The sequence below is a fragment of the Neoarius graeffei genome, chromosome 9 (assembly GCF_027579695.1).
Source record: "Neoarius graeffei isolate fNeoGra1 chromosome 9, fNeoGra1.pri, whole genome shotgun sequence".
Classification (NCBI taxonomy): domain Eukaryota; kingdom Metazoa; phylum Chordata; class Actinopteri; order Siluriformes; family Ariidae; genus Neoarius; species Neoarius graeffei.
Genome location: NC_083577.1, coordinates 85599766 through 86176481, shown reverse-complemented (window position 1 = coordinate 86176481; position 576716 = coordinate 85599766). Strand labels below are relative to the sequence as shown.

Below are 576716 nucleotides of genomic sequence, written 5' to 3'. Positions count from 1 at the left end.
GTTCTTAAAATAAATCTTTTTTTCTTTCCCCAGGTTATAGGGTTCCCTGACTTCTAAACCTCTGAGAGAACCCTTGCTCTTCATTATATCTGGCTGCTGATACAGATTGCATAATGCAAAGTATTATATTTGGTCACTGACAGAAATTTGATTTGTGTTAACATGTACATTTATAACTGTACTATATTTATAGTTTGGCTGTGAGCCGAAATTTCTCAGTTGTGTGGTCATGGTATGCTGGTGTTGCACTGTACTGTTCGACAGTATGATCTAGCCTGAAGGAATATGCATTAAATTACATTACAGGCATTTAGCAGACGCTCTTATCCAGAGCGACGTAAAATGAGCGTGCACACACACACAGTGCCTGGGGAGCAGTTAGGGGTGAGGTGTCTTGCTCGAAACCACTTCAGCCATGGATTTTCTTGCAGGTCCAGGGAATCAGCCTTCCGGCCATGGCTGCCCATGATCTACTGTCTGCTTGAATAACAATGTTTTTTTTTGCAGTCCAGTTTCCATCAAATCCTGCGCTTTGATTGGCTGGCAAGTGGGTCCGTATCATACGGTACGGACCCCAGTTACGGACCCCTGGCGACTCACTTGTTCACAACAAACATAGTAGCAATTTTTGTCAACATTTATAAGATTTATTTATAAGATTATCAAAAATCTTATAAATTGGACTTCCGGTGGCGCGAGAGTTGAGATGACAGTGTAAAATCTGAGCTCCTGTATCAGCTTAGCTTTTCCCACTCAATATTATAAAATTCATTCATTTGTTTTCAAATTTATTTGTAAGAATGAGTGCGGACAAACCCAAGAAAGCAAAGACGACTACGAAAGTGCGAGAAACGGAGGGAAAGCTGGGAGACGGAGAGAAACACGGAGGAGCACATGGTGGGGATGAAAGCCTGGACACAATTCGAGAAGCAGTGAGTGCAGCTGTAGTGAAAGGAATGGAAGCCCTAAGAACCGAGCTTAAAAAGGACCTCCAAGAATTTAGTAAGTGTTTTAGAGAAGATATTAAAAAGCAAATGGATGAATTCACTTCCAAAATACATAGAAAACTCCAAGACGTGACAAGTCAGATTGAAGAAGTTACCGAACGGGTTGGAGAGATTGAACACAGCATGGCGGATGCGGAGCGGTGGGATATTGCTGTTAAGGATACGCTAACTCAGTTGTTGGCAAACCAGCGAACGTTGCAGGATAAAGTGACTGAGATGGAGGGGCACGCGAGACGGAACATCAGAATTTATGGAATACCAGAGGGTACTTCTGTAACAGCATTTGTGGTGAACATGATTAAGACGCAACTCAGTGAGGACATTGATCCTAACTGGAGCAGTGACCATGGGATAGAACGCGCTCACCGCGCACTAGCGGCTAAACCATCCGCTGACGCCCCGCCACGCTCAATGGTGGTTCGCTTCCTCCAATTCACTGTCAAAGAAAGAATCCTCTACGCAGCTTGGAAGAAAGGTCTTAGCCACAATAACCAGCGAGTCTATTTTGACCATGACTATGACAAGGCTGTGCAAAAGAGGAAGGAATATGCTTCTATTAAGAAAGCACTGAAGGAACAGGGGATATGATTTCAGACTCCAATGACCAGAATGCGAGTTCATCTGCAAACCGGCTCGGTCACATACTACAACGCGACACAAGCAGCAGAGGACCTGAGAGGACAGGGGCTCAACGTGGGCAAGGTCACATGCGAGAAAAATGCGGAGACTTTCACGGAGGAAACACTGGCCAAGCTGCTACCCTGGGAGGTGATTAACAAGACTCGTTCCAGAGGGGTAAGAATTCCGGCAACAGGCGAGAGAGAGACTACAGGAATATCGCAGGAAGGATAAGGACGCCTCAGAAGATGACAACCACTCGCCTTAATAGTCACCTTTTTTGATCATATTGGAATAGCTGATACTAATGCATCGTCAACAGACTGCCACAAAACTTTTTTGTTTTTGCATCAGCTTGCTGAGGGACCCCACCTATTGGCAGTTCCCTCACTTTTCCTAAAGGTGATAGGTCACCTTTCTTGTTGGAAGCCCTGTTCATTTGGTTGTATTATAGTTATAGTTCCCTTATTCCTTTTTCTTTTTTGAGGTCTTGGAGTGTACAATCACAGGATACCAATGATAATATGAATGCATTATCAATGTTATAATATATTGTCATGGAATGTAAATGTGTTTACAATCCTATAAAACGTAGCAAGATGATAGCCAAGGTTAAAAGGGACAGGGTAAATATAGTGTTTTGGCAGGAAACCCATATGTCTGCAGATGAACATGAAAAATTTAAAAAGCTGGGTTTTAGAAATACCTTTTTTTCATCATACAAAAATGGCAGGAAAAGGGGAGTAGGAACACTAATTTCAAACTCGACCCCATTTGAATTCGTTTCTGAAATAAGGCAGGTTTGTTCTGGTTAAGTGCAAAATAGATCAGCGAGAAGTGACTTTATTTAATATCTATGCCCCTCCAGGGAGTGAGACATCATTTTTTTAAAAAAGTGTTTGATTTGATTGCAACAGAGACATATGGAACGCTTATTTGTGCTGGTGACTTCAATGTACTCCTCAATCCCTCTTTAGATACCACTAATAGAAATAGGAAAAGGAACCCCACAGAAAAACTAATTAATTAGGCCCTAAGAGAATTGGGACTAAATGGTGTGGAGAGCAATACATGGCTTAGAACCTGGGTACACCTTCTACTCTGGGAGACATGCAACTCACTCAAGACTAGATTATGTGTTTATGTATAAGAAGGATCTGCATAGAATTAAAGAATCTAAAATAGGCCAGAGAATTCTCTGACCATGCGGGAGTTCATATAACAACGCATTTGGAAGGCAAAAGGCACAAAACACTTCGGAGGCTAAACTGATGCCAGTTTTGTGTCAATGATGAAAATAGAGCTAGACCTATATCTCCAGGAAAATGATAATGGGACTGTAAATCCTAGTATGCTATGGGATGCGTTTAAGGCTGTCTTGAGGGGCAAGATAATAGCTTGGTCAGCTTTATCAAAAAAAGACAAAAACAATGCAACTGTCAAACTTGGAAGAAAAATTAAAGAATCTTGAACAAATTCATATTACCAATAGAGACCATGCAATTATTGAACAAATAAGACTTATTAAGCAGGATATAGACAAAATACTTAGTGAGGAGGTGGAGAAAAAACTCAGATTTATGAAACAAAGATACTATGAGGCCGGCCCCAAAGCATCAAAACTGCTAGCCTGGAGACTAAAAAAAGCAACAGGCTGAAAATACAATTCATAAGATAAAAGACCCTGTTACAAATAAGATTGTTAAAAATCTAGATAACATACAAAAAGCCTTTGAGAAATACTATACATCTCTCTACTCTAACAGGGACCAGGCAGATACACAGACAATAACTGAGTTTCTAAATTCCCTAGGCCTCCCAAACATTGGTACACAAATCAATGAAAAACTAACTTAACCAATAACAAGGGAGGAGATAAATGATGACATTTCAAGTCTGAATAATAAGTCACCTGGTGTGGATGGATTTCCCCCAGAATGGTACAAAACCATGAGAGAACATTTGGTACCCCTTCTTGACACATGCTTTAATTATATATTAGATGACGGATCTCCCCCGCCATCTTGGAGAGAGGCATTCATATCGGTCATCCCTAAGGAAGGGAAGGACAGGATGGATTGTAAAGGGTATAGACCGATCAGTGTGTTAAATGCTGACTATAAGCTCTATGCAACAATCTTAAAGAGAATGGAAACTGCAATGCATGATCTAATAGATGAGGACCAAACCAGATTCATTAGAAATAGACAAACACAAGATAACATTAAGAGATCCCTCCATATTATTGAAAATATTAACAAAAAACACAGTCAAGGGCCATTATTTTAAGTTTAGACGCAGAGATGGCCTTTGATTCAGTGGGATGGAATTTTCTTTACTTAGTAATGAAAAGATTTGGCTTTGGGAATAAATTTATCAGTTGTATTCAAGCACTCTATTCCTCCCCAATAGCTAGAATTAAGGTAAATGGCAGTCTTTCAGATCCTATTAGCTTGGAGCGAGGATGTAGACAGGGCTGTCCTGCCAGCCCCAGTCTCTTCAACCTGTTCATTGAGCCTTTGGCCCAGGCCATAAGACAGGAGGCAAAACTGACAGGTATCTCCAATGGAGGAGAGGAATACAAAGTAAGCCTATATGCCGAAGACGTACTCATCACATTGTCTGAACCAGCCACTGGTCTACCTATTTTAATGGATATGCTGGAAACATATGGGAAATATTCAGGTTATGTTCTTAACATTAATAAAACTCAGGTTATGCCATTTAATTTTGCTCCCACACAGGAACTTAAAACAAAATATACGTTCAACTGGAATTCCACCCAAATCAAATACTTAGGAGTATATTTGACTAAAGATCTGTCTCAGTTATTCCAATCTAATTACAACAATGTTAGTAAAAAAAAAATATATGAGGCTCTAAATAGATGGAGTCTCCTCCCCCTTGACTTTGGCGATAGAATTAGATCAGTTAAGATGAACATCATGCCCAGATTACTTAATCTTTTTTTGTCACTTCCTATAGACATTCCTACAAAACAATTCAGAGAATGGAATAAGCACATTTCATTATTTGTATGGAATAATAAGAGGCCAAGAGTGAAATTTCCCACACTCCAGTTACCAAGGGAGCAGGGGGGCATGGCACTCCCATCCTTAAAGGACTATTATACTATATCAGCTCAGCTAAGGCCACTTATGTCTATGCAACCCATCTTATAAAGCCAAGTGGAAAGACAGACATCTTTAACAGATGTCCCATTACCAGTGTTGGGGAGTAACGAATTACATGTAACGACGTTACGTAATTTAATTACAAAAAAAGTGTAACTGTAATTCGTTACAGTTACAACAGGAAAATATGTAATTCAGTTACAGTTACTTATGGAAATATTGAGAATTACAATTTTAGTTACATTTGAAAAACAAAAACCTTTGCGACATGAGCAAGGATATTTTTATTGCTTTGCGGATAATTTTGCCGTTTCCCGCCACGGCTCCTTGTCTGTCCTGGGTTTTCCTATCATGTTTGCCAGCAGCAGAGCAGCAAGAAGCGCGCGGTTCAGTTCAGCTCAAGCAGCAGTCATGTCAGACGCCTTCAAGCATTGGAAATTTAAGAAGCATTTCATCTACATCACTGAAAATGGCTCAAATTTAACTGTCCAATGCAAGCAGTGTTTGCCGGCCATCAAGAAGTTGTCCACGTCGAAGCAGTCTATGTCAAACCTAAGGAAACATTTAGAGGTAAGTGCAACTCACTGGTTTATTTCCGATCAGAAGGCATTCATTTTGAGGTTGTAAGCACATTAACAGCAAGGTAGGCTATGCTGACGAAATATGTTGAACTACCAGCTCTAGAACAACTGACACCCACCTACATACCATCGTTGTTATTAATCCCAGTGGGCAACATAATATAATGATGTACGATTGATTCAATGTCATATATCACAACAACGGTTAAGCACACATGTCGTTTCCCTAGTTAGCTACGTGCTAGGCTACTACCATTCACTTGAATGTGTTTATTGTTTATTGTATTTTTTTGTAATCAACATTCCATTGACTCTTAAATGTTCAATGACTGACTACCCATCGTCAGTCTTAATTCTTGATGGACTGTATTGTGCCATGTTTCATTTTACAAGCAAAGAGAAAAACAAGAAAAATAAAATGTGATGTAAAAGTCTCACTTTGGTTATTTATTACTAGATTAAAGTAGAACACTTCATTGTCATTGCACATGTATGAAGTAATGAAATGCAGTTTGGCATCTAATCAAGTGCAACACGTGCAGACTGCACATAATGCAGTATTTAGAGACAAAATGCCGTTATTTACAGCTAGTGTAAGTAAAGATGGTTATATGTGCAGAGCATGTATGCGCAGAGTATGTACAATGTAGTTATGGCAGTACAATGCACAGGGCAATGAAAAATAGCATGGTATAAATAAATGTGATGAATACAGATGGAATCATTATACAGGTGATCCTATACCATAGGGCTATACAGATGTGAATTGAAGAGGAACACTATATGGATGGGAAGGTGTGGATAGAGGGGAATGAAAGACTGGTCTTTGGGAAGAGTTCAATAAGGTGACCGCTGTGGGAAAGAAGTGGTTTCTGAACCTGCTTGTGTAGTCTGCAAACTGTGAAAACGGTAGAGCCTAGGGGAGGAACAGAAGAGTATGGCCCCTATGACAGGAGTCTGAGAATCACATGCACGGTGCAAGCATCTCTTATGGACCTCCTGTGATTGCTTGTCAGCAATTCCCTCTCAGCTTAGTACTGCTTTAAGGTTCACACTGTCGGTTTTCAAAAATTAAATGGTGAACATGGGTCAATATTCATTAAAACCTTAAAGTAATTAAAAAGTAATCCAAAAGTAACTAGTTACATTACTTTTTAAAAGTAATTGAAAAAGTTACACTACAATTACATTTTAAACAAGGTAACTTGTAACTGTAACGAATTACATTTTTAAAGTAACTTACCCAACACTGCCCATTACAATCATTAATAGGTTGTACTGACAGGGATAAGGCAAGACCACAGACAGAGAGTGACTGGGTGAACTTATCATTGAAGATAAGGTTTGAAATTGTTCAACGCTATCAGCTCCAAAGGGAGGTAAAATTACTCAGTTGGCCTGCTTATGACCCTGACTATAAGCCATCACTGTATGATTTCAGATACAAACAATGGGCTTATCATGGTATCACATCTCTATGTACAATAGTTAAAGACAGAACACTATAGTTTTGAACATTTATGTAAGGTCTATGGGTTGAGGAGACAGGATTTTTACAGGCACTTACAAATCTCTGATTATTTCTGTAAAGAGGTTAGGGACTCTGACCAGAAAGAATGGTCTAAGGTTGTTCAGTTGTTTATTGATGCATACAACTGCAGGAGCAGTAAAGGACTGATAAGTAAACTGTATCGTGCTGTCACATCCCTTAAGAAGGACTCCACACAATACGTGAAGCAACGTTGGGAAAAAGAACTGGACATTGTAATAACAAAGGACATATGGATGAATGCTTGGAAAACACAGTCGACTACTACTAACTCATTAGGGTGGAGAGACTTTTGCTGGAAGAATCTGATTCGCTTCTTTATAACTCCTAAGCAAAAAGGCAAACAAACAGACACTCAGCTGGGATGCTGGAGAGAATGTGGAGAAAACATGGTGGACCATGCCAATATATTTTGGTTGTGCCCCCCCATCCAGACTTACTGGAGGGAGGTGACAGAAGTCATTGATAAGATTTTGGGTTTTAGTGTGGATGCAACATTCATCTATCTTTATTTAGGTAATTTTCCTGAGGGATTGGACAAAGATGATGAGTATCTCCTAAAAATTCTGGTGGCTGCAGGGAAGAAGGCAATTACTAAATATTGGCTTCAGAAAGACACCCCTACTGTGGGCACATTTGTTGGCATTGTTAAACATTTATACCTCCTTGAGCAGATGACCTATTCCCTGCGGCTCCAAAAAGAAACTGGAGAGAGAAGGTGGGGGAAATGGTCCATTTACATGAATGACAGAACCAACAACATAGGTTAATCAGTCATGTACTGACCGTAATGTGCATTCTTTGTGACCTCAAGTTTTTTTTTTGTTTGTTTTGTTCTTGTTTTTTTTTTCTTTCTCCCCTCTGTTTTCCTCAATGTTGTTATTGTGACAAAAATACCATAAATAAAAAGTTAAAAAAAAATCTTATAAATTTGCCAGCATTTCTCAGGAGAATAGCATTAATTTTACAGCATGGATAGCGATAATGACAGTGTTCTCAGCGAAAGCGAGTTTTACTGCCCTGAGGAAGAAGAAATAAAATAAAACATTTCAGGAGAAAGCTAAAAACCTGTAACTGTTGCTAACGCCGAGCAAAAACATGGCTGAATCCTGAATGACTCAATTTTGTATAAATGGGGGACTACATAGGCGGCAAAATGTAGTTTTTTTCCTGCCATGGGAGTGCACTTGCATACCGAGGAGGAAGCCATTTGCATTACAGCCGTGAATGAGGATTCAAAATGGCGGCTCGCCTCGGCTCGGTTTTCCCTTTTGGGCGCTCTTGTTTTCTGTTAGAATTTGGTAAAGAAAAAATAAATATATATTATTTACCAGCTTAAGGTTGGTCCGTATGGTGAAATACCGTGACCTCGGCCTTGAATACTGACCTCGGTGATGGTATTTCACGGTATGGTAAATAACATACATCTTGATCTTGGTCTTCAAATACATGCAGTTGCATGAAGAGGGCATTCATCATAATGAATAGCTGCTTTATACGAAGCAGAAGCGATCACAGCTGTTTATGTGTGTGCCCCGTTGAAGATTTCATGATGGATAGCAGCTCACGAGCTCGAAAGTAAATCCCAACAGATCTGAGCTGCTGTACATTCCTGAAGATGCATCCCCCACATGGAGACCTTATGATTTTATGGCAATATTCAGTACGCACCAGTCTTGGGGTAGTGCTGGGAAACTAACCACCATTCTTTTCTCACACTGTTAACATGACAGGATTATTTGTAAAAGATCCTTTCTCCTTTATACCTATCAGGATTGGCTCTTATTCTGTCCAGGAAGGCCATCCCAACCTTGCAACTGATCCAGAATGCAGCTGCAGGACCTATTGTCAATCTTTCCAAGAATTCCATTACTGAATTCCTCCCAGCGACTTCCTGTAGCCGCCCAGCTCAGACACAAAACGTCCGTGCTTCCCGAGAAAGCCAGTAACAGCACTTATCACACGCTGCTTTCCTCCACATTCCCTCCAAGGCTCTATAATTAACTGACTGGACTCACCAACCCTCACGGGGCTGCATAGGTCAACTTTACCAGTGCAGCCCAATCTGATCTTGGCGACATTGTAGTGCATGCATTCAGTCAGCCAATCATTTCCAATCATTTTAGCAGTTTATTGTTTATTAGTGACTGCAGTATGGTGTTTTACTTATGTATTTGTTCCAGTCATGGAGGGAGGTGAGGGGGTATGTTGTATTCAGTCAAGGACACCTATACAAAGCAAAAATTATTTTGTTCAGTTACCCGTTTCCCGCAACGCCAATGTCTAAAAATGTTTTTTTCTTCTTTTTTGAGGGGGATGTTGAATGAAAAAGCCAACATTTGGTCAATAACATCTCCAGAAGGAAGAACTTTAGTGTTAGCATATATGATAATTAACTGTTATATCCATCCATCCAAGGGTGGCACGGTGGTGTAGTGGTTAGCACTGTCGCCTCACAGCAAGAAGGTCCGGGTTCGAGCCCCGTGGCCGGCGAGGGCCTTTCTGTGCGGAGTTTGCATGTTCTCCCTGTGTCCGCATGGGTTTCCTCCGGGTGCTCCGGTTTCCCCCACAGTCCAAAGACATGCAGGTTAGGTTAACTGGCGACTCTAAATTGACCGTAGGTGTGAATGTGAGTGTGAATGGTTGTCTGTGTCTATGTGTCAGCCCTGTGATGACCTGGCGACTTGTCCAGGGTGTACCCCGCCTTTCACCCGTAGTCAGCTGGGATAGGCTCCAGCTTGCCTGCGGCCCTGTAGAACAGGATAAAGCGGCTACAGATAATGAGAGGAGATGAGAATTATTGCAGATAATTTTGCTAATTTTAAGCATTTAAAGGTAAACTGCCTTTCAGATTTCACGTTTAGGTCATAAAAAGAATTTTCCCCAACACCCAATTATTTTTGTTTAGTGGACCGAAAGCTACTAAATTCGAGTCACAGACTTCCAATTTTGTTAGTTTTTTATTTTTTTTTATAGAACAATTAATGAATTTAGGGCCACATGACCCTAAATCCTCTGCTATTTTTTCCTGCTTCACCATGACCCAATTCAAGATACTACATCATGCATCACGTGGTGGGCGTTCCCTGTTCACGCAAGGCATTGTGGGATACAAATTTGAAACAAGAGAGAAAAATGAGGACGCGAGTGTGCGAATGAAACGTGAAAGACCGACTACAGTAATGGAAAGAAAGCGAGAAGAAAAGACGTTATGTTCTATACGAAGGAAAGGAAACGCAGGACCAAACTAATAAATATGGGCGCTCAGCGAGCACCTCGGTGTGATCAGCTGTTCGTTTAGCGACAGAATGATGGAACTGTCAGTGCACGCTCAAAGGGAAACCTGTAGATGGCAGTAATGCAACACTGTGGATGCCAGCTGCTGTAAAACCCAAAAGAAGGTAAACCTGCGCATGTGCACACAGACTTCCTCTGTCTGCTTGACTGCGCCAAGCGAGCGATTTCATGCACATTATTTGCTTTAATCTCCTCAAATTAAATAACTTGAGATGTTACAGAAATAAACATATCACAATGACCACATTTCAGAGGGAACTAAATTTCACCGGTTTTATGAAATCGAAAGGCCGTCTAGCTTTAATTCTAGAAAGAAGTAAAATTATCTGCCAATAGAATGACAATTTAAAGCTTGAAATGAGTCAAAGCGTCTCAAAGTAAGCTAAATAAACTTATACTTGAGTTCTAATAATCTCATCTCATCTCATTATCTCTAGCCGCTTTATCCTTCTACAGGGTCGCAGGCAAGCTGGAGCCTATCCCAGCTAACTACGGGCGAAAGGCGGGGTACACCCTGGACAAGTCGCCAGGTCATCACAGGGCTGACACATAGACACAGACAACCATTCACACTCACATTCACACCTACGGTCAATTTAGAGTCACCAGTTAACCTAACCTGCATGTCTTTGGACTGTGGGGGAAACCGGAGCACCCGGAGGAAACCCACGCGGACACGGGGAGAACATGCAAACTCCACACAGAAAGGCCCTCGCCGGCCCCGGGGCTCGAACCCAGGACCTTCTTGCTGTGAGGCGACAGCGCTAACCACTACACCACCGTGCCGCCTCTAATAATCTTCTAATAAGAAATATCCGATAAATTCACCTACTTTAAAGATATTTTCTCTTAACAAGAAACTGTTTTCTTGCAGTGTAAGCACTGTACAAGCCTTAAAGAATGCAGCACTTGTTGGTGTGCTGTTACAGGTAAATCATCAACAGGGTGGTATGACTCAGCTCGATGTGAAGGTTGTACTTTTAACCAAAGGCTGTGCTTTTAATCTTTTTAATCTGCATGTTGCATTACATCCAGGAGCCTAGTTAGTTCCTGGTTTTCTTAGTTATTGTATCATATCAGCATCAGCAGCTTGAAACAGTTGTTCCCTCATGTGCCTCTCTTTCCTCTCTCTTTTGAAGTTAAAAAAAACACAACGCAAAAAAACTGAGTACACTGTCAGAGTTGCTATTATAGAAAATTAAATAGCACAGATTTGAACATTCATCAACAGAGTGGTACAATTAACAGTTATTCCACGAAATCGAGTCGTACATGAGCTGCTCACGGCTATAAGCCATGTATGACAAGATTGAGTGGAATAACTTATTCTATCCACATTCACTGGACTTTGAGAAACACAGCATTTTTATTTTTATTTTGTGCAAATTCAATAAATAAAAACTTTATACCAAACGTCTGACAAACATTTCCGCTTAGCCGGACTTCTTAAAAACCTATCGATGGTGGCATGAATTGACTTTAGTGTTGGGTTTTTTTGTACAAAGTGTCGTCTTGCTGTCATGTCGAGGTATAGAACAGCTTTAGATGTTTCTTTAATTCTTCCTTGGACATTTGAGTTCTGTAATTTTCAAACTTATTTGAGCTTTTGAACCAAGCTAAAAAAATTCAACAAATTTTAATGCTTAAAGATGAAGAATGTAAACAAACCGGTGAAATGACAGGAGCAATTTGTGAAAAATGTGATAATAATAATAATAAAAAAATAAAAAAGATACTTTCATTCCATGGGGCGGCACGGTGGTGTAGTGGTTAGCGCTGTCGCCTCACAGCAAGAAGGTCCGGGTTCGAGCCCCGTGGCCGGCGAGGGCCTTTCTGTGTGGAGTTTGCATGTTCTCCCCGTGTCCGTGTGGGTTTCCTCCGGGTGCTCCGGTTTCCCCCACAGTCCAAAGACATGCAGGTTAGGTTAACTGGTGACTCTAAATTGACCGTAGGTGTGAATGTGAGTGTGAATGGTTGTCTGTGTCTATGTGTCAGCCCTGTGATGACCTGGCGACTTGTCCAGGGTGAACCCCGCCTTTCGCCCGTAGTCAGCTGGGATAGGCTCCAGCTTGCCTGCGACCCTATAGAAGGATAAAGCGGCTAGAGATAATGAGATGAGATGATGAGACTTTCATTCCATAATTTCTTGCTCTTTGGGGGGGGGTGTATTAGGGTGCATCAGTTGCCCCCTAAAAATGAAAAGTTCCTCCGATCATGATGCATTTTTGTTTTTATGTTCCTTTTGGTAAGAAAACACACTGGGTGAAATATTTTGACAAAATTCAAAAGTTTAATGGTGGCACCAGGAGCTCAAAGTTTTGGAAAAAGCTGCTATTTTATGACTTTTATAACAATTTCGATCACTTTTCATGAAACATTATGGCACCTTATAGAGTATACCAAATATCTTAGATACACATTTTTTAGTACAAATTCTAAATATATTATCAAGCACAGTTTGAGTTTTAGCTGTTCATTGAATCATTGTTCAACTACTTTTAAACAATATAAATGCATTATGAATCACATTAATGCCTCTCAACCCCTTGCAAAGGTTCTTAACATGATCTCTGGGTCACAAGAAATCAATAAATGGAGTCCAACATTGTGATTCAAACCTTACGCGAAAACATAAAATAAGCGGTTTTTGGCAAAAAATGAACCTCATGGTGCCACCATTAGACTTTTGAATATGGTCAAAAAATTTTACAGGATGTCGTTATTGGTGAAAAGGAACACCCAAACAAAAATGCATCAGATTTTATGAAAGTGAGGGCAACTGATGCACCCTAGTGTGTGTGTGTTTCCGAGTAGAGTTTTTATTTCGTCCTCGGCTGGTTCAGCAACACACGCTGCCATTTTGTTTTTCTCTACTCACGATATATGAGCTGATATCTTAGTAGTAGAGTAGCCAATCAGAGTGCATGGTTGCTCATATCCAGTGAATGTGGACAGAATCATAAATGTTATTTGCTTCAGTTGATTTGAAGCCTATCTGTGCTATAGTTTTGCTCAAAAAAAAAAAGATTGGGTGGTCCATTCTAAGTTCATTCATTCTCTATGTTGCTTATTGTTTTCCAGTCCAAATTTGTCGTGACAAGCAGTGTACCCAGTTCATCAAAATTGTGTTCGTCCAGGACTTTCAGCTGGCTACAAATCTTTTTCACCATCCAAAAGATACATGTCATCTCCAGTCCTTTCACCCTCAAACCAAATGGAACATTTAGAAAGTCTTGTTTGATGTTCTCTGGGTCCCTGCAAATGGATGTAGAAAAAAGCAGGGATCCGATGTTGACACTATTCCTGTGTTGATAAGAAACGGAAAACATAGAGCACATTTAACCCTGGGGGTGAACCAATCTAATCTCCTTCCTGTTTTAAAACAGCATCAGAGTGCACAACCAAATATTACTGTAAAACTAGCCCTTCTGAATATTAGATCGCTTTTAAACAAGTCATTTTTAATTAATGATCTTATTTGTAAACACAATCTTGATTTTTTGCTTCTAACTGAAACCTGGCTGGATCAAGCAAATAGTGCTACCACCCTTATCGAAGCAGCTCCCCCAAATTTTAATTTTTTGAATGTTACCCGACAAGGGAAAGGTGGAGGGATCGCAAATATATTCAAAGTCTCTTTTCAATGTAAACAATCCTCACTTGGTGATTTTATGTCCTTTGAACACTTATGTGCACTTGTTACATGCTCTCCTAACATATTATTATTAACTATTTACAGGCCTCCGAGACATTCAGCCAAAGTCTTTCTTGAAGAGTTTGGTGAATTGTTATCAGTCATTTGCTTAGAGTTTGATTGTCTTATTATATCTGGGGATTTTAACTTGCATGTAGATAATACTGATAACATTTATGCCAAAGAACTATTTGCAATTATTGATAACTTTAACCTAGTACAACATGTACAGGGACCGACCCACTCTCGTGGTCATACTCTTGACCTCGTCATCACAAAGGGTCTTACTGTTTCTAATACTGTTGTTGACCTGGCCTTATCTGATCATTTCTGTTTTCTTTGAAGTTTCTATGTCTCCTTACATTCAGAATAGCTCAACGACTATAGGCAGGAGAGTCATAAACGACAACACGTGCTCTTTTTAAGCAAGCTCTCTCTCAGAACTCAACCAAAATGTCAGACTCTGTAGATGATTTACTGGAATTTTTTAATTTAAATATGACCCAAATTATGGATGATATTGCTCCATTCAAAATCAAAAGAATCAATGATAAGCAGAAAGCACCATGGAAGCAGTACCCAGCTGTTAAACTGCTAAAGAGAGAATGTAGAAAGACTGAAAGAAAATGGCGCAAATCTAAACTTCACATCCATTATCAAATCCATAAAGAGATGCTTTGTAATTATAATTATGAAATTCGTAAAGCAAGACAGTCTTTCTTCTCCAATATCATCAGCAGGAATATGAACAATGCCTGTGTGCTATTTTCAACAGTAGAGAAGCTAACTAATCCCCCACCACAATTAGCACCTGAACTTCTCTCAGTTAATAAATGCAATGAGTTTGCATCCTTCTTCAAAGGTAAAATTGATAAAATACGGCAGAATATTTCTCATAATATATCTCAGTTGCAAAAAATTGAAAAACTGCAATCACCAATGACACAGATAGATAACTTTAACACAATGTCAGAATTTTGTTTAATTGATTATGAGACTCTTGAAAAAACTGTACAAAATCTCAGTTCCTCAACATCTGAACTGGACATTCTGCCCACCAACTTTTTTAAGTCTGTTCTTCATCTTATAATTACAGATGTGCTTCAAATTATAAATACATCCTTGGAGACTGGTGTTGTTCCTGTGTCCCTAAAAAAAGCTGTTGTAAAGCCCCTTCTTAAAAAAAATAATCTGGATCCTTCAGTGTTAAATAATTACAGGCCAATATCAAATCTACCATTTATCGGGAAAATCCTGGAAAAAATTGTCTTCAATCAATTAACTGCCTTCTTGATATCAAACAGCCGTTTTGATAATTTTCAGTCAGGATTTCGTGCCAATCATAGCACTGAAACAGCGCTGATTAAAGTTATAAATGACATACATCTTAATACTGATGCAGGCAAAACATCGGTCCTGGTATTACTGGACCTTAGTGCAGCTTTTGATACTGTTGATCACAACATACTGCTATATCGACTTGAACACTGGGTTGGATTGACTGGTAAAGTTATCAATTGGTTAAAATCATACTTAAAAGATAGAAGCTTCTTTGTTACCATGGGAAATTGTTCCTCAACGTCAATGCCCTTGACCTGTGGTGTCCCCCAGGGGTCGATTCTTGGACCATTACTTTTCAACCTTTATATGCTCCCACTTGGGCAAATTATCAATAAAAATTCAATTTTGTATCACTGCTATGCAGATGATACCCAAATTTATTTTGCTCTATCACCAAATGATTATGCCCCCCTTGCATGTCTCTACCAGTGTATCGATCAAATCAATAGCTGGATGTCACAAAATTTTCTTCAGCTGAACACAGATAAAACAGAAATAATTCTATTTGGAAAAAAAGATGAAAGACTCAGGATTACCACTATTCTTGACACAAAAGGGATTAAAACTAAAGAAATGGTTAAAAATCTTGGTGTTTTCATTGACAGCGAGCTAAACTTTGACAGTCACATGAAAGCAATCACTAAAACGGCATTTTATCACCTAAAAAACATTTCCAAACTAAGAGGACTTATGTCAAAACATGATCTGGAAAAACTAATACATGCCTTCATCTCTAGTAGGGTTGATTACTGCAATGGCCTTTTCACAGGCCTGCCAAAAAAGACCATCAAACGACTTCAGCTGGTTCAAAATGCAGCGGCGAGGGTTCTCACACGAACAAAAAGAACAGAGCACATTACTCCAATTCTAAGGTCCCTTCACTGGCTTCCAGTAAGCTACAGAATTGACTTTAAAGCATTGCTGCTGGTGTACAAATCTCTAAATGGTACAGGGCCCAATTACCTCTCTGATATGTTGCAGCGGCCTAACCCAATCAGATCTACCAGATCAAAACAGAAAAATTTACTATTAAAACCAGTTGTTAAAACAAAGTGTGGTGAAGCAGCTTTTAGCTACTATGCAGTGCAGCTATGGAACCAACTGCCAGAGGACATTAAAAATGCTCCTGCTGTTGGCAGCTTCAAATCTAGGTTAAAGACCAAGCTGTTCTCAGATGCTTTCTGTTAAATAATTAATATTTTTACATTTTTTATAATCTTTTTCTTTGCATGTTTTAAATTTATTTTAACTTTATTCTATTTTATTCTGCTAAGTTTTTTTTTCTCTTTCTTTTTCTCCTTTTTCTTTTTGGCATTTTAATATTTTATTTCTACTATTGTTTAATTCTTATTATTTTCTTTTAATTCTTTTAATTCTTTTAATTAATTATTTTAGAATAAAGATAAAATTATTTTATGTAATTTTATTTCTCTATTGTTTACTGTTTTTGTTTTTACTTCTGTAAAGCACATTGAACTGCCATTGTGTATGAAATGTGCTATATAAATAAACTTGCCTTGCCTTGCCTTGCCTTGCCTTATCCATTGCAGGTCACGGGTGAGCTGGAGCCAATTCCAGGTGATATTGTCCGAGAGGCAGGATACACCACAGACAGGTGGCCAATTAAACACAGAGCTAACACAGAGAGATATTCACACCTAAGGACAATTTAGAGTCACCAGTTGACCGAATCCATGTGTCTTTGGACTGTGAGAGGAAACCAGAGCAAAAGCACCTGGATGAAACCCACACAGGCACGAGAAGAACGTGTGAACTTCACTCAGAAAGGCCCTGGTTGACCAGCAGGTTTCAACCCAGAACCTGCTTCCTGTGAGGCAACAGTGTTAACCACTGCACCACCATGGTGCCATATTCTAAGCTGTTTAACACATCTAAATGTAAATATCATGAAAAAAACTGATCTGTTGTCGTATATACATCTTGATCTCAAACCCAAATGTCTTCAGTATACAGCAAAAGAAAAAAAAAAAAGAATTGGCCTTCCTGTTTCATTACTTCTGGAGGGGCTAGATGTACCTCTTTTTTTTAACTTTGCAGTGGTTCTGAAAGTAAAACTTTGCATTTTACCTTGAACTGTGAATGCAAACAAGAGATTAAAGACAAATAAACTGGACACTAGTTAGCCAAGTAAACACGCTGTACTTACAGCCATACACTACTAAATTAGATTGGATTTTGTATCATGGTAAATAACTACAAGCAAAAAAAACAAGCTCAGGCAAAACCAATATCTGCTGTATGCTTTCTCATTCCTCACAGGCTGCACAAACATGCCAGGCAAATCTATCAAGATTAACAGATTCAAACAAACCGGAGAAATGACAGTAGCAATTTGTGAAAAATACGATGATAATAATTAAAGCCACTAGCGGCCTTGACGGGCCCTCGCACATGTGGTTCTGCTACCCAGGACATTCCGCCACCCAACAAAACAGTCACATATGAGTGATTCCACGCTTATGGGTACTGAAATGGGGACATGAACTTATTTTTAAAAATTCACCTAAAACCATTTCTTTTTTTACCATCAGGTCACAAAACATGTAATCTTTAATGAATGATATGTTAAAAGATAACTTTAATTTTCTGAGATGTAATAAAAACATATTTATATGCCAAAGTCAGAACATAACAGAAGTGTTGTGGACATATATATTCTCAATTTTAACAATGTAGAATTATTTTATAACTATTTTATTATGTATAGATAAAGTAATGATATATTAGAATATAACAGTGAGGGTTTTTTTTTTAATGTAGCAATCTACATCAGCTTTTTTTAATAATGTTTGACACCAATAGAATGACATTGTCTGATACAAAAATGTAAAAAGACTGGTTGGCTTTTTGAAACATAGGAAGGTGATGTTTTAGCAAATATAATTAATGAACATGTGTAGTAGAATAAACATACACATTCTTTCAATAAGATTAACATGGTATATAGCTAGATTGTAATTAATTTGTAACAGATGCGAGATGGACAATCGTAACAGAAGTAATGTAACAGACATCATTTTGGAACTCATAGGCTTGACTTTGGCATATAAATATGTTTTTATTACATCTCAGAAAATTAAAGTTATCTTTTAACATATCATTCATTAAAGATTACATGTTTTGTGACCTGATGGTAAAAAAAGAAATGGTTTTAGGTGAATTTTTAAAAATAAGTTCATGTCCCCATTTCAGTACCCATAAGCATGGAATCACTCATATCATATATTCATCAAATGTTCAAAGGTGATGTGCGTCTCCTCCTTATCTCTATCTCACGCTGTAATCTTAAGTCATCTTAGCTTTGTGTCTGCAGTGTGTGTGTGTGTGTGTGTGTGTGAGAACTCTGCATGTACATACACACAATAATAGTGACCTGCCATCATTGTGCATTTTGCTGAAGACATACAAAAACTCTGCATGTACATTCATGTCTGCAGCAAAATGTGTGTGTGTGTGTGTGTGTGTGTGTGTGTGTGTGTGTGTGTGTGTGTGTGTGTGTGTGTGTGTGTCTGTTTGTCAGAGAGAGAAAGTGTGTGTGTGAGAAAGAGAGTGTGCTCATAGATGTTGCTTGAGAGTGTGTGTATGCATAAATATGCATATGACCGAGTGTGTGTGCACAGAATCATATACGTCACCCATTCTCGTGGAGTATTCATGTGTATGTATACGATTGCAACTCTGTGTGTGAGTGTGTGTGTGTGTGTGTGTGTGTGCTACATGTATGAGTGTGAGTGTGTTGGTGGCGCTATGTCAGGCATGTCATAGATCAATCCGTCAAAGCACTGAAAATTTTTGGCACATTTCCTGCTTGGCCAGATGACGATACTGTGCTAGGCATGTGATTTAGACGTGTCAATATCATCAGAATCACAATATCCAATATTTTGTAAAGTTTCAGATCAATCCATCAGTGAATTGAACATATCCCCCCCCTCATTTCCTGCTTGGCATCTGAATTACACATGTGAATATCATCACAATCATAATACACAATATTTTGCAAAGTGTTAGATCAATCAGTTAAGGCATTGCCAATTTCTGGCACATTTCCTGCTTGGCCAGGTGGTGGCACTATAACTGGCAGGCCCATTGGGCATCAGGTTATCATAATAATCATAATATCTATTGAAGTAAGAAGTGTCCGACCATACAGTCAATGCACTGTGGCTTTCTGACACATTTCCTGTTCATGTGGCAAGATATTAAAATCATAAGGCCATTTCAACATATTACAAGACATCAAAAATCCCTTCGCAATTTAATATCAGCGACATCTTGGCATCGTGTTTGCCAAGTTCAACATGAATCTGATGAACCGTCTAGGAGGAGTATGTTAAAAATGACCATGTGTCCAAATGCATATAAGCCCAATTACCTCACTTCCTGTTGGGTGTGGCTAATGCAATGTATATACAAAAGTTGTTCGTCTTGGGACGAACTACATACGTACTGAATTTGGTATGCGTAGCTGAAACTATATGCCAATCCAAGGACTCCATGACATTAGGGGGCGCTATGAAGTCCCTGGGCCACGCCTGGGGCCAAACGTCTGTGGCTGAGAAGCGGTTACAATGACTGATGTGTGTATCAAATTTCATGATTTTTCGTGCATGGGAAATGCCTCAAAAAAGCCAAGTGCGACAGAAAAATAATAATCCTTTGAAAAACAATAGGGTCTTCGCACCGAACGGTGCTCGGGCCCTAATAAGAATAATGATAATTCTTGGAAAAAAAAAAAGTTCTTACCATCAAATACTTTCCATAATTTGTTGCTTTTTTTTTGTATTTTTTGGGGTTTTGTTGTCGAGTAGTTTTTATTTCGTCCTCAGCAACACGCGCCGCCATTTTTTTCTCTACTTACAGTATACGAGCTGATATCCTAGTAGTAGAGTAGCCAATCAGAGCACGCGGTTGCTCATATCCAGTGAATGTGGATAGAATAATAATAAATCTCAAAATGAGCTGCATTAAAAGTACTGAACGTTGGCAGGACTGTTGAAAGCGTATTTTTCAATGAGTTAAAATGTTCTTTTCTTCTACTTTCATGGCAAAGTTGTTAAATTGAGGTGTACCTTGCTTCACAAATTAATTCAGACCAACTTCTCCAGCATGACTCTGGACTGGGCAATACCAGTAGTGAAATGTGATTCATCATCATAGCAGAACCACTGAGAATAGGAAGTGAGGCTCTTTATTGGTTGGTGGAGTTATCACAAGCCCTCGCTGCAGACCTGTGATAACTCCACCTCCCTGCTGAATCAGTTGAACGACTTCTTCGCTCGCTTTGAGGCAGACAACAGCACCACGGCATAGACCCCACCACCTCCCGGCGACCAGGTGTTGACGCTGTCCCCAGACAGCGTGAGGAGAGCTCTCAGGATGACAAATGCACGGAAAGCCCTGGGTCCTGATAACATTCCTGGTCGTTTCCTGAGAGACTGTGCCGAAGAGCTCACAGATGGCTTTACAGACATCTTCAACATCTCGTTGAGCCAGGCTGTTGTCTCCACATGCCTCAAAGCCACCACCATCATCCCGGTCCCGAAGAAGCAGTTTCCTTCTTGCTTCAATGACTACCGCCCGGTCACACTCACTCCCATCCTCATGAAGTGCTTCGAGCGGCTAATCATGCGGCATATCAAGTCTGCCCTCCCCCTGCCCTGGACCCTTCCCAGTTTGCATATCAGTCCAACTGGTCGACCGATGATGCCATCTCCACTGCCCTCCACTTAGCCCTCACCCACCTGGAGACAAAAGACTCGTACATCAGAATGCTGTTCATAGACTTCAGCTCAGCATTCAACACAATCATTCCTCAGCAGCTCATTCACAAACTGGACCAGCTGGGACTCAACACCTCCCTGTGCAACTGGCTGCTGGACTTCCTGACGGGGAGACCACAGGCTGTACGGGTCAGCAGCAACTCATCCAGCACCATCACATTGAACACGGGGGCTCCCCCAAGGATGTGTGCTGAGGCCCCTCCTCTTCACTCTGCTGACCCACGACTGCACACCAACATCCAGCTCCAACCTCTTCATTAAGTTTGCGGACAACACGACTGTGGTGGGTCTCAACAATGGCGATGAGTGAGGTGGGCTGCTTGGCCATGTGGTGCAAGGACAACAATCTCCGCCTGAACGTGGAGAAGACGAAGGAGATTGTTGTGGACTTCAGGAGAGAGTACACCCAGCATGCTCCACTAACTATTGACTTTGCAGTGGAGAGGGTGAGCAGCACCAAGTTTCTGGGTGTGCACATCTCTGAAGACCTGTCCTGGCCAAACATCACTGGCCAAAAAAGCCCAACAGCGTCTGTACTTCCACCGCAAACTGAGGAGAGCAAGAGCCCCGGCCCCCATCATGCACACTTTCTACAGAGGCACCATCGAGAACATCCTGACCAGCTGCATCACCGTGTGGTACGGCGCCTGCACCGTGTCCTGCTACAAGACTCTGCAGTGCATCGTGAGAGCAGCTGAGAGGATCATTGGTGTCTCTCGCCCTTCTCTAATGGATATTTATAACTCCCGCCTCACCCGCAAAGCCATCAGGATTGCAGGTGACCCCACCCACCCATCTCACAGCCTCTTCAGTCTGCTGCCGTCGGGGACGAGACTGCGGAGTCTCCGGGCCAAAACCAGCAGGCTCAAGGACAGTTTCTTTCACCAGGCGGTCAGGAGGCTCAACTCCCTCCTTGTTCTGCCCCTCCTCCCCCCTCTGCCCCAGACTCTGCCCGTACACCCCCCTGCCCCTCTTTCAGCATCTGACACGTCATCCTCACAGTTTCCCCCCCCAAACACACACAACATTCATTCGCACACTGAACTCAGGGACCACACATTTCACTTTACCTCGCTCATTTGCACTATTCCGCACTACCTCACCTTAACAGCTATTAGTTTATACTGCTTATTTCATGTTTACCTGCTATACCTCAAGTGCCCTTGACTATATATATATATATATATATATATATATATATATATATATATATATATATATATATATATATACACATACATACATACACACACACACACACACACACACACACACACACACACACACACACGTGAGCGTTTAGTCCATGTCTATTTCTTATCTAGTGTTTATACAGTACTGTTTATATTGTTTCAGTTATTCTATTTTTATTTATTGCATTGCCTGTTTGCACCGTGGGTCAGAGAGGACTGAAATTTCATCTGTGGGCAATTCCATGTAAATGTCAACCTCACCATGCAAAAATAAACCAACATGTAATACATCAAAACATGATGATATCACCTAGGCAATAAACAAAAATACATACATAAATATTTTGATCACCTAATATGCCACTGTCAGTCTTTTTCTTATAATGTAAAACCCAAGCTAAAATCAACTTTGATCGTGTACAATTCTGTATTATTGCCACAAGCCACAGAAATGTATGCTAAAATCCACAAAACAGCAAAATAGCCAACCTAAATATTATTTAAGAACTTTGATAGTTTTAGCTGATATTTAGAGAGTTTTTCAAAGGGTTATGGTGGTTAAATTGCTGATTTTCTAAACATATGCCATGTCTATTTCAGACGCGTCACATCCATAACGGAATTCCGTCACATCCATAACGCTGACTTTTCCTTCCGAAACTCTGCATGAAATACAAAATATTTTAAACAAAGATTTTTTAATATTCACCTTGGACCCCTCTATCAAATGGATATCTCCATTTCGACATTAGGTTTACAATTTCACAGAGTTTGATAAAAATGTACAGTCACCCAAGAAAAGTGATACTTTTTCTGTCACATCCATAACGCATCTTTTATTGGCATTTTCTGGCATGCCCGAGATGTACTATGGGAATTGTTCTTGTTCTATCACTTCTCCAGTATGGTACAGCCTTAAAATATGCAACACCTGTTTAAATACTGGGAGACAATAAAACATGCACTGGGTCATTTGCATAGTTCGAATTACGGGGGGTACTATACCCCCCAATGAAGACCCAGTACCCCCCAAAGAGACAAAAATATAAGTTTTGGGGGGTCCGATATTTTTTCTGATATTGTGAAAAGGAATATATAATTCAAACCAACTCCCATTCGGCACTCTTATTGTAGGAACATTTTAATGTAAATCGATTTCAGACGGACACCCCTATTGTGGACCGTACCGTTTTTAGTCACCGCAGCGCTCGAACGTGCTTGAAGCACCAGCTTCTAGTCCACACCGTACTCAGTTGATTCATCAGATACAGTCCATGGGTTTGCAGCAATTTATACAGTCTATGGTTTGCAGCAGAAGACGTGCATTGGTAATCTTAGTTGCTAACCAACTTTTAGCCTGTTGAAAATGTGTTATTTTACAACTTTCATTTATTAAAGTGATTTGCTCTTCTTTCAGCTCATGTCACGTCTTTATACATTGAATTACTTACCCACTGAGGCCAGAAGGCTACAGTGGACGGACGTTAACGTTAGTTACCAACGTTAGTTAGCAAGATAAGCCAAGTCTCTATTTAAATCAAGCTTATTACAGTGTGGTATAGAAACGATTCTCATTTCAAAGGAGAAGAACTCCATATGTTTCCATTCTCATTTTATCATGAATAAATTGGGCCCTTCTGAAATTCATTTGGCACATAGGCCCATCCTGTGCGTGTGATTAGGCACAAGAAGTTCTGATGTAGGCCTCGCTAAGCCTATGTAAAATTACTATCAGAACCTCTGGAGGCAACATAAAAAAAGAGCCAGGTAGTAGGCGAGCCTAGGCAAAATAGCCTAGTATACTGTATATGCTAGTATTTGAGTTTGTTTTCTATTGTTTTTACTTACATTCCTTTGGTATTATTTTTAAGATAGTCATAGTTTCATCTGAGTACCCTGTTTGAGTTTATTCACAGAGACAGTAGGCCAAACACGAGGAAAAGAAAAGGGCCAGACATCAGGCATTTTTTTGGTGCTAAAAGAGTAAGTAGTAAATATTAGCACTAAAATCTACAGACAATTACAGTACAAGTGTAGGTGCAGTTAGGTTTTATACACTGTTCATGTGAATAAAGAAAATGGGTTCCCAGCAGACAGGAGAGGCACAGCAGGACGAAAGAGAGCAAGACATTCAGCAGGACTGTTCTGCATGTGTGTATATACTGTATGTGACTCATTTGTAGTGTTGATACCCAGTTTGTTCTGACAAAAAAGGTTATCAGGTTGTACTGCTGTTTTTCTTCTGTGGTCGTACTGTATGGTTTGTCATGCTTCTTAATGACATTAAAAATTATTGTTCAGTTATTGTGTTGAATTACTGACACCGACTTCCATAGACGAGACGGGACCGGGGGGGGATTGACATGATAGTGGACCATGATGGTACCCCCCAATTATGGTGGGGTAATTCGCACTCTGGTCATTTGTTGCCATTTTGAGTTCAAGTGTCACGTCCATAACGCTGGAATTGCTCCTGTGCTGTATGTCGAGCATGTATAGCATATTTGACAATAAAGTTGACTTGACTTATGGAAACTCTGATGACGCATAATGAAATTGCTGGTACTTTCAAACAGTAATCAGGAACAGAAACCTCCTGAGTGTGCAATTCTACTGGAGGTCATGCAGAGTGTCATCTGTCGTTAAGTATGTCTGAGAAATTCCATAAAAGTAAATTAATTATAAATGTGAAGTTTGTCCGTCTTAGGTCTTAGCCATGCTTTCTCAGAGACACATTAAACCAGCTAATGAAATCGTTTATAACTGTTGCTCCTGCTGTATATGCCCCGAGGTTAACCCACTTGCATAACTGTCATGGAGGAATCCTCATGCATGAGCTCACAGAGGCCCGTGATTCATGAGTGTAACTAACTGATATGGATGAGAAAGAGTATGCCATTTCCAGATGATTAGGCAAATGCTTTTCACTTGTCAGTCTTACTATGAAACACATGACTATCAAGTTTTGCACAAATAAAAATCCCCATAACATGTTCTATAGAGTCTCTGGGCTACAAAAGAAAGAAAAAGAAAGCACAACTTTATTCATCACACTTGTGAAATTCCTCTCTGCATTTAACCCATCTGAAGCAGTGAACACACACACATGCACACACACGTGAGCAATGAGCACACACACATACCCAGAGCAGTGGGCAGCCATGCTAACAGCACCCGGGGAGCAGTTGGGAGTTCGGTGCCTCGCTCAAGGGCACCTCAGCCCAAGGCCGTCCCATATTAACCTCATCTGCATGTCTTTGGACTGTGGAGGAAACCGGAGCACCCGGAGGAAACCCACGCAGACACGGGGGAACATGCAAACTCTGCCGGCCACTGGGCTCGAACCCAGAACCTTCTTGCTGTGAGGCGACTGTGCTAACCACTTACACCACCGTCTCATCTCATCTCATTATCTCTAGCCGCTTTATCCTGTTCTACAGGGTCGCAGGCAAGCTGGAGCCTATCCCAGCTGACTACGGGCGAAAGGTGGGGTACACCCTGGACAAGTCGCCAGGTCATCACAGGGCTGACACATAGACACAGACAACCATTCACACCCACATTCACACCTACGCTCAATTTAGAGTCACCAGTTAACCTAACCTGTATGTCTTTGGACTGTGGGGGAAACCGGAGCACCCGGAGGAAACCCACGCGGACACCATGCAAACTCCACACAGAAAGGCCCTCGCCAGCCCCGGGGCTCGAACCCAGGACCTTCTTGCTGTGAGGCGACAGCGCTAACCACTACACCACCGTGCCGCCCCACTGGCAAGATACTGTAATAAAATAAGTCCATCAGAGGTTGCTGGAGATGCAATCTGCCCATCCCTCCCAGTAGGGTACGTGAAAAATCATTTAGTTTTCAGTGAGGAGCAGGAAAGTCAGCCAGCAGAATACATAATGACTGAGTCAGACATTTATTTCAGCCTTTCTCCTATTGAAGTTCGGAAACTTGCCTCTACATGTGCTTTCCTGTTTACGTTACTGTGGCAGCGGGGGCGTGGTCAAGCATCGGTCTGTGACAGGAGGGTGGAGCCGGGGAAGGTGAGTGGCAGATTCGCTACACCTGACTGTAATTAACCTGTGTTTTGTGTGTGTTTTCCGAGTAAACCGCTCCCTATTTTAGGAGGCTGAGAGAGAGCAGAGGGAGCGCGACCCGGGATTGGAGGCTGAGTGTGTGTCTGTGTGCTGCGATTATTAGACTGAAAAGTTTACTAATAAATACGCTGTCACTACCTCCAAACGTTGTCCTGCCGTCCTCTGTGCTCCACCCACTCATTGTCCGCGCTACAGTTACCTTGATCCAGGATATTGTTAGGTTGTTTCATTTTAATGAAATAAACATTTTTGAATTAATTTTTAATAATGACTCCACTTTTTTTATTTTTCCCCATGAAAGTATTGGGACAACCAACCCAACAGTATGTGACTACCAAGCCCACAATGGGGATGGTTGTCACAAATGTACAAGACATATTTGACAGTACACATCTTTTAAACAGAATAAGCTGAAGGAGAGTAAGGGCATTCTATTTCTACCCGACACTGTAGGCTTCCATTACAGATTGAAAGGGACACTATTAAGGATACAGTTTTGGAGGAATTCAAATAAAAGTAAAATGTGTGACTACCAACCCCGTTCTCCCCTACATTATGTAATGATTGAAGTATATGTGTCACAGCAATATAATTTATTAGACGTATGATAGGTCATTACCATCAGAATTAGGAGTGATAAAGCAGTGATAAAGTACAGTCTGATAGTATGGGCAAACATCACAAAAGTTCACTTCATTGGTTGGAAAACAGCCCGTGGGTTTTCAGCAGGTAAAAGGAAGGGGGGTGGATGGGATGGGAGAGGTGACAGCAAAAGCACAGATTCCCAACCTTGGACCTCGAGTATCTTAGCTTAAAGATAAGATACTTGAGTTTCCGTTTCTGGTTGAGAGTACGTCGTGTGCGTTCTGGCTGCCGCTTCTCATCGGAGCTTTTTTATTTTTATTTTATTTCTTTTTCTATTTTTTTTCCTGTGTGTTTGTGTAGTTTGATGTTTGAGTGTTTTGTCCGCCGGTTGTGGTGTAGCTCCGGACCCAGTTTTGGGCGTCGGTTCCCTCCAGGCTTTGGTTCGCCGTGGGTGATGCCTGCGCTCCCAGCTATGGACTGCAGTGAGCTCGCTGCTCATTTTACATCGTGGTTGTCCAGCGCTCTGCCCTTTAAAGCTTGGCGTGATGTTCTGAGCGATGTTGCTCGGTGGCGTCGTGGTGGCTGTGCAGGCGGTTTGGACATACCAGCGCTCTGCGTGGTGGAGCTTCTCTGCTCGCTTTGTGGATCCATGGCGTGGTGTTCGAGCGATGTTGCTGACGGCATCACGGCGGCGGTGCTGGAGATGTGGGACTTGTTTTCATGCGCCTTTTGGTGGGACTGTGGCTGCTACACCACGGGAATTACATCCTGACCCTTACTTGGTGGACTTATTATTATTCATTTATTTATTTTTTATTTAGTTAGTTTTTCTTTCCTTGTCTATAATTTATCCGTTATGTGTGTGTGTGTGTGTGTGTGTGTGTGTGTGTGTATATGTTTGAACCTCCTGTAAAGTGTCTTTGAGTACCATGAAAAGCGCTATACAAAACAGATGTATTATTATTATTATTATTATTAAAGCCAAACAAAACTCAAAAAATAAACTCCTTTATACTGACAAATAATATCCATATAAGACATGTTTGAGTGTTCATTTGTTCATAATTATACCTGTATACTTTGTACAGATTGTTTTTCTTTGAAAATAAACTTCCCTGGGTGCTGCCATCTCACTCTGTCCGAGGTTTACAGTAAAGATGGTGCTGAGTGCAGATTAGGCGAGAGAATCCGAGATTGTGAAGTAACTGACTCACCATGTGACTTACCCAGGTTTAGACTTCACGGAGGGTAGCACGGTGGTATTATGGTTAGCACTATTGCCTCATTTTCACCATTTGTTTGCTCCTCCCCGGGCTCGTATGCTGCTTCAAACATGTACTGTACAGTTGAATCGCTTTTTGTTCAGGCAAATTTTCCATGTTTACAGAGCAAAACTACAAAACAAAGTCACAGAAAATGTCTGAGTCGATGGCTGTGTGTTACTAAGAGAAAAGGTGTACTAGCATATAAGCAACATAACACGTGGACAGGCCCGCCGACAGGGGGGGACAAACGGGTATGTTGTCCCGGGCCCAGGAATGGGGAGGGCCCAGAACTGGGCACTCATGAAGTTGCGATTATTTTATTTCATTTCAAAATGTGTTGATTTGGGGGAGAAATGTGCTATATTTGCATTCAGGAAATGATTTCTAGATCTTTTGCTTTTATTGTCTTTGAAAAAAGCGTCAAGAACCCCCTACCACCCCTAACCACGCAATTCATGTTACAAACGAAGGGAGAGCAAGTCACACTGAACACCATATCAAACGCACAGGGCATTGAATCATTTCATAACCACAACGGCTTAATAACATTGTGTTTCATATATCTGATTGAAGCTAAGAATATTCACATTAGCCCGCAATCATATCCTGCCGTTTCTCGAGCGGTGTGTTCTTCTCTGCTTTTCACACTGGACAGTACGCACGCACGCACAACAAAAGTCCGGCGCATTGCATTTCGCACCTGAATAGTTGCAGACTAAGGAAATGTTAAAATGTTAAAACTGTAAAAATGTTGAAATGCTAAAATGAAATGGTTGTTGACCGGTTGAATGGTTTTTGAATACCTGTCATTTAAGGGTTGGAGTGAGTAGAGACTGGGATAAGCAGTGATGGGAATAACAGCGTTAGAAATAAACGGCGTTACTAACGGCGTCACTTTTTTTAGTAACGAGTAATCTAACTAATTACTTTTTACATCGTTATAACGCCGTTCCTGTTACTTACAATAAAATACTATGCATTACTTTATTAAAGCTGTTCTCATCTGGCACGCTGCTCGTTCAGCCTTTCTTTACTCTGCTTTCGTGTGGGGCGGGGAGACACGAGACAACGGCATAGTAAGCCAATCAGAGTAGATTTGGACAACATACGTAGGTAGGCCACGCCTACTGCACTGCGCACTCTTTCAATCGGAAGACACAGCGATGGCGAGCGGTCAGCCCAGCACTGCGCTTTCACATTGGAAATACAGCCATTACTTTTCATTACTTGAAATAAAAGGCAAAAATGTCTACGTGCAATGCACATTATGTCGAGGAACAAAGTGTTTGTCCTCGTCAGTGGCCAGTAATTAGTAACATAATTTTAATAACTACAAAAATATATTAAATTTGATAGATGTCTTATCTGGGTGGCACGGTGGTGTAGTGGTTAGTGCTGTCGCCTCACAGCAAGAAGGTCCTGGGTTCGAGCCCCGGGGCCGGCGAGGGCCCTTCTGTGCGGAGTTTGCATGTTCTCCCCGTGTCTGCGTGGGTTTCCTCCGGGTGCTCCGGTTTCCCCCACAGTCCAAAGACATGCAGGTTAGGTTAACTGGTGACTCTAAATTGAGCGTAGGTGTGAATGTGAGTGTGAATGGTTGTCTGTGTCTATGTGTCAGCCCTGTGATGACCTGGCGACTTGTCCAGGGTGTACCCCGCCTTTCGCCTGTAGTCAGCTGGGATAGGCTCCAGCTCGCCTGCGACCCTGTAGAAGGATAAAGCGGCTAGAGATGAGATGTCTTATCTCACATTGTCCCACAAAAAAATATTAATATAGTGTAGATAACATTACTAATTGGTTCTGTTAAGTGTCCATTTCAGTCATTAAACACATTTAACATTCACTTTTATTATGATTACACTAATTGAATTTGATTTTTTTTGAGGGGGAACAAAATGTAACGGAATAATTACTTTCCCTGGTAATTAGTTACTTTTATGACAAAGTAACTCCGTTACTAACTCAGTTACTTTTTGGGAAAAGTAACTAGTAACTATAACTAATTACTTTTTGAAAATAACGTGCCCAACACTGGGGATAAGAGAGGTGGGTGGGTGTGTGGGTTGGCCGGGGGGGGGTCAACGCATCGTTGTATTATTGCCACAACGCTTACAAAACCTAACGCCGTTACCAAGGACAGAAATGTGAATTCACAAAATGAACGCATGCTGTGCCATCATGGTGGTTTAACGTTAAGCTAGCTAGTCAGTGAAAATCTACCTGACATGCTAGCAAACGCTTTTCAAACTCGAAATCATATTGTGTAGCTAACGCTACTAGAAAAGAAAGATTTCTACATTCTGTCTATTTGGCAAGATTATGCTAAAACATATTTCTGAAACGACTTCGGATAAGTTAACGTTATTCATGTTAGCGTAACTCTGTTTTTACATGCTAACTAACAGTGTCCAAGTTAACTAGCTATGTGTAAACATTAGCCATGGACAAGGCTACGGCAACCTGGTGGGCAAATCCATAGAAAGTCATGTGACTAACCAGACTGTATAGCTATTGCAACATTATCGCTAGCTCTAAAAGCACAGACAACGCATTGCAAGCTTTCTCTTGGAACAAAACATTTATATACGGTACCTCTTCTGCAAGTTGGATGGCGAATTTTTGTAGGCTGTGATGCCATTCATTTTCGGCAAACAAAACAAACATTTAAAACAAAACAAATCTTTAACTCTTTCAGAAAACTGAAATATGGGTTCTAGGTAAAGCCATGAGTGTGTGCGTTCCCCAGAAGAACCTCCTCCTTCCATTCTGCCATCAACTGATCGTGTTAAATAACGCTGCTGAGAAATCACTGAACTTGATTTTATACAGTCTATGGATGAGACGTGACCCTAGTGATTACTGATAGACTGTCTCAGTGTCACCTGCGGAAAAACCAACCATGTTTAAAAAAAAAAAAAGAAAAAAAAACATCCACTTTCAAGGCCACTTCATAGTAATGAGTAACTTGACAGAAATGTAGTGGAGTGAAAAGTACGATATTTGCCTTTCAAATGTAGTGAAGTTAAAGTCATAAGTTTCCGAAAAAAATAATACTCAAGTAAAGTACAGATACTCAAAAAGTATACTTAAGCGCAGAAATCAAGTAAGACTACGTTCAGACTGCATCCTGAAACGACCCATATCCGATTTTTTTGCCCATATGCGACCTGTATCCGATTTGTTATTGACAATCTGAACGACACAGATCCGATTTTTTTCACATGCGACCCAGGCCGCTTGGATATGTGGTCCTAATTCTGATGCATATCCGTTATTTTCACATGCGACTGCAGTCTGACCGGACAGGTCGCATTCATGCGACCTACACGTCATCAACAAGAGACAAACGTCACTATCCTGCGTTGGCTAATCCCGCCTCTTTGGTGGAAAACAACAACATTTGTACAGTTTTCAGAATTTAAATAGACTTTTATAGAATTGATCAAGCTAATGGTGGATTTGGTAGGGACCTGGATGTTGATCTGTTAGCCTGATTAAATAAAACAGTTTCTATAACTGATTTATAACTTAAACCATCCTGTATTACAAGATTATAAGATTGTTCTGGAAATTTCCAGTAATTTGACACCTTCGGTCTCATTAGTCTGCTGCCCACATTAATCAGATTATTGTGTGAGTTCTGCCGCCGCCACAAAAACCACATCGCCAGGTCTCGCCTCATCTCCATGCTTTACTTGCAAACTTAAAGAGTGTGCTTTTTTTTTTGTTTACGTATTACGTAGATGTGCTTATTACGTGTCAATTTGTGCATGCGGGACACTTTTGGGTCGTTTTCCGTTCATATTGGAGATCGCATACAAGTCTCATATAATTGGTAATGTGAACGGCCTAACAAAAAAATCGGATTTCACAACAAATCGGATATGGGTCGTTTCAGGTTGCAGTCTGAACGTAGTGTAAATGTACTTCGTTACTGTCCACTTCTGGACACAATGAGTAAGGTCTTTTTTTTTTTTTTTCACACATTCCAACACATTTCTAAAACTGCTTTTTACAACATCTTCATTTATCTCTTAAAGTACAATCATGATATACAGACTACAGAGATATTATTGTAGCTGAACTTGTGCTGAACACAAAAAAAAGTCATGACTTTGAAAATACTGCTTAGATTTGTTGAAATTGACAAAAAAAAAAAAAAATCAGAGCATGCCAAAATCATTAGAGTGCCTGCAAATACCCTCAGACCCCAGAGGGTTGAAACGTGCAAAGGGGCACATCAGGGCACTTGCTGTGATTGGAGTTTATTTTTGGGGTTTGTTTGGTTTTAACTGGATAACAGTCAGTGAGGAACAGAAGCGGGTTCCTGAGCTGAAGCGGGTGCGGAAGAACTATTGTTTAGAAATATTTCTGCTGCCTAAATCATCTGCTTTGCAATTAAGGAGCAACAAACAGATCTTCTGTATACAATGTGCCATATACCATGCCAAAGTCAAAGTCCTTCCCACGCCATGTGGTGCATAGGGCAGCGCCGAGCTCCATTTCCGTAGCCCTCGGCCTCTCACCTAATACATAGCTAGGCTTACAGTGGGGGTCTAGTCCTCTGGTAACCGCGAGAGTTTGACTCCCCACTTGCATCTGTATGCGACTTGCGTGTTTGAGAGTTTGACTCCCCACTCACGTGCCTTGCCAGACGGCAGTAGATACCATTTTTATGATGGTCTTTGGTATGACCCGACTGTGAGTAGAACTCATGATCTCCCAATCAAGAGGCGGACATGCTAACCACTAGCCCAACTCGCGGTCTCATACACTACCGTTCAAAAGTTTGGGGTCACTTTGAAATGTCCTTATTTTTGAAAGAAAAGCACTGTTCTTTTCAATGAAGATCACTTTAAACTAATCAGAAATCCACTCTATACATTGCTAATGTGGTAAATGACTATTCTAGCTGCAAATGTCTGGTTTTTGGTGCAATATCTCCATAGGTGTATAGAGGCCCATTTCCAGCAACTCTCACTCCAGTGTTCTAATGGTACAATGTGTTTACTCATTGCCTCAGAAGGCTAATGGATGATTAGAAAACCCTTGTACAATCATGTTAGCACAGCTGAAAACAGTTGAGCTCTTTAGAGAAGCTATAAAACTGACCTTCCTTTGAGCAGATTGAGTTTCTGGAGCATCACATTTGTGGGGTCGATTAAATGCTCAAAATGGCCAGAAAAATGTCTCGACTATATTTTCTATTCATTTTACAACTTATGGTGGTAAATAAAAGTGTGACTTTTCATGGAAAACACAGAATTGTCTGGGTGACCCCAAACTTTTGAACGGTAGTCATAGCCGGCGATTGCTATAGGCGACCTAGGCAATTGCCTAGAGCGCAAAGTGTGCCCAGGGGCGCCAAGGGCGACCAAAACCCCACCAAAAAGGAGGGATGGAGTTATTGAATGGAGATGTTACCAAGTGCATCAGTGGTGTACAGTGTTTTCAACCACTGTGCTGCCGAACTCTAGTACCGCGGAACACTAGTGTGCCGTGAGAGATCACCAAGTGTACCGTGGAAAATTATAGAATGACTGTATATTGTAAATATTGGCAACAGCGTTTTAGTTTCAGTCAACATTTTCTATTGGTGATGTGCCTTGAGATTTTTTCATTGAAAAAAGTGCGCCCTGGCTCAAAAAGGTTGAAAAACAAGTGTAGCCTACGCAGTAGTGGTCGGTGATTTCCTTATGCCTACTAAAAATGCACAATGATAGGTTATAAGGGGGGCGGGGGGAGCGGTGTTCATCGGGGAATGAGAATGGCTATCCACTGCAAAAAGTAGCCCAGACTACAAGTGCTTAAATGAAGAAATCCAAACTCTCGGGTGCGCAAGGGCGCAAACGAAGGCTACAGGAAGAAACAAATAGAGCCAAGTATAGAGGCAAGTCTGATCTAATCTCTCATATCAACCATTATAGTGGCAAATTAATATTTTAGACGCCTGAATCAATGTCTGCCTAGATGCAAACAGCAATAGACTTCAATAACAAAGTACCCATAATAGCACTTTTGTTTGAAAATACAGCCCATTGATGTCCTAACAGGGTGCTTAAGTTTGCACAATTTAGAATTGTAGAATTTTTTATTCATTTAATCTGTTAATTCTTCAGAGATGACTTAACTTTTAATAGCAAAAAAGAAACTAAAAATAATGTCTTGTTTATTGTCCATGCACTACACTTTGAACAGGGTGCGGAAGAGTTTTTGCCCATTATATGGAGATATGTATTGAATTTGTGTGGTCATTTTACTTTGTGACACTTTATGTGAATAATGATAACAATAATAACAATAATGAAAAAGATAAAAAGGACTTCTTTTTTATTGTCCATGCACCGTACATTGTTTAATAGTAATAGAATAGAGTGATTAGATTAAAGTGTTTTTTAGATGTTATTAGAGGGTTTTTTTTCTTGGGGGGGGCGCCAAAACTCAATCTCGCCTAGGGCAGCCAAAGACCGAGAGCCGGCCCTGATGGTAGTGTATAGCATGTAGTATAATAATAATAATAATAATAATAATAATAATAATAATAATAATAATAATAATAATAAGTTAGATTTATATAGCACCTTTCAAGAAACCCAAGGACGCTTTACAATTATAAACAAGGAAAAAATAAATAAATAAAAAATAAAGAAAATAAAAATAATAATAATTAAATAAAATACAAAATAAAAAGTCCACCAAGTAGGGGTCAGGATGTAATTCCCGTGGTGTAGCAGCCACAGTCCCACCAAAAGGCGCATGAAAACAAGTCCCACATCTCCAGCACAGCCGCCGCGACGCCGTCAGCAACATCGCTTGAACACCACGCCATGGATCCACAAAGCGAGCAGAGAAGCTCCGCCACGCAGAGTGCTGTTGTGTCCCAAACTAACTGCACAGCTGCCGCGACGTCACCGAGCAACATCGCTTGGAACATCATGCCAAGCGTCAAAGCACAGAGCGCCGGACAACCATGATGTAAAATGAGCAGCGAGCTCACTGCAGTCCACATCTGGGACCACAGGCATCACCCGCAGCAAACCAAGGCGGAAACCAACTGGAGGGAAACCAACGCCCAAAACTGGGTCCGGAGCTACACCACCACCGGCGGACAAAACACTCAAACAAACATCAAACTACACAAACACACAAAAATAAATAAAATGAAAATAGAAAAATAAAATAAAAATAAAATAAAAAAGCTCTGGTGAGAAGCGGCAGCCAGAATGTGCACGATGTACTCTCAACTGGAAACGGAAACGAGAAAAAAATGATCATGGGGAACCTCCAAGTATGTCTTATCTACTGTCATATAGTTCACCTGCCTTCCTTTGGATGTGTTTAGAATCTGTCCTGCTCTGCCTGAGATGCGTTTGCAGTCCCTGAACACTGTAACCAAATCTTTGGCAAGACATGTTTGTATTATTTAGAAAGTCAGTAAATGAGACTGAAGCAGAACTGAAACTCAAGCGACTTCATATCACGTCAAAGCAGTCTGCAGGGATTGGTTTGAAAAAAGAAATGTTCTCTCGACTTACCTTGATCTGAGGTGCAACAAATGACAGAGAGAAGAAGGAAGTGCAAAGAGTAACCCATGCTGGACGGCTCGGTGCTGAAGAACTCGATTTTCTGACCCAAGCTGATCTAATGCGCACTCGTTCAGGCAGGCACTCCACTCTGAAATCTAAAGAATGACTAAGAGCCTGCTGTCTAATAACTCTTCCTTTCTCTCTCACTTTCTGTCACGCTCTCTTCAACACACACCCAAAACACACCCACACCGACATGTGTATGCAAAAAGAGGCACATGCACTTTACTCTCAGTTGCAATTCCAGCACATTGCTTTACTGTCAAAACAATGCTAGCAAACACGTTTGATTTCAAAGCACTGCACTGCAAAAAATATCTTAGCAAGTGAAAATATCTTGAAAATAATTGAAATGATCTAGAATTTCCTATTAGAAGAACACAAGACACCAATCCTGAGATTATTAAACCTGGTTCTACATTGCAACCAATTTATTCTAAGATGTGTTTATCAAGTAAAAATATCTGTCCATGCAGCAAGATCATTTCACTAGTATTAAGTAATTTTCTTCTCAAATTCAGTTTTCACTTTTTTACAGTGTGATTCCAAAGTGTGCGCACATGTGGTGTCAGTCGGGGACCCTTATCAAAAAGAAGTATACTTAAATAAAGTTAAAATATATTTCCTTAAAGGAGATACGCAGAACCTTTATTTTAAAATAAATTTCTGAGTGGATAGCATCTCCATCCTTGACTCTTGTATGCTGCATAAATGGGAATTTAAAATTTTTATATATATATATATATATATATATATATATATATATATATATATATATATATATATATATATATATATATAATTTTTTTAAATTCCCATTTATGCAGCATATATATATATATATATATATAATATTTTTTTTCAGTAGTTTAATTATATAAACTACTGAAATGCTGCTTTTCTTTCTTTCTTTCTTTCTTTCTTTCTTTCCTTTTGTACGTGCATGTCGAATGGCAACCACATGTGCATCCTGTATTGCAGCATGCAGACAAATTTGACGGCATGACAAAAGAACATAAAAAACAAAGCGCAGAGAGGAAATGGTACAAAACCCTTCTCTGAGGAAGAAAAGGAAGTTGTTTTGACTCAAAACAACTTTCAATTGCTTTTTGTGATATTTATTTATTTATTTATTTACTTACTCACTCACTTTCTTCCAAAAGTTGTTCGGCTTCGAACAAAATTTTAACCGCCGGTAGCCAAAGACAACGGAAGCTCACTGACCCAAGATGAGTGACCTTGGCCTATTTTTTTAAGGTCACAAAGCATATTTTATGTCATTTTTGTTGAAAATGTCATTTCATTTATAACAGCATCGACTAAAGATATGAGGATTTCCCCCTAGATTTTATATAAATAAATGAGCCACTGTTGATTGCTGCGAGGCAAATGATGCGAGACTGTTAACGTTAAAGGAGATACGCAGAACCATGGCCTCACTTTCGTTTATAAACGCCTTGAGACCTCAAGAATGGCACAGGAATAGTTTTAAGTGTTAACAATAAATCTAATATCGTAATTTTTGCAATTAAAGTGATTCATATAGGTAGCGGTCTGAGTGAATGCCCTTGACGTCTGTAACGTCACAGCAGGAAGTCTATCGGTCTCGTCGCAATTTCTGCTATACTAAAAAACACAGAGCTACAACTTTGAGCTTCCATTTTGAGCTAATTTATCGCCATGCCACGTAGATGTGTTTTTGGCCGGTGCAGCAACACAACAGAAGGTGGATTTATGTTGCATTCATGGCCCAAGAATGTTCAAACTGCAAAGATTTGGACGTGTTCGGCGAGAAGTTCATGGGCACACTGGGCGCCTACGAAGTGGTCTCTCCTCTGCTCTGCACACTTTACTGAAGACTCGTACGAGACCTCTGATCTGTTGCGGAGCATTAGCTATAAGCCCGGATTGAAAGAGGGTGCAGTACCAACAATTAAAGAAAAAGAAAACAAGAAAAGGAAAGTATTAATTTTATTTATTTTTTTAAAAGGAAAGTGAGTTCAGTTGCACCAGTCCTCCCGGAGCGTGAGACGAGGGTTGTTGCTAAAACCTGGGACGGAACGGGACAGGACATATCGCTCGGGCAGTGACCTCCTCGCGGTTGTTGCTAAAACCGGTGATATCCGGTTCCGTCTCGGGATTTAGTAATTGCCCGAGCCAAGCAGTAATGGCGGAATACACAGCATGGACAAAATAGAGAATGAGTGGCGCAGCCGTCTGATTTCTGCGCTGGATATTGCTGCCATCACTCGCTTACATGGAAGAAGTGAATGAACAGAGAACTGAACAAACAACTGAAAGTCAAATTGTTTCAAAAACAATCGGCTACAAGAGAGGCCTTCAAGAAGCGAGAACACAGACGGGTAAGCGCCGACTCTCATTTGGATATAAAACAACAAAAACAACATGCTGTTTCCCTGCATTTAGATTAATATATATAACTTGTATTGTGTGTTTAAGTTAGCGGTATAAGATTATTGAATTTGCTTCAGAATGTGATTGTCTCAGTTCATCTGATTATTTAATTAGCCTTTTACGTTTTATCAGTGAAAATGCATGCATGTACATGTATGTTGCATAAGTTATAACACCCATCCTGTTTTAATGAGAGTCAACCCACAATCAGTGAAGTCAAATCAGTCTTAGTCGAGCAAGTCAATAACGGTATTTCTTACTTTCACCATACATTTTTATTTATATGACTTTGGTCTATAACTGTAAAAGGCCTCTGCCTTAAAACCGGTTACCGCTGTGACATCATGCGCTCAGGGCTGGCTGGCTCAGCGGCGCAGCTCCAATGCCAACTTTGTGGTCGATTTTAACTCCCAAAAATAAATAAATAAATAAATAAATAAATTCCCATTTATGCAGCATACAAGAGTCAAGGGTGGAGATACTATCCACTCAGAAATTTATTTTAAAATAAAGGTTCTGTAGGGCGGCACGGTGGTGTAGTGGTTAGCGCTGTCGCCTCACAGCAAGAAGGTCCGGGTTCGAGCCCCGTGGCCGGCGAGGGCCTTTCTGTGTGGAGTTTGCATGTTCTCCCCGTGTCCGCGTGGGTTTCCTCCGGGTGCTCCGGTTTCCCCCACAGTCCAAAGACATGCAGGTTAGGTTAACTGGTGACTCTAAATTGACCGTAGGTGTGAATGTGAGTGTGAATGGTTGTCTGTGTCTATGTGTCAGCCCTGTGATGACCTGGCGACTTGTCCAGGGTGTACCCCGCCTTTCGCCCGTAGTCAGCTGGGATAGGCTCCAGCTCGCCTGCTGCCCTGTAGAACAGGATAAAGCGGCTACAGATAATGAGACGAGATGAGGTTCTGCATAGCTGCTTTAATGTTATCAGTTTACATTTGAAATAAATGAAGACTCGAAACTGTCAGTGACACGTTCAGATTTCTAGTTGCTGTTATTATTATTTGTGGCAGCGGGGGCGTGGCAGATCGTCTGTCTGCGAATGGAGGGCGGAGTCAGGGAAGGTGAGTGGTCATGTCATTACACCTGTTATCAATTAACGTGTGTTTGTGTGTCTCCTTCAGTGACTGCGCCGATAAAAGGAGGGTGAGAAGGGGAGGACAGCGCCGAGAGCTTGCAACTAGCCTGTGTGTGTATATGTGAGAGAGAGGGTCTAAGTTGTGTGCTGTAAAGCAGCAATAAAAGAGAATCAAATCGCAAACAACCGCCTGCCGTGCTTCTGTGCTCCACCCACACCAGAGTCTCACTACATTATTATTATTATTAGTAGTAGTATCAGACGCTCGCTGGCCGTGCTGTGAAAATTCTCCATGCAGACGCTCATCTAAGTTTCCAAATCTGTCATTGCTTAACTCTTGAATATTTTATATCATTAAAAATCTTATAATCTCTGCTTTCCAAAGAAATGTATCTGGTTAAAGTCTGTTCAGTACTTTGGGAGTAACGGCAGGTTGAAGTCGGTACAACAGAGTAAAAACTCTGCTCATGGGACGTCAGGAAACTGCCAGTGCTTTTCTTTTTGAGTCATGGGAAAGCGGTCAGGCTCTCTCTCTCTATCTCTCTCTTTTCTGATCGGTTTCCCACTGGATTACTCGTGAATATCAATCAGATCACTTTTATAGGGATGTTCTCTCACTTTCACTGTTTCTGATGAAGGATTCAGCAAAATTTTTCCATCTGCTAGTTTTGATGTTATGATTCACGAGAGATATTTAAAGTGAGTTTTCAAGATTCAAGAAGTTCATTGTCATATGCATAGTAAAAACACGGAGGTTCAGACAATGCAGTGAAATTCTTACTTTGCTGCTCTCCTTACACACAACAAAAACATGACAAAAAGTTGCTGTGGCAGTGGGGGCGTGGTCAAGCGTCGGTCTGTGACCGGAGGGTGGAGGGTGGAGTCAGGGAAGGTAAGTGGCAGAATCACTACACCTGATGTGAATTAACCTGTGTTTGTATGTCTTCCCAGCAACCACGCCCTATATAAGGAGGGAGAGGGCAGAGGAAGGGAGCTCTCTCCTGCACCAGATGACTTGTGTGTGTGTGTGTGTGTGTGTGTGTGTGTGTGTGTGTGTGTGTGTGTGTGAGAGACTGGGAGAGTGTGAAAAGTCAAAGCTGAAAAGCTAAAATAAGTTTTTGGAACTCAGTTCTGGCCTGCCGTACTTCTGTGCTCCACCCACCCGCTCTGACTTCTACAGATGCCCAAAAAGGGAATAAAAGTAATAAATGTAGTAAAATTAAATAAAACTTAAAAGCTAAAACCTAAAGTTAAAACTAAAGTAGTAAAAGTAATACATGTAGTAAAACTAAATAGGTAAAAGAAGTGCTAAAAAAAAAAACCTCCTGACTTCATTTGTAAAGTGACTCTTTGCTTTGTGCAAACAGGTAGCTGGGGTGGGGATGCTGGAGAATGGGGAGTGCGGTATTTAGTGTGTTGTATCGTTCAGGAGCCTGATAGCCTGTGCTAACATGACTACTGCCCGTTTTCGACTCTGCCTTTGTCTCCGTTTTGGATGTTTGCTCGCGTTCTTTTAATAAAATTCTTCCTGCACTTCTGCCTGTCTGCTGCCCTTGCATGACAGAAACTGTCCAGTGGACAAGTTTTAACTAGTTTGATGTGAAGCTGTTGTGAATATTTTCCATAAAATGTGTTAGTAAATAATCCCACGTTTTTGTAAAAAAATAAAATAAAGTGGGGCGGCACGGTGGTGTAGTGGTTAACGCTGTCGCCTCACAGCAAGAAGGTCTGGGTTCGAGCCCTGTGGCCGGCGAGGGCCTTTCTGTGCGGAGTTTGCATGTTCTCCCCGTGTCCGCGTGGGTTTCCTCCAGGTGCTCCGGTTTCCCCCACAGTCCAAAGACATGCAGGTTAGGTTAACTGGTGGCTCTAAATTGACCGTAGGTGTGAATGTGAGTGTGAATGGTTGTCTGTGTCTGTGTGTCAGCCCTGTGATGACCTGCAGCCGGTTTCACTAAGTTAGACTATGACTTTAACTTAGACAGCGGGTATAGTCGGGCTTAGCATAGACGTCTAACAAATACTGTTGCACAAAGCAGTTAAGACTCCGACTATCTTAAGTCGTACTATGCTGCAAAGGATTGTGGGTATTTTAAGACTCTTTTCAAAACAAAAAAAATGGCGGACACAGTGGTCGTTCAGTGCTGTTTAGCCATTCGGAAAATCTGGCTATATTAGAGGAATTTAATTCCTACAAAGACGTTTTATTAGGCAAATTCAGCGAAGAATGTAGCAATAAGAAAAAACATGAAGTGTGGGAGAAAATAACGCCGTCTGTGAATAGCGTTAATCCATCTGCGAGAAGAGATGTTGCTGCCGTGCAGAAACGGAAACTAAAAGTAACCACCGAAATGGTCATCAACATTTATGGCGACGAGTTGCCCTTATTCTGGGGAGTGAAAGGAGGGAAGGAGAGCGGAGTAACCAGCTTCGCCAGACCCAGCAGCAACTCCCCTAGCAACGTTGAAGCTGAGGCTCCTTCACCCTCGGAGTTGTCATCACCCAGTACCTGCGCGGATGTGACACTACACGAAGAGCCTACCGATCAGGAGGAAATTACAGGTAGAGTCTTGTTTAAGTTATAAACGTTGTCAAGTGGGGTTTTATTGTCATTTCAGCATAAACAGTAGGGGAGATTATGTTCCCACAGCACTGAGCTAAGCTACAGTTACCTTGCGATGGCGAAATAGCTATTCCACTCGGTTGATATCAAGGTCTGTTACTAAACGATGGAACATAGGTTTGACCCATAGACTATACAGTCATTGGTTTGACCAACATAGATTTAAATTCTGCTACAGTAGGTAGTACACGTAAAGAAAGACGTTTGGAACAAGCTGACCTAAATACTATGTTGTGGTGTGACTACAGTTTCTAATAATGAAAACCTTGGTCTGATTTTTTTTTTTTTAAGTTTCCTTGATCCCTGAACCGGTTGTGGAGGACTCCCAGACATCTGCCACCACCACCAGAACCACCACCATGGCCATGGTGGTTGACAAGCAATACAACCTTCATCTGGAGGAGAAAAAACTCCTTCTGGAGATTGAGGTCTTGCAGCTTGAAAAGGAAAGACTGCAACTTAAATTGAAGAGACTCGCGCAGATGGAGGAGTGATGTCGTAATGTGTCTGTGTGTGTGAGTGTATGAGAGAGAAAGAGAGAGATAAGTGATGAGTGGTGATGTAATTATATGCATAAATGAATTGATATATTTATATTATTTATATATATTTATATTATTTATAAGTAATAAAATGAATAAGCTGGCATTACACTGTTTGTTCTTTATTGAATACTTTATAGTTAGATTATAATAGCCTAAATTTGTGTATTACATACTTGCAATGTACTTCACTGCCTTAACATTTCAAGCTTTCTTAGACCCATATTAGACTGGGGGGAGTGTCTTACTTTTTAAGCCTAAAATTAGACTTGAAAAATTAGTCTTAACTTTTGTGAAACTGTCTTACTTGCATTAGACTGGTCTATAAAGAAACTTAAGACCAATCTTAACCCATAGACCAGTCTAAACTACTTTAGTGAAACCGGCTGCTGGCGACTTGCCCAGGGTGTACCCTGCCTTTCGCCTGTAGTCAGCTGGGATAGGCTCCGGCTTGCCTGCAACCCTGTAGAACAGGATAAAGCAGCTACAGATAATGAGATGAGATGAGATAAAAAATAGCAAAATAAGCCCTGGATAAGAACCCATCTATCTTATGTAAATAAAGATACAAATTTCGTTGTCCAGTGGTCAAGTGTTTGAGAGGTGCAAGGCAACGTACCGTATGATTTGGGTAGCCTGTTGTGGTAGATGTGCTAAAATTTACATTTCTTAGTATGAGAAGGCACATCTATGTCACCTTGTTAACATGTATACCAAGTTTCAAATCCATAATCACAGGGGTTTTTCTAGAAAAATTTAGTATGAGGGAGCTCACCATGGCAAGGGAGCAAAGTGACCAAGTGGGGAGGATGGTTCAAACGACTGGTCCATCAACTGGTTACAGTGCACTGTATGGCACACCGTCTGCAGCTCATGAGTGAGAAGGCCACCAACAGTGTACCTTACATCACTAAGTACATTGCTGTGCTGAATCAGTTTGCTAAGGCACTCAAGTTCTCTCCAAAGTTCCAGAGGATTCTGCAGGAGAGTAAGAATCTGTCTGATGTAAAAGCCAGAAAAATCAAACAGATTTTCTTCACTCGCTGGCTCTCATTCGTCGACAGTGTGCAGGCATTGGCAGGGAGCTTAGGTCCTGTCATTTCCGCTCTGCAAACCATAGCAATGGAGCATGATACTTCTGGTCATGCAGTTCTACACGGTGTGGTCAACCAGATTGCCACGGTGAAATTTATACTCATGACCCACTTTTTAGCAGATGTGGTTGGTGTACTTGGTCTGCTTTCCCTTTCCCTTCAGAAGGAAGATGTGACATACACCACAGCCAAAGCCCAAGTCGATGCTGCTATTGTGGCTCTGGAAAGCATGCAGACAAGTCATGGTCCGTATACAAAGAAAATCATGGATATACTTCCCAGCACACCTGATGACTGTGGGTATGTGATTTATGAAGGCCATGACATCAAGGATAAACCTACTTGCCGTGCCAAGTTCCAGGAGGCTGCCCATGCATTCATAGACCAGGTGGTGACAAGACTCAGCGGTTCTTTTCCAGACCATGATGTCATGACAAATTTCGAAGCTCTAACTCCAAACAGTTTTGCGCTTTTGACTGAAGCCGAGGCCACGCTCAGAATCGAGGCCGTTTGTTCCAAATATGAACATTTCATTGACAGAGAGGCTGCTATGGCAGAGTGGATCCTGTTCCAACGCGTGATTAAGCTGCCATTGTATAAAAAACTGGATCTCAGTGGATGTTTAGAGCACATTTTGCATCCCAACTTGGACACCTACCCGAACTTGGGAAGACTTGCGACAATTGGGGTCAGCTTGCCAGTGACCTCAGTTAATTGTGAACGTGGCATCTCTGGCTATAATACCATAAAAACAGATGGGCGTAATATGCTATCAGTACAACACATGGACAATCTCTTACGGTTGTTTCTGGAGGCGCCAGGCCTAGAACAGTTTGACTTCATTAGGGCATTCAACTTATGGTTGAATGAGAAAGAGCGAAGAAGTTTCGCCTCTATCATCAAGGGTGCTAAAGTTTCAGAGTGAAGATTTATCTTTGACTCTCCATTCTTTATATTGTTCCATTGATTATTTTTCCAGTTCTTGTGTTACAGGGCTGTACACTAACATTGAATCACTGGCCACTGGCAAGTATTTGTTCCCATAGGCAAATGAATCTCAAGTTGAGTTCAAACCAAATGAATGAAAATTTTTGTGAAAACAATGCTGATGGAAAATCAATTGAGTTATGATAGGGGTTCTTTGTTCTAACTGCATTTGATCAACCACCTGTTGAGTAATATTGTTGAGCAGCAAGGGAATTTTTCTTTCAACTTGCCCGGCGTGGCTAGTGACGTATGAAGCTTAGTGTAGAGCCCTGGTTTGCTGCTAAATTTCAGCATTACATACTCTAGTCTGTTTTGGGTTGCTGGTCGACCTTGTTACGTCACTGTGAGGAGAAAATGACTATTCTTGAATATTCATCTGAGTATTACATATTAAAAATCATCTCAATATCAGTTTTAAGAGTTTTTTCATTGGTTTGCGATCCTGCCTGGAACCCCCAGCTTGTGCCATACTCACAAGTTCTGGTTAATAGCCCAGGCAGCAATGTATGAAATCAAAGATTTATCACACCCATACACTACCGTCAAAAGTTTGGGGTCACCCAGACAATTTTGTGTTTTCCATGAAAAGTCACACTTTTATTTACCACCATAAGTTGTAAAATGAATAGAAAATATAGTCAAGACATTTTTCTGGCCATTTTGAGCATTTAATCGACCCCACAAATGTGATGCTCCAGAAACTCAATCTGCTCAAAGGAAGGTCAGTTTTATAGCTTCTCTAAAGAGCTCAACTGTTTTCAGCTGTGCTAACATGATTGTACAAGGGTTTTCTAATCATCCATTAGCCTTCTGAGGCAATGAGCAAACACATTGTACCATTAGAACACTGGAGTGAGAGTTGCTGGAAATGGGCCTCTATACACCTATGGAGATATTGCACCAAAAACCAGACATTTGCAGCTAGAATAGTCATTTACCACATTAGCAATGTATAGAGTGGATTTCTGATTAGTTTAAAGTGATCTTCATTGAAAAGAACAGTGCTTTTCTTTCAAAAATAAGGACATTTCAAAGTGACCCCAAACTTTTGAACGGTAGTGTAGGTGTGATAAATCCCTGATAGAGTTGGAAGCCACTCACCATGCAGTTACGTTACACAGCCAGTCAGCATACTACAGAGGGTAACTAAGGGCTAAAAGGTGCATAGATAGCAAAGAATGCAAAGCACATCACACCAGATGTTAGATATAATTATAATGAAAAATATGGACTCCGTAAACCAGATTAAGCGGGTTAAATTAAACACACAATTGCATTACATATATACAGTTGATGAAATGATCAAAATAAGAGGATTCAAGAATAAATAAGCATGCTATGAACATAAATCAAGAACATGGAAAGACAAAGGCAGGAAACAAGCTTGCAAACACTATTGAAACACCAACAAACTACAATAACAATTCATTTTTCAATATTATGTCAGTGCAAGAAACATTTAGAAGTATAACATATCTTGCTAAAAAAATTACCTTGCTAAAAAGAAAATTGTTCTTTTAGCATTTCTTGCTAAGTGAAATTGCTAAAGAAAAAATTGAGTCTTTAGCACTTTTCGCTAAAACAATTTGGGTCCTAGAGTGAGCGCAGCAAAGGACAACTACATGTGCCACGGTCACGACTGAAACAGAAAGGTGATAGGGCCTTTGCTGTGGCTGCTCCCTGACTGCATACATGTCAATCTATACGGAATGTCCCTATTTTATACGGATTTGATTCAATAAACGTAGTATATGGGCGTATAAATAAAGTTATACGGATTCTTTAAAAAAACTTCAATATTTATTTAGAGCTATAATCAATTCCCACGATGATAAAATAGCGCATAACATTTACAAACGTACCGTACACCACAGCCAGCCAGTAAAGAGTCTTATGAAATCGCGCGTTATCTTGTGGTAGCGAGACTTCGTTCCACTTTTGATCATGCGCACACCGCATTGCGAGAATCCTGCCAACCGTGAAGTCATAGACATATAAACATAGACGCCGCCTTCTGCGTAGAATCATACGTCATCCTCGCCGCCATATTGGATGTGGCAAAGTGGAGATTCTTCAACCGTCTCTGGTATAGCGTCTAGACAGTAGCCGAGAATAAAGATGCCTCATTCATGTGCTGCGTTTAACTGTACCAACAGGTTTACCGTCCAAACGAGATCACATGGGATTACCTTTCACAGGTGAGACTGGAAAAATACTTTTCATTGTATTTGGTCATTATAACGTAATTTTACGAACAGATTTTCCTGACTTTGTGGCTAATATGAAGTCTCGCGCATAATAGCCGCTCGGTGAAACCTGTCTCCAAACAACGAAGTATTTCCTTCGTAACTACGCTGATAACACTTTGTGTTTTTGTCAAACATTGGAACTTTGTATTCATTCTGAAGGTTTATTGTTATTAATATTGAATAAAAAGTAACTGGGATATATCATTGTTAATTATCATTCAAATTTTAGGTAAATTATTTTAATTTGCATCTTATACGGATTTTATAAGGGAAATACGGATTTTGGAGGTTGGTTATACAGGTTTGATTGACCAAAGGTTGACATGTATGCGACTGTGGAACCAGTTACCCTCAGATATGAGATGCGCCCCCTCTATTCCCACCTTTAAATCTAGATTAAAAACTCACCTCTATTCACTAGCTTTCCTCGTCCCCTAATCCTCTTATTTCTTGTGTTCTTGTGTGTCTGTATTGTAGGTTCTGTTCTGTTTGGTTTAACATTCATTTATTTTTCACGTTTATTTTCCAAATTTGTCTTTTATTTATTATTGCTGAATGCTCATTTATTATTATTATTTTTCTTATTCGGTACAGCACTTTGGTCAGTGGTAGCTAGGGTTGCAAAGGGGTGGAAAATTCCCGGAAAATTTCCATGGAAACTTTGGTACGGGAATTTTGGGAATTTTCAAAAAAAAAAGCACTGGATTCTGCATTTTCGTAGCATTCTTAACATATTTCTTGGCACAATATTTGCACATGAACAAAGATTTCCTGTCTACCATCACAGGTGTGAAATGCCTCCACACATTGGATAGCACACGTGGCATTTTTCTGTGAAATAAGATGACAAAACATTTACACAGTTAACATTTTAGCACATCTGATGTCCCATTAAACTAGCACTAACACATTTTGCTGGAGCTAGCTAGCATGAGAATTTATTCAATGAAATGTTCTAATTATCTTACATTTACATTTATTTTTACCAGTAAGCTAGCATTAAATTTAGTTTTCTTACATGAAATGTTCATAGGAAGCTTTCATTTAGCTTATCTGGTTTCCCATTAAGCTAGCACAATTTGCTGTAACTAGCATCACAAGCTAACTACTTCAATGAAATGGCATAATTCTAATTTACAAGTAAATTAGCACTAGATTTATTCTACTATACCTTTTCATTTTTACTTAAATACCATAATAGATAAAAAATCATCCTCAAACATCCTCAAAACTTACTTGATGGCATGTAGTCCTTTGTCTGTAATGTGTGATCTCGGCAGTTTGTATTTAAAACAGTTCTAGCTCTTCAGAATTCTAGAAGTTATTGTGCATGTGATCGAGGGATGCAAAATGCATGTAAGGGGTGTGGCTTCAATGGCTCCTGAGAAAATAACATGTTTTTGTCCATGTGAGTGAGTAACAGCGTGCTATGCAGAACTTTATTCCCATAAATCTGCCTCTTTTAACCAAGATTATGCTACAATATTTTTTTCTACGTACTTAATTGATGTCCACTTTCAAAATTCCCAGTCTTTTCCCGAAAATTCCTGTTAATTCCCATGGAAAGTTTCCACCTTTGAAAATTCCCGGAATTTTGCAACTCTAGTGGTAGCTGTGTTTAAATGTGCTTTATAAATAAATTTTACTTACTTACTTTTACTTACTCTCCACCTCTGTCTCCCCAATGTATACTGGAGCATGCTGCCCCCTCCTCCTAGGATCAATAGTCATCTCCTTGGTCTTATTTGTATTTAAAGAGAGATTATTTTCCTGGCACCAGGCCATCTCTCTCCTATATGCCGTCTCCTCTCCACCGGTGATCAGTCCAATGACTGTGGTGTCGTCCGCAAACTTTATAATGCTGGTGTTGGATTCAGAGGCCACACAGTCATAGGTGAAGAGGGTGTACAGCACAGGGCTCAGTATGCAACCCTGGGGGGTCCCTGTGCCCCCAGTTCTGATGCCTGATGTCCAGTTTCTACTCTGACTAACCGGGGTCTGTTTGACAGAAAGTTCAACACCCAGTTGCAGGAGAAAGGTGACACTCCAAGGATGAGGAGCTTTTCAGACAGACTGTGTGATATGACTGTGTTAAATGCCAAGCTGTAGTCTATGAATAGCATTCTAACATATGGGTCCTTGTTCTCTAATACCCCTTTTCCACCAAATCAGTTCCAGGGCTGGTTCGGGGCCAGTGCTGGTGCTGGTTCACAACTCGTTCAATTTGCGAACCAGCTGAGAACCAGTTTGCTTTTCCATAGCTCGGGGTACTAAGGGGAACCACGTCATTACGTCACTGTATACGTCAGTTACGTCGCTGCGTTTGCATAAACCTTGGCGCGAACATCGAAGCAACAACAACACGGAGAAGAAGAAGAAGAAGAAGCAACAACAACAACAACAATAATGGATGACTTCGCATTTGTACAGCTGCTGCTTCTGGCTTTATGGTGCTTCATTCAAAATGGCGCCCTCTTGTGGTCTTGCTATTGTTGTTGGTCTTAACAACTCCCCCCCGCTGACGTAAACAGTTCTTTCCTCTGGCCCAGCAAAGAGATGGTGCTACCCTGGAACCGGTTTTTCTGGCCCAAAGCCAGTTCTTTGTCAGTGGAAACAGAAAACCCGGTTCCAAACTAAGCACTGGCCCCGAACCAGCCCTGGAACTGCTTTGGTGGAAAAGGGCTATGAGTGAGGGCTGTATTGATGGCACATCCATTTTCATAGCTTTACCCACTTATTTTTTTCAAATCAAACCGATTCCTGTAAATAAATAACTATTTTAGAATAGAACTGGAGTTGTTTTGATGAAAAATATTGAGATCTTAGTGGTCAGAATGAGATTTTTAAAAATGGGAAGTCAGAAACGCGAGTATCGATTTCAGTTCTGTTAATGCAAATTGTTTACTGGATGTGGATCTGTTTTTTTTTTTTTTGAGGTTCACCTTGGAAGCTGTGAATATTAATTGAAATAATCATTTATATTCTTTCATATAAAACACTAGTAGGCCCTACTGAGAAATACAAAGCCCGACAGAGCACAAAGAGGGGATTAGAAATAATCTTTTATTACTTTTTTATTGAGTGTACCGATGGAAAATTTTTACCTAATTAGCATAATTAACATTGATTAAATACTCATTTGCATAAATTGTTTTTACTAATTTTTTAAACTTTGTATTCAGTATACAACCATCTATGTGCCTGCAAATTTCCATGTAAATATCTTGAAAAATAGAAAAGTTATTAAGAAAACACATGTGATTTCATTGGTGAACGAGGCCCATTTTGGACCATGTGACCCTCATGCATAATATTATGGCAGTTTAATACAAATTAAGCTGTTTTTTCAATCTTTGATTTGTAATATCTCAAGAACGGATGAACATATTTTAATTCTGTAAAAGGTATGTTGTTCTGCATTCAATTCTGAATTCAATGAGAGCAGTTTCAAGCAATTTGGATTGAATTTTCACCTGATATACCTATTATTATCTCATCTCATCTCATTATCTCTAGCCGCTTTATCCTGTCCTACAGGGTCGCAGGCAAGCTGGAGCCTATCCCAGCTGACTACGGGCGAAAGGCGGGGTACACCCTGGACAAGTCGCCAGGTCATCACAGGGCTGACACATAGACACAGACAACCATTCACACTCACATTCACACCTACGCTCAATTTAGAGTCACCAGTTAACCTAACCTGCATGTCTTTGGACTGTGGGGGAAACCGGAGCACCCGGAGGAAACCCACGCGGACACGGGGAGAACATGCAAACTCTGCACAGAAAGGCCCTCGCTGGCCACGGGGCTCGAACCCGGACCTTCTTGCTGTGAGGCGATGGCACTAAACACTACACCACCCTTCCGCCCCTTTTTTGCTTATTGTTGTCGAAAACCAGAATCAATCGGACACTTTTTGTGTTAACTGAAGTTACTGTAGTGTGTTAAGAGCCTTGTAAAGGAATTAAATTACAAGATTTATAAGCTAACAACTTACTAGCGCCAAATCTGTAACATTAGCTACAGACCCGACCAAACCTTCGGTCAGCCTGCGGCTAGCGTCGCTCTGTAAGCATTATTGCTGGTAATTTTTTCGCGGTGTATCCTGACCCATTTTAAGTAGAGACGGTCAGCTTGCCAAGGCCTTAATGCTTAATGTTATTTGAACATAAATAAAGTCGATCATTTAAGTGGCCTGCTCGACCGTTACTGTTGAACGGCTAGGCTGCTCCTCACAATTATAGTGAATTCTGTGCAAATGTAAAACACACATGTACTGCAAGTTTAATGCCATCCACAGAGATCCTTTACTTAACCGACAACACAGAGTTATAAAGAATCACAGCAGGATTAATATCAAATGTCCCATTTTTATTTCGCTGTACATATTTGGGCGCAGCCTCCAGTTTCTGCTCTCCCTCCCTGGCTCCCCAAGGCTGGGGGAATACAGCACGTTATAGTATTATTCTACTGATGTTTCCGAAGTAAACCTTGACTACGGTGAGACACTAAAATAAAACTTAAGCATATGAATATGCGAATAAAAAGTTTGATCTGACATGAGACGTGTCACTCTTCAGGAAATACATCATCATTTGATACATATAATCTCTAGCCGCTTTATCCTGTTCTACAGGGTCGCAGGCAAGCTGGAGCCTATCCCAGCTGACTACGGGCGAAAGGCGGGGTACACCCTGGACAAGTCGCCAGGTCATCACAGGGCTGACACATAGACACAGACAACCATTCACACTCACATTCACACCTACGCTCAATTTAGAGTCACCAGTTAACCTAACCTGCATGTCTTTGGACTGTGGGGGAAACCGGAGCACCCGGAGGAAACCCACGCGGACACGGGGAGAACATGCAAACTCCACACAGAAAGGCCCTCGCCGGCCACGGGGCTCGAACCCGGACCTTCTTGCTGTGAGGCGACAGCGCTAACCACTACACCACCGTGCCGCCTAATTGGATACAGAACAAGATTAAAAAAAAAAAAAAACTCATTGTAACTGCAAATAGACCGACTGTTCAAAGCAGAAAAGGAAAGGTAAGAGACATCAGTAACAGAAAAATGATGAAACAGTCTCTAACTGTCGGCTAGTTATTGTCGTGTAATTGTAATTGAGTGTGATGATGTAAACTTCTATGTTAACATCCAGAGATAAAGCGTAAATAATGCAGTTTAAATCTTTCAACAATGTGAACATAATGCAGTAAATTCAGCTATGTATTATTTTCACAGATGAAAGAACAGCCTATTTTTTACAAGACATTTCCAACATTATGTATATAGAACTCAGGAGAACAGAGGAAATAAAGGGTTTGAAAGTCAACATTTTCAGGAAGAGATTTTTCTGAGAATGAGAGATTAGTCATGTAATGTGCAATTTTAATTGCAACCATGATAACCACTACAGGCGAAAGAATGAATAAACATGGTGGATTGGCCAAAAAAAAAAAATATCTGGCTGTAGAATCCTGCCAAGTCCCCCACTTTGTGCCTAATGTGCAACAGCTGGACATTTAGTGTGCAATGCATGAAACATCATACTACGTCATATTGTGTAGCACATCTTTTATAGTGATCGTTAATATTTATTGTTCATTGTCCCTCCAGTGTCAGCCCTAAGATAACCTGCCGACTTGTCCAGGGTGTACCCTGCCTCTCACCCATAGTCAGCTGGGATAGGCTCCAGCTCGCCTGTGACCCTGTAGGACAGGATAAGCAGCTACAGATAATGGATGGATGTCCCTCAAGTTTAACGTGATTAGTACTTAGTTCTTTATGATATCTACTTTACCTTTCCTTAATAAAAATATAATTTCTCACTCACACAGATCTCTCCTTTGGAGCACAAAGACACATTCTAAGCTACATTATTATATTACAACATTCAAAATCCCAGATGAGATCCCGTCTCACAAGACTATGATCATATAAATACGTCTTCCAAGTTTCTCTCACACACACATAAATACCATTTTCTCCAATGCAATGTAATATTGGATCATTTTCCTCAATAAATAAATGCCCAAGTATAATATTTTTGTCTCATTTGTTTAACTGGGTTCTCTTTATCTACTTTTAGGACTTGTGTGAAAATCTGATGATGTTTTAGGTCATATTTATGCAGAAATATAGAAAATTCTAAAGGGTTCACAAACTTTCAAGCACCACTGTAGTTTTGTTGTTGTTTTGCCATACAATATTAAATGTCAACATAAACTTGTGTTGTCCAAATACTACAAATGAGCTGCTGCAGTCAAGTGAGTCCGGATATGCCTTGTAGAAAATGGTGTGTATGTGTGTGTGAGAGAGAGAGAGAGAGAGAGAAAGACAGAGAGAGAGAGAGACAGAGAGAGAGAGAGAGACAGAGACAGAGAGAAACTTGAAAGACATATTTATATGATCATAGTCTTGTGAGACGGGATCTCATCTGGGATTTTGAATGTTGTAATATAATAATGTAGCTTAGAATGTGTCTTTGTGCTCCTAAAGGAGAGATCTGTGTGAGTGAGAAATTATATTTTTATTAAACTGATGATCAGTTTTACGAGTGATATTTAATAGCCAATTGACACATGCTTCAGTTTCCTGACATTAATGCTGTTGTTAATACATTAGTAATAATGAGAAAGAAAATGAAGTGATTATTTAAAAAGAGCAGTGCAACAAATAAAATAAAAATGCCTTTACCTTTGAGTGTGAGTGTGAGTGTGTGTGTGTGTGTGTGTGTGTGTGTGTGGGTGAGTGAGTGTGTGTGTGTGGGTGAGTGTGTGTGTGAGTGTGTGTGTGGGTGAGTGGGTGTGTGTGTGGGGGGGGAGTGTGTGTGTGTGGGTGAGTGTGTGTGTGTGTGTGTGTGTGTGTGTGTGTGTGTGTGTGTGTGTGTGTGTGATATTATCTTGTAAAGTTAGATGTAACTATATATATGTTACCTCTGGGCGATATTATTCGTAAACATTGTATTAGTTTCCACAGTTGTATGTCTCTGCAAAACCTGATGAGAGACACCAGCTTAATAGAATTGAGGAATGTGTGAAGGACATTAGACACTGGATGCTTATTAACTTCCTTCTGCTTAACTCTGACAAGACTGAAGTACTTGTACTCGGACCACATGCAGCTAGAAGTAAGTTTTCTGATTCCACAGTGACTCTGGATGGCCTTCCTGTTTCTTCACGTGCAACAGTAAAAGACCTCGGGGTGATTATTGACCCCAGTCTTTCATTCGAAACTCACATTGATAACATCACCCGGATAGCTTTCTTTCATCTCAGAAATATTGCAAAGATAAGAAATTTAATGTCATTGCATGATGCAGAAAAACTAGTCCATGCTTTCATTACCTCCAGGTTGGATTATTGTAATGCCTTACTGTCTGGATGTTCCAATAAGTGCATAAACAAGCTCCAGTTAGTTCAAAATGCAGCAGCAAGAGTCCTTACTAGAACTAGAAAATATGACCATATCACCCCTGTCTTATCCACACTGCATTGGCTCCCAATCAAATTTCGTATTGATTATAAAATACTACGATTGACCTTTAAAGCACTAAATGGTCTCGCACCACAGTACCTGAGTGAGTGAACTTCTGGTCCTCTATGACCCGCCATGCCTACTTAGATCAAAAGGTGCAGGCTATCTGCTGGTACCTCGTATAGTGAAGGCTACATCAGGGGGCAGAGCCTTTTCTTACAAAGCCCCACTGTTATGGAACAGCCTTCCAAGTAATGTTCGGGAATCAGACACAGTCTCAGCATTTAAGTCTAGGCTGAAAACATATCTGTTTAGTCAAGCCTTTTGTTAATGGTGTTTATGAGGTAAAGGTGTAGATCTGGAGGGTCCTCAGACATAGAGTATTTTGGTAAACTGGGATGTATGGATGCTGTCAGTCCCCACTCGCTTGCTCACTCGAGTTTGTTGACGGTGCAGTGGCTGGCTGCTTTATGTCCCGGGGCTCCCTCATGCCTGTGTTACCTTCTGGCTCTCCCCTTTTAGTTATGCTGTCATAGTTAGTTGCCGGAGTCCCTGCTTGTACTCGGTGCAATATGTATACTGTTCCTACTTATTCAGGTGACATTGGGCATACCTAACAACCTGTGTTTTCTTTCCCTCCCCCCCACCCCAAATCTGTCCCTCTGAGTTACATGGAGTCAACAGGAAATCTTTTGGTGGAGAGGGTGGAGACCTCGACTGGCTATCGTAGCCTGCAGGGAATCGGCCGTCAGACATTCTGTCGCATGTCCCAGACCCGGTGAAATGTAACTGAATTGTCTTGGCCAGCCCTAAGGGTCCCATCTGCATCTCATCATTGCTGAGGAGTGTGCTCCCATCACCCAATCAAGCATCCAGCCAGAGCAGGTCATGATATATTTTACCATATTAACATGCCATTGTTGTGTGTTATGCCTGATGTAAAGACTCTCGTCTCTGAGAGTCTACCACACAGATTTAATACTTGTCATTTTTAGGGCATACCTAACAACGTGTTTTCTTTCTCTCTCTCTTCCCCCCCCCCCCAATCTGTCCCTCTGAGTTACATGTTGATCCTGGGATTGAGATGCTGGCCTCTTCTGCCCCTCGGACCTGCTTGATCCATCCTGGTGCCCTGTGTCTGGTCGGAGTTTTATCGCACCGCTCCTGTGAAGGACGGCCCCATGAGGACAGTTGAGGGTTATACCTGTTAAAACTGTTAATATTATAGTCAGGCTGTCTGTTGTTGCCCAAATGAGGATGGGTTCCCTTTTGAGTCTGGTTCCTCTCGAGGTTTCTTCCTCATGTCGTCTGAGGGAGTTTTTCCTTGCCACCGTCGCCACAGGCTTGCTCATTGGGGATAGATTAGGGATATAATTAGCTCGTGTTTTAAGTCGTTCAAATTCTGTAAAGCTGCTTTGCGACAATGTTTATTGTTAAAAGCGCTGTACAAATAAACTTGATTTGATTTGATGTAACCTCACCAACCTCTCTGTCACAATCTCCCTTAAAAAATCCAAGCCCCAGGAAGCCCTGACTCACTCAGCCCCTGGTCTTTTCACAAACTCCGCTGTTCAGACCAACACATTCATCATATTATTTCTGTTTGTTTGTCATGTAAATAAAGTAGCTTGACGATGAACTGAAAATCGCAGCGGTTCATATTTAGAACCAAAACAGCAGTGATTTCAGAAGATGAAAAAACATATGCTCTTACCCTGATCATGATCCTTATCTGTATTTACGCAAAAGAAATTCCCAGTCAGCAAAATGACGGCCAGGAACCGCTCTGAAACCATCCCGGGGCTTCGTGTGGAGTCTCAAACTTTCTGATTTTCTTCAAGCTCTTGCAGGGAAAGACACACTTCCCACTGACACAGGACTCACTGAGAAAGGAGGAGGCAGTTTCCCCATGCACACACACACACACCCCGCGCAGCCCCCCCCCCCCCCCCGCACACACACACCCCGCACAGCCCCCCCGCGCGCACACACACACACACCCCGTGCGGCCCCCCCGCGCGCGCGCACACACCCCGCGCAGCCTCCCCGCGCACACACACCGCGCGTGCATATACACACACACACAGGGCTGTGCAAAGACCTTTGGAGGGGCAGGGGCTCAACATTCAAAAAAGGGCACTTGGAACAAATTTTTCACACAAGTTAACTTTATTCAAAACTAAATTTCAATTGCAACTGAACATTGTGTGTGTGTGTGTGTGTGTGAGTGAGATCCATCTAAATGCTGCAGTATTCTTCAAAGCAGCAGTCTCCGGTTTGCCATGTTCTTGAAAATGTCTATGACAACCATACCTGTCAACTTTGAGGTTTGAAAAAAAGGGATATTTCCCAGATTTTTAACTCAAAATAAGGGAAAATTTCAGAAAGTCATACCCTTCACCAAAAGTGGGTGTGTAGTTGAATGGGGGTCAATTTTCTATCTAGTATTTGTGATTTCCTGTACTCTGGTGCATGTTGGTGATAGCCAAGACCCAAACTCAATATGCTTATGGTTTATAGAGTGCATTTGTGAATAAACTATACATTTATTTTTATTTGCTTTCAGTGGTACCAGTTATTTCCCAAATTAAGGGCTAAAATACGTATCTTATGTTAAAATAAGAAAGGTCATTATATAACCAGTCAATAAATTCAATTCCATTGCAATTTATTATGGTTTTACCATAGTCATGGCCTCGGAACACTAGATAGATAGATAGATAGATAGATAGATAGATAGATAGATAGATAGATAGATAGATAGATAGATAGATAGATAGATAGATAGAGTAATAAAGAGATAGAGTAATATAAGATATTAAACCAAGAGTGATTTAAAATGGGTAAGTTTCAGATAGAAAATAAAATAGACAATGAGTGGATAAAACAGTTAATACACCAATTAGTTTACACTAGGCTATTTATGAGGTCTTAGCCAGGACATACTTAATGTAAACATGTGTAGCTTACCTTTGATTATTTGGGAGGCTTTCGTTTTCCCCATGGAAAATTTCTTTGCGATGGAAGAGTCTGGGAACATTCCAGCCACGCACTTGTTGAAATCATCAAAGAAAGAGAGGCTAATGTTTTTCTTAGCTATTAGCATCGCCATATTCACCTCAGACCTAATCAGTGTTGCCAGATACTGCTGACGTTTTCCAGCCCAAAATATGTTCAAAACCCGCCAAAATGCACTTGAAACCGCCCAACTTGGGCGGGAAACCGCCCAATCTAGCAACACTGGACCTAATCACTTGCTCAGCCTCGCCTCCGGACGTAGTTATGTAATTACTGATGCCTGAGAGGGCGGGGACGTGAATTCATGGCCCGACTTCCTGCTGTAAACTCCTGTCAGAGGCGCGTCATGAATTCTGGACCTACCGACTTTTTTATATTGTGAAAACACAGGACTTTTATATAATGTCAAAATACGGGATATTTTCGGGGAAATAAAAAAACGGGAAGACAGCGGGAAATAAGTCAAAATAAGGGATTTCCCGGGAAAAACGGGAGGGTTGACAGGCAATGCCGGGGTGGCCCTATATTTAGCCGGGACCATCCCCGGCCCAAACCATCAATGGTGGCCTGCTTGGAGCATGGGGAAAATAATTTTCACTAATTTTGGTCACTGATCTTATTCTTGCATTAATCATCAATTCAACTGCACTCTGCATTTTCACATGGCAGCCCAGACGCCGACAGCATCGCAGCAGATTAAATAGGCGCTACCAAATAAGGAAATTCTCCCCTCCCCTCTATTGCAGTTGGTTTGGTCCAAGACGCCTCCTCTGTATTGCGGGGAACTTAAACAACATTGGCGCGAAACAGCGGGCATCAGTGATGGAGGGCAGAAAGAGGCCAGGTGGAACCGAAAGGGCGAAGCTTAAAAAAAGGAAGGAGGTGGCAGCAAAATGTGCCAAATTGACAGATATGTTCTCAAGACCAGCTGGTAGGTTACGAAAGATATGGAGTATGATAACCCTGTTTGTCGATTTTATCAGTCTATGCTAGGCCTATAATGTGTCGATAGTTTGCGATGTCAATTCAGCTTTTTGATGTCATGTGAAATCTCACAATTTACACGGTATAGATGTGGTGTATGTCTTAATTCTAAGAAGAACCGGACATTGCTTTACATCCCAGTTATTAACAATTTTAGATGAACAGGTCCCAAATGTCCTGTTGCGCGTTATTTCCTCATCCAGCCTATTTCATCTCGCTGTCACACCGTGCATTTCCACAGGCGTGCGCACATTGTGGTTATGAACACACAGGCCTAGAAGTCATATTTGATGTTAAATAATTGTTGTTAAATATATAACTTAGAAGAGGTGTATGCGTATGCCAATATTCTAAGCAGAATCGAACACTTGCTTTAGCCTACATTTCATTTAACCATGTTTGAGTTGCCTAATGCACCCTCACGCTTTATCTGCCGGTTGCTGAGTACCCAGCATTGTTGATTTGCCATTATTTTCGAGGCGTATGCGGCATGTAATGCACAAGCATTGGTTCAAATGCACGCGAGATGGGTGCTTTCGTTATTTTAAGACTATGTGACTAAAAATGTGTTGTGTAATTCGTCTTAAATAACGCGAAACAATCAGCCATACTCGCTGCTTTGCTATTTGGAGTGGCAGTCAGCTGGATTTCGCTCCCGACGTAAAAGTTCATTCCCACACCCGGGCCGCAGATGCCGATTTCTGAAGATGCATGTCCTTTAGATGTGTTTTCAAATATTTTCACTAAGGAACTTTGGGACATGTTGGTGACACAGATAAATGTATATGCGGATTAGACACGCGGCCACACACCATCCAATTTTAAGTGGAGCCCCGTCTCATACTAGATGAAATCGTTCGTCGGTCTCTGCATTACGTTTGTGGTCATTAAACTACCGCGTAATGGAAGTTTTATTAACCCTAAAGTAATGCAGAGAACGACGAACAACATACATTGTCACTACCTGAATTTAAACCAAATAAAAAGCATTGTGAATGAACAGTTATTTGTTTTATCTTTTTTAATGTACTCAAATTCCTCCTCCATTTCAAAGTGGCCTGAATGTGAATTAAACTCCCGGACTGAAAACAGGGCCCACTCCGGCCCTGTTGACAGGTATGATGACAACACTGTATTCAATATGGATATCTTCACTAAGTGAAGATTAGTCTGACCTGTAGTTTTCTTTCTGACCCAACTGGACAGAGATCCACTGCCTTTTGCTGCCTCCCGCAGCTCCTTCTCTTTCTGCTTCTTTATCCTCTCTTTCCTTGGCATCTTTGCATAATGCAGGCTTTCACTTATTTAGAAAACGTTTCCCTATGTTTTAACTCAACTAACCTAAGCTACTATAACATAATAGTCTTGATAGAATATGTTGTGGACGTCGTCATTCAGCCTTAAGTTTTCGAAGCTGCTAGAATATGTTATTAACGCCGTCGTTCAAACTAAACGCTACGTTCACACTGCCAGGCTTAATGCTCAATTCCGATTTTTTTGTGAAATCCGATTTTTTTGTGAGGTCGTTCACATTAACAAATATATGCGACTTGTATGTGATCCTCAGTATGAACGAAAAGCGACCTAAAAGTGTTCCGCATGCGCACTGCAGGATACGACGACGTCACACGCAGTGAGCATGGCCAGTGTTTACGGAAGTAAAACCGTCCGGTTGCGGTATGACCCATCCAATCTAGCTTGAATAGCTGCATCCCCCCCAAATGGAAATCAGCTCCCTAACCTCTGCGTCCTTCCATTGAGAAGATTCAGAACCTTCACAGCCCGAAGCGTCCCTCGCATTGATGTCATGCGCCATGTTGTTGTAACTTTTTTTGAGAGACCCGCCGCCTACTTCAGCGCAGAATAGTGACGTTTGTGGCTTGTTGATGACGTGTAAGTCGGATGAATGCGACCTGGCGGTTCAGACTGAAGTCGCATATGAAAAGAGCGGATAGGAATCGGAATTAGGACCACATATCCAAACGGCCTGGGTCAGATTTGAAAAAATCGGATCTGTGTCGTTCATATTGTCAATAAAAGATCGGATACAGGTCACATATGGGCGAAAAGATCGGATTTGAGTCACTTCAGCCTGCAGTGTGAACGTAGCCAAAGTTTCCGAATCTGCCACGTTAATGAAATGGATGGAGCAAACGGTTTAAATATAGCCTAGGCGGCTTCATTAAATGATAAACAACCCTACGCATTTACTGTTGTGTTCTAAGCTGCACAATATTGCATGTTCAGATAAGAAATGAAAGGAGACTTTCAGTGTGACCTCACCATGCCGTTCCTCGCACTGTCTCCCACTGCCAACCGCCTGCATGCGCTTTCTGCACGGAGGCTCACTGAATGCATGACGTCACGGATTGATGCCCGCATTTACATAGAAAACGTTATTTTATAAATCTATAATTTCATATATTATTGTCAAATTGTAGAGAATATTGATGTTGGAGCTAACTTATCTTTTAACAAATATTTAAAAAAAAAAAACAGTCCCTATGAAAAGGGCACTTTGGACAGCAAACAGAAAAGGGGCGGGGGCTAGAGTACCTGTAGCACCGGTTCATTGCACGTGGGTGCGCACACACACACACCCCGCGCGTGCATATACACACCCCGCGCGTGCATACACACACACACACCCCGCGCAGCCCCCCCGCGCGTGCATACACACACACACGCACACCCCGCGCGTGCATACACACACACACACCCCGCGCAGCCCCCCCGCGCGTGCATACACACACACACACCCCGCGCAGCCCCCCCGCGCGTGCATACACACACACACACCCCGCGCGTGCATATACACACACACACACACACACCCCGCGCAGCCCCCCCGCGCGTGCATACACACACACACACACACACACACACACACACCCCCCGCGCGTGTATATACACACACACACACACACACCCCGCGCGTGCGTACACACACACACCGCGCGTGTATATACACACACACACACACACACACACACACACCCCGCGCGTGCATACACACACACACACACACACCCCTCGCAGCCCCCCCGCGCGTGCATACACACACACACACACACACCCCGCGCAAGAACACAAGTCGAGTCAAGTTTATTTGTATAGCGCTTTTACCCTTCCAAAAAATAACCATGGTTTTACTATGAAAACTAACCATGGTTTTACCATGGTTTATAGTTATTCATGTTTTTTTGGGTAACCATGAAACCCATGGTTCATGACTATGGTTTAACCATGATTTAACCATGGTTTCACTATGGTATAATCTTTGCACCCAATCGTTTCAACCCAATTGTTTGGGCTAAGATAACCTAGTGTTGAGTTCGTGCAATATTAACCCAGTGGTTGGGTTAAAGTTGAGTTATTTTTGACCCAGTATTTTTATAGTGTATTATTGTTGTTGTTGTTTAGGATGTACTATATGCATTTTACCTCAATGTTCACTTAAATTTTTAGGTTCTAAGTAAATGTTAATGTATCTGGGCTGTTAATCGAGATCCTTCTCTACAGCATTGACTGCTGGACGAAAGCATGGTAATACTACAGTTAGTGCATCCTTTTAAAAACCATACTATCCCTTTTTAAACTAATTTCATAGTTACTATGACCTATTACACATACAACTATGATGCTACCACAGCTACTACAGTACTATGGATAAACCACAGTAATGCTATGGTTGGTTCATAGTACTTAGAATCACCATGAAATACCATAGTAGAACCATGGTTACTACCATGGATGAACCATAGTAATACTATGGTTGGTTCATAGTACTTAGAATAACCATGAGATACCATGGTAGAATCATGGTTACTACATAAAAACCATAGTATAACCATGGTCACATAAAAACCATGGTAAAACCATAGTAAACCATGGTAGATTTTCGTAAGGGTAACAATAGACATTGTCGCAATCAGAGGTGGGTAGAGTAGCCAAAAATTGTACATAAGTAAGAGTATTGTTACTTTAGAATAATATTACTCAAGTAAAAGTAAAAAGTAGTCGTCCAATTAATTACTTGAGTAAGAGTAAAAAGTACTAAGTGAAAAAAACTACTCAAGTACTGAGTAACTGCTGAGTAACTTTGTTTATTGATCAGGATGTCATAACAGGCAGAGATTTCATATTTCACACCAGGGGCGTATCAAGCTTTCCAAAAGTGGGGGTGTTCTGGAATGGGGAAGCCAGATCATTAGAAATCGGTTTATGGCTAGATAACACATTGTACCATTAGAACACTGGAGTGATAGTTGCTGGAAATGGGCCTCTATACACCTATGGAGATATTGCACCAAAAACCAGACATTTGCAGCTAGAATAGTCATTTACCACATTAGCAATGTATAGAGTGGATTTCTGATTAGTTTAAAGTGATCTTCATTGAAAAGAACAGTGCTTTTCTTTCAAAAATAAGGACATTTCAAAGTGACCCCAAACTTTTGAACGGTAGTGTAGTTTCTCTCTAAATCTGTCTGTGTAAACAGCACACCTCTCTCTCTCTCTCTCTCTCTCTCTGCTGCTCACACCTTGCCCCTCCCGTGTCGGAGAGCGGAGAGTCAGAGTGCTGACTGAGTTTGACACTGAAATCCTGGAATCACAGCAGCATCGCACAGCTGGCACTGATGCGACTATTGAAACGCGCCGGTACACGGAAGAGAAGCCAATTCCACGGGATGGAGACCCACTTCTTTGGTGGAAAATGAATGAACCTACATTTCCCTCTCTGAGCAAGATTGCAAAAAAACATCTGGGAGTAATTGCAACATCTGTACCTGCAGAAAGGATTTTCTCTAAGGCGGGACAGTTAATAACTCGGAGAAGAAGTGCAATAAAAGGGAAGAATGTAAACATGTTACTGTTCCTGAACAAAAACCTTTAAATCTGTTGTCAGCATGGGAACAGAGCCAAAGGGCACCTCAAGGGATACTTCCTTGGAGGGCTTTGTGAGCAAAGACCCAAAGGTTACGAGCCACTTGTAGTTTACACCTGATTTGCACTACTGACTTTATTTTATTTTTCACACATATTTGCGTGCAATGGAAGGTATTTTTTTTTGTTGTGTTGTTTATATTGTTATATTTATATTTATTACATTGTTGCTTTTGTTTACTTATTTTGCACTACTGACTTTGTTACTTTATTACTGACTTTATTTTTCACAAATATTTGCGTGCAATGGAAGGTATTTTTTGTGGTGTTGTTGACATTGTGGTGGCACGGTGGTGTAGTGGTTAGCGCTGTCGCCTCACAGCAAGAAGGTCCGGGTTCGAGCCCCGTGGCCGGCGAGGGCCTTTCTGTGCGGAGTTTGCATGTTCTCCCCGTGTCCGCGTGGGTTTCCTCCGGGTGCTCCGGTTTCCCCCACAGTCCAAAGACATGCAGGTTAGGTTAACTGGTGACTCTAAATTGAGCGTAGGTGTGAATGTGAGCGTGAATGGTTGTCTGTGTCTATGTGTCAGCCCTGTGATGACCTGGTGACTTGTCCAGGGTGTACCCTGCCTTTCGCCCGTAGTCAGCTGGGATAGGCTCCAGCTTGCCTGCGACCCTGTAGACCAGGATAAAGCGGCTAGAGATGATATGTATCAAATGATGATGTATTTCCTGAAGAGTGACACGTCTCATGTCAGATCAAACTTTTTATTCGCATATTCATATGCTTAAGTTTTATTTTAGTGTCTCACCGTAGTCAAGGTTTACTTCGGAAACATCAGTAGAATAATACTATAACGTGCTGTATTCCCCCAGCCTTGGGGAGCCAGGGAGGGAGAGCAGAAACTGGAGGCTAACCACTACTCCACCGTGCCGCCCCTCCCTTTTCACTCTACTGTCTAAATCAACTGTTAACTCAGTGATTGACACAATACTAAAGTTGATCAAACAGAACATTGCCACAGAAATCCTAAAAGCTGGAATGTTTTCTGTCCAACTGGACACCACACAAGACATTACAGCACAAGACCAATGCTCAGTTGTCCTGAGGTATGTGACTGATACCATAAATGAGAGGCTTGTTGCTGTGGTCAGATGCAGTGCATCTACAGGAGAGGCATTTGTTCAGTTGCGGAGTGATGTTCTTGATGGTCTCAACTCAGGCAAAAGGCTCTGCATTGGAAATGCCACAGATGGGGCTGCCAACATGCAAGGAAGGCACAAAGGCTTCTCGTCACTCTTAGCATCACAGTCCCCTCACCATGTTCATGTGTGGTGCTATGCCCATGTGCTGAATCTGGTTCTTTCTGACACCACTGAAATTGTGATTGAGAGTGGATCACTTTTTCATCTTCTTAATGAAACAGCAAAGTTTATCAGAGAATCACATCAGAGGATGAATATAATGGGAGAAAGAAAGCCACAGCAACAGACACAAGCGCATAGCACCCATTGGAGAGACACACTGGTGGGCAAAGCATGAGGCGTTAAAGATGATGTTTGGCTCCTTTGGAAATCCCCAGGACTGTCTTTACGTTGATGTTCTGTGCACCCTGTCAGCCATTCAAGAGCAAAAGACAGTAAAAGGCAATGTTCGAACCAAAGCAAGAGGTTAGAAAGATGGCCTGCTGAAACACGAGACAATCCTGACACCTCAAATATTCATGAGAATATTTGAGCAGACAACGACCCTGTCAAAATACTTACAAACAGGAGGGATGGACATCCTCTCTGCCCACAGGATGGTGCTCTCTGCACATGAGGCCCTAAAAGAGGTGGCAAGAGATTTCAGGGGCAGTCAGATGCATATCATCATGTAGCTCTTGCATGCAAATATTTACTCACCCTCTCAGTGACACAAGTCGCCTGTGAACGGTCATTTTCGACTCTTAAATTCATCAAGAGCAGACTGAGGAACAGCATAAATGCAAGTAAGTTAGAGGCCTTCATGTTGATGTCCTCAGAAAAGGACATCCTCATGGGTCTCGATACAGGCACCATCATTGACAGAGTCGCAGAAAAAAGTGAACTACTTCGGAAACTCCTACTATACTGAGGTAAGGTTTTTTAAATATTAACACTAGCTATATTATTCAGTGAAATGTTCTATTCAAAATTACATGAAATTGAAATTGGGACACAAAAACATCCCCTTTCATTGATTCCTCTTTTTTCCTCTTAGGAAGCCCCTGTCTCTCAGGTTTTGTTGACTGTTCGTTGTCACAAAGTAAGCAATATACAGTGGTGCTTGAAAGTTTGTGAACCCTTTAGAATTTTCTATATTTCTGCATAAATATGACCTAAAACATCATCAGATTTTCACACAAGTCCTAAAAGTAGATAAAGAGAACCCATTTAAACAAATGAGACAAAAATGTTATACTTGGTCATTTATTTATTGAGGAAAATCATCCAATATTACATATATGTGAGTGGCAAAAGTATGTGAACCTTTGCTTTCAATATCTGGTGTGACCCCCTTGTGCAGCAATAACTGCAACTAAACGTTTGCGGTAACTGTTGATCAGTCCTGCACACCGGCTTGGAGGAATTTTAGCCCGTTCCTCCGTACAGAACAGCTTCAACTCTGGGATGTTGGTGGGTTTCCTCACATGAACTGCTCGCTTCAGGTCCTTCCACAACATTTCCATTGGATTAAGGTCAGGACTTTGACTTGGCCATTCCAAAACATTAACTTTATTCTTCTTTAACCATTCTTTGGTAGAACGACTTGTGTGCTTAGGGTCATTGTCTTGCTGCATGACCCACCTTCTCTTGAGATTCAGTTCATGGACAGATGTCCTGACATTTTCCTTTAGAATTCGCTGGTATAATTCAGAATTCATTGTTCCATCAATGATGGCAAGCTGTCCTGGCCCAGATGCAGCAAAACAGGCCCAAACCATGATACTACCACCACCATGTTTCACAGATGGGATAAGGTTCTTATGCTGGAATGCAGTGTTTTCCTTTCTCCAAACATAATGCTTCTCATTTAAACCAAAACTGTTAGGGTTTTGCTGGGATTCGAACCTGGTTCGTTGGTGTGATAATCCAGCAAACCCCCACTAGGCCACCAGGGGGATGACTCAAATGCAGAGGCTTGAGGCGGAAGTAGAAAAAGAATCAAAAGGTTTATTTAAACTATATACACTATATACAGGGCAAAACAAAAGACAAAAAAAAACCAAAAAGTAAAATCCAAAAGAAAAGCAAAGTGCAAAAATTCAAAAGCTAAGAAGATCAAAAAACACAGTACAAAGGAAACTGGAGATAAACATAACAGCACAAAGACTCCGTGACAAGAGGACTGAACTCAGGGGTATAAATAGACAAACTAATTAAGGACACAGGTGAAGATAATTAGGCAATTAACACAAACACAAAACACAGGAACAGTGGCGGCCTCTAGAGGCCAAAATAAACACGACATGAAAAGGAAATAACAGCGGCCTCTAGAGGCCAAAACAGTCCTAGTCCTAACAGGACCCCCCCCTCTAGGAGCGTCTCCTGACGTTCCCAGGGCGATCCGGATGGGCCGAATGGAAGTCCCGACATAGTTCTTTATCAAGGACATCCCGAGCAGGAACCCAGCAGCGCTCCTCAGGACCATAGCCCTCCCAGTCCACCAGATATTGCAACCCGCCGCGGACCCGGCGGGAGTCAAGCAGGCGATTCACAGTGAACACAGTCTGCCCCTGGAAGATGCGGGGGGGTGGGGGGTTCCTAGGGGCAGGGGCATACGTAGACGTCAGTACGGGCCGTAACAGGGAAACATGGAAAGTGGGGTTGATCCTCAGAGTCCGGGGCAACTGGAGCCGGTAGGAGACAGGGTTCACCCTGCGCACCACCTTGAAGGGGCCAATGTAGCGAGGAGCAAGCTTGCGGTTCTCCACCCGCAGTGGAAGGTCCTTAGTGGACAGCCAAACACGCTGCCCAGGGCGGAAAGCGTGTGCAGGTCTTCTATGGCGGTTGGCCTGAGTCTGGTTGGTTCTGGAGGTCTGTATGAGGGTCTTCCTGACCTTGCTCCAGGTCTTGCGACACCGTCTCACATATTGGTTGACCGAGGGCACCCCCGCGTCCTCCTCCTGGTCCGGGAACAGAGGTGGCTGGAACCCGAATTGGCACTGGAATGGCGACAGCTTGGTGGCCGATGACTGCAGGGTGTTGTGGGCGTACTCCGCCCATGGCAGCCAGGTGCTCCACGATGTTGGGTTATCCATAGCCAGGCCTCGCAGGGTGGTTTCCAGGTCCTGGTTGAGCCTCTCCGTCTGACCATTGGACTGTGGGTGAAACCCAGAGGAGAGGCTGGCAGTGGCTCCGATGACCTTGCAGAACCCGTGCCACACTCGGGAGGAGAACTGGGGCCCTCGGTCTGAGACGATGTCCTGTGGAAGACCAAAGACTCGGAAGACATGATTAAACAAAAGTTTCGCAGTTTCAAGAGCAGAGGGGAGTTTGCACAGTGGTATGAAGCGGCAGGCCTTGGAGAATCTGTCAACTAAGACCAAAATGACCGTGTTACCTTGTGACTCAGGGAGACCCGTGATAAAGTCGACTGCCACGTGGGACCAGGGACGCCGGGGAATGGTCAGAGGATGCAGGAGACCCTGGGGACGCTGTCGTGGGTTCTTGGTTCTGGTGCAAACCTCACAGGACAGGACAAATGACCTTACTTCCTTCTCCATGTTAGGCCACCAGAAGCGTCTTTTCAGGAAGTCCAGGGTCCTCCGAGCTCCCGGGTGGGCGGTGAGAGGGGAAGAGTGACCCCACTGGAGAACCTTGGCCCGGGCTTGATGTGGGACGTACAAGAGGCCTGGTGGCCCCGTCCCAGGACCGGGGTCCTGGCGTTGGGCTCGTCGGACAGCCTCCTCAATACCCCAGCGGACAGGGGCCACAATCCGGGACACAGGGATAATAGGCCCGACTTCATTCTCCCTGTTAGTGGCAGAGAACAGTCTGGACAGTGCGTCAGGTTTGGTGTTCTTGGAGCCGGGGCGGTATGAGAGGGTGAAGTCAAACCGACTGAAAAACAGGGCCCACCTAGCCTGTCGAGGGTTCAGTCTCTTGGCTTGCTGGAGGTACTCCAGGTTCTTGTGGTCAGTCCAAACCAGGAATGGATGTTGTGCTCCCTCCAGCCAGTGCCTCCACTCCTCAAGGGCCAGTTTGACCGCTAGCAGTTCTCGATCCCCCACATCGTACCGGGACTCAGCAGGACTCAGGCGGTGGGAGAAGTAAGCGCAGGGGTGCAGCTTTCCTTCCGAACGTTGAGAGAGCACCGCGCCGACACCACTGTCCGAGGCGTCCACCTCCACGATGAATGGTTGGGAGGTGTCCGGGAGAACCAGAATGGGTGCCGTGCAGAAGCGGTCCTTGAGGTCTTTGAACGCCTTTTCTGCCTGAGGAGACCAGCCATAAGATCCACCTGTCCCTTTGGTGAGGTCTGACATGGGTGCTGCCACAGAACTGAAGTTCCTGATGAACTTGCGGTAGAAGTTAGCGAATCCTAAGAACCGCTGAACCTCCTTAACGGACTTGGGAGTAGGCCAATCCCGGACGGCCAGGGTCTTGGCAGGGTCCATTTGGAGTTGGCCTGTCCGTACAATAAATCCCAGAAAGGAGACCTCGGGAACATGAAATTCGCATTTCTGGGCCTTGGCGAACAGATTGTTCTGTAGCAGCCTCTGGAGAACCTGGCGGACATGGTGGCGGTGCTCCTGCACGGTCTTGGAAAAGATAAGGATGTCGTCGAGGTAGACAAAAACGTATAGGTTAATCATGTCCCTTAAGACGTCGTTGATTAGGGCCTGAAAAACAGCTGGTGCGTTGGTGAGTCCGAAGGGCATCACCTGGTATTCGTAGTGCCCAGACGGGGTGTTAAAGGCAGTCTTCCACTCGTCTCCCTGTCGGATACGGATGAGGTGGTATGCGTTCCGTAGGTCCAACTTGGTGAAGACGGTGGCGCCTTGGAGCAGGTCGAAAGCTGTGGACATCAGCGGAAGGGGATATCGGTTGCGCACAGTGATCTTATTCAGGCCCCTGTAATCAATACATGGTCGGAGCCCCCCATCCTTCTTGCCGACAAAGAAGAAGCCGGCTCCAGCAGGTGAAGTGGAGGGTCGAATAAACCCAGAGACCAGGGCATCTTTGAGGTATTCCTCCATGGCCTTGCGTTCTGGCTGAGAGAGTGAAAACAGTCTGCCACGAGGAGGGGTAGTCCCAGGGAGCAAGTCGATGGCACAGTCGTAGGCCCGGTGCGGAGGAAGAACGGCGGCCCTGCTCTTGCTGAATACCTCCTTGAGATCCCAGTACTCTGTGGGAACTTGAGATAACTCGGTGAGATCAGGGGGCTCGGCAGGAGACACAGGAGAGCTAGAGAGCAGACAAGAGGCATGGCATGCAGGGCCCCATTCCACAACCTGGCTTGTTACCCAGTCTATGCGAGGGTTGTGGCGAGTAAGCCAAGGAAGGCCTAGAATAACTGGGAACTCAGGTGAAGGAATCAGGTGCAGGGATATTTCTTCCTTGTGACCTTGAGACTGGAGGAAAACTGGAGAAGTAACTTGGGTGACTCTTCCATCACCTAACGCTTGGCCATCGAGGGCAGACACAGACAGTGGGACTTCAAGAGGTGCAGTCGGAATATTGATGCTTTGGGCGAAGTGAATATCCATAAAGTTCCCAGCCGCCCCTGAGTCTATCAAAGCTTGACAAGAGTGGACAGACTCACCCCAGGAGATGGAGACCGGGATGTAGATTCCTTGGCCAGGGAGTCCGGGAGAGAGGGTAGGCCCCGTCACAACCCTCCCTCGGCTGGACGGGGCGGTCCTTTTCCCAAGAGTTCGGGACATGATGCTCGGAAGTGACCAGGCTTGCCACAGTAGATGCAGCACTTGTCCCTCCTTCTGCGCTCCCTCTCAGATGCGGAGAGGCGAGTACGACCCACTTGCATGGGTTCTGGACAGTCACTGAAGGAGGTAGACGGTCTCCAGGTAGAGGTAGGGAGGCTGGGGGGGCTCAAGGCTTGGTGGCGTTCTCTCATCCTGTTGTCCAGACAAATAGCATGTGAGATGAGGGTTTCGAGGTCACTTGGGCATCCAATAGAGGCCAGACCGTCCTTGATGGGGTCAGACAGACCATGGTGGAAGGCTGACACCAGGGCAGTCTCGTTCCATCCACTTACTGCTGCGAGTGTTCGGAACGAGATGGCGTAATCTGCGACGCTTCCTCCTTGCCGGATGGACATGAGCTTTCGGGCTGCGTCGGTACTGATGTCTGCCTGATCGAAGACCCGAAGCATCTCTTCAGAAAACAGCTGGAAATCAAAGCACTCAGGTCCCTGTCTTTGCCAGATAGCAGTAGCCCAGGCTCGCGCCTTACCAGCTAATAAGGTGATCACAAAGGCAATCTTGCGGCGATCCGTAGTGTAGGTGGTAGGCTGAAGCTCAAAGGTGAGTTGACACTGGGTAAGGAACTCTCGGCACTCACTGTGCTTGCCGTCATACCTCTGTGGTGCAGGAAGGCTGGGTTCGCGAGGTGAAGAAGGCAGCATGGCAGGAGGCACTGGAGCAGGAGCTGGATCAGGAGCAGGAGCTGGATCAGGATGAGGAGATGCAGGCAGAGATGTCAGCTGTGCCAGGGTTTTCCCAATTTGCTGAAGCAGTTCCTCGTGGCGAGCAAGGGCCTCACGTTGGCTGGTGAGCGTACGTCCATGAGCATCCATGGTCGCTCCGAAGCGTGTCAAAGCTGCCATAATTCCCTGAAGGTTGGCCGGGTAGACAGTTGAAGCAGCCTCTGCTGAGTCGGTCATGACGGAGTCTTTCTGTTAGGGTTTTGCTGGGATTCGAACCTGGTTCGTTGGTGTGATAATCCAGCAAACCCCCACTAGGCCACCAGGGGGATGACTCAAATGCAGAGGCTTGAGGCGGAAGTAGAAAAAGAATCAAAAGGTTTATTTAAACTATATACACTATATACAGGGCAAAACAAAAGACAAAAAAAAACCAAAAAGTAAAATCCAAAAGAAAAGCAAAGTGCAAAAATTCAAAAGCTAAGAAGATCAAAAAACACAGTACAAAGGAAACTGGAGATAAACATAACAGCACAAAGACTCCGTGACAAGAGGACTGAACTCAGGGGTATAAATAGACAAACTAATTAAGGACACAGGTGAAGATAATTAGGCAATTAACACAAACACAAAACACAGGAACAGTGGCGGCCTCTAGAGGCCAAAATAAACACGACATGAAAAGGAAATAACAGCGGCCTCTAGAGGCCAAAACAGTCCTAGTCCTAACACAAAACGTTCTATTTTGGTCTCATCCATCCACAAAACATATTTCCAATAGCCTTCTGGCTTGTCCACGTGATCTTTAGCAAACTGCAGATGAGCAGCAATGTTCTTTTTGGAGAGCAGTGGCTTTCTCCTTGCAATCCTGCCATGCACACCATTGTTGTTCAGTGTTCTCCTGATGGTGGACTCATGAACATTAACATTAGCCAATGTGAGAGAGGCCTTCAGTTGCTTAGAAGTTACCATGGGGTCCTTTGTGACCTCGCTGACTATTACACACCTTGCTCTTGGAGTGATCTTTGTTGGTCGACCACTCCTAGGGAGGGTAACAATGGTCTTGAATTTCCTCCATTTGTGCACAATCTGTCTGACTGTGGATTGGTGGAGTCCAAACTCTTTAGAGATGGTTTTGTAACCTTTTCCAGCCTGATGAGCATCAACAACACTTTTTCTGAGGTCCTCAGAAATCTCCTTTGCTCGTGCCATGATACACTTCCACAAACGTGTGTTGTGAAGATCAGACTTTGATAGATCCCTGTTCTTTAAATAAAACAGGGTGCCCACTCACACCTGATTGTCATCCCATTGATTGAAAACACCTGACTCTAATTTCACCTTCAAATTAACTGTTAATCCTAGAGGTTCACATACTTTTGCCACTCACAGATATGTAATATTGGATCATTTTCTTCAATAAATAAATGACCAAGTATAATATTTTTGTCTCATTTGTTTAACTGGGTTCTCTTTATCTACTTTTAGGACTTCTGTGAAAATCTGATGATGTTTTCAGTGATATTTATGCAGAAATATCGAAAATTCTAAAGGGTTCACAAACTTTCAAGCACCACTGTAAGTATGGAAACTTATTTGTTTCGTTTGAAATATATTTATAGTGATTTTTTGCCATCAACATTCATTGTATCCTTTTTCTGTTACTATTTTAAGGTTCCATTTCAGGATACGCATTCACCATTGTTCACGAGATTGACAGGCATTTGGGTTCTGGGTAAGTATAGATCGATCTGATTTTTTAGAAATTAATATTTAATGACAATTTCGTCATTTATATGTCTGCCATTCATTTAGGATGCCATTTGAGAGGATTTTGTCATAGATATTCAAGGGTCATAAGCAGGGCCGGCTCTAGGTCTTTGGCTGCCCTAGGCGAGATTGAGTTTTGGCGCCCCCCCCAAGAAAAAAACCCCTCTAATAACATCTAAATAACACTTTAATCTAATCACTCTATTCTATTACTATTAAACAATGTATGATGCATGGACAATAAACAAGAAGTCATTTTTATCTTTTTCATTATTGTTATTATTGTTATCATTATTAACATAAAGTGTCACAAAGTAAAATGACCTCACAAATTCAATACATATCTCCATATAATGGGCAAAAACTCTTCCGCACCCTGTTCAAAGTGTAGTGCATGGACAATAAACAAGACATTATTTTTAGTTTCTTTTTTGCTATTAAAAGTTAAGTCATCTCTGAAGAATTAACAAATTAAATGAATAAAAAATTCTACAGTTCTAAATTGTGCAAACTTAAGCACCCTGTTAGGACATCAATGGGCTGTATTTTCAAACAAAAGTGCTATTATGGGTACTTTGTTATTGAAGTAACATTACAATGGGACTCGTCTGGTCTTCCTAATGGCAAATTCCTTGATAATATCATCAAATGATATTTCTCTTGAGATCTCTTGGTTGACGCTCATCAGAGCAAGCCCATTCAGACGTTCTTGACTCATTGTTGACCTTAAGTATGTCTTCAGCAGTTTTAATTTTGAAAAGCTTCTTTCAGCAGAAGCTACTGTCACAGGTAGTGTAACAGCAGAGGTAAGGAGTGTGTATTTCTACATCCCCAGCCGCATCAGAGGTGTTGTAAAAAAGGTTTTCAACCTTTTTGAGCCAGGGCGCACTTTTTTCAATGAAAAAATCTCAAGGCACATCACCAATAGAAAATGTTGACTGAAACTAAAACGCTGTTGCCAATATTTACAATATACAGTCATTCTATAATTTTCCACGGTACGCTTGGTGATCTCTCACGGCACACTAGTGTTCCGCGGTACTAGAGTTCGGCAGCACAGTGGTTGAAAACACTGTACACCACTGATGCACTTGGTAACATCTTCATTCAATAACTCCATCCCTCCTTTTTGGTGGGGTTTTGGTCGCCCTTGGCGCCCCTGGGCACACTTTGCGCTCTAGGCAATTGCCTAGGTCGCCTATAGCAATCGCCGGCGCTGGTCATAAGTCATGATTCAGCAAGTAAGTGCACAATGCATTTATGTGCCTATTTATCTGGCTTTCCCAATGTTTTTCCAGTTAGTAGTCTTTGTAATGCTTTCATGTACATGAAACATCTATTCTATCATCTATTAATCTTCATCATCTATTCTATCTATTCTAACATCTATTAAAAATATTTGAAGCTGTCATTTAAAAGTGAGTGTAAACTTGTTCATGTCTCACCTCTCTGTATCTCCCTCTTTATGAAATCCTGCTCCTCTGAAGGGTCTTCTGGCGTACATAGATGTTCATAGGATCGTCAGGGTATGAGAGCGTTTGTTCAAGTCAAGTGAGCTATCTACCAAGTGATACACCTCACATAATACACCTCACTATAATATAAAAGTGTGATGACCCTGAGGTTGTTTTGAACATTTATTAACTTGTATGTACCTAACCTTAAATTGTTTTAATGTCTTCCTTTTCCTTTCTGTCTGTGTACTTGTGTGTGTGATTGGCTGCAGGTGGGATGATTACGAGAGTGACTGTGTCAGTGTGTAGGTGTGTCCAAGTAGCAGATTGGACTGAAGACTGCAGATAAGGTCGGTTCCTCCCAGCTTCTGGGGGCTCTCTTCCAACCATGCCCCATTGTGTACAAGAAGCATTTTAAATACTGTAAATCATTGACTGCATAGTTACTGTGCATTTGTTGGTGTTTCTTGGGGGCCGGGAATTCTTGCTTTAAATGTTGCACCATTTCCCCTTGGCCAGGATGTAACAACCGTAAAAAAAAATGTACATTGCTTCACGGAAAACATACTTAAACAAGTGCAATGAGAGATAGCAACCTGGCCCCAACCGGTGTGTTTGGCTCCGCGTAAAGACGGCACACACACACACACACTGCAGGGGGACAGACAGACAGACAGACTAACAGATGGGGTCATTGCAATACCTGGCCAAACCTCCTCCGGGGGGGCAGGTTACTAGTCGTTTGTACTCTGGTAATTATGAGCCTGTCGAAGTCTTAATATTGGCCTGCCTAAGTCAAAAATGCCCGGCCCGTTTTTTTGTCCCAGTCCAGCCCTGGTTCAAACACCATTAAAAGTAATTTCAGGAATAGAGCTCTTGTGTGACGTGTAATTCTCCCCTCTCATTTAAATATGTCAAAAATTTTTCAGTGCACGCTTTGCGTGCATCACGGACCTCAGTGATTTTAAAATGCTGGCTACGGCCCTGAACACAAGCTAATTTTATCCCTAATCTATCCCCAATGATGAAGCCTGTGGCGATGGTGGCAAGGAAAAACTCCCTCAGACGACACGAGGAAGAAACCTCGAGAGGAACCAGACTCAAAAGGGAACCCATCCTCATTTGGGCAACAACAGACAACATGGCTATAACATTAACAGTTTTAACATAAAGTCAGTTTCGTTGATGTTATAAACTCTTCATTGATGGAAACTTGAGTGCAAAACTGTTCATGACAACTGCAGTCCTAAAGTTAGCAAGTCAACTGTAGTCCTCAGCCATAAAAGCATTACTGTAAGAGTCCAGAGCGTCTTCCAAGTGTGACTTTCGACTGTCCATATGGGGCTGTCCTCCACAGGAGCGATGTGATGAAACTCTAACCAGACACAGGGCACCAGGATGAATCAGGCAGGTCCGAGGAGCAGAAGAGGTCAGCATCTCGATCCCAGGGTTGACATGTAACTCAGAGGGACAGATTTGGGAGGGAGAGAGAGAGAGAGAGAGAGAGAGAGAGAGAAAAAACAGGTTGTTAGGTATGCCCAATGTCACCTGAATAAGTAGGAACAGTATACATATTGCACTGAGTACAAGCAGGGACTCCGGCAACTAACTATGACAGCATAACTAAAAGGGGAGAGCCAGAAGGTAACACAGGCATGAGGGGCCCCGGGACATAAAGCAGCAGCCACTACACCGTCAACAAACTCGAGTGAGCAAGCGAGTGGGGACTGACAGCATCCATACATCCCAGTTTACCAAAACACTCTGTCTGAGGACCCTCCAGATCTACACCTTTACCTCATAAACACCATTAACAAAAGGCTTGACTAAACAGATATGTTTTCAGCCGAGACTTAAACACTGAGACTGTGTCTGATTCCCGAACATTACTTAGAAGGCTGTTCCATAACTGTGGGGCTTTGTAAGAAAAGGCTCCGCCCCCTGATGTAGCCTTCACTATACGAGGTACCAGCAGATAGCCTGCACCTTTTGATCTAAGTAGGCGTGGCGGGTCATAGAGGAGCAGAAGTTCACTCAGGTACTGTGGTGCGAGACCATTCAGTGCTTTGAAGGTCAATAGTAGTATTTTATAATCAATACGAAATTTGATTGGGAGCCAATGCAGTGTGGATAAGACAGGGGTGATGTGGTCATATTTTCTAGTTCTAGTAAGGACTCTTGCTGCTGCATTTTGAACTAACTGGAGCTTGTTTATGCACTTATTGGAACATCCAGACAGTAAGGCATTACAATAATCCAACCTGGAGGGAACGAAAGCATTAACTAGTTTTTCCGCATCATGTAGTGACATTAAATTTCTTATCTTAGCAATATTTCTGAGATGAAAGAAAGCTATCCGGGTAATGTTATCAATGTGAGTTTCGAATGAAAGACTGGGGTCAGTAATCACTCCGAGGTCTTTTACTGCTGCACGTGAAGAAACAGAAAGGCCATCCAGAGTTACTGCGTAATCAGAAAACTTACTTCTAGCTGCATGTGGTCCGAGTACACGTACTTCAGTCTTGTCAGAGTTAAGCAGAAGGAAGTTAATAAGCATCCAGTGTCTAATGTCCTTCACACATTCCTCAATTCTATTAAGCTGGTGTCTCTCATCAGGTTTTGCAGAAACATACAACTGCGTGTCATCAGCATAACAGTGGAAACTAATACAATGTTTATGAATAATATCACCCAGAGGGAACATATATAAAGAAAAAAGCAGTGGACCCAAGACAGAACCTTGTGGAACACCAAACTTTACCTCAGTACGTCTAGAAAAATCACCATTTACATCAACATACTGATAGCGATCAGTTAAATAAGACCTGAGCCAGGAGAGGGCCAGTCCCTTAACTCCCACAACATTTTCTAGTCTATCCAGAAGAATGGAATGATCAATGGTATCAAATGCTGCACTAAGGTCAAGCAACACAAGCAGCGAGACACAGCCCTGATCAGACGCCAACAGTAGGTCGTTTACTACTTTAACCAGAGCTGTCTCTGTGCTATGATGAGGTCTAACACACCATGCGCGCATACACACACACACACACACACACACACACACACACCCCGCACAAGAACACACCATGCTCACGTGCACACACACACACCACGCACCGGGCACCGTGCAAGAACACACTATGCATGCGTGCACACACACCCCACGCAAGAAAACACCATGCTCACGTGCACACACACACACACACACACACACCATGCACCGTGCAAGAACACACTATGCACGCACACATACACACCCCGCGCAAGAAAACACCACGCACACATACACACACACACCCCGCGCAAGAAAACACCATGCACGTGCGCGCACACACACCCCGTGCAAGAACACACCATGTGCACGCGCACACACGCATAATTGAAGATCTTGGCAAGAATATTAAAGATCCTTGAAGATCTTGAAAAGAATTTCAAAGACCCTTGAAGATCTTGGCAAGAAGTTAAAAGATCTTTGTAGATCATTGAAGATCTTGGCAAGAATTTCAAAGATCCTTGAAGATCTTGGCAAGAACTTACTGTGGGGCAGCTTCCATACCCATCAGGTCTGTGGCACCACTTGGCATCAGGTCTGGAGGTCCAGAGAGACAACATGATGGGGGCACAACATCATTTGTCTTCCCTTACCATGCAAGGCGCTTCGTTAGTAAAGAATAGTATGAGAGAACTCACGAGGCCAGACATTCCATGGCGGCTCGGCCAGGCTGTTCGTGCCACCGGTGTGGGCGACTCTGTCACTCTGGTGCGAGCCTCATGGCCCATCTGTGTTTCTGCACATCATAATGAAGCAGTCATCATTGCTATCAATACACACACACACACACACACACACACCTGAAAAATGTCAGTTATTAAAAGCTAAATTAAAGTAAGGTGTTTAAAGTAAAGGTTTAAAACTAGATAAATTATCAGCATCTCTAATTAACTTTGGCAGCATGTTCCAAATCTTTGGAGCTACCAATGTGAATGCCCCATCACCCCATTGTCTTTTTAGTTATGAATGCTAACGGTTTCAATAAAAGCTCATTATTAGACCTTAAACTATACTTAGACACCTCTTTGATCTCAGTTAAACTAGACATATGTTTAGGAGCACAGCCCTTAATAGCTTTAAAAGCAATGACTAACATTTTTAAATTAATCCTTCGTCTAACTGGCAGCCAGTGCAAGGACCGTAAAATTGGTGTCATATGAGAAAATCTAGGAACAATACAAATCATCCTTGGTCCTGCATTCTGAACTCTTTGAAGCTTATTTAAATGAACATCAGGCAGCCCATCAAGAAGGTAATTACAATAATCTATTCTGCCCATAATCAGTGCATGAACTAAAATTTCTGATGAATCTTTGGTGAGATATTTTCTAATGCACCTTAAATTATGTAAATAATAGAATGCAGTACTACATGTTTTTGAGATATGGGTAGTATAAGGTATTAGGTAAGTATTAGGTAAGAAAACTCAGATGGCAGCAGTCACTCATTCAAAACAATCCAAATGATTTCAGACACGAGCTCTTCTTCTTCTAGCTGCTCCCATACGTCCGGGGTCACCACAGCGGATCTGTTCTGCATATTTGATTTAGCATAGGTTTTTACACCAGATGCCCTTCCTGGCGCAGCCCTCCCCAATCTATCCAGGCTTGGGAACAGCACTAAGGTTGTCTTCTACAACCTAATCTGCATGTCTTTGACCTGTGTGGGAAACTGTGACAAAATAGTGTGACGTATGCATCCGCCACCATGTTGGATGATCTACAAATCCAAAATGCCATCTCATGCAAACAGTAATTGTGATGCATCTCTGACTTTTTCAAAATAGTATGATTCTCTGGAGTCCTCTGTCAAGTCAAGATTCAAAGGAAAAAGTTGAAATTTGTGGCTTTATGTTCAAGCTGTCCAATTATACAGAGGATTTAACCTCATTACCACTGATTGAATGCCCTGATATTGTGAACTATCTCGTTCTACAAAAGAAAAAAGAAAAAAGTGCATAAAAAAACGAAAGTACTGGGTTACTGGAACGGCATCACTAATATCTCATCTGGCAAAGCTGACCCACATTGTTCTCCTTGTGTATCCAAACTCACTCAGGTTTGCATCGTATCTAATCTGGCTTTCTTGGCAGATCTTTCATTTATCCTGTTGCTTCTTGATACTGCAAGATGAGTTTTCGTCTTGATCTTATTGTGTCCTAATTTGAGTGTTGGTACCCAGTCTGGATTTGTTTTATCGCGTAGGTTTGCAGGTACTCCTGCGAGGTGAGAAGCAGAGTGTTTGCCTTAAAGCTCAAAAGTTTGATTGAATCAGCAGAAAACATAGCTTTAATTATCAATGAATATTTACCAGATATAAAGTGGTCACCACACACGTGGGTGTAATTAACATTTTCCTCAGTTAAGTCCTAATGATTTATGTTTTTGAATCACAGTGCACGCACAATGTTCTCTGGACAGTTCTTCATCTCATCTCTCATCTCATTATCTGTAGCCGCTTTATCCTGTTCTACAGGGTCGCAGGCAAGCTGGAGCCTATCCCAGCTGACTACGGGCGAGAGGCGGGGTACACCCTGGACAAGTCGCCAGGTTATCGCAGAGGAGTAACATTATTACTGTAATTATACCCCAGACACAAAGTAGGCATTGTCTTTCTTCAAAGGCAATGAAATCAAAAGAGCATGTAACCAATGGGAAACGAATAGTGTGCTGGATTAGCATGAATTCCATATTCTGGAAAATCAAAAATGTTGTCTTGGGCCCCTCTGGGGTGTCACCAATCCATGTGCAAAGTATGGAGTATGTGCGTCCAGCCGTGTTGATTTGCATAAGAGAACAGACAGAAAGACAGACAGCCTTTGTTTAGCAGTACATCGCTGTGGCCAAGTCAAAACGTGCAACACCTAAAGCCTGAGAAAACAGTACTGCCTCTGCCCATGAGTACACTGGCGGTTCTAGACCAAAATTACTAGGGGGGCCGAGGTTGGGCCAGTGTTTTTTCAGGGGGGCACATATGAGCAAAACTTGGCAATATTTAGGCGTTCAAAATGTTTTGTTTAGTTTATTTAAAACCAAAACAAAAATACATTGAGCATAAATACAATGAGATAAACATTCTGTCTCAATAGCCTAAACATAAAATAAATTGTGCTCAGTAAATCTTAAAACCATGTTTCTCTTTTTTGTAAAATAAGATTTCTATTTTTGCATACAATGAACCTTTTCTTCAGACGTGGCTGCACTGGAGTGTTGTCCAAGCACTTGCTGATATCTGGAGAAAGATGAATACAGTAAATATGAGCGTGCGACTGAGAACAACACTTATTTATCATTATTCATTATTCATTTATTATTATATCTATTATTTGTATTTTATATTTATTAATTATTATTCAGACTTCACACTTTCAGGGTAGGCTATATGAATTGTAGGTCGACACTGCTCACACACATACATTTGTTCAACATCACAAACCTGTGCTGTACTTGATATGCATGGTGAATCTGGTTGTCCCAATGACTTGATGGGTTGTCCCTCATTCTGTCCCTCAATCTGATTCTGAATGTCTTCATCCTCACTCTCAGATTGCCTTTCAGATGCCTCACTTTCCACCTCTCCAACCACCACCTCTAGCTCTCTCTCCACCTCTGGCTCTCTCTCTCCTCTTTCATAATCTTTATCTTCCTTACTCTCTCTATGTTGCTTTTTGCCAACAGGGGCAAAAAAGGACATAATGTCCTCCTTGCTCCTTTCCATGATGACAGCCTACAGTAGGTCTATACTAAAAAGTAAACGGAGAGGAATGTAGCCTCTACATATCAAAAGGCCATTAAAGTTTTACAAGAAGGTTAAACACTGTCGGTTATTTTACCCATTTCCCAAAAATATTAAGTTAGGCTACTTATTGCTGTGCAACACACTTTTTTTTTAAAGATATTTTTTGGGGCTTTTTGCACCTTTATTGGATAGGACAGTGTAGAGACAGGAAATGAGCGGGAGAGAGAGAGACGGGAGGGGATCGGGAAATGACCTCGGGCCGGAATCGAACCCGGGTCGCCCGCATTCATGGTATGGCGCCTTAACCACCTGAGCCACGACACCCCCTGCAACACACTTTTAAGAAAGCGCAATAAAATGGATTTATTATTGTAGTGAACAACAACAGTAAAACACGGATATGTGCAAACACTGACGTTACGAAATTGAATAATTTTCCTTACCTTCGCCTCTTCGCAGTAGCCTAGTCCTTGCAGGGCTGCAGCTGTTATCTGTGTCCGAAGTTTACAATTCGCGCTGCTGCTGATCTTTCTGCTGCAGGTAACAGTGTGCGTGTAGCGCTTTAAGGAGTCCGTGTAGAACACTCTGTCATGTCAGTTCCGATCTTCGAGCCAGCGCACGTCAAAATTAATAAATCTTGTTACCTGTTCAGCACAGGGGCCACAACAGGGGCCAGGAGCAATTTTACAGGGGCACTGGCCCTCCCGGCCCCCGTTTAAAACCGCCTATGCATGAGTATCTTCTTTCATCCCCGTTCACCCCATGTAAAGATCGGCCTTATCAGCCACCTGAGAACACATGTATGGACAACAACAATGGATGCCTGATGTCACTGGTAAAGATCGTCATCTTCCCTCAGGAAGGACGAACGAATATCAGGGTTAGGGTTAGCTATGGACACGGGTTAGCATCAGCTATGGATCCAGGTTAGGGTCAGATATGGAAACGCATCTCTGATGTTTCTGTACAGTATCTGTTTCTGCAGCCTTTCTACATCCTTTGGTCATTTATCAGCGTATAAACTAATTTTTAGTAAAAATGAATTGATGCCACTTAATGAGGCTGCAAAAAGTTTCCCTGGACATAACTTGCTATTTAAAATAGCTCACACAGGCATGGGCGTAGCGGACGCGGGGTACGCGGCGGACGCGGGGTACGTGGGGGACATGTCCCCCGCACTTCCCGTAGTTGTGCCCTCTGTCCCCCGCACTTTTTACAGCCATTACAACCACTCAATTCATTTTTAACATGTGGAAAAGCGTTTTTCCGTGCCGCCTCTAAACGCATCATGAGCAGGCGGAGCTAAGGCGGCAAACAAACCCCACTGTCGTGTGTGATCAGAGACGCTCTAGAAAATATTGTATGAGTATCTTTGGTGTGATTCAGATCTGGGCAGTGCTTCTGTATGTTCAGCAAACCAGCCAAGAGGCTAAAGACTTTAGACAGTTTTTTCCAAACAAACCGTGTAAGCTGTTGAATGTAGATAATGTTTAGCTAAAAGATGACAAATAGATGTCAATTTAGTTAGTTAAGCTAGCTAGCTAACTTAGAGGCGGTAGTAACTAGTTACATTTACTCCGTTACATTTACTTGAGTAACTTTTTGAATAAATTGTCCTCTTAAGAGTTGTTTTGTTGCAAAATACGTTTTACTTTTACTTGAGTAATATTATTCTAAAGTAACAATACTCTTACTTGAGTAACGTTACTATTTTGGCTACTCTAAGATTACTCGCTTCTGGGTAGAAAATAAGAATATAAATGTATTTGTGTTCCTTTGACTGTTATTTTTGTAAAGATTTAATTTATTTTTGTGGTATTTAAAGTTTAAAGTACATGAATTTGCTGATTATTATTACTGTATTCCTAATTCTATTTCAAAATGTTGCTTTCCACATATTTTTTTTAAATCTTTATTGCCACAATAGAAAGAGCAGGGTGAGAGAGGAGACAGTGGACCAGAGGCCAACAGGGATGATTATGCAGGGTCACAGGTGAGAAGAGAATATAACTAGCTATGTCACGACAGCTATTCTTAATTCTATTTATAAATTTTACTTTGCACATTTACTATCTATATTATTGCAGGAGAAATTGTAGGAGAAATTGTAACTGGCTAAAGAAATGTATATAGGATAAGAGTGACTCTAAGATTAGCATTTCCACTGCTATTTCAGAACTAGTCTTAAGCCTAGGTCACAACCGGATGTACGATTTTTTTGGCCGTGCGATTTTTGACGTTTCCCAAATCACTGCGTTTTTATTGTTTGTGGAGAAAGATGCACGTTGGCCGTAAGTTTGTCTTGCAACCTGAAAAAAACGTAAGCGCCCGTAGAGTTTGTTTGACATGACAAAGAACCTCTGCGGCCGGTCTGCGGCTCGAAAATCAGCACATCACACGCGCGCCCTCCGTGCATTTCTGATGATAATGATAGATAAACTTTATTGTCCCCACTGGGGCAATTGGATTTGCAGCACAATCGCAATGGACACCAAACATAAGACACAGACAAACATATCAGACAGTTTAAAAAAACAAACAACAACAAAAAAAGATTTCTTGCGTCTTTTGCATGTAGACCGGCCGTAGGAGTACGTACGGCCGGTTGTGACCGAGGCTTTATTTATACTAAATGTTTTTGACTGTGTTGCAATAGGCAGCACAGAGAGAAGGTCATATGTCAGGGGAGAGACCAGGCTGCAGGATTGACAGGCAGGGAGAGGCTTCAGACAGAGATACAGCAGAGGATGGATCTTCTGTGGCCACTTTAAAACCACATCAGCCAGATCCTAAGACCATTGTGTCTCAAAAGTTGGCAGACAAAACTCTAAGATTTCAGAGACAATGGTATCAGGTTCCCTGGTGCTGTACTGTTTGTGGTTATGTGGTTCTTTAGCTGCTAAGGAGAGGTGCAATTGAATGCGAGAGGATGATAAATCACTCAGTAGACCTCTGAACAATTTGTCCCCCTCGCTTCTAAAATGATCACTACGCCCCTGCACACAGGTCTAATGTCAGGTATGGGTTGGTGGAACCAGATGTATGTACTGTACAGAAGAGTGTATTAGAGCGGCGGCTACAATTATCAACACCTTAACGATCTTTTGGCCGTTGCAAAAATAGAAAAGACTTTCAATACATAAATTGTGCATGAATAATTACTCAAACTTCCACTGGAAAAAAAATAGTTGATTCCCGATTACTTAGCATATCAGATCACGTGACACTGTTCCACAATTATCAGCATCTTTGTCCACAGTTATCGACACCGTTCCACAATTATCGACATGCAGATGATTACTTATAAAAAAAAAATCAGATATCGCAACCATGCAAGATGCGAGTGGCATCGGGCAGGAGACAGTAGATAATTACTCCATTTGCAGGGCAAAATTCTGCTGTACAAAGGGAGAAGTGGGTCGAATGTTCATCAACAATGAGAATGAAAGGAAACTGAATGTGTTTCCCCTTCACAAACTTGACAAAATGCTTCAGAAATTCAAAGAACAAATCACTGTCCATCCAACCATTGTCAGTATGACCATAAATGGCTTCTGGGAAATCCAACAATCCTATATTCCTGAATTTCCGGCCAGGGAAGACAATTAAAGGAGGCGAGTAATCCCTGAAGGCGTTGAAGCATGCCATAACTGTGATTTGACACTTTGTGTTGGAAACAACTTGGTACACATGCCATGAGGATACAGATGTTAACACCTGATTATTTGTCATGGAAAGGGAAAATCCACTCCCATCTGCATTTAAAATGTGCCTGGGATTGTTAATAAGATTCTGAAAATCCAGTACCACCTCCTCCAAAAATGAATTAAGGCCCTTGTACCAACCCTGAAGCATTTCAAAATTGATGGAGACTTGTTCTTTCACAAGAAGTTGCGGAACCTGTTATTTTATTTCTGGATGCCTCTTGCGAAATAGGTAAAACCATTTTTCGCCTGGCAGATTGCTGGTGAATGGCGTTTCCCTCCCATTGTGATACACAACAGTTGTAAATGTCACTTAATCCCACAGCGTGTCGATAATGGTGGACACTGGTGAAAGTGATCACTATTATCGACACCTCATGTTACTTCTCAAATGCACGTTTAGATACAAAATGGCAACTGTCAAATGAAAGCGTAAGGAACAAAGTAGGTTTTGAAAAGGAGATCATGAAATATCAGTGAATTTGATCAGTAAAAACATGTCCACGATCTTTCCACCATGCTTACCTGCAATGATAATGTCTGGGTTTTCCAAAAAATTGCTGATCATGCTAAAAATCATCAGACGTGTCATCAGACGACAAGATCAAAGGGTGATTCCAGTTGATTAATTAACCAATAATAACTGTTGGAACTGAAACTCACCTTTGTAAAATTGTTTTTATTGGTAAATCTGAAAAGGTGTTGATAATTATGGATTGTCGATAATTGTAGCCGCCGCTCTATAAAAATAGCAATCAGGCATACAGTCCAAAACGGCAGGCAGAAATCATAAATGGTGAACAAGCAATAGGTCGGGCGAGGCACAAACAGACTCTCCAAAGCACAGACAAAAACAGAATAGAACAGGAACTGGAATCAGGAGATCAATGCCAGAAAACAGCTCGGCGAAGTGTCACTAAACAACTCAGTACTTCGCACCGTCAGTGTAATGATATGTTCAAACTCTTTGCAATTTTACACTGTTGTAGGTGCATTTGGGTAATTGAGTGATCAATCTCATTAAATCTGAAGGTTAATAATTAAAATTGAATCAGTCTCATTTGAATCATACCATTGAATCGTTTTCATTGAATCAGTCTATTATCATTAAATCACTCATGGAATCAGTCTCATTAATCAGTCTCATTAATTAATACCATTAATTTTGGTGCTTAATAATAAGTTACCAAATAGCTAAATTATGGTATATTCCAAATTATTATGATCACTTACCATATTACATAAATCATATGCACTTTTTATAATTCTTTGGAGATTGGGGACTTCAGAGATATTGGAACACAAATAAACACACAGTTTCAATAATAAATGAATTTATTATAACAAAGATAAAAATGGATAATGGCAGTTGAAATATATACAAACAGTGAGATGTGTGTGTGTGTGTGTGTGGGTGAAAGGCCCTATGGCCTGAGCAGAAGGCTAGCGTGGGATGCTAGCTAGGTATGTTTGTGTGTGTCCACGTGGTGTAGGGATCACCACGTGGGATTTGAGGAGAACAAAGGAATTAGCCTTGTGTGGCTAAGCTAAAACAAAGGGAAGCTAGCTAAGGTGTGTTTGTGTGTGGGGAGAGAGAGGCCTTGTGTGTGGCCTACAAAAAGGATTAGCTCTGGTAGCTAACTCCACGTGTGTTTGTGGAGGAGGAGTTAACCACGTGGTAAGGCCTATGGCCTAGCAAAAGAAATAAGCTAGCGTGGGATGCTAACTGAGGTGTATTTGTGAGGCCAGGTGAGGCCTGTGACCACGTGTTTGTGTGTGTCAGGCCTGGTGACCACGTGTTCGTGTAGGCCTAGATTAACCTCGTGTGGCTAAGCTAAGACAAAGGGATGCTAGCTAAGGTGTGTTTGTGAGTGGGGGAGGACCGCCACATGTTTCTAAGGCTACATCCACACGACAACGGCAACGAGATGTTATTTAAAAATATATCGCGTCCAAATGGGCAACGATCAGTAAAATATCAGGTCCATATGGCAACGCAACGCTTGCTGAAAATGATGCAATACACATGACACACCTCTAGGGGCGCTGTAAGACGGTCCCTTCGGAGACACCAGAACAATAGAAGTAGTAAGGACGCATGCGCATAAACTATTATGCGCGAGACTTCATATTAGCCACAAAGTCAGGAAAATCTGTTCGTAAAATTACATTATAATGACCAAATACAATGAAAAGTATTTTTCCAGTCTCACCTGTGAAAGGTAATCCCATGTGATCTCGTTTGGACGGCAAACCTGTTGGTACAGTTAAATGCAGCTAATCTTTATTCTCCACTTTGACCTATCCAATATGGCGGCGAGGATGACGTATGATTCTACGCGGAAGGCGGCGTCTTTAATGGTCCGGAATAAATTGAATGCTACACGTTGATGGATTAATTTGTTGTTTCTCACCTGTGAAAGGTAATCCCATGTGATCTCGTTTGGACGGTAAACCTGTTGGTACAGTTAAACGCAGCACATGAATCTTTATTCTCCGCTTTGACCTATCCAATATGGCGGCGAGGATGACGTATGATTCTACGCGGAAGGCGGTGTCTTTAATGGTCCGGAATAAATTGAATGCTACACGTTGATGGATTAATTTGTTGTTCTACGCCCTTTTTGAGGAATGTATTGTAGGACTTAAACCAACATCTGAAGAGGTGAGATCGCTCCTTTTTTTCCCTATTTTTGCTGGCGGGATTGACTCTGCCCTAAGGGCAGAGTCTCTCTCTCTCTCTCTCTCTCTCTCTCTCTCTCTCTCTCACTTTGCACCATTACACAATAAATATTCACAGTGAAAATATTTTGTAAGCGCGTTTCATGAACCAAGTTATAGGATTTGTTGACAACTCGCATCGAGTTCGTTACACTTCTACCCGGCGTGAAGCACTCACAGTCATGCGGTTGTGACGTCATCGTAAACAAATCCGTTCTACTCATCCAGATGACTTCACAATGGCAACGTTGCCAGATCTTTCCACTCTGGAACCCGTTCTCAAAAAGATTGCGTTTTGGGCACCCAAAACGCCGGTGCCGTGTGGATGCCAGGCCTAAACGATAAGCAATTGTATCGGAGTCACCTGAATCCGTTGCCGTGTGGACAGGGCCTAAGACAATACACTTAGCTTTGGATGCTAATGGGACAAAAGAAATTAGCCGTAGGCTAATTTCACTAGCTTATAACAGTACTGAATCCACTGAAACCTTGATAAGGTCAAAATGTGTGATAAGGAAATTAAAGTGTTAGTCGGGAATAAAGAGAAGCATGTGTGGCCTTTTTAGGGCAGAAAAGCAACGCGTTGACTAAATTTGACCTTAAGCAGAAGAACAATTACTGACTACGCCACCAGGGGACTTTCACCCCAGGAATATTAACCAGAAAACACTTCACAATGTTGACACGCAAGGTTCGTTTGACTAAAGACACCAGAGACCAAAGTTATGAAAATACAAAAAAGCTATTTTATTTTGTTATAATGTTTACAAAAATAAAAGTTCTTCCCTTTACTTCACAATCACTTTCATTCGCACTCCAAAGGACTGACTGACATGTATGTGGGGCAAGGGTAAGGGAAAAATCAATATTAACAGGGCTGAGGCCTACCAGCAGGGGGCAAGATACCAGGAGACGGAGGAAGGATCCAAGGAGGCACACCATGCAAGCCCACATGTCACACTCACTACAAACCAAGTCAAAATAAATCAAATAAATCAAAAATACAGCAAAAGGAGAATTCCACACAGACACACGTGAACACACACACGGAAAATAGGAAAACACCACCACCTAAGGGATCAGCTGCCACCCCGCCTTGGGCACACAGTACCTGAACAGTAAATAAACAAAAAGGGAAATATGAAGAAAGAAAATCAAACAAAGAAATAACATACAGCTTAAATCACAACAAACTAGCCAATTAAAACACACAACCACACACGATGTAAACTAAGGGAGGGAAACTATGTGGACCACTGATGATCCACAGCTTGCAATGGCCTCCCACCAGTACTGGCATACAGCTGGCAACCAAAGGCTGCTTGCCACGGCAGAAAAGGTTGACAAACGTGGTTGCTAACCACACACAAACTCACATAAAATAAGCTCTCGCGAGCATTAAACCAAATAAACAAAATAAAGAAAATGCATTAACATAAATCAGGCCCAATAAAATAGCCCACTGGCTATCCGCAGCTATAGAAAAAGAGCCTCCTGCCAGTAGGTGAAACCTGAGCAGGACTAAAGCAAATAAACAAAAATACCCAATTTAACAGAAAAGAAAATATCCCTCACACCACACTCAAGCACACATCCACGCACACGGATTATAGATGAATGATGATCAGACACACAAGTAGTCACCCACACACACACAACAAAGGTTAAAACTAGTGTTAAAGTGCTATGGTGGTTGGTGGTTTCGCAGCCCTCCTCATGCAGGCAGCTGCACCAATCAAAGAAAGCAGCAATCGGTAAAAACGCGCTGGCAAGAACAGCAGCAAACCCGGACCAAAACCGGCAACACCTAAAGAACACGCAAAATACTCAATTAACACCACGCTTAATAAACTCAGAGTAGTAGGAATTCAAGGGGAGGGGCACATACCACACGATCCAAAACTTCTCAGTCTCAGCGAGGCTCACAGAATTCCATGGATCATCTGCACTTAATACAGACACCAAGAGAACGTTCGGAAGTCACTGCACACAAAATGCACAGCTGGACAAGACCGGAGGAAAGCCAAACAGTGGATGCACTGAAAAGCAACCAGAGCCGGTCACAATTAAAACAAACGAAAGTTAGCCAGAGTAACAGAGAGTTCCAAACAAGCGTGCTTACCAGCCACAGGTAAACGGGAAGGGGTGTGACAGGAAACAGCGGGGGGGGGGGGGGGGGGGGGGGGGGGTTGTCACACCTCCAGAGTTCAAAATCACTCTACCATAAATAGGCTGGCGACGCACACCATTGGTTGAGGCTACCCCAATTGCTAAGAAGCACTTAACTCAGTGCGTCTCGCCACACATGCACAGCCTATCTATTAAAACAATTGAGAGATTAAAACAAAATATAACAATCATCAATTCAACACGCTGCGTGTCGAACAGTGTAAACAATTAAACCGTTCGAGTTTAAATTCACACTAGTTCGATAAAAGCTAATTCCGAAGACTAGTCTTTATGCCCAAAATTTGCCAGTCTTACTTAGTATCTTGCCTCTAGCAAGATTATGAAGAGATGTTCCGAGACTTTGGAGTTTCGCTGTTGTGGAGCACGTGAGTCGATTCCGTGAGGCGCAGAGAACTTCTTGATCCGGCTCGTGATGAAAAGAAAGTCTTTGATTAAACAATGTGCACAACTTTTGAGTTAAAAAGGATTCAGTCGCTTCTTAACTTTTAATTAACCGCTTTGAGCTGCAGTCGTACGTACTGATAATGAATAAACCGGTTGTAAACTCAAGCTGAGTTTAAAATCGCGCGATTCTGGATTTTTACCGTGGCCAGTGGTAAACAAAGAAATCGCGCTGAATGGTGGATCTTGCAAGAAAGAGAAGAAAAAGACATCTTATCTGGTTTTCTGGTGGAGGGTATCTTTGTGCGTCCAGATGGCTTGGAATCCGGACGAGAGAGAGAGGAAGTGTCGTTCCATTATTTATGCCTTCGGAGAGGAAGTAACGTTGGTGCTCCCGCCCCGGCGTGACGCAGGTCAACGCGGAAGTGGGCTGATGGGAAATGTAGTTTCTTAAAGAGACGGACTGAATGTACCTACACTGTCGAACTCCTTTCTGATATTGCTCCACTATTTGTCAGCGCAGAATTAGGGGGATTGGTGATCCTCTTCCCATCTTTACTTCTGAGAGCCGCTGCCACTCCAAGATGCTCTTTTTATAACCAGTCATGTTAATGACCTATTGCCAATTGACCTAATGAGTTGCAATTTGGTCCTCCAGCTGTTCCTTTTTTGTACCTTTAACTTTTCCAGCCTCTTATTGCCCCTGTCCCAACTTTTTTGAGATGTGTTGCTGTCATGAAATTTCAAATGAGCCAATATTTGGCATGAAATTTCAAAATGTCTCACTTTCAACATTTGATATGTTGTCTATGTTCTATTGTGAATACAATATCAGTTTTTGAGATTTGTAAATTATTGCATTCCGTTTTTATTTACAATTTGTACTTTGTCCCAACTTTTTTGGAATCGGGGTTGTATATCTGAGCAGCATATTCCATAAGAAAGCACTTTTCAGATGAAAAAAGAAAACATAATGAAGGCTACTGGGTTTTGGTGCAAAATGAAGAAGTGAGTGTGACAGTCATAGTGTCCAGAAGAACTGTGGCTGGTTCTGTAAGATGCTCAGTAAAACCTACAGCTCATCTCATCTCATCTCATCTCATCTCATCTCATTATCTGTAGCCGCTTTATCCTGTTCTACAGGGTCGCAGGCAAGCTGGAGCCTATCCCAGCTGACTACGGGCGAAAGGCGGGGTACACCCTGGACAAGTCGCCAGGTCATCACAGGGCTGACACATAGACACAGACAACCATTCACACTCACATTCACACCTACGCTCAATTTAGAGTCACCAGTTAACCTAACCTGCATGTCTTTGGACTGTGGGGGAAACCGGAGCACCCGGAGGAAACCCACGCGGACACGGGGAGAACATGCAAACTCCGCACAGAAAGGCCCTCGCCGGCCACAAGGCTCGAACCCGGACCTTCTTGCTGTGAGGCGACAGCGCTAACCACTACACCACCATGCCGCCATATATATATTTAAAGCAAAGGGTCATCTCACACCAAATATTGACTTTGTTTCATTTATTATGGCTTACTGATTACTGTTTATAGTATTTTTTCATGTTGAAACATTTCATTTCATTATTTTGTCAGCCATTTTTGGTCTACAGCATTTCTTGACATGTGCCTAAGACTTTTGCACAGGACTGTGTACCGTATAATCACAAGAGGGCAGACATGGACTAGGGAAAGACTGCCTCTTTAGTTTTAGGTTAAATGACTAATTTTAGGCGCCTCTCACTTGCCACAGAGTGCATTTTAGTACAGATTCGTAATTTGAGTTTCATACATTTTCTAAAAAAGACACTTGGCAGTGTCTGTGGCGCCAGTATGTGTTTATGTGTCATTCTGAGATTAAAGTAAATGTAATATCGGTCCTGTCCATGCTTAGGTTTCTATGGAAACAATGAGAAGCATAAATCAATATATTAATATTAATCAATATAAAATAACCACCATGTCCCCTCAGTGACTCCATTAAAAAAAACAACGGGTAAATTCAGGGTGGTCCAACACTCAGCATGTCCACTGATTTCGCTAGTAGCTTAGGAATGATTTCAAAAACAGTCATACAAGATTAGCCGAGTGTATGGTCACAACAATATAAAAGTTATAAGACTCATAAAATGCCACACTGTTTGTCATAGAAGAGCAGCAGGTGGTTGTTGTTCTGAGGATAAGCCTCTGGCCTACTAATCGCAAGTCTATCAAGAGATCAAAGCTTAATCATGATTCTTCTTCTGTGGTGTGTGTGGGCAGATTTTATACAGCCCCAAGAAAGTAAGTAGGTACATTTAGATAACGTATCCAAATTAACGAGAATAGTAGTAATTTCACAACTGGCATACAATATAGGGGAAAAAATGTATCATGCTGGTGTAACCGCTGCCTGTGTTGTGTTTCTGTGACAAAGGCCGACACTTTCTGTGTTTGAATGCACTTTAGGACAGCAAAGAAACCCACTGGTTGGTCACGTTCATATACAGCAGTCTCTCGGCACAGCATGGGCTCAATCCTCACGTACTGGCCAGATCATTCATAAATAATAATTAATAAACATAAACCCAAACATAAACATATGTACCTGTAGGACAGCAAGGAAACCCACTGGTTGGTCACGTTCATATACAGCAGTCTCTCGGCACAGCTTCATGGGAAGAAGTTAGCAAATATTAGCTTAGCCTTTGAGCTAAGGTAGCTAACTCAAGGGCAAATACAGCCCCAATTACATACCGTATAACGGCGCCCAAATTACGGGCTTGTCAAAAGGCCCAAAATAGAACATACGAAAATCGCCCAAATTAGAAGAAAAAATCTTGTTTCATAAGGGTGGAGAACCCAAAATATTTTTTAATTATTGTTAAATGTCATTTTTTGGCATATATATTTCAATTTGTTGTTCAGTCGCTTCATAACATGAAGTGAACATGAAATGCGTCTAGCGATTACCGTAAACCGTGTCTGAGTCTCTGACGTCTGAATGTCGTAAAATATACTTCCTTTGTTTATGTTGTGAAATTCTCAACGATTCATGAGAACATGTGGCTGTCGGTTTGTGATACTATTGATAGTATAGATTAACAAGTGGTCGTCATGCCGGGTCGTGGTAGACCTAAGACAACTGGTAAATCACATAATAAGAACAGCAGTTCATATATTCATGGAAAACGCACAATCGATGGCTTTATTAAGTCTACAGGCGGGGGAATGGGGAGGTTTATAAATAAGTTTTACGGTATGTATTTGTTGCTAGAAAATATCTTGCACACAAATTTCTCTGTAGAAAATGATTTAATTCTAAGAGTAATAACTTTAATTGTGTTGAGCCGTTTACATCCAGGAACAGAGGTGTTGAACACCACAACCTGAGGCTTCTGCAACATCAATCTCAGACATCTGGAAGTTCCGTTTCAACAAGGAAGATGGCTTTGGCCAACGTGAGGTCAGTCTTCAATAAGACATTTATTTTAAACGACTTTTTTACTTCAAGCGATCTGGATTTCTTATTCCTAGTAGAGACGTGGCTGCGTGTGGATGATGTAAGTCCATTCTCTGACCTGTGCCCTGCAAACTGCAGTTTCCTAAACTCACCGCGAACCGTTGGACGAGGCGGTGGGATCTCTGTGCTTTACAAAAATCAGTTTAAATGCTCCGTTCTCACAACTGATACATACAAGAGCTTTGAATCTCTAACATTCAGCATTGACACTACAAATACTTTGCTGTGTATTCTCATATACAGACCTCCGAAAATAAACAAAGACTTTCTCAAAGACTTTTCTGACCTTCTGTCCTCAGTAAGGGTGCAGTATGATCAGATTTTGGTTTTGGGAGACTTTAATATTCACATATGCTGTGCAAATAAGCCCTTGGTAAATGAATTCAATAATATGCTGGACTCTTTTGATTTCACTCAAAATGTAAAAGGTCCTACTCATGAACATGGTCATACACTAGATTTGGTCTTGACCCATGGTTTTAGTGTTGATGCAGTCACTGTAATGGATGCTGTTTTTTCTGATCATAAAACAGTTCTGTTTAAGGCGTTATTGCTCATAAATCAGACAGTTATCAAAACTGAACAACACTATTCTAGGAAGTTTTCTCCTTTATCTCCATCTCAATTCTCTGAGGAATATTCTAATCTATCTCACTCTCATCCCTGCTCTCATGCGAGCACTGAGGAGCTTGTGTCTGTTTTTATGAGTAGCTGTGGCTTAGCATTCGATGTGGCTGCTCCTCTTAGAATTTACAACCCCAGATTTAAATCTCAACCTTGGCTGAATGAGACTGTTCGTTCTGCAAGACAAGCTTGTAGAAGAGCAGAGCGCAGATGGAAAAATGATAGGCTTCAGGTGTCACTCGAGATGTTTAAGTCAAGTTTGTGTATTTTCCAAGAGCTGGCTGCATCCGAAAAAGCAAAGTATTTTTCTGGGTTGATCACCATAAATCAGCACAAACCTGCATTTTTATTTAAGAAAATTAATTCAGTTTTAAATCCGACACCATGTAGGGGTCCAAATGCATCACACAAAAACTGCGAGGACTTTTTGAAGTTCTTTGTTGGTAAGGTGGAAAGCATTAGGTCCAACATATTAATCACTGGAATAAGACCTATTTACACACCAGCTACTATGACTTTTGAATGTTTTGAATTGATTTCATATTCTAATCTATCAGACATTATCAGACACATGAAATCCTCTACCTCTGCAAATGATGTAATGACCTCCTGGTTTTTTTAAAGCAAACTTTGATACTATTGGTTATGATGTTCTGGCTATTATAAATTCTAGCCTTGTGCATGGTACAGTTCCTAACTGCTTTAAACAGGCCATAGTCCAGCCTCTTTTAAAGAAGCATAATTTGGATGTAAACAACTTAAGTAACTATAGGCCTATATCTAAACTACCATTTCTAAGTAAAGTTCTAGAAAAAGTTATCTCTGTCCAACTGACATCTTTTCTGCAGACCAATAACATCTTTGAAACTTTTCAGTCAGGTTTTAGGACATTCCACAGCACAGAGTCTGCTCTTGTTAAAGTTACAAATGACCTGTTAATGAATGTAGATTCTGGAAATTGTTCTATACTGGTTTTATTAGATCTGAGTGCTGCTTTTGATACAGTGGACCATGACATTCTCATTGAGCGTCTAGAACATTGTGTGGGTATTAGAGGCATGGCTCTACAGTGGTTTATTTCCTACATTAAGCACAGATCTTACACAGTTAACATTGGGACCTTTTCATCCACACCAGCTACCTTGACCTCTGGAGTCCCACAAGGGTCCATTTTGGGCCCTCTTCTTTTCTCTCTTTATATGCTTCTTCTAGGTCAAATCCTGTGCAAGCACAACATTTCATTTCATTTTTATGCAGATGATCTGCAACTGTACCTTCCTCTGTCCATTGGAAGCCAGAGCTCCATGAAATTGCTCAGTGATTGCATCACAGACGTCAAAACATGGATGGCTCACAGTTTTTTGCAGTTAAATGCCAACAAAACCGAGGTAATACTATTTGGACCTCCTAACAAAACTGAGGCCCTGAAGAAAGATCTTGGCCCTCTAACTGCTTTTAGCAAACCCCTAGTCAGAAATCTTGGTGTACTATTTGACTCAGAGCTAAAATTTGATAAGCAGATAAATGCTGTTGTAAAGGGCAGCTTTTTTCAGCTTAGGTCCATAGCCAAGTTAAAATCTTTTTTAACTGTACCAGATCTTGAGAAACTCACACATGCTTTTATTACCTCAAGACTGGACTATTGTAATGCACTTTACACTGGCATTTGTGAATCATCTCTTGCACGTTTACAGCTAGCCCAAAACGCAGCAGCCAGGCTACTTACTGGAGCCAGGAAAAGAGATCACATCACACCCATATTGGCAGACCTACATTGGCTCTCTGTGAAGTTTAGAATCCAGTACAAAGTAGCACTGACAGTTTTTAAAGCATTACATGGACGTGCTCCAACATATATAGTGGACATGTTAAGTCCATATGTCCCTTTACGGTCACTGAGATCTGCATCCCAGGGACAGCTGATGGTCCCACGTGCACGGCTTTCCATGAAAGGGGACAGGGCCTTTAGTGTCTATGCCCCACGTCTCTGGAATAGTCTACCACAGGAACTGAGATCTGCATCTGAGGTGTCAGTGTTTAAAACCTCTCTCAAAACACACCTGTTTAGACTTGCCTTCAATGACCTTTGAAATTGTGGGATTCTGGGATGGAGACCTTATTACTGTATGTATTGTTGTATTGCTGTGCTGTTGTTTCTTTCCTGTCTTGTTTGCTCTGTCTCATCTGTCAGTACTGGTACCTGTATATTTCTGTATATTTTGTATTTATTTCTTTTAATTTATTTTATTCTATTTTATTTTTCTTACTATTTTACTGTGAAGCACTTTGGTTTTAAATGTGCTATACAAATAAATTACTTACTTACTTTACTTACTTTAATTGTGTTGTTGAATGACTGTTATACTAATTATACTACTGGACCTATTATTAATATATGTAAAGACATACTACAAACTATTTTATGTGGTTATATTATATATTGATATCTTGTTTTATTTTAATTGATATATTGTTGAATTGACATATTCTAGCTTTTTCGATATGTATCAATAGCTTAATTTAGACAGATACATATATGTCATATTTTTGATATTTTGATTGTTCTAGATCATTATTGTTTCACTGTTTGAGATTTTAAAGTTCTCTGCTGCCCATACTCTTGTGCAAATAGATTGATATTACATATTGTTTCCCATTTTTCATGCATATAAAAAAATTCATGAACTATTTTTATCTTTTTTATTTATTCAGAATGTTGGAGAAAACTTTTGACTTTTTAGATACAGCACTACTTTATACTTGCACATGATTATGTAATTTCTATTATTTTTATTGCTCGATATATTTATAATTAGTTAAAAAATTACTAAAAATGATACGTCAAAAATTTTCGGCACGCTATGCACGAAAATAGTAAAAAAAAATTTTTAGGCTCGCTACGCTCGCCATGGTGCCCAAATTAAAAACCTGTCTTTGCCCCTGAGCTAACTATCATATCAATATGTAACGACAATACACAACCAATTTGACTCATTCTCATCTCATCTCATCATCTGTAGCCACTTTATCCTGTTCTACAGGGTCGCAGGCAAGCTGGAGCCTATCCCAGCTGACTACGGGTGAAAGGCGGGGTACACCCTGGACAAGTCGCCAGGTCATCACAGGGCTGACACATAGACACAGACAACCATTCACACTCACATTCACACCTACGCTCAATTTAGAGTCACCAGTTAACCTAACCTGCATGTCTTTGGACTGTGGGGGAAACCGGAGCACCCGGAGGAAACCCACGCGGACACGGGGAGAACACGCAAACTCCGCACAGAAAGGCCCTTGCCGGCCACGGGGCTCGAACCCGGACCTTCTTGCTGTGAGGCAACAGTGCTAACCACTACACCACCGTGCCGCCTTTGACTCATTCTGTTAAGTGCAATGTGTTCGCCACCTTCTTAAGTATAATATAATTTTAGCTGTGTTATTGCATTACATTATTTTCACAGTTTCAGTACAGTGCTGTGCTTTGAGTAACCTACCATGGGCTCAATCCTCACGTACTGCTACTGAGGTAACGTCACAGCCAGTATTTATATGCTGAGGGGAGCCATGGCAACCAGTGAGTGTCCATGATACATATTGTATGTAACAGCAAATCTGATTGCAGTGTCAAGTGGAATCAACAGCTAAACTCTGTTTCACTGATATTTTCACTATTTATAGCATCACCTCACTGTAATACCTGTTAATCTTGATAGATTTACCTGGCATGTTTGTGCAGCCTGTGAGGAATGAGAATGAGAAATTCAGGGAATAAGAAAGCATACAGCAGATATTGGTTTTGCCTGAGCTTGTTTTTTGCTTGTAGTTATTTACCATGATACAAAATCCAATCTAATTTAGTAGTGTATGGCTGTAAGTACAGCGTGTTTACTTGGCTAACTAGTGTTCAGTTTATTTGTCTTTAATCTCTTGTTTGCATTCACAGTTCAAGGTAAAATGCAAAGTTTTACTTTCAGAACCACTGCAAAGTTAAAAAAAAAAAAAGAGGTACATTCAGCCCCCTCCAGAAGTAATGAAACAGGAAGGCCAATTCTTTTTCTTCTTTTGCTGTATACTGAAGACATTTGGGTTTAAGATCAAAAGATGTATATGCGACAACAGATCAGCTTTTGTTTCATGATATTTACATTTCTTCTTCTTCTTCTGGCTGCTCCCGATGAGGGGTCGCCACAGCGGATCTTTCGTCTCCATTGCTCCCTGTCTTCCGCATCCTTCTCTACCACACCTGCCACTTTCATGTCCTCTCTCACCACATCCATGTATCTCCTCTTTGGCCTTCCTCGTTTTCATTTGCCTGGCAGCTCAATCCTCAACATTCTCCTTCCAACATGCTCCGCATCTCTTCTCAGGATGTGCCCATACCATCTTAGTCTCATCTCTCTTACCTTAATTCCCAAGCTCTCCACATGTGCTGTCCCTCTGATGTGCTCGTTCCTTATCCTGTCCAACCTCGTCACTCCCATCGCAAACCTTAACATCCTCAACTCCGCCTCCTCCACCAATGACACAGATAGATAACTAACACAATGTCAGAATTTTGTTTAATTGATTATGAGACTCTTGAAAAAACTGTACAAAATCTCAGTTCCTCAACATCTGAACTGGACATTCTGCCCACCAACTTTTTTAAGTCTGTTCTTCATCTTATAATTACAGATGTGCTTCAAATTATAAATACATCCTTGGAGACTGGTGTTGTTCCTGTGTCCCTAAAAAAAGCTGTTGTAAAGCCCCTTTTTAAAAAAAATAATCTGGATCCTTCAGTGTTAAATAATTACAGGCCAATATCAAATCTACCATTCACCGGGAAAATCCTGGAAAAAATTGTCTTCAATCAATTAACTGCCTTCTTGATATCAAACAGCCGTTTTGATAATTTTCAGTCAGGATTTCGTGCCAATCATAGCACTGAAACAGCGCTGATTAAAGTTATAAATGACATACGTCTTAATACTGATGCAGGCAAAACATCGGTCCTGGTATTACTGGACCTCAGTGCAGCTTTTGATACTGTTGATCACAACATACTGCTATATCGACTTGAACACTGGGTTGGATTGACTGGTAAAGTTATCAATTGGTTAAAATCATACTTAAAAGATAGAAGCTTCTTTGTTACCCTGGGAAATTGTTCCTCAACGTCAATGCCCTTGACCTGTGGTGTCCCCCAGGGGTCGATTCTTGGACCATTACTTTTCAACCTTTATATGCTCCCACTTGGGCAAATTATCAATAAAAATTCAATTTTGTATCACTGCTATGCAGATGATACCCAAATTTATTTTGCTCTATCACCAAATGATTATGCCCCCCTTGAATGTCTCTACCAGTGTATCGATCAAATCAATAGCTGGATGTCACAAAATTTTCTTCAGCTGAACACAGATAAAACAGAAATAATTCTATTTGGAAAAAAAGATGAAAGACTCAGGATGACCACTATTCTTGACACAAAAGGGATTAAAACTAAAGAAATGGTTAAAAATCTTGGTGTTTTCATTGACAGCGAGCTAAACTTTGACAGTCACATGAAAGCAATCACTAAAACGGCATTTTATCACCTAAAAAACATTTCCAAACTAAGAGGACTTATGTCAAAACATGATCTGGAAAAACTAATACATGCCTTCATCTCTAGTAGGGTTGATTACTGCAATGGCCTTTTCACAGGCCTGCCAAAAAAGACCATTAAACGACTTCAGCTGGTTCAAAATGCAGCGGCGAGGGTTCTCACACGAACAAAAAGAACAGAGCACATTACTCCAATTCTAAGGTCCCTTCACTGGCTTCCAGTAAGCTACAGAATTGACTTTAAAGCATTGCTGCTGGTGTACAAATCTCTAAATGGTACAGGGCCCAATTACCTCTCTGATATGTTGCAGCGGCCTAACCCAATCAGATCTACCAGATCGCAACAGAAAAATTTACTATTAGAGCTGTCAACTTTGATTGGGTCACTGTCAGCCCCTGCAGAACTTGATCAGGCAACTGAATGCTTAGAGTCAACATTCCGCCATACTTTAGATAATGTAGCTCCTCTAAAAAGGAAAATGGTCAGAGACAAAAAATTAGCACCCTGGTATAATGATGACACTCGCACATTAAAACAGACCACTCAAAAATTGGAACGTAAATGGCGTCAAACAAAATTGGTAGTGTTCAAATTAGCTTGGAAGGAGAGCTTCCTAAAGTATAGAAAAGCTCTTAGTGCTGCGAGATCAACATATTTCTCCTCCCTAATAGAAGATAACAAAAATAATCCTAGATTCCTATTTAATACTGTAGCAAAATTAACCAGGAATAAGTCCACTATCAACACATGCACACCTGCAGTATGTAGTAGCAACGACTTCATGAATTTTTTTAATGACAAAATTGAGAATATCCGACAAAAAATTCAAACTACTAATTTAAGGTTAGACAATGAAAGTGACCTTGTAGTTAACAATGTAACTGTATCAGATCATCAGTTAGAATGTTTTAGTCCCCTAAAAGAAACTGAATTACTTTCATTAATCTCTACATCAAAAGCCTCAACTTGCGTACTAGATCCCTTACCGACACATCTATTCAAACAGATAATGCCTGGAGTAATTGAACCGCTTCTAAAAATAATAAATTCTTCTCTTATGATTGGCTATGTACCCAAATCCTTTAAACTAGCAGTTATCAAACCCCTGATTAAAAAACCTGACCTTGATCCCTGTCAGCTGTCCAATTATCGGCCAATATCAAACCTCCCCTTTATCTCCAAGATCCTTGAAAAAGCTGTGGCACAGCAGTTATGCTCATATTTACATAGGAATAACATCCATGAAATGTATCAGTCAGGATTTAGACCTCATCATAGCACAGAGACAGCACTGGTTAAAGTAGTAAACGACCTACTGTTGGCGTCTGATCAGGGCTGTGTCTCACTACTTGTGTTGCTTGACCTTAGTGCAGCATTTGATACCATTGATCATTCCATTCTTCTGGATAGACTAGAAAATGTTGTGGGAGTTAAGGGAATGGCCCTCTCCTGGCTCAGCTCTTATCTAACTGATCGTTATCAGTATGTTGATATAAATGGTGATATTTCTAGACGTACCGAGGTAAAGTTTGGTGTTCCACAAGGTTCTGTCTTGGGTCCACTGCTTTTTTCTCTATATATGTTACCTCTGGGCGATATTATTCGTAAACATTGTATTAGTTTCCACTGTTATGCTGATGACACACAGTTGTATGTCTCTGCAAAACCTGATGAGAGACACCAGCTTAATAAAATTGAGGAATGTGTTAAGGACATTAGACACTGGATGCTTATAAATTTCCTTCTGCTTAACTCTGACAAGACTGAAGTACTTGTGCTAGGACCACATACAGCTAGAAGTAAGTTTTCTGATTACACAGTAACTCTGGATGGCCTTTCTGTTTCTTCACGTGCAGCAGTAAAAGACCTCGGAGTGATTATTGACCCCAGTCTTTCATTCGAAACTCACATTGATAACATCACCCGGATAGCTTTCTTTCATCTCAGAAATATTGCAAAGATAAGAAATTTAATGTCATTGCATGATGCAGAAAAACTAGTCCATGCTTTCGTTACCTCCAGGTTGGATTATTGTAATGCCTTACTGTCTGGATGTTCCAATAAGTGCATAAACAAGCTCCAGTTAGTTCAAAATGCCGCAGCAAGAGTCCTTACTAGAACTAGAAAATATGACCACATCACGCCTGTCTTATCCACACTGCATTGGCTCCCAATCAAATTTCGTATTGATTATAAAATACTACTATTGACCTTTAAAGCACTAAATGGTCTCGCACCACAGTACCTGAGTGAACTTCTGCTCCTCTATGACCCGCCACGCCTACTTAGATCAAAAGGTGCAGGCTATCTGCTGGTACCTCGTATAGTGAAGGCTACATCAGGGGGCGGAGCCTTTTCTTACAAAGCCCCACTGTTATGGAACAGCCTTCCAAGTAATGTTCGGGAATCAGACACAGTCTCAGCATTTAAGTCTAGGCTGAAAACATATCTGTTTAGTCAAGCCTTTTGTTAATGGTGTTTATGAGGTAAAGGAGTAGATCTGGAGGGTCCTCAGACATAGAGTGTTTTGGTAAACTGGGATGTATGGATGCTGTCAGTCCCCACTCGCTTGCTCACTCGAGTTTGTTGACAGTGTAGTGGCTGCTGCTTTATGTCCCGGGGCTCCCTCATGCCTGTGTTACCTTCTGGCTCTCTCCTTTTAGTTATGCTGTCATAGTTAGTTGCCGGAGTCCCTGCTTGTACTCGGTGCAATATGTATACTGTTCCTACTTATTCAGGTGACATTGGGCATACCTAACCACCTGTGTTTTCTTTCTCTCCCCCCCACCCCAAATCTGTCCCTCGGAGTTACATGGAGTCAAGAGGAAATCTTTTGGTGGAGACGGTGGGGACCTCGACTGGCTATCGTAGCCTGCAGGGAATCGGCCGTCAGACATTCTGTCGCATGTCCCAGACCCGGTGAAATGTAACTGAATTGTCTTGGCCAGGCCTAAGGGTCCCATCTGCATCTCATCATTGCTGAGGAGTGTGCTCCCATCACCCAATCAAGCATCCAGCCAGAGCAGGTCATGATATATTTTTTACCATATTAACATGCCATTGTGTGTTATGCCTGATGTAAAGACTCTCGTCTCTGCGAGCCTACCACACAGATTTAATACTTGTCATTTTTAGGGCATACCTAACAACGTGTTTTCTTTCTCTCTCCCCATCTGTCCCTCTGAGTTACATGTTGATCCTGGGATTGAGATGCTGGCCTCTTCTGCCCCTCGGACCTGCTTGATCCATCCTGGTGCCCTGTGTCTGGTCGGAGTTTTATCGCCCCACTCCTGTGAAGGACGGCCCCATGAGGACAGTTGAGGGTTATATCTGTTAAAACTGTTAATATTATAGTCAGGCTGTCTGTTGTTGCCCAAATGAGGATGGGTTCCCTTTTGAGTCTGGTTCCTCTCGAGGTTTCTTCCTCATGTCGTCTGAGGGAGTTTTTCCTTGCCACCGTCGCCACAGGCTTGCTCATTGGGGATAGATTAGGGATAAAATTAACTCATGTTTTAAGTCGTTCAAATTCTGTAAAGCTGCTTTGCGACAATGTTTATTGTTAAAAGCGCTGTACAAATAAACTTGATTTGATTTGATTTGATATTAAAACCAGTTGTTAAAACAAAGTGTGGTGAAGCAGCTTTTAGCTACTATGCAGTACAGCTATGGAACCAACTGCCAGAGGACATTAAAAATGCTCCTGCTGTTGGCAGCTTCAAATCTAGGTTAAAGACCAAGCTGTTTTCAGATGCTTTCTGTTAAATAATTAATATTTTACATTTTTTATAATCTTTTTCTCTGCATGTTTTAAATTTATTTTAACTTTATTCTATTTTATTCTGCTAGTTTTTTTTTCTCTTTCTCTTTCTCCTTTTTCTTTTTGCCATTTTAATATTTTATTTCTACTATTGTTTAATTCTTATTATTTTCTTTTAATTCTTTTAATTAATTATTTTAGAATAAAGATAAAATTATTTTATGTAATTTTATTTCTCTATTGTTTACTGTTTTTGTTTTTACTTCTGTAAAGCACATTGAACTGCCATTGTGTATGAAATGTGCTATATAAATAAACTTGCCTTGCCTTGCCTTGCCTCCAACTTTGCCTCCTGTCTCTTCGTTAAGGGTACGGTCTCCAATCCATACATCACAGCTGGTCTTACTACTGTCTTATACATCTTACCTTTCACTTTTGCTGGGACTTTCCTATCACAAATGACTCCTGAAATCCTTCTCCAACTGCTCCACCCTGCCTGCACTCTCTCACCTCACTATCGCAGCCCTCATTTTCCTGCACAGTTGACCCCAGGTACTTTAATTCACCAACTTTCTTTACGTCTACTCCTTGCATCTTCACTACACTCTCAGCCCCATTCTCATTGATGCACATGTATTCTGTATTCATGATATTTACATTTAGATGTGTTAAACAGCTTAGAATATGGCACCATGTTGGTGCAGTGGTTACACTGTTGCCTCACAGGAAGCAGGTTCTGGGTTGAAACCTGCTGGTCAACCAGGGCCTTTCTGAGTGAAGTTCACATGTTCTTCTCGTGCCTGTGTGGGTTTCATCCAGGTGCTTTTGCTCTGGTTTCCTCTCACAGTCCAAAGACACATGGATTCGGTCAACTGGTGACTCTAAATTGTCCTTAGGTGTGAATATCTCTCTGTGTTAGCTCTGTGTTTAATTGGCCACCTGTCTCTGGTGTATCCTGCCTCTCGGACAATATCACCCGGAATTGGCTCCAGCTCACCCGTGACCTGCAATGGATAAGCAACATAGAGAATGAATGAACTTAGAATGGACCACCCAATCTTTTTTTGTGAGCAAAACTATAGCACAGATAGGCTTCAAATCAACTGAAGCAAATAACATTTATGATTCTATCCACATTCACTGGATATGAGCAATCATGCACTCTGATTGGCTACTCTACTACTAGGATATCAGCTCATATACCATGAGTAGAGAAAAACAAAATGGCGGAGCGTGTTGCTGAACCAACTGAGGATGAAATAAAAACTCTACTCGAAAACAAAACCCCCCAAAATAAAAAAGCAACAAAATATGGAATGAAAGTATTTGATAGTAAGAGCGTATCTTTTTTTAAATAATAATAATAATAATAATAATAATAATAATAATAATTTATTATTATTATTATTATTATTATTATTATTATTATTATTATAGCATTTTCCACAAATTGCTCCTGTCATTTCACCAGCTTGTTTGCATTCTTCATCCTTAAGCATTACAATTAATTGAATTTTTTTTAGCCTGGTTCAAAAGTTCAAAGAAGTTTGAAAATTACAGAACTGAAATGTCCAAGGAAGAATTAAATAAACATCTAAAGCTATTCTATACCTCGGCAAGACAGCAAGACGGCACTTTCTACAAAAAACAACACTAAAGTCAATTTGTGCTGCCATCGATAGTTTTTTTTTTTAACCAATATCTTATTCATTTTTAAACAGACACAGAACAGAGAACATACATGACAGCAGAAGCAAGTAAAAACATCACATAGACTGAATGACATGAAAAGAGAGGCAAAAATAAACTAAAAAATTATATATATATATATATATATATATATATATATATATATATATATATATATATATATATATATATATACACATGCATATAAAAAATTAAAAAATTATAAAAAATAAAAATATATTAAAAAAATACAGGTAGAAATAAAACAAACAAGAATAGCAATACTATAACGGACCTTTCATGGAAAGTTCTAAGAGAATTTACAGTTTAGACATTATACATGGAACAGGGACTGTGCAGCCATATCAATAAAACAAAATCAACACTTGAGAAAGAACATTAGGGAGATACAGAGGTGCAAGGGGGGCGCCAATCCACATTGCAGCGGCCTCTACGTACTAAATCCGCTACATCACCCGGTAGGTGGTTCAAGAAGGGGACCCACAACTTATCAAAATAACTCTCGTTCCCCTTTAAAACTGAGTTCAGATGCTCCATTGGCAGAACTTTAAATATCTCTCCATACCACTGGTTAACAGATGGAGGTCTAGGCTTGATCCACTGAAATAAAATGCATCTCCTAGCTAAAAGAAGTAACTTGTACAGGAGTTTTTGCTGGACACTTGACAAAGAGAGTCCCTCCTTTGAGAGATTAAGTAGAAAAAAAAACCCAGGATCTATTTGTATGTTCATAGCAAAAATTAAGTTGATTTCCTGTAAGACTTTTTCCAAAAATGTAAATATTAAAGGGCAACGCCAGATGCAATGTATGTAAGACCCAACCTCCCGCTTGCATTTACTACACAGGGGAAAAATTTCAGGATAGAAAGAGTTCAAGGACTGGGGCGTGCGTTGTAATCTATGAAGGATCCTATACTGGCTCTCAGTTAGTCTACTGCATAAAAAGATCTTGCCTATTCTATCGCATCTGACCAAGCTTCCTCCCCAAACTCAGTTGCCAAGTCCCTGTGACATAAACCTTTAATTTTATCAATATTACATAGATTGAGGGACTGTAATTTCCTTTAAAAATGGGAAATAATTTTCTTGTTATGTTGACATTGTAACAAAAGTAAGTCAATAGCTGAGAATATTGGCTGGGCTTCAGTGAGACCTAGGCTATAAATAAAATGTCTGACCTGGAGATAGCCATAAAAATGTTGAGATGGAACACCAAATTTGGCCCTTATTTGTTCAAAAGACAACAGTTCATCCCTCTCGAACAAATCTCCAACAATTTTAATACCATGATCATACCAGCACTGGAATATATTTGTATCAAGTCCTGGGGGAAAGGCCTTATTCCGAATAATAGGGTGAAGAGCCGGTGAGGGACATTTACTTTGAGTGGGCTTAACAATCCTCTCCCATGCATTGCATCTGGCGTTGCCCTTTAATATTTAAATTTTTGGAAAAAGTCTTACAGGAAATCAATGTTCATCATAATGGGACTGTCTTTTACCTTGACAGGGAGTAAAGACTTCTCATTAACAACAAGGCTAAGTGGAGACAACAAGGGGCAGTGCCAAGCATCGATGTGGGTTTCCTGTGTAGGATCCATAAAATGTTTCAGCCACCCAAACACTGTACGCATATGACATGCCCAATTATAAAGTTTAAAGTCAGGCAATGAAAGACCCCCACTCTCCCTGGGAAGCCGCAGCACTCTCAAACTGAGACACGGTTTCTTCCCATGCCAGATAAATTTCGAAATAGCTTTATCAATATCAGAGAAAACAGAATTATTTATCTTCAGAGGGAGCATCTGCATAGGGTACAGGATTCTCGGAAGAACATTCATTTTAATTAAACTCACTCTACTCATCCAAGAGAGGGGGAGGTCAAACCACCTGAGCAAGTCACTTTTAATTGAAGACAAAACGGGGAGAAAATTTAACTTACACAGGTTGTTTAGGTTGGCAGAGATCTTAACACCTAAATATGTGAAACCAGAATCAGACCATTTAAAGGGAAAATTGGGCATTGCACCCCTATCCCCAAAGTCGCCCAACGGCAGCGCTTCAGATTTGTCAAAATTAATTTTATAACCTGAGAACTTGCCAAATAATTGTATAGTGGAGATGAGGGCTGGAACAGAAGATTCCGGCTGAATCAAAAAGAGAATAACATCATCTGCATAAAGTGCTAGTTCATGAACAGTTCCACAGAGACTGACACCAAAAATGTTATCTGCACACTTTATTGCCTCAGCTAATGGCTCGATGGCCAGAGCAAATAGTAGAAGGGACAGGGGGCAGCCCTGCCTCGTGCCTCGACCAAGATGAAAGGCCTCAGAGGCGATACCATTAACCAGCGCTCTTGCCATAGGGGCGCTATAGAGCAGCCTAACCCACTTAATAAATTCAGGCCCAAGTCCAAACTTCTGAAGAACTTCAAACAAATATTCAAATTCCCTTCTATCAAATGCTTTAGCTGCATCTAAAGCTACACATAAAATTCTCTCTTGAGTACAGTTTGCATATTGAATCACATTAAGAAGGCGCCTAACATTAGTGTGTGAAAGCCTGTTCCTGATAAAACCTGTCTGATCAGGCTTAATGAGAGCTGGAAGCTGAACCTCCAGTCTCCTGGCAAGGAGTTTAGATAACAATTTACAGTCAACCCCGATCAGGCTTATTGGCCTATATGATGAGCAGCAGTCTGAGGGTTTGCCCTTCTTTAAAATAAGCGATATATTGGCCAAATTGAGCATTGACGGTAATGTACCACGTTCAAAGGACTCTGTATACATTCTGGTAAGTGGCTCCACCACCAACTTGGCCATTTTCTTATAAAATTCTGGGCAAAATCCATCGGGACCTGGAGCTTTCCCACCCGGTAAAGATTTAATTGTTTCAAAAACCTCCTCTTTAGTGATCAGATGGCAAAGAAGGTCCCTGCTCTCAGCTGACAGTGTTGGGAGATCTATATGGTTCAAAAATCTGGCCTGGTCCCCAGTGTCACTCAGGCTTTCTGAAGAGTACAAATTTTGATAAAAACCATTTCATGATATTAACCAGATGTTTATTTTCAAAAAATTTAACTCCTTTATCATCTTTCAATGATGGGATGACATTAGATTCAACCCTGCCCCTTGCCCCTTTATTAGCAGACTCAAATAATCAGTGCCTAGCATAAACAATTGCGGTTTCTGCTTTTTGCGTAAGAAGGTTGTCAAGGGCAGAACGGGTTGCATCCAGCTTCAGCCGAGATGATTTAGAGAGGGACTGTTTAAATTCCCTTTCTAAAACAGAAATTTGGGATTCAAGCCCTAATTGTTGTCTCAGCGTTTCTTTCCTTTTAGCTGAGGTGTAAGATATAATAACTCCCCTTATATAGGCTTTCGCTGTCTCCCATAATATAGATGCAGAAACCTCAGGTGTATCGTTTGTAGAGAAAAAGAACGCCAGTTGTTCTTCTAACATAGATACAAAGGTGGGATTACTAAGTAAAGAGGGGTTGAGCCACCAGTGACATGCGGCAGGATCATAATAAGGGGGTGTAAGTTCCAGACCAACAAGAGAATGATCAGAAATTGCCATAGTTTTTATACTACATGTTCTAACTCTATCCAATGCTTGTCTTGAGGTAAGAAAATAATCAATCCTTGAAAATGAGTTATGTGGACGGGAAAAAAAATGTGAAGTCCTTCATTTTTGGGTTCAATATTCTCCAAGCGTCAAATAGATTTAAATCACAACATAGCGCCTTGGTGGCTACTGCCAATCTAGATGGACGTGTGGATTTCACGGGACACTGGTCCAGCTCTGGCTTCAGACAGGCATTTAGGTCCCCGCCCAGGACTATGAGAGGCGATGCACTAGAACAGGGCTTTTCAAAGTGTGGGGTGCGCCCCCCCTGGGGGGCGCCAGAGTTCTTCAGGGAGGGCGCAACGTGAGAGACAAAATGGATCGATTTTTAGTACCTAAAGCTACAGGGAGTGAGGAGACGGCCAAGCAAAAAAACAGAGCCTCCAGGATGTTGCGATTTGCAACTTCAGCGCAAATTCAACCAATCCCCGCGAATTCAGGGTGGTGCTGCAATTATATCCAATCACCGCAACTTTCCCGCAAATTTGACCAATCGTTGGCGTCGTCTTGAGGTGACATCGACAAACTACCTTCTGCCTTACTTCCGGATGTCTATGTTCAAGAGAAGCAGCATGCGCGCAGTGTTGCCAGATTGGCGGTTTCAAGTGCATTTTGGCGGGTTTTGAATATATTTTGGACTGGAAAACGTCAGCAGTATCTGGCAACATTGCATGACGTGCGAGTCAGTGTTTCTGTAGTCTTAAATTCTGTTACTGAAAGTGTGTTCTGTTTACAGTGAAGGACTGTGTGTACTTTATTTTTTTTTTACTTAATACAAGAAATTAATGGATGCCAACATTTTTGCCAAAATGGTATTTTATTTTCCATTGTTTAGGCAGCTTCAGCATCATACTGTGAGATTCTGTTCAAATTGTTTTTTTCTTCTATGAAGCCTGAGCCATTTATTTTATTAGTTTATAATTATTGTTTAATTTAGTCTTCAGGAGAGACTGCCTGCACACAGTACTAGTATTAATAGTTTTTTTTTTTCTTACATGAAAGCTGAGGCATTTATATTATATTTTAAGGTAACTTCATGTTGTGTTGTGAGGTTCTCTGCACTTTAACTTTTGAACCAACAGGTGCATTTGGATAAGTAAAGCCTATTTTTCTGCATTTTTGTAGTCCTGGTAATCTTTTACATTGGTAAAGTTGTTTATAGGACCATTTCTCAGTGTCTTTGTTTTTTTAATCAATAGTTTTTCAGTAATAACTTAATATTTAACATATCACTCAATTTTAATCACGAAAAGAGAAAATCGCAACAATTTCTCGCAACTTTCACTTCCTCCCGCAATGTAATCGCAACAAAAACCTAAAAAACACTGCAACTTTCATCGCAATTTTTTTGGAAAACCCCCACAACATCAGACATTTTAGCCCGCAACAATCACAAAAAAGGCCCGTGGAATCCTGGGGGACTGGAAAAAGAAGGAAGTATGACCACGATTATTTAAAGTTTGGATTTTCATGGACTGGATCTGAAGATGCTCCACTGCCGCAGTGTGTTGTCTGCCAAGAGGTGCTAGCTAACGATGCTATGAGATGTTTAAAATGTGTAAAACAAGATGTTTTAAAAAGCACAGATGTTTAAAATGTGAAAAAGAAAAAAAATAATGTGTACAACAACCATTTTCTTTTTAAATACGAATGGAACATTAAGTATAGCAACAACAAAAATTGTAAGGGGGGGCGCTGTTGTTTATTTGCTCTCCGAGGGGGGGCTGACTCTCCCACACTTTGAAAACCCCTGCACTAGAAGACAAATCAGCCATAAATTTGGAATAGAAAGAAGCCTCAAATGTATTGGGGGAATATATGCACCCCAGAATAAGCCTTTAAGAAATATATAAGCGTATAAGAAATCTGAAATTATTACATATCTTCCTTTGTGATCCTTTATACATTTTTCAAGTGTAAAAGGCAGCCTTTTATGAAGCAAGATCGCCACCCCTACTTTTGGAATTAAAAGAAGAATAGAAAACTTGACCCACCCAGTCTCTTCTTAATTTCACATGTTCAAGGTCACTTAAGTGGGTCTCTTGTATAAAAGCAATCTGGGCTGCTTCCTTTTTGAGAGATGAGAGAATTTTACATCTTTTAACTACATTATTAACTCCCTTTACATTCCATTTAGTGACACTCATCTTAAGGGTGTATTTCCCATGTACATGAATATTGATGTCCACAAAAACCTGTAGCTCTTAGATACTGAAAAGAACAGAAAAGAAAATAAAGCTGTTATGAGAAAAAAAGAGGTCGTCCCCAAACGACGACCTCACACTAAAAGGAACCAAAACCCACCCAAGACAGAAAAACAAACTCAAAAGTGACCAGTAGGTCTCTAATACCCATGGGGTCTTACAAGGGGACGTGATGCTAAAGGGGGCCATCACTATAGAGAGGGCACGAGAGAAAAAAGAACACAATCCTCCCCCTCCAAAAAAAAAAAAAAGACCCCCGCAATATAATTAGATAGCACCTGAACAAATCTGGCCAAAATTCAGTAGTGTCCGCTCCTCTGTCAGACACGGAGCCATGTGCTTAAAATTATATTAACTCTCTAACTATTCGGTGTATGATAAAGCAACCACCAAGGATGTAAACAAGAAAAACAGAGGAGCACAGGGATCAAATCACAGAGAGTTTTAACGAAACCAACATTGTAATAAAGAAGTTCCATAGCTTTCAAGCTTTTAACTGAGCTAAGCTTGGTCTAAATGAAGTCCTGGCAGAAAAACACCACATAATGGAGAGATTCTCGCCACAAAAAGTCTATGGGTGTAAGTCTAGAGCTGGCACAACCATTTCTTATGGCGTGTTTATATCCATACCTCACCGACAGTGTGGTCAGTCAAGCGCGGCCAGAAAACGCCGAGCATCCTCTGTGTCGTTGAAGCTGCGCTCCGTCCCGTTATGCTGTATCACAAGCCTGGCTAGAAACCGCATCATGAATCTAAGGTCCTTGTCTATAAGCTTTTGAACCACATCATTATAAGAGTGATGCTTCAGCCGAACCGCCCTGGACAGGTCCTGATGAATGAAGATGCTCGACCCCCCATGTTCCAGGTTTTTCGCCTTTCTTGCAGCAGCTAAGATCCGAGGCTTGTCCTGGGAGTTGTGAAGTTTGATAATCACCGGTCTGGGTCGGTCACTCTTTGGTCCATCTTTATGCGGCCCTTTGCAGCGGACAAACCGAGCAACATTGGTAGCCAGGATTCAAAGAATTGCAGAGAGTTTTCACCCTCTGTGCCTTCCTTCAAATTTAAGATCCGTATGTTATCACATCTGCTACGGTTTTCCGCATCGTCTATCCGCTCGGCCATGGTCACCTGCCTGACCTCCACCTGCGATAGACAGAGCTCGAGGGTGGCGACCTGATCCTCCATGGCGGCGACCCGCTGTTCAGCTTCAGTGATGCGTTTAGCCTGACCTTCCAGGCTGCCGGCGATTTTGTCCAAAGTGTCGGTTAGTTTTGAAAACTTCTGTTCCATAATTTCAATTATGTTTTGAGTAACTTTCCGCACCAGCTCGGACATGTCCATGCTGCTAGCTTCCGTCTTGCTAGCTGCTGGAGAGGAAGTAGCTGCCATACTAGGCCGCGGCGGGTGATCCGTAATCTTCAACTGGGTTGTTTGCCTCAAATTAGCTGGTCTTTCTCTCTGAGACTGACTGCCAGGTTTATTTGCCATATTATAATATCGTTAAAGTAGCGTCAGGTTGGTATAAGGTGCTTTTAGGCTGAAAAATATCGGGACCAGAGTGGGAGCTCCGCGAAGACACAGCCTTCAGCCAGCCATCGTCACGTGACCCCCCCATCGATAGGTTTTTAAGAAGTCCAGCTTTAAGAAGCGGAAGTGATTTTGTTGGACGTTTTGTATGAAGTTTTTATTTATCGAATTTGCAAAAAATTAAAATAAAGATGCTCTGTTTCTCAAAATCCAGTGAAAGTGGACAGAATAAAACAGTTATTCCACTCAATCTTGTCATACATGGATTACAGACAACTCGGTGCCATGCGCCCCATCAGCTATCAGCTCATGTACGATTCGATTTCATGGAATAATTATTAAATATTTGGTTACATATCCCTTGCAACCAATAACCACATCAAGCCAGAGATGACCTGACATCACCAAACTGTTGCATTCTTCTTTTGTGATGCTTTTCTGAATTCATTCTGTTGCTACCATCATGAGTTACATCATCAATAAAGATTGGCGAGGCCGTTCCAGAAGCAGGCATGCAAGCCCAACCCATGACACTACCTTCACCATGCTTGATTAATGAGCTCATATGTTTCAGATCAGGGCAGCACGGTGGTGTAGTGGTTAGCGCTGTCGCCTCACAGCAAGAAGGTCCTGGGTTCGAGCCCTGGGGCCGGCGAGGGCCTTTCTGTGTGGAGTTTGCATGTTCTCCCCGTGTCCGCGTGGGTTTCCTCCGGGTGCTCCGGTTTCCCCCACAGTCCAAAGACATGCAGGTTAGGTTAACTGGTGACTCTAAATTGACCGTAGGTGTGAATGTGAGTGTGAATGGTTGTGTGTCTATGTGTCAGCCCTGTGATGACCTGGCGACTTGTCCAGGGTGTACCCCGCCTTTCGCCCGTAGTCAGCTGGGATAGGCTCCAGCTTGCCTGCGACCCTGTAGAAGGATAAAGCGGCTAGAGATAATGAGATGAGATGAGATATGTTTCAGATCATGAACAGATAATTTCTTTCTCCACACTTTGGCCTTTCCATCACTTTGGTAGAGGTTCATCTTGGTTCCAGAACTTTTGTGACGCATCTCTGCATTTCTTTATGAATTCTAATCTGGCCTTCCGATTCTTACTGCTGATGAGTAGTTTGCACCTTGTGGTATAGACTCGACATTTCTGTTCTCAACGTCTTCATCAAATGGTGGATTGTGATACTTTTTCTTCTGCTCTGTAGGTGTTAGTGGTGTTGTCACTAACTGGTGTTTTGGGGGTTTTGTTCACACATCTCTCAAATGTTTGTCATCAAACACTGCTGTTGTTTTCCTGTTCCATGCCTGGTTGTTAGTACATCAGTGGTTTCTTTCCTTTTCAGAACATTCTACATTGTTGTTTTGGCACAAGCATTGGGCTATGCCCAATGCTTGTGCAATGGCTCTGATCAAGTTCTCAGCTTGCAAGTGGCTACCTTTTCTCCCGTAGAAAGCTCTCTGGTCTTCATGTTGGTTTATCCTTTTTAAAACCAAATGCAGTATTCACAGGTGAAACCCAGGGCTCAATCCAAGAGTAGACATTTAGAGCTATTAATTGTTTAAACAATCAATCAGTGCACACCTGGGCAACAAGAAATACCTGTCAATCACATATACCAAAATTGTTTTTGATAGCTTGAAAAATGGGCAGGTTCAAAGAAAAGGTGCTGTACTGAAACGTTTTAATGCATCTTGATGTAAATATTAGGAAAGGAAAGCTGAAATTCTGATCTAGCATGTCATATCCATCTTTCAATCTCAAATCCAAATATCTTTAGTGTAAAGCAAAGACAAAAGATAAATAGATAAATAAATAAATAAATAAATAGGCCTTGCTGTTCCAATACTTTCAGAGAGTACTGTATATCGGGCCTCATTTATAAAACTACTGTAGATACTCCTGAATCAATTCCTAAATTGTCTGCAGGAACATTTACACAAGAAATTTAAATGTATTCATGAAAATCCAGTTTCTAAAACATTTATATCCAGAGAGTTTCTGTGTTTTTAAGGAAATGTATGTTTAAGGAGACTCTCTAATACAAACCTCAATTGATCAGTTTCAAATCATATAATTGGCATTACTGAAATTTTATATCCAGATTATAGAATGCAGGATATAAACAAATGTTTAAACCACATTTATTTCAAATCACACAACTGTAGTGAAGATATGAAATTCAGTTGTTTCAAATTAATGACAAAAAGCAAAGGATTGAAATAATGCAATCTAAAGCAAAAAACATAACCTTACCAAGGCATATCAGATGCTCGCTGGCTGTGTTGTGAAAATTGTCCATGCAGACGCTCATCTACGTATGTTTCCAAATCTGTCATTGCTGAACTCTTGAATATTTTCTAACATGAATACTATCATTAAAAAACTTATAATCTCTGCTTTCCAAAGAAATGTATCTGGTTAAGATCTGTTCAGTGCTCACTCTCTCTCTCTCTCTCTCTCTCTCTCTTCTGATCGGTTTCCCACTGGATTACTCATCAATATCAATCAGGTCACTTTTATAGGGATGTTCTCTCACTGTTTCTGATGAAGGATTCAGCAAAATTTTCCCTCTGCTAGTTTTGATGTTATGATTCATGAGAGACTTTGAAATGAGTTTTCATAGCTTTACCTACTTATTTTTTTCAAATCAAACTGATTCCTGTAAATAAATATATATTTTAAAATATAACTGTAGTTGTTTTAATGAAAAATATTGAGATGTTGTGGTCAGAATGAGATTTAAAAAAATCAGAAGTCGGAAACACGAGTGTCGATTTCAGTTCAGTTAATGTGAATTGTTTATTGGATGTGGCTCACAGTTTTTTCGATGTTCGACTTGAAAGCTGTGAATATTAATCAAAATAAGAATCATTTATATTCTTTCATATAAACACTAGTAGGCCCTACTTTTGAGAAATACCGGTACAAAGGCCTACAGAGCACAAGAAGGGGATTTGAAATAATATTTTATTACTTTTTTATCAAGTGTACCAATTTAAACATTTGACCTAATTAGCATAATTAATGCTAATTAAATGTTAATTTGCATAATTTGTTTTTACTAATTTTTCAAACTTTGTATTAGAGCTGTGCAATATATCGTATTTTTATCACGATATCGATATTGGTGTCAAACGATATCAAAATTCATAATATCAATATGAAACGATTTTTTGTCATTTGTAAGGTAAAACGAACCCTTCTGTCCCCTAAGGCACACCGTAGCCTTGTATACGTCATCCATTCTACTCCCGCGATATCTCCGCAACAGTAAAAAATCAGTTCTTCTGTTTTCATACATGTCGGGTGATTTGATATATTGATTTGTTAATATGTTGTTTGATTTGCTTGCTAATAGTTATAATAATACAATTAACATATATTTACGTCATATTTTTGGATGTGGGACTGGGTAATGTAAAAATGACATCTACGGAAGAAAACAAGCGCAACAATATTAGCACATATCCAGCTTGCTAGCTGTGTTAGATGTGTTAAACCGTGTGGATTTAAGTGGAATAATTGCGAGTCGTCCTGTGGTCAAGGCAGCGTTTTAAGGTAAGGCAATTTGGTTATTAATGTTGCCCGCCGCGGCATGTTTACTTGGGTTCATTTGATTTTGACTTGTGCATCTGCAGCTAGCATCATGCTTTGAAGTAGGTTCTGCTAAGGACGGGTTTATTGCGCGATGTAGACGGACTCAGATGTAATTACATTGTTTTTAAAATTCCATGCGCTTAAAACAGTGTCCCCCTGCTAATCATGTAGCCCTAATCATGTGTTGCTTTTACTTTTCGAGTGAAATATCTCTGCAAATGGTATTTCAATGCTGACATGCCAAAAAGATAGCGGAGTCCACATTTGGAAGATGAAGGAAGAGAAGCCTGATGCTTGAAAATAGATCGCTTAATCCACAACGCATATCTGTATTTGAGACATAACCTGCAACTAGTGGGGATGTTTTGGAATGACTGTGCATAGGGTGTTTTTGGCCACAGAACACTAACCCACAGTAGTAGGAGGACTACTGGGTTCGTGGATTTTGTCTGTTGACTGAGCGACGCATGGTGTTTGCCTTGTGCCATTTCACGTAGCATCTAGCCGCAGTGCCACCTACACTTTCAGGGAATGTTTACATGCCGCTGAGCTATTTTCATGTATGTTAATTCTTAAGGACTTGTCTCTATATTGTGCGTGTTCACACACGGACTGGCCATCGGGAGTAGCGGGAGTTTTCCCGGTGGGCCGGTGGTTCAGTGTGGGCCGGCGGAGAAAAAAAAAAAAAAACAGTTGCGCGCTGGCCTTTAATATGATAAGCAATGTTAACAGTTTCTTTAAGAAACTGTTAACATTGCTTATCATATTAAAGGCCAGCGTGCAACTGTTTTTTTTTTTTTTTTTTCTCCGCCGGCCCACACTGAACCACCGGCCCACCGGGAAAACTCCCGCTACTCCCGATGGCCAGTCCGTGTGTGTGCGTGTTTAATGTTGGTGTCTTAACAACACACAAGCTTACGTTGTAGTGTGTGTGTGTGTGAGAGAGAGATTTTATCCTTGGCTGACTACGAGCCAGTGTGGACGTTACGCAGTAATCACTGGTAATACCAGCGCTGGCTCCATCCTCTGTGATCGGAAATGTTGAGTGAGGAGAACGTGAGCCTTGTGCAGGCGATAGGACCTATGCAAAGTACGTGCTTGCACAGTAAATAGTTTAAGTAAAAGGCGTTTGAGGGTACAATGGGAAGGGTTGACAGGTAGCCTATGAGGCCTGTGCTATAAAAATGTGGCCCGGTGCCTCGGGTGTTGATGATTGGGGCTTTAAAAAAGGTGTATAAATATCGTTTTAAAAATCGCGATATCAATATTTACTGAAAAAATCGTGATATTGATTTTTTCCAATATCGAGCAGCCCTACTTTGCATTCAGTATACAACCATCTATGTTCCTGCCAATTTCCATGTAAATATCTTGAAAAATAAAAAAGTTATGAAGAAAAAACTTTTGATCTCATTGGTTAATGAGGCCCATTTTGGACCATGTGATCCTCATACAGAATATTACAGCAGTTTAATAAAAATTAAGCCTTCTTTTTTCAATCTTTGATTTGTAATATCTCAAGAATGGATAAACATATTTTAATTTTGTAAAAAAGTATGTTGTTCTGCATTCAATTCTGAATTCAATGAGATCAGATTGGCTTGAATTTGACTTTTCACCTGATATGCCTACCTTACGCATTGTGACGAACCGTTTTGATCACTTGAGGTGATTCTGTTCAGTCTTAGGAATGGATCAAGCACAAAAACTTAAATCTGCTCCATTGATTTGGACAATTAACTGGCCATCAAAAAAATTATGTTCTATTGTTTTGGGATAAAGGGTTGGCAGTGGGAGGGGTATTCAATGAGAAGGGTAAAAAATTCCATTCCATTCAGTGAGAAAAGTGAAAACCTCTCTCACTGCCAACTCTTAATCCCAGTGTGCTGCAATGGCTGAGCTGCATTATTGGAATATTTTGCTCATGGCATGCTTAGGAACCATTCTTTTACTGTTTGGTGTTCATTTAGTCATTTTCAGCTCTCCTTTGATGAGCTTTACCTTTGATGGAATTTTGTGGTCATGACTGCAGGACGGCACAGTGGTGCAGTAGTTAACACTGTCACCTCACAGCATGAGGTTCTGCGGTTCAAACTTTGTGGCTGACTGGGGCCTTTCTGTGTGGAGTTTGTATGTTCTCCTCGTGCCTGTGCACAATCCAAAGCCATGTGGATTAGCTGAACTGGCTACTCTAAATTGCCCATAGGTGAGAATATGGGTGTGAATGGTTGTTTGTCTCTGTGTTGGCCCTGAGATAGATTGGTGACCTGTCCACGGTCTACCACACCTCTCACCTGAAGTCAGCTATGATTGGCTCCAGCTTCTCCTGTGGCCCTTACGGATAAGTGGCATCAATAATGGATGGATGGAATAATGGAAATCATCCATGGTGTGAACATGCTTGGTACTTGATTGTAGGTGTCATTCATCATTTTTATTTCAGTTTGGCCTACAAAAATATTTACAGAAAACTTTCTACAAAGATTGATAAATGAGGTGCAGTACCCATATCGCTTAAATTATAATAATATGGTTAACCTCAGAACAACATCCACATGTATAAATTACCTTGAAGAGAAACATTTCACCAACTTCTGGGCTGAAGGTTTTCAGCTCTCTGCCAGCAAATTTTATGGTTCAAACATTCAAATTAACTCCTCTTCTTGTAAGATAGGTTCATAGGGCCTTAAAGAAGTTGGATCTGGATAAATCTGCAGGTCCTGGTAAGCTTGAGCCTTACTTTTTGAGGTCAGCTGCTGATTTCATTGCAGAACCACTGACTCATATTTTTAACCTTTCTATTTATAATAATAAACTTCCTGGGATATGGAAATTTGCCTACGTTTTCCCATTGCTGAAAGACAACGATCCCTCAAATGTTAATAATTATAGGCCAATTTCTCAATTATGTGTCTTAGATAAAGTTCTTGAAAAGTTTGTCAGTGAACAACAAGTTAAAGAATTTTTAGACACACATCGTCTTCTCTCACAGCATCAGTCGGGTTTTAGAAGAAAACAGTACAACGAGTGCAGCTATTAAAGTTGTAAATGATATTATTGAGACACTGGACTGTAAAAAAATATTGTGCAGCTCTTTTTATCGACCTGTCCAAGGCATTTGACACAGCTGACCATGTCATCTTGGTAGATAACAACATCCATATGTACTGATTATAAATTGCCATTAAGAGAAACATTTCACCAGTCTTTGAAGCCACATATCCTGCCTTTGCCTGGATGTGGTGATGAACACTGGCAGATCATCAGAGCCTCTGTAGAAGAGAGTGGTTTCATGTCTGATGCTGTGTCTCCTTGTTTTATTAAGAACAGTCATATTGGGTAAACATGTGTTGCATATTGTGGCAGCGGGGGCGTGGTCAAGCGTTGGTCTGTGAATGGAGGGCGGAGTCAGGGAAGGTAAGTGGCAGAATCACTGCACCTGATGTGAATTAACCTGTGTTTGTGTGTCTTCCCCAGTGACCGCGCCCTTTAAAAGGAGAGAGCGAGCAGAGAAAGGGAGCTCTCTCCCCAACCAGAACACTAGCGTGTGTGCGGCTGGGAGAATCTCATCTCATCTCATTATCTTTAGCCGCTTTATCCTGTTCTACAGGGTCGCAGGCAAGCTGGAGCCTATCCCAGCTGACTACGGGCGAAAGGCGGGGTACACCCTGGACAAGTCGCCAGGTCATCACAGGGCTGACACATAGACACAGACAACCATTCACACTCACATTCACACCTACGCTCAATTTAGAGTCACCAGTTAACCTAACCTGCATGTCTTTGGACTGTGGGGGAAACCGGAGCACCCAGAGGAAACCCACGCGGACATGGGGAGAACATGCAAACTCCACACAGAAAGGCCCTCGCCGGCCACGGGGCTCGAACCCGGACCTTCTTGCTGTGAGGCGACAGCGCTAACCACTACACCACCGTACCACCCTGGGAGAATGTTGAACGCTGAAAAGCAGAAATAAAAAGAGTTTGAGAACTCAGTTCTGGCCTGCCGTGCTTCTGTTCTCCACCCACCTACAACGATTCCTACACGCCTAATGTGCGAGACGCACCAGTAGCTATGTTTTACAGTCTAGTAGATCTCATCTCTATCTGACTGGAGGTAAAACAGCCTCAGAAACTCGGCACACTGAGGAGTGAATTTTGTAAAGATGAATCACTCAGACTTGTGGTTGAAAAACAATGGAATGAAATCAGAGAGATAAGGATTTTAACAATGCAACATTTGACTCAGTAATGTGGAAGAGGATGTCAGGCTGAAGGTGACTAGAAGACAAAGGAAATGGAAACCACGTATGTATGTGCGTGTGTGTGTGCGTGAGTGACAGAGGGAGGCACAGAGAGTGAAAGCAGGAGAATGTGTAGGCTGTCATTAACGTTCACTCTGTGACTAAATCCAGATTAAAGCACTGAAAATGAACCTGCCTTGACACAAACACGTTTTTTAGAGCGGTTTTGGCTTCATTCGCCATGGCTAGACCAATTCTGTTTTCTATTTCAGTAGTAAGCGGCATACTTGTGTGTTTCATTCACCCTCTACCTGTACATACACAAGGTAAGTCAACATCTTTTTGTTTGGCTGTTTGTTGTCTTTAAGGCACAATGATCATTAGTTGACTTGTTTTATTCATTTACGCTGTTTAAAATCTGCCGTGTAAAGTTGTTCAAACTGTTGAAATCACTCCCAGATCTTTCAATCTTTCACTTACCGTTTGTTTTGGTTTTTGCTTGATATCATTGGTTTCAAGCTATTTTTTTCTTTTAAATTAGATTATAGAACTTTTAAGTTTGCGCTTTGTTCTCTTGCGTCTCCCACGTAATAGCCTCACATTAAATTGTGATATGTTTAGTTTTTTATGGCTGGGTAGTTTTTCCTCAGTATGGCCTAGAAACAAAAATATTATCCTGAAACACGTTAAATGATTTTTTTTTCTTACACTGAGGGCCACTAGTTGTTTTACAGGAGGACAAATGTTTAGCCAAGGAGATCATGATGTACCTTCTCAGCGTCAAGAGTCAAGAGATAAAGAGCAGGCCTGACTTTCCTTTTAATTATCCCCCTGGCATATAATGCGGGGGGGATATATAGCTATCGCTCCATCCGTCTGTCCATCCGTCCATCTTTCTGGCCGTCTGTAAACATTTAATTTCCGGAGCATAACTCAAAAACTATTAGGATTTTTTTTTTCACAGAACCTGACAGTTATGTTAAATGACAAGAGGAGTTGTGCCTTTTGACATTTTGGGATTTCTGTCATTTTTATTTTTTCCATATGTCCATGGCAACCAATTCAAATGAGCAAAATTTGGAGTGGGGTTTCATGTGGGGGCCGGGGGGGAAGAGATATGTCATCTCCTGATGACTCTTGTTTCAAGTAGGGCATGGCCCCATGGTTAACAAAATGAACTGTGGAATAATGAACACGTTTATTTTAATATAATTAAACTTACTACTTGGTTAGCGCTGTCGCCTCACAGCAAGAAGGTCCGGGTTCGAGCCCCGTGGCCGGCGAGGGCCTTTCTGGGCGGAGTTTGCATGTTCTCCCCGTGTCCGCGTGGGTTTCCTCCGGGTGCTCCGGTTTCCCCCACAGTCCAAAGACATGCAGGTTAGGTTAACTGGTGACTCTAAATTGACCGTAGGTGTGAATGCGAGTGTGAATGGTTGTCTGTGTCTATGTGTCAGCCCTGTGATGACCTGGCGACTTGTCCAGGGTGTACCCCGCCTTTCGCCCGTAGTCAGCTGGGATAGGCTCCAGCTTGCCGGCGACCCTGTAGAACAGGATAAAGCGGCTACAGATAATGAGATGAGATGAGAAACTTACTACTACTACTACGACTACTACGACTAATAATAATAATAAATCAATAATCTATCTATCTATCTATCTATCTATCTATCTATCTATCTATCTATCTATCTATCTATCTATCTATCTATCTATCTATCTATCTATCTATCTATCTATCTATCGGTTGACTGAGCAGGGACTATGTTCATATTTAACTGCCATATTCTCTCTTGTCTAAGTAGAAATTAAGAAAAAAATTTGTTTTTATTTTAAACAGCTCCCCCCCCCCAAAAAAAAAAAACCTCTTGTTGCAGTTTCATTTGTTTCATCTTGTGTCATAAAGATAAACCCTCAGGCTGTACCAGATAATAAACTGCTTCAGTGGCTCAATTTGTATTTCATAGAAAACACATGTACAGTCTCATGGATCTAAATAGCACATATGAACACGTATTCAGAGCTGGTGTTGATGTATACTTGTACACGTGTGTAAAATAATTAACAAACCCTAAAAGTAAGACTTGTGTCTCTTCATTGACGTCATCGAGCTTTGCTTTAAATCTTACTTGAGACTAAAGTACAAAGAAGAAAAAATCCATTCTTGAAACTATAGGGGAGTTGAATGTGGTTTGGGTAGACTGCATTTCATGACACACTTAAACTCAACTACGTCAGATTGGTCCGAAGCATGCATTTGCAACACTTTTTTGCAGTTAAAACCTCAGATAATAACATCTATCAGCACCGCATATGACTGTCAACCTTTCAGTTTTGTCTTCTTCCTCTGCATAAACATATGTATAAAAAAACAAACAAACCTGACTTTATAATCAAGTGTGATTTTATTATTATTATTATTATTATTATTATTATTAATTTATTTATTTTTAAATAAATATTCAGTATGGTTCAGCATGCAGTAACTTTTATTGCAATTTTTTTTTTTTGGGTGGTGTTTTAAGAATTAGTTGAGTTCCATTTGTTTCCTGTAGGTCAAGATGGTTCATGCGTCCCTGAAATCAAAGTTCGGAAGAACACTGTTCACACGGCCTCCAGAGAACACCAGTTAAACATCATGTGCCCTGTGACATATTGTAAAGAGAGTCCTGTTTTTAAATGGTATAAAATTGGTGCTGAAAACAAATATACAGACATCATTGGATCAAATCAAGTAAAAATTGCACAAGAACCAACAGGGTTGAATGGCATCATCTCATATTTGAGCTTCGAGAACATATCAACAGATGATACTGGTGTTTACAGATGTATGATTTCCACATCAAACTTTTCATCAGAAAGCCACAACATTAAAGTCAATGTTTCAGGTAAGGGATGGATCCGAATCTGTAAAATATTGGAAATTAATTTTGATGAAGCTGATACTGTATTAGTTAGAATATAATAGGAGCTGAAAATCATGAGGTTTAATTGTCGTCCATAGACTCCAGTGACCACGCCAATGCAAACAACACCAGTGGAATTCCAGGTAAGGTCTCGGATGTCCGCTGGCTTCTGTATGTCTTCATCTGCCTTGGAATACCCGTCCTGGTCCTGATTGTGATGTTGATCTCTTTCCTGTGCATAAATCGATGTGAGTGTTGTACTTCACGTGGTATTCAAAAATTGACAATTTGTCATTTGATAATACATAAAACCTTCTTTTTTTTTTTTTAGGTTCAAGAAAAGCTAACAGCCGCAGACACAAAGTAAGCCCTTTATGAGCACGTGGTATAATTTCTTATTTGTACTTTTTTATGCAACATTAAAAACATCTCTTTGTCCTCTCTAGAATGCAACATTCTCTCCGAAGCCACTGAGCACCACAACAACAAGAGGAAAGACCCAGGAATTTCCAAAAGAGGAAAATAACCTCTATGATGCACCTTCGGATGATTTGCACTCAGAAACTTTGTATATACAGAACGATCAAGAATGCACACCAGACACATGGAATGGAAACAGCAGGGGTGATGGTAATGGATTACGACAGATTGTGTACGCAACTCTTCAACATCCCACACCCCGAGAACCTCCTGCAGTCCGCCATCAATCAAGAGAACAGCTATCGGAGTATGCATCCATACGAATTGGCTAAAAAAAAATTAAAAATCCACACACTCTAGGAATAATTTGGAAGGATTTCAGAATTTCATTGATCTTTGTGTTTAAGAAGCAGGGAAATCAATCAGAAGTGCTCTAAGCACTGTGATATGCAAAACAGGAGTTGTAATTACTGTAGCTGTAGTTAAGTGCTCTCAGAGCAGAACATATAATTAGACCCTTATTGAGTAAAAGAATTTCCAAGGACTCCAATTATGATCACAGAACAGGTTTTATTTTTCAGGTTTAAAAACGATTGTGCAAATACCACATCATACCATCTTAAGAATTTATTCTTGCCATGAGAGAATTTCTGAATGTTTTTGAACGTTCTACTCAGTCAGATGTAGATTTGAAACATCATGTATAATGTTAACAGCACTTCCATGTCTTAAGTAAAATTAAATAAAACATAAATATGCACAAGAGTATCCATACTTTTTTATGACTGAATTTTAGATTCAGTCTTTTCATTTCAAGTGGCTAGCTGGATTTGGCTTACCTCTGTGATAATAAATAATAAGCAGAACAACTTTCATACTAGCTGATGGTTATCTCCACCACTATCCTGAGGTTTAAAAAAATAAATAAAATAAAAAAGCATAACAGTCACACTTGGAAAACAAACAAACAAACAAACAGTGTTTGATGGTGGCACGGTGGTGTAGTGGTTAGCACTGCTGCCTCACAGCAAGAAGGTTCTGGGTTCGAGCCCAGTGGCCAACGAGGGCCTTTCTGTGTGGAGTTTGCATGTTCTCCCCGTGTCTGTATGGGTTTCATCCAGGTGCTCCGGTTTCCCTCACAGTCCAAAGACATGCAGTTAGGTTAACTGGCTACTCTAAACTGTCCATAGGTGTGAATGGTTGGTTCCAAGCCCAGAACTGGGAGGGTTGTGGTAGGAAGGGCATCTGGCATAAAACTATGCTTCAATTACTATGACATGTCATATTAATTATAATTCTTCTCCCGTACACATAAGTGGGAGAAGAATTATAATAATTGGTTGAGCTACAATAAACTACGAGTTATAGCGGGATGGAACTGGCAAAAGTTCTATGTAGATCTAGAAGTTTAATTAAAGTTATTTATCTGAAAAAAATGTGCATAGATTGTTGTGAAAAACATTTAAACTGAAAAAAGGTCTTTTTTTTTCCATTTTTTTAAACTCTCTTGTGAGCTTCTGTGAGTCTGTTCCCACTGTAGTGTCAGATTCCTGTTCTTGGCTGAAGGAAGTATAACCCAATATGGTTTCCTGCTGTTGCCCAGGCATCTGAACGTTCGTCATATTGTGTGGTCTGAGTATTTTTTTCAGCTCTCCATGATTAGGGCCTTCCTGAGAACCCATTCTCCTCTGACCTCTTTTACCAAGATGACACCTGGATAACTGCTGCTCACCAGATGTTTCTTGCATCATTCTGCAATAACTTAAGAGACTGTTGTGTGTAAAAATCTCATCTTCAAAATTAATGAAATACTCAACCCAGTCCATCTGCCATGGTCAAAGTCACCAGGATCACAATTTTCCCCTGATATTTGTTGTGAACATTAACCTATTAACAGATATGCCTGATGTGCAGAATTTCTTTCCATTGTGTTGCTGCCACACGATTAACTGACTGGATAATTTTGTAAATATGATACATGTGTTCCTAATAAAGTGTATGAGAGTTAATGTAATATCATCTCATCTCATCTCATTATCTCTAGCCACTTTATCCTGTCCTACAGGGTCGCAGGCAAGTTGGATCCTATCCCAGCTGACTACGGGTGAAAGGCTGGGTACACCCTGGACAAGTCGCCAGGTCATCACAGGGCTGACACATAGACACAGACAACCATTCACACTCACATTCACACCTACGGTCAATTTAGAGTCACCAGTTAACCTAACCTGCATGTCTTTGGACTGTGGGGGAAACCGGAGCACCCGGAGGAAACCCATGCGGACACGGGGAGAACATGCAAACTCCGCACAGAAAGGCCCTCGCCGGCCACGGGGCTCGAACCCGGACCTTCTTGCTGTGAGGCGACAGCGCTAACCACTACACCACCGTGCCGCCCTAATGTACAGTAATATCAGTGAGATGCAAATGACACCCCGATGGAAATCACACGTAACACTTGATATTCTACATCAACCCCAGTCTCTTCTTACGTATTTACCAGTGTGTTTATGTAATTTACGGAAACATTGAGTAGTGTCATGTGTTCTACTTTTAGTTACTCAGTTGGAGTCAGGGTCTTATTTAAACCCCTACCCACATGTCAGTGGTTTGGTCGCCCCTTCTCTCGCTTTGACACACAAACAAAGTAAAACAGAAAGCAGCCAGTGTTTGTACCTTGTTACACAGCATATTTAGAAATATGGAAGGTTGGACTGATTGCATATCATCAGTGTAATATTGTATATTTGTATATTTGTGGTTGTGTGTGTCTTTGAGAATGTCATTTTTTTGGTTGATCTCATAGGTCATGTGAGGTTCCACATCATAGACATGAAGCATTTGGTTTTGATAGATAGATATTTTATTCATCACAAAGGAAATTAAGGCATGCAGTGGCACGCATGCGCACACACACACAAACACACACACAAATGAGGGGAAAACAGTCACAGAAGACAATTGTGAGATGATCACAGATTCTTGGCGGAATGCATAACTGGTTCAGTAGGATGCAGTGGTAGAATAGAATGTAAACAGCAATAGAAATTAACTGTACAAATCCTTTAATACCCGTAAACAAATACTAGAATTTAAAAAAAGGTTGCATGTGGGGACTTATACACACACACACACACACACACACACACACACACAATTGTGGTCAGAAGTTTACATACAGTGACATGAATGTCATATTGGATATGAACGTCATGGCAATATTTGGGCTTTCAGTAATTTCTTTGAACTGTTCTTTTTCTGTGGCAGAATGATTGTACAGCATACATCTCTAATTTAAAAAAAACCCACTAGAATTTGGTGCACAAGTTTTAATTTTCTTTGGGTTTTCTGAAATTAACACAGGGTCAAAAATATACATACAGCACACCTAATATTTGGGTAAAATGTCTCTTCACAAGATTCACCTTGACCAATCATTTTTGTTTACCATGAACACGCTTCTGGCAGAATTCTGGTTGGATATTTCATGACTCTTCATGGTAGAATTGGTAGATTCGACTTACAGTGGTGCTTGAAAGTTTGTGAACCCTTTAGAATTTTCTATATTTCTGCATAAATATGACCTAAAACATCATCAGATTTTCACACAAGTCCTAAAAGTAGATAAAGAGAACCCAGTTAAACAAATGAGACAAAAATATTATACTCAGTCATTTATTTACTGAGGAAAAGGATCCAATATTACATATCTGTGAGTGGTAAAAGTATGTGAACCTCTAGGATTAGCAGTTAATTTGAAGGTGAAATTAGAGTCAGGCATTTTCAATCAATGGGATGACAATCAGGTGTGAGTGGGCATGCTGTTTCATTTAAAGAACAGGGATCTATCAAAGTCTGATCTTCACAACACACGTTTATGGAAATGTATCATGGCACGAACAAAGGAGATTTCTGAGGACCTCAGAAAAAGTGTTGTTGATGCGCATCAGGCTGGAAAAGGTTACAAAACCATCTCTAAAGAGTTTGGACTCCACCAATCCACAGTCAGACAGACTGTGTACAAATGGAGGAAATTCAAGACCAGTGTTACCCTCCCCAGGAGTGGTCGACCAACAAAGATCACTCCAAGAGCAAGGCGTGTAATTGTCGGCAAGGTCAAAAAGGACCCCAGGGTAACTTCTAAGCAACTAAAGGCCTCTCTCACATTGGCTAATGTTAATGTTCATGAGTCCACCATCAGGAGAACACTGAACAACAATGGTGTGCATGGCAGGGCTGCAAGGAGAAAGTCAATGCTCTCCAAAAAGAACATTGCTGCTTGTCTGCAGTTTGCTAAATATTACATAGACAAGCCAGAAGGCTATTGGGAAAATGTTTTGTGGACGGATGAGACCAAAATAAAACTTTTTGGTTTAAATGAGAAACGTTATGTGTGGAGAAAGGAAAACACTGCATTCCAGCATCAGAACCTTATCCCATCTGTGAAACATGGTGGTGGTAGTATCATGGTTTGGGCCTGTTTTGCTGCATCTGGGCCAGGACGGCTTGCCATCATTGATGGAACAATGAATTCTGAATTATACCAGCAAATTCTAAAGGAAAATGTCAGGACATCTGTCCATGAATTGAATCTCAAGAGAAGGTCAGTCATGCAGCAACACAATGACCCTAAGCACACAAGTCGTTCTACCAAAGAATGGTTAAAGAAGAATAAAGTTAATGTTTTGGAATGGCCAAGTCAAAGTCCTGACCTTAATCCAATGGAAATGTTGTGGAAGGACCTGAAGCGAGCAGTTCATGTGAGGAAACCCACCAACATCCCAGAGTTGAAGCTGTTCTGTACGGAGGAACGGGCTAAAATTCCTCCAAGCTGGTGTGCAGGACTGATCAACAGTTACTGGAAACGTTTAGTTGCAGTTACTGCTGCACAAGGGGATCACACCAGATACTGAAAGCAAAGTTTCACATACTTTTGCCACTCACAGATATGTAATATTGGATCATTTTCCTCAATAAATAAATCTCATTCATCTCGTCTCATTATCTCAAGCCGCTTTATCCTTCTACAGGGTCGCAGGCAAGCTGGAGGCTATTCCAGCTGACTACGGGCGAAAGGCAGGGTACACCCTGGAAAAGTCGCCAGGTCATCACAGGGCTGACACATAGACAACCATTCACACTTACGGTCAATTTAGAGTCACCAGTTAACCTAACCTGCATGTCTTTGGACTGTGGGGGAAACCGGAGCACCTGGAGGAAACCCACGCAGACACGGGGAGAACATGCAAACTCCACATAGAAAGGCCCTTGCCGGCCCCGGGGCTCGAACCCAGGACCTTCTTGCTGTGAGGCGACAGCACTAACCACTACACCACCATGCCGCCTCAATAAATAAATGACCAAGGATAATATTTTTTATCTCATTTGTTTAACTGGTTTCTCTTTTTCTACTCTTAGGACTTGTGTCAAAATCTGATGATGTTTTAGGTCATATTTATGCAGAAATATAGAAAATTTTAAAGGCTTCACAAACTTTCAAGCATCACTGTATAAGCACAGTCCATATAGTATTTTCAATAGGGTTGAAGTCAGGACTTGTTTTAAGCTTAATGTTAGCCTGCTTTATCCTCCACAAGCAGCTCTAATGCATGTTTGGATTCATTGTCCTGCTGTAACTCCCAAGTCATGTTCAAGTTTCTGATGGTTTATGCTGAAGAATTCTGAGGTAGTCCTCCTTCTTCATTATTCCATCCACTTTGTGCAATGAACCAGTTCCACTGGCAGCAAAACAGCCCCAGAGCATGATGATCCTACCACCACCACCAGCTGGTACAGTGTCCCTCTGTACATGGTGGTCACTGTGGCCAAACAACTCAATCTTTGTCACATCTGACCATACAACTTTCCTCCAGAAGGCTTTTTCTTTGTCCGTGTGGTCAGCTTCAAACTTTAGTTAAGCTTGAAGGTGTCAATTTTGGAGTAGGGGGTTATTTCTTGGATAGCAGCTTCTTAGTCCATGGTGATGTAAAACTCACTGAACTGTAGACAGTGATCCATCAGCTTCCAATTCATGGCAGAGCTGTGCCATGATGGTTTCTAGGTTGTTCTTGACCATCCAAACCAATTTCCTTTCAGCTGAGGGTGACAATTTGGGTTTTCTTGAAGCAAAATGGCTTGGCAAAGAGACTACACCTTACCATAACTTGAATACAGTTGTTTGAACTGATCTTGGAATTTGCAATTGTTTAGAAATGGCTCCAAGAGACATTCCGGAGTTGTGTATATCTGTGATCCTCTTTCTCAGATCTGCACTGAGCTCCTTGGACTTTCCCATTTTATTGTGTGTTGGTCAATCCAGTGAGTGCTGTAAACAAACCCTTTTTATGAAGGCACAGAGAAGCGACCAGCTGTAGTCAATCATGATCACTAACAGGAAGTTAAGAGACCTCGGCCTTGGCAAGATAAGTGACATTTTGGAATTGTCAGCACCTCTGAATTAATAATCTAAGTGAGTGTATGCCGATTTTTGACACTGTATGTATAATTTTGACCCTGTGTTGATTTCAGAAAACCCAAAGAAAATTAAAACTTGTGCACCAAATTCCAGTGTTTTTTTTTAATTAAAGCTGTGTGCTGTACAATCATTCTGCCACAGAAAAAGAACAGTTCAAAGAAATTACTGAAAGCCCAAATATTGCCATGACATTCATATCCAAGATATCATTCATGTCACTGTATGTAAACTTCTGACCACAACTGTATATATAAACTCAACTCTACATTTTTAATGTTTCCTATATTTTTAAAAGCATTTATTATTCTTCATCTTTTTTTTTTTTTGCCAAAAACATGCTGTTGAACTGTTACAAAATTTTCCATCATCAGAACATTTTTTTTTTTTTGTTCCACACACACATAGGTTGTTGGTTTTTTTTAAACTTTAAACGGAAATTGATGATTCTGTTTGTGTAATCACTGGAAGAAAATATGAGCAGTTGAGCTGGTGCCTCATCTATAGTTTAAGATGGAGGAACAGAGACATGCAGTCATAAGAGCTGATAGTACATGTCACGTGTAGAACAGAGAATAGCGTTCTGATTACTAATCCTGGACAACCGTTAATGCATTTACAGTGGAACTTTCCAGTTTCGGCTCAGTGAAGGTTTTCCACCATGATATAAAGAGAACAATTTGTTTATGTTTCTTCTGTTCATGAAATTTACGTAAAGATTTCCACGATTCTACTTTTCACTCATGGTATTGCTCATAATATCTTTTGTAATGAAAACCTTTGTGTTGAAATAAAAAAGAATGTCAAACAAAAGCATTTCACACTTTCAGGGCATGTACCGTAGTGATTCTGAGAGAGAGAGAGAGAGAGAGAGAGAGAGAGAGAGAGTATTGCCAACAGATTTAGAGAAATAATGAGGTGATATTGACACACCTTATAGACACAGCTCGACCAGATGTCCTGCTCACTGCCATGGATGGAGCAGGTATAGAAATTCAGAATTATAAAAGTGTCTTCACCAGTTCAGAAGAACTGTATCTGCATGGGCTTTTAGCACTTTGGCACTGCATTATCATTGCTGCCTGTGTTATATTTATATGTTCATTTTAACTGTTCAATTTCTCTCGAGCTTTTAAACAATGCACACAGCAGTTTTACAGGAATCCAGATGTTCATTTAGCTTTCCAATGAGAAAGTGATTGCAGCAAGAAAAACCCCTTAATAAGCAGTGAACATGAAGGAAGGACTGAAGTGCAAACTCATGTATGAAGGTGTTTGCACCCATTTTGGTTTTAATGAAAGTTGCATGCAGTTTGTGAATTGTGCACGAGGTAGCATTCAAAGTGTCCCCTTTCCTCATACAAACGTCTCTGAGAGAGGATTGCACTTAAAATCAGCATGAAGAAGCTGCAGAAATGGGAACTGAGATTATATAGCCCATGAAAGAGTTTAAACTTGTCAACTTGGCATAAAAAAAATGACATGTGACAGATCAAGCCTGTTGGAATACACTGCTTCACGTTAAGGCCAAATGTAGTGCTGCTCCAGATCCACATAAAAGAACCAACCCAGTGTTTTTTTTTTTCCTTTACAGGTTAACAAAGTATACAGTTAACACTGGTCTATTGGTGCAGGCTTACAATATATATAATAGAGTATTTCTATTTCTATCCATAATGCATTATACTGACATTCTTAGTCCTGGGTGTGACTTTAAACTGCAACCGGTGGTGAGTCTCAGGTCCAGGAAGACTTGAGTATTGGGAAAAGTGGAGTTACCCCTTAATCACCATTGTTCCCAGGTCCGCTCTGACCCGGAGTGGTAACACCTGCCTGCGTTCCAGCTATGAGTTAAATAGTACATCACCAATAAGGCGCTGGCAGCAGGGCGCTTTTCGGTGCAGTGTGGCAGATGAACCCAACAGGGTCAATGGTACACCACCTGATGGCATGTGGAAAAGCCACTCAAATGGCCAACAGATGGCATCACTCGGCAAGTCAGTTGTCACTGTGGGGCAACTTCCATATCCGTGAGGTCTGTGGCACTTTTGTGCACCACTTGGAATCAGGTCTGGAGGTCCAGAGAGACAACACAATGGGGGCATGACATCGTTTGTCTTACCTTACTGTGCAAGGTGCTTCATTAGGAAAGGAGAATAAGTCTGGTATGCTCTGATGCAGGCCTCGCAGTCCATCTGCGTTTATGCGCATCCTAATGAAGTGGTCATCATCGCTAGCAATGGACAGCCAACACACATTACACATTGGTGCAGGCTGAGTGTGACATAAACCCAACTCAGAAGTGCTTCAAACTCACATCAATGAAACCAAATTATCTACAGTAAAAACAAGCAAGTAAAACCACAAGCTTGTTAACCTTCATCCTACCAAGTGGGGTCCATCTGGACCCCGCACCTATATATTTGTTTGCCATTTTAAAAATATGTGACATACTGCCTCACCGTTTTATGAATTTGTCGGAATTTATGGCTTAATTAAAACACTAAAGATCAGCTTTTTGCATTGTGAAGGTATAACTAATTTGTTACTGGGGTCCAACCAGACCCCAGAGTAAAATTTATCTGTCTTTCATTTTATAATTGAATAGCACACTGAAAGTTAACTTCTTTTTGGTTGTGTCAGATTCATAATGGCTAACAGACAAAGACAAGCTAGATACACAGCAGCAGAGGCCTTAAGGCAGATTCTGAACACAAACAATGACTCTGAGGACAGTGAATTTAGTGACTTATCGGGATCTGAGGCAGATCACATCTCTGAAGCCTCAGATCTAAGTGACACTGAAGTAGTAGTTCAACAGCAAGTACATGCAGATGAAAACAGACCCATTGATCAAAATCCAGAAGAAATAGGGAACCATGGTGCTGCAGCTGCTCCAAACAGAGGCCCTGGAAGAGGCCGAGGGCGTGGTAGAGGCCTCGGTAGAGGCCGTGGCCATGGTAGAGGGCAAGGACGAGGTAGGGGACAAGCCCAGCCACAAGGGGATGCTGAAGGGGAACATCCAGGTGATGAACCTGCTCAAGTTGCTCATCCATTGGATCAAGACTAACAGAATAACCAGCAAGGTGTACTACAAGGAAGAAATGGGACTGTATGGCAATAGGCACCTCCTCCAGGTGGACGTCGACAGGCTCAAGACATCATTAGGAACCGACCTGGTGTCACTAATGAAGCTGAATGTGCAAGTATTGAAGAGGCCTTTCTTTTGTATATGACACTTGAGATGATTGATATTGTACTATAGTTCGTGAGACAAACAGGTATGCCAGAAGATGGATTTTGTTCTTCAATAAAGTTATGTCTGTTTGCTGCATTGAATTGGTTCTTACTGCATTGATTTCAAGGTATTCCCTCCTGGGGTCTATACGGACCCTGCCTGGTAGTTTGTGTATGTAAAATTGGCTGGTAGGATGAAGGTTAAAAAGTTAATAATGCAGAATTATAATGGATTGAAGCTCCATACTTGAGAGAATCTGGTAATGCATCAACGTGGTTTTTGATGGCTTTTGCGACTGTACAATATCCATACAAATGATGAGTGTGTACCACCACAGGGAACCTGATCATAAGTGCAAGGTAACGTATCTCACGAAAACTTGACCACCGGACAATGAAATTTGTATCTTTATTTACATAAGATACATGGGTTTCTATCCAGCACTTATGTTTAATTTGCTTTTCCAAAAGTAGTGTAGGATTATTTACTAACACATTTTACACTCATCGGAAGCTCCACTTTCAGGCAGTGCCTAAATGTATATTATTTGTATTTGTACCTTTATTTTCAAAGGGATTTTTATCCAAGGGTGGCACAGTAGTGTAGTGGTTAGCACTGTCACCTCACAGCAAGAAAGTTCTGGGGTTCAAGTCCAATGGCTGACAGGGGGCCTTTCTGTGCAGAGTTTGCATGTTCTCCCCGTGTCTGCGTGGGTTTCCTCTGGGTGCTCCAGTTTCCCCACAGTCCAAAGACATGCAGGTTAGGCTAACTGGTGACTCTAAATTGACTGTAGGTGTGAATGTGAGTGCGAATGGTTGTTTGTCTCTGTGTGTCAGCCCTGGCGACTTGTCTAGGGTGTACCCCGCCTCTCACCCATAGTCAGCTGGGATAGGCTCCAGCTTGCCTGTGACTCTGCACAGGATAAGTGGTTATGGATAATGGATGGATGGGGGTTTTGATCCAGTGGTTAGGTGTTGTTGTTGTTTTTTTTTTTTTTAATAATGTGGGATTTTTTACTAACACATTTGACATTCATCGGGAGCTCTGCTTTTAGGCAGCACCTATGTTACCTTCAGTGCAGCATTTAGGAGCAACTATTTCTCTCTACTATGTTCATTAGCTAAATGGTCAAAAGCTAAATGGTAATGATCATGAGCTCGGTGATGGTAAAAAGAACAACAAGAACAGGAAGCCTTTATTTGTCACACATACATTCAAACACAGACTTAGGTACAGTGAAATTCATCATCTGCATTTACCCATCTGAGGCAGTGAACACACACATGTACACACAAGTGAGTAATGAGCACACACACACACATACCCAGAGCAGTGGGCAGCTATGCTACAGCACCCAGGGAGCAGTTGGGGGTTAAGTGCCTCGCTCAAGGGCATTTCAGCCCAACCTCAGGCCATGGCTGCTCCATGTTAACCTAACTGCATGTCTTTGGACTATGGGGGAAACCAGATCACCCGGAGGGAACCCACACAGACACGGGGAGAACATACAAACTCCACACAGAAAAGCCCCCACTGACCGCTGGGCTTGAACCCAGAACCTTCTTGCTGTGAGGCAACAGTGCTAACCACTCTTTATGAACCATTCACCCATCTGATGCCAAGCTAATCCATCTTATGGCATTGTTTGTCAATGAATTCTTTGGTAGCTGTGTTTCAGATAGCAGTAAATATACACTACCGTTCAAAAGTTTGGGGTCACCCAGACAATTTTGTGTTTTCCATGAAAAGTCACACTTTTATTTCCCACCATAAGTTGTAAAATGAATAGAAAATATAGTCAAGACATTTTTCTGGCCATTTTGAGCATTTAATCGACCCCACAAATGTGATGCTCCAGAAACTCAATCTGCTCAAAGGAAGGTCAGTTTTATAGCTTCTCTAAAGAGCTCAACTGTTTTCAGCTGTGCTAACATGATCGTACAAGGGTTTTCTAATCATCCATTAGCCTTCTGAGGCAATGAGCAAACACATTGTACCATTAGAACACTGGAGTGATAGTTGCTGGAAATGGGCCTCTATCAGACCCGTTGCAACAAGGTAGGCAGACTTGGCAATTGCCTAGGGCCCCAGCCCTCGAAGGGCCCCCACTGCCGAACGACTGGTTATGTATTCAATAGCAATGACAACTTTTTGAGCGTGGCAGCGCAGCGCCTAATGACACTTGTTGAAATACCCTAGTTCCAAGGGGGGCCCCCTAATGCACAACAGCGCCTCCCTACATGCTTTGGCCGAAAAGTGCAATGACAGTCTGTTGTCAACCCCTCAATGCCCATCTTCATACAGTCAAGTGATTGCAGAGCTCCGCGGCAAAAAAACCCAAACCAAAATCAAATATGAAGCGAAATTACCCCTCAGGGAGCCAGAAGAGAAAGAAGAAAAGGGAAGAGGAAGACAGAAAAAAACAAGACACTGGTAAGTGAGAATGTACACACTCATTAATACCAAGCGGGTCGACAAGCAAATTTGGTAGCTAGCTTACGTTAATGGTAGTTATCTTGTAGACAGTGTTTATAACTGCCTTTACTGAAGCCAAATCCCGCAAGCAGCAGTTTTAGACATTTTGCCCATGATTCTAGTTGTGTATTCTTAAATTTTTATGTGTTTTTCTATACCTTTTGCACTTTTCTGTGTGTGCTGGTTCTTATTAAGATTCTTATTCATGTTTGTAATCATTTAATCACCATTTGAAGTTATTTCTACTTATGTATATACTGTAAATATTTAGTGTTGTGTTATTTGCACATTTTATATTACTTTGTCTTATTTTCACATTTGATTTATATATATATATATATATGTGTGTGTGTGTGTGTGTGTGTGTGTGTGTGTGTGTGTGTATTTTGTCTATTCTTGTGTTTAATGATTATTTACAACCCCGATTCCAAAAAAGTTGGGACAAAGAACAAATTGTAAATAAAAATGGAATGCAATGATGTGGAAGTTTCAAAATTCCATATTTTATTCAGAATAGAACATAGATGACATATCAAATGTTTAAACTGAGAAAATGTATCATTTAAAGAGAAAAATTAGGTGATTTTAAATTTCATGACAACAACACATCTCAAAAAAGTTGGGACAAGGCCATGTTTCCCACTGTGAGACATCCCCTTTTCTCTTTACAACAGTCTGTAAACGTCTGGGGACTGAGGAGACAAGTTGCTCAAGTTTAGGGATAGGAATGTTAACCCATTCTTGTCTAATGTAGGATTCTAGTTGCTCAACTGTCTTAGGTCTTTTTTGTCGTATCTTCCGTTTTATGATGCGCCAAATGTTTTCTATGGGTGAAAGATCTGGACTGCAGGCTGGCCAGTTCAGTACCCGGACCCTTCTTCTACGCAGCCATGATGCTGTAATTGATGCAGTATGTGGTTTGGCATTGTCATGTTGGAAAATGCAAGGTCTTCCCTGAAAGAGACGTCGTCTGGATGGGAGCATATGTTGCTCTAGAACCTGGATATACCTTTCAGCATTGATGGTGTCTTTCCAGATGTGTAAGCTGCCCATGCCACACGGACTAATGCAACCCCATACCATCAGAGATGCAGGCTTCTGAACTGAGCGCTGAGAACAACTTGGGTCATCCTTCTCCTCTTTAGTCCGAATGACACGGTGTCCCTGATTTCCATAAAGAACTTCAAATTTTGATTCGTCTGACCACAGAACAGTTTTCCACTTTGCCACAGTCCATTTTAAATGAGCCTTGGCCCAGAGAAGACGTCTGCGCTTCTGGATCATGTTTAGATACGGCTTCTTCTTTGAACTATAGAGTTTTAGCTGGCAACGGCGGATGGCACGGTGAATTGTGTTCACAGACAATGTTCTCTGGAAATATTCCTGAGCCCATTTTGTGATTTCCAATACAGAAGCATGCCTGTATGTGATGCAGTGCCGTCTAAGGGCCCGAAGATCACGGGCACCCAGTATGGTTTTCCGGCCTTGACCCTTACGCACAGAGATTCTTCCAGATTCTCTGAATCTTTTGATGATATTATGCACTGTAGATGATGATATGTTCAAACTCTTTGCAATTTTACACTGTCGAACTCCTTTCTGATATTGCTCCACTATTTGTCGGCGCAGAATTAGGGGGATTGGTGATCCTCTTCCCATCTTTACTTCTGAGAGCCGCTGCCACTCCAAGATGCTCTTTGTATACCCAGTCATGTTAATGACCTATTGCCAATTGACCTAATGAGTTGCAGTTTGGTCCTCCAGCTGTTCCTTTTTTGTCCCTTTAACTTTTCCAGCCTCTTATTGCCCCTGTCCCAACATTTTTGAGATGTGTTGCTGTCATGAAATTTCAAATGAGCCAATATTTGGCATGAAATTTCAAAATGTCTCACTTTCGACATTTGATATGTTGTCTATGTTCTATTGTGAATACAATATCAGTTTTTGAGATTTGAAAATTATTGCATTCTGTTTTTATTTACAATTTGTACTTTGTCCCAACTTTTTTGGAATCGGGGTTGTATAATAATGTAAAGAGTTCATTTATGAAGTAAAAATCGTAAGAATGATTACAATATGTGTGATGTTTATTTATTAAGTCTTCAGTGGGTAGGCGGCCATAAGGCCTTTCGTCGAGGGGGGGATAATTATGGGCCCCAGATCCCCCTTTGCCTAGGGCCCCCAAATAGCTTGAAACGGGCCTGGCCTCTATACACCTATGGAGATATTGCACCAAAAACCAGACATTTGCAGCTAGAATAGTCATTTACCACATTAGCAATGTATAGAGTGGATTTCTGATTAGTTTAAAGTGATCTTCATTGAAAAGAACAGTGCTTTTCTTTCAAAAATAAGGACATTTCAAAGTGACCCCAAACTTTTGAACGGTAGTGTAAATATAACAAACTGAACCAAAACATTGGCAAAAATTGAGAGTGTAATATTTACTCAAGTATTTTATGCTATAACATACAATGTTCGCCAGAATGCTGTAGTATACTGCAATACAATGTGTAGGTGCCATGCATACACAGATATGGGTTGCACCTTTATTAAAATACTTTTACAATTCTTTAAAGTACTTTTATAAGCTTGTGTGAGTGCACACATGGACACGCTAGCTCTAGAGTAGAGCAGCACACATCCACGCACACAGGTGCACATGCTCTCTCTTTCCCTCCCACACACATATTCCTTTCCCGTCTCTCTCTCTCTCTCTCTTTCTCTCTCATGCAACTCTTTTTTTGTCTGTCCCAATTTAGAATTTGGTTCAGAGTTAATTGGTGTTTATTCTTTTCGATTTCATCCATCCATTATCTATATGCTTATCCATCAGGGTCGCAGGGGAAGCTGGAGCCAATCCCAGCTGAATTCAGGGGTACATCTTGGGCAGATCAGCAATTAATTGTAGGGTTAACGCTGAGATGAACAACCGCACAATTTAGAGTAGATAATTGACCTAATCCACATGTCTTTGACTGTGGGAGGAAACCCACGTAGGCATGGGGAAAACATGCAAACTCCACGCAGAAAAGCCCCAGTCAGCCACAATGTTCAAACCCAGAACCTTCTTGCTATGAAGTGACAGTACTAACCACTGCACCACCCCTTTTCTATTTCAATAAATGCTATATTATTGAACATCATTGCCTTATTGTTGTTATTGCTTTAATATAAAAAAAAACGTATCAGAACTAGGTCTTCAGAAACCAAGTCACTGATGATTATTGTTTTTCACTAAAATGGAGGTTTTAATAATTTTGAATTATTTAAAGGTTGTTGAGCTTGGTTACTTTAAACGAGGATATTCAAAGAGACTGATTTAATGAGAGTGATCAATGCTGATATGTATCTTGCATTTCAAGTGTTTCATGTATAAACAGAACCATTTCCCCTATAAATGTGATCCATTTGTAAACAAGCTGTTTGGCCTGGACCTGCTGCACATCTGTACTGTGGAATGTGATTGCCAAAGTTATCACATATCTCTCAGGAATATTACACTACATTACAGGCATTTAGCAAATGCTCTTATCCAGAGCAACATACAACGTACCCAGAGCAGCCTGAGGAGCAGCTGGAGGTTAGGTGCCTTGCTCAAGGGCACTTCAACCATTCCGGCTGGTCTAGGGTTTCAAACTAGTGATGTTTTGGTCCCAAAGCTGCTTCTTTAACCTTCAGGCCATGGCTTCCCCAAACCAGGGTATCTAGCTTTCTGTCAGGGAACCTGTTACAAATGTTTCTGTGGATTAATTCCAGTTATCCTAAACATTTGTTTTAAACAAGTCAGACCACAATTCTGACCAAAACGTTTTAGTCAGTTCTTAAATGGGTTTTAGTGCATTGTACATGTTAATGTAATTTATTTTAACAGTTATTGAAACATGCAACTTTGTGTCTTCAGCATAGCAGCTGTACCTACAGTTGTGCTTGAAAGTTTGTGAACCCTTTAGAATTTTCTATATTTCTGCATAAATATGACCTAAAACATCATCAGATTTTCACACAAGTCCTAAAAGTAGATAAAGAGAACCCAGTTAAACAAATGAGACAAAAAATATTATACTTGGTCATTTATTTATTAAGGAAAATGATCCAATATTACATATCTGTGAGTGGCAAAAGTATGTGAAGCTTTGCTTTCAGTATCTGGTGTGACCCCCTTGTGCAGCAATAACTGCAACTAAACATTTCCGGTAACTTGATCAGTCCTGCACACCGGCTTGGAGGAATTTTAACCCGTTCCTCCGTACAGAACAGCTTCAACTCTGGGATGTTGGTGGGTTTCCTCACATGAACTGCTCGCTTCAGGTCCTTCCACAGCATTTCGATTGGATTAAGGTCTGGACTTTGACTTGGCCATTCCAAAACATTAACTTTATTCTTCTTTAACCATTCTTTGGTAGAACGACTTGTGTGCTTAGGGTCGTTGTCTTGCTGCATGACCCACCTTCTCTTGAGATTCAGTTCATGGACAAATGTCCTGACATTTTCCTTTAGAATTTGCTGGTATAATCACAATTCATTGTTCCATCAATGATGGCAAGCCGTCCTGGCCCAGATGCAGCAAAACAGGCCTAAACCATGATACTACCACCACCATGTTTCACAGATGGGATAAGGTTCTTATGCTGGAATGCAGTGTTTTTTCTTTCTCCAAACATAACACTTCTCATTTAAACCAAAAAGTTCTACTTTGGACTCATCCGTTCACAAAACATTTTTCCAATAGCCTTTTGGCTTGTCCACATGATCTTTAGCAAACTGCAGACGAGCAGCAATGTTCTTTTTGGAGAGCAGTGGCTTTCTCCTTGCAACCCTGCCATGCACACCATTGTTGTTCAGTGTTCTCCTGATGGTGGACTCATGAACATTAACATTAGCCAATGTGAGAGAGGCCTTCAGTTGCTTAGAAGTTACCCTGGGGTCCTTTGTGACCTCACCGACTATTACACGCCTTGCTCTTGGAGTGATCTTTAATGGTCAACCACGCCTTGGGAGGGTAACAATGGTCTTGAATTTCCTCCATTTGTACACAATCTGTCTGACTGTGGATTGGTGGAGTCCAAACTCTTTAGAGATGGTTTTGTAACCTTTTCCAGCCTGATGAGCATCAACAACACTTTTTCTGAGCTCCTCAGAAATCTCCTTTGTTTGTGCCATGATACACTTCCACAAACATGTGTTGTGAAGATCAGACTTTGATAGATCCCTGTTCTTGAAATAAAACAGGGTGCCCACTCACACCTGATTGTCATCCCATTGATTGAAAACACCCGACTCTAATTTCACCTTCAAATTAACTGCTAATCCTAGAGGTTCACATACTTTTGCCACTCACAGATATGTAATATTGGATCACTTTCCTCAATATATAAATGGCCAAGTACAATATTTTTGTCTCATTTGTTTAACTGGGTTCTCTTTATCTACTTTTAGGACTTGTGTGAAAATCTGATGATGTTTTAGGTCATATTTATGCAGAAATATAAAAAATTCTAAAGGGTTCACAAACTTTCAAGCACCACTGTAGTACCATCCATCCATTCATCCATTATCTGTAGCCGCTTATCCTGTGCAGGGTCACAGGCAAGCTGGAGCCTATCCCAGCTGACTACGGGCAAGAGGCGGGGTACACCCTGAACAAGTCGCCAGATCATCACAGGGCTGACACAGAGACAAACAACCATTCACACTCACATTCACACCTACGGTCAATTTAGGGCAACCAATTAACCTAACCTGCATGTCTTTGGACTGTGGGGAAAACCAGAGCACCTGGAGGAATCCCACGCAGACACGGGAAGAATATGCAAACTACACACAGAAAGGCCCTCGCCAGCCACTGGGCTCAAACCCAGGACCTTCTTGCTGTGAGGCGACAGCGCTAACCACTACACCACCGTGCCGCCCTGTACCTAATACCATTTTTATGAATAATTGTACCCAGAGGCACTAAGGAGAAAAAGCATTGGGCCTAGAATAGAGCGTTGTGGAACACCAAACTTTATATTTGCATTCATCAAGAAGTTACCATCAACATTTGCAAACTGGTAACAATCAGTCCAATAATCCATCCATCCATTATCCGTAACCGCGTATCCTATGCAGGGTCGTGAGCAAGCTGGAGCCTATTCCAGCTGACTATGGGCGAGAGGCAGGGTACACCCTGGACAAGTTGCCAGATCATTGCAGGTCTCATTCCATTAAGCTCTAATTTAATCACATTCACATTACTAGGTTGAAGTGCCAGAAATAGGATTTTCTGCCTTAATTTGACACAAATTTGATTTTTTCAGAGCTGTGTGGACATAAAAGAAACAGCAAGCATTATTTTGAGTGGAAGGATGGGGATACTGGTCATTTATTTGATTTTCACTTGTTTTGGTGGCCTTCAGGTTGTTTCCTCTAATACAGTACATCATTAAACCATAGTCTCATCTCATTATCTCTAGCCATATACTCAAAATGAAATTGGTTTGAAAATGTCTGACACAGACATGAGTAAGGAGTTCATATTTGCATTAAATGTTGTTCACAATGATTCATAAGCCATAGAAAATATATCTAAAGATATGTACATAAGACTGCAGACTCCCAGACTCAATGCTACATGGTAAAATGTGAGTGCTAGATGAACATATTTCACACAGGGAGCACGCCAACATCTGTAGCGTGGTGTTTTTTTTTTTTTTTCCGTCTCATCACACCTCAGCTGATGTACACCCATACTGTCTGCAAGCACTTCCACCAAGCACAAAACACTTCCAGGAAAGCAAAGTGCTCACGTGCCAGATCAGCATTTCGAGGTGACAACCTCAAAACTGCACTGTGCCCCTTTCAGTCTCAGGTAAGGCGTGTTTTGGTGCAACATGTTTCATGAAACTGTACATATTTTCTAAAGGATATAAGCAACAAGTCAGTTTGATCACTATGCAAAGTGTCTCGGTCAGACAGACAGGGTTCAGATGCAAATGACATACACACCCTACATGAAACCACATACCGTACATGTGGAAAAATTAACGTCTGAAACCTAACATGTGAAGTGTCTAAAAACTATGTGTGAATCAAATCAAAATCGAAGTGGATAGACAGGCAAAGTATGAAGCTCAGCAAACAGATTTAACTTAAAAACAATATACTGTACATTGATATAGAAAAGAAGAAGTAACAAAAAGGCTTGGTAGCATAACGTGGATTGCTAAGGGGGAAGATTTCAAACGAGGGACATTAGAACAAGTTAGTGAACTGCATGAAAAAGCATGTGACTTGGTTGAAGATTTTTGGGAAATGGAGTTCGCAGATGTGACTTTTGCTGAAATGGTACATTCGGGGGGCCGCACAGTGGTGTAGTGGTTAGCACTGTCACCTCACAGCAAGAAGTTTCTGGGTTTGAGCCCAGCGGCTGATGGGGGCCTTTCTTTGTGGAATTTACATGTTCTCCCCATGTCTGCGTGGGTTTCCTCCGGGTGCTCCAGTTTGCTTCAAAGTCCAAAGACATGCAGTTGTTAACTGTCCATCCATCTATTATCTGTAGCCGCTTATCCTGTACAGGGTCACAGGTAAGCTGGAGCCTATCCCAGAGGCAAGAGTCAGGACAAGTCACCAGGTTAGGTTAACTGGCTACTCTAAATTGCGCATTGGTGGTGTAGTGGTTAGCACGGTCGCCTCACAGCAAGAAGGTTCTGGGTTCGAACCCAGTGGCCGGTGAGGGCCTTTCTGTGTGGAGTTTGCATGTTCTCCCCATGTCTGCGTGGGTTTCATCCGGGTGCTCTGTTTTCCCCCACAATCCAAAGACATGCAGTTAGGTTAATGTGGGGTGGCCTTGGGCCGAAGTGCCCTTGAGCAAGGTACCTGACCCCTGACTGCTACCCGGGTGCTCTATTGTGGCTGCCCACTGCTCTGGGTGTGTGTGCGTGTGTTCACTGCTTCAGATGGGTTAAATGCAGAGGATGAATTCCACTGTGCTTGAAGTGTGCATGTGACAAATAAAGGTTTCTTCTATTAGCACAAATGTGTTTGTGAGTGTGCAGAAAAGGAACTGGCCACCCTAATGCTGCAATTCTGGCCAAGTCAACTAAATATGGTTTGCCTCAAGCCCGGATTGGGTTCGGCAGTGACGATGATGACAATTCCCTTAGCAGTTCATGCACAAATAGTTAAGACCAAAAGTCTACATACACCCAGGCTAAAGATATTCAGACTTAGAAGTACCAGTTTTACCAGTGCTTCACACATTTCATGTTATCATACATTTTTTATATGTTGTCAATTAAGGCATCTACTTTGTTCACATTATAATTCCAATTGGTCATAAGTTTACATACACTAAGCTGACTGCCTTTTTAAAAACAGCCTGGAAGATTCCATTAATTGTTTTTTATGAAGCTTCTAATTGGCCAGTTGTCATAATTAAGAGGGCACCTGTGGCTGAAAAAGGTCCTACCTTTAGAGACAGTGCCTTTTTTGCCATTGATACCATGGAACTCAGCAAGTAACTCAGCTAAAAGATGCATTGTTCAAGAAGGAGACACAAATGAACTCCCAAGGATGAATGAACTTTGGTCCAAAAGGTTCAACTCAATCCCAAGACCAGAACAAAGGAAATGGTCAAGGAGATGGAGACATCAAGTACTAGTGTTGTAGTCAAGACCAAGACCAATGTATATTGAGACCAAGAAAAGACCAAAACTCTGATGGGTTGAGATCAAGTCAAGACCAAGACCAAAGCAGGGCAGGACCAAGTCAAGACGAGGACCAGACCAGTGTGTGTGAAGGGGGTGGGGAGGGGTGACAGCCATTAACAGGAAGAAAAATTTCAAATTAGCAATGAGTCACTTTATTGGTCTTATTTGAAACAGGAAATTTTACATCCAATCACAGTAACGATGTTAACAAATAAATCAGACAATGAATCAGCAATTTACTGAAATCACCGCAGCTGTGGTCTTGACTGGTCTTGAAATAAAATCCAGAATCTGAGATTGAGACAAGGCCAAGTAAAAGTGCAGCCGATTCCAAGATGAGACTGAGACCTTCAAAAAGTGGTCTTGAGACTGGTCTTGAGGTCAAGACCTGTCTGAACCCCATCCCAACTGTGAAGCATAGACATGGAAGCATCATGTTGTGTTCTGCTGGAACATCAGAAAATAAATAGTATCAGAAACTTCAAAAAATATATGGCATCATGAGGAAGGACAATGATCTAGAAAGAGCTCAAAACATCAGCCAGAAATGTAAAACTTGGTCATAACTGGATTTTCTAGCATAATAGAGATCGTCAGCATACTTCCAAAGTTGTAATAGAATGGCTTAAAGGCTACAAAGTGAAAATATTGGAAGGTTACACAAGTTCGGTCAGGAGGAATAAGCAAAAAAGTATTGTGAAAAGCTTGTGGAAGGCTACCCCATGCATTTAATTCAAGTTAAGCAATTGTATATACAGAGGCTTTCAAAAGTAGGTATACAGCAATGAAAAACAAAACGTTCGCCCAAACTGTTATTTTATTGATTATACAAACATCAATAATAAACATATTAATCCCTCAAATGTTCAAACTGTTTGCCCCCGGCATTCACACACTCCACTAGTCGAGTGGGGATACCCATGCACACTCTGGCACAAATGTCTTTATCAACATCAATTTCCTGGCAAGCCTCCCATATGAACTGAGTCATGGCATCAACAGAACATGGCTTGCATGTGAAAACCCTATCGTTTACACATCCCCAGAAAAAGAAGTCCATAGGGATGAGATCCGGCAAACATGGTGGCCAGTCAATGGCTCCCCAACGTCCAATCCACCTGTTGGGAAATTCTTTGTCAAGTAGCGCACGCACATTGAGTGCGAAGTGCGGTGGCGCCCCATCCTGCTGAAAGTAGAAGTCATCCTGCTGCTCTTGTTCATGTATAATCCTTACTGTATACCTACTTTTGCAGCCACCTGTATAATATAATGTATATAAACCTCTGACCCAATGAAGATCTGATCTAGCAAATAAAAGATGAAATACATTTGTTTCTTACCTATTTTTAATGATCTCTTATGGAATTAAGGATATCCTAATTGACTGAACACAGGAAATACATGATATTGAGTTTGAATGTCTTTAGCCTAGGTCTATGTAAACACTTGGCTTCAATCGTAAGCACAGTACTCACGGATGTTTGTCCTGAAATCTCAGTCATGTCTTTAAACAAATGTCGGGTTTCAGTTCACACCAAGATTTAATTTGGTCTATACAGGAAACTTTGCTAACTTTCACCCAATAGTTAGCAACAGGTTGTAGTGCACAACAACCTCTGTAGCTCTCTAAAGACTGCATGGTTGAAAGTCAGATCTAATAAACTTTACTTGTGCTTGGAGCTTTCTGCTCTTGTGACTCAAATCCTGCTGCTTAGTAATATTTGATTTTACTCACACAGTTTTACAAAAGAAATGATTCATAATCCCACTACCCAGTGCCACCCAGAGGAGGATGGGTTCCCTTTTGAGTGTGGTGCCTCACAAGAGTTCTTCCTCATGTCCTCTTAAGGAGTTTTTCCTTGCTTCTGTCACCTCTGACTTCCTTATTGGGTGTCTAAATCAACATTCAAGTTTCTGTTAAGCTGCTTTGTGTCTTATTTCTAGTGTTAAAAGCGCTGTATGAATAAAACTGAACTGAATGAAGGGAACAAAGCAGACAAAAGTGTGGCACAAAGTGTTCCCAACAAAGTGTGGCACCATTCAATTATGTATGGAACAAGGTTGCCCTTATAGAATAACTTATTCAGTGCAATGTGAATAGCAACATAATGACATTACTGCATTGGCTTTATAGTTACTCTATAGTCCCTTGTATTAAAAGAGATTTGGTCACAACACTACAATAATGATTTACAGATAAAATTAAATAGAGACCATGCAGAACATTTGCATGAATTGCAAAGGAATAATGAATGTCTCAGAGACTTCTTACTCATTCCCTTTTGGTTGAGTGTGTCCATTTTCTTTACTTTCTTCCATCATTACATTACATCACATGGCATTTAGCAGACACTTTTATCCAGAGGGATGTACAATGAGTGCAAAAATCAGGTCCACAAAGTGCTGAACTTCTAGACAAGAAAGTTCTAGTGATGACTGAACAAGTGACAACACTACCAAGTGTAATATTTTTTTGAAATACCAATACTCAAACAGCCAAGGAAACAAACCAACCATATTAAGTACAACTAAATAGAGAACTCAAAACGGCTAACCCCAGGCTAGACAGTATACAGCCTGGGGTGGTCTAGACTGAAATGCAGTTATACAGTGGGCAGGGAAGAAGGGGAGAGGTGCAGCCTGAAGAGGTGAGTCTTCAGTCTGCACTTGAAGGTGGTCAGGGAATCAACAGTTCTGACCTCAATGGGAAGGTCATTCCACCAATGGGGAACCAGGACAGACAGCAGTCTTGAGTGGGCTGGGCAGGAGCTGAGAGGAGGAGGGGCCAGGCAACCAGTAGTTGCAGAGTGTAGAGATCTGGCTGGCATGTTGGGACAGATCAATCTCTGGAGGTATGCTGACCCTAACCCCTCAAGAGCCTGGTAAGCTAGCACCAATGTCTTAAATTTGATACAAGCTGCAATAGGTAGCCAGTGCAGGTTGGCAAGCAGAGGGGTGACCTGGGAAGAACGAGGGAGGTTGTAGACCAGGATGAGCTGCAAGGGTCTGATGGCAGAAGCTGGAAGGCCAGTAAGGAGAGAGTTGCAGTAGTCCAAGGGAGAGATGATCAGCGCTTGGACCAAGAGCTGAGTAGAGCAGGTAGTAAGAAAAGGGCGGACCCTTCAGATGTTGTAGAGGAGGAGTCTACATGTCCAGGGCACTGCATCGATGTACGCCAAGGAGGAGAGTTTGTCGTCGAACACAACCCCAAGGTTGTTCTCCATCAGGATTACTTCTCTATATTTAGATATGAATTTTAATCTCACTGTCACCCTCCATTAACAATTTGAGGTTCTTCAGTCTGTACAACCAGAACAAGCATGTAATATTTTTGAAGATTACACAAAAAAAAACCCCTGCTCAATCACTGCTAAAGGACTTGAAATGTAGTAATAAAAGCAGGAGGAAGTCTTCTGCTGCATAAACTTTCATACCACAACCACACATGGGCCACTTTTCAGTTGACTATACAGTCCATTTGAGACCACATGCTTTCTATGAGTTCTGATAGGAGTAAATATAATTCTGGCGATTTATGGCAAACCACACAGCTTGATTTCCTTTCACATATCAGCACCATTTCCTCTTTCAGTAGCACTTACTTTACATGTAAGCTAACAGGGGTCATGATGAAATATCACTCTGAAACATTTTGCCAGCTTAATTTGAATAAACGAGAACCGGAAAAGGAAAACACTGTGGAAAAACAGCCCTGTTGGTACAAATTGCTTGTTAAAACTGAGATCAAGTCAATATCAAAATGTGTCATGACATACAGTTTTAAAAAAAGGCTGCCTGTCCACATGCCTATACAAGTGAACGTGAACATAAAAGAGAGAAGCTGTGTATCATACGACACACTTCATAGATTTTTAGTGGCAGTAAAATAAGTTTAGGAACTCCAGTGAAATGTAGTGTCCTGGTTTTTTTTTTTCCATAATAATGAAATGATGTACTGAAAAACACAAAAAACAAGTGTTGCCAGGCAAAACAAACCTCGCCCGGTAGCATTTATGATGAATGTGAAGGAAGATATCGTGAAAAAACAATGTTGACTTTTTTGGTGACCTTGATCTTGATTTTGACCTTGTTCGTGAACATAGGTACTTGGCCAATAAACATGGTTCTGATTCTGATTCTCTGCTGCTCTCAGCCAATCAGAACACAATGTACTGCTTACTGCTCTCGGCCAATCAGAACACACTGTACTGCACAATTGTTATACTCTTACATTCTTACAGCACGATGACTCCACCTCTATATGAAGCAGTAGCCACAAAAACCTTGACCTTGACCGGATGACCCCCAAAATGTTGGAGGTTCTATTTGAGACCAATGCCTATCTATCCAGAAAGTTTCATGAAGATTGGTCCAGCCATTTTCCCATAACATCATTAACAAAAAAAAGAAAGAAAGAAAGAAAGAAAGAAAGAAAGAAAGAAAGAAAGAAAGAAAGAAAACAATACCTTGCCCCCTGGTGGACTCCGTCCCGGGCAAGGTAAAAAAGAATTTATGGATGCTTTGTGCATTTGGCAGTCATAGCCTGCTCGATGGTCCAGAAAGTTCTAGAATCAGAGAGCGTGTTGTGGTCACAGGAAAAGCAGAGCTAAAACCACACACTTTGGGTTTCAAAATCAGTGGTTGTGAAATGTTCTAGTGGTAAATGATGCATGGTACCGGTACCACACAGACATCTTATACTTTCTGTTTCGGATAAAACGTTGCCATTTAAAAATCCTGGTCCTCAAGTACAGAATGTGTAATGTAAGAATTTTGGCCCATATTCAGAATTAATTGTGCAGAGTGAGGACTTAATACCTAAACTGTGCATCACAGTATTCCAATCACAGACATACAGTGGGGCTTGAAAGTTTGTGAACCCTTTAGAATTTTCTATATTTCTGCAGAAATATGACCTAAAACATCATCGGATTTTCACACAAGTCCTAAAAGTAGATAAAGAGAACCCAGTTAAACAAATGAGACAAAAATATTATACTTGGTCATTTATTTATTGAGGAAAATGATTCAATATTACAGATCTGTGAGTGGCAAAAGTATGTGAACCTTTGCTTTCAGTATCTGGTGTGACCCCCTTGTGCAGCAATAACTGCAACTAAACGTTTGCGGTAACTGTTGATCAGTCCTGCACACCGGCCTGGAGGAATTTTAGCCCATTCCTCCGTACAGAACAGCGTCAACTCTGGGATGTTGGTGGGTTTCCTCACATGAACTGCTCGCTTCAGGTCCTTCCACAACATTTCCATTGGATTAAGGTCAGGACTTTGACTTGGCCATTCCAAAACATTAACTATATTCTTCTTTAACCATTCTTTGGTAGAACGTCTTGTGTGCTTAGGGTCATTGCCTTGCTGCATGACCCACCTTCTCTTGAGATTCAGTTCATGGACAGATGTCCTGACATTTTCCTTTAGAATTCGCTGGTATAATTCAGAATTCATTGTTCCATCAATGATGGCAAGCCGTCCTGGCCCAGATGCAGCAAAACAGGCCCAAACCATGATACTACCACCACCGTGTTTCACAGATGGGATAAGGTTCTTATGCTGGAATGCAGTGTTTTCCTTTCTCCAAACATAACGCTTCTCATTTAAACCAAAGAGTTCTATTTTGGTCTCATCCATCCACAAAAAATTTTCCCAATAGCCTTCTGGCTTGTCCATGTGATATTTAGCAAACTGCAGACAAGCAGCAATGTTCTTTTTGGAGAGCATTGACTTTCTCCTTGCAGCCCTGCCATGCACACCTTTGTTGTTTAGTGTTCTCCTGATGGTGGACTCATGAACATTAACATTAGCCATTGTGGGAGAGGCCTTCAGTTGCTTAGAAGTTACCCTGGGGTCCTTTGTGACCTTGCCGACAATTACACGCCTTGCTCTTGGAGTGATCTTTGTTGGTCGACCACTCCTGGGGAAGGTAACAATGGTCTTGAATTTCCTCCATTTGTACACAATCTGTCTGACTGTGGATTGGTGGAGTCCAAACTCTTTAGAGATGGTTTTGTAACCTTTTCCAGCCTGATGAGCATCAACAACACTTTTTCTGAGGTCCTCAGAAATCTCCTTTGTTCGTGCCATGATACACTTCCACAAACATGTGTTGTGAAGATCAGACTTTGATAGATCCCTGTTCTTTAAATAAAACAGGGTGCCCACTCACACCTGATTGTCATCCCATTGATTGAAAACACCTGACTCTAATTTCACCTTCAAATTAACTGCTCATCCTAGAGGTTCACATACTTTTGCCACTCACAGATATGTAATATTGGATCATTTTCTTCAATAAATAAATGACCAAGTATAATATTTTTGTCTCATTTGTTTAACTGGGTTCTCTTTATTTACTTTTAGGACTTGTGTGAAAATCTGATGATGTTGTAGGTCATATTTATGCAGAAATATAGAAAATTCTAAAGGGTTCACAAACTTTCAAGCACCACTGTAACTACAGCATTAAGCACTAATTGGACAATTACAGGGCGAGGTGTGTCTCATTTCCAAACCTTGACTTTGAACCAAAGTTGATTTTTCTTGTACAATATTGCTTCAAGTGTGAATCAGATAAGCACAGGATAAGTGGTTACAGATAATGGATGGATGGATGATATGGAAAAGTGCAATGGAGCAGGAATCCAACGCTGAATTCCCTGTTAGGAACTTGCACAACATTTAACTTGCCCGTCTCCTTTGGCATAACCACATGTGACATCACAATGCACAAGAAAAAGATTTCCCTTTATCTGCGTTTCTACTTGAAGAACTCATCTGTACTTGAAATGTAGCTTGAAATGTGCTATGAAGAGGTGTTATAAAAGCTTGTAAATTTAGATTTGTAATGTAATTTTGTTGATTTTTTGAAAGCCAAATTTTCCTAAAGCAATAAGACCATTATGACGGATAATTATCACATTTCTCTTCTATAAATCCTACAGGAATACTACATGTAGATCTTCTTCGTATGTGATCAAGTTAAAAGACTAGCTATACACACACACAGTATCTTCCATAGGTGCTAAAGAAGGCAACTGGACTTGCTTGAAATACTTGAAGACATTTCGCCTCTCATCCAAAAGGCTTCTTTAGATCTGTCTGACTAGTGGGGAGTTCCAGATAATTATCCTCTAGTGGACTAAAAGCAACACTAAGGAGAGTCATTGAGGTCACATGGGTTGTTGACCCTCTCAGTCATCCTGTAGGTGTTAAGGCCAATTTATGCTGACAACGCAGTCCTCGCAGATAGCATCACAGATGGTGTCTGTGTAGCCCCCCCCACCTTCGCAGACGCTCTGCGCGCACCTCCCAAAAATTGTGACCACCGCAGAAGCCTCGCAGACAGCGTCGCAGACAAGAGGGCTCTGATTGGTCCACTCTACATCCGCTGTACACGCACTTCCGCTTCCCTACTTTCCCGGTTTGGTTTGTTTTCACTACCGCCATTTTTAAAAACACGAGCGAAGATGGAGCAGTACGAAGAGCGGTTGATCGAGGAAGTGAGGAAGTACGGACATCTATACGACTCCAGTTCTAGTCATTATAAGTAACCGGAGGATAAACACTCCACTAACCACACCCACCAAATACTCCTAGCGATTTCGCGACTTCACGCCCCCTTGCGTTGTGGCGGTGAATAACATTGCGCACGCCTATTACTCCCCGCTCAACGATAAATTACAACTGTCTGCGAAAAGCTATCTGCGAAAGCCTTGTCGCAAGAGCATGCAGAGGCCCTTAGGGTCACTGGCAGCCAGGTGTGATCAGTGTTAGCAGCCGAGAGGATCATTAGGGTGATTTGTGGGTCATTGGCTCTCTTGTGATGGTCGTTCCAGGTTCCACAACCCTCTAGGCTGTTAACACCGTTCACTCCTAGCCTCCAGTGACCCTAACAACCGACAGGATGGCTGAGAGGGTCAATGACCCATGTGACCTCAACGACTCTCCTTAGGGTTGCTTTTGGTCCAGAGACAAACAACCATTCACAGTCACATTCACACCTACAGTTAATTTAGGTGGGGTTTACATTAGACCGTATCAGCGGATCATCAGATTAACGTTTTTAAAACGATTAGTGCGCACACAGCAACACCAATACACGATTCGCGTGCACACAGCAACACCAATACATGGATACGCTCGGCTCCGCAGGCATCCTGCTCTCCAAATCACTCCGCCCTGAACAGCGAGTGCCCTCTGGAGGGTGCGCACTCTGGCCCTGCGCAGCTCACAGAGCGCACGAGTATAGCGCACGAGCAGTGATTCGGGACTGAGCCGCTGTGTGTGTGATCCCAGCGCATATCACTTACTACTTGCAAGTGGAAGGATGGCAAGCCTAAAGACAATCATAACTACACAATGATCAGTATTTGCAGTATTTTCATACTTTTATACTCTTTAATGAAAGGTGATACAAGGCAGAAGTCCGCGCCATTTTTCAACAGTCGTGTCACATGACCAACGCCAGCGAATCAGGAAGGTGGATGTCACAGTGACGTTGTCCAATGACGACGCCAGCTAGAGCTCAGCACAGCGTATCCGCGTATTCTCAATGTTTACACAGCACCGGACCAGACACGATCTGGATTGAATACGTGGACCCTGGCGGATTCCCGTTTCCCGGCATTTTAATGTAAACGGACAGTGCATCCGCGAAGAAAACGAGACAGATACGGTCTAAAGTAAACTTGGCCTTAGAGCCACCAATGAGCCTAACCTGCATGTCTTTGGACTGTGGGGGAAACCAGAGCACCCGGAGGAAACCCACACAGACACAGGGAGAACATGCAAACTCCACACAGAAAGACCCCTGTCAGCCACTGGGCTCGAACCCAGAACCTTCTTGCTGTGAGACGACAATGCTAACCACTACACCACCATGCTGCCCATGACTAAAAACATGTTTGTCCAAACACTCATAAAGTAGAGATGCTGAGGTGATATGATGGTTATTATTTTAATCAGGGTTGACCACAAATGAACATACTGAGGCCATTAGATAAACTTCTTGTGATTACCAGTTCATGCATTTAAGCCACAAGTGGCTTGGGATCTGTTTTGTGACCAAGAAATACCTGTGAAAAAAAAATCTTGTGAAAAGTATTTCATGAGAATCATCAATTAAGCGAAATCAAGTAACTTTGACCACTGTGGCCACAAGAACCCAATCATCAAGATAATTCATAATATTACACTTAATGCATAAACACATACTGGAGTCACAGTAGTATTGAGACATTGAAATACAACTGGCCTGCATTAAGTGAATTCTCAAAGTGAAGAGAAATTTTCGCCCGTTCCGACCAAACAGTTAACTAGAGGTCACATATTAAATATGAGTCTCTAAAACATGTTAAGATGTTGTCTGAAGTTACAAAATTAGTGGCCAAGATTTTGTTTTCGGGAGGTGGTGTAGTGGTTAGCATTGTTGCCTCACAGCAAGAAGGTTCTGGGTTTGAGCCCAGTGGCTGACGAAGGCCTTTCTGTGTGGAGTTTGCATGTTCTCCCTGTGTCTGAGTGGGTTTGCTCTATAGACTGGTACCAAAATCCAGAATTGTGATACCCAAAGGCATTTTTGAGACAAAGTCGGCAAACAGTCTTATTTTGTCAATTTGGGTGTGCCGAATTCAAATCTGCAATATGCCGAGCTCTATCTGACCTCTGTTGACCTCTAGAGGTCATTGAACTTTGGGCCTGTAAATGTCTCAGCTGAACCCAGTTTCTCAGCTTTCTAAGGAATGAAATGTACTAAAATGATAAATGAAGTTAGCAAATGGCCTTGTCTGTTAAATGTTTGGGTGCTGAATTCATTTTTCTTCATTTGTAAAACGACATATGACCTCTGATAACCTCAAGGTCATTAAACTTGGCCTATAGGCCTATGCATTTAACGGCATTTTTAAACTGACTTTACTCCCCCAAAAAGAATATGAACAGACAAAAAACAAATAGAAAGGAACAAATACAACATTAAATGCCAGTCCATGTACATGTGACTTACTTTTCACAATGAGAATGCCTCGGCGATCACCTTACATAACATTGCATTACATTTAGCGGTTATTGTTTATACAAAGCTACTGAAAAAAGGACAGATTCAGCAGCATACAAAATGTGGGGGCATACAGGGTATACAGGTTAATCAGGGTTAGTATATATGAGAGTTTTTTTCTTTGTTGTTTGTTTTTTGTAAAGGCTTTACCCCGTTTAAAACTAAACAAAACAAAACAAAAAACAAACAACAAAGAAAAAAACTCTCATATATACTAACCCTGATTAACCTGTATACCCTGTATGCCCCCACATTTTGTATGCTGCTTTGTATAAACAATAACCGCTAAATGTAATGCAATGTTATGTAAGGTGATCGCCGAGGCATTCTCATTGTGAAAAGTAAGTCACATGTACATGGACTGGCATTTAATGTTGTATTTGTTCCTTTCTATTTGTTTTTTGTCTGTTCATATTCTTTTTGGGGGAGTAAAGTCAGTTTAAAAATGCCGTTAAATGCATAGGCCTATAGGCCAAGTTTAATGACCTTGAGGTTATCAGAGGTCATATGTCGTTTTACAAATGAAAAATGAATTCAGCTCCCAAACATTTAACAAACAAGGCCATTTGCTAACTTCATTAATCATTTTAGTACATTTCATTCCTTAGAAAGCTGAGAAACTGGGTTCAGCTGAGACGTTTACAGGCCCAAAGTTCAATGACCTCTAGAGGTCAACAGAGGTCAGATAGAGCTCGGCATATTGCAGATTTGAATTCGGCACACCCAAATTGACAAAATAAGACTGTTTGCTGACTTTGTCTCAAAAATGCCTTTAACTCCTTAAATAAGCACTTTTTTGAATTTTGGTACCAGTCTACAGGTTTCCCTCACAGTCCAAAGACATGCAAGTTAGGCTAACTGATGGCTCTAAATTGACTACAGGTGTGAATGGTTGTGTGTATCTATGTGTGAACCCTGCGATGATCTGGTGACTTGTCCAGGGTGTACCACGCCTCTCGCCCATAGTCAGCTGGAATAGATAGTTTTCACTGACGTCACGGCATTCTGGGGAACACCCCCCAGCTGCCATCTTGTGGGTCAAACAAAACGGACCATCGCCACTACTGGCTACGTTATCTCGGACGAATTTATGAAGTTATATAGTCAGTTTTCTAAAATAAAGATCAATGTCAGCAAAATCAAGCAAACAGAAGTATATAGATACATTAGACGACATCTCACGACAACGGTATGCAGCCAAACTGGCCTTGATTGTGGGAATTGACCCATACGAAGTGGACAAAGATGCATTTTCAAGTGACTATGCAGGGCTGCCAAAGCCTGAAACTGCCAAAGCCTGCTCCAAAGCCTGAAACTGACTTCATCAAACTTTAAAGGCTGTCTGATATATACAACTTTATATATTCACAGCGTGCCTTTTGGCGGATGCCGCCTGAATCGCGCAGATCCGATTTTTTTTTTAGGGGGGGCGTTGGAGTGTCTGATTATAATTTCAAAGTAAATTCTGTATTAAAATTACTAAATAAGCAAATCCGTTACAGTCCATGAAACAGGAAGTATAAGGATGAGAAAAAAACAGTTTAAATCGGGAAGCTGCGCACATTTGCGCAGTCCTGCACACCGCTCGGGCTGCACAAATGTGCGCAGCTTCCCGATTTAAACTGTTTTTTTCTCATCCTTATACGTCCTGTTTCATGGGCTGTAACGGATTTGCTTATTTAGTAATTTTAATACAGAATTTACTTTGAAATTATAATCAGACACTCCAACGCCCCCCCTAAAAAAACCCCCGGATCTGTGCGATTCAGGCGGCATCCGCCAAAAGGCGCGCTGTTTGCATCCCAAACACAAATGAAATCATACAGAATAGACCTAAAATGTTTTTCAAAAATGACCCTTGCGTGAGTGAAGTGACAAGTGTCAAACAGAAACGTGACAAACGAGCGATATTAAGTGTACATTACAGTGTAAACGTACACTCAGCAGTTCCAGTTAGGCATTCTCCAGAGATTGTTTACATGATGTTTTCTTCTTCTTCTTCGGGGTTTTAAGGCAGCCGACATCCTAAAAAGTTGCATTGCTGCCACCTACTGAACTAAAAACACAGCGCACTAAATTCTACCATATAGGCCAGTGTCCTTTAAAAACTGGAAAAAAGGTCTTCTTCCCTTCCCACTTGACCCCATGTCCAACACACTTTTCAGAGAAACCTCTTCCAGACCAATCTCCATCAGCTGTTTGACCAGTTCTTGCCTTTGGCAATCGTATTTTCCACAAGAGAGTAACACGTGACGTACAGTCTCCATTTCCTGGCAGGAACAGTTGGTGCATAATCCAGTCTGATGTTTTCCCAAAATAAATAAGGTACTGTTCAGAAATGTGTGTCCAATTCTCAATCTAGAAATAATAACATTCTCCTTCCGTTTGCCTCCTCCTCTTTTGTAAACCTGAACTGAGTCTGTTACTCTACTAGCAAGTGAAAAAAGGTGTCTGCCCTTCTGTTCTTGCTCCCAACGTGACTGCCACCTCAAAATTATCTCTTGCCATACAATGCTTTTACCCTCTGACTTAGATAGGTGTATATGGACATCAATTGTGTCTTTTTTTGGCTGCCTTCTTGGCCAACTTATCAGCCTTTTCATTTAATGAAATGCCCACATGTGCCAGGACCCATAAAAATGACACCTCCACGCCCCTCCTCTTGGCATCCCTAATTTCCATCAGGACTTCATAAATCAAATCTTGCCGGCTCTTTGACAACCCCTTACCAAGACTACTGATAGCTGACACACTGTCACTACAAATCAGCACTTTCATATTCTGGAGTTGTTCGGCCCACTGCACAGCCATCAGGATGGCATATAATTCTACTGTATAAACACTTAAAAAGTCTGAGGTTCTCTTACAAGCATGAATATTAAACCTTTGAACAATGAAAGCTGCCCCTGTAACACCTGTGTCTTGGTCTTTTGATCCATCAGTGAATACTAAAATATGATCCCTATATCTTTCACCCACATGACAATGAAACTCATGTACTAAATCCACTTCAGGATTATCACACTTGATTCTAAGCAATCCTAGATCAGTCTCTGGAGCCTCCAATTGCCACAAAGGTATAGAAGGCCACACTACTCCTAAACTAAAAGACTTATCAAGGACCTTCAACTCCTGTGCTACAGCTTCCCCAGTCCACCCAAAGCTTAATAATCTTGCCCCCTCTCTCTCCCAGCTTGGCTGAATTACACTTTTTACTGGGTGGTCAGGTCTCTGACCCATCAAATTCACCCAATAGTTTGCTTGAAGCTGCTTCCTTCTCAACTCAAATGGCATTTCACCTGTCTCCACTTGCAAAGAACAGACTGGGGATGATCGCACTGCTCCTGTACAAATCCTCAAAGCCTTAGCTTGGATAACATCCAATCCGGCTAACACTGATTTGGCTGCAGACCCACAGACTATGCATCCATACTCAATCCTTGCCCTGATTAAATAACTATAAATTTGCTTCAGAGAGGCTACATCAGCCCCCCATTCCAGTCCAGAAAGACATCTCATTAAGTTGAGGACCTTTTTACTTTTATCTATGATTTTTGATATATGTTCCCTCCATGTCAGCCTTTCATCAAAGACAACACCAAGGAATTTAAAACTTTTCTGCCTTTCTAGGGGACTTCCATACAAATGCAATTGCAAACACTCATCAATTTTCTTTTTTGTAAAAAACACCACTTTAGTCTTTTCCACTGAAAATCTAAACCCCCATTTCCTACCCCAGTCCTCCACTGTACTGAGAGATTCCTGGACCTTCTTCAGAGCATACTTTACATTTTCCCCCCTCTTCCACAGACTACCATCATCTGCAAACAGCGACTTTCCAATTCCTGGCTGAACATTATTAAAGACATCATTAATCATAATATTGAACAGAAGTGGGCTTATCACACTTCCTTGAGGAGTTCCATTTTCATCTCATCTCATCTCATTATCTCTAGCCGCTTTATCCTTCTACAGGGTCGCAGGCAAGCTGGAGCCTATCCCAGCTGACTACAGGCGAAAGGCGGGGTACACCCTGGACAAGTCGCCAGGTCATCACAGGGCTGACACATAGACACAGACAACCATTCACACTCACATTCACACCTACGGTCAATTTAGAGTCACCAGTTAACCTAACCTGCATGTCTTTGGACTGTGGGGGAAACCGGAGCACCCGGAGGAAACCCATGCGGACATGGGAAGAACATGCAAACTCCACACAGAAAGGCCCTCGCCGGCCACGGGGCTCGAACCTGGACCTTCTTGCTGTGAGGTGACAGTGCTAACCACTACACCACCGTGCCCCCCGGAGTTCCATTTTCAACCAAGCATTTTCTTGATACATCATTCCCTATCTTAACCTGAATGCTTCTGTTATTCAAAAAATCTAACACCCAGTTAAACATGTTCCCGCCGATCCCAAGTAAGTGCATTTTAATTAAAAGGCCATCAACCCACAGCATATCATATGCCTTCTCCACCTCCAGGAAGACTGCCACCACAGTTTCCTTATTTAACTGTGCCTTCCTTATATCATCTTCTAGACAAATTATGGAATCAGTGGTACAGTACTTCTTCCCTTTCTAAAGCCACTCTGACAACTAGTCATAAGCCCGTTTTCCTCAATGAAGTGCATTAGCCTACAATTTACCATCCTTTCCATCAATTTTCCAAACTGAGAGGTTAATGCTATTGGTCTATAGTTTGCTGGATTGCTAGCATCTTTTCTTGGCTTCTTAATTGGTACAATAATGGCCTCCTTCCACCCTGTAGGAATTTTGCCTTCCTCCCAAACTTTATTATATAAATTCAACACTTTCTGAATACTTGTATCACTCATATGTGATAACATTTTATAGCAAATGCCATCTTTACCAGGGGCTGAGTTCCTGCACTGCTCCAAAGCATTTCGCAGTTCTCTAATAGTAAAAGGAACGTTATATTTATCCTCCAGCTGTCCCTTCTTTTGTATAGCATCAGCATACAAACTCCTTGTTTCCTCTCTACTTCTTCTTTCTTCATCTGTCAAGTTCCTAGAACTATGTACTATGCTCAATGTGTTCACCAGCATTTCTGCTTTTTCCATGTTAGTGACAGCCAACTGATCACCATCTGACAAGATCGGGTAACTCCACTCTCTCCTATTACCCTCCATTCTCCTAATCATTCCCCACACATCATTAATGTCAACCTCACTCCCAATGGTGCTACAGTACTCCCTCCAGTATGCTCTTTTCCTCTGTCTTATCACCCTCCTCACCACTGCATGAGCCTGCTTATAAGCAATTAAATGTTGAAAGTTATGAGTCCTTTTTAGCTGCCTAAAGGCTCTGTTTCTTGCCCTCACAGCCTCATCACATTCAACACTCCACCAAGGGACTGCTCTTCTACCCAATCTTCCTGAGCTTTTAGGAATGGTGGCTGCTGCAGCCATAGTAATACTCTGGCGCAGTTCCATTTCATGGCTTTCAACATCTCCTGACTCCTGGACTGAGCTTATGTTCAAGTCAGCAGTTACCATATACTCCTCCCAGTCTGCTTTTCTAAAAATCCACCTCCCTTGGCCAACGTCTAAGCTCAGCCTTACATCAATGCCTACTTTACATAACACTGGATAGTGATCACTACCAATAGATAGTTTTCACATGACGTCACAGAGTCGGGGATTCCCTGGTGGCGGCCATCTTGGAGGGCTAGCTTACCGTACGGGTCACTGAGCACACATTGTAGCGCGCGAGTTACATTCATTTATATATTATTTACATTTATAGTTACATTACTACTATTTAAAGCTAGCAATGGTGCACACTTGTTGTATTCACGGCTGTCGTAATAGGTCAGATGATGATGTCAAGCGGGGCTTTTATGGAATTCCCACTGTACGGGAGTAGAGGGCAAGCAAACAAACTCAGCATAAAAAGGAGAAATCTATGGCTTGCGAGAATCAACCGCAAGGATTATCAGCCTTCCAAACACAGCAAAGTCTGCTCCGATCATTTTATAAGTGGTAAGTTGTTTAAATAAACAATCAATTGTGTTTAAGTTTGTTTTTGGAAACCAAAACATCATGTGAACAATCTCTGGAGAATGCCTAACTGGAACTGCTGAGTGTACGTTTACACTGTAATGTACACTTAATATCGCTCGTTTGTCACGTTTCTATTTGACACTTGTCACTTCACTCACGCAAGGGTCATTTTTGAAAAACATTTTAGATATATTCTGTATGATTTAATTTGTGTTTGGGATGCAAACAGCGCGCCTTTTGGCGGATGCCGCCTGAATCGCACAGATCCGGGTTTTTTTTTTTTTTTAGGGGGGGCGTTGGAGTGTCTGATTATAATTTCAAAGTAAATTCTGTATTAAAATTACTAAATAAGCAAATCCGTTACAGCCCATGAAACAGGAAGTATAAGGATGAGAAAAAAACAGTTTAAATCGGGAAGCTGTGCACATTTGTGCAGCCCTAGCGGTGTGCAGGACTGCGCAAATGTGCGCAGCTTCCCGATTTAAACTGTTTTTTTCTCATCCTTATACTTCCTGTTTCATGGACTGTAACGGATTTGCTTATTTAGTAATTTTAATACAGAATTTACTTTGAAATTATAATCAGACACTCCAAGGCCCCCCCCCCCCCCCCAAAAAAAAAAAAAAATCGGATCTGCGCGATTCAGGCGGCATCCGCCAAAAGGCGCGCTGCGAATATATAAAGTTGTATATATCAGACAGCCTTTAAAGTTTGATGAAGTCAGTTTCAGGCTTTGGAGCAGGCTTTGGCAGTTTCAGGCTTTGGCAGCCCTGCATAGTCACTTGAAAATGCATCTTTGTCCACTTTGTAGGGGTCAATTCCCACAATCAAGGCCAGTTTGGCTGCATACCGTGAGATGTGTCTCTATATACTTCTGTTTGCTTGATTTTGCCGACATTGATCTTTATTTTAGAAAACTGACTATATAACTTCATAAATTCGTCCGAGATAACGTAGCCAGTAGTGGCGATGGTCCGTTTTGTTTGCCCTCCAAGATGGCGGCTGGGGGGCGTTCCCCGGAATGCCGTGACGTCAGTGAAAACTATCTATAGTGCTGTCCCTATTCACTTCCCATTCGCACTTTGGGGCCAACCTATTCGACAAGAAAGTTAGGTCTAGTACTGACTCTTTACCTGTCCTAACATCAATCCTAGTCCCACTACCATCGTTTAAACAGACTAAATTTCTGTTATTCATCACTTCTTCAATTACTTGACCATTACTATCTGTTTTATCCCCTCCCCACAGTGTGTTATGAGCGTTAAAATCTCCAGTCCATATAACATTATCCCTATCTTGCCCTTCTGCAGTCTCTAGAGTAACCAATTCAAGCTGCTTACAAGGGTTGTAGTAGTTTATAACCACCACACTTCTAGTAGCTGTCCATACTTCAACTACCACATATTCTTGATCTCCGCCTATGCCCAGCACCCTGTATGGAATCCCCTGTCTTATAAAGGTAGCACAGCCCCCTCCATTTCCCCCCTCTCTATCTCTTCTAATGACTATATAGCCAAACAAAACAAAATCAAATTTGGGATTAAGCCATGTTTCTTGAATACATACAACCTCTGGTTTTACATCCATGCCATCTATTACCTGTTTAAACTCCTGTCCATTCGCTAACAAACTCCTTGCATTCCATTGAAAAAGGAACATAATAAAAAGATCATCCTGCCCCTCCTTCCTGACTCAGTTGTGCCACACTAAGGCCATCCCTGACCTCCTCCCACTTTAAACCCAACATCCCCAAATGCTGAATCGCTGCCTTTGTGATAATTTGAATTCTCTCAGTTTTTGACCTAACCTCAGAGGTAGCATTAATCACTCCTGCAATAAAAATGACCAGATCTCTCTTCTCTCTCCTTGACTTCCTTTTCCTTAGCTGAGTCTTGCCTCTCCACCTGGTGGTCCTTCACTGTAACTGCATCCCCCCTATATCTCCCCATACTCCTGGACTGATCCACTCTTTTAACTGCTTCTGCATATGAGATTTTTCCCTTCAATTTCACGTTATGTATCTCTGTCTCTCTCCTCATAACCTCACAGCCCCAATACGCAGCACTGTGTGGCCCTCCACAGTTACAGCATTTAGGTCTTGTGTCCTCACCACAATTTTCATACGCATGAGCTCCACCACATTTAGCACAAGTCTGTTGCCCTTTGCAAACTTTGGCTGCATGACCAAACTTTTGACATTTAAAACATCTCATTGGTTTATGGATGAACTCCCTCACTCTATATCTCATGAATCCATAGTAAAGCTCTCTAGGCATCTCTTTTGTGTTAAACTCAATCAAAACTGACTCCGTTGCCTTCTTCTCAACACCCCTTGTCAACCGTTTTGCACTTTGAACAGCGTCACATTTCTCTCGTAGATTTTTAACAAGCTCGCTCATCTGCGTGGTCAAAGGAATGCCATAGATCACACCCTTACTACCAGAAGTACCAACCCTCACAACTCGTACTACCTTCACCTTCCCAATGATCTGCAATTGTCCTGCTCTCTCTGCCTGCTCTTCAGACGTGCAAACAATTAATAAATTGCCATCATGTAACACACCAGCATATCTCACCTCACCAACCTGCTTCTTGATAATATTTGTCAGCTTTATTGGATCCACGTTTTTCACTCCATCCCCTTCAAACCTCACGACAACTCTAAAATTGTCATCCCTGTCTGTAACTTCCCTTGGCCATACCACCTTAAGCTTTTTCCTTAACTGCCAGCTACCGTCACCCTCTTCTGAACCATCCATACTCCGACTCTCATCTTCCTGACTCTCCATGACTGAGAGCCAGCCCTCCCACCCTGCATTCAACTGAGGGAAAAGAGAGAAAAAAATTACTTTCCAAAGAACTTTAAATCGTTCAGTCCTCATAATAAACCAAGTGCCTCTCTCCAAGAAAAATGATCAAGAAAATAATCAAAACAAAAACAACTCCGCTGATTTCGGACACACGCTTCTCTCTGAGAATCCACCCCAACCCCATTCGAGATCCCCTTTACTCGGAGTTTTCCACAGGAGGGACATAAGTCGACCCGTTCTACATGATGTTTTGGTTTCCAAAAACAAACTTAAACACAATTGATTGTTTATTTAAACAACTTACCACTTATAAAATGATCGGAGTAGACTTTGCTGTGTTTGGAAGGCTGATAATCCTTGCGGTTGATTCGCACAAGCCATAGGTTTCTCCTTTGTATGCTGAGTTTCTTTGTTTGCTCGCCTTCGTGCTCCCGTACAGTGGGAATTCCATAAAAGCTCCGCTTGACGTCATCATCTGACCTATTACGACAGCTGTGAATACAACAGGTGTGCACCATTGCTAGCTTTAAATAGTAGTAATGTAACTATAAATGTAAATAATATATAAATGAATGTAACTTGCGCGCTACAATGTGTGCTCAGTGACCCGTACGGTAAGCTAGCCCTCCAAGATGGCCGCCACCAGGGAATCCCCGACTCTGTGATGTCATGTGAAAACTATCTATACTATAGATTCTATAGGCTCCAACTTACCTGTGACCCTACACAGGATAAGTGGTGATGGATGAATTTTGTTTTTTGGCCTTCAAATATAAACTTATAACTTAATTATGTTAATTCTTAATTTAAAAGAAAAACAAAACAAAAACAACAAACACAATGTCCCTCAGAAGTTATTTACTCTTGCAATGTTAGGCATTTCTCAAAAACGTGAGATACTGATTAGTTTATCTAGTGAAGTCTTCTCTTTGTAAACAGGCCCACATCGCCCCCTTGTGTTGACAGCTGATTATGGTATTGACAGCATATTTGTGAAAAGATCATTGGAAGTAGTGAAAAATGAGTGACAAACAAAACAGTACATCATCTCATCTCATCTCATTATCTGTAGCCGCTTTATCCTGTTCTACAGGGTCACAGGCAAGCTGGAGCCTATCCCAGCTGACTACGGGCGAAGGGCGGGGTACACCCTGGACAAGTCGCCAGGTCATCACAGGGCTGACACATAGACACAGACAACCATTCACACTCACATTCACACCTACGCTCAATTTAGAGTCACCAGTTAACCTAACCTGCATGTCTTTGGACTGTGGGGGAAACCGGAGCACCCGGAGGAAACCCACGCGGACACGGGGAGAACATGCAAACTCCGCACAGAAAGGCCCTTGCCGGCCACGGGGCTCGAACCCGGACCTTCTTGCTGCGAGGCGACAGCGCTAACCACTACACCACCGTGCCGCCCACAGTACATCATGTATTTGTTTAATTTGATCTAGTGTTTGTAGAAATGCTGACATGTCAAATTATAAATTAGTTCCATACTGAGTAATACACCAAACATGAGGTAAGAGTCAGTATGTTTACATGCACATTAAAGGGGCATACACACAGGAAACAATTTGTGGCGATGTGGCAGTGAGTGATCATGTCAAGTCAATAAAAGTGAGAGACCTGTAGCGATGACAGGTGAAGTAATTGCTAATGATGCAAAGTGAGGGGTTACGGAGTTAAACTGCTCTCAACTTTGAGGCAATATGATTGAGGCAACTACCAATTGGAGCAGAAGGATTGACAGATGACTCTGACACAGAGTTCCCCAAAAATATTCACCATAAGGAGACAACGTCCACAATTTGGGTTCCTACATCAAAATGATGCACAAGCGTTGCAATGAAATCACACAGCCATACGATGTACAACCCCAAATAAGACAAAGTTAGGATATTATGGAAAAAGCAAATGAAAAAGGCAAGCAGTGATTTCTAAATTTACGTTGACTAGTCTTTCATTGCAGACAGCATGAAACCAAGATATTTCATGTTTTGGTCAGGTCAGCTTCATTTCATTTGTTAATATATAATATAAACATATTATTATGCATACAGGACACTTTTTAAATGGAATAAAACCATGTGTTCTATTCCCTTCTAGCAGGTTTCATTAATTTGGTTCAATAGCATGCACTATTGTTTGCCTATCACTTATCCTACATGCATTACATCACTCTACCCAATGGAGAATGAGTGTGCGATATGGTTTACGATATTGCACATTGTCAAGACCACATGACATCACATGTCGGAGCTGATGCGAATATCCAATGACTGAACTTTTATTTAAATTTACAATTTAAGTCTGAGTGAAAAATACTGTGGCGAGCAGGCAGCATGGAAGAAGAGTCTGGAGACAGAAATCTTAGTTTCTCGGTTGTTAGCCTGTACTACTTGCTCTCGATAGATAGCACTGGCTTGACCGCTTTATTAGCATTTGCTAACATTACTGATGAATGCTACACTGGCTGGAAGGTGACTTCACTGCTGCGCTGATGGCGCCGACTCATGGTTAAGCTAGTGTTGGCCTTCAAGAAGGCTTAGGGCGATACATTTTTGGTCCCTCCCACTATAAATCAAAATCTGATTGGTTAATCAGTCATCTGTCACTTCCTACATAAACGTACACTGCCATGGCCTTCTGTCCTGGCAATGAAGTCCTAACCAATGAGTGAGCAGCTCTAAACTCTTCTCAGCCTAGAGACAATAAACAAAACAATCTCATTGGATAACTCGATTTTAATGTTTTCAGGACAGTAACCCTTTCATTTCTGAAACACATTGGACAGAAAATGAGGCAGAATTAGAATAGAAGAATTGTAATGGAATTATGAAAGAATTAAAGTGTTGCCCTTCAGACACAGAGGAAAGAAGACAACATCTGCAAAATATGTTATTAAACAAGTTTACTGGTGTTGCTCTTGACTGTGTATTCACAGAGGTGGGAGCTTGCAATTACTTACAGTACAAACAAAATCTACAAATCAAATAAAAACAACATATAAACAAAATAAAACAGTCTCAATGTATCACTGTCTGTTCTAACAGAAATCCTAACTCACACATTTACATAAACAACATATTTTCTACACCAATAGTAACATTTAACACTGCATACACGTTAGTAACAACACACGTACAGTGGTGCTTGAAAGTTTGTGAACCCTTTAGAATTTTCTATATTTCTGCAGAAATATGACCTAAAACATCATCAGATTTTCACACAAGTCCTAAAAGTAGATAAAGAGAACCCAGTTAAACAAATGAGACAAAAATATTATTATTGGTCATTTATTTATTGAGGAAAATCATCCAATATTACATATCTGTGAGTGGCAAAAGTATGTGAACCTTTGCTTTCAGTATCTGGTGTGACCCCCTTTTGCAGCAATAACTGCAACTAAACGTTTCCGGTAACTGTTAATCAGTCCTGCATAATGGCTTGGAGGAATTTTAGCCCATTCCTCCGTACAGAACAGCTTCAACTCTGGGATGTTGGTGGGTTTCCTCACATGAACTGCTCGCTTCAGGTCCTCCCACAACATTTCGATTGGATTAAGGTCGGGACTTTGACTTGGCCATTCCAAAATATTAACTTTATTCTTCTTTAACCATTCTTTGGTAGAATGACTTGTGTGCTTAGGGTCGTTGTCTTGCTGCATGACCCACCTTCTCTTGAGATTCAATTCATGGACAGATGTCCTGACATTTTCCTTTAGAATTTGCTGGTATAATTCAGAATTCATTGTTCCATCAATGATGGCAAGCTGTCCTGGCCCAGATGCAGCAAAACAGGCCCAAACCATGATACTACCACCACCATGTTTCACAAATGGGATAAGGTTCTTATGCCGGAATACAGTGTTTTCCTTTATCTAAACATAACGCTTCTCATTTAAACCAAAAAGTTCTATTTTGGTCTCATCCGTCCACAAAACATTTTTCCAATAGCCTTCTGGCTTGTCCACATGATCTTTAGCAAACTGCAGACAAGCAGCAATGTTCTTTTTGGAGACCAGTGGCTTTCTCCTTGCAGCCCTGCCATGCACACCATTGTTCTCCTGATGGTGGACTCATGAACATTAACATTAGCCATTGTGAGAGAGGCCTTCAGTTGCTTAGAAGTTACCCTGGGGTCCTTTGTGACCTCGCCGACTATTATACGCCTTGCTCTTGGAGTGATCTTTGTTGGTCGACCACTCCTGGGGAGGGTAACAATGGTCTTGAATTTCCTCCATTTGTACACAATCTGTCTGACTGTGGATTGGTGGAGTCCAAACTCTTTAGAGATGGTTTTGTAACCTTTTCCAGCCTGATGAGCATCAACAACACTTTTTCTGAGGTCCTCAGAAATCTCCTTTGTTTGTGCCATGATACACTTCCACAAACATGTGTTGTGAAGATCAGACTTTGATAGATCCCTGTTCTTTAAATAAAACAGGGTGCCCACTCACACCTGATTGTCATCCCATTGATTGAAAACACCTGACTCTAATTTCACCTTCAAATTAACTGCTAATCTTAGAGGTTCACATACTTTTGCCACTCACATATATGTAATATTGGATCATTTTCCTCAATAAATAAATGACCAAGTATAATATTTTTGTCTCATTTGTTTAACTTGGTTCTCTTTATCTACTTTTAGGACTTGTGTGAAAATCTGATGATGTTTTAGGTCATATTTATGCAGAAATTTAGAAAATTCTAAAGAGTTTACAAAGTTTCAAGCACCACTGTATTTTCTCTGACCCAGTACTGGTAGTGCTGATTAGCCGACATTCTAGCAATTTATTACAGCAATCATAAACATTCTTAAAGGACCCATGGCATGGTGGTTTGTTGATGCTTTAAACGGGATCGTGGAGGCTTCCGGATGTTATATCCGCAGCCTTTCTCGAAATGAACCCTCAGAACGTAGATATAGCCTCCTGGAAGAAAGCCCCATTTCAGCCCTTTTCCCAGTGCGTCGTTTTGCTAATGAGAAGCAGGAGGCGGGGAAGGGTAGAGGGTGGGGGCATGCCATGGGGGGAGGGGCTGCTGTCTGCCTCCCAAGCCGGCTGAGAGCGATCCTCGTCGGGCACGGCCAGGCGGGCGAATGCCCTGGTCCGCCTGCCCTGTCTAAAAAAATGGTACAACTCGAGCCCATGGTAAAACTGGGACTTTGTCGTTTTTTTTTCAGCCTGAGGCCCATTGTAAAACTGAGCAGTTTTACCATGGAGGAGTGGGGACTTTGCCGTTTCCTCCCCCCAACTCGCCCCTGGGAGAACCGCTGCCTCCACGGGCGGCCGGTGCCGCTGGAGGGCCGCCCGCGCGACCTCGGCTCCCGACAAAAGATTGGATCTAGGGCTGACTTTCAATGGATCGCAGCGATGGAGCTGCTCTGCCACTCACGACACCCCGGCCCAGAATCAGGGAAAAATACCGCGCGCTGACGTCATTAAGGTGCGATGCGAGGAAATAAAATAAATTCAACAAATGTTTGGGTTTTTACTGAACAAACAAACAAATAAAATGAACGAGTGACTTAAAAAAAGAATGTGGGTGTCTTTGTAAAAACTGTTTTGATTGGCTATTATAACAGAGCATGCTGCATGCTTTTTGGTTTTGTAGCGCAGAGTACCTGGCTAACTGAAGGAAGCGGTTAGCTGCACAGCTAATGTAGCCATTGCAAACGCACTGATTTTAAAACACGGCAAAACGACTTAACAGTTATACACTTACTTGTTCGGTGTTTGTGGCTGATGCGGCAGGAATGCTTGGTACGGACCCAGGTTTCAGTGACAGTTGATGTGCAAAACCTGCCCTGTACTGTCCCAAGTTGTGGAAACATTCATCAGGAAAATGCTTCCGACAAACATACACCGTCTTAGGTAGACTCGACGGCGTATTATTGAAATAAATAAAATTAAGCCACTGCGTCTTCAGGGGCTCTCCCGTCGGCAGTAAAAACAGACTCTTTTCTGTGTTGTCACATCCATGTACAGCGCAATTTCCATGTTTCACTCGCTTAGGTGATGCCATGTTGTTGTGTCCTCTACGGTCTCCTCACTACAACTGGGCGGGGCAATCCATACAGTGGGTGGGAATCCAGAGGGGGGGCGTGGGGATCATCTCCCTTGCTGACGTAGTAAAGGGAAGAGCTTATCAACGCGCCGTTTTGACGCGCCATTCTCAAATGTTGGGCATAGTTTGGTTTATACATTATGAAATTTCTAGCCACTGGGGTGACTTAAGAAGGTCAGAGGAACTCATTTTAACGTTAAAAAACCTCAGAAAGTGAAAATTTCATGCCATGGGACCTTTAAACACTTCACAACTCCGATCAAACAGTCTCTACACAATCTTTACACTCTTAGTTAACTGATTTAACCCTGTTAATCTGAGTAGCTCATCTGCAAAATATGGTATTAAACAAATTTAGTGGTGTTGCTCTTTCCTGTGTTTTCACAGAGGAGGGAGCTTGCAATTACTAACAGGTAACGCAAAATCACCACACTACAGTCTGTGCAACAATCAGAAACAGTGACATTACTACCACCTGCTGGCTAACATGTGCAACTACACTCTACACCACATTTACAGGCAAACAGAGCAACTAGTAAACACATGAAACACCGGAAAATAATAAACTAATCATAAAAATATATATATTTTGCTGAACTTGAACTTATCTGGAATGCTTGAAAAATTAAATAGACCCCTATTTATACATCCCACAGTCTCCCCCTCTTTAAAAATGTTGTCTTGACAATTGAAATACAGGTAACCTGGGAGTTACAATTCTACAACTGTATTCGTTATAAGGGAACCATCAGATGACCACATTAATGAGTCCATAACAACAGGAAATAACTCCCCATAGTACTTATTCCCTATTCAGTACCATAGTTATCAGTCAGGTTCATCATGCACTATGATACCCTACTGTGATGACCTTTAGTCATAGTGTCCATCTGTGGCATTGTGTCCATACACATGAATACAATTTAATAGTCTCTGGGGCTGGGGGGGTGTTCAGTTCAGTATCTTTTCATCATTCAAACCCATTACTCAACATACAAGTCTCTAATCAGTGGTACATTACATTGTGGCCAACTCTTTGTACCCCTGTTCAATTCCCCAAGTCCATGAAACTGTAGCTGTATCATTTTTCAAGATTTATTTTCTGTTTTCACATTAACAGTCTTTAAACATCACCATGGTCTCCAATAACAGTTTAGGTTTACTCCATTTGTTCTGCCGCTGTAGCTGGGCTGACCCAGGATGTCATAAGTGAACTTCAACAGCTGGCATCTTTCTCTTTTTGGATAATCCCTCACAGTAACTGTCTCCACCATGTTCTCCTCTACAGATTCATCCTTGCCCAGTAGGCAAATCATCCTTGCCCAGTAGGCAAATCCTCCTCATTGTCTCCCACAGGTTCACTCCCATGCTCTCCCTCCTCAGGTTGCTCCAACTGAGCCACCATTTCAAACTCAGCCTGCTCATCGGCAGCAAGGTCCTCCTGTTCCACGAGTTAGGTTGGGGAGCACAGCTCTCTTCCTGTGTGAGAATAAAACTCGGGTGCAGCAGGGTTAAGAGTGGGCTCAGTGTAATGTTCAGCTAGCCCTGTTATGTAGCCTGTGTCAAAATCCTCATCAGAGTCATACTCGCTGCCAATTTGGTAGTCTGGCTGATGGGACTGAGAGTGAGGCCTGCCTTTGTGATGAGTCTTTTCATGTTTATGTTGTTGCTTTGGGAATGGGCTTTGAGTGGTCACATGTAGGTAATCACAGGGTAACAGTAAGTTTATGTGTAGTACTTTGACCCTGCCTTTACCACTCTCAGGTTTCACTTCAAATACTGGGCTATCTGGCCCTTTACGACCTATCACAACATATATCTCATCCTCCCAGTAGGGGCGCATCTTGCTCAAGGCCCCCCTCACTCATATTTCTTACCAGAACTCGACTGCCTTGTTTTAGGTCTGCCCCATAAAGTTTTCTATCATACTGTGTTTTACCTCTCACTGCAGATTTCTTAGCTGACCTAGATGCAATCTGGTATGCTTCTGTCATCTGTTACCTCCACTTGTCTACAAAATATTGGTAGGAGTCCTGCTGGTCTGCCACTTGGGTGCTGAACAGCAGATCCATGGGCAGCCTTGAGTGCCTGCCAAACAGCAAGTAGAAAGGAGAGAATCCAGTGGCATCATTGACAGTACAATTATAAGCATGCAACCTTAAGGAGATGGCTTTTCCAGTCGGCTTTCTGCTCCTCAGTGAGGGTCCTGAGTATGGAGATGTGACAGTTTGTATGGGTGGGTAGAGCACAGAAGGACGGCAGGCCAGAACTGAGTTCACAAAACTCTTTTTATTTTCACTTTTCAGTGCAAACTTTGACTCTCCCAGCCACACACGCACACACACACACACAAGTCGTCTGGTTGGGGAGAGAGCTCTCTCTGCTCTAGCTCTCTCTCCTTAAATAGGGCGTGGTCACTGGGGAAGACACACAAACACATTAATTAACATCGGGTGCAGTGATTCTGCCACTTACCTTCCCTGACTCTGCCCTCCGGTCACAGAGCGATGCTTGACCATACCCCCACCACCCGACTCAGGCCGGGCGGCTGTCCGGCTTGCAGCCGACTCCCCCACCCTTGATGGGAGAAGAAGTCCGCCACGACCATCTGCGCCCCCGGCCTGTGGATCACCTTGAAGTTAAAGGGTTGGAGTGCCAGATACCAACGGATGATCCGCGCGTTGGCATCCTTCATGTGGTGGAGCCACTAGAGGGGCGCTTGGTCCGAACGGAGGGTGAAAGGGCGTCCCAGCAGGTAGAAACGGAGGGCGAGGACCACCCACTTGATCGCCAGGCACTCCTTTTCAATGGTGCTGTAGCGCCCCTCACGCACCGACAGCTTCCTACTGATATACAGTACTGGGCGATCCTCCCCTTCCACCTCCTGGGACAAAACAGCCCCCAGCCCTCTGTCCAACGCATCCGTCTGTAACATAAAGGGGAGAGAAAAGTCAGGGGAGTGTAAAAATGGCCCCCCACACAGTGCAGCCTTTACCTCAGAAAAAGCCCGCTGGCATTGCTCCGTCCACTGGACCGGATCTGGTGCCCCCTTTTTAGTCAGATCAGTCAGTGGGCTGGTGACGTCCGAATAATTAGGTATAAACCTATGATAATAGCCAGCCAGCCAGCCCCAGGAACTGTCTCACCCCCTTTTTGGTCTTGGGCCTTGGGCAGGCCGCAATTGCTGCTGTCTTATTAATTTGGGGACGCACCTGCCCGTTGCCCAAGTGGAAGCCCAGATACCGTACTTCCACCCGCCCAATCGCACACTTCTTCGGGTTGGCTGTGAGACCCGCTCGCCTCAGCGACCTAAGGATGGCCCTCAGATGTTGGAGGTGCCTCGGTCAGTCAGAATCTCTTCCGGGATTCCAACTCGGGAGATGACGCGGAAGAGCGCTTCCGCAATACTGCGTGTTGAGATATTGTGAAGAGGCACCGCTTCCGGGTATCGCGTTGCATAGTCTACCAGAACTAATATAAAGCGGTACCCTCGTGTTGACTGATCTAATGGCCCGACGAGATCCATCCCAATTCTTTCGAACGGGGTCTTGATTAATGGGAGAGGGCACAAAGGCGCTTTTGGAATGGCCGCTGGATTTACTAACTGGCATTCACGGCACGCCGTACACCACCTATGGACATCGCCGCAAATCCCTGGCCAATAGAACCGGGCTATTATTCAGGCTAGTGTTTTATCCTGCCCTAAGTGTCCAGCCATGGGATTAAAGTGAGCTGCCTGGAATACCAATTCCCAGCGGCTCTTCGGAATCAAAAGCTGCATGACTCGCTCTTTAGTCTGAGTGTCCTGCGTCACTTGGTATAATCTATCCTTCATAATTGCGAAGTAGGGGAAGGACGGGGTGGCGTTTGGCTGGAGCGTTTGACCATCGATTACTCTCACTTGGTCAAACACATGCCGCAGAGTCTCGTCTCGCGACTGCTCTAATGGAAAATCTGCGAGGGATTCCCCAATAGAGAGAGGAGGAGCCAGCTGCTCCTCACTCTGATGCGGAGATGACGTAGACGGCTCTGTGACAGCTGCTCCCGCCAACGCGACACCGGGACCTCCCCCTGTTAAACTATGGCAGGACCCACTCTTCACTAGATGACTCATTAATTCCCCAAATCCCGGCCAATCAGTCCCCAAAATTATCGACTGGGTAAGGTGAGGATTAACCGCCACCTTTACTATAAATTTTTCCCCTTGAAAAAGAATGTGAACTGACACAAGAGGGTAGTTGTGAACATCCCCGTGCACACACAACACCTTCACCAATTGTGCTCCCCCCAATGCCTCGTCTTGCACCAGGCTTTGGTGGCTTGAGGTCTGATTACAACCAGAATCCACCAACGCCTGATATGTATCCCCTTGGACACTCACTGGTATGCGATATGCTCCAGCCCAATCGAGGGTGGCTCCTGGCGCGTCGGAGATCCGAACCACCGTGCCCACCTCCATTACTGAGCACTGCTGTTGGAGGTGGCCCAGCTCCCCACAGCAGCAGCAAACCGGCCCGGGCTTCCTCTCTGCACTAGTGCTCTGGGGCTCACTCACCTGAGGGGGGGGAGAGACAGACACAGAAGGGAGAAACGGGAGGGCACCGCAGGTGTGGCGGGCTGGCTGGGGTGGCGCCGGCCCCCGCCTCCACGGTGGGGGAATGGGGTGAGGAGGAGACACAGGAGGAGGGGGAGAGAGAGAGAGAGAGAGAGAGAGAGGAGAGGAGAGAAGAGGCTGTCTGCTGTCCTGCCATTGGGACAGCTGCCAAATGGTCCTCCACCAGCTCGATTGCCTGATCCAGCAACGCCGGGCGGTGGCACTGGACCCACTCTGCGGTTCCTGCTGGTAAACACGCGATGAACTGCTCCAGTACCACCTGGTCGATGATTCCCTCGGCGTCGCGGTTGTCGGCCCTTAACCACTGCCAGCAGGTGTCCCGGAGTTGCTGGCCAAACGTGAACGGCCGGCCAACTTCCTCCAAGTGCAAAGCACGGAAGCGCTGATGTTGTTGCTCGGGGGTGCGCCCCACACACTGGAGGACGGCCCGGCAAAGGTCCATGTAGGCCAGCCGGCGGTCGGCGAGGAGCTGTAGCGCGGCCAGTTGCACCTCTCCCGTTAGCAGGGGGAGGAGGCGCGCCGCGCGCTGTTCCACCGGCCACCCCGAGGTCTCTGCTACCTGCTCAAAGAGCATGAGGAAGGCCTCGGGGTCATCCTGCGGACCCATCTTCGTTAGGGTGAGGGGGGGAAGGGCCTGCGGTGGTGGAGGTGGTGGACCCCGCCGGCGCGAGGAGGTGCCGGAACGCCCAACGATCTTCCTGTTGTGCCAGCACCAGGGCCTCGAACCGTTGTTCTTGCTCCTTTCAGAGGGTGAGCAGCACCTACTGCTGGCTCTGTTGGGCAGTGGTGAGGGCATGGAATAGGTCTGCAAAGGGGGGGGGACTCCATGGAGCTGTTCTCTTCTGCAAGAGGTTCCGGGTTTCAGCACCACTGTGACAGTTCGTATGGGTGGGTGGAGCACAGAAGGATGGCAGGCCAGAACTGAGTTCACAAAACTCTTTTTATTTTCACTTTTCAGTGCAAACTTTGACTCTCCCAGCCACACACGCGCACACACACACACACACACACACAAGTCGTCTGGTTGGGGAGAGAGCTCTCTCTGCTCTCGCTCTCTCTACTTAAATAGGGCGCGGTCACTGGGGAAGACACACAAACACATTAATTAACATCAGGTGCAGTGATTCTGCCACTTACCTTCCCTGACTCCGCCCTCCGGTCACAGACCAACGCTTGACCACGCCCCCGCTGCCACAGGAGAGTAAGGTCCTGTTAAACCTTTCCAGCTGTCTATTCCCCTGAGGGTGGTATGGTGTAGTGTGGGAGCCTTTAACACTGCAATGCTCTTTCAGGCACTGCAGGAGGTGGTTCTCAAACTCCCATCCCATATCATGATGGATCCTTTCTAGAAAGCCGAACTTTAGAGCAAAATCATTGAAGAGCTTGTCTGCCACTGTCTTTGCTGATTTATTAGTTGAGGCATAGGCTTGGGCAAAATGAGTATAATGGCCCATTCTGTTTATTCTGTGCCCAGATGACCCATTTCTTGATGTAACTCTCTGAAAACAAATGGCTGGTAAATCTTTGGAAGCACAAGTTGACATCTAGTGCTTGTTTTGCAATGCAATGTGCCATCTGCCTCAGTGTGTAGCTTATTCTATTCTCTTAGCAATGCTTTTACTTCTGTACTTTCTGACTGACAGACTTTCTCACCTGGTTGACTATTCTTTACTTTCCAGCTCAAAACCTTAATTACAACTGGATCCTTCAACTGTTCTTCTGTGATTTTCTCCCTAGGAATAGGCTGCACTGAGTTCAACAACCTGTCTGATTCTGCCTGACTCTCCAAAACACTGAAAGACATACAGCTAAGAAGAGGAGTGGGCTCATCTTTCTGGGCATGGATGGCTTGACATGTGGCACCGATTGTGTCTTGGCCGATGGCCTCCGTACACTGTGACATGTACCTCTCTATGTCTAAAGGCATTCATGATAGCCCATCAGCATCTCCATTGGCTTTACCTGGCTGATACTTGATCATAAAATTAAAATCAGCCAGCTCTGACATCCATCTCTAACCTGTTACGTCAAGTCTGGCAGTGGTGAGAATGTACATAAGGGGATTATTATCTGTATAAACTGTAAATGATGGTGTGTGATTCAGATAATCCCTAAAGCGTTCTCACATGGCCTACTTTAATGCTAAGAATTCGAGTTTACCTGAATGGTAATGGTAATTTTTCTTGGCTGGGCTCAGAGTTCTGGATCCATAGGCAATAACTCAGAGTTTGCCATCTTGATGCTGATAGAGCACGGCTCTGAGGCCTTCCTGTGATGCACTGCAGTGCAGGATAAACTTCTGGTTGAAATTAGGATAGCCTAACACTGGAGGATGGGACAAGCAGTCTAGTAGGTAGGACAATATCTGGCGGTGTTTGTCTGTCCATGTGATCGGGGTGTTACCTGGGAGATGACTTCTTTTTCCTTTGTGTGGCCTTTTCTTTACAGATTTTGACTGAGTTGATGCGGGATTGCCAATTGATGGAGTACACAGTAAATCATAAAGTGGCTTGGCAATACATGAGAAATTCATTATGTAAGACCTGTAGTAAGTGAGAAAACCCAGGATTTGCTGGAGCTCTTCTATTGTGGATGGGCATCAGGTAAACTTTTCTCTATTTGAGGGCCTGCACAGGGGGCGACCTCTGCTGGATCCATTGAATATCCATCTTTGGAGACAATCCTACCAAGGAATCTTACTTTATCCTTAAATAACTCACACTTCTTGGGTATAAGTTTGATGCCATGCTGTTGGTATCTTTTCAGCACCATCTGGACATGGTCAGTAAAAGATTTGCTGTGTACCAAATTATCATCCAGGTACGGCTGACAGATATCATTCCTCAGGCCCCATAGACACTGCTCCAGACTCTGCTGAAACTCAGCAAGGGCTGAGCTTAAACCAAAGGGAATCCTCACCCACTAAAATAAGCCCCAGGGTGTTATGAAGGCGGTGAGAGGGCAGCTCTCTTTGTCGAGGAAACCCTGGTAATAAGCTTTCCCCTGATCCAAGACTGAAAACCAGGAGCTGCCACTCAGGCTGTTGAGCATGTCTTGAATCCTGGGTATGGGGTGCCTGTCTGGGACTGATTTCCAATTGAGTTCACAGTAGTCATAACATATCCTCAGGCTGCCAGCTTTTTTTCTGACACACACAATGGGGGAGGAATACGGAGACCTAATCTGGGTTACCCACCCTCTGTTGAGCAGGTCCTGTAAGTATTCTTTCACCTCCTTGTGCAGATGTTTAGGGGCAGAGAGGTAAGTTTTTTGTACTGGGGAGTTGTCTTTGAATGTAATATGCATTTTGAGTGAGGGGATACACCCTACATCACCACTATCTTTAGCAAAAGCATTACACCCCTCCCTCAGCATTTTTCTCACTACAGCCTGCTCTTCAGTGGAAAGGTGATCAAGCTCTATGGGGGGGATCCCATAATTCCTTGTTTTCCCTTGCAGCATTCTCAATCTGCAGGTTTGTTTCACTTTTGCTTTGTTGTGAGGTATTGATACTGTTTATATGGGTTGGATTAAGGTCTCTATTCATCAATTCTATCTATACACTTTAAATGCACCTGACCAGTACTTAAAGAAGTTGGACACTATCACTTTGCCTTACGGTTTATTACTGGCTGTGGCAAGTTTGTACATCACTGTACTCTATAACATAGCAAATTGTCCAGCTCTGTCTGTCCGCAGACTTTCATACTGCTTGATGTTTGTTTATAAATCTGTTCTTGGGCTAGCGCCACTTTATCTTTCTTTATACTTGTGTCTGAAACAAAATTGACACGGTCTGTGCTCTAATAACCCATTACAGCTGTTAGTCCCTGGAGTGAGAACAGACTCAGGAATAAAGGCTTTTAAATATGTTGCTCCATCGCCCTGGAACAATTTACAAAGGGATTTGAAACTGTCAAAGCTGATAACCCTGGGTGAATTTAAATCCACTCTAAAAGATAGAGAAAATGCCTCTCTTGTACACTGAACTTGCTTTTAAAGTTATAATTATGTTTTTAATTGAATTGTTAACCTTGAGCTTTTATGGCAACTGAATACTATTTTATCTGTAATGTTGCACCAGGTGTATTTTTGTCTTTGTATGGTTGCATTTTTATTGTAATATTGTTTATGCTGCCCTCTTGGCCAGGTCACTCTTGGAAAAGAGATTCTGACTTCAATGAGTCTTTTACCTGGTTAAATAAAGGATATCCATCTGGTGATGAACACTGGCAGATCATCAGAGCCTCTGTAGAAGAGAGTGGTTTCATGTCTGATGCTATGTGTCCTTATTTTATTAAGAACAGTCATATCGGGTAAACATGTGTTGCACATAAATGTGCGAGACATACTAAGTAGCTATGTTTTACAGTCTAGTAGATCTCATCTCTATCTGACTGGAGGTAAAACAGGCTCAGAAACTCGGCACACTGAGGAGTGAATTGTGTAAAGATGAATCACTCAGACTTGTGGTTGAAAAACAATGGAATAAAATCAGAGAGTTAAGGATTTTAACAATGCAACACTTGACTTAGTAATGTGGAAGAAGATGTCAGGCTGAAGGTGACTAGAAGACAAAGGAAATGGAAACCACGCGTGTGGGTAAGAGATAGGTAATGAAAGCAGAAGAATGTGTAGGCTGTCCTTAATGTTCACTCAGTGACTAAAACCAGACGAAAGCACTGAAAATGAACCTGCCTTGACACGTTAAACACATCTTTTTAGAACAGTTTTGCCTTCATTCGCCATGGCTAGACCAATTCTGTTTTCCATCTTAGGAGTAAGCGGCATACTTGTGTCTTTCATTCACTCTCTACCTGTACGTACACAAGGTAAGTCAACATCTTTTTGTTTGGCTGTTATCTTTAAGGCACGATGATCATTAGTTTATTCATTCATGCTGTTTAAAATCTGGATTTTGCTGTGTAAAGTTGCTCAAACTGTTGAAATCACTGCCAGATCTTTCACTTAGTTAGTTTTGGTTTTTGTTTGATGTCATTGGTTTCAATGTAGGTTGTTTTTTTAAGTGGATAGAACTTTTAAGCTTGTGCTTTGTTCTCTTGTGTCTCCCACTTTGTAGCCTAACATTAAATCATGGTGCATTTAGTTTTTGGTAGCTGAGTAGTTTTTCCTCAGTATGGCCTAGAAACAAAAATGTTATCCTGAAACATATTAAATGTTGCTAAGTGTGAGAGTCAAGAGATAAAGAGCAGGGCTGGTTTTGCTTTTAATTAATTAATTAATTCCATTTATTATAATATAATTAAACTTACTACTACTAATACTACTACTTACACTACTACTAATTGGCCTGGTCAAAAATGAGAAGATTAGACACAGGAAAATTCTTTTTTGTGGGTCTTTTATTCCCCGACTGCACTAAAGGAAGAGCAGCTTTAAGTCTGTAATTTTGGGGACTGGGTATAACCACAGGGAGAACAGAACGAAGAGTACCTTGTCCCTCCTTACTGTACTTTTCCTGTACTTGTCTGTATCACTGTTAACTCCCAAACAGTTCACTTTGCACTAGTAACACTAATACAGGATGGCCACAGTACAGGAACTATAGCGGACAGACTTTACCTCAATACCTTCTGCAGATAACTCAACCTATTGAACTCCTGATACTGATAAAAGGTATCCAGATATATCCAATATCTATATAGGGTACAGACAAACTGCATAACCAATCTAGAAAATATTGACTAGATTGTCAATATAGACAACAGTAGTGGCTCTTTTCTAAATAAAGAAAATAAAAACAACACACATTCATTTGTTAAACCACACAACTCCAACAGGTGAATTATGGAAAAGTGCATTAATTCACTGAAAATGTACATTAATGAACCAAATGTGCTTTTACATACATTTGAGCTCAAAATACATTTTCAAAAGAAAGAAATTAACTCACTGTCACACTCCAGTGTGCAGCCTGCACACCATAACACACACCTGGAACTCAATTTGAATCAGGCAGAAGCATACAAAAATGGACACATCTTAATGAAATAGTCAGTATAAACCACAAATGATGTGATTAAGTGTACTTTATCTGCATTTACACTGCCCCACTGTACAGTGCTGTCCACGGTACAGTGAAGATTCCAAAAAAGTGGGGACTCTGTGAAAAACATTTAAAAAAAAAAGAATGTGAAGCCGGGCGGCACGGTGGTGTAGTGGTTAGCGCTGTCGCCTCACAGCAAGAAGGTCCTGGGTTCGAGTCCTGGGGCCGGCAAGGGCCTTTCTGTGTGGAGTTTGCATGTTCTCCCCGTGTCCGCGTGGGTTTCCTCCGGGTGCTCCGGTTTCCCCCACAGTCCAAAGACATGCAGGTTAGGTTAACTGGTGACTCTAAATTGACCGTAGGTGTGAATGTGAGTGCGAATGGTTGTCTGTGTCTATGTGTCAGCCCTGTGATGACCTGGCGACTTGTCCAGGGTGTACCCCGCCTTTCGCCCGTAGTCAGCTGGGATAGGCTCCAGCTTGCCTGCGACCCTGTAGAAGGATAAAGCGGTTAGAGATAATGAGATGAGATGTGAAGACTTACAAATCATGGAGACCCTATATTTCATTGAAAATAGTACAAAGATATTATATCCAATGTTGAAACTGAGAAATGTTCTTGTTTTTTTTAAATATTTGCTCATTTTGAATTTGATGTCAGCAACACGTTTCAGAAAAGTTGGGACAGGGACAACGAAAGACTGAAAAAGTTGTGTAATGCTAAAAAAAAACATTTGGTTAATTGTCAACAGGTCAGTAAGATGACTGGGTATTAAAAGAGCATCCCAGAGAGGCAGAGTCTCTCAGAAGTAAAGATGGGGAGGGGTTCACCGATCTGTGAAAGACTGCATGGGCAAACAAGCTTCAAGATTCAATATTTTTTATTTGTCATATACACAATAACAGACACAGCGGTTTATTATTGGGTAATGAAATTCTTATTTTGCAACTGCCCGACCAAACTACGCTTACCAAAATAAAAAGAAATATATATATAAAATATGAAATATAAAATATAAAGTGCATATGGAATGCAAAATATAAAGGGAGAGTGAAAAAAAGAAGATAACATAAAAAAGAGGCAAACAAAAGTATGCAAATATAGAGGTAGATATACCGTGCAATGTCTTTAAAAAAAGGACAGGCAAACAAACAATGTGCAAACATAGAGGTAGATATACTGTGCAATGTCTTCTGCAAAAATTGCTAATATAATCCGTGATTCGAAGCCTGATGGAAATATAGAGGTAGATGGTGATTATAATCTGTGATTCAAAAGCCTGATGGAAAATAGAGGTAGATGGTGATTATACCGGTAATCCGTGATTCAAAAGCCTGATGGAAATATAGAGGTAGATGGTGATTATAATCCGTGATTCAAAAGCCTGATGGAAATATAGAGGTAGATGGTGATTATAATCCGTGATTCAAAAGCTTGATGGCCTGGGGGTAAAAACTGTTTGTCAGTCTAGTAGTCCTTGCTTTCACACTCCTGTAGCGTCTGCCAGATGGTAGGAGTGTGAATAGTCTGTGTTGTGGGTGTGTTTGGTCCCTGATGATGCTCTGTGCTCTTTTTGTGACCCGGGTGTTGTAAATGTCCTGTAGTGGGAGGAGGACAGCTCCACAGATGAACTGTGCCATTTTAATGACACGCTGGAGAGCCTTTCTGTCCTGAGTTGTGCAGTTCCCGTACCACACAGTGATGGAATTTGTCAGGACGCTCTCCACTGTGCACCTGTAGAAGTTGCTGAGGAATTTGGTGGACAGTCCAAATTTCCTCAGCTTCCTCAGGAAGAAGAGTCCTGTTGAGCCTTCTTGATGATCTGCTGTGTGTTGTGTGTCCAGGTGAGATCCTCACTGATGTGAGTTCCGAGGAATTTAAATGTTTTCACTCTCTCCACCTGTGTCCCGTTGATGTGCAGCGAGGCGTGCTGGTCTCTCCTCCTCTTCCTCGGGTCAATAATCATCTCCTTGGTCTTCTCAGCATTCAAGGAGAGGTTATTTTCCTGGCACCAAGAGACCAGCTGAGCCACCTCCTCCCTGTAGGCGCTCTCATCTCCACCAGTGATCAGCCCAATGACAGTGGTGTCGTCAGCGAACTTGATGATGGAAGTGTTGTTCTGGGTGGGGGTGCAGTCGTAGGTGAAGAGGGTGTACAGGAGTGGACTGAGCACACAGCCTTGGGGGGGTCCCTGTGCTCACTGTCTTGGTGCTGGATATTCTGGTACCGACTCTGACAGCCTGGGGTCTGTTTGTGAGAAAGTCCAGGACCCAGCAGCAGACGGAGGATGTCAGTCCAAGGGTGGAGAGCTTCTCTGTCAGTCTGCTGGGGATGACAGTGTTGAAGGCTGAACTGTAGTCCACAAACAGCATTCGAACATAGGTGTCCCTGTGTTCCAGGTGTGATAGGGCTGTGTGGATGGCTGCATTGACGGCATCATCAGTTAAACGGTTCTGATGATATGCAAATTGAAGGGGGTCTATTGTGACTGGGATGTCCTTTTTGATGTATGACATGACTATCCTCTCAAAACACTTCATTACAACTGAAGTGAGTGCAATTGGGCGATAGTCATTCAGGCATGTTATATTGTTTTTCTTTGGGAGGGGCACTATGGTGGTGGTATTGAAGCATGTGGGCACAGAAGACATGGAGAGGGACAGGTTGAAAATGTCTGTGAAGACCTCTGCTAACTGTGTGGAGCAGGCCCTCAAAGCATGGCCGGGGATGTTGTCAGGGCTGGCTGCCTTTTGGGGGTTAGTCCTCCTGAAGACCTTGCTCACCTCGGTTATGGTCACAGCAGGTGAAGAGCTCTGTGCTGCCTCTGTTGGTAGAATCCCTCTGTGTTGGTTGGTGTTGAGGGTGTCAAAGCGAGCATAGAACTCGTTCAGCTCATCTGGTGATGTGTTGTGGTTGGCTGTGACCCTGCTGTTCTTCTGCTGAAAATTGGTGATGTGTTGCAGGCCCTGCCACATGCATCTGGAGTCTGAGGTGTTGTAGTAACCTTCCAGCTTCAGTCTGTACTGCCTCTTGGCTTCCCTGATGGATCTGAGTAGGTCATATCTGGCCTTTTTATATCCATCTGCGTCGCCAGAGGCAAAAGCAGTGGAGTGTGCATGTAGCATGGAGCGTACTTCACTGTTAATCCAAGGTTTTTGGTTTGGATATATTTTGCAGCGCTTGGTGGGGACAATGTCATTAATGCACATGCTGATGTAGCTGGTGACCACAGATGCATATTCCTCTAAATCCACAGAACAGTCTTCTCTCAAAGCAGCAGTCTTAAACACATTCCAGTTTGTAGAACTGAAGCAGTCCTGGAGCACCAGATCAGTCTCTTCATTCCAGACTTTAACAGTTTTACTCACTGGGGGGGCTTGTTTGAGAAGGGCCTTGTAAGCTGGGTAGAGGAACACAGAGATGTGGTCAGACTGTCCAAAGTGAGATGTTATCCTGGTTCTCAGCACAGCCTTGTAGCCATTCCTCACATTGCTGTAGACATGGTCCAGGATGTTGTTGTCCCTTGTCGGAAAGCTCACGTGTTGATGGTACTTTGGTAGCACAGTCCTGAGGTTGCAATGATTAAAATCCCTGGCTACGATGAACACAGCATCTGGGTGTGTAGTCTCGTATTTGCCGATGATGTCATGTAATAATCCTAGTGTGGTCGGCCCGCGGCGGGATGTAAACAGCTAGCATAAACACAGCACTGAACTCTCTCGGTAGATAAAAGGGTCTGCACTTCACCATCAGCACTTCAATGTCCGCACAACAGTGTTTTTCAACCACCTGTACGTCTGTACACCATCTGTTGTTAACATAAACACACACACCGCCACCTTTGTTTTTACCTGAAGCAGATGTGCGGTCTCCGCGGTGCATGGAGTGGGTCTGTAGTTCAATGGCCGGGTCCGGCAGGCTTGCAGTAGTCCAGGTTTCCATAAAAATCAGGGCACAACACTCTCTGATCTCACGTTGAGATGTTATCCTGGTTCTCAGCTCATCCATCCATCAAACAATGCAACAATTTAAGAATAACATTCCTCAATATAAAATTGTAAATAATTTGAGGGTCACATCATCAATGGGCCATAATATCATTAAAAGATTCAGAGAATCTGGAGAAATCTCTGTATGCAAGAGACAAGGCTGAAAACTGACATTGGATGTCTGTGATCTTCAGGCCCTCAGGAGACACTGCATTAAAAGCAGACACGTGTCTGTAATGGAAATCACTGTATGGGCTCAGGAACACTTCAGAAAACCATCATCTGTGAAAACACTTCATTACTGCATCCACAAATGCAAGTTAAAACCAGATATAAACAATATCCAGAAACACTGCCACTTTCTCTGGGCCCGAGCTCTTTTACGATGGACTGAGGTGAAGTGGAAAACTGTCCTGAGGTCTGACAAATCAAAAGTAGAAATTCTTTTTAGAAATCATGGACACCACGTCCTCCAGGCTAAAAAGGAGAGGGACCATCCAGCTTGTTATCAGTACACAGTTAAAAACCCAGCATCTGTGATGGTATGAGGGGGCATTAGTGCACATGACATGGGGAGCTTGTACATCTGAGAAGGCATCATTAATGCTGAATAATATAAACACATTTCAGAGCAATATGCTGCCATCCAGACAAAATATTTTTCAGGGAAGGCCTTCCTTCTTTCAGCAAAATAATGCCAAACCTCTTTCTGTACATATTAAAACTGCATGGCTCCATAGTAAAAGAGTCCGGGTGCTAAACTGGCCTGCCTGCAGTCCAGACCTGTCTCCCATTTGAAACATTTAGCACATTCTGAAGCGTAAAATATGACAAAGGAGACCCCAAACTGTTCAGCAACCGAAATTGTATATCAGGCAAGAATGGGACAACATTTCTCTTCCAAAACTGCAGCAATTGGTCTCCTCAGTTCCCAAACATTTACAGAGTGTTGTTAAAAGTAGAGGTGATGCAACATAGTGGTAAACATGGCTCCGTCCCAACTTTTCTGAAACGTGTTGCTGACATCAAATTCAAAATGAGCAGATATTTTTCAAAAAACAATACAATTTCTCAGTTTCAACATGTGATATGTTATCTTTGTATTATTTTCAATGAAATATAGGGTTTCCATGATTCACAAATTATAACATTCTGTTTTTATTTACAGTTTAAAAGAAAACCCATTTTTAAAATACAGTTATGAAGATAGATTATGATATAAACTAACGATTCATGTGAATAATTGAAAATAAGGATTTCACACAACTAAGATATCCATTTCCAAAAGTCAAGTGTCTATGCAGAATGAATGATTTCATGGAGGCTGCCATCGCAAATATTTTAACCAATCAGAAAAATCCCCCCGATCGTTTCCGGCAGTGCTCTGACGTCATTTGAGCGCAAGACACAGAAGCTCCACATAGTGAGTAAGACTTGAAGCTGCCCCTGGCTGGCGATTATTTCATTAAAAGTTTATATGAAAAAAATAATTGAAATTCAATTTCTCTAACAAAAAAGTGGAGGGGGAAAAATAATACCGATGTCACTGATAAACAGCAAGGGAAGAGTGAACAGCTGATGTATTTCTATGTGACTGAATGCAAGGAGATAACTTTTCATATTTATATCCCCGGTACAAGTAGTGCTGCCATGACGGCCTCGTTCTGCGGACTGTAACCTTGGTAGACAACCTACAAACAGATCTGCATACAATCTGACTTACCTAAATCTGTTAAAGAAGCAAGTGCATGAGTTTTTACAGGTTCCTGGCAGCATAAGCACTCGTTAGCACGCTTAGCATGCTCTCAACTCATTCATGAAAAACTTCCTCGTCAAGATGTCACCAGGCTAGCCTACCATAATTACTGTAGGAGAGTGTCCAACACCTGCAGCAACGCAGAAGGAGGGTAAACAAACACTGCTTTACGCAGCTCGTGTGCTCGGAACATTTTGAAGAAAATTGTTTCACTCAAACAACTCGGATGCACCGGGCATTAGGAATACCGTACAAGCCACTGCTGAATCCAGATGCGGTTCCCACAATCTTCAGCCAAAAAGTGGACAAGACAAACAAGACAACATGGTCAGTAGTCCGCAAAAGAGAAGTTCAAAGGGCAAGAAAACACTTTTTATGGCTTCCCTAAGTTTTTATTAAGCATGCTATGTTATTTTGAGTTCCTTTGGGCATAAACGTAATAATTGCTGATGCAGCTAAGTGGCTTGATGTTTATGGCGTGTCTTGCTTTGATTCAGTGTTTGTCAGAAAAGCCTCGGCAATGACTAACTAAAACAACTCTATAAATATTGTTCACTTGTGTGTAACTAATTGATATGGTAATGCTTGTTTATCATGATCATCATCATTATTCATGTAATTGTCCAAAATACTCGAGGAAATCAGTGAAGTATCACTGGCACTGTGGTCCATTTTATTGAATACAGCCGTGTATTGTAAGTGACGTCATACTTTACGGAAACCATTCGGAGTTCTTTTAGGTATACAGGAATTTGTTTGTGGAATAGCCGACCTTAATCAGTGCAATCTAGTCAAACACATGATCATTTTAAGAATCAGCTGAAGCAGTTTTTATGGAGTAAATTCCAAACCCAGTTTTATGATGTGTATATAACTAAATTTTAATCATTTTGGTGCTATTTCTGTAATCTAGTTGCACTCTGTGATATAGTTAGCGCATTTTTTTTGTTTATGACTTTCATCATTGTTTATACAATTTTGTCAATTTATTATTGTCTCTTATATTTTGTTGTTTCCTGCTGTCATCAGAAGGAAACCACATTGGAAATAAGTGTATTTTATACTTTGTGTTGTCCTCGGTGCTATTTATACTGTATCTTTTACACGTATGAATTTTACCAAATAAATCCAGCAGCTCAGGTGTTTCTGGCAATATTTCTGCCTTTTTTCATACAAGTGCATCCTGCTGTAACGTTCAGATGAATCCTGTATAGTAAAGCAGTGTTTGTTTACCCTCTTTCTGCGTTGCCGCAGGGGTTGGACTGCCTACTATGGTAATTACGGTAGGCTAGCCTGGGGATGTCTTGATGAGGAAGTTTTTCATGAATGAGTCGAGAGCATGCTAAGCGTGCTAACGAGTAATATAACACAGTTTCAGCTTCACTTTACAGGTAAAGAGTTCAGGTTTGTCCATAAGTCAGGGTTGCAGCTCACTGATACACTATTTCAGATCTATAGTGAAAAAAAACAACATTGTCACCTTAGTAGACCTTTTGCTTTGCCCCTTGAGTACTGAAGTATACACTCAGCCTTGCACCCACATGACGTCACCCATCGCCCTTCCAACAGGCAACATGGCAGCCTCCTGGTGGCATTAGAGCAGTGATACAAAAATGCTCATAACTTTCTTATAAATGGTCAAACATGCCTGAAACTTTTCTTATGGGCTCTCAATATTACAAGCTACCAATCCATGCATGTATTTACTTTACATTTTCTATTCCTTTAAACAGTGTCCCAACTTTTTTGGAATTGGGGTTGTACAGTACACACACAACTTGCAAGTCTACAAAAATTGCCAAGAATCATCATTCATTGACCTGAGTTTGTTAGCTTAATCACAAACTCATCTGCTGACACTGATAATCATTTTTGCATTTTATCAACATTTTTTAGTGTTACTTATTTCCATGTACACAAAAATACACACCTCGTTCGTTTCCCGGCACTGTTATTTTGGGGCGCCTAACGTCTCATGGAGATTGCACGATCTAAGCTTGCGCCATTCTAAAAGAGACAGCATTACATCAACAAAAAGAAACAGCTATGACAGCAATAATTTCTCCAGAAAATAATAACACACTGTATTAATAGTTCAAAACACCTGGCTTCTTAATAATAATAATAATAATAATAATAATAATGTGGCGGCATGGTTAGCACTGTTGCCTCACAGCAAGAACATTCTGGGTTCGAGCCCAGTAGCTGGTGGGGCCTTTCTGTGCGGAGTTTGCATGTTCTCCTCTTGTCTGCATGGGTTTCCTTCGGGTGCTCCAGTTTCCCCCACGGTCCAAAGACATGCAGGTTAGGCTAATTGGTGGCTTTAAATTGACCGTAGGTGTGAATGTGAGTGTGAATGGTTGTCTGTGTCTATGTGTCAGCCCTGTGATGACCTGGTGACTTGTCCAGGGTGTACCCCACCTCTCACCCATAGTCAGCTGGGATAGGATCCAGTTTGCTCGTGACCCTGCATAGGATAAGTGGCTACAGATAACGGATGGATGGAAAATAATAATTCAATTACTACTACTACGACTAATAATAATAATAACACATCAGTAAATTATCTATCTATCTAGACATTGGCTGACTGAGCAGGGACTGTGTCCATATCTGCTTTTTAACTCTTGTTGCAGTTTCATTTGTTTCATCTTGTGTCATAAAGATAAACCCTCAGGCCATACCCAATGACAAACTGCTTCAGTGGCTCAATTTGTATTTCATGTAAAAGACATGTAGAGTCTCATGGATCTAAATTGCACATATGAACACGTATTCAGAGCTGGTATTGATGTATGCTTGTATACATGTTGTAATATGTCCCTGATGTGGGTGGAGTGCAGAAGCATGGCAGGCGGGAGCTGATGTTCACACTCACACACACACACACTTTATTTTCCTTATTTTCCTGCTTTTCAGCTTTACTCACTTGCTGCTCACACACGGTCATACACGTGTTCTGGTTGGGAGAACTTCTCTCTCTCTGCTCTCTCTCTCTCCTTTTCTCTCCTCTGTCACTGCAACAACACAACCACAGGTGCATTGACTTTGCCACTCACCTTCCCTGGCCCCACCCTCCATTCACAGACTGACGCTAGGCCACACCCCCACTGCCACACGTGTAAAATAATTAACAAAGCCTAAAAGTAAGACTTGTGTCTCTTCATTGACATCATCACACTTTGTTTTAAATCTTACTGTCAAACTTTCAGTTTTGTCTTCTTCCTCTGCATTAAAAAAAGAATTTATAATCAAGTACAAACAAAAAATTATAAATGTTCAGCGTGCAGTAACTTTTTTATTGCATTTTTTTTTTTGGGTGTTGTTTTAAGAATAAGATGAATTCCATTTGTTTCCTGTAGGTCAAGATGGTTCATGCATCCCTGAAACCAAAGTTCGGAAGAACACTGTTTACACGGCCTCCAGAGAACACCAGTTAAACATCACGTGCCCTGTGACATATTGTAAAGAGATTCCTGTTTTTAAATGGTATAAAATTGGTGCTAAAAACAAATATACAGACATCATTGGATCAAATCAAGTAAAAATTGCACAAGAACCAGCAGGGTTGAATGGCATCATCTCATATTTGAGCTTCAGGAAAATATCAACAGATGATACTGGTACTTACAGATGTAAGATTTCCACATCAAACTTTTCATCAGAAAGCCACAACATTAAAGTCAATGTTTCAGGTAAGGGATGGATCCGAATCTGTAAAATATTGGAAATTAATTTTGATGAAGCTGATACTGTATTAGTTAGAATATAATAGGAGCTGAAAATCATGAGGTTTAATTGTCGTCCATAGACTCCAGTGACCACGCCAATACAAACAACACCAGTGGAATTTCAGATACGGTCTCGGATGTCCGCTGGCTTCTGTATGTCTTCATCTGCTTTGGAATACCCGGCCTGGCCCTGATTGTGATGTTGATCTCTTTCATGTGCATAAATCGATGTGAGTGTTGTATTTATGCATTATGAGCTGTCACATGGTAATCTAAAATTGACAATTTTACGTTTAATAATACATAAAACCATTTTTCTTCAGGTTTAAGAAAAGCTAACAGCCGCAGACACAAAGTAAGCTTCATGAGCACATGGTATTGTTTCTTACTCTTACATTTTTTATACAACATTAAAAACATCTCTTTCTCCTCTCTAGAATGCAAGGTTCTCTCCAAAGCCATTGAGTACCACAACAAAAGGAAAGATCCAGGAATTTCCAAAAGAGGAAAATAACATCTATCATGTACCTTCAGATGATTTATACACAGAGGCTTTGTATATACAGAACAATCAGGAATGCACACCAGACATATGGAATGGAAACAGGAGTCATGATGAAGTACAGCAGATTGTGTATGCAACTCATCAACAACCCACTCCCTGAGAACCTTCTGCAGTCCACCATCAAGAGGACAGCTATCAGAGTATGCATCTATATCCATACATAAAAGAACCAACCCAGTGTTTTTTTTTTCTTTTTAGAAAGCAGATCTGACCAGTTATACAAATCTATGCCAAAACATATTTGCAGTCTTTCCAGGTTAACAAAGAATACTGTTAACACTCGTCTATTGGTGCAGGCCTGAGTGTGGCACAGACCCAACTCAGAAATGGTTCAAACTCACATCAATGAAACTAAATTATCTACAGTAATAACACACAAGCAAAACCACAAACTTGTTGAAAAGTTAATAATGCAGAATTATAGTGGACATAAGCTCCATACTTAAGAGTATATGGTAATGCATCAGCATGGTTTTTGATGGCTTTTGTGACTGTATGACGTCCATACGAACGATGAATGTGTACCACCAAAGGGAACCCAATCATAAGTGCAGGGCAATGTATCTCACGAAAACTTGACCACCAGACAAGGAAATTTGTATCTTTATTCACATAAGATAGATGCTTTTTTTTTTTTTAAATCTAGTGCTTATTTTTAATTTGCTTTTTCAAAAGATTGTGTAGGGTTATTTACTAACACATTTTACGCTCATTGGAAGCTCCACTTTCAGGCAGTGCCTAAATATATATTTTATATTACTTGTATTTGTATCTTTATTTTCATAAATGGGTTTTATCCAAGGGCAGCACAGTGGTGTAGTGGTTAGCACTGTCACCTCACAGCAAGAAGGTTCTGGGTTCAAGCCCAGTGGCCGACAGGGGTCTTTCTGTGTGGAGTTTGCATTTTCTCCCTGTGTCTGCGTGGGTTTCCTCTGGGTACTCCGGTTTTCCCCACAGTCCAAAGACATGCAGGTTGTCAGGGTGCAGGCACTTATGGTGTAGACACATGGGAGAACAGGAGAAAAAAACTGTAGACAAAGCCAAATTGGAAGACGAGAATCGTGGTCAGAGAAACGGGCAGTGGTCGGTTGATTGGCAGACAGGATATCTTAGGCAGGGCGAGAAGACGAGGTTGGAGAAAGCAAGAATATGGTAGAGAATACGAGAGGTCAGACAAACTGTGAATGGCTCGGTACGACAAGAAAGAAAACACTGAATGATACTTTGCGTTAGGTAAGCATGATTGAGGGCTTTAAATAGCTGAGACTGATCGACAGGGAAATGAGTGACAGGTGTAATTAATAGATAGGGAACAGAGGGCACTGTGATTCATGGAAAGTGTAGTTTGAAGTGTCCATGTTTGTAGGCTGTTTCAAGCTAGCATTCTCAATGCTGTTGCTGACAGAAAACCCCTGAAGAGCTCCCTCTGGGAGCTACAGTCTTTCTGGGAGGCCCTCTCCCCCTGGGTGCTGGTTTGTTTGGGTACAGCCTGTGGAACTCCTGTGTCAGGAGAGGGTCAAGAATGTCCTTAGCTTCTACCCAGCTTCACTCCTCAGGTCCATAGCTTTCCCAATCAACTAGATACTCCAGTTGTCCTTGTCTACATCTGGAGTTGAGGATCTTGCTTAACTGGTAGATGGGTTCCCCTTCTATGTTTAGGGGGGTAGGTTCCTGCGTGGGTGTATTATCTGACAGAGGGCCTTGAATGGCTGGCTTTAGGCAGGATATGTGGAACGTGGGTGCTATACAGCTGTGGGATGGGAGGTCAAGTCTGTAGGACACCTCGTTTTTGTGACGAAGAACCTTGAATGGTCTAATGTATCATGCTTGAAGTTTTTTACAGGTGTTGGGCTCCTTCAGGTCCTTTGTGGAGACCCATACCCAGTCGCCCAGAAAGTATTCTGGATTCTTGCTCCTGTGCTTGTCAGCATACCTCTTATACCTGGTGTTGACTTCTTCAATTCATTAATGGACCTCCTCCCAATTTTGTTGGCTCAGAGAGAACCAGTCATCAACTGCTTGTATTTGAATGGGTGCATCATCCCATGGGAACAGGGAGGTTGATAGCGGAGTATGCACTGAAACAGGGTGAGTTGTGTTGCTGAGTGCTTGAGTGAATTTTGTGCATACTCGGCCCAAGGGAGGAATCATGCCCAGTCCCCCTGGTTCCACATGCAGAAGAGACATAGGAAGCACCCCACTTCCTGGTTGGCCTGTTTGACCTGCCCGTTGGTGGTACACAGAGGTAAGACTTACTGAGACTCCTAATTGCTCCATAAAACAAGACCAGAGTCAGGAGATGAACTGTGGCCTGTGGTCACTTACAATGTCCTCTGGGATGCCAAAATATCTGAGGATGTACTGGAAAATGAGTTTGGTGGTTTGGAAGGCTGTGGGTAATCCTGGTAACAGGATGTGTTTGAGGGCCTTGGAGAATCTGTCTATGATGACCAGTATGGTCGTATTGCTTTGGGATGGTGGTAGGTTGGTGATGAAATCTACTGTCAGGTGAGACCAGGGTCTTTGGGGTACTGGAAAAGGACATAAATTTCCGGTGGGTGGAGTTTGTGGCACCTTGGTCACAGCACATTTGGAACACAAGGAAACAAAATAGTTGATTTCTGTTATCATGTTCCCCCACCAGTACTTGTTTCTGAGCAGCTGATGTGTGCGGTGACTGCTAGGGTGACCAGTGGCAGGTGATACATGAGCCCAAGTAATGAGCCTGCCTCTGAGGTTGTGCAGGACATATAGGAGACCTGGGGGTCTTTCTGGGGTTTTCCGGGGGTGTCCATGGTTGAGAATCCCTTATCTCCCTGTCCAGGTCCCATGTGATGCCCTGAACAAAACATTCAGGTGCTAAGATGTGGTGAGTTTCAGATTTGTGTGGAGAGGTGCTGTGAATCCTGGACAGAGCATCTGCCTTGGTATTCTTAGTGCCAGGACGGAATGAAATCGTGAAGTGGAAGCATGTGAAGAACAACGCCCATCTAGCCTGGCATGGGTTGAGACTTTTTGCCTTCTTGAGATATTCAAGGTTTTTGAGATCTGTGAGGATAACTAAAGGGTGCGTGGCTCCCTCCAGCCAATGTCTCCACTCCTCCAGGGCTAACTTAATCACCAGAAGTTCTCTGTTGCCAATGTCATAATTCCTCTCTGTGGGTTTAAGCTTCTTGGAGAAGAATGCCATGGGGTGAAGTTTGAGCTTTTCACCAAAGTGTTGGGAGAGGATGCCTCCTACCCTGGTCTCGGATGCATCCACTTCCACAATGAAAGGTTGCATTGGATCGGGATGCTGAAGAATGGGGACCTTAGTGAAAGCGGTCTTGAGTTCCATGAAGGCCTCCTCAGCTGCTGGAGTCCATTGGAGGCGTTAGAGTTTGTTCTTTAGAAGGGAAGTCAGTGGTGCGGTGATGGTGCTAAAGTTCCTGATGAGTCGCTGATAAAAGTTGGTGAAACCCAGAAAATGCTGAAGTTCCTTGACAGAAAATGGCACAAGCCAGGACATGATGGCAGACACTTTGGACTGGTCCATACTGACTCCTTCCGAGCTGATTATGTACCCCAAAAAGGAGATCTGACACACATGAAACTCACACTTCTCAGCTTTCACATACAGGTGGTTTTCTAGAAAACAGGTAAGCACCGATATGACATGTCTGAGATGGCTCTCTTCATCTGGGGAGTAGATCAGGATGTCGTCTATGTATGCCATGACAAATCTCCCCAAAAAGTCTCAGAGCACGTCATTTATCAGGCATTGGAAGACACTGGGTGCTGAAGAGAGACCATATGGCATCATCTGGTACTCAAAATGGCTGGCGGTGGTGCTGAAGGCTGTCTTCCACTAGTCCCTTTCTCTGATTCAGATCAGGTTGTAAGCACTGTGTAGGTCTATCTTAAAGAAGATTCTGGCTGTGTGTAGCTGTTCTAGGGCTGAAGGAACCAGTGGAAGAGGATAAGGGCATTTCATCGTGATTTGGTTAAGACCTCTATAGTGAATACATGGTTGAAGACCACCCCATTTCTTCTCCACAAAGAAGGCTGGTGAGGTGGACTGGTGGATGTACCCCTGTTTCAGTGCTTCCTGCACATAATCCTCCATAGTGGCTTGCTCAGTTTGTGACAGAGGATAGATGCGGTTATGTGGAGGGGAAGTACCAGGAAGGAGATCGATAGCGCAGTCATAGGTGCGATGTGGGGGCAGACCACAAGCCTTACCCTTACTGAATACCTCCTTCAAATCCATGTAGCCCATTAACTAGTACATCTCCTTCTGTACTGTGTGTGCCCAAGCAAAGGTGCCCCACACTATCCAGACAGTTAAACTCATGCTATTCCTTCCCCTCACAATCATGGTCCCACATCACCATTGATTCCATCACTGACCTCCCCATATCCAAAGAGAACACAGTTATCATGGTGGTTATTGATAGATTCTCAAAGTGTATACACCTAATTTCCCTGCCTGGGCTCCCCACAGCTTTTGAAAGTTCTGAACTGGTTTTCAGCCAACTGTTCAGATACTTGGAGATACCTGAGGACAATGTCAGTGACCGTGGCACCCAGTTCACATCACAGGTATGGTCTAGCTTCATGGAGAAGCTTGGGGTTTCTGTTAGCCTCACGTCAGGTTACCACCCACAAGCCAATAGTCTGGTGGAGAGATCCAACCAAGAGATAGGATGTTTTCTATGGTCATTTTGCCTGGAGAATCAAGAATATTGGGCACAGTTCCTCCTGTAGACCGAGTATGCCCAAAACTCCATCCTCCTCTACTTGACTCTATTCCAGTGTGTGCTTGGTTATCATCCACCTCTGTTCCCATGGAATGCTACTCCCACAGATGCACCTGCAGTAGATAAATGGTTTAAGCAGAGTGAGCAAGTGTGGGAGAGCACCTACCAACATCTGGAACAAGTGGCCCAATGGACCAAGCAATTTGCTGACCGCCACAGAGGAGAAACTCCTCCGTAGAACCCAGGTGATCAGGTTTGGTTGTCCACTAAGAACATCAGGAACATGCAGGGATGCAGAAAGCTCAACGCCAGATATGTTAGCCCCTATAAGATTCTGCAGTGTATAAATGAGGTAACCTTCAAGCTAAACCTGCCATGCCACTGTTGACTCTCCTCCAAGTTTCATGTATCATGCCTAAAACCTGTCATTCCTGGACCACTAGCTACAAATGCCCCACCCCACCACACCACCTGCACCCCTTGATATTGATGGACAACCAGCTTGCATCTTAAGAACAATCCTTAACTCACGTCATAAGGACGGCACACTGGAGTATCTGATGGATCAGGAGGATTATGACCCTGAAGAGCAATGCTGGTTCCAAGCATGTGAGATCCTGAATCTCACATTATGCCAAGAATTCCATGCTAAGTATCTTGAAAAACCAGACAGATCCATCTTTCTCCCTGTTAACTTGAAATATGGGGTATTCTTAGTTCTGTCATTATAGCATCTATTTCGAATATGTGCTGCAGTTTGGACAGCATAGTTCCACAATGTTTTTGGTAATCTGTTTTCTATTAACATGCACCTTCCCATTTCAAAGAGGGTCTGCCACTGCCTCTTAGCAGTACCATTTTGATGTGTAGAGTAAGGGGATGATGTTTCATGTCTTATGCCTCTATCCCTTAAAAGAGACTAAAAAGCATTGCTTGTGTATTCTGTACTGTTATCTGATCTCATACACTTGACTCTGCTGTATGGTGCACTGTCTGCAAGGAATTTCTCTGTTGCTAATGTCATGTCACTCTTGTTTTTAAGGAAGTAAACAGATACTGCCCCTGAAAAGTAATCTCTGAATGAGACTGCATACTTGTACCCATTTTGAGCAATTGGCTCAATGGGATCTGCTTAGTCAGTAAATACCAACTCCAAGGGTACACTAGCTTTTGTATCAGTTTTCATAGAATAGAATAGAATAGAATAGAATAGAATAGAATAGAATAGAATAGACTTTTTATTGTCATTGCACAGTGGGGTACAATGAAATTGTGGGAGCTCTCTCTGACTTTGAACACAAATATTTGTTGTTCTTTGTGTTTTTCTTGTCTTGCCACAGTTTGTTTTGCATGATCTTTGTGCTTGATTTTTCTCCTGCATGTCTCGCCGCTGTATGTTGAACTTCTGTGGTAGTTGCATCATTTAGTTGTCCCTTTCTGGTGGCAGTCTCTCGCTGTGTGGTCACGGTTTCCACATCTATAGCATGTAACAGATGATATGTCCACTGTCATCACATTGTCTGATTTTGTTTTGTGGTCGAACCTTTCCATTTCCTTGTAACTTCATAGTTTACTTTTGAACTGGGTAAACATTAATTCCTCGCTGCTGTGGTGAAAGACTTGTACGGTTCTGGAAAACCCTTCAGAATCATGGCTATAATCAGTCCATCACTAATTACCTCCTTCGCATTTCTTAGGGTGGTTAATGTCTTTACGGCTCAAATAATATAGTCTGTCACTGTTTCTTCAGGCTCCTTCTTTAGCGAGGTTAGTTCTGTATATAGTGTGATAATTCTGGGCTTACCCTGGCTGGCGTACTGATTCCATAGTATTTGTAAGGCCTTTCTGCCAACATCTACCACCTCTCTCATCACCAACAACAGGCGTTTGTCATCAAGGAATTGGATTAGCTATGCATAGCATTCTTCATTCTTTTCTTCATCAACATCCACGGTAGAGAGTATCATTTCTTTTAAGCCCAGTAGTCGCAGGTGACCAAAGAATTTTGCTTCTCAAAGTTCATAGTTATTTTCATCTCCATCGAACACTAATGTCTGTGATCTTCCTCCTGGGCCCATAACCTGTTGAGTTTTCTGTTGTTTGCCTCCATATTTATGTTTCTTATATTTTGGTCATACATTTGAACAGAAGGGTCTACATTTTATTTAGTCTGCACTTTTATTTTGTTCCATTCACAGTAAGCATAACAGCAGCAAAAACAAACATGGGGTTATCTGTAAAATGTAGCTCATCATACATAAAACTTTTCCCCGCCCACACCAGGACGCATGAAATGCATGTCACCACATAAAAAAATGCCCACCAATGAATTTCCCATGCATACAAAAACAACAATAATTTCAACCTAAAATAATACAATAAATGAGAACACATACCTCAACAAGGGGGCCATGGTGGTGTAGTGGTTAGCACTGTTGCCTTACAGCAAGAAAGTTCTGGGTTCAAGCCCAGTAGCCGATGGGTCCTTGCTGTGTGGAGTTTGCATGTTCTTCCCGTGTCTGTGTGGGTTTCCCCCATGATCCAAAGACATGCAGGTTAGGCTAATTGGTGCCTCTAAAGTGACTGTGAATGGTTCTTTGTCTCTATTGCCGCTTTTCCACTACAAACGCGGCTGAGTCGGGCTGAGCCGTGCCGTGCTGAGTCGGGCTGAGCGGGGCTGTTGGAGTTGCATTTCGACTACAACCGCGCTGAACCGTGCTGGCTGGAAGTGGGTGGACACATTGGGTGGAGTTAGCGAAAGTGGGTGGACGTCAGGTGATGTCGTTAAGCAGCGCAAACAGTGACATCAGTGACCTTTTAAGCGGTAGTCTCACGACCCGAATAGTAAACAATAAACATGGAGGACATGGAGTCGTTAGTGTTGCTGGTCTTGGTGCTGTGGCTTGTTGTCACCGACAACGCCAACAGATACTGGCAAGAGCGTATAGATGAGGCGAGGCGCATAAGGCTTCAGAAATTCTCGTAATTCGTAATTCTTCTCCTTCTTCCGGGTTTACGGTGTTTACAGATCCCAGCGCGCTCGCGGGGCGTGTGTGGGCATGTGAGGACACTCCTCCTCACCAATCAGTGCACAGGGGAGTGTCTGCTCACGTCCCCAGCCTCACTCGGCACGGTTTGGCTCGCTTCAGCCCCACTCCAAAACGGTGCGAGTTTTAGGGGCTAAGCAGGGCTGAAGCGAGCTGAGTTGTGCTGGTTTTTGGTAGTCGAAACGCGAGTCGTGTCGGGCTGAAGTGAGCTGAAGCGAGCTGAAGTGAGCTGAAAAAGGGTAGTGGAAAAGGGCCATAAGTGTCAGCCCTGTGATAATCTGGTGACTTGTCCAGGGTGTACCCTGCCTCTTGCCCATAGTCAGCTGGGATAGGTTCCAGCTTGCCTGCAATTCTGTACAGGACATGTGGTTATGGATAATGGATGGACATAACTCAACAGGAAGAATCAGTGATATAGTTAGCCATTGTGCTCACTAGATATCTCAACAGTTAATTAGGCAGACAGAATAAAATGTGCCTTAACAAAACATTCCAGAAATAGTTATGGCTTTGATCTATAAACTGTGCTAGTTGTGAACTAAAATAAATTAAAATGTGGGTAAAGTGTCACTGTTGAAGCATAGCTCTCTTCATATGCATACACTAGCAATATATTTCTATTTTTTTTATACATTTATGGCCTTGTAGGGAACTAGCCAGCTACTGCTTGTATCACTTGGAAACATTTGGGGGTGGGAAAAATACAAGAGAGCTACGTACCAGAGCCTGGAATGTCAACAAGCGAATTGCTTTATATGTGGACAGCCCAAGTGAAAAATTTCAGTGCCAAAGCAATGGGCAAGGAGCAAAATCACTTCCTCTGTGTACACTCCTTAATATTCCACTATTATTCTGGATATGACAAGATTTGGAATTTGATATGGGTCATGAAAAACAGCATATACTGTTTGGATATTTCAAATTTGGCCTTATTCAGAATTTAGCATTTTCCGATTAAGACATGTGGGATATGCTAGTATTCTTCAGATTTTAGGAGCATTCTCTGGACATGTATACAGCGCATTTGGAATATGCATCTCAATAGGGATTTTTGCGCAAGTTTGTGACACACGGCCTCTTGCCTATTTATGGTCAGCTCTGTGCGTTGTACACAAACTAACTAGACAATCAGAGTACTCATGGCTGCATGTAAAAGGGAATATTAATGGAATACTCATTTTCACTGGCCATGTAAACAGTTTAGGCCCTGGTCACGCTACAGCTCGTGATGGGTTTGCAAATACTTGGCAATGAAAGATTGGTAGTAGTGTTGTCACGATACCAATATTTTGGTACCGGTACCGGTACCAAAAATGTATTTCGATACTTCGATACTTTTTGATACTTTTTCAAATAAAAAAAGAGAACGCAGAAAATGTCATTACTGACTTTATTAATAGAAAATCGTAACAACAGCAATTTTAGAACAGTTAAATAAAAGGAATCAAACTAGAGTAACGAGAACCAATAAACAGTTTACACCAACATCTGTCAACTTAAACCTCACCCTTCTCCCTCGCTTGCTAATTCTTTTGGAGTAGTACTACTGAGTCTGTCTCAGGCATTTTGTGTTTTTCAAATTCTTGGCCAAGAAAACCAACATGTCTAAATTTTCCTCACTCAACCTAGAACGCCTTGGACTGCATATGTTTCCAGATGTGCTGAACACGCGTTCTGAAGCACAGCTTGTGGCTGCAATGCACATATATTGATGTGCAAACTGAGCCAGGATGGGAAGATCAGCCTCATGTTGAGCCCACCAGGCTAGGGGGTCCTGTGCAGCACTCAGTTCTCTTGACTGTTCATAGTCACTCATCTCTTTTTTTATTTTGTCCTATTGCCATTGCGTGAAAAGAGCAGGCAGGGAAACAACCTGCATCTCTTTATTAATGGCACAAATTGTGTGTTTTCTGGTAAAGGAGGAGTGAAAACATGAATGCATCTCAGATTGTGGTTAAAAATTCAAAGCGCGGGCAGAAGCGCGCGATGGGGGAAAATAGCCTCGCGCTCTCAGGGCTGTTACGCTGTATAATATATGCACTTGACCATCAAGATTGCCAAAACGTCAGCTCAGATCGAAAGTTAGTGGCGGCATGAAGACTATATGTAGACTATATGTCAGAAAACTCTGTCACAACTTTTTCAATTGTTTCATTTTTATTATTATTGACGGCGTTGTCCTCTCGAGTAGCCTATAAAATTCATTCAGCAGGTACAAACCAGATCCTAATTCATTAGCCCAATTTCTCTCCAAACAATGCAATACATGCAACCTGAATTTCTAATGTAAAATAGGCATACATGCAATGAAATGTGTATCATTTACAGTATGGCTTTATTTTCCAAATACAGTCAACCTTAGTGTGTGTGAGAAAATTCCCCCTTTCTAATTTTCCCCTCCGCTTCTTTTTAAATGAAAGCTACACTTGATTGGTCAATGTTGTATCTGCGGAGTTCTCGCATGGGAGAGTGTGACGAGATGAGGCACCGAAAGGGAAAAAAAAAACCTTACTGGTCTCCGTGCAGCAGCGCACGGCATGAGGGAGCGAGAGACAGTGCAGCACCTACGGCTCCTAACAAGCAGCCTGCGATCGCTGCTCCCGTTGTCATTTCAGAGAGCCGGTTCTCCGACACATCACTAAATTTGTTTTGTGAAAGACTACTGATCGTCTTTGAGTGAGGGTGTTACGAACTGAATCAAACTTTTTAGGTGTACAATATTGGAAAATGTGAAATGTGGTTGGTCGCTGTGAGTGCACATTGAACTATTAACTAGGCTACTGAGCTATTGCATTTGAAAAGGGTAGCCTGCATGTTGCATTCTCCGCTATTGAAGGCGTATGCCGTTATACATGCAAAGTTGTGACTTTTTTGGCCTGACGTGACTTGCTCACTTCCCAAAAATATTTTAAGCTTAATGGCTCCCTGGAATTTTAAGAAAAAAAAACCATTACAGTTCATGAGTTACCTGTCGTTCCCTGAGCTCTGCGTGCAGGTCTGGGTGGTTGTCTTTTAAGTGTTTAGCAAAGTTGGAGGTGTTGCCGCCCTTCGCCAGACATGTTTTTAAACACCGTTTGCAAACGGGTGCATCTGAGTTTATTGGTTGGCCTTCCGCATCTGGGGTAAAGCCAAAATACTTCCATATTGCACTTCACGCTCCTGGTTTGTCAACTAGGGGATTGACAGGTGCAGCAGCCATTCTCCTCTCCTGCTCCACTCAGCTGTAGCCTAGTTACAACGCGAAGTCACGTGGTGAGTTTGCCGCGCTTTTGCAAGTACCGATACTTTACAAATGCAGTATAGTACCGTTTTAAATGCCTCAGTACCGCGATACTATACTGGTACCGGTATACCGTGCAAGCCTAATTGGTAGCATCACCACCAATCATGTGATGCACAGCGATTGTTCTCCGAGTTTCCCGAGTTGTTTTTTGGTGTGTCTCCACCAAGTGAGTGGCCAAAAATGTCATGAAAAAATTCAGTGCATGCATTGAAATTTGGTGGTGATGTTTTCGTCGGCAAACTAAGTGACGAATACTCACAGGTGAGTTTGGGAATATTTCCTGAAGCTCAGGGAACCTTTGTCAAGCCTCTTGAGATGTATTTGTCTCAAATCCATGTACCAGATGCTCGCGGTCATCAACACAGTGGCTCGGCATAGCCTAACCTTCACCGTGACTTGAAAAATACATTTACATTCAGGGATCCTTTGGAGCATGTTGTGTGTGCTCTTGAGACCCAGTCATTATGGGAAACACCTGATGCTGATTTGAGTGTAATCAGGATGCACATATAAGGATGCTGTTTTCATAGAGACTTTGCAAAGTATTCTGTCAGGTATGTGGCAGTAGACGGATCTAAGTGCAGGAAGAGTGTTTATTAGCAGGCGTAATATTTACAAACACAAAATGTGAGGCAAGTTCAGAGTAACAAAACCAAAAGCAAAACTGAAAGCAGAGTCATAAACATGGCTCGAAACAAATGTGACAGTGATAATGATAATACTTCATAAAGTCTCTGTGAAAACAGTATCCTTATATGCGTGTCCTGATTGCACTCAAATCAGCATCAGGTGTTTTCCATAACAACTGGGTCCTGTGAGTGAGCGTGGCCGTCTCAAGCATGCGAAGGTGTGTCAGTCAAGTATTTGGCTGCTGTGTGACCACAACTTTTAGCTCACCTGTATATTGCCATGCATTGTTACCAAAATGCCTCATTTTCATCAATAAAACATCACAAAGCATCACGAGCTGTAGTGTGACTGTAGCTTTAGTAGGAATATTGTCTGTTCCGGAATAAAGGCAAAAACTGGAATATTTTGTGGATATAAAAGTAGTGACTGTCCATCCATCCGCCATAACCATTTATCCTGTCCAGGGTCATGGACAAGCTGGAGCCTATCCCAGCGGACTAAGGGCGAGAGGCAGGGTACACCCTGGACAAGTCACCGGATCATCGCAGGGCTGACACATAGAGACAAACAACCATTCACACCTATAGTCAATTTAGAGTCGCCAATTAGCCTAACCTGCATGTCTTTGGACTGTGGGGGAAACCGGAGCACCTGGAGAAAACCCACACAGACACGGGGAGAACATGCAAACTCCACACAGAAAGGCCCCCGTTGGCCACTGGGCTTGAACCCAGAACCTTCTTGCTGTGAGGCAACAGCACTACACCACGGTACCACTGCAGTAGTGAATGTTGACGTTCACAAATGTGATAAAGTAACATTTACACTCAAATTCCCCTTTAATAGGAACACCTGTACATTCATGCAGTTGTCCAATCAGCCAGTCATGTAGCCACAGCACAATCTATAAAATCATGTGGAACATGGTAAGTTAATCTTTGCATCAGACATGAAATTCTGGAAAATAAGTATTCAAATAACCACTTGTGGGGCGGCACGGTGGTGTAGTGGTTAACGCTGTTGCCTCACAGCAAGAAGGTTCTGGGTTTGAGCCCCATGGCCGGCGAAGGCCTTTCTGTGCGGAGTTTGCATGTTCTCCCCGTGTCCGCGTGGGTTTCCTCCGGGTGCTCCGGTTTCCCCCACAGTCCAAAGACATGCAGGTTAGGTTAACTGGTGACTCTAAATTGACCGTAGGTGTGAATGTGAGTGTGAATGGTTGTCTGTGTCTATGTGTCAGCCCTGTGATGACCTGGCGACTTCTTCAGCTTGCCTGCGACCCTGTAGAACAGGATAAAGCGGCTAGAGATAATGAGATGAGATGAGAAATAACCACTTGTTACAACTATGATGAGCAGAAAAGCATCTCAGAATGCACAACACATCAAACCTTACTAACTAATGTAGGCTACAACAGCAGAAGACCATATTTTTCCAATCCTGTCAGCCAAGAACAGGAACCTGAGGCCATGGGTTCACTGAAACTGGACAGCAGTGATTGGAAACATGTCACATGATTTGCTGAAAGTCTTTGTATTGAGACATGCAGATAACAGGGTCAGAATTTGGCACCAACAGGATAAGTCCATAGGTCCAACTTTCCTTTTGTCAACAGATCAGGCTGCTGCTGGTGGTGATGGTGTAATGGTGTGGGGAATGCTTTCTTGGCACACATTAGGCCTTTTAATACCAATTGCAAGTATGCCACAGCGTATCGAAGTATTGTTGATAACCATGGTCACAATTTACCCATCTTCTAATGCCTACTTCCTGCCATGACAATGCACCATGTCACAAAGCACATGCTGTCTCAAACTGCTTCCATGAACATGACAAAGACTCTGGTGTACTTTACTGGTCTTCCCACTCACCAGGTTTCAAAAGTTACCTATTTTTACTCGCCTTGTCAAAGGTTAATTATCAACTGAAACCCGCAAAATAATATATAACGCCGCTGCACACGTTCTGCACTGTGAAAACTGAAAACACACACACACACACACACACACACATGCATGCCATCATTCTGATTCACAATTTTGAATTGCTCTTTATTGTATGCACTGACAGGCACTGAAATGTTAACACATTTTTCCTTGTAGTGAGCTTGTATCAAAGGTGGGGTTTTTTTCTTCTTCTCACCCAACATCTGAGAGGAAATGATTGGTTTCCTGTTTCAGGGGTGACTGTCAAGACTCAGTGTTCTTCCCAGTGATTTCTTGGTAAATATTCTTACAGCTACACCGAGGATACTGAATTTTTGCTTTCGTTTTTCAGCCACTCTATTAATATTTTGTATCCTTCTACTTGTCTCGTTTTAATTAAATGTACCATTGGCACCTAATTGCCTCTATAATAATATTCTCAATCAACGATCAACACTGTACACATAGAAACCACTACAGTGTTACATTACTCTACTTCAGCCTTTTCTCTGTACACCAAAGATATTTAGATAGTGTCATCTGATGCCATATTTTTTTATCCATTTGATGTGGATGGTTTATTTTTAGGTGTTGAGCTACTTTGGCATTGGTGGGAAACTACTACATGGTTTCGAAAGAATTCTTACATTCTGCTTTATATGCAGAGTCAACGTTGTCTCTTTTTTGACCTGCCCATTTTGAGCAGTTTGGGGATCCAAAACCAGGAAGTGAAGTCGTCTTTGCCTCAAATAGAATGCTTTTATTTTTACTTATTCCTAGAGAGCGAGAAAGGGAAATTTTAAAAACTTCCTATGGAAAGGACATACTATCTAACATCTAATAGCCTTGTATATGGAAATTCCTCTTGCGCACACACACACACACACACACACACACCTGAAAAAGAGAGAGAGAGAGAGAGAGAGTGTATCACCATCTGAGATAGCATCACTTCACAAATGCAAATAATGTGGATACAATTTTTTTTTTTTTTTGCATATGTTGAATGAATGCTGCCCTCCACAGTGCCTCAACAGTAGTTTCCTTAATAAACAGACATGCTTTAATAATTACCTTTGCATTTATTAAGCGTGATGATAAATGCATTTGCTTTCCTTTTAAAATGAAAAAAGAAACAGCTAAAATGTTTGTGCCTTGATAAGAAGGAAGCTTACATGAAAGGGGCTTTCAGTTAGAGAGACGTTGCATGCTCGTTTGTCAGACCTGCGTGTAAGACCATATGCAAACCACAGAACACAGGAAATAGAAGGAAACACAAAAACCTTCTTGTAGGACCTTTTGTATCCTCTATCTCCCCTTTTCGTTCTCTCTCTCTCGCTCTCTACTCTTCCGCTGGTGATTAAAGTAGGTGGGGTTAACTGTTCAGTTAGCACGTCTTACACTGTGAACTTTGGGCTATCTTTAATCCTTCGCTTGATCAGACTGCAAATTGACACTGCATTCGCAAAAGGATTCAGATGATGGGAAATCTCTCATGCATCGGGAAAAGGTAGGTCATCACAGAACTTATTTACTCATGATGTACGTAAACAATGCTACACACATCTGCGATGTCTATAAATCTAATGACGGTGAAGACACGCTTTGGAAAAAAAGGGTAGTAAACTGTACTTCTTCTGTCTTTGTGTGCGTGTAGTGCAGCTTTAAAGCTTTACTCTAATTAAAGGTACACTCTATCCACTATAATCCAGGTGAAATAGACATATTAAAGATGCAGTAAAAGATGTACCCTTCATAGCACCACACCTGTGACAAGGAGAGGTACAGTTTAATACTATTTCTTCAGAGAGTACGAGTGACAGTACGGTCTTGTTGAAATAAAAATGTGACAAAATACCACACAGTCCACCCACTCTGTGTATCTAAACTGTGAACACTGTTGAAGTGTAGTAATCCTGTATTCCTGTCTCATTTCCTTAGAGAAAGCAAATTTCAAGGCGATGGTAAGGAGCTTTTTATTTCTTCTTCTTTTGATAACTATTAAAATATATCGAAATAGCAGAATAGCCATGAAACATGGCCTATAGAGAACACACACACACACACACACACAGCCTAAAACGAGTGGCCCGTCCAAATGACTGAAAAGTTTGTGACCCTGGATTAAATGTTCGGTCTTATCTGGGGGGAAAAAATATACATATTATACACACACAGCGCCCTCCACAATTATTGGCACCCCTGGTTAAGATGTGTTAAAAGCCTTAAAATAAATTCAATTTTTATTGCAGAAGCATGATTAGATTAGATTAGATTAGATTAGATTAGATTAGATTAGATTCACTTTATTCATCCCACATCGGGGAAATTCACGTGTTACAGTAGCAAGAAAATGTCAAACAGATAACAAATAAAACTGAAATAAAAATTAGACAAACGAAGGATTAAATACAGAGGGCTATTTGCATTATCTACCGTGAAAAAGTATATAAACATTGCCTTATTGAGAGGCTCGGAAAAATTGCACATTACAGGTAGACTCTGTATATATGGTATATACACATATATACATAAATAATATTATATATATATAAGTATGCATAAAAATAGTTTTGGGCCTATTTTAATTGCACATAATAATTGCATCGATGAGAGATGGCGGAGGTAGTAGTGGTGAAGTAGTGCAAATTAAACGACATACAGGTTATTGGTGCTACATTACAAGTTGTGGGTGTTATACAGTCTGACAGCAGTAGGTATGAATGACCTGCAGTATCTCTCCTTCTTATACCGTGGGTGTAGCAGTCTACTACTAAAAGAGCTGCTTAAAGCCCCCACAGCCTCATGTAGGGGGTGAGAGGGGTTATCCATGATTGAGGTCAGCTTGGCTAACATCCTCCTCTCACCCACCACCTCAATGGCGTCCAGAGGACAGTCCAAGACTGAGCCAGCCCTTCTGACCAGTTTATTAAGTTTCTTCCTGAATCTCACACTGAAAATTGTAGAAAAATATAACCCTTAACTCAAGTGAATTTAAAAAAAAATCCCTGACTAAGAAATAATTATTTTTCATAAAATCACCTGTTCCACAATTATTGGCACCCATAACAATTCCTAGAAAATAATAAATGTAATTGAAGCATTTCTGTCATTTCTACTGTAGTTTATAAAGTTGATCAGAGTATCTAGGAACCTTTAATTAGTAATTCATCACATCCTGTTTCCTTGGGGTATAAATATGATATGACACAGAGGCCTATTTCTCTTATCCACTCTTCAACATGGGAAAGACAAGAGAACACATGATTCAAGTAAGGCAGATGTGTGTCGACCTTCATAAGTTAGGCAATGGCTACAAGAAAATAGCCACTCGCCTACATCAGCCCATATCTACAGTCAGAGGAATCATCAAGAAGTTTAAAACAACTGGAACAGTGGCAAACAAGCCTGGATGAGGATGCAAGTTTATCTTGCCACCACGCACAGTGAGGAGGATGGTAAGAGAAGTAAAAAGTTCTCCAAAGCTTACTGTTAGAGAATTGCATCAAAGAGTAGCAACTTGGGGTCACAAAGTCTCCATAACAACCATCAGGCGCTATCTACATGCTAATGGAAAAAGCCTTTTCTCACTTACAAGCATAAACGTGAACGTCTGGAGTTCGCTAAGCAGCACTGGGACTTCAACTGGGACCGTGTGCTTTGGTCAGATGAGACCAAGATAGAGCTTTTTGGCAACAAACACTCTAATACACTACCGTTCAAAAGTTTGGGGTCACCCAGACAATTTTGTGTTTTCCATGAAAAGTCACCCTTTTATTTACCACCATAAGTTGTAAAATGAATAGAAAATATAGTCAAGACATTTTTTCTGGCCATTTTGAGCATTTAATCGACCCCACAAACGTGATGCTTCAGAAACTCAATCTGCTCAAAGGAAGGTCAGTTTTATAGCTTCTCTAAAGAGCTAAACTGTTTTCAGCTGTGCTAACATGATTGTACAAGGGTTTTCTAATCATCCATTAGCCTTCTGAGGCAATGAGCAAACACATTGTACCATTAGAACACTGGAGTGATAGTTGCTGGAAATGGGCCTCTATACACCTATGGAGATATTGCACCAAAAACCAGACATTTGCAGCTAGAATAGTCATTTACCACATTAGCAATGTATAGAGTGGATTTCTGATTAGTTTAAAGTGATCTTCATTGAAAAGAACAGTGCTTTTCTTTCAAAAATAAGGACATTTCAAAGTGACCCCAAACTTTTGAACGGTAGTGTACATCACAAAAGATGAGTATGTGGAAAAGCACCTCATGCCCACTGTGAAGTATGGGGGAGGATCGGTGATGCTGTGGGCCTGTTTCTCTTCCAAAGGCCCCGGGAACCTTGTTAGGGTACATGGCATCATGAACTCTTTGAAATACCAGGACATTTTAAATAAAAATCTGGTGGTCTCTGCCCGAAAGCTGAAGGTGGGTCGTCACTGGGTCTTTCAGCAAGATGATGACCCTAAACATGTGGCCAAATCTACACAAAAATGGTTCACCAGACACAAAATAAAGGTCCTCCCATGGCCATCTCAGTCCCCAGACCTCAACCCAATTGAAAACCTGTGGGGAGAGGACCCAGGACTCTGGATGATTTAGAGAGATTGTGCAAAGAGGAATGGTCAAATATCCTTCTCTCTGTATTCTCCCATCTTGTGAAATGTTATCGGAGAATATTAAGTGCTGTCTTGTTGGCAAAAGGGAGTTGTACAAAGTATTAACATCAGGGGTGCCAATAACTGTGGCACACATGATTTCATGTAAAAGGATTATTTCTTAATGTGGGATTTTTTTTTTCCCACTGAATAAATGCACTTGAATTAAAGGTTGGATTTTTCTTTTTTTTTTGCATTGTTGTCCTATATTATTTAAAAAAAAAGAATTTATTAGAAGCCTAAGAACATATCTTAACGAGGGGTGCCAATAATTGTGGAGGGTTCTGTGTGTGTGTGTGTGTGTGTGTGTGTGTGTGTGTGTGTGTGACACAATGATGTGTGATGAGTAGATTGTGTAATACTAGCCATGTGGTGCAACATGGCATTGTTTGTAAGACTAGTAAGAGAGCTGATGCATGCTGGAGAAATAAGAGATTGTGCAACGATTTCTGATCACTGAACTATTAATTTAAGCTAATCACTCTAAGTAACATTTGTTTAACATGTTTCCCTGGTAACACTTCAAGATAATATCCACAAATAAATAATATAATATATACATTTATATATATATTTTAGGTACTGCCTAAAAGCAGAGTTCCCGATGAGTGTAAAATGTGTTAGTAAATAATCCTATGCTATTTTTTGAAAAGGCAAATTAAAAATAAGTACTGGATAAAACCCCCATCTATCTTATGTAAATAAAGATACAAATTTTATTGTCCACTGGCCATGTGCTTATGAGATACGTTGCCTTGCACTTACAATCAGGTACCCTGTGGTGGTGCACATACATCATTCATATGTACAGATGCCGTACGGTCACAAAAGCCATCAAAAGGCAGGTTGTTTCATTACCATATTCTCTTAAATAAGGACCTTCACTCTGTGCACTTTATGCACGGGGAACTCCAGTATTACTTAACTAATGTTAAGGGGGAAGCCATGGCCTAAAGGTTAGAGAAGCTGCTTTGGGCCCGAAAGGTTTCTGGTTAGATTCCCAGGACCAGCAGGAATGACTGAAGTGCCCTTGAGCAAGGTACCTAACCCCCTAGTGCTCCCCAGGCTGCTTGGGGTATGTTGTACATCGCTCTGGATAAGAGTGTCTGCTAAATGGCATTAATGCAGTGTATAGTAACATATAACTAATGATGTCATAATGATGAATGAATAATAAAGCATATACAGACAAAAAAGCCATATACGGATATCAATTAATATATATTAGTCAGGCTTGTAGTACTCGAGTCCAACTTGTGCCCTAATTTTAAGGACTCGTGACCTGACTTGGACTTGAGCACTGATGACTCGGACTTGGCCTCGTGCATTAACTGCATTCGGACTCGTAAATTGGAGACAAGAACTTGGATTTTTTCATTATTTTTTTGTAACATGCCATAATAATTTGGCATAAGATATTCATTTTTGTACTAATTTTGTGCCTTGGTGCATGCATCAGATAGACTCTTAGGCGTGCTCCGGACAACGCACATGCCCTAAACTACTCGCACCTGCACAGGATTAAGGCGCAATCAGTACACCTATATAAAAACTGTGAAAACACACTTACTTTGCGAAGTATTGAGTTGTGTTGCTGCCATGTTCTCATCTCATCTCATTATCTCTAGCTGCTTTATCCTGCTCTGCAGGGTCACAGGCAAGCTGGAGCCTATCCCAGCTGACTACGGGCAAAAGGCGGGGTACACCCTGGATAAGTCGCCAGGTCATCACAGGGCTGACACATAGACACAGACAACCATTCACACTCACATTCACAGCATGTTACCGAGCCTTATTTCCTTGTTTGGGTTCCTGATCCCTGATTTCTTGTTTCTCATCTTTGATTCTGCCGAATCTACGATAGCCTGTTTATGCCTCGCTTGACCTATCACCTGTTTCACCATTTTACGATTTTGCCTGCCATTTTGGATTGTTTACCATCTTCACTTGTATTAATAAACACACCTTCTCCACTTACATCCGTCTTCCAACCATCTCTGACAGAATACTTCACACTCCCTGATAAAGAGAAGCACATTCACCTGTTCATACACCATGTTCAGGAACAAACTAATGTTAATGGCACTGAAACAGACACTGTCACATGGTGCGGTTGGAGTCTTGGACTCGGACTCAACTCGGATCAACAGTGGACTTGACTTGAATTTTTTCAACAGTGGACTTGACTCGGACTTGAACACTGGGGACTTGAGACTGGACTCGGACTCAAGGTTTAGTGATTTGACTGCAACACTGGTATTAGTTAAGTATTAACATCCTGTGAACTCATTTGGTTAAGTCAAAAAAATGACTGCAGTATTAATAAAATTAATTTATATTATGACATCTGTGTTAAGTTAAATGATATAAGACTATAATACAAGTTCTGGCAATTTGGCATATTTTATTACTTTTTCCACATGAAATGCACAAGGTGTTAAAGATTTCACTGCTTTTTAAAAATGACATTTTGCATCAGTTTGGCCTTAGGAACTATTTTATTAGGATTTGCCCTTTTTTTTTTTTTACATCATACCAATTTAATTGGGTTGAATTTACTGTATTTGGGCTATTAAATTTAATTAAATTTAACTTAATGCAGCAGTTAACCTAGACTGTGTACTAAAAAAGGCTATTAATAATATAAATGATCTGTATTAATACTCTCATAAAAAAGTTATGATATTAAAGAAGAGAATGAGTTAACAAGATGGTAATACTTAATAATTACCATTATTAATGGGTATTCATATATGATCCAGAGGTTGTTCATGTATACCCTTCATTATTTCCTGGTGCACTGAGGATTATGGCATGCATGAATTCATCTTCATGAAAGCAATGGTTAAGTATTAATATACTGCTGACATGTGGGTCTTGTCGTGACTTATGGGTGTTGCTATTTGCTTTAACTGTGAGGTAGAAGAAAAGCAGTATGACTTTATGGTGTACCCCCCTTCAGCATCTGACATGTCCCCCCCCACACACACACACACACACACACACACACACACACACACACACACACACACATCTCATCGTTCATTAACACACTGAACTCAGGGACCGCACATTTCACTTTACCTCGCCCATTTGCACTGTTCCACACTACCTCATCTTAATAGCTGCTAGTTTGTTTATACTGCTTATTTCATGTTTACCTGCTATACCTCAAGTGCCCTTGACTGTTTGGTTATTTGAACCAATTTATGTATGTGTGTGTGTGTGTGTGTGTGTGTGTGTGTATATATATATATATATATATATATATATATATATATATATATATATATATATATGAGTGTTTAGTCTATGTCTAGTTCATATCTAGAGTGTTTATACTGTTTATATTGTCTGTTTGAGTGTTTAGTCTATGTGTAGTTCTTATCTAGTGTTTAGTTCTTATCTAGTGTTTACACTGTTTATATTGTCTGAGTGTTTAGTCTATGTCTTGTTCTTATCTAGTGTTTATACTGTTTATTTATACTGTTTTGTATGGTTTGAGTGTTTAGTCTATGTCTAGTTCCTATCTAGAGTGTTTATACTGTTTATATTGTTTGGTTTTTTAAATTATTCTATTTTTATTTATTGCATTGCCTGTTTGCACCGTGGGTCAGAGAGGAGTGATATTTCATCTGTGCTGTATGTCGAGCATGTATAGCATATTTGACAATAAAGTTGACTTGACTTGAATATGGAAAATTTTCATGACTCAGTCAAGAGAGTTCTTCAATTCTGATAAAGTTCAGATGAAGAACTGATTAAAAACAACTGCTTATCTTTAAGATTATAAGACAAGTCTACTTGCTTTGAGTTGGAAGGTTAATTGATATGGAAGAAATATGTCTAATAATATAAAACAATGTTGATGCCATAATTGATTCTCTCTCTCTCTCTCTCTCTCTCTTAACATTATGCCCAACGTGCCATCTGCAGGACAGGTAAGAATGTCATACTGAAATAACACACATAACTTTGTTTGAAAAAACGCTTGTGACAACCACAAGAAACAGATTTCATTGTTGTTGTACAACTATTTCTTTTAATACTGTACTAATGATGCTGGATGATAAGTTTTGAACACTGAGCCCAGCCTTAACCTTCCCATCATTCACATGACTTGAGTTGTGCAAATTGTTCTAGATTTTTAGTAAAACTTGTGTAATCAGTAAGAAGTAGGTTCCTACAGACAATTATGAATAGCCCATCATATGCAGTGGGCTATAGTCTTAAACCACAATCAGAACCACCTTTTAAATACGGCATTGCACTGAATTTCCACTTCAGAAACAGAATGAGAACTTGGTTCATTATTATAACTCCACTGATTTAGATCACTTTTTTCTTCATAGTACTGAGCTCAACATCTAATGATCTAATATAATACACAGACAGAAGTGTTTCACTGGGAAATACGCCACTTGTATTTTTCATACAAACTACACCCGGGACATCAAGAACTCTAACTGCGATATATTCTTCAATATCCTTGCTTGTGAGGAAATCGATGAATTGTTTTGATAAATTTGGGGACCTTTTGTTTGTGAATGTGTCGATACAATAAAAAGAAACTCACATGTTGGCTTGAAGATATGAAGTTTATCTTCTTGTGCTGAAAAACTCATATTTTTCAGATGGAATACATCGTGGATCTGAATAACATATTTAAATAATATTGGCTGGCTTTGAGTGGTATATCAGATATATTCCATTCAGCTAGCATGATATTGAACAAGTCAAAGATGAGTAGCTGAATGGAATATATCTGATAGACCATGAAAAAAAGCCAGCCAATATTATTATTATTATTATTATTATACATACATACACACTCTCTTCATATCAGCACTCTCGAAGGTCAATGCTAGCTTACCCGTGACTCGGTGCTGTTAGCGCAGCAGTCCAGTTAGCTTCGAGTGGGTGTCGTGTTAGCGAAGGCCAACGCTAGCACAGTCAAGCCGAATATTATTATTATTATTATCATTTTCCCTGTGTAATTTACTTAGTTACTTTTAAAATCAGCATCAACAATGACACACAATAGAGCGACCTGGCAGCCAAAATTCTCTCAAAATCTTCCGCTTTTAACAAAGCAAACCTCGTGGCCATGTTTGTTTACAAATTGTCACAGTCAATCGCTAGCGCGGAAGTTTTACATCTCCAACATGTCTCTTTTCCAGTTTCTCGATGTCCATTGGTCTGTTTTTCTCTTGTAAATATGTGTGAAGAATATCTAATTAAGTTTTGGTAGCCTTTCGGGTGTTCAGCGTGTCTTTAGTTGCAGTTTTCAGTTTATTCATTTAGTGCTTAATTATAGCAGTAGCACTGGATTAGCCTCATCTTCTCTCTTTCCCGGCAGACAAAGAAATGATTCTGTGCAGAAAAGTTTTGTCATTGGATCATCACATGAGCTCTGATGTATGACATCATGTTGTCTTGACAACATAAATATTGCACGCTCATTCTCCACTGGGGAGAGTGGCGTAATACATGGAGGATAAGTGATATGATAACAATATTGCATGCTATCAATAAACCCGCTAGAAGGGAACAGAACACATTTTTATTCCATGGAAAAAGTGTCCTGCATGTATAATAATTCCACATATTTCGCTCCGATGACATCACTCCCAGTGTTTTCCTACTGACTTGATTGATACGCGTTGTCCAAAATTAATATTATTTTTTATTAACTTGCATTTTTTTGTGTGGATGTGTCTATATAATATAAAGAACATTACACAGTGATGCAAAGATATGAAGTTTATCTTCTTGTGTTGAAAAATATTTCACTTGTTTGCGTCCCTCACTTGTGAAATATGTTCACCACTCGAAGATAAACTTCATATCTTCATGCGACCATGTAATATCCTCTATGTATGTCTCTCGAATGTCACATTGTCATCTAGCACTGGTTACTTGCTTTACTGAAAAGTAAAATTAGAAATGGAAATGCACTTGTGAAACTGTGCTTAGAGAACGTGACAATTTATCACAAAGCAAAAGCCACAGATGAAAAAACGGCTACCTCAATGCTCAACGTAAGTCAACAACATTAAAAGACAACATTACTTCATGTACAGCATGACAAACACAATGAGCCATATTTATTTGGAATTGGTTCCCAGAAGTTATGATCACACAGTAGAGTAGAGGTTAACACCGTCACCTCACAGCACGCAGGTTCTACAGACATGTGGATCAGGTTAACTGGCTACTCTAAATTATCCATAGGGGTGAAGGCATCCATAGGGTCTGTCACTCTGTGTTAGCCCTGTATAGCACCTGCTTAAATTGATTTTCTGTGTATGGCGTTATCCATCCATCCATCCATTATCTATACCACTTATCCATCAGGCTCAAGCTCAGAAATCAATAATCTCTGTCAACAACATAGATATTAAGAATGTCAGGGAGTTTCGGTACCTGGGGCATGTGATAACCAACACAACAAAGTCTTCAGCAGTGAACTCGAGAATTGCATCTGCCTTTAAAAAGTGTGACAAATTCAAACAATGTTTGACCGACAGGGAACTCTACCTGAGTATACGTATGACGATCCTAACAGCGTGCATGAGATCCCGCTTACTATATGGGATCCAGGCGTGTGATCTGTTGGCTGCAGATCTCCAAAAGGTCAAAACTGTTTGGAATGGTTTCTTGCAGAAGATGGTGTCAGGTGGTTATACCAGAAAGAATGCCCCCTCCCGCAGCGAGCATTAAAAGGGTGTGGATACAGCAGGTCAAGTTGAAGAACAGTTAGACTGAGCTTACAAGATATCAAACCAAAGACTATGCAAGATTACAAACTCCAGCTCGATAAGGGAATTTTGCCATGTGCAGTTCCTTAAGTATATGGGCCATGTCTGCCGCATGGAAAATGATGCACTGCAGAAACTAGTCCTGTTTGACAAAAGAACACCAGAGAGGACCTGGTCTAAGGTTGAGGAGTTATTGGTGGTGCATCGACAGCAGGCTTGGAAAGCAATGATGAAGAAAACAGAATTTAGGCATCTGCTTGAGCAGCCGTTTTCAGAGCAGATGCGCCCTAAGGCTGAGCACGGGCCAAAAGGGAAACGATGATGATGATGATGGTCCCAGGGGAAGCTTGAGCCAATCTTCTAGTCAAGATTTAGTCTTCAGATTATTCAAATTACTACACATCCAAGTTTGGCAATTATTTCTTGAGCAGAAGCATCAGAGACAGAGTTTTTAAATAGTATCTAGACCACAGCCTTTTAACGCAAGCTTGGGGAAAAAAAATCAGAAAAAGAAAATGCAGACTGAGGATAGGAAATAGCATGTGGTGGTGGGTGGGTGGTGGTTTGTTGTTGGTGTTGTCCTTGTTGTTTCTTTCTGTCAAATATAATACATTGCAACACCAAAGCATGAATTTAAAATTGAAAATACAAAAGACTCATATGATTGAAAAGACTGCAAGCATCAACAAACGTTCAACAGGAGTCTACTGTATTGCCGATATATTACTACATACTGTATATAGTTCAAGTCATAATTAATCACTCCCGAGTTGTGTTGATGATTATGTCGAATTAATATTGGCCTCGAATAGCAATTTAATAATGTTCTTGAGTATATTTGCAGCACACTACAAACATTTCAGTGTGACATTTTGTGATTACATAAAAAGATTCAAAAGTTTGTGAAGCTGACCTAAATAAGCCAAAAGCAGAAATTTATTGTGTGACCTGATTAATAAACTCCTATGATATGTCCATAAGTTTGTATATCCATTACGAGTGGAATCATAGGACTGGAAGGATATGAGTAACTATTAGAAACAAGCCGTAGTAGTGTTTTATTATTTGCAATGTGCCGTTGGTTGTTTGACATTCAAATAAGCTGCACAATCTCGCCATTGTTTCTGTGATGGAAATAACAACAACCTCTGAACACTGATGACATATAATACTGGAATTTTTGGGGGGATTACAGTATTATAATGTTGTGACTCGCAAGACTGTAATATTTGACAAGTTCATCTTACTTAAAGAAATTCAGGAAACCGGTTGCCTTGAAACAATCAAGTAAATACAACCATTATCTTCAAATTATGTTTACTTCATGCCTACTATTTAAGTTTAAGTTTACTTAAAGTACTTGTGTTCACTCAGTTGAGTTGAGTTTTTCCTACTTTAAGTTAAGTAAATATAACTATTACTTTCAAGTTAAATTTACTTCATGCTTTTTATTTAAGTTTACTTTAAATAGCTTGTACACATAAACGGTTATGTCTAAGTGTTACCAATTTGTATAACCCAAGTTAATGTGACTTAACAAGAGAGTCCTGCTTACCTAAGAGAATACAGGAAACTGACTGACTTAGAAAAATAAAGTAAGCACAACAAAGAGTTCTTAGTCAGAAGTACTTTTTTTTTATTTGAACAAAAACAAATTTCAGTCTCACTGAAGAGTTTTTAGTGTTTTAGAAGTAGCACACATCAACTGTGAAAGTGCATTTTTCAAACTCTGGAGTTTTGGCCTCAAGTCACCGACTCCCAGGTTCAACATGGCCTTTTGAATGAAGTCAAAGGTGTTCTTTTTTGTTTGTTTGTTTGTTTGTTTGTTTGTGTTTTTTTTTTTTTTTAGAGGGGATAGTCCAAATGAAGGTTATAAATTATTCCGCAAGTCAGGCAAACAGCTTGAGCGTGGGTTCCATGGTGATCCATCCTGGCCTTTATTTTCACTTGTAAAGTTGCAAAACTTACATGTCCACTGCATTAATGTTATCTGTCTTCAGCTTGTTTTCAAGCTGCAAAAAGAGAGAAAGAGAGAGAGAGAGAGAGAGAGAGAGAGAGAGAGAGAGTCTCAAATAGGGATTCAAAGCCATGTATTTTTTAAAAACAATGCAAAAAAAACCCCAACTACTTTCAGTGCTCACATGAGGTAATGGGAAGTAACGCTGGCTAAATTAATGGTTTTCTTCAACAACTAGCGGTTATCATGTCCGCCCCTCGACTGGGAGATCGTGAGTTCTACTCGCAGTCGGGTCATACCGAAGACCATCATAAAAATGGTACCTACTACCATTTGGCAAGGCACGCTGCAATACAGATGTGAGTGAGGAAGTCAAACTCTCGTGGTTACCAGAGGACCCGCCCCCCACTGTAACCCTAGCTGTATAGGCGAGAGGCCAAGGGCAATTGAAACGGAGATCGGTGCTGCACCCATATGCCTTAAAGAGTTGGCTAGTACTGGGACAGGAGACTGCCTGCCTGGGAAGACCAGATTCTGGCATGAGAGAAACTTTGACTTTTGACTTCAACAACTCACCTGAAATAAAGTTTAACCTAAGAACCCCTACAGTGAGTCCATATAAAGTAACTCTGAATTCATGAAAATCAACTCATGTTATTTCAGGTACCAACCAGCCATGCGAGAAAAAATTCTGGCACCATACCTGTAGCAGCCTGAACAACATACACCTACACAAGTGGTGTGGAAAACATGCACCACCAAGCCCTACATTTTTTTTTTAAATATATGCATAATCAATTACCACTTCAAGTTAGCTGAGTAAAAATGTACATGAACAAATTTTGGTAGAGGTTAAACCACGGATATGTTTGCTGTTATTCTGTGTGGTGTGGTATCAGCTAACTTAGCTAGCATTAGTTAATATTTGCATTAGCCAGACATGTAATTACACATGAAGTTAATGTGTAATTAATTTAATTACACGGAAATTATTGCTGTTAATAGAAAATATGACCTGTGAAAAAGCAGCTGTGAGTAATGACACCATAGCAAACAAATGAGATTCAGCATTTCAGTTGGTGAGCTTACTGAAAGATTCAGCTTCAGCTCTTTTGTCTGGAAGTGTGCACACACTGTAAAAAATTTTACGGGCAGGTGTTGATTGAACATAGATTTTACATATCATTTGACTCAGAAATGTAATTTTCACTTACAACCAACTAAACCAGGTCGGCCTAATACACTTTCTCTCATTGTGATATCATGTTGAGCTATCAAGAATTTTAACATCCAAATATCAAAGATATCCTTGTTGATAGAACTAGCCGCAACCTGTTGCAACGCTGCATGTTGGTATCCTTGTTGGTAGAACCAATGACGCATATATACACGTGCTGTATCACTGTAAAAAAAAAAGTGACCATCTCAACTTAAATTTTCTAGGCAACATGATGCTAGAGAATTTTGTGTTGAGATGGTCAACACCAAAAGGTAAGTTGGTTGAACTCAAATTTCAACTCAGAAATCCTTGTTGACTTAAGAAGGATTTTCGTGTTTAAATTTGAGTTCAACCAACTTACCTTTTGTTGTTGACCATCTCAACACAAAATTCTCTTGCATCATGTTGCCTAGAAAATTTAAGTTGAGATGGTCACTTTTTTTTTTTACAGTGCACACACACACACACACACACACACACACACACACACACACACACACACACACACAAGAATGATTATCATGGAAAGCTAAAGTGACTGTACGTGTTCAAGTCATGAGAGATTTTGTGATAACAGAAGCACTATGTTTTTGTTTTTTGTTTTTTTTGAAATATGCCACCCAATCTACCAGGCATTGCTCCTCTGCACATGCACAGTGCAAAGGTCTGTCAGTTTACTTGGCTCTAAATTGTGTGGTTTACTCAGGTGTGTTAAGTACTGGATCTGTTTAACTTAAAACGAGTACATTACTAAAATGATATGAGTTAAAACACTCATAAGGTCAGCATGAAATAAGTAAAGTATACTAAGGTTATTAAAGTAAGTAGTGGTGTTACCTCTTACAGTAAGGTAATAAGTTTGATCTTATAAGATCAAACTTATTTTATTTTTAGTATCTGGTGAGTAAGCCAGGCATGATGGAAACTACACTCTTTCATGATAAGAACAACTGGTGTGTGAAAGTGCAGGAAGTAAAAATTGCAATTACTGTCAAAAGTCAACCAATAACCACATTCAGTTAGAAACTGTAAAAAGTCATTTTATGAGGATGAAGGTTTTGTATTTAGAATTTGGTTGAACATACAGTTAGAATATTGAAATCATATTTAAATTCCATTCAGTAGTGTGTTAAATATAACTTGTCTTGCAAATGGCACTTGGCACTTCTTTCATTTTACATGTCTCATCTCATCTCATTATCTCTAGCCGCTTTATCCTTCTACAGGGTCGCAGGCAAGCTGGAGCCTATCCCAGCTGACTACGGGCGAAAGGCGGGGTACACCCTGGACAAGTCGCCAGGTCATCACAGGGCTGACACATAGACACAGACAACCATTCACACTCACATTCACACCTACGGTCAATTTAGAGTCACCAGTTAACCTAACCTGCATGTCTTTGGACTGTGGGGGAAACCGGAGCACCCGGAGGAAACCCACACGGACACGGGGAGAACATGCAAACTCCGCACAGAAAGGCCCTCGCCGGCCCCGGGGCTCGAACCCAGGACCTTCTTGCTGTGAGGCGACAGCGCTAACCACTACACCACCGTGCCGCCCTCATTTTACATGTATCTCTTGAAAAAAAAAAAAGAGAGAACACTTCTTTTTATTTATTCATTTATCTTAAATCAGCCTCTCTGTGTATGGCAGCCATTACATTCCAGTACCTGTGCTGGAATTCCAACACAAGCACCCGTCATTTTACTTAATGATCTTATTTACTGAGGGAAAGTGTAAAAACCGTTGCTGTGGTCGTCACTATCCTCTTGCAATAGGACCAGTTTGGATGGCAAAAACAGTGCTAGTTGTTAGGGTTTTGCTGGGATTCGAACCTGGTTCGTTGGTGTGATAATCCAGCAAACCCCCACTAGGCCACCAGGGGGATGACTCAAATGCAGAGGCGTGAGGCGGAAGTAGAAAAAGAATCAAAAGGTTTATTTAAACTATATACACTATATACAGGGCAAAACAAAAGACAAAAAAAAACCAAAGAGTATAATCCAAAAGAAAAGCAAAGTGCAAAAATTCAAAAGCTAAGAAGATCAAAAAACACAGTACAAAGGAAACTGGAGATAAACATAACAGCACAAAGACTCCGTGACAAGAGGACTGAACTCAGGGGTATAAATAGACAAACTAATTAAGGACACAGGTGAAGATAATTAGGCAATTAACACAAACACAAGACACAGGAACAGTGGCGGCCTCTAGAGGCCAAAATAAACACGACATGAAAAGGAAATAACAGCGGCCTCTAGAGGCCAAAACAGTCCTAGTCCTAACAGGACCCCCCCTCTAGGAGCGTCTCCTGACGTTCCCAGGGCGATCCGGATGGGCCGAATGGAAGTCCCGACATAGTTCTTTATCAAGGACATCCCGAGCAGGAACCCAGCAGCGCTCCTCAGGACCATAGCCCTCCCAGTCCACCAGATATTGCAACCCGCCGCGGACCCGGCGGGAGTCAAGCAGGCGATTCACAGTGAACACAGTCTGCCCCTGGAAGATGCGGGGGGGTGGGGGGTTCCTAGGGGCAGGGGCATACGTAGACGTCAGTACGGGCCGTAACAGGGAAACATGGAAAGTGGGGTTGATCCTCAGAGTCCGGGGCAACTGGAGCCGGTAGGAGACAGGGTTCACCCTGCGCACCACCTTGAAGGGGCCAATGTAGCGAGGAGCAAGCTTGCGGTTCTCCACCCGCAGTGGAAGGTCCTTAGTGGACAGCCAAACACGCTGCCCAGGGCGGAAAGCGTGTGCAGGTCTTCTATGGCGGTTGGCCTGAGTCTGGTTGGTTCTGGAGGTCTGTATGAGGGTCTTCCTGACCTTGCTCCAGGTCTTGCGACACCGTCTCACATATTGGTTGACCGAGGGCACCCCCGCGTCCTCCTCCTGGTCCGGGAACAGAGGTGGCTGGAACCCGAATTGGCACTGGAATGGCGACAGCTTGGTGGCCGATGACTGCAGGGTGTTGTGGGCGTACTCCGCCCATGGCAGCCAGGTGCTCCACGATGTCGGGTTATCCATAGCCAGGCCTCGCAGGGTGGTTTCCAGGTCCTGGTTGAGCCTCTCCGTCTGACCATTGGACTGTGGGTGAAACCCAGAGGAGAGGCTGGCAGTGGCTCCGATGACCTTGCAGAACCCGTGCCACACTCGGGAGGAGAACTGGGGCCCTCGGTCTGAGACGATGTCCTGTGGAAGACCAAAGACTCGGAAGACATGATTAAACAAAAGTTTCGCAGTTTCAAGAGCAGAGGGGAGTTTGCACAGTGGTATGAAGCGGCAGGCCTTGGAGAATCTGTCAACTAAGACCAAAATGACCGTGTTACCTTGTGACTCAGGGAGACCCGTGATAAAGTCGACTGCCACGTGGGACCAGGGACGCCGGGGAATGGTCAGAGGATGCAGGAGACCCTGGGGACGCTGTCGTGGGTTCTTGGTTCTGGTGCAAACCTCACAGGACAGGACAAATGACCTTACTTCCTTCTCCATGTTAGGCCACCAGAAGCGTCTTTTCAGGAAGTCCAGGGTCCTCCGAGCTCCCGGGTGGGCGGTGAGAGGGGAAGAGTGACCCCACTGGAGAACCTTGGCCCGGGCTTGATGTGGGACGTACAAGAGGCCTGGTGGCCCCGTCCCAGGACCGGGGTCCTGGCGTTGGGCTCGTCGGACAGCCTCCTCAATACCCCAGCGGACAGGGGCCACAATCCGGGACACAGGGATAATAGGCCCGACTTCATTCTCCCTGTTAGTGGCAGAGAACAGTCTGGACAGTGCGTCAGGTTTGGTGTTCTTGGAGCCGGGGCGGTATGAGAGGGTGAAGTCAAACCGACTGAAAAACAGGGCCCACCTAGCCTGTCGAGGGTTCAGTCTCTTGGCTTGCTGGAGGTACTCCAGGTTCTTGTGGTCAGTCCAAACCAGGAATGGATGTTGTGCTCCCTCCAGCCAGTGCCTCCACTCCTCAAGGGCCAGTTTGACCGCTAGCAGTTCTCGATCCCCCACATCGTACCGGGACTCAGCAGGACTCAGGCGGTGGGAGAAGTAAGCGCAGGGGTGCAGCTTTCCTTCCGAACGTTGAGAGAGCACCGCGCCGACACCACTGTCCGAGGCGTCCACCTCCACGATGAATGGTTGGGAGGTGTCCGGGAGAACCAGAATGGGTGCCGTGCAGAAGCGGTCCTTGAGGTCTTTGAACGCCTTTTCTGCCTGAGGAGACCAGCCATAAGATCCACCTGTCCCTTTGGTGAGGTCTGACATGGGTGCTGCCACAGAACTGAAGTTCCTGATGAACTTGCGGTAGAAGTTAGCGAATCCTAAGAACCGCTGAACCTCCTTAACGGACTTGGGAGTAGGCCAATCCCGGACGGCCAGGGTCTTGGCAGGGTCCATTTGGAGTTGGCCTGTCCGTACAATAAATCCCAGAAAGGAGACCTCGGGAACATGAAATTCGCATTTCTGGGCCTTGGCGAACAGATTGTTCTGTAGCAGCCTCTGGAGAACCTGGCGGACATGGTGGCGGTGCTCCTGCACGGTCTTGGAAAAGATAAGGATGTCGTCGAGGTAGACAAAAACGTATAGGTTAATCATGTCCCTTAAGACGTCGTTGATTAGGGCCTGAAAAACAGCTGGTGCGTTGGTGAGTCCGAAGGGCATCACCTGGTATTCGTAGTGCCCAGACGGGGTGTTAAAGGCAGTCTTCCACTCGTCTCCCTGTCGGATACGGATGAGGTGGTATGCGTTCCGTAGGTCCAACTTGGTGAAGACGGTGGCGCCTTGGAGCAGGTCGAAAGCTGTGGACATCAGCGGAAGGGGATATCGGTTGCGCACAGTGATCTTATTCAGGCCCCTGTAATCAATACATGGTCGGAGCCCCCCATCCTTCTTGCCGACAAAGAAGAAGCCAGCTCCAGCAGGTGAAGTGGAGGGTCGAATAAACCCAGAGACCAGGGCATCTTTGAGGTATTCCTCCATGGCCTTGCGTTCTGGCTGAGAGAGTGAAAACAGTCTGCCACGAGGAGGGGTAGTCCCAGGGAGCAAGTCGATGGCACAGTCGTAGGCCCGGTGCGGAGGAAGAACGGCGGCCCTGCTCTTGCTGAATACCTCCTTGAGATCCCAGTACTCTGTGGGAACTTGAGATAACTCGGTGAGATCAGGGGGCTCGGCAGGAGACACAGGAGAGCTAGAGAGCAGACAAGAGGCATGGCATGCAGGGCCCCATTCCACAACCTGGCTTGTTACCCAGTCTATGCGAGGGTTGTGGCGAGTAAGCCAAGGAAGGCCTAGAATAACTGGGAACTCAGGTGAAGGAATCAGGTGCAGGGATATTTCTTCCTTGTGACCTTGAGACTGGAGGAAAACTGGAGAAGTAACTTGGGTGACTCTTCCATCACCTAACGCTTGGCCATCGAGGGCAGACACAGACAGAGGGACTTCAAGAGGTGCAGTAGGTATATTGATGCTTTGGGCGAAGTGAATATCCATAAAGTTCCCAGCCGCCCCTGAGTCTATCAAAGCTTGACAAGAGTGGACAGACTCACCCCAGGAGATGGAGACCGGGATGTAGATTCCTTGGCCAGGGAGTCCGGGAGAGAGGGTAGGCCCCGTCACAACCCTCCCTCGGCTGGACGGGGCGGTCCTTTTCCCAAGAGTTCGGGACATGATGCTCGGAAGTGACCAGGCTTGCCACAGTAGATGCAGCACTTGTCCCTCCTTCTGCGCTCCCTCTCAGATGCGGAGAGGCGAGTACGACCCACTTGCATGGGTTCTGGACAGTCACTGAAGGAGGTAGATGGTCTCCAGGTAGAGGTAGGGAGGCTGGGGGGGCTCAAGGCTTGGTGGCGTTCTCTCATCCTGTTGTCCAGACGAATAGCATGTGAGATGAGGGTTTCGAGGTCACTTGGGCATCCAATAGAGGCCAGACCGTCCTTGATGGGGTCAGACAGACCATGGTGGAAGGCTGACACCAGGGCAGTCTCGTTCCACCCACTTACTGCTGCGAGTGTTCGGAACGAGATGGCGTAATCTGCGACGCTTCCTCCTTGCCGGATGGACATGAGCTTTCGGGCTGCGTCGGTACTGATGTCTGCCTGATCGAAGACCCGAAGCATCTCTTCAGAAAACAGCTGGAAATCAAAGCACTCAGGTCCCTGTCTTTGCCAGATAGCAGTAGCCCAGGCTCGCGCCTTACCAGCTAATAAGGTGATCACAAAGGCAATCTTGCGGCGATCCGTAGTGTAGGTGGTAGGCTGAAGCTCAAAGGTGAGTTGACACTGGGTAAGGAACTCTCGGCACTCACTGTGCTTGCCGTCATACCTCTGTGGTGCAGGAAGGCTGGGTTCGCGAGGTGAAGAAGGCAGCATTGCAGGAGGCACTGGAGCAGGAGTGGGAGCTGGATCAGGAGCAGGAACTGGATCAGGAGCAGGAGATGCAGGCAGAGATGTCAGCTGTGCCAGGGTTTTCCCAATTTGCTGAAGCAGTTCCTCGTGGCGAGCGAGGGCCTCACGTTGGCTGGTGAGCGTACGTCCATGAGCGTCCATGGTCGCTCCGAAGCGTGTCAAAGCTGCCATAATTCCCTGAAGGTTGGCCGGGTAGACAGTTGAAGCAGCCTCTGCTGAGTCGGTCATGACGGAGTCTTTCTGTTAGGGTTTTGCTGGGATTCGAACCTGGTTCGTTGGTGTGATAATCCAGCAAACCCCCACTAGGCCACCAGGGGGATGACTCAAATGCAGAGGCGTGAGGCGGAAGTAGAAAAAGAATCAAAAGGTTTATTTAAACTATATACACTATATACAGGGCAAAACAAAAGACAAAAAAAAACCAAAGAGTATAATCCAAAAGAAAAGCAAAGTGCAAAAATTCAAAAGCTAAGAAGATCAAAAAACACAGTACAAAGGAAACTGGAGATAAACATAACAGCACAAAGACTCCGTGACAAGAGGACTGAACTCAGGGGTATAAATAGACAAACTAATTAAGGACACAGGTGAAGATAATTAGGCAATTAACACAAACACAAGACACAGGAACAGTGGCGGCCTCTAGAGGCCAAAATAAACACGACATGAAAAGGAAATAACAGCGGCCTCTAGAGGCCAAAACAGTCCTAGTCCTAACACTAGTAGGACCTTAAATTTAACTGGAATACAAAAATATCTATTCATCATGCCAAAAGAGTTAAAAAGAAAAATTTGAGTGAGAAAAAGGAGTGTGTGTGTGTATTTAAATGTTTAAAAGTTGTTTACTGTTAGTGAATTCATTCTTAATTGTCATGTAGATTGCGTTTATCTGCTTTAGAAGATATTGTACTTTAATGTCCTTCTCGGAAATCACAAACTATGACCCTCCCACACATTACTTACAGACTAATTCTCAAAATACAATACACTGAAGCGTTTACATTGAGAGACTTGTTATTCGATGCTACTTTGGCTGAATGAGATTTTAATTAGTTATATAACGTGCTTTTAGAAGAATAAGACTTCTGTCTTCAGTCACAGACAGTTGAGGATAAGTATTTAGAACAAATAAACAAAGCCTATTAATTAAATATTACACCTCAGAAAAGAAAGAAAGTAAGCGTAACTTTATTCATCACACACTTGTGAAATTTCTTTTCTGCATTTAACCCATCTGAAGCAGTGAACACACACATGCACTTGAGCACACACACATACCCAGAGCAGTGGGCAGCCATGCTAACAGCGCCCGGGGAGCAGTTGGGAGTTCGGTGCCTCGCTCAAGGGCACCTCAGCCCAAGGCCGTCCCATATTAACCTAGCCTGCATGTCTTTGGACTGTGGGGGAAACCGGAGCACCCGGAGGAAACCCACACAGACACAGGGAGAGCATGTAAACTCCACACAGAAAGGCCCTCGCCGGCCACTGGGTTCAAACCCAGAACTTTCTTGCTGTGAGGCGACAGCGCTAACCACTACACCACTGTGCGGTTGATGTCTCAATTCTGATTGATCAGAAGGTGTTGATTCATTTTCTATAAAAGTAGTTGTGACAGTCGTGCACTATACAACTGTTTTAACATAAACCAAAACAGGAAATAACATCTCATCTCATTATCTCTAGCTGCTTTATCCTGTTCTACAGGGTCGCAGGCAAGCTGGAGCCTATCCCAGCTGACTACGGGCGAAAGGCGGGGTACACCCTGGACAAGTCGCCAGGTCATCACAGGGCTGACACATAGACACAGACAACCATTCACACTCACATTCACACCTACGCTCAATTTAGAGTCACCAGTTAACCTAACCTGCATGTCTTTGGACTGTGGGGGAAACCGGAGCACCCGGAGGAAACCCACGCGGACACGGGGAGAACATGCAAACTCCGCACAGAAAGACCCTCGCCGGCCACGGGGCTCGAACCTGGACCTTCTTGCTGTGAGGCAACAGCGCTAACCACTACACCACCGTGCCGCCCAGGAAATAACATATTTACTGAAATTCTAAATGTCTAAACACATACATATATGTTATTTACCAGCTGGGAGGTCCGTATGGTGAAATACCGTGACCGAGGTCTTGAAAGTACTGAGCGAGGCCCTCTGGGCCGAGGTCAGTATTCAAGGCCGAGGTCACGGTATTTCACCATACGGACCGACTTTAAGCTGGTAAATAATATATTTATCTTTTCTTTACCAAATTCTAACAGAAAACGAGAGCGCCCGAAAGGGAAAACCGAGCCGAGCCGCCATTTTGAATCCTCATTCATGGCTGTCATGCAAATGGCTTCCTCCTCGGTATACAAGTGCACTTCCATGGCAGGAAAAAAACCCTACATTTTGCCGCCTATGCAGTCCCCTATTTATACAAATAGTAGTCATTCAGGATTCAGCCATGGTTTTGCTCGGTGCTAGCAGATTACAGGTTTTTAGCTTTCTCCTGAAATGTTTTATTTTATTTCTTCTTCCTCAGGGTAGTAAAACTCACTTTCGCTGTGAAGACTGTCATTATCGCTATCCATGCTGTAAAATTAATGCTATTCTCCTGAGAAATGTTGCCAAAAATTTAATCAAAAGATTTTTGATAATCTTATCAATAAGTCTCATAAAAAAAAAAATGTTGACAAAAAATGCTACTATGTTTGTTGTTGCTGTGAACGAGCGAGTCACCAGAGGTCCATAACCGGGGTCCGTAACTGGGGTCCGTACCGTTGGATACGGACCTGCTCGCCAGCCAATCAGAGCACAGAATTTGGACCGTGAAAAAAAATAAATAGAGGATATTACACGGTTGTGCGAAGATATGAAGTTTATCTTCGAGGGTTGAATGTATTCATGAGAGAGCGAAGCAAACAAGTGAAATATTTTTCAACATGAGAAGATAAACTTCATATCTTTGCACCACTGTGTAATGTTTTTTGTATTTTTTGGACGCATCCACAAAAAAATATGCAAGTTAATCAAAAGAATTTTAATTTTGAACCGGTTCACCATTTTGACAACGCACATCTAATCAGTGGGAAAACACTGGGAGTGACATCATCAGAGTGACATATCAGGAAATATTATACACACAAGACATGTTTTCGATGGACTAAAAACGTGTTCTATTCCCTTTTAGTGGGTTTCATTCATTTGGTTCGATAGCATGCAATATTGTTAGCATATCGCTTATCCTACATGTATTACACCACTCTAGCCAATGGAGAATGAACGTGAAATATTGTTACAATATTGCACGTTGTCAAGACAACACGATGTCACACATCGGAGATGTAAAACTTCCATGCTAGCGAGTGACTGTGACAATTTGTAAACAAACATGGCCGCCAGGTTTGCTTCGTTAAAAACGGAAGATTTTGAGAGAATTTTGGCTGCCAGGTCGCTCCGTTGTGTGTAGCTGTCAATGTTGATTTTAAAAGTAACTAAATAAATTACAAAGGGAAATGAATACTTAAAGTTGTACTACCATTCAGATTTTAAGTCATAAAAAGAATTTTCCCCAACACCCAGTTATTTTTGTTTAGTGACCGAAAGCTACTGAATTCGAATCGCAGACTTCCAATTTTACAAGTTTTTTTTTTGACAGAACAATTAATGAATTTATCTCCACGTGGCCCTAAATTCTCCATTATTTTTCCTGCTTCACCATGACCCAATTCAAGATACTACGTCATGCATCACATGGTGGGCTTTCCCCATTCACGCAAGGCATTGTGGGATACAAATTCGAAACAGGAGAGAAAAATGGAGGACGTGAGTGTGCAAATGAAACGTGAAACACTGATTACAGTAACGGAAAGCGAGAAGAAAAGACGTTATGTTCTATACGAAGGAAAGGAAACGCAGGACCAAACTAATAAATATCAGCGCTCAGCGAGCACCTCGGTGTGATCAGCTGTTTGTTTAGTGACAGAATGATGGAACTGTCAGTGCACGCTCAAGGTACTAAATTTCAGCAATTTTATGAACTCGAAAGGCCGTATAGCTTTAAGTCTGAGTGAAAAATACTATGGCGAGCGTGCATGGAAGAAGAGTCTGGAGACAGAAATCTTAGTTTCTCAGTCATTAACCTGTGCTACTAGCTCTTGATAGCACTGGCTTGACTGAGCTAGCATCGGTCTTCGCTAACATTACTGCTGAACGCTACACTGGCTGGAAGGTGACTGCACTACCATGCTAACAGCACCGAGTCGCGGGTAAGCTAGCCTTCAAGAATGCTGATATGAACAGAGTGTGTATGTATTACAATAATAATATTGGCTGCCTTTTTTTCATGTTCTGTCAGATATATTCCATTCAGCTAGCATGATATTGAACAAGTCAAAGATGATATATTATATTGGCCACTCAACGCTAGCCAATATTATTTAAATATGTCACTCAGTTCCGCGATGTATTTCGTATGAAAAATGCGACTTACATGAGAAGATAAACGTCATATCTTCGAGCCAGCGTGTGATATTCTTTTTTTTTTTATATCGACACATTCACAAACAAAAGGTACCCAAATTTATCAGAACAATTCATCAAGTTCCTCATGAGTGAAGATATTAAAAAATATCTCATGGTTGGAGTTTTTGATGTCCCGGATGTAGTTCGTATGAAAAATACAAGTAGCGTATTTCCCAGTAAAACACTCGTGTCTATGTAATGTAGTGTATTATTCTTTAATACATAAAAATTATCAGCGTTGTCAAAGTTCTGTGGTATAAGAGGATGGTAAGATTTTGGGTGATAACAGTATCTCTGCATCATAGTGGGCTGCATCGCTCCACCCTGTCGTTGATATTCTGCTATAGCAGCACGCCCCTAAGTGTTTTACTCCTTAATTAATTTCTGAAAGGACAACAATTATCATGTTACTCCAAGAATAATCTCTAATCCAGGCACACGCCAATGTTTTCCTCATGATGCCCACTTTTAACCTCTGCCCAAGTATCAGACCTTACGTAAAAATGTCCACCCTTTTTCTCTTTTGTTTGTGCAATTTTTCACCATCTTTGAATAAAGATTTTCAGCAGCCTCCCTTATAAATATACAGTAGTTAACTTATGTTAACTATATATATATGTGTCTAATTTTAGCCAAATTTTATAAATCGATGATTGATAGATTTCATTTCACATCAATGAATGCAAAGCATTCTCTATTCTTTACCTTGACAGAAAATAAGGTCATTGCATCAGTGCATCTCTCACGTACCCCAAGCACCTGCCAAAAGTTTAGGCCTGCTCGTGTAAGATGGCAAAAGGGGGCGGGGCTTCCAGGGCATGACCGTTAATATTAGAGAGTGCTAAAAACCTGCACAAGTGCTGATTGGCTCATTAGATTAGATTAGATTAGATTAGATTAGATTAGATTAGATAAAACTTTATTGATCCCTTTGGGCGGGTTCCCTCAGGGAAATTAAGATTCCAACAGCGTCATTACAGATAAACAGAAAAAAAGAAATAGAGAAAAAACTTCTAGATAAATTAAAATAAATTAAGTATTTACATATACAAATATAAAAAGAATAAGATATGGGGAAGAGAGGAAGGGGGAGAGAGAGGAGGGGAAAATGGGAAAGGGGGGGCAGCAGGAGAGATATTGCACTTTATATTGCACATTGTCCAGTATTGCTTATTGTCAGGCTAGGCTACTGCTCCTTCCCGTCCTCTGTCCTCCTGTTCCCCCTCCTCCCCCCCAGAGAGGAGTTGTACAGTCTGATGGCGTGAGGGACAAAGGAGTTTTTGAGTCTGTTCGTCCTGCACTTGGGAAGGAGCATTCTGTCACTGAACAGGCTCCTCTGGTTGCTGATGACGGTGTGCAGAGGGTGACTGGCATCGTCCATGATGTTCAATAGTTTGTCCATGTGCTGTTTTATGGAGGGGGAAAAAAAGACCAACTCTTTTGGCATATTTTTCTTGAAAAAGATTCACACCACCTGTATCCATAATTAATGCAACTATAGTGTAGTGGGACTACTGCAGGATGTATGTATTTATTACAAAAATACATCTTAGGTAAATGCATGAATCAAGAGGTTACAAAACAAGTATTGTTACGGGAAATACAATAAATTTACAATAAATGGTTGGGGAAATAAAACATAACGTACTGTGATATACCTACAGGTAATTATTTTATAGAGTATATTACAGTACATTTCCAAGTAACAGATTGTAAATTTAGAATACAACCCATTACATTTACTCATTAGGCTGATGCTTTTAGCAAAAGGAACTGCGGTTAAAGCATTTTGCTCAAGGCCCCAGTTACGACTTCTAGTGCTCACATTTTAACTCACAGCTTTCTGACCTGGCATTTAGCAGCTTAACCATTGAGCCACCACTTCCTTCAACAAGGTTGCACGCACTCAACCACCTCCACTCTTGAATTAACTCACACTAAAAGACTAATTTTAGAGTTTTACTAAACCAATTTTTTTTAAAAGCACAAACACTCACCGGCCACTTTAATAGGAACTTGTTGTTGATCAGTGATAAATTCAACTTTTGATTCAGTCGCCAAGTACGTCTCCTGATCTGAACCCAATCGAACACCTATGGGGAATTCTGAAGAGACAAGTTGAGCATCACTCTCCATCCAGCATCCAGTCACTAAAAGAGGTCGTTGTTGAAGAATGGAAAAAGATTGATGTTGCAAAATGTCGCCAACTTGTTCATTCCATGCCTAGAAGACTTGGTGCTGTCATTAAAAATCATGGAGGCCATACAAAGTACTAGATGTAGTAGTTTTTGTTGCGGGGTGTACTCATTTTTGCACCACCCTAATTTGAGTAAAACTGAAAAATGTGTAATCTAAGTTATATTATTAACCTTACTTTCACGTTATAAGTTAAACAGATGTTATATTAAACTTTGTCTTTTCAACATTTTGGAAATTGTTTGTGTTCATTGAGATATTGTTTAAAATGTTACTTTTCAAAGGGGGTGCACTCATTTACGCTCAGCACTGTATAGTGTAGTTGTGTTATACTACACAGGTATTCAAGACACAGTAGAAACCTGGACCAATATAAAAAGTTTTTTTTTTTTTTTAATTTAAACTCGGGGAAGCTATGGCTTAAAGGTAAGAGAAGCAGCTTTGGGGCCAAAAGGTTGCTGGTTCGATTCCCTGGACCACAAGGAATGTCTGTAGTGCCCTTGAGCAAGGCATCTAACCCCCAATTGCTCCCCCAGTAAGGGGAAGCTCTCCAGGCTGCTCTGAGTATATTGTACGTCGCTCTGGGTAAGAGTGTCTGCTTCATGCTTGTAACGTAAACTCAACCCAACTGATCTCACTAGACATTAATTGAGTGCAGTAAGTGTGTAAGACTCCAGATTAAGCTAGTGTTAGGGTTTTGCTGGGATTCGAACCTGGTTCGTTGGTGTGATAATCCAGCAAACCCCCACTAGGCCACCAGGGGGATGACTCAAATGCAGAGGCGTGAGGCGGAAGTAGAAAAAGAATCAAAAGGTTTATTTAAACTATATACACTATATACAGGGCAAAACAAAAGACAAAAAAAAACCAAAGAGTATAATCCAAAAGAAAAGCAAAGTGCAAAAATTCAAAAGCTAAGAAGATCAAAAAACACAGTACAAAGGAAACTGGAGATAAACATAACAGCACAAAGACTCCGTGACAAGAGGACTGAACTCAGGGGTATAAATAGACAAACTAATTAAGGACACAGGTGAAGATAATTAGGCAATTAACACAAACACAAGACACAGGAACAGTGGCGGCCTCTAGAGGCCAAAATAAACACGACATGAAAAGGAAATAACAGCGGCCTCTAGAGGCCAAAACAGTCCTAGTCCTAACAGGACCCCCCCCTCTAGGAGCGTCTCCTGACGTTCCCAGGGCGATCCGGATGGGCCGAATGGAAGTCCCGACATAGTTCTTTATCAAGGACATCCCGAGCAGGAACCCAGCAGCGCTCCTCAGGACCATAGCCCTCCCAGTCCACCAGATATTGCAACCCGCCGCGGACCCGGCGGGAGTCAAGCAGGCGATTCACAGTGAACACAGTCTGCCCCTGGAAGATGCGGGGGGGTGGGGGGTTCCTAGGGGCAGGGGCATACGTAGACGTCAGTACGGGCCGTAACAGGGAAACATGGAAAGTGGGGTTGATCCTCAGAGTCCGGGGCAACTGGAGCCGGTAGGAGACAGGGTTCACCCTGCGCACCACCTTGAAGGGGCCAATGTAGCGAGGAGCAAGCTTGCGGTTCTCCACCCGCAGTGGAAGGTCCTTAGTGGACAGCCAAACACGCTGCCCAGGGCGGAAAGCGTGTGCAGGTCTTCTATGGCGGTTGGCCTGAGTCTGGTTGGTTCTGGAGGTCTGTATGAGGGTCTTCCTGACCTTGCTCCAGGTCTTGCGACACCGTCTCACATATTGGTTGACCGAGGGCACCCCCGCGTCCTCCTCCTGGTCCGGGAACAGAGGTGGCTGGAACCCGAATTGGCACTGGAATGGCGACAGCTTGGTGGCCGATGACTGCAGGGTGTTGTGGGCGTACTCCGCCCATGGCAGCCAGGTGCTCCACGATGTCGGGTTATCCATAGCCAGGCCTCGCAGGGTGGTTTCCAGGTCCTGGTTGAGCCTCTCCGTCTGACCATTGGACTGTGGGTGAAACCCAGAGGAGAGGCTGGCAGTGGCTCCGATGACCTTGCAGAACCCGTGCCACACTCGGGAGGAGAACTGGGGCCCTCGGTCTGAGACGATGTCCTGTGGAAGACCAAAGACTCGGAAGACATGATTAAACAAAAGTTTCGCAGTTTCAAGAGCAGAGGGGAGTTTGCACAGTGGTATGAAGCGGCAGGCCTTGGAGAATCTGTCAACTAAGACCAAAATGACCGTGTTACCTTGTGACTCAGGGAGACCCGTGATAAAGTCGACTGCCACGTGGGACCAGGGACGCCGGGGAATGGTCAGAGGATGCAGGAGACCCTGGGGACGCTGTCGTGGGTTCTTGGTTCTGGTGCAAACCTCACAGGACAGGACAAATGACCTTACTTCCTTCTCCATGTTAGGCCACCAGAAGCGTCTTTTCAGGAAGTCCAGGGTCCTCCGAGCTCCCGGGTGGGCGGTGAGAGGGGAAGAGTGACCCCACTGGAGAACCTTGGCCCGGGCTTGATGTGGGACGTACAAGAGGCCTGGTGGCCCCGTCCCAGGACCGGGGTCCTGGCGTTGGGCTCGTCGGACAGCCTCCTCAATACCCCAGCGGACAGGGGCCACAATCCGGGACACAGGGATAATAGGCCCGACTTCATTCTCCCTGTTAGTGGCAGAGAACAGTCTGGACAGTGCGTCAGGTTTGGTGTTCTTGGAGCCGGGGCGGTATGAGAGGGTGAAGTCAAACCGACTGAAAAACAGGGCCCACCTAGCCTGTCGAGGGTTCAGTCTCTTGGCTTGCTGGAGGTACTCCAGGTTCTTGTGGTCAGTCCAAACCAGGAATGGATGTTGTGCTCCCTCCAGCCAGTGCCTCCACTCCTCAAGGGCCAGTTTGACCGCTAGCAGTTCTCGATCCCCCACATCGTACCGGGACTCAGCAGGACTCAGGCGGTGGGAGAAGTAAGCGCAGGGGTGCAGCTTTCCTTCCGAACGTTGAGAGAGCACCGCGCCGACACCACTGTCCGAGGCGTCCACCTCCACGATGAATGGTTGGGAGGTGTCCGGGAGAACCAGAATGGGTGCCGTGCAGAAGCGGTCCTTGAGGTCTTTGAACGCCTTTTCTGCCTGAGGAGACCAGCCATAAGATCCACCTGTCCCTTTGGTGAGGTCTGACATGGGTGCTGCCACAGAACTGAAGTTCCTGATGAACTTGCGGTAGAAGTTAGCGAATCCTAAGAACCGCTGAACCTCCTTAACGGACTTGGGAGTAGGCCAATCCCGGACGGCCAGGGTCTTGGCAGGGTCCATTTGGAGTTGGCCTGTCCGTACAATAAATCCCAGAAAGGAGACCTCGGGAACATGAAATTCGCATTTCTGGGCCTTGGCGAACAGATTGTTCTGTAGCAGCCTCTGGAGAACCTGGCGGACATGGTGGCGGTGCTCCTGCACGGTCTTGGAGAAGATAAGGATGTCGTCGAGGTAGACAAAAACGTATAGGTTAATCATGTCCCTTAAGACGTCATTGATTAGGGCCTGAAAAACAGCTGGTGCGTTGGTGAGTCCGAAGGGCATCACCTGGTATTCGTAGTGCCCAGACGGGGTGTTAAAGGCAGTCTTCCACTCGTCTCCCTGTCGGATACGGATGAGGTGGTATGCATTCCGTAGGTCCAACTTGGTGAAGACGGTGGCGCCTTGGAGCAGGTCGAAAGCTGTGGACATCAGCGGAAGGGGATATCGGTTGCGCACAGTGATCTTATTCAGGCCCCTGTAATCAATACATGGTCGGAGCCCCCCATCCTTCTTGCCGACAAAGAAGAAGCCGGCTCCAGCAGGTGAAGTGGAGGGTCGAATAAACCCAGAGACCAGGGCATCTTTGAGGTATTCCTCCATGGCCTTGTGTTCTGGCTGAGAGAGTGAAAACAGTCTGCCACGAGGAGGGGTAGTCCCAGGGAGCAAGTCGATGGCACAGTCGTAGGCCCGGTGCGGAGGAAGAACGGCGGCCCTGCTCTTGCTGAATACCTCCTTGAGATCCCAGTACTCTGTGGGAACTTGAGATAACTCGGTGAGATCAGGGGGCTCGGCAGGAGACACAGGAGAGCTAGAGAGCAGACAAGAGGCATGGCATGCAGGGCCCCATTCCACAACCTGGCTTGTTACCCAGTCTATGCGAGGGTTGTGGCGAGTAAGCCAAGGAAGGCCTAGAATAACTGGGAACTCAGGTGAAGGAATCAGGTGCAGGGATATTTCTTCCTTGTGACCTTGAGACTGGAGGAAGACTGGAGAAGTAACTTGGGTGACTCTTCCATCACCTAACGCTTGGCCATCGAGGGCAGACACAGACAGAGGGACTTCAAGAGGTGCAGTAGGTATATTGATGCTTTGGGCGAAGTGAATATCCATAAAGTTCCCAGCCGCCCCTGAGTCTATCAAAGCTTGACAAGAGTGGACAGACTCACCCCAGGAGATGGAGACCGGGATGTAGATTCCTTGGCCAGGGAGTCCGGGAGAGAGGGTAGGCCCCGTCACAACCCTCCCTCGGCTGGACGGGGCGGTCCTTTTCCCAAGAGTTCGGGACATGATGCTCGGAAGTGACCAGGCTTGCCACAGTAGATGCAGCACTTGTCCCTCCTTCTGCGCTCCCTCTCAGATGCGGAGAGGCGAGTACGACCCACTTGCATGGGTTCTGGACAGTCACTGAAGGAGGTAGACGGTCTCCAGGTAGAGGTAGGGAGGCTGGGGGGGCTCAAGGCTTGGTGGCGTTCTCTCATCCTGTTGTCCAGACGAATAGCATGTGAGATGAGGGTTTCGAGGTCACTTGGGCATCCAATAGAGGCCAGACCGTCCTTGATGGGGTCAGACAGACCATGGTGGAAGGCTGACACCAGGGCAGTCTCGTTCCATCCACTTACTGCTGCGAGTGTTCGGAACGAGATGGCGTAATCTGCGACGCTTCCTCCTTGCCGGATGGACATGAGCTTTCGGGCTGCGTCGGTACTGATGTCTGCCTGATCGAAGACCCGAAGCATCTCTTCAGAAAACAGCTGGAAATCAAAGCACTCAGGTCCCTGTCTTTGCCAGATAGCAGTAGCCCAGGCTCGCGCCTTACCAGCTAATAAGGTGATCACAAAGGCAATCTTGCGGCGATCCGTAGTGTAGGTGGTAGGCTGAAGCTCAAAGGTGAGTTGACACTGGGTAAGGAACTCTCGGCACTCACTGTGCTTGCCGTCATACCTCTGTGGTGCAGGAAGGCTGGGTTCGCGAGGTGAAGAAGGCAGCATTGCAGGAGGCACTGGAGCAGGAGTGGGAGCTGGATCAGGAGCAGGAGATGCAGGCAGAGATGTCAGCTGTGCCAGGGTTTTCCCAATTTGCTGAAGCAGTTCCTCGTGGCGAGCGAGGGCCTCACGTTGGCTGGTGAGCGTACGTCCATGAGCGTCCATGGTCGCTCCGAAGCGTGTCAAAGCTGCCATAATTCCCTGAAGGTTGGCCGGGTAGACAGTTGAAGCAGCCTCTGCTGAGTCGGTCATGACGGAGTCTTTCTGTTAGGGTTTTGCTGGGATTCGAACCTGGTTCGTTGGTGTGATAATCCAGCAAACCCCCACTAGGCCACCAGGGGGATGACTCAAATGCAGAGGCGTGAGGCGGAAGTAGAAAAAGAATCAAATGGTTTATTTAAACTATATACACTATATACAGGGCAAAACAAAAGACAAAAAAAACCAAAGAGTATAATCCAAAAGAAAAGCAAAGTGCAAAAATTCAAAAGCTAAGAAGATCAAAAAAACACAGTACAAAGGAAACTGGAGATAAACATAACAGCACAAAGACTCCGTGACAAGAGGACTGAACTCAGGGGTATAAATAGACAAACTAATTAAGGACACAGGTGAAGATAATTAGGCAATTAACACAAACACAAAACACAGGAACAGTGGCGGCCTCTAGAGGCCAAAATAAACACGACATGAAAAGGAAATAACAGCGGCCTCTAGAGGCCAAAACAGTCCTAGTCCTAACAGCTAGCTGTAGCTGTAACATTACCCGTCAGTACCTGATACACTCATGAATGCACACTTCTTTATTTGTCTTGTTCACAGACGTCACGTAAGGAGGACCTTCTCTATGCCACCATTGAGCATAGGAGCGAACAGACAGCAGGGCATGGCACAAACCCTGGCAGAAGAGACTCCGCTGAAAATGATTGTGATTATGCTGAAGTTAAACTTCCCTGTAAGACAGTGAAAAAATCAGAAAACAGCGAAGACTGTGCAGATGACTATGTCTTGATGAGCTGAGGCTTATCTTTTCCAACAATAATGTTAGCTATATTTATGAAAGGTACAATATGCAAAATACAAGCACAAAATGTATATTTTGGATTTCATTTGCATCTCTAGTTAGCCATGTGTACCACATCTTATCAGCAGCATTTATAGCTGTCTATTCAGTATTCTTTATCAGTAATACACATTCATGGATACCTGAACGTTTTAGCACTTGGGTGAACATTGGCTTGCTTGTAGTTTATTGTATAACTTTAATTGTCGGATGTGTTCTAATTTTGTGTTCATAATTATGAGGAAATTGCTTTTGTATCTATGGGACATATTGAATCGACATCTCTACAACTTATGAAATACAAATAATGTAATTATGTAAATACTATTAACCTGATTTTAAACAGACAAACCTTATTAAAGATTTCCTACCTATTACTAAATGCAACATTTCAGTGTGATTAAGTGCTTTATAAAGAATTAAGAACTAACAGAATACTGCCTCTAGATGACGCTATATACTTGTTACAGTAATGAGACAAAGTCGACTGACATGGCTGAGCATAACAGCTCGATGTACCGTATTTCACTTAGACTCATGGGGAATCCCAAATTCAGACTAATTTTAAAAAAGTATACTGTGGTTTCAAGCCCTGAGGTGGGGCTGAGAAAGAGTAATTTCTCACAGATTCTATCAGCTTTTTTTTTCCTATGACAGTGAGTGAAAAATGTACATTTCACCATCAGTTTCCACTCAGTCACTGTTCCAGCCTGATTCATTTAAAACCAAGGGGAAGATCTGTAGCTCTGAGACACTCACCTATGACCGCAAACAGTCCCAATACACGCTTCATGAATTATGACAGGGCTATGAAATAAATATGCAGCTAATTTAACTATTTTCTTATAGCCGCTAAAGCAACTCTAATACTGTGTCACACAGTATTAGAGTTGCTTTAGCGGATATAAGAAAATAGTTAAATTAGCTGCATATTTATTACATAACACTTGTATCCATATAATATAAAGTATAAACTTCTGGTTCATGATTGCAGTTTGACAGTTAGAGCAGCTTTTATGTACCACACAGTCTGTGTGGTACATAAAAGCTGCTCTAACTGTCAAACTGCAATCATGAACCAGAAGTTTATACTTTTATATTATATGGACACAAGTGTTTTACTGGGAAATTCACCACTCATATTTTTCATCCGAGCTCCATCCAGGACATGGAGAACCAAAACCGTGACATAAATCTCTATATGTCACTCATGAGGAAATTGATGAGTGAGTTGTTTTGAAACATTTGGCAACTTTTTGTTTGTGAATGTGTCGATATAATAAAAAGAAAATCATGTTGGCTTGAAGATATGAAGTTTATTTTCTTGTGTTGAAAAAACTCGCATTTTTCATATGAAATACATCACGGATCTGAGTGACATATTTAAATAATATTGGCTGGTGTTGAGTGGGCTATCAGATATATTCCATTCAGCAAGCATGATACTGAATGAGTCAAAGACGAGTAGCTGAATGGAATATATCTGATAGACCACTCTCTCTTCATATCAGCATTCTTGAAGGCCAACGCTAGCTTACCCATGACTGGGTGCTGTTAGCGTGGCAGTCTAGTTACCTTCTAGCCGGTGTAGTGTTAGCGCAGGCCAATGCTAGCGCAGGCCAATGCTAGTGCAGTCAAGCTGAAAATTATTATTATTATCTCATCTCATCTCATTATCTCTAGCCGCTTTATCCTGTTCTACAGGGTCGCAGGCGAGCTGGAGCCTATCCCAGCTGACTACGGGCAAAAGGTGGGGTACACCCTGGACAAGTTGCCAGGTCATCACAGGGCTGACACATAGACACAGACAACCATTCACACTCACATTCACACCTACGCTCAATTTAGAGCCACCAGTTAACCTAACCTGCATGTCTTTGGACTGTGGGGGAAACCGGAGCACCCGGAGGAAACCCACGCGGACACGGGGACAACATGCAAACTCCGCACAGAAAGGCCCTCGCCGGCCATGAAGCTCGAACCCGGACCTTCTTGCTGTGAGGCGATGGCGCTAACCACTACACCACCGTGTCGCCCCATTATTATTATTATTATTATTATTATTATTATTATTATCACCTTCCCTGTGTAATTTACTTAGTTACTTTTAAAATCAATATTAACAGCTACACACAATGGAGCGACCTGGCAGCCAAAATTCTCTCAAAATCTTCTGCTTTTAACAAAGCAAACCTGGTGGCCATGTTTGTTTACAAAGTGTCACAGTCACTTGCTAGCACAGAAGTTTTACATCTCTGACGTGTCTCTTTTCCAGTTTTTCGATGTCTATTGGTATGTTTTTCTCTTGTAAATATGTGTGAAGAATATCTAATGAAGTTTTGGTAGCCTTTCAGGTGTTCAGCATGTTTTCAGTTTCAGTTTTCAGTTTATTTATTTAGTGCTTAAACCTAGCACTGGATTAGCCTCATCTTCTCTCTTTCCCAGCGGACAAAAAAATGATTCTGCGCAGAAACATTTTGTCATTGGCTCTTCACATGAGCTCTGACGTGTGACGTCATGTCTTGACAACCATATCGTAAACCATATTCAACGCTCATTCTCCATTGGGTAGAGTGATGTAATACATGTAGGATAAGCGATATGCTAACAACATTGCATATCAAACCAAATGAATGAATCCTGCTAGAAGGGAATAGAACATGTTTTTATTCCATGGAAAAAGTGTCCTGTATGTATAATAATTCCCGATATTTCACTCTGATGATGTCACTGCCAGTGTTTTCCTGCTGACTAGACACTCGTTGCCAAAATGGCGAACTGGTTCAAAATTAAAATTATTTTGATTAACTTGCATTTTTTTTTGCGAATGTGTCCAAATAATATAAAGAACATTACACAGTATACTCAGAAAAATAAAACATTGGATTTACTTAACCGAGTTATGGCAACTGGTCCCACGAAACTGTGTTAATTTAGATGTATTGAATACAGTTATGTTTTGAATAACTCAACATAACTGTATTCAATACATCTAAATTAACACAGTTTCGTGGGACTGGTTCCCATAACTCGGTTAAGTAAATCCAATGTTGTTGTTTTTTTTGAGTGTAGTGCAAAGATATGAAGTGTATCTTCTTGTGTTAAAAATATTTTCACTCGTTCACTTCAGTCATTTGTGAATATATTCACCACTCGAAGATAAATTTCATATCTTCCCACAATCGTGTAATATCCTCTATGTACTTGATACCACAGCACTGTTGAATTCTTGATTCTGATTGGTCAGAAGGTGATGATTAATTCTCAGTAGTAGTTCCTCGTGTAATCTAAATCACAAGTTTTTATTAATGCACTCATCATTCTGTTAAAGTCAGAGTCCCTCCTGCACCAGGACCTGGTCTTCCCAGGCAGTCTCCTGTCCTAGTACTAACCAGGTCCTTAAGGCGCACTGGACGTTGCCGATCTCCGTTTCTCTCATTCTCGATCTCTCGCCTATTACAGAGCTAGGGTTACATTGGGGGTGTCCTCTGGTAACCATGAGAGTTTGACTCCGTACTCACATCTGCATTGCAGTGTGTCTCGCCAAATGATTGTGCCATTTTTATGATCCAACCGTGAGTTGAACTCGCTATCGAGAGGTGGACATGCTAACCACTAGGCCAACTCACAGTCATCATTAGGTTAATATGGGACGGCTTCAATGCACCCCTCCCCTCCCTGCAAGACATATACACCACCCGCCTCACCCGTAAAGCTCTCACAATCGTGAGAGATGAGACTCACCCAGCACACAACCTGTTTAGCCTCCTGCCCTCTGGAAAGAGGTACAGGAGCCTACGGTCCAGAACCACCAGACTCACCAACAGCTTCATCCACCAGGCCGTCAGGATGTTGAACTCCCTCCCCTCTCTCCCATCACTGGCAGCTCCACCCACCAGACAGCCAAGAAGTTAGGATCTTGCCCCCCTGCATGGGAAAGACTCTGACTCAGGAACCCCCCATACACACATACACAACACACACACACACACACGGAAAGACTCTGACTCAGGAAGCCCCCCCCCCCCCCCCCCCCCCCCACACACACACACACACACACACATGGAAAGACTCGAACTCAGGAAAGACTCTGACTATGGAACTGCACTATGTGACTTTTGCACCTTTACCTGCACTACCTCACTTTTTTTTTTTTTTACACACCATACACTGTTTCTTGTTGCTGCTGCCCTCCACGGAAAAGACTTCTCTATGGAACTACATGTGACTTTGCACCTTACCTGAACTATCTCATAAGAACTGCCTTGGGCCCTGCAATATAACAACTTACCATATGCTGCTTCTGAATGCTGCTACACATTATTATTAACGCATTATTATTTATTTAACACAAATGCTGCTACTGTGATAACCTCAACTGGACTGCCCTGGACTGTGCTGTACTGCACTGTGTGTCTTGTATACTAGTCTTGTTCTTATCTTCCTGTCTTTAGCCTAGATTATTTTTTCTAAATGTTAAATGTTTCAGTTCCCCCCCCTTTTTTTTTTTTAAATCATTACTTTATTATTACTTATTGCTTGTTACACTATTATTGGTCCTGTCTTGCGCTTTAATGTTTGTCTTGTTAATGTCAGTCCTATGTTTGTCTTTACATGGGATAGAGAGAAACGTAATTTCAATTTCCTTGTATGACCTGTGCATATGAAAAAACTGACAATAAAGCTGACTTGAACTTTGGGCTGAGGTGCCCTTGAACAAGGCACCTAACCCCCCCAACTGCTCCCCGGGCGCTGTTAGCATGGCTGCCCACTGCTCTGGGTATGTGTGTGTGCTCATTGCTCACGTGTGTGTTCACTGCTTCAGATGGGTTAAATGCAGAGAGGAATTTCACAAGTGTGTGATGAATAAAGTTGTGCTTTCTTTCTTTCTTTCTTTCTTTCTTTCTTTCTTTCTTTAGTAACAACTAATTCACAAGAACTCGTATAGAGGACTCTAGTCATCATCTACACCTAATAATATACATTAAAAATGTGTTGCTGTTTAACAAAGTAAAATGTATAATTGGTGATGTGGTAAAGTTTTCTTTAAGGAGACATTTATTTAACAAATATTGAAGGAGTCTCCAATATCAAGACTTTTTTTTTTTTTTACAGTCAGTTACATTTTATTTCCAGAGGATTTTATATTTTCCAGTTTCTCTGTAACACACCAAGCTGTGTTTTGTTTTTATTTTTTGTTTATTTGTTTGTTTGTCTTGTGTTCATTATAAGAAAATGAACAAATAGTTCTTGGTGGAAATAACTTGTTTTGTGGACATTCCATCGCATTAACTGTAACTATAAATGGATAAAAATTACAATGTTTCATTATTATTATTATTATTATTATTATGGGGGCGGCACGGTGGTGTAGTGGTTAGCGCTGTCGCCTCACAGCAAGAAGGTCCGGGTTCGAGCCCCGTGGCCGGCGAGGGCCTTTCTGTGTGGAGTTTGCATGTTCTCCCCGTGTCCGCGTGGGTTTCCTCCGGGTGCTCCGGTTTCCCCCACAGTCCAAAGACATGCAGGTTAGGTTAACTGGTGACTCTAAATTGAGCGTAGGTGTGAATGTGAGTGTGAATGGTTGTCTGTGTCTATGTGTCAGCCCTGTGATGACCTGGCGACTTGTCCAGGGTGTACCCCGCCTTTCGCCCATAGTCAGCTGGGATAGGCTCCAGCTTGCCTGCGACCCTGTAGAAGGATAAAGCGGCTAGAGAGAATTAGATTATTATTATTATTATTGGAAAATTGCTGTGATACAAGAAAATTAAAACACTTCAGAACAAGCTGTTATTGGAAAATAATCCACGTCAGGGTGGTCCCAGCCCCGGTGTGATTTATTCCTTACTTGTTTATGAACAGTGAAACTTTATGACAGCTTTAATAATGAAATTAGAAGAAGTTCAAGTTAAAAATATGAACAAAAAACTAGCAATTAGTCCAATGAATGTCCTACACAAATCAATTCTTTCTTTCTTTCTTTCTTTCTTTCTTTCTTTCTTTTCAATTAAAATATAAATCTCACTCCCCCATTATAAGTTGTACTGCATGTAAATGTAGGCATAAGACCTGTCAATGTATTATCAAGGTCCCCCCCCCCCCAGCATTTGTTAATAGAATGATTGCTTTAATATAAAATAGCTTTAATGTACAGCAGTGATGAGAAGGAAAAAAGTTGTAGGATGTCATACAGAGTTCAAAATAACTTGACAATAATTATCAGAATGACTCATTTATCCAAGCGGTAAAGTGGTAAATTATAGATTTTTAGAAATGATAAACTAAAGAAACATTTGACATTAACCTCACTGGAAATTTCAACTGTGTACAGGACATGTCCGATGAGTAACGGGCTAGAGATCAATAATAATTACACAGCATCAGTATTGCATAGTGGAGTATATTAACTGCACTTAGTATGGCATGTGCAACAAATAAATGTAAAGCAAGGAAAAAAAATGCAATGTCTATAACCTGTCTAGCAAGAAAATCCTGCAGTGCAAAAAAAAGACATCATAACAAATGAAAATATCTTGAATATGGTCAAATGTATTTAATATTCCCTGTAATAAAATTAAAATAAATCAAATATACTATAAGTTAAATAAATCTATTTCTAGAAAATTTTATGACATTTAAGTTTGGAGTAGTTTCTGTTCAGATCATTATTCTTGTTTTAAGCACTAATTTTCAAAAAGAAGAACAATGATCTTACTTTAAAATGAAATGTGTAAAATAATCTGGAATCTATAATGTTATATGTGATGTATAATAAGTACAATTATTATTATTATTATTATTATTATTATTGGCGGCACGGTGGTGTAGTGGTTAGTTCTGTCACCTCACAGCAAGAAGGTCCGGGTTCAAGCCCCGTGGCCGGCGAGGGCCTTTCTGTGTGGAGTTTGCATGTTCTCCCCGTGTCCGCGTGGGTTTCCTCCGGGTGCTCCGGTTTCCCCCACAGTCCAAAGACATGCAGGTTAGGTTAACTGGTGACTCTAAATTGACCGTAGGTGTGAATGTGAGTGTGAATGGTTGTCTGTGTCTATGTGTCAGCCCTGTGATGACCTGGCGACTTGTCCAGGGTGTACCCCGCCTTTCGCCCGTAGTCAGCTGGGATAGGATCCAGATTGCCTGCGACCCTGTAGAACAGGATAAAGCGGCTAGAGATAATGAGATGAGATTATTATTATTATTATTATTATTATTATACACACAGGACACTTTTTCCATGTATTCTATTCGCTTCTAGTGGGTTTATTGATAGCATGCAGTATTGTTAGCATATCGCTTATCCTATGTGTATTATCCCATCTACCCAATGGAGAATGAGTGTGCGATATTGTTACAATATTGCACGTTGTCAAGACAACATAGCACCACACGTCGGAGACATAAAACCTCCGCGTTAGCGAGCGACTATGACAGTTTGTGAACAAACATGGCCGCCAGGTTTGCTTCATTAAAAGTGGATGATTTTGAGAGAATTTTGGCTGCCAGGTCGCTCCGTTGTATGTAGCTGTCAATGTAGATTTTAAAAGTAACTCAGCGAATCACACAGGGAAAATAATAATAATTCTTATAACAATATTCGGCTTGACTGTGCTAGTGTTGGCCTTTGCTACACTGGCTGGAAGGTAATTAGACCACCGCGCTAACAGCACCGAGTCACGGGTAAGCTAGTGTGTTGGCCTTTGAGAATGCTGATATGAAGAGAGTGTATAATAATAATAATAATAATAATAATAATAATGTTGGCTGGCTTTTTTCATGGTCTTTTAGATATATTCCATTCAGCTACTCATCTTCGACTCGTTCAATATCATGCTAGCTGAATGGAATATACCTGATAGACCACGAAAAAAAGCCAGCCGATATTATTTAATTAGCTACATTCTCCCAGATTCAAGATTTGTTCACTTTCTAAGATATCCTTCTGGAACAAAAAAAAGCTCAGAATTACACAAACTAGGGAAAAACCCCAACGTCATTGCACAAGATGGCAGGTTTGTTTTTTGTTTTTTTTGATGTTCACCAAACAATACTAAGAAAAAAAAAAAGTCCTTCAAATTTTCAACCAAAGAGCCCATAGTCCCGCCCACTTGTTTTCAATTGGGTCACAAGATTGAGCTCGTGAATTCACAAGTCAAAATCCATTTAGACAAAGTTATGAAGTGAAAGTAACAGCTAGAAAAGTAAACGAGCATCTTTCACTTCTTATGTCCTTTCAACTTTAGTGAATTTTGTGAGCTTTGCTGCCAAAATGTAACTTTTTTGCATGAAAAAGCACACGTTTCCTGTAACGCTGTCACAAGTGACCAGAAATCGTAGATGGTAAGGCAGATGGTAGTTCTGTGATAGATTTTTGGTGGAATTGTTTTCTGATAAGGAAACAGAAATGTGTGGTTTAAAAGATTCCTCGATTAAACCTACAGTCCTAATCAGGCCACTATTCTTCTGTATATTGCACCAGCTCAGGAGAAAGAACACAGCAAATTCCATATTTGCATGTCTCGCTTAGAGAAAATCTATTTAAAATGTCCGCTATTTCACTTCCAGTGTTTCAGTTGAGTTTTGATGATACAACTCTCAGTGTAGGCTCTTTATATTCTGAATTGAATTGAGAGTAGAAAATTTCCTAATCATGAGACAATCCTTTTGTTTCCACTCCTTCTTTCACTTTGACTCACTCTGGTTTATGTTTCTATCATCAGAGCCTGCACGTTGGAGGATGTTCTTTTGAAGGGGTTTCATCAGCCCTCATTAAGAGCAGTATTAGGACTCGTGTGTAATTTCATCCACAGAGTAAGAGTGCACTGATGAATCTGCATTTACCGACTGCAAACCTCGTGACAGTATGCATCGTAGGCACATCATTGATCTGCATTTATCAGAAATGTCTTTGTGCATTCAGGTAAGTCTGGAGTGAGTCACGCATTGAAGAGTTCAGCTGAAGAGTTGTAGATGGAGTTTACTCTCTGCACGTAACTGGCATAGGGTTGCAATTCATCAGGATCACAGGGCTGAAAATGGTCATGAGCAAGAAACTGTTAACCACATACATCAAAGCGTTTCATTATTATTATTATTATTATTATTATTATTATTGTTGTTGTTGTTGTTGTTCTTGTTAAATAGATGAAAAATAATCATGTAAAAGAGGAAGGAATATATTTTACCTGTTGAGGTTTTTCATCATTTGTCGCAGGGGTGTCAGGTTTGCAGCAAATCTTTCGAAAAACACTGCAATTCAATAAACAAGATAAATAATAAATGCCCCAGTTTGGATACCGAAATTCTGAGTGAATAAACACATCTGGATAAAAGGACTGTTTTTTATTTCTAACAAAAACACAAGCCAAAGCTAAAGTATCACTTAGATCACTCCTCTCTTGAAGATGTGGATTAAAGGTAGACTGCCTTTCAGATTTTTCAAGTGTAGGTCATAAAAATAATTTTCCCAACACCCAATTATTTTTGTTTAGTGGACTGAAAGCTACTGAATTTGAATCACAGACTTCCAATTTTATTAGTTTTTTTTTAATAGAACAATTAATTAATTAATTTAGGGCCACATGGCCCTAAATTCTCTGCTATTTTTTCCTGCTTGAAATAGGAGAGAAAAATGGAGGACGTGAGTGTGCAAATGAACCGTGAAAGACCGACTACAGTAACGGAAAGAAAGCGAGAAGAAAAGATGTTATGTTATATACGAAGGAAAGGAAATGCAGCGAGCACCTCGGTGTGATCAGCTGTTCGTTTAATGACAGAATGATGGAACTGTCAGTGCACGCTCGAAGGTAAACCTGTAGATGGCAGTAATGCAACACTGTGGATGCCAGCTGCTGTAAAACCCAAAAGAAGAAGAAGAAGGTAAACCTGTGCATGCGCACACGGACTTCCTCTGTCTGCTTGACTGTGCGAAGCGAGCGATTTCATGCACATTATTTGCTTTAATCCCCTCAAATTAAATAACTTCCCAGTCACAGAATGGCCTGATATTTTGTGAGATATTACAGAAATAAACAGATATCACAATCACCACATTTCAGACGGAACTAAATTTCACCGATTTTATAAAATTGAAAAGCCGTCTTAATTTTTATGCTTATATTCAATACATCAATAGTGTCCATAGTGTTTGCCTCATTCAAATATCAAGTTAAAATTGAATTTAGCAAACAGAATTGCATGGTATCAGAACAAAAACTGAAACTTTATCCATTACTATACTTGTATGGTATACTAACTTTATCCATTAGTATACAGTATTCTCAGCCAGAGGTGAAGCAGACTGATGGTTTATGAAGAATGAAGGCCATTTATTTGCTTCCTGCTCCAGCTAGGCACTTATTTTAACAATACCGCTTTAATTTTTGTCTATCTAGTTATTTCTTATACTCATACCAATTAAAATATTTCCTCTGAGCTTGTGAGGTGACATGGAGGTTATAATTTAATACAGTGTGGACACAAATGAATATATTCAATCAGATTTAATATTTCAAAGCCACAAACTCAATATCTCATGGTTACATATTGTGGCCACAAGAATCCAAAGTCATAACCATGAAATGGTGTAACTTGAGTTCATGCTTTAAGATGTTGTCAAATAAAATCCTTAACACACAGCCTCCATTTAATTATTTCATGAGAACTTTGTAAAGCTAGGTTATTTCCATTTCACAATGCCAGTGACTCTAAGCTTAAAGTGTAATATTATCAATTATCTCCAGTGGTTTCTGTCACCACAGTAGTTTACTTCAATTAATTACTCTGTGTGTCACCCATAAAGTACAATAAAAATACAACAGCTAAGTGGCCACAAAATAGTTCTTGAGAATAGATAGAGTGCATATCTCCACCAAGCCACAACTTATCAACTTCAAATTCAAATAACTTGAACCTAGGATCATGCTAAAGCTGGACACCAAGTTTGATCAAAATCCATTTGCTACTTTTTGAATTACACTGGGAACAGATTTTAAAAAAAAAATCCTGGATCTGAAAACATATCTGGATCCTGGATCTGCATACATATCCAGATTTGTATCAAAATCTAATCACTTGTTCCTTGGCCCATGGCTCACCTTTCCACCAAATCTCATCCAAATCCATTAACTACTTTTTGAGTTATGTTGGGAACAGACAAACAAACGGAGGCAAAAAGATAACCTCCTCCAACAAAGTTGGAGCAGATAAATATAAATATGAATATAAAACATGTTAAATGGTAAAGACTTTGGAAGCACAGGTATGGTGTCCTTCACCACATCCTGACCTATGTGTACATCTCAGACCAATTTAAAACTTAAAGCACTAATAAAACCTCAACAAAATTTAGAAAACAGCATTTTTGCTTGTTCCATTGTTGCACTTGTTCCACTATAATGACATTTTACCTTGAAATACAATCATTAAATAAAATACTTCAAATTTCATATTTCATCATTAATTTTTGTCTCCATTTAACATCTCATGCTCATCAAACAACGCAGCAAAATGACAGCAAGGGAAAATATTTAGAATATATTCAATACAATAAAGCAAATTTAATAAACCTATTTCTAGATATCTGATCAAATTTTCAGCTTTAAATATTCTGATAGTTCTATTGGCAGATTTTTTTCTAATTTTACAAATTTATTTCTAGAAAGAAGCAAAATTATCTGTTAAGACAGCATGGAAATTTAAAGCTTGAAATGGGTAAAAGCATCTAAAACAGGCTAAATAATATTATTTATTATTTATCATAATCTAATAATAAGTGATATTAGATACATTTGCCCATATTCAAGACTATTGCTATGACCTGAAAACATTCACTCTTTTAACATATTCGACAAGTCACAAATTCAACAGGAAGTTCTGAATCATTTGAATTTCCGAAAGATCATAGGAAAAAAAAAGTGCATTCTCTCATTCTTTTTCTTTATTTTCACTTTTGCATGATGAGGTGACTTTAAAAAAAACAAACCTGTAAAACCCTGTCACCCAATTTATAATTTAAAAGTAAACTATCAGTTTACAATGTAAACTACATATTGTAAGTACATTATTAGAATGCTCTTAAGATAAGATAAAATAAAACTTTATTAATCCCGAGGGAAATTCTTGTGCCAGAAATCGCTCTATAACAGAACAGTATATGTTAAAATACAACAGTACAAGCTGCAGCGGGGGGAAATAAATAAATAAATAAGAACTGTGCAAGGAATAAATGCCAAAAAACAACAGTGTCTAATAGAACAATAGAAATACTGTAAGTTAAATAAGGGGAATAGAACATGAAAATACAAGTGACTCGATGGTTAGCATTCTAATAGTAGAAATAAGGTAAGTTATGTAATGGAATGTTATTATTCCATTTGCTTGGATGCAAGTTAACAACATTTTGTACCTTTGCTAATTCTATGCAATCAATCAATCAATCAATCAATCAATCAATCAATCAATCAATAGCCCTTGTTACTTTCAACCATGTTACCTGTTTAAAAAAATAAAATACATCTTGTCAAGTAAAGAAACCTTGTAAACATTAGATTATAGCCTGAGATTGGTTAAATGCATGTTTTCTTAGATAAGTTCATTTTTATAATTTACAAGCAGCCATATGAAGAATTGGGTTAACCCTGTGATTAGTGTAGAGAATGGATCTATCAAAACCATCTTACCTTAATAGTATGAGATTTCTGCGCATGATGTAGAGTCCAGTTAAAAGAGCCACAGTGGAGCAGATGGCAAAAACCACAGCAAAAATAATGAGCCATTCAACATGTACGTCTGAAAAGATGCAGATTTAACATAGCAGAGTATTATTTATCCATTCGTGTTTGATGCAACCAAAGCTAAGTTAATCAAAAAAGTGCAATGTTAGAAATTAAACGCCATCAGTATTCACTGGTCTATAGAACAGCTAATCAAATGTTTGACCATGTCACTGCATGCTACACTGTACTGTACAATCCACATATCGGAAAGAAATCATGGATATTTTAATGACTGACAGCTGTTTTACAGGATTATAGACAAATTAATATTATTGTATGAATTGACACCAGCAGCACTGGTACTAAAGGGATTCAAAAGAGGATAAGTGGGAAGGAACACAATGCAATTACTTTGCTATTGTACTTATGTCTGGTCAAATACCTGTACTTTACTGAAGTGCTTTAGTTATAATGCTGTAATAGTCAGAGGTGAAGCTGGATATTAAAGCCTTCTAATATTTTCTGATATTTTTATGTCAGGGCTTTGCAGATTTTTGGTCATATGACAACCTGCGTGGTTTTTTTTGTGTTTTTTTTTAATTGCTATACAGTACAACAAAACAAAGACGATAAAGACAGCAGTGCACAAACTAACAATGAACACAAGATGTGTAATGAACCAAGAGAAGAGGTAGATTTTCAAAAGTGCAAATTAAATCCTTAAGGGATTTATACAGTATCAGTGATTTGTACCAGGTTTTTATTTATTTATTTATTTATTTATTTTGTGTGTGTGTGTGTGTGTGTGTGTGTGTGTGTATTTTCTACACTGCAGAACAATACTGAAGACACCAAAAAAAAAGGCTACAGGAATGATAGACCACATAAGAAACAACAGGATACAAAAATATTTGAACAACTGAGAACAACTTTTCTGCTTTTCACCTTTTTTGTCATTTTTATTTGGTTTTATTGTCTCTTTTTTTGACAACCTGCATTTTAAGTCTAATTAAGTTCAAAAGAGAGAGAAAAACTAAAGCTGGTGAAGGAATGACTGTTAATAGCTGCTACACTATACAGTACCAGTCAAAAGTTTGAACACACCTTCTAATTCAATGTTCATCTCATCTCATCTCATTATCTCTAGCCGCTTTATCCTTCTACAGGGTCGCAGGCAAGCTGGAGCCTATCCCGGCTGACTATGGGCGAAAGGCGGGGTACACCCTGGACAAGTCGCCAGGTCATCACAGGGCTGACACATAGACACAGACAACCATTCACACTCACATTCACACCTACGCTCAATTTAGAGTCACCAGTTAACCTAACCTGCATGTCTTTGGACTGTGGGGGAAACCGGAGCACCCGGAGGAAACCCACGCGGACACGGGGAGAACATGCAAACTCCGCACAGAAAGGCCCTCGCCGGCCCCGGGGCTCGAACCCAGGACCTTCTTGCTGTGAGGTGACAGCGCTAACCACTACACCACCGTGCCGCCCCCTAATTCAATGTTTTTTTTCTTTATTTTTATTGATTAAAAGTCACTTCACGTCTTAAAGTAATGATGGATGTCGTTTCTCTTTACTTAGTTGTTCGGTTCTTGACATAGTATGGATTACTACAGTACAGTTGTGGTGTTGTATAGGGCTATTTACTGTATTTTTATTATTTACTATTTAGTCTATTTTTAATTGTGTCCCTAACAGTAACTATAAAGAGTTCTTGATTAACTTGTGCGAATCAGAACAATTTCCTAATGTACCTCATGTTACAGCTAATGAAATTATTGTTATTATTAAATCATTAGCAGTTGGTAAGGCTCCTGGCCCTGACGGGCTCACTGCAGAGCATTTGAAGTATGCAGGTATCCAGTTACCAGTTGTACTGGCTCTATTGTTGTCATCAGTTTTTGTACATGGGTATCTTCCTGAAATGTTGATTCAGTCAGTTATAGTTCCAATTATAAAGAATAAAAATAAAAGGATCTCTGATAAAAAAAAAAAAAAATAACTACAGACCTATTGGTTTGTCTAATATTTGTACTAAAATAATTGAATCAGTAATAATGAAATGAACGGATACTTATTTAGTTGCAACAAATAATCAGTTCGGTTTTAAATCTAAACATGGAACAGAAATGTGTGTGTTTGTTCTCAAAGAACTCATCAGATACTATACTAATCATGGCTCTCTGATGTTTTGGATGCCTCTCGTGCATTTGATCGTTTGAACCACACCACTTTGTTATCTCAACTAAAGGTGATTGGTGTACCTATGTATATCATCAGGCTTATTGCTTATTGGTATTGTCATCAAATGTATCATATTAGATGGGGACAGGTTATCAGTGATGGTTTTTACACAAGTAATGGTGTAAGACAAGGCGGTGTTTTGTCCCCTCTTCTCTTTAATGTTTATATGAATGATCTAAGTAATGCCTTGAATAAGATTTCTGTTGGTTGTTGTTGTGCTGGTACCACAATCAACCATCTAATGTACGCTGATGATTTAGTTGTATTTGCACCCTCTGCCAAAGGTCTGCAGAGATTGATGAATGTTTGTACTGAATATGGTCAGCACCATGATGTGATATATAATTGTACCAAGTCTCAGCTGATGTTGTTTGATCAGAAACATCTTGAAGTCAAACCCAACATAACTTTAGCGAATTCAGTCCTAGATTATGTTAATCGATATACGGTAAATATCTTGGTCATATCATTGATAGTCATCTTAATGATGAAGAGGATATGAAAAGTAAACAGAGAGCTTTATACGGTCGAGGTAATTTACTTGCCAGAAATTTTTACTTTTGTTCAAATGCTGTTAAGGTCAAGTTATTCTCATCATTGTAACAACATTTACTTATGTACTCTATGGGTAAATTATCATGTTAATTACAGAAATATTGTATGTGTTGCTTTCAATAACGTCCTTAGGGGCCTACTGAATTATAACCGCAGAAGCAGTGCTAGTCAGATGTTTGTTAGTAATGGCATTAAGTCGTATCAGGAATTACTAAGAACTGTTATCTATAGTCTTAAAAAACGGCTTGAATACTCTGAGAACTTTTTTATTCATAGCATCATTCATTCTGATATTTGTCGCGAGTCAAAGTTAGTCACAAAATGGAAAAACCTGTTGTATGCTGGTTATCATATGTCTTAACTATTCTGCTGTGATTTTTATACTGTTTTTTTTTATTTATTACAGATGCTAGTCAATGGCCTATCATGGTGCAATTCATGTGTTCTGTTTTTATTTCTATTTTACAGATTTTATATATTTTTATGCAATTTTATACATTTTATAATATTATGGACTGTACATTGTTTGCATGTCTGAGATAAATAAATAAACTATAAACTAAACTTACTGTTTCATCTCAAACACATGAAGAAGGTAAGAAACTCATCCACTAATTACCTTTTGACAAGGCACAGCTGTTAATTGAAAAGCATTCCAGGTGACTCCCTCATGAAGCTGGTTAAGATAATGACAATAGTGTACAAAGCATCATCAAGGGAAACTCTGGATACTTTGAAGAATCTTTTTTTTAACCCTTTTTTTGTTTACCACATAATTCTATATATGTTCCAGATGTTATTTCATAATTTTGATGTCTTCAGTACTGTTCTACAATGTAGAAAATACAAAATACAGAAAAACCTATGAATGAGTAGAGTAGAGGTGTACAAACTTTTAACTGGTCCTGTAGATAATAACAAAAACTTAGATGCTGCACAATTTTAAATGTAACTATAAATGGACAAAAAGTACGACATGACAATCTTTAATTAATAAATTGTATTGACTGGCAAATTGCTGTGGTATGACTCCAAACATCACATCACCAGGGTGCATCACACCAAACCGTCGTTGATTGATAATTTCATGCCCCCAGGTGTTTTCTTCCTTAAAAACTTGATGTTTGCCTACATTCCTAATTCTCAAATTAGGTTTGTGTGATTTTTCACACAGGCATCTTTCATATTTATAACACTTTCTAATACTCTTTGCTGTTTTTTTTTAATAGATTGTGCACTTGAATTTAAGTAAGAAATTATAAGTAGGTTTTTTTTTAGTCATAGTAATTTAAAAGGAATTTGTGCTATACTCATCATAATTGTGGTTTTAAATCAACCTGTATGTAGACCATGTATATTATGTTGCACTATATTTTACCCCACTGCGAGTTGGCCTAGTGGTTAGCGTGTCTGCCTGTCGATCAGAAGATCGTGAGTTCTACTTGTGGTTGGGTCATACCAAAGACCATCATAAAAATGGTACCTACTGCTGTCTGGCAAGGCACACTGCAATACAGATGTGAGTAGGGCATCAAACCCTTGTGGTTACCAGAGGACCCACCCCCCACTGTAACCCTAGCTGTACAGGCGAGAGGCCGAGGGCTACAGAGATTGGTGCCACCCAATGTGCCTTAAAGGCCTGGTTAATAGTGGGACTTACTGTAGACTGCCTGGGAAGACCAGGGCATGGCGCGGGAAGGACTTTACATATTTTACCCCACTGTATCAGTTTATTTAATTTGGATAACAGTCATGTCGATTGTCGAATGTGAATAGCTTACCTCTAAACGTGAAGTTGCTAAATTGAGTCTTGGAGTGCTTGAAGTCATTGGCAGTGGCCACACAAGTGAGGTTTCTATGAGAAGCATGTTGAGGAAGGTGTAAGCGGCTAATCACTGTGGAAAGCTGCCCTGGAGTCTCAGATACTTGTGTGATGGTAGCGGACGAGTTCCACGGTGTTTCCCAATGGATAGAGGCTTGTTGTTTACTTGTAGCTTCACACACAGCGACAGTGTGTCCGTGCTCATATTCCAGCCAGCCAGATACATTTGGACGGGCTAGAAGAGACATTTTAATAAGTTTGAACAATGTGTGTATCATCTCACTTAATCCTATGATAATGAATTTATCTTTACATATCAAGCTTAGTGAGCCTATGGTCAGTTATGCTCTCTTAAACTCCCAGAGAGTTGTAGTATCATTATAACTCAAATTCTCACAGTGATATGCATTCTGAAAACAATTTTATTGGAGACATTCTTTGAATAAATCTGACAGGAAATTTCTGCACCCATAGTGTCAGATGACATTGATACTACCTACACAACTGACCATTATTATTTGAATGCACAGACTAACAAACAGCATTGGAGCAGATAGACATCTTGCACTTTAATGGAGGTTAGATCTTTAGACTGACCCTATGCTCACATGCTCCAGCGACAAAGTGACAAGTAGCTGTTTATTTTATATGTATATGTGACATTAATTAAAGTAGAGTTAGCTTGTTTTTGCTAATTTGTTCTTTACACATCCATAAGTGACAGCCATCTTGGCTGCTTCATGCTGAAAATGGACAAACTACAATTGAACTGAGTAACTTGTTGCTCAGTGTAAATGAAGGGTAAAAAGTGTAAGATGCCGTCCCACAAGGTTCTAGTTTAGGCTCAATATCATTCTCTATTTATATCCAATAGCACAATCAGTGAATCATCAATCATAGCTTAATTCATCTTCGATATGTACAATGAGTCAAAGACTTGTAACAAATACATTTGAACTAATAAAAGATCTATTTTTTTAATTATTAAACTACTATAAAAGGTGAATAGCTCAGCTAGAAAGTCTAGAAATGTAGTGTCCTAGTATGCATCAGGAGTGTTCTACTGCTGGATGGGAATTTTTAAATCCAGACCTAAAAAATACTTACCCCTCAAAAAAAAAAAATCCTACCTATATTGCCAGTCATTGGATTATTTTCTTCCTGGTTAAATATACTTTACATTATTAAATATGTTAACATTTAAATTAACAATTAATTAATAGATATTAGCAATTGATTGTAATTAACATAAGAAAATAAAGTGGTGATTATTATTATTATTATTATTATTATTATTATTATTATTAAACTTTCTCCCTTTTTTTTTTACAGCAGTTTAGTCTATTCTAAATACATGACTCCCAGTATAATAAGCATTCATGTCCTTTTAGATATTTTATTGATCCCATAAGGACTGAATGTAAAACCGAATATAAATCGCAACCATTAAATACAGAAACACTGCACAGTAATGGTGGAATACACATCACAGCAGTGTATTCTCTATATTAGCTGTAGAGAGGTTATTCACTCACCCCATGCAGAGACTGTGATTTTTTCAATCGAACCACCTGATTGGTATGAAAAGTCACAGGTGTAATTTCCTTCATCTTGGATGGAAAAATTTGGGATGATCAGGTGATACGTTCCATCTGCTGTGTGGGTCAGCTTTTTCCCATCATTACAGCTGTCGTGGTCTGAGTCATTTTTAGCCACAGCAATTAAACAATTTTTGTTTTGCAAATTAATTTTCCAGATGACAAAAATCATGTCATTCCATGCGATCTTTGTGTTGGTGCAGTTTAAGGTGACAGTGGTCCCCAATTCAACAGATTCATTCCTGCAAACTGGAAAACACATTTAACACACATGATTTTAGACGTTTAGTCAAAAAGGACTAAAAGGACACAAGAATTTACCCACATTTTTTATTTTAATAACATACCAGATATCAAACCAAGCTCTTTAGATCTTTTTCTAGTTGTGAAATTGAGCATGTTTCAACTGAGACAAAAAAGAAAAGGGAAAAAAAGGACCTTCTCATCATATTGACGCACTTGGACGTTTATCTTTCCTGTTTGTTCCAGACTAGTCTTATCCATTTCTGCAATTTATAACTGGGCACATGTGACTTCCCTTTATTCTAACTATAGCATATAGTATATCTGGTCTGATATAAAACCAGCCACAAATTTCTGCACAGTAAGAAATTATGATGTTTTTCTATAAAGCATTGATTGTCGTGAAAACCTTTAACTTTTACACTCAAGGTTACACACATATAAATAATGTGTAAAAAATACAAATAAACTAGTCATATGCGAGTCGAAAACCTAGAAGGAAACTAAACGTGTTAGGAAGAAGAAAGGAGAAAAGGTGTTATTTTAAATACTTTTTAAAAGAGTGATAGATGAGATTTTGTGCAAATGGCCTTGGTTAATCTTTTTTGGGAATCCCATGGCAGAATAGCAATAAATTAGAAGTGATGGATTTTGAGTTTTTACCTGCAAGCTTTTCAGTGGTTGAAGCAGAGCATGACAGTGTGTTGTTAGCATGAAGAGATGTTCTGGAATCTTCTCCTGAGGGTTATGAGTCCATAGAGTGTTAGTAACAGTTAATGTGAGAACAACATAACTTGGTATTACTTTATTGTGGGGTTAATGAACAAATTATGTTTGTGAACAGAAAGTATTATTAAATGCTGTTATTCACCATGTTAATATTAGCCATGGATCATTTTTCCTGAAATGTTTGATTTGGTTTATTAGTTGTCGTAGTCATTTTATTAGTAGTAAAGCAACTGCAGGCTCAATGTGAAGTTAAAAAAAAAAAAAGAAATGTGAAGAAAAAACACACAAAAGAGTATCATATTCACAAAGAAGGGTGACAGTTAGAATTATCAAAATGTCATCTCTTTCCAGAATTGAACACTTTGAACGACTTTTTCATACTCTTTTCAGTTCTGCATCTAACGGTGGTCTAAAAAAAAAAGACAACAGCAAGCGAGTTTCCTCTGAGAATCCCCCCAAAGAGGAAGACAGCTGCGTCATGGCAGATGATCTAAAAAGGAAACAAACACACGTGCACTGACATATCTACAGTGGTGGGTAACACAGTGGTGGGTAAACGGCTCTTGCTACTGAAGAAATAATGAAATTCATGCCATCCTCCTCACAGCACAGACTCACAACTTTCCTTCCATTGTGGGTTGAAGTAAGCCAACAGGTGTCCTGATTAGAAGCCACAACTCTGAATCATTTTTGCTCAGGAATCTCAATTACAGTTAATCACTTGAATTTATTGGAAAGGATAGTTTTAGTTTAGTTTAGCTTGAGCAGCAGAGAATCAGTAAAGCAAAGAAAAATATCTCTCAGTAGAACAATTAGAAGTAAATACTTGACAAATAATCATTTTTCACGAAAGAAAATCACAATTTTTTTCTACATAATAAGAAAAGTGAGATGTAATAGCGACTTTACAACGCAGTGGTTTCCTTTCCTGAGGGATTCTTTGTATTTAAGAGGTGTTTTGTTTCCTAAAATACAAAGCCATGATGGAAGTTTGTATAGATAACTTAATAGTTTAATGGTTAGAGAAGCAGCTTTGAGACCAAAAGGTCACTGGTTCAATTCCCTGGACTCGCAGGAATGGCTGAAGTGCCCTTGAGCAAGGCACCTAACTCCGAACAGCTCCCCAGGCTCCTCTGGGTATGTTGTACGTCTTGCTCTGGATAAAAGCGTCTGCTAAACGCCATTAATGTAATGTAAAGTCGTGCTTTCAAAACAGGAACCCTTTCTGAAAGGAAACACTCTACTGGATGGTACTACATAAAAATAAAGGTTCACCAGAAGGATTAATCTATTTTTCTCTCTTTTTAAAAAAAAATTGCACTATTTATTTTATACTATTCAAAATCCGTGGACATATTCCAACTAACACCTTCATATAATAAAATGAGAGCAAGTCATAAGAAAATGTAATGGGCAAACCTGATGAAAGACTCCTTGTAAGACAGACAGCGAAGAGATAGACAGCACTCAGGACCCATTTTCTCTCCATGGCTCCTAAACAGATCTCCCAACAATGAAATGCGTCTTCTTATGCTCTTTTATAACGTCTTCTCCTTCATTTGTGTCTGTCACACACTATATTGTCTGTTTCCCTCCTCAGAAAACCTTTGATTCACTTCAAAGTACCTGCTGTGATGTCAGAAGAGCAACCACTACAAAAAAGTCTTTCACTCACGATCTTGCCACTCTTTCTTTCTTTCTTTCTTTCCTCTTGCAGCTTAAGAAAGATCAACGAATACAAACTCAATACGAAGGCTGTAGTTTTACAAAAGATACAGAATCGTCATGGTTCTTGATGTTTCTCCTTCTGCTTCTTTGAGCTCTTGTCTGTCTGCTGCCCTCAGTATCGTGATGTGCTGCTTGTACACTCCTTCATTACCTTCTTTTTATTTCTCAAACTGGTGCTCCTACAAATGACAGTGCCGACTTCCTGCACCCAAAACCACAACAGTCACATGAAGGCATTTTCCAAACTGCACAACTTCCAGTATGTCTCATTTGCTCAGTCTCTGTCTCTCCTTTTTTGAACTATCGCTCTTTCTCTTCCTGCACATATAAATAAGTCTTGACAGTTTATGAAAGCTCAGATCAGGCACTGTTTAATATTGCGTACAATATTCAGGCAAAATTGTAACTCAAACCCAGCTTAAAGCAATGAAGATTTAAAAAAATTAGGCTACTTTATAAAATTAATTTGCTGACTGCTATTAGAAAATACATTTATTGTAAAAAAAAAAAGTACATGCTGAAAAATCAGAGAAATCATCCATCCATCCATCCATTATCTGTAGCCGCTTATCCTGTTCTACAAGGTCGCAGGCAAGCTGGAGCCTATCCCAGCTGACTATGGTTGAGAGGCGGGGTACACCCTGGACAAGTCGCCAGGTCATCACAGGGCTGACACACAGAGACACAACCATTCACACCTACGGTCAATTTAGAGTCACCAGTTAACCTAACCTGCACGTCTTTGGACTGTGGGGGAAACCCACGTGGACACGGGGAGAACATGCAAACTCCGCACAGAAAGGCCCTCGCCGGCCACGGGGCTCAAACCCAGAACCTTCTTGCTGTGAGACGACAGTGCTAACCACTACACCACCGTGCCGCCCCTCAGAGAAATCATGTACAAATAATAATAATAATAATAATTGAGTCATCACTTGTGCTTTAAACCTGATAATACAGGATAGTACTAAGTGTAATGAAAACAAAATGCTAATTTTTATATAAAAATGTAAATCCTGTATACTGTACATTTCAGTCTGAAGGTCTTCAGGACATTAGCGTTTATCTGCTTGAACTCATTAAACAAATACATCATATGTGTAAAGATTACATTAATATTAATGCTGCTTTAGTTAGATACCTTTATTTAAATAAAACAACAGGGTTGGCCAATCACCAGCTATATGCTTCTGCTATCAAAAGGAGCCCTGCTTCATCCATACTGTACAACACACAATAAATAAAAACTAAAAAAAGAAACTAGAGCAGCGGCTACAATTATCAACAGTCCATAATTATCAACACCTTTTCAGATTTACCAATAAAAAAACAGTTTTACAAAGGTAAGTTTTAGTTCCAATCGTTATTATTAGTTAATTAATCACCCCCCCCCACACCACCCTTTGATCTTGTCGTCTGATGACACAACTCGTTACCTGAGATGGAATTTCTTTTAGCACGATCAGCAATTTTTCAGAAAACCCGGACGTGATCATTGCAGGTAAACATGGTGGAAAGATCATGGACATGTTTTTACTGATCAAATTCACCGATATTTCATGATCTCCTTTTTGAAACCAATTTTGTTTCTTACTCTTTCATTTGACAGTCGTCATTTTGTATCTAAACACGCGTTTAAGAAGTCATGTGAGGTGTCGATAATAGTGATCACTTTCACCGGTGTCCACCATTATCGACACCCTGTGGAATTAAGTGGCATTTACAACTGTTATGGCTCGATCTTTGTGTAACATTGTTGGAGTAGATGAAGTACTTTAAAAAAATAAAAGTGCTGTGATTTATAATAATTTTTTTCTGAATCATAACAGAATGGAATGTTTATAGAGTATTTGGAATCCGATTGAAATAAATAGAATTAGACCAGAATTAAATTCCTAGCATATAAAAAAATTACATTTTTCTATTCCATTCAGATTTTTTTTTTTGTAGTTTGTTGTAAATATCTACCACATTACAATGTCAGTAGACAGTTTATAGTTTAATTTGAGGAATGACATGCGACCTTTGACCTGGATTTTCATGTGGTTTCAATCTCAATTTCCTGTTGACATTTATTGGTAAACGACAAAACTAGAAATTAATACAAACAACAATGAATGATGAACAAAATGTGATCTACGAAAATACTTAGAAAGTGGAACAAAAAGATTTTCTGATGCAGGTTAAACATTATCAGTTCATTTGTTTACAAACATTAGAATTAATTCCTCATTTACTTCAACACCAACACCCATATATTTATATAAAAGATATTTTGTACTAAATATAAGTCTATGTAAAACAAATTTAAAATAAAAAAATATGTTTTGTTAACTTCATACCACATACTAATTGTTTTTTTATAAATAATCATCTGGATGTCGATAATTGTGAAACGGTGTCGATAATTGTGGAACGGTGTCACGTGATCTGATACACTAAGTAATCAGGAATCAACTCATTTTTTTCCAGTGGAAGTTTGAGTAATTATTCACACACAATTTACGTATTGAAAGTATTTTCTACTCTTGCAACGGCCAAAAGATTGTTAAGGTGACGATAATTGTAGCCGCCGCTCTAGTTTGTGCAGTCAGAGTTATTATTATACTGGTTAGCATTTAAGCGATGAGTAATAAACCAATTATTAGTTAACCTTACCTAATTTTTTATGTTTCTTGATTCATTTGTGAAAGAGGCACTGATTTACCATTAACTACAACCCCAATTCCAAAACAGTTGGGATGCTGTGTAAAATGTAAATAAAAACAGAATGCAAATTTGCAAATCTCATAAACCCATATATTTTTCACAATGGAACATAGACAACATATTCATCCATCCATCCATCCATTACCGCTTATCCTGTACAGGGTCGTAGGCAACCTGGAGCCTATCCCAGCTGACTGTGGGCAAGAGGCAGGGTACACCCTAGACAAGTCGCCAGATCATCACAGGGCTATAGACAACATATCAAATGTTTAAACTGAGAAAATATACCATTTTAAGGGAAAAAAAAGTAATTTTTGAATTTGATGGCAGCAACACATCTTGAAAAAAGTTGGGACAGGACCATGTTTACCACTGTGACCAATTATGCCACTGACCTGCTGACAATTAACCTAATTAGTCGCAAAATGTTCCTCCAGCTGTTTCTTTTCAGTACCACTTACTTTTCCAGCCTTTTGTTGCCCTCGTCCCAACTTTTTTGAGACGTGTTGCTGCCATCAAATTCAAAATGAGCTCATATTTTTCATGAAATAGTAAAATTTCTCAGTTTAAACATTTCATATGTTATATATGTTCTATTGTGAAAAAATATGGTTTTATGAGATTTACAAATCATTGCATTCTGTTTTTATTTACATTTTACACAGCGTCCCAACGTTTTTGGAATTGGGGTTGGAAAATCAGTGTGTAATTTGAGGCAGGCGGCACGGTGGTGTAGTGGTTAGCGCTGTCGCCTCACAGCAAGAAGGTCCAGGTTCGAGCCCTGGGGCCGGCGAAGGCCTTTCTGTGTGGAGTTTGCATGTTCTCCCCGTTTCCTCCGGGTGTTCCGGTTTCCCCCACAGTCCAAAGGCATGCAGGTTAGAATAATTGGTTCTAAATTGACCATAGGTGTGAATGTAAGTATGCTTGGAGAGGAGATGGGCGGCACCAAGCAATCTAAGCCCAGAGAAAAGAGATGAGTTGCTATGTCAGCATCTCTCATGCCTCCCTATGACCGCAATGCAGTTATGAGAAGAGGAAGAGGATTTGAGGCAGAAGTTTTCTCATTTTGTGAATCTTCCTCATGCTTTAACATGTTTTTACTTCCCTGCCTTTGTTCAGATATTAGAGCTGTTCTGATTTTTAACAATGAGGTAATGAAAGTAAAATTATTAGAAATAAAAAAGATCTCTCCATGTTTCCATATTTACTAGCTCTATATGTACAAAGGCTGTCCATGGCTAATCAGCGTTTTGTGTATTGCTCATCATGAGGCCGTATCACTACTTGGTGAAATGTCACCATGCTTTTTTTCCCCTCCTCTCAGCATTGTGATAAATTTTTTTAAATACCTTAGGATGCTGAGAAACTGAGAATTAAGTTATGACTTAAATCATGTACGAGGACCTCTGAGCAATGCATGTAGTGGTCTAAAAGATTATTTTGAGTAGACTCATGCATGAGCGTTTTGTTCCTTTCAAATACTAGTCGTATTGTTCTTTCAAGAAATTATGTTATAAATGCATGTGCCAGATTATGTAACTGTTACTGTTATGCAGAGGAAGCTGGTATAAATGAGCTAACAGGGTTAAGCCCCTCTATATTTACCTCGCCCGCGACGGAGTAAGCAAGGCAAGGTATTGTAATCAGTGCGGTTTGTTTGTTTGTTTGTTTGTTTGTTTGTTTGTTTGTTTGTTTGTTTGTTTGTTTGTGTGTCTGTCTGTCTTTTAACAATCTAGCGTCTAAATGGTCGCACCGATTGACTTCAAATTTTCAGAGTAGGTGGGCAGTGGTCTGTAGATTACCTGATTAAATTTTGGGGGTAATCAGGTCAAGGTGAAGGTCAAGGTCACAGAAAGGTCAACCTTTCAGTCAAAATAACATATTTTCCATTATAACTCAAAAACAGTTGCCGATAGACAGATGTATACTATTATGAGCATATAGGAACTCCCATATGGCCTTTCATTTGGCACCATGATCTTTGACCTTGAGTGACCTTGAAAGGTCAAACTCAAAGTCATGGATTTTCAGAGGGCTGTAATTTGAAAATGGTTGATGGTAGACAGATATTTACCCTTATCAACTTATAGGAAGTGCCATATGGGTTTTCATTTGCCACCATGATCTTTGACCTTGAGTGACCTTGAAAGGTCAAACTGAAGGTCATGGGTTTTCAAAGGGCTATAACTTTAAAATGGTTCATGATAGCCAGATGTTTACCATTATCAATATATAAGAAGTCCCATATGGGCTTTCAGTTGCCGCCATGAACTTTGACCTTGAATGACTTTGAAATGTCAAACTCAAGGTCATGGATTTTCATAGGACTATAGAGGATTTCGGCCTACGTCATTGTTTCCATAGCGACAATATTTATGCCGCCATTTTGACGGTCACAAATATGGTGACTACCGGTAGCGATACACTGTTGATCATGACGAAGTCTCATTGTCGAGTATTTTATCCGGCCTAGATGACGTGAGTAAGAAGCCGTAGTGATCCGTACACGTTACCAGGCTATCTTTTTCTGGCTTTGCAGAGCTGCAGCGCGGGTGATCTTCCTGACCTGCAGTCAGGCGTGTGGGAAATACCAGGGAAAAAACATAAAAGAAAAAGGAGCGAGATGCAGAAAACACCTTCACTATCCAGCGATGTAGGGCATTTACAGGGCGAGCAGAGGGAGAGGTATTTGCAAAAATTGAGGTTAGCAGGCTTAGAGAACGACGTTTACCTGCTTCCACCAGGATTGTTCACTGACGTACGGAAGTACACGAACCCCTCGTCTTTACCTGACTTCGGCCCACATGATCTGTATACCTATGTCGTTAAAAACCAGGCTGGGTAACATGCCTACATCAGCGGGTCGTCCCTGGAGCCGGTGGTCGCCATCTTATTACAGCTAAGGTTTGTTCACATTTTCATTTACTTTCAGTCCTCAGGATAAACAAAATGTTATTAAATGTCATTGAAATAACTTCTTAGTCTGTTGAGACATGGCCCGTTATAAATTTGCTGTTACCAGGCAATGACCAAGAACTGTATTATTAGGTTCGGTGTAGTTGTAGCAGTGCACTAGCAGCTAGCTGTTAGCACTAGCTAATGTCAACAACATAGTAGCTGGTATGTTACTGTAGCAATGTTTACGTTCAGTCATTTGGATGACTGTTAAAACCTTTCAGCCTCAAGTTTTTCCTTTACTGTATTTACTAGTTTACTGAGCTAGCGCGCTCGGGCAGGCTGGGAGCGAGCGCGCTAGCTCGGGCAGGCTGGGAGCGAGCGCGCTAGCTCAGTAAACTAGTAAATACAGTAAAGGAAAAACTTGAGGCTGAAAGGTTTTAACAGTCATCCAAATGACTGAACGTAAACATTGCTACAGTAACATACCAGCTACTATGTTGTTGACATTAGCTAGCTTGACCTTCAAAATGGCGGACACCGGGGCGTCACGTGACCTGTGACGTCACGTCGAAATCCTCTATAACCCGACAGCTGATGATTAAGAATTATTACCATGATCAACATATAGGTATAAAATAAGTGCTGCCGGGAGTGTTGCCAGATACTGCTGACGTTTTCCAGCCCAAAATATGTTCAAAACCCGCCAAAATGCACTTGAAACCGCCCAAGTTGGGTGGGAAACCGCCCAATCTGGCAACACTGGCTGCCGGGCAAGGTTTGTTTTGCCTGGCAACACTTGTTCAAAGATAAAATGCATGAATATACGTGAGGTTTCATTTTTGGCATCCATATCAGATTATTTGCTAAAATCAAGAAGAAGAAGAAGCCTTTATTTGTCACATGCACACTTAAACACAGTCCTCTGCATTTAACCCATCTGAAGCAGTGAACACACACATGCACACACACACACACACACACACACACACACACACACACACACACACAAGTGAGCAATGAGCACACACATACTGTATACCCAGAGCAGTGGGAAGCTATGCTACAGCGCCCGGGGATTACAGTTGGAGGTTAGGTGCCTTGCTCAAGGGCACTTCAGCCCAAGGCCTCCCCATGTTAACCTAAGTGCATGTCTTTGAACTGTGAGAGAAACCGGAGCACCCAGAGGAAACCCACACAGACACGAGGAGAACATGCAAACTCCACACAGAAAGGCCCCCCATCAGCCACTGGGCTTGAACCCAGAACCTTCTTGCTGTGAGGTAACAGTGCTAACCACTACACCAAAAAGTTACTTATTTGGGACCACAAATTGGTGTAAGAGATTTACACAGAATTGTATAAAGCAAGGACAAGGCTGAATTTTTTCTAACCAAGACTTTAGATGTAGCAGGTGATTACACAAAGAGAAACATCCCTGAGATTTGATCTCCATTTGGGCTGATGTTTTTCTGAGGTGACATGCTGGTAACATGTCTTCAGCACGTGTGTCATGCCATCATATTTCACAGTAAGCATATGAAATACACTCTCAGAAAATAAAGTACATTATTGTACCTTTAGGGGCACAACAGCATGTGACTGGGGCAGTAACCTCTAAAGCAGTGTTTCTCAACCACTGGGCCCAATAATGGGGGCCTAATGGGAAACACCCTCTAGTGGGCCGCAAATTTTTTTTTTTCCCAAGTTGAAGCTAATTTTTACTTGTAATAGGGTACAACTGCTGGGTTGCATCTGACGTCACATCTGCCTCATTAAGCTATGGTCACACTACAGCTCGCGATGCTTTGCGATGGGTTATCGATGAAAATGAGGCATTTTGGTGGTGATGTATGGGGATATACACGTGAGCTAAAAGTTACACAGCAGGTGAACATTTGAGTGTCGCGCCTTTGAGCACTTGAGTCTGGCACAGCTCGTGTGGGGTTGTGTGTGCTCTTGGGACCCAGTCGTTATGCAAAACACCTAATACTGATTTGAGCGCAATCATCACGCGCCGATACGGACGCTGCTTTCACAGAGACTTTGAAGTATTATCATTATCACTGTCACATTTGTTTCTAGCCATGTTTATAACACTGTGTAAATACTCTGCTTTATGATTCTGCTTTCTGTTTTGTTTTTGTAAATATCACACCTGCTAATAAACACTCTCCCTGCACTTAGATCCGTCTCCCGCCGTCTATCTTGTAGTGTCCTGATCCTCAGATCTTTAATAAAAAGTTGTTCTCCTCCATGCTCTTCCAGGTTTTCATCTGTGTGTCCGTGTAGAATGATGTCTGCAGCACCAGGGAGTTTGAGATGTCAAGGAACTCAACGGATGGATAATTTTCCAACTCGTAGGAAAAATCCTTCTTTGTTAGCATGTAAGGATCTAATCCCATTGAGTGGTTTCTATATCCATTTCTTTTGAGTGTGCTTCTTGGTTTTAATAACTTGCTTGTTTGCTGAACACAAACACGGCAATAAGTTCTTGTGTTAATGGACCAGACTCCACCTTTGGATCATTAATCCCTTTTGACTGAGAATGACCTGCATGCATGGGTTTGGCTTCTGGCACATCCATACAGTTTTAAATACAATACCTACAATTAAAAACAGTTTGTTTTTAATGCATTTATTTAATTCCTGGGCTCCCATCTGTAACAGGGAGTGAATTTGTGCTCCATTAATACACTTTACAGTAGATTATTAGATTCTAATAGAATAGATGAGCCAAAATAATCCGGGATCTTTTTTAATGGGCCCAACTTGGTACAAGAATGAATAGGTGGGCCTTAAAGTAGAAAAGGTTGAGAACCCCTGCTCTAAGGTTCTTATTTGTATCCTTTATATACTGCTTGAGGACATATATATATCATCTCATTATCTCTAGCCGCTTTATCCTTCTACAGGGTCGCAGGCAAGCTGGAGCCTATCCCAGCTGACTACGGGCGAAAGGCGGGGTACACCCTGGACAAGTCGCCAGGTCATCACAGGGCTGACACATAGACACAGACAACCATTCACACTCAATTTGGAGTCACCAGTTAACCTAACCTGCATGTCTTTGGACTGTGGGGGAAACCGGAGCACCCAGAGGAAACCCACGCAGACATAGGGAGAACATGCAAACTCCACACAGAAAGGCCCTCACCGGCCCCGGGGCTCGAACCCAGGACCTTCTTTCTGTGAGGCGACAGCGCTAACCACTACACCACCGTGCCTATATATATATATATATATATATATATATATATATATATATATATATATATATATATATATATATATATATATATATATATATATATACTATTTTGGCCCTAAAAAGATGCACATAGTTACCTTGAGGTCCTATAATGAGCCCTACGGGGTACGTTAGTGTAGATTGTACCTTGAAGGACAGAAATGGACTCCTCCTGTACCCTGATTTCTGACAGTGTACAGTCAATGGGGTAATGAATGGCTTTGGAGGAGAAATGAAAAGTCAGTAAATAATGTCCAATGTAGGAAAGTTTATATATATATATATATATATATATATATATATATATATATATATATATATATATATATATATATATATATATATATATACCACGGGGTATATATACCACGGGGCACCTCCCACAGAATACCATGGGGGACACGGTTGAATGCCTTCTCCAGATCCACAAAGCACATGTGGACTGGTTGGGCAAACTCCCATGAACCCTCAAGCACCCTATGAAGGGTATAGAGCTGGTCCAGTGTTCCGCGACCAGGATGAGAATCAGCACCTCCAAGTCCGAGGCCATGGTTCTCGACCGGAAAAGGGTGGCTTGCCCGCTCCAGGTTGGTGGAGAAGTCCTGCCTCAAGTGGAAGAGTTTATGTATCTCGGGATCTTGTTCACGAGTGAGGGAAGGATGGAGCGTGAGATCGACAGGCGGATCGGTGCAGCCTCCGCAGTGATGCGGTCGCTTTACCGGTCCGTCGTGGTGAAGAAGGAGCTGAGCCAAAAGGTGAAGCTCTCAATTTACCGGTCGATCTACGTTCCAACTCTCACCTATGGTCATGAGCTTTGGGTAATGACCGAAAGAACAAGATCGCGGATACAAGCGGCTGAAATGAGTTTTCTTCGCAGGGTGGCTGGGCGCTCCCTTAGAGATAGGGTGAGAAGCACAGTCACTCGGGAGGAGCTCGGAGTAGAGCCGCTGCTCCTCCACATCGAGAGGAATCAGCTGAGGTGGCTTGGGCATCTTTTTCGGATGCCTCCTGGACGCCTCCCTGGGGAGATGTTCCAGGCATGTCCCCCCAGGAGGAGGCCCCGGGGAAGACCCAGGACATGCTGAAGGGACTATGTCTCTCAGCTGGCCTGGGAACGCCTCGGTGTTCTTCCCGAGGAGCTGGCCGAGGTGTCTGGGGAAAGGGAAGTTTGGGCTTCCATGCTTAGACTGCTGCCTCCGCGACCCGGTCCCGGATAAAGTGGAAGAAGACGATATATATAGAGTTAAGTGTTTTTTGGTTTGAATGAAAATGTTACAGATTTTCTTGTTTATCATGTTTGGTATTTGGAGGAAGCATGACTTGATGAACCCAGCAAAGCATTTGGTACATTCACAGTACCAGGCTAAAGTGACTCAAATCTTTTTTTTTTCTTTTTTTCTTTTTTGCCTTAATGTGATGCAGATCTGATTTTTTTTTTCCAGGGCTGTGTTGACACAGAAATCCGATTTTTTCAAATCAGATTTGAGTCACTTTGATCTGTGGTCCTCAATCAGGTATCCGATTCATAGCCATACGACATGAATGAGAATGGTCAGATCAGAACTCATGGGCTTTTTATGTCGATCAGCTAATGTGAACATTGCCTTAGAAATAATTAATCCAGCTAGAGATCTGTCTTTACGTATGTGTTTGTGTGTATAATAGTTTTCTCCACATCATTCTCATTATGTCATTGATGAAACCTTTGGATATAATACATTGCTCAACAATAATACCTTGTTAGACTAGTGAAGAAGATTAGATTTTATATCCCTCATCAAAAAATTCCTGTGCAGGGATTGGCCAAGGATGGCTCACGTGACATAAAATAGTTCCACCATTGATTAAGCAATGTATATCATATGTCAAAAAAATGAAAAAAAAAAAAAAAAAGGATATGGTGTGAGTCAGTCATGGTATAGCCTGGATATACTATGAACTGATGTCACAATTTCAAGCTATATGGCCAACTCGCATCCAAACTGTGGCTTCGTGAGCGTTTCTATTTGTGTAGCTCTACGTATCATGGTCATGCCTAGCAAGGCAGGCGATAGCACAGTACATTGCACATGCCAAGTCAAGTCAAGTTTATTTGTATAGCACTTTAAACAATAAACATTGTCCAAAGCAGTTTTACAGAATTTGAACGACTTAAAATATGAGCTAATTTTATCCCTAATCTGTCCCCAATGAGCACACCTGTGGCGACAGTGGCAAGGAAAAACTCCCTCAGACGACATGAGGAAAAAACCTCGAGAGGACCCAGACTCAAAAGGGAACCCATCCTTATTTGGGCAACAACAGACAACATGACTATAACATTAACAGTCCTAACATGAAGTCAGCTTCACTGATGCTATAAACCCCCCACCGACTGAAATCCGAGCGCAAAACCGTTCATGACAACCGCAGTCCCAAAGTGAGCAAGTCAACTGCAGTCCTAAAGTCAGCAAGTCAACTGCAGCCCTAAAGTCAGCAAGTCAACTGCAGTCCCCAGCCACAAAAGCACCACTGCAAGAGTCCAGAGCATCCTCCAGGAGCGACCCCTAACTGTCCACATGGGGCCACCCTCCACAGGAGCGATGCGATGAGACTCCAACCAGACACAGGGCACCAGGATGGATCAGGCAGGTCTGAGGAGCAGAAGAGGTCAGCATCTCGATCCCAGGACTGACATGTAACTCAGAGGGACAGATTTGGGGGGGGGGAGAAAAAAACCCCACAAGTTGTTAGGTATGCCCAATGTCACCTGAATAAGTAGGAACAGTATACATATTGCACTGAGTACAAGCAGGGACTCCGGCAACTAACTATGACAATAACCTGTCTGATCTCCTAAGATTAACAATCACCTGTCTGATCTCCTCACCACCTCCACTGGCTCCCCACAAGGCTGTGTGCTTTCCCCGCTGCTCTTCATTCAGTACACTGATGAGTGCAGATCAACGTACCCCAACTGTCACCTGGTTAAGTTTGCTGATGACACAGTTCTCCTGTCCTTCCTGTCCGGCCCTTCCCTCCATCATGGACCCGCTCTTCAGCAGTTCGTAGAGTGGTGTGACTCTTCCTGCCTGGAGTTGAATGTTAGTAAAACTAAGGAGATGGTGGTGACCTTCTCCAGCAGCCAAAGGGAACTGGCGGCGGCTGTCACCACTATGGTCCACGGTTTTCCGGTCGAGACAGTTGAGGAATATAAATACCTGGGAACCATTCTGGACTGCCAACTGAGGTTCTCTTCCAACACAAAAGGGATCCTGAGGAAGTGCCACCAGAGGATGTACCTACTAAAGAAACTGAACTCTTTTTCTGTCAGTCAGAACATCTTGTTGACATTCTATTATACATTCATTGAAAGCGTTTTAGCTTTTTCTATTTGCTGTTGGTATTACTCCATTACTGTACAGGATAGGAACTGCCTGCATAATATTGTCAAAGTGTGTTCTAAGATTATTGGAATTCCTGCTCGCCACCTGAATACTGTGTACGAGCAGCAGGCTAGCGGCCTGGCTCGTTGAATTCTTAAGGACTCGACTCATGCTTTGTTCCCGGCATTTGAGCAGTTGCCATCTGATCGCAGGTTCCGCTGTCCAGTCTGTAAGACCCAGAGGAGGAGAGCAACCTTTGTTCCAAGTTGAACTCTAAGAAGTCTTAAGACAGTTACAATAACTTAAGTCTTCTGTACAATACTCTAGTGCAATATCACATGTCCTGATGTGCAATATTACAATATCACCTTGTCACTTTAACTACAATGTCACTGTAATCATATTGTCATTTTAATTTTATCCATGTGTCATTTTATTTATTTGCCATATTTTATCTGCTGCCTTTTTTTTTTTTTTACTTTGTTACTGGCAACAGGCCTGCTATTCTCATCTCATCTCATTATCTCTAGCCGCTTTATCCTGTTCTACAGGGTCGCAGGCGAGCTGGATCCTATCCCAGCTGACTACGGGCGAAAGGCGGGGTACACCCTGGACAAGTCACCAGGTCATCACAGGGCTGACACATAGACACAGACAACCATTCACACTCACATTCACACCTACGCTCAATTTAGAGTCACCAGTTAACCTAACCTGCATGTCTTTGGACTGTGGAGGAAATCGGAGCACCCGGAGGAAACCCACGCGGACACGGGGAGAACATGCAAACTCCACACAGAAAGGCCCTCGCCGGCCATGGGGCTCGAACCCGGACCTTCTTGCTGTGAGGCAACAGTGCTAACCACTACACCACCGTGCCGCCCAGGCCTGCTATTGTACATTGCAAATAATACGCTGTTTTTTTTGTTGTTGTGGGGTTTTTTCCACCCATTTTTGTGATTTTATTCTTTTTGTAATTTTATTTTCTTGCTCTTTTAATGTACCGCTCTTCGCCCTTCTAATTGCCCTTCGGGGATAAATAAAGTTTTGTCTAAGTCTAAGTCATGACAGCATAACTAAAAGGGGAGAGCCAGAAGGTAACACATCATGAGGGAGCCCCGGGACATAAAGCAGCCAGCCACTACACCATCAACAACTCAAGTGAGCAAGCGAGTGGGGACTGACAGCATCCATACATCCCAGTTTACCAAAACACTCTATGGCCGAATCCCATTTCACCCCTTGGACCAACCCCTTAGCCCTTCCCCTCCATTTTGCGCGTTCACGTGAAGGGGTAGGGGTATCCCAATCCCAGTTAACGCGGAGGGGTAGGGGAAGGGGGAGGGCTTCTGTACCCCTCCAAACGGAGATTTTCCTGGAGCTGACTCCGAACGAAGGGGTTTGAGTAATTTCCCACAATGCCATGCGGATTTCAGCGAGATTTCATGCGGATTTCAGAAAGATGGCGGTTCCCGCGGCGAAAGATTGTCATAAATGTATTTTCTCCATTATTTACGTGTTTTAAGTTGTTATCCAGAGGAAACACGCCGCTTGATTCGCTTTCGAGCTGAGAATGAGCAGCGATTTCTGAAATCCAAGCTGCTGCTAAAAAGCTTTGGGAGTGAGTATTGTTTTCGGTTGCTTTACTGCGTACGTTTTGTTCTGTTATTCTCGCTTTTATTGTTTACATGAGTGTTCTGACACCTCATTCTGTCAGATGTGGTGCACGAAGCGCCAAAGATCTCCCATTCAGTGGTGTTAGTTAACAAATCACACCCTGCCAGCAGAGATTTCTGTTCTGGCTCTGACTGTAGCGGCTGGTCGCAGCCAATGACGCATTTTGGTCGCGTTTTGCTAACGTAAACGCTGACGGAGGTACGCGATGACGTATGCGATCGTTGAAGGGCTATCCCAATACGTAAGGGTTGAATTTCAAGCCCTATCCCTTGTAGCTCAGTTTCAAGGGGAAGGGCCAAGGGGAAGGCGGAGGGGAAGGCGGAGGGGTAGGGGTAGAAATTAGAATTGGGATTGGGCCTATGTCTGAGGACCCTCCAGATCTACACCTTTACCTCATAAACACTATTAATGAAAGGCTTGACTAAACAGATATGTTTTCAGCCTAGACTTAAACACTGAGACTGTGTCTGATTCCCGAACACTACTTGGAAGGCTGTTCCATAACTGTGGGGCTTTGGAAGAAAAGGCTCTGCCCCCTGATGTAGCCGGTCAAAGGTCGCTCCAATGTAAACAACAAACATGGCTGCCTCCAGTTTTTTTTTTTTTTCAGATTTATTTCTAATTGTTTGTAGTTAACACTTTCAGTTTGGAATTTTTTGATGAGGGATATTTAAAAATTATTCCACGAAATCGAGTCGTACATGAGCTGATATCCGATGAGGCACGTAGCACCAAGTTGACTATTAGCCATGTACAACAAGATTGAGTGGAATAACTGTTTTATTCTATCCACATTCACTGGATTTTGAGAAACAGAGCATTTTTATTTTTATTTTTTGCAAATTCGATAAATAACTATACAAAATGTCCGACAAAATCATTTCCGGTTTGAATGTAAACAAACCGGTGAAATGACAGGAGCAATTTGTGAAAAATGATCTAATCATAATAATGTCCAGGGTGTACCCCGCCTCTCGCCCATAGTCAGCTGGGATAGGCTTCAGCTTGCCTGCGACCCTGTAGAACAGGATAAGTGGCTACAGATAATGGATGGGTGGATGGATATGTTCTTATCATCAAATACTTTTATCCCATATTTTGTCGCTTTTTTGTATTTTGGGGGTTTTTGTTTTTGAGTAGAGTTTTTATTTCATCCTCGGTTGGTTCAGCAACATGCTCTGTCATTTTGTTTTTCTCTACTCACAGTATATGAGCTGATATCCTAGTAGTAGAGTAGCCAATCAGAGCACATGATTGCTCATATCCAGTGAATGTGGATAGAATAAAAATCAAATATACCATGCAATGAGAGGTTCCAGTTGAAATTATGGATTCTCTTCGGTGACTGGCATAGTACTATTGTCTTCAGGTCTGTGCCCCACACAAAATAGTACTATACAAGTCACCTCAGAGAATCCATAATTTCAACCAGAGCCTCTCAGTGCATGGTACATTCGATTATTAGTCCATTGAAACTTGTACCATGACCAGCCACCACAGCATGAGTCTTGTGACTCATATGGCTATGATGTGGAAGTCATATTTTAGGGCTTATCTGAGTGGAAGCACAGATTGTTCAGAAATTATCCTGATGCTAGTTAGAAGTTCTAAAGCCAATCCTGTAGCCTCCTCTGAGAGTGATATCATCTACATTAAGGTTGCATTAAAGTTATATTGATTGTATTGGTCCACAAGAATATTCCACTATGCATACTTCTTCTATTATTGTGTAACAAATTGCATTGTATGTGACAATTATACTAAGCATTAAAAGTAGATGGTCTTTCGATTTCATAAATTCGGTGAAATTTAGTTCCCTCTGAAATGTGGTCATTATGATATATGATTATTTCTGTAATCTCATCTCATCTCATTATCTCTAGCCGCTTTATCCTTCTACAGGGTCGCAGGCAAGCTGGAGCCCATCCCAGCCGACTACGGGCGAAAGGCGGGGCACACCCCGGACAAGTCGCCAGGTCATCACAGGGCCGACACACAGACACAGACAACCATTCACACCCACATTCACACCTACGGTCAATTTAGAGTCACCAGTTAACCTAACCTGCATGTCTTTGGACTGTGGGGGAAACCGGAGCACCCGGAGGAAACCCACGCGGACACGGGGAGAACATGCAAACTCCGCACAGAAAGGCCCTCGCCGGCCCCGGGGCTCGAACCCAGGACCTTCTTGCTGTGAGGCGACAGCGCTAACCACTACACCACCGTGCCGCCCTATTTCTGTAATATTTCACAAAATATCAAGCCGTTCTGTGGCTGGGAAGTTATTTAATTTGAAGGGATTAAAGCAAATAATGTGCATGAAATCGCTCGCTTTGTGCAATCAAGCAGACAGAGGAAGTCCGTGTGTGCATGCGCAGGTTTACTTTCTTCTTCTTCTTCTTTTGGGTTTTACAGCAGCTGGCATCCACAGTGTTGCATTACTGCCATCTACAGGTTTACCTTTGAGCGTGCACTGACAGTTCCATCATTCTGTCGCTAAACGAACAGCTGATCACACCAAGGTGCTCGCTGAGCACCCATATTTATTAGTTTGGTCCTGCGTTTCCTTTTTTCATATAACATATCTTTACTTCTCACTTTCTGTTACTGTAGTCGGTCTTTCACGTTTCATTCGCACACTCACATGCTCCATTTTTCTCTCCTGTTTCAAATTTGTATCCCACAATGCCTTGTATGAACAGGGAAGCCCACCACGTGATGCATGATGTAGTATCTTGTATTGGGTCATGGTGAAGCAGGAAAAAATAGCAGAGAATTTAGGGCCATGTGGCTCTAAATTCATTAATTGTTCTATTTTTTAAAAAAAACTAATAAAATTGGAAGTCTGTGATTCGAATTCAGTAGCTTTCAGTCCGTTAAACAAAAATAACTGTGTGTCGGGGAAAATTCTTTTTATGACCTACACTTGAAAAATCTGAAAGGCAGTCTAGCTTTAAAATGCATATTCTGGACCAATTTCGTCTTTTTTTTACATGAAAGTGTGTCCCTTTACACACTCATCCAGAAGGGTAATTTTGCACAAGGCCATCTGTCTACAGCAGGAAAAAGAATAAAATAACAAAACGTGTCTGGAAAAATCCCAAGGGAGTCTGGAGCCAGATTCGTGACGTCACTGCGGAAGCGCCAGCAGGCTGCGCGAGCTTTGCACGGTTTCAGTGCACAGCCTGTGTAGACCAAGCGCTCCCATTTCTCTCTCATTGTCCGGCCTTTTGGGAAACGATGAGTACTAATCCCATCAACATGGGTGTTGCTACACCCTCCTACGATACATCTGTTAACCATTTTAATAATTATGTGATAACGTTGAAGAAATTTGCAGAAAACCACCAGGTCGTTTTCTCATAAACAAACCAGCGCTGACGTAGGATTCAGAGGGAGGCGTCCCGTACACAACATCACGAAAATCAATGTTTGCCGGGAAATCCAAACGCCAAGTTTTTTCAGAGGCGGACCAATTCACCTCAAATGGCTTGATTTCAACTGAATTTTTTTGGTATTGCGCAAGGTAAAAAAATTGCACAAAATGCAAAATTTGACAGATATTTGACCAAAGTTTAATATAAAATAGGAGAATTACAGGGTGCTCCGGTTTCCCCCACAGTCCAAAGACATGCAGGTTAGGTTAACTGGTGACTCTAAATTGACCGTAGGTGTGAATGTGAGTGTGAATGGTTGTCTGTGTCTATGTGTCAGCCCTGTGATGACCTGGCGACTTGTCCAGGGTGTACCCCGCCTTTCGCCCGTAGTCAGCTGGGATAGGCTCCAGCTTGCCTGCGACCCTGTAGAACAGGATAAAGCGGCTAGAGATAATGAGATGAGATGAGATGAGATTGGAAAATTACAGTGAAAATTTTACAAGTGATAATCAGAACATGTGCTAAACATGCTCTTGATGATACATAAGAACCAACATAGAGGTTGCGGTGCATCAGACTTAACAGCCTTAAATTCACAGGCAGGAAGTAAGACTTGAGAACACACAAAAGATCATGAAACGGTTAAAAGTAGATGAGTCTACACTGGGCGAGGGGTGAGTCAGGGGTGTGAGTGGATTTAATGTATTTGAATGTTTTTTCTAGAGCAAAACTTAGATTTAAAACAACTCCTAGATTTTAAGTTGACTCAAATTGAGAACATACATGGATCTCACTTTAGATGCTAATGAATGCTTCCTGAAAACTTTCAGGTCGTCATTGTCATATTTTTCATTTCAAAATTCCCCACCCATTCTCTATTGGGGACAGAGAGGACACACCATCTTTTTCCACAGCCATGCTTTTGTAATGTGAGCAGAATGTGGTTTTGCATTGTCTTGTTGAAATCTCCCTGGAAAAGACATCGTCTTGAAGGCAGCAGATGTTGGTCAAAAATCTCAGTGTACTTTTCTGCATTAATGTTCCATCACAGAAGTGTAAGTTACCTTTACCAAGGGCACTGACCCAACCCCATACCATGACACACCCTGGATTTTGGACTTGTTCCTGGTAACAGTCTGGATGGTCCCTTTCGTCTTTGGTCACACAGTGTCCATTTCTTCTTAAAAAAGAAAGAAAGAAAGAAAGAAAGAAAGAAAGAAAGAAAGAAAGAAAGAAAAAAGACCTGGAATACTGATTCATCTGACCACAATACATATTTCCACTGTGTGATGATCCATCCCAGATGCTTCTGCACAGTAAAGTTTTAACTGGTGTTTGTGGATGTAACTCTGTATTGTAGCTTGATAAAGGTTTGCCAAAGTAACCCTGAGCCCATGTGGTTCTATCAGCTATAGATGAATGATGGTTCTACGTACTGAAATCCTCCAGATTCCTTGACTCATTTAAAGATATTATGCACTGTAGAGGGAAAAATATCCAAATCCCTTCATATCTTTATTTGAGGAACATTGTTTTTAAACATTTCAGTAATTTTCTCACTCATTTGTTGACAAACTGGAGATCCTTTGCCCTTCTTTGCTCCTCGAAGACGAGGCCTTTCCTGGATACTGATTTTGTACCAAATCATGATTACAATCACCAATTGACATCACCTGTTTCAAATCACATCATTATTTAATTGTTTTACCTCATTTCTAGCCCTAAATTGCCCCCATCCCAACTTTTTTTGGAATGTATTGCAGGCCTGAAATGCAGGAATGGATGTATATTAACAAATGAAATGAAGTCGACCAACAAAACATGAAATATCTTGGGTTCATTCTGTCTGCAATGAAATACAAGTCAAAGTAAATTTAGAAATCACTGCTTTCTTCTTTTATTTGCATTTTCCATCCCAACCGTCCCAACTTTTTCTGACTTGGTGTTTTTAGTTTTATCAGTGTTTCTCTCTAAGCACTATGTGAATAGTTGAAATGATAACATGTCAAAAGTGTATTCTCTTCAAGTCTTATACAGTAGAAGCTCACATAAATTAAATTAATTAAACAAATAACTATACGCATCACTTTGTATACTTATGTTTAATTATATACTGGCAAGTTTATAGTTTTGTTTTGTAACATTTCCTTTACTTTTGGGATCCGATATGGCAGTGATTCCTAATCCTCACCTAGTTTGTGCATCGTTACTGCAAATGGTATCGTTTTACTTGCTGACACACCTGATCCAGGCTGCTCCTGGGCCAATGGAGTGTGTCCGAACAGAAAGTTTTGCCAAGGAAGTACAGGATCAGGGTTAGGAATCACTGTAATGTTTATCAAAAATGTTATATTTGTTAAAGGTTGTCTCAGTTTTACAGTCACCTATTTTTAAGACAGAAAATACATTAAAACATCTCTCACTTAAGGCCCAGTTCAGATCAGTCAGGAAAAAAAACCTGAAATAGGTAAAGCAGAAAGCATAACATAATAATAATAATAATAATAATAATAATAATAATAATAATAATACATTTTATTAGGCCCAGGGTTTCAAAAGCTGACACTTATTTACATGAAGTCTGTGCATAACATAAATATAAATGAATGGCAAATACTGTATATAATAACTAGCAGGTTTTGCCCAGGGTTTGCAAAATTCTGGGTTGCCCCCAGACTCCCATGTCAAATTTGTTGTAGAGCCACCGAGAAATGGTGATGTTAACCCAAGACAAACAAAAATCCAAACATCCACCACCCAAGGTCCCACCAGGGACCCCCTGAGGCCCAAATATGGAATTTCTGATTCTGCCAAATTGTGGCTATCTCCTGTACCCATGTGCCAAGTATAGTGAAGATCTGTCAAGAGTTTGTTGATAAATGTAATGTGAAAGGCCCCCAGGGACCTCCCTGGGACCTGTACATGAATTTTGCTTATATCTGCAAAATTCTGGGTCATCCCCGGACCTACTTGCCAAATTTGGTGAAAATCTGTCGAGAAATGGTGACATTAGCTCAAGACAAGCAAACAAACAAACTTTGCTGCTTATTATATAAATGAATAGAATAAATAAAATATAATAATGTGGATAAAAATATTAAGACTCACTGCAATTTGTACTAACAATGGACACTTTAAGAAATAGCATGACAATTATAATAACTTAGAGGTTTGAGTACATTGCACAATTTAGAGTTCATCTAGAACTTTTTTAACATTTGTTAAAGTTGTTAAAGTTGATGTTCCAACTTGAGAACATCATATGAATTGTATTGAAGCATTTGAATCTTGCTTGACACATGCATGCATCAGAGCAGACAAATATACTTGAAGCGATATGTGTGCTTATGCAGATTGGTGCATAATGATCAGATAAGTGGTGCACAAATTTCAGCCAGTGTGCATTATGAGACTTATCGCACACAGGATGCGGTTAGAAATGCCCCCCTTTGAGAGGCTTTATTAGTGTTGAGAAGAGAAAACGTGTGGTGAAATGTAACTAGGCTTGCACAATGCTTGCAAACAGAGTGGAGCTGACGGTTGCCTTTTTTTTCTTTTCTTTTTTTTTATGCTGACGTATGGAAACACTGGATAGACCCTTCAACCACAAGACCAGCACAGAATGACTCATCTCTGTTTGTTTTAATTACAAACAAGTAACATTTATTATAAAATGAAACAATCTGTCTGAGAAGGTGTGACGATATTAAAGAATAACTGAAAGGATAACAACTTAAAGGACAGCAAATAAATTATAAGTCCAACCATGTCTCCTAAAATTACAGCACAATGTGCAGTCATGCATCTGAGTTTGAGTTTATTTAACTTACCGTAAAATGGTTTAGATAGTAATAGTTCTGCTGTGTGTTTCTTTTTTCAGGACATCTATATCCCCAAAACAGGATCACGAGCACTCTTCTAGCTATTTTAAGCTTCAGTGCTCTCCAGTGGGAACATATGGACATGAGCTGGCAGTGACCAAAAAGGAAGGTGAAATCATATTTTGACATGTGATTTGCCATAACATGCAGAGCTCGTCTCTGAAACGAATAGCGTATAGCAGTGGCTAGTAATTTTGGTTTTATTGTAGAAGAACAACATGAATAATGGAGAGAACAAGAAACAAAATGGAGTCAAGTGCCTGGCACAACTGACTGATGCTACAGGGTATAATCTAATTAGCTTTTACATTAACTCTCTAATATGCAGTTCAAAGTCAGTAAATTGATCCAGCATACTGTGCAGTTTATTTTGAGCACTTTTAGATGTACCTTTGTTCAATTTTGTTTGATACAGCAAGTGTTTCCCGTCACAGTGTGTGAGGCACCCACAGAAGAGTTAATGTTTTTAATCAGGGTTGCTAGGTTTCAGAAAAATCTCCACCCAACTACAACTCAAAAACCACACAAAAAGGGAGAATCATTTAGACTGTATGTGCTTACAAATTAATTAATAAATTTAAGGCTCATTATTTGCTATAAAACCAGATCTTGTGGTTTGCGGAGGTTTTTTTTTTTTTAATAATAACTAGCCCAATCTGGAGCGGCAAGGTGGTGCAGTGGTTAGCACTGTCACCTCACAGCAAGAGGGTTCTGGGTTCAAGCCCAGTGGCTGACGGGGGCCTTTCTGTGCGGAGTTTGCATGTTCTCCCCGTGTCTGCGTGGGTTTCCTCCAGGTGCTCCGGTTTCCCCCAAAGACATGCAGGTTAGGCTAATTGGTGGCTCTAAATTGACCGTAGGTGCGAGTGTGAATGGTTGTTTGTCTCTATGTGTCAGCCCTGTGATGACCTGGTGACTTGTCCAGGGTGTACCCTGCCTCTCACCCATAGTCAGCTGGGATAGGATCCAGCTTTCCCGTGACCCTGCACAGGATAAACAATTATGGATAATGGATTGATGGATGGATAGCCCAATCTGGCAACCCTGTCATTAACTGTCTTTCTGCTGCTCCTGCCCTGAGCATAGGACTGCGTGATTCCTATGGGCCCCTATTAGCATTTGTTGCAGTTTTGTTTGTTTGTTTGGGGGGGTATTTTCTTTTTTTTAACCACAAGGTGAAAAATAACTTGGAAGTGTGGCAGTGAGCACACTGACCAATGATTATGCAATGTCTAGAAAGGTGAACAAATAAATGGAACATCTCTCATACCACAAGACTTTTTTAAATGGTTTATCACTCAGAAGAGTTTAGTAATATTTCTATGTAATTTAAAATGTATGGAGCTGAAAAGGATGACTTTATGAATATTAACTTGCATTGTAGTACTTGAGACTGGTCTCAAGGCCACTTTTTGAAGGTCTTGGTCTCGGACATAGAGGACTCAGGATTTTATTTCGACACCGGTCAAGACCACAACTGTGGGGATTTCACTATACTGCCTGTATATTATCTGATTTATTTGTGAACATTGTTACTGTGATTGGATGTAAAAAAATTTCCTGCTTCCAATAACGTGACTCATTGCTAATTTGAAATTTTTCTTCCTGTTATTGGCTGTCATCCCTCCCCCACACTGGTCTGGTCCTGGTCCTGACTCAGTCTTGCCCTGCCTTTGGTCTTGACTTGATCTCAACATCTCAAAGTCTTGGTCTTGATACCAAGTTTTAGACATCTTTAGGTAGACTAATTGCATTTACCTCTGCATCCACCTACTTGGTCATGACTTGGTCTCGGTTTAGGTGCTCTTGACTACAACACTAATATTAACATTTGTTGAATAGTTGCTCAACAGTTCGGGGTCTCCTTTGTCATATTTTGCACTTCATAATGCACCAAATGTTTTAAATGGGAGACATGTCTGGATTGCAGGCAGGCCAGTTTAGCACTCTAACTCTTTTACTATGGAGCCATGCAGTTTTTTTAAGTGTTAATGTATATTTTTTAATTATGACATTTAAGCATTTTCAGCTTTTATCCAGTGTCATATACAAATCTATAGATCCAGTGTCTATATATGGGGAAGCTATAGCATAATGGTTAGAGAAACAGCTTTGGGACCAAAAGGTTGCTGGTTTGATTCCCTGGACCAGCAGGACTGGCTTAAGTGCCCTTGAGCAAGGCACCTAATCCCCAACTGCTCTGGCAAGAGTGGTGGTGTACCTTGTGTCTGATTAGCCAAAGAAAAACTGATGATGCAGATTATCATTTTGGGCATTGAACCTGACCAAATACCGTATTTTCTGGACTATAGAGCGCACCTGTATATAAGCCGCATCCGCTCTATTTAAAAAAAAAAATAAAAAAAAAAGATATACAAGCCGCTATAAGCCGCAGATATCTATGGTGAAAAATTAGATATTTACTGCATGTACAGAACGATTTTGTACTGTAAATGTACATGTATGTACCTGAACAGATTCTTTCCGAACAGTGCCTTTTAACACGGCAGCAACTTTGCTGATTAAAACGGAACAGAACCAAGAGAAAATAACCGGTATTTATTTACCTTCATTTCTCCTGTGTTTGAAACCACAAGTCACTTTAATCATCTTCGCTGGATTTGAAAATAATTACCAGTTAGTAATTTGTCGTGCGTGTTCTATCTGCTAAAGATCTGCTAATTCTTCTTTGCATTGATTTTTCGTCTATCTTATTTTTGATTCTACTTCCGGTTAGAGCGCCCCTAGCGGTGGAAGAAAAATCCACAGAATAGCCGCACCTTTGTATAAGCCGCATGGTTCAAAACCTAGGAAAAAAGTAGCGGCTTATAGTCCAGAAAATACAGTAGATACTGTATATGGGAAATTGTGTTTTTGATGATGATATGCCAGCACAATCAGCATCTCATTAGGCTGATGTCCAGTTCGTTATGACATGTAACTTTCCTAAAATTTCAGTAAATCATGAGGAAAATCACAGTTAACTGGAAAAGTTTAAGGCACCTTCATGTAGACTATTTGCATTTACCTCTGCATCCACCTACTGGCTTGTTTTTGTGAGTTGAGAGTAAACCAGAGAACTACAAGGAAAGTAACCCAAGTAACCCAAGCTCAGGATCGAAGAGGCGGCAATGACACCCCCTGCATGCAACAGTGGGCAAATCTAGATGTATCAGACATAAACCACATGCATCATGTGCACTAGCCACAGTAGTCAGAATCCCCTCTATTTTCTGCTTTGATGAGTTCACTTGAGACACATTTAGCACATATAAGTGCTCTACATTCAGACTGAAACCCTGAAGTGGCCACATGGGCTTGTGGATAGGAAAAATAAAACAAAACAACGCAGACCAAACACACTGTAAACCAATAATTCTGTTTTAAGAATCAGAGTAATGGTGTTCAGAATGAGAAATCAGATCAGAACAAATGAAAGTGTCGTGTGAGCTGTAGAAAACAGCACCATGGCAACAGTAAAACAGTTTTAAACAGTTTATGTGGTTATATGCATTGCACTGCTTTCACACATCTGAATCATCTCATGCACTAATTATGAAGTTTGTCAATAGTTGAAGTGTTAGATCTTACAATCTCGTGACAAGACATATTATTGTATATTAGTTATAGATCTGTCTATATAGTATGTAATCTCTAAATCATTCCGAGGAACGTAGCATTTAAAAAAAAAAAAAAAAACTTATGGCATATGTGTTCTCCCACAAAAAAATGCATATGAAAACTGTATGTTTTTCAGAATGATATGTGAAGATAAAATATTCTAGATGCAAATAAGAGGGACAGTATTCAACCTTTCTTTTGACAGAAACATTCAGAAGGCATCTGCTTGAGACTAGAGATGTGCATCGGGACTGGGATCCTAGGGAACACGAGTGAATAGTCGGAGATTTTTACTTTTTTGCGAGTGTACAGCATTCACTCATTCATCCTTAGTAACTGTCTGGTCAGGGTCATGGTGGTTTAAATTATGTTACTATTTGGTTCATATTTTGGTAGATCGAACCAATTGAATTTGTTAGAAAATGTTGTGAGCAGGCGACACAGTGGTGTAGTGGTTAGCGCTGTCGCCTCACAGCAAGAAGGTCTGGGTTCGAGCCCCGTGGCCGGCGAGGGCCTTTCTGTGCGGAGTTTGCATGTTCTCCCCGTGTCCGCGTGGGTTTCCTCCGGGTGCTCCGGTTTCCCCCACAGTCCAAAGACATGCAGGTTAGGTTAACTGGTGACTCTAAATTGACCGTAGGTGTGAATGGTTGTCTGTGTCTATGTGTCAGCCCTGTGATGACCCGGTGACTTGTCCAGGGTGTACCCCGCCTTTCGCCCGTAGTCAGCTGGGGTAGGCTCCAGCTTGCCTGCGACCCTGTAGAAGGATAAAGCGGCTAGAGATAATGAGATATTGTGAGCAGGTGCAAACAAAAAGCATGATAAAACAGTCCCACATGCATTATTTATTAAAAAAAAAAAAACAAATATTTGGAGCACTAAACAGATACTCATACAGATGGTGGTACTGTGTTACATCACTAATATAACTGAAGCAATGTTTTGGCACAAGTAACAATAGCCCTAATTATTCTTTAACAATTAGCTTAGCTACACAGCTGTATGAACTTGGACTTGCAGTCCTTGCTGTTGCTGCTATAAATATGCTTGTCGATGGCAGCGGCAATTCCTCATATCTGAGTAGTTCATTCCTTCTGGTCACATCTGATGGTGGGCTCGTTGATGGCTCATGAGCCCGATTCTAGCTCTGAAAACTTGGGGGCATTGGTGACACTGAAAGGTCGGTGGTGGTTGGGCTTGTGCCTCTTTCTCTTTTCTGCGCTGTCACTTGGTTTCCAGATTCATTCTTCTGTTCATTTCAAAGAGTTCCGTCCCTGTATGGATAGTGTTTCACCACTCGGTACGCTGTCTAGCTGCTTCTTCCCAGGTCTCAGGGTCTATGGTGGTTGCCTTGAGGGTCTGCTTCAGCTGGTCTTTGTCACGTAGCATGGGGTGATCCTGAGGGTGTTTCCCTGTGCTCAGCTTGCTGAAGAGGATCCTCCTTGGGAGTCCTGTTTTGTCCGTGCATGCAACATGACCTAACCACTGAAGATGGTGTTTCATGATGGTCGTTTCTAGGTTGGTTGCCCTGGCTCTTTTCGAGGACTGTGATGGTGGTGATGTAGTCCTCCCAGTTGATGTTGAGGATGGTGCAGAGCTTTTTCTGCTGGAACTGTTCCAGCTTCTTCAGGTCTCGGCGGTAGAAGGTCCATGTTTCGCACTCATAAAGGAGGTTCGAGACCACAACAGCATTGTAGACCATCAGTTTGGTTCGATGGCTGAGGTCCTTATTCTTGAACATCCGACTTGTGAGTCTCCCAAATGCAAGATGTGCTGCATGGAGCCTCTTCTCTACACTGCAAAAAAATTGAAAACTGAATTCGAGGAGAAAATTACTTAATACTAGTGAAATTGTCTTTCTGCATGGATATATATTTTTACTTGATAAGACATATTAGAATAAGTTGGTTGCAATCTAGAACTAAGTTCTCAGAATTAGTGTCTTGTATTCTTCTAATAGGAAATGCTAAATTGTTCCAACTATTTTCAAGATATGTTCACTTGCTAAGATATCACTTTTTGCAGTGTACATCCTTGGTTGAAGATAAATACACTAAAGAGTTAGAAAATGATAGTTATCTGTAATTGTGTTTGCTACATTCAGTTTATTAGGCATAAAGCATCAAGTGTCTGCCATTGACAGTGCCAGCAATCAGACTTCGTGGCAGCCTCCAAACATGGCCGCCACGGACTACAATTCCCAACCACCACAGCGCCCGCCCTCTCCCAAGTTCTAATCATCACTGCAGCTGTTACTCATTACACCTCATCAGCCACCACTACTTAAGAACCTCAGTCACAAACTATCAGTGCGAAGTATTGTGTGGTAAAACAGGCCAAATCGCCAGCTCCAGGTCCACAAAAAAAAAAAAAAAACTGGCTCCGCCACAAATAGCACTTTAGTGCAAGGTGTTTTATTTACTGTACACCCAACATACAGGCAAACATGCAAAAGTTGTCAAGAGCAGTGAAAAGGTATATTGTAAGTTATAAAATACAAAAAAAAAAATTATAAATTACAAATAATAATAATAATAATAATAATAATAATAATAATAATAAAAGACATAAGAGAAACAGCACTTCCACAAAATATGGAACTTTTACAGCCACAGTCTACATTACCCTTGCTGTCCCCTCTCAATCTCCCATACACTGAATGAGGATCCCCTTTTAGGCCCTAAGCCCCTCCCCTGGGTCATACCAGCCCTACACATTAATTAATCATCGTCACAAAAGGCAGAATGGACTACATGTACAGCAATAATCACACATTCATATAAACACTGCACATTACCATAAAAACTATTGCACTTTTGCCCATCTAGCATGTATAAATACAACCCTGATTCCAAAAAAAGTTGGGACAAAGTACAAATTGTAAAAAAAAAAAAAAAACGGAATGCAATAATTTACAAATCTCAAAAACTGATATTGTATTCACAATAGAACATAGACAACATATCAAATGTCGAAAGTGAGACATTTTGAAATTTCATGCCAAATATTGGCTCATTTGAAATTTCATGACAGCAACACATCTCAAAAAAGTTGGGACAGGGGCAATAAGAGGCTGGAAAAGTTAAAGGTACAAAAAAGGAACAGCTGGAGGACCAACTCATTAGGTCAATTGGCAATAGGTCATTAACATGACTGGGTATAAAAAGAGCATCTTGGAGTGGCAACGGCTCTCAGAAGTAAAGATGGGAAGAGGATCACCAATCCCCCTAATTCTGCACCGACAAATAGTGGAGCAATATCAGAAAGGAGTTCGACAGTGTAAAATTGCAAAGAGTTTGAACATATCATCATCTACAGTGCATAATATCATCAAAAGATTCAGAGAATCTGGAAGAATCTCTGTGCGTAAGGGTCAAGGCCAGAAAACCATATTGGGTGCCCGTGATCTTCGGGCCCTTAGATGGCACTGCATCACATGCAGGCATGCTTCTGTATTGGAAATCACAAAATGGGCTCAGGAATATTTCCAGAGAACATTATCTGTGAACACAATTCACCGTGCCATCCGTCATTGCCAGCTAAAACTCTATCGTTCAAAGAAGCCGTATCTAAACATGATCCAGAAGCGCAGACGTCTTCTTTGGGCCAAGGCTCATTTAAAATGGACTGTGGCAAAGTGGAAAACTGTTCTGTGGTCAGACGAATGAAAATTTGAAGTTCTTTATGGAAATCAGATCTTTCACCCATAGAAAACATTTGGCGCATCATAAAATGGAAGATACTACAAAAAAGATCTAAGACAGTTGAGCAACTAGAATCCTACATTAGACAAGAATTGGTTAACATTCCTATCCCTAAACTTGAGCAACTTGTCTCCTCAGTCCCCAGACATTTACAGACTGTTGTAAAGAGAAAAGGGGATGTCTCACAGTGGGAAACATGGCCTTGTCCCAACTTTGAGATGTGTTGTTGTCATGAAATTTAAAATCACCTAATTTTTCTCTTTAAATTATACATTTTCTCAGTTTAAACATTTGATGTCATCTATGTTCTACTTTGAATAAAATATGGAATTTTGAAACTTCCACATCATTGCATTCCGTTTTTATTTACAATTTGTACTTGTCCCAACTTTTTTGGAATCGGGGTTGTAACACATTCACTGACCCCCCCCCCCCCCCCCTTTTCCCGTAGTATAGTCCAATCCCAAGATGCATTGCGCAGGCCAGACGCTACTAAAGTAGCCCCAAGTTTGAACCGCTCGGTTTGGCTCTCATTTCCCTGCATTGGAATTACACGGACCATTCAAACAAACCACCAAACACCAAAAGGCCACCAACAGACATGCCCAACACAAAATACAAACAGACAAAGAGCACTCAAAGATAAGTACAAACACAACATTCAACAATGACCATTTTATCGTGTGTGGTATAGGAAATTGTTTAAGAGTACAAACCACTAAAGAGGAAGGCAATATGTGTGTGTGTGCATGCTTGTGTGCGTGTATGTGACTCTCCACTACTAACTTTAGGTGTGCACCCCTGCTGTCGTAGCCGTAATATTATTGTTTAATGAAAGCAGCATGTAAATGGGAAAAATGACAAGCGTGTGTTACGTGCTTAATGAGACAATAGGCAGTGCTACAGGTGCCGCTCATGGACGGAGACAGAGGCCTCCATCACATTACCTTCCCCCTCTCCTAGATTGCTGAGTGTCGGCAATCTGGATAGATAGTCAGCCAACAGATTGTGTTTACCTAATTTATGGCGGATGGTAAACCTGTAAGGCTGTAATGCAAGGTACCATCTCGTCACCCAGGCATTATGGTCCTTCATGGTCTGGATCCACGTCAGGGCACGATGGTCCGTATCAAGATCAAATTCCCTCCCAAGCAGGTAGTACCGTAAGCTGTCCAGCACCCATTTGATTGCTAGGCACTCCTTTTCTATTGTGGAGTACCTTTGCCCTCTGGGCAGCAGTTTCCAACTCAGATACAGGACTGGTTGTTCTTCTCCCTGTTTCCCTTGGGACAGCACGGCTCCAATGCCTACAGAGGAAGCATCCACCTGCACTAGGAACTGTTGTGTGAAGTCTGGGCTTTGGAGAACTGGGGATGAACACAGGCATTTCTTAAGAGTGGTAAATGCATACTCACATTCCTCTGCCCACACAACTGGGTTTCTGGCTGCTTTACTGGTAAGGTCAGTCAGAGGGGCCACGATGGTGGAAAAGTTGGGAATAAACCGTCGATACCACCCAACAAGGCCCAGGAATGAACGGACTTGTTTCCTTGTGCGTGGACGAGCACTGCTGGATATAGCCTCCACCTTATCCACCTGTGGCCGGACCTCCCCGTTGCCAACCAGATATCCAAGGTACTTTACTTCCTTCTTGGCCCACTCGCATTTCTGAACATTTAATGTCAGCCCTGCCTCTTGGATTTGGTGCAGAACCCTCTGGAGATGCTGAAGATGTTCAAACCAGGTCCGGCTGTAAATGACCACATCGTCCAGGTATGCTGCACAGCAGTCATCGTAGCCTTGCAAGACACGGTCCATCAGTCGCTGGAACATTGCAGAGGCCCCATGGAGCCCAAACGGCATAACGGTGAACTGAAAGAGTCTGGCTGGCGTCCGGAAGGCTGTATATTCTCTGGACTGCTTCTCCAGTGGCACTTTCCAGTAACCTTTACATAGGTCCAGGGTTGTGATGTAACATGCCTGGCCTATCCTCTCCAGCAGGTCATCAATGCGGGGCATAGGATAGGCGTCAAACCTGGGCACTGCATTCAGCTTCCAAAAGTCCATGCATACTCTAAGGCAGGGGTGTCAAACCTGATCCATAAAGGGCCGTGTGGCTGCAGGTTTTCATTCCAGCCATGCAGCAGCACCCTGATTTGGCTTATTCAATCAACTGACACACCCACCCTTTAATCAAGGGTGGGTGTGGCTGCAAGTATTTGACTGTGTGAAGACAGTTCAGTTGATTGAATGAGCCAAGTCAGGTGTGCTGCTGCATGGCTGGAATGAAAACCTGCAGTCACAAGGCCCTTTATGGATCAGGTTTGACACCCCTGCTCTAAGGGAACCATTTTTTTTCGGGACCACCACAATTGGGCTGCTCCACTCACTGGTGGAGGGTTCGTTGACCCCCAGTTCGCTCATGGTTTGGACCTCGGCCTTCAATCCCACTTTTGACACCACTTGTGGTAAAACAGGCCAAATCGCCAGGTCCAGGTCCACAAAAAAAAAACTGGCTCCGCCACAAATAGCACTTTAGTGCAAGGTGTTTTATTTACCATACATCCAACATACAGGCAAATATGCAAAAGATGATGATGATGCCCTTTACTGTCACTAGTCACATGTACCAGCGAAATTAGCCATCAACCTGTCCATACATATACAACATACAATTGACATAGGGTAGACAGGACAGGAAGACAGGGATAAAAGATAAAAAGGAAACACAACATGAGAGATAAGGAAAAAAGACCCCCCCACTATGCTCCTGTCAGGAGTACAGTGTGGGAACATTTAAAAAAAAAAACCTTTGCATAAGCACAACTACAACACAGGTACACTTTAAACACGGGACTTGAGGGGGGGGAATCAGGGGTAAGGGGGTGGGGGGGAGGGGAGGAGGTAATCCAGTGCAAGCAAGCAGCCGTCCGCTCCTGCAGCCATGAAGGCGCTGGTCACGCACCCGCTTGTCACACTGGGGGTAAAAATGGCGACCGCGGAAAGTTAGAGAGGAATGCGAGAAATGAGAGTGTCTCCCGGCATTGACCTTCAGGGGGAAATGTTTTTCTCAGCAACGGCCTGAAGGCCGGTTCTGTCTCAGGGCGCCGAATGTCGATAAGATATGAAAAGTTGCCAAGAGCGGTGAAAAGGTATATTGTAAGTTATATAATACAAAAAAAAAAAACTTAATAAATTACAAATAATAATAATTAATTAAAGACGTAAGAGAAACAGCACTTCCACAAAATATGGAACTTTTACAGCCACAGTCTACATTACCCTTGCTGTCCCTTCTCAATCTCCCATACACTGAATGAGGATCCCCTTTTAGGCCTTAAGCCCCTCCCCTGGGTCATACTAGCCCTACACCTTAATCAATCATTGTCACAAAAGGCATAATGGATTACATGTACAGCAATAATCACACATTCATATAAACACTGCACATTACCATAAAAACTATTGCACTTTTGCCCATCTAGCATGTATAAATAACACATTCACTGAAACCCCCCCCCTTTTCCCGTAGTATAGTCCAATCCCACTATGCATTGCGCAGGCCAGACGCTACTAAAGTAGCCCCAAGTTTGAACCGCTCGGTTTGGCTCTCATTTCCCTGCATTGGAATTACACGGACCATTCAAACAAACCACCAAACACCGAAACGCCGCCAACAGACACGCCCAACACAAAATACAAAAAGACAAAGAGCGCTCAAAGATAAGTACAAACAACATTCAACAATGACCATTTTATCGTGTGTGAAATAGCAAATTGTTTAAGAGTACTAACCACTAAAGATGAAGGCAATATGTGTGTGCATGTGTGTGTGCGCGTGTATGTGACTCTCCGCTACTAACTTTAGGTGTGCACCCCCACTGTCGTAGCCATATTATTGTTTAATGAAAGCAGCATGTAAACGGGAAAAATGACAAGCGTGTGTTACATGCTTAATGAGGCAATAGGCAGCGCTGCAGGTGCCGCTCGTGGACTGAGACAGAGGCCTCCATCACATTTTGTTCTGTGTGCCTGATCATATCTTGTCATTAGCCCCTCATATTTGACTCTAGTGATTTTAACCTTGCTTTCTGTTTATATCTGGACTCTGAACTTTAGCTATTCCTCTGACACGCTGTTTGCTAATCAACCAACCCATTGCTCATTCCCGACTCTGCCTTTAGTCTCATGATTTGGATTTGGCTGCCAGTTTATAATGCACCTGCTCTCCCCTGCAACTGCATCTGTAAATGCCTGCACCCTGTAATGGAAACTTCTAATAAACACTTCAGAACGCTTAACAGTTGTCTTTTCAGTTATTTATTATAGTAGATTACATAAACAGAGATATAAAACAGGAAAAGAAAAAGAAGACGACACCACTTCAGTGATGCCGAGAGTATGCACTCTGAGTTGTGTCTTAGTGGCTGTTATCTATTATACTCTAAAGGCATTCGCTTACTGCTCACGTCTTCACGTGATTGGCTCAAAACTTTCTATGAAGCTTTGTTAAAGCGTGCACCTGGCGTACTCTGGGATGTGCAGGCATATGCGTGGTTAGGGAGAACCTAGACACCCTGCTTATCACCAGCCAAGGGCACAGAAAGGCGATTACAGCATGTGGGGAAAACAACTTTTCTCAGTACACTAGGCCACTTGAGCTCAATGGACAAAAACACAGAGAATAGGAATGTTGATTCACTAAATTTCCTTCACATTTCCCCCCTTTTTATCCTACAGGATAATAATTGCTAAAAGAAAGAAATGTACACAATTTCAGTGGTAAGAGTTCCCAGAGAGATTCGACTTAACACGTCATTGAGTGTACAGGTATAATGCTAAGGCTGTTTTGTAAGACAGACATCTTAACTTAATGCTAGCAAGCTATATACATAGATCAGGAAACAACAGAACAGAAAACAACCACAAATGAGTGTTTTAAGCTAGGGCTAATTTCATATCAGCTGTGCTGACCGTCAAACGGTGGGTTATAGTCTTTGTGTGGGTTTGGAGGCCAGTCAGGCAAGTCGTCTGGGTCTATTTTCACCATCTGGTAGCCAATATTTGTCAGCTGCTTCTGAAACACAGACATACAACATTAACAGAAAACAGGGAGCAAACATAGCATCACAATCACACTGAACCAACACCACCAACTGTCTTTGACTCTGTGTCAGCCTGCGTTCCCTGTATCGACCACCACACGAATCCTCCCATGAGCCCCAGCAGGATCAGGATGCTCAGACCCATGACTGGACCTAGCTTATAATGATTTACCCCCTTCATTTTACGTTAACTATATCTCCGAGTTAACCCTTGCCCTTCTTGATGTGTATTGGTGCTCAGAGGGCGGGCATGCCCTATCAGCCCTCGTTCCACCTCACCGGGGCTTGGAGAAACTCGAAACCCTAAGACTTATCTATTGGCTAGATACTGAAATACTCTTCCCTACTGAGGGTGCATGCATGATGTGATACTCGCACTGTTCCATGCAGTGGTGCCTTTCTTCCTCACGTGCTTTACCAGTGTCCGGGTCACTTAGGCCTTCCTTTTCCTCCTGCTCAGCCAGTTCAGGAACCCTCATGCAGTGGCTAGCATGGATCCATGTCACTCTGCCTGTGACCTTCACTGCCATTGGGGTCATGAGCAGGACCTGGAATGGGCTATTCCACAGTGGCTTGTTCCACTTGGTTCATCGGAAGTCCCTCACCACTATCCAGCCCCCTGGTTGTAGATCATGCAGAGGTCCTTCAGTGGGCTTGGGAAGCACTTCTTTTACCTGTTTGTGGATAAGAAGAGGACAGTGTTGCACAGTAATTCAGCATTGCATCATCACACAGTGTGGTGCCTGGCAGTATTCCTTGGGCTGGCCCTATCCCCGTGTTGGGTACTCGTCCAAACAGAATTTCAAATGGGCTTAACCCATGTTTAGGCCTAGTTTGCATCCTCATTTGTGTGAGTACTACAGGGAGGACCTTTGTCCATCCTGGCCCTGTTTCTGCACAAGCTTTGCTTATGGCCCTTTTCCACTACCCTTTTTCAGCTCACTTCAGCCCGACACGGCTCGTGTTTCGACTACCTCAGAGCAGCATGACTCAGCTCGCTTCAGCCCTACTCAGCACCCAAAACTCGCACGGTTTTGGAGTAGGGCTGAAGTGAGCCCAACCGAGCCGAGTGGGGCTAGGGGCGTGAGAAGACACTCCCCTGTACACTGATTGGTGAGGAGGAGTGTCCTCACACGCCCTGCGAGCATGCTGGGATCTGTAAACACCGTAAACCCGGAAGAAGAATAATTACAAATTATGAGAATTTCTGAAGCCTTATGCGCCTCGCCTCATCTATACGCTCTTGCCAGTATCTGTTGGCGTTGTTGGTGACAACAAGCCACACCACCAAGACCAGCAACACTAACGACTCCATGTTTATTGTTTACTATCCGGGTCGTGAGACTACCACTTAAAAGGTCACTGATGTCACTGTTTGCGCCGCCTAACGACATCACGTGATGTCCACCCACTTTCGCTAACTCCACCCAATGTGTCCACCCACTTCCAGCCAGCACGGTTCAGCACGGTTGTAGTCGAAATGCAACCCCAATAGCCCCACTCAGCTCGACTCAGCCCAACTCAGCACAGCACAGCTCAGCCCAATTCAGCCACGTTGGTAGTGGAAAAGCGGCATTAGTTTATTTTTAAGGGACCCATTTTCCCTCACTAAGTGTCAGTTCAATGAAGTCCATCTGGAGATGATCAAATGGTTTGTCTGGTACTGGATGTGCTGCTTGAGATGGTTTGATATCCTGACCTCCATTATGTTGTGCACATATCAAGCATTGTTTGCAAAATTTCACAGCATAGTTTGAAAACCCCTTTGTGAACCATCTCTTTGTTACTTCTACTACCATCCCCCCTTTTGACATATGGGTGAGCCCATGGGCCAATTTTGCATAGAAAGGGAATGTGTTTGGGTAGACAGAGAAAGCCCGAGGGACAAATCCAGACCAAGTTTGCAAAGACACAGCCAGCCTGTTTCCAAACTTGTCTCTCGTCCTGGGTGGCAGTGCTCTGAAGGTCCACTAGCTGTAAACAGGGGGTAGAAACCTGAGGAAAAGCAAGGTTAGAGGGTGAACTGGAAGTTGAGGCTGCACACTTAGCTGCTGCATCCGCCCTGGCATTTCCTTGAGACACAAGATCAGTATTGTTAGTATGCTGCCCATACTAACACAGCAATGGCTCTAGGGAGTAGAATAGCATCCAACAACTCAGAGACCAGTTTATGATGTGCAATGGGAGATCCTGTGCTAGTGAGAAAATTTCTGTGTTTCCAAATAGTGTCAAAATTGTGCACAACGCCAAATGCATACCTGCTGTCCATAAAAATATTGACAGATTGCCCTGCAACCAATTTGCATGCCTTGATAAGGGCACAGAGCTCTGCGGCCTGTGCCGACAGGTTTGAGGACAGACACTACGCCTTGAGGACCTCGTGATCTGAGACTATGGCAAAACCTACTTTGTTCTTTCCTGTCTCTGGATCTCTGGAGGCTGAACCATTCACATAGAGGACCATGTCTGGATTTTCCAAAGGGTCTGCCCTGGGGGAACAAAAATCGTTAGTGAGAGCGACACAGTCATGTGGTTCTCCATCATCCTCTGTAGGGAGAAGAGAGGCAGGATTCAGAACAGCACAATGTTTCACAATGATGTTCGGCATATCAAGTATGACAGTGTTATACTTTAACCATCTCTGTGTTGACAAATGTGACGTCTTTTTCTCCAACAGAAGCAGAGAGACAGCATGTGGGACCAAAGGGTGAGGTTAGAATACCCCACAATATTTCTGGAAGCAGTTACTTTTTCAGCTGCAGCAACTGCACACAGGTAAACAGGAAGTCCAGCCGCCACTGGGTCGAATATGCTGGAGAAGTAGGCTACAGGTCTTAATCTATTCCCGTGTTTCTGCAAAAAAAACAGAGGTCATGAAACCCTTCTTTTCATCTACAGTTTGATTTAAACAGATCACACCGCACTCACGATAAAAAGGTGCCAAACAAAACCAAAAGACTGTTGAAACAAGAAAAAATGTCTGCACACTTAGATCCTTTAGTTCATTTAATTGCCAAGCTTTCGGTCAGAGACCTTCCTCAGGGCACAAACAGATGGAGCATACAACAAACTAATCAATTAAGATTCATTAAGGTGCTCAGTCACACCTGCACAGATGAGTTGTAGTCCAAGTGTGGGAGTTGTAGTTTTTCTGTTCTTCCTAGTTTCATATTTCCTCTACCCAAGGTAGCTGGCATTAAATTGACCCCAAATGCACCAATAAAATTACCCACCACAAAAACATACATCTTTTTACATACAAACTTGAGTACATACACACATATAAGCAAATGTAAGTTCAAGATAACTGCATAAACATCAGCAAAAACTTCATAAACTGCAGTTTCAAGACTAAACAAATAGTATACCTCCAATCATAACATAACACTCATGTCAAAGTCTACATTTAACCCTTTGGGTTGTAGGGCATCTAATGTATGGATCCAAAACAATTCCCTTTGACATAGCACTTTATCAATGTTCCCACCCCTTAACAATTTAACTTGCTCAATTCCCTGAAACCATAGGGAAGAAACAGGGTGGGCACACTCTACAAAGTGACAAGCCACAGGGTAATTAAGATCAGCCCGTCTAATCGAACTCTTATGTTCGCTGATCCTTTGTTTTAAGCTACGTGTAGTTTTTCCCACATAGACCTTATCACAGGGACATCTTAACAAATAAACAACATTCTTTGTATTGCATGTAATAAAACCCTTCACATTATAACTTTTACCAGACCTGGGGTGTTTAAAAGTATGAGTCTTATGTGTACTGTTACATTGGGCACAGTTGCCACAGGGGTAGTTACCATCCCTCAGGGGTGCTAAGAGTGTTTGAGCAGGAGCAGATCTTATACATGCTTTAACAAGCTTATTCCTGAGGTTGGGACCCCGTCTGAAGACAAACAACGGGGGATCCTTAAATTTACCCTGGAGTGAAGGATCGTCACATATTAAATGCCAATATTTCATGACTGTGTTTTTAATTATGTAGGATTTAGGAGTAAAAGTAGTAATGCAAGAAACTGAAAACTTTTTATCTTTTTCCCGAGTGATTTCCCGAGTGACTCCGACTCCTACCATAGTTCCCATCATTCCCAAACACGTCAGCCTTCAAAAAACGATCAAAGGGAAAATGGAAAGAAGCCGCAAGGAAACAGAAGGGGACGAGGAGGACGAGGAGGGGACAGAGGAAACAGAGGAGCAATGGGGACAGTGACACGCCAACAGGCCAGAGTCCGGTTGTGAACCTGTCTGACAAGGTACTCACCCCACAACATTTGTCAGCCCTGAGTAAGGGGTTGAGCTTTGTTCCCACCAACCATACAAACTCTTTTGAAATTAAGACTGACATGTTTCACTTTTTCAGGAGAATTAAATTAAGATATATGTTTGGGACTGGAAATGAAAATCAAAGTGTAAATAAAGCTAAGTTCAAGCCTAAAAGTACCTTTGTGCCCCATGTAAACCACCCCTCGATTAATACATTCTGTAGGGTTGTTGAACAGGAGATTCTTGAGAAGTTACAGAATGCACCTTACTCACATCAGCAAAATTTGAGTCAAGATGAACGACATGCCATTCAGGAGCTTGCAAAAGACCCTGAAATTATAATAAAACCAGCCGATAAAGGTGGGGCTATAGTCATCCAGAACAGCACTGACTATATAACTGAGGCATATCGTCAACTGAATGATGAAACATTCTATAGGAAGCTTGAGACTGATCCCACTATGGACTTTAAAAACATAATTGTTGAGCTGACTACTCAAGCATTGGAACAACACTGGATAACCAAAGATGAATTTAATTATCTAAATAAACAACATCCGGTCACCCCAGCATTTTATATGCTCCCTAAAATTCATAAAAGCCTAATTAAACCTAAGGGCAGGCCTATAGTTGCCAGTATTGAGTCCCTACTTGAGCCATTATCGAACTTTGTGGATTATTTCATCAAACCCTTTGTACAAAAGCTACCTGCTTATGTACAAGATTCTACTGATGTTATAAATAAAATATCTGAACTTCAAGATCTCCCTACTGATACCATCCTTGCCACCTTTGATGTAGAAAGTCTCTACACAAATATTTCTCACGAACGAGGTATAATAGCACTTGAATATTATCTGCAGAACCGCTCGGAGGATGAGAACCCCCCAAATACCTTCATCTGTGATCTGGCATCATCTATCCTCAGACTAAATTTCTTTTCCTTCCACCAAGGAGAGTATTACCTCCAAGTTAAAGGCACAAGTATGGGGAGTAACTTTGCCCCCAGCTATGCAAATTTGTATGTGGGATTTTTTGAACAACAGTGTATTTTTAATGAGGACAGAAATCCGTTTTATAGTAACATCATCAGATATTTTAGATATTTAGATGATGTTCTTTGTGTTTTTAAAGGGTCTCAAAATGAGCTGAATGAATTTATCACACACTTGAACAAAATGAGCCCTGACCTGAAATTCACTGTGGAGTTTGACTCTAAACGTGTGCATTTCTTAGATATGTGGATCAGACTAGAAGATGGGAAACTGACCACAACCCTCTACCGTAAGGAAACGGACCGCAACTCTTTTTTGTTGGCAAGCAGCTCACATCCTAGTGCCCTAAAAAACGGACTGCCCAAGAGTCAGTTCTACAGACTCAGATGGATCTGTCACTCCACTGAAGAATATGAGGAGAATGCATTAGAAATGAAACAAAGATTTTTGGCTAGGGGTTATCCCATGAAGACTGTTGAGGAGGCATATAATATTGCCCTGTCCACGCCACGGTTACATCTTCTGAAAAAAAGTGTTAAAAAAGATAAAAAGTTTTCAGTTTCTTGCATTACTACTTTTACTCCTAAATTCTACATAATTAAAAACACAGTCATGAAATATTGGCATTTAATATGTGACGATCCTTCACTCCAGGGTAAATTTAAGGATCCCCCGTTGTTTGTCTTCAGACGGGGTCCCAACCTCAGGAATAAGCTTGTTAAAGCATGTATAAGATCTGCTCCTGCTCAAACACTCTTAGCACCCCTGAGGGATGGTAACTACCCCTGTGGCAACTGTGCCCAATGTAACAGTACACATAAGACTCATACTTTTAAACACCCCAGGTCTGGTAAAAGTTATAATGTGAAGGGTTTTATTACATGCAATACAAAGAATGTTGTTTATTTGTTAAGATGTCCCTGTGATAAGGTCTATGTGGGAAAAACTACACGTAGCTTAAAACAAAGGATCAGCGAACATAAGAGTTCGATTAGACGGGCTGATCTTAATTACCCTGTGGCTTGTCACTTTGTAGAGTGTGCCCACCCTGTTTCTTCCCTACGGTTTCAGGGAATTGAGCAAGTTAAATTGTTAAGGGGTGGGAACATTGATAAAGTGCTATGTCAAAGGGAATTGTTTTGGATCCATACATTAGATGCCCTACAACCCAAAGGGTTAAATGTAGACTTTGACATGAGTGTTATGTTATGATTGGAGGTATACTATTTGTTAAGTCTTGAAACTGCAGTTTATGAAGTTTTTGCTGATGTTTATGCAGTTATCTTGAACTTACATTTGCTTATATGTGTGTATGTACTCAAGTTTGTATGTAAAAAGATGTATGTTTTTGTGGTGGGTAATTTTATTGGTGCATTTGGGGTCAATTTAATGCCAGCTACCTTGGGTAGAGGAAATATGAAACTAGGAAGAACAGAAAAACTACAACTCCCACACTTGGACTACAACTCATCTGTGCAGGTGTGACTGAGCACCTTAATGAATCTTAATTGATTAGTTTGTATGCTCCATCTGTTTGTGCCCTGAGGAAGGTCTCTGACCGAAAGCTTGGCAATTAAATGAACTAAAGGATCTAAGTGTGCAGACATTTTTTCTTGTTTCAACATCTACAGTTTGAACAAATGGTTTATTGGGGTCAGGCAATCCCAGAGTGGGCGTGGTCTGCAGAGTGCTCTTTAGGGACGTCAGGTGCGCGTGGAACAACTGCAGCATTGACTGCTTGCAGATCTTGGACAAACCTCCACTCATCGGGCTGGGATGGTTTTCTTCTCTTCTGAACTAGGGAAATAGGAGTGTGGACTGGAGAGTCCGGGCAAAGGACAATTACACCTGCCTTCAGCAACGAATCAAAGACCGGTCTTATACTTGCGATTAGATTAGATTAGATTAGATTAGATTAGATTAGATAAAACTTTATTGATCCCTTTGGGCAGGTTCCCTCAGGGAAATTAAGATTCCAGGAGTATCATTACAGATAAACAGAGAAAATAAATAGAGAAAACTTCTAGATAAATTAAAATAAATTATTTACATATACAAATCTAAAAAGAGTAAGATATGGGGGGAAGGAGGGAAAAAAAGAAAAAAGGGGGCGGCGGCAGGAGAGATATTGCACTTTATATTGCACATTATATTGCACATTGTTCGGCATTGCTTATTGTCAGGCTAGGCTACTGCTCCTTCCCATTCTCTGTCCTCCTGTTACCCCTCCTCCCCCCTAGAGAGGAGTTGTACAGTCTGATGGCGTGAGGGACAAAGGAGTTTTTGAGTCTGTTCGCCCTGCACTTGGGAAGGAGCATTCTGTCACTGAACAGGCTCCTCTGGTTGTTGATGAAGGTGTGCAGAGGGTGACTGGCATCGTCCATGATGTTCAATAGTTTGTCTATAGACCTCTGCCACCGTCACCAGAGAGTCTAGCTTCATGCCGACCACAGAGCCAGCCCGCCTGATCAGTTTGTCCAGCCTGGATGTGTCCTTCTTGGATGTGCTGCCCCCCAGCACACCACGGTGTAAAACAGGACACTGGTGACCACAGACTGATAGAACATCCACAGGAGTTTCCTGCAGATGTTAAAGGACCGCAGCCTCCTAAGGAAGTATAGCCTGCTCTGTCCCTTCCTGTATAAGTGATTGGTGTTGCAAGTCCAGTCCAGCTTGCTGTCCAGCCACAGCCCGAGGTACTTGTAGGAATCCACAGCCTCCACCTCGACTCCCTCGATCAGAACTGGTCATGGCCTTGGTCTGGACCTCCCAAAGTCAATGACCAGCTCCTTGGTCTTCGAAGTGTTGAGCTGCAGATGGTTCCTGTTGCACCAGATGGCAAAGTCCCTCACCAGGATCCTATACTCCTCCTCTCTGTCGTCCCTGATACACCCCATGATGGCTATGTCATCGGCGAACTTGTGAATGTGACACAGCTCCGAGTTGTAGCCAAAGTCCGCAGTGTACAGGGTGAAGAGAAAAGGAGCCAGCACCATGCCCTGGGGTGCTCCAGTGCTGCTAATCACAGTGTCAGACGTGATGTCCTTCAGCCTGACGTACTGTGGCCTGTCAGTGAGGTAGCTGGAGATCCAGGTGACCAGGCAGGGGTCCACTCGTATCCTGTTCAGTTTGTCCTGGAGCAATAGGGGCTGGATGGTGTTGAAGGCACTCAAGAAGTCCAAGAAGAGGATCCTCACTGTGCCATTTCCCTTATCCAGATGCGAGTGGGCTCGATGTAGCAGGTAGAGGATGGCGTCTTCCACACCGACACCTGCCCGGTAAGCAAACTGCAGACAGTCCTGGGCATGTTGTACCTGGGGTCTGAGGAGGCTGAGGAAGAGCCGCTCCAGTGTCTTCATCAGATGTGAAGTGAGTGCCACCGGTCGGAAGTCGTTCAGCTCACTGGGCCAATTCTTTTTGGGAACTGGAACGATACATGATGTCTTCCAGAGGGTGGGTGCCAGGGCAGGAATTTCATGAGGGCCATGGCCCTCGTGCCCTCTCAATTTGGCCTTGTGTCCTTGGAAAAAATATCTGCCATAAGGCCACAGTGGCCTTGATGCCCTGCGGTTTTGCGCTTTTGTAGTCTGCCTCGTGACTGCCAATAGGCTTTAACATCACCTGCGTCTATTGAGAAAAAAATACATCTTTTGATGACATTCTGGATTCTTATTGGGCAACTCATCAGTGGTGGATCAGACTCGAGCCTGGCATGAACCACTCCGACGTGCTATAATGACACCAATCTATCACCAGCCAACCAAGAGACTTAATCAAATGCATCCCCCTCCCACTTGTGTCTGTGTCTGAGACGTTGAATTTTCACAGAAGGAGGGAAGAAGTTGACTGAGGTAAGACTGTGTGATAAATTAACGAACGAATAAGATAGGAATTTCAACATATAGGGCTTAAGTTTGTTACCGTTAAATAAGCATTGCTTGTACAGTAACGTTACGTCATTACAACGTTGACCCACTTTTAACGTGCCAAGTACTGACTGTAGCCGGTAACAAATGCTAATTAGCTTGCTGTCAAGCTTTTCCTTTGTTGAGCTTTAAGCGTAAGGTCATGGATGTTACCACTGCTTGTTCCTGCGGTAATATGATATGTGATATGTGCTGTTGTCTGTACAGACTTGTCTTGAGTTTTGAGCCAATCACAACAGGGCAGCACTGTGGCCTGAGGTAAAACATGATAGTTTAAGTTTGTTTAAATTACAAAAATGAGTACATCCAATGACTGTCTCATATACTCTTCATATACTCATACTGTTTAAGTAATGCAATAAAACTAATCTTTAAAAGTGGTATTTACTCAAACTGTTTGCATAGAATGAACTTTCGGGTTAACAGTGTAATAGTGTTGCAGTGTCTGCAAATTTGCAATTTAATATTTCAGATCTTGAGACATGAAAGTGCTATCTTAAAAAATAAAAGGTCAGAAATGTTTTCTTTGTTGTCTATTTAGTTCATTTTATTTCCTCAATAATTTTCCTTGATTGAGAAATCGGTCTGGGCTCTTATGGGTTAATTAGTAACCTGCATGCTAGTATATGTTCCATTTACAGTCAAACATTCTGATGTACTCCAGGCTCAATTTTGATTAATCAAAAATCTGCGTAGTAGTACAGTCTGAAGATGCTCTTGCACATTCGGTGTCAATTGAACAAAAATTATGGGAGGATATAGGTTTAATAAGTTTTACAATTTTTGAAGTGAGTGATGGATTGATAAGTTTAGATGTGTTCTTATCTCCAGACATAATAGTGTAGGAGATGTTTCTTTACCTGCTTGATAGTTTCAGCTGAGACTCCAAGCTTCCTCAGAAGAGTCATTGGTCCTTAAATTAAATTCATTATTGACGTGAACTTAAAATCATTGTTTTATTTTATGGCCTTGGTGCTCTGGCTTTTGGCCTTCGTGCCCTCAAAATATTGACAGCACAAAAGGCCAACTGGCCTTGCCCCTAAAATGACGAAATTCCAGGCCTGGTGGGCACTCTCCCCAGCTGCAGGCTGGGGTTGAAGATGCATTGGAGTGGTTCACCCAGTTCAGCAGCACAGGTCTTCAGTAGTTGGGGACACACCTTGTCCGGGCCTGCTGCTTTCCTGGGGTGAAGCTTCCTCAGTTGACCTCTGACCTTGTCTGCAGTAATGCATGGAGGAGTCTGTGTTGAGGTGGGGGAGAAGGGGGAGGAGGGGGCTGCTGTGATGACTTGGGGGACGTGTGTTGAGGGAAGAAGGAGAGATGGCTGCAGTGAGGGAGAGGGTGGGGGGGACGTGGGCTGGTTGAACCGATTGAAAAAGTCATTCAACTCATTCGCCCTCTCCACTGTCCCCTCAATGACTCTGGTCTTTGTATTGTGGCCTGTGATGGTTTTCACACCTTCCCAGACCGCCCTCATGCTGTTCTCCTTCAGCTTCTGCTCCACCTTTCTCCTGTAGCTGTCCTTAGCTTCCCTCACGCAGCATTTTACCTCCTGCTGTGCTGCTTTCATCACCTCCCTATACCTGCTCCTGAAGGCGGCCTTCTTCCTGTTGAGGACAGCTTTGACTTCTTGTGTTACCCATGGCTTGTTATCAGGGTAACACCGTACAGTCTTAGCGGGGGAGACCACGTCTGCACAGAAGTTAAGGTAATCCGTCAGACAGTGTGTCAGCCCCTCTATGTCCTCACAGTGTGGGCTAAGCAGTACATCCCAGTCCATGATGTCATAACAGTCCCTGAGGGCATCTTCCATTTCAGGGGACCACCTCCTGATGGAGCTAGTTGTTGCAGGCTGCCTTTGAACCAGGGGGGTGTACTTCAGCTGTAGAAGAACCAGGTTGTGGTCAGACTTCCCTAGTGGGGGGAGGAGTGTGGCTCTGTATGCATCCCTCACATTAGCATACAGCAAGTCAATTGTCCTGTTGTTCATTGTTGGACAATCCACAGCCTGGTAAAAAGCAGTCAAAGTAGAGTCCAAAGTAGCATGATTAAAGTCCCCAGAAATGATGATAAATGCCTCAGGGTGCTGTGTCTGCAGCCTTGCTGTGACAGAGTGAATCCTCTCACATGCAGCGGCTATGTCTGCCCTCAGAGGGATGTAAACACAGATGGTGATCACATGACTGAACTCCCTCGGCAGATAATATGGCCGCAGGCTAAAGGCTAGCAACTCCAAGTCCGGGCAACATAAAACTGTCTTTACGGTTCTGGTTTGAGTGGGCACTGGGTCTGTTTAGGCCTGAAATCTTATTTGAGGGTAATCACCACTGGTTCAGAATTCTTTATTAGGCCTACATCATGTTTACTCTTCGCCCAAATGGAATTTGGATCTCCCGCCAATTTGGGGTGCACCTCTGCAGGAGTTATGCCTGTGGAAACAGAGACAAACAGGCCACTATGGCCGGGGTCCCCAGGACCCTGGTCATCAGTGGCTAATATTACGCTGCACTTAACATGCACCACACATAGCATGACTTTGTTTGTAGATGCCAAGCTTTTGGCAAAACAACACACTAGGGTCCTCTGTTTGGGACCATTCATTGCCATTGGCTGTGCACTTCTTGACCCATTTTCCCACATCTTTCCAATGGGTGGCTCGTGGCTTTGCTAATGAGACATGGGGTATGGAATTAACTATGTCAAAGAAATCATGGTGGCAGCAGCCGACCTCAGAGTCCTCTGACACGAGGCCGCGCATTACATGTTTGAGAACACTGCGATGAACATTGATGCAGCTGTTCGGACAACAAGTAAGATGGACCTGCACAGCGCAATAATGTTTAGACCAATATGTAGTTTTGAGGGTCAGTCTTTCACGTGCATGGGGGTCTGCAAACCAAGTCTTTCAAACTCAACATCTTGCCCTTGGTGAACATGTGCTGTGCAATGCAAATCTTCCTCTTTCATATAATCTGTGTCAACTGATGAGGTGTTCAAGTGTGCAAGCTGTACAAGGTGTTTGGGAGTTTGTGTGAGTTGATCTGAGCAGAGCTGCCAGACATACACATACAGGGGGCTTCCAAGACCATACTGCACATCACATATTTAACTTACTTCAATAGTTAGTCCATCTGGAGTGGATGTGAGATTTACTCCTAATTTGCACATTAAATCGTGTGCTAACAAGTTTACTGGACATGTATGTGAGATGAGGAATGAGTGGGACGTAACTATTCCTCCCTCACTTTTACACAGGAGGTTGACTGAGAAAGTTCCGGTTACAGGTCGTCCTGAGATGCCCATCGTCTGAATAGAATTTGAACTGAGCGGTGGGTCTACTGGAAGTACCCCATGTTGTATGACTGAGTGTCCTGCTCCAGAATCTACTAAAAAAGTCAACACATGCCCACATACAGTGAGGGGCATACAAGGGAGTTTAGAGAAGGGAGTAGTTGTGTATTTTAACAAACTTAATGCAACTTCAGATGTATCGACCTGGACTGGTGTATCAAGCGTTTCTGTGTAGTCTTGCTGTTGCATGCAGGTGCTGCTACTAATGTGTTTAACATTATGTGTATGTTCCTGTCTATGTGTATGTGTATCATCGTGTGTGTGTGTGTTACCGCCCCTGTTCTCTGTGCGGGGCCCGTACCCGGTGTCCACCTGTCAATCTGCTTTGCTGTACTCCTCATGGGACCTCTGTTTGCTACTGTGGAGACAATCTCGAGCAATGTGTCCCTTCTGATTGTAGTTGTAGCAGGTTGCGCCTTTTATCCAGGACGGGTCACCCCAGGTCATCCTGCCTCGGCCCCTACCTCGACCTCTTCCTCTAGGTCCAGGCTGAGCAGTCTGGAGAAGAGTGAGAGTGGCGGTGTGTAGGTCTTGGTCTCTTTTTGTTGACTTTTTGTACACATTCTACAGAGGCACCATTGAGAACATCCTAACCAGCTGCATCACTGTGTGGTACGGCACCTGCACCGTGTCCTGCTGCAAGACTCTGCAGCGCATCGTGAGAGCAGCTGAGAGGATCATTGGTGTCTCTCTCCCTTCTCTTATGGATATCTATAACTCCTGCCTCACCCGCAAAGCCATCAAGATTGCAGGTGACCCCACTCACCCATCTCACAGCCTCTTCAGTCTGCTGCCGTCGGGGAGGAGACTGCGGAGTCTCTGGGCCAAAACCAGCAGGCTCAAGGACAGTTTCTTTCACCAGGCGGTCAGGAGGCTCAACTCCCTCCCTCTTCTGCCCCTCCTCCCCCCTCTGCCCCCTGCGACAGATTCTGCTCACACACACCCCTTCAGCATCTGACATGTCACCCTCACAGTCCCCCCCAACACACACACACACACACACACACACACGCATACTCTCAATGTTCATTAACACACTGAACTCAGGGACTGCACATTTCACTTTACCTTGCTCATTTGCACTATTCCGTACAACCTCACCTTAACAGCTATTAGTATATTGTTTATACTGTTTATTTCATGTTTGCCTGCTATACCTCAAGTGCCCTTGACTGTTTATTTGCTCCAATTTATATGTGTGTGTGTGTGTGTGTGTGTGTGTGTGTGTGTGTAATATATATATGAGTGTTTAGTCTATGTCTAGTTCTTATCTAGAGTGTTTATACTGTTTGTATTGTTTATTTCAATTATTCTATTTTTATTTATTGCATTGCCTGTTTGCACCGTGGGTCAGAGAGGACTGTAATTTCATCTGTGCTGTATGTCGAGGATGTATAGCATATTTGACAATAAAGTTGACTTGACTTGACTTTGTCTTCTCCTTCTCTTTCAGCATCCTTTCTGCGTGCACAGCATACTGCTCGATCTTGGTGAGGCTCAGGAGTGCCCTCCACTGCACCCAGGGTCACGGGCCTGGTCAGGCCACTGTGTTTCTTGTGCGCGGCAGTGAGACGAGTGAGAAATGCTGACACCACTTCACCATCTTCTTGCTTACACATACTGATCTTAGTCATGTCTATGTTCAAGGGAAAAGCTTCGATCAGATGAGCACAGAGAGCAGTGAGGGTATTTCTGTACTCACTATTGCCATCCGCTGGTCAGCTTCTGGCCAGCTTCTGGCCACTCTCTGGAAACCTTGCTCCAATCTATACCCATCTTGGTCATGAGTGGGTAGCGAAGTTCATGGGTGGTCGGCCGGAATTCTCTGCAAAACATCAACAGTTCATTACTAAAACTCTTTCCTCCTACCTCTCTCACATTGGGAAGAGAAGCCATGCTTTCCTTCATGTCAGCTGTCATCCAGGGTCTGTGGACTAGAAGCACGCTGTCAACTCCAGCCACTTCCACCATTGGAAGATGAAGGACTTCAAATTTTAGGTTACAGCCTTGTGGACCCACTCGTGAGCATGTGGTCAGGTCCTGGAGGGTGTCTCGTCTATCGCCATATTCAAGACTGGATCTTGTGTGTGACGGACAAGCGAGGGGAGGTGCCGATACTGGAGGCGGCTGATAGGCTGGGAGAGATTACAGAGGCTCAGGGTTTTTTGAGGTTTTTTTTTTTTGCTTTGTCTCGACTTCTACCCCTTTCTGTGGGTGAGGCATTTGTGGGAATGATGCTCCGCCTTGCTGAGGAGGCAGTGTGTGTCAGGGTGGTGGGGCAGACTCCAGGTCAGGGTCCATCTGAAATTTCAAACACTGAGAAGAGGGTGAGAGCCCTGCCTGTCGTTTCTCTCCTTTGCACTCTCTCTTAAGTGTTTCTTCTCTCCATGCAGAAAATGCCCTCCAGTCCCCTAAGAACTTAACATTATCTGCAGACTCTTCTTTTTCCTTCCGTTTCAACTTTCTTCTAACTGTTCTATCTGCCTGGGACTAAAATTGCCCTTCTCAGGGAATCCTAAGTCCTTTACCCATATGTCAAACTGTGCCAAATAATCCTCGCCATATGAGGTTTTCATAAACTGGACATTTGGGCTGTCATAATAATAATAATAATAATAAGTTAAATTTATATAGCGCCTTTCAAGAAACCCAAGGACGCTTTACAATTATAGACAAGAAAATAAATAAATAAAAATAATAATAAATAATAAATAAATAAAAAGTAAAAAGTCCACCAAGTAGGGGTCAGGATGTAATTCCAGTGGTGTAGCAGCCACAGTCCCACCAAAAGGTACACGAAAACGAGTCCCACATCTCCAGCACCGCCGCCGTAATGCCATCAGCAACATTGCTTGATCCACAAAGTGAGCAGAGAAGCTCCGCCACGCAGAGCGGTGGTGTGTCCCAAACCGCCTGCACAGCCGCCGTGACACCACCGAGCAACATTGCTCAGAACATCATGCCAAGCATTAAAGCACAGAGCGCTGGACAACCACGATGTAAAATGAGCAATGAGCTCACTGCAGTCCATAGCTGGGAGCACAGGCATCACCCACAGCTAACCAAGGCCTGGAGGGAACCGACGCCCAAAACTAGGTCCGGAACTACACCACCGTCCTCCAGCGTGGGCCGTCCTCCAGCGTGTGGGGCACATCTCTGAGCAACACTGCCAGTGCTTCCGCGCTCTACGCCTAGAGGAGGTCGGCCGGCCATTTGCGTTTGGCCAGCAACTCCGGGACACCTGCCGGCGGTGGCTGAGGGCTGACAACCGCGATGCCGAGGGAATCGTCGATCGGCTGGTACTGGAACAGTTCATTGCACGACTCCTCGACAGAACTGCGGAGTGGGTCCAGTGCCATTGCCCAGCATCGCTGGATCAGGCCATCAAGTTGGCGGAGGATCATTTGGCGGATGTTCCCACGGCAGGATCGCAGATCTCCTCTTCTCTCTCTCTCTCTCTCTCTCTCTCCCTCTCTCTACCCCCCCATGTCTTGTCCTCGCCCTGTTCCCCCACCACGGAGGCGGGGGCCGGCTCCACCCCAGCCGGCCCACCGCACCCGCGGTGCCCTCCTGTTTCCCGCTTATGTGTCTGTCTCTCCCCCCCCTCAGGTGAGTGAGCCCCAGAGACCCAGAGAGAGAGCCCGGGCTGGTTTGCTGGCACTGTGGGGAACCGGGGCACCTCCAGCATCAGTGCTCAGCAATGGAGGTGGGCGCGGTGGTCCGGATCCCCGACGCGCCAGGAACCGCCCTCGATCGGGCCGGAGCATATCGCATACCGGTGAGTGTCCAAGGGGATACGTATCAGGCTTTGGTGGACTCCAGCTGTAATCAGACCTCAATCCCCCAAAGCCTGGTGAAAGACGAGGCATTGGGGAGATCACAATTGGTGAAGGTGTTGTGTGTGCACGGGGATGTTCACAACTACCCTTTAGTGTCGGTCCACATTCTATTTCGAGGGGAGAAATTTAGTGTAAAGGCGGCGGTTAATCCTCGCCTTACTCACTCGATAATTTTGGGGACTGATTGGCCGGGATTTCTGGAGTTAATGGAACATTTAATGAAGAGTGGGTCCTGCCGTAGTTCAGCAGGGGGAGGTCCCGGTGTGGCATTGGTGGGAGCAGCCGTCACAGAGCCGTCTACATCATCTCCGCGTCAGAGTGAGGAGCCGCCGGCTCCTCCTCCCTCTCTCAGGGAATCCCTCGCAGATTTTCCGTGAGAGCAGTCGCGAGACGAGACTCTGTGGCATGCGTTTGACCAAGTGAGAGTAATCGATGGTCAAATGCTCCAGCCAAATGCCACCCCGTCCTTCCCCTATTTCTCCATTATAAAAGATAGGTTATACCGAGTGACGCAGGACACTCAGACTAAGGAGCCGATCACGCAGCTTTTGATCCCAAATAGCCGCCGGGAATTGGTATTCCAGGCAGCTCACTTTGATCCCATGGCTGGACACTTGGGGCAGGATAAGACACTAGCCCGAATTATGGCCCAATTCTATTGGCCAGGGATTCACGGTGATGTCCGTAGATGGTGTACGGCATGCCACGAATGCCAGTTAGTAAATCCAGCGGCAATTCCAAAAGCGCCTTTGCGCCCTCTGCCATTAATCGAGACCCCGTTCGAAAGAATTGGGATGGATCTCGTCGGGCCATTAGATCGGTCAACACGAGGATATCGCTTTATTTTAGTTCTGGTGGACTATGCAACGCGATACCCAGAAGCAGTGCCTCTGCGCAATATCTCAGCACGTAGTATTGTGGAAGCGCTCTTCCACGTCATCTCCCGAGTCGGAATCCCCAAAGAGATTCTGACTGATCAAGGCACTTCGTTTATGTCACGCACACTGCACGAACTGTATGGGTTACTGGGAATTAAACCGATCTGCACCAGCGTTTATCACCCACAAACGGACGGTTTAGTCGAACGGTTCAACCGCACCCTCAAGAATATAATTAAAAAATTCATAAGCGAGGATGCATGCAATTGGGATAAATGGCTCGAACCCGTTATTCGCAGTGCGAGAGGTCCCACAAGCCTCCACGGGGTTCTCCCCGTTTGAATTATTATAGGGGTGTAAGCCACGTGGCATCCTAGATGTACTGCAGGAAAATTGGGCAGAGGGACCTTCACTGAGTAAAAATGAAATTCAATACATTATCGACCTGCGCGCAAAACTCCACACACGCACTCACCTAACCCAGGAGAATTTGTGGCAGGCCCAAGAACGGCAAATCCGCCTGTACGACAGGGGTACATGCCTTAGGGAGTTCGCACCGGGAGATAAAGTACTCATACTGTTGCCCACGTCGAGCTCCAAATTGATCGCCAGGTGGCAAGGACCCTTTGAGGTCACACGGTGAGTCGGGGATGTTGACTATGAGGTGAGGCGGACGGACAGGGGCGGGGCGCGACAGATTTACCACCTCAATCTGCTCAAACTCTGGAACGAGGAGGTCCCCGTGGCGCTGGGGTCGGTGGTTCTGGAGGAGGAGGAGCTGGGGCCGGAGGTCCCAAAGGGAAAATTGACATCGCGTACCTCTCCGGTCCCCTGTGGAGACCACCTCTCCCCGACCCAACTCACGGAGGTTGCCCAGTTGCAGACCGAATTTTCGGACGTATTCTCGCCCCTGCCCGGCCGCACCCACCTCATAGAACACCACATTGAGACGCCCCCGGGGGTGGTAGTGCGCAGCTGCCCTTACAGGCTGCCCAAACACAAGAAAAAGGTGGTTCGGGAAGAATTCAAGGCCATGCTCGAAATGGGCATTGTCGAGGAGTCCCACAGTGACTGGAGCAGCCCAGTGGTCTTGGTTCCCAAGGCCGACGGGTCAGTCCGGTTCTGTGTGGACTATAGAAAAGTCAACGCGGTGTCTAAATTCGATGCATACCCAATGCCTCGTATTGACGAGTTGCTTGATCGACTAGGCACAGCTCGCTTTAATTCGACACTGGATTTGACAAAGGGTTATCGGCAGATCCCCTTGACTCCACTATCCTGAGAAAAAAAGACCTTTTCCACACCGTTTGGCTTACACCAATTTGTCACACTTCCTTTTGGGTTGTTTGGGGCACCCACTATGTTCCAGCGGCTTATGGACAGGGTCCTCCACCCCCACGGCACCTATGCGGCCACGTATTTGGACGACATCATAATTTATAGTAACGACTGGCCGTGGCACCTGCAACACCTGAGGGCCATCCTTAGGTCACTGAGGCGAGCGGGTCTCACAGCCAACCCGAAGAAGTGTGCGATTGGGCGGGTGAAAGTACGGTATCTGGGCTTCCACTTGGGCAATGGGCAGATGCGTCCCCAAATTAATAAGACAGCAGCGATTGTGGCCTGCCCGAGGCCCAAGACCAAAAAGGGGGTGAGACAGTTCCTGGGGCTGGCTGGCTACTATCGTAGGTTTATACCTAGTTATTCGGACGTCACCAGCCCGCTGACTGATCTCACTAAAAAGGGAGCACCAGATCCGGTCCAGTGGAAGGAGCAATGCCAGCGGGCTTTCTCTGAGGTGAAGGTTGCACTGTGCGGGGGGCCACTGTTACACTCCCCTGTGCGGGGGGCCACTGTTACACTCCCCTGACTTTTCTCTCCCCTTTACGTTGCAGACGGATGCGTTGGACAGAGGGCTGGGGGCCGTTCTGTCCCAGGAGGTGGAGGGGGAGGACCGCTCCATGCTGTCCATAAGCAGGAAGCTGTCAGTGCGTGAGGGGTGCTACAGCACCATCGAGAAGGAGTGCCTGGCGATCAAGTGGGCAGTCCTCGCCCTCCGTTACTACCTCCTGGGGCGCCCTTTCACCCTCTGTTCGGACCACGTGCCCCTCCAGTGGCTCCACTGCATTAAGGATGCCAATGCGCGGATCACCCGTTGGTATCTGGCACTCCAGCCCTTTAATTTCAAGGTGGTCCACAGGCCAGGGGCGCAGATGGTCGTGGCGGACTTCCTCTCCCGTCGGGGGGGGGGGGGTCGGCTGCAGGCCGGATGGCTGCCCAGCCTGAGTCGGGTGGTGGGGGTATGTGGCAGCGGGGGCATGGTTAAGCATCGGTCTGTGACCGGAGGGCAGAGTCAGGGAAGGTAAATGGCAGAATTACTGCACCTGATGTTGGTTAATCTGTGTTTGTGTGTCTTCTCCAGTGACCGCGCCCTATATAAGGAGAGAGAGAGCAGAGGAAGGAAGCTCTCTCCCCAACCAGACGACTGATGTGTGTGTGCGTGTCTGTGTGACTGGGAGTTTGTTAAAAAAGCTGAAAAGCTGAAAATAAAGAGTTTTGTGAAACTCAGTTCTGGCCTGCCGTACTTCTGTGCTCCACCCACCCGCTCAACATACTACATGGATGCAAATGAGGTGGATAATTTACACCTAATTTTCCCCAAAAATACCTTTGGTGGGGAAACTACAGTGGTGCTTGAAAGTTTGTGAACCCTTTAGAATTTTCTATATTTCTGCATAAATATGACCTAAAACATCATCAGATTTTCACACAAGTCCTAAAAGTAGATAAAGAGAACCCAGTTAAACAAATGAGACAAAAATATTATATTTGGTCATTTATTTATTGAGGAAAATGATCCAATATTACATATCTGTGAGTGGCAAAAGTATGTGAACCTTTGCTTTCAGTATCTGGTGTGACCCCCTTGTGCAGCAATAACTGCAACTAAACATTTCCAGTAACTGTTGATCAGTCCTGAACACCGGCTTGGAGGAATTTTAGCCCATTCCTCCGTACAGAACAGCTTCAACTCTGGGATGTTGGTGGGTTTCCTCACATGAACTGCTTGCTTCAGGTCCTTCCACAACATTTCCATTGGATTAAGGTCAGGACTTTGACTTGGCCATTCCAAAACATTAACTTAAAGTTTATTGGGGTTATTTGTTTGTTTGAATGAATGAATGAATGAATGAATGAAAGTGTTACAACACATTTTAGATCCAGCCATCCATTATCTGTAGCCACTTATCCTGTACAGGGTCACAGGCTAGCTGGAGCCTATCCCAGCTGACTATGGCTGAGAGGCGGGGTACACCCTGAACAAGTCACCAGGTCATCGCAGGACAACATTTTAGTTTACCATATTTGTTTCTTGGAGGAAACATGGCATGAACCCAGTAGAGCATTACAGACTTAAAACACTTAAAGAAATTGAAATCACAAGTAGAACTCATCACATATTTTATTCCTCATCACTGATAGTCATTGCTGTCCTATTAACAGAGATGAGATTTTAGCCCTTCCATCTATCTAATATAACCAGCTGTGACTGATTAATGTCAATATAAAATAAGAGCATATCCATTGAATTTGGTATAAATAAAACCATATTTACTGTAAACAAGACAGCGGCTTATAGACTAGATTTATATTTTATTTTTAAAAGTACTTAATTTAGCAAATCATTAAGAACCTATTATCATGGTAAACATCCTCTTTTCAGATTCAGCTCTCATTTCACACTGTATCTCTCTCTCTCTCTCACACACACACACACACACACACACACACCCCTTCCATCCTCTGTTAGCAAACACTCTCCATCTCCGCCTCCTCCTCCTCCACTAATGTGCATGCTTCTCTACACCATGCGCTGTCATTTCTGGGAAGTAGATATGACTATTATGTGGGTTATTGACTCTGTGTGAAAGAGTAGCAGAATGTAGGCGAAGGTTCCCCTTCACCACCCACCACCTGTAACGTTATCTGTTGAGTGAAATGTGTTTACACACACACACACACAGCATGACAGTTGTATACAGTCTTGTGTACTCTGGATGGAAGTGTGAAGTTGTGTGTGTGCACGCATGCACGCTTGGGTGTGCTGCATGTGTGTGCGCAGGAGGAACAATGTGCAGTCAGAGGACGTGTGTGTGTGTGTGTGTGTGTCTAGCTCGATGTAAAGGATGAGTACAGGGACATCAGCAACTATTATGCAATAAATAATTCAGGGATCCTTTCAAAATATTATTATTATTATTATTATTATTATTATTATTATATTATTAAGTCATAGACCCATCAGTTCAGATTTATTTTCTAATGAAATATTTGGCTCATTATAGCATGTACAATAATATTCTCAGCATTTATTGGAGCGTTTTAGTCCAGAAACTTCACTAGTCAATTTAGCCTTAATAGGTTAATAACTATAAGATCTCAATAATCAATGCAATGTTGGTGATAGTGTATTGTGATTTCCACAACTGCAGTAAAATAATTTTTTTTTTAAATCACATCTATGCCTCAGACCCTCCCTGGAGATTTTTACAAACTGATTATTTCTACACCTGTTAAGCTGAAATAATCAACTGAAATGATCTACCCCATTGCAAAGAGCAACTTTCTGAAGGTATCTTGACCGTGCATTGGCCTCTATACTGTGAAAATAGTCAGAGATGCTTTTTGCATCACAGCAGCCAAACTGGTTTGTCCGACCACCACTTCATTAACTGGAAGTAAACTCACAAGCAAAAGTCATGTGACGGAATAAAACCTATTGCCACAGGAAGCAGGGTGAGAAATAAGGTTGTACCTTACCTTGTACCTTGGTTAGATCTATAGAGGATGTGCAGTCACGTGACCCGCACGTATGTACTCTGCCCACTCCGCCACATTGGACGGCATCAGGATAGTTTACCTTGTGCAAGCGTAATGGATCCAGGCAGTAATCCCCAAGAAAATTCGGAAAATACCCCATCTACATCGCGCGATTACTTGTCTAAGTTTGTTCAGCATCTTGAAGGTGACGTGAGGCAGCGTTACGTGGAAAAGTGTTCCAGGTTGGGGATTGCAGATCCGTACAACTTGCCACAATCCTTGTTCAGGGAAGTTCAGAGCTGTGGTGCCGGCGATTTGCCCGATCTGGCCTACCATGACATTTACAATTTTCTCGTTAATCGTGAATCATGTTACACTGACAAAGCCCTCAAAGCTTACAAGAGCCTGGAAGCTTATAAATATTTTGTTGCGGGATGGATATCTCAACTATACCTCTGGAAGGTTCTGAAGAAGGAAGTCTACTTGATAACCTCACAGGTAAGTGGCATTAAGACGTTTATCATAAAGAGACTATGCAGGACGTTTTATCTTAAGAATGTTCGTAATCTAAACTCAGTTCCAGATAATGACAGGGTTGTAAATATGTATGTTTTTGTCTGAAAAACAGCCGCGCACACCTGCGTGGAAGCTGTACAAATGTGCGCAGCTTTCTAACCAACTGCCTTCTTCTCATACTAATACTTCCTATGTTTCATGGACTGTAACAGCATTTGCTCATTTAGTAATTTTAATACATAATTTACTCTGATGAAATTATTCAGGCACTCCAACGCCCCCCCTAAAAAAAAAATCGGATCTGCGCGATTCAGCCGTGAAAAAGGCGGCATCTGCCGTTTGCATCCCTGTTTAAACTCATAGGTTAACCGACTTTAACCGGCTAATGAAACTCGGTGGTCGGTCAAGATTTTTTTTAGTTTTCGCCATCCCTACTATGGATTGGCCTTTCAAAGGCATATATGAGCCAAAAAGATAAAACATTGTCATAGACTAGGCCAGGGTAGTAGGGCTAGGCATAGCCATTTTAAACGTTAGAGACTGTCTAGTTTCTAAGTATGCAGTTATCATTCAATCCGAAAATCAACTTAACAGATGTACTAGGAGTATTGGATTAGAAGATTACACCTACCTGATATGAAGTGTTCACTACAAATTCGGCTGGTAGAACTGGGGTACCAGTTTTCTCTTCGCACAGCGGACACCCATTTTGCGCGTCTCTCCTCGTCTGTGGGGAATCTATAAAATGACAGGCCCTCCTTTTGGCCCTGTCTATTGGTACAACCAAATGCTGAACAGGATATAACCATTCTCGAAAGATCTACTCCCACACACTTGATAATTAGAACGGGTTTGTCTAAGTTCTATGCGTGACCTCGCCATCCAAAATGGCAGATAAACAAATATCACATGACCTCGTGACGTCACGTGCACGCTCTCTATAGCCACTCAGGAGAGCAGCTCTGCCTGCTCACTATTGTACACTGCTTGTTATCTGGCACAACTGGTGTGCCAGAGAACAGAACAGGAGGTGATGCCACTCGTGTCTGTCTTTAGCAGACCTTTATCTTTATCTTGGTGCTTAGCAGGATTCCTTTGTTCCTCCAGATGTTGTTAAGTGAGTTCAAGGTGCCAGAAGCCTGGCCAATCTGATCTGCTTGTCTATTCTTGGGTTTCATGTAATGTCACATCCGCCTCATTAGTTATTCAAAACTTTAGCTGGTGGTCTACCAAAGCTCAGTTGACAAAGCATTTGTACGGAGAAGGTACATTGCTTGCATGAAAAATGCCTTATGCTTGCATTGTTTTAGGTTGTTTGAATCAATCAAACCATGAAACTGATAATTTCTTCAGGGTTCCCCGTAAACTAATAAAAAAGGGTGAACGAACACAGTTCACAAACACGTGGAGAAAGGTGGCTTTTGAACCACTTACTGAAATTGAAGGGAGCCGAGTCGAAGCATGCTCGAGTTTGCAGTGATCACTTGGTGAAAGGTTTGTATTTCCTTCTCAGCTCTGTCCTTAGTGTTTTCCAAGTACTTTTCTTGCTATGTGTCATTATTTTACGGTACTTTTTTTAGTCACGAAGCACTAAAGTCCCCAGATGTTTCTTTGTTTACTCCTCACAAAGTCCATATGCATGAAAGTCGCAACAAAATTCTTCCCCAGCCGTACAGTTACAATTCGTCATGATCACTTCTCCGTTTTGTTTAACTAAGATCCAGGGGGCTCATTTATCAACAGTGCATAGAAAACATCCTAAATTCTGTCGTACGAGTGGAATTTAGAATGTTCGTAAGTACAAAAATATCGGCATTTATCAAACGTTCCTAGGCTGGTTTTACGCACACCCGTAAGTAATCTGCAATGATAAATCCCACACCTGCCAAATCACCTTGCGCGGGCACGATGACTCTAATTTGCATTGTGAAACGCCCCCAATTAACCATATATGGCATTAACATCCCCTTTAAAAGCCATGCAAATGAGTAATTGAGTCCTTGGTGGAATAATGGAGAAGCACGCAAAAAAGAGGAATTTCTCTGAGACGGAGATCGACGTTTTAGTCGCGGAGGTTGAGGCCAATCAGAAGATATTGTTTTGTGGTTTAGAAGCCGGCGTTACTAGTAAAAAAAGAATACTGTGTGGGAGAAGGTGGCACACTCTGTAAATGCAGTCGGATCTGAGCCACGGACTGTGGCAGAAATAAAAAAAAAAGTGGTTTGATATTAAATTAAATGCAAAAAAGCACGTGGCCGCTTACAGGCGTGCTACAATGGTGACAGGGGGAGGGCAAAACCTTGAAAAATTGTCTGCCTTGGATGAACGGGTTGCTGGCATTATTGGGGACGCTGCGTGTTCCGGAGTGGTGAGTGGTGTGACTGACAGTGACCTCGTGGTGGAACCCCCAGAACCCCCAGAAACAGAACCAAATGTCCAAGATGAAGGTAAGTGGTCACACATTTAATGCAGAATTTAAATCTAAACATTTTTTACTGAATCGATAAAAAAAAACTTTGTTTCAAACAGAAATTTTTGGTTTAAACAGAAGTAGCTTATTAATGCATCTGCTCTTTCAATTATACAGACACGTCCGCTCCTGCCGCGATGGTGCAGGAGGAGGCAAGGTCGTCCTCTGTGCGTGAGGCTCGGGCACCAAGGGTATTAACTGATGAGGTCCTGCAGAACCAAGAGCACATTGCCCAGGCAGTTAGTGACATCAAGGGGCAGCTAAGCAACCTCACTAATGTGCTCACTGAAATCAGTGAGTCACTGAAAACACTTGCTGCTTGTGCAACTCAAATCGCAAATAAAAGCTATTGAATCGTGAAAAGTCTGCGTTCTGTCATTATGCAACACACACACACACACACACACACACACAGTGAGTAAATAATATGCATAATATGGGTAAACTTGTCTAAAATCTCTGTATGATCCCCGCTCTGATCCGCATCGCAAAAGCATTAGCAGGTGCAAGGCCCTCTTCGCAATGCTCTTCGTCATGCATGGGGTCATCAGGTCTAGGGGGATCCTGCAGGGGGACTCCTCTTCTGATGGCCAAATTGTGGTGCACACAGCAAGCCATAACCATGCTGCACACCTTTTCAGGTCGGTACTGCAACGTTCCCCCCGCCCTTGACAAACACAGCCATCGGCCCTTCAGCAAACCAATTGCGCGCTCTATTGTAACTCTGGTGCGCGCGTGGGCCCGGTTGTAGGCTTGTTCCTGCTGTGTCTGGGGGTTGGTTAGTGGGGTCATGAGCCACGGTTTGAGTGGATATCCTTGATCACCTATGCGAACAAGTTGCATACATGACATTGCCATATTGCGGTTTACCATTGCGGAACACTGCTCAATGGACATACCCATGTTATACTATGACAAGTTGCGCGACACTCACCAATAAGCCATCCGTCTTCAACAGCTCTTTCTTGTAAACAAATGCCCACTGAGCTGTTCTGCACAATAAACGAGTCGTGCGTTCCCCCAGGTCATCGAGCAACAACGTTTAAAAGCATCAAATCGGCATCACATATGAGCTGCACATTGATGGAGTGAAACCCCTTCCTATTCACGAAATTGTATTCATGCTGTGATGGTGCTTTTAGCGCTATGTGTGTGCAATCTATTGCCCCAATAACATTGGGGAACCCCGCGATTGCATGAAATCCTCGCTTAACTTCAGCTTTATGCGGAAGTAAATAAGGGAACCAAATATAATTTGGCACCAAAGAAACTATTGCATCCAAAACTGTTGGCAAAATTCTGCTCAGTGACGGCTGAGAAATACCCACTCTATCCCCAAGTTCACGTTGAAACGTGCCTGTAGCCAAAAATCCTAGGGTAGACAGAACTTGGATATGGACAGGTATGGCTTTCGTGCGCTTTGTTTCGCGCTCTAGCATAGGACCCAATTCATGACATAAATCAAGTAATACATGCTTTGGAAAACGATACCTGCTCAAAAGCCACTCTGAACTTTCCGCAAATAAATCGGCTCTCTCTCTGAATACGCGCTCCCTGCGGAACGCACGGTTTGCCAACTCTTCTAGCAATGCAAGATGGGCCATGTTGCGTTCTGATAGGCATATCATGTGTGCACTTTTTATACGTATATCAATTCAAATAATTATTTACACATGAGTAAATTAGTCAATAGTCAATTATTAGTTACACCGTGAGTAATCTGAAATCGGCCCACAAGATCACGTTGTTGGTGTGTTTGAATTTGATTCAGCACGTTCGAAACCAAAATACTTTGAATACACTCAAACAAACACACAAAAATAGTTGTATTGTAACCTGCGCATCGGGCACAGTTCGACTCTAGAATCAACACTACTTGTTGTTTCGTTATTCTACCACTAGGTATTGTACGTAAGCATGGTCCGAGGTGTGCGTATATTTAGGCACAATTCTACGTTCAAGTACACATTCATGAATTCCACACTTTGCGCAAAAATGTTCGTACGAACCTTTTACGCACAGAACTGTGCGTAAGAACGGTTGATAAATGAGCCCCCAGGTCTTTAAAGGGGTTTCTGATGATCTTTGTGAATGATTTAGCTGAGAGATAAGAGCCAACACAAGTGAGAAATCAAGCCAACTGTTGTTTGTTTACACTTCAACTTGCAGCGCTTCGTTGTAAAGATGCAAACGAAAAGCTTTTAAAAAAACATACTTACACGGGCAAAAACAATACAGGATTCATTGGGCAGCAACTTGATCCCGAGGTCCTTTACCCAGCCACATACAAAAAAGTTGTAAGCCTCCATACTCTTCCACGCTTTCATCTGTTTTGTGGTGTAGAAGGACGTCTGCAACTCCAGATAGTTCGAGATGTCAAGGAACTCGACTGAAGGGTAGTTTTCGAGAGCATATGACAAATCCTTCTTTCCCAGACTGTAGGGGTCGATTCGATCGCACATAGCAATCTTCTGAATATATCTAAAGCAAGCAGCGGCTTCTAGATTACGAGCATACTCTGATACTCTCTCACGTGTGTGTGCATGTGTGTGTGTTCACTGTTTCAGATGGGTTAAATGCAGAGAGGAAATTTCACAAGTGTGTGATGAATAAAGTTCTCATCTCATCTCATCTCATTATCTCTAGCCGCTTTATCCTGTTCTACAGGGTCGCAGGCAAGCTGGAGCCTATCCCAGCTGACTACGGGCGAAAGGCGGGGTACACCCTGGACAAGTTGCCAGGTCATCACAGGGCTGACACATAGACACAGACAACCATTCACACTCACATTCACACCTACGCTCAATTTAGAGTCACCAGTTAACCTAACCTGCATGTCTTTGGACTGTGGGGAAACCGGAGCACCCGGAGGAAACCCACGCGGACACGGGGAGAACATGCAAACTCCACACAGAAAGGCCCTCACCGGCCACGGGGCTCGAACCCAGACCTTCTTGCTGTGAGGCAATGGCGCTAACCACTACACCACCATGCCGCCCTAAAATAAGGTTATTTATTATTATAATGAGGGCTGGGTGATGTGGTGATATAATATTGATACTGTGATGTGTTATGTCACAATATGCTTCTTTTCTGATACATCATCCTTTTCTTTAATCAAGAAAGGAAATAATTTTTAATAAGTGATAACTGACAGGGTGGGTGGCATGGTGGTGCGGTGGGTGGCATGGTGGTGCAGTGGTTAGCCCTGTTGCAAGAACGTTCTGGGTTCAAACTTGATGGCTGATGGGGCCTTTCTGTGTGGAGTTCACATGTTCTCCCCATCCTTGTGTAGGTTTCCTCCCACAATCTAAATTTGGTCAACCGGCTACTCTAAATTGTCCATAGGTGTGAATGGTTGCTCATCTCTGCATAAGCCCTGTGACAGATTGGAAACCTGCCTAGGGTGTACCCCGCCTCTCACCCAAAGTCACCTGGAATTGGCTCCAGCTTCCCCATGACCCAGATATGATACTGTATTTTAACTTTAATCTTTTGTTAAATTATCTCATCTCATCTCATTATCTCTAGCCGCTTTATCCTTCTACAGGGTCGCAGGCAAGCTGGAGCCTATCCCAGCTGACTACGGGCGAAAGGCGGGGTACACCCTGGACAAGTCGCCAGGTCATCACAGGGCTGACACATAGACACAGACAACCATTCACACTCACATTCACACCTACGCTCAATTTAGAGTCACCAGTTAACCTAACCTGCATGTCTTTGGACTGTGGGGGAAACCGGAGCACCCGGAGGAAACCCACGCGGACACGGGGAGAACATGCAAACTCCACACAGAAAGGCCCTCGCCGGCCCCGGGGCTCGAACCCAGGACCTTCTTGCTGTGAGGCGACAGCGCTAACCACTACACCACTGTGCCGCTTGTTAAATTATAATTCATAATTTAAAATTTTTTTAATATTAAAACATAAAAACAAATGTATTATACATTTATTTATTTATAAAAAAGTATTTTTTAAACTGCAACACTACATGTTGACTTGTATGTGAACAAGACTGAAAGCGCAACCACAGAAAGATACTCATCTATTGTTCAGTGTCACGTTATTTATAGAAAAGTGCTGCACAAGCTTTACCTGCAGTGTGTGAAAGAACTGCTCACACCTTCACTTGGTGCTCAAGCACATAGGGGTGTCTGAGCTCACAACATCATGTGAAAATACAAGTCAACCCACCCCCACACTGGTATCTTTTTCAACCTCAGGATTGGAGATGCCTACCCTACATCACCTGTACATAACAGGTGTCTCATTGTCCTCATAAAAGGTGATAGAGATGATTAACAAGCACAGATGTTAGATTTCAATTCCGTTTTCACTAGTGTAGCATTCCTGCATGTGTAGGAGTGCACACCTGCTGCTAATTTTGCAGAAGTGCATCTCAACAGAAAGAGCAAGGTGTTGGGTATGATAAGCTCATGCAATGTCTCAAGCATGTACAGTATGCTGTGATCAAAAGATAAGCAAGGACTCTGCATGTCTAGCTTTGAAAGCATAACTAAAAGAGAGAACCAGAAGCCAACACAGAAATGAAGACATCCTGCAACTCCACTGTCACCTACAGCATCAACCCTATGTATTTGTAATATGATTTCAAAGGAAACTTATAGTGTCTGTGAAGATTCTCAGTCATCCAGGTCATAGTAAACTGTGGGTGGTAAAAGAGAGCAACTGGTCTTGCTTGAGGATTCTTGAAGACGTTTCACCTCTCATCCGAAAGGCTTCTTCAGTTCTGTCTGACTAATAGGGAGTATCAGGTGTTTATCCTCACATGGATGAAAAGCAATCTTAAGGTGTCGCTGAGTCATCCTGTTGATGTGGGTCACTGGGGGCTGGGTGTGAACGGCCTAGAGAGCCGTTGGGGTGATCAATGGTTGTTGGTTCTCTCTGTCCTCCTGTGAGTCACTGAAAACAGCTGGGTTTTTGGTGTGGAAAACCAGTTTAATGAAAGTTTCTACAGACAGAAGCATGGATGCACCATGGGCTCACCGGTGTCCCCTATTGTGGCCAATCTATTGTTAGGATGTCGGTTTCTGATAGTTGCATTGTAGATAAACAGTACATGTTCACAAACACATTATATCCACCAGGGGGCACTGGCTTGCTGCTACTCTGCTGGTTTGGCTAGCTGGGCCTATATAAGCTTACGAGTAAGAATGTATGGGAGACCAGTTTTGTTTGAATGAGAAGACAGCCAACTATTGTGACCGCTGAACTTTACGGTGGATTTGCGTTTCGCCTCCCTTTTGGATTTAAGTTGGAAACTTTTTTTTGTTGTTGTTTATTTTACTTTTGGGGTTTTCCCCAATTAAATGAACTTTGGAGAGGAGTGGAGAAGGAGCGGCTCTGTGCGTGAGCTCATCATCTATGCAAGATACCGCTTGTGCCAGTTCAGAGGCTTCTTGGTAAGTCTGTGCCCTTTGATTACATTCACTTTAGGATCATACATACTGACTATCACGTTATCGCATACATTTAGGTTAGGGGGTTCAGTTTGTTTGTAGCTGGCTTCTTAACAGTGTGGGGGCTCCTCCGGGAGCTGTTTGTGTTGTGGGTAATGCGGTTTTGTTTTGAACTTGGTTGCTTTTGGTAGCGACGGGTGTATTGTTTAACCATAGCTGCATTTGTGGAAGTTTGTGTATGGTAACTTTGGAAGTTAGTGTTTGGTTGGTTTGTTGTGATTTGTATACTGCAGCTTGTAGGCGCATCTCTCATGGTTTGGGCGAGTCCTAATTTGGATAATTTTGTGCAGTTTTGGTAATGTTTGTGTTGTGCTAGGCACACAATTTGTTTGTTTTTTATGCTGTTATTTCGTCTGGCTTATTGGTTGACGGTGTAGTTTTGGTTTGACTGTATTTATTGATGTCTGAGTTTAATGCAGAGGAATTCATGGAACAGGAAGTAACCCGTGCGCGTTTAGTTCGGCTAACAAAGCCAAATATCTTTACTTTGGTTGAATTTTGTGAAGCAGAAGAGTCTCTCAGGATGCCAAGAAAAATGAAATCATAAACGTGTTATGGCGGCACGGTGGTGTAGTGGTTAGCGCTGTCGCCTCACAGCAAGAAGGTCCGGGTTCGAGCCCCGTTGCCGGCGAGGGCCTTTCTGTGCGGAGTTTGCATGTTCTCTCCGTGTTCACGTGGGTTTCCTCCGGGTGCTCCGGTTTCCCCCACAGTCCAAAGACATGCAGGTTAGGTTAACTGGTGACTCTAAATTGACTGTAGGTGTGAATGTGAGTGTGAATGGTTGTCTATGTGTCAGCCCTGTGATGACCTGGCGACTTGTCCAGGGTGTACCCCACCTTTCACCCGTAGTCAGCTGGGATAGGCTCCAGCTTGCCTGCGACCCTGTAGAACAGGATAAAGCGGCTAGAGATAATGAGATGAGATAAACGTGTTATGTTTGGGTGTCACTGATTTAGAGGCGGAAGCTGTGAAAAGAAAACAGTTAAATCAAGAGGAGGAGAGTAGGAAGGAAAGAGATTTGGAGAGGAAAGTCAAAGAAATGGAATTGCTTCAGAAGGATAGGGAAGAGGCTAAGGAGTTAGTGAAATTGGAGCTTGAATGGGCTAAAGTCAGACAGCAAGATGATCAGCGTCAGCACACTCATGAAACCAGATTTGATTTGACCAAGTGTTTTGCTTTAATGCCGAAGTTCAGTGTAGATCAAGTAGATGTATTTTTTGACACATTTGAGCGTATTGCGCGCGAATGACAGTGGCCTAAGGAAGAATGGGTGGTGTTGGTACATAGGGAGTTGACTGGAAAGGCTCAGGAGGCCTATGCTGCACTCAGTTCTGAGAATGATACGCATTATGCGGCGGTGAAAAAGGCAGTACTCGGAGCTTTCGAGCTTGTTCCCGAAGCATATCGTCAACACTTTCGAACTGAAAAATTAAAGGCTGGGCAAACTTATGGAGATCTTTGTAGGCAACAGGAGTTGCTGTTTGATAAGTGGCTCAGGGCTAGTGAAGTTTACACTTTTCAGGAGCTCAGACAGGTTGATACTTTTTAGAGCAATTTAAGTTTAGTGTCCCACGCCAGCTTGAAGTTCATCTTAATGAGCAGCTGGTACAGTCTGCCTCTAAGGCTGCTGAATTGGTGGATAACTGTGTTGATACACAGAGGAGTGTGGTCAGGGAAGTCTGGTGGTGCTCCTTTGCGTCATGCTGGTAAGGAGAAGAGAAGTGATGGTTGCTGTGGAGGTGATTCTCCAGTACCTGTTAAAGGGCCACTTGATACTGGTCAGCCTATGGTTAGTCGGCCTATTGTTAGTGCTGCTAAGGGGTCCTTTGATGACGTTAGGTGTCATTACTGCAAAAAACTTGGACACATTAAATCACGTTGTCCCGTTTTGCAAAGGAAGGGGCGCTTTGATCATGGTAGAGATGAAGTTTGTAAAGAAGTTGCTCTAGTCATGCCTGGTTCTATGCAGGGGTTGCATATGGATAGAAGTAGCATAGTAGCATCTGTTGTAAGTGACCCGGTTTTTAAGGGGTTTGTTTCTGAGGGCTCTGCCTCAGTTTCTGAGGGAGAGCCTGAGGTGATGGTTGCCATTTTGAGAGATATGGGAGCAGCACAGTCTTTGCTGTTAGCTGGAGTTTTAGAGCGCCCAGAGAGATCATCTCTGAAGACGTCAGTGCTGGTTGAAGGTGTAGGTGGGGAGTATGGATCTGTTCCTCTCTACAATGTGTTTTTGAGGTCTAATGTGGTTAATGGCTGTGCCCCTATTGGTGTGATGCCTTCACTGCCTGTTAAGGGTGTTAGTCTGTTGCTGGGGAATGACTTGGCAGGGAACCAGGTGTGTATATCACCTGTGGTTAGTATGTCTCCTTGTTTAAGTCCTGAGACTGAGACCCTCAAGACTCAGTTTCCAGCAGCTTTTCCGGCTTGTGCTGTCACTCGTGCCATGTCTAAGCATGCATTTTCTGACAAGACATTTGATGAGCACCCTAGTAAATCATCAGCGCCATCCCCTGAAGCAGTGGGAATTATGCCCACTAGCTGTAAATTTAGTCCTGCTGCCCTTATTGATGCTCAGAAAAAGGATAGTGAGCTTTTAAATTTGAGAGAGGCTGCCGTTGATTTCGAGGAAAGTCAGACGATAGCTGAGGGATTCTACCTCCAAAACAATGTCTTGATGCACAAATGGAGGCCACCAGATCAACCAGCCACTGAGGACTGGACGGTGGTTGAGCAGATGGTGCTTCCCCCCTGTTTTCGACAGGAAGTGTTGCATTTGGCCCATGAAGCAGCCATGGCTGGACATCTAGGAGTTCGTAAGACTCAAGCAAAAGTTATGAGGCACTTTTATTGGCCACGCTTGCATAAAGATGTGGTCAGTTTTGTTTGCTCTTGTCATGCTTGTCAGGTTTCTGGGAAGCCCAACCTGAAAATTCCGGTGGCGCCTTTGTGTCCTCCACCCATTGTAACTGAATCGTTCTCTCACATCTTAATTGATTGTGTAGGGCCACTACCTAAGATGAAGAAGGGTTCTGAGTATCTGCTTACCATCATGGATGTGACTACACGGTTTCCAGAGGCAGTGCCTCTTCGTAATATAAAAACTCGGTCTGTTGTGGATGTTCTGCTTCAGTTTTTCTCTCGTTTTGGGTTGCCTAAAGAGGTCCAGTCGGATCATGGCACCAATTTTACATCTGGTGTTTTTCAGCAAGCAATGGTTGAGCTGGGGATAGCTCAGGTGGTGTCCTCTGCTTATCCTCAATCACAGGGGGCTATCGAGAGGTATCATCAGACTTTAAAATCTATGATGCATGCCTACTGTGTGCAGTTCCCTGGTGATTGGGATTGTTCAATTCCTTTTTTACTATTTGCCATCCGGGACTCTGTTAATGACTCTACTGGGTTTACCCCTTTTGAATTGGTTTATGGCCATGAGGTCTGTGGTCCCCTGAAGATGGTTAAGGAACAGTTTTTAGCCAGGCAGGAGGAGGAGGGTTTATTACAGTATGTGTCCTGTTTTAAAGAGCACTTGGTAGCTGCCTGTGAGGTAGCATGGGATAATTGGGAAGCTTTGCATGAGCGAATGAAATATCAGTATGATAAGAAGGCAGTGGCTCGATCTTTTTCAGTGGGGGATAAGGTCTTGGTACTGAAGCCAATGCGAGGTGGTCTGAGTGCAGCATTTGCTGGACCATACAGTGTTGTTAAGAAGGTGGGAGACCGCAACTATGTTATTAGCACTCCAGATGGTAGGCAGAAAACAAGGCTCTGCCATATTAATTTTTTGAAGCCATATCATGGTCGTTCAGCCCTGGTTATGGTGTCCTGTGTGTCCTCGGATTTTGAGGGGGAGGGGGAGGATGATATGGCAGGTGTGGAATCTGTTACGGCTCACTTGTGTAATGTAGCGGCATTGGGGGAGTTGGAAGAAAATCTTGCATATTTGTCTTCTGAGCAGAGGGCAGATGTGTGTAGGTTGTTTGAAGAATTTAGTGGGGTCTTCAGAGATCGTTCTGGTCTTACCACATTGGTGGTTCATGATGTTGAGGTTGGTGAGGCAGAACCTATAAAGCAACATCCCTATAGGCTGTCTCCTGTGAAGCTGTCCAGGGTTAAGGAAGAGCTGGCTTATATGGAAGAGATTGGGGCAGTGGAGCCAGGGCAAAGTGATTGGAGTTCACCTGTGGTATTAGTGCCTAAACCTGATGGGTCGTGGCGACTGTGCATAGAATATTGCAAAGTCAATCAGGTGACGCGAACCGATACTTTCCCTATTCCTCGACTTGAGGATTGTATTAATTGTATAGGTCAAGCTCAATTTGTGTCTAAATTTGATTTACTTAAAGGCTACTGGCAGGTCCCATTGTCAGCTTGCACAAGAGAGATTGCAGCCTTTGCAACGCCTGATGGCCTATATGTGTGTAATGTACTCCCATTTGGAATGAAGAACGCGCCTGCAACCTTTCAAAGGTTGATGGGTAGGGTGACAGCTGGCCTCCCTAATGTGGTGGTGTACATAGATGATGTCTTAGTACATAGTGATACATGGGTCGAACATCTTGAGCATCTCCGGCAGTTATTACAATGCTTGCAGCAGGCAGGGTTGGTAGTCAACCATGTCAAATGTGAGATTGGGAAAGGTCAGGTGACTTATTTGGGTCATTTGGTGGGACAAGGGAAGGTGCTTCCAAGGTGGGCTAAGATACAGGCTATCATACATGCTGGTCCCCAAGACGCAGCATGAGGTTATGCAGGTGTTGGGAATGTGTGGTTTTTACTGGCGCTTTGTTCCCAAATTTGCAGCTGTAGCTGAGCCTCTGACCAATCTTCTGAGGAAGGGGGTGAAATTTCTTTGGACCAGTGGGTGTGAGAGGGCATTTAATCAGATCAAGGCCATTCTTTCCTGTGAACCAGTGTTGGTAGCTCCCGACTTCAGTAAACCGTTCAAGCTCGCAGCTGACGCTTGTGATGTAGGTATGGGTGCAGTATTGTTACAGGCAGATTCAGCAGGTCTGGATAAGCCTGTGGCTTATTACTCAAAGAAGTTAAACAGGCATCAAAGAGCCTACTCTACCATTGAGAAAGAAGCACTAGCTTTGGTGTTAGCTGTTCAGCATTTTGAAGTTTATTTGTCTGGGTCTAACGGTGATGTTATGGTTTTTACTGACCACAACCCTCTGACTTTCCTGGCCAAGTTTAAGACTTCAAATCAGAGAGTGTTTCGGTGGGGCCTGGTGCTCCAACCCTATAGTCTGGTAGTCAAGCATGTTGCTGGCAGGAATAATGTAGTTGCTGATGTGCTATCACGATTACAGCCGAAGGATGAGACCTGAGGTGTTGAGGGGTTTGTAGTGATTGTAATTAGAATGGGACCCATCAGGCCTAGTATTTGGTTGGTCAGTACGCTTTTATATAAAAGAAAAGATTTATTTAAAAAAATCAAGGTTTGATAAGAGAAAAAAATATTTTTCTTTGTTTAAGGGGGGAGGGATGTTAGGATGTCGGTTTCTGGGAGTTGCATTGTAGATAAACAGTACATGTTCACGAACACATTATATCCACCAGGGGGCACTGGCTTGCTGCTACTCTGCTGGTTTGGCTAGCTGGGCCTATATAAGCTTATGAGTAAGGATGTATGGGAGACCAGTTTTGTTTGAATGAGAAGACAGCCAACTATTGTGACTGTTGAACTTTACGGTGGATTTGCGTTTCGCCTCCCTTTTGGATTTAAGTTGGAAACACATTTTTTTTGTTTATTTTACTTTCGGAGTTTTCCCCAATTATATGAACTTTGGAGTGGAGTGGAGAAGGAGCGGCTCCGTGTGTGAGCTCACCATCTACGCAAGACACCGCTTGTGCCAGCACAGAGGCTTGGTGGTAAGTCTGTGCCCTTTGGTTACATTCACTTTAGAATCATACATACTGACTATCACGTTATCGCAAACATTTAGGTTAGGGAGTTCAGTTTGTTTGTAGCTGGCTTCTTAACACTATACATGGAGGAAGTGGAACATAAAGCTTTGACCACTTTTCAGGAGTTGCTCCCAGCCACTGGTTCAGATATGTGGATGATACCTGGGTTAAAATCAAAACCCATGAGGTGGAAGCCTTCTCTAAGCACATCAATGCAGTGGATGTCAACATCAATTTCACTTGGGAGGACATCAGTGAGAATAATCTAGCCTTCTTGGATTGTGATGTACCGGTACACATTAGACAAGACAGAAACCTTAGCATCGAGGTCTACCGGAAACCCCCACACACAGACCAGTGCCTACTCTTTGACTCACACCACCCACTGGAACACAAGTTGGGGGTCATTAGGACCTTGCAACACAAGGCTCAGAACATTCGTACAACAGTAGGGGGAAAAGAGAAGGAGCAAAATCACATCAAGAAAGCACTTCAGAACTGTGGGTATCCCAACTGGGCTTTCTTCAAGAGCAGAAAAAGGAACATGACAGACAAGGAGGATAACAGGAACAAACACAAGAACATTGTCATTCCCTATATTTCTGGGCTATCTGAGAAACTCAGGAGGATCTTCTACAAACACAACATTCCGGTACATTTCAGACCCAGTAACACCCTGAAGCAGAAACTGGTCCACCCTAAGGACAGAATAGCCAGACACAAACAGGACAACATAGTGTATGCAATTCAGTGCAGTGAGGAATGGATGGACTCATATATTGAGGAAACAAAACAACCGCTTCACAGGCACATGGCTCAACACAGGAGAGCCAGTTCCTCAGGCCAGGACTCTGCTGTCTATCTTCATCTTAACAACAAAGGACGCTCATTTCAGGATTGCAACATACACATTTTAGCCAAAGAGGATCGTTGGTATGAGTGAAGAGTTAAAGAAGCCATTTTTGTCAACCTGGAACAGCCATCACTGAACAGAGGTGGTGGTCTAAGACACCATTTATCAGCCACCTGCAATGCAGTCCTTGGCACACTTCCCAGACAACTGAATGCACACCAAAACCCAGCTGTTTTCAGTGACTCACAGGAGGACAGAGAGAACCAACAATCCATTGATCACCCCAATGACTCTCTAGGCCGTTCACACCCAGCCCCCAGTGACCCACACCAACAGGATAACTCAACGACACCTGAGGATTGCTTTTCATCCATGAGAGGATAAATACCTGATACTCCCTATTAGTCAGACAGAACTGAAGAAGCCTTTCGGATGAGAGGTGAAACGTCTTCAAGAATCTTCAAGCAAGTCCAGTTGCTCTCTTTTACCACCCACAGAAACTTATAGTGAAACTTATAACTGAAAAGTGAAAGGGAATGAGAAACAACATGCTCCATGAACTTGTGTCAACCAGTTAGCATGCTGATTTGGCCTGAGATTACGTATTGTAACTTATTTTGAATAATTTGATAATAAGCACATATTGTTAGCAGGATGAGCTCATGCTGTCAATGCTAATGATCTCTGTAATTAAAACAGTTCAGAGCTTTTAGTGAAAACTCTGTGGCCATCCTGGACTATAAAATAGTGTGGGAAAAAAAAATTCAACATGGTCCAATCTCACTCACTCAGTTACAGTAATGACTTATCCTAGTCAAGGTCACAGTGGATCTGGTGTCTATTCTAGGAACACTGAGCATGAAGTGAGAATTTATACACTCATTCACCCCAGGGAGCAATTTATATTATCCAGTTCCCCTCCTGGTCTGTTTTAGTAGGTGGAAAACCAGAGACCCCAGAGTAAATCTATGAGAACATGAGGAGAACATGTGAAGCTTCATGCTCTGCACACGCCTCCATGTCAGTTGATGCCATACACTAAGTGAATGAGGATTGCTGCTGAAAAAACAGCATGTGTTAGGGATGTAAATGAATATGAATACAATATTCAAAATCAACACTTAACGAATGCAAATACAGATATGAATATCCATCCATTATCCGTAACCAGTTATCCTGTGCAAGGTCGCGGGCAAGCTGGAGCCTATCCCAGCTGACTATGGGCGAGAGGCTGGGTACACCCTGGACAAGTTGTCAGGACATTGCAGGACCGACACACAAACAATAATTAACACTCTCTGTCAATTTAGAGCCACCAATTAGCCTAACCTGCAAATCTTTGGACTGTGGGGGAAACAGGAGCACCCAAAGGAAACCCACACAGACACGGGGAGAACATGCAAACTCCACACAGAAAGGCCCTCATCAGCCACTGGGCTCGACCCCGGAACCTTCTTGCTACGAGGCGACCATGCTAAGCACTACACTACCGTGCCACCTACACAGTGATGAATATGACATACACTATTTATTTAAAGAAAGCTTTTTAGAAAGGTTTACATGGTGTCTGGTTGCAACTAAAGATGTGTATCTGAACTGGGATCCCTTGGGATCAGTGGCGATCCTAGAGTGATTTACTCCCCGGGCGAAACCCCCTGCTGGCACCCCCCGGCCCAACCCGACAACCACCTCCCACCCACCACCTAAGAAAACACTAACTTCGTCCAGAACACACACAACCCCATACACAAACTCACAACAGCTATTTTCAAGAACAAATTTCCAGGTTTAATGACTAGTGCAATAAAAAATACAAAGATAAACAATAAAAGATAAACAAAAAGACTCAATGACTTCGCATTACAGCTATCCACAGCTATTTAAGAAAGCACAACTGCACTACAGCACCACCCGATGGTCAAAATATTGCACAAGTCAGTCAGTTTTACCAACAGAGTGCACAATGAATTATCATAGAGTGCCATTCTCCATTATTATTAACAAGAAGACTTAAACCTCCATTAAAGTCGCACCATATAAATAACAAAAGAAGCTAAACAGTTAAACAATTACAGAATAACATGAAGTGACAAAAGATCTAAAAATACTATACATTAAAGTGGCAAAAATGGTAAAACGCAATCATGTATCATAAATAAATGAACTAACAACAGAGAAGAGGTAAATCCTATACATATTACTGTACACATAAGAAGAAATAACAAACACTATTGTGTATCATAAATAACAAGAAGTAACAAATGAAGAAGTTAACACTCTTTAAAGTGGCAAAAATGGCAAAACACTATAATTTGTCATAAATAACAAGACGTGCAAAAGAAGTAAGAGGAAAACAGTCTATATACATTTAAGTGGCAATTATATTCAGGATGCAAAAGTGAAAGCACAACCTAAAAGTTGGCTTTTCTGGCCTTCCTGGATGCAAATTCTTCCACAATGTCTTCATATGAGATTTGTTCCCCTAAGGTGTGGTTTATGCTGATCACAGCAAGGCCACTGAACCGTTCCTGTGACATTGTTGACCTTAGGTAAGTCTTGGTCAGTTTTAGCTTCGAGAAGCTCCTCTCTGCCTGAGCCACAGTGACAGGCAGAGTGGCAGGCTACACTACTATGACATTACACAGAGTCTTAAAGTGCCATTCCACCATTGGATGTATTCTTTGGCATAAAATACAATATATTTTATGACAACATGACTAGACAGAGAAATCTTTTAGCTTCAAAATGATATATGACATATATATGGATTGCTCATTGGGGATAGATTAGGGATAAAATTAGCTCATGTTTTAAGTCGTTCAAATTCTGTAAAGCTGCTTTGCGACAATGTTTATTGTTAAAAGCGCTATACAAATAAACTTGATTTTGATTTGATATATCAAACATAATTTTTTGACAACAACAAGTATATTAATTTTGCGACCAAAGTCACCTACCCTTTTAATTTCCGTGCGGTAGTGAAACGTGATGTCATCGGCAGGTTCCCCTTCTTGTGTACCAAGTGTCAGTCTATTTTTAGACCAGGAAACCCCCAAAGTGAGAGAGTCATTTCTCCTCGTATATGGGGGCCAAAAAAATTGTGAAAAATTGAGTTAATCTTTCAGTTAGCTAGATTTATTGGTATTAGCTAGATTTATTGGTATTATTTTTATCGCGTTCTATCCGCCATTGCTGATAATATGTGCCACGTCACACGTCACGTGGTACACAAGAAGGGGAACCTGCCAATGACATCACACGTGGAAATTAAAAGGGTAGGTGACTTTGGTCGCAAAATTAATATACTTGTCGTTGTCAAAAAATTGTTTGATATATCATTTTGAAGCTAAAAGATTTCTCTGTCTAGTGATACCATTTATATATGTTGTCAAAATATATTGTATTTTATGCCAAAGAATACATCCAATGGTGGAATGGCACTTTAAGTAATACATTACGACTTGATCATTGCCATTCTGGTAACAGCAAATTTATAACGGGCCGTATCCGCGACGTACAACACACAACGAGAAATGTTTAAACGACCATGTAAAGCTGTTAACATTCTGTTGGCTAATACAGAGCCCAATGTTAACCCAAGGCAATGACAGCAATAACTTTTAAACGTTTTGTTGCAAAGCCTAATCGTTATGCTGAAATTAATTTCGTGTTGGGGGGCAGGCCAGGCCAGGTCGTCCGACTTAGCAATCATCAATAATATAAGGCTAATTAGGGCACTAATTCATGTCATTCACTGAAATTGATTCATAAAGCATACCTTTTTCTTTTGCTTGTTTTTCCTCCTCTTCTTTCCTTTTCTTCCGGAATTGGGCACCTGATGGCTTTGACCTTTTCCTATCCATTAGATCTATCTCCGAGTACGACTCCGTTTATTTGTCATTTGACCTCCTCCTGAATGATTCCCCCTTCCCCCAACACAAACTCACAGTCAGTGTGTAGTGGCGATCACCTAACGCGAGAGGTGAGACTGAACCATTTCAACTTGACCAATTGACCACCACGACCACAATAATCTTGGGAATTCATTCGGTTCATACACACAATCAAACGTACAGCTATTTTGAAGTTGTTTGGATTGTTCTGCTTTTCTGTTCTCTCCTCTTTCTCGCACGCACACGCACACACAAGTGTTTGCTCAACGTAATGTAATGTGGTCTGCACATTTGAGAGGCATCTTGAGTTTGTGTCCTATGCATTGCGGCACCATATTTGGTTTGTTATTTAAATTATATGGGGTTTTGTGCCCACAGCAAATGTGACGCATGATGGCTTTTGCTGCATGTTACACGTGTGTGTGTGTGTGTGTGTGTGTGTGTGTGTGTGTGTGTGTGTGTAACACTGCTGCAAACCCTTAATTACAATTGAGCTACAAGAACTGACCAACTTCAGGTATTGACGCCTCTTGTTATGATGATGTCACCTGCGCAACTTTGGTATTGGGCTTCCCCATCCAAAATGTTCTCACACACACACACACACACACACACACACACACACACACACACACTGTCTTGTTTTTCTTTTTTTTCGGAGGGTTTTTTTGGGGGACCTTTTTTTTGGGGGGGACCGTTTTTTTTTTTTTCGCGCCTGTGCTCGTAAAGATTCCCCCCCCCCCGGTGATGCCGCCCCGGGCGGCTGCCCGGTCGGACCGCCCCTGCTTGGGATGCAACAAAACAAGTAGTCAGATATGAAGTTCATGAAACAAAGATCATTGTTCATTAACATGATGCATTTACAGCATCCTAAGTAACTGCCTGGTCATGGTCATGGTAGTGTAAATTAGGGTACTAGTTTGTATATATTTTGAGAAATAGAACCAACTAAATTCATTAGAACATATTTGCAGGCGGGTGGCACGGTGGTGTAGTGGTTAGCGCTGTCGCCTCACAGCAAGAAGGTCCGGGTTCGATCCCCGAGGCCGGTGAGGGCCTTTCTGTGCGGAGTTTGCATGCTCTCCCCGTGTCCACATGGGTTTCCTCCAGGTGCTCCGGTTTCCCCCACAGTCCAAAGACATGCAGGTTAGGTTAACTGGTGACTCTAAATTGACCATAGGTGTGAATGTGAATGGTTGTCTATGTGTCAGCCCTGTGATGACCTGGCGACTTGTCCAGGGTGTACCCCGCCTTTCGTCCGTAGTCAGCTGGGATAGGCTCCAGCTTGCCTGTGACCCTGTAGAACAGGATAAAGCGGCTAGAGATAATGAGATGAGATATTTGCAGGCAAGTACAAACAAATAATAGCTGTGTGAGCAGGATTAAAAAGGAGTCTCACAAACATCTTAAAAATCTCTGGTTGAGATCAATTATGAACTGGAGGGATGTAGCTGAGGTTGAGGAACTGGCAGAGCCAGAATTTGTACACCAGGCAGACTGTACTATACATCAGGAAGCTCTCCTTCCACGTTCATTTGAAAGCTACCAATTTTGTTTGACGCCATTTACGTTCCAATTTTGGAGTGGTCTGTTTTAAAGTGCGAGTGTCATCATTATACCAAGGTGCTAATTTTTTCTCTCTGATCATTTTCCTTTTAAGAGGAGCTACATTATCTAAAGTATAGCAGAACGTTGACTCTAAGCGTTTAGTTGCCTGATCAAGTTCTGCAGGGGCTGACAGTGACCCAATCAAAGTTGATAACTCTGGGAGATCATTTATAAAGATCTGTGCAGTAGTTGACGTGAATGTAGGTTTAATACAGTAGCATGGTGAGGTGCATATATTATTACTCAGACATATTTTGAATGAGATGAGATAATGATCTGAGAACTTCAGACTGTGGACGTGTGACTATATTTTCTACGTTCAACCCGAATGATAGTATTAGATCGAGGGTGTGACCACCATTATGGGTCGATCCTATGACATTCTGATTAACCCCTACTGAATCTAAAATGGACACAAATGCTGTTTTCAAAGGGTCTTCTGGGTTATCGAAGTGAATATTAAAATTCCAACAACTAAAGCTTTGTCTAAGGAAATAACCAGGTCTAAGATAAAATCTGCAAATTCTGAAAGAAACTCAGAATATGGCCCCTGGGGCCTGTAAATAATCCATCCATCCATTATCTGTAGCTGCTTATCCTGTCCAACAGGGTCGCAGGCAAGCTGGAGCCTATCCCAGCTGGCTATGGGTGAGAGGTGGGGAACAACCTGGACAAGTCACCAGGTCATCACAGGGCTGACACATAGACACAGACAACCATTCACACCTACGGTCAATTTAGAGCCACCAATTAGCCTAACCTGCATGCCTTTGTACTGTGGGGGAAACCGGAGCACCCGGAGGAAACCCATGGGGAGAGCATGCAAACTCCACACAGAAAGGCCCTCGTCGGCCATGGGGCTCAAACCCAGAACCTTCTTGCTGTGAGGCGACAGTGTTAACCACTACATCACTGTGCCACCCCCATGTAAATAATAAGTAACAGAATTAACTGGGTAGACTTACTTTTCGAGGCTACTTACATTATATTAGTATGAAGAACTTCAAATGTATTAAATTTATAACCAGGTTTGTGTGTTTATACCTAGATAATCATTATAAATAACCACGATGCCTCCCCCTCTGCCAGTTAGACGAGGCTGGTGTATGTAACTGTATCCAGGAGAACTAGCTTCATTTAATGCTATGTATTCATTTGGTTTAATCCATATTTATGTTAAACACAGTACATTAAACTCCTGATCAGTAATAAGTTCATTAACCATTAGCGCTTTAGATGTAAGAGATCTAAGATTTAATAGCCTCACCTTTAGCTCAAAGGTGCTGGCAGCAGCTGTACAGTCAGTATGATCTAATTTTATATTGATTAGGTTACTGGAAAAAAACTCTTGGAGTATTTTTACTTTTTTGTTGAGCTCGGGGAACAGACACAGTCTCGATGTAGTGGACCCTGAGTGACGACTCTGTGCAGCTAGCAGACAGTCGGTTTAGCCTGTTTGACTTGTGATGCAGGGAGGAGTGGTGCTCCCGTGGGTGAGCCTCAGCAGTAGCTTTAGCTCTATGCTTATGCTGCTGAGTCGTCACCCATTCGCCCCGCTGTGAGGGCTCTAATGCCGGAGTTGGGGGATTACTAACTCCACCTAGGGCATCCAGACTTTCCCCTACAGAAACTAAACTGTTCTCATTCTCACTGGCCTTCTCTAAAGCCTGGACACACGCTTCTAGAACTGCAATCTTCTCCGTCCGAGAGCTAACTAATCTGCACTTATCACAAATAAAGCTATCACTAGTGACGGAGGAAGAATGACTAAACATCCTGTACTCAGCACACTGAACAGGCTGAAGGTGTGCCATGATGAAGATTCACGTACCTTAATCAAAGATCTGTTGATATTAAAGCAGATCTGATGTGGATGGCCTCCGCTTGTGGTCTTTACGGAGGAGGAGAAAAAAGAAAACTTCCGGTCTTGGTGTTTGTAAGCGACCCTACGTGTGGGTGGAGCACAGAGGACGGCAGGACAGAGATCAGGTTTTATAAATTGGCTTTATTGCCACACTTTTCAGTCTAACAATAATTATCCCAGACACACACACAACCGGCGTCTGGTTCAGGGTTGAGCTTCCCTCTGCTCTCGCTCTCCCTCCTGATATAGGGCGCAGTCACTGGGAAGACACACAAACAGGTTAATTGCTCTCAGGTGACGTGATTCTGCCACTTACCTTCCCTGACTCCGCCCTCCTGTCACAGACCGGCACTTGACCACGCCCCTGCTGCCACATACCCCCACCGCCCGACTCAGGCCGGGTGGCCGTCCGGCCTGCAGCCGACTTCCCCCCCCCCCCCCCCCCCCTTGACGGGAGAGGAAGTCCGCCACGACCATCTGCGCCCCCGGCCTGTGGACCACCTTGAAATTAAAGGGTTGGAGCGCCAGATACCAACGGGTGATCCACGCGTTGGCATCTTTCATGCGGTGGAGCCACTGGAGGGGCGCGTGGTCCGAACAGAGGGTGAAAGGGCGCCCCAGCAGGTAGTACCGGAGGGCGAGAACCGCCCACTTGATGGCCAGACACTCTTTCTCTATGTTGCTGTAGCGCCCCTCATGCACCGACAGCTTCCTCTGATATACAGGACAGGGCGGTCCTCCCCCTCCACCTCCTGGGACAAAACCGCCCCCAGCCCTCTGTCCGACGCATCGGTCTGCAACATAAAAGGGAGAGAAAAGTCAGGGGAGTGTAGAAGTGGCCCCCCACACAGTGCAGCCTTTACCTCTGAGAAAGCCCGCTGGCACTGCTCCGTCCACTGGACCGGATCTGGTGCCCCCTTTTTAGTGAGATCAGTCAGCGGGCTGGTGACGTCCGAATAATTAGGTATAAACCTGCGATAATAGCCAGCCAGCCCCAGGAACTGTCTCACCCCCTTTTTGGTCTTGGGCCTCGGGCAGGCCGCAATTGCTGCCGTCTTATTAATTTGGGGACGCACCTGCCCGTTGCCCAAGTGGAAGCCCAGATACCGTACTTCCACCCGCCCAATCGCACACTTCTTTGGGTTGCCTGTGAGCCCCGCTCGCCTCAGTGACCTAAGGACGGCCCTCAGATGTTCGAGGTGCCGCTGCCAGTCATTGCTATAGATGATTGTCATCTAAATATGCTGCCGCATACGTGGCGTGAGGGCGGAGGACTCTGTCCATCAGCCGCTGAAACGTCGCGGGCGTCCCAAACAGCCCAAACGGAAGGGTGATGAATTGGTGTAAACCAAACGGTGTGGAAAAGGCCGTTTTTTCTCGGGATAGTGGAGTCAAGGGGATCTGCCAATATCCCTTCGTCAAATCCAGTGTCGAATAAAAGCGAGCAGTGCCGAGTCGATCGAGCAACTCATCAATACGAGGCATTGGGTATGCGTCGAATTTAGACACCGCGTTGACTTTTCTATAGTCCACACAGAACCGGACCGACCCGTCAGCCTTGGGTACCAAGACCACCGGGCTGCTCCAGTCACTGTAGGACTCCTCGACGATGCCCATTTCGAGCATTGTCTGAAGTTCTTCCCGAACCACCTTTTTTTTGTGTTCGGGTAGCCTGTAAGGGCGGCTACGCACTACCACCCCCGGGGGCGTCTCTATGTGGTGCTCTATGAGGTTAGTGCGACCGGGCAGGGGCGAGAACACATCCGAAAACTCGGTCTGCAACTGGGCGACCTCCGTGAGTTGGGTCGGGGAGAGGTGGTCTCCACAGGGGACCGGAGAGGTACGTGATGCCAATGTCCCTTTTTGAACCTCCGGCCCCAGCTCTGCCTTCTCTGGAACTACCGACACCAATGCCACGGGGACCTCCTCGTTCCAGAGTTTAAGCAGGTTGAGGTGGTAAATCTGTAGCGCCCCACCCCTGTCCATTCGCCTCACCTCATAGTCGACGTCCCCGACTCGCCGTGTGACCTCAAAGGGTCCTTGCCACTTGGCGATCAATTTGGAGCTCGACGTGGGCAACAGTACGAGTACCTTATCTCCCGGAGTGAACTCTCTAAGGCACGTACCCTTGTTGTACAGGCGGGCTTGCCATTCCTGGGCCTGCCGCAAATTCTCCTGAGTTAGGTGGGTGAGCGTGTGGAGTTTTGCGCGCAGGTCCATAACGTACTGAATTTCGTTCTTACTTTGTGAAGGTCCCTCCTCCCAATTTTCCCGCAGCACGTCCAGGATGCCGCGCGGCTTACACCCATATAATAATTCAAACAGGGAGAACCCCGTGGAGGCTTGGGGGACCTCTCGCACTGAGAACAGCAAGGGTTCGAGCCACTTATCCCAGTTACGTGCGTCCTCACTTACGAATTTTTTAATAATATTTTTGAGGGTGCGGTTGAATCGTTCCACTAAACCGTCCGTTTGTGGGTGATACACGCTGGTGCGGATCGGCTTAATCCCCAATAACCCATACAGTTCGCGCAGTGTTCGTGACATAAACGTAGTGCCTTGATCAGTCAGAATCTCTTTCGGGATTCCAACTCGGGAGATGACGCGGAAGAGTGCCTCGGCAATACTGCGTGCTGAGATATTGCGCAGAGGCACTGCTTCCGGGTATCGCGTTGCATAGTCCACCAGAACTAATATAAAGCGGTACCCTCGTGCTGACCGATCTAATGGCCCGACGAGATCCATCCCAATTCTCTCAAACGGGGTCTCGATTAATGGTAGAGGGCGCAAAGGCGCTTTTGGAATGGCCGCTGGGTTTACTAACTGGCATTTGCGGCATGCCGTACACCACCTACGGACATCGCCGCGAATCCCCGGCCAATAGAAACGGGCCATTATTCGGGCTAGTGTTTTATCCTGCCCCAAGTGTCCGGCCATGGGATTAAAGTGAGCCGCCTGGAATACCAATTCCCGGCGGCTCTTCGGAATTAAAAGCTGCGTGACTCGCTCTTTAGTTTGAGTGTCCTGCGTCACTCGGTATAATCTATCCTTCATAATCGCGAAGTAGGGGAAGGACGGGGTGGCGTTCGGCTGGAGCGTTTGACCATCGATTACTCTCACTTGGTCAAACGCATGCCGCAGAGTCTCATCTCGTGACTGCTCTAATGGGAAATCCGCGAGGGATTCCCCAATAGAGAGAGGAGGAGCCGGCGGCTCCTCACTCTGACGCGGAGATGACGTAGACGGCTCTGTGACAGCTGCTCCCGCCAAAGCGACACCGGGACCTCCCGCTGTCAAATGGCAGGACCCACTCTCGACTAGGCGTGTCATTAAACCCCGAAATCCCGGCCAATCAGTCCCCAAAATTAGAGAGTGGGTAAGGCGAGGATTAACCGCCGCCTTCACTATAAATTTTTCCCCTCTGAAAATAATGTGGACCGACACCAAAGGGTAGCTGTGAACATCCCCATGCACACATAACACCTTCACCCCTTGTGCTCCCCCCAATGCCTCGTTTTGAACCAGGCTTTGGCGAATTGAGGTCTGATTACAACCAGAATCCACCAACGCCTGATATGTAGCCCCTTGGATACTCACCGGTATGCGATACGCTCCGGCCCGATCGAGGGCGGCCTCTGGCGCGTCGGGGATCCGAACCACTGCGCCCACTTCCATTGCCGTGCACTGCTGTTGAAGGTGTCCCGGCTCCCCGCAGCGCCAGCAAACCGGCCCGGGCTTTCCCTCTGCACCGGTGATCTGGGGCTCACCCACCTGAGGTGGGGGAGAGACAGACACAGAAGGGAGAAACGGGAGGGCACCGCAGGTGCGGCGGGCCGGCTGGGGGGGTGCCGGCCCCCGCCTCCGCGGAGGGGGAATGGGGCGAGGACAGGACACAGGAGGAGGGGGAGAGAGAGAGAGAGAGAAGAGGAGAGAAGAGAAGATGCCATCTGCTGTCCTGCCACCGGGACAGCCGCCAGATGATCCTCCGCCAGCTCGACTGCCTGATCCAGCGACGCCGGGCGGTGGCACTGGACCCACTCCGCAGTTCCGGCTGGTAAGCGGGCGATGAACTGTTCCAGTACCACCTGGTCGACGATTCCCTCGGCGTCGCGATCGTTGGCCCTCAGCCACCGCCAGCAGGCGTCCCGGAGCTGCTGGCCGAACGCGAACGGCCGGCCGACTTCCTCCAGTCGCAGCGCGCGGAAGCGCTGGCGCTGTTGCTCCGGTGTGCGCCCCACGCGCTGTAGGACGGCCCGGCGGAGGTCCGCGTAGGCCAGCCGGCGGTCGGCGGGGAGCTGTAGCGCGGCCAGCTGTGCCTCTCCCGTGAGCAGGGGGAGGAGGCACGCCGCGCGCTGCTCCATCGGCCACCCCGAGGCTTCGGCGACCTGTTCAAACAACGTGATGAACGCCTCGGGGTCGTCCTGCGGGCCCATCTTGGTGACCATGAGGGAAGACGGGCCCGCGGCCGGAGCGCTGGTGGACCCCGCCAACGCGAGGAGATGCCGGAACGCCTCGCGATCTTCCTGCTGGGCCAGCACCAGGGCTTCGAAACGCTGCTCCTGCTCCTTTCGGAGCGTGACGAGTGCCTGGTGCTGGCTTTGCTGAGCCGTGGCGAGGGCGTGGACCAGATCGGCGAACGGGGAGGATTCCATGGGGCTGCTGGTTTGGTGCTCCACTGTCCCAGGTTTCGGCACCACTGTAAGCGACCCTACGTGTGGGTGGAGCACAGAGGACGGCAGGACAGAGATCAGGTTTTATAAATTGGCTTTATTGCCACACTTTTCAGTCTAACAATAATTATCCCAGACACACACACAACCGGCGTCTGGTTCAGGGTTGAGCTTCCCTCTGCTCTCGCTCTCCCTCCTGATATAGGGCGCAGTCACTGGGAAGACACACAAACAGGTTAATTGCTCTCAGGTGACGTGATTCTGCCACTTACCTTCCCTGACTCCGCCCTCCTGTCACAGACCGGCGCTTGACCACGCCCCCGCTGCCACAGTGTTCTTCCGAAAAAAGAGGAAAAAAAAGTGGAAAGTACAAAAAGGAAAGCGAAAGTACAATAAAAATGAAGAGGATACTGGAAAATTATTTGTAGAAAAAATAAAGATTAGTGATTAACGCCAACAATAGCGGAAAAAAGACTCGTCACAAACAACTTGGAAACCAGGAAGTGCGTAGCACAGAATGCGCATGCACCAACTCCACCAAGCAGGTGTTAGCTCTGTTCCCTAATAGAAGATAACAAAAATAATCCTAGATTCCTGTTTAATACTGTGGGAAAATCAACCAGGAATAAGTCCATTATAGACACATGGACACCGGCAGTATGTAGTAGCAACGACTTCATGATTTTTTTAATGACAAAATTGAGAATATCCAACAAAAAATTCAAACTACTAATGTAAGGTCAGACAATGTAAGTGACCTTGTAGTTAACAATATAACTGTATCAGATCAGCAATTAGAATGTTTTACTCCTCCTAGGGAAATTAAATTACTTTCATTAATCTCAGCATCAAAAGCCTCAACTTGTGCACTAGATCCCTTACCTACATGTCCATTCAAACAGATAATACTTGAAGTAATTGAACCGCTTCTAAAAATAATAAATTATTCTCTTAGGATTGGCTATGTCCCCAAATCCTTTAAACTAGCAGTTATCAAACCCCCGATTAAAAAACCTGACCTTGATCCCAGTCAGCTGTACAATTATTGGCCAATATCAAACCTCCCCTTTATCTCAAATCCTTGAAAAAGCTGTGGCACAACAGTTATGCTCATATTTATATAGGAATAACATCCATGAAATGTATCAGTCAGGATTTAGACATCATAGCACAGAGACAGCTCTGGTTAAAGTAGTAAACGACCTACTGTTGGTGTCTGATCAGGGCTGTGTCTCACTGCTTGTGTTGCTTGACCTTAGTGCAGCATTTGATACCATTGATCATTCCATTCTTCTGGATAGACTAGAAAATGTTGTGGGAGTTAAGGGAACGGCCCTCTCCTGGCTCAGGTCTTATTTAACTGATCGCTATCAGTATGTTGATGTAAATGGTGATTTTTTTTTCTAGACATACTGAGGTAAAGTTTGGTGTTCCACAAGGTTCTGTCTTGAGTCCACTGCTTTTTCCTTTATATATGTTACCTCTGGGTGATATTATTCATAAACATTGTATTAGTTTCCACTGTTATGCTGATGACACACAGTTGTATGTTTCTGCAAAACCAGATGAGAGACACCAGCTTAAAGGTCATAGGCAATGGTCGGAGGTGAAACGTAGAATATCAACTTTATTTTCTACAACCCTGATTCCAAAAAACTTGGGACAAAGTACAAATTGTAAATAAAAACGGAATGCAATGATGTGGAAGTTTCAAAATTCCATATTTTATTCAGAATAGAACATAGATGACATATCCAATGCTTAAACTGAGAAAATGTATCATTTAAAGAGAAAAATTAGGTGATTTTAAATTTCATGACAACAACACATCTCAAAAAAGTTGGGACAAGGCCATGTTTACCACTGTGAGACATCCCCTTTTCTCTTTACAACAGTCTATAAACGTCTGGGGACTGAGGAGACAAGTTGCTCAAGTTTAGGGATAGGAAATGTTAACCCATTCTTGTCTAATGTAGGATTCTAGTTGTTCAACTGTCTTAGGTCTTTTTTGTCGTATCTTCTGTTTTATGATGCGCCAAATGTTTTCTGTGGGTGAAAGATCTGGACTGCAGGCTGGCCAGTTCAGTACCCAGACCCTTCTTCTATGCAGCCATGATGCTGTAATTGATGCAGTATGTGGTTTGGCATTGTCATGTTGGAAAATGCAAGGTCTTCCCTGAAAGAGACGTCGTCTGGATGGGAGCATATGTTGCTCTAGAACCTGGATATACCTTTCAGCATTGATGGTGTCTTTCCAGCTGTGTAAGCTGCCCATGCCACACACACACTAATGCAACCCCATACCATCAGAGATGCAGGCTTCTGAACTGAGCGCTGAGAACAACTTGGGTCATCCTTCTCCTCTTTAGTCTGAATGACACGGCGTTCCTGATTTCCATAAAGAACTTCAAATTTTGATTCGTCTGACCACAGAACAGTTTTCCACTTTGCCACAGTCCATTTTAAATGAGCCTTGGCCCAGAGAAGACGTCTGCGCTTCTGGATCATGTTTAGATACGGCTTCTTCTTTGAACTATAGAGTTTTAGCTGGCAACGGCGGATGGCACGGTGAATTGTGTTCACAGATAATGTTCTCTGGAAATATTCCTGAGCCCATTTTGTGATTTCCAATACAGAAGCCTGCCTGTATGTGATGCAGTGCCATCTAAGGGCCCGAAGATCACGGGCACCCAGTATGGTTTTCCGGCCTTGACCCTTACGCACAGAGATTCTTCCAGATTCTCTGAATCTTTTGATGATATTATGCACTGTAGATGATGATATGTTCAAACTCTTTGCAATTTTACACTGTCGAACTCCTTTCTGATATTGCTCCACTATTTGTCGGCGCAGAATTAGGGGGATTGGTGATCCTCTTCCCATCTTTACTTCTGAGAACCGCTGCCACTCCAAGATGCTCTTTTTATACCCAGTCATGTTAATGACCTATTGCCAATTGACCTAATGAGTTGCAATTTGGTCCTCCAGCTGTTCCTTTTTTGTACCTTTAACTTTTCCAGCCTCTTATTGCCCCTGTCCCAACCTTTTTGAGATGTGTTGCTGTCATGAAATTTCAAATGAGCCAATATTTGGCATGAAATTTCAAAATGTCTCATTTTCGACATGTGATATGTTGTCTATGTTCTATTGTGAATACAATATCAGTTTTTGAGATTTGTAAATTATTGCATTCCATTTTTATTTACAATTTGTACTTTGTCCCAACTTTTTTGGAATCGGGGTTGTAGAAGAACGACCCAAAAAGCGAATTCAATCTTCCTAGTGTCTAATTTGCACCCTAAAATTGAATAAAACAGTGAAAATATACTGTTTTGCCCAATTTCCAAAGGTTTGTTCATATCTCACTTATGCACACTTTCACTGCCGGGGACAGTCGTCGTGACGTCATTTAAGCCAAACAGACCAGGAGCAGTTCTGTTTACTTGCGAACCGAGCACACATATACGGACTTTGGTCATGAGAGGTTGTGTAGAATGTCTGAAAGCAATAGCGATTTTGAAGTAGGAACTCTCCAAATTGAATATCGAGAGATGAAACCATATATGTATGAACCTATGGCTGTTGCAAAGCAATCGGTGAACGTGGCTCACCGGTTTGACCGTGCGGCCTTGGAATTGGACAGCGACTCGGCCGACTCTGATCGCGGTGACCCCGGACCTCAACAAGACTCGCGCCCAAATGATTTATCCTGGTAGTTATGATAAATTCCTACGTTCATCATAATACTAAATAAGAGCCCTTTTGAAGAATAATTAAACTGCCCTCCCTAGTGGATATAGGGAATGATTACTGGACAGTGCACCGGTAGGCCACATTAGCCTGCCATCCGCAGTATTATACTATTTATAGCCGACTCTAAGTAAGGAAATATCCCTTTGTCTCATTTCAACAATGATTGTACAGGATCCCTCAGGATTCTTGACTTGTCAATTGCAAGCAAAAGTAAAAATGTTTACCTCCAATCTTCTCCTTTTTGCTTGAGCGTTGCTGGTCCGTTTCTTCTTTGACTGCTTGATTTTGTTTCACATGCACAATCCACTCTCTCCGCCTCTTTTCCTCTTCCAGAAAAAGCCAACCCTCTCACCCTGCCTCTTCTCCTTTTTCAGAAAAAGCCAATCCTCTCACTCCACTTCTTCTCCTCTTCCGGAAGAAGCCAATCCACTCGCTCCACCTCTTCTCCTCTCTTGGAAAAAGGTAAAAACTTCTTCCTGAACTGGTCCCGTTGTTACAGTTCACTGCACAACAATAAGGCATAGTTTTTCTTTGGAAATTCCTGAACGCACATCTGCACTCAAGCCATGGGTGGTAGAAATGGGCAACTGGACTTGCTTGAAAATTCTTGAAAACGTTTCACCTCTTGTCCAAATGCTTCCTCAGTTCTGTCTGACTAATAGGGAGTATCAGATATTTATCTTCTCCACAGTTTACTATGACCTGGATGATTGAGAATCTTCACAGACATGTTTCCATGCATTTTGGGATGAGAACCCTTCGACTGGTGCAGGAGTATGAGAAGTGTTCCAGAAAACTGGCAGACTACAGAAACCACCTGCGTTTTAACCTGAGATGCTGACAATCCAACATTATCCCCACCAGCCTACTCCTATTTTCAACGGTTAAAGGACACAGAGCTGAGATAATCCTGCAGAAAGCCCAGAAGCGGCTTCTCAATGAGAGAGTGAGACAAGTACATTTCACCATCGATGCTCTCCAGAACAAGACTAAACTGAGGTTTGAGGATTTGACAGCCCTTCTTCCAGTGAAGTTTTGGAACGAGTCTCTGATCTCACTGAGAAGGCACAGATTTCACAACACACCAAAGGTAAGGAATGACAGATGCGCAAATTTCAAAAATTGCTGTCTAAAACCACCTCCTCCAGCAAGACAGAAGGGCTGACTTGGAGGAAGAAATCTGACCAGGCTACACAACAGGACATAGAAGAGAAATGGGTGAAGAACTTATCCGACAGGGTACTCACCCAACCAGAGAGAGAGGTCTTATCCAAGGGTCTTAACTTTGCAGTTTCACCTGAGCGGATACCGGTAGTAGAACTCATCACAGCCACAGAGACAGCCATCAGGAACAACAACCTGACCAACACGGAGTCAGAACAACTTAGACTGAAGATATCAGCTGCTTTATCCAGTGCGAAAGCACCCCCCTCCAACCTCACCAGCCAAGAAAGGAGGGCTCTTACAGTGCTTCAAAGAGACCGGAACATCACCATCCTTTCTGCTGACAAAGGGAGATGCACAGTGGTGCTAAACACAGCGGACTACCACTCCAGGATGACCAGTCTCCTCAGTGATACAACCACTTATGAAACACTGAGGAGGGACCCCACAAGTGGTTACAAAAGGAAAGTTGTTAGCTGTTTGCAACAACTAGAAAAGGACCAAGCCATCAACCGATCTCTTTACTACAGATTGTACCCTGGGGAAGCCGTGCCTCTCATATACGGACTCCCCGAGATTCACAAAGAAGGAGCTCCTCTCAGACCTATTATCAGCAGTATAAACTCAGTCACATATAACATTGCTAAACACCTAGCCACCATCTTGGCTCCTCTAGTTGGGAATACACCATATCATGTCAAAAATTCCCAAGATTTTGCTTCTAAAGTTGCAGACCTCAAACTAGATTCAGATGAAACCATGGCTTCCTATGATGTCACTTCTCTGTTCACCTGCATTCCTACCACAGAAGCAGTCGGATCTGTAAGAAAACAACTCCTTCAGGATAGCTCCTTACTGGATAGAATGAAACTCACCACGGATCAGATTTGCACCCTGCTTGACCTCTGCCTGACTACCACTTATTTCCAATTTAATGAAAGTTTCTACAGACAGAAGCATGGATGCGCCATGGGATCACCAGTGTCCCCTATTGTGGCCAATTTATACATGGAGGAAGTGGAACATATAGCTTTGACCACTTTTGCAGGAGTTGCTCCCAGCCATTGGTTTAGATACGTGGATGATACCTGGGTTAAAATCAAAATCCATGAGGTGGAAGCTTTCTCGAAGCACATCAATGCAATGGATAGCAACATCAACTTCACTCAGGAGGATGTCAGTGGGAATAATCTAGCTTTCTTGGATTGTGATGTATACATTAGACAAGACAGAAGCCTTAGTATCGAGGTCTACCGGAAACCCACACACACAGACCAGTACCTACTTTTCGACTCTCACCACCCACTGGAACATAAATTGGGGGTCATTAGGACCTTGCAACACAGGGCTCAGAACATTCCTACAACATTAGAGGGAAAAGAGAAGGAGCAGAATCATATCAAGAAAGCACTTCAGAATTGCAGTTATCCCAACTGGGCTTTCCTAAAGAGCATAAAAAGGAACATAACTGACAAGGATGATAACAGGAACAAACGCAAGAACATTGTCATTCCCTACATTTCTGGTCTATCCGAGAAACTCAGGAGGATCTTCTACAAACACAACATTCCGGTACATTTCAGACCCAGTAACACCCTGAAACAGAAACTGGTCCACCCTAAGGACAGAATACCTAGACACAAACAGGACAACGTAGTGTATGCAATTCAGTGCAGTGATGATTGCACGGATTCGTATATTGGAGAGACGAAACAACCGCTGTACAGGCGCTTGGCCCAACACAGGAGAGCCAGCTCCTCAGGCCAGGACTCGGCTGTCTACATTCATCTTAACAACAAAAGACACTCATTTCAGGATTGTAACGTATGCATTTTAGCCAGAGAGGATCATTGGTATGAGCGAGGAGTTAAAGAAGCCATTTTTGTCAACCTGGAACGGCCATCACTGAACAGAGGTGGGGGTCTAAGACATCATTTGTCAAACATCTACAAGGCGGTCTTGGACACTCTTCCCAGACGGCTGGGTGTACGCCAGGACCCAGCTGTTTTCGGTGACTCACAGGAGGACAGAGAGAGTCAGATTGCCATTGATCACCCTAACGGGCAATCCTTTGATCACCCTAATGACTCGCCGTTCACACCCAGCCTCCAGTGACCCACACCAACATGATGCCTCAATGACACCTTTGATGAGCTGGTCATCAGAATTCTGATTCTGATCCAGGAGAAGATAAATATCTGATACTCCCTATTAGTCAGACAGAACTGAGGAAGCCTTTTGGATGAGAGGTGAAACATTTTCAAGAATTTTCAAGCAAGTCCAGTTGCCCATTTCTACCACCCACAGTTTACTATGACCTGGATGATTGAGAATCTTCACAGACTGCACTCAAGCCGCACAGCAATGTAAGTAAACGGAAGTGGACTCAACTCAAGCAGTTTGTTTGGCTTAAATGACATCACACGCCGAGTGGTCACGAAAATAGCCAAACAGAAATTCACAGTGATCCACGCTAAATTATTTTAATTATTACTTCTTAACAATACTTTTTGGGACCAGAAGAAAATTATAAAGGGTTTTTTAACATATAAAGTTTCAAATGTGGATAAAATTAAAACCATTGCCTATGAACTTTAATAGACCTGAGGAATGTGTAAAGGACATTAGACAGTGGATGCTTATTAACTTCTGCTTAACTCTGACAAGACTGAAGTACTTGTATTCAGACCACATGCAGCTAGAAGTAAGTTTTCTGATTTACACAGTAACTCTGGATGGCCTTTCTGTTTCTTCACGTGCAGCAGTAAAAGACCTCAGAGTGATTATTGACCCCAGTCTTTCAGTCGAAACTCACATTGATAACATTACCCAGATAGCTTTCTTTCATCTCAGAAATATTGCTAAGATAAGAAATTTAATGTCACTACACAATGCGGAAAAACTAGTTCATGCTTTCGTTACCTCCAGGTTGGATTATTGTTATGCCTTACTTTCTGGATGTTCCAATAAGTGCATAAACAAGCTCCAGTTAGTTCAAAATGCAGCAGCAAGAGTCCTTACTAGAACTAGAAAATATGACCACATCACGCCTGTCTTATCCACACTGCATTGGCTCCCAATCAAATTTCGTATTGATTATAAAATACTACTATTAGCCTTTAAAGCACTGAATGGTCTCACACCACAATACCTGAGTGAGCTTCTGCTCCTCTATGACCTGCCATGCCTACTTAGATCAAAAGGTGCAGGCTATAAGCTGGTACCTCATATAGTGAAGGCTACATCAGGGGGCGGAGCCTTTTCTTACAAAGCCCCACAGTTATGGAACAACCTTCCAAGTAATGTTCAGGAATCAGACACAGTCTCAGCATTTAAGTCTAGGCTGAAAACATATCTGTTTCGTCAAGCCTTTCATTAATGGTGCTTATGAGGTAAAGGTGTAGATCTGGAGGGTCCTCAGACATAGAGTGTTTTGTTAAACTGGGATATATGGATGCTGTCAGTCCCCCACTCGCTTGCTCACTTGAGTTTGTTGACTATGTAGTGGCTGGCTGTTTTATGTCCCAGGGCTCCCTCATGCCTGTTACCTTCTGGCTCTCCCCTTTTAGTTATGCTGTCATAGTTAATTTTGCCGGAATCACTGCTTGTACTCTGCACAAAATGTATACTGTACCTACTTATTCAGGTGACACTGGGCATACCTAACAACCTGTGTTTTCTCTCTCTTCTCCCCCCCCCCCCCCCCAATCTGTCCTTCTGAGTTACATGTCAATCCTGGGATCAAGGTGCTGACCTCTTCTGCTTCTTGGACCTGCCTAATCCATCCTGGTGCCCTATGTCTGGTTGGAGTCTTGTCACATCGCTCCTGTGGAGGACAGCCACATATGCACAGTTGAAAGTCACACTTGGAAGACACTCTAGACACTTACAGTAATGCTTTTGTGGCTGATGATTACATTTGGCTTGCTAACTTTGGGACTGCAGTTAACATGAACAGTTTTGCACTCAAGTTTCCATTAATGAAGAGTTATAACATCAATGGAACTGACTTCATGTTAAAACTTTTAATGTTAGTCATTGTCTGTTGTTGTCCAGGTGAGGATTGGTTCCCTTTTGGGTCTGGTTCCTCTCGAGGTTTCTTCCTCGTGTTGTCTGGGGGAGTTTTTCCTTGCCACCATCGCCATGGGCTTGCTCATTGGGGATAGGTTAGGGATAAAATTGGCTCATGTCTTGGGTCATTCAGATTCTGTAAAGCTGCTTTGGGACAATGTCTATTGTTAAAAGCGCTATACAAACAAACTTAACTTGACTTGACTTGTACTGATATTTGTCTTCTTCTTCTTCTTCTTCTTCTTCTTTCAGTTCTTCCAGTGGGGTCACCACAGCAGATAATGTCTCTATCTTCTTCTGTCCTCCATATCTTCTTTTGTCCCACCAACCATCCTCATTTTCTCCTTCACCACATCCACAAATCTCATCTTTGGTCTTCCTCTTTTCCTTCTACCTGGCAACTCCATCTCCAGTATTCTTTTCCCAATATGTCCTGGATCTCTCCTCTCTACATGTCCAAACCATCTCAACCTCACCTCTCTCACTTTGTCTCCAAGCTGTCCTACATGTGCTGTAACCTTCTGTCACAAATCACTCCTAACACTCTCCTCCATCCATTCCAACCTGCTTGCACTCTCTTCACTTCTCCTCTGCACTCACCATTACTTTGTGCATAGTGACATACTGACATTTATACTTCAGGGTTTTCCAGTGTCGGCGTCATCTCTCATTTAAAAAAAAAATCTGGTTTAGGCCTTGCAGTGGTGCACTGTCACCTCACAGCAAGAATATTCTGGGTTTGAACCTCACAACTGACTGGCACCTTTCTGTGTGGAGTTTGCATGTTCTCCCTGTGCCTGCGTGTGTTTCCTCTGAGTGCTCCTGTTTCCTCCCACAGTCCAAATACATGCAGATTAGGTCAAAAGGCTACTGTAAATTGCCCATACATGTGAATGGTTCTTTATCTCTGTGTTAGCCCTGTGATAAATTGGCGACCTGCCTAAGGTGTAACCCGCCACTCGCCCGCATTTCATATGCGTTGTTTATGGAAGATGGCTGGAATATCTTGGCAGGATCATGCACCAAACATTAAAGTGCTGTCCCGCTGCTGTACACGTGAAATTAAGGCCTACATCATGGAGGCCCACCTGCACTGGTCTGGACATGTGGTTCAAATGAGTGATGAAATTTGATGCTCTACTGTATGGTGAACCGTCTGATGGGGTGCGCTCGGTTGGTGCTCCAAAGAAATGTTTTAAAGACCTACCTAAGAGTTCACTAACCAAATGTGGAATATCGGACTTTGAAGTGCTAGCCGAGAACAGAGCCCAGTGGAGAACAGTGGTAAATAGTGGTGTAACAAAGTTTGAGGAGAAGCAGGTGAAAGAGCTCAAGGAACATTGCCATTGCTGAAAGGGAAGAATATCAGCACCTGGAAGTTATCCCTGTGATCAATGTCCCAAAGTCTGTGGGTCATCAGTTGGACTAGTGAGCCATCGCAGGGCTCATGACCGCAAAGGGGGGAGATGACAGTTCTGTTGCGGAAAATGGATCTGTCACTCGTGACAGCCAAACCAAAAAAAAAAAAATCCCAATGTCTGAGTGGGTATTTCTCTAACCTCCCAAAAACATGCTGGTAGGTGGACTGGCTACTTTAAACTGCAGTCAGGTGTGAATGAGTGTCAGGCAGCAGGCATTGCTGACAGCAAAGACAGCAAAGCATTCCAGACAGCAAAGCATTGTGATAATCTAACTTAGAGATTTAAAAAAAAGCATGAACTAGTTTTTCCGCATCATCTATTGGCAATGGAGCACTTGCATGTGACGTCACAGCCGATCCAGATTGTGACAGACGCCATCTTGTCGGTCAAACGCCATATTCTGCCTTCTACTTCTGGTTCTACTTCTGCTTTTACTTCTACCTTTTCTTCTGGAAAACCCTACTATATACAATTCTATTACAATGGCTGCGGCTACAAGCTCTCCCTACCTGTGCACGTTTTTTATGTTTTTTGTGTGTATTTTTGCGTGTTGTTCGTCTGTACTGGACTTCAATATCCACTACAACCGTATGGACTTACTGGACATTGGTTTCCAGCAGAAAATGACGGTTTGTAGCGATTTCCATCGCATGCACAACATTCCGGATGAGATAGCGAGACCAGCGGGGTCTCCGTGGATTGTTATCGGAAGCAAAGCGAAGGAGGCGGCGCCGGGAGAGGAAGCAAAAGCGAGGCTGCAGAGCCGGCCTGTTGACTAAGCTCAGAAAACAGCCACTCAAACCTCCACTGCTAAGCCTCTATCTCTCCAACTCCAGATCTATGTAAACAAGACAGACGATTTGGAATTACAGCTGGAATTACCTTATTCTATTCTATAATCGGCTGGTCAGTGCTATACTCAATACTTAAGTGACTTACCCATCCAATGAGGATTCTTGTTTACAAGATGCCACATCTGAGTCGCTGACAAATCCTGAATTTCTGTAGAGATAACTGTCCAGAGATTTATAAGCACACAGTGCTTCACCGCTGAACAGCGAGGGAAAGTTAATGAGGTAATTATACACGTCCGGGTATTCCGCTGGCAGTTCAAAATCCGGTCATGAAAACTCCGTCCGGTAAGCCATAAGGGTCACTAATCTGTAGATCGTTTATTTTAGACATATATCTAGTTATCTGTTCATTAGAAAAATGAGCCGTGTAGTCTGTCGGTTGAAATTCTGTACACGAGTGCAGCAGTATTCAGCGGTGTTTTTGACCGACAAGATGGCGGTTGTGTACTTTCCGGTTACGTGACTGCAAGATCTCTATACATTTCTTAAGTTAGCAATATTTCAGAGATGAAAAAAAGCAATACTACTAATATCTACATGAGCTTCAAATGACATCCTGCAGTCAATAATCACACCAAGATCTACTTCTGCACATGATTTAACTGAAAAGCCATCCAGGTAATCCAGGTAAGCCATCCAGGTAAGCCATACAGCTTATGTAATCAGAAAACTTGCTTCTAGCTGCATGGGTTCAGTACAGTACAAATATTTGTCTTGTCAGAATTAAGTAGAAATAAGTTACTAAGCATCCAGTGTCTAATGCCTTCCTCAACTTTATTAACCTGGTTTCTCTCCTCTGGCTTTGCTGAAACGTGTGTCTCAGCAGTATAACAGTGAAAGCTAATACCATGCACATGAATAATAACAAGATGTTCTTGTCTTTCAGGGAGAAAAATATGATCAAGAATGTCAAAAGCTGCACAAGGTCAAGCGACACAACCTTGGTCAGAGGCCAGTAGTAGGTCATTTGCTACTTTAACCAGCACTGTCTCAGTGCTATAATGAGGCCCACAGTAAATTGTGACTGAGAGTTCATGAATGTTATTCCGGTGAAGGTATGAGCATAAATGCTGTGCTAGAATCTTCTAGATAAAGGAGAGGTTTGATATTGGCCTATATTTGGACAGCTGACAGGGGTCGAGGTCTGGTTTGTTAATCAGTTGTTTGATAATTTAAGGATAATGCTAGTTTTAGCTATTTAAGTGTAGGATTTAGGTATAGTGTCAGTGCTATGGCAAGAATTTTATTCTTTTAGAAGAGGTTTAATTGCTTCCTGGAGTATCTGTTAGATGAAATATAAGGGATCAAGTATTTAATGACTTTGATGAGGAAATTAGTGAAATTAATTCAGTCTCTCAAAGGGGAGTAAAAGGTTCTAATTGATATGCTGATATTGACATGTAAATTGTTAATTATTAAATTGTTTGGCTTTAAATTAATCATCCAAAAATTTTATCCTGATATTTTCAATTTTGTTCACTGAAAAATCTCATGAAGTCATCACAACTACAAATTGATGGTGTGTATGCTTTGGTGGTGATGTTTTTCCTAGTGAAATTCAGTGCAGTATTAAATAGGAATCGAGGATTATTTTGCGATAGTGGGGAGAGATGTTGATCTAAAAGCACGAAGAGCTTTTCTATATCTCATCTCATCTCATTATCTCTAGCCGCTTTATCCTTCTACAGGGTCGCAGGCAAGCTGGAGTCTATCCCAGCTGACTACGGGCGAGAGGCGGGGTACACCCTGGACAAGTCGCCAGGTCATCACAGGGCTGATACATAGACACAGACAACCATTCACACTCACATTCACACCTACGCTCAATTTAGAGTCACCAGTTAACCTAACCTGCATGTCTTTGGACCGTGGGGGAAACCGGAGCACCCGGAGGAAACCCACATGGGGAGAACATGCAAACTCCGCACAGAAAGGCCCTCATTGGCCACAGGGCTCGAACCCGGACCTTCTTGCTGTGAGGTGACAGCGCTAACCACTACACCACTGTGCTGCCCCCTTTTCTATATTATTGAAAATATTTTCCAATTATTATGATTAAATCAAGAGTGTTGCCACCATTTTGAGTGGGTCCTAGTACAGCACCAGTCAAAAGTTTGGATACATTCATTGGGGTTTTTTTCTGTATTTTGATTTATTTTTGACATTGTGGAACAATACTGAAGACATCAAGACTATGAAATAACATATGGAGCATATAAAGATTGTGATAAACAAAAAAAAGTGTTAAAAATGTTTCATATTTTAGATTCTTCAAAGTAGCCACTGTTTACCTTGATGAACACTTTAGACATTAGTAGTATTTTAACCAGCTTCATGAGGTAGTCACCTGGAATGCTTTTCAATTAACAGGTGTGGCTTGTCAAAAGTTAATGAGTGGAATTTCTTGCCTTGTTAATACATTTGAGACCATCAAACAATAAATGGTAAATAATAAAAATACAGTAAATAATCCTATTTAACAACTGTAGTAATCCATATTACCCTATGTCAACTGCTCAACTAAGTAAAGAGAAATGACAGTCCATCATTACTTTAAGACATGAAGGACTCTAATACCAGAATTGGGAGATTGCTAACTCTGCCTTAGGCATCCAGATTTTCCCCTACAAAAACTATTCTGCTCTCACTCTTGCTAACCCTCTCTAGCATCTGGATGTGTACCTCTAATACTGTAACCTTCTCCATCAGAAAACTACTAACTAATATACACTTATCGCAAATAAAGCTATTACTAAAGGCAAAGGAAGAATGACAAAAGATCCTGCACTCAACACATTGAACATGATGAATGTTTGCATGTTGAATATTAAATGTACCTTAGCTGAGATTATTTGATTTGTTGAGATTATCTTACAGATCTGATATGGATAGTCTCTTTGTTGTCTTTAGATGAAAAAAGAAAAGCGTCCCAGATAGCAATTTGATCTGAGCTGGATCAGCACCGGATGTACCCCAAAGTCTGGTCTGAATACAGCAAACGGATCCATCCCACATAACTTTTGATCTCCACCCCGTATACAGCACAGATACAATTTTTGGATCTGGAACGGATGTGGGCCAGGTCCAGCACGGATCACTAAAAACCTCTCTCTACACTGCCCAAATCAGGTACGGATGTGAGTTGGATCAGGGCCAGATGTAGTCCAGATATGTACAACAGTCGTCTGAGGTGAACCCCCAACCCCCAAGTTTGCTTCATTAGCATTAATAAGACAAATGTTAAGAAAAATCTTCAATCACAAAGTGCTTTTATTGACATGTGAACATGTGACCTTGTAGATCAGCTATTTTCACACTGGTAATTGGTATCAGCTCACAAAATTTCTGGCACAGTGCAATAATGAACAGTGCAAAAAAAAAGTTAAACAATGTCAACAATGTTCAAAGTGCTGAACTGTATCGTATACACCACCATATATGTAAAACATGGATTAAGTGCTGAACTGCATTACAAACACCATACAAGTAAAAAATTGATATAAAACAGATGGCTTTCACACCAAAATGTACTCAAGTTCATGGTCCAGGCTTGTAAAGTGAACCTTATGCATGCTGTCACTGAGGTACGAGAGGTTGCGTCAAAATGTCCTGAAGTTCACACAGGCCCAGCATGTCAAGTGAACCATGGCTTTAAAAATTGGGTTAAAAAAAAAGAAAGAAAGAAAATGGCAGTGTATGGTATTGGTACAAAGTCTTCACACATGTGATTTAATCAGTGATCACACCACTGCAAACGAACCAAACCAACGGAGGAAACTGACCAAACTTCCCGGTGTGACTGCGCCCTCAAAGAGCACCCCTCTCTACAATCACACATCATCATTAGCCTCACGCTCAGTCCCTTGTACCTGAAGATGAAAAACATTTATCAGTTCTCAAAATGGCATGATTCAAACATGATCACACACACAAAATAACTTATCCCAAACAACCTTTGCTTCGTTCTGTAAAATACTATGGTTATTCATCCAAAAAAATCGTATCATAAAACAACTTAATGTCGAAAAGGCACTTACGGAAAAAGTCTGCCAAGTGCTGCATACAGCGAGTGGACTGGACTGAAGTGGTGTCTGTTGAAACTGTTGAAGAAATTGTTGGTGTCTGTTGAAACTGTTGAAGAGCATGCCCGCACTTTTGAAACTGTTGAAGAGCGCACCTGCGCGTGGTCCCGCCTCACAGGTGTATAAACCTATGACTGTGTGTATCATTCTGCTCACATCCGACGCTGACCCGGGGAAAGGGTTGGCCTGTCAGACAGAGCCAATGCGGACCTTAGAACATCAGCCGCGGACTGTAATGCTATCTGGGATTCTTCGAGAAAATGAAAATGTGACAGAAGAGAAGTCAAAAATATAAGAAAATGATAGCATAAAATTATTGGTGAAAAGGGGGAAAACTATAATATGGGCACAGGTAAATAAATAAATAAAATTGGCAACAGGCAGACAGTTCAAAAATGGGAACAAGAAATGCATCACAGGAACCATGTCCCAGGAACTGATGTACCATCTGGGGTGAACCATGTGTGACCCCAGACGATGTACCATATTTCCTGTGGCATGGTTCCTATGAAGCATTTCTTGTTCCTGCTTTTGAAATGATTGCCTGTTCCAAATTGCCAAATTCCAGGAACCATGTCACAGGAACTATATCATCTGGGGTGAACCATGTGTGACCATATGTGAGAACATGGTCACTGTGGTGTGGGCAGTGGGAGTCGTTTAACAGCCGGCAAGATTCTGAGAAGTTTGGCTCGAGCATAAAGAGATGAACTTATGGATATCAGATACTGTAGTATGTTCCTGATGTGGGTGGAATACTGAAGCGTGGCAGGCAGGGACTGATGTCAACAGAGACTTTATTGTTTCACTTCTTGCTTGCTTTTCAGCTTACTATTCTTGTTTGTTTGTTTGTTTGTTTGTTTGTTTGTTTGTTTGTTCGCTCGCTCAAACACGCCCATGCACGTGTGCGCACACACACACACACACACAATGTGCTTTGGTCGGGAGAGATCTCCTTTCTTCACTCACTCCCTCCTTTTCTATCTTCCGTTGTCACTGCAAAACACACACACATTGTTCGAAAGACTCTCCAAAATCTAAATTCGAACAAGGCTACCGGTTTGGACCAAATCCCTGCACATTTTCTTAAAGATGGTGCCGGATTCATAACCTCTTCATTAAGTCATATTCTAAATTTATCCCTGACCTTCTGTAAAATCTCTTCTGACCTTAAATCCACTAAAATAACACCTATCTATAAAAAGCAGAGTAAAACTGAAGCTGGTAACTGCCGTCCTGTCTTGATTCTCAGCATTGTTAGTAAAGTGATTTGAGAAAGCTGTATATGAGCAACTCAATCAGTATCTCGCAGACCACAAGCTCTTATATGAGCACCAGTCAGGTTTCTGGTCCTTTTACTCCACAGATACCTGCTTAGCTCACTTAATGGACTATATTAAGTCAGAGCAAGATAAAGACAATTTCACAGGTATGGTACTACTAGATCTACAAAAGGCCTTTGACACTGTGGAGCATAGTATTCTACTCAAAAAGCTGGAAGCCATTGGGCTTCAGATATCTGCTGTAGACTGGTTTAGTGCCTACTTAGCAAACGTAGTGAGTGAAAGCAGTGTGTGAAAGTTGGTGGCGTCACTTCCTCACTTGCAGATGTGGTCTGTGGTGTTCCCCAGGGTTCCATATTAGGACCCTTACTATTTCTGATTTATGTAAATGACATGCCTGCAGCAGTAAAGTGCAATCTTCTGCTGTATGCAGACGATTCTGCTCTCTTAATAGCTGGCAAAAATACTGCTGATATACAGCAGCATTTATCATTGGAAGTTGAATCAGTCCAAGAGTGGCTAATTGAAAATAAGCTATCTCTGCATCTTGACAAGACTAAACCAATCCTTTTTGGCTCTAAACATAGGCTCAATGGTAACAAGTCATTAGATGTTACACTGTAAAAAAAGAATAGTCGAGAATACTTGAAATTTCTAGGCAACAGTCTGCATTAAGAATTTTATGTTTTGCCAACGATGTATGCCCATGATAATCCAAACTATGATAACACTGTTATCTTTATTAAGAATTCTTAATTAAGTCAATTTTCAATTCCTCATTCTGCCAACATAGATTTCTCTTTTTGCTGAACAGTGGCATTCACAGTAGTACAAAAAGGCAATTGAGGTTCTCACAATTTTTGGGGGGGCTTTTTTTTACCTTTATTTGGATAGGACAGTGTAGAGACAGGAAATGAGCAGGAGAGAGAGACGGAGAGGGATCGGGAAATGACCTCAGGTCGGAATCAAACCCGGGTCCCCAGACTTATGGTATGGCGCCTTATCCACCTGAGCCACGACAACATGATCTTCAACCGGAGAGAGAACCACATTGCCCAGCCCTTGCATTTGGGAGAGGAAACCCCGTGTCTTGGTCATTAAGAGCATGTGCTGAATAAACACCTGTGGCAATTATCTCATCTCATCTCATCTCATTATCTCTAGCCGCTTTATCCTTCTACAGGGTCGCAGGCAAGCTGGAGCCTATCCCAGCTGACTACGGGCGAAAGGCGGGGTACACCCTGGACAAGTCGCCAGGTCATCACAGGGCTGACACATAGACACAGACAACCATTCACACTCACATTCACACCTACGGTCAATTTAGAGTCACCAGTTAACCTCACCTGCATGTCTTTGGACTGTGGGGGAAACCGGAGCACCCGGAGGAAACCCACGCGGACACGGGGAGAACATGCAAACTCCACACAGAAAGGCCCTCGCCGGCCCTGGGGCTCGAACCCAGGACCTTCTTGCTGTGAGGCGACAGCGCTAACCACTACACCACCGTGCCGCCCTGTGGCAATTATGTATTTTCAATTCAGATTATTCACTATTGCATATTTACACATCATTGAGGTGCACCCTATCAGTTTGATGTGGATTTTTCTGTTCATTAATAATTATTCATATTTTTTTGTCCATTCAATTGTGAATATGGAATTACTTGAACAAAGCATAATTCTATTTTTTTAGAATTATCCACATCAAGAAAAATCCACATCAAACTGATAGGGTGCACCTCAATGATGTGTAAATATACAATAGTGAATAATCTGAATTGAAAATACATAATTGTCACAGGTGTTTATTCAGCGCATGCTCTGAATGACCAAGACACGTGGTTTCCTCTCCCAAATGCAAGGGCTGGGCAATGTGGTTCTCTCTTCGGTTGAAGTTCATGTTGTTGTGGCTCAGGTGGATAAGGTGCCATACCATAAATCTGGGGGCCTGGGTTTGATTCTGACCTGAGGTCATTTCCTGATCTCTCTCTCTCCTGCTCCTTTCCTGTCTATACACTGTCCTATCCAAATAAAGGTGAAAAAAGCCCCCCCAAAAATTGTGATAACCTCAATTGCCTTTTTGTACTACTGTGAATGCCACTGTTCAGCAAAAAGAGAAATCTATGTTGGCAGAATGAGGAATTGAAAATTTACTTAATTAAGAATTCTTAATAAAGATAACAGTGTTATCATAGTTTGGATTATCATGGGCACATCGTTGGCAAAACATAAAATTATTAATGCAGACTGTTGCCTTGAAATTTCAAGTATTCTCAACTATTCTTTTTTACAGTGTACCTGCGATGGTCACAAAATTACCAGTAAATCCTGCGTTAAGTACTTGAGCGTTGAACTTGACCAGTCACTGAATGGGAGCCAAATAGCTGACAATGTCATAAAGAAATCCAATGCCAAACTGAAGTTTCTATATAGACAGGCCAGAAATTTTGATATGGAAACCAAGAAACTGATGACGTCAGCTCTGATTCAATGTCATTTTGATTATGCCAGCACCTCTTGGTACTCTGGTCTTACCAAGAGACAAAGGAATCATCTCCAAACTACTCAGAATAAAGTTATTCATTTTCTTCTAAGTGTTTCCCCTAGAACTCATATAGGGTATGCTGAGTTCAGGCAGGTCAATTGGTTACTGGTGGATCTCCATGTAAAACAACTTAAACTTAACACTATTCATAACATTGTATATGGTAACGCACCTCAGTATCTAACATCTTACTTTAGTACTCATAATTCCTGCCACAACACCCGTTCTGGATCCCTGTCCCTGTTTGTTCCCTCAATAAAGTCTTTCAGGCATTCCTCACTTAAGTACACTGGTACCATTGCCTGGAATGAGTTGCCTAGTCACAGTCAGTCTATTGAGTCTAAAGGTGCTTTAAAAAATAGGGTTAAAAGTTTTTTATTTGATGAACTTTATCAACAGTCATAAAATCCTTTTATTATGTCTTAGTCTCATTTGTTTTTTTCTATCGTATAAATTTTTGTTGGTTTATTTTGTGCTTATATTTACCCCACAACTTTGTTGAAATGTATCATTATTATTATCTTTACTATTATTATTTTTTCATAACTGTGATTTATTATTATTATTATTATTATTATTATTATTATTATTATTATTATTATTATTAATACATATTATGTTGTTTTAAGTATTATTATTATATTTTTTTATTTTATTATTTTTTATTATTTTCATTATTTTAGTATACTATTGTTTACATAATCTTATTATGTATTTACTATTTATCCCTATTTTGCCATTTGATTTTTGCTGGACCACAATGGAAATAACTGTTTTACACTTTCTTGTGTCATCTGTGTATCTTAATGTACACTATATTTATGTATTTTATGCATTATTTTACTAAATAAAATCAATCAATCAATACATTAATCAACAACACGTGTACTGACTTTGCCACTCACCTTACCTGGACCTGCCCTCCATTCACAAACCGACACTTGGCCATGCCCCCACTGCCACAGATACCCAATGGGGCCAGTGGTATTTACATTGTAGGAGTTCATGCGTTTTGTGAGTGCCTGGACGTCCAGTAGCTGGGGAGGTATGGGTCCATGTAATAGGTTTGTCTCTAAGATGGGGTGGATTCCTGGTGACTGGACAGTGAGTATGGATTCTTTGTTCAGGATTGTTGTCGATCTCATGGTCAAATTCCCAGGTTAATGGTTCTACTAAGCTTGACTGAGGCAAGATGCAGTCTTCCAAGGTCTCTTTGGGAGGAGCAGGGAATAGGCAAGAGAGGGAATCTGTTTTGATGTTCTGGGGACCTGGCTGATATGCAAGGGTGAACTGAAATTGGAGAAAAATAAGGCCCAGAGTGCTTGGAGTGCATTTAGTTGTTTGGCAGTTTTGATTTATTTAAGGTTCTTATGGTCAGTGAAGATTACAAACTGGCAAATTGCCCCTAAATACCTTGGCACCACTCTTTCAGGGCCAGCTTGACAGCAAGGAGCTTCTAATATCATGTTTGTGTTCTGCTGGACAATTGGTGTTGGAATGGTTGGGTGGTTAAGCTTAGTTTTTCAATCAGTGCACAGTAAGTAAAGTTGCCAACTTCACCAGAGTTGATCAGGAGTGTAAAGGTAAGGTGCCTTATCTGAAATGGTATGGCTAAATTTTGAGGAGGTAGAACTCTGGATGGACTCTCTGTGTGAGTGAGATGAGAAAGCACCTTGCTCATGGGTCTGTTGTGGAATGTTGCATAGTGGTCGAGAGGAGCATTGTGTCAGCTAGTGCTTGGGGCTGCCACAGTAGAAGCAGAGTCTCTCCTTTTGATGCCTTTGGCATTCCACAGAGGTTAGCTTGGTTTGGCTGAGTTGCATGGGCTGTGAAGCACTGGGTTCATGGACAGGATTTAGCTCAGCTTTGTCCCCCTCAGCATGGTTAGCATGTGGTCTAAGCAATTTGACAGGTCAATGAACAAATCTAGGGATACTTGGTCATCACAGCTGTATGAATGCCCTAGTTTAAACCATGAGATTAGCTGCCTTAATTGCTGGTTCATTGCACTGGCTGTCAGTGGTTAGGGTGCAGAAGCAAACTCAGTGGCACTCTACTTTGTTAAAGGGACAGGAGTCCCTCTCCAATCTCCTTGCCTTCTGGAGAGTGATCAGAGTTCAAGGAACCAGTCACAGAAGGCTATATGCAATCCTTGCACCCAAAACTCCCAGGTTATCTACATGCAATGGGATATTATTATTATAATAATAATAAACAACTATCTGTATCAGGGTGGCATGGTGGTGTAGTGGTTAGCGCTGTCGCCTCACAGCAAGAAGGTCCGGGTTCGAGCCCCGTGGCCGGCGAGGGCCTTTCTGTGTGGAGTTTGCATGTTCTCCCCGTGTCCACGTGGGTTTCCTCCGGGTGCTCCGGTTTCCCCCACAGTCCAAAGACATGCAGGTTAGGTTAACTGGTGACTCTAAATTGAGCGTAGGTGTGAGTGTGAATGGTTGTCTGTGTCTATGTGTCAGCCCTGTGGTAACCTGGTGACTTGTCCAGGGTGTACCCCGCCTTTCACTCGTAGTCAGCTGGGATAGGCTCCAGCTTGCCTGCGACCCTGTAGAACAGGATAAAGCGGCTACAGATAATGAGATGAGATGAGAAGAAGCCAAACACTGAATGTAACGGGATGTTGTTATTGCACAATAACTATACATTTATAAGCAGCTAAGGCAAAATAAGGACACAGATAAACAAAGCTGTGCAGCTTATACATCCATGTTCTGTTGCATCCAGGAAGCACAATAATCACATGCTACCCAGCTTCCTGGCTGCAGTGCATTCAAGGAAATGTAGACTGCACTTTCTATAACTCTCAGCTCAGCTGTGGCATCTGTGCTGTGATGACATTGACCCAACCTGGCAAAGTGAAGTAATCTGGTTCCTTGATAGAAAATAAATAAATAAAAAGATTTTTTTTCCTAGTTTTTTTCCTCATACATTTGTGACTTTATCTCAGAAATTCTGATTTTCTTTTCTTGGAATGTTACCCCCTCCCTCAGCTCCGTATTTATTTATTTATTTATTTTTTCCTTTTACCTACAATGGCCCTAATACACCATTGTAAAGTTTGACTATTTTGTTATAGGTCCAACTCATGCATTTAGAGCTGTGCCAGGAGAGTCACTGCATTGCAATCTCTCACCCAAGCACCAGAGGTCACCATCACCTGAGTTTTAAACAGTTGCTCACACTTACTTCCCCTATGACTTCATTGTTGATACTAATTAGGCAGCTGATACAGTAATACGCTTTGCATAGTTTTCTTTCCTTTTTTGAGTGTATTTCTGAATAATTTTGTTGATTGCTACCCATGTATGATTTCCATTCATCCATTACCTATACTGCTTTTCCATCAGGGTCATGGGAAAGCCGGAGCCCATACCTGTCAACCCTCCCGTTTTTCCCGGGAAATCCCTTATTTTGACTTATTTCCCGCTGTCTTCCCGTTTTTTTATTTTCCTGAAAATATCCCGTATTTTGACATTATATAAAAGTCCCGTATTTTCACAATATAAAAAAGTCGGTAGGTCCAGAATTCATGACGCGCCTCTGACAGGAGTTTACAGCAGGAAGTCGGGCCATAAATTCACGTCCCCGCCCTCTCAGGCATCAGTAATTACAGAACTACGTCCGGAGGCGAGGCTGAACAAGTGATTAGGTCCAGTGTTGCCAGATTGGGAGGTTTCCTGCCCAAGTTGGGCGGTTTCAAGTGCATTCTGGCGGGTTTTGAACATATTTTGGGCTGGAAAACGTCAGCAGTATCTGGCAACACTGATTAGGTCTGAGGTGAAGATGGCAATGCTAATAGCTAAGAAAAACATTAGCCTCTCTTTCTTTGATGATTTCAACAAGTGCTTGGCTGGAATGTTCCCAGACTCTTCCATCGCCAAGAAATTTTCCATGGGGAAAACGAAAGCCTCCCAAATAATCAAAGGTAAGCTACACATGTTTACATTAAGTATGTCCTGGCTAAGACCTCATAAATAGCCTAGTGTAAACTAATTGGTGTATTAACTGTTTTATCCACTCATTGTCTATTTGATTTTCTATCTGAAACTTACCCATTTTAAATCACTCTTGGTTTAATATCTTATATTACTCTTTATCTCTTTATTACTCTATCTATCTATCTATCTATCTATCTATCTATCTATCTATCTATCTATCTATCTATCTAGTGTTCCGAGGCCATGATTATGGTAAAACCATAATAAATTGCAATGGAATTGAATTTATTGACTGGTTATATAATGACCTTTCTTATTTTAACATAAGATACGTATTTTAGCCCTTAATTTGGGAAATAACTGGTACCACTAAAAGCAAATAAAAATAAATGTATAGTTTATTCACAAATGCACTCTATAAACCATAAGCATATTGAGTTTGGGTCTTGGCTATCACCAACATGCACCAGAGTACAGGCAGGCATGCAGACTGGTCAGGGGTGAAAAAGGTGAGAAGGGCGCACGGACACACGGCACGCGCGCAAAAGTACATTTCGTAGTCTACGTTACAAAAAAAATTGCAACCAGTATTAAGCAGGCAACATTCAACATCACTTATCACTTCCCTTTCAACTGCTGTGTGTACTAACTAGGTTTTATCTGGACAGGATGTTGTGTAATATACCATACCACATATACCATATGGTCAATTTGAAGATCGAGATGGTGATTTTGAATTAAAGAACAGGCGTGTACAATGGGCATTACATATTGGATTTTTTTTTTTTAAATAAAAAACTATAAGTTCATCTCGGCCTAAAAAATTTGGGCAGACGCTCCCGCGCGGCACATGCCAGCAATTCCCCCCGTCCCCCTATGAAATGAGCAACAAGTAGGAGAATTATACATGGTATCATACCTAAAATTTTATCAGAAATATAGATACGATACTATGATTCTCCCCAACATACTACATTAGATAAGCTAACCTCATTTATAAAAGATACACACTTGTATATGACGTATATGTGATATATATGATGTATATTCATACATTGTTACTTTATGGAAATCTTCAGTAAGTTTGGTCTTTTCATGACAGCCTGTTGTAGACCTAAATATAATGCACATGAAATGACACTCCTCACCTCAGCATGACCTTTACAATCATTTAAGCCACCATGGGCAATGCTGAAACCACTGCTGCAAACAGTACATCGTGCGAAACTGTCATTATTGTTGACCCTTATCAGACAGGGAGATTATCAGGCAGGGAGATTATCAGGCAGGGAGATTATCAGGCAGGGAGATTATCAGGCAGGGTGATTATCAGGCAGGGATATCATTAGACAGGGAGATCATCAGGCAGGGGTATTATTAGACAGGGAGATTATTAGACAGGGAGATTATTAGACAGGGAGATTATCAGGCAGGGAGATTATCAGGCAGGGAGATTATCAGGCAGGGATATCATTAGACAGGGAGATCATCAGGCAGGGGTATTATTAGACAGGGAGATTATTAGACAGGGAGATTATCAGGCAGGGAGATTATCAGGCAGGGAGATTATCAGGCAGGGAGATTATCAGGCAGGGAGATTATCAGGCAGGGAGATTATCAGGCAGGGTGATTATCAGGCAGGTATATCATTAGACAGGGAGATCATCAGGCAGGGGTATTATTAGACAGGGAGATTATTAGACAGGGAGATTATCAGGCAGGGAGATTATCAGGCAGGGAGATTATCAGGCAGGGAGATTATCAGGCAGGGAGATTATCAGGCAGGGTGATTATCAGGCAGGGATATCATTAGACAGGGAGATCATCAGGCAGGGGTATTATTAGACAGGGAGATTATTAGACAGGGAGATTATCAGGCAGGGAGATTATCAGGCAGGGAGATTATCAGGCAGGGAGATTATCAGGCAGGGAGATTATCAGGCAGGGATATTAGACAGGGATATTATTAGACAGGGAGATTATCAGGCAGGGATATTATTAGGCAGGGATATTATCAGGCAGGGATATTATTAGACAGGGAGATTATCAGGCAGGGATATTAGACAGGGAGATTATCAGACAGGGAGATTATCAGACAGGGAGATTATCAGACAGGGAGATTATCAGACAGGGAGATTATCAGGCAGGGAGATTATCAGGCAGGGATATTATCAGACAGGGATATTATTAGACAGGGATATTATCAGCTAGGTATATTATCAGACAGGGAGATTATCAGACAGGGAGATTATCAGACAGGGAGATTATCAGACAGGGAGATTATCAGGCAGGGATATTATCAGGCAGGGAGATTATCAGGCAGGGATATTATTAGACAGGGAGATTATTAGGCAGGGAGATTCTTTTGTGTAATCTGAGCTGAAGTGGGTTTTGTATTTTGTTTTTTTGGGGCGCGCACTCTCTCTGCCATGCCGATCCTATAGGCCGCACTGACTCAGCTGAAAACTTCGGTCCTCGAGAAAAGAGAAGCCCGCCCACACTGAAGGCTGATTGGCTTATTTTGCTGAGTAACCCAATCAGGATGCTCTTTGTCTCGCACACTCCGTCATATGCGCGAGGCAGACATTAATGTTTCGATTGGGAATTTTTTTTTTTAAATCGCGAGTCTGATTGTGTGGCGCTGCGCAACACACTGGTCTATGTATGGGAAACCCTGCATTGCTTGCGCTCTACAGCCAGAGCAAGCTAGAACAAGCGGTTGTCATGGGGATTTGAAAAGACGCTTGGTGCTTATTTTTAGGAGAAAAACACCGTCGGCTTTCTAGCTCTCGAAAAAAAAACTATTTGAAAACCATCCATTGTGAAGAGGGAATTTCTCTATACCACGCCACTGAGCTGATCATGTGTTCGTTTTCATATCTCTCATATCTGGCGACAGTAAGCTATAGCAGCTGGTATTTACATCTGTAGCCGTCTTATGGAGCAAGCTAACGTTATGTCTTAAACTTGATTTCAGCACGTATGTTAAAACATATTAGACATAGTTACATTTATGTACACATTTCTGGCACTGTAAAAGACTTGCCTCAACACGTAACAGCAACAAAATCCAACGATTTTTCCAGTTATTCACCCCCGAGCGCGCTGGAAACTGTTCCATTGGTATGTTCAGATCCAGTCGCGAGATGAGGTTGCCAGCTCCCTCTATAAAAAGGTGACTTTGCGGTCTGAATCTGTGGAATATTCGTAAGTGAGGACTGGCAACCAGCAGTGGGTTGCGCACCAGCTTGATCAGAACTCCAATGGAAAAGAAGCACGTGTTACTGTTTATCTCGATTGGCTGTAAACCTTGTAAGTGAAATGTTTGGCAACAATAACGTTGTAGCCTGCCTACCCCCCCCCACAAAAAAAAAAAAAAAATCTTTGGATCTACACGATTCACACAAGTGACCTATTTTGGGACCAAAACGGTGAATTTCGCCGAAAGGTGAGGAGTTTGCATGTGTGACAGGAAATCACAAATACTAGATAGAAAATTGCCCCCCATTCAACTACACACCCACTTTTGGTGAAGGGTATGACTTTCCGAAATTTTCCCTTATTTTGAGTTAAAAATCTGGGAAATATCCCTTTTTTTCAAACCTCAAAGTTGACAGGTATGCCGGAGCCAGTCCCAGCTGACTTTGGGCAAGAAGCACGGTACACCCCGGGCAGGTTGACAATCTATCACAGGTCTACCACATAGATAAATAACCATTCACACTCGCATTCAAACCTAAAGGTGACTAGAGTAGCCAGTTGACCTAATCCGCATGGCTTTGGACTGTGGGAGGAAACCGGAACACCTGGAGAAAACCCATGCAGACATGAGGAGAACATGCAAACTCCACACAGAACCTTCTTGCTGTGCTGTGCACCACTATGCCACCTTTAATGTATACAGTGGTGCTTGAAAGTTTGTGAACCCTTTAGAATTTTCTATATTTCTGCATAAATATGACCTAAAACATCAGATTTTCACACAAGTCCTAAAAGTACCCAGTTAAACAAATGAGACAAAAACATTATACTTGATCATTTATTTATTGATGAAAATTATCCAATATTACATATCTGTGAGTGGCAAAAGTATGTGAACCTTTGCTTTCAGTATCTGCTGTGATCCCTTTGTACAGCAATAACTGCAACTAAACGTTTCCAGTAATTGTTGATCAGTCCTGCACACCGGCTTGGAGGAATTTTAGCCCGTTCCTCCGTACAGAACAGCTTCAACTCTGGGATGTTGGTGGGTTTCCTCACATGAACTGCTCACTTCAGGTCCTTCCAAAACATTTTGATTGGATTAAGATCAGGACTTTGACTTGGTCATTCCAAAACATTAACTTTATTCTTCTTTAACCATTCTTTGGTAGAATGACTTGTGTGCTTAGGGTCGTTGTCTTGCTGCATGACCCACCTTCTCTTGAGATTCAGTTCATGGATGGATGTCCTGACATTTTCCTTTAGAATTTGCTGGTATAATTCAGAATTAATTGTTCCATCAATGATGGTGAGCCGTCCTGGCCCAGATGCAGCAAAACAGGCCCAAACCATGATATTACCACCACCATGTTTCACATGGTGACCTGACTGACTATTACACACCTTGCTCTTGGAGTGATCTTTGTTGGTTGACTACTCCTGGGGAGGGTAACAATGGTCTTGAATTTCCTCCATTTGTACACAATCTGTCTGACTGTGGATTGGTGGAGTCCAAACTCTTTAGAGATGGTTTTGTAACCTTTTCCAGCCTGATGAGCATCAACAACGCTTTTTCTGAGGTCCTCAGAAATCTCCTTTGTTCGTGCCATGATACACTTCCACAAACATGTTTTGTGAAGATCAGACTTTGATAGATCCCTGTTCTTTAAATAAAACAGGGTGCCCACTCACACCTGATTGTCATCCCATTGATTGAAAACACCTGACTCTAATTTCACCTTTAAATGAACTGCTAATCCTAGAGGTTCCCATACTTTTGCCACTCACAGATATGTAATATTGGATCATTTTCCTCAATAAATAAATGACCAAGTATAATATTTTTGTCTCATTTGTTTAACTGGGTTCTCTTGATCTACTTTTAGGACTTGTGTGAAAATCTGATGATGTGTTAGGTCATATTTATACAAAAATATAGAAAATTCTAAAGGGTTCACAAACTTTCAAGCACCACTGTAGATTTTTTTTTTTAATTATGATTTTATTAATTGACCCTTTTCTTTCAAGCTACTTTTGAGTGGTTGGATTGAGATTATAATTGGGTTATGATAGATTTTGATTTTTGATTCTGTTGCTTCTTGGATATTAGTTTGTCTATCCATAGCCTTAGACTGTCTGACTGTGTCTTATCCCTCTAAAATGAATCTGCATTTTTATCTAACCACATCCATACCTCCTCAGAGTTTGTCACAAGAATGTTTCATGATATGTCCATGAATTAATATGCGACATATTTATATTAATGACATAACAGTACAATGGATTTTTTAAATGCACTTGGTATTGCAGATACTATATAAAATTAATGTAGTGGAAAACACATTATGGTACCAGTCTGATTTTGTTGCAGTTTCATTGTGGAAATAGTGGAAATTCCTAGACGTCATAAGAATCCTTCAGTGGTTCTTTGGATACGCCATCAATGCTAACAATTAAGCCCTGAAGCAACAAGTTTGGTGTGACCCATGTTTCATTATAATTAGGAGGGGTTTTTTGTTTTGTTTTATTTTATTTTAATCATCATCAAAGCGTCCAGCATTTTTGGATTCTGTTTACTAACAAGGGCAAGACATTTAAAAAAAGTGTCAAAATTCACCCAGATAAAGTCAGTATAAAGCAAAAGTAAACACTACATGAAGTAAATGATGTCTTTTGCTTCACATCCTTTCCTTTCAGTGAATTGTCTTTTCTGCTGGGTGAATTATTCCAACCTGTGTGTTCTCTGAAATAGCAGAAAAGTAAATACGAAGTACCAAACTGTACATGTTGGCATGTCTACTTAAAGGTTCTTAGCTTCCTAACAGGATTATATTTGGAACTTTTTTTGTAAAAGGGAAACGAAAAGTTGCATGGTCTAAAAGATTCTTCCTGAAAGACAACAAAAATAACTTTAAATAACTCTAGTTTGTGTTTCTCTCATCAGAGACTGTATGTTGGAGGATGCTCAATTTTATCTCAATTTTACCCAAAGAGTAGGTGTGCACTGAGTCTGCATGAAGTACCTTTGCTGAGTACAAACCTTTACACATTTCAGTATGCATAAACAAATCTGCTTTTATTGAAATTTTGTTGAGATACTTTCGTATGTGTGTGTGTGATCATGTGTTTCAAGCACTGAAGGGGTCCACAGAGAGTTGTAGATGGCTCCTGGCCCACACGTGGCGTAGTGCTGCAATTCATCAGGATCGTTAGGCTAAAAATGATTACCATAAAAAATTGGTTTACCATATTTTCAAAGTGCTTCATAATCACTGTTAACTGGATAAAAAAATAATTGTGTACAAAACAGTAAATAATATATTTTACCTGTTGTGTATCAGGTTTACAGCAAAGGTTTCTAAAACACAGCAAATCAATAAACAAGATCATAAATTACTAATTATGAATACCAAAATACAATTCAGATAAAACCTCTTATATCTTACATACAAAGCCTAAGCTAAATTATCACTGACATTCTCTCCAGGTGGTGAAGGAAAAAGATTTCACAAAAAAAAAAAAAATACTAGAACTGTATTAACTATCAAATACACATTTTGATGTCACTAGAAATATATAATATTCTCTTAGTTAATTCTCTGAAAATAGTTCATCCAGTCATCCATCCATTATCTGTAACCACGTATCCTGTACAGGATCGCAGGCAAGCTGGATCCTATCCCAGCTGACTATGGGTGAGAAGCAGGGTACACCCTGGACAAGTCGCCAGGTCATCACAGGGCTGACACATAGAGACAAACAACCATTCACACTCTCATTCACACCTACGGTCAATTTAGACTCACCAGTTAACCTAACCTGCATGTCTTTGGACTGTGGGGGAAACCGGAGCACCCCCAAAAATAGTTGTTTTACATAAACATGTGATTGACTAACTGTGCAGTGGACAGTTGATTCCTCAGTTGGGGCGTGTTAAATCTACCATTTAACAATGATCTTTGTGCTACGATGCTTTTGGGAAACTCAGCATAAGTTAGGATCAGGAATTACCCTTATAAAGGACCCTTTCATTGGCTAACAGAACTACTCTATCTACAGTGTGCATCAAAAGTCTCTTACCGAAGCTTTATGACTTTTTTGTGCATGATGTAGAGTCCAGTTAATGAAGCAATGATGGCGCATGTAACACAAATTCCCACAAGAATAAAGAACCTTCCAACATGTGTATCTAAAAAGACAGCAGATGTAACATAAATTATTGTATAATATTTAATTTGATAATATGGCCATAAAATGACCTGTTCAAAACTAAGCTACTCATAAAGCAAATTAAAGTGCACACTAGACCTTGTGTGTTCCACTGGTACATCTCCCTCTCACCTGTAGTGCATTGCCCTAGTGGTATCTGACCACCATGTCATCCACTTCTCTGTTCCTGTCCCCCTGCCCAGGCAGCAAGTCAAACAGACCATCACATTCAGGAACATAAATTCTGTGAATCCATAAGCCCTATCCAACACTGTGACTCATTTGGCTCCAGACCCTAACCTCATGGTGGATGGCCTAGTTGCCTACTAGTCGCTGCACTGTCACATAAACCTTGACTCTCTTGCCCCCTTCAAAACTCACTGTATCCTTTTTCCATCCTGCCCCTTGGTTTACCTCTGAGTTATGGTCCATGAAAGCCAGGGGTCATCAGCTTGAGAGGCTCTATAAAAGATCTGACCTCACAGTCCATTATGAAGCTTTCAAAGATCATGTGAGGACCTACAAGGATGTCCTCTCTAAGGCCAAAATGGATTATTATTCCACCCTTATTGGTAACCACCATAATCACTCCAGATAACTTTTCTTCACCATCAACTGGCTACTTCACCCCCTCAATGCTCCTCACTTCTCTGATGCCTCTGACCTTTCCTCCAAGTTTCTTGACTTCTTCCAGGCCAAAGTATATTCCATTCACCAACAGCTACTGCCACCTGCCACTTCTCTTCTTCCCATACCCCACCCACAGGACATGCTCCCCTTGTTGCATGCCTGTCACAGCACTGTTTCTTCTCCTTCTCCCCTCTGGATACTACCCAAGTTGCTGAGCTGGTCACCAAAGCTAAGGCCTCCACCTGTTCATTGGATCCCATGCCCACAGTCCTGGTCAAAGCATGGTTGAAATCATCAATTCCTCCTTGGAATCTGGCCTGTTACCTTCCAGCTTCAAAACTGCTGCTATGATGCCAATTCTTAAAAAGCCTGGTCTGGACTCAGGCAACCTCAATAACTACCATCCAATTTCCAACCTTCCTTACCTCAGTAAAGTCCTCAAAAAAGCAGTTGCTGATCAACTTCATCAACACACATGTCCCACCATGAGCTCTATGAACCCCTCCAATCTGGTTTCAGAGCTCACCATAGCACAGAGACTGCCCTCATCAAAATAACCAATGACCTCCTCATTGCTGCTGACTCTGGCCAGATCAGCATCTTCATTCTCCTGGACCTCTCAGCAGCCTTCAACACTGTTTCCCATACTATCCTCCTCAACTGTTTATCAGAATACGTTGGCCTCACCAGTAAAGCACTCTCCTGGTTTCAGTCATACCTTTCCAGCAGGAAACAGTACATCACCCTCAGAGACTCCTGCTCCTCTCCAGCCCCAATCAACTGAGGTGTACCACAAGCAGGGGCGCCTGCAGGGTTGAACTGTAAGGTACGCACTAGCAGTGTAATCCCCCCCCAAAAAAAAAACCGCTTGCGTGCTGCAGTTTCTATGAAGAGTCGATCTATAGGCTTATACACAATAAATCTGATGTCAGTGATAGCGGGCTGACTCGTGGCTCATTAGTAAAGCTATCTGATGGCTCATTTGTCAGCAAGGTGGAGCAACCATCTACTTCTGATCGTAAGGGACATGGGGGAGATGTAGGTGTTCTTATATGAAATTCACTGGATGTACGATTGTCTGTCTCTGTTTCTCAAAACTGGAGAGAATCTCAGTGGTGCAAGAAAAGTATATCTGCATTGACCAATGAGCTTTCTTGGTCACGCACACCCCGCCCACTCCTGAAGCACACAAATGTGCCAGCACACACACGTCTCTCTCTCTCTCTCTCTCTCTCTCTCAAATTATGTTGCATTGCCAAAGCATTCAGGTAACAATTATAATTAAAAAAAATCTCTCTCTCCCCAAGGTACGCCTAGTGCGTACGGCCGTACGCCTGGCGGCGCCACTGACCACAAGGCTTGGTGCTAGGACCTCTCCTCTTCACTATCTACATGCCCCCCCCGGTCAGATCATCTGCCAGCATGGGCTCAGCTTCCACTGCTATGCAAATTATACTCAGCTGTATCTGAGTAGCAAATCCTCCAACTAGCTCCCCCCTCTGTCCCTTGTCACCTGTCTGGAAAATATAAAATACTGGATGCCATCCAATCTACTCAAGCTCAACAGCAATAAAACTGAAGTTCTGGTTGTGGCTCCCAAGCCACTGCTCCAGAAGGCTGGTGACCTCCTGCTGGAAGTGGATGGCTACATCATCTCTCTATCCTTGGAAGTCCACAAGCTGGGTGTCATTCTGGACTCCAGTCTTTCATTTCAGCCACACATCAACCTCATTATTAAATCTGCCTTCTACCACCTCAAAAACATCTCCAGACTCCAGCCTTCACTCTCTGACTCTGTGGCTGAGACCCTCATCCATGCATTCATCACCTCCCACCGAGATTACTACAACGGCGTCCTGTTTGGCCTGCCCAGCAAAGCCTTGGACAAGTTGCAGTACATGTAGAACTCAGCTGCAAGGCTTCTCACTTGGACCAAGCACTGGCAATACATCACCCCCACCCTCATTCATCTTCACTGGCTCTAGGTCATGTCCCACATCACATACAAAATCCTCCTTCTCACCTACAAATCTCTTCATGCCCTTGCACCCCAGGATTTGCTGGACCTCTTACACCACTATGCCCCATCCCGGACTTTGTGGTCAACTGATAAGGGTATGGTCCTTATCCACCACACCAGACTGCAGACACTTGAGGATAGAGCCTTCTGTGTAGCTGCCCCCACTCTCTTGAATTCTCTCCCTCTGGTGAGCCACAATGCTCCTTCCCTTGGTTCTGTCAAAAAAAATACCTAAAAACTCACTTGTTCACTCAGGCTTTGTTTTATTTGTTTTTTGTTTCGTTTTGGGTTTTTTTTTCACTATATAAAGCATCCTTAGGTTCCTTGAAAGGTGCTATATAAATAAAAGTTGTTGTTGTTATGCAATGGTAAGAGAAAATATATATTTTCAACCCACTACATCTTCGAACACTACATCACTACATTTCTCTATAATCATATATGTATAAAGCAAGAAGTTGATATTTTAGTATCAGACAGCTTCAATTAGTAAATCTAAATTCCTATCAAATGTAAAATTTAACAAATGTGTTCACAAAAATGATAGCCAATACTCATCACTGCAGTCTATCTGATGCTACGGTACATGTACTTTGTAGTTACATATTATGGCAGTTTGTGTTGTGACAGCTAGCTATTTCTATTCAGCTAGTTTGTATCATCAGTGTTATTATCATGCCAAGACATGAAACATTAGGAATAAAGCAGTTGCTATTTAGCCTTCAATAGCCTTCTATGGCATTCGGAGTATGCTGTAGTAGCACTGGCCTGGCACGAGCTGTAGTGGGCCATCCAGGGGTTAAATTGGGCCAGAGCCCACCGGAGCCAAGTTCCACCTCCTCATGTCCAAATCGCACTCTGTCAGAACTGAGCTCTTTCTCCTTTGATATCATATCACACTTGTATTTTTTTTTAATCTCCCAGGAAATGTAATAGTAGCCTATATCAGTTTTGATGAGTAATTCCCTAGGCTACAAAGAGAGACATCTGAGGTAATGTCCAAACCAATTTTATCAACAAGCTTCATAGGTTACTGGTATCAATTATCTGATGTTTTCAAATGTAAATGCACATGTACGCACGTAACAGTCTCTAATGACATGAATAGTGCTCCAACATTCAGTCAAATATTTTTTCTCTGTGGTAAGTTGTCTAAAGTCCAGTTCTGTAAAAAGAAAAAAAAAACATTAAGTACATGTGGCTATAGAACTGTGTGCCAGAGTGGATTGGAAGCACCTCTAGTACTTCACAGGGACTGTATTTGCCTCTTTCTTTTCACTTTGTACACCTCAGATTTCAGGTATAATTCTGAGATATGTCATCTACAAAAGTTCTTGGATGACACTGTTATCATGGGATGTATTATGGAATGGAAGAGGAGCATAGGAACCTGATGAACAGCTTTGTGGACTGGTGTCAGCACAACCATCTCCAACCCTACAAGTACATGGGTATCTGTGTGGTAAGTTGGGATTGGAAGTGAATATGGATAGGTTGCACGAGAAGGACAAGAGCCAACTCAACTTCCTGAGGAGGTTTAGGTCCTTTGGTATGAACGGCTGGCTGCTGAGAACTTTCTATGAGTCTGTGGTATCCAATGTCATCTTTTATGCTACTGTGAGCTGGGGCAGCAGCCAGGCTTGTAGTACTTGAGTCCAACTCATGCCCTAATTTTAAGGACTCATGACTTGACTTGGACTTGAGCACTGATGACTTGGACTTGGACTCAGACTCGTGCATTATATGCATTCGAACTTGGAAACTGGAGATAAGGACTCAGATTTTTTTTCTTTATTTTTTGTAACATTCTATAATTTGGCATAAGATATTTATATCTGCATTAATTTTGTACAAATTTCGTGCAAGAGTATCACACCTGCACACCTTGGTGAGTGCATCAGATAGACTCTCGGGCATGCTCCGGATAGCGTGCGCTCCAAGTGGACTCTTGCATGTGTGTCATAAATGACTTGCACCTGCACAGAATTAAGGCGCAATCAGCACACCTATATAAAAAACTGTGAAAACACACTTACTTTGTAAAGTATTGAGTTGCGTTGCTGACACATTACCAAGCCTTATTTCCTTGTTTGGTTTCCTAGAATTAGAATAGAATTAGAATAATCTTTATTGTCATTGTACCGGGAGATACAACGAAATTGAGGGTGCTCCCACAGAGCCACCATACACCAGAAAATAAAATGCACATAAGAGACACAGAATATACAATAAAAAACATCAGGGAATAAAAACGTCAGGGAGTTAATTATAGTCTCTCAAAATTGGGACATAAAATGTGCAATTTGCAGATAAAAAGCAATAAATATAAAGTACTTAAACAAGAAGCGGAGGTAGATTTGTTGGTTGTTGGGGTGGAGGTGTTTATGTGAGTCCGTTTGTGAGAGAGAGTGTGTGTGTATGTGTCCGTTGTTGTTGGCAGTCCTGATGGCCCATGGGAAGAAGCTGTTTGTCAGTCTGCTGGTGTGGGACTTTATTGACCTGAAGCGTCTCCCCGAGGGCAACAGATCAAACAGGGGGTGGGCAGGGTGTGAGGGGTCTCCTGTGATGGCCTTGGTTCTTCTGAGGCAGCAGGATGTGGAGATGTGTTCCAGGGTGGGCAGAGGGCAGCCGATGATTTTTTGGGCAGTGTTTATGACCCTCTGCACCGCCTTCCTATCCACAGCTGTGGACCCTGCGTACCAGACACCCAGACAGTACGTCAGCACGCTCTCCACAGAGGAGTGATAGAAGGCCAGCAGCAGCTTAGTGTCCAGGTTGTTCTTCCTGAGAACACGCAGAAAGTGCAGCCGCTGCTGAGTCTTCTTTACTAGGGCCCTGATGTTAAAAGTCCAGGTGTGGTCAGCGGAGATGTGGGTGCCCAGAAACTTGAAGGTGGTGACAGTTTCCACCCGTTCTCCATTTATGAGGAGGGGGGCGTGGTCCTGTCTTTTCTTCCTGAAGTCCATGATGAGTTCTTTTGTCTTTTGGACGTTCAGGGTCAGGTTGTTCTCTGAGCACCAGAGCGACAGTTTCTCTACCTCAGCCCTGTACGATGTCTCGTCCTCACCACAGATGAGTCCAACCACGGTGGTGTCATCCGCATATTTTATAATGTGGTTGGTTGGGTGGGTTGGAGAGCAGTCATGGGTGTACAGGGCGTAGAGTAGAGGGCTCAGGACACATCCTTGAGGGGACCCAGTGCTGAGTGTGAGTGTGGAGGAGTGGTGGGGACCGAGTCTTACAGTCTGTGGGCGACTCGTCAGGAAGTTTTTAATCCAGTTGCATATGGGGAGAGGGATCTGTAACTGCATGAGTTTGTTGAAGAGAATGTCCGGGATGATAGTATTAAACGCAGAGCTGTAGTCCACGAAGAGCATCCTCACATAGCTCTTCTTGTTCTCCAGGTGGCTCAGCACTGTATGGAGTGTCAGGGTGATGGCATCCTCCGTAGACCGATTTGCCCTGTATGCAAACTGGTGAGGGTCGAAGGAGGGAGGGAGGCAGTCTCTGATGTTCTGGGAGACCGATCGCTCTAAACACTTCATGATTACAGACGTCAGGGCTATTGGTCTGTAATCGTTGAGGCTGTCTATGGCAGGTTTTTTGGGGATGGGGATGATGGTGGAGGCCTTCAGACATGTGGGGACGGTGGCATGTGTCAGGGAGAGGTTAAAGATCTTGGTGAGGATCCCTGCCAGTTGGTCTGCACATGCTTTAATCACCGCCCCGGGATACCATCCGGACCAGCAGCTTTCCTGGGGTTCACTGCTCTCAGGTTTTTCCTCACCTCATGCTCCAAGAGAGAAAGAGGTGGGGTGCTGGAATCAGGGGGAGGCAGTGATTGGAGGTTTGTGGTGGTGGTCTCAAACCGGGCAAAGAAGTTGTTCAGCTCCTCTGCCAGTGTGCTGCTGCTGGGGGAGGCGGGAGGGGTTTGGCCTTTGTAATTGGTTAGGGCCTGGATGCCCCTCCACATCTGTCGTGAGTTGTTGTCCTCCAGGTATCCCTCTATTTTCCTCTTGTAGGAGTCCTTGGCCTGTTTGATGCCCCTCCTCAGATCAGCTCTGGCGGTGCTGTAAAGAGCTCTGTCCCCCATCCTGAAGGCCGAGTTTCGGGCTCTGATCAGGGTCTGGACTTCACTTGTCATCCAGGGCTTCCTGTTTGGGAAGACCCGGATGCGTCTTTCCTCTGTGACGTTTTCTACGCAGCATTTGATGTAGAAGAGGACAGACTCGGTGTATGTGTCCAGGTCCTGATCCTCAAGGATGCTCCACTCTGTGCAGGCAAAGCAGTCCTGCAGTTGGAGGAGAGCATTTCCAGGCCAGGCTTTGATGGTCTGAGTGGCTGGTTTAGTTTGCCTTCTGAGGGGGGTGTAGGCTGGGAAGAGGAGCAGAGAGAGGTGGTCTGATTGTCCAATGTGGGGGAGGGGGGTCGCTCTGTAGGCATGTTTGATATTTGAATAAACATGATCAAGTGTATTTTCTCCCCTAGTTGCACACTTGACGTGCTGGTGGAATTTGGGGAGGACAGACTTGAGACATGCTTTATTAAAGTCCCCAGCGATGATGTGAACGCCATCCGGATGAGCCCTCTGATGTTTGTTTATGTGTAGCAAAAGGCCGAGTGCCGTGCTAATGTTAGCATCAGGAGGGATGTAAACAGCGGTCACGATGGCTACCGTTAGCTCCCGTGGCAGGTAGAAAGGTCGGCACTGGACAGACATGGCCTCTAGATCCGGTGAGCAGTGGGTGTTGATTACCTTGCTGTCTGAGCACCAGTCCTCGAGCACGTAAACACACAGTCCCCCTCCTCTGCTCTTACCGGAGGCTTCGTTCCGGTCATAGCGGTGGATGGTGCGGCCTGCTAGTTCCACTGTAGCGTCGGGGATTAGCGGGTGTAGCCAGGATTCACTGACGATCAGCAGGCAACACTCACGGATGAAGCGGTTGTATGTGATCTGTGCCTGTAGATCATCCATCTTGTTTGCTAGGGATCTAGCGTTTGTGAGGAAGATCGATGGTAGCAGAGGTCTATGTGGTTGTTTCCTTAGCTGAGCTAGCAGACCTGCCCGGCATCCACGTTTCTGCTTCCTCTCCCTACGCCGCCTCCGGCGCCTGCCGTTCCCGACAACAATCCATGGTGCTCCCGTCGGTCTCGCTATCTCCGGTGGGATGTTGTGAGTCCGTGAAAAAGTGATCGTAATTTCAGTTTTTGCCTGAAATCCAATGTTTATCAAATCTTGGCGGCTGTAGATGGTATTGCTGTGGCAAGAGTGTGTCCAGAAAAGATTCGAAAGACATAAAAAACACAAAAGGGTGCAAAGTAGCGGGGAGCCTCGAGCCGCAGCACCCGTGGGCGCCGCCATCTTACAGTCCATCTTACAGTCTTACAGTTCCTGATCCCTGATTTCCTTTTTCTCATCTTTGATTCTGCTGAGTCTACAATAGCCTGTTTATACCTCACTCGACCTATCGCCTGTTTCACCATTTTATGATTTTGCCTGCCATTCTGGATTGTTTACCGTCTTCACTTGTATTAATAAACACACCTTCTGCACTTACATCTGTCTCCCAACCATCTCTGACAGAATACTTCACACTCCCTGATAAAGAGAAGCACGTTCACCTGTTCATACGGCATGGTCAGGAACAAACTAATGTTAATGGTGTTAAAACAGCCACCGTCAAATGGTGTGGTTGGAGTCTTGCTATCGGACTCAACTCAGATGAATAGTGGACTCGACCCAAGTTTTTTTAATGACTTGGACTTGACTCAGACTTGAACATTGGGGACGCGAGACTGGACTCGGACTCGAGGTTGAGTGACTCGACTACAACACTGGCAGCAGCATTTCAGCGAAGGACACTAACAGACTGAACAAGATCATTAGAAAGGCAAGCTGAGTCCTGGGGGCTACAGTGGTGCTTGAAAGTTTGTGAGTCCTTTAGAGTTTTCTATATTTCTGCATAAATATGACCTAAAACATCATCAGATTTTCACACAAGTCCTAAAACTAGATAAAAGAGAGCCCAGTTAAACAAATGAGACAAAAATATTATACTTGGTCATTTATTTATTGAGGAAAATGAGCCAATATTACATATCTGTTAGTGGCAAAAGTATGTGAACCTTTGCTTTCAGTATCTGGTGTGACCTCCTTGTGCAGCAATAACTGCAACTAAACGTTTGCGGTAACTGTTGATCAGTCCTGCACACCGGCTTGGAGGAATTTTAGCCCATTCGTCTGCACAGAACAGCTTCAACTCTGGGATGTTGGTGGGTTTACTCACATGAACTGCTCACTTCAGGTCCTTCCACAACATTTCGATTGGATTAAGGTCAGGACTTTGACTTGACCATTCCAAAACATTACTTTATTCTTCTTTAACCATTCTTTGGTAGAACGACTTGTGTGCTTAAGGTTGTTGTCTTGCTGCATGACCCACCATCTCTTGAGATTCAGTTCATGGACAGATGTCCTGACATTTTCCTATAGAATTCACTGGTATAATTCAGAATTCATTGTTCCATCAATGATGGCAAGCCGTCCTGGCCCAGATGCAGCAAAACAGGCCCAAACCATGATATTACCACCACCATGTTTCACAGATGGGATAAGGTTCTTATGCTGGATTGCAATGTTTTCCTTTCTCCAAACATAATGCTTCTCATTTAAACCAAAAAGTTCCATTTTGTCTCATCCATCCACAAACCATCCACAAACCATCCACAAAACATTTTTCCAATAGCCTTCTGGCTTGTCAGCACGTGATCTTTAGCAAACTGCAGACGAGCAGCAATGTTCTTTTTGGAGAGCAGTGGCTTTCTCTTTGCAACCCTGCCATGCACACTATTGTTGCTCAGCGTTCTCCTGATGGTGGACTCATGAACATTAACATTAGCCAATGTGAGAGAGGCCTTCAGTTGGTTAGAAGTTACCCTGGAGTCCTTTATGACCTCGCCAACTATTACACTCCTTGATCTCGGAGTGATCTTTGTTGGTCGACCACTCCTGGGGAGGGTAACAATGGTCTTGAATTTCCTTCATTTGTAAACAATCTGTCTGACTGTGGATTGGTGGAGTCCAAACTCTTTAGAGATGGTTTTGCAACCTTTTCCAGCCTGATGAGCATCAACAACGCTTTTTCTGAGGTCCTCAATAATCTCCTTTGTTCGTGCCATGATACACTTCCACAAATATGTTATGAAGATCAGACTTTGATAGATCCCTGTTCTTTAAATAAAACAGAATGCCCACTCACACCTGATTGTCATCCCATTGATTGAAAACACCTGACTCTAATTTCACCTTCAAATTAACTGTTAATCCTAGAGGTTCACATACTTTTGCCACTCACAGATATGTAATATTGGATCATTTTCCTCAATAAATAAATGACCAAGTATAATATTTTTGTCTCATTTGTTTAACTGGGTTCTCTTTATCTAATTTTAGGACTTGTGTGTTTCAGTCCTGCACGCTGTGGCGCATGTACCTGAAGGTGTACCTCGGGCTGCGCGCGCACCGAGTGAGCTCCAGCACACATGCCACAAACAAGGTGCACCTGTTCTCTATTAGAGAACTAAGGGTTGGGTTATTTAAGGACTGCGCTGATGCTAAGATATTGCGCAGTATTACGCCACGTTCAGTGCACATTACCGAGCCTTTTTCCTGTGTTTGTGGTTTTCCTGGTTTCTCGATTCCTGTTCCTGTTTCTAGTTCTTGTTCTTGTTTTGCCTCCGACATCCTGTTTGCACCTCAACCGACCCTTTGCTTGTTGTTTATGACCTTGCCTGCCAATTTGGACTGTTTGCTTTTGTGTGATTCATGCACTTAATGTATAGATCGCACTTTATTCAAATGAACACTTCTGCACATACATCCACCTCCCTCGCGTACTTGACAGAATACTTCACCATACAATCGATGTAGCAGAAGCGTTTCAATACACGATCCCACGCCGTTTCTGGGTTTCCTTGTCCCTGCCACTCACCTCGTATTTTCATCTAAAGTCTGACTGGAGTCCCCCGGCAATTTACTATGGAATATATCACCCTATGGGATTCAAGCTACAGTATGACTTCTTCTATGAGAACCTCCAAGAGCCCAAGCCTCCTGATTCCATCTGGGTAAGCTTCGTACTAATATTCATTGCTGGACGACCACGCAGATGGGTGATTTGGGTTGAACACCCATGCCTTCAAAATTCACAGACTTTCTTTGCTGTGCTCAAGTTTATTTTCAAGTCATTAGAAAAGGAGGAACCCCATGAAAATTTGGGGGGAGGGGCAGTCATGCAAGTTGCCAACCCAGCTGAGGAGGCCGTCGCTCTAGATCTACCTTCAGTAGCTGACTCAGATGAGGAGACCGTTGCACCAGAGCTCCCTCCAGTGGCTGACTCAGATGAGGAGACCATCACGCCAGAGCTCCCTGCAGTGGCTGACTCAGATGAGGAGACTGTTGCGCCAGAGCTCCCCCCAGTGGCCAACTCAGATGAGGAGACCGTCACACCAGAGCTCCCTCCAGTGGCTGACTCAGATGAGGAGACCATCACACCAGAGCTCCCTCCAGTGGCTGATTCAGATGAGGAGACCGATGCACCAGAGCTCTCCCTAGTGGCTGAAGTAGAGACAGCAGAGGAAGCTATTGTTTCTGAGCCCCTCTTGGAGGCTGTCTCTTTTCTGAACCAGCACCTGAATTAATGCCGGAACCTGTGTCTGTATCAGAATCTATGCCTGTTCCCATGCCAGCACCTGTTCCTGCTCCCATGTCAGCACCTGTTCCTGTTCCCATGCCAGCATCTGCTCCAGAGGCGGAGCCATAATCAGTGCCAGCGTCTGCTCCAGAGGCGGAGCCAGAGTCAGTGTCAGCATCTGCTCCAGAGGCAGAGCCAGATCCAGAGCCAGCATCTGCTCAAGCGGTGGAGCCAGATCCAGAGTCAGCATCTGCTCCAGCAGCGGAGCCAGCATCTGCTCCAGCAGCGGAGCCAGTGTCTACTCCAGATCCAGCATCAGTGCCTGAGCACTACTCCAGAGCCAGTGCCAGAGCCAGCATCAGAGTCTACTCCAGAGCCAGTGACAGAGTCTACTCCAGAGCCTGAGCCCAGTCCAGGGCCCTCTACAGAGCCTGAGCCCAGTCCAGGGCCCTCTACAGAGCCTGAGCGCAGTCCAGGGCCCTCTACAGAGCCTGAGCCCAGTCCAGGGCCCTCTACAGAGCCTGAGCCCAGTCCAGGGCCCTCTACAGAGCCTGAGCCCAGTCCAGGGCCCTCTACAGAGCCTGAGCCCAGTCCAGGGCCCTCTACAGAGCCTGAGCCCAGTCCAGGGCCCTCTACAGAGCCTGAGCCCAGTCCAGAGCCCTCTACAGAGCCGGAGCCTGTACCCGAGTACAGTCCAGAGCCTGAGCTGTCCCCAGAGCCCAAGTCTATACCTGAGCCCAAGTCGTCCCCAGAGCCTGAGTCTTTATCTACTTTTAGGACTTGTGTGAAAATATGATGATGTTTTAGGTCATATTTATGCAGAAATATAGGAAATTCTAAAGGGTTCACAAACTTTCAAGCACCACTGTATAGATTGCACTTTATTCAAATGAACACTTCTGCACATACATCCGCCTCCCTCGTGTACTTGACAGTGTGAAAATCTGATGATGTTTTAGGACATATTTATACAGAAATATAGAAAATTCTAAAGGTTTCACAAACTTTCAAGCACCACTGTAAATTGGACACAGTGGAGATCAAGGCAGAGAGGAGGTTGCTGGCAAAGATGTCAGTGATCATGAAGAAACCCTCCCACCCGCTCCATAAAACACTACATGGACAGATGAGTCCCTCTCTGCACACTAAAGGCCCAGTTCCACTGGCCGATGGACACAAAACGTATGCAAAAAGGACACAGCAGACGAGCAAAATTTCGGGGGTGGCTCTATCCGTTTTCATCCGCTCCAGAAATGGACAAAATTGGCGAAAATTTGCGAAAACAGAATGGAAAAGAATGGACATGGGTAGTATATAGCGGGGATGTTAAACGCATGTTCATAGGAAGCCTAGCGGATGGAAGTGGATGACAGCTCCGAAGGGGTTACCGGTGATAACTGAGAAGCGGACGCATAGCAGAAAGAGCGGATGCATAGCGGATGAAGGGGATGCATCACGTACGCCTAACGGAAACAAAGGGGATGTTGCGCGGATGTATATCGGATGCAGACCGTTCACTGCGCATGCGGGGGTGTATGAATTGCGTCTGCTCCGTGGATATAAAGGGATGCAGCACGCACGCCGTCAGCATAAAGCGGAACGACGTGCTGGCGGCTACATCGATACATCTCTACTACATCTCGTTTTTGAAGAAGGCTACATACTCTAGACATACTCCAGACATCCTAAATATACGAGCTACATCCCAGATATAAACGCTTTGTCCGTTTTGAATACTTTATATACGAGATGCATACGCTTACATCCTTTCTATTTCCGTGCTACTAACGATGAATAGACGTTTCATGTACCTTATCTTTCCTCCCTCTTTCCGTTTTCAGCTGCAGCGGATGTGAGTTGCGAGGATGCCCAGAGGATGCAGAGAGGATACAGCAGACGTTTAACGGATGATAACGGACATAGAACGTTTGTTGCTCGTATATGTCGCGGATTTACATCGTACACGGCGGAAAGTTCATCCGTTCTAAAAGTTTTGTGCAGCTCAAAACTTTTTGCGCAGATGAAATCACAGTGGACGGATGTTCGATGGATAGAGCGTATGAAGCACATATGCAATGAGTACACAACGGATGCATAGCGTTTTCCAACGGATGGCAAATATTTTTTTACGTTTTACATCCTCTTTGCATCCGTAAGTGCAGTGGGACCGGGCCTTAAGCCATCTTTTTATCCATGTGTTTTATATGATGCATACAATATAGATTTACTGTTTATATTTATGCTGTACAAACATTATTATATTTTTAGTTTCAAATGTTTTAAATACTTTTAAGGCAGCAACAAGAACTATGTTGTTTCACATATGTCTTATAACATTAAAAGTGACTGTAAAAGGATAAATAGTGGGACATTGTTTCATTAATAACATTTTAAAGCTTTTGGCAAATTGCTGTGGTTTATGATGACCCCTTGGGGTATGCGCAATTCTGCATCACCTCAGGCTACTTGAGACCCCACCAGCATTGATTATATTCCTATAACAGCACACCCCAGGGTTGTTTTATTTTATTTTGTGCATCCTTTGATCTTTGATCAAAGGTGCACTAATTTGCTGTCAATAAGAAAATCAGCGTGTGATTAATACATTAAAGATAAATGGCCTTTTGATTTCATAAAATCAGTGAAATTTGGTTCCCTCTGAAATGTGGTGATTGTGATATATGTTTATTTCTGTATTATCTAAAAAAAACAGGCCATTCTGTGGCTGGTCAGTTATTTAATTTAAGGGGATTAAAGCAAATAATGTGCATGAAATCGCTCGCTTCATGCAGTCAAGCAGACAGACGAAGTCCGTGTGCGCATGCGCAGGTTTACCTTCTTCTTCTTTTTGGTTTTACAGCAGCTGGCATCCACAGTCTTGCATTACTGCCATCTACAGGTTTACCGTTGACCATGCACTGACAGTTCCATCATTCTGTCACTAAACGAACAGCTGATCACACTGGCGTGCTCGCTGACCATCGATATTTAATATACAGATTTAAGCACTGCCTAAAAGCGGAGCTCCCATCTGTTTGTGGGTTGTAGAATTTTCTTATATCATAGTCAGCCTCTTTTGTTTTATTTTGTTACTGGCTAACACTGGCCACTCGGCAGTGTGTATGACTGATAATTACTAACACTGGCCACTAGGCAGTGTTTAGGACTGGTAATTACTAACACTGGCCACTAGGCGGTGTGTCTCATCTCATCTCATCTCTCATCTCATCTCATTATCTGTAGCCACTTTATCCTTCTACAGGGTCGCAGGCAAGCTGGAGCCTATCCCAGCTGACTACGGACGAAAGGCGGGGTACACCCTGGACAAGTCGCCAGGTCATCACAGGGCTGACACATAGACACAGACAACCATTCACACTCACACCTACGGTCAATTTAGAGTCACCAGTTAACCTAACCTGCATGTCTTTGGACTGTGGGGGAAACCGGAGCACCCGGAGGAAACCCATGTGGACACGGGGAGAACATGCAAACTTCACACAGAAAGGCCCTCGCCGGCCCCGGGGCTCGAACCCAGGACCTTCTTGCTGTGAGGCGATAGCGCTAACCACTACACCACCATGCCTAGGCGGTGTGTATGACTGGTAATTACTAACACTGGCCACTAGGCAGTGTTTAGGACTGGTAATTACTAACACTGGCCACTAGGCGGTGTTTAGGACTGGTAATTACTAACACTAGCCACTAGGCGGTGTGTATGACTGGTAATTACTAACACTGGCCACTAGGCGGTGTGTATGGCTGGTAATTAACACTGGCCACTAGGCGGTGTGTATGACTGGTAATTACTATAACTGGCCACTAGGTGGTGTGTATGACTGGTAATTACTATAACTGGCCAGTAGGTGGTGTTTAGGACTAGTAATTACTAACAGTGGGCACGAGGCAGTGTTTAGGACTGGTAATTATGAATACTGGCCATTAGGCAGTGTTTAGGACTGGTAATTACTAACATTGGCCACTAGGCGGTGTGTGTGGCTGGTAATTACTAACACTGGCCACTAGGCGGTGTGTATGACTGGTAATTACTAACACTGGTATGGTGGCAGGCTAGCCTGGGAAATCCCATGCTGCTTTGCACAATCGTTCTGATCTGAAAAGACAGCATGGAAACTATGGTCTAAAGGCTAGCCTGAGTTAGGGAGCCAATCAGAGAGTGGGGAGGGATGGAAAGATGGTGACGCGTACTACTCGACAAACGGAAGCTTGTAGTTTATTTGGGACTGTTTACGGATCACATTTAACATGGCGGCGAGAGATACGAACCAAACTTTCGATCAAGCTTTAGACACCGTTCTGAATAGTTTAGAGCAAAAGTTTGTTTTAAAAAACTCTTTCCTTCTCTTCTTCGCCTCTTCGTCGCTCTAACTACGTCACCGGGTACAACTGCCATGATTGGCCATGGGCTACGTATACGCCAAATGATAGACATTCGCAACGTCCAATAAACGGCCATTGACCATCGTAAACCACACCTCCCCTACGAGAAATTCAATAGGCGGATTCCAGACCATATTTCACTTATGATATGGTCTGGTGTTAACCAGACTAGTGGCAGGCACACACAGGACCGAAACCATGAGAAAACAACTCGACGGGTTTCTTTATGTGTCCACACTCTATGCCTATGGGGCTCCAAGCTTCGCTATAAGTTTGGTCCTGTGTTTCCTTTCCTTCACAACATAATGTCTTTTCTTCTCGCTTTCCGTTACTATGGAATCAATTTTGTGCCAAAATGTTCATACAATACTTTTGAAATATCAAACAAAAATGACAAATCAAAATACAATAAAAACAAAAAAAAGTCAATTTTTTTAGACTGGCAAACAAATTATTTGTGTAATCGTGCAAAATATCAGTCTATTACTCTTCAGAAACCTTTTATTTTTGTTCCGCGTCTTTCTCAGTTTTGTTTGACGTAATTTATTTTGGTTGCGATTCCAGCTTTCTCGTTTGCGCTCCCTGACTTTTTGCTTGCAGTTTTGGCACAAACTTCACATGTGGGTGGGCTGTCCAGGAATGCATTCCCATTGGCTAACCCGTGTTTGACTGACAGCTACGCTCAGCCATTCCCCCGGAAGCTGTTGCGGCCATTTCCTACTCGGATTTTGGCGGACTGTTTGACGAGTGACCGATCCATTGACGGTAAACAAGGATCGAGTGGACTTCAGTGGCGACTATGATATTGAATTTACACTTTGTTGAATTAATTCAATATCATAGTCGCCACTGAAGTCCACTCGATCCTTGTTTACCGTCAATGGATCAGTCACTCGTCAAACAGTCCGCCAGAATCCGAGTAGGGAATGGCTGAGCGTAGCTGTCAGTCAAACACAAGTTAGCCAGTGGGAATGCATTCCTGGACAGCCCACCCACACGTGAAGTTTGTGCAAAACTGCAAGCAAAAAGTCAGGGAGCGCAAACGAGAAAGCTGGAATCGCAACCAAAATAAATTACGTCAAACAAAACTGAGAAAGATGCGGAACAAAAATAAAAGGTTTCTGAAGAGTAATAGACTGATATGTAGTGAAAATTCATTATGTCTGATTATTATAACTATTCTTTAAGTTCGTTTCTTGAGACACGTATTTTTTAGTATGTTACCTCGTTTGTTGACAGTTTCGGCGAACACTTCCGCCTTCTTCAAAACAGTCACCAGATGTCGAGTGGTGACGTGCCTTATCAGCTGATGTACTCTATGGAGGCGTGAACGTCCCGCCCAATTTGACAGGTAGTCCACGCCTCCTGCTGTCAGGTCGCTGCCCCAGGACTGCGCTCCAGGTGTGTGACAGCGCGTACGCTCCCTCATCCCGGTTCATCGTCCTCTGCGCCCACTTGCGTATCTCCACTGCCTCCAAAATCCAACGCTGGTATCTATTCTCTTCAGCGCGAATGACTCTGGCCTCTTCCCAATTCATAATATGATTTTGTCATTTGCAGTGGTCTGAAATGGCTGATTTTAAGTTTTCTTGGTTTGCTTTTTCTTTTTCGGATCTTGTGAGTCTTTTTGTTGTTTCTTTTTCACATTCTAATTGGTGTTCTTTCCTGCGAGTATGGAAGCATCTGCCCGTTTCACTAATATATACTTTATTGCATGAGCGGCAAGGGATTTCATATATGACATTGCATTTATTGTCCAGTTGTATTTTGTCTTTGGGGTGAACTAGCAGCTGTCGGAGGTTCTTGTATGGTTTGACCGGGGTGTTGATGTGGTATTTCCTCATGGATCGTTGGATGCATTCTGTAACTCCTTTTATGTATGGTAATGTGACAAAGCCCCGGTTTGTTTTTTCTGTGTTTTTTCTTGTTTGTTTGTTTGTTTGTTTTTTTCCTTTTTTTTTCCTGATAAGGCACGTCACCACTCGACATCTGGTGACTGTTTTGAAGAAGGCGGAAGTGTTCGCCGAAACGGTCAACAAACGAGGTAACATACTAAAAAAAAAAAAAACGTGTCTCAAGAAACGAACTTAAAGAATAGTTAATAGACTGATATTTTGCACGATTACACGAATAATTTGTTTGCCAGTCTAAAACAAGTGACTTTTTTGGGGTTTTTTTGTATTTTGATTTGTCGTTTTTGTTTGATATTTCAAAAGTATTGTATGAACATTTTGGCACAAAATTGATTCCATATCAGTCTTTCACATTTCATCTTGCACACTCACGTCCTCCATTTTTCTCTCCTGTTTCAAACTTGTATCCCACAATGCCTTGTGTGAACAGGGAAAGCCCACCACGTGATGCATGATGTAGTATCTTGTATTGGGTCATGGTGAAGCAGGAAAAAATAGCGGAGAATTTAGGGACATGTGGCCTTAAATACATTAATTGTTCTATTTTTTTAAACTAATAAAATTGGAAGTCTGTGAATCAAATTCAGTAGCTTTTGGTCACTAAACAAAAATAATTGGGTGTCGGGGAAAATTCTTTTTATGAACTACACTTGAAAAATCTGAAAGGTATTCTACCTTTTTAAGTTGAAATTATTTGATCATAAATTTTGTTGCTTTGCTCTATAACTTGAATAAAGCTGTATTTTATATGGATTTATTTTGAGTATTTATTGTATTGTGTCACACTTCTTGTTTAATAATAATATTGTCTTAGACATTTTTTTAAAAATGTGAATAGCTTACCTCTAAACGTGAAGTTGTTAAATCGAGTCTTGGAGTGCTTGAAGTCATTGGCAGTGGCCACACAAGTGAGGTTTCTATGAGAAGCATGTTGAGGAAGATGTAAGCGGCTAATCACTGTGGAAAGCTGCCCTGGAGTCTCAGATACTTGTGTGATGGGAGCGGACAGGTTCCATGGTGTTTCCCATTGGATGGAGGCTTGTTGTTTACTTGTAGCTTCACACACAGCGACAGTGTGTCCGTGCTCATATTCCAGCCAGCCAGAAACATTTGGACGGGCTAGAAGAGACATTTTAAGAAGATCAAGTTCAGTTTTTCTTCTCATCTAACCAAATTCAATATTAAGGTCTTTATACATCGAGCTTAGCAATTTGCCAAATTTTGGGGATTCTATTAGCAATTACAACCGCACCCTTTCTGCAAGAAAGTACAGAGAGAAGCATACCATCCTTCCAGTCCAAGGTCGGTCAGTGTATGCTATGTTGAACTCCCAGCTACAGACAGCTATGGCAATGTCAGAAATCTCAATTTTCATTATACTTTTCTAATCCCATAAAGACCAAATATACAGCTGGATGTAAATCACAAGCATTAAATACAGAAACACTGCACAGTAACAGTGGAAATTGAGACAGCAGTGTATTCTCTATATTAGCTGTAGAAAGGTTATTCACTCACCCCATGCAGAGACTGTGATTATTTCAATCGAACCACCTGATGGGTATGAAAAGTCACAGGTGTAATTTCCTTCATCTTGGATGGAAAAATTTGGGATGATCAGGTGATACGTTCCATCTGCTGTGTGGGTCAGCTTTTTCCCATCATTACAGCTGTCGAGGTCTGAGTCATTTTTAGCCACAGCAATGAAACATTTTTTGTTTTGCAAATTAATTTTCCAGATGACAAAAATCAAGTCATCCCATGCGATCTTTGTGTTGGTGCACTTTAAGGTGACAGTGGTCTCCAATTCAACAGATTCATTCCTGCAAACTGAAAAACACATTTAACACACATGATTTTAGACGTTTAGTCAAAAAGGACTAAAAGGACACAAGAATTTACCCACATTTTTTATTTGAACAATGTACCAGATATCAAGTCAAGCTCTTTAGATCTTTTTCTAGTTGTGAAATTGAGCATGTTTCAACAGAGACAAAAAAGAAACAAAAAGAACCTTCTCATCATATTGATGCACTTGGACGTTTATCTTTCCTGTTTGTTCCAGACTAGTCTTATCCATTTCTGCAATTTATAACTGGGCACATGTGACTTCCCTTTATTCTAACTATAGCATATAGTATATCTGGTCTGATATAAAACCAGCCACAAATTTCTGCACAGTAAGAAATTATGATGTTTTTCTATAAAGCATTGATTGTCGTGAAAACCTTTAACTTTTACACTCGAGGTTATTTACACACATATAATGTGTACAAAAATAAAAATAAACTAGTCAGATGCGAGTCGAAAACCTAGAAGGAAACTAAACGTGTTAGGAAGAAGAAAGGAGAAAAGGTGTTATTTTAAATACTTTTTAAAAGAGTGATAGATGAGATTTTGTGCAAATGGCTTTGGTTAATCTTTTTTGGGAATCCCATGGCAGAATAGCAATTAATTAGAAGTGATGGATTTTGAGTTTTTACCTGTAAGCTTTCCAGCAGTTGAAGCAGAGCATGACAGTGTGTTGTTAGCATGAAGAGATGTTCTGGAATCTTCTCCTGAGGGTTATGAGTCCATAGAGTGTTAGTAACAGTTAATGTAAGAACTTGTTATTACTTTATTGTGGTGTTAATGAACAAATTATTTTTGTGAACAGAAAGTTTTATTAATTACTTTATTAAACAGTATAATGAAGGCTTGGTAAAGTTAAGCTCAAAGACACAGAACGATTACTTCACGCTGAGTGAGTGAATGAACAGTCTTTTATAGTCCGGTGTGTGGCTGTGAGGTGTTTGAGTTGAGGAGTTCAGGAGTTCAACACTCAGGCATATCTTTTCTGAAATTTTGTTTCTATAAATAATCAATGATAGTGTTAATCTTAATTGTTTTAAGAATGATTAATCTGTGTCAAGGTTTTGGTTCATCTTTTTGGGAAGCCCAGGGCAGAGTAACAATAAATTAAAACCAATTAATTCTGGGTTTTTACCTTTATCTTTTCATTGCTGGAAGAGTGTCAGAAACAGGCTAACGTGAGCACAAGATAGTTTATTATTATTATTACATTGTTACATTATTGTGGTCTCCATGTTTGGCAGGTTTTTTATTTTTATTTTTTTGAGATATTGTTATGAATATTTAACAGTTATTCCACGAAATCGAGTTGTATGTGAGCTGATAGCCGACGAGGCGTGCAACACCGAGTTGTCTATAATCCATGTATGACGAGATTGAGTGGAATAACTGTTTTATTCTATCCACATTCACTGGATTTTGAGAAACAGAGCATTTTATTTTTATTTTTTGCAAATTCGATAAATACAAACTTTATACAAACTGTCCAACAAAATCATTTCCGCTTAGAATGTAAACAAACCGGCCAAATGACAGGAGCAATTTGTGAAAAATGCCATAATAATTCTTGAAAAAAAAAAACATAATTTCTTCCCACCAAATCCTTTTATTCCATATTTTGTTGCTGCATTTTTTTTTTTTTTGGGGGGGGGGTTGTTTCCGAGTAGGGTTTTTATTTCGTCCTTGGTTGATTCAGCAACAAGCTCCACCATTTTGTTTTTCTCTACTCATGGTATATTAGCTGATATCCTAGTAGTAGAGTAGCCAATCAGAGCGTGTGATTGCTCATATCCAGTGAATGTGGATAGAATAATTGCTATTATTCATAATATTAATGTTAGTCATGGATAGTTCTTTTTAAAGGTTACAGTGATTAATTAGGTTTTTGTTTGGTCATGTGTCAGGTAAACATGAATTTAAACAGAAAAAAAAACCATTCTCAGACAAAACTTGTCTTGAACGGTCTCTTATTATAATCAAATTATCGCATTCCATATTTTAAGGCCATGAACTATTCATTCATTTTGTAGATTGCTTATCCATTGCTGGTCATAAGTCAGCTGGAACCTATCCCAGCTGAGGTTGAGCAGGGACGCAAACCTATCATCAGACAAACACAGAGACAAATACACTTAAAACTTTGAGAAATTGACCTAATCTATGTCTTCAGATTGTGAGAGGAAACCCACAAAGGCATGATGAAAACTCCACACAGAAAGACACCAATTAACTGGTGGGTTTGAACCTGGAATCTGCTTGTTGCGAGGCAATAGTGACAAACACTACACCACCATGAGCTACCTTTTTTTTTTACATTCATTTCAGTTCTACATTCAGTGGTGATCTCAAATAAATAAATAAATGCTCATTTTGAGTTCACTGGAAAGGATGTAAACCACAACAAACAGAATGAAAGCCTGATCAGTGGCATTGTAGAATCAGTAAAGCAAAGTAAAATATCTGCCAATAATACAATTTATTTTTGCTTTTTTTGGCAATGAATAATAATAATAAGAAGAACAAGGAGGAGGAGTTGTTGTTGTTGTTGTTGTTGTTACAATTCATAACCTCTAAGATCAGATTAAACAATTTGTGGTTTTTTATACATTCTTAGCAAAAACAATTTCTCACGGTTCTTTGGAGTTTCCTTTGTTTTTTTGTTCCTAAAGTGGAACAAAAAAAACCCTTTAGTAAGGAAATGCTCTATTTTAGGGACTTTAAGGGGTTTTACTGGACCCATTTTTGTATATTGCTGAGCTAATATACTTATTTCAATTTTTAACATTGCACTATTATTTCAATAAGACTGAAAATCTCTGAACATATTCAAACATCCTGGTCTTATAATTTTAATTGTATCCACAAGAGGACACAAATAAAATGCGTACAATAATAAGGATACAAAATGAGCAAACCTGACGCAAGACTTCTTGTAAGACAGATGCTGAAGAGAAAGATGAATCTCAGGGTCAGTTTGTTTTCCATGGCTCTGATACACATATCCCAACAATGAAATATATCTTATTTAGTTCCTCAATTTATCTTGATCTTTCTCTTCTTTTTCTATGCACAAAGTCTGTCATAAAACCTTTCGATTCACGTCAGAGTGCTTGCTGTGGGGTCAGATGTTAGCTACGAAATATCTTTGAGTCTTGGTCTTGCCTCTTCCTTCCTCTGGTGTCTTAGCAAACCTTAACACTGCCTGAAAAGAATTGTTAAAAAAATTTGGAGTAAATATAGATATTGGGTACATCAGGTTTCTAGTTGGTCCAATACAATATTTTGTTGTTATCATTAATAATGTTAAGCTATTATAGATCAAATAGAACCACTCAACTAAGCAAAAAGAAAAAAAAACAGTTCATCATTATTTTAAGACATAGAGGTGTCTTTTAATTAACTTTCATCCTACCAAGTGGGGTCCATCTGGACCCCGCACCTATATATTTGTTTGCCATTTTAAAAATATGTGACATACTGCCTCACCGTTTTATGAATTTGTCGGAATTTACGTCTTAATTAAAACACTAACGCACCGGAAGATCAGCTTTTTGCATTGTGAAGGTATAACTAATGTGTAAAATTTATCTGTCTTTCATTTTATAATTGAATAGCACACTGAAAGTTAACTTCTTTTTGGTTGTTTCAGATCCATAATGGCTAAGAGACAAAGACAAGCTAGATACACAGCAGCAGAGGCTTTAAGGCAGATTCTGAACACAAACAATGACTCTGAGGACAGTGAATTTAGTGACTTATCAGGATCCGAGGCAGATCACATCTCTGAAGCCTCAGATCTAAGTGACACTGAAGTAGTAGTTCAGCAGCAAGTACATGCAGATGAAAACAGACCCATTGATCAAAATCCAGAAGAAATAGGGAACCATGGTGCTGCAGCTGCTCCAAACAGAGGCCCTGGAAGAGGCCGAGGGCGTGGTAGAGGCCGCGGTAGAGACCGTGGCTGTGGTAGAGGGCAAGGACGAGGTAGGGGACAAGCCCAGCCACAAGGGGATGCTGAAGGGGAACATCCAGGTGATGAACCTGCTCAAGTTGCTCATCCATTGGATCAAGACCAACAGAATAACCAGCAAGGTGTACTACAAGGAAGAAATGGGACTGTATGGCAACAGGCACCTCCTCCAGGTGGACGTCGACAGGCTCAAGACATCATTAGGAACCGACCTGGTGTCACTAATGAAGCTGAATGTGCAAGTATTGAAGAGGCCTTTCTTTTGTATATGACACCTGAGATGATTGATATTGTACTGTAGTTCATGAGACAAACAGGTATGCCAGAAGATGGATTTTGTTCTTCAATAAAGTTATATGTCTGTTTGCTGCATTGAATTGGTTCTTACTGCATTGATTTCAAGGTATTCCCTCCTGGGGTCCATACGGACCCTGCCTGGTAGTTTGTGTATGTAAAATTGGCTGGTAGGATGAAGGTTAACAGATAGTTTTGACAAAAATGACTAAAGTATCAGTTAGCTTAAAGTCAAAATATGGGAGAAAGGTTATTCTTAGTTGCACTTAAATATGTGTGTGTGTGGGGGGGGGGGGACAACAAGGAAACACCATATCACAGATTTTCATACCACACACCACTTTTTTTTTGTGTGTGTGTGTGTGTGTGTGTGTGTGTGTGTGTGTGTGTGTGTTGGAGTGGCTGACCTACTTAAAGCCTGTCCTCATTCAAACGTTAAAGTTGTTCAGTTTTAAAGATCATTGAGGTAATAAAAATGAAATTATTAAAAGAAAGGAAAATTTCTATTGATACATGATTAATAGCGCTAATAGCTCTATATCTATAACAAGGGTTATTTACATGTAAGTTCATAGCATAGGGAGATAGATCAGTGATTTTCATGTGAAAAGTTATATTATCGTATTCTTACTAAAGCCTTTTTATGTATCATATAGTGACTTATGTTTTTATATAATTGCTTGTGTGAATGTGTGAATGTTCTATTTACTGAATATTATTCATGCCCTTAATAACAGGAATCAGGTAAACTTCGTAAACAGGAACTTGGTATGTATGAGTCACAGATACATATGCATTTATCAATCTGATCTTTCTCAGAAACACCAGATAGACCTTCATACCACAAGGCCACAGCATGACTTAGTTTTATCTTTTTTGTTTTGCTTATACGCAAGTAACTTTGATCATTACAATATTTTATGCTGATGACACACAGTTGTACGTTTCTGCAAAACCTGATGAGAGACACCAGCTTAATAGAATTGAGGAATGTGTGAAGGACATTAGACACTGGATGCTTATTAACTTCCTTCTGCTTAACTCTGACAAGACTGAAGTACTTGTACTCGGACCACATGCAGCTAGAAGTAAGTTTTCTGATTACACAGTAACTCTGGATGGCCTTTCTGTTTCTTCACGTGCAGCAGTAAAAGACCTCGGGGTGATTATTGACCCCAGTCTTTCATTCAAAACTCATATTGATAACATTACCCGGATAGCTTTCTTTCATCTCAGAAATATTGCTAAGATAAGAAATTTAATGTCACTACATGACGCGGAAAAACTAGTTCATGCTTTCGTTCCCTCCAGGTTGGATTATTGTAATGCCTTACTGTCTGGATGTTCCAATAAGTGCATAAACAAGCTCCAGTTAGTTCAAAATGCAGCAGCAAGAGTCCTTACTAGAACTAGAAAATATGACCCCATCACGCCTGTCTTATCCACACTGCATTGGCTCCCAATCAAATTTTGTATTGATTATAAAATACTACTATTGACCTTTAAAGCACTGAATGGTCTCGCACCACAGTACCTGAGTGAACTTCTGCTCCTCTATGACCCGCCACGCCTACTTAGATCAAAAGGTGCAGGCTATCTGCTGGTACCTCGTATAGTGAAGGCTACATCAGGGGGCAAAGCCTTTTCTTACAAAGCCCCACAGTTATGGAACAGCCTTCCAAGTAGTGTTCGGGAATCAGACACAGTCTCAGTGTTTAAGTCTCGGCTGAAAACTATCTGTTTAGTCAAGCCTTTTGTTAATGGTGTTTATGAGGTAAAGGTGTAGATCTGGAGGGTCCTCAGACATAGATTATTTTTGATAAACTGGGATGTATGGATGCTGTCAGTCCCCACTCGCTTGCTCACTCGAGTTTGTTGATGGTGTAGTGGCTGCTGCTTTATGTCCCGGGGCTCCCTCATGCCTGTGTTACCTTCTGGCTCTCCCCTTTTAGTTATGCTGTCATAGGTAGTTTTGCCGGAGTCCCTGCTTGTACTCAGTGCAATATATATACTGTTCCTACTTATTCAGGTGATATTGGACATACCTAAACAACCTGTTTTCTCTCTCTCTCTCTCTCTCTCTCTCTCTCTCTCTCGCTCTCCCCCCCCCCCCCCCCCCCCCAATCTGTCCCTCTGAGTTACATGTCGGTCCTGGGATCGAGATGCTGAACCTCTTCTGCTCCTCGGACCTGCCTGATCCATCCTGGTGCCCTGCGTCTGGTTGGAGTCTCATTGCATCGCTCCTGTGGAGGACGGCCCCATGTGGATAGTTGAAAGTCACACCTGGAAGACGCTCTAGACACTTAGAGTAATGCTTTTATGGCTGAGGACTACAGTTGACTTGCTAACTTTAGGACTGCAGCTGTCATGAACAGTTTTGCACTCAAGTTTCCATCAATGAGCGGGAGCGAGGCTGCGCGAGAGCAGACCGAGAGGTTGTGCGGGAGCGAGGCTGCACGAGAGCGGACCGAGAGGTTGCGCGGGAACGGGCCGAGTAACAACAAACAACGCAATGCCCCCAAAGAGAGCTCCTACGGTCAAGGAGATTGATGACATTAAAAAATCCCTCGACTTTTTGGGTGAAGAAATCTCTGCTGTCAGGATGCAGCAGAAGACCATCCTGGACCTGGTGGAAGAGGTCAGAGCTCTGCGGCTGCAGAACACAGAGAAGGCAAAGAGGATCGCCATTCTCGAGAACCGAGTGGAGGAGCTGGAGCAGTACACCCGGGTAAACAACATCATTGTGACCAGACTGCAGATAAAACCCCGGACATATGCTGGAGCAGTGGCGAGAGGAAACGGAGAGGAGCAGAAAGAGGAGGATGCTAACTCTGTGGAGCAACAGGTGTTAGCATTCCTGTGCTCCAAGGGTATAGAGGTAAAAAATACTAACATCGAAGCATGTCACCCTCTCCCACGGAGAAGCAACACAGACAAACCGGCTGTAATAATAAGATTTGCCAACAGAAAGTATAAGATGCAACTATTAAAGCAAGGGAGGAAACTGAAAGGCTCAGACGTTTTTCTGAATGAGCACTTAACAAAAAAAAAATGCAGACATTGCAAGAAAGGCGAGACTCCTGAGGAAACAGGGGAAAATCCAGAACACTTGGACACAAAACTGTAAGATTTTCATAAAGCTAAAGGGATCTCCAGAAGAGGCCAAGATCCTGGTCATCCGAGATATTGGGGAACTGGACAAATTCTGAGGGAGCCAAATAAAGCAACTTACAGTCATTACACAAGGACGGGACACTGGACTCTGGACACAAGAACTGGACACTTTCCTTTATACTGAGCATAAAACACAAGATATGGAAAATAATATTGATCCGGAAAATAATCTTTTCAGCAACATCAATATCAGCTGCCGGTATTATACTGAAAATCAATACAATGCAACAATCAGAGAAGGAAACAGTTATTCATTTCAATACCAGAAGTCTGTATGCCAATTTCCATAAAATGAAGGAATATCTCAGTCAGTTCAATACTCCATTCAATAACCATATCAGAAACTTGGATTAATGATGAGATGGGAGTAGATTTTGAGCTGAACGGGTATGAATTTAATAATATAAACAGAAATAACAAAAGAGGACGGCGAGTGGCAATATATGTCATGGGCGTCGCCACCATTGAATGTGAAGGGGATGTGTCCCCCTCACATTTCATAATTCTTCGTTTGGACCCCACACACACACACACATTTAACATAAAATATGAGTTCACTCAAGGGGCGGCACGGTGGTGTAGTGGTTAGCGCTGTCGCCTCACAGCAAGAAGGTCCTGGATTCGAGCCCCGGGGCCGGCGAGGGCCTTTCTGTGTGGAGTTTGCATGTTCTCCCCGTGTCCGCGTGGGTTTCCTCCGGGTGCTCCGGTTTCCCCCACAGTCCAAAGACATGCAGGTTAGGTTAACTGGTGACTCTAAATTGACCGTAGGTGTGAATGTGAGTGTGAATGGTTGTCTGTGTCTATGTGTCAGCCCTGTGATGACCTGGCGACTTGTCCAGGGTGTACCCCGCCTTTTGCCCGTAGTCAGCTGGGATAGGCTCCAGCTTGCCTGCGACCCTGTAGAAGGATAAAGCGGCTAGAGATAATGAGATGAGATGAGTTCACCCAGGGCTGTTTCTATTGCTTCATGAAAGAATCCATTCCACTTGATCGATAAGAGAAAACACAGACCACTGAAAATCCACTCCGGGTTTTCCGGGCGTTCCCGACAACAACTCACCGCGCGCGAGTGAAGCGAATCTCAGCGCGAGCACAGACATGTTGGTGCAGCTGCTGGAAAGTGGAGGAGGTGACGTCAGCCCCATTGCAACCTCACAATGTCTAGCTTTTGCTAAAACCTTATTCTTTCGTTATCTGCCCTCAAAATTAACCCTAGGACACGTTAAATTAATGTTCAACTAAACAGTGAAATGGGGTATTCTTGGTTGATGATGGATTGTTTGCAGTATTTGCTCCTCCCCAGACACAATGGACATAAGGACATTCTTTACAAAGAAGCGGAAAGTCAGTCAGAATTTCCCCACAGGACAGGGTTTTTTTGTCCCAATGGAAATGTCTAGTCAATGTTAGATGTATCAGCTAGCTTAACCTTAGCTATCATTTCATTCAAACCCAGTAGGCCTGCCTTACTGTAATGCCGAGAATGAGGTCAAGTCTGCTCTGATGATATTTATTGATTCCCTGTTTGATTTGAAGAACTTGTTTTGTCTGGTCTTTGGCAGTTTTCTGGAAAGTAAGATGGGAAATCAGTGTACGGGGAAGGAATAGTAGAGAGGAAAGCGATGGAGAGAGATGGATGTCATTCCAGGTGGATTGTGAAGGAAAGGGGGATAAAAGTTATGAAGTGGTAGAAATTGTGGTGGCACCAATATAAGAAGGAGTTTTATCTATAAATCTATTTGTTATACTAATCTGTAAATGCTACTGTAGTACCATCATTGCATGTAGGTTGACAAAACTGCACTTGTTCATTGTGTGAAGTTCTCTTTTATGTGTCATTGCTTGACCCAGTGTAATTTTGTGTTATGAAGACTGCATGATGCCATGCCATTTTTGTTATGAGTATCGCTAAATCGGAAAAAAGTAAAATGCACCCACTAAAGTCACTGTTGGTGGTGAACAAAATTGCACCTGTTCATTGTGTGAAGTTATTTTTTATGTGTCACCGTTGCTTGACACAGTGTGATTTTGTGTTATGAAGTTTGCATGATGCCATGTCATGCCTGTTCATTGTGTGAGATTATGAATATTCTTATTTTTAAACATACAGTTGAGTGTCACTATTGCTTGGCCCAGTGGCATGTTGTGTTACATCTAAAACTAAATAGAAAACACAAAATAAAAAGTAAAATGCACCCATAAAGTCATTGTTGGTGATAAATTGTGTCACATTCATCTCATTATCTTAGGCGTAGCGGTGGGTTTAAAAACAGGCTGATGAATATATGGACTAGTTGAATGAGGACTTATTGTTGAGTTTCTAAAATAGTCATTGAATTAAGTGACTTTTGTAGGTAAAATTAGGTGTTTAACAACCTGTTAAAAATACACCAGAATGCAGGAAATGGCATCTAATTAATTAAAAATTTTCTGGCGGAGGACCCCCCGCCAGTGTCCCCCCCCCCCCCCCCCCCACATTAAAAATGCTTCTGACGCCCCTGTATGTTGATAATAGTTTGGAATATAAAATTAATAACAAAATGACGGTAGCTGTTGATGATTGGATGGCGTGTATTACAGTAGAAATATGTTGTGAAAAAAATGAAAAATATAACGGTGAGCTGTATATACAGATCTCCTGGATCAAGCATAGAAGTTTTTATAGATTGGATGGAAAGTATGTTTATAAAATCAACACAGAAGGTCATGTACATCTGTGGTGATTTTAACATCGACCTCTTAAATCATAAAAAACATAAAATGACAGAAGAGTTCATTAACTCAATGTTCAGTCTGGGACTGTACCCAACTATTACCAGACCAAGCAGGATCACTTCTCACAGCACCACTTTAATAGATAATATATTCACTAATATCTTGGAAAATAATATAGAGAGTGGACTACTATTAACAGACATCATTGACCACCTACCTATTTTTAATGTATATTACTGTAATTATAGCAAGAAAAAGGATATTAAAAATTATAAATATATAAGAGTGAAAACTGAAGAAACCATGATTGCACTAAAAATGACTTAATGATACAGGACTGGAATGTAGTTTATAAAGAAAAAGATGTTGATAAAGCATATGAGGAATTTTTAATAATATTCAATGAACTATATAATAAAATTGTCCTATAAAGAAATACAGTAATATACATAAATATACAAATAGTCCGTGGGTCACCAAGGGGCTACAAAATGCCTGCAAAAAGAAAAATATATTATACAGACAATTCTTAAAGCATCGAACTATAGAGGCAGAGGAAAAATATAAAAAATATAAAAATAAATTAACTAATATTATGAGGATATGTAAGAAAGACTATTATAATAAATTAGTGGAGAAAAATAAAAACAATATTAAAGGTATATGGACTGTACTAAATGGTATTGTGAGAAATGGATCCAAAATTACAAATTACCCGGAGTATTACACTGAAAATGATAAGACCATAAATAATATGGAGGATGTGGTGAATGATTTTAATCAATTCTTTGTAAATGTGGGACCAGATTTAGCAGCAAAAATAAAGGAACCCGAGACAACGCAATGTGGGGAAATAGAAGATATGGGGGATAGAAATCCAAGTACAATTTTTCTAACTGCAACTGATGAGGAAGAAATTATCCAAATTGTAAGAAAATGTAAAAACAAAACCTCTGCAGACTGGAATGATATAGACATGTTAACAGTAAAGACAGTTATTGAGGGAATTGTGAAACCACTCACCCACATCTGCAATTTATCTTTTCAATCAGGTACATTTCCAGACAAAATGAAAATTGCAAAAGTGATACCATTGTTTAAAACCAGAGATAGACACCATTTCACAAACTACAGGCCTGTTTCTTTACTCCCCCAATTCTTCAAAATACTCGAAAAACTTTTTTCAGATAGACTGGACAAATTCATTGAAAAACACAACCTCCTTACAGTCAGTCAATATGGATTCAGAACGGACAGATAAACATCGATGGCACTAATGGAACTAATAGAGGAAATCACAAAATGTATAGACAATAAAAAAATAGCAATTGGAGTATTTGTGGACCTAAAAAAAGCATTCAATACTATTGATCATAGTTTATTATTAAGTAAACTAGAAAAGTGTGGTGTTAGGGGAGTTGGGTGGAGCTGGCTGTCGAGCTATCTAAGAAACAGGCAACAGTTTGTGCAGATAGGTGACCATAAATCTGATTTCATGAACATTACATGCGGGGTACCACAGGGGTCAAGATTAGGTCCAAAATTATTCATAATATATATCAATGACATATGTACAATTTCGCAAGTACTGAAATTTGTTTTGTTTGCAGATGACACCAATATTTTTTGTTCCGGTGAGAATTTGCAGCAGACTTCAGAGATAATCACAACTGAAATAAATAAACTAAAACTATGGTTTGACAAAAATAAATTATCATTAAATCTAAGCAAAACAAAGATCATGTTGTTTGGGAGACACAAAATAGATTGTAATGTAGAATTGATAATAGACAATACTAAGATAGAAATGGTACAGGAAATTAAATTTCTTGGTGTGATTTTGGATCATAAAGTCTGCTGGAAACCTCATGTAGGATATGTACGAGCAAAACTGGCAAAGTGCTCGGCAATTCTGTGGAAAACAAAAGATATTCTTGATTGCAAATCTTTGCATACTCTATATTACTCATTAATTTTGCCATATCTGACTTATTGTGTCGAAGTCTGGGGAAACACCTACAAAACCACTCTGCAGCCGATATGTACAATACAGAAAAGAGCAATAAGGACAATAAACAAAACAGGATACAGAGATCACACAAACTCACTATTCATAAAATCACACATGTTGAAATTTATGGATCTGGTCAAATTCAGAACAGCACAAATAATGTACAAAGCGAGAAATAATCTATTGCCGAAAAATATACAAGGAATGTTTAGTGAAAGAGAGGGGGGATATAATCTAAGGGGAGACCTAAATTTTAAAAAACCAAAGGTTCGAACAAATATGAAAAGCATGTGCGTATCGAGCTGTGGGGTGACTTTATGGAACAGACTGGAGACAGAAATAAAACAAAGTGCAAATATAAATCTGTTTAAAAAAAAAGGTACAAAAAATATTTTTAAACAAGTATATAGAAGAGGAAGTATGTTAACGGAGGATGATGAGGGATAAATAGAATAGGGTTGATTGTTATATTAGAACTAACTTAGTATATGGTATATATTTATTTATGGGGATAGATATCTTCATATTTACAGGGATGGGTATGTAGTAGATATTTATTTTTGTAATTATATATTTATATAGATATTTATGAAGTGTATATATGGTATATAGTATATATATATTTTTGTAATTATATATTTATATAGATATTTATGAAGTGTATATATGGAATGTAGTATATATTTAATTTTGTAATTAAATATTTATATGGATATTTATGAAGTGTGTATATATATATATGGTATGTAGTATATATTTATTTTTGTAATTATATATTTATATAGATATTCATGAAGTGTATATATGGTATATATTTTTATAGGTGTATTAATGTAGTTTGGATTTCGAGGTAGTTAAAAAGGGGTGGGAAATTAAAAAAAAGTATTGTACTTCTTCCCACTCCTTTTTCGAACAATGTGCGGTGTTTTGTAATGTCTTAGCTCTTTATGTTATTTTATTTATTCTTTTTTTGTCACTTTGTCGTTTTCTTTCTTTTGTATGTACAAATAGTTACATACATTTTTATACATGTTCGAAATAAATAAATTCATTCATTCATTCATTCATTCAAAAAAAGATGAGACTTACTTCCCCTATGACTTCATTGTTGATACTAATTAGGCAGCTGATACAGTAATACTCTTTGCATAGTTTTCTTTCCTTTTTTGAGTGTATTTCTGAATAATTTTGTTGATTGCTACCCATGTATGATTTCCATTCATCCATTACCTATACCGCTTTTCCATCAGGGTCATGGGAAAGCCGGAGCCAGTCCCAGCTGATTCTGGGCAAGAAGCACGGTACACCCCAGGCAGGTTGACAATCAATCACAGGTCTACCACATAGATAAATAACCATTCACACTCGCATTCAAACCTATAGGTGACTAGAGTAGCCAGTTGACCTAATCCGCATGTCTTTGGACTGTGGGAGGAAACCGGAACACCTGGAGAAAACTCATGTAGGCATGAGGAGAACATGCAAACTCCACACAGAACCTTCTTGCTGTGCTGTGCACCACCATGCCACCTTTAATGTATACAGTGGTGCTTGAAAGTTTGTGAACCCTTTAGAATTTTCTATATTTCTGCATAAATATGACCTAAAACATCAGATTTTCACACAAGTCCTAAAAGTAGATGAAGAGAACCTAGTGAAACAAATGAGACAAAAATATTATACTTGGTCATTTATTTATTGAGGAAAATGATCCAATATTACATATCTGTGAGTGGCAAAAGTATGTGAACCTTTGCTTTCAGTATCTGGTGTGACCCCCTTGTGCAGCAATAACTGCAACTAAACGTTTTTGGTAACTGTTGATCAGTCCTGCACACCGGCTTGGAGGAATTTTAGCCCATTCCTCTGTACAGAACAGATTCAACTCTGGAACGTTGGTGGGTTTCCTCACATGAACTGCTCGCTTCAGGTCCTTCCACAACATTTCAATTGGATTAAGGTCAGGACTTTGACTTGGCCATTCCAAAAGATTAACTTTATTCTTCTTTAACCATTCTTTGGTAGAACGACTTGTGTGCTTAGGGTCGTTGTCTTGCTGCATGACCCACCTTCTCTTGAGATTCAGTTCATGGACGGATGTCCTGATATTTTCCTTTAGAATTTGCTGGTATAATTCAGAATTCATTGTTCCATCAATGATGGCAAGCCGTCCTAGCCCAGATGCAGCAAAACAGGCCCAAACCATGATACTACCACCACCATGTTTCACATGGTGACCTGACTGACTATTATACCCTGTCCACACTAGGGATTTTGTACCGATACGATACTACTTTCGTATCGCAACACCTGTCCACACTAGCAACTATACCGGTACTGTAGCGGTATAACTGTATCGGTACAAAACCCACAAATGTATGGGTTTCGTACCGGTACAGTATCGGTACTGTAGCGCTTCGCTGTAGTGTGGACAGATGAAGCAGTTCTGTATCGATACAAATATAATGCGCATGCGCAATGAACCATTCCTACTTCTTCCGGGTTATTCATACAATACAATACGCACGTGCTTTCCAGCTGTAAATAAAACGTCAAAATGGCTCAAAATGACCGTGGAGCTACATGGAGCAAAGACGAAGTTATGTGTTTGTTGGAGCTTTGGGGAGACGAGCGATGCCAGGAACAGTTGGAACAGGAGATTCGTTTTCTTTGTTTCTTTCTCAACTGCCTCGTGCGTTTTATACGATTCGACTGAATAAATGACCACCAGAAATACAGATTGTACATTGACAACAAAAATCACACACACACACGTTGTTTCATCTGCCATATTCTCGGAAGGAAGTTACTCAGTAACCACGGAAACATTTCGCACACGCGCATTTCAACTACCGTGAAAGAAAACCGCAAACATTTCTCGCTAGTGTGGACAGATGCACTAAACTGTACCGGTATACTTTGTATCGATACAGTTATACCACTATCATACCGGTATATATGTGAACAAAGCTTTACACGCCTTGCTCTTGGAGTGATCTTTGTTGGTCGACCACTCCTGGGGAGGGTAACAATGGTCTTGAATTTCCTCCATTTGTACACAATCTGTCTGACTGTGGATTGGTGGAGTCCAAACTCTTTAGAGATGGTTTTGTAACCTTTTCCAGCCTGATGAGCATCAACAACGCTTTTCCTGAGGTCCTCAGAAATCTCCTTTGTTCGTGCCATGATACACTTCCACAAACACGTGTTGTGAAGATCAGACTTTGATAGATCTCTGTTCTTTAAATAAAACAGGGTGCCCACTCACACCTGATTGTCATCCCACTGATTGAAAACACCTGACTCTAATTTCACCTTCAAATTAACTGCTAATCCTAGAGGTTCCCATACTTTTGCCACTCACAGATATGTAATATTGGATCATTTTCCTCAATAAATAAATGACCAAGTATAATATTTTTGTCTCATTTGTTTAACTGGGTGCTCTTGATCTACTTTTAGGACTTGTGTGAAAATCTGATGATGTTTTAGGTCATATTTATGCAAAAATATAGAAAATTCTAAAGGCTTCACAAACTTTCAAGCACCACTGTAGATAGTTTTTTTTAAATTATGATTTTATAAATTGACCCTTTTCTTTCAAGCTCCCTTTGAGTGGTTGGATCGAGATTATAATTGGGTTATGATAGATTTTGATTTTTGATTCTGTTGCTTCTTGGATATTAGTTTGTCTATCCATAGCCTCAGAGTGTCTGACTTTTGTTTCTTATCCCTCTAAAATGAATCTGCATTTTTATTTAACCACATCCATACCTCCTCAGAGTTTGTCACAAGAATCTTTCATGACATGTCCATTAATTAATATGCGACATATTTATATTAATGACATAACAGTATGGTACAATGGATTTTTTTTAAATGCACTTGGTATTGCAGATACTATATAAAATTAATGTAGTGGAAAACACATTACAGTACCAGTCTGACTTTGTTACAGTTTCATTGTGGAAATAGTGGAAATTCCTAGACGTCATAAGAATCCTTCAGTGGTTCTTTGGATACGCCATCAATGCTAACAATTAAGCCCTGAAGCAACAAGTTTGGTGTGACCCATGTTTCATTATAATTATGAGGGGGTTTTTTGTTTTGTTTTATTTAATTTTTATTTTATTTTATTTTTATTATTATCAAAGCATCCAGCATTTTTGGATTCTGTTTACTAACAAGGGCAAGACATTTCAAAAACATGTGTCAAAATTCACCCAGATAAAGTCAGTATAAAGCAAAAGTAAACACTACATGAAGTAAATGATGTCTTTTGCTTCACATCCTTTCCTTTCAGTGAATTGTCTTTTCTGCTGGGTGAATTATTCCAACCTGTGTGTTCTCTGAAATAGCAGAAAAGTAAATACGAAGTACCAAACTGTACATGTTGGCCTGTCTACTTAAAGGTTCTTAGCTTCCTAACAGGATTATATTTGGAACTTTTTTTGTAAAAGGGAAACGAAAAGTTGCATGGTCTAAAAGATTCTTCCTGAAAGACAACAAAAATAACTTTAAATAACTCTAGTTTGTGTTTCTCTCATCAGAGACTGTATGTTGGAGGATGCTCAATTTTATCTCAATTTTACCCAAAGAGTAGGTGTGCACTGAGTCTGCATGAAGTACCTTTGCTGAGTACAAACCTCTACACATTTCAGTATGCATAAACAAATCTGCTTTTATTGAAATTTTGTTGAGATACTTTCGTATGTGTGTGTGTGATCATGTGTTTCAAGCACTGAAGGGGTCCACAGAGAGTTGTAGATGGCTCCTGGCCCACACGTGGCGTAGTGCTGCAATTCATCAGGATCGTTAGGCTAAAAATGATTACCATAAAAAATTGGTTTACCATATTTTCAAAGTGCTTCATAATCACTGTTAACTGGATAAAAAAATAATTGTGTACAAAACAGTAAATAATATATTTTACCTGTTGTGTATCAGGTTTACAGCAAAGGTTTCTAAAACACAGCAAATCAATAAACAAGATCATAAATTACTAATTATGAATACCAAAATACAATTCAGATAAAACCTCTTATATCTTACATACAAAGCCTAAGCTAAATTATCACTGACATTCTCTCCAGGTGGTGAAGGAAAAAGATTTCACAAAAAAAAAATACTAGAACTGTATTAACTATCAAATACACATTTTGATGTCACTAGAAATATATAATATTCTCTTAGTTAATTCTCTGAAAATAGTTCATCCAGTCATCCATCCATTATCTGTAACCACGTATCCTGTACAGGATCGCAGGCAAGCTGGATCCTATCCCAGCTGACTATGGGTGAGAAGCAGGGTACACCCTGGACAAGTCGCCAGGTCATCACAGGGCTGACACATAGAGACAAACAACCATTCACACTCACATTCACACCTACGGTCAATTTAGACTCACCAGTTAACCTAACCTGCATGTCTTTGGACTGTGGGAGAAACCGGAGCACCCCCAAAAATAGTTGTTTTACATAAACATGTGATTGACTAACTGTGCAGTGGACAGTTGATTCCTCAGTTGGGGTGTGTTAAATCTACCATTTAACAATGATCTTTGTGCTACGATGCTTTTGGGAAACTCAGCATAAGTTAGGATCAGGAATTACCCTTATAAAGGACCCTTTCATTGGCTAACAGAACTACTCTATCTACAGTGTGCATCAAAAGTCTCTTACCGAAGCTTTATGACTTTTTTGTGCATGATGTAGAGTCCAGTTAATGAAGCAATGATGGCGCATGTAACACAAATTCCCACAAGAATAAAGAACCTTCCAACATGTGTATCTAAAAAGACAGCAGATGTAACATAAATTATTGTATAATATTTAATTTGATAATATGGCCATAAAATGACCTATTCAAAACTAAGCTACTCATAAAGCAAATTAAAGTGCACACTAGACCTTGTGTGTTCCACTGGTACATCTCCCTCTCACCTGTAGTGCATTGCCCTAGTGGTATCTGACCACCATGTCATCCACTTCTCTGTTCCTGTCCCCCTGCCCAGGCAGCAAGTCAAACAGACCATCACATTCAGGAACATAAATTCTGTGAATCCATAAGCCCTATCCAACACTGTAGTGACTCATTTGGCTCCAGACCCTAACCTCATGGTGGATGGCCTAGTTGCCTACTAGTCGCTGCACTGTCACATAAACCTTGACTCTCTTGCCCCCTTCAAAACTCACTGTATCCTTTTTCCATCCTGCCCCTTGGTTTACCTCTGAGTTATGGTCCATGAAAGCCAGGGGTCATCAGCTTGAGAGGCTCTATAAAAGATCTGACCTCACAGTCCATTATGAAGCTTTCAAAGATCATGTGAGGACCTACAAGGATGTCCTCTCTAAGGCCAAAATGGATTATTATTCCACCCTTATTGGTAACCACCATAATCACTCCAGATAACTTTTCTTCACCATCAACTGGCTACTTCACCCCCTCAATGCTCCTCACTTCTCTGATGCCTCTGACCTTTCCTCCAAGTTTCTTGACTTCTTCCAGGTCAAAGTATATTCCATTCACCAACAGCTACTGCCACCTGCCACTTCTCTTCTTCCCATACCCCACCCACAGGACATGCTCCCCTTGTTGCATGCCTGTCACAGCACTGTTTCTTCTCCTTCTCCCCTCTGGATACTACCCAAGTTGCTGAGCTGGTCACCAAAGCTAAGGCCTCCACCTGTTCATTGGATCCCATGCCCACAGTCCTGGTCAAAGCATGGTTGAAATCATCAATTCCTCCTTGGAATCTGGCCTGTTACCTTCCAGCTTCAAAACTGCTGCTATGATGCCAATTCTTAAAAAGCCTGGTCTGGACTCAGGCAACCTCAATAACTACCATCCAATTTCCAACCTTACTTACCTCAGTAAAGTCCTCAAAAAAGCAGTTGCTGATCAACTTCATCAACACACATGTCCCACCATGAGCTCTATGAACCCCTCCAATCTGGTTTCAGAGCTCACCATAGCACAGAGACTGCCCTCATCAAAATAACCAATGACCTCCTCATTGCTGCTGACTCTGGCCAGATCAGCATCTTCATTCTCCTGGACCTCTCAGCAGCCTTCAACACTGTTTCCCATACTATCCTCCTCAACTGTTTATCAGAATACGTTGGCCTCACCAGTAAAGCACTCTCCTGGTTTCAGTCATACCTTTCCAGCAGGAAACAGTACATCACCCTCAGAGACTCCTGCTCCTCTCCAGCCCCAATCAACTGAGGTGTACCACAAGCAGGGGCGCCTGCAGGGTTGAACTGTAAGGTACGCACTAGCAGTGTAATCCCCCCCCCAAAAAAAAAACCGCTTGCGTGCTGCAGTTTCTATGAAGAGTCGATCTATAGGCTTATACACAATAAATCTGATGTCAGTGATAGCGGGCTGACTCGTGGCTCATTAGTAAAGCTATCTGATGGCTCATTTGTCAGCAAGGTGGAGCAACCATCTACTTCTGATCGTAAGGGACATGGGGGAGATGTAGGTGTTCTTATATGAAATTCACTGGATGTACGATTGTCTGTCTCTGTTTCTCAAAACTGGAGAGAATCTCAGTGGTGCAAGAAAAGTATATCTGCATTGACCAATGAGCTTTCTTGGTCACGCACACCCCGCCCACTCCTGAAGCACACAAATGTGCCGGCACACACACGTCTCTCTCTCTCTCTCTCTCTCTCTCTTTCTCAAATTATGTTGCATTGCCAAAGCATTCAGGTAACAATTATAATTAAAAAAAATATCTCTCTCCCCAAGGTACGCCTAGTGCGTACGGCCGTACGCCTGGCGGCGCCACTGACCACAAGGCTTGGTGCTAGGACCTCTCCTCTTCACTATCTACATGCCCCCCCCGGTCAGATCATCTGCCAGCATGGGCTCAGCTTCCACTGCTATGCAAATTATACTCAGCTGTATCTGAGTAGCAAATCCTCCAACTAGCTCCCCCCTCTGTCCCTTGTCACCTGTCTGGAAAATATAAAATACTGGATGCCATCCAATCTACTCAAGCTCAACAGCAATAAAACTGAAGTTCTGGTTGTGGCTCCCAAGCCACTGCTCCAGAAGGCTGGTGACCTCCTGCTGGAAGTGGATGGCTACATCATCTCTCTATCCTTGGAAGTCCACAAGCTGGGTGTCATTCTGGACTCCAGTCTTTCATTTCAGCCACACATCAACCTCATTATTAAATCTGCCTTCTACCACCTCAAAAACATCTCCAGACTCCAGCCTTCACTCTCTGACTCTGTGGCTGAGACCCTCATCCATGCATTCATCACCTCCCACCGAGATTACTACAACGGCGTCCTGTTTGGCCTGCCCAGCAAAGCCTTGGACAAGTTGCAGTACATGTAGAACTCAGCTGCAAGGCTTCTCACTTGGACCAAGCACTGGCAATACATCACCCCCACCCTCATTCATCTTCACTGGCTCTAGGTCATGTCCCACATCACATACAAAATCCTCCTTCTCACCTACAAATCTCTTCATGCCCTTGCACCCCAGGATTTGCTGGACCTCTTACACCACTATGCCCCATCCCGGACTTTGTGGTCAACTGATAAGGGTATGGTCCTTATCCACCACACCAGACTGCAGACACTTGAGGATAGAGACTTCTGTGTAGCTGCCCCCACTCTCTTGAATTCTCTCCCTCTGGTGAGCCACAATGCTCCTTCCCTTGGTTCTGTCAAAAAAAATACCTAAAAACTCACTTGTTCACTCAGGCTTTGTTTTATTTGTTTTTTGTTTCGTTTTGGGTTTTTTTTCACTATATAAAGCATCCTTAGGTTCCTTGAAAGGTGCTATATAAATAAAAGTTGTTGTTGTTATGAAATGGTAAGAGAAAATATATATTTTCAACCCACTACATCTTCGAACACTACATCACTACATTTCTCTATAATCATATATGTATAAAGCAAGAAGTTGATATTTTAGTATCAGACAGCTTCAATTAGTAAATCTAAATTCCTATCAAATGTAAAATTTAACAAATGTGTTCACAAAAATGATAGCCAATACTCATCACTGCAGTCTATCTGATGCTACGGTACATGTACTTTGTAGTTACATATTATGGCAGTTTGTGTTGTGACAGCTAGCTATTTCTATTCAGCTAGTTTGTATCATCAGTGTTATTATCATGCCAAGACATGAAACATTAGGAATAAAGCAGTTGCTATTTAGCCTTCAATAGCCTTCTATGGCATTCGGAGTATGCTGTAGTAGCACTGGCCTGGCACGAGCTGTAGTGGGCCATCCAGGGGTTAAATTGGGCCAGAGCCCACCGGAGCCAAGTTCCACCTCCTCATGTCCAAATCGCACTCTGTCAGAACTGAGCTCTTTCTCCTTTGATATCATATCACACTTGTATTTTTTTTTAATCTCCCAGGAAATGTAATAGTAGCCTATATCAGTTTTGATGAGTAATTCCCTAGGCTACAAAGAGAGACATCTGAGGTAATGTCCAAACCAATTTTATCAACAAGCTTCATAGGTTACTGGTATCAATTATCTGATGTTTTCAAATGTAAATGCACATGTACGCACGTAACAGTCTCTAATGACATGAATAGTGCTCCAACATTCAGTCAAATATTTTTTCTCTGTGGTAAGTTGTCTAAAGTCCAGTTCTGTAAAAAGAAAAAAAAAACATTAAGTACATGTGGCTATAGAACTGTGTGCCAGAGTGGATTGGAAGCACCTCTAGTACTTCACAGGGACTGTATTTGCCTCTTTCTTTTCACTTTGTACACCTCAGATTTCAGGTATAATTCTGAGATATGTCATCTACAAAAGTTCTTGGATGACACTGTTATCATGGGATGTATTATGGAATGGAAGAGGAGCATAGGAACCTGATGAACAGCTTTGTGGACTGGTGTCAGCACAACCATCTCCAACCCTACAAGTACATGGGTATCTGTGTGGTAAGTTGGGATTGGAAGTGAATGTGGATAGGTTGCACGAGAAGGACAAGAGCCAACTCAACTTCCTGAGGAGGTTTAGGTCCTTTGGTATGAACGGCTGGCTGCTGAGAACTTTCTATGAGTCTGTGGTATCCAATGTCATCTTTTATGCTACTGTGAGCTGGGGCAGCAGCCAGGCTTGTAGTACTTGAGTCCAACTCATGCCCTAATTTTAAGGACTCATGACTTGACTTGGACTTGAGCACTGATGACTCGGACTTGGGCTCAGACTCGTGCATTATATGCATTCGAAATTGGAAACTGGAGATAAGGACTCAGATTTTTTTTCTTTATTTTTTGTAACATTCTATAATTTGGCATAAGATATTTATATCTGCATTAATTTTGTACAAATTTCGTGCAAGAGTATCACACCTGCACACCTTGGTGAGTGCATCAGATAGACTCTCGGGCATGCTCCGGATAGCGTGCGCTCCAAGTGGACTCTTGCATGTGTGTCATAAATGACTTGCACCTGCACAGAATTAAGGCGCAATCAGCACACCTATATAAAAAACTGTGAAAACACACTTACTTTGTAAAGTATTGAGTTGCGTTGCTGACACATTACCAAGCCTTATTTCCTTGTTTGGTTTCCTAGAATTAGAATAGAATTAGAATAATCTTTATTGTCATTGTACCGGGAGATACAACGAAATTGAGGGTGCTCCCACAGAGCCACCATACACCAGAAAATAAAATGCACATAAGAGACACAGAATATTCAATAAAAAACATCAGGGAATAAAAACGTCAGGGAGTTAATTATAGTCTCTCAAAATTGGGACATAAAATGTGCAATTTGCAGATAAAAAGCAATAAATATAAAGTACTTAAACAAGAAGCGGAGGTAGATTTGTTGGTTGTTGGGGTGGAGGTGTTTATGTGAGTCCGTTTGTGAGAGAGTGTGTGTGTATGTGTCCGTTGTTGTTGGCAGTCCTGATGGCCCATGGGAAGAAGCTGTTTGTCAGTCTGCTGGTGTGGGACTTTATTGACCTGAAGCGTCTCCCCGAGGGCAACAGATCAAACAGGGGGTGGGCAGGGTGTGAGGGGTCTCCTGTGATGGCCTTGGTTCTTCTGAGGCAGCAGGATGTGGAGATGTGTTCCAGGGTGGGCAGAGGGCAGCCGATGATTTTTTGGGCAGTGTTTATGACCCTCTGCACCGCCTTCCTATCCACAGCTGTGGACCCTGCGTACCAGACACCCAGACAGTACGTCAGCACGCTCTCCACAGAGGAGTGATAGAAGGCCAGCAGCAGCTTAGTGTCCAGGTTGTTCTTCCTGAGAACACGCAGAAAGTGCAGCCGCTGCTGAGTCTTCTTTACTAGGGCCCTGATGTTAAAAGTCCAGGTGTGGTCAGCGGAGATGTGGGTGCCCAGAAACTTGAAGGTGGTGACAGTTTCCACCCGTTCTCCATTTATGAGGAGGGGGGCGTGGTCCTGTCTTTTCTTCCTGAAGTCCATGATGAGTTCTTTTGTCTTTTGGACGTTCAGGGTCAGGTTGTTCTCTGAGCACCAGAGCGACAGTTTCTCTACCTCAGCCCTGTACGATGTCTCGTCCTCACCACAGATGAGTCCAACCACGGTGGTGTCATCCGCATGTTTTATAATGTGGTTGGTTGGGTGGGTTGGAGAGCAGTCATGGGTGTACAGGGCGTAGAGTAGAGGGCTCAGGACACATCCTTGAGGGGACTCAGTGCTGAGTGTGAGTGTGGAGGAGTGGTGGGGACCGAGTCTTACAGTCTGTGGGCGACTCGTCAGGAAGTTTTTAATCCAGTTGCATATGGGGAGAGGGATCTGTAACTGCATGAGTTTGTTGAAGAGAATGTCCGGGATGATAGTATTAAACGCAGAGCTGTAGTCCACGAAGAGCATCCTCACATAGCTCTTCTTGTTCTCCAGGTGGCTCAGCACTGTATGGAGTGTCAGGGTGATGGCATCCTCCGTAGACCGATTTGCCCTGTATGCAAACTGGTGAGGGTCGAAGGAGGGAGGGAGGCAGTCTCTGATGTTCTGGGAGACCGATCGCTCTAAACACTTCATGATTACAGACGTCAGGGCTATTGGTCTGTAATCGTTGAGGCTGTCTATGGCAGGTTTTTTGGGGATGGGGATGATGGTGGAGGCCTTCAGACATGTGGGGACGGTGGCATGTGTCAGGGAGAGGTTAAAGATCTTGGTGAGGATCCCTGCCAGTTGGTCTGCACATGCTTTAATCACCGCCCCGGGATACAATCCGGACCAGCAGCTTTCCTGGGGTTCACTGCTCTCAGGTTTTTCCTCACCTCGTGCTCCAAGAGAGAAAGAGGTGGGGTGCTGGAATCAGGGGGAGGCAGTGATTGGAGGTTTGTGGTGGTGGTCTCAAACCGGGCAAAGAAGTTGTTCAGCTCCTCTGCCAGTGTGCTGCTGCTGGGGGAGGCGGGAGGGGTTTGGCCTTTGTAATTGGTTAGGGCCTGGATGCCCCTCCACATCTGTCGTGAGTTGTTGTCCTCCAGGTATCCCTCTATTTTCCTCTTGTAGGAGTCCTTGGCCTGTTTGATGCCCCTCCTCAGATCAGCTCTGGCGGTGCTGTAAAGAGCTCTGTCCCCCATCCTGAAGGCCGAGTTTCGGGCTCTGATCAGGGTCTGGACTTCACTTGTCATCCAGGGCGTCCTGTTTGGGAAGACCCGGATGCGTCTTTCCTCTGTGACGTTTTCTACGCAGCATTTGATGTAGAAGAGGACAGACTCGGTGTATGTGTCCAGGTCCTGATCCTCAAGGATGCTCCACTCTGTGCAGGCAAAGCAGTCCTGCAGTTGGAGGAGAGCATTTCCAGGCCAGGCTTTGATGGTCTGAGTGGCTGGTTTAGTTTGCCTTCTGAGGGGGGTGTAGGCTGGGAAGAGGAGCAGAGAGAGGTGGTCTGATTGTCCAATGTGGGGGAGGGGGGTCGCTCTGTAGGCATGTTTGATATTTGAATAAACATGATCAAGTGTATTTTCTCCCCTAGTTGCACACTTGACGTGCTGGTGGAATTTGGGGAGGACAGACTTGAGACATGCTTTATTAAAGTCCCCAGCGATGATGTGAACGCCATCCGGATGAGCCCTCTGATGTTTGTTTATGATGTGTAGCAAAAGGCCGAGTGCCGTGCTAATGTTAGCATCGGGAGGGATGTAAACAGCGGTCACGATGGCTACCGTTAGCTCCCGTGGCAGGTAGAAAGGTCGGCACTGGACAGACATGGCCTCTAGATCCGGTGAGCAGTGGGTGTTGATTACCTTGCTGTCTGAGCACCAGTCCTCGAGCACGTAAACACACAGTCCCCCTCCTCTGCTCTTACCGGAGGCTTCGTTCCGGTCATAGCGGTGGATGGTGCGGCCTGCTAGTTCCACTGTAGCGTCGGGGATTAGCGGGTGTAGCCAGGATTCACTGACGATCAGCAGGCAACACTCACGGATGAAGCGGTTGTATGTGATCTGTGCCTGTAGATCATCCATCTTGTTTGCTAGGGATCTAGCGTTTGTGAGGAAGATCGATGGTAGCAGAGGTCTATGTGGTTGTTTCCTTAGCTGAGCTAGCAGACCTGCCCGGCATCCACGTTTCTGCTTCCTCTCCCTACGCCGCCTCCGGCGCCTGCCGTTCCCGACAACAATCCATGGTGCTCCCGTCGGTCTCGCTATCTCCGGTGGGATGTTGTGAGTCCGTGAAAAAGCGATCGTAATTTCAGTTTTTGCCTGAAATCCAATGTTTATCAAATCTTGGCGGCTGTAGATGGTATTGCTGTGGCAAGAGTGTGTCCAGAAAAGATTCGAAAGACATAAAAAACACAAAAGGGTGCAAAGTAGCGGGGAGCCTCGAGCCGCAGCACCCGTGGGCGCCGCCATCTTACAGTCCATCTTACAGTCTTACAGTTCCTGATCCCTGATTTCCTTTTTCTCATCTTTGATTCTGCTGAGTCTACAATAGCCTGTTTATACCTCACTCGACCTATCGCCTGTTTCACCATTTTACGATTTTGCCTGCCATTCTGGATTGTTTACCGTCTTCACTTGTATTAATAAACATACCTTCTGCACTTACATCTGTCTCCCAACCATCTCTGACAGAATACTTCACACTCCCTGATAAAGAGAAGCACGTTCACCTGTTCATACGGCATGGTCAGGAACAAACTAATGTTAATGGTGTTAAAACAGCCACCGTGAAATGGTGTGGTTGGAGTCTTGCTATCGGACTCAACTCAGATGAATAGTGGACTCGACCCAAGTTTTTTTAATGACTTGGACTTGACTCAGACTTGAACATTGGGGACGCGAGACTGGACTCGGACTCGAGGTTGAGTGACTCGACTACAACACTGGCAGCAGCATTTCAGCGAAGGACACTAACAGACTGAACAAGATCATTAGAAAGGCAAGCTGAGTCCTGGGGGCTACAGTGGTGCTTGAAAGTTTGTGAGTCCTTTAGAGTTTTCTATATTTCTGCATAAATATGACCTAAAACATCATCAGATTTTCACACAAGTCCTAAAACTAGATAAAAGAGAGCCCAGTTAAACAAATGAGACAAAAATATTATACTTGGTCATTTATTTATTGAGGAAAATGAGCCAATATTACATATCTGTTAGTGGCAAAAGTATGTGAACCTTTGCTTTCAGTATCTGGTGTGACCTCCTTGTGCAGCAATAACTGCAACTAAACGTTTGCGGTAACTGTTGATCAGTCCTGCACACCGGCTTGGAGGAATTTTAGCCCATTCGTCTGCACAGAACAGCTTCAACTCTGGGATGTTGGTGGGTTTACTCACATGAACTGCTCACTTCAGGTCCTTCCACAACATTTCGATTGGATTAAGGTCAGGACTTTGACTTGACCATTCCAAAACATTACTTTATTCTTCTTTAACCATTCTTTGGTAGAACGACTTGTGTGCTTAAGGTCGTTGTCTTGCTGCATGACCCACCATCTCTTGAGATTCAGTTCATGGACAGATGTCCTGACATTTTCCTATAGAATTCACTGGTATAATTCAGAATTCATTGTTCCATCAATGATGGCAAGCCGTCCTGGCCCAGATGCAGCAAAACAGGCCCAAACCATGATATTACCACCACCATGTTTCACCGATGGGATAAGGTTCTTATGCTGGATTGCAATGTTTTCCTTTCTCCAAACATAATGCTTCTCATTTAAACCAAAAAGTTCCATTTTGTCTCATCCATCCACAAACCATCCACAAAACATTTTTCCAATAGCCTTCTGGCTTGTCAGCACGTGATCTTTAGCAAACTGCAGACGAGCAGCAATGTTCTTTTTGGAGAGCAGTGGCTTTCTCTTTGCAACCCTGCCATGCACACCATTGTTGCTCAGCGTTCTCCTGATGGTGGACTCATGAACATTAACATTAGCCAATGTGAGAGAGGCCTTCAGTTGGTTAGAAGTTACCCTGGAGTCCTTTATGACCTCGCCAACTATTACACTCCTTGATCTCGGAGTGATCTTTGTTGGTCGACCACTCCTGGGGAGGGTAACAATGGTCTTGAATTTCCTTCATTTGTAAACAATCTGTCTGACTGTGGATTGGTGGAGTCCAAACTCTTTAGAGATGGTTTTGCAACCTTTTCCAGCCTGATGAGCATCAACAACGCTTTTTCTGAGGTCCTCAATAATCTCCTTTGTTCGTGCCATGATACACTTCCACAAATATGTTATGAAGATCAGACTTTGATAGATCCCTGTTCTTTAAATAAAACAGAATGCCCACTCACACCTGATTGTCATCCCATTGATTGAAAACACCTGACTCTAATTTCACCTTCAAATTAACTGTTAATCCTAGAGGTTCACATACTTTTGCCACTCACAGATATGTAATATTGGATCATTTTCCTCAATAAATAAATGACCACGTATAATATTTTTGTCTCATTTGTTTAACTGGGTTCTCTTTATCTAATTTTAGGACTTGTGTGTTTCAGTCCTGCACGCTGTGGCGCATGTACCTGAAGGTGTACCTCGGGCTGCGCGCGCACCGAGTGAGCTCCAGCACACATGCCACAAACAAGGTGCACCTGTTCTCTATTAGAGAACTAAGGGTTGGGTTATTTAAGGACTGCGCTGATGCTAAGATATTGCGCAGTATTACGCCACGTTCAGTGCACATTACCGAGCCTTTTTCCTGTGTTTGTGGTTTTCCTGGTTTCTCGATTCCTGTTCCTGTTTCTAGTTCTTGTTCTTGTTTTGCCTCCGACATCCTGTTTGCACCTCAACCGACCCTTTGCTTGTTGTTTATGACCTTGCCTGCCAATTTGGACTGTTTGCTTTTGTGTGATTCATGCACTTAATGTACAGATCGCACTTTATTCAAATGAACACTTCTGCACATACATCCACCTCCCTCGCGTACTTGACAGAATACTTCACCATACAATCGATGTAGCAGAAGCGTTTCAATACACGATCCCACGCCGCTTCTGGGTTTCCTTGTCCCTGCCACTCACCTCGTATTTTCATCTAAAGTCTGACTGGAGTCCCCCGGCAATTTACTATGGAATATATCACCCTATGGGATTCAAGCTACAGTATGACTTCTTCTATGAGAACCTCCAAGAGCCCAAGCCTCCTGATTCCATCTGGGTAAGCTTCGTACTAATATTCATTGCTGGACGACCACGCAGATGGGTGATTTGGGTTGAACACCCATGCCTTCAAAATTCACAGACTTTCTTTGCTGTGCTCAAGTTTATTTTCAAGTCATTAGAAAAGGAGGAACCCCATGAAAATTTGGGGGGAGGGGCAGTCATGCAAGTTGCCAACCCAGCTGAGGAGGCCGTCGCTCTAGATCTACCTTCAGTAGCTGACTCAGATGAGGAGACCGTTGCACCAGAGCTCCCTCCAGTGGCTGACTCAGATGAGGAGACCATCACGCCATAGCTCCCTGCAGTGGCTGACTCAGATGAGGAGACTGTTGCGCCAGAGCTCCCCCCAGTGGCCAACTCAGATGAGGAGACCGTCACACCAGAGCTCCCTCCAGTGGCTGACTCAGATGAGGAGACCATCACACCAGAGCTCCCTCCAGTGGCTGATTCAGATGAGGAGACCGATGCACCAGAGCTCTCCCTAGTGGCTGAAGTAGAGACAGCAGAGGAAGCTATTGTTTCTGAGCCCCTCTTGGAGGCTGTCTCTTTTCTGAACCAGCACCTGAATTAATGCCGGAACCTGTGTCTGTATCAGAATCTATGCCTGTTCCCATGCCAGCACCTGTTCCTGCTCCCATGTCAGCACCTGTTCCTGTTCCCATGCCAGCATCTGCTCCAGAGGCGGAGCCATAATCAGTGCCAGCGTCTGCTCCAGAGGCGGAGCCAGAGTCAGTGTCAGCATCTGCTCCAGAGGCAGAGCCAGATCCAGAGCCAGCATCTGCTCAAGCGGTGGAGCCAGATCCAGAGTCAGCATCTGTTCCAGCAGCGGAGCCAGCGTCTGCTCCAGCAGCAGAGCCAGTGTCTACTCCAGATCCAGCATCAGTGCCTGAGCACTACTCCAGAGCCAGTGCCAGAGCCAGCATCAGAGTCTACTCCAGAGCCAGTGACAGAGTCTACTCCAGAGCCTGAGCCCAGTCCAGGGCCCTCTACAGAGCCTGAGCCCAGTCCAGGGCCCTCTACAGAGCCTGAGCCCAGTCCAGGGCCCTCTACAGAGCCTGAGCCCAGTCCAGGGCCCTCTACAGAGCCTGAGCCCAGTCCAGGGCCCTCTACAGAGCCTGAGCCCAGTCCAGAGCCCTCTACAGAGCCGGAGCCTGTACCCGAGTACAGTCCAGAGCCTGAGCCGTCCCCAGAGCCCAAGTCTATACCTGAGCCCAAGTCGTCCCCAGAGCCTGAGTCTATACCCGAGTCCGAGCTGTCTCCAGAGCCGGAGCCATCTCCAGAGCCCGAGCCCAGTCCAGAGTCCACGTCATCTTCAGAGCTCAAGCACAATCCGAAGCCATCTACAGAGCCCGAGCCAGAGCCCGAGTCATCTATTGAGCCTGAGCTCGAGCCCAGTCCAGAGTCCTCATCGTCTTCAGAAGTCAAACCCAGCCCGGAGTCCTTGTCATCTTCAGAGCTCGAGCCTACTCCTAGCCAAGAACCCAAGTCGTGTCCAGAGCCTGAGCCCGAACCCCCACCGGGGCCATATTATGATGGATTTTCAATCCCAGAGGGAGCTCTTTGGGAGCTCTTTGAGAGGGGGTTCTGTCAGTCTTGCGCACTGTGGCGCATGTACCTGAAGGTGCGCCTCGGGCTGCGCGTGTACCAAGTGAGCTCCAGCACGTGCGCCATGAATAAGGTGCACCTGAACTCTATTAGAGAACTAAGGGTTGGGCTATTTAAGGATTGCGCTGATGCTAAGACATTGCGAAGTATTACGCCACGTTCAGTGTGCATTACCAAGCCTTTTTTCCGTGTTTGTGGTTTTCCTGATTTCTCAACTTCTGTTCCTGTTTCTAGTTCTTGTTCTCGTTTTGCATCCGACATCCTGCTTGCGCATCGACCGACCCTTTGCCTGTTTTGTTGTTTATGATCTTGCCTGCCGATTTGGACTGTTTGCTTTTGTGTGTGATTCAGGGCTTAATTTGAGCCGGAACATGATGGAACAAGATCCGGAACCTCCGTCGTCGGATCCGGCAGCTATTTTCATTTCATTCGGTGTTCCGGCAGCTATTTAAATGGATCAGATCACCTCCATGACCATCACAAAGGGAAAAAAATCAAACAATAAATTAAATAAATAAGTAAATAAAAATTTGTTTAGTGTTCGGTTTTGATTTTGATATCTGTTTTTGATTTCTCTCCTATGACATCCACAAAATCTATGCGAAAGGGGAAGGGGGGGGACATGGGGTGTATACTTCCATTCAATAGAACACCGGGTTTTTTGTAGCCGTTAGCTTGCGCTGTGGAAAAAATGGAAAAAAAACAAGAAAGCTTACTAAAATTTTTCAAAGTCCCAGGACAGCCGGATCCTAAATGACCTAAAATGGACGACGTTGGACACAGTGACACTGCACCAGCACCTGCTGCAAGTGTACCAGTCCACGGGAATGATCAAAAAGAAGACGAGAAGAATGATGATGGGGTGAAGCTAGAAGTGTTAGCGCACCAACTCAGCCAAAAAGGTTGCCGACCCCTGCCTTAACGTATGTGTGGAGAGTGAGAGTGAACTTGAGTGCCTGTTTGGAGAACATTCTGAGCATTGTCCATTGTTGTCCAGGATTTGATAACTGGTGCTGTTGCAATACATGTCATGCAATAGGCGTGTGTGCGTAAAGTTATAGTAAACTGCCCCCCACCTTTTTTTTTTTTTGAGTCGCCGGACCCACCCACCTCCTGCGTTCCGGCCCAGTACCTCCCACTTCACAAATTAAGCACTGGTGTGACACATGCACTTTATGTACAGTGGTGCTTGAAAGTTTGTGAACCCTTTAGAATTTTCTATATTTCTGCATAAATATGACCTAAAACATCATCGGATTTTCACACAAGTCCTAAAAGTAGATAAAGAGAACCCAGTTAAACAAATGAGATAAAAATATTATACTTGGTCATTTATTTATTGAGGAAAATGAGCCAATATTACATATCTGTGAGTGGCAAAAGTATGTGAACCTTTGCTTTCAGTATCTGGTGTGACCCCCTTGTGCAGCAATAACTGCAACTAAACATTTGCGGTAACTGTTGATCAGTCCTGCACACCGGCTTGGAGGAATTTTAGCCCATTCCTCCGTACAGAACAGCTTCAACTCTGGGATGTTGGTGGGTTTCCTCACATGAACTGCTCGCTTCAGGTCCTTCCACAACATTTCCATTGGAATAAGGTCAGGACTTTGACTTGGCCATTCCAAAACATTAACTTTCTTCTTCTTTAACCATTCTTTGGTAGAACGACTTGTATGCTTAGGGTTGCTGTCTTGCTGCATGACCCACCTTCTCTTGAGATTTAGTTCATGTACAGATGTCCTGACATTTTCCTTTAGAATTCGCTGGTATAATTCAGAATTCCTTGTTCCAACAATGATGGCAAACCATCCTGGCCCAGATGCAGCAAAACAGGCCCAAACCATGATACTACCACCACCATGTTTCACAGAAGGGATAAGGTTCTTATGTTGGAATGCAGTGTTTTCCTTTCTCCAAACATAACGCTTCTCATTTAAACCAAAAAGTTCTATTTTGATCTCATTTGTCCACAAAACATTTTCCAATAGCCTTCTGGCTTGTCCACATGATCTTTAGCAAACTGCAGATGAGCAGCAATGTTCTTTTTGGAGAGCAGTGGCTTTCTCCTTGCAACCCTGCCATGCACACCATTGTTGTTCAGTGTTCTCCTGATGGTGGACTCATGAACATTGGCTAATGTTAATGTGAGAGAGGTCTTCAGTTGCTTAGAAGTTACCTTGGGGTCCTTTGTGACCTCGCCAACTATTACACGCCTTGCTCTTGGAGTGATCTTTGTTGGTCGACCACTCCTGGGGAGGGTAACAATGGTCTTGAATTTCCTCCATTTGTACACAATCTGTCTGACTGTGGATTGGTGGAGTCCAAACTCTTTAGAGATGGTTTTGTAACCTTTTCCAGCCTGATGAGCATCAACAACGCTTTTTCTGAGGTCCTCAGAAATCTCCTTTGTTCGTGTCATGATACACTTCCACAAACATGTGTTGTGAAGATCAGACTTTGATAGATCCCTGTTCTTTAAATAAAACAGGGTGCCCACTCACACCTGATTGTCATCCCATTGAATGAAAACACCTGACTCTAATTTCACCTACAAATTAACTGCTAATCCTAGAGGTTCACATACTTTTGCCACTCACAGATATGTAATATTGGATCATTTTCCTCAGTAAATAAATGACCAAGTATAATATTTTTGTCTCATTTGTTTAACTGGGTTCTCTTTATCTACTTTTAGGACTTGTGTGAAAATATGATGATGTTTTAGGTCATATTTATGCAGAAATATAGGAAATTCTAAAGGGTTCACAAACTTTCAAGCACCACTGTATAGATTGCACTTTATTCAAATGAACACTTCTGCACATACATCCGCCTCCCTCGTGTACTTGACAGTGTGAAAATCTGATGATGTTTTAGGACATATTTATACAGAAATATAGAAAATTCTAAAGGTTTCACAAACTTTCAAGCACCACTGTAAATTGGACACAGTGGAGATCAAGGCAGAGAGGAGGTTGCTGGCAAAGATGTCAGTGATCATGAAGAAACCCTCCCACCCGCTCCATAAAACACTACATGGACAGATGAGTCCCTCTCTGCACACTAAAGGCCCGGTTCCACTGGCCGATGGACACAAAACGTATGCAAAAAGGACACAGCAGACGAGCAAAATTTCGGGGGTGGCTCTATCCGTTTTCATCCGCTCCAGAAATGGACAAAATTGGCGAAAATTTGCGAAAACAGAATGGAAAAGAATGGACATGGGTAGTATATAGCGGGGATGTTAAACGCATGTTCATAGGAAGCCTAGCGGATGGAAGTGGATGACAGCTCCGAAGGGGTTACCGGTGATAACTGAGAAGCGGACGCATAGCAGAAAGAGCGGATGCATAGCGGATGAAGGGGATGCATCACGTACGCCTAACGGAAACAAAGGGGATGTTGCGCGGATGTATATCAGATGCAGACCGTTCACTGCGCATGCGGGGGTGTATGAATTGCGTCTGCTCCGTGGATATAAAGGGATGCAGCACGCACGCCGTCAGCATAAAGCGGAACGACGTGCTGGCGGCTACATCGATACATCTCTACTACATCTCGTTTTTGAAGAAGGCTACATACTCTAGACATACTCCAGACATCCTAAATATACGAGCTACATCCCAGATATAAACGCTTTGTCCGTTTTGAATACTTTATATACGAGATGCATACGCTTACATCCTTTCTATTTCCGTGCTACTAACGATCAATAGACGTTTCATGTACCTTATCTTTCCTCCCTCTTTCCGTTTTCAGCTGCAGCGGATGTGAGTTGCGAGGATGCCCAGAGGATGCAGAGAGGATACAGCAGACGTTTAACGGATGATAACGGACATAGAACGTTTGTTGCTCGTATATGTCGCGGATTTACATCGTACACGGCGGAAAGTTCATCCGTTCTAAAAGTTTTGTGCAGCTCAAAACTTTTTGCGCAGATGAAATCACAGTGGACGGATGTTCGATGGATAGAGCGTATGAAGCACATATGCAATGAGTACACAACGGATGCATAGCGTTTTCCAACGGATGGCAAAGATTTTTTTACGTTTTACATCCTCTTTGCATCCGTAAGTGCAGTGGGACCGGGCCTTAAGCCATCTTTTTATCCATGTGTTTTATATGATGCATACAATATAGATTTACTGTTTATATTTATGCTGTACAAACATTATTATATTTTTAGTTTCAAATGTTTTAAATACTTTTAAGGCAGCAACAAGAACTATGTTGTTTCACATATGTCTTATAACATTAAAAGTGACTGTAAAAGGATAAATAGTGGGACATTGTTTCATTAATAACATTTTAAAGCTTTTGGCAAATTGCTGTGGTTTATGATGACCCCTTGGGGTATGCGCAATTCTGCATCACCTCAGGCTACTTGAGACCCCACCAGCATTGATTATATTCCTATAACAGCACACCCCAGGGTTGTTTTATTTTATTTTGTGCATCCTTTGATCTTTGATCAAAGGTGCACTAATTTGCTGTCAATAAGAAAATCAGCGTGTGATTAATACATTAAAGATAAATGGCCTTTTGATTTCATAAAATCAGTGAAATTTGGTTCCCTCTGAAATGTGGTGATTGTGATATATGTTTATTTCTGTATTATCTAAAAAAAACAGGCCATTCTGTGGCTGGTCAGTTATTTAATTTAAGGGGATTAAAGCAAATAATGTGAATGAAATCGCTCGCTTCATGCAGTCAAGCAGACAGACGAAGTCCGTGTGCGCATGCGCAGGTTTACCTTCTTCTTCTTTTTGGTTTTACAGCAGCTGGCATCCACAGTCTTGCATTACTGCCATCTACAGGTTTACCGTTGACCATGCACTGACAGTTCCATCATTCTGTCACTAAACGAACAGCTGATCACACTGGCGTGCTCGCTGACCATCGATATTTAATATACAGATTTTAGCACTGCCTAAAAGCGGAGCTCCCATCTGTTTGTGGGTTGTAGAATTTTCTTATATCATAGTCAGCCTCTTTTGTTTTATTTTGTTACTGGCTAACACTGGCCACTCGGCAGTGTGTATGACTGATAATTACTAACACTGGCCACTAGGCAGTGTTTAGGACTGGTAATTACTAACACTGGCCACTAGGCGGTGTGTCTCATCTCATCTCATCTCATCTCTCATCTCATCTCATTATCTGTAGCCACTTTATCCTTCTACAGGGTCGCAGGCAAGCTGGAGCCTATCCCAGCTGACTACGGGCGAAAGGCGGGGTACACCCTGGACAAGTCGCCAGGTCATCACAGGGCTGACACATAGACACAGACAACCATTCACACTCACACCTACGGTCAATTTAGAGTCACCAGTTAACCTAACCTGCATGTCTTTGGACTGTGGGGGAAACCGGAGCACCCGGAGGAAACCCATGTGGACACGGGCAGAACATGCAAACTTCACACAGAAAGGCCCTCGCCGGCCCCGGGGCTCGAACCCAGGACCTTCTTGCTGTGAGGCGATAGCGCTAACCACTACACCACCATGCCTAGGCGGTGTGTATGACTGGTAATTACTAACACTGGCCACTAGGCAGTGTTTAGGACTGGTAATTACTAACACTGGCCACTAGGCGGTGTTTAGGACTGGTAATTACTAACACTAGCCACTAGGCGGTGTGTATGACTGGTAATTACTAACACTGGCCACTAGGCGGTGTGTATGGCTGGTAATTAACACTGGCCACTAGGCGGTGTGTATGACTGGTAATTACTATAACTGGCCACTAGGTGGTGTGTATGACTGGTAATTACTATAACTGGCCAGTAGGTGGTGTTTAGGACTAGTAATTACTAACAGTGGGCACGAGGCAGTGTTTAGGACTGGTAATTATGAATACTGGCCATTAGGCAGTGTTTAGGACTGGTAATTACTAACATTGGCCACTAGGCGGTGTGTGTGGCTGGTAATTACTAACACTGGCCACTAGGCAGTGTGTATGACTGGTAATTACTAACACTGGTATGGTGGCAGGCTAGCCTGGGAAATCCCATGCTGCTTTGCACAATCGTTCTGATCTGAAAAGACAGCATGGAAACTATGGTCTAAAGGCTAGCCTGAGTTAGGGAGCCAATCAGAGAGTGGGGAGGGGTGGAAAGATGGTGACGCGTACTACTCGACAAACGGAAGCTTGTAGTTTATTTGGGACTGTTTACGGATCACATTTAACATGGCGGCGAGAGATACGAACCAAACTTTCGATCAAGCTTTAGACACTGTTCTGAATAGTTTAGAGCAAAAGTTTGTTTTAAAAAACTCTTTCCTTCTCTTCTTCGCCTCTTCGTCGCTCTAACTACGTCACCGGGTACAACTGCCATGATTGGCCATGGGCTACGTATACACCAAATGATAGACATTCGCAACGTCCAATAAACGGCCGTTGACAATCGTAAACCACACCTCCCCTACGAGAAATTCAATAGGCGGATTCCAGACCATATTTCACTTATGATATGGTCTGGTGTTAACCAGACTAGTGGCAGGCACACACAGGACCGAAACCATGAGAAAACAACTCGACGGGTTTCTTTATGTGTCCACACTCTATGCCTATGGGGCTCCAAGCTTCGCTATAAGTTTGGTCCTGTGTTTCCTTTCCTTCACAACATAATGTCTTTTCTTCTCGCTTTCCGTTACTATGGAATCAATTTTGTGCCAAAATGTTCATACAATACTTTTGAAATATCAAACAAAAATGACAAATCAAAATACAATAAAAACAAAAAAAAGTCAATTTTTTTAGACTGGCAAACAAATTATTTGTGTAATCGTGCAAAATATCAGTCTATTACTCTTCAGAAACCTTTTATTTTTGTTCCGCGTCTTTCTCAGTTTTGTTTGACGTAATTTATTTTGGTTGCGATTCCAGCTTTCTCGTTTGCGCTCCCTGACTTTTTGCTTGCAGTTTTGGCACAAACTTCACATGTGGGTGGGCTGTCCAGGAATGCATTCCCATTGGCTAACTTGTGTTTGACTGACAGCTACGCTCAGCCATTCCCCCGGAAGCTGTTGTGGCCATTTCCTACTCGGATTCTGGCAGACTGTTTGACGAGTGATCGATCCATTGACGGTAAACAAGGATCGAGTGGACTTCAGTGGCGACTATGATATTGAATTTACACTTTGTTGAATTAATTCAATATCATAGTCGCCACTGAAGTCCACTCGATCCTTGTTTACCGTCAATGGATTGGTCACTCGTCAAACAGTCCACCAGAATCCGAGTAGGGAATGGCTGAGCGTAGCTGTCAGTCAAACACAAGTTAGCCAATGGGAATGCATTCCTGGACAGCCCACCCACACGTGAAGTTTGTGCCAAAACCGCAAGCAAAAAGTCAGGGAGCGCAAACGAGAAAGCTGGAATTGCAACCAAAATAAATTACGTCAAACAAAACTGAGAAAGATGCGGAACAAAAATAAAAGGTTTCTGAAGAGTAATAGACTGATATTTTGCACGATTACACGAATAATTTGTTTGCCAGTCTAAAACAAGTGACTTTTTTTGGTTTTTTTGTATTTTGATTTGTCGTTTTTGTTTGATATTTCAAAAATATTGTATGAACATTTTGGCACAAAATTGATTCCATATCAGTCTTTCACATTTCATTTGCACACTCACGTCCTCCAGTTTTCTCTCCTGTTTCAAACTTGTATCCCACAATGCCTTGTGTGAACAGGGAAAGCCCACCACGTGATGCATGATGTAGTATCTTGTATTGGGTCATGGTGAAGCAGGAAAAAATAGCGGAGAATTTAGGGACATGTGGCCTTAAATACATTAATTGTTCTATTTTTTTTAAACTAATAAAATTGGAAGTCTGTGAATCAAATTCAGTAGCTTTTGGTCACTAAACAAAAATAATTGGGTGTTGGGGAAAATTCTTTTTATGAACTACACTTGAAAAATCTGAAAGGTAGTCTACCTTTTAAGTTGAAATTATTTGATCATAAATTTTGTTGCTTTGCTCTATAACTTGAATAAAACTGTATTTTATATGGATTTATTTTGAGTATTTATTGTATTGTGTCACACTTCTTGTTTAATAGTAATATTGTCTTAGACATTTTTTTTTAAATGTGAATAGCTTACCTCTAAACGTGAAGTTGCTAAATCGAGTCTTGAAGCGCTTGAAGTCATTGGCAGTGGCCACACAAGTGAGGTTTCTATGAGAAGCATGTTGAGGAAGATGTAAGCGGCTAATCACTGTGGAAAGCTGCCCTGGAGTCTCAGATACTTGTGTGATGGGAGCGGACAGGTTCCATGGTGTTTCCCATTGGATGGAGGCTTGTTGTTTACTTGTAGCTTCACACACAGCGACAGTGTGTCCATGCTCATATTCCAGCCAGCCAGAAACATTTGGACGGGCTAGAAGAGACATTTTAAGAAGATCAAGTTCAGTTTTTCTTCTCATCTAACCAAATTCAATATTAAGGTCTTTATACATCGAGCTTAGCAATTTGCCAAATTTTGGGGATTCTATTAGCAATTACAACCGCACCCTTTCTGCAAGAAAGTACAGAGAGAAGCATACCATCCTTCCAGTCCAAGGTCGGTCAGTGCATGCTATGTTGAACTCCCAGCTACAGACAGCTATGGCAATGTCAGAAATCTCAATTTTCATTACACTTTTCTAATCCCATAAAGACCAAATATACAGCTGGATGTAAATCACAAGCATTAAATACAGAAACACTGCACAGTAACAGTGGAAATTGAGACAGCAGTGTATTCTCTACATTAGCTGTAGAGAGGTTATTCACTCACCCCATGCAGAGACTGTGATTATTTCAATCGAACCACCTGATTGGTATGAAAAGTCACAGGTGTAATTTCCTTCATCTTGGATGGAAAAATTTGGGATGATCAGGTGATGCGTTCCATCTGCTGTGTGGGTCTGCTTTTTCCCATCATTACAGCGGTCGTGGTCGGGGTCATTTTTAGCCACAGCCATTAAACAATTTTTGTTTTGCAAATTAATTCTCCAGATGACAAAAATCATGTCATTCCATGCGATCTTTGTGTTGGTGCACTTTAAGGTGACAGTGGTCCCCAATTCAACAGATTCATTCCTGCAAACTGGAAAACACATTTAACACACATGATTTTAGACGTTTAGTCAAAAAGGACTAAAAGGACACAAGAATTTACCCACATTTTTTATTTGAACAATGTACCAGATATCAAGTCAAGCTCTTTAGATCTTTTTCTAGTTGTGAAATTGAGCATGTTTCAACTGAGACAAAAAAGAAACAAAAAGAACCTTCTCATCATATTGACGCACTTGGACGTTTATCTTTCCTGTTTGTTCCAGACTAGTCTTATCCATTTCTGCAATTTATAACTGGGTACATGTGACTTCCCTTTATTCTAACTATAGCATATAGTATATCTGGTCTGATTTAAAACCAGCCACAAATTTCTGCACAGTAAGAAATTATGATGTTTTTCTATAAAGCATTGATTTTCGTGAAAACCTTTAACTTTTACACTCGAGGTTATTTACACACATATAAATTGTAAAAAAAAAATACAAATAAACTAGTCAGATGCGAGTCGAAAACCTAGAAGGAAACTAAACGTGTTAGGAAGAAGAAAGGAGAAAAGGTGTTATTTTAAATACTTTTTAAAAGAGTGATAGATGAGATTTTGTGCAAATGGCCTTGGTTAATCTTTTTTGGGAATCCCATGGCAGAATAGCAATTAATTAGAAGTGATGGATTTTGAGTTTTTACCTGCAAGCTTTCCAGCAGTTGAAGCAGAGCATGACAGTGTTTTGTTAGCATGAAGAGATGTTCTGGAATCTTCTCCTGAGGGTTATGAGTCCATAGAGTGTTAGTAACAGTTAATGTAAGAACTTGTTATTACTTTATTGTGGTGTTAATGAACAAATTATTTTAGTGAACAGAAAGTTTTATTAATTACTCTATTAAACAGTATAATGAAGGCTTGGTAAAGTTAAGCACAAAGACACAGAACGATTACTTCACGCTAAGTGAGTGAATGAACAGTCTTTTATAGTCCGGTGTGTGGCTGTGAGGTGTTTGAGTCGAGGAGTTCAGGAGTTCAACACTCAGGCATATCTTTTCTGAAATTTTGTTTCTATAAATAATCAATGATAGTGTTAATCTTAATTGTTTTAAGAATGATTAATCTGTCTCAAGGTTTTGGTTCATCTTTTTGGGAAGCCCAGGGCAGAGTAACAATAAATTAAAACCAATTAATTCTGGGTTTTTACCTTTATCTTTTCATTGCTTGAAGAGTGTCAGAAACAGGCTAACGTGAGCACAAGATAGTTTATTATTATTATTCCATTGTTACATTATTGTGGTCTCCATGTTTGGCAGGTTTTTTATTTTTATTTTTTTGAGATATTATGAATATTTAACAGTTATTCCACGAAATCGAGTTGTATGTGAGCTGATAGCCGACGAGGCGTGCAACACCGAGTTGTCTATAATCCATGTATGACGAGATTGAGTGGAATAACTGTTTTATTCTATCCACATTCACTGGATTTTGAGAAACAGAGCATTTTATTTTTATTTTTTGCAAATTCGATAAATACAAACTTTATACAAACTGTCCGACAAAATCATTTCCGCTTAGAATGTAAACAAACCGGCCAAATGACAGGAGCAATTTGTGAAAAATGCCATAATAATTCTTGAAAAAAAAAAACATAATTTCTTCCCACCAAATCCTTTTATTCCATATTTTGTTGCTGCATTTTTTTTGGGGGGGGGTTGTTTCCGAGTAGAGTTTTTATTTCGTCCTTGGTTGATTCAGCAACAAGCTCCACCATTTTGTTTTTCTCTACTCATGGTATATTAGCTGATATCCTAGTAGTAGAGTAGCCAATCAGAGCGTGTGATTGCTCATATCCAGTGAATGTGGATAGAATAATTGCTATTATTCATAATATTAATGTTAGTCATGGATAGTTCTTTTTAAAGGTTACAGTGATTAATTAGGTTTTTGTTTGGTCATGTGTCAGGTAAACATGAATTTAAACAGAAAAAAAAAACCATTCTCAGACAAAACTTGTCTTGAACGGTCTCTTATTATAATCAAATTTTCGCATTCCATATTTTAAGGCCATGAACTATTCATTCATTTTGTAGATTGCTTATCCATTGCTGGTCATAAGTCAGCTGGAACCTATCCCAGCTGAGGTTGAGTGGGGACGCAAACCTATCATCAGACAAACACAGAGACAAATACACTTAAAACTTTGAGAAATTGACCTAATCTACATCTTCGGATTGTGAGAGGAAACCCACAAAGGCATGATGAAAACTCTACACAGAAAGACACCAATTAACTGGTGGGTTTGAACCTGGAATCTGCTTAAACACTACACCACCATGAGCTAGCTTTTTTTTTACATTCATTTCAGTTCTACATTCAGTGGTGATCTCAAATAAATAAATAAATAAATAAATAAAAGCTCATTTTGAGTTCACTGGAAAGGATGTAAACCACAACAGAATGAAAGCCTGATCAGTGGCATTGTAGAATCAGTAAAGCAAAGTAAAATATCTGCCAATAATACAATTTATTTTTGCTTTTTTTGGCAATTAATAAGAAGAAGGAGGAGGAGGAGGAGTTGTTGTTGTTGTTGTTACAATTCATAACCTCTAAGATCAGATTAAACAATTTGTGGTTTCTTATACATTCTTAGCAAAAAGGATTTCTCACGGTTCTTTGGAGTTTCCTTTGTTTTTTTGTTCCTAAAGTGGAACAAAAAAAGCCCTTTAGTAAGGAAATGCTCTATTTTAGGGACTTTAAGGGGTTTCACTGCACCCATTTTTGTATATTGCTGAGCTAATATACTTATTTCAATTTTTAACATTGCACAATTATTTCAATAAGACTGGAAAATCTCTGAACGTATTCAAACATCCTGGTCTTATAATTTTAATTGTATCCACAAGAGGACACAAATAAAATGCGTACAATAATAAGGATACAAAATGAGCAAACCTGACGCAAGACTTCTTGTAAGACAGATGCCGAAGAGAAAGATGAATCTCAGGGTCAGTTTGTTTTCCATGGCTCTGATACACATATCCCAACAATGAAATATATCTTCTTTAGTTCCTAAATTTATCTTGATCTTTCTCTTCTTTTTCTATGCACAAAGTCTGTCATAAAACCTTTCGATTCACGTCAGAGTGCTTGCTGTGGGGTCAGATGTTAGCTACGAAATGTCTTTGAGTCTTGGTCTTGCCTCTTCCTTCCTCTGGTGTCTTAGCAAACCTTAACACTGCCTGAAAAGAATTGTTAAAAAAATTTGGAGTAAATATAGATATTGGGTACATCAGGTTTCTAGTTGGTCCAATACAATATTTTGTTGTTATCATTAATAATGTTAAGCTATTATAGATCAAATAGAACCACTCAACTAAGCAAAAAGAAAAAAAAACAGTTAATCATTATTTTAAGACATAGAGGTGTCTTTTAATTAACTTTCATCCTACCAAGTGGGGTCCATCTGGACCCCACACCTATATATTTGTTTGCCATTTTAAAAACATGTGACATACTGCCTCACCGTTTTATGAATTTGTCGGAATTTATGTCTTAATTAAAACACTAACGCACCGGAAGATCAGCTTTTTGCATTGTGAAGGTATAACTAATGTGTAAAATGTATCTGTCTTTCATTTTATAATTGAATAGCACACTGAAAGTTAACTTCTTTTTGGTTGTTTCAGATTCATAATGGCTAAGAGACAAAGACAAGCTAGATACACAGCAGCAGAGGCTTTAAGGCAGATTCTGAACACAAACAATGACTCTGAGGACAGTGAATTTAGTGACTTATCGGGATCCGAGGCAGATCATATCTCTGAAGCCTCAGATCTAAGTGACACTGAAGTAGTAGTTCAGCAGCAAGTACATGCAGATGAAAACAGACCCATTGATCAAAATCCAGAAGAAATAGGGAACCATGGTGCTGCAGCTGCTCCAAACAGAGGCCCTGGAAGAGGCCGAGGGCGTGGTAGAGGCCGCGGTAGAGGCCATGGCTGTGGTAGAGGGCAAGGACGAGGTAGGGGACAAGCCCAGCCACAAGGGGATGCTGAAGGGGAACATCCAGGTGATGAACCTGCTCAAGTTGCTCATCCATTGGATCAAGACCAACAGAATAACCAGCAAGGTGTACTACAAGGAAGAAATGGGACTGTATGGCAACAGGCACCTCCTCCAGGTGGACGTCGACAGGCTCAAGACATCATTAGGAACCGACCTGGTGTCACTAATGAAGCTGAATGTGCAAGTATTGAAGAGGCCTTTCTTTTGCTTATGACACCTGAGATGATTGATATTGTACTGTAGTTCGTGAGACAAACAGGTATGCCAGAAGATGGATTTTGTTCTTCAATAAAGTTATGTCTGTTTGCTGCATTGAATTGGTTCTTACTGCATTGATTTCAAGGTATTCCCTCCTGGGGTCCATACGGACCCCGACTGGTAGTTTGTGTATGTAAAATTGGCTGGTAGGATGAAGGTTAACAGATAGTTTTGACAAAAATGACTAAAGTATCAGTTAGCTTAAAGTCAAAATATGGGAGAAAGGTTATTCTTAGTTGCACTTAAATATGTGTGTGTGGGGGGGGGGACAACAAGGAAACACCATATCACAGATTCTCATACCACACACCACTTTTTTGTGTGCGTGTGTGTGTGTGTTGGAGTAGCTGACCTACTTAAAGCCTGTCCTCATTCAAACGTTAAAGTTGTTCAGTTTTAAAGATCATTGAGGTAATAAAAATGAAATTATTAAAAGAAAGGAAAATTTCTATTGATACATGATTAATAGCGCTAATAGCTCTATATCTATAACAAGGGTTATTTACATGTAAGTTCATAGCATAGGGAGATAGATAAGTGATTTTCATGTGAAAAGTTATATTATCGTATTCTTACTAAAGCCTTTTTATGTATCATATAGTGACTTATGTTTTTATATAATTGCTTGTGTGAATGTTCTATTTATTGAATATGCCTTCATGCCCTTAATAACAGGAATCAGGTAAACTTCGTAAACAGGAACTTGGTATGTATGAGTCACAGATACATATGCATTTATCAATCTGATCTTTCTCAAAAACACCAGATAGACCTTCAAACCACAAGGCCACAGCATGACTTAGTTTTATCTTTTTTGTTTTGCTTATACGCAAGTAACTTTGATCATTACAATATTTTATGCTGATGACACACAGTTGTATGTTTCTGCAAAACCTGATGAGAGACACCAGCTTAATAGAATTGAGGAATGTGTGAAGGACATTAGACACTGGATGCTTATTAACTTCCTTCTGCTTAACTCTGACAAGACTGAAGTACTTGTACTCGGACCACATGCAGCTAGAAGTAAGTTTTCTGATTACACAGTAACTCTGGATGGCCTTTCTGTTTCTTCACGTGCAGCAGTAAAAGACCTCGGGGTGATTATTGACTCCAGTCTTTCATTTGAAACTCACATTGATAACATTACCCGGATAGCTTTCTTTCATCTCAGAAATATTGCTAAGATAAGAAATTTAATGTCACTACATGACGCGGAAAAACTAGTTCATGCTTTTGTTCCCTCCAGGTTGGATTATTGTAATGCCTTACTGTCTGGATGTTCCAATAAGTGCATAAACAAGCTCCAGTTAGTTCAAAATGCAGCAGCAAGAGTCCTTACTAGAACTAGAAAATATGACCCCATCACCCCTGTCTTATCCACACTGCATTGGCTCCCAATCAAATTTTGTATTGATTATAAAATACTACTATTGACCTTTAAAGCACTGAATGGTCTCGCACCACAGTACCTGAGCAAACTTCTGCTCCTCTATGACCCGCCATGCCTACTTAGATCAAAAGGTGCAGGCTATCTGCTGGTACCTCGTATAGTGAAGGCTACATCAGGGGGCGGAGCCTTTTCTTACAAAGCCCCACAGTTATGGAACAGCCTTCTAAGTAGTGTTCGGGAATCAGACACAGTCTCAGCATTTAAGTCTCGGCTGAAAACATATCTGTTTAGTCAAGCCTTTTGTTAATGGTGTTTATGAGGTAAAGGTGTAGATCTGGAGGGTCCTCAGACATAGAGTGTTTTGGTAAACTGGGATGTATGGATGCTGTCAGTCCCCACTCGCTTGCTCACTCGAGTTTGTTGATGGTGTAGTGGCTGCTGCTTTATGTCCCGGGGCTCCCTCATGCCTGTGTTACCTTCTGGCTCTCCCCTTTTAGTTATGCTGTCATAGTTAGTTTTGCCAGAGTCCCTGCTTGTACTCAGTGCAATATATATACTGTTCCTACTTGTTCAGGTGATATTGGACATACCTAAACAACCTGTGTTTTCTCTCTCTCTCTCTCTCTCTCTCTCTCTCCCCCCCCAATCTGTCCCTCTGAGTTACATGTCAGTCCTGGGATCGAGATGCTGAACCTCTTCTGCTCCTCGGACCTGCCTGATCCATCCTGGTGCCCTGCGTCTGGTTGGAGTCTCATTGCATCGCTCCTGTGAAGGACGGCTCCATGTGGATAGTTGAAAGTCACACCTGGAAGACGCTCTAGACACTTACAATAATGTTTTTATGGCTGAGGACTACAGTTGACTTGCTAACTTTAGGACTGCAGTTGTCATGAACAGTTTTGCACTCAAGTTTCCATCAATGAGCGGGAGCGAGGCTGCGCGAGAGCGGACCGAGAGATTGCGCTAGAGCGGACCGAGAGGTTGCGCAGGAGCGAGGCTGCATGAGAGCAGACCGAGAGGTTGCGCGAGAGCGGACCGAGAGGTTGCGCGGGAACAGGCCGAGTAACAACAAACAACGCAATGCCCCCGAAGAGAGCTCCTACGGTCGAGGAGATTGATGACATTAAAAAATCCCTCGACTTTTTGGGTGAAGAAATCTCTGCTGTCAGGATGCAGCAGAAGACCATACTGGACCTGGTGGAAGAGGTCAGAGCTCTGCGGCTGCAGAACACAGAGAAGGCAAAGAGGATCGCCATTCTCGAGAACCGAGTGGAGGAGCTGGAGCAGTACACCCGGGTAAACAACATCATTGTGACCAGACTGCAGATAAAACCCCGGACATATGCTGGAGCAGTGGCGAGAGGAAATGGAGAGGAGCAGAAAGAGGAGGATGCTAACTCTGTGGAGCAACAGGTGTTAGCATTCCTGTGCTCCAAGGGTATAGAGGTAAAAAATACTAACATCGAAGCATGTCACCCTCTCCCACGGAGAAGCAACACAGACAAACCGGCTGTAATAATAAGATTTGCCAACAGAAAGTATAAGATGCAACTATTAAAGCAAGGGAGGAAACTGAAAGGCTCAGACGTTTTTCTGAATGAGCACTTAACAAAAAAAAAAAATGCAGACATTGCAAGAAAAGTGAGACTCCTGAGGAAACAGGGGAAAATCCAGAACACTTGGACACAAAACTGTAAGATTTTCATAAAGCTGAAGGGATCTCCAGAAGAGGCCAAGATCCTGGTCATCCGAGATATTGGGGAACTCAAATCAAAGCAACTTAAAGTCATGACACAAGGACTGGACACTGGACTCTGGACACAAGAACTGGACACTTTCCTTTATACTGAGCATAAAACACAAGATATGGAAAATAATATTGATCCGGAAAATAATCTTTTCAGCAACATCAATATCAGCTGCCGGTATTATACTGAAAATCAATACAATGCAACAATCAGAGAAGGAAACAGTTATTCATTTCAATACCAGAAGTCTGTATGCCAATTTCCATAAAATGAAGGAATATCTCAGTCAGTTCAATACTCCATTCAATAACCATATCAGAAACTTGGATTAATGATGAGATGGGAGTAGATTTTGAGCTGAACTAGTATGAATTTAATTATATAAACAGAAATAACAAAAGAGGACGGCGAGTGGCAATATATGTCATGGGTGTCGCCACCATTGAATGTGAAGGGGATGTGTCCCCCTCACATTTCATAATTCTTCGTTTGGACCCCACACACACACACTCACATTTAACATAAAATATGAGTTCACTCAAGGGGCGGCACGGTGGTGTAGTGGTTAGCGCTGTCGCCTCACAGCAAGAAGGTCCTGGGTTCGAGCCCCGGGGCCGGCGAGGGCCTTTCTGTGTGGAGTTTGCATGTTCTCCCCGTGTCCGCGTGGGTTTCCTCCGGGTGCTCCGGTTTCCCCCACAGTCCAAAGACATGCAGGTTAGGTTAACTGGTGACTCTAAATTGACCGTAGGTGTGAATGTGAGTGTGAATGGTTGTCTGTGTCTATGTGTCAGCCCTGTGATGACCTGGCGACTTGTCCAGGGTGTACCCCGCCTTTTGCCCGTAGTCAGCTGGGATAGGCTCCAGCTTGCCTGCGACCCTGTAGAAGGATAAAGCGGCTAGAGATAATGAGATGAGATGAGTTCACCCAGGGCTGTTTCTATTGCTTCATGAAAGAATCCATTCCACTTGATCGATAAGAGAAAACACAGACCACTGAAAATCCACTCTGAGTTTTCCGGGCGTTCCCTACAACAGCTCACCGCGCGCGAGTGAAGTGAATCTCAGCGCGAGCACAGACATGTTGGTGCAGCTGCTGGAAAGTGGAGGAGGTGACGTCATCCCCATTGCAACCTCACAATGTCTAGCTTTTGCTAAAACCTTATTCTTTCGTTATATGCCCTCAAAATTAACCCTAGGACACGTTAAATTAATGTTCAACTAAACAGTGAAATGGGGTATTCTTGGTTGATGATGGTTATTTGCTCCTCCCCAGACACAATGGACATAAGGACATTCTTTACAAAGAAGCGGAAAGTCAGTCAGAATTTCCCCACAGGACAGGGTTTTTTTGTCCCAATGGAAATGTCTAGTCAATGTTAGGAGATGTATCAGCTAGCTTAACCTTAGCTATCATTTAATTCAAACCCAGTAGGCCTGCCTTACTGTAATGCCGAGAATGAGGTCAAGTCTGCTCTGATGATATTTATTGATTCCCTGTTTGATTTGAAGAACTTGTTTTGTCTGGTCTTTGGCAGTTTTCTGGAAAGTAAGATGGGAAATCAGTGTACGGGGAAGGAATAGTAGAGAGGAAAGCGATGGAGAGAGATGGATGTTATTCCAGGTGGATTGTGAAGGAAAGGGGGATAAAAGTTATGAAGTGGTAGAAATTGTGGTGGCACCAATATAAGGAGTTTTATCTATAAATCTATTTGTTATACTACCATCATTGCATGTAGGTTGACAAAACTGCACTTGTTCATTGTGTGAAGTTCTCTTTTATGTGTCATTGCTTGACCCAGTGTAATTTTGTGTTATGAAGACTGCATGATGCCATGCCATTTTTGTTATGAGTATCGCTAAATCGGAAAAAAGTAAAATGCACCCACTAAAGTCACTGTTGGTGGTGAACAAAATTGCACCTGTTCATTGTGTGAAGTTATTTTTTATGTGTCACCGTTGCTTGACACAGTGTGATTTTGTGTTATGAAGTTTGCATGATGCCATGTCATGCCTGTTCATTGTGTGAGATTATGAATATTCTTATTTTTAAACATACAGTTGAGTGTCACTATTGCTTGGCCCAGTGGCATGTTGTGTTACATCTAAAACTAAATAGAAAACACAAAATAAAAAGTAAAATGCACCCATAAAGTCATTGTTGGTGATAAATTGTGTCACATTCATCTCATTATCTTAGGCGTAGCGGTGGGTTTAAAAACAGGCTGATGAATATATGGACTAGTTGAATGAGGACTTATTGTTGAGTTTCTAAAATAGTCATTGAATTAAGTGACTTTTGTAGGTAAAATTAGGTGTTTAACAACCTGTTAAAAATACACCAGAATGCAGGAAATGGCATCTAATTAATTAAAAATTTTCTGGCGGAGGACCCCCCGCCAGTGTCCCCCCCCCCCCACACACACACACATTAAAAATGCTTCTGACGCCCCTGTATGTTGATAATAGTTTGGAATATAAAATTAATAACAAAATGACGGTAGCTGTTGATGATTGGATGGCGTGTATTACAGTAGAAATATGTTGTGAAAAAAATGAAAAATATAACGGTGAGCTGTATATACAGATCTCCTGGATCAAGCATAGAAGTTTTTATAGATTGGATGGAAAGTATGTTTATAAAATCAACACAGAAGGTCATGTACATCTGTGGTGATTTTAACATCGACCTCTTAAATCATAAAAAACATAAAATGACAGAAGAGTTCATTAACTCAATGTTCAGTCTGGGACTGTACCCAACTATTACCAGACCAAGCAGGATCACTTCTCACAGCACCACTTTAATAGATAATATATTCACTAATATCTTGGAAAATAATATAGAGAGTGGACTACTATTAACAGACATCATTGACCACCTACCTATTTTTAATGTATATTACTGTAATTATAGCAAGAAAAAGGATATTAAAAATTATAAATATATAAGAGTGAAAACTGAAGAAACCATGATTGCACTAAAAATGACTTAATGATACAGGACTGGAATGTAGTTTATAAAGAAAAAGATGTTGATAAAGCATATGAGGAATTTTTAATAATATTCAATGAACTATATAATAAAATTGTCCTATAAAGAAATACAGTAATATACATAAATATACAAATAGTCCGTGGGTCACCAAGGGGCTACAAAATGCCTGCAAAAAGAAAAATATATTATACAGACAATTCTTAAAGCATCGAACTATAGAGGCAGAGGAAAAATATAAAAAATATAAAAATAAATTAACTAATATTATGAGGATATGTAAGAAAGACTATTATAATAAATTAGTGGAGAAAAATAAAAACAATATTAAAGGTATATGGACTGTACTAAATGGTATTGTGAGAAATGGATCCAAAATTACAAATTACCCGGAGTATTACACTGAAAATGATAAGACCATAAATAATATGGAGGATGTGGTGAATGATTTTAATCAATTCTTTGTAAATGTGGGACCAGATTTAGCAGCAAAAATAAAGGAACCCGAGACAACGCAATGTGGGGAAATAGAAGATATGGGGGATAGAAATCCAAGTACAATTTTTCTAACTGCAACTGATGAGGAAGAAATTATCCAAATTGTAAGAAAATGTAAAAACAAAACCTCTGCAGACTGGAATGATATAGACATGTTAACAGTAAAGACAGTTATTGAGGGAATTGTGAAACCACTCACCCACATCTGCAATTTATCTTTTCAATCAGGTACATTTCCAGACAAAATGAAAATTGCAAAAGTGATACCATTGTTTAAAACCAGAGATAGACACCATTTCACAAACTACAGGCCTGTTTCTTTACTCCCCCAATTCTTCAAAATACTCGAAAAACTTTTTTCAGATAGACTGGACAAATTCATTGAAAAACACAACCTCCTTACAGTCAGTCAATATGGATTCAGAACGGACAGATAAACATCGATGGCACTAATGGAACTAATAGAGGAAATCACAAAATGTATAGACAATAAAAAAATAGCAATTGGAGTATTTGTGGACCTAAAAAAAGCATTCAATACTATTGATCATAGTTTATTATTAAGTAAACTAGAAAAGTGTGGTGTTAGGGGAGTTGGGTGGAGCTGGCTGTCGAGCTATCTAAGAAACAGGCAACAGTTTGTGCAGATAGGTGACCATAAATCTGATTTCATGAACATTACATGCGGGGTACCACAGGGGTCAAGATTAGGTCCAAAATTATTCATAATATATATCAATGACATATGTACAATTTCGCAAGTACTGAAATTTGTTTTGTTTGCAGATGACACCAATATTTTTTGTTCCGGTGAGAATTTGCAGCAGACTTCAGAGATAATCACAACTGAAATAAATAAACTAAAACTATGGTTTGACAAAAATAAATTATCATTAAATCTAAGCAAAACAAAGATCATGTTGTTTGGGAGACACAAAATAGATTGTAATGTAGAATTGATAATAGACAATACTAAGATAGAAATGGTACAGGAAATTAAATTTCTTGGTGTGATTTTGGATCATAAAGTCTGCTGGAAACCTCATGTAGGATATGTACGAGCAAAACTGGCAAAGTGCTCGGCAATTCTGTGGAAAACAAAAGATATTCTTGATTGCAAATCTTTGCATACTCTATATTACTCATTAATTTTGCCATATCTGACTTATTGTGTCGAAGTCTGGGGAAACACCTACAAAACCACTCTGCAGCCGATATGTACAATACAGAAAAGAGCAATAAGGACAATAAACAAAACAGGATACAGAGATCACACAAACTCACTATTCATAAAATCACACATGTTGAAATTTATGGATCTGGTCAAATTCAGAACAGCACAAATAATGTACAAAGCGAGAAATAATCTATTGCCGAAAAATATACAAGGAATGTTTAGTGAAAGAGAGGGGGGATATAATCTAAGGGGAGACCTAAATTTTAAAAAACCAAAGGTTCGAACAAATATGAAAAGCATGTGCGTATCGAGCTGTGGGGTGACTTTATGGAACAGACTGGAGACAGAAATAAAACAAAGTGCAAATATAAATCTGTTTAAAAAAAAAGGTACAAAAAATATTTTTAAACAAGTATATAGAAGAGGAAGTATGTTAACGGAGGATGATGAGGGATAAATAGAATAGGGTTGATTGTTATATTAGAACTAACTTAGTATATGGTATATATTTATTTATGGGGATAGATATCTTCATATTTACAGGGATGGGTATGTAGTAGATATTTATTTTTGTAATTATATATTTATATAGATATTTATGAAGTGTATATATGGTATATAGTATATATATATTTTTGTAATTATATATTTATATAGATATTTATGAAGTGTATATATGGAATGTAGTATATATTTAATTTTGTAATTAAATATTTATATGGATATTTATGAAGTGTGTATATATATATATGGTATGTAGTATATATTTATTTTTGTAATTATATATTTATATAGATATTCATGAAGTGTATATATGGTATATATTTTTATAGGTGTATTAATGTAGTTTGGATTTCGAGGTAGTTAAAAAGGGGTGGGAAATTAAAAAAAAGTATTGTACTTCTTCCCACTCCTTTTTCGAACAATGTGCGGTGTTTTGTAATGTCTTAGCTCTTTATGTTATTTTATTTATTCTTTTTTTGTCACTTTGTCGTTTTCTTTCTTTTGTATGTACAAATAGTTACATACATTTTTATACATGTTCGAAATAAATAAATTCATTCATTCATTCATTCATTCATTCATTCAAAAAAAGATGAGACTTACTTCCCCTATGACTTCATTGTTGATACTAATTAGGCAGCTGATACAGTAATACTCTTTGCATAGTTTTCTTTCCTTTTTTGAGTGTATTTCTGAATAATTTTGTTGATTGCTACCCATGTATGATTTCCATTCATCCATTACCTATACCGCTTTTCCATCAGGGTCATGGGAAAGCCGGAGCCAGTCCCAGCTGATTCTGGGCAAGAAGCACGGTACACCCCAGGCAGGTTGACAATCAATCACAGGTCTACCACATAGATAAATAACCATTCACACTCGCATTCAAACCTATAGGTGACTAGAGTAGCCAGTTGACCTAATCCGCATGTCTTTGGACTGTGGGAGGAAACCGGAACACCTGGAGAAAACTCATGTAGGCATGAGGAGAACATGCAAACTCCACACAGAACCTTCTTGCTGTGCTGTGCACCACCATGCCACCTTTAATGTATACAGTGGTGCTTGAAAGTTTGTGAACCCTTTAGAATTTTCTATATTTCTGCATAAATATGACCTAAAACATCAGATTTTCACACAAGTCCTAAAAGTAGATGAAGAGAACCTAGTGAAACAAATGAGACAAAAATATTATACTTGGTCATTTATTTATTGAGGAAAATGATCCAATATTACATATCTGTGAGTGGCAAAAGTATGTGAACCTTTGCTTTCAGTATCTGGTGTGACCCCCTTGTGCAGCAATAACTGCAACTAAACGTTTTTGGTAACTGTTGATCAGTCCTGCACACCGGCTTGGAGGAATTTTAGCCCATTCCTCTGTACAGAACAGATTCAACTCTGGAACGTTGGTGGGTTTCCTCACATGAACTGCTCGCTTCAGGTCCTTCCACAACATTTCAATTGGATTAAGGTCAGGACTTTGACTTGGCCATTCCAAAAGATTAACTTTATTCTTCTTTAACCATTCTTTGGTAGAACGACTTGTGTGCTTAGGGTCGTTGTCTTGCTGCATGACCCACCTTCTCTTGAGATTCAGTTCATGGACGGATGTCCTGATATTTTCCTTTAGAATTTGCTGGTATAATTCAGAATTCATTGTTCCATCAATGATGGCAAGCCGTCCTAGCCCAGATGCAGCAAAACAGGCCCAAACCATGATACTACCACCACCATGTTTCACATGGTGACCTGACTGACTATTATACCCTGTCCACACTAGGGATTTTGTACCGATACGATACTACTTTCGTATCGCAACACCTGTCCACACTAGCAACTATACCGGTACTGTAGCGGTATAACTGTATCGGTACGAAACCCACAAATGTATGGGTTTCGTACCGGTACAGTATCGGTACTGTAGCGCTTCGCTGTAGTGTGGACAGATGAAGCAGTTCTGTATCGATACAAATATAATGCGCATGCGCAATGAACCATTCCTACTTCTTCCGGGTTATTCATACAATACAATACGCACGTGCTTTCCAGCTGTAAATAAAACGTCAAAATGGCTCAAAATGACCGTGGAGCTACATGGAGCAAAGACGAAGTTATGTGTTTGTTGGAGCTTTGGGGAGACGAGCGATGCCAGGAACAGTTGGAACAGGAGATTCGTTTTCTTTGTTTCTTTCTCAACTGCCTCGTGCGTTTTATACGATTCGACTGAATAAATGACCACCAGAAATACAGATTGTACATTGACAACAAAAATCACACACACACACGTTGTTTCATCTGCCATATTCTCGGAAGGAAGTTACTCAGTAACCACGGAAACATTTCGCACACGCATTTCAACTACCGTGAAAGAAAACCGCAAACATTTCTCGCTAGTGTGGACAGATGCACTAAACTGTACCGGTATACTTTGTATCGATACAGTTATACCACTATCATACCGGTATATATGTGAACAAAGCTTTACACGCCTTGCTCTTGGAGTGATCTTTGTTGGTCGACCACTCCTGGGGAGGGTAACAATGGTCTTGAATTTCCTCCATTTGTACACAATCTGTCTGACTGTGGATTGGTGGAGTCCAAACTCTTTAGAGATGGTTTTGTAACCTTTTCCAGCCTGATGAGCATCAACAACGCTTTTCCTGAGGTCCTCAGAAATCTCCTTTGTTCGTGCCATGATACACTTCCACAAACACGTGTTGTGAAGATCAGACTTTGATAGATCTCTGTTCTTTAAATAAAACAGGGCGCCCACTCACACCTGATTGTCATCCCACTGATTGAAAACACCTGACTCTAATTTCACCTTCAAATTAACTGCTAATCCTAGAGGTTCCCATACTTTTGCCACTCACAGATATGTAATATTGGATCATTTTCCTCAATAAATAAATGACCAAGTATAATATTTTTGTCTCATTTGTTTAACTGGGTGCTCTTGATCTACTTTTAGGACTTGTGTGAAAATCTGATGATGTTTTAGGTCATATTTATGCAAAAATATAGAAAATTCTAAAGGCTTCACAAACTTTCAAGCACCACTGTAGATAGTTTTTTTTAAATTATGATTTTATAAATTGACCCTTTTCTTTCAAGCTCCCTTTGAGTGGTTGGATCGAGATTATAATTGGGTTATGATAGATTTTGATTTTTGATTCTGTTGCTTCTTGGATATTAGTTTGTCTATCCATAGCCTCAGAGTGTCTGACTTTTGTTTCTTATCCCTCTAAAATGAATCTGCATTTTTATTTAACCACATCCATACCTCCTCAGAGTTTGTCACAAGAATCTTTCATGACATGTCCATTAATTAATATGCGACATATTTATATTAATGACATAACAGTATGGTACAATGGATTTTTTTTAAATGCACTTGGTATTGCAGATACTATATAAAATTAATGTAGTGGAAAACACATTACAGTACCAGTCTGACTTTGTTACAGTTTCATTGTGGAAATAGTGGAAATTCCTAGACGTCATAAGAATCCTTCAGTGGTTCTTTGGATACGCCATCAATGCTAACAATTAAGCCCTGAAGCAACAAGTTTGGTGTGACCCATGTTTCATTATAATTATGAGGGGGTTTTTTGTTTTGTTTTATTTAATTTTTATTTTATTTTATTTTTATTATTATCAAAGCATCCAGCATTTTTGGATTCTGTTTACTAACAAGGGCAAGACATTTCAAAAACATGTGTCAAAATTCACCCAGATAAAGTCAGTATAAAGCAAAAGTAAACACTACATGAAGTAAATGATGTCTTTTGCTTCACATCCTTTCCTTTCAGTGAATTGTCTTTTCTGCTGGGTGAATTATTCCAACCTGTGTGTTCTCTGAAATAGCAGAAAAGTAAATACGAAGTACCAAACTGTACATGTTGGCCTGTCTACTTAAAGGTTCTTAGCTTCCTAACAGGATTATATTTGGAACTTTTTTTGTAAAAGGGAAACGAAAAGTTGCATGGTCTAAAAGATTCTTCCTGAAAGACAACAAAAATAACTTTAAATAACTCTAGTTTGTGTTTCTCTCATCAGAGACTGTATGTTGGAGGATGCTCAATTTTATCTCAATTTTACCCAAAGAGTAGGTGTGCACTGAGTCTGCATGAAGTACCTTTGCTGAGTACAAACCTCTACACATTTCAGTATGCATAAACAAATCTGCTTTTATTGAAATTTTGTTGAGATACTTTCGTATGTGTGTGTGTGATCATGTGTTTCAAGCACTGAAGGGGTCCACAGAGAGTTGTAGATGGCTCCTGGCCCACACGTGGCGTAGTGCTGCAATTCATCAGGATCGTTAGGCTAAAAATGATTACCATAAAAAATTGGTTTACCATATTTTCAAAGTACTTCATAATCACTGTTAACTGGATAAAAAAATAATTGTGTACAAAACAGTAAATAATATATTTTACCTGTTGTGTATCAGGTTTACAGCAAAGGTTTCTAAAACACAGCAAATCAATAAACAAGATCATAAATTACTGTTATGAATACCAAAATACAATTCAGATAAAACCTCTTATATCTTACATACAAAGCCTAAGCTAAATTATCACTGACATTCTCTCCAGGTGGTGAAGGAAAAAGATTTCACAAAAAAAAAAAAATACTAGAACTGTATTAACTATCAAATACACATTTTGATGTCACTAGAAATATATAATATTCTCTTAGTTATTTCTCTGAAAATAGTTCATCCAGTCATCCATCCATTATCTGTAACCACTTATCCTGTACAGGATCGCAGGCAAGCTGGATCCTATCCCAGCTGACTATGGGTGAGAGGCAGGGTACACCCTGGACAAGTCGCCAGGTCATCACAGGGCTGACACTTCCATTCACACTCACATTCACACCTACGGTCAATTTAGAGCCACCAATTAGCCTAACCTGCATGTCTTTGGACTGTGGGGGAAACCGGAGCACCCCCAAAAATAGTTGTTTTACATAAACATGTGATTGACTAACAGTGCAGTGGACAGTTGATTCCTCAGTTGGGGTGTGTTAAATCTACCATTTAACAATGATCTTTGTGCTACGATGCTTTTGGGAAACTCAGCATAGGTTAGGATCAGGAATTACCCTTATAAAGGACCCTTTCATTGGCTAACAGAACTACTCTATCTACAGTGTGCATCAAAAGTCTCTTACCGAAGCTTTATGACTTTTTTCTGCATGATGTAGTGTCCAGTTAATGAAGCAATGATGGCGCATGTAACATAAATTCCCACAAGAATAAAGAACCTTCCAACATGTGTATCTAAAAAGACAACAGATGTAACATAAATTATTGTATAATATTTAATTTGATAATATGGCCATAAAATGACCTATTCAAAACTAAGCTACTCATAAAGCAAATTAAAGTGCACACTAGACCTTGTGTGTTCCACTGGTACATCTCCCTCTCACCTGTAGTGCATTGACCTAGTGGTATCTAACCACCATGTCATCCACTTCTCTGTTCCTGTCCCCCTGCCCATGCAGCAAGTCAAACAGACCATCACATTCAGGAACATAAATTCTGTGAATCCACAAGCCCTATCCAACACTGTAGTGACTCATTTGGCTCCAGACCCTAACCTCATGGTGGATGGCCTAGTTGCCTACTAGTCGCTGCACTGTCACATAAACCTTGACTCTCTTGCCCCCTTCAAAACTCACTGTATCCTTTTTCCATCCTGCCCCTTGGTTTACCTCTGAGTTATGGTCCATGAAAGCCAGGGGTCATCAGCTTGAGAGGCTCTATAAAAGATCTGGCCTCACAGTCCATTATGAAGCTTTCAAAGATCATGTGAGGACCTACAAGGATGTCCTCTCTAAGGCCAAAATGGATTATTATTCCACCCTTATTGGTAACCACCATAATCACTCCAGATAACTTTTCTTCACCATCAACTGGCTACTTCACCCCCTCAATGCTCCTCACTTCTCTGATGCCTCTGACCTTTCCTCCAACTTTCTTGACTTCTTACAGGCCAAAGTATATTCCATTCACCAACAGCTACTGCCACCTGCCACTTCCCTTCTTCCCATACCCCACCCACAGGACATGCTCCCCTTGCTGCATGCCTGTCACAGCACTGTTTCTTCTCCTTCTCCCTTCTGGATACTACCCAAGTTGCTGAGCTGGTCACCAAAGCTAAGGCCTCCACCTGTTCATTGGATCCCATGCCCACAGTCCTGGTCAAAGCATGCCTACCTACCCTGTGTATCACCATGGTTGAAATCATCAATTCCTCCTTGGAATCTGGCCTGTTACCTTCCAGCTTCAAAACTGCTGCTATGATGCCAATTCTTAAAAAGCCTGGTCTGGACTCAGGCAACCTCAATAACTACCATCCAATTTCCAACCTTCCTTACCTCAGTAAAGTCCTCAAAAAAGCAGTTGCTGATCAACTTCATCAACACACATGTCCCACCATGAGCTCTATGAACCCCTCCAATCTGGTTTCAGAGCTCACCATAGCACAGAGACTGCCCTCATCAAAATAACCAATGACCTCCTCATTGCTGCTGACTCTGGCCAGATCAGCATTTTCATTCTCCTGGACCTCTCAGCAGCCTTCAACACTGTTTCCCATACTATCCTCCTCAACTGTTTATCAGAATACGTTGGCCTCACCAGTAAAGCACTCTCCTGGTTTCAGTCATACCTTTCCAGCAGGAAACAGTACATCACCCTCAGAGACTCCTGCTCCTCTCCAGCCCCAATCAACTGAGGTGTACCACAAGGCTTGGTGCTAGGACCTCTCCTCTTCACTATCTACATGCCCCCCCCGTGGTCAGATCATCTGCCAGCATGGGCTCAGCTTCCACTGCTATGCAAATTATACTCAGCTGTATCTGAGTAGCAAATCCTCCAACTAGCTCCCCCCTCTGTCCCTTGTCACCTGTCTGGAAAATATAAAATACTGGATGCCATCCAATCTACTCAAGCTCAACAGCAATAAAACTGAAGTTCTGTTTGTGGCTCCCAAGCCACTGCTCCAGAAGGCTGGTGACCTCCTGCTGGAAGTGGATGGCTACATCATCTCTCTATCCTTGGTAGTCCACAAGCTGGGTGTCATTCTGGACTCCAGTCTCTCATTTCAGCCACACATCAACCTCATTAAATCTGCCTTCTACCACCTCAAAAACATCTCCAGACTCCAGCCTTCACTCTCTGACTCTGTGGCTGAGACCCTCATCCATGCATTCATCACCTCCCACCGAGATTACTACAATGGCGTCCTGTTTGGCCTGCCCAGCAAAGCCTTGGACAAGTTGCAGTACATGTAGAACTCAGCTGCAAAGCTTCTCACTTGGACCAAGCACTGGCAATACATCACCCCCACCCTCATTCATCTTCACTGGCTCTAGGTCATGTCCCACATCACATACAAAATCCTCCTTCTCACCTACAAATCTCTTCATGCCCTTGCACCCCAGGATTTGCTGGACCTCTTACACCACTATGCCCCATCCCGGACTCTGTGGTCAACTGATAAGGGTATGGTCCTTATCCACCACACCAGACTGCAGACACTTGAGGATAGAGCCTTCTGTGTAGCTGCCCCCACTCTCTTGAATTCTCTCCCTCTGGTGATCCACAATGCTCCTTCCCTTGGTTCTGTCAAAAAAAAAAACCTAAAAACTCACTTGTTCACTCAGGCTTTCTGTTTTTTTATTTGTTTTTTGTTTTGGGTTTTTTTCACTATATAAAGCATCCTTAGGTTCCTTGAAAGGTGCTATATAAATAAAAGTTGTTGTTATTATGAAATGGTAAGAGAAAATATATATTTTCAACCCACTACATCTTCGAACACTACATCACTACATTTCTCTATAATCATATATGTATAAAGCAAGAAGTTGATATTTTAGTATCAGACAGCTTCAATTACTAAATCTAAATTCCTATCAAATGTAAAATTTAACAAATGTGTTCGCAAGAATGATAGCCAATACTCATCACTGCAGTCTATCTGATGCTACATGTACTTTGTAGTTACATATTATGGCAGTTTGTGTTGTGACAGCTAGCTATTTCTATTCAGCTAGTTTGTATCATCAGTGTTATTATCAGAGGTGGAAAGTAACGAATTACATTACTCGCATTACTGTACTTGAGTAGCTTTTTTGTGTACTTGTACTTTTTCAAGTAATTTTTAAAGAGTGTACTTTTACTTAAGTATGTTTTCTTTTAAGTAGTGTACTTCGGTACATTTTACATCACAACCGTTACTGAGTAAAAATAAATAAATAAATAAAAAATAAAAAAAAGGCTAAAACGGAGAAGGGGAAATGCGTTCTGGAAATGAATCACGGGAAGGACAGTTGTCGCGTGCGCGAGTCTCACACAGACGATGGCGGACATGCACCGGCGCTTTAAGGGGGGGGCTTCGGGGGGCTCAAACCCCTGGGCCACAGCCAATCAGGGGCCTTGTAATATTAATAAAATAATAAACTCTCGGAATCGTGGGCCTACATTAATGTACGGATAGAAATAAGGTTAGAAATAAATGAGCGCACAGTAGCCTGCTGTAAGAGACATGGTGGATGTGGTTCGCAAAATGAACACCCACAACTGTACCAGAATAAAATGTAACAAAATGTAACATCACGCACGAAAGCGCGCCAAAGACTGCAGACTACTGAGACACAAATTTAGAGGCTTTGAAAGATGAAGCGTTCACATGATAGCGGGGCGCATAAAAGGAAAAAAGAGAGAGATGCAGGTAATGATAGAATCGTTGCCTAAAGTCACAGACTTTTTTAAGGTAAGGATCACCAATCTGTTCAGAATATCAGCTACTTATCAGTTATCAGCCTACCAGCAGCTAGGCTATGTGTAGCTAGGCTAGATATGCTATGATCTGTCCAACAGTAAAATAAATCAGTTGTGATTTGAATACGTGTCGTGTGATTTGAGTTATAATCCTGTTAGTATAATAGCATATTTTGATGGGGATAATAAAATGTCTAAAACGGCATCTACTGAAGAAATTGATGAAAAGATTGTAGCCTATAATTTTCACAGTTCGGGCAGCAGACAGAGTAAGCATACTGAAGGGAATAGCAATACAAAGCTAGCACAGATCCACATTTCTCGCTAGCTGTGTTGGGTGTTATTGTGTATTGAAAGGAATGCGGGAACACGAGAGATGCTGCACACAAAACTTTTACTGAACTCCGCCACTCACACTTACACCAGGCATGCGCACACACCTTACTCCTGAGGGCTTCATAATAAAAGGCTCTAACTTGTGCATTAGTATACACAACATTTTCCCCCTCCCCTCAAAGGAACTAACATTATTTTAACTAACTTAAGTGCATAGCTGCAAAGGAACTAACTTTTTTAACTAACTTAAGTGCATAGCTGCATAACAGTCAGGCTATTGGCAGTGGCCTATACCATGAAATTTAAGTCAGAACGTAACAAAGTCTTTCAAGTGTGAGGGGCGGACCCTGGCATGAGCAGGGCGCCCTTCCCCACTCCCTGACTGTGGCTCCTCTGCTGCAGCCGGGAAGACACCTGAATCCGGCCCTGTGGCAGGGCCGTGCCCTGGGGTTGAGGGAGTGTCAGGACCCAACTCGGGCAGTAAGTCAGGCACAACTTGCGGGTGTTGAGGCATTGGTGACTGTGGAGCTTGAGAGACACGTGTCTGTTGTGCCTCAACCTGAAGAGGCACCCATGCAGAACAGGCTGGTGGCTGTGAAACTACCATCCCCCCCGGGCTGTTCACTTTCCTCAGTCTTTTAGCATGCCAGTGTGACCCATCGCTAAGTTGAAATGTAGAAGGTCCCAGCGGCCGCTGGACCAGGCGAGGCTGAGTCCAGTATGAAGCCATCTTGTTGTTGCGATGGGGTCTACAAGCTCTGACCCAGTCGCCTGTTCTGATAGTAGTGTCCTTGGCCCTGTGTTTCCTGTCGAAGTACTGTTGAATCTTTTGCTGATGTCTTTTCACCGAGGCTTCCACTTGACCTTGGTCATTGCCCTTTGTAGACACTACCCTGCCCTGTGCCTTGAGCCTGTCCAGCGGTAACTCCATTTCCCGGCCCAGCATAAGAAACGCTGGAGACATCCCTGTTGTTGTATGTTGGCTTGCTCTGTAGTGCATTAGGGTCTGGTTAAGAGCAGTCTGAAAAGCACATCCCTGAGCCAGGTGTGCACGAATGCCGTTCTTCAGGCTCTGGTTAAGACGCTCTACACCGCCGTTCGCTTGCGGGTTGTAGTATGCTGTACAAATATGCTTAATTCCCCTATCACTGAGAAACTGGGAAAAGTCTGCAGAGATAAATTGGGGCCCATTATCTGTGGTGATGGTGCGAGGCATACCCCAGCATGCAAATAGCATGTCAAGGATATCTGTGATGGTCTGTGTTGTGACGGTCCCAGCCGGAACCACTTCAGGCCACTTAGAATGTAGGTTGTACAGCACCACCAGGAAGCGCTGATGATGAGGAATTCCCCGGCCATGAAGCTCTCCGCAGATGTCGAGCTGGAGGTGTTCCCAGGGGTGAGATGGCCACGGAACCGGCTGCAGAGGGGTTGGCGCTGGAGGCCCAGTCTTCCCACTAAGGAGGCACAGTACACAATCTTTAACCAGTGCTTCAATGTCGCAGTCAATGCCTGGCCACCATATCAAATCTCTGCACCTCTGTTTAAGTTTAACGATGCCGAGGTGCCCCTCATGCGCCATTGACAGGACCCGGGCCCGCAGGCTACTAGGCACCACTGTGCAGAGACCTTTGGAGACGCAAACATCACTCCAACATGACAGTTCATCGTGCAGTCTTGAGAATGGCATGAGGTCCTCGGGAACCTTTTTTGGCCACCCCGAGCGAATGTACGTGCGCAGGACAGTCAGTGTACCATCACGTTCTGATTCTTGTTTTAGCTCCTCCAAGGACACGGCTGATTGCAAAGGTGTGTGTAGCAACTGGATGAGTTCAGGCTCTGTGTCGTCTTTGGGGAAGATGGCTGGTGCCGGGCTATCAATGGAACGAGAGAGGAGGTCGGCGACCACATTGTCCCTCCCTGGGGTGAATTGAAGTTCATAGTCATATTGCCTCAACTTTTCTCCCCATCTGTGGAGGCGTAGCGGTTTATGGCCTGAGCCTGAAGCTGATAGTAGCGCAGTCAGGGCTTGATGGTCAGTTCTGAGTGTGAAGTGCCGGCCGTATACATAGAGATGCCATCTCTCTGAGGCCCAAACACAAGCAAGCGCCTCACGCTCACCCACAGAGTAGTGTTGCTCGGTTGGTGACAACGCCCTGGAGGCAAAAGCTACAGGTCGCTCAACCCCATCCTGCATCTGTGACAGGACCGCTCCAATCACCCTATCTGAGGCGTCGCAGGTCACCAGTGTCTGACATTCTGGGCTGACGTGAGCTAGGACAGGAGGAGTGGTGAGCTGGGCCTTCAGTCATCGCACAGACTCGGAACATGCAGGAGTCCACTGCCATGGCTCATCCTTCTTCAGCAACTGACGGAGGGGTGCCATAGTCTGGGAGTAGTTGGGCAGAAAACGGAGGTAGTAAGCCATCATGCCCAAAAATGAGGCCACTTCAGAGGCTGAGGTTGGCTCTGGGATTTTGTGTATGGCATCGACATTAGATTGTAATGGAGCAATCCCTTTGACGGAAAGGCGGAACCCCACAAAATCAATGTTTGGAGCGGCAAAGCTGCATTTTTCTGCATTTAGGGTCAAGTTGTTTTGTAGAAGAGCTTCAGCCACTCTCTGTAGGCGGATGTGGTGTGCTTCCGTGTCTGGGGCATGGATGACTATGTTGTCAAGAAAGACCGCCACACCCGGTATGCCAGCCAGGATCGTGCTCATCATCTTCTGGAAACAGCTGGGGGCAGAGCTTAACCCAAACGGCATTCTGGTATAGCGGAATACCCCTATGTGTGTCACAAAAGCCGTAAGGTCTCTGCTGGCTGGATGGAGTGGCACTTGTAGATAGCCTTGGCGTAGGTCGAGTTTCATGAATATCGTAGAGCCGTGAAAATGAGCAGTAAGCTCCTCTGCTGTGGGCAGAGGGTATCGGTCTGGAATCACAGCCTTGTTTGCTTGGCGCAGGTCTACACATATTCTTATCCCCCCCGACTTCTGCTTGGCCACAACTAGATTCGAATTCCAGGGCGCAGCATTGACTGGTTCAATGATTCCCTGTTCCAGGAGCATATTGAGTTCCAGAGTGACGTCATCCCTCAGGGAAAGTGGTATCCTGCGCAGCGGCTGGATGACGGGTGACACGTCAGGTGTAGTCAGCGGCCTGTGGGTGAAGGCCGTCAGGCAGCCCAGGCCATCGAACAAAGCCGGCCATTTGTGCTGCCAGGAGGAGGCGATGTGGTGTATGTCTGAGCCAGCATCATCTCTGAGTGTGAACCTAAGAGCAGTGAATACGTCTAGGCCCAAAAGATTGGCCCCTCGCCTAGCGATGTGAAACGGGAATGAAGGCAGGCACATGGAGCCATAATGCACAGGAACGTGGAGCACACCCAAGATCTCAATCTTAGAACAGTCATAACCACACAGAGCTGTGGCAGGATTGTCTAGAGGCAGGTGAGAGAAAAACTTGTAATAGGTGGTTGCATTTAACAGCAATGCAGCTGCACCAGTGTCCATTAACAGTGGCAAAGTAACATCAGCCAGTTGAACAGTACATGTTTTGAAAGCTACCTGACCTACTGATACAGTTCTGATCTCTGTGTAGGTGTGCTGGGCTGGAGAGGAACTCACGGGTTGGTGCAGAGTGGCAGGGGCAGAACGGCACACTTTAGCAAAGTGGTTTTGTTTCAGGCAATTTCGGCATGTTTGCCCTCTGGCAGGGCAGTGCTGCGCTTTGGAATTATGCGATTTAGAACCACAGTTTCCACAACAATCTGAGGCTCGCCTGTTCTGCCTCTGCATAAATTGAACCGGGAAATCGGACTGGCATGGGCTGGCAGAGTCGGTGTCATAGTGCATGTGATAAGCAGGCTGTGTTTGCCGCGCAGCCGTGTCAACATTGGTGCGTGCACCTGCTAGCAGCGTAGTGCATTCAATGGCTGTCTCCACTTGCATCGCTATCTCTACTGTTCTATTTAATGTCAAATCATCTGCTTCTAGCAACAGTTTTTCCCTCGTTTTCTCACACAATGTCCCTTCAATGAACTGATCTCGAATCATTTGCTCCTGCAGAATTCCATACTCACATGAGCGTGCCATGTCTTTCAGGTTCGTTATGTAGGTTCGCACCGACTCACCAGGGCGCTGTAGCCGCTTCCGAAGTTGGTAGCGTCGGAGTAATATCCTTTGGTGGCCAGTGAAATGTTTTGTCAACGATGCGACAGCTTCAGCATATGTTCGTTGAGTGTCAAGTGTGCGAAAGATGCGCTGGCCCTCTACACCAAGACAGTGCTGCAGGAGAGCCATCTTTCTCTTATCATCAATATCATCGTAGTCTAAGGGAGTCAGATAAACTTTGAAACTCTCCAGCCAGTTCGCCCACGGGACCGGAGGATCTCCAGGAACAGCCAAGAAGTGTGTGGGTGGGGGTAGTCCAAACTCAGCTATCCTCGTCGCCAATATTGTGTATTGAAAGGAATGCAGGAACACGAGAGATGCTGCACACAAAACTTTTACTGAACTCCGCCACTCACACTTACACCAGGCATGCGCACACACCTTACTCCTGAGGGCTTCATAATAAAAGGCTCTAACTTGTGCATTAGGATACACAACAGGTGTGTTGTTAACCCGTGTGGATTTAATGAAATACTTGAGAAGTTCTGTGGTCAAGACAACGTTTTAAGGTAAGGACGCTTGATTATTAATGTTTGCCTGCCGTGGCTTGTTGTTGACGAAAGGCCCACATGATTTTGCCTTATGCAGCTACTGCTAGCATCATGCTTTGAACTAGGTTAAGCTCATTTGCACTAAAGGATGGGTTTATTGAAGGACTTTGATGTAGCTAGTTTCTTTTTAAAAAATCGTATGCTCAAAACAGTATGCCCGTGTTCATGTTTAACTTTTTTCTTGATGGAGTGCTTGAAATATTGTTGCAAGTGGTATTTCTATGCAGTCATGTCAAAAAGGCAGTTGAATGCATGGTCTTATTCAAGGAGAAGGAAGACTTGCATGATGCTTGAACATAGATCGGTAAAATAGACCCTAGTAGGACTTGGTTTCGTGTATTTCAGTCTGTAGAGTTATGAGTTTGGCCGCTGTCCATGGTGTTTACGTTTCATGTGGCCGCCGAGCCAAGTACCTTGTCTTGCAGTGAATGTTTGTTTTCATGCCGCCGAGCTATTTTTATGTATTTTATTTTTTAAAAGGACTTGTCTGTAGGTGTGTTTGTTTTATGTTTACAACACATAGGTCTACATTAGCGCATGCACGCTTGTGTGGTTATCTCTGGCCATGCCCCTGCGTGAAAGTTACGCAGTATCACTGTCCTGTCCGTGGTAATAATCAGAACCGGCTCTGTAATGATAATGTGCGCGTTCGTCTCTCCCTCTGTGGTCGGATGTGTTGAGCGATGTGAGCGTGGGCCTTGCGCAGCTACGCTGAGCCAAACGTAACCTATCGTAGGCTTCTAGGCTAATTACGCGCTTACACTGTAAATGCTTGACACGTATTGCAAATAAAATAAGAGTGTTTTCCTGGCCAACGGTAAGGGTAGGGTTGACAGGTAGCCTATGAGGGGCCTAGCCCCTGGGCCACGGGTGTTGATAAAGCGCCCCTGCGGACATGGAGGAGACCGAGGAACCTGTGGTGGACGACCCTGCAGAAAACGCAATTTCTTTCAGTAATGAAGTGCACCCCTGGCCCTAAATACGTGATCACTTCAGCTTCGTAGACAAAAGGGGTGACAGTTTCATTATGTAATGCAGATTATGTGTGCCCAAGAAGACAACCATTGCGGCATACAAAAATTCGACGTCTAATCTGCGCAAGCATGTTGAGGTAAGTATAGTCATTGGCATCATAATCACGGGCGCAGATAGAGGGTGGGATGGGTGGGATTCGTCCCACCCAGATTTAAATTCACCTCGTTCGGTCCCCCCCACTTATAGGGAGGAAAAAACGTCTATGCTGTCTTTCTTTGCATAAGGCAAACCTCACGGAAAAATCAAAAGACTAATTACCATTCGGTTTATTGAGGTGCACAGCAGTGTATACATAGTTGCAACAACTCACATAAAACAAAACAAAGACTGATATTCAGTTAGTTGAGCTGCGCAGACTGCACAGGTTGCGAGCTCGAGCTTGGTTGCTATGGTTACCCACAACAAGTTTGACAGGCATATCGGGGTTGGGGTTGGTTTATGGCAGCTTTGTCCCCCCCAGATCAAAAAATGTATCTGCGCCCCTGATCATAATGTTTCCTTTCCATGGTAAAACTGACAATAGGCTGCTTATATTCCAAAAATAGTGGATGGCATTGCTAATGTTGAAGTAGCAACCTGTTGGTACTGTAACATAGCGGTAACTAGTCTGTTATTCGGTTGGCTAATCATGCAAGCAAGTTAGCTCGCCAACCTGACGTGATCAGTCCTCCTACCATTCTACATCCAACAGGCCAGAAAGGAATACTAAGCAAAACAAATAATGTTTGAATTGAATTGTTCAATAACACACAGTGCACACAGGCAAGCTACGAGATTTCGGTGCAACATTTCACTTTCATATTTCGTGTACAATGCTTTGTGTGTGGTCAGGGCGATGTAAACGACATGACTGTGTGTATTGACCTTTTTTGTTTGTCTCAGTTTTAATGCAGCATTATCCTAAGCATTCAATTTGATACACTTCCTTTAAATAAAACATCTGGGTTGAGATGTACATATATCCTTGTTTCCTCTTCTTTTTCATTTTTGCACAACACAATGGAGGCAGAAAACACCCATTGTTAAAAGTAACATTTTACTTTTACTCAAAGTACATTTTAAATGATCTACTTTTTACTTGAGTAGATTTTTTTGTCTGGTAACTTTACTTGTACTTAAGTAAAATTTCATCAGAGTAACAGTACTTGTACTTGAGTATAATATTTTAGTACTCTTTCCACCTCTGGTTATTATCATGCCAAGACATGAAACATTAGGAATAAAGCAGTTGCTATTTAGCCTTCAATAGCCTTCTATGGCATTCGGAGTATGCTGTAGTAGCATTGGCCTGGCATGAGCTGTAGTGGGCCATCCAGGGGTTAAATTGGGCCAGAGCCCACCAGAGCCAAGTTCCACCTCCTCATGTCCAAATCGCACTCTGTCAGAACTGAGCTCTTTCTCCTTTGATATCATATCACACTTGTATTTTTTTTTAAATCTCCCAGGAAATGTAATAGTAGCCTATATCAGTTTTGATGAGTAATTCCCTAGGCTACAAAGAGAGACATCTGAGGTAATGTCCAAACCAATTTTATCAACAAGCTTCATAGGTTACTGGTATCAATTATCTGATGTTTTCAAATGTAAATGCACATGTACGCACGTAACAGTCTCTAATGACATGAATAGTGCTCCAACATTCAGTCAAATATTTTTTCTCTGTGGTAAGTTGTCGAAAGTCTAGTTCTGTAAAAAGAAAAAAAAATATTAAGTACATGTGGCTATAGAACTGTGTGCCAAAGTGGATTGGAAGCACCTCTAGTACTTCACAGGGACTGTACTTGCCTCTTTCTTTTCACTTTGTACACCTCAGATTTCAGGTATAATTCTGAGATATGTCATCTACAAAAGTTCTTGGATGACACTGTTATCATGGGATGTATTATGGAATGGAAGAGGAGCATAGGAACCTGATGAACAGCTTTGTGGACTGGTGTCAGCACAACCATCTCCAACCCTACAAGTACATGGGTATCTGTGTGGTAAGTTGGGATTGGAAGTGAATGTGGATAGGTTGCACGAGAAGGACAAGAGCCAACTCAACTTCCTGAGGAGGTTTAGGTCCTTTGGTATGAATGGCTGGCTGCTGAGAACTTTCTATGAGTCTGTGGTATCCAATGTCATCTTTTATGCTACTGTGAGCTGGGGAAGCAGCCAGGCTTGTAGTACTTGAGTCCAACTCATGCCCTAATTTTAAGGACTCATGACTTGACTTGGACTTGAGCACTGATGACTCGGACTTGGGCTCAGACTCGTGCATTATATGCATTCGAAATTGGAAACTGGAGATAAGGACTCAGATTTTTTTTTTCTTTATTTTTTTGTAACATTCTATAATTTGGCATAAGATATTTATATCTGCATTAATTTTGTACAAATTTCGTGCAAGAGTATCACACCTGCACACCTTGGTGAGTGCATCAGATAGACTCTTGGGCGTGTTCCGGATAGCGTGCGCTCCAAGTGGACTCTTGCATGTGCGTCATAAATGACTTGCACCTGCACAGGATTAAGGCGCAATCAGCACACCTATATAGAAAACTGTGAAAACACACTTACTTTGTAAAGTATTGAGTTGCGTTGCTGACACATTACCGAGCCTTATTTCCTTGTTTGGTTTCCTGATCCCTGATTTCCTTTTTCTCATCTTTGATTCTGCTGAGTCTACAATAGCCTGTTTATACCTCACTCAACCTATCGCCTGTTTCACCATTTTACGATTTTGCCTGCCGTTCTGGATTGTTTACCGTCTTCACTTGTATTAATAAACACACCTTCTGCACTTACATCCGTTTCCCAACCATCTCTGACAGAATACTTCACACTCCCTGATAAAGAGAAGCACATTCACCTGTTCATACGGCATGTTCAGGAACAAACTAATGTTAATGGTGTTAAAACAGCTACCGTCAAATGGTGCGGTTGGAGTCTTGCTCTCGGACTCAACTCAGATGAATAGTGGACTCGACCCAAGTTTTTTTAATGACTTGGACTTGACTCAGACTTGAACACTGGGGACTCGAGACTGGACTCGGACTCGAGGTTGAGTGACTTGACTACAACAATGGCAGCAGCATTTCAGCGAAGGACACTAACAGACTGAACAAGATCATTAGAAAGGCAAGCTGAGTCCTGGGGGCTACAGTGGTGCTTGAAAGTTTGTGAGTCCTTTAGAGTTTTCTATATTTCTATATTTCTGCATAAATATGACCTAAAACATCATCAGATTTTCACACAAGTCCTAAAACTAGATAAAAGAGAGCCCAGTTAAACAAATGAGACAAAAATATTATACTTGGTCATTTATTTATTGAGGAAAATGAGCCAATATTACATATCTGTGAGTGGCAAAAGTATGTGAACCTTTGCTTTCAGTATCTGGTGTGACCCCCTTGTGCAGCAATAACTGCAACTAAACGTTTGCGGTAACTGTTGATCAGTCCTGCACACCGGCTTGGAGGAATTTTAGCCCATTCCTCCATACAGAACAGCTTCAACTCTGGGATGTTGGTGGGTTTACTCACATGAACTGCTCACTTCAGGTCCTTCCACAACATTTCAATTGGATTAAGGTCAGGACTTTGACTTGACCATTCCAAAACATTACTTTATTCTTCTTTAACCATTCTTTGGTAGAACGACTTGTGTGCTTAAGGTCGTTGTCTTGCTGCATGACCCACCATCTCTTGAGATTCAGTTCATGGACAGATGTCCTGACATTTTCCTATAGAATTCCCTGGTATAATTCAGAATTCCATTGTTCCATCAATGATGGCAAGCCGTCCTGGCCCAGATGCAGCAAAACAGGCCCAAACCATGATATTACCACCACCATGTTTCACAGATGGGATAAGGTTCTTATGCTGGATTGCAATGTTTTCCTTTCTCCAAACATAATGCTTCTCATTTAAACCAAAAAGTTCCATTTTGTCTCATCCATCCACAAACCATCCACAAAACATTTTTCCAATAGCTTTCTGGCTTGTCAGCACATGATCTTTAGCAAACTGCAGAAGAGCAGCAATGTTCTTTTTGGAGAGCAGTGGCTTTCTCTTTGCAACCCTGCCATGCACACCATTGTTGCTCAGTGTTCTCCTGATGGTGGACTCATGAACATTAACATTAGCCAATGTGAGAGAGGCCTTCAGTTGGTTAGAAGTTACCCTGGAGTCCTTTATGACCTCGCCAACTATTACACTCCTTGATCTCGGAGTGATCTTTGTTGGTCGACCACTCCTGGGGAGGGTGACAATGGTCTTGAATTTCCTTCATTTGTAAACAATCTGTCTGACTGTGGATTGGTGGAGTCCAAACTCTTTAGAGATGGTTTTGCAACCTTTTCCAGCCTGATGAGCATCAACAACGCTTTTTCTGAGGTCCTCAATAATCTCCTTTGTTCGTGCCATGATACACTTCCACAAATACGTTATGAAGATCAGACTTTGATAGATCCCTGTTCTTTAAATAAAACAGAATGCCCACTCACACCTGATTGTCATCCCATTGATTGAAAACACCTGACTCTAATTTCACCTTCAAATTAACTGCTAATCCTAGAGGTTCACATACTTTTGCCACTCACAGATATGTAATATTGGATCATTTTCCTCAATAAATAAATAACCAAGTATAATATTTTTGTCTCATTTGTTTAACTGGGTTCTCTTTATCTAATTTTAGGACTTGTGTGTGTCAGTCCTGCACGCTGTGGCGCATGTACCTGAAGGTGTACCTTGGGCTGCACGCACACCGAGTGAGCTCCAGCACACATGCCATGAACAAGGTGCACCTGAACTCTATTAGAGAACTAAGGGTTGGGTTATTTAAGGACTGCGCTGATGCTAAGATATTGCGCAGTATTACGCCATGTTCAGTGCACATTACCGAGCCTTTTTCCTGTGTTTGTGGTTTTCCTGGTTTCTCGATTCCTGTTCCTGTTTCTAGTTCTTGTTCTTGTTTTGCCTCCGACATCCTGTTTGCACCTCAACTGACCCTTTGCTTGTTGTTTATGACCTTGCCTGCCAATTTGGACTGTTTGCTTTTGTGTGATTCATGCACTTAATGTATAGATTGCACTTTATTCAAATGAACACTTCTGCACATACATCCACCTCCCTCGCGTACTTGACAGAATACTTCACCATACAATCGATGTAGCAGAAGCGTTTCAATACACGATCCCAGCTGCTTCTGGGTTTCCTTGTCCCTGCCACTCACCTCGTATTTTCATCTAAAGTCTGACTGGAGTCCCCCGGCAATTTACTATGGAATATATCACCCTATGGGATTCAAGCTACAGTATGACTTCTTCTATGAGAACCTCCAAGAGCCCAAGCCTCCTGATTCCATCTGGGTAAGCTTCATACTAACATTCATTGCTGGACGACCACGCAGATGGGTGATTTGGGTTGAACACCCATGCCTTCAAAATTCACAGACTTTCTTTGCTGTGCTCAAGTTTATTTTCAAGTCATTAGAAAAGGAGGAACCCCATGAAAATTTGGGGGGAGGGGCAGTCATGCCAGTTGCCAACCCAGCTGAGGAGGCCGTCGCTCTAGATCTACCTTCAGTAGCTGACTCAGATGAGGAGACCGTTGCACCAGAGCTCCCTCCAGTGGCTGACTCAGATGAGGAGACCATCACGCCAGAGCTCCCTCCAGTGGCTGACTCAGATGAGGAGACCGTTGCGCCAGAGCTCCCTCCAGTGGCCAACTCAGATGAGGAGACCGTCACACCAGAGCTCCCTCCAGTGGCTGACTCAGATGAGGAGACCATCACACCAGAGCTCCCTCCAGTGGCTGATTCAGATGAGGAGACCGATGCACCAGAGCTCTCCCTAGTGGCTGAAGTAGAGACAGCAGAGGAAGCTATTGTTTCTGAGCCCCTCTTAGAGGCTGTCTCTTTTCTGAACCAGCACCTGAATTAATGCCGGAACCTGTGTCTGTATCAGAATCCATGCCTGTTCCCATGCCAGCACCTGTTCCTGCTCCCGTGTCAGCACCTGTTCCCGTGCCAGCATCTGCTCCAGAGGCGGAGCCATAATCAGTGCCAGCGCCTGCTCCAGAGGCGGAGCCAGAGTCAGTGTCAGCATCTGCTCCAGAGGCAGAGCCAGATCCAGAGCCAGCATCTGCTCAAGCGGTGGAGCCAGATCCAGAGTCAGCATCTGCTCCAGCAGCAGAGCCAGCGTCTGCTCCAGCGGCAGAGCCAGTGTCTGCTCCAGATCCAGCATCAGTGCCTGAGCACTACTCCGGAGCCAGTGCCAGAGCCAGCATCAGTGTCTACTCCGGAGCCAGTGCCGGAGCCAGTGACAGAGTCTACTCCAGAGCCTGAGCCCAGTCCAGGGCCTTCTACAGAGCCTGAGCCCAGTCCAGGGCCCTCTACAGAGCCTGAGCCCAGTCCAGAGCCCTCTACAGTGCCGGGGCCTGCACCTGAGTCCAGTCCAGAGCCTTCTACAGAGCCGGAGCCTGTACCCGAGTACAGTCCAGAGCCCGAGCCGTCCCCAAAGCCCAAGTCTATACCTGAGCCCAAGCCGTCCCCAGAGCCGGAGTCTATACCCGAGTCCGAGCTGTCTCCAGAGCCGGAGCCATCTCCAGAGCCCGAGCCCAGTCCAGAGTCCACGTCATCTTCAGAGCTCAAGCACAATCCGGAGCCATCTACAGAGCCCGAGCCAGAGCCCGAGTCATCTACTGAGCCTGAGCTCGAGCCCAGTCCAGAGTCTTCATCATCTTCAGAGGTCGAACCCAGCCCGGAGTCCTCATCATCTTCAGAGCTCGAGCCTACTCCTAGCCAAGAACCCAAGTCGTGTCCAGAGCCTGAGCCCGAACCCCCACCGGGGCCATATTATGATGGATTTTACTCCCAGAGGGAGCTCTTTGGGAGCTCTTTGAGAGGGGGTTCTGTCAGTCTTGCGCACTGTGGCGCGTGTACCTGAAGGTGCGCCTCGGGCTGCGCGCGCACCGAGTGAGCTCCAGCACGTGCGCCACGAATAAGGCGCACCTGAACTCTATTAGAGAACTAAGGGTTGGCCTATTTAAGGATTGCGCTGATGCTAAGACATTGCCAAGTATTACGCCACGTTCAGTGTGCATTACCAAGCCTTTTATCCCATGTTTGTGGTTTTCCTGATTTCTCAACTTCTGTTCCTGTTTCTAGTTCTTGTTCTCGTTTTACATCCAACATCCTGTTTGCGCATCGACCGACCCTTTGCCTGTTTTGTTGTTTATGATCTTGCCTGCCAATTTGGACTGTTTGCTTTTGTGTGTGATTCAGGGCTTAATTTGAGCCGGAACATGACGGAACAAGATCCGGAACCTCGGTCGTCAGATCCGGCAGCTATTTTCATTTTATTCGGTGTTCCGGCAGCTATTTATAAATGGATCAGATCACCTCCATGACCATCACAAAGGGAAAAAAATCAAACAATAAATTAAATAAATAAGTAAATAAAATTGTGTTTAGTGTTCGGTTTTGATTTTGATATCTGTTTTTGATTTCTCTCCTATGACATCCACAAAATCTATGCAAAAGGGGAAGGGGGGGACATGGGGTGTATACTTCCACTCAATAGAACACAGGGTTTTTTTGTAGCCGTTAGCTTGCGCTGTGGAAAAAAAATGGCAAAAAAACAAGAAAGCTTACTAAAACTTTTCAAAGTCCCAGGACAGCCGGATCCTAAATTACCTAAAATGGACGACGTTGGACACAGTGACACTGCACCAGCACCTGCTGCAAGTGTACCAGTCCGTGGGAACGATCAAAAAGAAGATGAGAAGAATGATGATGGGGTGAAGCTAGAAGTGTTAGCGCACCAACTCAGCCAAAAAGGTTGCCGACCCCTGCCTTAACGTATGTGTGGAGAGTGAGAGTGAACTTGAGTGCCTGTTTGGAGAACATTCTGAGCGTTGTCCATTGTTGTCCAGGATTTGATAACCGGTGCTGTTGCAATACATGTCATGCAATAGGCGTGTGTGCGTAAAGTTATAGTAAACTGCCCCCCACCTTCTTTTTTTTTTGAGTCGCCGGACCCACCCACCTCCTCCGTTCCGGCCCGGGACCTCCCACTTCACAAATTAAGCACTGGTGTGACTCATGCACTTTATGTATAGATTGCACTTTATTCAAATGAACACTTCTGCACATACATCCGCCTCCCTCGTGTACTTGACAGTGTGAAAATCTGATGATGTTTTAGGACATATTTATACAGATATATAGAAAATTCTAAAGGTTTCACAAACTTTCAAGCACCACTGTAAATTGGACACAGTGGAGATCAAGGCAGACAGAAGGTTGCTGGCAAAGATGTCAGTGATCATGAAGAAACCCTCCCACCCGCTCCATAAAACACTACACGGACAGATGAGTCCCTCTCTGCATACTAAGCCATCTTTTTATCCATGTGTTTTATATGATGCATACAATATAGATTTACTGTTTATATTTATGCTGTACAAACATTACTATATTTTTAGTTTCAAATGTTTTAAATACTTTTAAGGCAGCAACAAGAACTATGTTGTTTCACATATGTCTTATAACATTAAAAGTGACTGTAAAAGGATAAAAAGTGGGACATTGTTTCATTAATAACATTTTAAAGCTTTTGGCAAATTGCTGTGGTTTATGATGACCCCTTGGGGTATGCTCAATTCTGCATCACCTCAGGCTACTTGAGACCCCACCAGCATTGATTATATTCCTATAACAGCACACCCCAGGGTTGTTTTATTTTATTTTGTGCATCCTTTGATCTTTGATCAAAGGTGCACTAATTTGCTGTCAATAAGAAAATCAGCGTGTGATTAATACATTAAAGATAAATGGCCTTTTGATTTCATAAAATCAGTGAAATTTGGTTCCCTCTGAAATGTGGTGATTGATATATGTTTATTTCTGTATTATCTAAAAAAACAGGCCATTCTGTGGCTGGCCAGTTATTTAATTTAAGGGGATTAAAGCAAATAATGTGCATGAAATCGCTCGCTTCATGCAGTCAAGCAGACAGACGAAGTCCATGTGCGCATGCGCAGGTTTACCTTCTTCTTCTTTTTGGTTTTACAGCAGCTGGCATCCACAGTCTTGCATTACTGCCATCTACAGGTTTACTGTTGACCATGCACTGACAGTTCCATCATTCTGTCGCTAAACGAACAGCTGATCACACTGGCGTGCTCGCTGACCATCGATATTTAATATACAGATTTAAGCACTGCCTAAAAGCGGAGCTCCCATCTGTTTGTGGGTTGTAGAATTTTCTTATATCATAGGCAGCCTCTTTTGTTTTATTTTGTTACTGGCTAACACTGGCCACTCGGCAGTCTGTATGACTGATAATTACTAACACTGGCCACTAGGCAGTGTTTAGGACTGGTAATTACTAACACTGGCCACTAGGCGGTGTGTATGACTGGTAATTACTAACACTGGCCATTAGGCAGTGTTTAGGACTGGTAATTACTAACACTGGCCATTAGGCAGTGTTTAGGACTGGTAATTACTAACACTGGCCACTAGGCGGTGTTTAGGACTGGTAATTACTAACACTAGCCACTAGGCGGTGTGTATGACTGGTAATTACTAACACTGGCCACTAGGTGGTGTGTATGGCTGGTAATTAACACTGGCCACTAGGCAGTGTGTATGACTGGTAATTACTATAACTGGCCACTACGGTGTGTATGACTGCTAATTACTATAACTGGCCAGTAGGCGGTGTTTAGGACTAGTAATTACTAACACTGGGCACGAGGCAGTGTTTAGGACTGGTAATTACGAATACTGGCCATTAGGCAGTGTTTAGGACTGGTAATTACTAACACTGGCCACGAGGCAGTGTTTAGGACAGGTAATTACTAACACTGGCCACTAGGAGGTGTTTAGGACTGGTAATTACTAACATTGGCCACTAGGCGGTGTGTGTGGCTGGTAATTACTAACACTGGCCACTAGGTGGTGTGTATGACTGGTAATTACTAACACTGGTATGGTGGCAGGCTAGCCTGGGAAATCCCATGCTGCTTTGCACAATCGTTCCGATCTGAAAAGACAGCATGGAAACTATGGTCTAAAGACTCGCCTGAGTTAGGGAGCCAATCAGAGAGTGGGGAGGGGTGGAAAGATGGTGACGCGTACTACTCGACAAACGGAAGCTTGTAGTTTATTTGGGACTGTTTACGGATCACATTTAACATGGCGGCGAGCGATACGAACCAAACTTTCGATCAAGCTTTAGACACTGTTCTGAATAGTTTAGAGCAAAAGTTTGTTTTAAAAAACTCTTTCCTTCTCTTCTTCGCCTCTTCGTCGCTCTAACTACGTCACCGGGTACAACTGCCATGATTGGCCATGGGCTACGTATACGCCAAACGATAGACATTCGCAACGTCCAATAAACGGCCGTTGACAATCGTAAACCACACCTCCCCTACGAGAAATTCAATAGGCGGATTCCAGACCATATTTCACTTGTGATATGGTCTGGTGTTAACCAGACTAGTGGCAGGCACACACAGGACCGAAACCATGAGAAAACAACTCGATGGGTTTCTTTATGTGTCCACACTCTATGCCTATGGGGCTCCAAGCTTCGCTATTAGTTTGGTCCTGCGTTTCCTTTCCTTCACAACATAATGTCTTTTCTTCTCGCTTTCTGTTACTATGGAATCAATTTTGTGCCAAAATGTTCATACAATACTTTTGAAATTTCAAACAAAAACGACAAATCAAAATACCAAAAAAACAAAAAAAAGTCAATTTTTTTAGACTGGCAAACAAATTATTCGTGTAATCGTGCAAAATATCAGTCTACTACTCTTCAGAAACCTTTTATTTTTGTTCCGCGTCCTTCTCAGTTTTGTTTGACGTAATTTATTTTGGTTGCGATTCCAGCTTTCTCGTTTGCGCTCCCTGACTTTTTGCTTGCAGTTTTGGCACAAACTTCACGTGTGGGTGGGCTGTCCAGGAACGCATTCCCATTGGCTAACTTGTGTTTGACTGACAGCTACGCTCAGCCATTCCCCCGGAAGCTGTTGCGGCCATTTCCTACTCGGATTCTGGCGGACTGTTTGACGAGTGACCGATCCATTGACGGTAAACAAGGATCGAGTGGACTTCAGTGGCGACTATGATATTGAATTTACACTTTGTTGAATTAATTCAATATCATAGTCGCCACTGAAGTCCACTCGATCCTTGTTTACCGTCAATGGATCGGTCACTCGTCAAACAGTCCGCCAGAATCCAAGTAGGGAATGGCTGAGCGTAGCTGTCAGTCAAACACAAGTTAGCCAATGGGAATGCATTCCTGGACAGCCCACCCACACGTGAAGTTTGTGCAAAACTGCAAGCAAGAAGTCAGGGAGCGCAAACGAGAAAGCTGGAATCGCAACCAAAATAAATTACGGCAAACAAAACTGAGAAAGATGCGGAACAAAAATAAAAGGTTTCTGAAGAGTAATAGACTGATATGTAGTGAAAATTCATTATGTCTGATTATTATAACTATTCTTTAAGTTCGTTTCTTGAGACACGTATTTTTTAGTATGTTACCTCGTTTGTTGACAGTTTCGGCGAACACTTCCGCCTTCTTCAAAACAGTCACCAGATGTCGAGTGGTGACGTGCCTTATCAGCTGATGTACTCTATGGAGGCGTGAACGTCCCGCCCAATTTGACAGGTAGTCCACGCCTCCTGCTGTCAGGTCGCTGCCCCAGGACTGCGCTCCAGGTGTGTGACAGCGCGTACGCTCCCTCATCCCGGTTCATAGTCCTCTGCGCCCGCTTGCGTATCTCCACTGCCTCCAAAATCCAACGCTGGTATCTATTCTCTTCAGCGCAAATGATTCTGGCCTCCTCCCAATTCATAATATGATTTTGTCATTTGCAGTGGTCTGAAATGGCTGATTTTAAGTTTTCTTGGTTTGCTTTTTCTTTTTTGGATCTTGTAAGTCTTTTTGTTGTTTCTTTTTCACATTCTAATTGGTGTTCTTTCCTGCGAGTGTGGAAGCATCTGCCCGTTTCACCAATATATACTTTATTGCATGAGTGGCAAGGGATTTCATAGATGACATTGCATTTATTGTCCAGTTGTATTTTGTCTTTGGGGTGAACTAGCAGCTGTCGGAGGTTCTTGTATGGTTTGACCGGGGTGTTGATGTGGTATTTCCTCATGGATCGTTGGATGCGTTCTGTAACTCCTTTTATGTATGGTAATGTGACAAAGCCCCGGTTTGTTTTTTCTGTGTTTTTTCTTGTTTGTTTGTTTTTTTTTCCTTTTTTTTTCCTGATAAGGCACGTCACCACTCGACATCTGGTGACTGTTTTGAAGAAGGCGGAAGTGTTCTCCGAAACTGTCAACAAACGAGGTAACATACTAAAAAATTAATAAAAAAAAAAATACGTGTCTCAAGAAACAAACTTAAAGAATAGTTAATAGACTGATATTTTGCACAATTACACGAATAATTTGTTTGCCAGTCTAAAACAAGTGACTTTTTTTGGGGTTTTTTTGTATTTTGATTTGTCGTTTTTGCTTGATATTTCAAAAGTATTGTATGAACATTTTGGCACAAAATTGATTCCATATCAGTCTTTCACATTTCATTCGCACACTCACGTCCTCCATTTTTCTCTCCTGTTTCAAACTTGTATCCCACAATGCCTTGTGTGAACAGGGAAAGCCCACCACGTGATGCATGATGTAGTATCTTGTATTGGGTCATGGTGAAGCAGGAAAAAATAGCGGAGAATTTAGGGACATGTGGCCTTAAATACATTAATTGTTCTATTTTTTTTTAAACTAATAAAATTGGAAGTCTGTGAATCAAATTCAGTAGCTTTTGGTCACTAAACAAAAATAATTGGGTGTCGGGGAAAATTCTTTTTATGAACTACACTTGAAAAATCTGAAAGGTAGTCTACCTTTTAAGTTGAAATTATTTGATCATAAATTTTGTTGCTTTGCTCTATAACTTGAATAAAGCTGTATTTTATATGGATTTATTTTGAGTATTTATTGTATTGTGTCACACTTCTTGTTTAATAGTAATATTGTCTTAGACATTTTTTTAAAATGTGAATAGCTTACCTCTAAACGTGAAGTTGCTAAATTGAGTCTTGAAGCGCTTGAAGTCATTGGCAGTGGCCACACAAGTGAGGTTTCTATGAGAAGCATGTTGAGGAAGATGTAAGCGGCTAATCACTGTGGAAAGCTGCCCTGGAGTCTCAGATACTTGTGTGATGGGAGTGGACAGGTTCCACGGTGTTTCCCAATGGATAGAGGCTAGTTGTTTACTTGTAGCTTCACACACAGCGACAGTGTGTCCATGCTCATATTCCAGCCAGCCAGAAACATTTGGACGGGCTAGAAGAGACATTTTAAGAAGATCAAGTTCAGTTTTTCTTCTCATCTAACCAAATTCAATATTAAGGTCTTTATACATCGAGCTTAGCAATTTGCCAAATTTTGGGGATTCTATTAGCAATTACAACCGCACCCTTTCTGCAAGAAAGTACAGGGAGAAGCATACCATCCTTCCAGTCCAAGGTCGGTCAGTGTATGCTATGTTGAACTCCCAGCTACAGACAGCTATGGCAATGTCAGAAATCTCAATTTTCATTATACTTTTCTAATCCCATAAAGACCAAATATACAGCTGGATGTAAATCACAAGCATTAAATACAGAAACACTGCACAGTAACAGTGGAAATTGAGACAGGAGTGTATTCTCTATATTAGCTGTAGAGAGGTTATTCACTCACCCCATGCAGAGACTGTGATTTTTTCAATCAAACCACCTGATTGGTATGAAAAGTCACAGGTGTAATTTCCTTCATCTCGGATGGAAAAATTTGGGATGATCAGGTGATACATTCCATCTGCTGTGTGGGTCTGCTTTTTCCCATCATTACAGCTGTCGTGGTCGGGGTCATATTTAGCCAGAGCAATTCTACAATTTTTGTTTTGCAAATTAATTTTCCAGATGACAAAAATCACGTCATTCCATGCGATCTTTGTGTTGGTGCAGTTTAAGGTGACAGTGGTCCCCAATTCAACAGATTCATTCCTGCAAACTGGAAAACACATTTAACACACATGATTTTAGACGTTTAGTCAAAAAGGACTAAAAGGACACAAGAATTTACCCACATTTTTTATTTGAACAATGTACCAGATATCAAGTCAAGCTCTTTAGATCTTTTTCTAGTTGTGAAATTGAGCATGTTTCAACTGAGACAAAAAAGAAACAAAAAGAACCTTCTCATCATATTGACGCACTTGGACGTTTATCATTCCTGTTTGTTCCAGACTAGTCTTATCCATTTCTGCAATTTATAACTGGGCACATCTGACTTCCCTTTATTCTAACTATGGGCCCGTTTACACGAGGACGCTGTCGGGTAAAAACGACTAAATATTTTATCAGAAGTGCCTTTCGTTTACACGGGGACGGCGTTTCCGAGGCTGAAAAACGGATAAAATTGAAAACGCCTTCCAAAGTGGATAAGTTAAAAACGGCCCCCGTTGCATATCCGTCTAAACTACCCAATACGCGAAACTCTGCTCGGATCTGCTCACGTCGGGTACGCGTTTACGTCATACATATGTCATATACTGTACATGCCAGCCCGGGAAGTAAGAAAGTAAGTAAAAAAGTAAGAGCATGTCTGATTACATCGATCCAACGGACCTTCAAGCTGCTCTGTGTTTTAATGCAGTAGATGTGTTTTCCTGCTCACCCGCCCGGCTGGAGCTCCTCAGTTTGGTGTCGCCAAGTTACACACACACGCACGCGCGCGCCGCCTATTCAAGCCGCTCGTGAAACCATAAACCCGAGACTGAAAACAAAACCAGCAGCCGAACAGGTTTATTTTGCTGAGATGGACACTGCCTTTTCTCTTCTTCACCGAAACAAGAGTGAGTGTTACTTAATAAAGGCAGATTAAAAGAGTTTCGGTTTGCTCCTGCTCCTCCCTCGAGCACTACAGTACCTCAGCCGGACCGGTGTTCTGTAAAGTTATCCTAGCAAGTTCTCATACAGACCGTTTTATTATTTAAAACAAGTCATTACAAATTATTTGACTCGGCCAAAGACTCGACCAATACGCACAAAACATAAAAATCGGCAAATGCGTGAAATTCTCACCGATTTTCTATCAGCCCAGCTGATCGGTGGGACAAAACTACTGTTAAATTTTCCTACCCTCCTGGATTTCGCGCATGTGTAGTAGGCTTGGTAGGATAACTTGACAGAACAGCGGCGCAGATGTGCAGATCAGACAAGACGGAAGATGTTGCGCATGCGTGCAGACATAGCGGAGACATTTATACGTCACCGTATAGACGCAGATTTCCTCCTTGAAAACGGTCGTGTAGACGCGGAAAAAAGTGAGAACGAAAACAGACTTTTGCGTTTTTGTTTTATACCGTCCCCGTGTAAAGTGGGCCTATAGCATATAGTATATCTGGTCTGATATAAAACCAGCCACAAATTTCTGCACAGTAAGAAATTATGATGTTTTTCTATAAAGCATTGATCGTCATGAAAACCTTTAACTTTTACACTCGAGGTTATTTACACACATATAATGTGTAAAAAAATAAAAATAAACTAGTCAGATGCGAGTCGAAAACCTAGAAGGAAACTAAACGTGTTAGGAAGAAGAAAGGAGAAAAGGTGTTATTTTAAATACTTTTTAAAAGAGTGATAGATGAGATTTTGTGCAAATGGCCTTGGTTAATCTTTTTTGGGAATCCCATGGCAGAATAGCAATTAATTAGAAGTGATGGATTTTGAGTTTTACCTGTAAGCTTTCCAGCGGTTGAAGCAGAGCGTGGCAGTGTTTTGTTAGCATGAAGAGATGTTCTGGAATCTTCTCCTGAGGGTTATGAGTCCATAGAGTGTTAGTAACAGTTAATGTAAGAACTTGTTATTACTTTATTGTGGTGTTAATGAACAAATTATTTTTGTGAACAGAAAGTTTTATTAATTACTCTATTAAACAGTATAATGAAGGCTTGGTAAAGTTAAGCACAAAGACACAGAACGATTACTTCACGCTGAGTGAGTGAATGAACAGTCTTTTATAGTCCGGTGTGTGGCTGTGAGGTGTTTGAGTCGAGGAGTTCAGGAGTTCAACACTCAGGCATATCTTTTCTGAAATTTTGTTTCTATAAATAATCAATGATAGTGTTAATCTTAATTGTTTTAAGAATGATTAATCTGTCTCAAGGTTTTGGTTCATCTTTTTGGGAAGCCCAGGGCAGAGTAACAATAAATTAAAACCAATTAATTCTGGGTTTTTACCTTTATCTTTTCATTGCTTGAAGAGTGTCAGAAACAGGCTAACGTGAGCACAAGATAGTTTATTATTATTACATTGTTACATTATTGTGGTCTCCATGTTTGGCAGGTTTTTTATTTTTATTTTTTTGAGATATTGTTATGAATATTTAATAGTTATTCCACGAAATCGAGTTGTACATGAGCTGATAGCCGACGAGGCGTGCAACACTGAGTTGTCTATAATCCATGTATGACGAGATTGAGTGGAATAACTGTTTTATTCTATCCACATTCACTGGATTTTGAGAAACAGAGCATTTTATTTTTATTTTTTGCAAATTCGATAAATACAAACTTTATACAAACTGTCCGACAAAATCATTTCCGCTTAGAATGTAAACAAACCGGCCAAATGACAGGAGCAATTTGTGAAAAATGCGATAATAATTCTTGAAAACTTTAAAAAAAAAACATAATTTCTTCCCATCAAATCCTTTTATTCCATATTTTGTTGCTGCATTTTTTTTGGGGGGGGGGGTTTGTTTCCGAGTAGGGTTTTTATTTCGTCCTTGGTTGATTCAGCGACAAGCTCCACCATTTTGTTTTCCTCTACTCATGGTATATTAGCTGATATCCTAGTAGTAGAGTAGCCAATCAGAGCGTGTGATTGCTCATATCCAGTGAATGTGGATAGAATAATTGCTATTATTCATAATATTAATGTTAGTCATGGATAGTTCTTTTTAAAGGTTACAGTGATTAATTAGGTTTTTGTTCGGTCATGTGTCAGGTAAACATGAATTTAAACAGAAAAAAAAAATTCTCAGACAAAACTTGTCTTGAACAGTCTCTTATTATAATCAAATTATCCCATTCCATATTTTAAGGCCATGAACTATTCATTCATTTTGTAGATTGCTTATCCATTGCTGGTCATAAGTCAGCTGGAACCTATCCCAGAGGTTGAGCGGGGACACAAACCTATCATCAGGCAAACACAGAGACAAATACACTTAAAACTTTGAGAAATTGACCTAGTCTACATCTTCGGATTGTGAGAGGAAACCCACAAAGGCATGATGAAAACTCCACACAGAAAGACACCAATTAACTGGTGGGTTTGAACCTGGAATCTGCTTGTTGCAAGGCAACAGTGATAAACACTACACCACCATGAGCTAGCTTTTTTTTTTTACATTCATTTCAGTTCTACATTCAGTGGTGATCTCAAATAAATAAATAAATAAATAAAAATAAAAGCTCATTTTGAGTTCACTGGAAAGGATGTAAACCACAACAAACAGAATGAAAGCCTGATCAGTGGCATTGTAGAATCAGTAAAGCAAAGTAAAATATCTGCCAATAATACAATTTATTTTTGCTTTTTTTGGCAATTAATAATAATAATAATAATAATAAGAAGAAGAAGAAGGAGGAGTTGTTGTTGTTGTTGTTACAATTCATAACCTCTAAGATCAGATTAAACAATTTGTGGTTTCTTATACATTCTTAGCAAAAAGGATTTCTCACGGTTCTTTGGAGTTTCCTTTGTTTTTTTGTTCCTAAAGTGGAACAAAAAAAAAACCTTTAGTAAGGAAATGCTCTATTTTAGGGACTTTAAGGGGTTCCACTGCACCCATTTTTGTATATTGCTGAGCTAATATACTTATTTCAATTTTTAACATTGCACAATTATTTCAATAAGACTGAAAATCTCTGAACGTATTCAAACATCCTGGTCTTATAATTTTAATTGTATCCACAAGAGGACACAAATAAAATGCGTACAATAATAAGGATACAAAATGAGCAAACCTGACGCAAGACTTCTTGTAAGACAGATGCCGAAGAGAAAGATGAATCTCAGGGTCAGTTTGTTTTCCATGGCTCTGATACACATATCCCAACAATGAAATATATCTTCTTTAGTTCCTAAATTTATCTTGATCTTTCTCTTCTTTTTCTATGCACAAAGTCTGTCATAAAACCTTTCGATTCACGTCAGAGTGCTTGCTGTGGGGTCAGATGTTAGCTACGAAATGTCTTTGAGTCTTGGTCTTGCCTCTTCCTTCCTCTGGTGTCTTAGCAAACCTTAACACTGCCTGAAAAGAATTGTTAAAAAAATTTGGAGTAAATATAGATATTGGGTACATCAGGTTTCTAGTTGGTCCAATACAATATTTTGTTGTTATTATTAATAATGTTAAGCTATTATAGATCAAATAGAACCACTCAACTAAGCAAAAAGAAAAAAAACAGTTCATCATTATTTTAAGACATGAAGTGTCTTTTAATTAATAAAACTAAAGAAAAACCATTAAATTAGAAGGCGTTTCCAAACTTTTGACTGCTACTGTATAAAAAATACTAATCTGAATATCCATCCATTATTCATAATCGCTTATCCTGCGCAGGGTCATGGGCAAGCTGGATCCTATCCCAGCTGACTATGGGTGAGAGGCGGGGTACACCCTGGACAAGTCACCAGATCATCACAGGGCTGACACATAGAGACAAACAACCATTCACACTCACACCTACCACCAATTAGTCTAACCTACATGTCTTTGGACTGTGGGGGAAACCGGAGCAAACCCACACAGACATGGGGAGAACATGCAAACTCCACACAGAAAGGCCCCTGTTGGCCACTGGGCTTGAACCCAGAACCTTCTTGCTGTGAGGCGACAGTGCTAATCATTACAACACTGTGCCACCCTAATATGAATTTAGAAATTTTCTCCTGAAAATCCAGTAGAAGGTCCGTCCTCCCAATTGTCCTTAATGATGTCTATGACACCACAAGGCTTGCACCTATACACTAATTCAAATGGGGAAAACCCTGTGGAAGCTTGTAGAACTTCTCCGACTACATACAACAGAGGTTGTATATAGGTTTTAAGCATTTGATTAAACCATTCAATCAGCCCATCCATCTACGGATGGCAAACATTGGTGTGAATCAATTTAATCCCTAATAATTCATAAAACTTTTGTTGTGTCTGTGAATAATGTAGTGCCCTGGTCAGGCAGGATCTCCTTTGGGATCCCGACTAGGGAGATAATATGGAAGGAACATCATCACAAATGTGCAGCCAATAGAAACTGGCCATGAGATGTCTCTCTATTTCAAGCTAGCTTGGACAATGATGTCTTTCAATTGCTGCCACACTATTGCTAGTATGGTTTCAGTGTTAGTGGTCGTAACTCCTACTAACAACCGCAGCATTCAGCTAATGTGAATTGGTTGAGCCATGCCGTTGTGGTTGACTGTGTCGATCATCTTATGCCATCGATCAATGCATAACAAGCCAGTGTATCGGTCTGTTCGTACCTGCCAAGCTATGCTGCTGGAGAACTGCTGCCTACTCCAGGATTTTTTATCACTGAGGTTCACTTCTCAAAGCGATTAAGTTTTTGTCTGGCTCCTATCCATTGACCTGTCTGGCATGGTTAGACCTGCCAGGAGAATTCCTCCTGCCAGCATAGCTCTCCAGGTCTAAGGAGCACACAAGCCACTCTGCCACGGCAAGATATTTAATCTTGGAGCGGGGCCATGAGATGGTTTAGGGCTTTATCCCTGATCCTGGGTTCTGGTACCACTGTACCAGGTGTGTGAGAGCATGAAGGAAGACTCTGGAGCCAGGAAGAATTTAACACAATTGGATTTATTTTTAATGTTTTTTATTTTCTATTTCCAGGCTTTAAAGAGGTCCAAAATATAACATATACGGTTGCTGATGTGACAAAGTAACGTATTCATAAGTATTCTATCAAATTTATGTACTAGAAAACAACGAAATATCTTGGTAATTGTAAATATAATACTTTATTAATAGTCGGTACGCTAAACCGCACAAGAGTCGCCATTTTTAAAAGACCGTGACGTCAGCCCTACCCACTGCACTAGTGGAACTCTCCGAAATAGAGGAGAGAAGCGTGTAATCATGGCGTCGGGCACATCAAGTGAAAGCGACAGCTCTGTCGAATCGTACGAAAAGATCCCGCAAGACACACTGCAAGCAGGCTATGGCTTAGAAGGGTACCAGTTTGAACCTAGGAGAGGTACTCTCGACTCCGGTGATGACGAAATAAGAGAAGAAAGCTCGGATGACGGCGAGGATGAGACCGATACTGATGCTGACCATGGGCATGGCGAGCGTGGGGCAGACCGTCTGCGTGCAGGTGACACGGCGTGGTGCTCGTGCGGAAAATGTAACGTGGAGTTGCTCACGAGTCATTGTGTAGCCGATCACTTACAATTCATCCTACTTTCCGATTCATACGTGCTATTCCCAACCTCAATGAGCCATATTGTTTATTTACAACTGGGCACATACATACGTCATAAGTGTTACACAGAGAAAATTAAGGTGCATTCTGATTGGATAAAATTAATATCATGGCGGGCTGTTCAAACTGCGGAAATAGTTTGCTCGAGCTACTTTCAAAACACTATAACTTTCCAACCTTAGAACAAAAAACTTTTGTAAGTCTTGAATAAGGTTGGTCAATGTGTGTTTTATTGTTATATTTACTCCATATATTGCCCTCTGTTCCCCTTTAAGTTCAATCAAGGATTCAATTTGATTGAATAATTTGCACTGTGCTCCATCATTTAGCAGAGCGTTTATTTAGATGAGTGGCTGCACTTTTACTGAAAGCACAGCTAAACCATTTGGGTACTTTTACCACTTCTGCTGGGCACCAAGCTGGTCAAGGATTTAAAAACAATACACATGCTGCAGAACTAAATATCAACTCAGGACTAGATATTTGAGAGAATAACATACCAATCAGCAATACAGTACTTGGATTAAGTTCTAATACAAAGGAGTACTATACATATGTTTTTATAGCAAGTACTGTAAATGTGCAATGTGTTACAATGTGTAACATTCATGATCAATGTAAATGTCATCAAATCATCAACACAGTCCTCTTGGATTAACAGATAGTTTTGACAAAAATGACTAAAGTATCAGTTAGCTTAAAGTCAAAATATGGGAGAAAGGTTATTCTTAGTTGCACTTAAATATGTGTGTGTGTGTGTGGTGTGGGGGGGGGACAACAAGGAAACACCATATCACAGATTCTCATACCACACACCACTTTGTGTGTGTGTGTGTGTGTGTGTGTGTGTTGGAGTAGCTGACCTACTTAAAGCCTGTCCTCATTCAAACGTTAAAGTTGTTCAGTTTTAAAGATCATTGAGGTAATAAAAATGAAATTATTAAAAGAAAGGAAAATTTCTATTGATACATGATTAATAGCGCTAATAGCTCTATATCTATAACAAGGGTTATTTACATGTAAGTTCATAGCATAGGGAGATAGATAAGTGATTTTCATGTGAAAAGTTATATTATCATATTCTTACTAAAGCCTTTTTATGTATCATATAGTGACTTATGTTTTTATATAATTGCTTGTGTGAATGTTCTATTTATTGAATATGCCTTCATGCCCTTAATAACAGGAATCAGGTAAACTTCGTAAACAGGAACTTGGTATGTATGAGTCACAGATACATATGCATTTATCAATCTGATCTTTCTCAGAAACACCAGATAGACCTTCAAACCACAAGGCCACAGCATGACTTAGTTTTATCTTTTTTGTTTTGCTTATATGCAAGTAACTTTGATCATTACAATATTTTATGCTGATGACACACAGTTGTATGTTTCTGCAAAACCTGATGAGAGACACCAGCTTAATAGAATTGAGAAATGTGTGAAGGACATTAGACACTGGATGCTTATTAACTTCCTTCTGCTTAACTCTGACAAGACTGAAGTACTTGTACTTGGACCACATGCAGCTAGAAGTAAGTTTTCTGATTCCACAGTGACTCTGGATGGCCTTTCTGTTTCTTCACGTGCAGCAGTAAAAGACCTCAGGGTGATTATTGACCCCAGTCTTTCATTCGAAACTCACATTGATAACATTAGCGGATAGCTTTCTTTCATCTCAGAAATATTGCTAAGATAAGAAATTTAATGTCACTACATGACGCGGAAAAACTAGTCCATGCTTTCGTTCCCTCCAGGTTGGATTATTGTAATGCCTTACTGTCTGGATGTTCCAATAAGTGCATAAACAAGCTCCAGTTAGTTCAAAATGCAGCAGCAAGAGTCCTTACTAAAACTAGAAAATATGACCACATCACGCCTGTGTTATCCACACTGCATTGGCTCCCAATCAAATTTCGTATTGATTATAAAATACTACTATTGACCTTTAAAGCACTGAATGGTCTCTCACCACAGTACCTGAGTGAACTTCTGCTCCTCTATGACCCACCACGCCTACTTAGATCAAAAGGTGGAGGCTATAAGCTGGTACCTTGTATAGTGAAGGCAGAGCCTTTTCTTACAAAGCCCCACAGTTATGGAACAGCATTCCAAGTAGTGTTCGGGAATCAGACACATTCTCAGCGTTTAAGTCTAGGCTGAAAGCATATCTGTTTAGTCAAGCCTTTGTTAATGGCGTTTATGAGGTAAAGGAGTAGATCTGGAGGGTCCTCAGACATAGATTATTTTGGTAAACTGGGATGTATGGATGCTGTCAGTCCCCACTCGCTTGCTCACTCGAGTTTGTTGACGGTGTAGTGGCTGCTGCTTTATGTCCCAGGGCTCCCTCATGCCTGTGTTACCTTCTGGCTCTCCCCTTTTAGTTGTGCTGTCATAGTTAGTTTTGCCGGAGTCCCTGCTTGTACTCAGTGCAATATGTATACTGTTCCTACTTATTCAGGTGATATTGGACATACCTAAACAACCTGTGTTTTCTCTCTCTCTCTCTCTCTCTCCCTCCTCCCAATCTGTCCCTCTGAGTTACATGTCGGTCCTGGGATCGAGATGCTGACCTCTTCTGCTCCTTGGACCTGCTTGATCCATCCTGATGCCCTGTGTCTGGTTGGAGTCTCATCGCATCGCTCCTGTGGAGGACGGCCCCATGTGGATAGTTGAAAGTCACACTTGGAAGACGCTCTGGACTCTTACAGCAATGCTTTTATGGCTGAGGACTACAGTTGACTTGCTAACTTTAGGACTGCAGCTGTCATGAACAGTTTTGCACTCAAGTTTCCATCAATGAAGAGTTTATAACATCAACAAAACCGACTTCATGTTAAAACTGTTGTTATAGTCATGTTGTCTGTTGTTGACCAAATGAGGATGGGTTCCCTTTTGAGTCTGGTTCCTCTCAAGGTTTCTTCCTCATGTCGTCTGAGGGAGTTTTTCCTTGCCACCATCGCCACAGGCTTGCTCATCAGGGATAGATTAGGGATAAAATTAGCTCATGTTTTAAGTTGCTCAAATTCTGTGAAGCAGCTTTGCGACAATGTTTATTGTTAAAAGCGCTATACAAATAAACTTGATTACAATAGCAGAAAAATTCTGTAAGCAATGTAACTCTTTAAATGTCAAAAACAATATCAGCTCAAGATATGAAGGAATTTTCATTACAAAACAACTTGTCCATAACAATGTATTTCAGTCATGGACACCAGTAATGGTCTTGTAGATATTGCTTTGTGTGCACAAGACCTTGGAGAACTTCACGGGGCAGTGTCATGGCAGAGTGACATAGGGAATTATCAATCACATATTATGTCCCTCTGAAGGCATATGTAACTGTCCTTATCTCAGAGTTCATTTCTCACCTTATAGTAGGATGGCAAGACTTGTCTTTTAGCCTTGATGGAAGATGGCCACACATGGCAAATCTGTTCACAAAGGGCATCCATTTTAGGGCAAGCAGAATAGGCAGCTTCAGTCATTCAGTGGCAAAATATCCTTTGTGGAGGAAATCTGTACCACCAATTCAAGTTCTACAGTCCCCTTCAAAAGTTTGTAATGGCAAGGCCAATTCTTTTGTTTTTGCTCTACACTGAAGACATTTCGGTTTGATATCAAAACATGAATATGAGATGCTAGATCAGAATTTCAGCTCTCATTCCCTGATAAAACATGGCACCTTCTATTTGAACCCACCCATTTTTTATGTGACCAAATATATTGAAACATGTGACTGACAGGTGTTTCTTGATGTACAGATGTGGCCCTGTTAGGTTGATTATTTAAACAATTAATAGCTCTGAATGTCTACTCATGTTTTGAGCATTGAGTCTTGCCTGTGAATACTACATTTGTTATTAAAAGGATAAAGCAATATGAAGACCAGAGAGCTGTCTATGGGAGAAAATCAAGCCATTTGAAAGCTGAGAAAAGAAGGAAAATCAATCAGTGCTGTTGCCCGAGGATTGGGCATAGCCAATATAACAATTTTGAACATGAGGGCTCTGAAAAAAAGCCCAAAATCAACAGTAAGTGACCTGAACAATTTCCACAGGGCAGGACGAAGGTATCACAATCAACCTTTCAAAGAAGACTTTAAGAGTAGATCATACCACATACCACATCAAGGCCATACCACAAAATGCAAACCACTCATCAGCTGTAAGAATCAGAAGGCCAGATTAGAAATCATAAAGCAATAAATAGACTAGCCACAAAAGTTCTGGAACTAAGATTAACCTCTACCAAAGTGATGGAAAGGCCAAACTGTGGAGAGAGAAAGGATCTGCTCATGATCCAAAACATACATACGAGCTCATGAGTCAAGCACGATGGAGGTAGTGTCATGGCTTGGGCTTATATGGCTGCTTCTGGAATGGTGCTGATGGTGTAACTCATGAAAGTAGTAGTAGAATTAATTCAAAAGTCTACAGAAACATTGTCTGCCGATTTACAAAGGAACACATTCAATCAAATTGGGAGGAACTTCATCATGGTTGTCGTAGGGTTGTAAGTGTGTAAGTATAGGGCTACTCTCTAAGGCTACATCCACACGACAACGGCAACGAGATTTTTTTTTTAGCGGGTAAAAAAAATATCGCGTCCACATGGGCAATGGATCAGTAAAACATCAGGTCCATATGGCAACACAACGCTTGCTGAAAACGATGCAATACACATGCCACACCTCTACGTGCGCTGTAAGACGGTCCCATCGGAGACACCAGAACAATAGAAGAAGAAGTAGGACGCATGCACATGTAATGGGTTTATTTTTTTCCACTTGCCATTGTGTGTAGTGGTGGGGAAATTCTGCGCTGGCCCTTTAAGAGCGCAGGTAGTTATGGGAACGAGGCGCTGGCCTCTTTCAGTTTGTTTTGGAAATGTAAGTGCCAATGCCACTGGACGTTTGCAGCCCGTCCTCAGCAGTGTATTTGTGTCTCATTTCTTCAGAATAAAAAGACTGGTGAACAACACAAAGCAACGTCTGTTACACGCATAAACCCCTTCTTCTATCCGGCGTGAAGCATTCACAGGAACAAACACACAACAACAAGAAGAAGATGGCTACGACTATGCGAGGAAATCGTGCGTTCTGTGTATACAAATTAGTTTTGTGTGTGCATAGTTTTATAACTTAATTTTCTTATTGTGTGTGAACATTTTGAAAAGCATTTTAATATAATTTATATAACTTTTTACATTGTGTGTGAACATTTTGAAAAGCATTTTTATACAACCCCGATTCCAAAAAAGTTGGGACAAAGTACAAATTGTAAATAAAAACGGAATGCAATGATGTGGAAGTTTCAAAATTCCATATTTTATTCAGAATAGAACATAGATGACATATCAAATGTTTAAACTGAGAAAATGTATAATTTAAAGAGAAAAATTAGGTGATTTTAAATTTCATGACAACAACACATCTCAAAAAAGTTGGGACAAGGCCATGTTTCCCACTGTGAGACATCCCCTTTTCTCTTTACAACAGTCTGTAAACGTCTGGGGACTGAGGAGAAAAGTTGCTCAAGTTTAGGGATAGGAATGTTAATCCATCCTTGTCTAATGTAGGATTCTAGTTGCTCAACTGTCTTAGGTCTTTTTTGTCGTATCTTCCATTTTATGATGCACCAAATGTTTTCTATGGGTGAAAGATCTGGACTGCAGGCTGGCCAGTTCAGTACCCGGACCCTTCTTCTACGCAGCCATGATGCTGTAATTGATGAAGTATGTGGTTTGGCATTGTCATGTTGGAAAATGCAAAGTCTTCCCTGAAAGAGACGTCGTCTGGATGGGAGCATATGTTGCTCTAGAACCTGGATATACCTTTCAGCATTGATGGTGTCTTTCCAGATGTGTAAGCTGCCCATGCCACACGCACTAATGCAACCCCATACCATCAGAGATGCAGGCTTCTGAACTGAGCGCTGATAACAACTTGGGTCGTCCTTCTCCTCTTTAGTCCGAATGATACGGCGTCCCTGATTTCCATAAAGAACTTCACATTTTGATTCGTCTGACCACAGAACAGTTTTCCACTTTGCCACAGTCCATTTTAAATGAGCCTTGGCCCAGAGAAGACGTCTGCGCTTCTGGATCGTGTTTAGATACGGCTTCTTCTTTGAACTATAGAGTTTTAGCTGGCAACGGCGGATGGCACGGTGAATTGTGTTCACAGATAATGTTCTCTGGAAATATTCCTGAGCCCATTTTGTGATTTCCAATACAGAAGCATGCCTGTATGTGATGCAGTGCCGTCTAAGGGCCCAAAGATCACGGGCACCCAGTATGGTTTTCCGGCCTTGACCCTTACACACAGAGATTCTTCCAGATTCTCTGAATCTTTTGATGATATTATGCACTGTAGATGATGATATGTTCAAACTCTTTGCAATTTTACACTGTCGAACTCCTTTCTGATATTGCTCCACTATTTGTTGGCACAGAATTAGGGGGATTGGTGATCCTCTTCCCATCTTTACTTCTGAGAGCCGCTGCCACTCCAAGATGCTCTTTTTATACCCAGTCATGTTAATGACCTATTGCCAATTGACCTAATGAGTTGCAATTTGGTCCTCCAGCTGTTCCTTTTTTGTACCTTTAACTTTTCCAGCCTCTTATTGCCCCTGTCCCAACTTTTTTGAGATGTGTTGCTGTCATGAAATTTCAAATGAGCCAATATTTGGCATGACATTTCAAAATGTCTCACTTTCCACATTTGATATGTTGTTCTATTGTGAATACAATATCGGTTTTTGAGATTTGTAAATTATTGCATTCCGTTTTTATTTACAATTTGTACTTTGTCCCAACTTTTTTGGAATCGGGGGTTTTAATTTATATAACTTTTTATATTGTGTGTGAACATTTTGAAAAGCAGTCTTATCCAATAAAAAAAAAGAAATTCAAGAAATGGTTCAGTTACTTGTTTATTTAAAAGAAAAGCTGTATACAAAAGTGAATGCAATGCAGTGGTTCATACAAAACAGTCTGTTGAAGGGTCTTCTGACCCTTTTCCCCTCTGGCTCCATTATAGTCAGGTAACTGTTGCTTTGTGTGGAAGGCTGTACTTTCTGTTAATCAAAGCAGGTGTAAATTGTCTGTCTGGCAGGTCAGTCAGGTTAATGTGTAAACAATTTCAATTTCTGTTGTTACGAATGATGCGCACGAGAGTGCTGCTTGTTCTAGTCATGTGGTTGTGACATCATCGTAAACAAATCCGTTCTACTCATCCAGACGACTTCGCAACGGCGCCGTTGCCAGATTTTTTCACTCTGGAACCCGTTCTCAAAAGATTTCGTTTTGGGGCACCCAAAACGCCGGTGCTGTGTGGACGCCAGGCCGAAACGATAAAAATTTTTATCAGATTCACCTGAATCCGTTGCCGTGTGGACAGGGCCTAAGAGTTGCTTCCACTCACATACCTGCCTGTTCTCTAAAGGCAGTCTGTGTAAAAGAAGACAATAAGGAGGTGGCCAAATGGACCAGAGAAAGCTCTGCAGGTCTGTTTTGAGACCACAGACAGGGAGATGTTGTGTGTGCCTGCTGGGCACTAACATTAACAGCGTGACAGACTGCATCATGGACTATATTAATTTTTGCGCAAATGCCATTGTTCCAGTCAGAAGGGTATGCTGTTTTCTCTGGATCACCAAAAACCTGAAGGAACTACTGAACAAGAAAAAACAGACAGAGGAACAAAGAACAGATGAGGAGGATGGAGGAGTTTAAAGTAAGACAGAGCAAAGAAGGGAGCCTACAAAAGGAAGCTGGAGGACAGGCTTCAATATATCAATGTAAAGGAGGTGTGGGCTGTCGTTATGAAATCACTGGCTTCAAGTGAAGCAACTCCCCCATCTGCAGATCCTCACTCATCCCCACCACTTTTTCACCTCCATCACTACTCCATCACAACCACACACCCTCCCTCAGTTCCTCCACCCCAGTAGCCCCTACCACTTCCCTAATTCACCACACAGCAGCTCACCCTCCCTCACCACCACCACCCACTCAACTATATGTTACAACCAGTCAAGTGAAAAGAACAAGCTAAAGCTGGGCAAGGCCACAGTGTAACACTAGGGTAGCATGTACTGCAGTATCTTTACCAGCCTGCTATGTGGGATCCTTCAGCACCACTTCAACCTGGGGCTGCATGGTGGTGCAGTGGTTATCACTGTTGTCTCACAGCAAGAATGTTCTGGATTTGAACCTCATGGCCAATGGGGGCCTTTGTGTGTAGAGTTTGCGTGCTCTCCCCATGTCTGTGTGGGTTTCCACTGGGTGCTCCGGTTTTCCCCGCCATCCAAAGACATGTGGTTAGGTTAACTCGCTACTCTAAATTGCTCATAGGTGTGACTGTCCACCCTGGGTAGCTCTCCTGAGCTAGCTAACAAATCTGCAGTAAAACAGTCAACTAGGGCCTTGTTTAATTAAATTGTATGTAGCTGGCATATGAGAAGACTTCAACCTGAGCTTTCACAGAAGAGGTTGCCAGTGATGTGGAAAACATCCTGTTGGGTTTCTTTTCTAGAGAAGACAGCTCCCTCTTGGCTAAGCCCCTAAACGACTATAGACCAGTTGCATTCACATCACATGTAATGAAAGTTCTGGAGATACTGGTCTTGGCCCACCTCAGGCCTCAAGTGAACTTATTTCGGGACCTCCTATCACCCACAATGCAGTAGTCAATTTACTGCAGAAAGTCCACTCCCACTTTGACTGTAAGAATTCCACAGTAAGAGTCACATTCTTTGATTTCTCAAGTGCATTCTACCCCATCCAACCTTTCCTACTAAGCGAGAAGATGTTGCCAAAATGCAGGTCAGCACATCCATGAACTCCTTGGTCACAGACTATCCAGTCCCAAAGCAGTATCTTATCTGTCAGACAGACCTCAGTTCATGCAGTGTGAGGAACTACCTGTCTGAGTGCCGACTGAGCAACGCCAGAGCACCATGGGGAACTGTGCTATGACCATTCTGCTTCACACTGTATACCACTGACTTTCAGTACAAGATTGATCACTGTCATCTTCACATGGACAGGAAGAGGTGTATAGCAGCCCATTGAAGACACAGGATGTGCATTAATTTAGTAGGCAGCCTATTTAAGGAAGCAAGGATGATAGGCTTCATGCCAGGAGTCTGAGCTTATTTAGGAGGCAACCATGTAAGACCAGGAGCATGTGCTCATGTGCAGCCCATTTAAGAACGCAAGGGTGTTAAGGCCAATGTACTCTCACCTCATCTCATTATCTCCAGCCACTTTACCCTGTTCTACAGGGTCACAGGCAAGCTGGAGCCTATCATCTCATTATCTCTAGCTGGTTTATCCTGTTCTACAGGGTCACAGGCAAGCTGGAGCCTATCCCAGCTGACTACGGGCGAAAGGCGGGGCACACCCTGGACAAGTCGCCAGGCCATCACAGGGCCGACACATAGACACAGACAACCATTCACACTCACATTCACACCTACGCTCAATTTAGAGTCACCAGTTAACCTAACCTGCATGTCTTTGGACTGTGGGGGAAACCGGAGCACCCGGAGGAAACCCACGCGGACACGGGGAGAACATGCAAACTCCACACAGAAAGGCCCTCGCCGGCCACGGGGCTCGAACCCAGACCTTCTTGCTGTGAGGCGACAGCGCTAACCACTACACCACCGTGCCGCCCTAATATGGCATCTATTCCTGAGAATTTAAATACTATGGCATCATTTTTGTGCTGCATTCCTGAGCATGCAGTGGGACTTTCACTTTAACCCACTCAAGGCGCTTTGAGACGTGCACCTTAAAGTGGTGCATGAAAGTTTGTGAACCCTTTAGAAATTTCTATATTTCTGCATAAATATGACCTAAAACATTGTCAGCTTTTCACACAAGTTCTAAAAGTAGATAAAGAGAACCCAGTGAAACAAATGAGACAAAAATATTATCTCATGTCATCTCATTATCTCTAGCCGCTTTATCCTGTTCTACAGGGTTGCAGGCAAGCTGGAGCCTATCCCAGCTGACTACGGGCGAAAGGCGGGGTACACCCTGGACAAGTCGCCAGGTCATCACAGGGCTGACACAGAGACACCGACTTCTGTGTCAAATCTACTTTGTCAGGCACACCATATCCTATGCCATAGCCTGATGTGTACCTCTCCAGAAATGTAACTACACATCATAGTGACACAGACTGCAACAATTGTGATTGGTCTGCTTGATGGAACTGCATTTCTTCCTACACATTTCTGGCTGCTGCTTCTCTACAAAAAATGGAAATCTACCATCACAATATTGAGTTAATATAAATATATAAAGTATGAGGTTCTATAGATCTGTAGATCATTATGACAACCTGTTTAATATGGCATTGATTCCTGAGAATTTAAATACTATGGCATCATTTTTGTGCCGCATTCCTGAGCATGCAGTGGGACTTTCACTTTGACCCACTCAAGGCGCTTTGAGATGTGCACCTTAAAGTGGTGCATGAAAGTTTGTGAACCCTTTAGAATTTTCTATATTTCTGCATAAATATGACCTAAAACATCGTCAGATTTTCACACAAGTCCTAAAAGTAGATAAAGAGAACCCAGTGAAACAAATGAGACAAAAATATTATACTTGGTCATTTATTTATTGAGGAAAATGATCCAATATTACATATCTGTGAGTGGCAAAAGTATGTGAACCTCTAGGATTAGCAGTTCATTTGAAGGTGAAATTAGAGTCAGGTGTTTTCAATCAATGGGATGACAATCAGGTGTGAGTGGGCACCCTGTTTTATTTAAAGAACAGGGATCTATCAAAGTCTGATCTTCACAACACATGTTTGTGGAAGTGTATCATGGCACGAACAAAGGAGATTTCTGAGGACCTCAGAAAAAGTGTTGTTGATGCTCATCAGGCTGGAAAAGGTTACAAAACTGTCTCTAAAGAGTTTGGACTCCACCAATCCACAGTCAGAAAGACTGTGTACAAATGGAGGAAATTCAAGACCATTGTTACCCTCCCCAGGAGTGGTCAACCAACAAAGATCACTCCAAGAGCAAGGTGTGTAATAGTTGGTGAGGTCACAAAGGACCCCAGGGTAACTTCTAAGCAACTGAAGGCCTCTCTCACATTGGCTAATGTTAATGTTCATGAGTCCACCATCAGGAGAACACTGAACAACAATGGTGTGCATGGCAGGGTTGCAAGGAGAAAGCCACTGCTCTCCAAAAAGAATATTGCTGCTCATCTGCAGTTTGCTAAAGATCTTGTAGACAAGCCAGAAAGCTATTGGAAAAATGTTTTGTGGATGGATGAGACCAAAATAGAACTTTTTGGTTTAAATGAGAAGTGTTATGTTTGGAGAAAGGAAAACACTGCATTCCAGCATAAGAACCTTATCCCATCTTTGAAACATGGTGGTACTGGTATCATGATTTGGGCCTGGTTTGCTGCATCTGGGCCAGGACGGCTTGCCATCATTGATGGAACAATGAATTCTGAATTATACCAGCAAATTCTGTTTTAATTTCTGTTCCAAAGGTCTGTACTGAATTGGGGAAAAAGGCATTTAAGTTTTTTGCGCCCTCTGGAACTAATGAACTGAATCTCAAGAGAAGGTGGGTCAAACAGCACGACAACGACCCTTAGCACACAAGTCATTCTACCAAAGAATAGTTAAAGAAGAATAAAGTTAATTTTTTTGGAATGGCATTTTTGGAATGGCTAAGTCAAAGTCCTGACCTTAATCCCATCGAAATGTTGTGGAAGAACCTGAAGCGAGCAGTTCATGTGAGGAAACCCACCGACATCCCAGAGTTGAAGCTGTTCTGTACGGAGGAACGGGCTAAAATTCCTCCAAGCCAGTGTGCAGGACTGATCAACAGTTACTGGAAATGTTTAGTTGCAGTTATTGCTGCACAAGGGAGTCACACCAGATACTGAAAGCAAAGGTTCACATACTTTTGCCACTCACAGATCTGTAATATTGGATCATTTTCGTCAATAAATAAATCTAATCTCATTATCTCTAGCCGCTTTATCCTGTTCTACAGGGTCGCAGGCAAGCTGGAGCCTATCCCAGCTGACTACGGGCGAAAGGCGGGGTACACCCTGTTCAAGTCGCCAGGTCATCACAGGGCTGACACATAGACACAGACAACCATTCACACTCACATTCACACCTACTGTCAATTTAGAGTCACCAGTTAACCTAACCTGCATGTCTTTGGACTGTGGGGGAAACTGGAGCACCCAGATGAAACCCACGCGGACACGGGGAGAACATGCAAACTCCACACAGAAAGGCCCTCGCCGGCCGCGGGGCTCAAACCCAGATCTTCTTGCTGTGAGGCGACAGCACTAACCACTACACCACCGTGCCGCCCCAATAAATAAATAACCAAGTATAATATTTTTACCTCATTTGTTTAACTGGGTTCTCTTTATCTACTTGTGTGAAAATCTGATGATGTTTTAGGTCTGTATGTAATGCTAGATTTAAATTCTGTTTTATTTGTAGAGCATTTTGGCATTTGTAGAAGCGCACAACTACTGCTGCTTTCTGCAGGTGCAGCTTTAAGGAGCAAGGAGCACATGCAAACAACACATGTGATCGGTTGGTTTTATTAAGAAGCTGTAATTTTAACAGTAGTTAAAAAGTAGTTAAAATTGTGAGAAAATGTAATTCATTCATAAACAGTTGATAAATTCACCTCATCTCATCTCATTATCTGTAGCCGCTTTATCCTGTTCTACAGAGTCGCAGGCAAGCTGGAGCCTATCCCAGCTGACTACGGGCGAAAGGCGGGGTACACCCTGGACAAGTCGCCAGGTCATCACTGGGCTGACACATAGACACAGACAACCATTCACACTCACATTCACACCTACGGTCAATTTAGAGTCACCAGTTAACCTAACCTGCATGTCTTTGGACTGTGGGGGAAACCGGAGCACCCGGAGGAAACCCACGCAGACACGGAGAGAACATGCAAACTCCACACAGAAAGGCCCTCGCCGGCCACGGGGCTCGAACCCGGACCTTCTTGCTGTGAGGCGACAGCGCTAACCACTACACCACCATGCCGCCCACGTTGATAAATTCATAATTATAAATGTGAAATGTCTCATAAAAATGAAGTCTTATTAAAAAGGTTAAAATATGCTCTTGACACAGTTTACCATGGAGCACTAAAGTTCATCACAAATTTCAAAGCTCTGACTCATCATTGTTCGTTATATGCTCGTGCTGGTTGGTCTGCCCTGTCCACATGTAGACTTAAACATTGGCATGTTCTTGTTTATTTATAAGTGTATTTTAGGTCTGCTTCCATCATATCTTCAAGTGTACATTTGTCCAAAAGTGTGGGCAGTTATAGTCTTCATTCGCAGGATCTGTTTTTAATTTCTGTTTCAAAGGTCTGTACTGAATTGGGAAAAAAGGCATTTAAGTTTTTTGCACCCTCTGGAACTAATTACAAATTGACATGAAACTTAAGGAATTGGTCCCATTACATGTATTTAAAGTGATTTTAAATGATTTGCAGACAGAAACATCTGCAGGTGTTTTGCCTGACTTTTTGGAATACTATTTTTAATTAACTTTTGTTTATTCCTTTTAAATTATCTTTTATTGTCTAATTTATTCTGCAATTTTTTTAAATTGTTGTGTGTATGGATGTTTGTATTGGCTCTATATTTTGTTAACTGTGCTGTTGCCTGTCTTAGCCAGGATGCTCTTGTAAAAGAGATTTTTAATCTCAATGAGTTTTTTCTGGTTAAATAAAGGTTGAAAAAAACCAAAAACGAAATCCTGTAAATAGGATAAAACATTAAAAATAATGGGTTAACGGGTTTAAAACCCTTATAAAAGGGTTTGTCAGGGTTGGTTACCTATCTGTAATTTTAGCTCTTGAACTTCGAATATGTTTGCTGTGTTGTTTTATTTGTGTTTTTTAGCATACTGAATGGATGTTGAGTGTGTTTTGAAGCAGTATTTTCACTTGTAAAGTGTTATTTGGTATACAGTACCATGCATATGTATAATAAGTTAATATTATATTATTATATTATTATATTATGAGGTTGTTATAACTTTTTACATATACATTGTTGGAATGTTATTTGAAAAAGATTATGAATTTATATTTTTATTCTTGTTTATTGTTATTCTTTTTCCCTATAAGCACTAGACTCCGGAATCATCAGCCGAGAAACATAGTTGAAAGTAGTTGTTTGAGACATTTCAAGTTCAGTACTTAATTGATTGATTTGTCAGGGTGTTTGTTTATAGCATGTATTTCTACCATTTGTGTGTGTGTATATATACATATTGTGGAGGGCGCTGTGTGTGTGTGTATATACTGTATATATATATATATATATATATATATATATATATATATATATATATATATATATATATATATATATATAAAATATATACTTGCTGAAGAAGCTAACTGCACTCCATGAACGCCTAGCAGCACAGATGAACCAGCTGCTGAGGGATGGGACCCACCCAGAATGGCTAACCCAAGGCAGGACAGTCCTAATCATGAAGGACCCCCAGAAGGGACCCATCCCATCCAACTACCGGCCGATTACCTGTCTCTGCACAACATGGAAGGCCCTGTCAGGCATCATTGCGGCAAAAATGAGTAAGCATGTGGCTCAATACATGAGCGAGGCACAGAAAGGAATTGGCAGTAACACCAGAAGAGCCAAGCACCAGCTACTGGTCGATAGAACAGTCGCCCGAGACTGTAAGAAGAGACAGACCAACCTGTGCACTGCCTGGATTGACTACAAGAAAGCCTATGACTCAATGCCACACACATGGATACTGGAATGTCTGGAACTGTATAAGATCAACAGGAACCTAAGGACTTTCATCCAGAACTCAATGGAAATGTGGAAGACAACCCTAGAGGCCAACTCAAAACCCATTGCCCAAGTCAACATTAAGTGCGGCATATACCAAGGAGATGCGCTATCACCACTGCTATTCTGCATAGGCCTGAACCCCCTCAGTCAGATCATCACGAAGAGCGGCTACGGGTACCGATTCCGTAGTGGGGCAACAATCAGCCACCTGCTCTACATGGATGACATCAAGCTGTATGCCAGGAACGAGTGAGAAATAGACTCGCTGATCCACACCACCCGGATCTACAACGATGACATAGGGATGTCATTCAGATTGGACAAGTGTGGCCGGATGGTCTCAAAGAGAGGCAAGATGATCCGGACTGAGGGGATTGACCTACCAGAGGGCAACATAGGTGATATCCAAGACAGCTACAAGTACCTTGGCATCCCACAGGCTAATGGAAACCATGAAGAGGCCACAAGGAAGTCAACCACAGCCAAATACCTCCAGAGAGTAAGGCAGGTCCTGAAAAGTCAGCTGAATGGTAAGAACAAGGTCCGAGCCATCAACATGTACACACTACCAGTCATCAGATACCCCGCTGGTATCATAAACTGGCCAAAGGAGGAGATAGAAGCCACAGATATCAAAACTAGAAAGCTCCTCACCATGCATGGAGGGTTCCACCCCAAGTCCAGCACCCTGAGACTATACACTAAGCGGAAAGAGGGAGGCCGAGGGCTAGTGAGCATCAAGACCACGGTCCAGGATGAAACATCGAAAATCCGAGAATACATCAGAAAGATGGCCCCAAAGGATGAACTGCTCAGTGAATGTCTCAGGCAGCAGAACCCTAATGAGAGTGCAGAGGAGGAGGAGGAACAGACAACCTGGAGGGACAAACCCCTACATGGCATGTACCACCGTCAGATAGAGGAAGTGGCTGATATCAAGAAATCCTACCAGTGGCTGGATAATGCAGGACTGACAGACAGCACAGAGGCACTAATCATGGCAGCACAAGAACAGGCCATAAGCACAAGAGCCATAGAGGCCAGGATCTACCAGAGTAGATCAAACCCAAGATGCAGACTGTGCAAAGAAGCCCCTGAAACAGTCCAGCACATAGTAGCAGGGTGTAAGATGCTAGCTGGATCAGTGTACATGGAGAGGCACAACCAAGTGGCTGGGATAGTGTACAGGAACATCTGCAACCAGTATGGAATAGAAGTACCCAAGTCCCAATGGGCCATACCACAGAAGGTGGCTGAGAACAACAGGGCCAAGGTTCTGTGGGACTTCAGCTTCCAGACTGACAAACAGATCCTGGCTAACCAACCGGACATAGTGGTGGTGGACAAAGAGCAGAAGAGGGTGGTGGTGATAGATGTGGCAATCCCAGCTGATGCCAACATCAGGAAGAAGGAACATGAGAAACTTGAGAAGTATCAAGGGTTGAAAGAGCAGCTGGAACGGATGTGGAAGGTCAAGGGTTGCATGGTCCCCGTGGTAGTGGGGGCACTTGGGGCAGTAACCCCCAAACTGGGAGAGTGGCTCCAGCAAATCCCAGGAACAACATCTGAAGCCTCAGTCCAGAAGAGCGCAGTCCTAGGAACATCGAAGATACTGCGCAGAACCCTCAAACTCCCAGGCCTCTGGTAGAGGACCCGAGCTTGAGGATGACATGGATACCACCCCCCGCCGGGGGTGAGAAGGAGATTTATATATATATATATATATATATATATATACACACACACACACACACACAGCGCCCTCCACAATTATTGGCACCCCTGGTTAAGATGTGTTAAAAGCCTTAAAATAAATTCAATTTTTATTGCAGAAGCATAATCTCACACTGAAAATTGTACAAAAATGTAACCCTTAACTAAAGTGAATTAAAAAAATAATAAAAAAAATCCCTGACTAAGAAATAATTATTTTTCATAAAATCACCTGTTCCACAATTATTGGCACCCATAACAATTCCTAGAAAATAAATAATGTAATTGAAGCTTTTCTGTCATTTCTACTGTAGTTTATAAAGTTGATCAGAGTATCTAGGAACCTTTAATTAGTAATTCATCACATCCTGTTTCCCTGGGGTATAAATATGATGTGACACAGAGGCCTATTTCTCTTATCCACTCTTCAACATGGGAAAGACAAGAGAACACACCATTCAAGTAAGGCAGACGTGTGTCGACCTTCATAAGTCAGGCAATGGCTACAAGAAAATTGCCACTCGCCTACACTGACCCATATCTACAGTCAGAGGAATCATCAAGAAGTTTAAAACAACTGGAACAGTGGCAAACAAGCCTGGATGAGGATGCAAGTTTATCTTGCCACCACGCACAGTGAGGAGGATGGGAAGAGAAGTAAAAAGTTCTCCAAAGCTCACTGTTCGAGAATTGCATCAAAGAGTAGCATCTTGGGGTTACAAAGTCTCCATAACAACCATCAGGCGCTATCTACATACCAACAAGCTGTTTGGGAGGCATGCACGGAAAAAGCCTTTTCTCACTTACAAGCATAAACGTGAACATCTGGAGTTCGCTAAGCGGTACTGGGACTTCAACTGGGACTGTGTGCTTTGGTCAGATGAGACCAAGATAGAGCTTTCTGGCAACAAACACTCTAATACATCACAAAAGATGAGTATGCGGAAAAGCACCTCATGCCCACTGTGAAGTATGGGGGAGGATCGGTGACGCTGTGGGCCTGTTTCTCTTCCAAAGGCCCCGGAAACCTTAAGGGTGCATGGCATCATGAACTCTTTGAAATACCAGGACATTTTAAATCAAAATCTGGTGGCCTCTGTCCTTAAGCTGAAGATGGGTCGTCACTGGGTCTTTCAGCTAGATAATGACCCTAAACATGTGGCCAAATCTACACAAAAATGGTTCACCAGACACAAAATCAAGCTCCTCCTATGGCCATCTCAGTCCCCAGACCTCAACCCAATTGAAAACCTGTGGGGTGAGCTGAAGATGAGAGTGCATAGGAGAGGACCCAGGACTCTGGATGATTTAGAGAGATTGTGCAAAGAGGAATGGTCGAATATCCCTCTCTCTGTATTCTCCCATCTTGTGAAATGTTATAGGAGAATATTAAATGCTGTCTTGTTGCCAAAAGGGAGTTGTACAAAGTATTAACATCAGGGGTGCCAATAATTGTGGCACACATGATTTCATGTAACAATTATTTCTTAAATGTGGGATTTTTTTCCCCACTGAATAAATGCACTTGAATTAAAGGTTGGATTTTTCTCTTTTTTTGCACTGTTATCCTATATTATTTTTAAAAAATGAATTTATTAGAAGCCTAAGAACATATCTTAATGAGGGGTGCCAATAATTGTGGAGGGCGCTGTATATAAATCCATCCATTATCTGTCGCCACTTATCCTGTACAGGGTCGCAGGCGAGCTGGATCCTATCCCAGCTGACTATGGGCGAGAGGCGGGGTACACCCTGGACAAGTCACCAGATCATCGCAGGGCTGACACACAGAGACACACAACCATTAAGTCAATTTTATTTATATAGCATTTTTCACAGATAAAAATCACAAAGTGCTTCACAGATAAAACACAAAACACAGTGATTCACAGACAAAACACAATAAAATAAAACACAATACACTGTGAAACACCAATTTAATTACCTAATTAAAAGCTTTTCTGTATAAAAATGTCTTCAGCTGCTTTTAAAAAGAGTCAATGGCGTCAGTACAGCGTAAGGAAAGCAGGAGAGAGTTCCACAGTCTTGGTGCCACTGCCTGAAACGCCCAATCCCCACGAGTTTTGAACCGAGTACGTGGGGCAACCAACAACATCTGACCTGTTGACCTCAGAGCACGAGAAGAAGAACGGGGTTTCAGCAGGTCAGCAATATATTATGGAGCTTGACCATGTAAGGCCCTAAAAGTAAAGACTAAAATCTTAAAATGAATTCTAAAATTTACTGGCAACCAATGAAGAGAAGCCAAGACTGGAGTAATGTGAGATCTTCTATTGGTGCCAGTTAAAAGTCTTGCTGCAGCATTTTGCACGGTCTGTAGACGGTCCAAAGCTGATTTATTTAAACAAGTTAAAAGACTGTTACAGTAATCTAAATGAGAAGAGATAAAAGTGTGGATAATCATCTCAAGTTCAGCTTTTGACACCAGCAGTCTGAGTTTTGAAATGTTCCTTAGGTGATAAAAACAGTTCCCAACTAGTTGTTTGGAGTGACGCTCAAACGACATTGAACTATCAAATAAGACACCCAAATTTCTTGCATTTGATTTATCAGAAGAGCCTAGAAAATGAACGTGTTTTCTGATGTCTGGGACCACCTTGTCTGGAGCTATTATCAAAGTTTCAGGTTTCTCATTGTTGAACTGAAGACAGTTGTCGTTTAACCTTTGCTTGATATCTGTCAGGCAATTTTGTAAACAAGACAATTTATAGAATTCAGAAGCTTTAAAAGAACAATATATCTGAATGTCATCGGCATAGAGATGATAAGAAATATCGTAACGTCTAATAACTTGGCCAAGAGGAAACAGACACATTCACAGTCAATTTAGAGTCACCAGTTAACCTAACCTGCATGTCTTTGGACTGTGGGGGAAACCGGAGCACCCGGAGGAAACCCACACGGACACGGGGAGAACATGCAAACTCTGCACAGAAAGGCCCTCGCCGGCCACTGGGCTTGAACCCAGGACCTTCTTGCCGTGAGGCAACAGTGCTAACCACGACACCATACATATAATATAAATAGATAGATAGTGGTTTTTATTTGATAGTTTTATATAGTAGTTTTTAATAGTTGGTGTGATGTCAAATTACTTTTACCGATTTAATAAATTGATTGATTGATTGATTGATTGATTGATTGATGTGTTTATTTCGAATATGAAAAGCAAAATAATAAGAAAAATAAAATAAACATTTAAACATAATACATAGAAATACATATTCGAAAAGGAGTGAGAAGTACGGTATAACATAAACTCCCACCCCTTCCTTGTTACCTGTCTAGATGCTCATGCCTGATACTTATAGATAAATAAAATGTATTTCTGACTTTGTATTTAGAAAAACCTAAATGTAATTTATATATATCCATACATATACATAATAAACACATATGTATACACATACATATACATACATATCTACATACATATACATCCTTATATACACACACACCTCCCCATACATACATATACCCATATAAAATATATCTATTATAAGCATACACCTTCACATACAGTACGCATGCACAATAAATATATAGATGTCTTTTTTAACAGCTGTTAAATTTTAAAAAAAGTTGAAAATTTTTAATTTAAAAAGTTAAATTTTATTTTCTATTTATATAAATAATTTAGGTATGGATCTGAAACAAACAAAGATTCATCTTTATGCAGATGATACTATTTTGTACACTTCTGCTACATCATTGAAGGAAGCAAATCATTATCTACAGTCTGCTTTTAGTCAGGTACAAAAATCTTTGGTAGGATTAAAGTTGGTATTAAATGTTAAAAAAGCAAAATCAATGGTTTTTACACGTTCACATTCTCCTATAGATTTCACTATTTTAACACAAGATGGTACTCCAATAGAGAGAGTAACTTCCTACAAATACCTAGGTATTTGGTTGGATGATAAATTGTCTTTTGGGGTCCATATTGAGAGCCTTTAAAAAAAAAACTCAGACCCAAGTTAGGTTTTTTTCTTTAGATTAAAGAAGTGCTTTCCTTTTTCAGCAAGAAAAAGGCTGGTGCAGAGCACATTCTTATCAGTGTTGGATTACAGTGACCTAATTTATATGCACTCTACTTCATCTTTATTAAAAAAAAATAGCTGTACTATAGGCGGCACGGTGGTGTAGTGGTTAGCGCTGTTGCCTCACAGCAAGAAGGAAATTCCATTTATTGATTTTCATTGTTAAAGCATTAATGAGTAAATTACCCTTCTATATTTCAAACTTGCTCACTTACCATAATAGGCCAAGGTCATCAGAAAAAATACTACTAATTATTCCATCAGCAAGAACAGCTTTCTCATCATATGCACCAAATGTCTGGAATGAACTCCAAAACACTTTAAATCTAGAATCACTTCCATCTTTCAATACTTTTGAAAACCTTTTAATGTCAACTCTGACTGAACAGTGTAACTGTGTTTAACTAGGTGCCTTTTAAGTTGTGTGTCTGTATTAGCTTGTTATTTGTCATATTAAGTGTAATGTCTTGTTTGTGTTTTAGTATGTATAGAATGGGGGCGGCACGGTGGTGTCGTGGTTAGCGCTGTCGCCTCACAGCAAGAAGGTCCGGGTTCGAGCCCCGTGGCCGGCGAGGGCCTTTCTGTGTGGAGTTTGCATGTTCTCCCCGTGTCCGCGTGGGTTTCCTCCGGGTGCTCCGGTTTCCCCCACAGTCCAAAGACATGCAGGTTAGGTTAACTGGTGACTCTAAATTGAGCGTAGGTGTGAATGTGAGTGTGAATGGTTGTCTGTGTCTATGTGTCAGCCCTGTGATGACCTGGCGACTTGTCCAGGGTGTACCCCGCCTTTCGCCCGTAGTCAGCTGGGATAGGCTCCAGCTCGCCTGCAACCCTGTAGAACAGGATAAAGCGGCTAGAGATAATGAGATGAGATGTATAGAATGGGATTTGTGGTGTAGTATGTAACTTTGTCTTGTTTTTTATGTATTTTGAAACTTTTTGCCACCAGTCTTGGTCAGGGTTCCCTGGGAAAAGAGTTATTGTAACTCAATGGGACTTTTCCTGGTTAAATAAAATAAAAATAAATAAATAAAAAGTAAAAACAGATCAAATCTGAGGGCTTTCTTATAATGAATCAATTTAACAACATGGAGGACAAGAGGCACGTGACGCCTTGTGACGCGTGAGATGAAGAATCAGAACGCCTCGCCTTTAAATCGTCATCAAATCGAATCGTGACACCGTGAATATTCATTCACACCTCCACTAGAGCGCGAGCTGAGCAACAGTGTTGTACTTTACCATTTGAAAAGGCGAGATAATTATGAATAATAACACACCAAATAAAACTGGTTCTGAAACGTGCATTGTGCACAAGAAAAAGAAATTCAGCAAGGGATTCAGAGTGCACAGGCCGTATGACTATCTTTACGGTAAGTTCACAAGAGCCGACTCGGATCAACTTCCGGTGTTCTGTCCATTTGCTTCCTCCGGTAGCATGTTGAGACAACAATAGGGGAGAGCGGGGGAGATTTGGAACAGGGGGAGACCTGGGACAGTTTGTGTTCCCCCATACATTAATTTCAACCAATCAGGTTTTAGATTGTGTCTGTTGATTTATCAACAGTATTTAAACAGGTGGTCCATGGAGTCCTGTAATGTAACTAAATAATATATACAAACATCTAAAAAAGCTTACACTACCGTTCAAAAGTTTGGGGTCACTTTGAAATTTCCTTATTTTTGAAAGAAAAGCACTGTTCTTTTCAATGAAGATCACTTTAAACCAGTGTTTCTCAAACTTTTTCAGACCAAGGACCACTTTGTCCCAAAAAAAAATTTCAGGGACCACCTGTCAACCCCCCCCCCCCCCCCCCCCCCCCCCGCCCCACACAACACACACACACAGACCATACAGAGATGTGTACTATTAGGTGCTGAACCTTTCAGCCACTTCTCCATCCTTGTTTCAGTAAATTAAAAAAAATCGCCACGAACACGAGCTAGTTAGGATTAGCCTATTATATGTTCAGAATTTTCGTTTGCTTGTTTTCAGGTCTGCCTGCCTGTTTGCCTGTGAGGCAGAGATTTGTGAGGTGACTGTTGCCTAGAGACGAGAGGCGGAATAAGAGCATGTGCACACTACAAGTTTTATGTGGTGCAAGTTCAGATGCAGAACGCTTTTTAAATAATAATAATAATAATAATAATGAAATTACAGGCCTGTTTGATTGCCGTTAAAAACAAGATTGGATAAATTTAACTTTCTAATAATGTTACAAAGCATACGCTAGCTTATCTTGAAAACGCTGACTACATTTGTAGATCACCTCGCGGACCACTTGAGGTCTCTCGCGGACCACACTTTGCGAAACACTGCTTTAAACTAATCAGAAATACACTCTATACATTGCTAATGTGGTAAATGACTATTCTAGCTGCAAATGTCTGTTTTTTGGTGCAATATCTCCATAGGTGTATAGAGGCCCATTTCCAGCAACTCTCACTCCAGTGTTCTAATGGTACAATGTGTTTGCTCATTGCCTCAGAAGGCTAATGGATGATTAGAAAACCCTTGTACAATCATGTTAGCACAGCTGAAAACAGTTGAGCTCTTTAGAGAAGCTATAAAACTGACCTTCCTTTGAGCAGATTGAGTTTCTGGAGCATCACATTTGTGGGGTCGATTAAATGCTCAAAATGGCCAGCAAAATGTCTTGACTATATTTTCTATTCATTTTACAACTTATGGTGGTAAATAAAAGTGTGACTTTTCATGGAAAACACAAAATTGTCTGGGTGACCCCAAACTTTTGAACAGTAGTGTGTATATATATATATATAAAATGTAGTGTTGGGCACATTACTTTCAAAAAGTAATTAGTTATAGTTACTAGTTACTTTTCCCAAAAAGTAACTGAGTTAGTAACTGAGGTACTTTGTCATAAAAGTAACTAATTACCAGGGAAAGTAATTATTCCTTTACATTTTGTGTTACCCCCCCCCAAAAAAAAAAATCAAATTCAGTTAATCATAATAAAAGTGAATGTTAAATGTGTTTAATGACTGAGTTTAATGACATAAGTCATGTGTTTCAAACCTTATGAAACACATAATGACTTATGTGTTTCATAAGGTTTGAATTATTGGCCACTAACGAGGACAAACGATTTGTTCCTCGACATAATGTGCATTGCACGTAGACATTTTTGCCTTTTATTTCAAGTAATGAAAAGTAATGGCTGTATTTCCAATTTGAAAACGCAGTCTTGGGCTGACCGCTCGCCATCGCTGTGTCTTCTGATTGAAAGTGTGCGCAGTAGTACAGTAGACGGAGCCTGCCTACGTATGTTGTATGTATGTTGTCCAAATCTACTCTGATTGGCTTACTATGCTGTTGTCTCACATCTCCCCTGCCCCACACTAAAGCAGAGTAAAGAAAGGCTGAACGAGCAGCATGCCAGATGAAAACAGCTTTAATAAAGTAACGCATAGCATTTTATTGTAACAGGAACGGCGTTATAACGATGTAAAAAGTAATTAATTAGATTACTCGTTACTAAAAAAAATAACGCCATTAGTAGCACCGTTTATTTCTAACGCCATTATTCCCATATGAACAAAAAACTATAGGCTATGAATATCTCATCTCATTATCTCTAGCCGCTTTATCCTGTTCTACAGGGTCGCTGGAGCCCATCCCAGCTGACTACGGGCGAAAGGCAGGGTACACCCTGGACAAGTCGCCAGGTCATCACAGGGCCGACACATAGACACAGACAACCATTCACACTCACATTCACACCTACGGTCAATTTAGAGTCACCAGTTAACCTAACCTGCATGTCTTTGGACTGTGGGGGAAACCGGAGCACCCGGAGGAAACCCACGCGGACAACATGCAAACTCCGCACAGAAAGGCCCTCGTCAGCCACGGTGCTTGAACCCGGACTGTCTTGCTGTGAGGCGACAGCGCTAACCACTACACCACCGTGCCACCCCGGCTATGAATATACTTATATTCAAACAGTGAGAATATCAGATGTTACATCAGAAGTTAGATATTGCCCCTTAGGGCTGGGATATACCTGACGCACTGTTTACAAAATATGGACGAGTCACGGAAAATAAAAAATACCATACAAAGCACAGATCTTTTATCCATGTATATGTAATATTTTCCATGAAATATTAATAGTAAATTAATAAAGTAAACATAAATGCAGGTAAGATATTTTAATTATGAACTTTGGCAGCCCAAACATTTAATTGTTTTAGACTGCTTAATTTTTTTTTTTAATCCGTGATACATCATCCATATGAAATTCATAACCAGTCTGTGATATACTGGAATGTGTGTGACCAATCCGTAAATTACTAGCATCCATGATGCATCCGTATTAAAATCCATAACCACTCCGTATTTGTATCCTTTTTTACCTGTGACCACCTGCTACCCAATCCCTACTTTCTACATCAGTCTTTGGGTGAAATACATAAACTTAACTCCCGTTTGGCAAAAATGGCATTTCAGAGTTGTGTTCTCTGTATATTATTAGATGTTCCACATCTCTTATCGAAAGACTCGTCTGCCGATTAGTGAGTATTGGCTTGACTTTATTGTGCACTTCTACCTCCATCATGTAGCAACCATCGACAGATAACATCACCATGGAGACAGTCTTTGTGACATCAATGTCATTGTTCCATAGACTCATAGCAACGTTTGTCAAATTAACCATCCGTGATACATCATACATATGAAATCCGCAACCAATCCGTAATATACTGAAACGTTCGTGACCAGTCCGTAAATTACTAGCATCTGTGATGCGTCCATATTAAAATCTGTAAGCACTCTGTATTTTGTATCTTTTTTATTAGCATTCCATAATCCATGCAAGCTTGTATTGTAGTACTTGAGTCTGACTTGTGCCCTAGCTTTTTAGGACTCGTGACTTGACTTGGACTTGAGCACTGATGACTCAGACTTGGACTCAGACTCGTGCATTAACTGCATTCAGACTTGTAAACTGGAGACGAGGACTCTGATTTTTTTTCTTTATTTTTTGTAACATGCCATAATAATTTGGCATAAGATATTTATATTTACATTCATTTTTGTACTAATTTTGTGCAAGAGTGTCACACCTGTGCGCCTTGGTGCGTGTATCAGATAGACTCTCGGGGGCGCTCCGGATACCGCATGCACCAAGCGGACTCTCGCTTGTGCGCCGTAAACGACTCACACCTGCACGGGATTAAGGTGCAATCAGTGCACTGATATAAAAACTGTGAAAACACTTACTTTGCGAAGTATTGAGTTGCGTTGCTGACACATTACCGAGCCTTATTTCCTTGTTTGGTTTCCTGATCCCTGATTTCCTGTTTCTCGTCTTTGATTCTGCTGAGTCTACGATAGCCTGTTTGTGTCTCGCTCGACTTATTGCCTGTTTCACCATTTTACAATTTTGCCTGCCGTTCTGGATTGTTTACCATCTTCACTTGTATTAATAAACACACCTTCTGCACTTACATCCGTCTCCCAACCATCTCTGACAGAATACTTCACACTCCCTGATAAAGAGAAGCACATTCACCTGTTCATACAGCATGGTCAGGAACAAACTAATGTTAATGGTGCTAAAACAGCCACCGTCAAATGGTGCAGTTGAAGTGTTTGACTCGACTCAGACTCAACTCAGATCAATAGTGGACTCGAATTGGACTGGACTCAAAAATTGAATGAATGAATGAATGAACCCTTTATTGTCACTGTTACCAGTGAAATTGACCATCAACCTGTCCTTACAGAGGGGGAACAGGACAGGAAGACAGGGATAAAAGAAAAAGAAACACAGTAGTAACATGAGGAAAGATGAGGAAAAAAAGAACACCCCCCCCTCACACTATGCTCCTATCAGGAGTACAGTGTGGGAGCATTTAAAAACCTCCGCACAAGCACACAATAACACAAGTACACTTTAAAACATGGGACTTGAGGGGAGGAAAGGGGGGAAGGAGGGGGCAATCAGGGGTGGGGGGGAAGGGGTAAGGGGATAGGAGGGGAGGGGAGGAGGTAGAGGTAACCCAGCGCAAGCAAGCAGCCGTCTGCTCCTGCAGCCATGCAAGCGGCGCTGGTCACGCACCCGCTTGTCACACTGGGGGTGAAAAATGGCGACCGCGGAAAATTGGGGAAGGAATGTGAAGAATGCGAGAGTGTCTCCCAGCAGTGACCTTCTGGGGGAAATGTTGCCCCAGCAACGGCCTTGATCGAGGCTGGTGCTGTTCAGGGAGCCAAATGTCGATAAGATAGAGATTGTTTGGTCTTTCGAACAGACGCAGTCTTTACATGTCCACACCACTCATCCATATCTGTCCATTTCGTCCATATCTGTCGATTTCTGTTCAATTCAATTCCATTTGGTCTCCGAAATACTTATTCCTTGCAAAGCCGAAAGCATCTCCAAGATGACAACCATGTTGTGGTTCAAGTTCTGCCACAGTCTGAGTGCCGACAGCTTTGCCCACCGCTCAATCATATCGGGCAGCTTTGTGTGGCTTTGAACAGCTTTTTTAATGACTTGGACTTGACTCAGACTTGAACACCGGGGACTCGAAACTGGTCTCGGACTCGAGGTTTAGTGACTTGACTACAACACTGATCCGTAGTCCATGACCTATTCATATTTTGTCAACCACCTGCTTGACACTACATGACTCATACACTTGCAGACGCAGTGTTCTGACTATACTTGTATACGTAATTTATGTAAATCTGGAGGATTCCAATAGGTGCCAGTGTGAGAAATCATCATGATGAGAAAACAGTGTCCGGTTTTGCTGTGTTATGAGTTAAGAGAAGAAAGATGCTGAAAGATCCACTTTCAAAGAACTGACAATTTGGCGCCAGCTGTTCTAACAGACATGCTTTTCACTATGCAAGGGGTCATCACATTGTAAAGATGACAATAATTTCTAACCTGCTCTATCAGCTCTTCCTCAAAGCATTCAGCCATGTTGATAACTTCAGACTAGTAAACAATGATGCTGACATCACATACCAAAACATGAACACACTGCCACCTCAATTTTTGCTGATACTATAAACTCGCACATGCGTCACATTAATTTCTGACAGTATGTTCAGAGGATGTGTCAAAAGAGTGCTGGGAATGCATGGTAGCTAGGATGCGTGCGTGGAAGCGTTCTGAGCATCAAGTATATTTTGGCCCTTAGAGTAACCGACTTCCGTTGGAGCCACGAAGCTGGACAGTAAGGTTTGTGCAGTTCAATATTTTTGTCAACCAAAACTTGTATTTTCTATTTCGCCTCCACCTCCATTCTATGGTGTATTGGATGCTGGTGAATTTGGGATTTGTTAGGAATTAAAGTCTGAAGCCTAGAGTTATCATATACAGTATTATTTATTAAACTTCACCCTCTGGGGTTGAGAGCTTCACCGGCGAAGCTCAACAGGTTTAGAATGAGGTCATATATTTAGATAAATATCTTTGCAAGTTTTTTTAATCATACAAGCATGATAAACATATTAACAGAAACTTTAGACTTTACACTTTCCTATGTTCCCACTGCCAAATAATATTACAGTTTTTAAATTACCTAAATTAGATGAAACATAAAACTTGTCACCTTCCTCAGTCACACCGGAGTCGGAGTGCTGGGCGCCCACTTACACATTCATAAAAGACTATTTACATGGTAATGGCATGATAACCACTTTCACTCTTTCGCTTTCGATTGGTTTCTCTCTTGTGGTGGGAATGCCCACCGTAAACAGGATAAAATATGTCAAACAGTTTAGACTATTTGGAGGTAAAACTTGTGGCATGCGGATTTAATGCGCTTCGGATGATTCAGGACAGCGATTCAATTTCAGAACAGCAATTCATGATTCAATTCAATCTTGAGAACTGCGACTCTGATAATGAGTAGTGCCTTTTTTTTTTACTTTGACTCGATCCGACCAAAGTTCAACTTGAGTAAGTGTAAGTATTTCTTCTATTTCTGATGAACAGATCGGTTGACATGCGTGCGCTGTAGTGCATACTCAGGAAAAATGGCTGAGCAATTTTTCCAGATTGAAAAGTATTATCCTCAAAAATAGTTAATTTTTCTCGATTTTGAGTTTCGAGAGTAAAATTTGGAGTTGGAGTGGGAGCAAAATTACAGAGTAATTGTGTAACAGAGATGGTTGTGGCTCTGAACTGAGTAAAATAATACAAGAGTTAATTTCAAGACACACTGAATAGAGTCAAAAACCAAAATAAAGTCAAATACCAGATAAATGAAGGTGTTGTAAAAATCAGTTCTAGACCTGTGTTGGAATGTGTGAAAAAACATGACCTTACCCATTGTGACTTGACCTGATGGGATTAAGAGTTAATCTGATGGGATTAAGAGATAGCAGGGGGAGGGGTTTTCACTCTTCTCATTGAATGGAATGGAATTTTTTACCCTTCTCATTGAATACCCCTCCCACTGCCAACCCTTTATTCCAAAACAATAGGACATAAACTTTTTGATGGCCCATTAATTGTCCAAATCAATGGAGCAGATTTAAGTTTTTGTGCTTGATCCATTCCTAAGACTGAACAGAATCACTTCAAGTGATAAAAACGGTTCAACACAATGGGTAAGGTCATGTTTTTCCACACATTCCAACACATCTTCATTTATCTGTTATTTTTTTTAAAAGTACAATCATGGCATACATATTGCATAGATATTGTAGCTGAACTTTTGCTGAATACAAAAATGTCATGTGACTTTGAACATACTGCTTAGATTTGTTGAAATTGACAACAAAATCAGAGCATACCAAAATCATTAGAGTGGCAGAAAATACCTTCAGACCCCAGAAGGATAAAGTCTGGGGAAAAACATTTAAGGATTTTTTCCCCAAAATGTCCTGATGGGGAGAATTGGGACAGTTCATCATGTTACAGGTTTTTTTCTTGTGGTTTACAAATATCCATCCATCTATTATCTGTAGCCACCTATCCTGTTCTACAGGGTCGCAGGCAAGCTGGAGCCTGTCCCAGCTGACTATGGGTGAGAGGTGGGGTACACCCTGGATAAGTCGCCAGGTTATCGCAGGGCTAACAGGTTTACAAATGTGTCACCTCACCAAATCCAGGGACACATGTCGGCCGAAACGAATCCGAGATAATCACAAAAGAAGCATTTTTTTTTTTTCGAAATTTGTGATTTTCGTTTTTTTCCATAATGTGCAAGTTGAGATCTTGAAGAATGCAATCAGTATCTCAGATAATAGATTGTTTTGTTGGAAAAGCATAAATTTTTTTTGTTGCAAATTGTCTCGTTTTTGCCAGGACTGTAGCCTGCTGGGGGGGTGTGGGTAAATTTACCATATGGGCCATTCACATGATGATTTAAGTCTTTTGTTTTTTTTTTTTTTTCGCCAATCAGCTGTATGATACGAGCTGAGCTCATGGCTACTTAAGCTGCATACAGGCATGTAATTTCACTATGGAATGAGCAAGCTAAACAGCGCAGAGGAGCTGAAACACCGCGAAGCAAACAGACGCACGGTAGTTACATCGGAGATAACCATTTCTAGCAATAAAACCCCAACTGAAAGTAAGTGTTCTAGGACTACATTATTCTATCGGAGGCATTGATGTGTGCAAGGCGACGTTTCTCTTTCTGATGGGGTAAGTTTATTAATCTAAGGCTGTGTGGTTATTTTTGCATGTAACGGAGAGTGTTGTGGTTTGGTTACATGAAACTAGCGTTGTGTTAGTTGTGTTATCATCGTGCTATCTTTCTTTCTTATGGTGTGAGTAATTTTTCAACCACAAAACGTTAAAGTATACTTTAGGACTTATTTTTGTACTTCATAATTGTTTTGGGCATACTTTGCATGGAAGGAAAATTGACGTGGTGATCTATGTTTACATGAAAGTAGCATCGTGCTAGCTAGTAGGGGGTAGAGCTTTCCTTAATGTCATGCAAATGAGCACCATTATGTGCCCGCCCTACACCCAGAGTAGCTGAGATGGAAAACTTTGAGGGCGATTTTCTCCCTTTCCTGTTTTAAGTGGTATGCAGTTTCAAAAGGCCACACATTCTTCAAATATTGTCAGATCTCCACATGGAAGGCATCATTGGAAAGCTTAGAAACTGTACTTTCTGAATCTGTCAATAATTCAAAATGCCCCTGGGCTGACATGTGTCCCTGTATTTAATGTAAAATTGTTTTTAAATGTTTGTTAAAAATGTGGGCATGTCCATGCATGAGGATTAAACTTATTTCACTCCTTCCTGAGAATGGAACTGTTTTATTGCATCAGGTTTTGGCTAAACTGACATTTCTCTATCGCTGTACCAGCATTGTGTGTTCATACAGTTCATATGCTCTTCAGCATGTCTTCAGCATCCTTCCGTCTATGAGAGATGATGGTGTAGTGTTCAGATATGTTTTTATCTGCATCTTCGCAAATGGCTGTGCAGTCCAATCCGTGAATGACAGTCTCTGCTACATTTGCTGCAGATGAACGGTGATGCCTGCTGAGGTTGTCATTATTCTCTCCTTCCTTTCAGCTCTCTTGTCCTCAAGGTTTTAATTTCTTGTCTCCTCTGCTCTCTGTATGCCCTTTCTGATGGCAAGCTGCCAAGCTGCACGGTCATCTGCACACCGTTCCTAGGTGGGTGACGTTGATGCTGCACAGTTTCATGTCTTTCTTGCAGACATCTTTGTAGCACAGGCGTGGTCATCCTGCCCATTGTGAACCCTCTGCCAGCTCGCCGTATATCAAGTCTTTGAGAATGTGGCCAGAGTCCATTTTCCTGACGTGGCTGAGTCAACAAAGATGCCTCTCACTGAGAATGGCGAACATGCTGCTCATCTTGGTGCACTTCAAGACCTCTGTGTTGGGCACCTTGTCCTGCCATCAGATATGTAAAATACGTCTGAGGCACCTCAGGTGGAAGCTGTTGAGTTTCCTCTCGTAGCTGGTGTATGTGGTCTATGCCTTGCTACTGTAGAGGAGTGTGCTTTGCACACAGGCCTGGTAGACTCACAGTTTGGTCTTCTTGGTGAGGCTGGGGTTTTACCAGACCCTTTGGTTTAGCTTAGCCATAACTGCTGCTGCCTTGGTGATCCTGTTGTTCACCTCTGCATCAATGGAGAGTGAACTGGAGACAGTGGACCCAAGGTACATGAAGCTCTCAACAACTTCCAGGCTGTGCCCATTGATGGCGATGTTTAGAGGAGCAAATGTGCCTTATGCCATGATTTTTGTCTTCAGACTGATGGTCAATCCAAACTCCTTGCAGGCATGGGAGAGGCAACTGACAAGCTGCTGCAGACCGTCTTCAGTGTGTGATGTCAAGGGTGCGTCATCAGCAAACAGCATCTCATGGATGAGTACCTCTGTGACTTTGGTCTTGGCATGAAGGCAGGCGATGTTGAAAAGCTTGCCGTCAGCCCAGGTGTGAATGTAGACACCCTTGCTGCAATCCTTGAAGGTGTACTGGAGGAGCATGGACAAGACAATGCCAAAGAGCATCGACACAAGGACACAGCCTTGCTTTGCTCCACTGCTGACCGGAAAGGCCTCAAACATTGCACCATTGAAGCAAACTGTGCTGTGCATGTTTTCATGGAATGAAGTGATGACCATGATCTTCTGCAGTAGTCTGAAGAGTCTGCTCTAACTGACCACGTCAAACACCTTTGTCAAGTTGATGAAGGCGATGAAGAGTGGCATTTGCTGCTCTTGACACTTCTCCTGCAAATGGCGTAGTGAGATGATCATGTTCACAGTTGACTAGCCAACTCGGAAGCCACACTGGGACTCTGGGTAGACACAGGAGGCTAGGGTTTGCAGGCGTGCCAGAGCAACACGGGCAAATGCCTTCCCGACAATGCTAAGGAGGAAGATTCCTCTGTAGTTGTTGCAGTCACGCCGGTCTCCTTTGTTCTTGTACAAAGTGACAATATTAGCATCATGCATGTCCTGGGGGATGTGTCCCTGTTCTCAGCAGAGGCAGAGGAGTTCATGCAGGGGTTGGAGCAGTGCAGATTTCCCACTCTTCAAGACTTCTGATGGGATGCCATCACTCCCGGGGGCCTTCCCACTAGCAAGGCAGTTGATGGCTATACTGAGTTCTTCTATGGTAGATAGTATGTCTAGCTCCTCCATGACAGGCAAATCTGGGATGGCATCTAGGGCGGTGTCAGTGACAACATTCTGGGTTGAGTACAGTTCAAGGCAATGCTCAACCCAGCGTTGCAACTGCTTCCTCTGATCTGTGATAACTTCACCCATCTTGGACTTGATTGGGGCGGCCTTGGTAGTAGATGGGCCTGTTGCCTTCTTGATGCCCTCGTACATCCCTCTTACATCCCTGGTGTCAGCAGCTGTTTGTATACTGCTGCAGAGGTTCAGCCAGTAGGTGTTGACACAGTGGTGGGCAGTCTGCTGGGCTTTTTTCCTGGCAGTCTTGAGGGCTTCCAGTGTATTAGGGCTAGGCACTGCCTTGTAAGCTAGGAGGGCGCTCCTCTTGGTCTCAGTCATGGGCTCCATTTCTTCCCAGTGGGCCTCATACCAATCGGCGTTTTTACACTCCTTTTTCCCATAGGTGGTGATGGCCGAATTGTACATGGCATCTTGGAGATGGGACCACTTGGTGTCAGTGGAGTCTCCGTCAGGTGTCTTATCATCGAAGGCCTCTTGCAGCTTACTAATGAACTGCTGTGTCTTCTCTGGGTTTTTACACAGCAAGTGTTTGTGTGGGCGACCCTTCTTTTTGGAGTGGTGCATCTTCTTTGGTGCTACATGCACCTTGCTGGCCACAAGAGAGTGATCCGTGTCACAGTCCACACTATGATAGCTGCGGGTGAGGAGGATTCTGGCGAGTTCCACCTGCCTGGTGATGACTAAGTCTAGCTGGTGCCAGTGGCAAGAACGCGGGTGTCTCCACAACACCTGATGAATTTCCTTGCTCTTGAAGGTGTTGGTCATACATAGGTCATGAAAGCAGCACAGCTCCAGCAGTCATTGGCCATTCTTGTTGATCTTGCCCCTTCCATGAACACCAAGGCAGGTGAGCCAAGCCTCGTGGTCAGCTCCCACTCTGGCATTGAAGCCTCCAAGCAAGTAGAGGCCTTCAGTTTTTGGGATCCTGGATATCACTTCTTCCAGGGCTTCATAGAACTGATCTTTTTCCTCTGGGGTGGAGTGGAGAGTTGAAGCGTATACACTGATGTTGGCTAGGCCTGAGGATGTTGCCAGCCAGAGTGTTAGTATCCTCTCACTGCCAGATGATGGAGGCTCAATGCAGGCAAGGAGCGTGTTCTTCACAGCAAAGTCAATACTGTGCTGGCGGGGCTCATCCAAGGACTTCCCTTGCCAAAAGAAGGTGTAACTTGCTTCTCTGATAGTTCTGCTGTCAGCCAGTCGAGTCTCCTGAAAGCAAGCAATATCGATATTAAGTCGTGAGAGTTCCTTGTCTATGACGGCGGTTTTGTGGGCATCATCAATTTGCTGCAGGTCAGCAGAGAGGCTAGAGCACATGGTCCTGATGTTCCAGCTTGCAAAATGAAGAGCTGGAGTCTTCTTTCTTCTTGAGTTGCCTGGTGCAGAAATTGTGGCCTACCTTTTGAGATGGCTCTCTGAGCTCCACACACTCAGTGGAGCAAGCAGGCCATGGCAGGACAGCACTTTACTGGCTGGGGGCTGCCCAGCTTGAGGCAGGTGGTAGCTGTCCAGTGGGATGCGATGATTCCTCCCACTGTCAGAAGTGACCCCTGGCGCTCATTTCCTTCACCAATCGGATGAGCTTAGAACCGGTAACTGCCACTTCCCGTGCTGTGTCGACATCTTGTGATGACACTGGAGTGTCCTCTCCAGTGGAGCTACAAGGCCTGGGCAGGGTAATATGGAGGATCAGCTGTTGCCCATGCAGCAGGTCCCCCCTCCACGTGGCTGCTGTGGTCCAAAGGAAAGGCAGAAGCCAATGCAATTTGGCAACAGCAGTGCCGCAGGAGTTGCTGGAAGCGCTGCAGTTCAGCATCAGACCACCTTAGGGACTCCAGCTCCAGATTTAACCTCAGGGTTTACTCCTGAAGCCTTTCCCATAAATGGGTATGGCTGCAAGGCAGCGGAGGTTTGAAATCAGAGTTTTCCTCCTCCTAGATGGGGTACCTTCCCAGGTTGATGAACCCCATCTGCCCAAAGCACCGGTTTAAGGTGCCAGTTGCCCACCTCCACCCATTCTCCTTTCAGTAGTAGCAGTTCCACTGGGCTTATATCTAAGTGACATGCACAAGCTAGGAGCTGGATTTGGTTGTCAGAGGCTATTTGAGATGGACACCATGAGGAGCTTTTTTATAAACAGTGGGAGCTTATCCCCACTGCCACCCCTCGGCTATGACAACCTTGGAACCTGTTCATATGTTACAAGTTTTTATAATAAATAAAAATTAAACATGTAGGTCTAGGTATTTTATTTTTGTTCCATGTCTCCCCACTGTGTCCCAAGTCTCCCAACATAATATCCCATGTCTCCCCTCAATGTCTCAAAAAATAATGACAGAAAACATGAAGTCTGAAGGCCAGTACATGTGACAAGCTGAGAAACTAATCTTATGGTAAGAGGGTACAGTAAATACTCTCTATGTAATATGAATGTGACACAACCTGCAAAGAATTTCACACAATATATAAAAGCTCAACACTTGTCCCAAGTCTGTGCGCTGTCCTCTACTCTAAATATTTTCACTTGCTCACATGTCATTTTTAAAAGTACAGTTTTCCACAGTGATATCTGTTTTATACATTACTCTTCTTCTGAGTAGTAGTAGTAATAGTAGTAGTCACTTAGTACTGCCTACTACTTGCAAAATAAGCTTGTAAATTCAGACAGCAATTCAATAAAATACAAATGAAGTGCGGGCGGCACGGTGGTGTAGTGGTTAGCGCTGTCGCCTCACAGCAAGAAGGTCCTGGGTTCGAGCCCCGGGGCCGGCGGGGGCCCTTCTGTGTGGAGTTTACATGTTCTCCCCGTGTCCGCGTGGGTTTCCTCCGGGTGCTCCGGTTTCCCCCACAGTCCAAAGACATGCAGGTTAGGTTAACTGGTGACTCTAAATTGACCGTAGGTGTGAATGTGAGTGTGAATAGTTGTCTGTGTCTATGTGTCAGCCCTGTGATGACCTGGCGACTTGTCCAGGGTGTACCCCGTCTTTCGCCCATAGTCAGCTGGGATAGGCTCCAGCTTGCCTGCGACCCTGTAGAAGGATAACGCGGCTAGAGATAATGAGATGAGGTGAGACAAATGAAGTGCAATAAAAAAAATTAAATAATAAAATATTTAATTAGTAGTAGAAGTATCATTATCAAATTTTATCACCACAATGTATCATATAATTCTTAAATAAAGGGTAGAGCAGGATGATATGTACTTGAATGTGAAGGTATAAAATTTCTGTTCTGTTTTAGATCCAATTTTCACCGTGTCAGCGGAGATGGACCACATCCGGGAGAGCTGTAAGGCTCAGGAATCTGTGGCTCGTGTGGTGAGTGATGACATTTAATGTTACAGCTATCATAACACATACAAGCCAAAGTCTGATGTTGAGAAGAGATTGTGTGATTTAGTGTATTTTTATTTTTTTTTTCTATCTATTGCCTCCAGTTCATTAATAAGTTCAATTTATATAGCACCTTTCACAAACCCAAGGATGCTTTACACAGGAGTTACAAAAAAGAAAAAAAACCCACCCACACTAGGAAGAGTAGTGTGAGGTAAAGAGGAAAGTTTTCAGGTTAGTTTTGAAGGAAGAGAGAGTGGAACAGTCACAAAGTGATTGTGATAGTGAATTCCAGAGTTTAGGAGCAGCAACACTGAATGATCTGCCACCCATAGATGCCAATTTAAAACGTGGGACAGTCAAACGTCCAGAGACAGAAGATCTAGGGAGCGGGAGGGACAGTACAAATGAATTAGCTCACAGAGATAGGAAGGGGCAAAACCATGAAGAGCTTTATAAGTTAGTAGCAGGATTTTGTATTTAATCCGACAGATAACTGGCAGCCAGTGCAGTTGCTGTAAAACAGGAGTGATGTGAGCAGTGCGCTTGGTGAGTGTGAGGACTCTAGCTGCTGAGTTTTGGACGTACTGCAGGCGATTGAGCAATGTGGCAGGGAGACCATAAAAGAGAGAATTGCAGTAGTCAAGACGAGAAAAGATAAATGCATTGACCAAAATTTTGGCATCAGTTTCAAAGAGAAGAGGGCAGAGACGTGCAATATTGTGGAGGTGAAAAAAATGCATTCTTAGTAATGAGTTTAAAATTGAGTTCAAACGTAAGGGTGGAGTCAAAGAGAACTCCAAGGTTTTTTATAACTTGGGAAGGACTTATAGACACGCCATCAATGTCAATAGTCAAATTGGAGAAGTTCAAAACCTGTCTTTTGGTACCTACTAATAGAACTTCCATTTTGCTAGCATTAAGTTTAAGGCAGTTCTTATGCAGCCATTGCTTGAGGTCAGTGATGCAAGTCCTTAGCAGCTGGACAGAGGCTATGGAAGGGGTGATAGTGATGTAGATTTGAATATCATCAGCATAACAATGAAAGTTAAGGCCATGGTTGCAAATAATCTGGCCTATAGGAGAAACATAATATAAAAAGAAGGGGACCAAGGACAGAACCCTGAGGCACACCTTGAGCTACGGTAACAGTGGATGATTTATGAACACCAATAGAGATGAACTGTTGCCTGTTTGCTAGATATGACTGAAACCAGGCTAAAGCTAAGCCAGTAATACCAAAAGAAGATAGTCTGGAAATGAATATCTCATGATGTACAGTGTCAAAGGCAGCTGTGAGGTCCAAGAGGACAAGGACATTGAGATGACCAGCATCGGTTGAGAGGAGGAGGTCATTAACAACTCTTAAGAAAGCAGATTCTGTGCTATGCAGATTGCGAAAGCCTGACTGAAACGGTTCATAGAGATCATTACAAGCAAGGAAAGTATGAAGCTGAGAGGCTACAACTAGCTCCATTACTTTAGCTAGGAAAGGGAGATGAAATGGGTCTGTAATTGGACAGTGAAAGAGGATCTAGACCAGTTTTCTTTAGTATTGGTGTAACTGAAGCAATTTTGAGGGAGATGGGAACAGTGCCTAAAGCAAAACACTGATTAATCATATGAGCAATATAAGGGGAGATAGCAGATACACAGGATTTAAGAAGTGCAGTGGGTGCAGGGTCCAGCAGACATGAGGAGGAGGAGGACTTAGTCATGATTTCCGACGCTTTAGAAGAATCAACAGGAGAGAAAGCAGAGAGACAGCAGTCAGCTTTATGAGGAGCTATTTGTGAGACAGAAGAATGAATTTCAGAATGGAAGTGTTGGTAAATACTGTCAGTTTTATCCTTGAAGAAATCCAAAAAAGCCTGACACTGAGCAGGGGAACTGGGAGTGGTTGAGGAAGGAGGCTGAAGAAGTTTATTTATTTTATTAAACCAAGTTTTGGGTCTATGGTTGCCACTCTTAATGATGTTGGCATAGTAGGAGGATCGGGCAGCGTTAAGAGCATCCTTGTCCTTTGCAATGTGTTCAGAGAAGAGTGAAAGATGAATAGTAAGGCCAGTTTTCTTATAAAGGCGCTCTAGCCGCCTTCCCTTGGCCTTCATGGCCCTAAGCTCAGAGGTGAACCAAGGAGAGGCGCGATTTGCGGAGACCTGTCTAGTTTTAAGGGGAGTGAAAGTGTTAAGTGCGTTAGATATAGTATTATTGTAAATAGAAACCGTATCATCAGGGAAGGAAGCCTCAGCAAATTTACAAAAAGAAGAAGAGAGGAGAGAGGCAGAGAAAGAATGCAGATCAATAGAAGAAAGATTACGGAAAGAGATAGTAGAACGCAGAGGAAGTTTAGAAGACGGCACACTGAGACAATACTCAATCAACTTGTGGTCAGTAAAACCTCCATCAGAACCCGATACAGATACAATTTTTATACCAGTAGAGCAAAGCAAGTCAAGTATATGACCATGATTATGTGTGGGAAAGTCAACATGCTGAGTTAAACCAAAACATTCAAAGACAGTCAAGAGCTCATGAGTAAGGGAGTAACTAGCTAGTGTTAACATGAATATTAAAGTCACCCAGAAGAATGATAGCAGTACAGACAGATGAGGCTACAGTTAGCAGTTCATTCAGTGCAGACAGGAAAAGAGATGGTGATGATTTGGGAGGTCGATAGATTAAGAGCAGCAACATCGGTGTGGGAGTGGAGGTTTTCAGAGCCGGATATTCACAGGATGTAACATCTCATCTCATTATCTGTAGCCGCTTTATCCTGTTCTACAGGGTCGCAGGCAAGCTGGAGCCTATCCCAGCTGACTACAGGCGAAAGGCGGGGTACACCCTGGACAAGTCGCCAGGTCATCACAGGGCTGACACATAGACACAGACAACCATTCACACTCACATTCACACCTACGCTCAATTTAGAGTCACCAGTTAACCTAACCTGCATGTCTTTGGACTGAAACCGGAGCACCCGGAGGAAACCCACGCGGACACGGGGAGAACATGCAAACTCCACACAGAAAGGCCCTCGCCGGCCACGGGGCTCAAACCCGGACCTTCTTGCTGTGAGGCGACAGCGCTAACCACTACACCACCGTGCTGCCCAGGATGTAACATCAGTTCATTAATACTTTAACACCTAAAGTCTAAAATTGTTCGTCTGAGAATGTCTGTTTATTAGATCATAACAGGGTGACATTGTCAGGTGATCAATATCCTTTGTTTCAATTTAGTTGTTACTTAATGTCAGATTATTCATATTTAACAATTATTTGCTGAAGGCGAAGTGAATATTGGTTAATAATAATCATCTGGTGTGTGAGTTCTTATGATTAAAATATCAAAAATTGGTTAAAATTTTTGTTATATCTGTCATTATACCTCTCACATTTTTAAAATCAGTTAAGATTTGAAAATCCTCTCATGTGCACCAAGTATAAAGCAGGATGTAAAGTCAAGAATAAGCACTGATATGGAAAAATAATAAATAATGAACAACAGGGAAAGTGGAGACCCGAAGTGTTTTATTCCTCTTATACTTAAAAGTCTTAGGCACTCTGTTGTTGTTTTTTCATACAAACTTTGTTATAAGAAAGAAAAAGAAAGCACAACTTTATTCATCACACACTTGTGAAATTCCTCTCTGCATTTAACCCATCTGAAGCAGTGAACACACACATGCACGCGCGCACACACACGTGAGCAATGAGCACACACACACATACCCAGAGCAGTAGGCAGCCATGCTAACGGCGCCCGGGGAGCAGTCGGGAGTTAGGCGCCTCGCTCAAGGGCACCTCAGCCCAAGGCCATCCCATATTAACCTAACCTAGATTTCTATTTTATGACTTCTCCATTATTGAGTCAGTACAAAAACATTTTAGAGTCAAAACGTTCGTTTTCCAGCACAAAATTAAATGTTATAGAAAAAAAAAGTTTGTATCTGAGCAGCATATTCCATAAAAGAGCACTTTTCAGATTAAAGGTAGACTGCCTTTCAGATTTTTCAGGTGTAGGTCATAAAAAAATTTTCCCTGATACCCAATTATTTTTGTTTAGTGGACCGAAAGCTACTGACTTCGAATCACAGACTTCCAATTTTATTAGTTTTTTTTTTTTTAAATAGAACAATTAATGAATTTAGGGCCACATGGCCCTAAATTTTGTGCTATTTTTTCCTGCTTCACCATGACCCAATTCAAGATACTACATCATGCATCACGTGGTGGGCTTTCCCCGTTCACACAAGGCATTGTGGGATACAAATTTGAAACAGGAGAGAAAAATGGAGGACGTGAGTGTGCGAATTAAACTTGAAAGATCGACTACAGTAACGGAAGGTGAGAAGAAAAGACATCATGTTATATACGAAGGAAAGGGCAGGACCAAACTTATAAATATGGGCGCTCAGCGAGCACTTCGGTGTGATCACCTGTTCGTTTAGTGACAGAATGATGGAACTGTCAGTGTACGCTCAAAGGTAAACCTGTAGATGGCAGTAATGCAACACTGTGGATGCCAGCTGCTGTAAAACCCAAAAGAAGAAGAAGAAGGTAAACCTGCGCATGCGCACACGGACTTCCTCTGTCTGCTTGACTGCGCGAAGCGAGTGATTTCATGCACATTATTTGCTTTAATCCCCTCAAATTAAATAACTTCCCAGCCACAGAATGGCCTGATATTTTATGAGATATTACAGAAATAAACATGACCACATTTCAGAGGGAACTCAATTTCACCAATTTTATGAAAACGAAAGGCCGTCTAGCTTTAAAAAAGAAAACATAATGAAGGCTGCTGGGTTTTGGTGCAAAATGAAGAAGTGAGTGTGACAGTCAAAGTGTCCAGAAGAACTGTGACTGGTTCTGTAAGATGCTCAGTAAAACCTACAGCTCATTTCTGCATAAAACTAGTCTGCCTAACGCGACTGCAAAGCTCTACGAGCTATTGGTCTGGCCAAGATATTCAGCCCAACTGTTTCCCAAAGCGCATGGTTGACCCGCCTCCCTGAAATGCCTCAGTTTGCTACTGGTCGAAGCCAGAAAAGGCTGTGACGAAACTTAAACCAATCACATCACTCTTTCCTCTGACGTATGTGACGCGACAATAGGATTCTCGCTGAGCCCCATTGATTTGGCTACTAGCGGGGCTAACTGGTAGATTAAACTCTTACCGAAGCCGGTCGGGAGCAAGGCGAAAACGTCCTTCCTTTCAATAAATACCTCCAGGGCTGCTCTTTGCTCCGTTTTCAATGAGAACTTCCCGTTGAATGCTTCCAATACAGCATGATTCTGTAAACAATCTATGGCTTCTGGTCGCAGTTCTACTACGTCACTGCCTTGAACACGCCTCTACCCAGGGCCGTTGGAGATGCTCAAAGTTGACTGGCTCCCGATTTTCCGGAGCTTGGAAGAGCTGGAGATAGCTTGCCTGGCCAGACTAAGCTCGCAACAGGCCCTCATGTTGTGTCACGCTTAGGATGGGCGGGCCCAGGCTAGCATAAAACTGCACTCATTGTACCTGAGACTACTTTTTTTTTTAAAGCAAAGGGTCGTCTCACACCAAATATTGACTTTGTTTCATTTATTATGGCTGACCGCTGTTTATAGGTTTTTTTTTTTCTTGTTGAAACATTTAATTTCATTATTTTTTCAACCATTTTTGGTCTACAGCATTTCTTTACATGTGCCTAAGACTTTTGCACAGGACTTCTGTCCTGAAGAATTTCCTGTGTAAGAAAACAAAATGGGCGGCACGGTGGTGTAGTGGTTAGCGCTGTCGCCTCACAGCAAGAAGGTCCTGGGTTCGAGCCCCGGGGCCGGCGAGGGCCTTTCTGTGTGGAGTTTGCATGTTCTCCCCGTGTCCACGTGGGTTTCCTCCGGGTGCTCCGGTTTCCCCCACAGTCCAAAGACATGCAGGTTAGGTTAACTGGTGACTCTAAATTGACCGTAGGTGTGAATGTGAGTGTGAATGGTTGTCTGTGTCTATGTGTCAGCCCTGTGATGACCTGGCGACTTGTCCAAGGTGTACCCCGCCTTTCGCCCGTAGTCAGCTGGGATAGGCTCCAGCTTGCCTGCGACCCTGTAGAAGGATAAAGCGGCTAGAGATAATGAGATGAGATGAGAAAACAAAATGACCACTTGACCTCTGACTGTTACATCGTGCTGACACTGGAGACTGCTAAATAATATCTCCTCAACATAGCAATGATTACACTTTTTTATACATCCACTTACATGGAGCATCGGACAGAAAAAAAAACTGTACGTAATTATTATTGAAAAAAAGCATATAGCCAGTAATATTATCAGAACTGTTTTTAAAGAAAATGAATCAACAGCTTCTAAAGAAACAACCTAAAATTGGTATAAGGTGATATGTTACAGTCTTTCATTACTATTATTTACAGGTAATTATTTGGTCAGGTATTAATCGGCAATTATATGTTATGTACAGTTGAGAGGTCTGTTCATAAGGAGTACCACAAACAACAGGAATGTAACGAGAGGATGCAAGTGCAGATAAATGGTGTTTAAATAAAAGTTCAAACAGCATGAATTAGTACAATACTTCACAAAGTGTGTCTGACTGCAGAGTCCTTAAGTGGGGTGGGGGTGGTGATTGAGAACAGGTGTCAATAATTAATACTCAGATGATGGGGAATGGTGTGAAGCATGATGCATTATGGGAGTTTTAGTGCGAGGTGTGGAGGAAGCCATGACCTAATGGTTAGAGAAGCAACTTTAGGACCAGAAGGTCGCCGGTTTGATTCCCTGGACCAGCAGGAATGGCTGAAGTGGCCTTGAGCAAGGCACTGAACCTCCAACTGCTCCCCAGGCTGCTCTGGGTGTGTTGTATGTCGCTCTGGATAAGAGCGTCTGCTAAATGCCTGTAATGTCTCATCTCATCTCATTATCTGTAGCTGCTTTATCCTGTTCTACAGGGTCGCAGGCAAGCTGGATCCTATCCCAGCTGACTACGGGCGAAAGGCGGGGTACACCCTGGACAAGTCGCCAGGTCATCACAGGGCTGACACATAGACACAGACAACCATTCACACTCACATTCACACCTACGCTCAATTTAGAGTCACCAGTTAACCTAACCTGCATGTCTTTGGACTGTGGGGGAAACCGGAGCACCTGGAGGAAACCCACACGGACACGGGGAGAACATGCGAACTCCGCACAGAAAAGCCCTCGCTGGCCACGGGGCTCGAACCCGGACCTTCTTGCTGTGAGGCGACAGCGCTAACCACTACGCCACCGTGCCGCCCCTGCCTGTAATGTAATGTAATGTAATGTGTGTTGTGAAGTAAATGAACATGCAAGTGACGGAGACCAGGCAATGTATATGACAAGGAGGTTTTGTTTGTTTGTTGTTTGTTACCTCGCCCGGGACGGAGTCTACCGGGAGCAAGGTATTGTTTTCGGTTGGGTTTCTTTGTTTTTTTGTTAACGATATTACAGGAAAACGGCTGGATCAATCTTCATGAAACTTTCAGAATAGATGGGCATTGGTTTCAAATAGAACCTCCAACATTTTGAGGGTCATCCCGACTAGGTCACCAAAAAGCTCAAAATCATTTTTGTTGTGTCTACTGCCTCATATAGAGGCTCTAGACACTATGTCATCATGCTAAGAATGTAAGAGTGTAACAGTCGCGCACGGCGCATGCACATACACATGTTCTGATTAAAATGGCCGGTGAGTGTATACAATTCAGTTCACCATTCAAAATAAATGGACTAAAGAAATTGCTTTCAGACATGTTTACGCTTATTACAGAGGGAAAGTGCGTTCCACTGAGCTCTAGCGCTGAGCCTTTTCCAGGAACTAAGAGTTTGGGTCATGGCGACAGCATGCGTATGTCAGCCTCCGTTTGGAGGTTTCAATTTCGAAAACTGTAAGCAGTAAGAGTAGAATAATATAAAGTACAGACAGTTGGTATATTTTACTGCTGTGATTTTTTTAAAAATTATTCAATTTTGGATTACACTTCATTTTTGTGGCTACTGCCTGATAGAGTAAATATATACGCTATATTTACTGAATGGACATGGGATCAGAAAACTATTTTATTTATAAGCAGGAGCCACATGGACCCATAGGGGACCTTTTTTTTTTTTTTTTTTGCGATATCGTCCTTCATGGGGCGGCACGGTGGTGTAGTGGTTAGCGCTGTCGCCTCACAGCAAGAAGGTCCTGGGTTCGAGCCCCGGGGCCGGCGAGGGCCTTTCTGTGTGGAGTTTGCATGTTCTCCCCGTGTCTGCGTGGGTTTCCTCCGGGTGCTCCGGTTTCCCCCACAGTCCAAAGACATGCAGGTTAGGTTAACTGGTGACTCTAAATTGACCGTAGGTGTGAATGTGAGTGTGAGTGGTTGTCTGTGTCTATGTGTCAGCCCTGTGATGACCTGGCGACTTGTCCAGGGTGTACCCCGCCTTTCGCCCGTAGTCAGCTGGGATAGGCTCCAGCTTGCCTGCGACCCTGTAGAACAGGATAAAGTGGCTAGAGATAATGAGATGAGATGAGATCGTCCTTCATATTCATCATAAGTGCTACTTATGGGCGAGGTTTGTTTTGCCTGGCAACACTTGTTTGTTTTTTACACCCACTGGGGCCTCCGGCTATAAAAACATGAGCCCGTGATCTATTCTCACAATATAAAGAACACAGATGGATTTCATAAGGATGTACAGTATCTCTTATAGATGTTTCATACGGTACTTTCAACATCAACAATGTAAATGTTGATGATGATACTGATGAGATGATGATGATGATGATGATGATGATGATGTGTGTGTTTGTGTGTGTGACTATAGACGAAGTTTCCTGAGTTTAACTCCATGTTCAGTGATCTTCCACACTACCCACGTTTCACAATTCGCCTGCAATCTCCTTATCCCGTTCCTCCTTTCATCGACCGCCAGTGGAGAGGAAATGCTGAGCACGGGAGAGATATGCTGCAGACACTAGCAGGGTATATATATATATATATATATATATATATATATATATATATATATATATATGTACACCCACACACACACAATTTCCTGTCCCTGCGTTCTAAAATTCCTCTGTAATCAGACAGGAACACACACTTTCAGATTCCACACTATACAAAACATGACATATTTCAATAAAAGACGTATTGTTTTATCCTGCAACCCACTCTCACTTATACCTTCAAAATCATTCACTTGCAGGTCAGGAGCTTCAGTTAATGTTCACATCAAACATCACATTAGGGACCAGGGGACTCGATGAAGTTTTTGCTGTTGAAGCTCATCCACCTCAAGGTTTAACATGTGTTGTGAGATGCTTTTCTGCTCACCATCTTTTGTAAAGTGTGGTTATTTGGGGTACTATTCTTTGTTTGCAATAGACATCACTTCCGCTAGTGAGCCGCCTCATTATGTATTCAGGTTTCCAACTGATGGGCAGGCATCGTATTCGTTTACAGTCGCTTTGCGGTAGTTTCTTGTGTTTCGCCTCCAAATATGCCAGATTGTTGCTCTGTATTTGAAGAAGTCATGCACAAGGGTGAAAGAACGAAAAATATCTAAAAAAAAAAAAACACCATGAAAAATGGCTTGCAAACCTTTCACTGTGTTCGAAAGGAATCGAGAGACCACATGTGGTTTCATGTTTGCAGCAATCATTTTGTTAAAGGTATGTACTTCAATTGTATGCATCTAAAATTAAAACTTTGAATGTTAAATGAGTTTTACGTTTTGGATGTCGTAAAACAAACCATTAATGAAATGATGAAACAAGTTTGTAGCTATAGCGATATAAACATACAACATTTCGGTGTCATATTACCACCAAGTATAACAAGACATTTATTGCTACTACCTAAGGTAAAAAAAAGAAAAGAATCGTGTATTTTCATTAGTTTACCCAGCCATACAATTGCAGTGACCCCATTATCACTTCACCATCATTTTTAAGAATCATCCAAGTCTTCAAAGGAGTGACTGTCGATCTTTGTGAATGGTTGACCTTATTTGAAAGAAAGATGTCAATTCATAAGTCTGAGCTATGTTTGAAATGTCATGAAATAAAATATAAGTTATCGTTGCAAAAATGCCTACAGCAGCTCCGACGTGAATCACGTACTACCAGTGTTGTAGTCGAGTCACTAAACCTCGAGTCTGAGTCCAGTCTCGAGTCCCCAGTGTTCAAATCTGAGTCAAATCCAAGTCATGAAAGAAAATTTCAAGTCGAGTCCGAGTTGAGTCCACTACTGAGCCGTGTCGAGTCTGAGAACAAGACTCCATCCGCACCATTTGACGGTGTCTGTTGCTGCCTTTATGTGAAAGCGTCTCTGCTACTGTGTTGGACTAACGTTCCTGCTCGACTGCCCCATTTTAGTTAACAGGCTACAGATAAAAAGCTTGTTCATCGCTCAGCAAGCCCCGCCCACTATCAACAGGGCAAATAACATGAGCGAGGGTTAACACTAGCTAGTTCATCGCTCAGCAAGCAAGCCCCGCCCACTATCAACAGAGCAATGAACACAGCGTGTCACTTCCTTCTCTGGGTGGAGTCTTACCAAATGACGATTGAAGTTCGAGGTTGTCCCCGTCGTCTCCTCGATAGTTCTTCTACATATGGAACACACAGCAGTGCATTTTTTCCCACTGCATGAGAAATCTGTATAAGCAAAGTGGACAATCCTAGGCGCTTCTCTACAAGCATTTTAGTGCCATTAACGTTAGTTTGTTCCCGAACATGACGTACGAACAGGTGAATGTACATTCTCTTGCACAAAATTAGCCTAAAAATGAATGTAGATATAAATATATCTTATGCTAAATTATTATGCCATTTTTACAAAAAATAAAGAAAAAATCCATCCCAGTCCTTGTCTCCGATTTACGAGTCCGAATGCAGTTAATGTATGAGTCCGAGTCATCAGTGCTCAAGTCCAAGTCAAGTCACGAGTCCTTAAAATTAGGGCACGAGTCGGACTCGAGTCCGAGTCCTGGACTCAAGGACTACAAGCCTCCGTACTACACTTCAGCTTACATTCCTTCCCCTCACAAAAATAAGGTGACTATTGTCCTTTAGAAGTCTTCTTCCAAGTTCATGAACCCAGCCACAAACGAAAAAGTGATAGGCTTTGAGACTTTTGAAAGTGTAAAACGATGTTTGGACTACTAGATAATTGGAAATGTCCAGAAATTGTATGTTTGGAAAGTTGTTGAAATCGCTTGAAAAGTCCGTCTTTTTAAGCTATCGGGGTCCAATCCGTCGCATAAATATTTTTTCTTGATATCTCGATTTTGCTTTTGGTTCTAGTCCATTAACATAGTCAAATGTAGAATGTTTTCCACAAGATGACGACGGACACGTACTTGGCTTGGACGCCATCTTTGATTGTTGCCCGTCACTTGGAAACCGGAAGTGAACCAGGAGGCAAAAAGTCACGTGATTGCAAACAAAGAATAGGCTTCCTGTCTGATCCAGTCTGGCCATTGTTCTCTGACCTCTTTCATTAACAAGGCAACACAGAACTGCCACTTACTGGATGTTAATTGTTTGTTGTTGTTGTTTTGCACTATTCTGTGTAAACTCTACAGTCTGAAATCCTCAAACCAGCATGCATATTGATTAATTATTTCTTGTCTTTCTTCCTTCTTTCAGTCCATTCACTCACTTTGTTCAACAGAGCCAAACTGATGTTATTTTTGCATTCCCCGAGTAAGTCACATGATACTTATCACAGTAGTTCTAGTATATTAAATACACATATCCACACACATATTGTTTGACATGGATAAATTTGTTAAAGGCATTTTAGCTTAAACAACACAGTGTATGTCTGAATATTTTCTGTGTATGTGACTGCCTTAATTTGTTGTGTGTCGAGTGATCTTTATCTTTGATTTTTTTTTTTTTATCTCAGTCATTACTCCCAGTATGCCCAGCAGGAAGGCTCTGAGTGGACGGAAAGCTCTTTTCAGTGCACAGTAGGAGTTCAGACAGATTACCGCGACAGTGAGACTCAGACTGATCCTTACACCCCTGAATATTTCCTACGACCAGGAGCAGCGACTCCAGAAATCCTCACTCTGACCACGCTCACTTGGGGTACACAAAAATGAAGACATACTGTATATTTGTATGCAAAAGTTTTGGCATCCCTGGCCAAATGACAGATTTCATAGTTTTTTTGTTTTTAAGTAAAAGGATGCAAACATAATGGCTTTAACAATTAAAAAATACACTTTTCTGCAAATGCAGAGCTACTTCATATTTGATGAACTTAACAAATAGAAAAAAAACCCATCATAATTGTGGTATGTGAAAAACTTTGGACACCCTGCTCAGTCAGTACGTAGTGACACTCCCGTTTGCAGATATCACGGTGTGAAAATGATTTTTGTACCCAGCTAGGAGCCTTTCTATTTTCGTTTAATGAATTTTCAGCCACATTTCCTTGCAGAATGCTTCTAGTTATGAGATATTCTTGGGCCATTTTGCACATACTGCAGGCCGGGGGTGCCAAAATTTTAGCAAAAAAGCTGGATATAAACAGGCATGTTCTGAGATTAAATGTAGAAACTAGTAGTATAATAGAGCAGTACAGCCAGCAGAAACATTCCTCTGAAATTATATAAATATTAGGGATCTACAGACTTTTATACATTATGAACCATTGTAACTTTAAAGCTCCAGGATGTAAGAGTTTGGAAGTGTGCCCTCTCTGGTAGAAAAATGCTATTGTGAGTTATATGTGGATGCCTGTCTCTTATAAGGCTGTGTTACGTATGTTGCTCAGCCTGTGTGCAGAATTAAACAAAACCAATCCAGATGGTTTTCAAAACCATACCTTTGGAAGACTAGACCAGAAAAGAGACTTGACTAATGAAATTCTAGTTCAGTGGACCTATGGGGCAAAATGGAGACCTGAAAATAACCAAAGGAATTGTATGTTCAGGTCATGGGCTTCCTGCTGGCCTGAATGAGGTCGAGATGATTGAAAGAGCGAGGAAGAGGAGGGCATGGGAGGCCAGCCTACCACCTCTGAATGATCTCACTCAGCTGGACAAGAGGTGGAGGATGATGGATGAGATGGAGAGGGAGACGTGGGCTTTCAGGGAGCAGGACATCAAGAAGTGAGAAACAGTTCTCTTACCTCTATGCTACGCTTCCAGGCTACACACACACACACACACACAGACAGACAGAGAGAGAGGGAGAGATACAGCAACTTAAGTTCAAAAGATATGCCAGTATTTACACAGGGAAAGTTTTCCATACGTCACCAAGATCATCTCCTCTCAGACAAGTACTTCTCTTTAAGCCTCAAGATAATTATATAGAAAGAATTATACAGTATAATATAAAAAAACACTAATATGGTGTTATATAGGGCGGCATGGTGGTGTAGTGGTTAGCACTGTCACCTCACAGCAAGAAGGTCCGGGTTCGAGCCCCGTGGCCGGCAAGGGCCTTTCTGTGTGGAGTTTGCATGTTCTCCCCGTGTCTGCGTGGGTTTCCTCCGGGTGCTCCGGTTTCCCCCACAGTCCAAAGACATGCAGGTTAGGTTAACTGGTGACTCTAAATTGAGCGTAGGTGTGAATGTGAGTGTGAATGGTTGTCTGTGTCTATGTGTCAGCCCTGTGATGACCTGGCGACTTGTCCAGGGTGTACCCCGCCTTTCGCCCGTAGTCAGCTGGGATAGGCTCCAGCTTGCCTGCGACCTTGTAGGACAGGATAAAGCGGCTAGAGATAATGAGATGAGATGGTGTTATATAAATGAAAACGGCAGCACGGTGGTGTAGTGGTTAGCACTGTCACCTCACAGCAAGAAGGTCCGGGTTCGAGCCCCGTGGCCGACGAGGGCCTTTCTGTGCGGAGTTTGCATGTTCTCCCTGTGTCCACGTGGGTTTCCTCCGGGTGCTCCGGTTTCCCCCACAGTCCAAAGACATGCAGGTTAGGTTAACTGGTGACTCTAAATTGAGCGTAGGTGTGAATGTGAGTGTGAATGGTTGTCTGTGTCTATGTGTCAGCCCTGTGATGACCTGGCGACTTGTCCAGGGTGTACCCCGCCTTTTGCCCGTAGTCAGCTGGGATAGGCTCCAGCTTGCCTGCGACCCTGTAGAACAGGATAAAGCAGCTAGAGATAATGAGATGAGATGAGATGAGATGAGATGAGATGAGATGAGATGAGATGAGATAAATGAAAACATGGCAAGAATTCAATTAACCACCCAATTGGAGTCAAATGTCTTGCTAATAGTCCTGTATTGTTCCCTAAATTGTTCTAGTTGCATTATCATGGAAGTCACTGGAAAATGTGTGTATTTTGGATACATCAATGTCTGTATGTATATCTTTGTCTTTGTGTGTTGCAGGCTGCAAGAGGCTCGTTTGGCTCTTCTTATGCGGTTTGTACAGGAGAGAGATTCACAAAAGGAGAAGATCACAGTGCAGCAGCTGGATAAACATTTTTCCCAGAAGCAGAGAGATAAAGAAGAACGACTCCAGAAATTACGCAATAACTATGCACGCTGTAAGACCACAAGCACTTACTGTAAATCTTTATTAAAGGAAAGACCACATTCATTATCTGTCAATATCATTCCACTGACCATTTTCCCCACAAAAGGTCAAAGCTTCTCTGGGGAAAATGAGCTGTAGTTTGTTCAATTATCAGCTTGAGCCTTAGAAACATGTAAAGGACAAACACTTAAATCATTTTGTAAGTCTACATTTAGGGAGGCATGGTGGTGTACTGGTTAGCGCTGTCACCTCACAGCAAGAAGGTTCTGGGTTCGAGCCCAGTGGCCGACGGGGGGCCTTTCTGTGTGGAGTTTGCATGTTCTGTCTGTGTGGGTTTCCTCTGGTTTTTCCTACAGTCCAAAGACATGCAGGTTAGGCTAATTGGCGGCTGTAAATTGACTGTGAGTGTGAATTGTTGTTTGTTTCTAATGCCGCTTTTCCACTACAAACGTGGCTGAGCCGTGCCGAGCTGAGTCGAGCTGAGCGGGGCTGTTGGAGTTGCATTTCGACTACAACCGCGCTGAACCGTGCTGGCTGGAAGTGGGTGGACACATTGGGTGGAGTTAGCGAAAGTGGGTGGACGTCACGTGATGTCGTTAAGCAGCGCAAACAGTGACATCAGTGAGCTTTTAAGCGGTAGTCTCACGACCCGAATACTAAACAATAAACATGGAGGACATGGAGTCGTTAGTGTTGCTGGTCTTGGTGCTGTGGCTTGTTGTCACCACCAACGCCAACAGATACTGGCAAGAGCGTATAGATGAGACGAGGCGCATAAGGCTTCAAAAATTCTCGTAATTCGTAATTATTCTTCTTCCGGGTTTACGGTGTTTACAGATCCCAGCGTGCTCGCGGGGCGTGTGTGGGCATGTGAGGACACTCCTCCTCACCAATCAGTGCACAGGGGAGTGTCTGCTCATGCCCCCAGCCTCACTCAGCTCGCTTTGGCTCGCTTCAGCCCCACTCCAAAATGGTGCGAGTTTTAGGGGCTAAGCAGGGCTGAAGCGAGCCGAGTCGTGCTGTTTTTTGGTAGTCGAAATGCGAGCTGTGTCGGGCTGAAGTGAGCTGAAGCGAGCTGAAGTGAGCTGAAAAAGGGTAGTGGAAAAGGGCCATATGTGTCAGCCCTGCGATGGCCTGGTGACTTGTTCAGGGTGTACCCCGCCTCTCGCCCATAGTCAGCTGGGATAGGCTCTAGCTAGCTCGTGACCCTGCACAGGATAAGTGGTTACAGATGATGGAAATCTGCATTAACTTTTTATTCAGTTCTTTATACAACCTTTCATAAATGCTTTTTTATCGCCTCCTTATCATAAGGAAAACTGAGATAGGCAGGGTAAACTGTAAACTAACTCACAGCTATAACTGATTAATCATTTATGCTTAATCGTTTATGCAAGGATCACTGGAGGACTAGTACCTTTCTGGCTGGTCATGCATGATGACATTCCAGTCTGGTCTCCCCATATCCAGTGCCTTGTGAAGTGCAACATATGGCCAGTATACATTACATTACATTACATTACATTACATGGCATTTAGCAGAGGCTCTTATCCAGAGCGACATACAACGAGTGCAAAAGTCAGGTACACAAAGTGCTGAACTTCTAGACAAGAAAGTTCTAATGCCAGCTGAACAAGTGACAGCAATACCTAGTGTGATATACTGTTGAAATCTCAATACTCAAACAGCCAAGGAAACAAACCAACCATATAAAGTATAACTAAAGATATACGGTGGGCAGGGAAGAAGGGGAGAGGTACAGCCTGAAGAGGTGAGTCTTCAGTCTGCGCTTGAAGGTGGTCGAGGAGTCGGCAGTTCTGACCTCACTAGGAAGGTCATTCCACCAACGGGGAACCAGGACAGAGTAATGTTGAGCAGGCTGGGCAGGAGTGGAGAGGAGGAGGGGCCAGGCCACCAGTAGTAGCAGAGCATTGGGATCTGGCTGGTGTGTAGGGGCAGAACAGACTCTGGAGGTATGTTGGCCTTCACCCCTTGAGAGCATGGTAAGCTAGTACCAATGTCTTAAATTTGATGCAAGCTGCAATAGGTAGCCAGTGCAGGTTGGCAAGCAGAGGGGTGACATGGGAAGAATGAGGGAGGTTGTAGACCAGGCAAGCTGCAGCGTTCTGGATGAGCTGCAGGGGTCTGATGGCAGAAGCCGGAAGGCCAGCAAGGAGAGAGTTGCAGTCGTCCAAGTGGGAGAGGATCAGCACTTGGACCAGGAGATGAGTAGAGTATACCATCTAGAGGAGATGAGCTGAGTATACCATCAAGAGGCCACACCACCAGCTTCTCACATGGGGAAGACCATCCATAGTGGCTCCCAGCTGACTGTGCAGAACTCGGTGGATCTAGGGGAGATGACCCCGATAAAAAACATAGGAAATGTGAGGAGTTGCGACCCTGTTTCCAGTACTTATCGCATTGTAAAGTTATATGCTATGGCACATACAGTTATTGAGAATCACATACTTGAAGCCATGGACACTGTTGTCAGTTGTCTCTCGGGAGGAGCTGATGATGAGGGGTCCTTAAATCCTCTTGGAAGGGATCCATCTGACCATGGCACTAGCACCAAGGCACTACTTTGTTGCAGGAAACTGTTACTTATAGGGACCTTCAACATCTGTTGTATCAAGGATTAGGTTAAAACACTTGAGCTGCCTTTTTTGTGCAGCCTCACATAACATTGAGATTTTAGGAATTCAGGAGCATCGAATCGTTCACAAAACAGAAATACAGTTTACTCAAGTTGAAGACTTCCATTTGGTAACATCATCCGCATGGTGAAATGAAGTGCAAGCGTCAGTCTGGGGCATCAGTCTCCTGCTTAGTCCCAGGGTAAAAAAGGCTCTTTGTAATGTCTGTTCTTACTCCAATAGAGTTCTGTTTGTGGACTTCTCTGGTAATCCATCACTGACAGTGGTCGTTGTCTACTCCCACACTAATGTTGCTGAGGAAGAGGATGTGGAAACATTTTATGAACACCTTTGGGTGGCTGCAGAAAATACACCTCAACACAACTTCCTCATCATTCTTGGTAACTTTAATGCCAGATTGATTAGCGAGGACATTCAGTATTCCTACCACTTACTCATCAACAAAAACAGCAGCTATATGCTGGAATTTGTTACAGAATATGACTGACTTGTAGCCAGCACCCAGTTCCAAAAGCAATCAGAAAGAGATAGACTTTTACCAATAGAGCCTGTCTCATCCATTGACAATTAGACTACATTTTAGTCCACAAGAAATGGTGCAACAGCATCCTTAATGTGGAACCGTACAGCAGCTTTTGTAGTATTGACTCAGATCACCATGTTGTTGTTATGAGGACACGCCGAAGTCTGCAGTCTCCCAAGTAACTCCCTGCCAGTAAACAGCATTACAACTAGAAAGCATTTTCTTTGAATCTTGACCTGCAAACAAGATACACCATTGAAGTACGAAATAGGCTCCAATTACTTGAAGTTGAAAAGGAAAGATATGAAAGATTCGTTGATGCCTACATCAGTGCAGCCGAGAAATGGGTACCTAAAAGGATGGACAGCTTCCACAAAACTCTTGCATCATCCTGAAATATCTTCTGCAAGGCAAAGGGTTAATGCCGTTCAAGCTTTATTTTGCATCTAGTCAAACTGACAGGGACTTGCACATTCTTGACTTAGTGAAGCATTCCTTATATGAGACCTATAATTGCCTCAAGTCTGAGGAATTAGAGGAGAAGATTGCTAGGGTTGAGTGGTTACAAGGCTTGAAAAGTTATCAATGAAATCAGTGGACATAAAAGATGTAAGATAGGTCGAATACCAGGATCTAGCCCTAGAGAGCATGTGGTTACCTGGTTTAATCATTTCAGAAATCTTCTTGGCTCCTTGGCAGATAGTGTGAGTCCTGAAGCAGAGGAGGATATTTCCCCCATCCTTACTGACTTAAGCATCAACGATGGTCCAGTTACCAAAGAAGAGTACCATAGAGTGAAGATTTCTCTCAAGACAGGGAAAAGCCCTGGTCCTGACAGTATCCCTGCAGAAGTGTTGAAGAGCTATGATCTTGATGACATCTAAGCTTCTGCATCCAGGTTCTCTTGGAAAACAGAAGACCTGACCTGTGGTCTCTTTCATCCCTTATCTCAGTTCTAAAATCTGGCAATCTCTCCAAGCCGGATAACTGCAGAGGAATAAGTTTGTCCAGCATTATCAGCAAAATGTACAATCATATGATTCGAAATCGCATCTGCGATCCCACTGACACATATTTGAGATACAACCAAAATGGCTTTCACGAAGGCGTGTACAGTCTAGACCATATCCTCATCCTACACAGGATGTTGGAAGAGGTGAAAAGGAACAATCTGTCTGCAGTGGCCACTTTCATTGACTTGAAAAAGACTTTTGATTCTATTAAAATAATGAAAATGTTTGGAATCTTGAAAGCCTACAACATTCTGCCTTGCCTTCTTTCTGCAATCAAGGCCATGTACACGAACACCTGTGCCAAGCTGATAACTCCAGATGGCGATTCTGACGAATTTGAAATCAATTTGGGAATATTATAAGGTCACATGTTAGCCCCGTTCTTGTTCATCATCCTCCTAGACTTTGCGCTGAGGAATGCTGTCGAAGGAAGAGAATCAGAGCTTGGCTTCATGATTGCCCCTGGGCATTTCCGGAAGCAGACTGAAATGTGTCTTACAGACTTAGATTATGCAGACGACACTGCACTGCTTTTGAATGATACTTCCCAGGCACAAAGTCTTCTGGAATGTGTGGAAGAGGAATGCAGTCACATTGGTCTTGAGCTTAATGCTGCGAAGACTAAAGTTTTAGTCTGTAATACTCCAAGCAGTTCACTCCCACCAAGGTCAATGTCTTGGTGAGGTTTCTGATTTCAAGTACCTTGGCTCGTGGGTGAACTCATCTGAGACAGACATTAAGGTCAGGAAAAGCCTAGCTTGGAAAGCATTCAACAGCATGATGGATGTTTGGTGATCAAATCTATCTAGACATCAACAATCGTGATGACTGGGCCACCAGGTGTATAGCTCGGCTGAGGCTGCATTGATGATGATTTATGCTCAAATCACTGTCCATTTTGATGATGACAATTTCTTGATTAAAACACAAATTCATTTGTATGTCATTCCATACACTCACATCTGCAACTCCAATGAATAAGAGCCATGTGTCATCTTTCAAAGACACTCAGTTTATCTGATGTAAAATCTGAACGTTACTTTGAATGATCACATGACCAGAGACACACATGGTCTTACTGATGCCAAGTAATTTACACACTTTGCTGGTTTATATGAGTTCAGAAGTTTTATGTATGATGCTGAAATTGCCATAATTCAGTTTCGGGTTTTATTAGATCAAGTCATATACAAAACAAAGTTTACCGTAATTAACAGTTATTCCACAAAATCGAATCATACATGAGCTGATAGCTGACGAGGCACGTAGCACTGAGTTGGCTATAATCCATGTACAACGAGATTGAGTGGAATAACTGTTTTATTCTATCCACAGTCACTGGATTTTGAGAAACAGAGCATTTTTATTTTTAATTTTTTGCAAGTTCAATAAATGAAAATTGTATACAAAACATCCGACAAATTCATTTCCACTTAGAATGTACAACCCCGATTCCAAAAAAGTTGGGACAAAGTACAAATTGTAAATTAAAACGGAATGCAATAATTTACAAATCTCAAAAACTGGTATTGTATTCACAGTAGAACATAGACAACATATCAAATGTGGAAAGTGAGACATTTTGAAATTTCATGCCAAATATTGGCTCATTTGAAATTTCATGACAGCAACACATCTCAAAAAAGTTGGGACAGGGGCAATAAGAGGCTGGAAAAGTGAAAGGTACAAAAAAGGAACAGCTGGAGGACCAAATTGCAACTCATTAGGTCAATTGGCAATAGGTCATTAACATGACTGGGAATAAAAAGAGCATCTTGGAGTGGCAGCGGCTCTCAGAAGTAAAGATGGGAAGAGATTATACCAATCCCCCTAATTCTGCGCCGACAAATAGTGGAACAATATCAGAAAGGAGTTCGACAGTGTAAAATTGCAAAGAGTTTGAACATATCATCATCTACAGTGCATAATATCAAAAGATTCAGAGAATCTGGAAGAATCTCTGTGCGTAAGGGTCAAGGCCAGAAAACCATACTGGGTGCCCGTGATCTTCGGGCCCTTAGACGGCACTGCATCACATACAGGCATGCTTCTGTATTGGTAATCACAAAATGGGCGCAGGAATATTTCCAGAGAACATTATCTGTGAACACCGTGCCATCCGCCGTTGCCAGCTAAAACTCTATAGTTCAAAGAAGAAGCCGTATCTAAACATGATCCAGAAGCGCAGACGTCTTCTCTGGGCCAAGGCTCATTTAAAATGGACTGTGGCAAAGTGGAAAACTGTTCTGTGGTTAGACAAATCAAAATTTGAAGTTCTTTATGGAAATCATGGACGCCGTGTCATTCGGATTAAAGCGGAGAAGGACGACCCAAGTTGTTATCAGCGCTCAGTTCAGAAGCCTGCATCTCTGATGGTATGGGGTTGCATTAGTGCGTGTGGCATGGGCAGCTTATACATCTGGAAAGACACCATCAATGCTGAAAAGTATATCCAGGTTCTAGAGCAACGTATTCTCCCATCCAGACGACGTGTCTTTCAGGGAAGACCTTGCATTTTCCAACATGACAATGCCAAACCACATACTGCATCAATTACAGCATCATGGCTGCGTAGAAGAAGGGTCCGGGTACTGAACTGGCCAGCCTGCAGTCCAGATCTTTCACCCATAGAAAACATTTGGCGCATCATAAAACGAAAGATACGACAAAAAAGACCTAAGACAGTTGAGCAACTAGAATCCTACATTAGACAAGAATGGGTTAACATTCCTATCCCTAAACTTGAGCAACTTGTCTCCTCAGTCCCCAGACGTTTACAGACTATTGTAAAGAGAAAAGGGGATGTCTCACAGTGGGAAACATGGCCTTGTCCCAACTTTTTTGAGATGTGGTGTTGTCATGAAATTTAAAATCACCTAATTTTTCTCTTTAAATGTTAAATTTTCTCAGTTTAAACATTTGATATGTCATCTATATTCTATTCTGAATAAAATATGAAATTTTGAAACTCCCACATCATTGCATTCCGTTTTTATTTAAAATTTGTACTTTATCCCAACTTTTTTGGAATCGGGGTTGTAAACAAACCAGCAAAATGACAGGAGCAATTTGTGAAAAGTGCTATAATAATTCTTGAAAAATAAAAAATATATAACCGTTCTTACCGTCAAATACTTTTATTCCATATTTTGTTGTTTATTTTGGATTTTTGGGGGGTTTTGTTCACGAGTAGAGTTTTTATTTCATCCTCGGTTGGTTCAGTAACACAGTCCACCATTTTCTTCTTCTTCTTTAGGGTTTTTGGCAGTTTGACGCCACCGACTGGGCTGGAGTGTGGAACAGGAGATATTGGGGGGGACATATATTCTTTTCGCTATTTCTGTTTCTTTTAAATACTTGATAACAAAGTGATATGTCTGACTTGATGCGCTCCGCCATTTTGTTTTTTTCTACTCACTGTATATGAGCTGATATCCTCGTCGTAGAGTAGCTAATCAGAGCACACGACTGCTCATATCCAGTGAATGTGGATAGAATAATAAAATATATATATTGGTTATAGGCGGCATGGTGGTGTAGTGGTTAGCGCTGTCGCCTCACAGCAAGAAGGTCTGGGTTCGAGCCCCGTGGCCAGCAAGGGCCTTTCTGTGCGGAGTTTGCATGTTCCCCCCGTGTCCGCGTGGGTTTCCTCCGGGTGCTCCGGTTTCCCCCAAAGACATGCAGGTTAGGTTAACTGGTGACTCTAAATTGACCGTAGGTGTGAATGTGAGTGTGAATGGTTGTCTATGGCTACATCCACACGGCAACGAGATTTTTTTTTTTAATATCGCGTCCACGTGGGCAACGGATCAGTAAAATATCAGGTTCATATGGCAACGCAGCACTTGCTGAAAACGATGCAATACACATGCCACATCTCTACATGCGCTGTAAGACGGTCCCATTGGAGACACCAGAACAATAGAAGTAGACGCATGCGCATAAACCCCTTGTTCTGTAGCATCAGCCACATAAAGTTTTGATTATTAGTCAGTAGCGTAAAATAGTATCTATTGTCTAAGACACTTATTTATATTTCATATTAAAACGTCTATGTAAATTAATACATAGAAAGCCTGGCCAGGTGCTGAACGTTCTTCTGCCTTCACTTTAAGAGAAATTCATGGCGAGCATGAGCCTAGGTTCTTCCCTGTCACTGTCACACGCACACACCTTCTCACTCCCTGTCCTATGGCTATAGTCCCTTTAAATCACATGCTCGTTTTTTGAATGGAGACGCGGAAAGAGGAATGAACGGAGATCCTCCAGAATTCTTTAATGGTCTGGAATAAATTGAATGCTACACGTTGATGGATTACTTTGTTCTTCTACGCCCTTTTTGAGGAATGTATTGTCGGACTTAAACCAACATCTGAAGAGGTGAGATCGCTCCTTTTTTTTCCCTATTTTTGCTGGCGGGATTGTCATGTGGTTGTGACGTCGTCGTAAACAAATCCATTCTACTCATCCAGACGACTTCGCAACGGCTCCGTTGCCAGATTTTTCCACTCTGGAACCCGTTCTCAAAAGATTTCGTTTTGGGGCACCCAAAACGCCGGTGCCGTGTGGACACCAGGCCGAAACGATAAACAATTTTATCAGATTCACCTGAATCCGTTGCCGTGTGGACAGGGCCTATGTGTCAGCCCTGTGATGACCTGACGACTTGTCCAGGGTGTACCCCGCCTTTTGCCCGTAGTCAGCTGGGATAGGCTCCAGCTTGCCTGCGACCCTGTAGAAGGATAAAGCGGCTAGAGATAATGAGATGAGATGAGATATTGGCTATAGGCTCAGCTTCCACACAATTAAGTAGTATAAGTATTGCTGAAAATAACTGCATGCATTTACATTACAATTAAATGAAAGCAAAGTAGAAGTTTGTAATGTGTTGTTAATCCTTAAATTGCTCTGTCTCACAGCTTTACGGAAACTCATAGCAAAGAGGAAGACATTGGAAGGGAAGTGGATGAGACCAGATATTATTAATGAGCATTTGGATTACACCTCTCAGATGTACGCTCCACTCTCCCACCATGGACTCTTCCCTGATCGACACGCACAAGGTGATGCTGTCAAGAGCCACTTCCTCGATACCTACCAAGGTCTGTAGTGCGTCATTGATCCACCTAATCCCTTCATATCCATGTGTTCTTTTTTAAATGTGTTCACATTTTACATTACAGGGCATATTATTGTCTAACAGGGTCATCAATTAAAATTGATGACCCTGAACCCTGAAAACCCTGAACAGGGTTGATTTAGGGGGTAAAAAGAAAATTTAATACCTGCATTTTTATCTTGTAAAACATTTTTGAAACATTTTTATGTTTCAGTCAGGAATAAATCATTTTGGAGCATGCTGTTTTTGGAAAATAATCAGTGACAGGGAGGTGTAATGCAGCCTGATGTTACTCATATCACCCCAAACCTAATTATTTTTCTATTACAGCATGTCACAAAGTTGTTTATTCATCTTATACAACAGCAATTTTATGAACACTAACAATTTTTTATACACTGTCCTGCCAAAAAAGTCCCACACAGTAATATTTTGTTGGACCGCCTTTAGCTTTGATTATGGCACGCATTCTCTGTGGGATTCTTTCAACAACCTTCTGCAATGTCACAGGATTTATTTTCATCATGCATTAATTTTTTGCCGAGATCTTGTCTTGATGATGATTCTTGCACACATTATAATGAAAAGTAATTTTATTTTAGTTTTAATGAATTATTTTAGTTTGTCTTAGTCTTCTTTTTCTCTCTGCTCTCTTCCTGCCATTTTTCTGCTCCACTCTTTCTGCCCTCTCTCCTCTCTTTCTGTTCTGCCCTCTCTTGTCCCCTCTCCTCTTTCTGTTCTGCCATCTCTCCTACCTCACTCTCCTCCCTTTCTGCCCTCTCTCCTACCCCTCTCTCCTCTCTTTTGCCCTCTCCCCTCTTTCTGTTCTGCCCTCTCTCCTACCTCACTCTCCTCCCTTTCTGCCCTCTCTACTACCTCACTCTCCTCCCTTTCTGCCCTCTCTCCTACCCTTCTCTCCTCTCTTTCTGCCCTCTCCCCTCTTTCTGTTCTGCCCTCTCTCCTACCCCACTCTCCTCTCTTTCTGCCCTCTATCCTACCCCTCTCTCCTCTTTCTGTTATGCCCTCTCTCCTACCCCACTCTCCTCTCTTTCTGTTATGCCCTCTCTCCTACCCCACTCTCCTCTCTTTCTGCCCTCTCTCCTACCCCACTCTCCTCTCTTTCTGCCCTCTCTCCTACCCCTCTCTCCTCTTTCTGTTATGCCCTCTCTCCTACCCCACTCTCCTCTCTTTCTGTTCTGCCCTCTCTCCTACCCCACTCTCCTCTCTTTCTGCCCTCTCTCCTACCCCACTCTCCTCTCTTTCTGCCCTCTCTCCTACCCCACTCTCCTCCCTTTCTGCCCTCTCTACTACCTCACTCTCCTCCCTTTCTGCCCTCTCTCCTACCCTTCTCTCCTCTCTTTCTGCCCTCTCCCCTCTTTCTGTTCTGCCCTCTCTCCTACCCCACTCTCCTCTCTTTCTGCCCTCTCTCCTACCCCACTCTCCTCTCTTTCTGCCCTCTCTCCTACCCCTCTCTCCTCTTTCTGTTATGCCCTCTCTCCTACCCCACTCTCCTCTCTTTCTGTTCTGCCCTCTCTCCTACCCCACTCTCCTCCCTTTCTGCCCTCTCTACTACCTCACTCTCCTCCCTTTCTGCCCTCTCTCCTACCCCTCTCTCCTCTCTTTCTGCCCTCTCCCCTCTTTCTGTTCTGCCCTCTCTCCTACCCCACTCTCCTCTCTTTCTGCCCTCTCTCCTACCCCACTCTCCTCTCTTTCTGCCCTCTCTCCTACCCCTCTCTCCTCTTTCTGTTCTGCCCTCTCTCCTACCCCACTCTCCTCTCTTTCTGCCCTCTCTCCTACCCCACTCTCCTCTCTTTCTGCCCTCTCTCCTACCCCTCTCTCCTCTTTCTGTTATGCCCTCTCTCCTACCCCACTCTCCTCTCTTTCTGCCCTCTCTCCTGCTCCAGAGTTTCTATTTTGAGGGCGGGGAAGTTTCTCTTCTTGGTCGTATTACACCTCTACATGTTGTAAAATGTAGAGGCGTGGCCTCTAAACAGAATATTTAGGGGCGTGTTTATTTAGACGGCGATGTTTTTCAGCCACCATGTTTATCAGCACCCGATCATTCTTACACTGTCATTGAAGAGATACAAATGTTTCATGAATCACACGTGAATCCTGTTGTTCAATGATTTCAAATGTGCGCTAGTTTCTACACTAGATTGAGGGCCATTGTGTTTTTCTGATGTTCGGCCCACTCAGTCACTCTTTAACTGTGTGCCTCATACCATCAATTCACATTGCACTATCTGTTATTCTCTGGTTGGGGTTCACGATTTCTGCTGAGGCTAGTGGTTAACTTCACATAAATTCTATATTTTTCTGTGCAGATTGATGTGCACCATTTATTTCTTTAAGTTTTAATCCATACACAAGACAATATTCTATTGCAATCCACAGATGAGAAGACAAAAAAAACGTCCATCAGCGTTCACTTGGTGATTTAAATTCATTAGTTTCTATAAAGTTACAAATTAATTTCACATGGTCTATAAAATGTGCTACTTTTAATGTTTGGGACTATATTGTTACAAAGATGTTCCTCTAAGCATATCTCCAAATGTATCTCCTGCTGTTTGTGTTTGTAAAGGTCTGTTGGAGCTGGAGGCAAGTCTTCCACTTTCGGTCCTGGAGCTACAAACAAAAACCCCAATGCCAAAGAACAAAGGTTTCATCAGTCGCTCAGACCGCAGAGAAATTGAGATAATGAAGATTCACCAGGTAAGAAAACACGTAATCAGGGTCTTTATATTGGGTGAGAGAAGACAAACAGCATGCTTTTCAAATGGAACTGACCTTCTGATAGCTATATTCTCATTCAGTGTGGTTAATAACTCGCGTCTTCTCACTGTTCCGAGGTGACATTCTCTCAAGTCTGCAGAACAAATTTTTATTGCAATTTAATATATTATATATTTAATGTAATGGGCGGCATGGTGGTGTAGTGGTTAGCGCTGTCGCCTCACAGGAAGAAGGTCCGGGTTCGAGCCCCGCGGCCGGCGAGGGCCTTTCTGTGTGGAGTTTGCATGTTCTCCCCGTGTCCGCGTGGGTTTCCTCCGGGTGCTCCAGTTTCCCCCACAGTCCAAAGACATGCAGGTTAGGTTAACTGGTGACTCTAAATTGACCGTAGGTGTGAATGTGAGTGTGAATGGTTGTCTGTGTCTGTTGCCGCTTTTCCACTACAAACGCGGCTGAGTTGGTCTGAGCCGTGCCGTGCTGAGTTGGGCTGAGTCGGGCTGAGCGGGGCTGTTGGAGTTGCATTTCGACTACAACCGTGCTGAACCGTGCTGGCTGGAAGTGGGTGGACACATTGGGTGGAGTTAGCGAAAGTGGGTGGACGTTACGTGATGTCATTAAGCAGCGCAAACAGTGACATCAGTGATCTTTTAAGCGGTAGTCTCACGACCCGAATAGTAAACAATAAACATGGAGGACATGGAGTCGTTAGTGTTGCTGGTCTTGGTGCTGTGGCTTGTTGTCACCGACAACGCCAACAGATACTGGCAAGAACGTATAGATGAGGCGAGGCGCATAAGGCTTCATAATTCTCGTAATTCGTAATTCTCCTTCTTCCGGGTTTACGGTGTTTACAGAGCCCAGCGTGCTCGCGGGGCGTGTGTGGGCATGTGAGGACACTCCTCCTCACCAATCAGTGCACAGGGGAGTGTCTGTTCACGCCCCCAGCCTCACTCGGCACGGTTTGGCTCGCTTCAGCCCCACTCCAAAACGGTGCAAGTTTTAGGGGCTAAGCAGGGCTGAAGCGAGCTGAGTCATGCTGTTTTTTGGTAGTCGAAACGCGAGCCGTGTCGGGCTGAAGTGAGCTGAAGCGAGCTGAAAAAGGGTAGTGGAAAAGGGCCATATGTGTCAGCCCTGTGATGACCTGGCGACTTGTTCAGGGTGTACCCTGCCTTTCGCCCGTAGTCAGCTGGGATAGGCTCCAGCTTGCCTGCGACCCTGTAGAAGGATAAAGCGGCTAGAGATAATGAGATGAGATGAGATTTAATGTAATTTCATATATGGACACAAGTGTTTTACTGGGAAATACGCCACTCGTACTTTTCATCCGAGCTCCATCCAGGACATGAAGATCCAAAACCGTGAAATAAATCTCTATATGTCACTCATGAGGAAATCAATGAATTGTTTTGATAAATTTGGGTACTTTTTGTTTGTGAATTTGTCAATATAATAAAAAGAAAATCACACGTTGACTTAAAGATATGAAGTTTATCTTCTCGTGTTGAAAAACTCTCATTTTTCAGATGAAATACATCACAGATCTGAGTGACATTTAAATAATACTGACTGGTGTTGAGTGGTCTATCAGATATATTCCATTCAGCTCGCATGATACTGAACAAGTTGAAGACGAGTAGCTGAATGGAATATATCTGATAGACCATGAAAAAAGCCTATTATTATTATTATTATTATTATTATTAATACACTCTCTTCATATCAGCATTCTCACCTTCCAGCTGGTGAAGCGTTCAGCAGTAGTGTTAGCGAAGGCCAATGTTAGCACAGTCAAGCCAGTGCTATCGAGCCCAAGTAGCACAGGTTAACGACTGAAAAACTAAGATTTCTGTCTTCAGACTCTTCTTCCACACTGCACGCTCACCACAGTATTTTTCACTCAGTCTTCAGTATTCATTTCCCTGTGTAATTTACTGAGTTACTTTTAAAATCAACATCAACAGCTACACACAACAGAGTGACCTGGCAGCCAATTGATTGATTGATTGATTGATTGATTGATTGATTGATTCGGTATAAACATGTAAAAATTTTACATAAATAAATATATAAAATATTAACATAATCATACCAGGATAACACAATAAAGCGCACAGCGCTTGTTTCCATTGTGGTCCTTGGGTCAAGTGACTAGCATGTAACAAGTGACTAAAAATGAAAATAGAATATTATACAAATTGTTAAAATAAATTAAACAAAATAAAGAGTATAAAATCAAAATGACTAGTAATATACATAAGGACTGTGTTCCTGGTTAATAAGTTCACTGAATAAAAACTGTTTGACTAGCAACTTGAAGAGAGACCTGCTTTATGTACATTGAATATGAGATGGAAGCTCATTCCAGGCTAAAGTACCGGTATAAAAAAAAGAGGTATTACCAAAAGATTTGACATGAGGAACATGGAGAGAAGAGGTGTTGGATCTTGTACCAATGCCGTGAATATTACGGGTAAGGGACTGAGAAAGATAAGAAGGGGCGTTTCCATTGACAATTTTATGTACTAAATTTAATTTAAGTTGTTTAATACGAAGTTCCACCGGCAACATCCTAACCAGGCAAAATTCATCAGCTCCAACATGGCTCCTTGACGGTGCATTCAAAAGGTTTCTAATGATTTTGTTCTGAGAAATCTGTAACCGAGACCTATGCTTCTTGGTTAATCCAGAATACCATGATGCACTGGCATAGTCATAGTGACTTTGGATTAAGGCTGACACAAGCAGCTTTTTAGTTTCAAGGTTGACATTTTTAGTCTGTCTATACAGAAACTTTAATTTAGCATTGGATTTCTTAACTATTTTATCCACAATGCATTCCCCATCCAGGGATTGGTCCAATTCGACCCCCAAATACTTAACACTGGATTGACATGTCAAAGTACTGCCAGCACATTGCACCTCATCTCATTATCTCTAGCCGCTTTATCCTTCTACAGGGTTGCAGACAAGCTGGAGCCTATCCCAGCTGACTACGGGCAAAAGGCGGGGTACACCCTGGACAAGTCGCCAGGTCATCACAGGGCTGACACATAGACACAGACAACCATTCACACTCACATTCACACCTACGCTCAATTTAGAGTCACCAGTTAACCTAACCTGCATGTCTTTGGACTGTGGGGGAAACCGGAGCACCCGGAGGAAACCCACGCGGACACGGGGAGAACATGCAAACTCCACACAGAAAGGCCCTCGCCGGCCCCGGGGCTCGAACCCAGGACCTTCTTGCTGTGAGGCGACAGCGCTAACCACTACACCACCGTGCCGCCCACATTGCACCTGAATGGAACTAATTTTGTTGAGTTTTCTCTTAGATCCAAAGAGAATTGACTCCGTTTTGCCAAGATGTAAGGAGAGCTTATTGTCAATCAGCCATTCCCTGATTGACTCTAACTCCCTTGATAATCTATGTTGAATTTCCTCTGGATTGCTGCCTGGTACAATTATTGCTGAGTCATCTGCATAAAGCAGAAGTTTACATTTAACAGCTGAGGAAATGTCGTTGACATAGATGAGGAAAAGTAAAGGGCCTAATATTGACCCTTGTGGCACTCCACAAGTAATTTTAGAAGCCCTTGACATTGTGCCACCTATTTCCACAACTTGTTGGCACTCACTCAAGTAGGAATTAAACCAGTTGATGGCAGATCTATGAAGACCGATTGCTTCTAATTTATGTAGAAGTATTTGATGGTTAACTGTATCAAAGGCTTTCTGCAGGTCAAGGAGCACCATACCTACATAATTGCCTTTGTCCTGTTCCAACTTGATAAAGTCTGTAAGATGTACCAAGCAGGTGTCAGTTGAATATGATGTCCGAAAACCGGATTGAAACTCAAATAGGAGTTTGTGGTTGGAGAGATATAGATCTAGTTGATTGTAGACTATCCTCTCAAATAATTTTGAGATGGTGCTCAGAATAGAGACTGGTCGGTAGTTGCCGGGTTCTAATTTGCTGTTCTTTTTATGGATAGGCGTCACCCTTGCTAATTTAAGATCATCCGGAATAATACCAGAAGTGAGGGACAAATTTACAATATGTGCAAGGGGAGACGCAATGAGCTTGGCACCATCTTTAAGAAACTTGGGAGATAATTGATCCAATCCAGTTGCCTTGCTCGAATTTAGATTGGACAAAATCCTGCATACTTCTTCCTCCGTGACCTCGGCTAAGCGGAAACTGTTAACCCTGCAGATTAAAGGAACTGTAGAACTGATGGATATATGACAGACCGAATATCCCAGTACAAGGAGGGAGTTTATTCACAAGACTAGAAGATACAGTGGTAAAAAAAATATTGAACTTGTCTGACACCTTTTGTTTGTCAAAACAGATTTCATTGTCTATATTTAGACCAATATTACCAGGCTTAGTTTTACTTTGAGAAGTTGTACCAAGACCTTTAAGTATTTGCCACAGTTTCTTCGGTTGCTGTTTGTATTCGTTGATCTTGTTATTGATGTACTCTGATTTAGCCACCTTTTTCTTTTGATGCACCTGGTTACGAAGATAAACATATTTATCATAAAAACTATGGTCTTTACTTGTCTTAAATTTACGGAAGGCAAGATTCCGTTCGCTGATGAGATGTATGATCTCACCAGTCATCCAGGGCACAGTGTTAGGCTTGACACGTACATTTTTCAGCGGAGCAATAGCATCAACAATAGACAGGAATTTACATTTAAAGATACACCAGGCATTACACACCGAGTCACAATCATAAACATCTTGCCAGTTAACTTCTTGAAGTTTATATTCTAAAACTTCTTTTGAATAGTTTTTATGTGATCTCACCTTAACACAGTTATGCTGGTTAACAGGTACCTTTCTGATTTTACGAGTACAATACACTAGCATGTGGTCACTCACACAAAAATTTAAAACACCGCTGTTTTTGATTTTGATTGGGTCAGACACAATGATAAGGTCAAGTATTGTAGATGTAGTCTTAGTGATACGAGTAGGATTGGTGATGAGTTGAGACATACTAAACAAGGACATAAAATGTTGAAGATCTTGACATAAGACATTCGTTCTATCCTTAATTTGAGTACAGTCAACATTAAAATCACCAAGCAAAATACACTCACAACTGGAGAAGTTATCACAATCCATACAGGATCTTTGAAGACAGTTAAAGAATTCCAGTTGTTTTGGCGGTCTGTAACACACACCCACCAGGATAGGCTTCGTCTTGGGGATATACAGTTCCGTCCACACAATCTCTAGATTGTCACTGATGTCACATCTAGGATTGAACGCGATGTCACCGTGGATGTACATGCAGACTCCACCACCATTGTGGTTCCGATCGCGACGAACAATCAGGTAGCCCGTGATTTCCAACTCGGAATCGGTGACGAAATCGTCCAACCATGTCTCTGTGATACCGATGACTGCTACCTTCGTGTTGGCCGAGAATACCCTCAATTCGTCCAGCTTCGGGAGCAGGCTACGAGCATTCAGGTGGACAAAGTTCAAACCCTTTGATCTCAGGCAATCAAAGTCAGCATTCTCGTATGATCCTTGAGCCACTGTAGATTTTGTCCTGTTGTTGGTCACTTGTGGGCCCGGATGCGTGTGTACGTCACCGGACAGGAGAATCATCAACGTAAAGAAGTATCTCCTCGCGTTTGTTGTTGTTATGGCGGTTTGTTTACTTTTTGTGCGGTCACTGCTGCAAGTTGCACTTCTGCCCAGCATTAGCGTCCATGTCAACCAGCGTTTTGATAGAGAAATCGCCGCAATCCTGTCTTGTGTGCACTTAAAAATCATCTCTGAGCCATCTATATACCCTCTTACACATTTAGGGCAAGTCTCACTTGTTTTCGCTAGCGTTGAGCTTGTCAAAATTCTCTCAAAGTCTTTCACTTAATGAAGCAAACCATGTTTGTTTATAAATTGTCACAGTCACTCGCTAGCACGGAAGTTTTACGTCTCCAGTGTATCTCTTTTCCAGTTTTTTTATGTCCATTGGTATGTTTTTCTCTTGTAAATATGCGTGAAGAATATCTAATGAAGTTTTGGTAGTGTTTCGGGTGTTCAGCGCATCTTCAGTTTCAGTTTTCAGTTTATTTATTTAGTGCTTAATCCTAGCACTGGATTAGCCTCGTCTTCTCCCTCTCCCGGTGGACAAAGAAATGATTCTGCACATGTGCAGCAGAAAAGTTTTGCCATTGGATAGTCACATCAGCTCCGACGTATGACATGTTGTCTTGAATATTGAACCATGCAATATCATAAACCATATTCAATGCTCATTCTCCATTGGGTAGAGTGACATAATACACATAGGATAAGTGATATGCTAACAATATTGCATGCTATTGAACCAAATGAATGAAACCCACTAGAAGGGAATAGAACACATGTTTTTATTTTACTAGTTCTATACTTGTAGTCCACTCTTTAGTTTACAAAAGCATACTTAGTATTACTGGAAATATACTATGAGTTTACTTATTTTATACTTCTAGTCCACTTTTTAGTTTACTAAAGTATACTTTATAGTATACTGGAAATATACTGTTAGTTACTGGTTATATACATCTAGTCCACTTTTTTTAGTTTTGAAGAGGTTTACTGCAATTACCCTTCTAGGTGTACTGTTAGTTTTCTAGCCCTAACCCTCACCTCATGCACACTACCAGTAGACAACTTAAGTGTTTTGTACCTTAAGTTACAATGAAGTTATAAAAGTAAGAATTCACAAAATAACAGCAGATACTCAGGATTAAGAATATATTCATTTTCTTTAAAAATCAAAATTTAAAGCAACATTATATTAAATGCCAAAGTATAAAAACATGGCAATGACGACTGAAATTGACATCCAAGCTCTAAAGAAAAATAAATAAATAAATAAATAAATAAATAAATTTAATTATCCCACTCAGGAGAAATTAAAAAAAAAAAATTATATGGAACCACAGACATACCTAAGAGTCAACAATGATGAAGCACAACTATAGGGCAAGTCCACTTAAACATAAGGCACAAATATTTTAATACTTTATTACACTTTTGTTAAGTATATCTTGATCAAAAGTTTAATATACTTAGACTTTTCTATATACTTTTCAGTATAAGCCTTATATATTTAATAAAGTTATACTTATGTATAACTTTATTAAGTATATCTCTGATAAGTAAATAAAAAGTAAACTGAAAGCATACTCTCTTGTTTTTAGTTTAAAAGCAGTATACTAGAAGCACACTTGAATAAACAACTTTTTTGTAAGGAGAGTTATGTTTAGCTAATTTTCCAACATTAATTAGCTCTATTGGCCTGTTTTCTTTGCTAATGCCATGTTAGACTAGCTTCAATTCCAGTTGCTAACATAAATGACTAGGCAACAAATGAATTTCTAGTTGATGCTAATTAGCAGTATTGATGAATTACAGGATATTTTACGTCTAATTAATTCATTAACAAACTATGAAGCATTAGTCATGCATATGCACATGCATAAGCAAACTTACAAAGATTGATTGATGTTTTCAGGCAAAAGTCATATTCTTAGAACAAAGTAATAAAACAAATAGAACAAAGTTAAAAAAAAAAGCAAAGAAAGAAATTGCCACTTTTAAATGTCCTAAAGTATTAAAAAGCAAATATTTTTAACTTACGAAAGTAATTAAATATTTTATTCATGTCAGAATAAAATATTTAATTACTTTCGTAAGTTAAAAATATTTGCTTTTTAATACTTTAGGACATTTAAAAGTGGCAATTTCTTTCTTTGCTTTTTTTAACTCTTACTCCATTAATTCTTTTGGCTTTTGGTAATACTTTTGATACATGGTGTATGTTGTGTTTCAGTATAAATTTTCACTACTTTGTCCACCCCACTACCAGTTAAGAGAATATCAGCATAACATTCAGGCATAAACTGCACAGATGGTCTATTTGAGCTTACAGAGTGCAGACAGTAATGTCATTCACTACATTTGCTGCAGGCATTGATAGACAAGAAGTTTCAGGTGGAGGAAAAGAAGCCTCTACGCTTCCTTTACAGGGTGGAGAAACCAGTCCCTCGTCCCCCGACACCTGTGGTGGACGCGCCTCCTGAGGTAACCTGCTCACAGCTGTAGCTGTGAAAACACTCACTATCCTTACTGATTTTCTTGGCACTGAATTGGTAAACCGCTACCTGTACAAACAAGACTCTTATTTTTACAAAGACTGGCCACATAGTTCCCATGGCAGATCCCACACTAGATAACAGTGGTGTTCTCGAGAACCACGGTTCTGAAATTGGGGTCTGTGAAGCATAGCAAGGGGTCCTGGATTTAAAAAAAACATAACAAATCACAATTATTATTCAAGATATTATGCCTATAAATTATGTCATTTGCCATCTGTCAATTTAAATTTAAAAAAACGGGCTCCATAGATGAAAAGTAAAGAAATTTTTAGAAACTCCCTCACTCTAATAAATATTATTACACACATTTAAATAATGTGTCACGGTTTTAAATCACTTGTTTGTAAAATAAATGTGTCGTGAGGGGTGTGTGAATATTTTACATCTAAAGCAGTTCCTGACAGCAAAAAGCCCATTTAAAAAAATTATTAATAACAAAATGGCAGTTTTTGTATATGAATGAAATATTGTCATGTAAAAAGCATGATGCTATGTGGAAAATACTGTACATTTTGCAGGGAGAAGAGGAAAAGGAGCTTGCTGTCATTTTCCTACAGAAGCTGCTCAGAGGCAGATCCATCCAGAACCAGGTACACAGAGAAGAGTAGATGAAAGAAATCTTTATCTAACCTACGTGTGACTTTTATATTGACATTTATAAGTCATGAATCTTTATTGACTCGTAAAAGTTCTGGACATGACATTTAAACAACTGTTCAGCTTATATTTCCTGCAGTGTATATACAGTGGGGCAAAAAAGTATTTAGTCAGTCACCAATTGTGCAAGTTCTCCCACTTAAAAAGATGAGAGAGGCCTGTAATTTTCATCATAGGTACACTTCAACTATGAGAGACAGAATGAGAAAAAAAAAATCCAGAAAATCACATTGTCTGATTTTTAAAGAATTTATTTGCAAATTATGGTGGAAAATAAGTATTTGGTCAATAACAAAAGTTCATCTCAATACTTTGTTATATACCCTTTGTTGGCAATGACAGAGGTCAAACATTTTCTGTAAGTCTTCACAAGGTTTTCACACACTGTTGCTGGTATTTTGGCCCATTCCTCCATGCAGATCTCCTCTAGAGCAGTGATGGTTTGGGGCTGTCGCTGGGCAACACGGAATTTCAACTCCCTCCAAAGATTTTCTATGGGGTTGAGATCTGGAGACTGGCTAGGCCACTCCAGGACCTTGAAATGCTTCTTACGAAGCCACTCCTTCGTTGCCCGGGCGGTGTGTTTGGGATCATTGTCATGCTGAAAGACCCAGCCACGTTTCATCTTCAGTGCCCTTGCTGATGGAAGCAGGTTTTCACTCAAAATCTCACGATACATGGCCCCATTCATCCTTTCCTTTACATGGATCAGTCGTCCTGGTCCCTTTGCAGAAAAACAGCCCCAAAGCATGATGTTTCCACCCCTATGCTTCACAGTAGGTATGGTGTTCTTTGGATGCAACTCTGCATTCTTTCTCCTCCAAACACGACAAGTTGAGTTTTTACCAAAAAGTTCTATTTTGGTTTCATCTGACCATATGACATTCTCCTAATCCTCTTCTGGATCATCCAAATGCTCTCTAGCAAACTTCAGACGGGCCTGGACATGTACTGGCTTAAGCAGGGGGACACGTCTGGCACTGCAGGATTTGAGTCCCTGGCAGCATAGTGTATTACTGATGGTAGCCTTTGTTACTTTGGTCCCAGCTCTCTGCAGGTCATTCACTAGGTCCCCCCGTGTGGTTCTGGGATTTTTGCTCAACATTCTTGTGATCATTTTGACCCCATGGGGTGAGATCTTGCGTGGAGCCCCAGATCGAGGGAGATTATCAGTGGCCTTGTATGTCTTCCATTTTCTAATAATTGCTCCCACAGTTGATTTCTTCACACCAAGCTGTTTGCCTACTGCAGATTCAGTCTTCCCAGCCTGGTGCAGGTCTACAATTTTGTTTCTGGTGTCCTTTGACAGCTCTTTGGTCTTGGCCATAGTGGAGTTTGGAGTGTGACTGTTTGAGGTTGTGGACAGGTGTCTTTTATACTGATAACCAGTTCAAACAGGTGTCATTAATACAGGTAACGAGTGGAGGACAGAGGAGCCTCTTAAAGAAGTTGTTACAGGTCTGTGAGAGCCAGAAATCTTGCTTGTTTGTAGGTGACCAAATACTTATTTTACCGAGGAATTTACCAATTAATTCATTAAAAATCCTACAGTGTGATTTCCTGAATTCTTTCCCCCCATTCTGTCTCTCATAGTTGAAGTGTACCTGTGATGAAAATTACAGGCCTCTCTCATCTTTTTAAGTGGGAGAACTTGCACAATTGGTGGCTGACTAAATACTTTTTTGCCCCACTGTACTGTTGGTGGCACAGTGGCAGATAAGCAGTCTAGACAATGGATGGATGGATGGATGGATGGATATACTGTACATGTCAACTGTTTGTTAATTCTGAATCTGTGTAGTTGTTCACTGATGTACTATCTGGTGTGTTCCAGATGCTGGAAGGTGCAGAAAAGCAGCTGGAGCTGATCCAGGAGCTGCGCACCACCCATGCCCTGCAGCTGGAGGAGCAAGAACTACAGAGAGCAGATAAAGAGGTCACACTGGCCCTGCGGAGAGAGAAAGAGCAAGAGAGAGCCATGAAAAGTAAGAAGATAAACAGCCGGTTCATTCAATACTTTCACTATGAGTCAAGCACTCCTGCTCTAAATTCTTTACAAGGATCTTAAGGTAAGAAAATTAAGTCGACAGTCATAAAAGACTGAAAAATACAATTCCATTTGAAACAGATTGAAATAATTAATTTTAAAAAGGCAGATTAGAAGAATCTCTATTTTTTCCCCCAAGGTTAATGTGTGATCTACTTAAGATTAGATTAGATAGAACTTTACTGATCCCTTTGGGCGGGTTCCCTCAGGGAAATTAAAATCCCAATAGCATCATTACAGGATAAACAGAGAATAGAAATAGAGAAAAAACTTCAAGATAAATTAAATTAGGTATTTGCATATACAAATATAAAAAAGAATAAGATATGGGGAAGAGGGGGAGGGAAAAAAGGGCCAACGGAAGAGGTATTGCATATTATATTGCACATTGTCCAGTATTGCTTATTGTCAGGCTAGGCTGCTGCTCCTTCCCGTCCTCTGTCCTCCTGTTACCCCTCCTCCCCCCCAGAGAGGAGTTGTACAGTCTGATGGCGTGAGGGACAAAGGAGTTTTTGAGTCTGTTCGTCCTGCACTTGGGAAGGAGCATTCTGTCACTGAACAGGCTCCTCTGGTTGCTGATGACGGTGTGCAGAGGGTGACTGGCATCGTCCATGATGTTCAGTATTTTGTCCATAGTCGTCTTCTCTGCCACCATCACTAGAGAGTCCAGCTTCATGCTGACCACAGAGCCGGCTCGCCTGATCAGTTTGTCCAGCCTGGATGTGTCCTTCTTGGATGTGCTGCCCCCCCCCCCCCCAGCGCACCACGGTGTAAAACAGGACACTTGCAACCACGGACTGATCGAACATCCACAGGAGTTTCCTGCAGATGTTAAAGGACCGCAGCCTCCTCAGGAAGTACAGCCTGCTCTGTCCCTTCCTGTACAGGTGGTTGGTGTTGTAAGTCCAGTCCAGCTTGCTGTCCAGCCACAGCCCGAGGTACTTGTAGGAATCCACTACTCTTCATAAACTGCTGGGACATTTTCACTGAAACTCACCCAAAAGACTCTAAAGATGTATACCAACAAGAATTGTTCACCAGGTGGCGCCACCTGCCATGGATGAGGCTACAGAGGGATCACGTGCAATTTCACGAAAAATCACTCCTCCTCCTACAGGAGTGATCAGATTTTGATCAAACTCATACAGACTGTTCCCCAGGTTGGTTTGTATAAAAGATGTCAAGACAGTCATGCCACCGTCATATTTAACATTTAAGGGCATTTGAAAATTTTGGGTGACTCGTCACATCAAACACTACTGTTCATAAACTGCTGGGACGTTTTCACTGAAACTCACCCAGAAGACTCTAACGACATATTCCAACAAGAATTGTTCACCAGGTGGCGCCACCTGCCATGTATGCGGCTACACAGGGTATGCAATTTCACAAAAATTGCTACTCCTCCTACAGGATTGATCAGATTTCAAATTCACACACAACAACAGTGGCCGGTATGAGCTTCAGCCTCACTGAGGCTATTTTTTCTTTCCCTTATAGTTATTAAGACATAAAAAGACACAACGCTCAACATCTTCTGTTCTGAAGACTTTCCCATGGCGGAAAACTTACTGATCGTTACAAAACTTTGACAACCCGGACTTCTTCCATAAATGTTCCATCTTGACAACCATATTTTTCTTTGTTTCAATTCAAGACCAACAGCTACGGAGCACGAGCATTCTCTACTTGTGCTCCCAGACTGTGGAATGCTATTCCATTGGAGATACGTGAAGCACTCTCCTGTGAAATTTTCAAGAAAAAGCTAAAAACTTAGTTATTTAATCAAAGATAACCATTCGACATTGTTGATTGACATTTTTAGACACAGTGAATATGTATTTTAAAATTATGGGGTTTTTTACATATGTTATTTCTATTTTGTAAGAGCATTGAGATTTACATGGAATGTGCTCAAAAAATAAATAAATAAATAAATAAATAAATATTATTATTATATATTATTATTTAAATATCATCACATTTTTAATCTGTTTATTATTAGACTTTATGTGGAGCATCTGCCATACAAGTCCTTGTAAATGAGCTGTTATAGAAATAACATATTATGCATTAAAATAAACCTGTAAACTATTTTCAGAACTGATGTTTAGAAAATTAATCAACCTTCCAACTACTGTAATTAGATTTAAGAATCTAACAGAATATAATAATTATGTCATTAATTTTTTTCCATGTATGTGACTTGCAGTTAATGCCTTGTTTTATTTTTCTGCCTCTCTCTCTCTCTCTCTCTCTCTCTCTCAGAGCTCTCAGAAGTCGATGTGGATGGCCTTTCAGGGGCAGTGATTGGCGACATGCTGGACTTCCTGTCAAAGGAGCTGATTCGCCTCCAGGAAGAAAGAAGGATCCATGCTTTCATTCTGCTGGCTGAAAGAGACCGCCGCCTTCGTGAGGCTAAAGAGAGTGGGTGGAGACAGGTGGAAGAACGGAGACGGAGAGAGGAAGACGAGATCTTTAGACAGGTGAACACATTTCCTCTCCTTAATCACACTTCTGCATTTAATAATAATATTAATAATAACTTTATTTGTCCACAAAAGTGGAAATTTGTCTTTGGCTCCACAGGTGGGTTTTAAAAATACAATAAATAAACAACAAGAAACACAATACATACACAATAAATAAACAACAAAATACAACATATATCACATTCATCTTGATACATACAACACATTACCAGCAGCAGCAATAGTCTAAATGTTAGATAGACCCAAATATCTAGAGTAAGTGCACAGATATTTCACATGGACTATTGGGAATTAAGCAGTGATATTGCACTTGGTATGAATGACTTTTTATATATATTCTTGGTTACTATAGCAGCTGTGTACCTCCTTCCTGATGGCAGTTTCCTGAATTCTCTAAACAGAGGATGCACTGAATCAGACACAATATGCTGGGCCTTACGTCTTACATATGTGGCATATATATCTGCTAATGGTTTCTGCCCTTTGCCAACAATTTTACTGCCCATGTTCACGATCCTGGATAGTTTGTTTCTGTTCTTAGCCCCCAGGTTTCCAAACCAAGTATACACATCAAATGTCAACACGCTCTCAACCAAACTCCTGTACACAGTCTCCAAAACATTCTTGCTGACCCCATAGGAATTCAGCTTTCTAAGTAGATATAGGCGCTGCATTGCCTTTTTAAAAAATATACTCAGTATTTTTAGTAAAACTCAAGGTGGAATCAAAATATGTTCCTAAATATTTGAAGTCCTCGACCTCCTCTACATGTTGGCCGTTGATTACAACAGGTACGAGTTCATGGCAGGCATTTTTCTGTTTCATTATCACCATCTCTTTAGTTTTTCCCTCATTAATAAAAAGAGCACTATCATTGCACCAAGTAGTAAGCTCCTCAATGCAGTTAAAATATGCAGATTGGTTGGCTGTATTCCCTGCCTGCATTAAACCCACCACAACCATATCATCAGCATACTTATACAAGTGACAAGTAGAGTTCATAATTTGCATTTCATTAGTATACAAGGAAAACAAAACAGGTGAAAGTACACAGCCTTGAGGCGCCCCCGTATTTAAGATTACAGTTTCAGAAGTGATGCCACTGAACACCACTCTTTGTGGTCGATCTGTAAGGAATTCCTTTATCCATTGCACAAGAATACTATTTGCATTAATATTGCACAATCTTTCAACTAAAATATGTTTCTGCATACAGTTAAAAGCTGAGCTGTCCCGGACTTAGTCATCTTCATTTAACGACTCACAAGGGTGTCAGATATTTGTCGTGTTAATTTATGCTTTCCTTTTACTGAGGTTCACTGCCATGGAGACACAGTGGGTATAAAAGTCTAGATACCATTAAAGTTTGCAGCGTTTTGTGATGTTAAAAAATGAACCAAGATAAATCATGTCAGATTTTTTTTCCCACCTTGAATGTGATAGCAACCAAAATAACATCAACACATGATTTGATTTGCACAAAATTTCACACCTGCGCTCTGTATGGCATTCTGTGGATGATCCCCAAGTTTTGTACAAATAGATCATTGAAGGCACTGTAAATAAAAATTGCATTTTTTCAGTGACATATTGTTAGAAAAACTTCAAATTTGGTACAGTGGCTCATATTGACATTACCTTACTTTTCTCAAAATATCACGTTTATAACTTAATGTGGCTGCCAGCAGCCAATCACAATTTAGAAGTTTGTAGTTTCCACTGTGAACGTCCAGTTGACATGAATATTGGTAGGGAGATTAATGACCTCATATAGAAGGACCGTACAAAGCCTTGGAGCAAACGGTCAAAAGATAGCACTATAACAAAGATATTTATGTTTTCACAGGTATCTCAATAATGGCGTGGCCTAGAGTCAAAATTCTTTGACCATTTTATTCTCTCTATTTATACATCTTAAGCTGTTTTTGTAAAATTTTTGATTTTGTGACACTTTGATGCATCAGTCTGTCTTGATTATATGAGCCACACAATTTTCATCAAACTGACTAAGTACAATAGATGTCCTATCTCATTGTCTGATTTTCACAAAATGTCACACGTGTGATTTTTATACCATTTTGTGGACAATCCTCAACTTTCATACAAACAGATCACTGACAGAGATGTCCACAAGCATCAGCAACTGGCGGTGTTCTCCGCCTACACAGATGGTCTGCGGCAGCTACTCGATCCCAGAAAAAAAAAAACTTGCCTTTCAATGTTCAAGCGATTTCTATTGTCTCCGCAGCCCATAATTTGCTGCAAATCCAATAATTTTACCACGAAATTGTCTTCGATTCGGGTCACAACCAGAAGTGACGCCATTTTTGTTGATCGCACTCTGATTGGCTGAGCTGGACCACATGACCACACCGTAGCATGTGTAGTTATGTTACAGAGCCAGGCAGTGTACTACAGAGGGTAACTGAGAACGCCCCCCCCCCCCCCCCACACACACACACACACACACACACATCTGGAAAGAAATTTCATACACATTTTGCAAGTATTTTGCAGGGAAATGGTTAGCAATTTATTAGCTGAGAATGCACCAGAAGGCATGTACATTGACCTCTCTAGCATTAGTGTGCCTTTGGTGTAAATTCCCGACCCGCCTACTACCTTTTTTAGCCAGCTACTTCAGATTTTCTGGAAAACCCTACCCTGAGTTGCTTCAAATGTTTGTTTGTTTTTTCCCAGTAACAAATTTTCAGTAAAACTTAAAATTTGGTACAGTGGCTTATAGTAACATTTTCTCACATTTCTTAAAATATTACTAACTTTTCTTCAACTGAACAAAAATATTATGTTTCTGCATACAGCTGTAAGTGCAATGTCTGTATTGTTATTGTACTGTGTGCTCTCAGGTGATGAAGGTGCACCAGGCCACAGTAGATCTATACCTGGAAGATGTGATCCTGGTTAGCATCGATCAAACCGCCGAGGCTCAGGCCAGAAAAGAGATCCACCACATGGCAGAGGAGCTCAACAACATCACCTATGCCATGGAGGAAACGTAAGCAACAGAAGGGTCACGCTACTGTTTCCTTAATGCTAAGCTTCAGGCCAGTTTATGCTACATGTACTCCAAGAGTTTAATGTGTAGCATCGTGTAAATGGGGCAGTGTTGTTATATTGGAGGCGCTCGTGGTGAATGTTATACTGTATATTGAATATATTTTGTGGAGATGATGTTGCCTTGGATGTTGATTGTGAAAATGATATTTACTTCAAAGCCCCAGTGATGTTTTGTATCCATGGGTGTGTTGAGGGTCATAGTGAGGCAATGTAGCGTGAGTAGAAGATGCTCTGAAAGTGGCTATCAGGCATAAAGCACTCATTACACTTCTGTTGGGCAGTAAGTGGCTTTGACAATCTGAAATAAATGACTGGTCCTTTAGGATAAAATAAAAAATAACCTTGAGTGCTTAATGTACTTTCATCTACCATTATGTAGCACCTACGTCATGCGTCACGTGGTGGGCTTTCCCCGTTCACGCAAGGCATTGTGGGATACAAATTTGAAACCGGAGAGAAAAATAGAGGACATGAGTGTGCGAATGAAACGTGAAAGACCGACTACAGTAACAGAAAGTGAGAAGAAAAGACGTTATGTTCTATACAAAGGAAAGGAAACGCAGGACCAAACTAATAAATATCGGCGCTCAGCGAGCACCTCGGTGTGATCAGCTGTTCGTTTAGCGACAGAATGATGGAACTGTCAGTGCACGCTCAAAGGTAAACCTGTAGATGGCAGTAATGCAACACTGTGGATGCCAGCTGCTGTAAAACCCAAAAGAAGAAGAAGGTAAACCTGCGCATGCGCACACGGACTTCCTCTGTCTGCTTGACTGCACGAAGCGAGCGATTTCATGCACATTATTTGCTTTAATCCCCTCAAATTAAATAACTTCCCAGCCACAGAATGGCCTGATATTTTGTGAGATATTACAGAAATAAACAGATATCACAATCACCACATTTCAGACGGAACTAAATTTCACCGGTTTTATGAAATCGAAAGGCCGTCTATGTTTAAGGAAAAATACAGAGATTTTACAGAGTTTTAGGGAAACCATTTTGTCTTTATGTGATAAGGTCTCAGATAAGGTTACAGTGCTGGAATTCTGCAATATAGAAAGTGATTTAGAAAAAAAATCCTAACAACAATTTATATTCCAGGTTCTGAATATAATAAATTCTCCACTGTTCAGTTCTATTTGAGCATTTTAAGTGTCATATCAGTATAAAATGTTTTATAGATTATTCTCAGTGTACTTTGAATATTAAGACTTACATCTCAGTTTTCCTAAACAACAGATTTCTTTATTTTTTGTTATACTGAACACTTGTTTTTTGTTATATTGAACATTGTACATTATTTTTGATGCCCATACTGTTCCTTTTCTTTGTGTGTGTGTGTGTGTGTGTGTGTGTGTGTGTGTGTGTGTTCACAGGAGAAACAATATGCAGTCAGAGGAGATTGTAGCTCAACTTGTCCACAGCTTCCTCATTCCTGAAGTAAACAAGGGCATTGCCCGTGACAGAGGTGGGTTATTTCTCCCAGAGTAAGAGACATGTCTGTTATTATTCAAGCACAACATGAAAGAAAAGCAAGTCCAGGCTGAACTATAGAGAAATATGTTTACAGTGGCGCTTAAAAGTTTGTGAACCCTTTAGAATTTTCTATATTTCTGCATAAATATGACCTAAAACATCATCAGATTTTCCCACAAGTCCTAAAAGTAGATAAAGAGAACGCACTGAAACAAATGAGACAAAAATATTATACTTGGTCATTTATTTATTGAGGAAAATGATCCAATATTACATATCTGTGAGTGGCAAAAGTATGTGAACCTCTAGGATTAGCAGTTAATTTGAAGGTGAAATTAGAGTCAGGTGTTTTCAATCAATGGGATGACAATCAGGTGTGAGTGGGCACCCTGTTTTATTTAAAGAACAGGGATCTATCAAAGTCTGATCTTCACAACACATGTTTGTGGAAGTGTATCATGGCACGAACAAAAGAGATTTCTGAAGACCTCAGAAAAACCGTTGTTGATGCTCATCAGGCTGGAAAAGGTTATAAAACCATCTCTAAAGAGTTTGGACTCCACCAATCCAGAGTCAGACAGATTGTGTACAAATGGAGGAAATTCAAGACCATTGTTACCCTCCCCAGGAGTGGTCGACCAATAAAGATCACTCCAAGAGCAAGGTGTGTAATAGTCGGCGAGGTCACAAAGGACCCCAGAGTAACTTCTAAGCAACTGAAGGCCTCTCTCACATTGGCTAATGTTAATGTTCATGAGTCCACCATCAGGAGAACACTGAACAACAATGGTGCGCATGGCAGGGTTGCAAGGAGAAAGCCACTGCTGTTGGAGGAAATCCACCAACATCCCAGAGTTGAAGCTGTTCTGTACAGAGGAATGGGCTAAAATTCCTCCAAGCTAGTGTGCAGGACTGATCAACAGTTAGCGGAAATGTTTAGTTGCAGTTATTGCTGCACCAGATACTGAAAGCAAAGGTTCACATACTTTTGCCACTCACAGATTTGTAATATTGGCTCATTTTTCTCAATAAATAAATGACCAAATATAATATTTTTGTATAATTTGTTTAACTGGGTTCTCTTTATCTACTTTTAGGACTTGTGTGAAAATCTGATGATGTTTTAGGTCATATTTATGCAGAAATATAGAAAATTCTAAAGGGTTCACAAACATTCAAGCACCACTGTATATTGGCAAAGCTTCTGATACAACCATTAGAGGAAAAAATTGAAAGGATGATTTTGTTTGCATTTTGAACTATGTGCAATTTATTTAGCAAAAAAAAAAGTGCTGTTAATATGGTGTAATTGTCATGGTCAGTAACAACACACTGCACTGCAGATTGTGTTCCTCAAAAGCGCTAAGAATGCTAAAAGACAGCTAAAACATGTGAGGGGAACAGTGTAAATGTGCAGCTGGAAACAGGATCAGCTAAGATTGAATCACAGGCATTCTGGGAAATGAAGCGTAAACCTGTAGAACAGAATGCACAGGGCTTATGTGTGAATCGGATGGTAAATGAGTTGGGATTAAACACAGCTGAGGACAAATGCAAGTTTTTAGTTAAGCCCTTTTGCTTAATACATCTAGAGCCTCTAATTCTGCATGTAATGCATGTAAATAAATGGTCTGTCAATTTTATCATTCATTTATGACACCTGCACATGATCTACTGGGAAGTTACAGCTTTATTACATTACATTAATGGCATTTAGCAGATGCTCTTATTCAGAGTGGCATACAAGACACTCGGAACAGCCTGGGGAGCAGTTGGGGGTTAGGTGCCATGCTCAAGCCGTTCCTGCTGGTCCAGGGAACTGAACGGGCAACCTTTTGGTCCTAAAGCTGCTTCTCTAACCATTAGGCCATGGCTTCATGATGAGTTTATGTTTCCTCAAAATGCAACAAAATCCAACTTTTTCTAACATCTATCTACAGTGCCGCCTAGTAGTATTGGCACCCTTGAAGTTTATGTACTTAAAGTTAAGCATCTCCTGAACAAAAGTGATGTAGTGATGCAGAATTTTTTCTACAGATAGCTCGTGGTTAATATAAAAGAGCAAAGTATCAACAAAATAAAAAAAAACAATTAGAGTGAAAAAAATGAAAAAGGTAAATCTTGCTGTATCACTAGTATTGGCACCCTTTGCTGTTAGTCCTAAAACCTAACCTAACTAAACCTAATTTGACTCACCTATGGTAAATTACAAATGGAAATCACCTGTGAAGACGTGTCTGTGCCCATGTGACATGAAATGGCCAATGAATGATGAGATTTGTGTTTTGAAAAACCAACTGTTTCACTCAGTCCCTTTTTCACAATGGTGAAGACAAAAGAGCTGTCTGAAGAAACAAGAAATGCAGTTGTTGACAAACACAAGAGCCCCAAAGGATATAAAGCCATCTCCAAAGAGCTTGGTATCCCTGTGTCAACAGTGCGTAATGTTATTAAGAAATATTTGAAGCATGGAACTGTCAAGAACCTCCCTGGGCATGGGGGTAAGAGAAAAATCAATGATAGAAGTCATCGAAGGTTGGTGCGATTGGTGGCAGAATCACCTCAGTTAACATCTACGGACCTGCAGGCCCACCTGGAACAGTCTGGGATAACTGTTTCAAGAAGCACCATAAGGCGCACACTCAACACAATAGGGCTACATCGGCGGAGGCCAAGGAAGACCCCATTATTGAAAAAAAGACACAAAAAGGCGCGTCTGGAGTTTGCGAAAGAGAACCTGGACAAGCTACAGTCCTTCTGGGAAAATGTCCTGTGGACAGATGAGACAAAAGTAGAGCTTTTTGGGAATTCTCACAGGCAGTATGTTTACAGGCGCTGCAATGAAGCATTCATAGAAAAGAACACCCTACCAACAGTCAAGCATGGTGGAGGATCAATAATGCTGTGGGGCTGCTTTGCTGCATCTAGGACTGGAGGCCTTACCCGTGTCATAGGTATTATGAAATCTGAAGATTATCAACAGATTTTGGAGCAAAATGTCCTGCCCAGTGTAAGAAAGCTCGGTTTGAGGCGAAGATCTTGGGTACTCCAGCAGGACAAAGACCCCAAATACACATCTAAAAGCACACAAAAATGGTTAGAAAAGAAAAAATGGACTGTTTTGAAATGGCCAGCAATGAGTCCTGACCTCAATCCAATTGAGAATCTTTGGGGGGAGTTGAAATCTGCCATTGGCAGAAGGAATCCTTCAAATATCCAAGACCTAGAGCGCATAGCGAAGGAAGAGTGGGAGAAAATACCACAAGACAAATGCAAGAAGCTCATTGATGGCTACAGGAAATGTTTGGAGGCCGTCATCGCTGCCAAAGGGTGTGCAACCAAATACTAAGGAGGGGTGCCAATATTCCTGCACCTGCTGTATTTCTGTTTTTTGTTGTCTTAGAAATTAAAATGCCTATTTTGAACGAAAACAACTTTTCAGTTCCTTTGGACCTTCAATTAAAAGATCTTGGTATTGCAAATTGTGTCCATTTCCATTTATTTCTGGAGATATTACAAAAGTTGTGAATAAAATTAAGGGGTGCCAATACTGCTAGGCGGGGCTCTATCTATCTATCTATCTATCTATCTATCTATCTATCTATCTATCTATCTATCTATCTATCTATCTATCTATCTATCTATCTAAATCATTCACATCTATGAGTGAGGATTTAAAAGGAGAACAGAGACACATTCAAATATTCAAACAAAGGCAAATGCTCGCAAACATTTTGAAACAGTTTCACTTTTCCTGTTGGGGGCAGCACGGTGGTGTAGTGGTTAGCCCTGTTGCCTCACAGCAAGAAGGTTTTGGGTTCGAGCCCAGTGGCTGACGAGGGCCTTTCTGTGCGGAGTTTGCATGTTCTCCCCGTGTCTGTGTGGGTTTCCTCCGGGTGCTCCGGTTTCCCCCACAGTCCAAAGACATGCAGGTTAGGTTAACTGGTGACTCTAAATTGACCGTAGGTGTGAATGTGAGTGTGGATGGTTGGTTGTCTCTATGTGTCAGTCCTGTGATGATCTGGAGACTTGTCCAGGGTGTACCCCGCCTCTCACCCATAATCAGCTGGGATAGGCTCCAGCTTGCCTGTGACCCTGCACAGGATAAGTGGTTATAGATGGATGGATGGATGGATGGATGGATGGATGGATTTTCCTGTTGGGGGAAAAAGGTCAGTCTAGAACTGCCCAAACCACCTCAAGTGACTCCTCTCAATTTTAACTAGGAGCAGCTCTACTCTGAGGTTCTTTGGCTTTCTGTCCTTACCCTATCATGGAGACTAAGCCCAGCAACCCTGCTGAGGAACCTCATCTCCACTGCCTGTACTTTTGGCCTTTATTCTTTTGGTCACTATCTACAGCATGTGACCATAGGTGGAGACAGGGAGATAGAATGACCAATAAACAGAGATCATTTTCTGCAAACTGAGCTCCTGCTTCCCCACGACAGTGTTAGAGCAACTGTAATGCTGTAGTTAACCCCATCCACTTACCGCTCTCTTTTTCCATCACTAAAGAATAAGATCCTGGGCTATGTAAACTCCTCTACCAGAGGCAAGGTTTCCCAAATAAAAGATCGGTCCGCTTCTGATGGTGGTGTTAAAGGCTGAGAAAATCTACTCTGTAAATAGGATGTGTTGGAGATAATAATGAAAATAAAAATCCACAAACTTAGTGGCAGTGCTGCAAAAGATGTATACAGGCAATTAAATTGCACTCTATTTTTTTTCATTAAAAAATACTTCTATCCCGTCTATCCTTTTCAGTGAGGAAGAATCAAAGGAGGCACTTGACTGCAGCACGTACCCTCATCCATGGCACTGACAGCTCCTCCACAAGCCCTCGGCCTCTCTCTCCCCCAACCAGAGTGTCCACCTCACTGCTCTCTCAGATAATCGAGCAGGTGGAGGAGGCTTCATGCAACAGTGATTACTAGAATGATCAGGAGAATGAACACACTGATTAAGGATAATTGGTTAGAACTACACTATAGGACTAAAAGTTTATGGACACCTGACCATCACCTGGCCCGGGGTCGCAGTTGGCATTCCAGTTCATCCCAAAGATGTTCAGTGGGGTTAAGGTAAGGGCTCTATGCAGGACACTTGGTATGAGAAACTTATGCATGTGACATCAATGTTATTTTTTCTATCTTTCAGATTAATCAAATCTAAGTTAACTGTCCATTATCCTTTATCAAAAATAGTGGTGTTTTTAGCTCACCAGCCAAAGGGTGATGAGCTATTGCCATCATGCGGCACCCATCGTCCATCCGTCTGTCCACAATTCACAAAAATTGTTACTCCTCCCTGAGTTTTCAATGGATTTTGATTCTGATTGTTTTGTTTGGAAGATCTAATTGTTGTAATTGTTCTCATGAAGAGCAACTTAGCTAATTATAAACGAGTCTGGTTTCTCATGGTACGGCCATGTGAGCTACTGTGTCACTGACACTGGTTATTTTGCTGCAGTTGTGTTTACCTTTTTAACTTGAAAACTGAATACAAATAAGGTATTTCTGCATACAGCTGTCACTGTGATGTCTCTATCATTATTGTACTGTGTGCTCTTAGGCAATAAAGATGCACCAGGCCACAGTGGATCTGTACCTGGAGAGAATGTCAAGTCAAGTTTATTCGTATAGTGCTTTTAACAACAGACACTGTTGCAAAGCAGCTGTGATCCCGGATAGTATCAATCAAATCACCAAGGCTCTAGCCAGAGAAGAGATCCACCATGTGGCAGAGGAACTAAACATCACCACCTACACCATGGAGGAAATGTAAGCAACAGAGCAGTCACTATACTGCATCCTCAATCCTAAGCTTACATGTACTCCAAGAGTCAGGTAAAGGGCTCATCGTGAATGTTATATATTGAATATTGTGGCAGCAGGGGTGTGGTCAAGTGTCAGCTGTGGGTGGTGAGGCGTCAGGGAGAACCAGCATGCAACATGTGATGAGTTTCACCTGTGTTTGATTACTGGCAATTTACTTTTGTGTGTCTTCTGTGTTCTTTCAGAAAAAAGCCAGTAACTAGAGAGAGATGAACTACCCAGTACCACGGGTGTGCAGAGATCAGAGAAAAATAAAGTTGCTGAAAAGTGACCTATAAACTAAAAATAAGACACACCTTGAGTTATCAAGCCTGTCTCCCCGTTCCTCATTCCTTAAACTGTGAGGAATGTTACACTGAAATAAGGAGAAAGGGCCATCACGAAGTCCACATCAGTTGCGGAGATCCTACAGACCACCAAGCTCAAACATCGTGCCCTTGCAGCGCTGTGCACAGATCAGGAGCAGCGCTTCCAGGCTGTGATCCAGAGCCTGATCCAGCTAGCAGGTACTTCAGCAGCCACTCCTGCAGATACTGTAGCCAAAACCCACGTGCAACTACAAAAGATGGGACTAAAGGATGATCCAGAAGTGTTTGAGTGTGTCGCTGAAGTGTGCTGTTGGCCATCTTTGCAGTGGGTGGTCCACCTATTGCCACTCCTGTCAGGGGAAGCCCAGCTGGCAGCTCAGCAGCCCCCAGCCACCAACCTGCTGGAGTATCTGGATCTGATGCGGCCTATTCTACAGTGAGATAGGTTGCCCATTCACCTTCGCCTAACAGCTCTGAGTGAGACGTCTGCCAATGGTGGCTGCTGACTGGAGAGAGTGCGATGCCAAGGACATCATCGACCAAGTGCCACTGGAACAGTATGTCGTTTGACTGCTGAGAAGAACGTTGGCCTGAGTTCAGTGCCACTGCACAGCATTGCCTGGAGGAGGTGGTCCGACTGGTGGAGGACCATCTGGCGGCATTTCTGGGAACAGGCACTCCCGCCCCTTCTCCTTCACATGCTCGCTCTCTCTCTCTCTCTCTCTCTCCCCTCATCTCTCCCCTACTCTAGCATCGTGGAAACAGGGGCCAATTCCCCCAAAGCTTACTCCCCGAACCAGTGTTCCTCTTCATTTTCTCTCACCCCCTTGTACCTCTGTGCCAATACTGCCGCTACCGCCCTCTCTGTCTCTTCAGGTGGAACCATCCATGCTCACCAAGACCAAGAGTGTATCGAGCAAGAGTGTATCGAGTGGCAGTGAGTATTCAAGGTGGTACACATCACATCAGGCCTTGGTGGACCTGGGTTATAATCAGACCACAGGTCATCAAAGCCTGATTCAGTGCAGACATTGGGACATGCACAGTTGGTGAAGGTGAGGTGTGTGGCGGCAGATTACCTCTTCTACTGGGGTGGGGGAGTGAGCTACAGGTTAGATGGCTTCCCAGCCTGAGTCGGGCGGTGGGGTGTGTGGCAGCGGGGGAGTGGTCAAGCATCAGCTGTGGGTGGCAAGGAGTCAGATAGAGCCAGCATGAAATATGTGATGAGTTTGACCTGTGTTTGACTGCTGACAATTTATTTTTGTGTCTTCTGTGTTCTTTCAGAAAAAAAACCCAGTAACTAGAGACAGCTGACCTACCCAGTGCCGTGTGTGCACACGGATCAGAGAAAAAGAAAGTCGCTGAAAAGAGATCTATAAACTAAAAATAAAACACACTTTGAGCTGTCAAGCCTGTCTCACAGTTACTCATTCCCTAAACTGCAAGTATGTAACAAATATACATTATGGAGAAGCGGTTACCTTGGATGTTAATTGTGAAAATGTTATTTACTTCTAGAATGGCGGCATGGTGGTGTAGTGGTTAGCACTGTCGCCTTGCAGTAAGAAGGTTCTGGGTTTGAGCCCAGAGGCCGATGGGGTCCTTTCTGTATGGAGTTTGCATGTTCTCCCCATGTCTGTGTGGGTTTCCTCCAGGTGCTCCGGTTTCCCCCACAGTCCAAAGACATGCAGCTTAGGATAATTGGTGACTCTAAATTGACCGTAAGTGTGAATGTGAGTGTGAATGGTTGTTTGTCTCTATGCAGGGTACCCGCGGAGTCTTAAAAGTATTAAAAAAGTATTGAATTTCATTTTCCAGAATTAAGGCCTTAAAAGTATTAAATTTCATCTTGAAAGTCTTAATTTTTTCCACGGAGGTCTTAATTTTCCAAAGAAAGTCTAACATCGTTGCATAACCTAGATTAAATTCTCTGTGATGAAAATGAAGCAAAATCTAAAATGTTTTGCGCTGCCCTGGCGTTCACACGCAAACAGCGGGAAATTCACGTCGCGCCGTAAAGGGTTCACACGAAACGAGAGCAGCAGGCGCATAGAGCAGAGAGGGTGAGGGGGAGAGAGCATGGGGAAGTGCAGATTCAACCCGAAGTGGCCGCTCGACCCTAAGGCCCCGGTCACACCGCCCGAACTTTGCTGGAGCGTTCCTTGAACGGTAGGGAGGGGGGGCCGAATTTCGACAATGCTCGTCACCACGCACAAAATGGGGAAAAAAAATCGAAAACACGGGCGTTGGCTTAGCGGTGCACCGCTGAAGCCGGCGTTGCTTTAGCGTTGGTTTAGCGGTGACGCGAGCGTTGGTATAGCGGCGTTCTGCGCATGCGGGCTTTGGCTCGGCGGGGGTATAAAGTTGGTTTAGCACCAATCATAGCAAGTCTCTCAGCATCCATGGTGATACAGTTTTACTGTAACTTTGAGCAAATTCGATATAGATGAGGTCTGAACTCAACGGCAGCTCGATTCCAAATGAGCTCCTGGTCCATTTCTCCCCGTATTTATAGCCAAATTCTGGTCCCGCTCCGACACCTCTATACCAACGCCAAACCAAAGTTCATCGCCGCCATGGATAGCTGCTTCAACGCCCGACACCGTTCCAGCAACCCCGTGTCCGCTCGTAAAATGCTTACAACCGCTCCACCGAAGTTTGTGCAACGTTTAATCGCCGCCCGGGCAACGCTGGCGAAGCAGCGGTGGTCCAGTGTTCAAGATTTCTGCGTTGGCCTAGCGGACCCAAGCGTCCACGAACTTGCGTCTAGCGGTGCCAAACTTTGACTGGGCGTTGGTGGAGCGGGGGTGAACTTTGCCGGGGCGGAAAATTGCCCCCTCCTCACCGCTCGCAATATTTTGTGCAGCTCAAAACTTTCGGAGCGGTAGGAGGGCCCCTCGAGAAACATCAGCGGTGGCCGAGCGTATACGGCGTTGCTTTAACGGGGGCCAACTTTTGTTAAACGGTGGTGAACGGTTACGAGCGGTGATTAATTTTTTTCACCGCTCCAGGAACGCTCCAGCAAAGTTCGGGCGGTGTGACCGGGGCCTAAATACGCCTGGGTTAAGGGGGTTCCAAATAATGACCGTGAGGCATTATGCACTTTGTGTAAAAAAACCTTTCAACTAGGGACAATGGGGCTTACAGCTCTGGATTCTCACATGAAAAGTGGTAAACATATTTCGTTTGCATCCACAATTCAGAAGCAGGCAGCTATACTATACTATTATAGCTATACTATTCTTTTTGTCTTTTGAATGCTTCTCTGGCGTGTGTGTGTGTGTGTGTATGAGGGGTGATTGTCTGGACTTACATGGGGGTGCTCTCCTCTGCATGGTGTCCAGGGGGTGTGAGTAGAATGAATTCTGATTGATTATTTTAATAAATGTAATTTTGTTATTTCAAACACTCGTAAATAGTAATTATTTGAGGTTTAATCTGGTGCTCAATATGATTTATTCTTCCCTAATGAGTGCAACAAAGGTATTAAATTTCACTTGAAATGGCATTAAAAAAGTCTTAAAAAGTCTTAAATTTTGGTTTAACAATCCTGGGGGTACCCTGCTATGTGTCAGCCCTGTGATGACCTGGTGACTTGTCCAGGGTGTACCCCGCCTCTCACCCATAGTCAGCTGGGATAGGCTCCAGCTCGCCTGCTACCCTGCACAGGATAAATGGCTACAGATAATGGATGGATGGACTTTCAGAATGGTCTTCAGGGCCCCATTATGTAACCCATTATGTTTCATATCTATTTAGAACCCCGATTCCAAAAAAGTTGGGACAAAGTACAAATTGTAAATAAACACGGAATGCAATAATTTACAAATCTCAAAAACTGATATTGTATTTGCAATAGAACATAGACGACATATCAAATGTCGAAAGTGAGACATTTTGAAATTTCATGCCAAATATTGGCTCATTTGAAATTTCACGACAGCAACACATCTCAAAAAAGTTGGGACAGGGGCAATAAGAGGCTGGAAAAGTTACAGGTACAAAAAAGGAACAGCCGGAGGACCAAATTGCAACTTATCAGGTCAATTGGCAATAGGTCATTAACATGACTGGGTATAAAAAGAGCATCTTGGAGTGGCAGCGGCTCTCAGAAGTAAAGATGGGAAGAGGATCACCAATCCCCCTAATTCTGCGCCGACAAATAGTGGAGCAATATCAGAAAGGAGTTCGACAGTGTAAAATTGCAAAGAGTTTGAACATATCATCATCTACAGTGCATAATATCATCAAAAGATTCAGAGAATCTGGAAGAATCTCTGTGCGTAAGGGTCAAGGCCAGAAAACCATACTGGGTGCCCGTGATCTTTGGGCCCTTAGACGGCACTGCATCACATACAGGCATGCTTCTGTATTGGAAATCACAAAATGGGCTCAGGAATATTTCCAGAGAACATTGTCTGTGAACATAATTCACCGTGCCATCCGCCGTTGCCAGCTAAAACTCTATAGTTCAAAGAAGAAGCCGTATCTAAACATGATCCAGAAGTGCAGACGTCTTCTCTGGGCCAAGGCTCATTTAAAATGGACTGTGGCAAAGTGGAAAGCTGTTCTGTGGTCAGACGAATCAAAATTTGAAGTTCTTTATGGAAATCAGGGACGCCGTGTCATTTGGACTAAAGAGGAGAAGGACGACCCAAGTTGTTATCGGCGCTCAGTTCAGAAGCCTGCATCTCTGATGGTATGGGGTTGCATTAGTGCGTGTGGCATGGGCAGCTTACACATCTTGAAAGACACCATCAATGCTGAAAGGTATATCCAGGTTCTAGAGCAACATATGCTCCCATCCAGACGACGTCTCTTTCAGGGAAGACCTTGCATTTTCCAACATGACAATGCCAAACCACATACTGCATCAATTACAGCATCATGGCTGCGTAGAAGAAGGGTCCGGGTACTGAACTGGCCAGCCTGCAGTCCAGATCTTTCACCCATAGAAAACATTTGGCGCATCATAAAACGGAAGATACGACAAAAAAGACCTAAGACAGTTGAGCAACTAGAATCCTACATTAGACAAGAATGGGTTAACATTCCTATCCCTAAACTTGAGCAACTTGTCTCCTCAGTCCCCAGACGTTTACAGACTGTTGTAAAGAGAAAAGGGGATGTCTCACAGTGGTAAACATGGCCTTGTCCCAACTTTTTTGAGATGTGTTGTTGTCATGAAGTTTAAAATCACCTAATTTTTCTCTTTAAATGATACATTTTCTCAGTTTAAACATTTGATATGTCATCTATGTTCTATTCTGAATAAAATATGGAATTTTGAAACTTCCACATCATTGCATTCCGTTTTTATTTACAATTTGTACTTTGTCCCAACTTTTTTGGAATCGGGGTTGTATATTAGATTAGATTCAACTTTGTACCTGTACTCTGCACAATGACAAAGCCAATGAAATGTGGTTAACATCAAGCCAGAAGTGCAAAATACAGTATTATTGGCAGATGAGTGCCAGAAGTAAGTACTGCAGCATAATGATGCTATATGTTACAGTATATATAGTGATGGATAATGTATATCTTACAATGTAGAAATATTATGTTTGTAAATATTAATGCATATTTACAGAGGGAAAGTGGACATGATTAGTGAACATGTAGGGTTGTATGTGCAGTTAGCAGTATTTCACACGTACAGTTGTTTAAATGTACAATAATATGGCAGTCTGTGCAGTCACAGTATGAACACGTATGTACCATTGTTTACAAGGGTACTTCAAAAAGTTTTTGGCCTCACCCAGAAACAAGGGGCATAACTTCCATTTTGGGGCATAACTGTAGACTATAAAGCCTTATATCACTGTCAACAAAAACTCAAATGAAAGAAGCAAGCAAAGAAAAAATGAGAAGAAAGCTTCGAGCTGGCGTGTTGCTCCAGGACAATGCGCCCGTCCACACAGCACAGGGGGCAGGGGCAGAAGCAGCCAAATGTGGCTTTGAACTGTTGCCCCGGGCACCTTCCTCACCTGACCTGGCACCATCTGACTTCTATCTGTTTCCCAAACTGAAATCCTAATTGTGTGGCCGCCATTTTCAGAGTGAAGATGAAGTCATCTATGCTGTTAAGGAGAATCTGGAGGCTCAAGATGTGACCTTCTTCCATGAAGGGATAGTGAAGCTTGAACATCAGTGGACCAAGTGCATTGAAGTTAAAGGAGATTGTGCTGAAAAATAATGCAACAATAATAAAATAAAACAATGCAATAATAATAATAATAATTATTATTATTATTATTATTATTATTATTATTATTATTACAGGCAGTACTGATTAAGCTCTAAAGTGATTATAAACCGACTGCGCCCTCTGGTGGTAAAATTAAAATAATACTTTGCCTAGTCGTTTACAGTTTCCATGGAAACCCGCCATGGCACCGTTTTGTACGAGTTGGCTCGCTGTGCAATAACATTATAGCACGTTATTTTTCTCTCCTTTACTACTTTTATAAATTGCAACACGTCCAGAATGAGCATGTCCATCACACGCACTCTCTACAAGAAAGACGAAGGCAGGAAGGGCCTGAGAGCGCAGAGGGCGTATGATTATCTTTACGGTAAGTTCACAAGAGCTGACTGGGATCAACATCCGCCTGTAAGTAACCACACACTGGGAAAATGACTTCACTGGTTTATTTAGTGTTTCCTATTTTAATATTGCAACAAATCATATATCTGCTCCTAAACCTTACTAAACCACTTTAGACTTTTATTTACTGATTTAAAACTTGAAATAATCTTGTTCTATTGGCAAATAACTTTACTAAATTTAAACATTTATTCCTAGAAACAAACAAAATCATCCCCCAAAGTCCATACTCTAAACATTTTCACTTGCTAGCATGTTTCAGCAGTGCAGAGTTCCACAATGATCTGTTTTATACAAACAACTTCTTCGCAGTAGTAGAGCGGCGGCAACAATTATCGACACCTTAATACGTAAATTGTGCATGAATACTCAAACTTCCATGGGAAAAAACGAGTTGATTCCCGATTACTTAGCGTATCAGATCACGACTCCGTTCCACAATTATCGACACCTTTGTCCACAGTTATCGACACCGTTCCACAATTATCGACACCTTTGTCCACAGTTAGACACCGTTCCACAATTATCGACACCTTTGTCTATAGTTATCGACACCGTTCCACAATTATCACCTTTGTCCACAGCTATCAACACCATTGCACAATTATCATCACCTTTGTCCACAGTTATCGACACTGTTATCGACACCGTTCCACAATTATCATCACCTTTGTCCACAGTTATCGACACCGTTCCACAATTATCAACACCTTTGTCCATAGTTATCGGCACAGTTCCACAATTATCGACACCTTTGTCTGCAGTTATTGACACCTTTGTCCACAGTTAGACACCTTTGTCTGCAGTTATCAACACCTTTGTCCACAGTTATCGAGACCGTTCCTCAATTATTGACACCTTTGTCCACAGTTAGACACCTTTGTCTGCAGTTATCAACACCTTTGTCCACAGTTATCGACACCGTTCCTCAATTATTGACACCTTTGTCCACAGTTAGACACCTTTGTCTGCAGTTATCAACACCTTTGTCCACAGTTATCGACACCGTTCCTCAATTATTGACACCTTTGTCCACAGTTATCAACACCGTTCCACAATTATCGACACCTTTGTCCATAGTTATTGACACCGTTCCACAATTATCATCACCTTTATCCACAGTTATCGACACTGTTCCACAATCATCATCATCATCTTTGTCCACAGTTATCGACACTGTTATCGTCCACAGTTATTGTCCACAGTTATCAACACCGTTCCCATACATGTCAACCTTTGGTCAATCAAACCTATATAACCAACCTCCAAAATCCGTATTTCCCTTATAAAATCCATATAAGATGCAAATTAAAATAATTTACCTAAAATTTGAATGATAATTAACAATGATATATCCAAGCTACTTTTTATTCAATATTAATAACAATAAACCTTCAGAATGAATACAAAGCTCCAATGTTCGACAAAAACACAAAGTGTCACTCTAATGTTCTGAATTGTACTCCATGACAGCTTTTTTTAGCACTCTGCACCAATACCTCACGAGGCTGCATGTCACAGCAAGTGTCTGTGTTGATCTTGCCGGAGTGCCCATTCAGAATCTTTTCAGTCGCTAGTGAAAGTCGCTCAGGTGGAAATACGCATTTCAGACAAAATGTTACTTCCCGGTTAGCGGGATTCTCGCAATGCGGTGTGCGCATGATCAAAAGTGGAACGAAGTCACGCTACCACAAGATAACACGCGATTTCATAAGACTCTTTACTGGCTGTTTGTGCTTTCTGTGGTGTACAGTACGTTTGTAAATGAATGTTATGCGCTCTTTTATCATCGTGGGAATTGATTATAGCTCAAAATAAATATTGAAGTTTTTTAAAGAATCCGTATAAATTTATTTGTACGCCCGTATACTACGTTTATTGAATCAAATCCGTATAGAATACAGACATTCCGTATAGGTTGACATGTATGCGTTCCACAATTATCATCACCTTTGTCCACAGTTATCGACACCGTTCCACAATTATCATCACCTTTGTCCACAGTTATCGACACCGTTCCACAATTATCAACACCTTTGTCCACAGTTATCGACACAGTTCCACAATTATCGACACCTTTGTCTGCAGTTATCGACACCTTTGTCCACAGTTATCGACACCGTTCCACTGTGATACCTTTGTCCAGAGGTAGACACCGTTCCACAATTAATTATCGACACCTTTGTCCACAGCTATCAACACCGTTCCACAATTATCACCTTTGTCCACAGTTATCGACACTTCCACAATTATCATCATCATCTTTGTCCACAGTTATCGACACTGTTATCGTCCACAGTTATTGTCCACAGTTATCGACACGGTTCCACAATTATCGACACCTTTGTCTACAGTTATCAACACCGTTCCACAATTATCGACACCTTTGTCCATAGTTATCGACACCGTTCCACAATTATCATCACCTTTGTCCACAGTTATCGACACGGTTCCACAATTATCGACACCTTTGTCCACAGTTATCGACACCGTTCCACAATTATCAAGATCTTTGTCCACAGTTATTGACACCGTTCCACAATTATCAACACCCTTGATCACAGTTATCGACACCATTCCACAATTATCAAGACCTTTGTCCACAGTTATCGACACCGTTCCACAATTATCGACACCTTTGTCCACAGTTATCGACACCGTTCCACAATTATCGACACCTTTGTCTGCAGTTATCGACACCTTTGACCACAGTTATTGATACCTTTGTCCAGTTAGACACCGTTCCACAATTATCGACACCGTTCCTCAATTGTCGACACCTTTGTCCACAGTTATTGACACCGATCCACAATTATCATCACCTTTGTCCACAGTTATTGACACCGATCCACAATTATCGACACCGTTCCACAATTATCAAGACCTTTGTCCATAGTTATCGACACGTTCCACAATTATCGACACCTTTGTCGACAGTTATTGACACCTTTGTCCACAGTTATCGACACCTTTGTCCACAGTTATCGACACCGTTCCACTGTTATTGATACCTTTGTCCAGAGTTAGACACCGTTCCACAATTATCGACACCTTTGTCCACAGTTATCGACACAGTTCCACAATTATCATCATCACCATTGTCCACAGTTATTGACACCGTTCCACAGTTATCGACACCTTTGTCCACAGTTATCGATACCTTTGTCCAGAGTTAGACACCATTCCACAATTATCGACACCTTTGTCCAGAGTTATCGACACTGTTCCACAATTATCATCACCTTTATCCACAGTTATCGACACCCAGATGATTATTTATAAAAAAATATAATCGGTACGTGGTATTAAGTTAACAAAGCATAGTTTTTATTTAAAATGTGTTTTATATAGACTTGTATTTAGTACAAAATATTTTATATAAATATATGGATGTCTGTGTTTACGTAAATGAGGAAGTAATTCTAATGTTTGTAAACAAATGAACTGATAATGTTTAACCTCCGTCAGAAAATCTTTCTGTTCCACTTTCTAAGTATTTTCGTAGATCACGTTTTGTTCATCATTCGTTGTTGTTTGTATTAATTTCTAGTTTTGTAGTTTAC

The 576716-nt window shown here is 42.2% G+C and overlaps 6 protein-coding genes and 3 long non-coding RNA genes across 12 annotated transcripts; 5 read left to right on the top strand and 4 right to left on the bottom strand.

The window, feature by feature from the left end:
* The first annotated feature begins 73724 nt into the window (after window positions 1–73724).
* LOC132891384 (uncharacterized) lies at window positions 73725–74346 on the top strand. The gene is made up of 3 exons (XR_009655316.1): window positions 73725–73744; window positions 73991–74070; window positions 74230–74346. It is a non-coding gene; the product is annotated as an uncharacterized LOC132891384 (long non-coding RNA).
* Window positions 74347–120247: 45901 nt separating this feature from the next.
* On the top strand, window positions 120248–125457 carry LOC132891383 (B- and T-lymphocyte attenuator-like). Its single transcript, XM_060928894.1, has 5 exons — window positions 120248–120461; window positions 122688–123020; window positions 123137–123286; window positions 123370–123401; window positions 123485–125457. The coding sequence occupies exons 1-5, from the start codon at window positions 120377–120379 to the stop codon at window positions 123788–123790; spliced, it is 906 nt and encodes a 301-aa protein (XP_060784877.1). The 5' UTR covers window positions 120248–120376; the 3' UTR covers window positions 123791–125457.
* A 7352-nt stretch (window positions 125458–132809) lies between these two features.
* On the top strand, window positions 132810–190112 carry LOC132892206 (uncharacterized). Its single transcript, XM_060930600.1, has 7 exons — window positions 132810–133136; window positions 142457–142493; window positions 178710–178763; window positions 189043–189375; window positions 189492–189641; window positions 189735–189766; window positions 189849–190112. Exons 1-7 carry the CDS (start codon window positions 132810–132812, stop codon window positions 190074–190076), a joined length of 1161 nt encoding a protein of 386 aa, XP_060786583.1. The 3' UTR covers window positions 190077–190112.
* A 47228-nt stretch (window positions 190113–237340) lies between these two features.
* LOC132892062 (uncharacterized) lies at window positions 237341–251580 on the top strand. Of its 2 annotated transcripts, XR_009655395.1 has the most exons (4): window positions 237341–237585; window positions 246297–247455; window positions 250904–250983; window positions 251128–251580. It is a non-coding gene; the product is annotated as an uncharacterized LOC132892062 (long non-coding RNA). The 2 variants fall into 2 exon arrangements; XR_009655394.1 differs by lacking the exon at window positions 250904–250983.
* Window positions 244614–434727, bottom strand: LOC132892061 (cell surface glycoprotein CD200 receptor 1-A-like). 3 transcript variants are annotated; one of them, XM_060930423.1, is made up of 7 exons: window positions 258912–259517; window positions 257427–257501; window positions 256458–256769; window positions 254882–255157; window positions 250257–250365; window positions 246762–246825; window positions 244614–246605 (listed from the first exon to the last, which is right to left on the bottom strand). In XM_060930423.1, the coding sequence occupies exons 1-7, from the start codon at window positions 258979–258981 to the stop codon at window positions 246513–246515; spliced, it is 999 nt and encodes a 332-aa protein (XP_060786406.1). In that variant the 5' UTR covers window positions 258982–259517; the 3' UTR covers window positions 244614–246512. The 3 variants fall into 3 exon arrangements, with proteins under 3 accessions (XP_060786406.1, XP_060786407.1, XP_060786408.1); XM_060930424.1 differs by lacking the exons at window positions 254882–255157; window positions 256458–256769; window positions 257427–257501; window positions 258912–259517 and adding exons at window positions 430663–430938; window positions 431338–431649; window positions 434557–434727; XM_060930425.1 differs by lacking the exon at window positions 257427–257501.
* LOC132891403 (uncharacterized) lies at window positions 371554–398022 on the bottom strand. Its single transcript, XM_060928911.1, has 8 exons — window positions 397993–398022; window positions 395110–395396; window positions 392827–392901; window positions 391862–392173; window positions 391187–391462; window positions 372558–372666; window positions 371805–371835; window positions 371554–371691 (listed from the first exon to the last, which is right to left on the bottom strand). Exons 2-8 carry the CDS (start codon window positions 395192–395194, stop codon window positions 371554–371556), a joined length of 1026 nt encoding a protein of 341 aa, XP_060784894.1. The 5' UTR covers window positions 395195–395396; window positions 397993–398022.
* On the bottom strand, window positions 408914–410140 carry LOC132892063 (uncharacterized). Its single transcript, XR_009655396.1, has 3 exons — window positions 410041–410140; window positions 409292–409322; window positions 408914–409178 (listed from the first exon to the last, which is right to left on the bottom strand). It is a non-coding gene; the product is annotated as an uncharacterized LOC132892063 (long non-coding RNA).
* Window positions 434728–448306: 13579 nt separating the features above from the next.
* LOC132892205 (uncharacterized) lies at window positions 448307–473358 on the bottom strand. The gene is made up of 6 exons (XM_060930599.1): window positions 473307–473358; window positions 472897–473208; window positions 472222–472497; window positions 449424–449532; window positions 448685–448715; window positions 448307–448571 (listed from the first exon to the last, which is right to left on the bottom strand). The coding sequence occupies exons 1-6, from the start codon at window positions 473356–473358 to the stop codon at window positions 448434–448436; spliced, it is 918 nt and encodes a 305-aa protein (XP_060786582.1). The 3' UTR covers window positions 448307–448433.
* A 28259-nt stretch (window positions 473359–501617) lies between these two features.
* LOC132892059 (cilia- and flagella-associated protein 91-like) lies at window positions 501618–566181 on the top strand. Its single transcript, XM_060930418.1, has 17 exons — window positions 501618–501743; window positions 515799–515875; window positions 524725–524882; window positions 527558–527614; window positions 527820–528004; window positions 528855–529032; window positions 530275–530432; window positions 539539–539721; window positions 542326–542456; window positions 550459–550572; window positions 551165–551236; window positions 553138–553288; window positions 555619–555836; window positions 558710–558858; window positions 560300–560391; window positions 565166–565482; window positions 565973–566181. Exons 1-16 carry the CDS (start codon window positions 501635–501637, stop codon window positions 565333–565335), a joined length of 2202 nt encoding a protein of 733 aa, XP_060786401.1. The 5' UTR covers window positions 501618–501634; the 3' UTR covers window positions 565336–565482; window positions 565973–566181.
* Window positions 566182–576716: the final 10535 nt, after the last annotated feature.

Excerpts from the sequence above, each read along its gene's own strand:
- LOC132891383 (XM_060928894.1), top strand. The coding sequence starts at position 120,377 with ATGGCTAGACCAATTCTGTTTTCTATTTCAGTAGTAAGCGGCATACTT. Across the intron at positions 123,287-123,369 it reads TTTCCTGTGCATAAATCGAT|GTTCAAGAAAAGCTAACAGC; the intron begins GTGAGTGTTGTA and ends TTTTTTTTTTAG. Across the intron at positions 123,402-123,484 it reads CTAACAGCCGCAGACACAAA|AATGCAACATTCTCTCCGAA; the intron begins GTAAGCCCTTTA and ends TGTCCTCTCTAG.
- LOC132892206 (XM_060930600.1), top strand. The coding sequence starts at position 132,810 with ATGGTGCTGCAGCTGCTCCAAACAGAGGCCCTGGAAGAGGCCGAGGGC. Across the intron at positions 142,494-178,709 it reads TGTGCCCCTTTCAGTCTCAG|GAGTAAGCGGCATACTTGTG; the intron begins GTAAGGCGTGTT and ends TTTCCATCTTAG. Across the intron at positions 189,376-189,491 it reads CATTAAAGTCAATGTTTCAG|ACTCCAGTGACCACGCCAAT; the intron begins GTAAGGGATGGA and ends TGTCGTCCATAG.
- LOC132892061 (XM_060930423.1), bottom strand. The coding sequence starts at position 258,981 with ATGGAGAGAAAATGGGTCCTGAGTGCTGTCTATCTCTTCGCTGTCTGT. Across the intron at positions 256,770-257,426 it reads AACCACTGAAAAGCTTGCAG|TTTGCAGGAATGAATCTGTT; the intron begins GTAAAAACTCAA and ends TGTGTTTTCCAG. Across the intron at positions 246,606-246,761 it reads ATGATGAAAAACCTCAACAG|CCCTGTGATCCTGATGAATT; the intron begins GTAAAATATATT and ends GACCATTTTCAG.
- LOC132891403 (XM_060928911.1), bottom strand. The coding sequence starts at position 395,194 with ATGTGTATCAGAGCCATGGAAAACAAACTGACCCTGAGATTCATCTTT. Across the intron at positions 392,902-395,109 it reads TACAAGAAGTCTTGCGTCAG|GAGAAGATTCCAGAACATCT; the intron begins GTTTGCTCATTT and ends CATAACCCTCAG. Across the intron at positions 371,692-371,804 it reads GTAAACCTGATACACAACAG|CCTAACGATCCTGATGAATT; the intron begins GTAAAATATATT and ends AATCATTTTTAG.
- LOC132892205 (XM_060930599.1), bottom strand. The coding sequence starts at position 473,358 with ATGCTCAATTTCACAACTAGAAAAAGATCTAAAGAGCTTGACTTGATA. Across the intron at positions 449,533-472,221 it reads TAGCAACTTCACGTTTAGAG|ATACACATGTTGGAAGGTTC; the intron begins GTAAGCTATTCA and ends TTGTCTTTTTAG. Across the intron at positions 448,572-448,684 it reads GTAAACCTGATACACAACAG|CCTAACGATCCTGATGAATT; the intron begins GTAAAATATATT and ends AATCATTTTTAG.
- LOC132892059 (XM_060930418.1), top strand. The coding sequence starts at position 501,635 with ATGAATAATAACACACCAAATAAAACTGGTTCTGAAACGTGCATTGTG. Across the intron at positions 542,457-550,458 it reads AGATAATGAAGATTCACCAG|GCATTGATAGACAAGAAGTT; the intron begins GTAAGAAAACAC and ends CATTTGCTGCAG. Across the intron at positions 553,289-555,618 it reads GCAAGAGAGAGCCATGAAAA|AGCTCTCAGAAGTCGATGTG; the intron begins GTAAGAAGATAA and ends TCTCTCTCTCAG.